The sequence below is a fragment of the Paroedura picta genome, chromosome 11 (genome assembly GCF_049243985.1).
Source record: "Paroedura picta isolate Pp20150507F chromosome 11, Ppicta_v3.0, whole genome shotgun sequence".
Taxonomy (NCBI): Eukaryota; Metazoa; Chordata; class Lepidosauria; order Squamata; family Gekkonidae; genus Paroedura; species Paroedura picta.
Genome location: NC_135379.1, coordinates 18,454,116 through 19,030,831, shown reverse-complemented (window position 1 = coordinate 19,030,831; position 576,716 = coordinate 18,454,116). Strand labels below are relative to the sequence as shown.

The 576,716-nt window shown below is 42.2% G+C and overlaps 12 protein-coding genes and 1 long non-coding RNA gene across 43 annotated transcripts; 6 read left to right on the top strand and 7 right to left on the bottom strand.

Annotated features, from left to right (window-relative positions):
* The first annotated feature begins 77,129 nt into the window (after positions 1-77,129).
* STEAP4 (STEAP4 metalloreductase) lies at positions 77,130-106,885 on the top strand. Its single transcript, XM_077303563.1, has 5 exons — positions 77,130-77,257; positions 97,753-98,229; positions 99,348-99,875; positions 101,711-101,875; positions 103,575-106,885. The coding sequence occupies exons 2-5, from the start codon at positions 97,774-97,776 to the stop codon at positions 103,839-103,841; spliced, it is 1,416 nt and encodes a 471-aa protein (XP_077159678.1). The 5' UTR covers positions 77,130-77,257; positions 97,753-97,773; the 3' UTR covers positions 103,842-106,885.
* Positions 106,886-113,978: 7,093 nt separating this feature from the next.
* SRI (sorcin) lies at positions 113,979-123,060 on the top strand. The gene is made up of 8 exons (XM_077304197.1): positions 113,979-114,210; positions 117,450-117,533; positions 118,843-118,912; positions 119,251-119,294; positions 120,258-120,405; positions 121,007-121,120; positions 121,953-122,011; positions 122,844-123,060. Exons 1-8 carry the CDS (start codon positions 114,160-114,162, stop codon positions 122,868-122,870), a joined length of 597 nt encoding a protein of 198 aa, XP_077160312.1. The 5' UTR covers positions 113,979-114,159; the 3' UTR covers positions 122,871-123,060.
* Positions 123,061-128,936: 5,876 nt separating this feature from the next.
* Positions 128,937-244,491, bottom strand: ADAM22 (ADAM metallopeptidase domain 22). 9 transcript variants are annotated; one of them, XM_077304183.1, is made up of 32 exons: positions 244,205-244,491; positions 243,579-243,739; positions 228,723-228,799; positions 204,433-204,499; positions 191,832-191,914; positions 188,416-188,479; positions 186,706-186,775; positions 183,163-183,233; positions 180,578-180,652; positions 175,892-175,963; positions 175,249-175,415; positions 174,660-174,744; positions 173,629-173,719; positions 173,149-173,200; positions 170,981-171,080; positions 167,806-167,877; positions 167,322-167,414; positions 166,925-167,005; positions 166,678-166,728; positions 165,948-166,011; positions 164,776-164,881; positions 162,217-162,339; positions 161,698-161,866; positions 160,685-160,781; positions 159,282-159,372; positions 156,973-156,990; positions 154,115-154,309; positions 151,100-151,200; positions 150,670-150,736; positions 142,744-142,830; positions 137,050-137,173; positions 128,937-135,201 (listed from the first exon to the last, which is right to left on the bottom strand). In XM_077304183.1, the coding sequence occupies exons 1-32, from the start codon at positions 244,281-244,283 to the stop codon at positions 135,181-135,183; spliced, it is 2,874 nt and encodes a 957-aa protein (XP_077160298.1). In that variant the 5' UTR covers positions 244,284-244,491; the 3' UTR covers positions 128,937-135,180. The 9 variants fall into 9 exon arrangements, with proteins under 9 accessions (XP_077160298.1, XP_077160291.1, XP_077160294.1 ...); XM_077304176.1 differs by lacking the exon at positions 142,744-142,830 and having other exon boundaries at positions 244,205-244,489; XM_077304179.1 differs by lacking the exon at positions 142,744-142,830 and having other exon boundaries at positions 154,202-154,309; positions 244,205-244,489.
* On the top strand, positions 243,821-249,084 carry LOC143820859 (uncharacterized). The gene is made up of 3 exons (XR_013225565.1): positions 243,821-244,189; positions 245,575-245,675; positions 248,754-249,084. It is a non-coding gene; the product is annotated as an uncharacterized LOC143820859 (long non-coding RNA).
* A 134-nt stretch (positions 249,085-249,218) lies between these two features.
* Positions 249,219-263,540, bottom strand: DBF4 (DBF4-CDC7 kinase regulatory subunit). Of its 3 annotated transcripts, none has more exons than XM_077304185.1 (13): positions 263,373-263,540; positions 262,941-263,038; positions 260,721-260,896; positions 259,541-259,735; positions 258,999-259,049; positions 258,366-258,435; positions 258,189-258,265; positions 257,391-257,421; positions 257,173-257,215; positions 256,160-256,291; positions 253,549-253,660; positions 251,502-251,626; positions 249,219-250,349 (listed from the first exon to the last, which is right to left on the bottom strand). In XM_077304185.1, the coding sequence occupies exons 2-13, from the start codon at positions 262,984-262,986 to the stop codon at positions 249,329-249,331; spliced, it is 2,079 nt and encodes a 692-aa protein (XP_077160300.1). In that variant the 5' UTR covers positions 262,987-263,038; positions 263,373-263,540; the 3' UTR covers positions 249,219-249,328. The 3 variants fall into 3 exon arrangements, with proteins under 3 accessions (XP_077160300.1, XP_077160301.1, XP_077160302.1); XM_077304186.1 differs by having other exon boundaries at positions 263,378-263,534; XM_077304187.1 differs by lacking the exon at positions 263,373-263,540 and adding an exon at positions 263,270-263,308.
* Positions 263,465-288,267, top strand: SLC25A40 (solute carrier family 25 member 40). Of its 9 annotated transcripts, XR_013225564.1 has the most exons (13): positions 263,465-263,607; positions 265,560-265,659; positions 267,715-267,774; positions 268,692-268,798; positions 270,482-270,549; positions 271,528-271,652; positions 273,516-273,689; positions 274,907-275,016; positions 275,736-275,817; positions 277,064-277,144; positions 278,945-279,125; positions 279,966-280,041; positions 287,409-288,267. XR_013225564.1 is itself a non-coding variant. In XM_077304192.1 (12 exons), the coding sequence occupies exons 3-12, from the start codon at positions 265,569-265,571 to the stop codon at positions 279,061-279,063; spliced, it is 1,017 nt and encodes a 338-aa protein (XP_077160307.1). In that variant the 5' UTR covers positions 263,474-263,607; positions 264,652-264,735; positions 265,560-265,568; the 3' UTR covers positions 279,064-280,148. The 9 variants fall into 9 exon arrangements, 6 of the variants coding, with proteins under 6 accessions (XP_077160306.1, XP_077160310.1, XP_077160311.1 ...); XR_013225562.1 differs by having other exon boundaries at positions 278,945-280,041; positions 287,409-288,260; XR_013225563.1 differs by lacking the exon at positions 287,409-288,267 and having other exon boundaries at positions 279,966-280,148.
* RUNDC3B (RUN domain containing 3B) lies at positions 282,746-322,349 on the bottom strand. 3 transcript variants are annotated; one of them, XM_077304189.1, is made up of 11 exons: positions 321,907-322,349; positions 315,861-315,976; positions 314,041-314,174; positions 311,926-312,011; positions 310,757-310,843; positions 310,275-310,355; positions 306,785-306,953; positions 305,606-305,763; positions 294,579-294,725; positions 289,859-289,980; positions 282,746-284,563 (listed from the first exon to the last, which is right to left on the bottom strand). In XM_077304189.1, exons 1-11 carry the CDS (start codon positions 322,008-322,010, stop codon positions 284,418-284,420), a joined length of 1,350 nt encoding a protein of 449 aa, XP_077160304.1. In that variant the 5' UTR covers positions 322,011-322,349; the 3' UTR covers positions 282,746-284,417. The 3 variants fall into 3 exon arrangements, with proteins under 3 accessions (XP_077160304.1, XP_077160303.1, XP_077160305.1); XM_077304188.1 differs by having other exon boundaries at positions 310,757-310,846; positions 321,907-322,346; XM_077304190.1 differs by lacking the exon at positions 294,579-294,725 and having other exon boundaries at positions 310,757-310,846; positions 321,907-322,344.
* Positions 322,350-337,340: 14,991 nt separating this feature from the next.
* On the top strand, positions 337,341-384,782 carry LOC143820838 (ATP-dependent translocase ABCB1-like). Of its 3 annotated transcripts, none has more exons than XM_077304141.1 (28): positions 337,342-337,543; positions 337,926-338,043; positions 342,385-342,436; positions 344,961-345,114; positions 347,213-347,267; positions 350,539-350,730; positions 351,491-351,662; positions 352,641-352,765; positions 354,076-354,247; positions 356,838-356,951; positions 357,984-358,094; positions 360,030-360,155; positions 361,340-361,543; positions 362,241-362,411; positions 363,106-363,267; positions 364,411-364,593; positions 365,965-366,111; positions 366,678-366,782; positions 368,165-368,242; positions 370,241-370,324; positions 372,252-372,455; positions 374,804-374,904; positions 376,465-376,605; positions 377,934-378,090; positions 378,797-378,994; positions 381,326-381,532; positions 383,119-383,265; positions 383,640-384,782. In XM_077304141.1, exons 2-28 carry the CDS (start codon positions 337,952-337,954, stop codon positions 383,844-383,846), a joined length of 3,861 nt encoding a protein of 1,286 aa, XP_077160256.1. In that variant the 5' UTR covers positions 337,342-337,543; positions 337,926-337,951; the 3' UTR covers positions 383,847-384,782. The 3 variants fall into 3 exon arrangements, with proteins under 3 accessions (XP_077160257.1, XP_077160256.1, XP_077160255.1); XM_077304140.1 differs by having other exon boundaries at positions 342,382-342,436; XM_077304142.1 differs by lacking the exons at positions 366,678-366,782; positions 368,165-368,242; positions 370,241-370,324; ... (6 more) ...; positions 383,119-383,265; positions 383,640-384,782 and having other exon boundaries at positions 337,341-337,543; positions 342,382-342,436; positions 364,767-365,999.
* A 1,606-nt stretch (positions 384,783-386,388) lies between these two features.
* CROT (carnitine O-octanoyltransferase) lies at positions 386,389-408,424 on the bottom strand. Of its 4 annotated transcripts, none has more exons than XM_077304146.1 (17): positions 408,281-408,424; positions 404,508-404,631; positions 403,242-403,366; positions 400,078-400,259; positions 399,273-399,397; positions 396,984-397,092; positions 395,615-395,708; positions 395,400-395,525; positions 394,527-394,628; positions 394,137-394,220; positions 393,933-394,040; positions 393,094-393,224; positions 392,000-392,123; positions 390,044-390,122; positions 388,799-388,892; positions 388,531-388,650; positions 386,389-387,371 (listed from the first exon to the last, which is right to left on the bottom strand). In XM_077304146.1, the coding sequence occupies exons 2-17, from the start codon at positions 404,626-404,628 to the stop codon at positions 387,251-387,253; spliced, it is 1,845 nt and encodes a 614-aa protein (XP_077160261.1). In that variant the 5' UTR covers positions 404,629-404,631; positions 408,281-408,424; the 3' UTR covers positions 386,389-387,250. The 4 variants fall into 4 exon arrangements, with proteins under 4 accessions (XP_077160261.1, XP_077160259.1, XP_077160258.1 ...); XM_077304144.1 differs by having other exon boundaries at positions 408,220-408,391; XM_077304143.1 differs by lacking the exon at positions 408,281-408,424 and adding an exon at positions 407,187-407,959.
* Positions 408,425-419,442: 11,018 nt separating this feature from the next.
* On the bottom strand, positions 419,443-425,308 carry ACBD7 (acyl-CoA binding domain containing 7). The gene is made up of 4 exons (XM_077304716.1): positions 425,188-425,308; positions 420,953-421,070; positions 419,795-419,857; positions 419,443-419,688 (listed from the first exon to the last, which is right to left on the bottom strand). The coding sequence occupies exons 1-4, from the start codon at positions 425,197-425,199 to the stop codon at positions 419,615-419,617; spliced, it is 267 nt and encodes an 88-aa protein (XP_077160831.1). The 5' UTR covers positions 425,200-425,308; the 3' UTR covers positions 419,443-419,614.
* A 34-nt stretch (positions 425,309-425,342) lies between these two features.
* Positions 425,343-433,018, top strand: RPP38 (ribonuclease P/MRP subunit p38). Of its 2 annotated transcripts, none has more exons than XM_077304714.1 (2): positions 425,343-425,520; positions 431,861-433,018. In XM_077304714.1, exon 2 carries the CDS (start codon positions 431,883-431,885, stop codon positions 432,723-432,725), a length of 843 nt encoding a protein of 280 aa, XP_077160829.1. In that variant the 5' UTR covers positions 425,343-425,520; positions 431,861-431,882; the 3' UTR covers positions 432,726-433,018. The 2 variants fall into 2 exon arrangements, with proteins under 2 accessions (XP_077160829.1, XP_077160830.1); XM_077304715.1 differs by lacking the exon at positions 425,343-425,520 and adding an exon at positions 429,861-430,186.
* A 142-nt stretch (positions 433,019-433,160) lies between these two features.
* On the bottom strand, positions 433,161-470,512 carry NMT2 (N-myristoyltransferase 2). 2 transcript variants are annotated; one of them, XM_077304711.1, is made up of 12 exons: positions 470,305-470,512; positions 453,976-454,111; positions 447,212-447,356; positions 445,954-446,072; positions 444,580-444,671; positions 444,375-444,491; positions 442,915-443,085; positions 441,823-441,931; positions 439,800-439,970; positions 438,438-438,605; positions 435,959-436,096; positions 433,161-435,580 (listed from the first exon to the last, which is right to left on the bottom strand). In XM_077304711.1, the coding sequence occupies exons 1-12, from the start codon at positions 470,412-470,414 to the stop codon at positions 435,560-435,562; spliced, it is 1,497 nt and encodes a 498-aa protein (XP_077160826.1). In that variant the 5' UTR covers positions 470,415-470,512; the 3' UTR covers positions 433,161-435,559. The 2 variants fall into 2 exon arrangements, with proteins under 2 accessions (XP_077160826.1, XP_077160827.1); XM_077304712.1 differs by having other exon boundaries at positions 447,254-447,356.
* A 9,236-nt stretch (positions 470,513-479,748) lies between these two features.
* Positions 479,749-554,309, bottom strand: FAM171A1 (family with sequence similarity 171 member A1). 4 transcript variants are annotated; one of them, XM_077304708.1, is made up of 8 exons: positions 553,846-554,309; positions 520,300-520,527; positions 515,659-515,751; positions 508,612-508,770; positions 506,807-506,944; positions 486,110-486,226; positions 484,702-484,816; positions 479,749-482,587 (listed from the first exon to the last, which is right to left on the bottom strand). In XM_077304708.1, exons 1-8 carry the CDS (start codon positions 553,946-553,948, stop codon positions 480,874-480,876), a joined length of 2,667 nt encoding a protein of 888 aa, XP_077160823.1. In that variant the 5' UTR covers positions 553,949-554,309; the 3' UTR covers positions 479,749-480,873. The 4 variants fall into 4 exon arrangements, with proteins under 4 accessions (XP_077160823.1, XP_077160822.1, XP_077160824.1 ...); XM_077304707.1 differs by having other exon boundaries at positions 506,807-506,983; positions 553,846-554,308; XM_077304709.1 differs by lacking the exon at positions 515,659-515,751 and having other exon boundaries at positions 506,807-506,983; positions 553,846-554,308.
* Between the last annotated feature and the right edge of the window lie 22,407 nt (positions 554,310-576,716).

Below are 576,716 nucleotides of genomic sequence, written 5' to 3'. Positions count from 1 at the left end.
CGGTGCAGAAATAAAACGTGCCACCACGAATAGCTTCTATATAAGCATCTGTGGCTATTTACTTAGGTGAATTCTGTTATTGATGCCATGACAAAGTGCAGGGGTCTCCACAAAGTTCACTTACCTCAGCATTTAAGTTTCTACTCTGCCCTGACACTTTCCTCCAACACAATAAACCAATATATGAAAAACGGCTTAAGGTTCATAACATATTCAAGCTATATATTAATCCTTTCTTGTCACAAACGCTTTGTTTGGTTTGTAGAAGAGGGGGGAGCAATATCACACGACCCACATGCTCTCTACTTCCTATAATGTCGATAGGAACGTGTGTGTGTGTGAGTGAAAGAGAGTGTGGGTCTTTGTTTCTTTTCTGTCTTTATCCAGCAATATTTGGCATGATTGGTAAGAGGCGATTACTGATTCTGCTGAGGCAGTTCTCTTGCATCTTGCAGATAACACAAATCTTGTTAGCCCTCCGATAAAGTATAATGCCATCACAATAAATCACAATCCCTTTCACATCCCAGCTATTTCCCAGTTGTCATTGGGATGCTGCAGTAAGGAAGCAGAGTTAAGAATCCTGCTAACCATACATGGACATTCCATTCGGTACTCACAGAAGCCCAGTCCCGTGATGGGCAAAGGTAATCCTGCTACTAGAATATGTGAACATGTCTAGTCATTACAAGCTTTTCCTTTCCATTCTTTTGTTGAACACAAGACCATTTCCCTTAAATCACAGGAATATGTGTAAATATAACAACATAATTCCAGCTTGATAAAAATGAATGCTTCAACTGCCTTGGCAAATGGATGGATATAGTTATATGTACTCCTGTTATTATTCATAAATATTTATTAAATAGGAAGTATATGTGGAGTTTCCCTTTGGGATGTGAATGATTGTTGAGCTGTGTGTCAGTTCTCTTCTGTGCATAATAATATTGTGATAACTGCTTTTTTCTTACCATTAATAAAACATCATAAATCAGATCCAGTGTTTTTAAATCATATATGTGATTCCAACCTGTTCCATGCAGGGAAGGGGTCTGTACAAACATTTCTCGACCCTGAATTTAAATTCTCTGTTCAGAGCCATTTTCTCTTGCTCCCATGTGATGGGCCAAGCACAACTAACAGCCCAAACAAAGTAAGGGACAGGAGCAAATGAAATCCAAGCTGAGTCTATAGGGTGAGCCTCGACCATATCCTCAAGTTCATGGACCTGAAATTTCATTCCCACATCAGATACTGCCTCCATCTTTACAATCTCTTGGCTAATTTATTTCTCCTTTATGTGTCTTCTGGGACTTATTGTGGTTACTAGTATGCAGCCAGGACAACATTCCTCTTGCAAATGCCCATTAAACTTTTACCATTCTATAATTACAATGTATTGCCTGGAGGAACTCAAATAAGAGAGTTCGAAATGTCAATGTTTAGCCCACCATGAAAACTCAACAAATGCATGAACTGAAGATTCTAACTTCCATCACCAAAGGGATCCACTATTTTGATGGAAGGAATAGAAATCTGTAGGAATTCTTTAAACACAACAAAGACCTTGAACTAGTGCTTCCTAGTTCCACTGACAGTGGCCCAGTTCTTGCAAAGAAAGTTTCCAGCAATAGGGAAACCAATCCTTGATTATCCCCAGACAAAGGAAAGGTGCTTTGGAAGGCAAAACCTGAGCCCAAAAAACATAGAAATGACTTAGATTTTTAACAGGAGAGAGCTCCATAACATGAATTGGACCAAAAGTAGGCTACAGAAATCTTTCACAAATATCAGATTGAATTAAATGTCCATGTTTTTAAATGTCAGATTCATGAATGTGTCACCCTAGTTTTGGTTTAAAGACTTGTGACTTTAAAATGTCTGCTGCATTCAAGATGAACAATGCCATCCTAAGCAATGCTCTATGGGTTTAGACTGGAGTTAACTTCTCTTAGGGTTGCACTAATATCACCTAACATAAGAATGCAGGTCATCTGTGGCAAAGGATGATATGCCCATAGTAGCAAGAGCCACGCACCATATTTTCTAAACTTTAAAAGTAAATTGGTAGCTCCCAGTAGTGAAGCCAGCGCTCCAGTCCCACTCAAGAAGGCCTTGACTTGCTGGTGATGCTGTTAAAGTTATTTGTTTGTTTGTTTGTTTATTCAATTTATTTCCCGCCGCTCCCTGAGGGCTCGCGGTGGGTTACAAAAGTTGCTTCACTCTAAGATCTTGAGCCAGCATAAAGAAGAAGGCCCCCATACAGATGGGCCATGTGGCTGCAGGAAAAAATTCTGGATGTTCCTCTCCAGGTAAATCACAATAGTCATCTGAGCCCCAGTGAATCAGTAGCACATGTCTTTGACTACAAACAGGGATTTGTCTCTCATCTGGGCCCATTCATTATCTGCAACTAGTTTCCTTTGTCAAACATCAAAGCCATGAATGCAGCACTAAGTGCAGAGCCTTAGACTCTCCTTGCAGTTCCCAAGTTTGGTGTAGAAAAATATACCCCTATTCAATGTCCAGTGCCAGAGTGCAATTCCTGTACGATTCCCGCCCAAAGTTTATTGCCCACGGAACTAAAACTCTAATTACAGTGGCATTAACAACTTTACTGGCTTTTAATTTTCTTCCCAAGAAAGAGAAGGATGCACTCAGGCATAAGGCAATGAAAGAAGAGACTCCTGACACATACGACAGTGCAGAATGCCAATCAAGGAAGAAATGAAATTGTACATGGAGCAGAAGACGATTCCAAGTGACATTTACTGTAGGGAGTGATAACACAGCCATAATTACATTACAGACAGATATAGGTTTGCTGCATTGAATGTGATGAGAATGAGACGTTAAACCTTTGAAGATGGATAAGAAATGACAGGAAATAAATTAGGTTTGCAGTAATCTAACATAATGTTAGGTTGCCATTGTTATACAAGAGGCAAGGAACGTTATGTAGGAATAAGCAAAGAGTGACCAAAATGAAAGTGGCAGGAAATCATAAGTAGCCTGATTCACTGTGTGAATTTAGGCCAGTTCTTCTTGTAAGGAAAGGTCAAGCACATATAGGCAAGACAACCTCTGAATGGTGGTTATGTACAATTATACTGCTTGGTGGTTGCCTTTCTCTTATTTATAGCCACCACATCAAACAGAGTGTTACCAGATCACCCACATTTCAATGGAATTACTCTGCTGTTCTAACCCTAGGCTTCTTCCTATGGCAGGATGCACTGGCAACCTCCAAGAAGTGAAATTTGAATCAGCCATCGTTCAGGAGGAATATGTATCATAATAAAAGTATCTACCAAAAGACTAGGGCCTCTTGTGGCGCAGAGTGGTAAGGCAGCCGTCTGAAAGCTTTGCCCATGAGGCTGGGAGTTCAATCCCAGCAGCCGGCTCAAGGTTGACTCAGCCTTCCATCCTTCCGAGGTCGGTAAAATGAGTACCCAGCTTGCTGGGGAGTAAACGGTCATGACTGGGGAAGGCACTGGCAAACCACCCCGTATTGAGTCTGCCATGAAAACGCTAGAGGGCGTCACCCCAAGGGTCAGACATGACTCGGTGCTTGCACAGGGGATACCTTTACCTTTTACCAAAAGACTGCTTTATATTACATTGAAGTTGTTCATCCCTATTTAGGGTTTTACTTTAAATCCAGATTAGTCTAAAAGTTCCCTTAAAAACATACTACAGAATTAGAGAGAACAAGCTAGGTAACTGTAGCTGCATATCAAAGTATGATGAAGAGATGATCCTGGAAAATACAAATACATGAAGTAGCATCATACTGAATGGGCTCATTGGCCCATCAAGCTCAGTACTGTCTATATGGACTGGCAGGAGCTCTCCACCATCTTAGGTCGAGGTGTTTTACATTACCTACTGTGTATCAAGCCAAGATGAGTCAACCCATATTATCTTGGATCTTAATCTCTTCTTTTCAATTTTTCCTAGCATTATTGTAATTCCCAGTAACTCGTGTCTGCTCTTAATGTGACCAAAGTACAATAGCCTCAGTTTAGTTGTTTTAAACTCCTCTGGTGAGAATGACTAACTGAATGGAAGTTCAGTGACTGGTGCCAAAGAAAACATGGCTTAAACAGATCAAGGAAGACCTTAGAAACCAGCAATTGACTATCCATATAGCCAAAACTACTGCCACCAATCACCAAGAGTGGAAACATAATATAAACAAGGCAAAAAAATCCAGTGGCACCTACAGCAGGGTATTGGCTGAGAGGACAACCTGCTCCACCAATCGGAGGAGGAAGAAGAGGAAGAGGAAGAAGAAGTTCAAATCTAGAACCCACTTGTTTGTCTTTTTGGTGGTACATGGCATCCATAAAACATTCTTCTAACCCCACATTTCAAATGATTGAGCTTTCTTCCTTATCTAACCTTCATGCCAACATGTAGTAATTGTTTGTATAATGTGATTTAACTCAACCTTGGTCACTAGCATCACATCCTTATACTTAAGAATGTTTTCTATTTCCTCCATGCCTGCTTTTCCGAGTCTCAATCTCCTGGTTTCTTGGCTGCAGTCTCCCTTTTGGCTGATGATGGAGCCAAAGAATTTCAGTTTCATCACAATCCACCTCAAAGTTGTGTAATTCCTCAATAGACATTACTTTTCTTGTCTTGATGCTCAGCTGTAACTTACTGCCTCATTCTTTTAGCTAAAGATGTTCACAGCAGAGAAATTGTACCACAAACTGTGGTGCCAGTGGAACAGGATGAAGTTAGCTATATCCTGCTGTGAAAGACTATCCTGTCTCACCTGGATTTTTAAAGTTAGTCTACTTCATCAGCTCTGGCCTTCTTCATGCCCCAGCCTGCTCTTGCTCTTACTGTCAGCATCCCATTGAGGAAACCCATCTTGCACCAGCAGATAGATTCTTCATCAGATGGCTAAAATGAGGTCACTTATCCATACATTGGCAAGAGATTTGACAACTTTTATTGCCTACTCTTCAGTGATGGGCAATACTTCATCTCATTAGCTAAAGATGTACATCAAACATGAGTAGATAACTTTTCAGTTCCAAAGCAGGAATGTGGGGGAAAGAATAAATTCAGAAAGACCCTTATTTGCAGCAAAGGTGAATATGGCAGCACTTCCTGTCGTTTTGTTCACAGATAAGATGTGTCTTTCTCACTACTGTATTCTAGTTCATTTCAAAGCAGTATGTCAACCCACAGTAACTCTTTGCTGTTTCAATAAAAGACCATGGGAAGAGGGACCCTAAAAGGACTCAAATTTAATTTGCACAGTTTAAATTTTCCCTTGGAAATTTACAAGGAGTTTTGAACATAACATTTTCCAAGTTAATCACAGAACTATTGACTGAATACATGTAAAGTAACCTGACATACAAGCTCAAACTGCTTACAAACAACCAAACTACTGATGAAAAACTGTCTCCCTGCATGTGACCGACAAACAGAATGTGAGCTGAACTGGCAAATGTTGAAGCATCCCTAGTGTTTCCAAGGTTTTGTGCCCAGGGAAACGAGCGTTTTTCTACTTCAGGGGAGGGAGGAGGGTGCCTTCTTTTAGAAGTTACCTATTCACTTTTAAATGCCATGTAAATTCTGATTCTCTTCAGTTTTGGATTTTAATTACAGCTCTGTGCCTTGGATGTTTCACACTTCACCTACCCTTGCTTTGCTTCAGTGCACACATTTCGGAATTAAATAATGAATATGGGACAATTTAAGGATATTTTAAAGAAGTCTGTGGAAGCAGTTGGAATGATTGCAAGCTGCTGACATTTTGGGTAGGTTTTGACTCATGAGAGGGATTAGATAAATGGTCAGGATACTCTGCAGGAGCTTAGCAAAATAACTCTTCCTCCTGTGATTTACTTGAACCAGCAGCCATGAGTCAGCTTAGAATAGAATCGTGGCAGAAAGTTTGCAAGAGATGGAGAAGTACTAAGAGCAGCCTTCCTATGCTTACCTCCCTGGGAGTAAATCCAATGTAACTCAATAGGATTTACTTCTGAGTTGACCGTTTGCAGATTACTCCTTAAATTGCCCACTTCATTATTGTAAGCCAAGTTAGACATGGACAAAATTGAGAGGGTTCAGAGGAGAGCAATGAAAATGATCTGGGGCATGGGGACCAAGCCCTATGAGGAAAGGCAGAGGGACTTGGGAATGTTTGGCCTGAAGAAGAGGAGGCTGAGAGGGCGACACGATTGCTGCTTTTAAGTATCTGAAATATTGTCAGAGGAGGGTGGAGAAAGGTTCCTCTTGGCAGCAGAGCATAGGGCCTGCAGTAATGGGTTTAAACTATGTGAAGAATAGTATCGGCTAGATATCAAGGGGGGAGGATTTCATAGCCAGAGCAGTTCAGCAGTGGAATTGACTGCCCAAGGAAGGGATGAGCTCCCCTCACTGGAGTCTTCAAGCAGCGCCTGGACAGATACTTTTCCTGGATGCTTTAGGCTGATCCTGCATTGAGCAGGAGGTTGGACTAGATGGCCTGTATGGCCCTTCCAACTCTATGCTTCTATGATTCTAGAAGTAGCAAATTTCATCATGAAGAATTGGTTAAATAGTAGGGATTTTTTTGCTTATCACAATTAAGAAGAAGAAGAAGAAGAGTTGGTTCTTATATGCCGCTTTTCCCTACCCGAAGGAGGCTCAAAGCGGCTTACAGTCGCCTTCCCATTCCTTACTTTCCTTGTCTGTCTCTGAACTGGCCCAAGACCAAAATATAACCAGGAACTCTTGCAAGAAGCTCCAAAAAGTCAGGCCCAAGCAGCTCTTTAGTTGGAAAACTAACCCAGCTTCTTAGACAGCTGGGGACTCGGTGGTCTCATGAAGCTAAGGTGACATCATAGAGAAACAAGATGACATTCAAACATTTTTCGTTTTAAAAATGTGTGCCAGTCTGCACAACTATTTATAGACAACATGCAAAGACCTGGCTGACCTTATTTGCCTTCCCTCCGGGCAGCTTTGACTCCACCACTTGTGTCAGAACAATTAATTGTCATCATGTGTTGATACTCACAGCTGCTGGCGTTATGGCTTGATTTGTCAAACAACAACACAATCGAAACCTTGAACCTGTGCCCACCTCTGAGGCAAGAACCGCTGCCTCAGCTCATTAGTAACTCCAAATTTAGAAATCAAAAGGTAATTAGTCAAGCCATTGCCTGCAAATATATGATTAAGTCACCCATTAACAAAACCTGCAAGTGCAGAATTTGTCCTCAGGGAATATTCTGAAATACAGAACAAAATAAAAGCCTTCCAGATGTACTCTTTGTCACAGGAGTTTGTGTGCCTTTTGTACATGTGTTTGAGAGAGAACTGCTCAAAACTTTATCCCCTCCCTAGAGATGTTGTGGACTTCGCTTATGGCCTTCTTTGATGAGGAAGTAAAGGGGACATTCTGTCCAGCCAAAAACACAGACATATTCCCAATGAATTAGTAGTTTTTTAATGGGTCAGGAAAATGCAGCAGCTGGTTCCTCCGAAAAAGCAAAGTCATTTAGATCACATTTCAAATGGAACTAAAGGGAAGGTCTTTTTTAGCCTCTCTGAATAATAAACTACTGTCTGTACTAAGGCATGGGGTAAGTATGTATTATCCATTCCTTGGGGCAAAACTTTAGCAATACCTGAGGTCTTCCCCTTTCCTTCATCCCTTTCTTTCTCCCTTCCTCTCTGCAAGTGAGAGCAAAAATGTGCAACTAGGGACTTCATCCTAATTGGAATTATTGTTAGCAGTCATCCTTGCTGATCCGTTCTTGGATCCTAAAATCACCCACTGTTTTCTGAATGCTCCACGTTAAATCCCATACATAATTAAAGTAAACAAAGGGATTTCTCCCCTCATCATTCAGTTGCTGCTTTATTCATCCTCACACCGCCGCTATGAGCCAGAGATACCATCCTTAGCATTTATAATACAGTCACAACCAAGACTGCATTATGACTACTGGTTTATTCTGACCTCTTTTCAAAAGAGGCAAAGGGAATATTGGAGAGGTCTCACTGGAGAAGGATTTGCGGTCACTCATCTATCTACATGCCAGTGGTTGGTACAGCCTTGCGAAATATTCTGCTTACAGCCACTCAGTAAAGACCTGCCAAATCTCAATCATTACAGCCGAATGTGGAAATTTTGACATATGGCAGCTTAGGGTCGTTCCATCTTCGCTTAGCTGTAACTGACAAACATTTGATTATTGTTAAAAATTTGTGGCTAAAATAATGGTAAACCTATAGGGAAGTCAGCAAGGACATATTCTGAGCGTGCAACTAGTCAAGAAAGGCTATACTGTAATGGATTGGATAAAAACTTTCTTGGCATCTGACTGGATCTACAGGATAGCAGGAAAGGACACATTAATTAAAAATAATATACTACTACAAGAAGAGGGGCATTTTTAATTACATTATGTTGGGACTTTTCCTCCAGAAAATACAGTAGCAGAGTAACAAGAGGTTTTTTTTACCTTTGTGGATGAGGCATAGATGGAAACTCACAATGTAACTTGTGTATCCATATTCCTCACAATTTATTTTAATTAGGATTATGTGACTGTTATTACAAAACTCAATACTATGACATACCCAGGACTCAATAGAGACAAAGGCTTTTTATCTCACTATTCATGCTAACCTTGTTCAACTTGTGTATCCATATTCCTCACTATGTATTTTATTTGTGATAATATGACTGTAAGATATGGCATTGTAATGGAATTTTGAGTTTGACTTCCTGTCCTTGGGAAAGTGACCAGCAATTAACTGGGAAGAATGTCTCACAGCTGTATGGAGCAAGCAACATACGGGGAGGTGATAGCCTTTGATCTCTTATAGCAGCATTTTGGTTTCTCTCTGTACACTGAATTCTAGGGGATTGATTGGCTGTTTTGACAAAGGATTATCATTGGCTGTATTTGGCTGTAACAGAACTGATTTTTGCTATATATTCCCTGTCATGTAAGAAGATCATATTCTGACGAAGGGTGCTTGCACTCGAAAGCTCACGCCTTGAATCAATCTTTGTTGGTCTTAAAGATGCTACTGGACTCTGATTTTATTGTGCTACTTCAGACCAACACAGCTGCTCATTTGAAAATAATGCCTTGAGGTTTAACAGAGAAAATCTTTACTGGGAAATATTTACAGAATATATAGTCTCCTTACTGTCTCCTTACTGAAGCAGAGTACAAAAACTTTCAGATTAGTTACAAAAGCAACACATTGCAAGCCTCTTGTAGCTTAGCTGTCAGCAGACTACATGCCACACATTAGCAGACTGAAAGAGCAGTGAGCCAAATAGAGTCTGCTGCTCTTCCTTGCTAGCGGAGCACACTCTGATCTGCTCTTCCTGAAAAAGGAAGAAGTGAACAGTAGCTGGTTCAAACAAAGAGAGCTCTTAGATTCTGCACTTACTTTGTTTTTTCTGTTGTGGATCCTGCTGAATTAAGATCAATTTGAACTCAGGTCTTCCTCTATTCCCCCCCCCCCAATTGAAACAGAAAGTGTACTGCACTCAACTGGGGAAGCTCATAATGGGGGGGGGGCAAGTGCAGCAGGAGCCTCTTTCTTTCTTGAATGAGGCAGGGGAAGAAGATTGGAGAAAGCAGAAGGGTGGGGAATCAAGAGGCAAATCTCTGCTGAGATAAGTTAGGGATTCTGGAGAGCAGTCACTTTAAGGAAAGCCTTGCAACCAGGAACAAGGAAGACTTTGAACTGACACTCTGGCCAATCAGAGGAGACTGTTTTGCTACAGTGTTGGAGGCACGAGGCAGCAAGGTAATTCGCAAAAAGGAGAGAGATCCACATTCACTGATGCCAATTTTTGAAATATCGAGGCTTATACCTACTTCTGGATATTGCGGGGGAAAGGTAGGGTCACTCTGGATCAATCATGTATGTCGCAGAGGGAAAATGTACAGTGCCTAAAATCAAAATGGAAATCGCATTCAGTGTAGATGGGAGGGATACATTCGAACTGGGACTGAGTAAAAATCCCCATGCAGACTACACCCAGGTTCTGGGGGTTTTTTCACCGTTCATGGCTGCAATCCCAGCACTAACCACCCAACACCATTAGTGAGCACACAGGTACAGCTCAGCTGCTTAAACTAATTAACAACAGTTCTTTAAGAGTGACTTCACCAAATTACTTGCTGATGCAATTCCAACAAACAGCAGCAGGTTATACTTTTCTTTTTTCTTTTCTTTCTTTCCTTTTTTGAGTTGCCTATAAATCCTATTACAGTCTAGGCCCAGTTTACTTTAACAAGCACAAACTTTATTTTCGTCCTTAAAACAATTTTGGGACATCTTTCCCAAACAGACTCACCTTCAGATTCACTGAAGCCAAGTAAAATTTGTCCACTTAATGCAGGTTGATCTGAAGCAATGCAGGCATTTTTTTTTTTTTTTTGCAGAACAAAACTGTCATATTGATACTTTGACCGGAATGATCAAAACTGATCTTAGCCTAACACCATGAAGGTTTTATTTTGAGCTAAAGAAAGCTTTTGAACTCTGGTGCTGGAGAAGACTCTTGCAAGTCCCTTGGACTGCAAGGCGAACAAACCAGTCAGTCCTAGAAGAGATCAGCCCTGACTGCTCCTTAGAAGGCCAGATCCTGAAGATGAAACTCAAATACTTTGGCCACCTCATGAGAAGGAAGAACTCCCTGGAGAAGAGCCTAATGCTGGGAGCAATTGAGGGCAAAAGAAGAAGGGGACGACAGAGAATGAGGTGGCTGGATGGAGTCACTGAAGCAGTAGGTGCAAACTTAAATGGACTCCGGGGAATGGTAGAGGACAGGAAGGCCTGGAGGATCATTGTCCATGGGGTCGCGATGGGTCGGACATGACTTCACACCTAACAACAACAACAGAGAAAGAATGCAGATGATATTTCATTATGGGAAATGCAAAAAAATGTAAATAGTAATAACATTGTTTTGTCTTTTTTTTTTTTGCCAATAAGTCACCACTGACAGTAATAATAGTAGGAATCAAAATGTTTGAAGGAAGCAATTTAGAAGAACACCAGCTTTAAATTGAAATCTAGGGAAGCTCTAAGGATGTACATTTGGGCATGAAGTAATCTGTATCCCTGCCATTCCGACTTTTAGTAATAATTTTATCTCATGCTATATACTTTAAATTTTGGTTTGCCATTCAGGTCCTGTCTTAGCCTTTCTATTTTGCATCCAAGAGTATCAAAAGTGCATATTCTATATAAATCACAAGGACAAGAAGGAGGAATGTATTGGTGTCACAGCATGCCTCCAGATAATGCTCCTTCAAACAGAAAAAGCTGGAAAGAAAGACAACAAAGTTTAAAGTAAGAAGATACAGTGGTGAGAAGCTATTTAACTGCACACAAGGCAAAAGAAGTAAACTTTAATCCTTTTGCTAAAGGCCATCTCTACATTTATCTGAAAAATATTTAAGACGAGAGTAACTCTGCTGTTGCGCCTTTTCTTTACCACTGCAGTACCAACATCAGTCATCCTGTTCATATTTTAGCGAAGTTCAAATACAAAACAACAGAGCAAAAAGATACCAGCACAGAAATATTTCACATGCATCATGAATATACAGTTCTGCACATTTTGCTTGAAGAGTTTGATGGACTAAAACTGCAGAGAGCAGAGAAATTAAAGGAGATTTTACAACTTCTCAGCAATTCACAATGACACCGATGAGTACCAAAATCATGGCATAATTTTGTGTTTCATGACAGAGGCTCTTTTAAGTATGCTCCAATTCAGTGGAGTCACATGCCACCATTACAGAAAATTATGGACACCAGTCAATCTCAACAACACCATTCTGTGGGGAAAATATATAATAAGCACTTCTATATTATCTGCTAAAGATCAATCTAGAAAGCTTTGCCTGTGTTTCCCCCCAAAGGTATATGACTGCTTATAATGTGGCCACTGTTCATTGCTGAGAAAAAAGTAGGTTGGATTGCCTGTATCTGCCACTATTCTCTCTGCCTCGATCTTTTTGTGGCTGTGCTCTATCTAAGACATGGAAATGTGAGGAAGCAGAACAGGAAAGAATACAGTTGCCAGTGAAAATCACTGTAAGCGAAATTTGGAGGCTCCTGGACCAATAAAACATGTGAGGAATTTCAAGATGCTTTAGGACAGCGGTCCGCAAGCTGCTGCTTGCTGCGGACCGCTGCAGCGTAGTGGAGGGAAAGGGCGGCCCGGGGGCCCGCGCACGTGCGTTTGCACCCGGCAGGGGCGTAAACGCGCCGATTTGCTCGCGTAAACGCGCCGATTTGGCGGCCGATTTGCTCGCGGCCAGGCGAGCTTCTCGCTTCAGGGGGGGGGAAGATCGCGGGTTGGGGACCACTGCTTTAGGATGCTTAGGACTGATCCTGCGTTGAGCAGGGGTTTGGACTAGATGGCCTGTATGGCCATGTTCCAGGTAGGGCATTCACATTTTCCTCCTCCAGTGCCTCCTTACCTCCTGACTCTGGGCCACTACAATTAATTACATATCCTGTAAGGAGGTCACTGAAAATCATTCACAATGTGGGGCATAATATCTGCAAACACTGTCCATTAGCCCAGTCAAAGGGAGATCTTTCATGCTGACTCTCCATATTTCTAGCAGCTGCTGACACTGTCATGGAACCTTTCCATGCCATTGGATTAACTGACACATGCAGTGAGGCAATTCTGAGCACACAGAAGCAGATTTTTTAAATCTCTGCATGTGTTTCTGTAATAACATACAAAGTGACCCAGAGAAACTGCTGCTGTGTATTTTTTTAAAGAATATTTATAGGATAGGATATATCAGGAGGACAGGTGAGCTGTTTCAGCATTAGGTACCTGTTTCAGGTAGCAGGTTTGAGGCATGTCAGCAGCGGCACATTGTCTGTCATTTCCATTATCATTGTATTTTTGTTCCTGGGAGAAGGTCATTAGGATTTGCTACCCAAAATCTCTGTGTATCTCAGGCGTAAAGAGAGTCATTCATTGCACTGTAAGGAGATGTAATAGTAGGCTAAAAGTTCATGGGAGCATGAAGGATCTGGACTGCACATTTGTGACTAAATATTCATGAATAAAACAAAGCTTCTGTGTGGATAAATCTTAAGATTAGCCATCAGCATAAATTCATTTTTCTGGCTGAAGTCTATTGCGGACTTTGGCGCGAACATTCTATATGTTTAGATTAAAGCTGTGACCATCCTTTATGCTAGTCAAATTTAATTACATTTTGTACTTTATCATGCAAATAGCTATCATTTTTGTAATCTATGGGAAGAAAACTTCAGAACTATTCAATTAACTACTGCAACTAAATCATCCATATCTTGGCAACAATTAGGGAAGTTATGAATCAGAGTTTATTGCATTCTTTAACTCCCGGCTCTCCATTCAGGTTGTTGAAAAATGCTTTACACATTACACAAATCTGGACAAATGTTCCTGCTATAGAACACTACTTATTCTACATGTGTATGCCACTAGTATAGTGTAATGCAGCTGTCCCCAATCCCTGGGCCGAGGACCGGGACCGGTTTGTGGATCAGTTAGTACCAGGCCGCAGCTCTTCCTCGTCCTCCTCCCCAGCTGCTGCCTCAGGGGCTGCCCTGCCACTCTGCCGCTGGCTCACCATTGGTGCTCACCGATGGCCGCCATGGCTGGGGCTCTCCCTCGGCATGGCACTGTGCAGCTGCTGGTCGCAGCGCCCCCAAGTGAGTGGCCGGAAGTCAGGGGCACCGGCAGGAAAGCAAGCAGAGCAGGGTCTCAGGCGATGGTGATGTCCCTCGGGCCTCAGTAAAATTGTCAAGGGTTGACTGGTCCCCGGTGATAAAAAGTTTGGGGACTACTGGTGTAATGGAAAGATAACCTAGTTGGAAAACTATACCGTACCATCCTAAGCAGAGTTGTACCCATTATGGATAAGTTTATTACCCAAGATTGTTGTAAAGTTAAAATGAGAAAAACACTCACACATGTGTGACAGTGTAAAGGGCCATCAAGTCATAGCCAACTTATGGTGACCCCAGAGGGTGTAGAAGGCAAACAATGCAGCAGAGGTGATTTGCCCTTGCATTCCTCCACCAAGCCTTCCTCGATGGTCTAGAGGGCGTCACCCCAAGGGTCAGACATGACTTGGTGCTTGCACATGGGATAGCTTTACTGCCATGTATGGATTGGTGATGGTGTAACTATAACACAGCAATATAAATCCCCCCAATGAAGTCAAAGGGTGAGTTCCTATGCAGCAGCAGTGGGAGATGAGGTTATAGGTCGACCTTCTCACCTAAAAAGGAAACGTTGAGGTTGGGGCACTTGTATACCATGCAAAACAGGTAGCTGCAATGTGAAAGAGGTTGAAATCATGCACAGGATTCAACCCAGCAGCATTGTTCCTATTATTTTCTACAGTAAAAGCAATCTTAGCTCCCAGTGCACCTTACTCTCTTTTCCAACTCCCAAACTGAAGAAACATGCTGAAGTCATCCCTGGGTGTTTAATATGTAACTCCCAGACCATCCAGAAGGATTTTGACAGTGATGCAGTCACAGGAGGAAAAAGAAAAAATGCTGAAACGGTGACCTTGGCAGACTTAATTCACTAACGGTATTGGTTTCCTAAGAGACTGAGAAGTGAACTTCAGTTGATTGACACGCACGGGGAAATAAATATTGTGAACAAGCAAAACATATAATAAAGAAAATGGTAACCATTCTCTGGAACTAGAGATGACACCAAGCCAGATAAGATCATCTTCTTTTTCTAACATTGAAAAGATCTCTGCAAAAATATGCCAGCCGAGCTTTTCAGATGGGTTTCTCCCTCAGTTTCCCCTCCTTGTGCCTTATTTCTTTATTCATCGGGTCACGTGACTACTAGAAATGCCTGCTCTAGGGGCAAGAAGGTGAGAAAAGATCTACCTCCCCACCATGAGCACCATTTACTTGTTTACCTATGGGATCCAGCCCATTGTAAATATTTTGAGGAAAACACAGCTGTGTACATTTACTCAGTTTGCATTCTGTGACAGGAGATACTGCATGAGGCTAAAACCACTGCATAGAACTTGGAAACACAAGTTTTTAAAACAGCTTTCTGTGTCTGAGGAGTCCTGAAATTTCAGTCAAAAAAGTAGGGTTCTGTCCAAAATAAATATTTCTTTCAAGAGAGAGAATGAATAACCCTATATGTCTCCCATTCTGCACTCAGCCAACCAGGTAGGAAGGCACAAAAGTCACCCAACAGGCTGCCAGGATCCCGACAAACTGGAGCTGTCCACTAATTCAGGAAGAGATCCACTAAGAGGCAGCACAGGCCTGCAGAACAAGGCACTACCCAAATCAAAACACAAACCGCTTGATCAAACATCTTGAACCAGCAGTGCTTAGAACCTTCTTTGGGTCTCAGATCCTGCAGAGCTGTAGAGCAGGGGTAGTCTGTAGAGTGCTAGGTTCTGCTCCTGAATGACAGACTAGAGTTCAGGAGGTCTTCAGCTGCCAGGCCGGCAATCCTCTACCTCAGTGGTCCCCAACCCACGGTCCGGGGACCAGGACCAGTCCAGGGATCAGTTGGTACCGGGCCGCGGTTCCTCCTCATCCTCCTCCCTGGCTGCTGCCTCAGGGGCTGCACTGCCCCTCTGCCACCGGCTCACCTTTGGTGCTCTCCAGCGGCCACCATGGCTGGGGCTCCCCCTTGGCGTGGCACTGAGCAGCTGCTGCTGGTAGCGCCCCCCAGTGGGCGGTGGGAAGTCAGGGGCACCAGTGGGAAAGCAAGTGGAGCAGGGGCTCAGGCAGTGGTGACATCCCTCGGCAAAAGACTGCCCCCCCGGGCCTCAGTAAAATTGTCAAGTGTTGACCGGTCCCCAGTGATACTAAGGTTGGGGACCACTGCTCTGCCTAATCAAGGCTCCATGTATAACATTCATGAAAATCTCCACTGAATGGAACTTCCATTCTAATATTAAGGCTTAAAATGGACAGGAGGTAGATGTGTTATAGCTAAAACTGTTTTGGCTGCATACTTTTCAAACATAAGCCAGCTATTTTCACAACAGCAAAAGGCAAGATTCTAGAAATCTCATATCCTTGAGAATAATTCCAGAGGGGCAGCCATATTAATCTGCTGCAGTGTACTTACACAGGAAGCTTAAAGACTTACACATAATATTCCAGTGTGAACTATCTGCGGTCAGAGCTCTCTTGCTCAGATGCTCAGAGCTCACTTCCAAAAGCTGCTAAGATAGACTTCCAAATAGGAGACTTTTCAGAGGCTGCCATTCTTTCTCTGAATCTGGCAGCCTCCTACATCCACTTCTCAGATACAATCAGAGGAATGCTCATGCCTGTGACATGAATGGCTCTTCCCAGGCTGGCCCTGTGATGGTAGTAAAAGGTGGCAGAGATAGCTCAGAGGTGAGAGCTTCTTGAGAGAAAACAGTGCAATTTTCAACCGACAGTGTAATGAACGGCCTGACAGAAACACCTCTCAAACTTCTCTCTTATACTTGGTTTGCTCTGACTTATTTGATAGTGGAGTTATATCTCACTTTTAAGTTGAAATTTACATCCTTGAAAATGACCTAACCAAATTCCAAAGATACTACAACTGGAACTAATTTTTCCATTATCTTCACAACTAAATTTAGATTCTGACATTGATCCTGTAGGAATTTAGTTGCTCACTATTTAGAATTTTTAAACGAGACCTTCCAAAATGATTTTGAATACAAAACTTGGTGTTTCGTTAACAGAGGTTAATTGTTGAGGGGTTATCAGCAGTAGAAATGCTGACTAAAGGTCAAATGATGAGGAATAACATCTTCACATTATGAGAAGTACTGATTTTATAAATTGTTTCTGGGTCACTTATTATTTTGCTTTTTGATGCAAGTATTAATATATTCTTTCTTCATTGTTGTTGTTTTTTCTTTTATTTCATAGGCATTATTTCTGGTGGCCACTTTCACTAACCTAGATAATTTCCATGAAACTGGGGCTATTATCTATTTATTTTCATTATTTATACCTTACATTTCTACCATTTGGGCCTTCTGGCCAGCTTACAAATAATTCTAACATGAATTGCCTTTAGACTCTGTCAGTGTGGAACAGCAGAGTGTCAGACTAGGATCTGAAAGATCCTGGTTCAAATCCACAGTTTGCCATGGCAGCCTGCTGGGTGACTTCCGTTCAGTCACACACCTCGGTAAAACTTACCTCACATAGTTGTTGTGGGGAGAACAGCTTAAAAAGAGCTGCTTAAGGTCCCCGTGGGGGAGAAAAGCAGGGTATACATGTTTCAAACAAATAAATCCTCTTTTTATGATGTCATGGGCAGTTCTAAGTGTCTTGGCCTGGGTGGCAGGATATCAGATTAACAATGTCTCCGATGGCAAGCTGGTATGAACTGTTATAGCTCCACAAGGATGACATTAAGGGGTAATTCTGAGGGCTGATTCACAGCCTGAAAGTCCAATCAGTCCTAAAACAGGAAAGCTGATACTGGAGGTAATACAGGAGGAGTGGCATGTTGTTGGCTCCTACGAGTCACCCATCCAGCAAGGCATTTATTATGTTCTTACTTTCATGGAGGGTATTGTCCACCAACAACTACCAGCCATAATGCTAAAAGGGAATTCCTTAGTTGGAGGCAGCAAACCTCTAAATACCTGTGGCAGGAGGCAACATCAGAGGAAGGCCTTGGATTTTATGCCCAGTTTCCTTGCCTTCCAGGTCAACAGGTTGGTCACTGTATGAAACAAGATGCTGGACTAGTTGGATGACTGGTCTGATCTGATAGGGCTCATTTCATGTTTTGTCTGAACCACAGAATCTCAGTTCTACAGGTGCAGTATCTCCCTTTATCAAAGAACCTGAATTCTGACTAGCTGTCACGGTGGCGCAAGGTAGACAAACTCAGTGCCTGTCCCTCATGTTGCTGCACATCCATTGATATTCACAGAACCCCCTTTTGACCCACAGGATTGTACCCGAACAATAATAATAATTTTGCCAACCCCATTACCCAAAAGCACACCGACACTGGCCTGGATGTTATCTTTAAAATGCCCTTCTGAGCTTTTAGAGACACAATAAAGCTGGATAGTGCACAGTGCTCTGAAATGTTCCCCCAGATAACAAGCCTGTTGCTAAATTGCAGCACAGCAGGTCAGAGGGCATCATGAACTGTACTGATGTGATGACCTCTCGCATTATCCTTAAACCACGGGAGAGGCTTGTTCTTTTATTGGAGGAAGCATGCCGTGACTTTCGCCTTAGAAAGGAAAGAATAAAGCCATCTTGTCATTTGATCTAAGTTTTATTTGCTGACACAAGTTGCTTGTCCTCAGAAGCACCATCGGGAGGTTAACAAGTAATTTTGAAGTACAGCTACCAGGAGCAAGTCTGTAGTTCATGGCTTACAAGAAAGAATAGAGACTAATGCAACTTCTGTGAGATATCATTTTTGAAACAATTTCTGAAATAAAATACCATACTCCTGAATCAAAAAGAAAGATCTAAAGTCACAGCTCAGAAGTGGGAGCTGAGCAATGAATCGCTGCAGAATCCTGCCGTGACTTCAAAGTTCAGGAGTTGCAGCCAATAGTTCCCTTCTGCTAAGCCAGAAATCTTGCACTGGAGGAAAGGCTACGTCCCCCTCCAGAAGGCTCTAACCAGAAATAATCTAGAACCTGAAACGTTCTATGAAGCACTATAAGGTCTCTGAGCCTCTAGCAGAAGACTTCTTGAAAAGTGCAGACATTATATTAGTTTATACAATTGCCTGTTCATTTCTCGTCTCACTTCCTGCATGGGAACTTCTTAAACACCCAAAGCCGCCTTATCCTGAATCAGACCCTCGGTAGTTGGGAGTTCCTGCATAGTGCAGGGGGTTGAACTAGATGACCCTGAAGGTCCCTTCCAATTCTATGATTCCATCAGGGTCAGGATTGTTTACTCAGACTGGCAGGACCTCTCTGGGGTTTCAGACAAAGCTCTTTCACATCACCTCTTCCCTACTCCTTTTAACTGGAGATGCTGGGAATTGAACCTGGGACCTTCTGCATATGAAGCAGATGCTCTGTCATTGATTACTTCTCAGTAAAGTGACAAAACCATTGCACATGCATCTGTAAAACACACCTTAGTCAAGTTTTGATACACATATTGTTCTCTTTCATGATAAAAACATTTATGGTTCAGTAACACAACAGTAATATATAACAATTTTAATATATATAGTCTGTTATATAATCACTGTTTTTCTTTTGTATCCTTTTAATCTTTTTTTTTTTAACCTACCAAGTTCAGTCTTGATGTAGTGGTTAAGAGTGGCGGCTTTTAATCTGGCAAACCGGGTTTGATTCCCCGCTCCTCCACATGTAGCCAGCGGGGTGACCTTGGGCTCATCACAGTCCTGCCCGAGCTGTTCTCACAGAGCAATCCTGTCAGAGTTCTCTCAACCCCCACCTACCTCTCACAGGGTGTCTGTTGTGGGGAGAGGAAGGGAAGGCGATTGTTAGCCACTTTGAGACCCTTCTGGGTAATGAAAAGCAGGGTATAAAAAACAACTCTTCTTTTTTGGCATTGCCTGTTCCTGGATCTCAGGACCAATCTAATGTTATGTTGAAGATCTGTCACCGTAGTCTCCAGCATCAGAGCCTTCAAGTTCCTTGAACCCCCTTGTACAAGCCGCACCCAGTACCCCAAATGGGTGACTTTGTAACTATAATAGGAAGACAGTCTGCCCTCAGTCGCTCCCAACATACATTCCTTAGTCCATCATGGGCCTCTTCCAGGTGATCACTTCCTGCTTCCCAGAAGCAATTTTGACTGTAAACTTGGCAGAAGCCATCTTCAGGCAAATTAACAGCATGATGTTTCTGTTCTTCCCTCTTGGTGCAAGAAAATAAGAGTCTGGCTTGCATGCTCTCAGGGTTAAGGCATGAAACACCTCAGTTGTTCCTTTAAAAATATCCCTGCAGTATTTGAACTGCCTGGCTCTTCATTCTTGCCTTGTGAACAGCTTGTGATGCTGTTTCAGCAATCAGTCTCCTGGACCTAGCTCAGCCCTTGGGCACTTTTCTCTTTTGGAGAGCTCCCCTCTCTTGCTTGCCTCGGCTGGCAAATGCAGGACACTCAGAGGGATGTGTGCGGCAGACCATAGAGCTGTATGTTCACACCAGAAGAGAGTGTGCACATGAGTTGCACTGAGAGAAGAATCATTATTCCCCAAGGAAAGACAATATTTTGAGCCGCTGGAGATTTCCAAGTTAAATCAATGAAAGCAAGCATGCCTATGTTAGGAATAATGACATCTCTGAAATGTATGTAGAGCAACGCCCCCCAACCTTTTTAAGGCTGGGGACCGCCTGTGGGGGTGGAGGGAGAGGGCGGCCCAATCGCTGCGCATGCGCGGGAGTTTGCTGCTCCGCGCAAACACGCACGTGCGGAGCTGCCGCGCATGCGCGTTTGCAACCGGCCACATCTGCCTCTTCCCCACCACTTTGGCAACCGCTTTGTCCATGGCCTGAATCAGGGGGAGAAAGAGGCGGGCACAGCTGCCAGCGGTCCAGTGCCGAGGCTTTCACAGCTCTGTACCTGGCCGCAGCCTGGGGGTTGACAACCCCCGATGTACAAGTGAGGCACCCTCCAAAGAAACTCTATGAAGACTAGCAGCCTTAGCAGGAGCTCCACTCTGATAGGATACTCAAGTTCCCTTGCATGGAAACTATAAAGAAAGTGTTATTACGTGAAAGGAATGTGTGACCTCATTCTAATTAAATTCAAATTAATAGCATTTCTTTTGTCTATGTTGTGACAAAATTCCATACAACTCCGGTTAAACCTATCAGTGATACGGCTGCTGCAAACACATATTTTTAATGTTTTAATTAGTGGAAAACTTAGATCTGTCTTACCTTTAAGGCTGCAAACAACCTTCTCATTCTATACACGCCGTAGGCTAGATATTTATGAAAAGGTTTTATTTTATTTTTAAAAAATTCAAGTTGATCTAAACCCTGCTTTTGATTTGCTCAGTCTAATTGTCATACTGCCTATAATTAGGGGAGTAAAACATTGACAGAGATAGGCAGAGAGAGTGGAAATGATGGACTTTTTGAAAATTTGGAATCCATTGTTTAAAATGAACGGCTTTAAAAATAATAGTCAAATAAGAAGAAATAATGAGACAAATTCCAAACCCTTAGGAATTTTTTCTTAATTACACCTTCAGTGATCAGGACTCTGTCTGAATTTAGTACATCAAACTCACAAGACTAAGCAGGCACCTGACAGGCAGCTGTTGGTGGAGGAGTTTCACAATCAAGATGCCCTCCTATCACAGATAACTATGTACCTTATCTTCAAAACAGGCTTTTGGAAGAGTGCCTGCATCTAAGAACTTGCTAGCTGGCTTCTGGGAAAGCAAGTGGACTGTTATATGCTTCCATCTGAATCTTTGTGTACAAAGATGGAAAGCGCACAGTCTTTAACATATGTTTAGATTGACCTTCACAAGATTTTCTCTGATTTCTGAATGAGGGATTACAATTTTAAATTGAAATTTCTCTCTTAATTTGGGGTGTATCAACTGGGTATCAACTTGGAGCCTCTGGCTAATTATGAGGAGCCTCAAATATCCAGCATTATTAGACAGAGAATCTGTGACATTGAGAGGCAGACCATTGAAGCAGGAATCATTCAGACTTGTTCCCCCCACTTTTTCGGCCTGAAATTCAATACAGGTCAGGGAGCTACTTATATGCAAAATCCTATTAACCCACTCCATCGTCGTGCTTTTATGCTTGCTAGATTAAACATCTTCCCATCAGATAGATATAGCAATGTACCAGTTGGGAACAGATTATATAAATTTTGTCAATTAGAGCCTGACTCAGTGCCACATTTTTTTACTTTATTGCCCATCGCATTTTATGCTCAGACAACAACCTATTGTTCCTATCACGGTGGACCTTTCTGGCCCTATGGACAGAATCATTAGACATTTGCTAGCTGATAGGTCCCCAGAAATAACGGGACTGGTGGACTAATTCTTGGCCACTGTGATATAAAGGGACAATCGGCTAGACAAGAAACATTTCCAGATCAGGGGCATCTACAGTTGGTGGTAATTGCTGACTGCTGGGCATTTTGGAGGAATGTATTGTTGGTTGCTGCTTATTTCATTTCATTTATTTGTTTTGTAATTACAATTAATTATGAATTATCCCTGTTTTGATGATGTTTTTATATGCCATTAAAGGTGATTTGAATTTGAATTCAGGGTGTAAAGTTTTGAGATCTACCACAACCCTGCTTCCTGGAATTACATGATACCTTTAATCTCCTTTCTCTCTTACCTTCCTTCCAGAAGATGACTATTTTACTGACACTTGCTCAGATCAGGTCAGATCAAATTGAATTCTTGTGGCAATGGTGAAGATAAAAAACACAGGGTTGGAAGAGGTCTGAGGAAAGACTACCATGGTAACAAAGATGAAAGGAAGAGTTCATTTGGCTTTTCATCTAATGGGGAAGAATGCTTTCATTCTTTAATCAAGGAAGTCATACAGAAACAGAACTATTTCCTAGCAACAATTGATAGTATGTTCAACACTATAAACTTTTCACACATAAAATAGAGATACTATAATTTTACTAGAAACCAGCAAGACATATATTTAAAGGAAGGGATTAACTAGAGCTTTCCTTACCCTCACACAATGGAAGGAAGGAGTCAACATGTTGGTATTTGAAGAATAAATGGAGCATATAAACTGCTTTTAGGAAATCAGCATTAGAGGGTGACTTGGAAACATGGGGGTCTGTCACTGCAGTTTAAAACACTGGAAGATGTCTGCTTTGTGTAGAATCATTTGTGGGGGATTCATTTCTGTTAATGGAGTTTTTACAAACCCAAGGCTAAATAATGTAAGTATTGAATGTTGTTGTTGTTGTTGTTTTTTTTGGAGGGGGGTGTAAACCATGGGGCAAAAAGGAAAGTCAAAGGGAACAAATTGTACCTGAGCACAACAAAGCTGAAAGCCTCAAATATACTGGTTAATACACTTGTAGATTGTAAACTAAACATGAGCAGGCAGTGTGATGCAACGGTAAAAAAGGCGAATGCCATTTTGAGCTGTATCAACAGGGGCATCACATCAAAATCACAAGATGTCATAGTCCCATTGTATACGGCACTGGTCAGACCACACCTGGAGTACTGTGTGCAGTTCTGGAGGCCTCACTTCAAAAAGGACATAGTTAAAATTGAAAGAGAACAGAGGAGAGCAACGAGGATGATCTGGGGCCAAGGGACCAAGCCCTATGAAGATAGGTTGAGGGACTTGGGAATGTTCAGCCTGGAGAAAAGGAGGTTGAGAGGGGACATGATAGCCCTCTTTAAGTATTTGAAAGGTTGTCACTTGGAGGAGGGCAGGATGCTATTTCCGTTGGCTGCAGAGGAGAGGACACGCAGTAATGGGTTTAAACTACAAGTACAACGATATAGGCTAGATATCAGGGGAAAAAATTTCACAGTCAGAGTAGTTCAGCAGTGGAATAGGCTGCCTAAGGAGGTGGTGAGCTCCCCCTCACTGGCAGTCTTCAAGCAAAGGTTGGATACACACTTTTCTTGGATGCTTAGGGCTGATCCTGTGTTGAGCAGGGGGTTGGACTAGATGGCCTGCATGGCCCCTTCCAACTCTATGATTCTATGATTATAATATTGCCTAAACTTAGTGGACAACCAAGGTTGAACCTATTCTTTCAGCTTTGATCTACAGACAGTAGCTGATACAGCCATATAAGAAACCTGTTAGCATAACTAAGGCTATAAATGGGTGCTGAACAAATTAATGGAGTCAATTACTGTTGGCTCAAGCACTATTGATCATGATAATTAATGGAACTTAACAGACTTCTGAATACTAGTCTTCTTAATATCACTGAATGGGGCGAGAGCACAACGAGAAACTTTGCCAACAAGCAATGCTCAAAGAATACTCTAGGGGCTTCTGTTCTGCGACTACATTAACCTGAATGCTGGACTATTTGGATAACAGAGCTAAGCCAGCAGGACTCATGTTCTTATCCCAGAACCCTGTCACCTCTTCCACCAACAGGACTTAACATACAATACACTTTCACGTACTTGCTTCTAACTCTTGATTCGAGGTATTTTATGTACTTTACTGTGTACTAGAACAGTTTTATCAGTGCCGTGGCGAGCCCAAGATCACCCAGCTGGCTGCATGTGGGGGAGCGCAGAATCAAACCTGGCATGCCAGATTAGAAGTCCGCACTCCTAACCACTACACTAAACTGGCTCTCCTTGGAAGGCCCAATATAAGACCGATCAGCAAGACTAAGCAAGGATATTAATGTGATGGGTATGTCTTGGAGGTCATTGATTCATAAGGTTGCCATAAATCAGAAGTGACTTTATGGCACATATCATGGAGACATGTGGTAAGGGAAGAATGCTTACCCCTTACTGGGCTATGGGGAGGGAGGTCTTTTGGCTAATTTACCACATTATCTTTTTCTGTATACTTGAGAATCCCCTCAGTATATAGGATTTTCTACCTCTCCTATACATGAGCCAGTTTGGTGTAGTGGTTAGGAGTGTGGACTTCTAATCTGGCATGCCAGGTTCAATTCTGCGCTCCCCCACATGCAGCCAGCTGGATGACCTTGGGCTCGCCACGGCACTGATAAAGCTGTTCTGACCAAGACCGTTTACGCACTGGGAACTTCACTGCCCCAGCTCCTGTGCAGGAGCACAAATCAGGAGTGGATGATGTGCACCAGGCCAAATGCTCCCCCATGTGGGTGCAGGAAGAGGTCGGACAACCTGCCACAACTAAACCTCCAGCCTGCAGCCCGGCATGAAACCTCCAGTGCATAAACAGTCCAAACAGTGATATCAAGGCTCTCTCAGCCTCCCCTACCTCACAGGGTGTCTGTTGTGGGGAGAGGAAAGGGAAGGGGACTGTAAGTCGCTTTGAGACTCCTTCAGGTAGAGAAAAGCGGCATATAAGAACCAACTCTTCTTCTATTTTCAGGATAGGCACAAACCAATGACTTGATACAATGCCTTGCATGTCATTAGACAGCAATAGCAATAATAGTAGCAATAGCAATACACTAATTATACTGGGCTAAACTGACCCACGATGACTTAAATCAGGAAGCTAGGCTAGTTAAATCTTCGTCGATTCTGAAATCACAATTAGCTAACCTTATTTTTTTCCCTCAGTGCTCTCTCTCGCTCACTCCAAGAAAGAAAGTTCTGGTTCGACAAGGAACTGACACTTGACAGCTACAGTCCTCACTCCACAGATCCCCCCCCTTGATTCCTGGATTCAATCCAAGGCATCCCATGGCTCAGGTTTGTACCCTGAGATGAAACATAACTCAGGATTACACTTTAAATTCTAAAACGCAACAGAAAATAGACATTCACCAACAATTTGCAGGCTAAGCCCAGGAATTTTCTATTCCACATTTACCTGGCAAAGGCTTTTACTTTGGAGGTGATCATGGACGGCACACAGAGATTTGTTAAAAGCATGCCGGAGTCCTCCGTGCTTTGTACACAGTGAAAGCCACTTTATTATTCTGAGATGACAGAAAGAGAGACTTATATGAAAGTTGGGCGACCCGTCATTACACAGACATCTCTCAGCTGCAGACAGCATAGTTTTAAACTCCTACGTCCTCTCATGCTGCAGAGGGCTGGTGCTTCTCTGGTGCAGCGGATGATGGAAGCATGGAGCAATTTTTTCCCCTCATCGACAGAAAGCTTTCAACATCAGTAATCACAAAATGCTGTTGTCCAAAACAGTGAGAACTTGACTGCTGCTCACGCTGCCTTATTCTGGAGCTGCAAACATATATCTGCCGGAAAATATAGGAAGCCAGCCCAGCAACAAAAGAAGATAGAGATCCTGATCTCCTTGACACCCCCACATCACCTCCGCTGTCACTCCGGCCGCACCAATCTGATGAGGCAGCTATAAGCTAAGGATTTTTAGATAGGAGAAGGATGGCGGCTAAATTAATTCTGAGCTTTGGATATGTTTAGTGTCATCCACCCTCCAAAAGATCTTGCTTTCTGTCATTGCTGAAGCTCTTGCCACTGTCAGCCTCAAAGATCAGCACTCTGTGATTTATTCGGCAGAGATTTGCCATCTCCAAGTTGCTGCTGATTATTCAAGGTAGTGTAGCACCACAGCCAGTGTACAGTTATAAGGTTAGAAAGCAAACTCTATGCTCCTGTCATATAGTGGCTCACCATACACTCTACGTATATATCATGACTGAGTATTACCAGACATCTCACTAGTTTCCAGGTTCTAGCCTGACAACAGATAGACTTTGAAAACACATCATACTTTCAACTGCAGAAAGAAAGAAAGAAAGAAAGAAAGAAAGAAAGAAAGAAAGAAAGAAAGAAAGAAAGAAAGAAAGAAAGAAAGAAAGAAAGAGGAAGGGACAAGCCCATGCTTGGCTCTTGTGGCCCTTTCTTATATGCCCAGGGTAATGCCAATCACTACTTTGGGGTCAGGAAAGATTTTTCCTCCATGCCAGATTGGCCCAAAGAGCCTGGAGGGGTTTTGCCTTCCTTTGGGTACAAAGCAGGGGTCCCTGGAGAAGGGGTGGTAGCTGTGAATTTCCTACATTGTGCAGGGGATTGGACTAGATGGCCCTTATGTATCTGTTTTTCAATCTACTGACATAGGAAGTAAGATAAAGGTAAAGGTACCCCCTGTGCAAGCACCAGGTCATGTCTGACCCTTGGGGTGACACCCTCTAGCATTTTCATGGCAGACTCAATACGGGGTGGTTTGCCATTCCCTTCCCCAGTCATTACCATTTACCCCCCAGCAAGCTGGGTACTCATTTTACCGACCTCGGAAGGATGGAATGCTGAGTCAACCTTGAACCGGCTGCTGGGATTGAACTCCCAGCCTCATGGGCAGAGCTTTCAGACTGCATGTCTGCTGGCTTACCACTCGGCGCCACAAGAGGCTCTAACATAGGAAGTAGTAAGTAGGTAATCAAAGCAGCTCCCCTTTGAATAACTGATTGCTAGTATTGCCAGTTTTTCCAGCGTACAGATGCAACAGCTGGAGGAACCATCTGCACAGATCTAGTGTGAATCCACAAATCCTTATGTAGCTAGGGATACATGTACAGGAGACCAAAACTGTAAGATGGACAGTAAAATGCTTATTTTTAATCGAAAATATATGTCCCACCTTTTCATCAGTCTAGCAGAACTTATGAAACATAACAAATCAATACACAGTGAAATTCAGTAAAAACAGCTCATGTACCTTATCAATACCCAACGTATAATACCATTAAAATCTACTTAAAATTGTCCTATGAAGCAGCAAGATCTTGTAATGTTTACTGAAAACTGGCAAAGAGAAAGACCCTGAAATTTCTTCCAGAAGTATATTTCCCAAAGGTGGCTCTACCCAAAACACATAATATCATACCAAACAGTGCAAACTTAGCAGGGTGGTGTCATAGCCAAGAGTCACCCCAGGGTGGCGATCATATTGAAAAAGTCTGTCCTTCAAGTGCATGGATCTGAAGAGCTTGGAAGGTAAGAACCAGAACCTTTAATTGAGCCTAGAAGCAAACAGACAACCAATAACTTTCTTTCAAAATCTGAGTAATATGAGCACACTGTATTCTTTACCAACAAAAGTTTATTCTGTCTGCTATAACTTTAGGAAATCAGAAACAATTAACTTCCCAATGTAACCCGTTTGCTTTTAAAGTCTGTGATGCAGAACTGTCAGCCCTGACCAAAATCTGCATGGAATGTCTCCCTGCATTTTGCTGATGCTTCTTTGTTAACATTTGATTATTTGCATTTAGCTGACAGCGTGTGCCTGCAGCTTCATTTTCCCCTTGAGATAGTGTGTCATGAATCTAATTTACAGATGGCCCTTATAATTGTTTTGTAACAGTCTATAGTTTGCAATGGAACACTCATTACCACTTAGATAAACACAACTAAATACCATGCTTTTCCCCTCTACACTGGAAAGAACTGAAAATTAGGATAGTATGGGAACAAAAACTAGATACACTTGAGAATTCATGTGAAAATGTCTACTTTTCCACTTTCAATGATTTGTCAATGAATTTGGGTGGGGAAACTTTCGAGAGGCATGCTTTGTTGAATTAAATATTCTTTTATTTCTGGCATTGCCTACACGCGTGTCTGCCTATTTATTGCTCCAGGGAGTTTGCAATTTTTAAAAAGTAATTCTTATCCCCGGGAACAAGGGCGAGGGAGGCGGGAGTGAAGGTGGGACGCTGCAGACAACTTTAGCACATTTGAGCCTCCATCCCTTCCTTCAGCTGGTTGCTTGCTGGCTAGCGCTTTTTAGGGTGGTGAATCCACTTTTTGGGATTCTCAGAGAAGTGCTTTAAAATGGAGGACGTAAAGAGCAGTCAGTGGGCCAGAAACTGGATGTGGATGACATCATGTGAACAGGCTGGAATATTCAGCTTCCATTTGAATGGCAAAATGCTACATTGAAAGGGTGCGGAAATTCCCTTGGTTTATTTTAGTGTATCTCTTTAAACAGCATAACCAATAAATTAATGACTGCTTGTCTCATTACTAGGAAAGCAGACTGCGGCTAAAGAATTGTTGGGGAAGCAAAGTTGGCTGTAACGGTTGTGAGCAACAGCAATTTCAAAAGAGGGTGTTCTGATTGCAGGAAATCATTACCGCATCATAAATTACAGGAAACTAGGGGAATTACAACAGCTTTTCACATCAGGCACCTGAAATTGCCTCACCCCCACATGTGTCAAGCAACAGAATATGAAAAGGATTGCAATGTTATCTTATACTGACACTTAACTAGCACCTCTGTCTCAAACTTTATGCCAAAATTATTTTCTTCTCTCATTGTTCTGATTATATGACAGCCTTCCTTCTCTCTCTTCAATGGCTTTTTTCTTTCACTCTGCCCCATGACTTTGTCCCCAGGCTTTCCAGAGTTTATTCATTTATTTATTGTATTTATATGCCGTCTTTCCCCAAAAACTCAGGGCAGCTTACAACATTTCCCATGACCTTCGCCCATCCAGATCTCTCCAACCATCCAAAGGTCTCTGGCCCCTTTCCCCCATGCAACCTCTTCTGCACTCATACATTATGTCACAAATATGTCTGACCTCTTGAATCCAAGGACACTGCTTAGTGGTTTCTAAGTACCATAAATGGTGTAGGGGTTACCTGGCCCGTGGTGGTGGGTTTGATGACAAAATAGTAAGGAAGGGTTTATGGTTGAGGCCGATGTGCTGAAGAAGATCTTGCCCCCCCCCCATCATCAAGCACTACTGGGCTATTATGGGTGGATTAAAGAAGAAAGATCAGCCCCTCTTGTCCACCTCCGGGGCCTATTAGTGGATAGAACTTGGTTGTTTGCCATGGAGTATTGGATGATATATGACTGATGGATTGGGTTTTAGTCTGTTTTAAATTGTTTTATGGGTTTTATTGGGGACGGGGTTACACTTATTGTTAGCCACCACAAGCCTTCGTGGGAGTGGCGGGATAAAAATATAATTAATAAAATAAAATAGATCATTTCACCTGGAGCTGAAGAACATTTCTGGGGCATGTGTGTTTACTTAGAAGTAACCCTCACTGAGATCCATAGGATTTTATCAGACCTCACTGCCTGCTGATGATCCTTATGCAACATTATATGCAGGTGCTGTAGCAAAAGCAACTTACCTTTCCATATCATGACCTGAGGTGGTCTGAAATGCCAACCCTGCAAACAGCTGACAAAGCTATCTCTGCTGTGATACCCACTAGTTTTCCCAGCAACTGATAGGCTGTTTTTTAAATTACATTAAAAAAAACATTTGCAAAGTTTCTAAATTTTGCTGAACTGGATGATAAATGCAGAGGTTGGATGCCCTGAGAATCTCACCAAATAAAAGACTACTTTAATAAAGTACATGAAAGGCATTTAAAAACATGTGCCAGTAGCAAAAACTCTGTAATTCCAATATGAAAATTGTTGATCTGGTTACAGAGTTTCCCCCCATAACCTTTGTAAGCAAAAATGACAACTGGATTATGAGCTAAAGAAATTGTACAAATAATATGTGCATTGCACTTTCATTTTTATAAGTCTTATCAGCTACAGAGAGAACATCTGGGAGAGAGCTGGTAAAGACAGCATAAGCTCTAGAAAAAGGATTCGGAGATGACTTTTCAGCTTTAATTGCTCTTGGAAAGTGAACAACACCACCTTCTTCTGTCCTGAAGAGCCAGTTTATTTGTGCCTGCCTGTCATTTCATAAATGCATTGTTGTGAACAAGGACAAAAAAGCCCCATCTGAGCCAGGCACTGGTTCGGCGGCTCTGTTGGCCTTGTCAGGTGTTAACATGGCCATGAAGGAGATTAGTGCTACACAGCTTCTTGTACAGCATATACTGCTCGTGCTGCCTAGGGAAGCTCAAAAGGAGCTCCAGACCCGAAAGACGGGGGAAGTCAGCATAGGGTTGGGAAATACCTGGAGATTTGGGTGCTAAAACCTGTGTAGGGTAGGGTTTGGGAGGGGAGGAACTTCAGTTGGGTATAATGGCATAATGCGCACCTTCCAAAGAGGCCATTTTCTCAAGGGCTGATTCCATGTGGCCAAGAGGGTGGTCATATGGAAACGGTACAGATCCCTGCTTCCACATGATGCAACCACAGAGTTAAGGAGCATTATGTCTGACATGGCATGGGGGGGATGAGGAAGGAATCGGTAATGAGTGTGTGTGTGTGTGTGGCGGGGACTGAAAGTAAATCAGTTCCACAAGGAAGAAATGTGTCCATGTACATCCAGTTGAGGCCTGTAGGAACATTAGAAAGGCCATGCAATTTGAGTAGATATTTAATCCGCTGGAACTGGTCTTACTTGTTGAATCACTCTTGTAAGACAATATCACAATGTGCATCACAGAGACTTTGACAGAGGCCATAAAGGAATGAAAATGGCTTGAACCAAGGCTCAGTATTGAACCCCAATTTTTGGATGCCTGGGCTTACCCTTGGAACATGTTAAAATAAAGTATGGCTCTGAGCATATGCAGAGTGCCTTTCCTGTGTTACACTGTAACTACAATTTGTCCATTGATATTTAGGATTGCCAACATGCCTGTAGAAAATGTCCTAGTTTTTTGTAGACATTAAATGTGGAAACAGGCAGCTGAATTGTTCCTGGCACAGAAGTAAATAACATTGCCTGGTAAATAATACCTAATTACATCTCTGTTAAAGGGATGGGACATTTTTTCTTACTCCAGGTACTTGGCAACCATATATCAGGAATTGGAGTGATACGTTTCCAGGTTGAAGATATTCATTCCAGAAACCTCGTTTTTAAGAAGTCCAAGGGACGATGAGACCTTCTAATGGCTAAAATCTGACCAAATATGTCTGTGTGTGTTTTATCCCTGCTTTTTTAAAATTATGACATCATTGCCCAATTTTAGTATTGTTACTTGCTACTAAATTAACAAAATTTCTAGGACGTGATTACATTATCAACTGGTTTCAATACAATTACACTGCATTCTAAATATCTGTTCTAATTATATTTCCCTTTGACAAAGTAATAACACTTCAAAAAAAAACCCTGCAATCAGAATAATTTTTCACTGCCAAATTTGAGAACAGAAGGTGAAAAGGTGCACTTAGATGGTTTTTATAAATGCCTGGGTAAGCTTCATATAATTAAAATACCATAATACTAGAAAAGGCTTAAAAATAAACTGGAAAGGTTGCTTTTGAATCTTATTTCAAGCAGTCTATTGATTTTGCACAGCTGTCATATATTTGTGATTTTCTTTCCCTTTACTTTCATTTGCTTTCCTGACATTTAGCACTGATTAACAGCAAAAAATGCTAATATACCTTTTGGTCCAAAGGAAAGACTTTAAAAGAAAGAAATCATGGCCAAGAATCCTGTCCCTTCTTATTTGCTCAAGCTTTTCCTATCTGTAGCCCCTCAGCTCCCATAGTTCATACATATTTTTACATTACATACAAGAAATTTATCCTCAGACCACAAAAAAGGAAGTATAAACCTAATAAAACCCACAGGAGCACTCTGGAAAAAGGGGTCTAGAAAGCAGTTCTAAGTAGATTTACTCAATGGAGCCTACTCCCAGGAAAGTATCCTTTGTCAGTCCTGTATATTTCAGCCACTTTATTTTGTTAGAATCTGCAGATTAGGTTAGCCTGGTAAAAAAAAAATCCAGTAAATAATGCAAGTAAGCAAGTAAACAATGCAACTGTATATATTCTCTATTCATGCCAGAAAGATTTCTCACACTGCTATACTTTCTGATACTAGACTGGAAATACCATTTGCTCTTTCATTGCTCATCACATCTACACAATTTCTTTAGAAATACCTGACAATGAAAACAAACCACTCAAACTTAGAAACATAGAGCTGGGCAGAGTCTGCACTTACTTTGTTTATTCCATTGTCAATCCTGTTGAATTCAGAGTGATTTGAACTTGAGTCTTCCTCTCCCCCTCCCCATTGAAACAGGAAAATGTTCTGCACATGGTTAGGGAGGCTCAGAAGGGGAGGGGAGCCAAGCCTCTTTCTTTCTTTTCTTGAAGGGGGGGAGAGGATCGAAGAAGGCAGAAAAAAATCCAAGACAGACAGAAGTTGAGAGAAATTAGGGGCTTCACCTTTAAGGCAAGTTTGTCACATGACCACCTGTGGCCAATCATGGGTTCTCTACCACGGAGGAGAGCCCAGATTCAAAACAATGCGATTTTAAAATATATTGAGCATTAAAAGCACCCTAAGATATTGCACAATAAAGGTAGGGTCAATCCGGATCAATCCTTCTTGCTGCAGAAGGAAAATTTAAATCGCCTCAAATCAAAACGGAAATCGCATTCTGTGTAGACAGCAGGGACTGAATTGACCTGGGATTGGAATAAAAGCTCCGTGCAGTTTACATCCAGGAAGGGATATCAAGGTTTATCTAGTCCAACCCACTACACAACTATCCCCTCACTCCCACTTTGTCCCCTGCTCTGTGTCCAAGGAATGTAAAAAACCACCAGGATCCCTGGCCAATCTAGAAGAAGAAGAAGAAGAGGAGTTGGTTCTTATATGCCGCTTTTCCCTACCCGAAGGAGGCTCAAAGCGGCTTACAGTCACCTTCCCATTCCTCTTCCCACAACAGACACCCTGTGAGGTGGGTGAGGCTGAGAGAGCGCTGATATCACTGCTCGGTCAGAACAGTTTTATCAGTGCCGTGGCAAGCCCAAGGTCATCCAGCTGGCTGCATGTGGGGGAGGGCAGAATCAAACCTGGCATGCCAGATTAGAAGTCTGCGCTCCTAACCACTACACCAAGCTGGCTCTCTAGCCTGGAAGAAAATCCCTTCCTGGCCCCAAAATGGTGATTGGCATTACTCTAGGCATGTCAGAAAGGGCCACGAGAAGCAAGCACTGACTCATCCCTTCCTGCCCTTCCTCTCACAGTCTAAGTTCACAGAATTTACACCATCATCAGCTGCTTTCCTAACGATTTCATTGGAACTCTTACATGAACTTTTGTTGGTCATCACCATGAGATGCCCAGAAACATAAAATCCTTGGTTTTGCTTCACACAATCTTGTTCTTGGAAAACTCAGAACCCACATGTATGAAAGATCACCTCTCATGCTATGCTCCTTATAGTGCCTGATTGCAGGCAATGCATTCTTCTATGGTTTTTCCAGAGTAGCACAAATGTCATGGACTGGGCTGCCAGAAATAGTACACAAGGTTTCATCCCTGTTGGCCTTCCAGAAAGAATATATTTCAGGAGGCCAACTCTTGGAAATATTTTAACAGAGGCTAGATAGCCATCTGATGGAGAGGCTGATTCTGTGAAGGCAAAGGGGTGGCAGGTTACAGTAGATGAGCGATTGGGATGTGAGTGTCCTGCATAGTGCAGGGGGTTGGACTAGATGACCCATGAGGTCCCTTCCAATTCTATTATTCTATGATTCTCTGAACTGTTGATGTGTTTTTAGACATCTTTATCATCATTCTTGTGTGACTATTTTATGCTGCCATTTTTGTTGTGATTTTGATATTATTATTATTATTATTATTATTATTTTCATTTGTATACCGCCCCCAAGGCTCAGAGTGATTCACATGGAATGTAAACAATACATTGAACTTTTCTTTTACATCAGATAAAATAGAATACAGTACAACAGTGGTAACAACAAGAACAATAACTGATAACAGATTACCAAGATAATGATCAAACAGGTCCATGGTTCAGTTCAGGTACATGGATTCCTGAGAGGGAGGTCAGAGCCCAGTGGGTGTTGCTGATTCTGGTTGGCCTCAAACAAATGCCTGGTGGAAGAGCTCCCTTTTGCAGGTCCTGCTGACCTGTTTTAGTTCTTCCATCAGGGCCCTGATCTCCTCCAGGAGCTCATTCCACCTGGTGGGGGCCAGGACAGAGAAGGCTCTGGCCCTAGTTGAGTTAGAGTGGGCTTTTTTGGGGCCAGGGCTCTCTCAGCCCCACCTACTTCACAGGGTGACATCATAGCTTGGGCAAGCACTGTGTACAGCAACAAACACCACACTAATTCTATCCTCAGCCCCGTCAAAAGGTGGGAGGAGAAAGTGAACTTTCCCCCCTCTCGGGCTCAGCCTACAAAAAAATTTCTAGCCTTAATTTATATAATGTTTTGGAAACTACTTTGAGCTCATTAGAAAGGTGAGATACTTTTAAAGTCTTTAAAATAAATAAACTCTTCCCTAGTTCTTATAAAGGCAAAGGCCATGGGCCACCAACTTTTTCTCCATTGAGAACTACTTCTGAATAACGGGAAAATATCCTGAGCTAACTCTTGCCATGTTACCAAGATTTGTTCTGTCCTTAAAAATAAAGACAAACATGGACTAGGAAGAACTGTTACAAGCTAAACAGCACCAAAAAGATCCCATGAAATTATTTTTTAACAAAATCTTAGAGTAGATCTCTGCAATTTCCTTGGGGCTTCTAAGACCCTAGTTTAGAAAACATGCCCCTTTTGTTCTTGCAATTTCACAAACTGTAGGGGGGGAGGGGAAACAATGATATGAGTAGGTATCTGCTCTATCACAAAGGCAATGACCAGCCATAGAAACATAGAAGACTTGCAGTCTACTATGAAGTTCACCTTCATTGTGGGAGAGTAGCTGGCATTCATTTGACCCACTCTGTACAAACCCCAGAATTTACTTTCATGGGCATACCCAGCAACCTATCCCCAGTGGACTCTCAATGCCATCTGGACTAGCAAAAATGTCATGGCTCATTATGAGCCACACGTGAAAGAGGAATGCTAACTTGCCTGCCTGAGGTTGCAAGACGGCTTTGAATGCTGCATTAAACATGGAAATTGTAGTTAGGTTGTTGGAGTTGCAGGAAAAGAAATTTAAACCTATTAGTATTCAGATCTCCAAAGAAAATATTAGCACAGACTGGAAAAGTCATCATGAATTATTATATACCCAGAGGGTTTTGCTGCTGATGTATTGGATGTGTACAGCACAGTTCCAGGTTCCTCTCACTCTTTTCAACTAACATGCATTTCTACAAGTAAGAATTTACAAAATGAAAAGCAGACGAAAGTTTGCAATATTTTGCTAGCAATGAACTCAGTATATATGACCTTTGGTCAGAAATGCTTGCCTACTATTGCTGGGGACCCAGAAGGCCCCGTTTCTTTTTCTAGGTAGGACTGTTTCATTTTCATTTGGGCTCTAGGTTACAAATTAAAATGAACAATGAATGCTAATTTGATTAGACAGATTGCGAAAGCAGTGTGAAATGCTCATTAACGATGCCCAGCAAATCATGATCCATTGTTCCTAACAACCCCTCTCCCATTTTGGTTGCTCTTTCTGTCCCCATCTTGACATGGAACCAGCTTCTCTTCTATCTGTTTTTGGATTAGCCAGTCAACACATTTTGGCAGTTCCCCTGATAAGAGATAAAGAAGCAAGGACGGTAACCATGACCACACCTAATTTCATCACACTTGCTAAGGAAAACAGCCCTTACAGGCTATAAATCAAAGCCTCTCGGTGGTTAAGAACTATACCCATAATTACATTTTCTACAGATAATTATGTTATGGGACAGTCGAACCTGTCCCATAGGAAGCTGAGGAAGATCACCAGAAGTCCTGTGATTTCAGAGAGGGGGCTTACTTTCTAGAACCTTTCATCAAACAGCTCCTGGGACACTTAAACCATCAGGACATAGAGTTCCTAATTCTGTTTTGGGATTTGGGATCAATGCCTCAAGATGGCAGAGTTTTCAGAGGAAAGGAAGTTCAGCAGGGACATGATATAGACTGGAAATAAGCTGTAATGTCATTCCAGGCCACACCTTGATACCACATCTCTCAGCACCAGTACAACCACTCTATTCCTATAACCAGAAAATCCTCAAGGTTATTTTGGTACCAATCAGCATGATCAGATTGTTTTAATTGAGAGAGAAAGCCAGTTCCCATTGCCAAGTGAAAGGTTTTGTTGTTACTGTTGTTGATAGACTCTGAATTTGCAAAGAATGGTATAGTACCAGGCTGCTTAAAAAAGATAAAATAGCTTTATTTAGACGAGAAACCACCTGACGACCATTTCCACACTGGGAACTTCACTGCCCCGGCTCCCATGCAGGAGCACAAATCAGAGGCGGACGAAGTGCACCAGGCCAAAAGATTCACCTTGGGGGAGCAAGAAGGGGTGGGGCAACGCACCCCGGCTCAAACTGCAGCCTGGTGCAAAGCCCCCAGAAAGGGGGGGGGAGAGACAGTCCTAATAATCCTAATTGTTCTATTCTGTTCATTCAATTTGTTCTAAAGCAGGGAGAAGTGTGCTCAAGGAGCAGAACGTCTCCCGTGAGCCAATCAGAACACAGAGGAGACTATTTGAAAAATATCCGGAAGTTCCTCATCTAAATATGCTGGTTCTATATTTCCTCTGATGCCCCCTGTAGGATATTCTTTAAATGCTGTTGAATCATACACACTACAGACATTTCATATTCCAACATATTTTTTAAAGTATTCTTAGCAGGTAATCTGACTTGTGGTAATGGATCTAATAAAACTCCCAAACTCTTCGCTGACTCAGACTTAATTAATTGTATTCTGTTGGAAATGTGAATGTAATATTCTCCAAGAGCGTACTAACTAGCTTTACCTCTCTCCTGTCTATGCTGTCAAGATTCAATATACTCGCTCCCAGTGAAGTTGAGATAACAGTGGCAAATCCAGTTTTGACAATTTCCCTCATATATTTGGCAAATATGGCCAAAACTCGAGCCAGCCCCCTGGACAGCCTCGGGATGCAGACGACGATGCTATTTTGTACAAGTTAAAATAAAATGTTCCCTGAAGTGCCCACGGTCTTTTTGGGACCGGGCAAGCAAAATACAGTCTCATTTATGTTTTCTGGCAGAGTTGAATGAACAGGAAAAGGGGGACGTACATGGTGAAGCAGCACTCTTCCAATCAGCTAGGCATCCATGTTTTCCATGTTTCCATGTTTTCAAGCCCACTGTTTACACACAATCACTCTTCGGGGTTCGGTTACCATGTCTAGCCTCTCACAACTCTATACAAACATAAGAGTCTGAAATACCATGAATCCCAAAAGGGGGAATGCTTTATCATTGTGGCATTTCTCCATAGCAACACAGAAGAGCACTTAAAAAAATTAATTTGGGGGCTCAGCGGGGAATGGAAGTTTGAGTCCCAGAGACAACCACTGTGCTTTGATTGGTGGCTTGCAGTGATTGACAAGTGGAGTAGTGGGGGCAGAAGTTTGACTTGTTTTCTCTTGCTACGTTGTCAGGCGGAAAAAAAGCCACAACAAGGCTGCGGGAAAACGCATCTAATGAAGATGCATCCTCTTCACACTATAGTCCTTTGAATCTTCACTGCCAAATTTTCAATTCAAATATGGTACATCAGCCAGTAGAAATTATTTCTACTGACGACATAACTTAAGGACAAACTCCACCGGCATAAAACCAGCAGAGAGCCTGAAATGAGCAGCAACTGTTTCTGCAATAAATAATTCAAACAGCTGCTTCACTCCCCTGTGACCCAGCTCCTACAAAGGCAAAGATCACAGGAGCGGCACAAGACATTGCTAACCCATTTTCTCTCTTGTGATCATCCATTTTTTTAAATGACATACTCTAATTAGTTCCTTTAAAAATTATCACAAGTTTATGATTCTATCCCCAAGATGAAAACCCAAAACGTTATGTAAGACATAAGACAGCACAGGATCTCTTGTGCCATAAATTAGCAATTACTATGTACCAGGATGTTAAGCAAGATTTGAAGTTGGGTCCCCGAACTGCATGACTGTGCCTCCATTTGATATTCCCAGTTACTGCTATTAAGGCAGGGTTTCACTTTGAAGCCACCAGGAAGAGACGGTCAGAATCAGTGTATTTGTTATGGTAATTGCCAATTGAGCTAGGTTGCTTTAGATCATCTACCGTAGGACATGATAACACTTTTTCTACTAGAGTAACTTTTTATTGTAATTGTACTAGTATCATCTAATTTTCCTAAGTGTTGTACAACTCAGCATAATTGCCAGGTTGCTTAACGGAATAGTTTCTTGTTAGCCAATTAAGAATTAGCAGTACATTGAGTTGAAGGCCATTTTAGTTAAATTGCCTTTTTCTAACCAGCCCCTGATAATGTACTTCTTCATTTGAATCCAGTTGCTGGAAAATGTCCTCTTTTTCTGTTGGAAAAGCGTTATCTAAGCACTTAAGCACTGAATCATCATAGGGTTTTTTCCCCCCATCCATAGTTTTAAAAGGATTTATTCTATGAATTAATTCACAGAACCCTTCTTACACATAAGAGCAGGTATTTACTTTCTTTCTGGTCTGCTATCTTGGCCCTAGTTCTGGTGTGCAATTATTAGACAGTTGTCTAGCCACTTCATCAGAAGCAGAAATGGTGATTTAGGATGTCCCCACCAAAAATTCTTGGGCTGAACAGTTAGGAGTGATGAATATTTATATTTCTAGACTTTAGTGAAATAGTTATCTGAGCCTCAAAAGAGCCCATGTGGTGTAGTGGTTAAGAATGCTAATATGGAGAGCCAGATTTGATTCCCAACTTTTCCACATGCAGCCTGCTGGGTGACCTGAGGCCAATCAGACTTCTCCTCTCAGCCCCACTTGCCTCGCAAGGTGCCTGTTGTGGACAAAGGAAGGGAAGGCAATTGTAAGCCACTTTGAGATTCCTGAGGGTACAGAAAAATGAAGTATAAAAACCAACTCTTCTTTTTTATCATGAGACTGTGGAATGCTTAAAGAATGGTTGGGGCAGGTCTTGACTCATGTCATCGTATCATCATATGGCTTAATTTGGATATTATGACACAGTTTACTAATTTGTGACAATTGGTTTTGCCTTATATATCTATAGCTATGATGGTTGTTCATTTAGTCTGAGGAAGAGTACCTGCACTTGAAAGCTCATGCCTTGAATAAATTGTTGTTGGTCTTAAAGGTGCTAAAGGTAAAGGTATCCCCTGTGCAAGCACCGAGTCATGTCTGACCCTTGGGGTGACACCCTCTAGCGTTTTCTTGGCAGATTCAATACAGGGTGGTTTGCCATTCCCTTCCCCAGTCATTACCTTGGAAGGATAGAAGGCTGAGTCGACCTTGAGCCGGCTGATAGGATCAAACTCCCAGCCTCATGGTCAGAGCTTCAGACAGCATGTTGGCTGCGCCACAAGAGGCTCATCTTAAAGGTGCTATTGGACTCTGTTTCTGTTGTGCTACTTCAGATAGCCCATTTGAATTCAACATTCTCATAGCATGGTTTATCTGTACCATATTCACTCTGGTTGGCAGTCATAATCTCCAGTTTTGAATAGGCTATGTTAGTTCCCTGGTCTCTTACCTTACTTATTGTTTTAATATATTTAATAAATTTACTTACTATATCAATAATATTTTTCATTGATACTTGCCAGAGCTGGAATACAAATTAAGTAAACTATTATCAGGTAGGCTTTTCATGGTGTAAGAAATTGGGACTGAATATTAAGCTTTGGTGTTCTAATGAAGTACAGGAGTAGAAGTTCTTATATAGTACCTTTTTGGGTACTTGTTCAGATATATACGAAACTGTTTAACACATACAGGAAATTAGAAAAAGCATGGAAATATGTCCAGTATAATCTTACAGAGTGCAATAAAAGAAGTAGAAGATTAAAAGACAGTGAGACAAAAGTAGCTGCCATCCAGACCCATGTATGTGCCTGCAAAACCTAGGCATAACTTTGGGAGAATCATTTGAAATTGTGGCAGATCCACTGGATGAAAATGGTTAAATATGGTCTTCCCCAAGCAACCCTTTCACAATCATCAAAGTAGCTGCCTGGAGCTGCAAATTAGCAATTAAAAATCTGGGAAAGTTCCAGCACAGGGGTCTTTCATCTTTCCTGTCAAGTCTGCTTTAGTCCTCACTCAGTTCCAGAAGGTGTTAAAGCGACCCTTCACATTGGGATGGCTTCCAAAAAAAGAGCTGAGCAATCATGTAAATCAGGGATACCATACTTACAAGTGTATGTAGCTTTTAAGCATCTGTGCATAAGAGAGAATCTTCTTTTCCTTCAAATTCTCTTCCCAATTTCTTAGCCCTGCATACACACACACATCTGACACAGCAAACTGATTGCTTATGTGAAAATTCTCTGAAAATGTTAGCTTTTAAGAGCTTTTTAAATGCTAGACATAGAATTCCATACCCACAGTCACTCTATTCAACACTGAATGCATCAAAAGGCATGGGGGAAAGAAGGGAGACTGAATTTCCCATGAGGGAAGTATAATAAATGTACACTATGCCTTCCATAGTAGTTGTACCATTACTTTTCATTTTACACTATTCACGTAGCCTTCATTAATGGATGAAATATTTAACGGTCCTCTGTTTACCCAAGTCAAGATTGGAAGTGCATCTGTTCTTGGAATGTCATTGAGGAGTTCATGGAATGTAAATACTTCTATTTTATTTTCTGCTTTTCCCTGATGAAATAGAAAGAGCAATTTGAAAAGAAAGAAGTGCATGGTAAATTTGACCTCAGCAGGATATGAGCTACAGTCAGAGCATTTCTTTTCATATTTATCCATAAGGTACAAGTATGCTACCCCCCTACTTTCTCCTAATGTCAGAATCTTGACGTTCCAGCAATCAACAATCAACACTGTGGGAACTAAACCAGTACAATTTGATTGCCATAGTAAATGTCAGAAGTTGTATTCAAACTATGCATTTACAAGAAGTCTGCAGGCAAGGATTGGCTGATAAGTTTCAATTGGTATCAGCACATCTGCAGAGGAGAGAAGCAACAGTAGGCAAGCCAGGTACCCTGCAAACATGGAGGGGTAGTTAAGGCAAATGCCTTTCTTCCCAACAGATGACGATGATGTCATCCGTTTAGTCGTGTCCGACCACTGGCTCGGAAAGCTTCCGCCACGCGTCTGTCAATGACTGCTTCTTTTAGTTGGTACATGGTCATCCCTGTGTTGGCTTTGATTGTGACAAGCCAAGTGGATCCTTTGGCGACCACGTTTCCTTTTGCCACTGACCATGCCGAGCATTAATGATTTTTCTAATGAGTTTGATGGCATGATGTGTCCAAAGTAAGTGAGCTTTAGCCGTCTGAACCAAATGATATGTAAGAGATTTGTGATGAGGACAGGTCTGAGTTGTCTCCCTCGATGTGAGAATTCAGCAATCAGTGATGAGGATCACATTTCTGAAATATCAGTGTTGATGTGTCCTTAATTTCACACCCACCACTACTATTCGTCACTAAGGCCAGAGGGCACAGGCAAGTTGAGCTAAATCCTGTCCCCTCTTCCAGCCTGGATGACTTCCAAGGTCAGAGCTGGGCTGGGCTGGGGTGAGGAATGGTGAGCATGTTGAAGCACAATGAGGTAAGATGGGGGGAATTCAGGATTTAGTTCCTCTCACCTGCTTGGTATATTTTTATTTTTAAAAACATTCACACACAAATGTTCTTGCCATGTTTAGTTGCCAGCAAAAACAGGGACCATGAACCAACTAAAAGAAACAGTCAGAGACAGGAGCACATGGCAAAGACGTTCGTATAGAATCGTCGAGGGTCACATAGGACTGAATGGATGACATCATCCTCATCAAAAAAACAGGGATACTTTATTCTGTCTATCTGCAGTTTGACACAGAGGATTTCTTGACTGAGGGGTACTCTAAGACTCCAGTTGTTTTTTCCCCAAATAAACAGACTTTGTTGAAAGAAAATCTCCTTATTGGAAGTATAATAAATTATGCATCTCAAAATCCTTGCAAAGACTAACTCACTTCAGGACAGCTCCCTTTTCTATCTTATTCCCCAACACTTCCCCCATATGCAGGTTTAGATGGGAAAACCTCCAAAGACTATTCTTCTCCCACCCTTCTTGAAAACAAAACTTAGACACAGTATTGTCTCTGAGTCCCAAGGTCAAATGATCACTGTTTCAAACACCTAATGGATTTATAGTACATTTCATCCACCTGAATCCTTGGTGAACTCTATTACAAAAACCAAACATGCCAAGCAATATGAAGTTACAGCTACCAATCCTAAACGTTTCACCACATAAATATGGATACAAAGACAGGAATGCCAACAAATGGCAAAGGTTCTTTGATTACGTGATTTTGACAGGTACAGCATGTAAGAATTCCTCCATAACAGATAGAGAATATTTGCCACTGAAAGCAGCAGAAATTACCATCAGATTGATTAACTAAGATGTCTAGCTTTAATTCTGATATGTAAAGCTATCAATATGCAGATGACACCCAGATGACACAATCAGGAGGAGTGGGGGGTATAAACAATGTGGGTCTTCAGTCAAGGAACCCACTAGTTAGGCTCCTTTACTTGGCATGAGCAGAGTGATGGTGTCTCAGGCCCCTGCCTCCACCTAAGATCCCCTAAACCCCAGCAGGGGAGAGGAACTCAGTAGCTAAATACCTGTGCTCAGTGTGAGCAGAAACACAGTATGCTCAGATCCGTGAGTCCACCTACAACTTCCAAACCCCACCAAGGAAGAGGAATCAGAATCAAAATATGGGTCCTCAGCCAAGGAACCCATTAACTAGGCCCTTCTGCTTGACATAAGAAACCTGGTGGTTTAGAGCCCTGGGTCCATCAAACACCAAAACTCCAGCAGGGGAAAGGAGTTCCCAATCATGAGGGAATGTGCTCTGCTACTCCCCTTTTAAGACACTCCCTACATCCCTGTGTTAACTGTGAATAGCTGAGAAAGGCTGAAGAGCTGAACTGAGTGCATATTCTGATCCCATAGAGCAGAATGCAAACCCAATTATTGGCAGCCAACAAAGCCTGTTAAGCTTTGGAGGGCTCTTATTGGTGTTTCCCAGTCTGCAGAATTCCACTCTTTGGGTGCTTTGCAGCTTTGTAAACAGTTTGATTAGATACTATACTGCCACAAACAGCACCAAAATTCTTGAACGTTTGTGACAGGCGCCCTTCCACGACCTTTGCGTTGCAAACCACAAACCCGTTCAAATCCATGGTGAACTTTAGTATGTGTTTGTTTAGTTTAGCATGTGTCCCTCCCTATCTGAGCAAGTTCTGGAGCACCATGCAAAGGTTCTTGCTCCCGTCACTGTGCTGGCTGATGGTAACTGAGTGGGGTTCAGATTATTCCTGTTTCAGCATGGCACTAATGGGAGATTGTTTGTGTCTCGTCATAGGTATTCTGGTGGGTTGCTATTTTCTTAATGTTAAACCACACAGTGATCGGAGTGCTGAAAGCCATATAACTAGATGGCAGAATATACAAAGGGATGAGTGGCACTCAGTGACCTTGACCTACTAATTGCCCATCTTGATATCCATAAATACTTTGGTCTGCCTGCAGCAAGTGATCAGACTCTTCAATTTCTATTTCCCAATGTCTAAAAACGGGAGAATGTGTTTATACTTCCTCTCCCACAGGATGCTACAAGAATTAATTAGCTAATAATGAAGATAAAAAGCAGTGTATAACTAGCACCATCATCATAATTAAGATATCTCCAGAGGTTTCTTCAATAAACTTCCAGTTAGCATAATTCAGTAGGTAGGTAGCAAAAAATAATTTTAATCTCTCTCTCTCTCTCTCATTGTTCAGTACTGCTTTGAAAAGAGTTCTCCATGTTAACATTCTTTTCATACCAAAGCAGGATTTCATTTGGGGAAGGGAAGGTAAAGGAGGATGTTCTGTTTATTTGTGGGTTTTTCCCTCAAAAACATTTTCAGAAAAGGAAAATGATCTACTTTCATCGCCCACATAGTTCAAATACTTACCTTGTACCTGAATGTCAGCAATGAATGAGGACGCACATTGAACTAAAGCAAAAAAATTCCATTTGGAATGCATTTACACGTTTGACAAATAACCCAGTGAGATACTCATGTCACGGTGAGCGAATATATCCTTGAAACAAAATGTTACCATATGATTAATCATGCTATATATATTAAAATTGCTTTTATTAGTCGTGCAAATCATCGGTTCTAAGAATAGTGTGCATATAAATGAAAACATACTACAGAGGAAATACTTTCCTTCTGCTCTTTACTTTACCACTAAATGCTTGAGGCATTTCTAAATAACTGCTGGATTTTTATATTTTCATAAACGAAAAGCAGCCATTGCTTCTTTGTCCCAGCATGCTTTGCTTCAGTCAGCGCTGGTACAGTTGACAGGAACTAACTTAATTCCATTTGTAAATACATTCCTGAATGACCATAAGGTAGAGAGAGAAAAATAACCTTGAAAAACACCTAAACAGACAGGATGGCTTGCCTTTCTCCCACAACCAGATAATATTACTTGGCTTCCAATGACTATGTACCTTATGCATCACCTCATAATAATCTTGGGTATTATTAATATAAGGAGCACTACTTTTTTTTTTCTCTGCCTTTTAAGGGACACAAGTCTTCTCTTTGGAATTTGGGAGATCCCAGACCCCCCATTCAATTTTACATTTGCCATTAGATGTGCTCTTTATCAAGTATTCAGAATGTTACTTGGGTCTCTTCAGTGAGGATTACTCCCAGGAAAATGCTCTTAGGAATTGCACTGTAAATACAATACATCAGCAAGTAAAGGTAAAGGTAAAGGTATCCCCTGTGCAAGCACCGAGTCATGTCTGACCCTTGGGGTGACGCCCTCTAGCGTTTTCATGGCAGACTCAATACGGGGTGGTTTGCCAGTGCCTTCCCCAGTCATGACCGTTTACCCCCCAGCAAGCTGGGTACTCATTTTACCGACCTCGGAAGGATGGAAGGCTGAGTCAACCTTGAGCCGGCTGCTGGGATTGAACTCCCAGCCTCATGGGCAAAGCTTTCAGACGGCTGCCTTACCACTCTGCACCACAAGAGGCTCTAACATCAGCAAGTAAAATATCCTTAATCTAGTAGGATGTTGTACACATACATTAATGTTGCTAATGGAAACATCTGCCTCACCAATATCATATCAAAATCAGCCCCTCCCTCTTACCCAAAATCCTAGAAAGGAGGGGGAAATCAAGGTCCATTCTGCACGACTTCAATGTTGCAAAAGGCTTGCAAATTGTAAACGCTACTAATTTGCAGTTACGCATGACGTCGCACACAATCTGCCACACTCCTGAAACAGTCCCGCAAAAAGCGATTCGTTGTAGCGCTTAAAGGGAAATCCAGAAAAGTGGACTCAACCTCCGAAAAGTGCTGCACTCTTGCAAACAATCTGCAACACTAGCGAAAAAGACCTGTGCGTTCCCATTGTTGCAGTTCCAGCCAAGTCCCTCCTCCTGGCTCTCTCCTCCAAACTTCCGACGAAGCGATCGCCATTTTTTTTTCTCTGAGCGAGCAGAAAGCAACGAACCCAGGAGTCACTGACTTTAAAAGAAGTTTTGGACTCTCCCATCCAGCTGCTCAAATATGTAAACAACCCAAAAGTTAAACTTGTTAAATGAGATGTTATCTCATTGTGTAATTATATGTATAAACTAACTCCATAATGATTTAGGAAAGAAAAAGCAGCTGTTACTGAATTACAAAGGCCAAGGATTTACAAGCTGAGAGACCATTCTCAGAAACAGATGAGCTTTTCTGTGAACATTGACTGAGAAAACGTGTAACTACAGAGTCCGTTCTGAATCAAGCTGCAAAGCTGACCTGTCAGCAGTTACAATTCCCTCCACGTTAATTCCTTTGCTCCACGTTAATTCCTATGTTTTCCCTCCCAGAATATCTGCTGTGGTTTGTACAGCAGCAACTATATATGTTGTGGTTGTATGTTTTTTTTTAATTAAGTAGCATCAATAAAGATGGTCCAAGAAATCCACCCAAACCCTCCGCCCAAACATATCCCAACCTAGAGGATTTAAACTCATACAGTAGAACAGGGGTAGTCAAACTGTGGCCCTCCAGATGTCCATGGACTACAATTCCCAGAAGCCCCTGCCAGCGAATGTTGGCAGGGGCTTCTGGGAATTGTAGTCCATGGACATCTGGAGGGCCGCAGTTTGACTACCCCTGCAGTAGAACCAGCAGACAGATATAGCAAGAGATTAAAAATGGCTGCATATACAAGAAGGAAGAGAAGAAAGGCACAAAGGTGCAAGAGTGAAGCAAAAGAACAGATGCAACAGATCCATTAAAAAGGAAAATTCTTGAACAATTTGTTTTCTAGTTATGGCTGTCTTTGATTCAGATTTCAATATGATTTAACTGTACAGCAAAAATCCCAGTGTTTTTGTATCTCTGGTGCACAAGCTCTGGAGGATTTACCCCATTATATATTTGACTGCTTACTTTAAACTCAACCCAGGGCCAAATTCCTCAATGAGATTTTTAGAGGATCTAACCTGCCCTCTGTTGCTGAAAAGACAATCTATCTTTTATCTGACCAGGTTGATAAAATAACATATAAAACCACTCTTTTTGCTTTGGCTGCAAGGAAAATAAGGGCCAACATTGTTAAAGGCAAGCTCTTAATACTCTTGCACTTTGTACTCATGTATGTTGCTTCAGTTCTTTGGTCTTAAATTTTATATTTTTATACAGTTCTTTTATTCTATTTTACTGTTTATAAATTTGTATTTTATATTTTGTAAAGGCCTATGGCTATATACAAATAAATGTATCACTCACAATATGATTGAAAGCAAACTCAATGTGGTTTCCAACCAATTGTTCATTTCTAAATAGCTATATCAACCTTTTCTTAGTTTGCATTATTTGTTATATGAATGGAGCGTGCTCTTCTTTTTCTTTGGGACACCATCTAAAAATGAGGAGAGAAAGAGGAGTGTATACAGTTGCCACAGTCTTTCCAGAAAGCAAATACTGATGTTGAGTCATCAGTGTTGCAACTCAAGTGTTTTGGACCAGGGGTAGTTAACCTGTGGTCCTCCAGATGTTCATGGACTATAATTCCCATGAGCCCCTGCCAGAATTTGCTGGCAGGGGCTCATGGGAATTGTAGTCCATGAACATCTGGAGGACCACAGGTTGACTACCCCTGTTTTGGACCATAGATGGGATCACCACATGTCTTCTTTCCCCTGGAACATGAATAAACAGTTTCAAATATGAAAAGGACACCAATGGTTACCGGGGGGGGAGGGGATATTTAGCTATTTTGGGAGCCTAGGGTTTTTTCCTTTGAACTCAAATATGACTGCTATAAATATTCTATTCCCCCCACCCCAAAATATCCCTATAGAAAGATATGCTCTGTGCTTTTATGTATTTAAAAATGAATGAAAGGTCTATTAATATTTGAAAGCATGGTTACTTGACGCTCAATTATTTATGCTCAATAATTTTTTCATACTTTTAAAAATATGTACATTACTGTTAACACAATGATCACTCCACACATGCTGGTAATTGATATTCTGTGATTGCCCATGAAAGGCCTAGGTGGAAGCCCTTTGAACACGTTATACCCTTGATAAAATTTTAATGACTGAAATGCAGACTGTTTCTCCATGGCTATATAGTACTGTAATGCCACCTAGGGGTGATCTAACCAAGAGGTTTGCAATTCCTAATCTAAACCTTGCCCAGGGAGATTAACTAGGTATATCATCAAGGCAGGTATAATCTTGAATCTGCAAAATGTTTCAGTTTGCGACCTGCCACCCCATTTACAGCAATGGGGGCAAAATCAGGAAGTGTTTCCTGCATATCCATGAGCATATTTTTCCTTCCTTAGATTGCTTTCCAAATTAATGAAGTAATGATAACTGTAGAAGGCAGGCACTGAATGGTACTTCAGTTAGAGAGAAGAAACCATTAAGCATTTTCAAAACAGACACTGAAGCTATGCTTCTACAGAATAATAACATATTGACCATTTACGCACTGGAGGTTTCATGCCGGGCTGCAGGCTGGAGTTTTAACCATGGCTGGTTGCTCCACCTCTTCCTACACCCACATGGGGGACCACTTGGCCGGGTGCACCTCATCTGCCTCCAATTTGTGCTCCTGCACGGGAGCTGCGGCACTGAAGTTCCCAAAACAGTCTTTGTTGTTATTCTTTGGGCAGTGAAAAGTGGGTATAAAAAAAACAGCTCTTCTTTATTGCACTCTCTTTTTTTAGTGGAACGATTGCTAAATGAGCTCCCAGAATCCAAGTGTCTTGCCTAAATTTTGTTCATCTCATCTCTTCCTTCCCGCATGGAAGCCAAAGTGGTGTACATCTATAGGGTTCTTTGGAGATCTCTCCCATCCAAGCCTTAACCAGATCCATAGCTGCTTATTTTCATCAAGTTACTATCATGTGCCCTCCATTCATAACTTGGGGCAAGCAACCATACACTAGATCACGAAAAGCATTCACCAACAGGTCACAGTGGACTGTTCACAATTTTGAGTAGAGCATTCATGACCTCAGGAAAGCATTCAAGTTCTGGACCCCTCAATGATTTTGTTGGCAATATTTAGGCCATCATGAAATTTAATATGATGAAGCCTTGAAAAGACTGAGCTTGAGAAGGCCTTAAACAAAGGCCTTCCAATTCCTAGTACAATGGTCCATCCACTTGAACCACCCTGTTTCTCAAGCTCCTTCTTCTCACATGCTCACACATATACTGCGGAGACTTGGGCAGCACTGGCAATGTGCCTCATCATTCAAAGGATGACTTAACAGCTTGAGGGAAATGAAATAAACTTTATCATACAGATTGTGATGGTTCATGGCTGATGCAATAAACTTTTACTACTATATTATGGTACAGTTATCCAGATGCCAGAAAATAAACTAGTTTATCTATTGAATCTGTATGGCCATTCCTGGTTCAGCATAGTCTTCCAGATGAATAGGACCCAGATTTATAGCCAGGATTCTATTTGGTTATGCCCTCATTGTCCCCACAGGAAGATCATGACAAAGATATGTCATATGGTAGGTGTCAAGCTACCAGTTTTGATTATATGTTAATGTCTGCTATTTTCCAAAATAGTGGAATGCTAAAAATCTATTCATTAAGATGCCGGTGCACAAAATGCCACATACTGTCAGAATTAACTGAAATAGTTAACAAGAAGCAACCTTTGAAGTTCATTCAAAACCCTTTATGGAATTTTGGATGGCAAAAGAGGGAATTGAGGAGGAGGAGGAGGAGGAGGAAGAGAAGGAATTGGTTCTACTTTACATTGCTCTGAAACAGATTCAGACTAAAAATATGTGTTAGGTATTGGAAAAGGTAATGTTTTTCTGTAGAAATTAATAACCAGCAATATCTTATTCTTTGCTTCATATGCCGAAGTTATACATTGGTCTCCTACACTTACCAATCCATGGTCTGATTAGCAAGAGAAAGCTCCACTTATATAAAACTGCCTGGCTCTACCACAATGTTGTTGTGAAATGTTGTTGACAGGGCACTAGTCAACAAAATTGGATTTCATCAGGTAATAGACAATATGAAAGATATCAGCCTGAGTCTCTGCAGAGTTGCTTCTCTACTGACCTTCTGTACTGACCAGCGGTGTGACCCTGTATTAGGCAATTTCATGTGTGTTCAAATGTGGGCTGAATTCTGCTTTCTGGATATGATTATACAATTGCTTTTCTGGGAACACCACTTCAAGCTTTATCACATTACCATTTATCATGTTAACAGTCATCACGTTTTCATTTTGTTGTGAACAAGAGAACAGTGAAAGAACTTGTATCTGTGATTAAGCAATTACACAATCACTCATTGCAAGCAAACAGAGCCCCCCATTCTCTTCAGTCCAAATTTCCACAGCCTCAAAAATGGCCCCATTAATTGGTCTTTCAACAGAGAACAATCCGTTCAAATGCTATTACATTTCCACCTACAAATGCAACACCAGGGGATTTCTCAAGGAACTGATTTAAGTTTCACTGATGCAAAACTTCCAAATAAACTGAAAAAGAAAAATATGACTGCTATCCACTAGACATCCTGTCATTGCATGGAGGACATGCAGATCTTTGCCTCTCCCATAATAACAGGCATTTCTTAGTCTTTCCACATTCTTCCCATTCAACCCTATTTCAAAAAGTTGGAACTTGCAAAAACTATAGGAACTTTTCTGTACTTTAACTTTATATATAAATTGAAAATCTACATGTTTCTTTAGAAGAGCATTAGTGTACAATAATGAAAAAAACCCTTAAAATATAGAAATAATGTGAATGCTTTTCAGCCTCTGAATTTGTGCAGCTGCTCACTATAAGTTCCTGTTGAGAAACAACATTGCCCTTCTGAGTATGCAAAAGTCATGCTCAAAACCAGCACCAAGATTCACTGACCTGACATAAATTAAGAACCATACACCATAACATTTCATTCCAAGTTTAAAGGATCTTCTTCACCCGCGTTTGGTTTGGGTTTCGGTTTTGTCTGTGTATGCAGCAAAGCATACACACTACAAGTCATCCCATTCAGACACACACCCCCCCCCCGCCACACACACGCATGCACCGAGATGGGGTCAGTTGTTGGGGGGTGGAAGGATTTTTCAGCATGAGGGTTTATGTTATATTTTAATGGAGTTATAATGATTGTTTCATGTGGGGATTTATCTGCTGTGAGAAAGCTTGCTGATAGCGGCAAGTAACAAATCTAAAACTAATAAACTAATATTAATAATAATAACACCTGTCCTTAATGCAGACAAAGAATCTCTAGGCTGTTCATAAGTGCTACTCTACACATGGGCAAGTGAATAGTGTGAAGCTTTGTTTCTGGGAGACCACTTCTGGGAGGGAAATGGGGGTGCAGGATACTCTTGTGTAGAAATGCTCTAAACTTGATTTGCATTCATGACACAATGCTAAGGTTGGCAACTCTGAGTTGGGAGACTAGAGGCTGGAGCCTGAGGAAGGGAGAGACCTCAATGCAGCATAATGCTATATGGTCCACCTCCAAAGCTGCCAGTTTCTCCAGAGAAACTGATCTCTGTAGTTGTAATTTTGGGAGACTTACAGGCCCCACCTGGAGGTCGACAACTTTGTAGAATGAAGGGCAGTTCAGTTCTTTCACAGCTGAACAAAAGTTTAAAGAAGTTCCTGTATGTTTCTAAAGCAACAGCTCCATAAATCCATTGCTCATTCACCATCATAAATCCATTACTCACCCTGCCAGTTCAGTCCTCAGCTGTTAATTGTGGCAAAATATTCAGCTGAGCCCTACTCAGCTGTAGTTGCCAAAGTAGCATCCATCATTCAATGGACTTTAGTTCCCCATTCTTTTTCTGCATGACATGGTGCTCAAAAGGTCTGCAGCCAAGGTACAGTCAGAACATGTCCTCACAGAGACTTGAGTCAAGAGGAAGGTAAATATTGCTTAAAACCAAAGCATAATCCATGCCGCTCCACAGCAAAGAACCAAAATACACCCCTGGGTGGAGCTGTAACTAGGGCGGGGTAAGTGTCTCACCTGGAGCGCCATCTCACTTTACCTAAAAACTACTTCTGGATTTTAATTTGTGATGTGGCAATTTCTCTTTTCATTTTTTTAAACGTGATTTTGCTTTTAGACTAGGATAATTTCTGGTCAGAAATTTAGCTACTGTAACTGTTAGCCTGACAGGATACTTAAAGGCATACCTGGCAAGCTGTGGGGGCAGGAGTAGAGGCTGAAATATTTTTGGTGGGAAACCCCCATTCAGTCCTGTGACCCTTATCTCACAGTGGTAGAGTGCATTGATTCTGGAACTGACCAAGGACTACTGCCCACACCACACTTCCACCAAGCACACCTGTGAAACAGGCCAATTACATGTTTCATTATTACTGGCCTGTTAGCACTTGGCATTATTTACAGTAAAGTACCTCTGAAGTAAATTGTGCTCTTGCAATGCACTCTCAACTGGCTTGGTAAAACACAGTTGTCGAGGATCAGGTCACTCAGGCCTCGTGGGTTCCCAGGGTAGTTTGTGCAAACAAGTCACTTTTCTTGTTTTCTTTAAAATATTTACTGTTTAATGTAGAAATGTAGGAAAAAGTTAAATATGGATTCTGTTTACAGGACACAGGACTCTCAAGGCAACTCAAAACAAGAAAATACTAGTTTACAACCAGATAATTACTCACTTTAAATCAGGTGGCTCTACCTTAGTTTCATGCAGAGGCAAGTCTATATTCAAAATCTTCTACATAGCTGCACAATTCATAGGTGTAGGGCACACGCAATCCAAGCTAGCCTCTGTCTCTTGGTACCCAGGCCCAGTTTTAACTTTTTGCCTAGTGTGGTCAGGTGGTCATCAAAGACCAATCAGGTGCCATTCTCAATGGAATCTTCAAGAACATGACTTCATCCTTTGCTGATTCCCCTTTTCCAAAACAAACACCCAAGTTTTTCACATAAGCAATTAACCAAGACAGAGTGAGAACATAAGGGAACCAGCTAGAACCAGGTGCTCATTATGGGCACCTGCAAGTTGAAATCACTCTGCAAACCCCACATTCAGTCTCATGTGAAGGGGGATAGAAAATGCTTCACTTGACAACCATTATAACCTTTTTTGGTCTTAATACAAAGAGAAAACAGATTGAACAAATCAAAAACTCGGATTATTTTACAGTGAGGAGAAAGTAAACTGAAGATGTTTATGAACAAATTACAAATGTAACCTACTGAGAGACAGATAGAATTAATAAAATAAGAGACCTGCAGGAAACTTGCATGGAGGGCACATGACCTCTTTGCTTCCTTCCCTTTCCCCCTATTTTTCTGCCTCTCGTTTCTCCAGTCATCGCATCTCTTAGCTTTCTCGGCCATGACTGTATCTCTCTTTCTGCTACCTACTCCACAGCTCTTTATCTTTTTCTCTCTTTCCATCCCTGCTTCAACACTGTCTCCTTCTGCCTCCCTAAGCCAGCACTCTGTCTTTTTTCTCCACCTGTCTCTCCACCCCTGAAGTCCCCCTCCCCCAGCCATTCTCAGTGGCTTTCCTCTGTGAGCCAGCAGAGCCTTTCCTCACCCACCTTCAGCTCTCTGCAAGTAACTCAGAGCAGCTGAGGCAAGCAGATTCTTCCACCACCCCCCCCCCACACACACAGACACTGTGGCTGGCCCAGAGCTGCTTTGGGCAGCCTCCCCACACATACACACACACTTGGAGTGGCTTACATGGTATGGCCCCAGACAGGATCTGCCTTAATTGTAAGGGTGTTTGTTTTTTAATTCAGGCAAGAGTGGGATTTTTTTAATTGCCAGATTTTTTTCTGCAAACCTAGGTGGTCTCCCAAGTTTGCTGAAACATCTGTTTAGGACAAGGGTTCCCCCTACCTGCCTCTTTAGTTATCCACTGATAGGGGCACAATCTCAGAGTGGGGAGAATGCCGGTAATTTCCAGACTACTTTGGATGTTCAACGTTCTTACTTTCTACCTCAGGTTTCCTAACCTTCTAGATTATATGATAGCCTTTTTCAACCTCTGGCTTCTATATGCCCCATGGCTTCTAAACAAACCTGAAAGGCTACATATGAGAACTATTGACCAGTGTGTGCCACATTTAAGCCACACTGCAAAAACACCCCACTTTCCCTTGCAGTGACTGGAGATGGCCACATCTGAAAATATTGCATCCCTATCTGATGAAGAAGTGTGGATACAACTTTTTCCTTAAGTCTAACATTTTTCCTTGAGTCTCTTTCAGTAACTAATGTATACAAATTCAAGTCGTGGCACAATACAGCTACCCTTAGTTCATGTTGTGCTTAAAGCTGATATCAGTGTTTCGATTACATCTTGTTAATTTTTTGCTTAAAGCTGAAGGTAACACCTTGCAGACAGGAGGTGCTTCCCCTGCTGGAAGTAGGCTTTGTTATGATTTCCCAATTTCACCCCTGCCTTGGGCATGTCCTAACTTCTTGACCCAGCACAACAAAAATGTTGGAAAGTTCATACTTAAAAAAAAAAACCCTATGGGCAGAAAGGAACAGATAAATGAAATAACAAGTGCAGTTGTGACTTTGATAAAGGAGTTAACCCATTCCAGAGAAACTTGAGTTCATGGGAAAATCTGGTATCTTAAAAACTATTTCAAAGTGACAGCAAGCAAAACAATATTCTGTTAAAATGCTTTCTCTCATGGCAGATAAGATATGAAGTGCTCGAGCTTTTCTATTGCCTTTCCCTAATCTTAAATGTCTGAGGACCAGCTTTAGTTGCTCTGGGGGAAAAATATTTCTATTGTTTATTGGGTATTGCCAAGCCAGATTCTCTTCTCCTCTCTTCTCTTGAGTTTTTCCTTCTTTTCATAATAAACCAGAGCTCTCCTTGACAGAGGGAGAGGGGAGCTGAAAATGCTTTCAATAAGCCAACAGCTTCTGGTGTGGTCTTGTCCTCCAAGCCTGAATAATAAATTACAGTTGGATTGGGGTTTCCAGCTCTAGGGTGGAGGACAAGCTGGACCCATATTTTGTCAGTTTGGATGTCATAGCAAATTGTAGAGTGCCACAGTGTAAAAGGGCAGGGAAGGGGGAAGGGGGAAGGTGAAAGAAAGTGGGGTGGAGTTTGAGGCTTACTTTCATAACACTACTAGACGTTTTACACAAATCAGTGATACTGGATGGACAACTAGTATTATTGTCCCTATTTTTAAAAAGTGATAGATCTGATACAGATACAGAATTATTGACCTATTAATCTGATGCCTGTAGCCACTAAAATATATGGAAACTTTCTGAAGAAGAAACTGGAGAACTGGGTGGAGGACAATAATATCTTAAGCTTACAACAACTGAGTTTCAAGAAGGAACACTCCATAATTGAACATTGCCAAGCTCTATATCATCTGTCTGTTGCTGTTATGAGGAGCCTGACAAAAACATGATTTGTGGCCTATGTAGATCTTGCAGAAGTCTTTGATTCATTGGACAGGAACAAACTCTGGTAGAAACCTGGCAGATGGATCCACATCTAGCATTTCTAATTAGACAACTTCAACAAAACACCATGGTTAAAATTAAGGTAGGAATGGTGCTCTGAGGAAATTCCTGTTAATAAGGGTATAAAGCAGGGATGTATGTTTGCCCCACTTATATATGTTATATATAACTTCAACTTATATATGTGATAGAAAAGTTGGAGGGTTCCCAGTTTAGGACACTAACTACTGGATAGACCAAGACCCCAATTATCCCGTATGTTGACAACATACTGCTGATATCACTGGATAGATTAGGGCTGAAGAGACTTTTGGATAACCTAGGCTTATACTGTAAGGATCAGAACTTGTCTTTTAAAAAAATATTTTTATTAGTTTTAAAAATAGATATAAAGAATAGAACAGAAAAACATTAGAATCATACATTCTCCACCTTAGTATATATACCTATGCATTTTTAGAATAACCTATTCACAATATCCAAATAATGTTTCTCGAATTTTTCCAGGGGTCTTCTGTTTGCTAAACTTTGCCATCTTACTCAACTCAGCAATTTTGTCCAACCAATCAGTTATGATAGGTGTATATTTTTGCTTAGGGTCAGAGTTTGTCTATAAACTATCTCAAAACCAAGGTGATAGTTTTCAGGAGGTACCCCAAAGATTTTACCTGGAGTATCCTGAGCACACAAATTGAACAGTGCTGCTCTTATAAATATTTGGGTATAGCATTCAATGAAAGACTATCATGGAGGACATTGTTGTCAAATTTAAGAGTAGCTTCTATGAGGAGTATGGGGGTGTTGTAAAAAATTTCTTCTCAAGAGGGGGCTGTTTGGTTGACCCTGAAATCAAACTATTTGGCAGCAAATTAATAACCTCTATGTTATTTGGAACAGAGATTTGGGGTTGGAATGAGCAAGTGATTAATAACTTAGAAAAATATCCAAAATCTCTTTATGAGAAGGGTTTTAGTACTCCCCAGATGATCTCTAGTGGTCTTTATGAGGGCTGAATTGGGATTACCATCTATAAAGGCATGGGTTAAACTAATCACCCTGAAATATTGGGTGAAATGCACACAAATGAACAAATGAGTCACTAAGCTGCCAGAATTTATAGTTAACTTCTGATAGTGATAGAACTTACTTAGTGTGCATAAATAATATTGCCTTGCAATATTCAATTCCCAGTGACCTAATTAGCCCTAGGAGCTCCAGAAATTGAACTATCAGAGGGATGCAGTATTAGATAGTTAGAGCTTGCCATCTTTAACCCTTAGGATAGCATTTACCCATTTAAGGTTTCAATCTTTACCCATAGAAACATGCAGCCATCAGTTTTCCCATCTTCCTATACCTGAATGCACCTGTATATGCAATACAGGAGTGGTTGTGGACCTTATGTATCATGCAATGGACTGCACCCTTTATAATGAACCAAGAGGTAAGTTGATTAAAAGAATATTCCCCACCTCCTCAGGTCTTTCCAAAATTGAAAATCTGATTTTTAAAACTGTTAGATAGTGAAGCCTATGCTAATAATGGAATTGTACTGCTTGCCCTTGCCACCAGGAAAATAAGATCCAATTTGTGTGACTAGACATAAGATTTTATCTGTTAGGAGTTTTTATATTGTATGGTTTTATATGGGTAATTTGACATTATTATGGAATAATTTTATTTGACAATGTCTGCATTTTCTTTGTCGTATATATCCTATATTTAAATTATGATTGATTCTGTATATTTCCTTTCATCTGTTTGAAATTACCCATGGCCCATTTATTGAACTCTGAACTCTGAGATGGGATTTGGACCAATGTGCTGCTTTTCCTTTAGTTCACATGTTTTGGAGTAGAAGGAATCTGCATTTTTAAAATTGCTACCTGGATTTATTGCTTGTTCTTTATCTGCATTGGATGCAAACATCTAAATATTTGCCCCACTGCTCATCTTTTTTGGGGAAGGCAACCATTGAGGAAGGAAGAAATGGGTTACTTGGGAAGTAAGAGGAAGAAATCTTGTGCTTGGTCATGCTATGTATACCTCATATACCCATATTTGGGTGGTGGTGATGTTGTGCGTATGCAGGGATTAGCCCTGCTGCCATGTTGCTGCCATCCCAGACTTTCTGCCCCATGCAGAATTGGTCCCTGAGACAATTCCTAGCAAAAGAGGTCATGTTAACTGGATTTGTCACTCATGGCTAGTCCAGAACAAGCCCGCCTGTGAGTGTGTGTACAGTGTTCTCAAGGAGATTCAGAGGCAGGTGTTGCAATGAAAGCTGGAAAAGTCAGAGTGACTTGAACAGACAGAGGAGGAAAGAATCAATGTTGGCACACAGATGAAGAGAAAAATGGCACAGAAGAACCCCAAGAGCTCCACAGGTGGTTAGAAGAAACAGGCTGGGAGGATGGAGATAGAAAGGCAATCCAGGACCAAGAAACAGGCTGCACAGGATGAGATAGGGGTGTGTTGCTGGCAAAAAGGGCACAGCTCCAGTTCCAAGACAGAGAAAGAGGCCTCCAAGTGGAAAGAGTATTGCTGTGGCAAAAGTGAGAGAGAAATCAGAAAGGAAGTCAAGAGAAAGAGGGAGAGTAAGATTCATATATTGGCCATTATGTTCCTTTATATCCTCAGAATGCATGCCTTTTTAGCTACAGATGGGAAGAGATGTGTTTGACTCATCCCAAGGGAGATGATAATGGGTCTGGGGGAAAATATTCTAACCAAGATTGCTTTCAGTGGCAGGCAGGTATTATTCTGGACATCCCTGGTATAGGGTGTAATGTCAGGCTATTCTTCCATAAATACTGGTCATTCATTTGGTGTGGCTCTGGGGAGATCCCATGGAGTCACAGGATATGCCCCTGAGGAGCCTATGAATTCTGGGGGCTAACAATATTGCTTCCCCTCAGCTATGCTCTTGATTTCAATTGCCTGACCGTGAAGCCATTATTTCCCACACTGGGGCAAATGGGGTGCCCGTAAACTATTGTTCTGAGCCAACAGCTTCTCCTCATAAGAGGAATAGAAGTCTTCAAAGAAAGAGACGGAAGTAGAATTTGTCAGATTTGTCCCTCTGATTTCTTCTTGAAGTAGAGGAGCCAGCTGCATTCACCTATGGTACAGGAATGTGTTGGACATGAGGAATACCACCAAAAAATATATCCAGCCTGTGCAAAATGAAAGGTGCATTTTAAGTGAATTCTTAAAATTGCTATAATGTAATCAAGATGAAAAACAATTGCTATTAAATCCCTAGTAAAGCACCTTAATGCAGTGGTTAATCTATTGGATTAAGTAGGTGTAGGTCTTCCTGAGAGCTCTATTCATCTTTGCTAGTAATATATGAGTTAACTGCATTTTTTCTCCCTTTATTTTGTCTTGCCAACAGAGATAAACACCACAGGCATTTATTTGGCAAGAATAACATTTTCATGGAAAGAGACTTCCTAGGTTCTTTAGGACTAGAATAACAATTTTTTTCTGCCGCAGGCACAATCACGTGATCAACCAACGAACACTAAATGGTACAGCCCCCACACACGGGTGAATTCACATCTCCCTCAGCAGGCGATTAGTGCCCTCACTTCAGTTCTAAATAAATGGAAATTAGTATCTAAATTTCAGAACCGGCTGAACCATCAAATCCAGAGAACAATACTGTGCTCCTAAAAATGTTACTATCAAATATAGTTTGAAACAGTTTACTAATAGCAGCATTTTAATAGCAATGGATGTCATGATTTTAAATAAATGGCGTACACAGCTGCACACAGACCGTTTCCGCATTAGGAGATATATGTTGTTTTAGCCGTGCTTTGGTTTTCCTTTGGATGCTGTGGTTGAACTCCTGCATTTCCACATTTGGGCTTTCCTTCCCTTATTTCCCAGGCTGAAATTTACAATATGCTTTCCACACTGAGTCCAACAGAGACAGCTTCCCATCATGTTTTGCTCCCTTCCCCTTTTCAAAAAATGTAGGGTTTTTTTTTTTTGCAAAAGGATGCCTGCTTGCACCTTTTCCCCCATTACATCATTTAACCCCATCACTCTGTGCCCTTAATCACCTCCCCCGCCCTTTCCCCCAAAGTGTCCTGAATGATTTTTTTTAACTTGCGTTTTAACGTTATAACTCTGCTGTGTAAGGCTGCTTTTTTAAAACTTAGAAAAATCATTGTAACATGATCACTAACACCCTTTTTTCAAAGGTAGATTTTTCAGAACAGAGGGAGGGACGGAGGGGAAGGAGTATGTTAATGAGGAAAGGGGTGTGCCCAAACAAGTCAAAATTGGGAGCGTGGGGTAAAACCCAAATGCAACATTTCCACATTTGGTGGCCCCGAATTAGACTGTGCTTTGATTGATGAAATTGCTGAAACTGGGAATTCACAAAACACGAGGTAATTCGCAAAACACAGATGGTAATTCAGGACTGCATCTGTATGGACGAATTTTAATGTGGAAATAGAAAGAAAAGTCAGCCCTTTAAAAATGCAAATCTGAATGACATTGCTGGTGCGGAAACAGTCACAGAAAGTGATTTATTCCTATGACAGCAATTACATGCAGCATCTCTGATAAAGTGATTGCTAACAGCAGTTAAGCAATTTATCTGTACAACTGGAGAAGGACTGGGTTGTTGTTTTTTCAAGTGTTTAAAGTGTGTATATTTGAGGCCTGGGCCAAAAAGTCACACTAAAACTTCTGAAAATTGACAGCTAAAATTCATATGGAAATTTTCCATCTCAAGTAACAGGCTACCTTGTTTATCTGTGATCCTTATGATGGCAGTATCGGTACTCTTTGCTGCCATCAGGTACTGCCACTTTTACCTGCTTTTTAACCAGATACATCATTGTGGCTTAATACAGTTTGGGCTAAGATTTTGGGTGACCTAGGTTCAAATCTGTACTGCAGACTTTCTTAACAAGGGTTTTGTGAAACCCTTCGTTTTCTGGACAGCCCTGGAAATGTTTCCCAAATGGGTGGAAGTTAATTGGTTTTATATATTTTTAAAGTGTGTTAACATTTATCAGGTGATATGACTATATTTGATCATGTCAACCTGTCCACCCTCCCAAAATGGCCAACGATGGGCCTGGAAGGCGTGGGGAGGAGAGGGTGTTATCCTTCCCAACCCATATTCTTAGCCTACCTCAAAAAGTTGTTGTGAGACTAAAAGAGAGAAAAGAGAATGTTACAAGCTACTTTGGACCCCCATTGGGGAGAATAGGATACAAATGGATTAAATAAATTAATAGCAATGAAAAGGAACAGTGCCCCCTATTGGCTCCAGGTGTCATAACCTAGCCAAATCTCATTGGCTGTGTCCTGTCATAATGAATTCTAGCATCTTTAGGGATTTAAAAAAAAAATAGCAGCATGATTGCCATCCTTAAACAGTGAAAACTACTATTTCCAAATTGCTGAAAAGGACTGTTCACCAGCTGCAGCCAGCTCAGGTCAGTTTCTCCATTCATCTCATTTTTGTCTCTGGAAAGTGGCTGTTTATTTCAGAAATCTGCAAAATGTCCCTCCCTCTGTGGCTTCACTGAAACGCAGTAAATCCTATACAATGGTTTACAGTGCACATTTGGCACAGAAATCTATAATTACCACTGTTGTGAGAAAGAGAGCACGATTTAAGTTTAAATGTAAGTTTAAATTGCCTGAGCAACAAGGTAAATTCTGGAACTGTGCATCTTTTACAAAACGTTATCACTTAGAGCTTAACCTTCGGCAATAATAGGAAGAACTCCCAGAAACAAACAAGGTTCTGCATTATCAAGGATCCACATGGGAATCATAGTAGCTGAACTATTTCTGTAATGTTCTGAGATTCTGCTGTTTCAGTATCCTCATTTCCACTCACTAGTTGGCTTGACCTTCTGAATTATTAGCCATTCAGTATATCCCATATATCCCATAAGAAGCCTTTGTCTTATTTGACAATACTTTTCATCATACAAGCCCACAAGTAAATAGCCAAAATTAAGTTAAAAGGTTCAAAATTAGAGTCAGCTCTACCAAAAAGCCTGTACAGTTTGTGGGCTATCAAGGCAGGGATGCCAAGCTCCAGTTCAGGCCTTGACTTCTCCCAGAATTACAATTGATCTCCAGATTACACATAGCAGTGTCCTTGGAGGAAATGAAAACTTTGGAGAGTGAACTATGACACTGCATTCCACTGGAGTCCGTCTACTCCCCAGACTCCAGGATTCCTAGGCATTATCCCCATATCTCCAAGATTTTCCCATGGCAACCTGCAGGCACTGCCTACCTAGAGTCAAATTCATGGGCTTAATACTCCCTCCAACATTTTTCATACTGGTGTTTTAGGCCTTCTTCAGGTCCAGTCATCCTCTCCTCAAGCTCTTGGCACAATCTCTCTAGAGATCAGTGCAAAATAGGTATTTATGGTTCCATTTGTGGCTTGTTGCATGCTTGTTTCATGAACCACAAAGCATCATAGCTAGGGGTTAAACAGTTTCAGTTTATGACATTTGTGACTCAATTGAATCCGCTTTCCTCAGCATGCCAGAGTTACCAAACTCAGAGGCTATATCTAGATGACACGCCTCTATCTGCCCTCCAAATTTGGTGATTATTGGATTTACGGGATCTGAGTTACTGCCCCACCAAAGAAGGTGCCCCCAGGAAAGTGCTTTCTAGGGAAATGACAGGTGGTCATTTTGGCAGGCAACAGTTCAGGAGATTCAAAAGTGTATAGAGACATCGCACAAGCTAGGGACATCGAAATCACAAGGGACCTTTCCCAGATGCTCTTCTACATTCCCTCTGACTTCCCCCATCCAGTTGCTTTGAAGTTTGATAAATATTTAGATTGAGCTGAGATAGTCTGCTTGGAAATGTATACTGTCATGAACTGGCACAAACTGCCTTAAACAGCTTGAAAGTTCAAGCCAGTTGACTTGCCACAAGCTTCGCTTCATGAACAGTGCACAGGTCAACATTTGTCACAAACTTTAGTTAGTGCCTATCCCTAATTCTCTCTGGAGCCTCCTTTTAAGAGATGGACTATAAAGAGGCCATCCCAGGAATCTCTAGCCCCATCTCACAAAGCTTCATAAGGAGGCATATCCCGATACTGTGCCTACCTGCCCTACACCCCTTTCCCACTTGCCATACCCTGACATAATCAATCAGTCTAGGGATGAATGCAGCATTAATCTATGCTGCCACTCCTTATGATGGGTGCAGCTGCTCAGAAGTGCCTGGTCCAGTGCCAGCACCATAATCCAGCATGACTATGCTTCCAGCCCACACCTCCTGTCTCACACACACACACTGTTATCCTCCAGCTCTCTCTACCAGAGACATCTAAGCCATCAAAGCCACCCCACCCACCAGCATCTGAAATGCACTGGGGCAGGAATTGTGAGGCCATGGAAGTGCCCTAGCAGTCCAGTCTCTTCCTTATCCCTATGGGGTGGGAAGCTTGACTCCAGATAGAACCGTATGAATGTGGCTCCCTCAATTACTATATCTGGTGACCTGCTGTCCCAAGAAGGAAACAAAAACAGCTGCATCATTGAACCATTAATCAGTGGTTTTGTATATTTGCATGCATCTTGTTCATTTTTGTTTCAGTTATTCATTTAAATAAATTTAAATGCCCTGCATTCTCAGATTTGGCGCCCAAGCAAGATTGCAGCAGACAGTTTTAAAACTATTAAAGGATGAATCCATCAAAAATGAGACAAGAAAATGCTGACAATAAATAAATAATGTTGGGATTTTGATTTATCTTAAATACTTCTATCCCAAAGTCCCAGGGGTGGCTAATAGCTAGAAACAGTTTTACAGACCTCATAAGCTTTAAAAAAAATTAAACCTATGAGTTTAAAATTACTTCCCTGTTTTTCAGAAATACAAAAACAGAGTCATTATGCTAAAGATTTGATTAGTCAGATTTTAATATTAGCAGAATACTTCGTGTGTGTGTGGGGGGGAGATTATCTCTTAATGGTGAACAAAAACTGGTTGGTGTACTGATTCATACAAGTAACTGAGAAAACTTGATTCCAATACTAGCTGAATTTTCCAAGTGATCAGCAAATGTAGATGGACTGATCTAAGAAGGTCCATGGGTCAGCATGGAAAGAAACTTGGGTCAGAAACTTCAAGTATATGGTCATCTGTTTGTGATGGGCTTTGAAGCAACTTGTGTAGCTGTTTTAATACATGTGTGAGCAAGACAATGACCAATTGTAGCTTTTGAGATGTTTTCAAGGCTAGTATCCACATATGGTGTGTTGAAGTAATATAGACAACAGATTACAGTGGCAAGGGGTTAGCATGGCCTGATTGACAAATCTAGAAACCATGATAATTCGTTAACCAAGTATAGTTGCAAAAAAAAAAGTATATTTTTGACAGGTTGTATATGTTTTTCAAAAAAAAGGAGGGAGGGTTCAAAAACATATTGAAACTCTTCACCTGCTCTCACCAATGTCAACTGCAAATTCTCTAAAATGAGAATTTCAGTAGAATGGTTAAAGGACCTCCTCCTTCTCATGGTATTTGGGTTTTCCTTCAGTGCAGAGGAGCAAGAGCCCTGGTCCATGACACAGCTTAGGATAGAGCCAACTGCATTGGAAGCCTTACTGCAGGGGTAGTCAACCTGTGGTCTTCCAGATGTTCATGGACTACAATTCCCATGAGCCCCCTGATAGTGTTTGCTGGCAGGGGGCTCATGGGAATTGTAGTCCATGAACATCTGGAGGACCACAGGTTGACTACCCCTGCCTTACTGAATAAAAATAGAGACAGACTCTCATCAGCCCATTGGTAACAACCAATCCAAAGTGTTAGATGATCCAACTGAGTAGCCTAATATTTTAAAACTTGGAGGATAAGATAGAACCCTGAGGTACTCCATATACAAGGCACAAGGCTGTTGATTCTACATCTCAAATAGAAACTTTTTACAATCCATCAGGCAAAAAAGGAATGAAACTGCACAAATGCTATACCCATAACTCCAACCGTCTTCTTCAATGAATGAGCTCAATGAAATGACAATGATATCAAAGTGATGCAACTGACTGTGGCTGGCAATTTAGTGGGGTGGTCTACCCCTCCAAGTACATACAGCTGATGCTCACCATCAGCACCAGTTGTAGTATAGTCAGGAGGGGAAATGGACCTGTGGCATTTGCCAGCCCCAATCAGCTGGAAGTGGTCAGCTACCATACAGCATTGCCAGCAGCTGCCTGAGATCCTGCCGAGTAGAGCTGACTTCAAGGGCAAGAAATGGAGATGGGGGGAGGGGGCTCCATCCTTCTTTGTCTGCCACATCTGCACAACCAGTCAGCGATTCCATGCATCTGCACAACCAGCCAGGTTCAAGTTGTGCCCATGTTTTAGGAAGGCTGTGTGTCTGCAGTCCTCTTTCTTGCCCAAGTGCAGCCAGTGCTGCAGCAGCAGTGGCCACCCAGTCCTCCTCTTCCTCCTTAGTGGAGATCAGCAGGCAAGCAGCTTAATGTAAGTCCTCCCTGGCAGTTGCTCCAAGCTTCTCTCCACTCTCCTCACCATGAAGCATATCCATAGGGCAAATGCAGAGGCTCCACCATGAGCAATACAATAACTACAGTTATGAAAAAAATGCTAAATTGGATAGGGAATATCAAAAGTAATGGGGCTCATATATTTTTAATTTTGCAATCATTTTTATCCTTTGCAAACCATGTCGGCAGCCATCCAACCGAGCGGGCCTCTAAAAATAATTAAAATAAATTAAAACCGAGTGACGCAGCTATGAAAGAAGCGCATTCTTTCACCACGTTATAGCCTTGTCCTTGTTGTGACAGAAACTGCTGTTTCAAAGGAAAGCAAAAATGTTTTGCATCTCAGGATGGCTAATTATTTTAACATTGAAATGAAGCAAGAAAAATCAAGAGTAGGATAGAGAAGAAAGTTTGTTATTATCCGTACGGGGGAGGATGGGAAGAGGAATTGAAAAAGATGCATTGCCAAGGTTAAAAATATCCCATGCTCCCTGTAATTAATGGGTATTAAAAGCTCTGGTTGTTGATAAGAGTGTGCACTAGTGCTGTGCATATCACTCCCAGAGACTGGAATCCGCCCAGCTCAGGCCTCAGATCTGAACCCCTGCACAGGCACAGGCACAGGCAGCCATCCAGTCAGGTTTAGGAATAACACCGGCGATAAGAAGGGCCTCTAAATAAATATATTATATATAAATAATAATTTTGGTGCCTTAGTAGATATGCAAAAAATAAAGCTTCCTATTCATATTTTCTGTACCCCTTGTGTGAAAACAATAATTATTTTTCTCATATGAGGCATTGCTATAACTGACATAAACCATTTATGCACTGGAGGTTTCAAGCCAGGCTGCAGGCTGGAGTTTTAGTCGTGGAAGGTCCCCCACCTCTTCCTGCACCCACACGGGGGAGCATTTGGCCTGATGTGCCTCATTTGTCCCCAATTTTTGCTCCTGCATGAGAGCTGGGGCAGTGAAGTTCCCAGTGCGTAAACAGTCATAGTTAGGGCTTCTGAATACCACAGAAGTTTGGGAAATAACCAATAACCCCTTCAACTTTTCCAGCTGCAAGGAAATCTGTATAAGCGCTGAGGAACCTGCTACACAGGATTGCCTTCTTGGTATTGGGGGAAACCTGAAGACTTCGGGGCTGGAGCCTCCAGTGGGCAGGGTTTGGTGAAGGAACAGACTTCAATAGGAAATAATACCATGCAGTCCACCATCTCAGTTCTCAGGGGAACTGATTTCTGTTGCCTGGAGATGAGCTGTAATTCCAGGGGGTCCCCAGGTCCCACCCCGAGGCTGTCATCCCTTCTGCTACAGCATAGGAAATGTCTGTTTAGCATAGTAGACCAGTTGTACTGCTTTTCATTTGAACCTTTCTCTGTGGTTGCTGCTGTGTGCCTTTCCCCATGCTGTGTTTTTGTCCTTTTTTTCCACCACCTGATAATCCAACCACATTTTTTCTCTTTTATAACAGCTTCATAATGCCATGATCCAGAGCTAGCAACCCACGCACATCATGAAATATGAGGAAGTAGCTCTGAAGGACTGTTGCGTTTTCACTTATTCCACAGTCATCTCTGCTAAGTACAGCACCATGTATGTGTATATATTAACTGTATATGTCTATATGCACGTGTATATATTAACTGTGGGCATATATAGGATTGCCCTTTGCCCACTATCAATGGGCAGACCCTTATTGATGCTCCCCCCCTTCTAGTGTTCAGTTGAGTGGGGGAGGGGTCAGGTTAGCACAGTGGTTCTCAACCTTCCTAATGCCGCAACCCTTTAATATGGTTCCTCATGTTGTGGTGACCCCGACCATAAAATTATGCAAGTGTTCTTTCACAGAAATTAAACCGAAACTGACCAATGGCGTGAAGATCCATTGTTCATGATGGTATATAAATTGGTTTTCTTTCCTGAGGTTTGTCAGTTCAGTTCTGCCTCTTGTCCCACCATGCCGATCTCGCTCTTTTCCAGACAGACGAATGCTCTATCTCAGTCTACCCCACAAGACTGTTGTGTGGATGATATGGAAGAGGAGCTTTGAGACCGCCTTGGAGAGAAGGGCTGCTCGCCCTGTCGCAACACCTGTGAAAGGGTTGTTCGACCCCCAAAGCAGTCCTGGCCACCAGGTTGAGAACTGCTGGATTAAAGGAGGGATATTGAAAATACATTGTCAGTTATGGCTGGGACCTGGAAGTGACATCATCAGTGCTCTATGAATCTTCTTAATCTTTATGGGGTTTGCCATAGAGATTTTTACCACATTTTTCGCCTTCCCTGCTCCCCATAAGACCACTGGGAAGTCCAGCTGTGCACCTGGCAACCTGAGTTATGTGAACACAGCCAGTATACCCCCCCCCCCCAAAATGAACCTAACACACAGGGACATTCTACGATGCCAATAGCTGGTATGAAATTTCAGTGTTACTTGCAGAGGCCAAGGAATCACTCTAAGCAATTATACCAAGATGCAATTCCACAGGCCAAAGAAAACTTTCCTAAAGCAACTGGAACACGGATGAATTTGTACTAAAAGGTTCAAATGCTACTCAAGCTCACTGGACCTCTGTAAAAACAAAATATTCATTCTCTATAATTAATTTGTGTGGGTTTTTTTTAGCTATTTCCTTCTTATGTAGTGTTTTTGTTTTTGCCTAGAGAACTTTTAAGTTATTGTCAGATGTTTCTCTGAAGGACTCCATTATAGTAAATGAAGACATCCTATCCTTTCAAAATACTCAGAGTGCAGAAGAGATGTGCACATTGTTCTGAATGATAATAATCCATCCTCTAAAAGAATTTTTAAAAATCCTTTAGCATATTCAACATAATCTATGATGCAATGTCAAATGTCAGTTTTTAATATATATATATATATATCCAACATTCTGCAGGTTAAAAGAGTGACTTGATCATAACACACCTGTTCTCATAACCTGGGTCACTAAGTATTGCTCCTATATTTACCTGGTACTGATGCCTTTTACTCTGCCTGCTGTGTTGCTTTATTTGGCAACAGATAGGAATTTTAAAGTTAAGAAGGTGTTTGTTTTGCTGCCTAAAGGTATATATTAAAGTGAAAGGTATATATTAAAGTCCTACAAGGTGAAACCAATGGCACGTTGTATATTGCATAGTGCCTTAGTGTTCATGCTCAAGCATTTACATGCATGTACATTAAAGCCAAGAGACATCTACTCCCTGTTTTAAATGTAGAGACCTTGGAAAAGCAACTAAATCTTAACATTTTATGATAGCAATGTTTTAAAGGCAAGTTCCTAAAAGGTAATGACAGATGTGTTGTAGGGACAATGATTTACCAGGGATGGGTACCCCAATCTAGTTGTTGACCCTGAACATAAGGACATGGGTATTTTGACAGCTGTACCCTGGACAGTTTCCTTCTCTCAAATGCCTAAGAGATTAACTGTTATTGAGCTTTTCAAACAAGAATAATTATATTAAATTAAATTGCTATTAAATACATAAACAGCCTGTCTCATGTCCCTGCTCAATAGCAGCAGCCAGTTTTTCATAAGATTTCTACAAAGGAACCTGGTAGAGGGTTGAAAGTCAGAACTAAACCCCAAAACCGCTTGTTTTCTAACAATGCTTATCCAGTAGAATGGGAACACTCAAAGCATGCTTTCTCAGCCAGGGTTTCATGAAACTCTGGGGTTTATAGACGACCCTGGAAGGGTTTCCCAAATGGGTGGGAATTAATTTATTTTTGATATACTTTTAAATGTGTTAAACATTTATTGGGCGATATGACATATATACATGAGCCTCTTGTGGCGCAGAGTGGTAAGGCAGCCGCCTGAAAGCTTTGCCCATGAGGTTGGGAGTTCAATCCCAGCAGCCGGCTCAAGGTTGACTCAGCCTTCCATCCTTCCGAGGTCGGTAAAATGAGTACCCAGCTTGCTGGGGGGTAAACGGTAATGACTGGGGAAGGCACTGGCAAACCACCCCGTATTGAGTCTGCCATGAAAACGCTAGAGGGCGTCACCCCAAGGGTCAGACAGGACTCGGTGCTTGCACAGGGGATACCTTTACCTTTAAGAGCCTCTTGTGGCACAGAGTGGTAAGGCAGCTGTCTGAAAGCTTTGCCCATGAGGCTGGGAGTTCAATCCCAGCAGCCGGCTCAAGGTTGACTCAGCCTTCCATCCTTCCGAGGTCGGTAAAATGAGTACCCAGCTTGCTGGGGGGTAAACGGTAATGACTGGGGAAGGCACTGGCAAACCACCCCGTATTGAGTCTGCCATGAAAACGCTAGAGGGCGTCACCCCAAGGGTCAGACATGACTCGGTGCTTGCACAGGGGATACCTTTACCTTTACCTTTATGACATATATGGCCATGTTGACCCACCCACCCCTCCCAAAATGGACAATGATGCACCTGGAGGGGGTGGGAAGGGGAGGGGCCCCAGGTGGGCATGTACATAGCTATGCTTGTCAACAATACTCTACACAATCGTGCCACCTGGGATTTCATGATGCCTGAAGAATGCTTCAGGGGTTTGTCGACAGTAAAAAGGTTGTGAAAGGCTGACTCAAAGGATTTCACATATGTTCTCCTGATTCTTCCACTAGTAGTTCTATTACATAGGACAGTATTATTATTCCTGTATTGCTGATGATGGTGATTGAGAATAGCGAGTTGCCTAAAGTAATAGAATGCAATTGACTTCTTATCAGAATTTTTGAGGGACCTGAGCAATACGACCAATACCAGCCATGTGCATCTATCCCAATGCAAATTAACTGGCAATTAATATCCTGGCAACTTTCACACAAAGTAGATAATGCATAGTCAACCCACTTTCAATGCACATTGTATCTGGATGTTGCTGTGGGAAATGGCAGAATCCACTTGCAAACAGTTGCTGGACTTAAACTGTGTTATTTATAGCAGGTGTGAAAACACCAAATGATAAATGTGGGCGCTGTCTTGGCAGCAGACTGCTGATTGACTGGCAGGGTGGCATTCTGTCCCCAATCAAATGTCCTCAATAAAGTTTATTCATCTTAAAACATTGTTGGTCTTAAAGGTGCCACTAGACGCAAACTTTGTCCTAAACTTTTTATGATACACACACTAAAATAGATTGTTCCTTCAGTTTTGATTCCTACAGTCACTGTTGGGATGAAAGGGTTACAAGCCTTTTCAGTGCACTGGATTTCTCCCCCCCCCCCACACCCACACACACAATTCAAAGGACCAGAAGTGATCTGATGGACTGAAATTACTAGCAGCCATTTGGGGCTGACAGCGGGGCATCTGCTGCTCGTCTAAAATGGCTGCCAAACAAATCCCCACTGGACGAAGGTCTGTGAAATGTTTGGGGGAAGAGCCTCCGCAAACCTCAGTTTGGAAGGCATGAACTGGGAAGTTTTCTTGGTTTGTGCCCTGCCTCTTACCCATCCCTACTAAGCAATATAACCACACTGGATCTCAGTAACAAGAAACACAACAGATTAACCAAAATCAGCAATAGACAGCACTTTTTCAAAATCACATTACAAATTGAAACTTTCTGTACCACGAGAATCCCGGTTCTGAGTAGTCTTAGAAGTCTAATTATTTGATGCATTTCAACAGTGTTAAAAAAAAAATTGTGCAGTGTTTCGCTTGTGTGATTCTCCCCCTACCCGTTGCCTTCCATACCACACAAGACAGTTCAGCTACAGGCATTCAAACTCCGATCACATCACAAAAAACTAACTTTAACATTTGAAACTGGGAAAGGTTTGTGCCTAGCAGTGATGATTGTGCCTACTGGTGAAGCTTGTTCTGCAATGCTATCTGTTCTTTTCTTCTTCTTTTTCAAAGAAGATACTTTGAATTTTTGGAAGCCAGCGTAATTTCCAGAGGGTATTGCTTTAAGGAACAAGTTAACAGATTTTTTTTTATGTCTCTTGTGCTCTTGGACCACACTTCAGAGCATAGATATTTGACTCAAAACAAGCGCTTGAAAATGTAGTGTGATCTTCAAACCCAGGAGTTGGTGAAGTTTACAGAATGCAGAAAGAATGATAGGTTTGGTGCTTCTAGACAGTTATAGTACCAATGTGTAATATAATATGAATTAACAAGATCCCTAGACAGAAGCAATGGGGGAATGCAGCAGCAAATTCAGAGTATCCAAACATTAAAAGCAACTCAAACTAGCATCTCAAACTAGCAGACCTACATTTAAGCACTACAGTTAAATTAAATCACTAAAACTAACTAGTGCGAGACAAACAGTTAACCTCAAGGAAAGCCGGTGCTTCCTATTAAAATGAAAACTAAATGTGAATCATGAAATAGTACATAGAGTAAATGTTAGCCACTTAAATGCCAACTGGATATAAGGCATGCCAAGATCTTGAGCTATTTCTCTGCACTCTCCATTCTAGTAGGAAAATATTTTTAATAGACAAACAAAAGTTTAAAAAATGTTACTGGCAGTATAATATAATGAAGGGTAGAAAGATTTCATAGGACCGTCTGGATGTACTGTTTAAGGAAGTGAGAAAATAAATCAGGAAAGCCAAGCAATGCAGTAAAATTAACACTAAGGGCATTTACACACCAATTAAATGTAGTGAAATGCTTACTTTGCGTAGTCGTTATATTCTGGCCTTTCCATATGACATTGCCCACATCCAGCATCTGGGCAGTAACCAGCTGGCTACACCTTCCATTTTAAAATGCTAGTTGGGGAATCACATAAAGTGGATTCACTAATTTATTCAGCACGAGCTACTGGAGAGCAACCAGCAGACAACCAGCAGAGGGAAGATGTGGAGGCTCAAATGCGCTAAAGGCGCCTGCCTCTTCCTGCCCTTGTACCCGCCTCCCTCTCCCTTGTTCCCAGGGGTGAGAATGTCTTTTTAAAAATGGCTAACTTCCTGGAGCAATGAATAGGCAGACAAGCATGCAGGCGATGCCAGAAATAAAAGAATTTTTCCCCAAAGTGATAACACAAAGCATGCCTCTCTAAAGTTTTCTTCCCCCCCCCCCCCCAAATCAGGAATGAAATTAATTTTTAAAAATATCAAAAGACTCATGATTCCATAAGGGGTGGCATTCAAAAAGTGTTTATATGCCTAGGCATTTATATGGAGAAGTATGAATTAAAAAAAATTAGTGGGCATTGCAGGACCTTTAAAACATGGAATTGGTTGCCTGGATTGATTGACAGGCGGAAGAGAGTTGTGTATGAAGCACGTTGCTCTCTTCTGCCACTTCCAGCAGCCGATTTGGAGGGTGAGAAGCATGAAAAGGCGGCAGATGAAAGCAACACAGCAAAAAGGTGAGGAGGGGCTTGGAGGCATGATAATATTTAGCACTATGCCATTCAGCTGGTGTGACACAGTTTTTAGTGATGTGCGGAAATGCCCTAATCCCTAGAAACATAGAAATTAGGAAGCACACACACATACAACCCCAATTAAAAGGGACATCCACTGATGTCATGGGCTTCCGTTTGTAAAAAATACAGCCTTTCATGAGTGCCCATAAGCAAATGCCCATAACACTACTGATGATGACGGACAGTAGCCCCCCCCCCACCCCAACTCCTGGTACAGACAGACAGATATGTACACCTTGTAAAATGTTTATTTTCACTGACATACTGAGCCTAACCTAAAAACACTGTGCTCTAGATCAGGGGTAGTCAACCTGTGGTCCTCCAGATGTCCATGGACTACAATTCCCATGAGCCCCTGCCAGCAAATGCTGGCAGAGGCTCATGGGAATTGTAGTCCATGGACATCTGGAGGACCACAGGTTGACTACCCCTGCTCTAGATGCAGGGATTCTCTACCGAATGGCTGAGGGAGTGGTTACCTGGCAATAGGGCAGGAGAAGGAATGGGAGAGGCAGTCAGAGAAAGAAGGAAGTGTTTCTCCTTCTGATGATGGGAAGAATGTCTAAAGAAATCCCTGGGGAAAACAGGCTTTGAAGAAAGAGAAAGGCAGTTACCAGAGGAGTGGCCATCTTCTGGAGTGAGCCATCAATCCAGAGAGAATGTAGCTTCTCAGGGACGCTGAGGAAAAGTGAGCAGTTTGGACTCCCATTATAACTCTTATTCATGTCGTTTGTTAAATCTCCCTGACTCACCTTGTTGTTTTCTCTCACGTTTCAATAAACCTACTATCCTATTACCATTTACCTGGCCCTTTTAAGACAAAAAGGATTACAGAGACAGAGAGACATTCAGGTGAGTAGATATGTTGGTCTGAAGCACCAGTAACAAAGTTTGAGTCCAGTGGGAGACAAATGTGAGTTTTGCGCAGCTTCCATTGTGTCTACAAGCTCATACCCAGCACAATTATCTAGGGTAGTTTGGTCTCTCGTAGCCCTGGAAGAAGGGCATCAAAATGACAGTCAGTTGGATATCAGCTGTGAGGCATTTGCGAGCTATTTCACGGATAAAATCTCGATGCTCTGCCATAACCTTCCCCAATTATTAATACAGTAAGTGAACTAGAGGCCCCTTGGTCACTTTTGGAGGGAGTATTTGATGGGTTCAGGCAGCTCATGCTACTGAAGTGGATAGATTGCTAGCTTTGGTAAGGATGACCACTTGCCCAATAGATCCCTGCTCCCTATGGCTACTTAAAATGAGTGATGAGAGGAAAGAAGAAGAAGAGAAGAAGAAGAAGAAGAAGAAAAAGAAGAGTATCTTATATGCCGCTTTTCCCTATCCGAAGGAGGCTCAAAGCGGCTTACAGTCACCTTCCCATTCCTCTCCCCACAACAGACACCCTGTAGGGTGGGTGAGGCTGAGAGAGCGCTGATATCACTGCTCGGTCAGAACAGTTTATCAGTGCCGTGGCGAACCCAAGGTCACCCAGCGCAGTGGGGGAGCGCAGAATCGAACCTGGCATGCCAGATTAGAAGTCCGCCCTCCTAACCATTACACCAAACTGGCTTGTAGAGGAGGATAGAAGATCCTCTGCAAGAGATTATTAACCTCTCCCTCACAATGGGGGAATTCCCAGAGGGACCAAAGGAGACAGTGGTCTGCCCGTTGCTGGAAAAAACATTGTTGGATCTGCAGAACCTTCCAGATACCACCCTGTCTTGCATTTCGTGGTTCTGGGGAAGAGTGGTTGAAAGGGACTACCTTTATGGACCATCTTCTAGCATACCTTGATGAAGTTTCAGTCTTGGACACATTCCAGTCTGGCTTCTGGCCTGGCCAGATGGATGACCTCCAGAGACAGCTGGATTGAGGCAGGTCAGTGATGCTTGTGTTACTCAGTCTCATGGCAGCATTCAAATACTTGACCATCACCTTTTAGCTCACTCGTGGGATGGCCCTCTAGTGGCTTTCTCCAGGGTTGTGGATGGAGGGTAGCTGTTGGGGAGACACAATTGCACCAATATCACCTCCATGATTCTCTCCCTGACCTTGTTAAACATCTTTATGCACCCTGTTGCACAACTGGTCTGGAGGTTTGGGCTTGGATGCCACCAAAATGTAGACACACCCAGCTCTAGTTCCTGGTGGACGGCCGCCCAGATTCACTTCAACACAACTTGCCAGATGCTTAGAAACAGTGACAGAGTGGCTCAAGCAGAGCCACCTGAAACTCAGCCCTTCAAAGATGGAGGTCTTGTGGCTAGTTAGGAAGGGACCAAGTGAGGAAGCTTATTTACCCTCCTGATACAAAAGCAGCCCTGGCAACATTCATGGCAGAAGTGAGGTTCACACTAGTAAGGCTCCATACTCTTAGGCTTCTTCATACTTACACAAACTTTCTTTTTTTTTTAATAATTTCAAATTTTATTTATAATCCATTACAAGAAAAATACATTTAGCCATCTCCAAAATTACATGTTAATAGATTATATTACATTTACACAAGCTTTCTAATGGATGATCACGTACCTCTGGAAAATGTTTCCAGAAGGGAAGCAAAATCAACCCAGGATTGACAGGATCTCTCATGTTCAAAAAAAGTATGCTGAAATCAAGTCCTTAAAATCGAAAGAAACAATATTTGGCCCAGGCAAAACCAGAAACAAGATAAATTTAGAGGCAAATTTCGTCATAGAAACAATTTTATCTTCTTTATATCTTTGGATTGTTGTTTCTTATTGCATGGTAAGCTTTAATCACTATATAAATCAACTCAAAAGCTTCAGATGATTAATCAGAAGAGCCTAATTTTAATCAGGGAAAGCAAATTTTAACAGCGGGGTTACAAAGTAAGCAGCCACTTAAAAAAAATATATTAATTATGATCTTTCATTGTAGCTCTCAGGTAACTTTGTTTATTAAACTGCAAATTGTATTACACTTGTTTCTAATATCTCAGGACGTCACTTAGATTGATGTTTTGAACATATGCAAAGCAGTCATTTATTCATCGACAAAAAAAAATTCCTTACTTGGTAAACAACACAATATTTGTCTAGTTCATAAAAGTCGAATGCTTATCTGCTTGAGAAGATAATTGTTAAATTATCTGCATATTCATAATTGCTGATAAAAATGCAAGGCTAAGGGTGTATGGAGTACAAAACGGGCTGACAACCACAACGGCAGTCAAGGAGTTCTTTTTAAGATCTCCTTTTCCCTTGAGGAATATGTGTGCATCCTTTCCCTGTCACTAGAATGCACATCCTCAGGAGGCAGAAAAGACTTCTCCTAACACCAAAGACGTGCAAATCAGAGCTGTTCCTTTTCAACTGTTTTAGGAAAGGGACTTTGATGGAAGCTTATCTCTGTGCCGTGAATAATTTGCCATCTGCACGAGCGAATGGGCCAAAGCAGGGCCGAAATACACAGGAAGCTGGAATTCTGCAACTGGAACTCCAGATATGTAAATCTGGACAAATGTCATGGCCCTGGGAAGGAAGGGTAAGCATTTGGCCTTGGGCTGTTCCCATCATCCCCTTGGTAGGAAGAAAAGGCTGTTGCCTTGTCTTATTTATTTATTCTTTGATTTATATGCCGCCTCTCTTAAAGACTCAGTTTACAAAAAAATAGTAAAAACACAGAACCCTTATAATCCCGAACATATTAAAACACATTAGAAGATGGCTATTCATTTGAGTTAACTCCTCATCTCTCACCCCCCGTCCAGCTAGTAATCCAGAGCTCTATCCTTAGGAGCGAAGGTCCTGATCTCACCCACTCTAGGTTATCCCCTGATGGTCTCAGACTTAGAGGCTATTTAAAACAGGCCTAAACCCACCTTCCTTGGCCTTAATCTAGGTGGTTGCAGCCCTTCAAAGATGCTTTTAGGGTCAAACTGCAGGCAGCACATTCAAAGAGACAAGCAGTCATAGCCGATGGGTGAGGTAGAGCCCTTGTTGGGACCTCTCAACAATCTGATGTGAGGTTCAGAGATGTTGTCCTGTAAGAATGCCTGTGCCCTTCTATTTGTTCACCAAACAAAAGACCCTCAAGGGTAGTCAACCTGTGGTCCTCCAGATGACCATGGACTACAATTCCCATGAGCCCCTGCCAGCAAACGCTGGCAGGGGCTCATGGGAATTGTAGTCCATGGACATCTGGAGGACCACAGGTTGACTACCCCTGCTCTATACCTCAGAAGACTACAGTACTTTCTCCTTCTAAGGAAACCCAACTCTTGATGCTTGTAGAGGTGGAACAACAGCAGGAGTCACCAAAAACACAGGTGCTCCTTCAGAGTAATCACCTCTCATCGAAACCACAGGCAAGAGCTGTTCCTGCCACTCCTGTTTCTTCACCGCACTTGTGTCTAAAGCAGATGGACAACTTCAGCCAGGAAAGCAGCCAGACCAGAGGAACTGGCAGGCTTATAGAAGGTTGCAACTCACCGGTGTGAACAAAGAGAACACAACTGCAACCCAACCTCACCCAATAAAGCACCAGGGCAGGGATTTTCCCCAAGACTCTTGACAGGAATTTTGGTTTTGTTTTTTTTCTCATGGGTCCAGTCTTGCAAAATCCTCAAATTTCCCCCTCCCCCTCCCTTTCCTGCCTCTCTTCTCCAGCTCATAAATGTCTGAGGGTGACCGAGGACTCCCCACTCTGTCCAAGCAGCAGGACGACTCTGCCGTTCCTTTATCCAGCTGCTGCTGCTGCAGCTGTAGCTGTGCTCAAGGACAGAAGGGGGTGGGGAACCACAGGAGAAGCCTGGGCGTGCAAGGTAAGTCTCCGTTTCAGTGCAAGCCTTGCTGTGGTTCCCTACTTTATTAGATACACTGAAGGGGGATTTCTTGGAAGAATTCTCCACTAGCCCATTTGCTTTGGGATTCAATGTTTGCATTCATCTGCACAAGACTGTGATGCAATGCCTAGGATAAGGGGTTTACTCTGTCCTAGAAATGCAAAAGGGAGTTTCATTTTTATTTATTTCTCTCTCTCTCTCCGTGCATCTCCCTTCCCACCTCCCTCTCCGATTGTTGTTAACACTACAAAATGATTGCAGGGGACAGATTACAGGGGTAGTCAACCTGTGGTCCTCCAGGTGTTCATGGACTACAATTCCCACGAGCCCCTGCCAGCAAATGCTGGCAGGGGCTCGTGGGAATTGTAGTCCATGAACATCTGGAGGACCACAGGTTGACTACCCCTGGATTAGGAGATTGGGGCCAAACTAAATATTACACTCCAAGGAGAGGCAGTGTAGTGTAGTGGTTAGAGTCAGACTAGCTCTGGGTACCCCGGGTTGGAATTCTCATTTTGCCATGAAGGCTTCCTGGGTGAATGTGGGCCATCTCCTACTCTCAGCTGAACCTACTTCACAGGGTTGTTGTGAGGATAAGAAGGAGGAGGAGAGAGTGATGTTGTAAACTGCTTTGGGCCCCCACTGGTGAGGAAATTTGGGTATAAATAACAACGCAAATAAATGTATGTAATGTTCCAACGGACTTCTTAAAACAGAGAAAGACACTCCCTGGCTCAAGCAACTGCAGAGGTCCTCAATGCTGGGGGGAAGCTGACTGAGGGAGCAATTTGGAGCAGGGAAACTGCTGAGGGGACAAAATCAGCGGTCCCCCTCCTCCTCCTCCTCCTCCTCCTCCCCCATTCGACTTGTCAGGCAACAGTTTTTTCATTCAAGAAAGTATGTTGGGATATCTGAGGCCCCAGACACTGAGGTTACTATCACGAGAAGCAATGGAGAAGAAGCAGTTTTTCTGTACCCCACTTTTTACTACCCGAAGGAGTCTCAAGGCGACTTACAATTGCCTTCCCTTCCTCTCCCCACAACAGACACCCTGTGAGGGAGGTGAGGCTGAGAGAGCTCTGACAGGGCTGCTCTGTAAGAACAGCACAATCAGGACTGTGACTAGCCCAGGGTCACCCAGCTGGCTGCATGCGGAGGAGTGGGGAATCAAACCCCGTTCTCCAGATTAGAGATCACCACTCTTAAGCACTACACCACATTCAGCAGGCCTCGTTTCCTGGACATAACACACAAACCTCCCATTTTAAATAAAGGTAAAACTTCTGCATAGGATATGAGGGGGGGCTATTACTTTCGCAATGACAGAAACCTTCTGCAGTGCTCCGTTTACTTTCCAGGCATCTTGACTGGATGCCTGATTACTCTGCCGCTTGCCGTTCTGCAGGTGGGATGCTGCCAAATAAGTGAGCATAAGATGATAAAGAAGAGCTGTGTTTTTTTATACCCTGCTTTTGACTACCCAATGTGGTCTCAAAGAGACTTTCAGCCACCTTTCCCTTCCTCTCCCCACAACAGACACCCTGTGCAGTAGAGGTGAGGTAGAGAGAGCTCTAAGAGAACTACTCTGTGAAAACACCTCTAAGAAAACTGTGACTGGCCCAGGTCACCCAGCTGGCTGCATGTGGAGGAGCTGGGAATCAAACCAGATTAGGACAGGGGTAGTCAAACTGCGGCCCTCCAGATGTCCATGGACTACAATTCCCATGAGCCCCTGCCAGCGAACGCTGGCAGGGGCTCATGGGAATTGTAGTCACGGACATCTGGAGGGCCGCAGTTTGACCACCCCTGGATTAGAATATGTCACTCTTTAACTGCAACACCAGGCTGGCTCGCAGATGACATCCTAAACTAGAACATCAGGTTGCCAGACTGGCAAACCAGAGACTCTTTTGCTCCTGTTTCAACCACTGGTGAGATTGGCTAGGTGAGCAAAAAGGCAGCAGTTGGTGGGTGCACCAGAGATGAGAAGCGACAGCACGAGAAGGCAGGGCAGGGGAGGCTGGGTCGACACTATGGGGCTCCCTGGCCACCTGCACAACATGGTGATCCCAGCAGGGTGACGGCAGGGCACTGCTGATTAGCCAGCAACGACACACCTGCAGAGCACAGCTCCAATCTCCCACTGCTGCCAACACCCTCTAGTCAGAAGGGGAGGCAAATGCTTCCCCCAGCTCCTCCTCACCGGCTGCATCAGTTCACTTAAAGGTGGAGAGCTAACTGGGGCGGGAAGATGTTAACCCCCATTTTCCAAATTGTAGTGCAATTGCTGTTGTGCGAAAGGATCTCGGTTGACTCAGTAGTGTGTGTGAAGCCTTAAACGTTTACTTGCAGGTTATCAACTCATTACTTTGGATGTTGCTTACGCCTGCTGAAAGGGCTTTGGAAGTTTGCAGGTCTTGTTCTCCCTGTATATCTCTCTATTGCTTTGCTGTCAAACACACTGAAATATGCAAGTACATTTTTCAAATTGGGGTTTTTTTTAATGGTGCATTAAATTAGAAACTGCGGCATTATTTTTAAGACAGAAAAAAGCGAGACAACCTTTCCAAGGCCCTAATGAGTGATTTGCAAGAGTTTGAAATAATAACTAAGAAAGCATTCCAACAGCATGCCAAAATATTTGCTAGCTGCTTCATGCTTAACCATCACTCACTCCGTGTACTTGGAGGAAAAGTTAATAAATCTCAAGAGCACTTGACTAGAGACGTTCTTCCCGAACTACTTTATGATGGAAAAGAGTGTTTTGAACATACCAGCTGTTTGTGCAATGTGGTAGTCAAAACAATGGATATGCCAAGATTTGTTTAAAGTTGCACAGCAATTATTTGTTTGTTGGAGGAACATGTGGGTGTGTGTGCGAGGTGCCATCTAGTTGCAGCAGACTTATAGCAATCCCAGGAAGGGGCTTTCAGGGCAAGTGAGAAGCAGAGATGGTTTGCCATTGCCTTCCTCCGTGGAGCCCTCGGAGTCTTCCTTGGAGGTGTCCTTTCCAAGTTCTTACCTTACTTATTTTCCAAGATCTGACGAGATCGTGCTATGCCAGGCAGCCTTCTCTCCTTGCAGGGGCATGGAAGGCCCACCTTTAACCTCTCTTCTAATACATACATCTGATGTTCCTCTGGGAGAGAAAGCAGAAGAGGGACATTTTGTACTGACTAGTTTTTACGTTTTCATTACTAATACAGGGGAAATTGCTTCCACTTCAAGCGTCATATAGGAAAACATCCATAAAGATACCCTTAAGGACGTGCAAGCAGCCCTGATGGCGTAAACTGATAATCTGTTGGTGTAAAGTGGCTTTGTATGGGCCATAAATGTGGTTCACAAATGGATCTCTAAAACTGGTTGCTGGTTAGCTTCCGGATCAGGTTCGAGGTTTTGGTTCTTACCTTTAAGGCCATCCGTGGCCTGAGCCCCACTTATCTAAGGGACCGCTTGTCTTATGCCCCCTGCAGGGCACTTCACTCTGCGGGTTTGAATCGGTTGGTTGTTCCCAGTCCCCAGGTGGCCCACCCAGTCTCGACCAGGGCCACGGCCTTTTTGGTCCTGGCCCCAACCTGGTGGAATGAGCTCCCGGAAGAGCTGAGAGTTATGACGGAGTTATCACAGTTCTACAAGGCCTGTAACTCAGAGCTCTTCTACCAGGCATTTGGTTGAGACCAGGCTAGGAAGACTGGGTCCCTCCTGGTACAGGCCCCCACAGGCTGGACTCTGCCAGAAGATTTCCCCTCCCCCCCCCCGGATGTGGGTATGGTGGTGGCTGTTACTATAGCTTGCGGATGGATGGGAGGGGGGGGAATTCCACATATTGTTTTTTTGCCGCCAGTAGAGTTTTGTGGTGTTGTTATGTATTTTATGCGGCTTTTAAATTTTATTGTAAACCACCACAAGACGGCAGGGTCCGGGAGTGGCGGTTAATAAATATAAGTTATAAATAAATATGTTACATGTTTAGGGGTCGTTATACTTCTTGGAAAAGAACCAGGAAGATAGAAAATCGGATTTGTTTTTGAAATAACAAAACAGATACTGATAACTGTCAGAATGATTCAGCAATGAAACCAGTTTTCTGGGTCAGTGGAGTCTCTTCCACTTGGAAGAAATCATAAATAGGAAGAATTGTTTTGTTATAGTGGCTTCTGCCCTAATGCAAGGTGCTTAACTTTGCCTCCGATTGAATCCTTAATTTATTGTGGGAATGCGGTTGCAATCTGTACGGCAGACCTCCTCAAAGGAACCTTGTCCCTTATGAGCATCCCAATGTCCTGTTACCAATGGCTAAGTCATGCTTGTGACTCACAAGTCACCATTAATGTGCATCTACAAAGAAATGCCGCTAGTGTGCCTTTTCATGGCCATGCAAAAAAAGAGAAAACCTGCCAAAATTGTCTCCTCTGCACGAGATAAGCCCCATTGTTTACTAATCATCCCAGCTCCTGTTAGAGAGCCCAGCCCAGTGGCTCATGGCTTCTACCCATCTGTGGGTTGCCAGATTGTGGCAGGAAATGCCTTTGATCTCCGAGCACAAGAAGCCCTAAGAGCTGTGCAGAGATGGTTGCATGAAGAAACCAGACATTCCTTTCCAGAAATGATGAAGCAGGGTTTTTTAAAATACCTTTAAAAGAAGCACCTGCTTCCCTGCCAAGGAATGGAAAGCGGTTTCTGGCATCTCTGGATCTTCTGAGCCATCAGAAATCAAAGGGGAAGGAGGGGGAGACACATTTAGTCTGTGTGGAATGGCATGGGATTTACTTCTGAATAGATATGCTTGGGATAGAATAGACACGTTCTCTTTAGGCTAAGGTGTAACACAGTTTAACTTCTGAAAAGAGTCAGAAAGACCAGAGGTAGTCAACCTGTGGTCCTCCAGATGTTCGTGGACTACAAATCCCATGAGCCCCTGCCAGCGGTTGCTGGCAGGGGATCATGGGAATTGTAGTCCACGAACATCTGGAGGACCACAGGTTGACTAGCCCTGAGAAAGACCATTGCCAGTTTACAGTCAAGCTTTTAAAAAATACTAGAACTATTTCTGTGCACCCTCTTGCCACTTTGTTTTCAAGATGAGCCTTATTTAAAGACGAAACCCGCAAAGGGATTGTTCATTTCATAGTCAGCAGAGGCTGCGCACTTCCATAGTCAGCAGAGGCTGCGCACTTCCATAGGGCAGCTATGCTGGAAAGCAGAACTCTTGTGAGAGCACAAGTGTTTCCCACAACTGTGCTACCTTATCAGTCCTCTGGGCAAGTTTTGTCCTGATTTAAAAGTAATTATTCCCTTGACTTTCTGCTATACCAGTGAACTGTTGTGGTGACATGAAAGAAAATAAAGTAGGTGCAGCTTTTAAAACGTTAAATCATGCAAATATTAGTTCCAGGACACAGACTTCAAACTGAGGGATGTTGAGCAAGATCCAAGTACAGTCGTAGTTCAAAGAGCAACATGATTTTCAAGATTTAAGTGTAAGCTCTCTTTGTCAAACATATCTGCCAAACCCCTTCATATCCGACAAAGGGAGATTTGATTCCCAGAAGTTTATATCCTGGAAGTCTTGTTGGTCTTGAAGTTACTTGTGAAAAACCACTTCATAGCTGGGCTATGTTTTTTCTGTCGGACAGGGAACCTGAGGAATAGTGGAAGAATCAGGGATTCCTCTGGGGGGGGGGGGGATTGTTGCAAAATGGAGTTTCCCATGGAAATTCCAGGCAGGACCCAAGCCAATATCCGGAGAGAAGGGTAGACTTTGCAGAGAGGGGAGGCAGAAGAGAGCCCGCCATGCCACAGAACATTTCTTCACACCACGGCTGAAGATTAGTCATTGCCAGGCTGAAGTTTGGCTACGACTGACTTGTCCTGGGTGAGGAACTTTTCAGCTGCTCTCCTACAGTTGGCCTGCCAGCAAGAAAAAACACAAAGCCATTCTCAAGACACTTGTATCAGGTTTCTATCCGGGCGGCCATCCGGGAAGGATTATATAAAATTCCTGCACATTACAGAGCGTGTACAGTTTTGATCTAAGTCTGACTCTGAGCTTCAGCTTTGTTTTGCTTCTTCTGTCCCCTGCATGAGTTCTTCTGCCCCAGGGAGATACGTATATTTTGAAAGACCTTACATCAGGCGGTGCCAAGAGTTCACACACTGCTTTGTCGCGGAGACTTTACCAGCAACAGCTGGCATCGATGGCCCGTTGCAACATCGGGGAAATTACGGCTCGCCCAAGGTTTGCTGAGCCTCAGCACACTGTCCCAAGGCTTCATGCTAGAGGGGATGACTTGCTGGACTGGGCTGCATTTCTGGGCAAACTCAACCCAATTCCTGACCAGAGCTGTTCCCGATTGGGATTGGGAGGGGGGAGAAGAGAACAGCTCCTGGCCATAAATATCCAATAATTATAAAACCGACCAATGGACTAGGCGCAGGGGTAGTCAAACTGTGGCCCTCCAGATGTCCATGGACTACAATTCCCATGAGCCCCTGCCAGCATTCGCTGGCAGGGGCTCATGGGGATTGTAGTCCATGGACATCTGGAGGGCCGCAGTTTGACTACCCCTGGACTAGGATACCGAGTTCAGAAACACAATTCAGAATGTTAGATTTAAAAATTTTTAAAAAACTACTCAGGCTGCTGTGTAAGAAAACAAATAAAACTTCCACGCTTGCAACTCAAGGAATGCACAGTAGACATTTGAAAATATTAGTACCTGAACAGCCACATGAAGTCAAAGTCAATGAGGACACTGACCCGGATATGCCTTTTATTGTTACCATCCAATTGCCTGTGCGTGTAGCAACCACAGCTGTGTATGTACAACGCTGTGAGGCAATTGGCAGTCATGGTGATGTGGTCTTCCACAGGAAGGAAAGAGTGGGAGAATTGCATCCTTCTCAGTCCCTTCTCTTGTCCTCAGTATCCCCTCCAGCTCTCAGGCAGGGGCTGTGTGCAGCCAGATCACGTGTGCAGAGCCACACATATGACAAACAATGGCACGCACAAAGTCCCTGTACATGTGCAGTAACTTGGCCGCTTGCTAGGATGGAACACATATAAGCATAATTCTGTTGATGTGTCTTTTGGCCTTTTATGTATTAACTTCATGTAACTTGGTCTGAACGACTGTAATAAAGTTTGACGCATCATTAGTGACACATCAGTGCATAATTCTGTTTACAGATATTAAAACTTCAGCATATTGTACATTTTTACCTTCATGATAAAAGGGCATCCTGCCCAGAGGGGAAAAAGGTGCTTTTCACTAACTGAAGGAGTCCCAAAATGGCATACAAACACCTCCCCTTTCCTCTCCCCACAACAGACGGCCTGTGAGGTAGGTGGGGCTGAGAGAGCTCTGAGAGAACTGTGACTGGCCCAAGATCACCCAGCTGCATGTGGAAGAGTGGGAAATCAAACCTGATTAGAGTCTGTTGCTGTCAACCACTACACTAAGCGGGCTCCCAGTTCAACGGCTGGATCGCCACATCCATGCAAACGTCCTTGGAAACCTATAGTCAGATTATGTTGCTTTTAACATTTATGCACATTTAAAGTCTCCACATTTTTTGAGCTTGTGGGCACCATTGTAATTCTGACACAAGGTGGTGGGTGCAACCATAAAATGGCCACTGTGTGAAACCAACACACACACACACACAAGCACGTGCACAGAAGAAACCCAAGTGCAGGGGACAAGAGGACTGCTCTTTTAAAATACCCTGGGGGGGGGGGGGGAAAGAGTTGGAGAGAGAATTTAAGTGCAGTGCCAGTTGCCTCCAAAACATTGTTATGTTCATCTGCAGATCTTCATTGACCAGTTAGAAGCCCTCTGGGTCAGGAGCCCCACTTGGTCCCACCCACTTTCTTAAAATGGGTGGTGAGCACCACAAAAGGTATCAGCAGGCAGCAGTGTGGTGGGGACCTCTGCTCTCTTATCTATCCTCAGTTTTGAGCAGTGTCTTCCATCACCGCATAAATGGCTGGCAGATCAGTTCTTCCCATGTGACTGTTTTGCATGGAAGGGTGTTCATGTTATCCGCAACTATGGCAGCTGCTGACTTTTTAAAAAGCACCTGGCCTGATTGATGGCAGCCTTTGATCTGGGCCTTCCATCTACTAGACGAGGAGCCCTGTGATTTGCAAAACCTTGCACAGTCACAGGGAGAGAAATTGATCCAAGATACCCTCAATTCCTCATTTTGCGTCGCTTACAAGCCAACAGCGTACATTCCTGGAGTCGAAGGGACACCTGTTTTTCTCCCCATCCATCTTTTATACTTAAAGCTCTGCTCCCCCTCTGATTCGGAAACTTCTAGTATTTTATGGACTCATTTCTAATTCACTGCGCACTTGACTGGACCGGATTAACGGTTGATACTTTTAAACTCTGAACAGTTCAACAGCCCTGAAAATGCAAAGGAAATGACTCAACTTTTAAGCCCGGTCTTGTGTATTTATGGGAACAGGTTGAGGTGGCAAGATTTGCAGCTCTCTCAGTGCTTTATGATTTAGACAACATTAAGCACATCTTTCTAGGCCTCTGCCTCATGCGTCTGCAGGAGCTCCAGGCAGCTTTAGTGTTCTCCTGATAAAAGGCGGAGATGTGGGGAGCAGAATAGCCCTGCATTCTCCGTGGGAGGATTTATCACTTCCAACGATTCGTTTTATCTGCTGTGTCAAAACTCACAGCTCAGGCCCTTTTGCTGAAAGTATCTGCCCAACAAAAAAGACCTTGTTTGCTTAAAAAATGGATTACAGCAATAATTTACTCGCAGGGGTAGTCAAACTGTGGCCCTCCAGATGTCCATGGACTACAGTTCCCATGAGCCCCTGCCAGCTGGCAGGGGCTCATGGGAACTGTAGTCCATGGACATCTGGAGGGCCGCAGTTTGACTACCCCTGATTTACTGTATTAAAACCTTGGAGGATTTCCCCCCCATTTTTCATATTTGTTTGTGGTTTTCTGTGAAACCTATAACAGAACATCAACTCATAATACACTAACTTTCCCCACTCCTTTTAGCTAGATGCGTATCTCCCCAATGCAAGGAAACTGAGGAGAAGAAAGCAGAGTATAAATGAGGTATGAACAAGGAAAAGATAAATCGGGTGGAGGGGTATATTTTTATCATTCAGTCCAAGCAATAGTTTTAAAGGGCTGTTTACTTTCATACCTAGGACCCAAAGAACTGAATAAGTATTTGAGAAAGAATTCTCTTCCATAAATGAGACTCAGTCAGATACACATGAAAAATCTTTTCTTTTTTTTTTGGTGGGGCGGGTTGTTGTCTAGCAATGTACTCTTAGTGTATGAGGCAGAATAAGGCATGTACGTGTTGCTCTCTTTTCCTTCAACTTATGACTGCCTTTGTATTCTGAATGTTGTCAGAAATGGCACTTGCATTTATATGTCTTTTCCCTGCGAGGGCTAAAAGTTCTCCAGGTCACGATAATTGCCAAATCTTATCACATGGCTCTGCATTTACCAGCGTTTATAACAAAGACGAGGAAAATGACGAGGGGCAAAGAGTCATTTAATGGATGCCCATTAGAAATGTGAAAAGCTAATGTGAACAGCAGGTCTAAGTGCACCGAGAATCTCTCCCATGAGCAACAGAGACATTATAAGGGAAACAAAGATGCTGCCAGCGCTACTAATGCAGCTAATGTTTGGCCGTGCATATCCATGCCTTATGTTGGCAGAGTTTAAGTATGCAAGGGAGCAGAGCACCAAGCTGCTTAAAAGAATAAAATAGTTTTATTGAGAAAAGAAACAGCTTTGTACAGAGAGGAGAGGCGAGTCCTAACTAGCTGTTCTGTTCTGCATTCAGTCTGTTCTGGAGGCAAGCAGGGAGGAAGTACATTCAAAGGAGCAGGGCATCCAACCAGGATACTGGAGGAGATTCTTCCAAAAATATTAGGAAGTTCCTAATCTAACTAGGCTAAATACACATCTCCCCTGATGCCCCAGCAGGATGTTCTTCTCATGCTGTTAAATCACACATCCTACAAATATTGCATGTTCCAACATCTTAAATATTTTGTAAAGTGCAACATTCACATGGCATTGCTTGAGAAATTAGACTACAATGTCTGTGAAAGTGAACATCAACATTCATTTTTCTTTTTTGAATTTGCAACAATTTATTTACAAAACAACCAGGGCAGAACTTACATCTATCTTGGTCCAGCTTATCTTTAGCTCCTCCAGGGCCCTTAGATGAAGATCGGCAACTGGGAGCAATGCTGCCCAATCACTGTGCTGAAAGATTAATCTAAAGTTTCCATAAAACATTCTCCTAAGGAGTAAAACACAATAGACAAGTCTTCACATTCCCATACTCTCTAGCCCTCTCTCAGTCACATAGAGGTTGAGGAAAGCCAGAAGGAGATGGTAATAAGAAATGTTCATTTTTTCAAAGTAAATCTCACATGCAAAATAAATTGCATACTTCTTCCTTCACTGGACAAAGTTAGTAGTCGAGCCTAAAGTGTACAATCATCTCCCAAACATGCAAACAAAATTTCATGTTGATACCTCTACCTTCAATGGAGATGTCAGGAGGGATCCAGTGCCTCCCTCTGACTAAGGGAGGAGTCATTCTCCAACAGAAGATGCAGCTTCTTGCTACCAGAGGAAGGGTGTCACTGGATCCAGCTCACTAAGTAAGAAAAATACAAACAAATAGCAAAAAGTGGCCAAACCGAAAGGTTTTCTGGCCCTAAATGCATCATGATAAACTCTCCTTATAATCCTATACAGGATTCTCACATTTTCTGCAGTTTTCTACTTCCTGATTGCCCCATCTTCCCCCATATTTAAAAGGTTTATATTTTAACACATATTGTTCAAAGTGGTTCTCAGAAAGATCCCTAGAGGGGGTCCCCAAAACTGCAGAGCCAGTACCAGAAAGGCCCTGTCACTGATTTCTACTGTTTTACCTTCAACAAGGACACACATTTTCGCTTTCTCCATTCTCCATCACTTTCTCCATTTACCCTTGTTGCTGTAGCCAAATCTTGATATTTTGTAATGAATGAGTTATCTGTACTGCCAGGCAGATGGTGAAATCTGGTGAAAGTTCCTTGCTTTTACTTACTAACAGACTGATGTGGTCAGGTCTTGGCAAGTAGCTGATTTGGTGGGAAAGGAGGAACAGAGAGGCCATGACCAGATCTGGAGCCAGGACCCCGGCCACGATTTCCCCCCAAAAGTATTAAAGTGAATCTTTCAAGTACTTTATCATTAAAGGGTAACATTTTGCCAGATGTCAAAGCAACAGATCAACAAGAGCCAATACATGAAAATAAATGAAAATTACAGCTAAACCTTACTGATGATTGGCATGTCGATTAATAATCCATACAAGTTTCAGCAGCCCAGACATGGGTCCTTGCAAGTCAATCATTACGCAGAAGGGCACACACAGAGTCTCACAATAACAGGAAAACCTGGCAGATTGTTTTGTTGCACAAATCTTAGATGGAGTGCCTGGCAAAAAGGTATTTTTAGATCCGGATTTTTGAATGGACAAATGCTGATATGTCATGATATTTAGGTCCCCCATTAGCATTTTGAGATTTTGGATTTCCCCCAGATTTTGGAATCCTTTGGATTCTGCTATTCTGTATGGGAGACTTTTCCAGGCGGTCTGAAATGGTTATTTTCCCACAAATAACATAACCATTGCAGGGAGGCTAGACCTGCCTGTATACTAATGACCCCCCCCCAAAAAAATTGTCAAGCATATTGGACCAAGTGGTCCAAGTCTACTGTCCCATGAACCAGGTGCCCCATGCCCTTCACCACAAAGGGAGAAGGAGTCAGCCAGACCCACAGCTGTACCTAGCCCTGTACCTGGCTCGCAATAGTCGGGAGCTAAATGAGTCTCGTATCAGCAGTAAGTCACCTTATGGGGATGGGCAAGTCTCACACTATCCGGCAATCACCTTCCCAGGATTACACACTGACAAAGTGTGCATGCACACAAAACCTTATACCTGGAATAGAACATGGTTGGTCTTAAAGATGTCCCTGGACTCCAACTTGGTTCTTCCCAGGATGGATGAGACATGTGCCAGCTTGAAGCTGCCTTATCTGACTGGGCAGGATGCATCCTTCCCCACCCCCTCCATCCCATTGCCCAGAGGACAATAAAACAGGCCTGGCATCCTTAAAATGCCAGCTGTTAATATTCCCAAATATTTCCACAACTATAAAGCACCCAGATAGCACGATTCCCAAGCATCCTGAATATTGTGCCAGATATCTGAATACACTCCAGAGTACCAATGAGTTATTTTTCAGGCATATCTGAGTGCATACATAAATCTGTGTGTGATTTGCATTTGGATTACTGGCAAATGTTTCACCGCTGCCATTTCCCTGTCTGCAGAGTACCTCTGAGAATCCCTTCAGTTCCATCAAGGAACTGCTGCTCCCTTCACCTACTGGTTATCCTGACATGCCACCTGCCCCTCCCACTGACCTGTCCGGATTTGGAAGGTACCACTCATGCAGAGCCTTCCTTAAGACACTCATCCATCACAGTCACTCATCTGTCAGACAGCAGCAGTCTGCTCGAATACATGGCAGAAAGCCAAGAAATGACACTCTGCTCATAAAATACAATTTGCCCTCTGAGAAATGGGTTTAAGGGAGACATTTACCCTGGCATCAACCTGTCAGTTGACACCTAGTTTTGAGATTTGCTGCACCAGTATATGTTTGCTTTGTACAGAAGTGTCATAGAATCATAGAATCACAGAATCAGAGTTGGAAGGGGCCATACAGGCCATCTAGTCCAACCCCCTGCTCAATGCAGGATCAGCCCTAAGCATCCTAAAGCATCCAAGAAAAGTGTGTATCCAACCTTTGCTTGAAGATTGCCAGTGAGGGGGAGCTCACCACCTCCTTAGGTAGCCTATTCCACTGCTGACTGTGAAAATTTTTTTCCTGATATCTAGCCTATATTGTTGTACTTATAGTTTAAACCCATTACTGCGTGTCCTTTCCTCTGCAGCCAATGGGAACAGCATCCTGCCCTCCTCCTCTGAGTGACAACCTTTCAAATACTTAAAGAGGGCTATCATGTCCCCTCTCAACCTCCTTTTCTCCAGGCTGAACATTCCCAAGTCCCTCAACCTATCTTCATAGGGCTTGGTCCCTTGGCCCTAGATCATCCTCGTTGCTCTCCCCTGTACCCTTTCAATTTTATCTACGTCCTTCTTGAAGTGAGGCCTCCAGAACTGCACACAGTACTCCAGGTGTGGTCTGACCAGTGCCGTATACAATGGAACTATGACATCTTGTCATACAATTTGATCATGTATCAGGGGTATGCTGTGGTCATAAGTAGTACACGTTTGTGGGATTTACTGGGGCATTCCTCTACATCAGGCTTTCTCAACCAGGGTTTCGTGAAGCCCTGGGTTTTTTTGGTGGCCTTGGAAAGGTTTCTTGAATGAGTAGGAGTTAATTCATGTTTATATTATTTTTAGTTTGTTAAATATTTATCAGGTTATATGACCATATATGGTCATGTCAACCCGCCTCCCCCTCCGAAAATGGCCAATGATGGGCCAGGAGGGAGTTGGAAGGGGAGGAGCCCTAGATGCACATGTACACAGCTATGCCTCCCAACCATGGTTCTGCACAATCAAGCCACTTCTGGGGCTTCTCGAAGCCTGAAGAATGTTTCAGGGGGTTCTCAACAGTAAATAAGTTGAGAAAGCCTGCTCTATATAAACCTTCATTTTTAGTGGGAAGCTAGAAAGGAGTAGTGTCCATAGTAGCATATATTGAGGGGGGGGGGGACAAAGAAAAGCTTTGTAGCTGGACTGTCCTAATGTCCCAGATTGGCAAAGGGTCAAGAACAGGATTCCTTGTTAACAGGAGTCAAGAAGCACAGAGAGTCAGGATAGAGGCCAAGAGTACCTAGCAGAAGTCTGTGATGCAGGAACATGTTTACCAAAGCAAGGAAGATTCTAGCTGGGGCAAAGGCATCAATTAGGATTGCCAGGAAATGCTGGAGTGGCACTTGGGAAAGAGGAACTTTCAGAGGAATGTGACATCACGTCTGGGTGATGCTTTAGCAATTTCCCCCATCTCTTTGGTCCTTGCCATAGAGGAAATTTCTAGAGTGAAATGGAAGATGTGATGTAAGTTCTCAGTAGAGAGTCACTGGGTGTGACTCACTTCCAGGTGACACTTTAGGAATTCCCTAATCTCCATTGTGTTACCATAAGGCAGTATCATTCTCCACTCCCCCCCCCCCCCCATTATCACCAAGTCCTCACATTACTGAGGGTGGGGAGCAGAAAGCAGGGGCGAAAAAAATTTCTTGCTGCCACTGAGCAAATGGGAAGCCCAGCTTAAGTAGTTCAAGAAACAAACCCAAGCTTCCTGCTCAGAAGTTCTACATCCCATTTTATTCTACCAGCATCCGAAAGGAAAAGAATAGCAGAGAAAAACGGGCATAAAACACAAGTGCATGTTGACTAAAAGTGGCAGAGTCGATGGATCACATATTAATTTAAAACGACCAGCCAAATATCGGGCTGCAGGCAGCACAGGGTAATAATACCAATGTGTTCAACCAACACAATCCAGCACATTTATTTTACAGTGTCAGTGTGCCGGTTTTGGATGCTTTACAGAACGCCCCCTTTCTCATGCCCACCTCAGCTTTGAAGTTCACTGCGTAGCCCTGGGCAGCTGGCACTGTCACCCTCCTAGGCTGTCCTTCACGGGGCTATCATGAGCCTGAAACACAGAAATGAAGTCCTTGGATGAAAGTCAAAATGCAAATGTAACTGTTAAGTAATTGTGGGTTAGACTGATTAATAGCTCTATTTAAAACATATCACCCCCTTATCTTTCAGCAGCGGACGGAATGTATAATCATAAAAAATAACCATCAAGTTACATATCAATAGCACATAGCCCATCAAGAGGAAAAGCCTCCGTGCAACTATTTGTAATTGAGCATAAGCGTGCCACCCTGGAACGCTGCCCAAACCGTGGCGGAAATGCACCATGCAGCACAAACTGTCAGGAAACCTGGAGGTCTGTGCTGATGTGCTTGAATCACAGCATGCACAATGCGCTCAGAACGCACTACAGTGAGTTGCCGTGCCGTCTTAAGAATCGCGCATGAAGCTGTGCAAGTGCAAAGGCCCACGGTGTCTCAGTCACCAACACACTGAATGAGCAAGCTGCCGCACTTCATTTAGCAATCAGGACCACAAATTAAAAAATAAACCCATAGATGTGCTGAGGGAGGGATGTCGAGGAGATCTGAGCACCCCTTTTGGGGATGGAGAGGCAGAACTTCTGCCTCGTTCTAGATTTGTTATTTCTTAAAACACTTATACCCTGCCTTTCCTCTTGGCTCAAGGCAGCTTACAAATAATAATTAAAACCGTGTAGATTTAAATCAAATTTAAAACCCGAAGTACCTCCTTCCCCCCTGTTCACAGAAGCCTGCTGTTCAGATTGCTTCAAAAGCCCTGGCAATCAAGTAGACCTTGCAGAGCCCCCAAAAGATCTCCAAGGAGGGGCCTCCTCTCAATTCTTCAGGCAGCCCATTCCACAGCACGGGAGCTGCAATGGAAAAGGCCCAGGCTGACACTTGATGGGCCATATTGAGTAGGAGAACATCCAGCAGGTGGCAGCCAGGATCAGCACATGGGAAGAGATGGATGGAGATGGTCCTTCAGTGTGTGGGTTCCAGTCTGTGAAGGTCTTCAGAGGTCAGAATCAGCCTCTTGAACCGAACTTGAAAGCATCCAGTATTGCTGTTTCAGAATGGGCAAGACATTGTTCCATAAGGTCCTTGAAAACAAATAGGTAGCTGCGTTCTGGACCAGCCGTCGTTTCTGGGCCTTCAAGGGCAGCCCCGTGCACAGCATCTTACAGTAGTTCAGCCAGAAGGTGACAAAATCCTTATGCTTTTTGCCACATTTTCTATCCTCCTTCCCCACGACAAGTATTTATTCATGTTATTTATCCTCTGCCTTTCTCACTGAGACTCAAAGCCGATTATATAGCGTAGGTCAATAACGATCAGCAGGGTGGGAGATTCCCGTGAAGAATGCAATATTGCAGAAATCTGAAGCAGAGCAGAAACAAAGCATACGGATTTAAACATGGCATTTGAAACAATGCAGGAATTACTCTTATGGTCAATGTTACCTCCAGCATTCTTACAGCGATCCAGTCCTTTCATGAAAGTATCTTTCTTAACCATTTAATTATAGTGCAGCTCTATAACCTGTGTTAAAAAAGCACAACTGTTCTGAAGTTGATTGTGCACAGAAAAACAGGTGAGTAGAGAGTAGGATGAGAGTAAGAAATAAGTTATGGTTAAGTTATGATTTAATGTTCAAATGGTTTAACTGTTAACATGTTTCAAATGTTGCAATCTACTGAATCTAATTTTTTAAGCATGTTGTATCTTGCTGTACACTGGAGCATGCATATTGAGCTATGTTGTAAACCGCCCTGAGCCACAAGGGAGAGCAGTATAAAAATGTAATAAACAAACAAATATTTTTTTTTCAAATAAGTAAGTTATATCATGTTTGGATCATGTGCTTCCATATGTTTTGTTCCCAGAAAACACCCATGTGTTTTGAAAGGGGTTGCACAAAAAGTATTTCTGGAAGATTATAACCTCCATCAGAACCATCCCCTAAAATCCAAGGCTCACAACTTTTTAACCACTTGGGGGGAAAAAATACACTCAAGTTCTTGGCTACTATATTCAGTCCTTTTTGTTCCAATTTTGGCGGAAACAGTGAGATGATAGAGCTATAGTTAGTAAAAAATACAGTGCACAATAAATGTTGTTTTACTTATTTATTGCATTTCTATAGTGCTTATTCCCCATAAAAGAACCAAATATATTTCTCTTGTATTATGTTGCCAGAAAAGCAATATACAGCCGTAAAACCATAATACTGCCAAATAAAGCCATGCTGCCATCTAGTGGCATAATATGCTATCCATGTATCTAAATCTCCAGGAGCTCTGGAATTTTCTCTTGAAATGTTCCCGAGTGGAAGTGAGTTTGGACTGTTTATTGTCCCTTAACCAGCACTGAAAGATACTCCTATTTGGTCCCCAGGACCAGCAATTTTTAATAAAATAAGTGACCAACTTAGCCTGGTGGGGTGTCTTTAGTGGGAACTGTTTAGCAAAGGCCCATTAAAAAGCCCCGATTTTAACAAACTCAGTCTCATTCCCACCACACAAATGAATGTTTGAGGGCATTTCTTCATCTGTACACAAACTCCCAATTAAATAAAGATGAAACTTTAGACACAATTGGCTATGCCCATCATTATATCTGTTCCAAATATTTCCGATAAGGTCTTAGAAGAGGAGTGTGTCTCATGGCTTAAGTGCCAGCACCTAATAGAGTGGCTGTCCCGCCCTTGAGTGCCTCCTCCTCCAATCGGCTTGCTTGACTGTCCAGTGGCCAACCAATCGCCTTCCATCCCCCACCCCTGACCACCCCCTCCTCCTTCCACTTCCCTTCGAGGCTTGGAGGCTGCAGATCCCTGCTATGTGGCAGCTGCCCCTGCCACTGAGTTCCCTGTCAGGGGGAGTCCAGCCTGCAGCCTTTCCAGGTCCTGGGGGGAGGGAGAGGCCATCTGCAGAGTTCTTCCACCCAGCCACCCCAATGTAGCACCCATTGTATTCCGGAATGCAACAGGCTTGGCCCCTAATCATTACACAATATGACTGAAGACAGGGAGAAGCAATCAGCACTGTGGCTTAAAAGTTGCCCATTAAATCAGCATTGGATTCATGCCCAGTACAGTCATGCTCACGAGTTCCACATAATTCACCCGTGCAACTTGCAACCCCCCCCCTCCCGATGCATCACCGATCAGCGATCAATCTAGCATTGTACCATCAGTGGGTTCAATACATTAAAAGCATTGATTATATCTGTGAATGTCTATAAAGTCTTTGCACAAACAAACACCAAGGAATATCTTCTTGCATAAAACTCTTTGTTTCTATAGGCCACCCACCCACCCCTTGGGAAGAAAGAAACGATAGTGAATTGAAGTAGGTGGTGGCGTCTACGTTTGAGCCAAGACTAGGGAACAAAAGGTTTCCCCAAGGTACCTGTAAAACCCACTGATCCATCTCACTCAGTTCTAGAGACTTGTCTTCCACATGGCTGGCAGTCTGTTCCAAGCAGACTGTATACTTTTTCTGACAAGGAACACACGGAAATACATATTAATATATTCAACTCTGAACAACTTGTAGCACAACTTGTACAACAGAAGCCTCCCTGGTGTCTTGCGCTGAATCCCAAGAATGCTTACAAAAGAGAAATCGGCACCGCTTCCCCCCAATTGAGTCTCACAGGACATGAGAATCATTAGAAAGTCTTTCGAACATGACAGAAACCTGCCACTCAGCCTCCCTTCTCAGGGAGCGAATAAAAACACTGAAGGGAATTCTTCCACTCATCCTCAGATGGGATTCTTGGAGCGGTCGAGTTGCATGTTTTGCCAGTTCACTTTAAAGAATGACTGACTATTCCCAGGGGAATCCAAATGTATGCCGCTATAAAAACATGTTTACTGTTTAAAAGTGTAGAACTTCAGCCATTTCTGCACAAACAACTTTTGTACTGGCTTAGGGACAGGATGGAGAGAACTTCTTTCTCCCTCTCCCAAAATACTAGAACTTCAGGGCACCCAGGGAAGGTGATGGGCAATAGATTCAGGACAGCCAAAAGGAAATGCCCCTGTAGACAACAAGTGCTTAAAATGTGGAAATGGCTGCCAGGGGATATAGTGATGGCAAGAGGTAGAGATGGCTTTAAAAAGGGATTTTTCAGATTCATGGAGGCCTGTAAGTGGTTGGTTGTCATGGCGACTAAAGGGAAGTGAATCTCTGAATAGCAGTGCCAGGAGGCAACATCAGGGAAAAGCCTCAGCCTCTATCACCTTTCACAGTTGGCCACCGCGTAAGGCAGGATGCTGGACAAGATGGACCATTGGTTTTATTCCGCAGAATAAGTTCTTCTTTAAAATTTAATGAAGCATGTAGAGCACAGAAGTCAGTCTTTCAACCATTTTTCTTTGCATTTACTTGCTTTTATAGGCGTCTTTTGCTCCTTCTGGTTTTGCTCCAATACATTTCCAGTTCATAGGGGCCAATTTTAAAGAGGGAAGCAGATTGGGCAAAGAAAAATGAGCCGTGATCACGGACAGCCAAATGTGGAATTTTGTAGAGAGCAAACATATGTGATTAGCACCCAGAAGGCAACACTCTTGAGGCATGGTTTGGGCCTTGGGACAACCAGTACTCAAAAGGTTCTTGTGCCTCTCTCCCTCGACATCACCCACATGCACACATCCAGGGAGCGATCAGAAGTAGCTGCTCAGAAGTGAAGCCCGTTTTATTCAATGGCGTATCTCCCAGGAAAGTATTCCTAGGGCTGTAGGCATAATGCCTTAGCTACTCTTGCTTATGTTGGCTTCCATCTCTCAAACTACTGTGTCTTCCATTGGTAGACTTGAAGCTCACACTCCCATGGTCATCATTCCACTGCTGAAAGCAGTCAGGGGAATAGGCAATGGCTACAGGGCACACATCTGCCCTCCCACCCCTACTGCTCTTTCAAAACAGCTGCCTGAGCCTTTCTTTAAACTTTGCTTCTCGCCATTCATGGTGCACCATACGTAATATCAATATTTACCTTCCGTTTCTGGTTGTGATCTATTTTAAGGACAACTGACGTCTCCTGCTGGCACAAACAACAGCCACATATAAGGAAGTGCATGTATATCCTCTGTCCGTTTTATTTATCCTCATAAGACCTATCCATGCTGCGTACCCTGGAAGAAGAAAACTAGCAGAATGACAGTGTTTAATTCCATTTGTATTTGGGAGGAGCCAAAAGAGGCTATAGGTCCATAGAACAGGGTTGCATCAAAACACCCAGGAAACAAACAATTCACTGTAATATTTGGCAGGAGCTAATCTGGCTTCTAATGACAGCATAAAGCAGGGCTTTTAGATGAAATCATGGTCTGTAAGTGTAGTGGTTAAAAGTGGTGGCTTCTATATTGGTGAGCTGGGTTTGATTCCCCGCTCCCCCACATACAGCCAGCTGGGAGACGTTGGGCTTGTCACAGCCCTAACAGAGCTGTTCTCTTGTCAGAAGTCTCTCAGCCCCACCTACCTCACAGGGTGTCTGTTGTGGGGAGAGGAAGTGACCGTAAGCTTGCTTTGCGACTCCTTTGGGTAGTGAAAAGCGTGGTATAAAAATCAACTCTTCTAAATAAACCATCTTACAGATGGGGATGGCAGAACTTGTACCAATGTACGTTGAGGGTCAGGCTGACATGACTCCCTTTAGTCATAGTGAGTGAGTAGGTTAAAAAATGACACCACTCAAATATATACTGTCTTGAATTCAAACAGATAACTTCGTACTTCTCCAAAATGGAGCAGCATTCCAACACTGCAATGGCACTTACTTCAGATATGCCTAACAAGAAGCAGACCGTGTGCATTTTTGGAACAGGAGACTTCGGAAGATCTCTAGGGCATAAGATGATGCAGTGCGGCTATACTATTGTCTACGGGACCCGAAATCCTAAAGACACCAAACTGATTCCTCAAGGAGCCTCGGGTATGTCCCACAGAGAAGCAGCGGAGACCTCTGACATCATCATCCTAGCGATCCACAGAATATATTACGACTTTCTGGACAAGTTAAAGGAAACTCTCTGTGGGAAAGTGCTGGTGGACGTCAGCAACAACCTCAAAATAAACCAGTATCCTGAGACCAACGCTGAGTATCTTGCCCAGCTCCTACCAGAGAGTAAAGTGGTAAAAGCATTTAACACGGTGTCGGCATGGGCTCTACAGTCAGGAGCACTGGATGCAAGCAGGCAGGTAAGAATATCTCTGGGACAAAAGGTGACACACACAAACACCCATCAGGAAACCCAAGCCTGGGTCTCCCCGAGCCACTGCCTCACAGACTAGTAAGCAACTTGTGGGTCTCAGAGATTAAATGCCCACAAGAAGACCAAAACCTTCAGAAAATACACAGGTTTATTAAGCAAATAAACTTTAAAATAGTGCTGGGCAACACTGTCTATAGATTTAATTAGCAAAGAACAGAAGTTAACTTTTTCTTTCTGACACTTTAGTACCTGGCATTAATTGGTGCACCATTCAAAACTGTAGCATCCAGGCTAGAAGTTTATGTCTCCATTCCATGGGGTCAAAAGTTAGCAAAGCGTCCAATTATGGTTTCTTGCTCTCTGGCATCAGGTGGCCTTCGGAATCCAATCAGAGCACTTGTCCACTGGAGCTCTCCAAGAGATGATGCTTCTGGCTCCCCACTCTCATCTAGATACTGAACTGAGCACAGGTTTCCACTGAGTCAATCACTGCATTCTGATATCAGGCCTTGTAAGAGACACAGACAGTACCTATGAGAAAGGCTAACTAGAAGCACTGGAAAGTTGAAGCAGACCCACTATTCTTTGTGTGAATCCTTGATAAAACTAGAGAACTTTGTCTCACACATACCCAATATAAAAAGGGAAGAGGCAGAAGGAACGTCAGACGGTTATTAAGGAAGCTTTAACTCAAGATTATACCCTGGAAACTTTCTCCATCTTTAAATTGCCCTTGGACTCAAATTCTGCTCTTCTTCTGCAGGCCAACAGAAACTGTTTCTGAATTGTATTGCTTAGATTTTAGGTCTATTAATCTATAAGAGGTCAAACGGTGGCTCTCCAGGTGTCCATGGACTACAATTATGCTGGCAGGGGCTCATGGTAATTGTAGTCCATGGACATCTGGAGAGCCAGTTGGCCATACCTGTTCTATAGAAAGTCTAAAGGCACAACTGTTTTTGCTTTCTCTTCTGTCCCAAAAGCGAAAGAGGAAAGGAAACCATTTCCTCAGGAGAACTACCAGGTTCCTGTTCAAGTCAGATATGCTAATACAATAAAGATGCCAAAGATACCTTTTGTTGTTGCCGTTTGTTTTGGCTGCAGGTGTTTGTCTGCGGCAATGACGGCAGATCGAAAGAAAAGGTGATGGACATTGTTCGAAGCCTTGGCCTCACTCCACTGGATAAGGGATCACTCTTAGCAGCCAAAGAAATTGAAGATTACCCTCTGCAACTCTTTCCTATGTGGAAGTACCCCATTTATCTGTCCCTGGGCCTCACTGTATTTCTTTTCATCTACTGTATAATCCGCGATGTAGTCTACAATCACGTTACGAAAAGCAAAGACTTTTCCTTTTTCTTAGTTATTAGTATTCCAAACCGAGTCTGCCCGATCGTGGCACTCGTCCTTCTTGCTTTGGTTTACTTGCCCGGGATCTTTGCGGCTGTTCTTCAGTTATACAGAGGGACCAAATACAAGCGCTTTCCAAACTGGCTGGACAAGTGGATGCTCTGCAGAAAACAGCTTGGCCTGATTGCCTTAGCTTTTGCTTTCCTACATGTTTTGTACACCCTCGTCATTCCTATACGCTATTATGTAAGGTGGAAGAGCAACTCTTATATTACCAAACAGGTAAGCTGACATTATGCTGTTTCTTGTCCTACTTCCCCTTTAACCTTGGAGGATGGAAGAGCTTTGTAGGGCCATCGGCTACAGGGCGGCTTTCAGAGGTCAACGAGAAACCACAAGAGGGTGCCATACTTTGTGCAGATAGTGGTCTCTCCGCTGCCGCCTCACATACACAGAGGCATCTGAAGGGGAGGAGAATGACAAGGAAGGCCTACTCCATAGGGGTGGGGCATGGCAACCACCTAGGCCTCAAGGCCCATTTCTGATTATATCCTCACTGATACAGTGAGGGCCTTTCCAATCGTTTTGGACTCCTTTTACAGGAAAGACTTTCAACATTATTTATTTTCAAAATGTGTATCCCACAGAAAGCAATTTAAGACACGCAGGATAAAATCACATTTTAACCACCACCTCAAACACACATCATTAAAACAATTAAAACACTAAAAATACATACAAAACATAAAAACAGCAATTTAAGCATTGGTTGAGAAGAAGGAATCATTAGGAGAACAGCAAACACCCCCCCCCCAAAAGCCCCTCTTCACCCACGAGAAAGATAGCAACAGAAGGGGGACAGATAAATCTGCCTGGGAAGAGTGTTCCAGGACTTTGGTACCATGACTGAGAAAGACCACTTCCTGGTTGCCACCTGCCAAACCTCAGAAGTCAGCAGCACAAGAAGCAGGGTTTCCAAAGATGACCGTAGTTCATAAGGGAATAGGCAGTTCTTCTAGTATATTAGTCTCAGTCTATACAGGGCTTTGGAGGTCAAGACTACCACCTTGAATTGTGCTTGGAAACAAATCAGAAGTCTTTGTAGACTCACCTGGACTGGAGTGATACAATCCCCTATAATCAACTCCAGGTAACATTCTTGCTGCAGCTATCTGTACAGTTGAAGTTCCCAAACCTTCCTCAAGGACAGCTTCACAGAGCACATTGCAGTGATCTAATCTAGATGTAATCAAAGCATGCACCATGGTGGCCAGATCTCTTTTGTCCGGTTAAATCGTCAGCTTGCTAGCCAGTCAAAGTTGGCAAAAGGTATGCCTGGCCACACATGCCACCTGCTTATCCAAGCGTAGGCCTGACCACAAGAGCTCCCCCAGACTATGAACCTTCAAGGGAAGTACAACTCTGTCTAGAACAGGTGACACCATAAATTCCCACTTCAGACCTTCCACCCACCAATAGCCCTTCCATCTTGGTGGGATTCTGTCTTGGCGGGATTAAATGAGTCCACAAGAAAGAAAATACAACAAATTCAGTTCAGATTCTTTAAACACTGTATGAGATTCCTGCCAGAGTCAATTTCTGTAATCTCATCCAGCTCCTCTCCCTTACGTCGTTGTAGACTGCCCTCAGTTAACTGAAACCAATGTGAGCAAACCATCTTCAGTCGCCATGAAGGAAATACGGAAGGAAACTCCGTATTTTCCAGACTTTCATCGTAATTAACCAAATATTAACAACCAGAAAGATTTTCTGTTTAACTATAAACAACTGAATATTCATTAATATTTAAATGACTGAATATTAACAACCAAAAAGATTTTCTTCATCCCCTAGGGCAGGGGTAGTCAACCTGTGGTCCTCCAGATGTCCATAGACTACAATTTCCATGAGCCCCAGCCAGCTGGCAGGGGCTCATGGGAATTGTAGTCCATGAACATCTGGAGGACCACAGGTTGACTACCCCTGCCCTAGTGGATGCAATTTTTTCTCTCTCTTGCAAAGCAAAGATGACATAAGTTTATAAAACTATCAAGACCGACTTTCTGATTCATGGTGACAGACTACCCAAAAATCTGTTATTCATTTTTCTTCCTTAGGTATTAGACAACAAAACAGATTCCTTTGTTACTGAGTATGCCTGGCTTAGTGACTCATATGTCGCTTTGGGTATCTTGGGTTTCTTCTTGTTTGTCTTGCTCGGGATCACATCCTTGCCCTCCGTCGCCAACAGCGTCAACTGGAGAGAGTTTCGGTTTGTCCAGGTAAGAACCTCTGGCTACAACTTCTCCTATTCTTGCGTTCCTAGCCAAATCTACTCAGAAGATACACCAATTTCAATGCAACTTCCTCTCAAAAAGTGCACAGGATTTCAACCTCATGAGCAGCCTTTCTCAACCTTTTTACCATTGAGAAACCCCTGAAACATTCTTCAGGCTTCGAGAAACCCCAGAAGTGGCGTCCTCATGAAGAATATTGTTGGGAAGCATAATTGTGTAGACATCCACCCAAGGCCACTCTCCTTTCCACCCCCACAAAGCCATTCATTGGCCATTTTGGAAGGGGGGGGGCAGATCAACATGACCACATATGAGCATATCACCCGATAGATATTTAACAAATTTTAAAAATATATTTAAAATTCACTAAGTTCCACCCATTCGGGAAACCTTTCCAGGGCATCAGGAAACCCCAGGGTTTCATGGAACCTTGGTTGAGAAATCCTGCTATTGAGGGATAGGGCTTTATTTTTCTTTTGCTAATTTTCTATATATGGTATTGAAGAATGACCAGAGGTGGAGCAGGTAGAATCAAGTTCAGTAGCATATTAGAGACCAAGATTTTCAAGGTAGAAGGTTTCAAGAGTAAAAGCTCCATTCATCTGATATGAGTAGGTACAGAGATCCCAGGGGAAATTTCTGGAGTTTTGGGAAGGATGGCTTTGGGGAGAGGAGGGACCTTAGGGGGCACAATTCCATAGAGACCACCCTCCAAAGCACCATCTGAGGCCTCTGTAGTCTGGAGATCAGTTTTAATTCTGAGGGAGCTCCAGGCTCCACTTGGAGACTTGCAATCATAAATAGTAGGGAACTGGTTGCAGTTCAGGCCTCTAGGCCCAAGTTGAGTACTATATAACTAAACATGCAGAGTTTCTTCATAAAAGGCTGAAATAAATTCTTAGAGGGACCTGAAGGATCTTCTAAAACTCATTATAAAATAAATGGCAGACTTTCTGGGTATCGCATTATTGAGGATTTTATCCTGTGCTGCTATAAATTATGGAGTTTGAAAATTATTTTTGTACAGGTTTCTTTTTTTCTTCTTCTTCAAATGCCACAAGGCACTTTTGTCGCTAGGAAATATGTTAAATAAATTTAGCTCTCCTGCCAATCCTTGCTATTGTTCACCACATGTCTTTTTAGCTTACGCAAAGGAAGGAACAGAGTGCCCCATGGGGCTAATTATTAGAAGGTTTGGCTCACATAGTTACAGCGGTAAACTTCAAGAATGTCATAATTCATAAGTAGAGTAATCCTGGTCAGCAAACAGCGCAATAAAGCTAATGCATGACAACTTTTGCCACTGGTAAAACCTACAGAAGAACACAGTGAGCCCAAGATATCCCTAACTCACTTCAGACTGATTCAAGTGGATAGACGTGTTGGTCTGAAGTCGCACATAATTTTAGTCCAATGGCACCTTTAAGACCAACTCAGCGTGAATAAATCTTTGTCGGTCTTAAAGGTGCCATTGGACTCAAATTTTGTTCAATGCAGTCTGTAACGTAGAGGAAATTTTAGTTCTATTGGGAATAATTTTTGACAACTGTGGTATACTCTTTTAAGGTCCCTAATGCCTTTCACAGATTTCTTTTCCGCTTGTGCTCCTTGGAAGAAAATAGAATAAAAATTGAATGAATGAGTATTTTACAGTTATTTTTTCTCTGTTTTTTTCATCCCACAGTCCTATCTGGGCTACCTTACACTGGTTCTGTGCACTGCCCATACGCTGATCTACGGTGGAAAGAGGTTTTTGAACATTGGTTCATATCCATGGGGTCTTCCTGCTGCTTACATCCTCTCTCTCATTATCCCTTGCATTGTGTTGGTAATGAAGTTTTTCCTGATATTTCCTTGCATAGACAGACCACTCACCGCAATTCGACAGGGCTGGGAGAGGAAACCCAAACACCTGTGTGAGCCACACAACCTTAGTGGGTCTTCTGTATAAATTCTTAGACAATGTACTGTGGCTTGTATATGAGTAAAGAGCTAAAAGTGGCCAAGGAGTGAGCAACTGAGAAACTTAAAAACAGCTCAACATTATAAACACCATAGTTACTTTGTAACCAAAAGACAACCATTCTTGGCATCAGTTAAATGATCATCAAGTTTTCGTTCTGCTACAGAGGATGTATGTTTCTTCCTACATCTCAGGTTGGAGGAGGCAATTATAACCATTTCTTACCTTCTAGCTCACATGGAAACCCACTTTGCACTATTTTTGTGTTTTTCAAAAATTAAAAGCATTTATTTTCATTATATCTCTTATTCATCCAACTCTGAGAGGCAAAACACCCCCTCAGAAGTTAATGGATGTAGTGACTAACAGGTTCCATCTTGTAGGTGCTTATAATGGGGCTCAACAGGCAACAAGCTCTTATCATCTTCAAGGCCAAGTTATGGAACCGGCTAATTGGCTCTATACGAACCCTGGTGGGCAGGGGAGAGTTAGGAGTGATCTTTTAGAGGGTTCTAGCTAGAATGTATTCTGATTGATTGCCATTGCCTGACCCAGGTGGGCTAAAATCTATTACTGGCTTGGGAATTAGGGGTGCAGCTAGCTAGCTTGCATTTGGATGGAGCAAGGCCTCAGCTATCATCTCTGCCTATTGCAAATGGGCTCTATCACAGAGAACACTGAAGCTAAGGCCTGAGACTGCTGGAATGCAAGAATGTGCCATCTAATGCAAGCTTCCATTGCCTTAGATAGTTAAGCTTTCTTGTTTCCTGAACCTGCTTACTTTTAGAGATTTGTGTTGCCCATTAATAAATTGCTATTCTTTAATTTTTTAAAATAAGCAACATATATAGTCTGGAAACTCCCTGACAAAATCCTTTTTCATAATTATCTCTTTCTTTTCTTCCCATGAGAGCCTCTTGTGGCGCAGAGTGGTAAGGCAGCAGACATGCAGTCTGAAAGCTCTGCCCATGAGGCTGGGAGTTCAATCCCAGCAGCCGGCTCAAGGTTGACTCAGCCTTCCATCCTTCCGAGGTTGGTAAAATGATTACCCAGCTTGCTGGGGGGTAAACGGTAATGACTGGGGAAGACACTGGCAAACCACCCTGTATTGAGTCTGCCATGAAAACGCTAGAGGGCATCACCCCAAGGGTCAGATATGACTCGGTGCTTGCACAGGGGATACCTTTACCTTTACCTTGCTTCCCATTCCCCCCTTACTGTTATAGGTGGCCCTGTCTCTGTTTCCCTGATGTAGCTAGGCAAGTCCTAGGGAATCTATTTCCTAGCCCTCCTCTGGCCCTACTTTCTGATGCACTCAGGGCACTGTAGCTTCATCATTCTGGGGATGTAGTTCTGTAGTGTCTGACATTATTAGCCAGGCATCCAGCATTTCAGATAGGCCAACAAAAGCATTCAAAGTGTCAGGGGAATGAGATATTCTGCCCACAGCTGTCTCTGGCTTGGCCTGGAATGGCCAGTAGTAATAAGCAGGACAGCAGCCCCAGTCAGCATACAATGAATGGGGAGGGGAGTAGATAAGCATTTCCCAGCCACTTGCAGTATCTCTTCCCACCCACCCTCCTGACTACTGTGAATGCTAAACCAGACTCACAACTGCCAGAGCAATGAAGAGATTCTACAATTACTAAATGCCATTAATTTTATACCATTATCAGTATAATTTGTATATAATTATTTGATTATTTGATCTGTTACTGTGCAAGTTCACATCCCTGTGTTGAAGTTGAGCATTGTATTTTAAAAGTAAGCATGCCAGCTATGAAGGAACATGAGCTGACAGGCCATAGCGGCCATCATTTGGAATTATGACTTGTTTTCCTGTTCTGCTCCTTTTCAGATGTCTTATCTGAATTCTTGTCCTAATTTTAAAAGTACTCCAAACATTGCACAACTAGCTATGGCATCTCAGAATATTTGTATAAACATGTTACATGAAATATCTACACATGCATACATAGGAAATCCCTTTTTATGAAGGAATTTTGTCACATTTCAAGATGGCTATGGCTTTATGGTGGCTTTGTGGACTATAGTCTTACACAGCGGACTTCTTTTTCTGTAAACGGCCATCCAGTGGAATACGATTTTCATGAATATTGCAGCCTACAGCTATGGATGAAAGCAGAACGACAACTTCTGACTACACATTTGCAACAATGAATGGGAGAGAAGTACTATATCCATCAGAGAATTCTCGTGCTTGTAAAGTACCCAGAGCTAGCGGAGAAGCCTAAGCAAAAAGGTGTTTTGTGGTACATTGCAAGCCCATTGCCTCTGTTTTAGGATTGTGCTGTGATCAGCTTACTACAGTATGTGCCCTTGTATGGACTAGATACAACTTCAGTGGAGAAAAGCTGGTAAACGAGGTTCTAATTAAGCCATCCAGTAGCTGGAGTCTCACACTGGGACCTGGGACAACCAGGTTTCTATCCCTGCTGCACCACAGAAACTTGCTGGGTCATTCTGGGCTCATCACATTCTCTCAACTTAACCTGCTTTACAAAAATGTGGTGATAAGGATGTCAGTCCCCAGGTGAGACCTGGGAATTCCTCTAGTTTTACAGCTCATCTCCAGACAACAGATCAGTTCCCACGGAGAACTGCTTTGGCTGCTTTTTTTTTGGGGGGGGGTGAATTCCATAGCATTATACTCAACTGAGGTCCCTCCCTGCCCCAAATTCTGTCCACTCCCAGCTCTCCCCCAAAGTCTCCAGATATTTCCTAACCCTGAGCTGGCAACCCTAAAAGAGTGGGATTGTGATAAAGCAGCTTTGGGCCCTGATTAAGAAACAACATGGGATATAAATTTTAAAAATCTGGATCATCACAAGCTAAATTAATAATATGCATAGTTCAGTTCATTGGTATATGCATTATTTTATTACTGTATGGGACTATGTTGGGTTTTCTTCCCATAAAATGTATATCACTTGCAAGTAGCTATGTATGGACACTGTTATTTAAAATTTATACTGTCTATATTTTTATATAAAGAAAATTCATTTTAAGAACCAGTTTTTTGTCCTTCTGGCTCCTATGATGGTAATAACATACCTCCTGTGCCAATAAAGACGTGATGAATTATGAAGGGGAAAAAAGTATTTAAGTGAAGTGAGACCTGGACCTGGACCATTTCCACACTGGAAGTTTCATGTTGGGCTGGAGTTTGAACTGGGGCAGCTTGCTCCCCCCATCCTTGTCCGCCCCAGACTTGTGCTCCCACATAGGAGCAAGGGCAGAGGTCCTGGCCAGTCACCCTGTATGGGGGAAAGCAAGAGAAGAACCTTGAGTAATGTATGAGTTTACCCATCTGAACCAAATAAATGCAGCTTATAAAATGCATCTGTGAAACTATACTACTTATTCAGACTGCATATCAGTAATCAAGACCACCAAGTACAACTTGTCACAGAAATAGGCTTTTTCAAGTTTATTCTTATAATAATAATGCTTTCTTCTCAATGGACTCGGGGTGGGTCACATCAGATAAAATAACAGTATGTAAATACTACTACTTAAAATTAAGTCATATTTTAACTAACTACTACTTAAAATTAAGTCATTGTTAAAATCACCCACCTTATAGTTTTAGACAATTGAGGGTTAGTTGATGTTTAACCATCGGAGGTTAGGTGGGTTCTCAAGCAATTAGAGTCATATAGTTATGGACAAACATCACCATACTAGCCCTGAAATCTTTTGAGGCTTTACAAGCATCTCTAATGAACAATCAAAAATTTTAATAGACATTTGAGAATATTTGGTTGGATGTTGGCCAAATGTGCCTATGCGCTCACCTATATGCAGATGACCCTGCCTATGCCCATACTCCCCCCCCCCCAAGAACCACCATACCTTTTAAAGTAAGGGAAATAAATTTCCACATAGGGTGGCTCTCTGTAGGCTCCAAATGGTGCCAATATTTTCTGTAAGTAAATGATCAGCTGGCAGTCACACAGATACCCAGAAAGAACTCAAGAACCTTTACAGGTGCCAGGAGAGCTGGAGGAAGAGCCACTAAATGTCTCAACCTCTCAGAAGACACAAAGTCCTGGGTCCATTCACCTTTCTCACTAGAATTCAAGGAGGATTACACCGAGTGAGTCAATACAATCAATAGGATCATCAAAGTAAGTTATAGCTGGGATGTAACGTGTAGCCCAATTTCATCAGATCTTGGAAGCTAAGCAGGGTTGGTACTTGGATGGGAGATCAACAAGGAAGATTCTGCAGAGGAAGGTAATAGCAGATTACCTCTGATTCTCACCTGCCTTGGAAGCCCCTTGCTGGTGTCACCAAAAGGTGGCTGCAACTTTTAACACTTTATATACACAAGCTGACACCTCAGCTGTCATTTCAGCAGGGATAATCTCTTAACTCTGAGGAAGACTGCTGCTCACACCCTGAATAAATCTTTGTTGGTCTTAAAGGTGCTACTGGACTCTGATTTTATTATTCCACTCAAAAAGTCAAGATAAAAGAGCACATGAGCTTTTACTAATAGATAATAGTTTTTAGGCCGTTTTCAGTTTAAGTCATTTAATTTTTTTTTAAAGTAAACTAAACCTTCAGAAAAACACTTTTTATTTTAGCTTGTTTGCAAACCATTTGGTGAAAACATAAAGATTGGCTGATATAAAAGCAAATAGGTTTTACCTCATGACTACATATATTTTCCACAAAGAACAAAATTTCATTTCTTTCCATCTTAACTAGATCATTTACCCTTAAAGGGAAAGCATGTAGTCTGGCTGTCCCTATTTAGCAGGCGCAGTCTTTGTTAAAAAGCATTTAGCCCGGCTAAATCACTGCCCTTTCCCTTTCCCTTCCAGAAAATGCTAATTAGCTCTTTGTTAATATAATTGTTGCCACCTGTGGTGTCCTCAGCTGCACAACCTGATGTCTTTTTGCCCCCCAAGACCCTTTCACCTTCCCAAGGCATGGGGCACAGGTGACTATATCCATTTTAGTATCAGGGCAGGGACTCTGGCAAGAATTTCTCAAGCACCTTCAAGAGGAGGCTGCTCAACAGCCTGAATGCCCCAGAAGAATATTAATCAAGGCTCTTTTATGTAACCAAGCTTCTCACACTCAAGTTTGTAATAGGATAACTAAAGGACTCAGAATCTTCTTCCCAATACAGATTTCTCTGGTAGATGGGCCATCAGCCCATCCCTGACAAATGAAAGCCTGGCTGTTTCCCTCTTATTGAAATAAAGTCTTGCTTTAGATTAACATAGTTGCAAAACATGGTTAGAACGATATACAAGGAAGCCCAGTGATTAGACCATGCTTTCTCAATCAGGGTTTCATGAAACCTCGGGGTTTCTTCATGGCCCTAGAAGGGTTTCGGATATGGATGGCAGTTGATTAATTGTTAATATTTTTTTAATTAAGCATTTATTGGGTGATATGACCATATATAGTCATGTTGACCTGTTTCCCCCCCCCCCAATGGCCAATGATGGGCCTGGAGGAGGTGGGAAGGGGAGGGGCCCCAGATAGATGTGTACCCAGCTCTGGTTCCCAACCATATTCTCCGCCAGTTCTGGGGTTTCTCAAAGCCTGAAGAATGTTTCAAGGGTTTCTCAAGGATTACAAAGTTGAGAAAGGCTGGATTAGACAAACACAGAGAGGGGCACTACTTTCTGTCCCACAGAGCATCATCCTGAAAGGGCATCAGAGTGACAGCCATCACCTGCCAAGACAGCCAATTTGGTTTCCATCTCGGAACGTCCCATCTACTCACAATTTAGGCCAGCTGCAAAAAAATTTCCCGTCTTCAAGAGAGACAAATTATACATGTCATTTCCCAGAATGTTTTCACTGTCTACACTGTAGGTCTCCATTGGGGCTTAAATTGCTTTTCATACAACATTGCTCCAAGATAGACAGACCCTTACAGCCTGCATAGCTGTGGGCAGTTTTTCTATTTAGTCTTTCAGGCTAACTCCACGAGTCTGACAGCTGTGCAAGCAAAGCACCTAATTGGATCTTATACTGGAGTCCCAGGGGCACCACTAGCCGAAAATTAACTATCAGCACTCCTGACCTTCCAATTGTGCTATGCAAATCCAGTTACATGGCTCTGGAGGGAAGAGAAATAGGTGACCTTCTGGTCTCCTTACTTGGAAAACTCTGGATCACAACGGCTTACAGTGGACTTGAAAAACAATACAGATGCAAGAGAACCATCTAGGAACATAAGAGCTATGCTGGATCAGACCAACAGCCCATCAAATCGAGAATTCTGTTTACACAGTGGCCAACCAGATACCTCTAGGAAGCCCCAAAGCAGGAGGACTGCAATAGCATCTTCCTGCCTATGCTCTCCAGTAAGGATCATAGTCTCTCTGATACTGGAGGAAGGAGATAACCACCGTCACTAGTAGCCATTGTGAATATTAGCCATATGAAGAGCCTGAAAAGGTCAGATCTTCCTGTCTTTAAGTGACACAAGTTATACATGACCTTTCCCTAATGTTTTCACAATCTATGCACAAAAGTATTTTTAAGGAGGATATTTTCCACAAATAAGGCAAACAGAATGGAGTATAAGCTAATGGAGTATAAACAAATATAAGCCAAAAAAAAAAAAAGATATACAAAAAGAGAATTAAACTCATTAAGGCAAACAATAAGCGTTTCTTCAAATATATCAGGAACAGAAAAGTATTTACCTTGCAAATGAACTGTTAGATTCTGTAGCTTGTATTTGCTCACCAAGGAAAGAGCTTTTTGCACACACCCTGCCTATACACACCGACATTCATTCAGTCACTGGAAAGTAGATAAACACACTGAAGAGGTGAGTTTCCAATGGATATAAACAGTCAGCCTCATATTGTGCTTAGTAACGCTTCTTATCGACTGCACCTTTTTCACTTTCTCCTCTTTTCCCCTAAACCCTTTCTAGGGGTGAAGGATATAGAAACCTCTGCCTAGGTTGCTAGCCAAGCAAGAAGCACAATCATGCAACCCCAACCAAAGACCGGCACAGTAAGTTACTGGCTATTTTCTTTGACATCATGAATGATCAGTCCTATGTTAATGTGAAGCCATTTGCAAATTAAATAATTTGGGCAGCATATTGAGAACAATATCAGAACACGTAACTCAAAAGAACAAGACTGCAATCGTATGCCCACCTATATGAATTAAGCAGAATTTGAGAGTTTGAATAATAAGCATAGCACCAAGTGGGGAGCCATGTTGGTCTGAAGCAGCACAACAAAACAAAATCAGAGTCCAGTGGCACCTTTAAGACCAGCAAAGATTTATTCAAGGCGTGAACATTTCTCAAACTATAATCCGGGAATATCTGGGTATTCATGAGAATAGTTCAGGGTGATTGCAAATCCTAGCTGGCCAACCTGTAGGAACAGGTGTCTGCTGTCAGACAGAAATTCCCAGGAAATCAGCTGAGGGGGGCACTGTGGTCTTGCAAAAAGAAAAAAAAATCCTTGGCTTTGTGAAATGATGGATGACCCATGTGACATGTACAACTTGCCATAAAGATAATACAGAGTAGCAGTGATATTCCACATTTCTGGTGATCAGAACCCTGTAGCAGAATGGACTTTTATCATCAGCACGTTGGCCAGATCTCTTCCTTAATGCAGGAACTCTTTCATGCATCTTAAACCTTTTAAATGCATTGTTGTGGATTCTAGACTGACTGCTATAGTTGTCCTTCTTGCTGCTGGGTCTGACTGCCTGATGTTTGTGTGTGCATGCAAGTATTGTGGGAATTATCTCGAGCGTACAGGAAGATGCAACATAAATGTTAATGCAGTAATAGATCTTATCATCATTAACTCCAAGTAACCATTCCGTGTGCGTACATATGGAACACCTCAAAATGCAAATTTTGTGCCTTTCTCACTTGAAACCTGTGATATAATAAAGTATCATAAAGTCCTCATAAAAGTATCCAGCACAGTGTAAGCCAAAGAATGTGCAGGTCAGAAGGTGCATTCTTCCTTCAGATACTATGTCCTTATTTAAACATGATAGATTTAAGACAGAATTCACCTGTGTCACAGGGCAAGCCTCTCAATTCCTGTAAATTGGGCCCTTAGCTACTCTGCTTGTGTTGTTAGTGTCCCAGAGATCTATAGCTCTGGGGGTAAATTATGCTGGCTTGCTAGCACTGCCTTCTGAAATGAGACCCAAGAACCTAGGTCTAAATGAGACAACTCTACATGTCAATGAGATTTCTACCTTCATGGGAATCCTGAGCATGCAGAGGGCTAGGGAGTCTGACAGTCAAGGAAGTATCTTTTCTTGATGCCTAAATAGTAGCTTAATAGAAAAATAACCTTTATTATAACCTGCTTGAGAAAAAAAAAACATTCTTTATAGAGCCTAGTAAGATGCCAGCTTGGTGTAGTGGTTAGGAATGCGGACTTTAATCTGGAGAGCCGGGTTTGATTCCCCATTCCTCCTCTACATGCAGCCAGCTGGGTGACTTTGGGCTCTAATAAAGCTGATTTGACCGAGCAGGAATATCAGGGCTCTCTTATCCTCACCTACCTCACAGGGTGTCTGTTGTAGGGAGAGGAAAGAGAAGATTGCTTTGAGACTCCTGGTAGAGAAATAAGAACCTACTCTTTTTCTTCATGATAAATTGGATCCTGAACATGAAGCAAACCCAATAAATTGATTGCTACATTCTAGTTCTATTATGGTCCTCCAGTGGTGCAAGAAGCTCACAAGAAAGAGGGGAAAAATGAAAACGCTTTTAGGGCAAGGAAAATGTATTCCCCTGACATCAAGCCGGGACCCACAGAGTCAAAAGAGGTATAAAGCGACCCAAATACATTTTCATGCTTTTTTTTTCCTTTGGGCCTTCAGATGCTCAGGAGAAAGGTAGCTATATCAATTCTGGAAATAAATAAGATTCCTCTTGAGATGGAAAGCTGCAAGTACAACCAAGCTAACATACATAGCAGAAGTATTTCATTACTTACCCTAGCGAAATGGCCCTAGTGTTTTCCTACTCTGTGATCGAGAACAAGGCCAGAAAGTCAACCTTTGAGAGAGAGCATACTTAAGTATATAGTCTCTGCATCCATGCAGTGTAACCAAGAGTAACACACACTTGCAACTAGTAAAACAAGCCTCTTAGTTGGTGGCACGTTGTTTTTCACGGCCGCACCCAACATTTTTGTAAAACAAAAAGAACAGTTTGCTTATATGCTGATATACTCAGAGGAGTGTAGGTTCATATATGCTTTGTTCTGTGGGTGAAGAGGAAGATGAATTTATTGCTTCATTTCACTCATTTAAATTGCTCTTATGAACTCCACCTCAAGACAATTAAGCATTACTTAGCAACAAACATTGAAACAAGCAGGTTTAAGAAGTAAAGGCTAACACACTCAGTTGCTTCACACCAGGGGGTGGAGGATTTGCAGCCTTGGGCCACAAACGGCTTCTTGCAGCCTGAATGTTTACTTCCAAGTACCGCTCATTTAGCCCTGGCATAAAAAAAAGAGCTTCAAATGACTCCAAAGGTCATCTAGTCCAACCCCACGCACAATGCAAGTGTGACACAGCTCTACGCCCAGAGGCGACTGCACCACGGGCCGAATGGAGACTTCGAATCAACGGCCACTATACGGGCAGCATCACTACGGCACCCTTCCACTGAGCAGTCGCTTATCACAGGGATCGAGGGGGGCCGCCAAAAGCCCACCTCAGGGGTTCGGCTTGTTTTGAGGGGGAGCCCGGATGTAGCGCCCAAACGTGTGCAACGTGAGACGGCGCCTGTTTCATGCCGGGATTGTGGGCGGAAGGAGGCGTTATGCCGCTTCCCTGGGCTTGCGGCTTGATATGAAGCTGCCCTGCCTCCTTCCTTGACATCAAGCTGCCTTTCCTCCGGCCAGGCGGGCTGAGCACGGGGCGCCCAAGCACGCGCCGGCCCTGCCCTGCCTTCCCCCTGCCAGGTCGCGCTCCCGGCGCTTGCACGACTCCAGTCTGGTGCCAGGAACGGGGAATGTCGCTTGTACCATTCCCCTCGCCCGGGGGGGGGGGGGCAGCAGGGGGAAGGGCGAGGCGGGCAGGCAGCCCCTCCCTGTAGGCTGTCTCTCGCAGGAGAGGAGGGGTGAGGAGGAGAAAGAGGAGAGCCACTCCCCGCGCGGGCGTCCAGCGGCCCTCCTTTTCCTCTTCTTCCTCCTCCTCCTCCTGGCCTCGCCCCTCGCCGAGAGTGGGCTGACCCGGATTTCCTCCGGGCGGTGCCACAGCCGCTGAGGTCGCGCCGCTGCGGAGACTGCAGAGCATCATGGCGTACCCCGGGCATCCCGGCGCTGGAGGCGGCTACTACCAGGGCGGGGTGAGCGAGCCGGCGGCGGGGGACGGGGCGGAGTCGCCTGGGGCGGGGACGGGCACGGGCGGCGCTCTGCGCGGCTGCAGGGCTCCCCGCCAGCCCCGCTCCGGTGCACGCCGGCCCGACGGTGCTGGAAGGGGAGCCGGCCGCCTCCTCCAGCTGCCCGCAGCCGCTCGGGTGGGGGGCAAGGGGGAAGGCCGCGCGCTGCTGTCCTTGGCGCGCCTTCCCACGTTGCTGCGGGCGGCCGGGCGGGCGATTCAGGCGGAGCGCAGTCCTGTTCGCGTGCGGGTGGCCGTGGGCGCCTCGCCTTGGGTCCCCCGGGGTTGCGCGCGGAGAAGGGCTGATTCCCGCCCCCTCTGGGCCTTCCTCCGGCCGCTCCTCCGTGGGCCGGGGCGATGCCTGGCTTCTCGGGGGCGAGCGGATGACGCGCGGCCCACCAGCCTACCCGAGGCGTGCGGGAGGAGTTGCAATTGCCGGAGTCGCTGGGAGAGAGACGGGCTGCAGGGTGTGGAGGCCGTGCCCATAAACCCCTCCTCAGCCACGAGGAGCCCTGTTCCCAGGGGCTCTTCCCCACCTGCTGCTGCCCGCACTGGTGGCCCCACCAGTATGGTGTAGTGCAGGGGTAGTCGACCTGTGGTCCTCCAGATGTCCGTGGACTACAATTCCCATGAGCCCCTGCCAGCAAACGCCCCTGGTGCAGTGGTTAAGAGCAGCGGTCTCTAAGCTGGAGAGCCGAGTTTTATTCCCCGCTTTTCCTCCACGTGCTCCCCCGGGTGACCTTGGGCCAGTGGTAAAGCTCTCACAGCCTCACAGGGTGTCTGTTTCGGGGAGAGGAAGGGAAGGCGATTGTAAGCTGCTTTGAGCCTCCTTCGGGTAGTACAAACGGGGGTGCAAAAATCAGCTCTTCTTCATTCCCGGAGTTCATTTACCCCATTTGGTTGGGTGTGGGAATTGAAGCATCCTGACTTGCTCTGGGTGTAGCTTAAAAAGAGAGCCTTCTTCTTGAGGGTTAAATCCAAAAGGCCATGAATGGATCAGCAGCAACAAAAATTACAGGGAACTTCAGGCCACTGCTTGCCAGCGGGCTGACTAACAAAGCATTAAACCTTTCCCAAGCAGGTATGTTAATAGCTATGCATCCTTAGCTTGGCAATAGCCACTGGCTGCGTTATTTTTCTGGTCACAGAAGCCTCTCCCTCTGATGGCATGGGGACGCAAGCCCAGTCCCCCTTTAAAAACTGAAACCAGGCCACATCTGTTCCTGGAAGCCATGTTGGGTGTAGTGATGAAGAACAGTGGCTTCAAATCTACAGAGCTGGGTTTGATTCCCCACTTATTATCCACATCTCTCTCCGCCCCACCTACCTCACTAGGTGTCTGTTGGGAGAGGAAGGGAAGGTGATTGTAAGCTGCTTTTTGACTCCTTTGGGAAGTGAAAAGCGGGGTTTGAAAACCAACTCCTCTTCTGAAGCAAATAGTCAGGCCTACCAGCCTCCCAACATTTTGTAGTACACCGCAGGCCCAATTTTGTGAAAGTGCACTCTCCTTGTTCTCAACGGTTGAAGGGTGCCTGGATGATCACCAAAATAGAGCATTGCCGCTGCTAAAGCGTGGCTTCTTGTCCACCTGGGCATTTATGGCATGTGCTCAAAACTACGCACTCCTTTCCTGGATTGTTAACTCACTTAAATTACTTCCTCCACCTGCCTTCTGTGTTCTCTGATCTCCCATAGACATGAATTGTTATTGTGCAAACAAAGATAACAAACAAAACTTACCTGAATACGGAAAGGAACCTACCATTCAACATCTCTTCCAAGGGATGTTTCTGTGTACTAGAGGGAAGTTAACATTATATTTCAAAAACCTTATGCAGTCTGTAGTTTCTGGTATACATTTCAAAGCATTGTAAGAAAACCAGAAAATCAGAAAAAGCCCTTTTAAATATATATAAGACAAGATAGGGTATGGAACGTCCGCTGGGGTTCAGCTTCAGGAAGAAGCTTGCTGTGCCCACCTGAGAGAACTTGTATTTCCTGGAATGTGGTCTGAACACCTGAGACCTGCTGCTCAACACTTCCTTAATATTCTCTCTTTCAGCAAGCAAGGTCAGCTCCTTTTCATCATATGAAAATACCTTGTTCCATCCAGCAATTACTTGCTGTAGCTTTTGGAATCTTCTGGGCTGCAGTTGTCCCTAAAGAAAGGCATAGGCGCAAAGAATAAACAGAAGTTTTTGGTTGCTAGTGACAATGAGTCTGTTGTGGAGGGCGGGTAGGGCTGTCCCTATGTAGTTAAAGAGAGTGGAGTTGAAATAAAATGCAGCAGCCGCCATCTTCAACGTGTAGCTTGTTATCTTTCCATAAAGACACTTAAACAGAAGCAATGCCAAATCTCATTGTGAATTATCATTTTGGTGATTAGAAGAATGACTTGTCATATCAGGCCTAGTTCCAAACCACCGTTGACAGTTAATAGTTAGCATGTTGTACCACGGTTCCTATGAAACAGCCTTCAAGGTGACAGAAAATAAAAATTTGGTTGGGTCCAGTCAAAAGCATGCAAATAAGGGAACAACTAACCAATAAAGCAAGTTCTTTATGATCAAAGAAAGTATCCCCATAGCAGTTCAAGACACTAACCCTGTTAGTCTTTAGTACTTATAGCAACTTTTACATCACAAAAATGCTGTACCATATAGCCAATCAATACATGCCTACTTAATACTGCACCAAATTTAAACCAATTAGCACGTGATCCAGAGAGAAGAGCTGGTTTTTGTATCCCAGGTTTTTTTTATCCCAGAAAGGCGTCTCAAAGCAGCTCACCATTGCCTGCCCTTCCTCGCCCCACAACAGGTAGGCAGGGCTGAGAGAGCTCTTGAGAGAACTGACTAGCACAAGGTCACCCAGCTGGCTCTCAATACTGTCGTTTCCCCTACCTATATTACATGCCACAAGCATAAGAAGTGCCCATCACTACAGTTAAGCGAACAGGATATAGGTTAAAAGCTAGTTTACCCATATAAGACAAAGCGTTTTCAGACAAGCTAAAACACAAATAGTGTTGGATCAGCAGTAGGTCAAAAGCTTCCTTCAGTTCTTGACTTGGCCTTCACAAACATGGCTTCACAACGGCTCACTCACTTTTCACCCTTCCAAAACCCCTTGTTGAAAGGGTTAAGGAGTAGTATTAAATATACCGAAAGTACCATGTAAGTAATGGCATTTGTTTCTTCTTACTAGTATGGGAGTGCTCCTGGAGGACCAGCATTTCCTGGTCAAGCTCAAGATCCCTTATATGGTTATTTTGCTGCTGTTGCTGGGCAGGTACATTCTCCTTTGTTTGATATGACTGTGCTGGTTCCTCTTTGTGAGAAGTTCCTTAATTCACCATCATATATACTGTGTGTTGCAGGGTAAGCAACATGCATTTCCTTAATTCTTGTCTTTAAACCTCTTATAATGCTTTATCGTAGTATTTAAAAGAGTTCTAATGTGCATGAAGACTGGACTTCTAATTGGGTACTGCATTTGCACTTTTTGTGTTAGGAAGTATTGATTATTACCGTTTTTCTTGAGAGGTGCATCAAACGTTTCTGTACTGAGGAATGGATAATAATGTGCGTAATAAAATGGAGCAGAATGACTGTTGGCAGCGCTCCCTGTGCAAAGGCAGGGCTGTCTAAGAGCCATCACAGCCTGCCATGGATTCCTGCTAGTCTTCCCTTCTGTTCCCAGATCCAACTCAAGCATCATATCGAAATCATATGCCTGAGTCCTTGGCTTCAAGGAGACCAGAGCCACTAGAATTTGGTTCTGCTAGTGCCATTTTTTATCAGCTTTATGTTTGGACTGAGGATACTCCGTCTGTTATACTGCTGTAACAAGCAAGGTAGCAGTTGGAGGACTTTACTGGAGTTTGTGTTAGATCAGGGGTAGTCAAACTGCGGCCCTCCAGATGTCCATGGACTACAATTCCCAGGAGCCCCTGCCAGCATTTGCTCCTGGGAATTGTAGTCCATGGACATCTGGAGGGCCGCAGTTTGACTACCCCTGGGTTAGATTGTCCATTAGCAAAAGAGAAGCTTCCTATTTCCCCTCTCCCTTGACAGCCCACTTATCTTGAAGAAGTGCTGTTCCCAGATGATAGGGAACCCTGAGGAACAACCTGAAGGATGTGTGAAGTGGAAAGGGGTAGGGTTGTGCACAGGGGCGTCCGACTTGGCCGCTCCAGGTTGCCACAGCCAGCGCCTCACTGGCACTGGCTGTGGCAGCCTAGAGCGGCCGATTTGGACGCCCGCCGTACACAACCCTAGAATGGGGGGCTCAGTGGAAATTCCTTACCAGTTTTTGTTTGTGGGCTGGTCCATTTGTCTTGATCAATCAATTGGCTTGTGAAAGTTAGTGATGTTTGCCTGTTCATCAGTACTGAATATTGATCCGCCCCCTAGTTGGTTCTGACTTGTCTGTTACTGTTTTTAAAAGTGGATTTTTAATCTCTTTTAATTCTTTGCTGCTTTGAGGGCTCTAATTGGGCCCAAAGGTGGCATGCAAATGTTTTTGAAGAGGTAAATAAATGATAAATGGGGTGCGAAGCAAGTAAAAATTGGAGTGATTATTCTTCTGTTTTCCAAAGGATGGGCAAATAGATGCTGATGAGCTGCAAAGGTGTCTGACCCAATCAGGCATTGCAGGAGCATATAAACGTAAGTTTAGCAGGTTTACAAAAATTAAATCGTTAATACGGCAAAATTGTCAGTTCACCATTTAAATGATAATTTAAACACAACACAATCCTCTGCAGTTATTGATCTTTTATAACACACTGAAGAGTCTGAAATTGCATAAGCCCTGAGTAACATAACCTTAGTAGCATTGGCTTTTTGATTCCTGAGTGAGTGTCTTCATGCTGTTTAATTTTCAGTCTTCAAAGCCACTTTTCTCAGGAATTAGGGAGAAACTGAAAGCATGGGGGGGATCATGCACATTGGCTCATAGATGTTGCTGGTGACTGATGTATTCTCTCTTCCCCACCTCTCAACAGCTTTCAACTTAGAGACTTGCAGGCTTATGATCTCCATGCTTGATGTATCCTTTGAACTATCTGACTTGCAGTCTTTTTTTTGTTCTGAGGTTGTGGAGGAAGTTTGGATGGCTGAAATGACTTGTAATGCTTTTTCAAAAAATGCCATTCAAAATGGCTTGCTTAAGTTTTTGGTTGGGGTCATTACACTTTTTCTGCATTTCTTTCAGTTTTTTCCTGTGTATGAAATCTATAAGGCATGAAGTGGATCTGAGAAGAAGAATATCCTGACAAATGTACTTACTTTTAGGGGATTCTTGGGGAAGCTTTATGTATAGATTCAACCCATTAAGCTATTGTGTTGAAGTAGATCAGGACTTATTTTGGGAGCAATTATAAGCCTGTGTACTCTGAATTAAGTCCCATTTTTTTCAGGGGGAAAGGGAAGTAGGCTTGAGCACTTTGGCCACTTCAGTGGCCGTTCCAGCCTGAAGCGGCTAGCAGCGCAGGGGGAGAGGGGTGGTGCAGCCATGCCACTCGGCACACACACACAGGCAGTTAGCTCTGTACCTGTGTGCAGGCGCCAGGTTGCGCACCGCTACTGGAGCCACCCCCCCCCCCCACAGTGCTAGCCGCTTCGGGCTGGAATGGCCGCTGAAGCACGCCAACGCGCTGAAGCCTAATGAGGATTGTAGATCTAATTTTGTAGATGAATTGTAAAAAACAGATTTAAATTAAGTCACCTAGAGGGCTTAATGACAAGTTTGAAACGAGTCAACTGAGATGCAAATTGACACAGGAATGAACTTGCCATGCAGCTTCCTCGTGACCTTGAAAACAAAGTAATTGGTTAGAATTTTGTCCAAAAAGACTACTGCTGGATTGACAGGAATATAATTCTGGAGGACCTGTGTAGGATCTTACAGTTGACCTTTCTTGTACTCCTGCACCTGACAACACTGCAGTAAATAACATGTGTCTTCCATTTGCTTTGCTACTAAATGGTGTGATCCTTAGCCTCCATTCAGAGAGACATGTCTAGCACGATGGGCTTTAATGAATTCAAAGAGCTTTGGGCTGTGCTGAATGGCTGGAGGCAGCATTTCATGAATGTTGACTCAGACCACAGTGGCACAGTGGATTCTCAGGAGATGCAGAAAGCTCTTGCGACCATGGGTAAGTGGAGAACATAAGAGCTCATCTGGAACAGAGCAGTGGTCCATCTAGCCTAGAAACCAGAGTCACACAGCTGTCAACTAGTTATCCAGGGGGCTAACAAACGGCATAGAAGCTAATGTCCCTTTGCGATGTTTCCTTTTAGTGCTGGTGTTGGGGTTTGCTGCTTCACAATATGGAGGTTCCTTTTAGTCACCACGGCTACTAGCCATTCTTCCCTCTTTCTAGACCCCCTGTTGACGCCATCCATGCTTGTGGCCATTAGTATATCCATAGGTCGTGAATTCCATAGCTTAATTGTTGAGTAAAGAAGTGTTTTCCTTTTGTTTGTCTGGATTCTCTTACCATCCATCGATTTCATTGGGTACTCCTGAGTGCTGGCCATACGGAAGAGGGAGCTGAGAGTTTCCTTTGGACCAGACAGTAGACAAATGAGCAAAGAAACCCCACCCTACTGCATTTCACTTGAGTGGCCTTTGTGTACCATTCTTGGTGGGCTGTACCCCGTTAGCAATTAATGCAAAAGTACACATAGAAAAATTACGTGGTACTGTTGAAGACCCTTGCCCCTTGTTTTCTGGACTTCCTTTTTTCCATTTAGGGTTTCGGTTGAGTCCACAAGCAATCAACGCTATAGCCAAACGGTATAGTTCTCATGGAAAGATCACATTTGATGACTACATTGCCTGCTGTGTTAAACTCAGAGCTCTCACTGGTATGTTTTAGTGCATGGCTTTATTACTGGAATTCATGGATGTATTCTAAATACTTGATCTCCTTGGTTAATTTTAAGTGCATTTTATATAGGTAGCTGTTTATTCAGGTCATCTGTATAGGTGTGTGAGGGGAAGGGAGAGGGCGAATGCAAACATAGAAACAATCAACTAATTAGTGTAAAAAACCTTAATGCTGGCATGTCAGTCCTAGTATTCTCCCCCCTGCCATGTCCTTAAACCTGTTCATCCTACAGCCAGCATGAGGCAGTGGTTAAGAGTCGTGGTCTCGAATCTGCTGGAAAGCTGGGTTTGATTCCCCACTCCTCCACATGCAGCCAGCTGAGTGACCTTGGGAGAGTCACAGTATTCTCACAGAGTAGTTCTGTTAGAGCGCTCTCAGCCTCCCTTACCTCACAGGGTGTTTGTTGTGAGGAGAGGAAGGAAAAGGTATTTGTAAACCACTTTGGGACTCCTTTCAGTAGTGAAAAGTGGAGTATAATAACCGGCTGTTCTGTTTCCGGTAGACACGTAGGTTAGTCTGCACGCGGCAAGATCATATGATTAGCTCCCAGAACGTTTTTCAAAAGTGTGTTAAGGTTGCCCCACCCATTTCTAAAGGAAGAAAAGCCACTTGATAAAACACGCAAGGTAAAAACCTTGCCCCTAGGAGAAGATTGTGAACAGGAACTTTGTAAGACTTTGAACAAGTATTTTAATAACACGGCAGCACACCTGGTATGTTAGCATGTCCCTTGCATATTGTTAATGGGTTGTGCTTTATGCACACCAAATCCTCTTGTAATGCATAGTTCTTCCTACATGTTTTTGCAGATAGCTTTCGAAGAAGGGATGCAGCCCAGCAGGGAATGGTGAACTTCCAGTATGATGATGTAAGTAAATTTAAATCTGGCATGGCTAGGAGAGGGGCAAAAAAGAACAGTTACCTGTACATGGTTAACAGCTGTTTATTGTAGGCTAAGATGAGCTCAAAGCTTCAGTTTATTGGCACAGCCTGTGTCCTGCCCTTTTCTAGGGAATACAGTAGCACTTCTGGTCTGTAAACCTGTCTGTTGAAAAATAATTATATGACTAAAACATCTCAGCCTTCATTGTGTCGCAACTGAACACTTTTGAAGGAGTGTGAGAATTATCACGTTGCTACATATAGGCAGAGTAGGAGGTGCCTGGACGTCTCAGCCCAGGAGACCTATCCGTATTAATGTCCAAGCTCATGCATGCTTTCCATGGAACTCCTGGGCATGCTAAAATGAGAACATGATTCTATCTGATCCTTCATATGGTCCCTGAAAAGGCCTCACTAGCAGCTCTTAGAGACTGGAGATTGATTTAGAGCTGGGCCTAATGAACTGAGTAGCAAAGCGGAAAGATCAGAGATTACAGCGTTTCCTCCTCTTCTTGCAGAAGAAATTGGACATATGCTGAGTTGGGCCCTCGATTCACATAGAGTTGCACTTAGGAGGCGTCCTCCAGATGCTTAGCATTAGTCAAAGAAGACAAATGTCTTTCACAGAAGGTTGTCCTGGTTGTACCCATCAAGGATTCGCCAAACTTAAGACATGCAGTTTGAAAGCCATGGTGTTTCCAGGCCTTTCTACCAGCACTGTCAACTCAGCAGGCTCTAGGGAAAGCACTTTGTCCCTAGCGAAAGATGTGGATCCTAAACAGAATTTAACACGTGCCTTTCTCTTTGTCTTTTTGCAGTTCATTCAGTGTGTCATGAGCATCTGATTTGTAATGAAGGAAGAGACAGAGCATGATCAACATTCCACTTTGGGTTTTGCTTTGCACCAAAAAAAAAAAAATCATGGCTGTGTAATTAAATGGTATTTGCATATTTTATTAATATTGATTTATATGCCTTTATAGTTTTGATAACTAACAAAAAAGGAACAGTGAAATAAATGCTGTTTTGAGTTGATTGGTCTTTCATATTTGTAATTCACTTTCTGTATTGCGTAACAATATTATTCCGGTTTTTATCTCTTCCTGTACTTCTAAGAACTGTTTATACCTTCTTGTTATTTTGTGCCTTTGGCTTGTACATGTATGGCAATACTGTATACAGTGGTAGAGAAAATTAGGAGTTCCGTGAGAACAGACTTTAAAAGCAATCCAGATGTGGCTTTCCAAACACTCTTCCCTCCCCCAGGTTTGCTTTTAGCAGCGGGAAATATTAAAATGGTAGTTTATGCTGTTATTTTTGAACTGGTAAGGTTAAGGCAACACTTATTCTCTGACATAAATGTTAACACTTCCAAGTATATGTAAGGGAGAGACAGACAGGGAAGGTAGAAGTAGGTCTGCAGTCTTATTGGGAACAGGAGAAATACCATGAACTTAATTCCTCAGTGGGGGAGGCTTCCCGTATTTTTCATACCTTAAAGAAATAGAACACTTGTTATATCATGAGCACATCCTTATTTTAATATAGTTTTTCTCATTTAACATAGTAGTTATGCTGCAATGTTCAGAGAATGCTTCAGTGCATGTGCAAAAAATGTGAATTCATGACTGTGTATAATGTGAACTGCAATGTAGAATAGCTTTCTGCTTAGTTATGAGCATTCTGCTACATTAGTTAACACAGGGTAATAATTGCATTTTCTTAGAGGCCATAAAATATAACATAATACTAATAAATTTTTATTTCCAACCTGCCCTTCTGAGTCTTAGGGTGGGTGACAACAGTAAAATCAGCACTAAAATTTTAAACAGCTGTAATTTGTACAAAAGCTGCCCCGGATAAAATTCCCAGACGGGAGTTCTTTTGCAAGGAGCCGATCTTCTGACGCTCCTCCTTCTCCTCCCAGAGGTGAGGCCAGCTTATGTTGTTGTGGGTCTTGACCATAAGCCTGGTTGAATAGTGCCATCTTTACAGGCCCTGTGGAATTTATTAAGGTCCAAGATCTCTCCCAAGAGCTTGTTCCATCAGGCTGGGACTAGGGCTGAAAAGGCCCTGGCCTTGGTTGAGGCCAGTTTCACCTCCCTTGGGCCAGGGGCCCAGAGCCGATATTGATCCGAGGATCGCAAGGCTCTTGGACTATAAGCAAAGACATAGTTAGTTCTGTGTTGATTGGCTATAACAGAGAAAAAAATCCATGTCTGTAAACACTTATGGGGTGATGGGGAGATGGATCTAGCCCTGCTTGCTGAAGTGGGGGACTTCCCTATTTCAAAAATTTTCAGAGGTGCAGTATTGATGCCTGCCGACTCCACATCCATGTGGAGATGATTGTGTTTAAGACAGAGTTGATGTTTAAATAGGAATCTGCACACATTGGATAATGCACATTCAGTATACTTTGGAATTAGATTTCCCTGTTTCCCATTGAAAGTTCATTATTCAACGTGTGTGGAATGGGCAGAGGTTAGTTTAATTTTGCTTGAGCTTTGTTTTAAAGATCAGCAACTGAATCTAGGATTTCTTCCCTTCCCCTTCCAGTTCACTGTATGTTTAAATGACAAATGGTATTTCTTACCTACAAGCACCCGTCCCCCATGTTGGATTAAAAAAAATAACATTACTTTTTTTGCCAGAGGAATTTCTCTGAACTTTTGTCCTATTTACTTTTAAACCACTCTGCTTTTCAGATTTCATTTTGAGCAGTGAGAACAACAGAACCTCTGCTTTGTGAAAGAGCAGCATGGATCAATTCAAGTTCACAATAATTATTACTTTACTTTCGTATGCTGCTCTTCCCTGATTGTCTCAGGGCAGCTCACAACTAGGTTGAAAACAATCAAATAATGTAAATTTTATAATAATATTAACCGCATAATTAAATACTAAAAGCCATTTAAAAGCTGCCGCCTCTTTTCAATATGCACCGTAACAGAGGGGGGCCAACTAGTGTTGAGAGGATTTAGTGAATTGGATGGATTTTCCAGTAAGGAGGTATTTCAGATGTCGCCTTCCCATTCCTCTCCCCACAACAGACACCCTGTGAGGTGGGTGAGGGCTGAGGGAGCCCTGATATTACTGCTCAGTCAGAACAGTTTTATCAGTGTTGTGGCGAGCCCAAGGTCACCCAGCTGGTTGCATGTGGGGAAGCGCAGAATCGAACCTGCCATGCCAGATTAGAAGTCCACACTCCTAACCACTACACCAAACTGGCTCTCTTCAGTCAGAAAAGGAGTCAAGCAAGTATGTGTCCTTGCTCCTTTGCTCTTTAATTTGTTTATTAACAATATAGTGCAAAGACTAGTCGGTACACAATTTGTGGCACCCTCCATAGGCCAGCCGAAAATGTCAGTCTTGCTGTATGTGGATGATATGGCCCTTTTGTCTCTGACCAGAGTTGGACTAAGTAGGCTGCTGGATTGATTGGGCAATTACCATATCAATGCTTAAAAAGGATTCCTGGTTACAGAATTCTGAATTGTGCCATATCATGCAGCGAAGAACCCATTTCAAGGAAAGCTTTACTTCTTGCTTCCTCTACGAGCATACATTCAGCACTCCCATCCAAACCTTTATGAGAAAAACATTTAAAGAAAAAGAGATAGAAAGACCATAGGTTAAAGCCTGCCCTCATGTCGAAGCAGGCAATAGAACTAAACAGCTTCCAAATGTTTTTGGCAGAGAGCTACCTATGAAATTATCATGGCACATTTGAGCTACTATTGTTACAAGCGTTAGTTTAACATGGGGATGGAAGTTGTTTAAATGCTGACTTATGGTAACCCTCGGAGCAAGAGACAGGGTTGTGAGCGGCGGTGTCCAAAGCGGCCAGTCCAGGCCAAAGCAGCCAGTGACACAGGAGTAGAGAGGAGGTATGCCGACACGTCAATCGGTGCACACATGCAGATGACTGGCGCGTCCGCGCCTCCACCCCCCCCACACTGCAGCGCTGGCTGATTCATCCACCCCCCTCCCCACTGCAGCGCTGGCTGCTTCAGCTTGGAACGGGCACTTCGGAAGCCGCCGTGCACAACCCTAGGAGGTGTTCTGCGATTACCTGTCTCCACATTATGACCCTGGTATTTAGAGGCCTCCCATCCAAATACTAGCCTTGGCTATCCAAGTCAGCACTTATAAGTCGGGGATTTATAATAGAAATCTTCCCAAGTACGTACACAATAAAATTAATAACATATTAAAAAACATACAAAACACCAGTCGTTCATTCGAAAGCCATTTTTACTAATTTTACAATATGTAAATAATGGAAACAAAAAAGCATTTTGTAGTCAATATTATAATAGTTGCTATGACAAACAAATTGAGTTTTATAAAAAGGAACATTCTTTAGTTAATCGGAAATTTAGCTTAACAGATTTAATGGTTTATTACATGATGTGAATGAGCATGTTTTTGTTATCAGCATTTTAAAAATATCTACCAGGTAAGAATTAGGAGCAAAATAAGTACAAGATACAACAGTAGCCACTCTCCAGTGGTGAATATAATTATCTTGTTTCCAAATGGCATAGTAGTTTTTATATGTTAAAACAGATTTTCTTCAACAGCAACACAAACATACTTGCAAGAACTCAGCCAGTGGGTATCTACTCCACCCAAAGCATTGTTGCGATTGACTTGTCTTACTGGAAATGTTTTCAGCAGCAGATATTAAAATGTAGTAATTGTTGCTATAATTATTGTACAGAGTTGAGTTGGATCTGGCCACGTTTAACACAGTTGTTTGATTTCATGGAAATTAAAAGGGCCCAAAAGCATACAACTTCTAAATAATATAAAGACAGGGCAAAGGTTCCACTTTTATTTACATCAGACTACGTGTCTTAGCAAACGCTCCACGGATTCTGGACACAGATGTTCTGCGGGAATTACTGTGTTAATACCAATGATATTTTGCAGAATTGCAACTCTGATTTTATAGCTGTCAACTAGCACATTACATTCAAGGGCAGTAAAGCATATTTACAAGTGTTTTTGAACTGTTTGTAAAAATATACTTTGCAAAACTTGAATATTTAAGGCTTCTCATACTTAAAATCTATGCCTATTTTTTTTCAAACTGCAAAATTAGAGGGGGGAAGTATACTTTATTTCACTTCCCCTTACATTTCAATGTAACATTCATATAACTAACCTTTGGCCAGGCCTCTGCTCTATTCTACCAGCCCGCTCCTTGGTCCAGCCTGATCCTTAGTCTACAGCCTTGGTGAAGGGGATAAGGCTCAGCAAGACAGCACTAATTTGCATGCTAGGGTCCTATGTTTAGGGTCAGCCATGCTTAATATTTTGATGGGAGATCACCAAGAAGGTCCAGGGTTCCCATGCAGAGCCAGGCATTGGCCAACCACTTTGGAATGTCTCTTGCCTTGAACTCCCCATTGGGTCATCCTTAATCTGCTATGACTTGATGGTTGGGGGGAGCTAGATATTAGTCTGTTGCAACAAAATAAAACTTCCTTGTGCTTGGTAGTCACTTAGAACACGGCTGCATTGCTTATGGAAAACTTAAGATGAACTGGAAGTATTCATGGCTTGAAGCAAAATGCAAATTAGTGCTGCTGAAAGTCTTACCTGTGTTTGCTGCTCCAGGGATCATTTCAAACAGGTGAAAATAGTTCATATCTTCAGAATAATTTTTTAAAAATCCAAACGCACATTGGATTGACCTGAGATTTATGTGAATTCATGTTGACATCCTCATGCTATAAGATTAAATCTGGTACTGATAGAATACACCAATGTGGCTCTGGGGCATGCCTATCAGGTCAACTCCCTCTCTTTATTGGATGGCATCGCTGGCTTTCTGGTGGGTGATGTTAAAGGTGGTGTCAAGGACTTTGTTGCGTTTTCAAATGTACCCTTTTGTTGTTTGTCTCCATACCATGCAAAGGCTTTGAGTATTATAGGTGTGAAACATCTACAATTTACAGCTAATTGCTGGGCCAATATGGGGAGAATCTGAAAAACACCCAGTCCTGTTTCTGTCTTTCTGCTAACTACTTCTTGGGCAGCATAACAGTTCAGAGGAATCAGGCTGTAGCTCAGGACTAATTTCAATCATATTTTGGATATATGTCCTGATTTATTTCTTCCTGAGAAGGATGGATGATTGTGAGAAACTTTCTACTGCCTCTGTTCAAATGCCTAAAAGTTTCCTGCCCTCATTCTTTATCCAAGCAATTAAAATGTATATATTTTCCATATTAACTAAAAGTAGCAAGTAACTAGAGGCATAATGTTTCTTAGTTAGCAGTGTTCACATGTACATCCTGCATGCACAGGTGCACATCTGATTGCAAGGAAGTTGGTGTGCCTTCACTTTGCCAATAAAACCTGGGACCACTACCTGGATATATGAGAAGAAGAAGAGTTGGCTATTATATGCCACTTTTCTCTACCCAAAGAAGTCTCAAAACGGCTTACAGTCGCCTTCCCTTTCCTTTCCCCACAACAGACACCCTGAGAGGTAGGTGAGGCTGAGAAAGCCCTGATATTACTGCTCGGTCAGAACAGCTGTATCAGAGCTATGGTGAGCCCAAGGACACACAGCTGGCTGCTTATGGAGGAGGAGGGAATCTAACCCGGCTTGCCAGATTAGAAGTCCACACTCCTAACCACTATACCAAACTGGCTGGTTAAAAACACACATACATGAACTGGATGTAACATGAGAATTACTCAACTCACATATGAAGAAAGCTCAAGAGTACACAGTACATGAACTGTATGGCTGTAACTTGTGAGCAGGGCTAGTACCTTACCTTTTCAAAATCGTATCAACCTTTGTATCTAAAGACCCATCACTCCCCACAGACCATCATTCACAACCCTTTCACACTGCAAGACAAGGTTATGAGCTGTAGTAGACCATGGAAGTAAAAGCCAAATTTTATTAAAATTATTATTAAGCTTTACACTGAAATTATCAAGTGGCTGCATATTTACAAATATAGGTGATGATCCAAGGATGGTCAATTCAAAGGTTACAAATGAACGATATGAACGGAAGACGACAAAAGCAGCGAGCACAATGTGTATCATTATTTCTAAAGAAAGATGTATTCTCAGTGATTTGCCTCAATGCCCACTAAGTTACATTCAGTTGTCTGCCCCCTCAAAAAAAAACAAACAAAAAAAACTACTTTGCTCTTGAAAGAAGTTGAATGAAGAATACAGGAAATATGACTGAACGAGTTCAAGTGGCAAATGGGTTTCATCAAATCAACACATCGAAAAAGGCACGTAATAAACATTTAAATAGTTCAGCAACAGAGAACTATAAAAAGCTAGCATGGAAAGAGGTTGTTCTCCAGAACTGACAGAGAATTGGCCATTTTACCTCAAATATTTTGGAACTTAATGGGAAATGTTCAAGAAGTTGATTCTACATCCAACGAAACTACAGAAAAACCCACAGAAAGGTATCCATGACCTCAGTAGAATTGCCCAAGCCCTATCGGCAAAAGAAGTTAACTGAATTTCCATTGTCCAGCTCTTGGCCTACTTAAAATATTTCCAAAACTAATCTCTTATATATAACCAGCAATCTCTTAGACACCTCTCATGTATTTGCACTTTGTATTATTTCATATTTGTTACAAATTAAAAATACCAAAGCGTTATGCCTCTTATAGGGATATTTACGGCTGCAAAGCCGGGATTGTATAAATATAAGCTGCAAAGTCTTATAAATATAATACTTTAAAAGTCTTGAATATTTTACAATTAGGGACATCCTTAGCTTTATAGTCTCATCGAAGGAACATTCTCAGATAAGTGGGATTGTTTGAAACAAACCTAGTTCCAGGTAAGGAGGCAACAGGTAGAATGCACCTCCCAAAAGAATTGCCTAAAAGAGGTAGGAAGTTCTGAACTATCGCTTATGGACCCATTCACAAATACTAAAAATGACTGGATGACGTTCTTGCCTGAAATACGCTTGTAACTGAGACTATTTCCCCCTCCAACAATCATGGGGCAGTCTTCATTTCTTGCCAGAGAGCAATACTTCCACTGTTTTATTCTAATCACAGCAAGGGAATATTTCCCCTGGATTTCTTGTATCTAGAAAGCATCACGAGGTAACCCCTTGGGGTTCAAAGGAAGCATACATCTCACTCATTTCAGTTTGTTTGCAGTGAAAACTGCGGCTGTTAAGCGCCATACATAAACCTCGCAAAACACGTAACTTGGGAAGACAAAGTTCTACCACAGTTGCAATAAGGTGCTTTATTCCTATCGTTTCATCTTGCATAAATTTGGGGCACATTTCGCAAGATTACCACAGCATAACCGATTGGAACTTCTTCTTTTTTTTTTTTTGCTATATAGCAAAATAAAATAAAGGTGTTTTTATGCCACCTCATTAAGAAGAAGAAAAAACCCAAGGCAGGAAAATTCTTTGAAGAGTCCTCCCCCCTTTCTTTTTTAGCCGTCTGCTTCGATTCTATGGTACAGTTCCCTGGCTTTCAGCACTGTTGCGACAGTATAAGAATTTTACAGGCAGTATCAAGCTGTCTGTGTCTGTTAAAAGTGCATAAGGTCTCTTGTCAAGAATTCAGGGGAAGGGCTTCGCCTGGATCTTTCACTAAAAAGGAACAGACCCATTCAAGCCCATCATCCCTCTGCAACTGGTAACTGCACAACATTCTGAACATGCATGTTCTACAAAGTATCCCTTGTGCTGTTTAACTGGAAATGGAGAACTGCCAGGGTATATTATGACTGGATGCCTGAATAAGCTTTCTAGATCAGGGGTAGACAACCTGTGGCCCTCCAGATGTTCATGGTCTACAATTCCCATGAGCCCCTGCCAGCAAATGCTGGCAGGGGCTCATGGGAACTGTAGTCCATGGACATCTGGAGGACCACAGGTTGACTACCCCTGTTCTAGATAACACACAATCCACTTACATTAACTGGCAATTTTATCAAACCATTCAGGTGATGTTTCCTGTTTGATCAAAATGCTGCTATTTGCAAAAGCATTATCGTGTTATTTAAATGGCATACAGCTGAATTTCACAAAATGAGTATTTAGTACATACACCAAATTTGCCATTCTGAGCATCGTCACCCTGTTGTTCTTCCAGACTGCAGAGGGAAAAAAAATTGTATTTTGTTGAAGACAAAGATGTATTGAGTTCAAAGATGTATTGAGTTCAGTGGGAGAGAGAAGGACATTTCTAACCTTGAATTCCCCCAGGTTCCCAGGGGGAATTCTAGGTCCTTTGGGTTAGCACTTCCTCATGGAATAGGAGGCAGAGCGAAGTTCTTTGATTATCATAATTGCTTCAACAAAAAGTGCTCATATGTTTTCCAGCCTACAAACAACAGCAAATCCCTCCCCCAGTACTCTATATCAGGGGTAGTCAACCTGTGGTCCTCCAGATGTTCATGGACTACAATTCCCATGAGCCCCTTTCAGTTGTTTGCTGGCAGGGGCTCATGGGAATTGTAGTCCACGAACATCTGAAGGACCACAGGTTGACTACCCCTGCTCTATATGACAAAAGCAGAACAGGACAGGTAGGATTCCATTAGGGTTACCAGCTCTGGGTTGGGAAATGTTGGAGATGGAGCCTGGGGAAGGCAGAGACTTCATTGGGCTATAATGCTATAGTGTCCATTCTCCAAAGCAGCCATTTTCTGCAAGGGAACTGATCTTGGTCAGCAGGAGATCAATTGTAATATCAGGAGATTTCCAGGTTCCAACTGGAGGTTGGCAACTCTAGATACTCCAACCCCCTCCACACACACACACACACACACACACACACACACACACACACGTTTATGCCGAAGCATGGTTGTGGAGAGAATGCTCTGTGGGTATACTGGAGACAAAGAACTCAGAGTAAGAAATTTCCTTTTCTCCCATAGCTCCTTGGAGATACATTAGAACCTTCAGGATGCATGAAAGCAATGACATCCCTGAGTGCGCTTCCAGTTGCATAGGGACACTTGTGGTACTTGAGCTCTCTGCAATACCTTTCTAAAGGCAGAATATGAAGGGGTGAGACATCAGTTTTATAATACCTGGTAAACATGGACTAGAACACCAATATCAAAGCTGTACATATTTTCTCAAAGATGATCTCACCCAAATGGTACCCCAGTATTGGAGTCTGTTGTGATTTCAACCAGAGATGATTCCTAAGAACTCATAGGTCAGAATTCGCTTCAGAAAAACAGCAAAGCTACAGTTTTGGGATTTGGGCATAAATCTGGGAATGTGCCAAAGCATCATTTTGTGATCACAAAAAATGGACAAACTAGGATTGAACACAAGCACCGGGAAAGGGGTGGGGGGGAACAAAAGGAAAAAAATATGCTTGCATAATCCTTAGACTTTCAGATGCTTTATAAATGATCAAATAATATTTAAGCAAGAAAAGCTCCTGGCAGAAGTGACAACTATCTTACCATTAAGGTAAGAATGTTGAGTGTTCGTTGTATTCAACGGTAAGAGAGTCCCAATCATAGTAGTGGGAACTCAGTCTAGAGTCCTTCAAGGGAAATTATGTACTAACCAGAGCAAGAGTTAGTGGGCATCTTGATTATTGGGATTACTGACAACAGACCCCCTCTTTCTAGTACAAGAGACTGTTCTGTATGGCCATTTTGCCGCTTCAGCATATGCAGTTCTTTATGAAGGCTTTTCCCAAAGTTTCAGGAATGTGAGAGATGCCTCCCAAGATTAACTCTATTAATAAAAATCTCTAGTACAAGGGTAGCCAATATTTTGAATAGCCTAGTTACTACAGCCACTGCCTCTCAGCTTCTAATATGTCAGGAAGAGTGCATCTGGCTAAGGATGGGGCATGGAGATCCCTCTGGCTGAAAAGTTTCCATTGACTTAGCAAGGATATAATTGCTAAGAATGTAACAGTCTTGTTAACGGATGAGATTTTAACAGCCAGGTTCCACCTACAAAGGTACTCTTCCCACCAAAAAAAGATGTTTTATGAACAATTTGATAGCACCAATAGAGGTATTTCAGGGCCCCTATGCATTTTGTGAAAATGTCCTTATATCTCAGTCTTTTAGTATTTGGTCTTTGCTCAGTTACAAAGCTCTAAGAGAACCACTTCCTTTCTCATAACTGTTTACTCTGGGGTTTGGGACAAGGAACTTCCCTTTAAGACCCTTTCAAACTGAGAACTTACTCTCCTTCGTTCCTTGAATTTCTACCAAATACGGAACTTGTCTTTTTTTTTACTTTAGAGTTTAGTTCTGGTCCTCAACTGATCAAAGACTTGCTTCTTTCTAGGAACAATATTACTGGTGAGGTTGCTTTTAGAAAGTTCTGACATGCTTCCGCCTCCTCCTAGTGCATGGCTCTCTTTGGTGTGAGATGCAATATTTTAAATCAAAGTCACTGTACTCTGAAATGACAGCTGTCATTGGAACCCCTGACACTGTTATCTTCATTCTGGGACCTATGCTAGTCTGCCCATTCCCAGATGACTGTTTCCTTCATGGCAGGCAAGAGGCGGGGGAATTGGCTGGCATATTGCTGATTCAACAGATGCACACATGAGCAGAAGTCTGCATAAGTGGTGTAAAATCAACACATATTTGGCCTTGAGATGATACTTTTTCAGAGGAAATTTATTTTGAGATGAAGTCGTTTTATGCACCCTGAAGGGTCTAGATTGATATGGAGCCAAAGGAGAAGGGATCAATTTCTTACCATGGTAGTTCTGGCCTCCAACACCTCAAAGGGCATTTTCCCACTTGAAGGGCACCAGCACATCTCAAGGCTTCTGACCCATCAGCTGTGTTGATGAGGCAGGCGGGAAAATATGCTGATGTCCTTTGATTTGTCTTCATCATTGTGCAGTTCTGTTCAATACATTTCCCACCTCTGTCACTTTTTATTGCACAATTCATGCGTTGAGGGTTTTGTCGCTCTGGAAGAGCAGGGAGTTCTAACCCTCATCAACACAAATTTTTAGTCCAGTGGCCAAACAAGTTTTATTCAAGGTATCAGTTTTCATGCACACACACAGTTCTTCAGATACAATGTACAAAAGCTCATACCCTGAACAAAACTTCGTTGGTCTTAAAGGTGCTGCTGGACTCACAATTTGTTGTTCTTCTTCAGACCGACACGGCTACCTGCTTGAATCAACCCTCATCAATGTTAAGGCAAGAGTTCCAAAGTAGAAGTGCTGACCCAAAGAGTTAAATATAACCTCTAGGAGCTAACGAAGAATTAAACGTTTACTTAATATCCTCTCATTTAAATCAATGGGACATAAATGTGCTTAACTTTGGCTGGACAACAGCTGAATCATCCCCTCCCTAGAGTTTGAATAAACTATATAGATTTTGGTCCAAAGCTCATTTCTGAGAGACAGTGTGCCGGTATTCCAACCACAGTATTTTTAGAATTGCTTGTTTCCAACACTCAAATCTTTGAAATGTGTGATAATGTTCAGTCATGACTGTTTTCCAGAGAAACACCACATTATATATGATTGCTTTGTTGGTAGTTTATAAATTTTTACACGTATACGCATTTCTTGTACTGAGGATATAATCACAAAAGGTTAAAAAAAAGATCACTTTTTTGTGTGGGATGCTCATGTCAAATGTTTGCATCTCATAGCTTGAAACCCCGCCTGTGGAAAAGTCCTCCGTATCATATTCCTGCATGCTAATTCTACTACGATATAATGATTAATCCTTTACACATGGAAAGTGGAGAACAGAGGGATTCATGCACATCGCATAAATGTTTACATACCAGATTCTGAATTCCGTTTTTGTTTAGTTATTTGGGACTATATTAGACCAGCAAATACCCCAGTTGGGACTCCAATTAGTTTCAGCAGCACGCCTACGTATTCTCTGCCATCGTGCGGAATAACCATCCCACGTTTGGTCCCACAGGTTAATATTTTTCTATCGTTGGTTGTTCTTTAACAAAATTGTCGTCCGCCGCGGAATAGTGACCATTCCATCATCAGGAGAACTTGTTTGCTCCCTGCCGATGCACGACTCTGTCCTGTCCAAGTATCCAATAAGTGGATGAATGTTCAGTGACTCAGAGTTTCTATAAAACCTGAATTAAACTGTTTCTGGAACCAGCTCAGGTAGGCCGTGGAACTAAATGGAAGTCTCCCATAACTAAAATGGGGGAAAAGATAAATGCTCATTACTAAGAATACCTGCATTTGATTTGATTTGGTTCAGCATTAATAGCCAGTGAGGACCAGTGGACAAAGATGACTCCCCCGACAGATATTTAAGCATGCCCTAGCCCCTTATCTGTAAAGCGTTCTAAGAAAAGCCTGCTGTTATATCTCAGACAAAATAATAATGACAATATTAGACAGGTTTGAACACCAATATAAATCCGGGACTCATTCTGCACACCTTGGCTAATGCACTTTCAATGCACTTTAGAAGTAGATTTTCCTATTCTGCACAGTAAGATCCAACTGCAAAAGCCCGTTGAAGGTGCATTATCCAATATGTGCAGAATGGGCCCTGGTCTGCTTCCAGGCTACTAAGATTTGGTACCTTAAGGCCTCAGGCAAATTCATCATTCTCTAGCATATGTTTAAAATAAGTAAAGAGTCATTAAAAATGTAGGGCATGACATTATCTAAGCTACTTTTTACTATATATTAGATATATGAAGCTGCCTTATACTGAATCAGATCCATGGTTCATCAAGGTCAGTATTGTCTACATGGACTGGTGTGGCTCTCCAGGGTCTCAGGCATAGGTCTTTCACACCACCCACCATATGAACCCTTTTCAGTGGGGACGCTGCGGATTGGACCTGGGACCATCTCCATGCAAAGCAGAAGCTCTTCCACTGGGCCACAGTGACATGTTTAGAGGACATAAATTAAGCTGCAATGATGATCAGCCAGATCATTCAGGACTATAAAGTATTCTAGCAAATGAAAAAAGTATTAAATAAACCAACAGTAGTTGAATGGGGAAAAAAAATCTTTTCCATGGAAACAGGATGGAGGCATACAAAGACTCCTGAACAACACAGAGCTTAACTGATTGTGTGATTAACACAAAACAGATGTCTTGAATGGTAACATCCTGCTCTGTCTTTAGCACCAAGGGACTAAGGAAGCAAGGCAAACTTTTAATTTGTTCCTTTTGTGAGTACTGGCAGAATGCCACCAGCCATGAGTGCCACATGGCCCACAATATTCCTGCTACTGCATCCATCTACATAATGGCCAAGCTGGAAAATACAGTGGACCAATAGGGCATTTTTCATACTGGTCTTTGCAAAGTGTGCTAAAGTGATTGAATGGACAAATCCAAACCCATTCCAAGCGTTGGGTCTGCTTACTTATCCCACTTGCACCCAGGGTTCCCAATGATAAAAGTATGATACATCATTGTGAATTCAGAACTAAGCATGATTGTGGACTTGGTTCATTTTCACTGTCATAAACCTCAACCTCTACACCAGGGGTAGTCAAACTGTGGCCCTCCAGCAAATGCTGGCAGGGGCTCCTGGGAATTGTAGTCCACGGCCATCTGGAGGGCCGCAGTTTGACTACCCCTGCTCTACACCCTTCTGGATCTTGAGAAAGGAGGACTATTACTAATGTAATATAATGTAATGAAGGAAGGAATGAAGTTAACAGTTCTGGAAAACTGCCTGTCCTGAACGTCAACCAATTTTGCAGGGTGTTCCTATGCTTGTAGGTCTTCCAGGATCATCTGGTTAGCTACTCTGTGACACTGGATCCTGAAACAGATGGACCACTGAGTCTGATCCAATATGGCTACTCTTATGCATTCAGTTTTACGTCTGTACTGTATATTTACAAGAAACTTGATCCTAACTAACAACACTTCACCAAATAGATAAGAGCAGTGATACAAGGCAAGTATAACGGACACACAAAGTTCAAAATGATCCCTGCCTGTACCTTCCGTGATGCTTTCACTCAAGCATCCAGAAGCCACATACAAGCACACATGGACTCTTACCCTGGCACTTGCTCTGTTGGCTTTTTTCTCCTCATCAGGAAGTGGAGGCATGGGGTACGGGTATTTTCTGCTGGAGGCAATGGAACCAGTAGATGACGATGGGGACTTTGCAGGAGAAAGAGTTCTGAAGTATTGAAACAGATAAAATAAACAGAATGTCTTGGGATAACCAGTCTTTCTGCAAGAATAGCAACTTAAGTTTTGAAGTTTTGTTAAGACATCCATGAAGCTTTCGTAGAGCTGAAAAGGAAGCTTTCAGCTATCTTTTTAAAAATTTTGTGGCACAGTTTGCCAGGACACTCCCTTTCATAAATGCAGCCCCCATTGACAGAAGCTGGGGCTGTGGTGGGGACAATCCCAGGGGACTGTACTCTTTAAAAGTGACTGATAGTGTCACCCTAAGCAGAGTTACACCTTTCCCAACCTCACCAACCTCAGACTGAGAAGGGAGTGACTCTCCTTAGGAAGGGAGTGAAAGTAGCGCAAAACAAATTCGCCTCCAACGTTTCTTTTCATACAGAAAATGAAATAATCTGTGTACACAAAGGACTATGTGGGTTTATGATGAGCTGTGAACCAGACCCAGGGTAACATAATGGCTAAGAGACTCTCTTACGAATCTCAGTACAGCCAGAAACACATCAATTGGTTTTCGGCAGGCTTCTCCCTCAGAGAGGCAAACTGCACAACGTCTGGATCCCCTGATATGCAGATTTAGCCTCCAAAATAGCCACAGAGCAGTTCAGTTTGAATCAGGGATTCAACATAGGGAAAAAGAGGTTAAATATAAAGCAACACCGCCCTCTTAGTATTGTATACTCCTTTTTTTAACGTACTGGTCTACAAGGGGCAAGGCGTTACTTCCCGTTCCTCAGCACTGTTCTTACAGTACCTATCACTCTCCATACATGTAGGTACTTTTGGCTGATCAATTACATGTCAGGTGGTCCAAGCACATGTAGGCTTTGTTTTGATCTTAGTACCCGACCTGCAATATGGGGACAATATTTTACAGGATTATTGTAAGGATTACTGAGATCATGTAAGTGCCCCAAGTATGATAAGTATGTTAAGAGTTGGGCATTATACCTCACTTTTTTCTACCTTGAGCAACTTACAATCATCTTCCCTTTCCCTCTCCACAACAGGCACCATGTGAGGTAAGTGGAGCTGAGGGAGTCTTGGGAGAACTGCAACTGGCTCAAGGTCACCCAGCAGGCTTCATGTGGAGGAGCAGGAAATCAAACCTGGGTCTCCATATTAACCGCTCTTAACCACTACATCACCTGGCTCTTCTTATTTGTCTAAAAATAAGGTGTGCGTGTGAGAGGAACTAACTCCTTCAGTTTATACATATACTTCTGTACTGGTTGAAAGTGTGACAACAAACAAGTGTTGTTGTTTTACTGCATAGCAATATGTCACTTTAAAAATCACTTAGGTTGATGCACGTCCCACTGACACATGTGCAACTACATCAACATAAGTTTATCACAGTTTATCATAACTTAAACAAGAGAGCAGATACATTTTTCACAATTAACAAGGGGTGGGTTAGATTACACAAGGGCATGCAGTTTAGAGGCCAAAACTGTTAATTATGAGAAAACAAAAATAAACTACAAAGTGCCAAAACACCCAAATTATTGGACATGCAGGCGTCATCCAGTGCACATTTGTCCAGCCAAAAAAGAATCTGATGGGGGATAAATGGGACAAAAATGGACTGATTAGTAAAAGCAATCAGCATTTCTGTACAGGGTGAGTAGGGTCAAGCAGCAGGAAGTCAATGTCTGTATCACATGGAAGGCATTTGTTTTTTAGGTCAATAAGGCTTCTGCACTTTATTGACTGGAATTTTACACATAAGGACAAGAACTACTTTGAGGTTCTAGATTATTCCAGACCTAGGAAGACCTGTGTCTAGGACATATGCATGAAAATATTAACGCCGTAAGAACATTGTGCCTCCCCCCCCCCAACAGTTTAGCATCCTGATGAAATACTAGCATCTCTCCAGCACACCTGCTCTTCTCCATATCACAGACCTTCTTTACACACTGCCCTTAGCACACTGATAATGGCGAACACCATAGTTATAACCCCAAATTCCTATGGGTGTGGTAGACTCCTCCTTGTATCCCTGGTTAATTCCTCTTCTCCAGCCATCAAATATTCTTGTTTAATGCAGGGCACTATACTTTCTACCAGACCTTGATAGTCTCTATGACTTCCACTCATATGTTCAAGTAGACTGGTGGCCACCCATTAGGAGGTATTTGTGGGTTAGGTAAGCATTCAAGTGAAAGAAGCAGAAGTTACTCAGAGTAGCAATGCTGTCACTACAACATGTAAATGGAAGGTTAACAACCCATACTTCAACAGCTGCCAGGCACCCATCCACAATCAATATGCGACTGGACCTTTTACTCGTCTCCTAATTCTATGCTCACCCAAAGTATGCATTGAGTACTAAAATCTTACATGCCGAACACAGTTTTGTTTTGTTTAGAATATATTTCTGGGCGTGCCACTACAAAGACAACTTCATATACTTGATTGCTTGAGGGAAATGGAACAGATAAACTTGATGATTTAGTTCATTATAGAGAGTCTTCCAAAGTTATACCTAACTGGAAAGAGAGTCCCTGTACAAATAGTGGCTCTGAAATAACTCAGCAAGGCACAGTTCCTACCAAAAACCAGGCTGAAAAAGTTTCCTTTCAAAAGTAACTTCTTTTTAATGTTCCTTCACTGAATCAGCATAATTAGAAGGGCTAGTTTTTATTCCCCACTTTTCACTACCCAAAGGCATCTTCACTGAAATTTATTTGATTGATTACGGCTTTATTCTACATCTTTTCAAGGTACTAAATCTTGGTCTGTTCTAAATGTATGGTCTGAGGTCATTTTGCACAGTTATCTGGTGTGTGTGAAATGGTACAGAAGTCAGCTTGCTTCTCTACAAAGTCTCATTGGAAGGGCTGCCTAGAAGCGGGGAACTGGGGGTGGCCTAAGTCAACTGGAGGGCCCCTGAAACCAAGATCATGCTCAGCTGCAGAATGCATTAAAAGAAGAACAACACGTTTCTCATGCAGTTTTGAATGCGGCCCCTGGGGCACAAGTCAAGAGCACTCATGCCTTTTAGAAAAGTTTACTGGGAGTCTGAGGGAAAAGGTTTTTTGATCAGATCCCATTAAATCCATCAGTTAAACCAGCATTGGAGCAAGGCAAAACCAGCTAGGACATGGTAGAAGAAGAAGAGTTGGTTCTTATATGCTGCTTTTCTCTACCCGAAGGAGTCTCAAAGTGGCTTACAATCTCCTTCCCTTTCCTCTGCCCACAATAGACATCCTGTGAGGTGGGTGAGGCTGAGAGAGCCCTGATATCACTGCTCAGTCAGAACAGCTTTATCACTGCTGTGGCCAGCCCAAGGTCACCCAGCTGGCTGCATGTGGAGAAGGAGCAGGGAATCAATCCTGGCTCACCAGATTAGAAGCAGATCTTGATAGCATGCAGGCCCCTGACAAGGTCATTATTGTTATGGTTTGCTTTTTCCTTAAGTTACACCCAGCTCATGCACAGCCAAATCTTGCAAAGCGACAGCTCTGCTAGTGTGTTGTGGCAGAAAAAAAGAAAAAAAAACTATTAATTATCATTCCCTACATTTATCTAGCTATTTTCTAGCTGTTTGCATCCTTCATGTCACTTCATAATCCACTGTCCATCTTGATTTCTGTTTCCATCAGAATTATAGAAAAAGATACACAGTTTAAGGATGGAAACACTATTTCCAATCCCCAAAATATTTCAAAATCCCAACATTCTAAGGAGGTGGTGGGCTCCCCCTCACTGGCAGTCTTCAAGCAAAGGTTGGATACACACTTTTCTTGGATGCTTTAGGATGCTTTGGGCTGATCCTGGGGGTTGGACTAGATGGGCCTGAATGGCCCCTTCCAACTCCATGATTCTTAATAGATGGAAATTTAGTCAAGTTTTGTTTGTATGTTTTTGCCCCACGGGGCTTCAGATAGGCCACATTTCATTCTAGAGGTACGTTCTTCCACAAACAGGATACTTTATACTGCACTATATTAGATCTCTTTTCCCTCTCTTACGCTCCATCACAAATGCATTTTGATCATCATGAAAATACGCCTTTATAAGTTAACCTAATGGAAACTGACAACAAAGTAAAAAGATGATAAGAGCCAATGCAACGTATAAATAATGAAGTGGGGGTTTTCTCAATTGCTCAGTTTTGTGATTTTAGCTGACATGGCGGGGAAGGCCACTACCTGGGTCTACCTGGTCCAAAGGATGGGCAAAAGAAGTCTAATTAGGAAGTGATGATCAATGAGATTCTCTTTTATGCATTTTCAGCAGGCTCTGTATAATTACTACCGCCAAACCTTGCTGGTTCCTCTGGTTCAGACTGACCTGCTATCTACAAGTTTTCAAACATAGGTTGGCCAAGCAATTACATTAGGAAAGAAGAAGAGTTGGTTCTTATATGCCGCTTTTCTCTACCCAAAGAAGTTTCAAAGTGGCTTACAGTCGCCTTCCGTTTCCTCTCCCGACAACAGACACCCTGTGAAGTAGGTGAGGCTGAGAGAGCCCGGATATTCCTGCTTGGTCAGAACAGCTTTATCAGTGCTGTGGTGAACCCAAGGTCACCCAGTTGGCTGCATCTGGGGGAGTGCGGAATCAAACCTGGCTTGCCAGATTAGAAGTCCGCACTCCTAACCACTACAACCAGTTGCATAATGCACTTTAGCATTTATTTTAAAAATGGGTGATGTTTATTTATTTATTCTACCCCTTCCCCTTTAATATGAATAGTTCTGGAGACTGAGAAAGGCTTAAGAATATATTGTGTCATTTTGGTTGGCTTTAACAAGCGTTATCACCAAAACTGTTCATTTTAGATTTTGCCCTGTGCTTACTTATTTTGGTGGTGATTGTTTGTTTTTGAGTGCTATTTGGTATAAGAGAGGACCAGGCTTCTACAGATGCTGTTTCAATTCATGCCAATGGCTTCCCTCTCCCCTCTCTGTTTTGGTCATTCTCATTTTGATCTGATTGTTGTGATCAACATTTGAATTCAATACAAGTGAATGTAGTTTGCTCTGTGTGCCTATGTGTTGCTGTCACAAGGAGAAATCCATTCTTCCCAACAAATTGCCACACTGACCTCCAGTGGCTGAGCTAGGTACTTCCTTCTTTCAATCCCAAATGACGTCATTGCCGTTTTATTTCCCTGGTAAAATTTCACCACTAGCTGAGACTGAACATTTTATAGCTTTCTTGGAAGAGGAATGCGTCACAAAACTGCGAGCTCGGGAACATTAAATTCTAGTGATTCAGGTTAAGCATTGCCTGATTAGTGCTAGACATGGATCATGCCCATTAAACACTACACGGCATCAAATAAAGACATGGCTACTGAAAGCTAGAAATGGTGATGGGAAACACATGCACTATGCACATCCTTTTCCACAGCTTCATCAAGAAAAGAATGGTAATTGCACGATGAAGCCCAAAAAAGACACCAGAAGGCAGCAAATGCACAAGGGCCCTTGGCGCCTACAGAAATCACTTGTATTGGAAGATACAAGACAGGAAGTCCCATCATATCTGGAATGTGCTGGGAAAGCTCTTACAGATGACAGAAAATTAATTTACAACAAATACCTAAAGTAGGGTCCTTCAGTGTTTTTATTCACATCTTCTACCCACTTAGCTACATTATATTCTCTTTTGAACCATGGGTTTAAATACCTGCAAAAAGCAAGGCGGGGAATAGAGAAAGCAGAACAGTGAAACATCTGAGAACACAAAGCACAAGCTCCGCAAGGGTGTTTTCCACTCCCCAAACCCCGGGGGGTCACGTTAAATCAGTGTGAATGTTGCACAAAATGTTGGCAATGCATACAACAGCATGAGAAAATCTGAGCTATGGGGCTCAAAGTTAATTAGGCTTTGATTTTCAGCTTAGTCTTAAGAGAAAACCTTCATGTAATTCAGGGACTGCTAGCCCAAAGAACTACTGATCTTATATATCTCCAAAGCAGGGCTCATTTAGGATACAAACACGCTTTCAACATTATGAGAAGCAGTGGCAGAGCAGAAAGAAAGGGAATTCACATGCCTCCACTAAGATATCCCCTGTGCAAGCACCGAGTCATGTCTGACCCTTGGGGTGACGCCCTCCAGCGTTTTCATGGCAGATTCAATACGGGGTGGTTTGCCAGTGCCTTCCCCAGTCATTACCGTTTACCCCCCAGCAAGCTGGGTACTCATTTTACCGACCTCGGAAGGATGGAAGGCTGAGTCAACCTTGAGCCGGCTGCTGGGATTGAACTCCCAGCCTCATGGGCAAAGCTTTCAGACGGCTGCCTTACCACTCTGCGCCACAAGAGGCTCTTATGCCTCCACTAGGGCAGTGCAAATTAATAGTCAAAGCAGGAAGAGAAATAGCAAGTCTCCTCTGTGTACAAATCTGAAATGCTGGACAGAATCTTTAGAATGGCTTTGGGCGAATAATATCTCAGCCCAATTCCACACCAGCAGTGGGCCGCCACTGGATCATTGTGGCAGAGCAGCATGCTCTGATTCCTGTATCCTGCTTTAGGATGCTTTGGGCTGATCCTGCGTTGAGCAGGGGGTTGGACTTGATGGCCTGCATGGCCCCTTCCAACTCTACGATTCTATGATTCTATCTCCACGGAGGTGTTTAACGACACAATCCGACCTTTGTGCAAATAAAAAATAATGCCCTAGTTGGCCCTGCAAAGCACTGAGGAACCAAGTTGGGCATTTTCTGTCCCCTCTGGGACAGGGGGAGGGGGAGGAGGTCCACACAGGCCTGCACCTAGATAGGTCCTGTGGACCCCTGCAGCAGACCAAGGAACATGGAAATATCCATGTTCCCTTGCTACGGGGCAATGGAGGGCCTAAAGCATGTCAGGCCTGGGACGGATCGGGGATCAGTATCGCTGCTATATGAGCACCAGCCCGGCCTTTTCCACCCATGCAGAATCGGTCACAGTGCTACATATGTAACACAGAATGAGTGAAATACAGGAATGTTTCGTGCCTTGCGCTATAGCTACACAGCAAAACAAATATGCCATTCTGGATACATGCAAAGTGACCCCCAGGAGAATTAGCAGGTTGATAGCAGGTTTGAAACCAGAGAGGAGGAAAGGTCTTTATGCCCTTCTGGCCTCTCCTATGATTTTAAGTAAATGAATTCCAGACCAGGGATAGGAGATCAGCACAGACACTTAAGACTGGCACACCTCTTTAGCACAGCCACACAGAAGCTGTGTTCTGTTTTGTTTATTTCATTTTGCTTATACCATGCCTTTTCCCTAACAGGGACCCTCAGAGGGGCTTAGATCATTCTCCTTTCCTCCATTAAACACACGGCAGTTGTCCCCACATGGCAACTGATCTAGCTGCAGAGGCTCACCACACCTTAGATTCCTTCCATGACACTACCGACAAGCAAAAGAAACACATCTGTAGGGCCAAAGGGGAGGGGAAGAGTCCCTGCCAGACCAGCGAGATGAACTCTTGTACATATGAACAACTCACCCCATCGTGGCAAACACTGGATGGGGAAAAGTAGAGTCATCTCAGTGTGTTCATGAAAAGCTTCATCTTGTGAGAGTGAAAAATTCTGGTTCTTAATAAAATGTTTCGGGGAGACCTAACTGCAGCTGCTTTTCTGGTTGGTACTGGAACTTTTCTTCCGTTCTCAGATAACAGGAGACCCTCGCTTAAGGTGGTTTAAGACAAGCCGTGCTACAAAAATAATGGCAACGTTTATATAAATATCAAGATAATTTTTTATGGGAACACAAATGTCGGTCATAAATGACTTTTAAATGTATCTATGGAACCTTACTTTCTAACTGGGTTCTATCCTGCTGCAAAGTGCACCATGCAATCTGATCTATCCACCAAGACACTCTGGAGAGCCTGGGGCTTATTTTATTTAACTAGTCATTTGTAATTCTTTGGGGCTGTAGAGAAAAATCAAGGCACTGCCCATTACTCTTATCAGAGCTTTGGAGATGGACTAGTTTAGCGACTCTTCCTTTCTTTCACCACCTCCTGTCTCTAAACATCGAGTACATTCTATGCCAGGAGTAGTCAAACTGCGGCCCTCCAGATGTCCATGGACTACAGCGAACGCTGGCAGTGGCTCCTGGGAATTGTAGTCCATAGACATCTGCAGGGCCGCAGTTTGACTACCCCTATTCTATGCCCTTCTTCCCTTTTTGCTGTTCTACAGTTATTGCAGATTTCAGTGTTTGGGATGAAATGCATATGCACTTTTTTTTTTTGCTCATGCTGAATGGAGTTTGTATCCTCCGTATTAACAGAATCAAACCCAGTTGATGTAAAAACTCTAATGATCCAACCATGTTTGCAATAATTTGGTCTAAATTTCAATAAAATGTATTCCCTCCGTCTCCCAAGCTCTGTCCCAAAGGAGCAGTTTGAATTCTCTGGAAGTCAAAGATTGTGTCTAAATTAGACACTTAAGACCAAGAAACAACTAGGAGTGCTTTATGTTTTCCATGTCAGTTCCTAATTGAAAAGTAAAAGTTAAAAGCGTAGCTGCAAGACAAAATTGCCGGCAAAAGCAATGGGAGCTGATGGCGGAACTCTATGCGCTAATTTGTATCTTTCAAATCTTAATTGGCTCATGCAAGGGGGAAAACGCCTAATCCTTTAACCTACACTTTTTATTGGAAACGCTCATTTGGTAACCATGAAGCACTCCTGATCTGGATTTCATAAATGAGAAAAGAGAAAGTTAACATGGAAACAAAGCATGCAACTGTCGGCCCAAGAAAGTTTTCAGGCTTCTTAATACCAGTTATAAACAATTTTACTTCTCTTTCTTACAATTAACCTGCTGTCATATCTTAGTGTCATGCCAGGTTGGAGGATTAAATCAGGTGTCCACTGTGAATCAGACATCATTGGTATATTGTAACCCCTTACATCAAATTGGTAAAACTTTCCTTAAGGCTATACTTGAAAGAAAACTAATTGCTTGGCTTGGCACGCAACATGCAACAACGCAGGATTTCCAGGCTGGAGAGTGAAAAATTACACATCAGGCCAGCAAGAAAAAGGGCTTAGCTCACACTGCCATCCACAGAACAACTTCCAAGCGATCAAGGCTTCAGGAGTGCTCCCTGTTCCCTCTGATGCTTGCTGGTGTTTTCCTGGCTAAATCAGCACATGACATAAGTTGGGAGAGTGCTTCTCCCTCAGTCCTACATTACCCAGCAGAAGCCACAGTGGGAAAGGAGGGAGGGATGTGCACCTGCACACCTGCATGGATTTACCATTAACTTTTTTATTGCACTCCAAGGAACCAGTGCCAGCTTCAAAGCCAAAAGTGCTTCCAGTTCCAACAGAGATACAAGGAGCACTGACTCCAATGAAGGCCTCCAGTTATCTGACCTTCTAAACAGGCTGGTCTTCATCCAAGATTCCCAACACTTTCTCCCCAAAGGAAAACATTAAGGCAAGAAGCCCTTTCTTGGCAGTCTTTAGGGATGAACTGATGGCACCTAACACAGGCCACAACTTGCCCAGGCCAGCCAGATAGTCCTCATGATCATCTTTCTGGGCTATGTTTGTGCCATGCTCCCCAAGGCCATCCCACTAAATAAAAGACAAGTGTTATCTCACCAAAGATATTCTTGGGGGGGAAATGGGCAAGTTAGATCACAGATGGTCATTTTCCCACAGTGGCAAATATAGTGCTCTCCCCACCTCTACCATGAGCTAATCTGGATATAAAAATACCAGTGTGTACTGGAGAGGAGTGGGAGCACTCCTGAAGCCTTAGAAAGTGGTAGAAATCTTGAGAATTTTCTTCTTTGTGGCTGGCTGAAGCCACAAAGATGAACGTATAAGTATCCAATGTGTCCCGTGTAAAATATGTTCTTTTAAGACTGAAAATCTCCTTTCGTTGATGTTGCTCCTGTTAATGGTGAATCTACTCATGATTTCTCAATCAGGCAGGTAGAAAAGGAAAAGATAAGGTACAATAAGGACTGGAGGTCACGCTGAATCCTTTTTTTACTATTTATCCCCCATTAAAAATATATATATATAAATACTTCTACACTCTTTATGCTTATAGAGACTATGGTTTGCAATGAAATCTCCACTTTCACAGACACAAAATCAGTCCAAATAAGCTATTCACAAGCTTCATACACACTTGCCTCTGAGCCAGATATTTTGGAGTCTGAACATGTTTGTGCCCAGTAGCAGGGGACAGAGGCAGTTTTACAAATGGTGCTACACAGTTGCTGTTGAAGAAGAAGATTGAATAATGAACTATGTCATCTCTTCAAGCAACACACCCATACCAGCATATATATGCTGCAAACTCTGGGATTATTGCATGCAATACTTGGTTTACTCCCTGGGATTACTAGAGCTCGCTATATATTATTATGATAGCCAGAAGACTCTGTTTAAGAAGAAGAAGAGTTGGTTCTTATATGCCGCTTTTCTTTACCCGAAGGAGTCTCAAAGTGGCTTTCAGTCGCCTTCCCTTTCCTCTCCCCACAACAGACACCCTGTGAGGTAGGTGAGGCTGAGAGAGCCCTGATATTCCTGCTTGGTCAGAACAGCTTTATCAGTGCCGTGGCGAGCCCAAGGTCACCCAGCTGGCTGCATGTGGGGGAGCGCAGAATCGAACTCAGCCTGCCCGATTAGAAGTCCGCACTCCTAACCACTACAGCAAACTGGCTCTATCTAAACCAATATCTTCTCTCCTCTTAACTGAGAAAGGTAAACACCTCATTTTGAATTATCTTTCTTAGACTCAGGCTTCCCGCCTATAACAACACAGTAATAAAAACTGAGTATGATGATTTAAAGCAATTAAACAAAGGCTAAGTGAGTGATCGTAAAGATACTAGCAATTGCCTGCACTGACTGGCATGATTTGCCATTTGGTGTAGCCATGACATGAGGGGAATTTAGGCTCAGGTAGGCTAAGGCTGCCAGAATTCAGTGAAGAAGGGCATTATCTCCTCTATCCTGCAACTGGTGCCACTTGGCATTTATGCTAGGGAGTTACAGAATCACACTGCCAGCCACTGAATGTAAACAAAAGGTGGAACAGTACTTAAACTGGAGGGGGCAGCTCTAGGAGGCCCATTAAGAGCACATACACTTTAAATGTCCAAACAGAATTCAGTGTACTAGTTTTGTTCTCCCTCCCTCTGTGGGTGTGGGTGTGTGCATACATGTGTATGTGTGTAGATTGCTGTGGAATAACAGAGGCTTATTTGAGAGAACTGAGAGAATTAAATCCCCACATTACACTCTTAGTATAGAGAGATATAGGTATATGGGGATCTATAAGCTAACCAAAGGATGTCAAGCTCTGTGATCCAAATCTGTTGTCCACATTTTTGCAGCGATTGGTCAAGATCATGCTTGGAGGGCAACTTTGGGCCTGTACCCCTAAATTGCGATTTGGTTAAAAAGGGAATTTCAAGATTGCAGAAAAATCAATAAACTGTTAATCTGGGTGGGAGTTGGCTGTCAAAAACATAGTCCATACTTGAGTCAAGAACTCCGATAGGTCCTGCCAAACTATGCCAAGATGCTCATTCTTGGGCATTACAAGGAGGGGTGTGCTGAGGCTCATAGTAAGTTCAGAATTAAGTTATCGAGTTAACAGTTCATATTTCTGTTCATGGTATTCTGCCCCTGTCTACTGATTATTCCCAATTATCAATCTAGAATTTATGTTTAATTATTAAAGATTTATTTTATTCATGCTTTTGTGATGAGGAATGACTGCTTAGAAAATCCTATCCACAATGCTGAGAACAGCTGAGTTATCTTGACCACTCTTTCAGTGCTGAATAAAAGACGGAAAGCAAAGGAGGAAAGGAACAGAAATTCCAAACGTGTCCAATTCACCCTCATGATCACGTAGATCCTAAATTTCTGATGTGTGAGGATCAAACCAGAAAAGGAGGGAGGGGTAATTCTCTTGATGGTGGCAGGTCAACTCCTGGAGTAATAACAACAGGCAAAAGTAACCTAAAAAGTATCAAAGGCCACTGCCTTTCTGGAAAGACAATTTTTCCTCTGAAGTGATTGGTTTTATCCTATGCCTTTGCCTTTAAATATTCACTGTATTATTTCTACTTTTGAAAAGCTCAGAGTCATATTATATACAGGTAAGGTAAATGAGGTTTTATTCAGACTTGACTTCAAGCTGACATGAAGTCTCAATAAGCAGCTTTGTTCTTGGATTTGTATGAATCCTTCACTTTGAGTTTCCTTCTTGAGTAGTGTGTGCAATGAATTTGTAACTTGCAATCCAGTTGGTCCCGTGGCTGGCTTAATTAGAATGTAATCCTAAACATCCTTATTAGGAAACCCAGTGAGACTTCCAAGAAAGCATAATTAGGATTGTGTTGTGAAACAAGAAACGAGCTTTTGCACAGGAAAAAAAATGGTAAAAAGAGTCAGTGCTAAATCTCTTGCCCTTTAGTTTATGAACTACTGAAAACTAAATGGTGTCATTTAAATCAGGGGTAGTTAACCTGCGGTCCTCCAGATGTTCATGGACTACAATTCCCATAAGCCCCTGCCAGCAAATGCCATGAACATCTGGAGGACCACAGGTTGACTACCCCTGATTTAAATGATTATCTCTGCTGTGAGATTTGAGAATGTTGCTGTTGATTTATTAGTTGTAACTTTTGCTTCATTATTTGTAACTCTTGCTATCCAACCATTTTAACTGCACTTTAAATTATCAATGCCATGGTTGATGAAAAATGTAGCACCCACCTCAAACTCTTCGGAATTTTTTAACTTAGCCAAATAATATCAAAATACAAAGGCTTAATTTGGGTTTTCTTAATATGAAAAGTGACCCATGCATTTATGCTTGTCCAATAATATGAGTAAAATACTTAAATGGAAGCTCAATATCTGCCACATAATAAAGAATTAGCAGTGCACAGAATGCATTCATAGTTCTGAACTGGGTGACACAAAAGTTAAGAGTATTTGAACATATCGCTAAAAGTTGTTTTTCCAAAGGCTGTCTATAGTTCATTGGGCAATAAATGGTGAAGAACTGGGAAACGCCTAAGATGAATGATTCATGAGTATGCTTTTGGTTTAAATGACATTCAAGTATGGAGAAATTAAACTCGCACACACTTTTTTCAAGAGGAAGAAACAAACTATATTGTGTTGCTTTCCTCACAAAAGGGACACAGAATGGTGGTTATTTTCATTAAAAATCCTGCTGAATTTGGATTAAATAATTAATATAAAATATATGGAGGCAGTGAGGAGACTGTGATCTTGGGTAGCTAGCCCTGCAAAGAAATCTAAGGGAGGAGGGATGAATTATTTAATTTTGTTGAACATTAGTAAAAAAAAAAAAAAAAAAGGTTACCTCACCATAACCTGTCAGCACTTTGAAAAGGAACAGAAGTAATATCTGAAGGGCCTGTTTCAAATAACCTCAAAATAAATGAAATGATCAGTTGGGCAGCTTCTTTGTTCTTTAAATTAAAAGGCCAAACTTACTCAGTTGAATTGGATCGCGGCCTAAATCTTTTGCCTTTGCCTTTCTTTCTGTTTCCTCCTATATTACCTGAAAGAGAACAAAGGAGAAGATAGCTAAAAACACTTCAGCATTCTGGAGGCATTTGCCGTTTTCTCCCCTCCCCTTCTCTTCCACAAACAGCCTCTTCCCTTTCTTTTACAAGCGCACTGTCAATATGAATTTGTGATATAGAAATAAAAGAAGAGTTGATTCTTATATGCCGTTTTTCTCTACCCGAAGGAGTCTCAAAGCAGCTTACATTCGCCTTCCCTTTCCTCTCCCCACAATAGACACCCTGGGAGGGAAGTGAGGCTGAGAGAGCCCTGATAATACTGCTTTGATCAGAACAGCTTTATCAGTGCTGTGGTGGTGTGGTGGTGACAAAAGCTGCCAGATAGCAGTTTTTCTTACCTTGCCATGAGTTACTCCTTGGTCTCCCATTTTGACAGATGTCCGAAAGGTTCTTTGCATCTTGGATTCTTTCACTCCATGAATGAGATAATCCGTTTGACCTAGAGTAAATAGCAAGATTTCCATTTGGTTGTTGACTCTGGCAGATGAATTTATAGTAATTCCATCATTAATTAGCCTTTTAAAGGTCTGTCTACAACATCATGGTCTGCCTAAAATAACAGGCCATGTATTTTGGGTTGAGTTGCATGGGTACTGTAGCAATTTGTCCTTTATTATCAAATTATTAATATATATCTGTTTACTAAAAACTTTTGCCCACTTACTGTTAAGCAGGTATCTGTTATACAGGACCCATTTATAGGTGCTAGGCTATTCTGTTATACTAGTGCTTGTGGTTCACCTTGCTGTTTGTTTCTATTTTACCTGAGGTTGCACAAGATTGATTGACAAGTACATGGGCAGCAACATAAAGATACTACAGAACCCCAATGAAAGTTGCAAACATTTAGATGCTGGTTAATCATAGAGGCCTTTGAAACTGGCTCTGGAATTCTGAAGGCATCATTGAAAATATATAGGAACAAGAGCAGGAAACATGTTTCTCCTCCCCCTGAAGTGTACTCCAGTCTCATTTTCCTCCCTGCATAATCAAACTAAATAGCTGAGACTGTTCTTTTCCTGCTTTGTTCTTCCAGAAGAAAGCCAGGAAGAAAATGACGTTTTCTGCATTCTAAGCTGTGACGCCCTTGAATTCAAACCTGCCTGCCAATCACGCCCTTTGACTTAGAAAAAGTTCACGTCCCTGAACGGGCATGTGCACTAATCCTAAATTCCGAGGAGGAAAAGGCGTGTTGACTGTTCCACTGCTTGATCCTTCTGTATACGTAACTGCAAGATAATCATACATGTGTCAGTACTATTTTGCTGTCTCTAATATCTTCCTTGTGTTCTTGCCTCCACCAGATTTTGTAGATATAAAGGAGTCACAAAGACTGGCCCAATGGAACTTTAACTGCTCATTATTCCAGCAGCTGTTACCCGAGACTGATGTCTGATTCCTGATATCAACTTGCGTTCTGAAAATAAGCACCTCTTATACAAACAATGGGCCTGTTTTAAATGTGGCAGATAACTGACAAAAGAAAGAGGCATCCAACATTCTAGTGCAGACAGACCTTAAGAAGTTCATAGTGCTGTACATTAAAGAACAAACAAGTGACTGAAATGAGGACTACATGAAAATATGGGGGAGGGGAGAAAAGACATTCAGCATAAACCCAGGAAATTTAAGCAATACCCATTTTAAAAGTCAAACCACCACTTCTTAGAAGGAATGAAATTTCGCTCCAGTGTACATATGTAAAGTCAAAATCTTGGGAAAGTCATTTTCCCCAAGACATATTGATTTAGCTATCTGAAAACTTTATCAGTGGAAAACTGCATCATTTTAAAGAAGGAGAATTATTGGGGGATTGGTGAAATTGTAATAATTTCACAGATGCATTGAGTTATCAGTTTTGTTTCCCTGTTTTATGTAAACCGCCCTGAGCCTCAGGGGAGGGCTGTATATAAATATAATAATACATAAAAATAAATAAATAAAACATCTGAATTCTTTAAAAATGTACACTGTTGTACTGCTATACACAAAGCTTTAAATAATCATCTAACTTTTCTTTTCCCTAATTTCACATTTGAAAAGCCTCAGAAGAGTAAAATATCTGAACATTATAAAAAAAAAACCCTGACCTTATCAAATGGACTAATTGAGGCCTGTCCAATTATTAGTTTTATTCTTGTAAATTTTAAGATGCTGGTTAAAAAGCAATTGCACAATTGCACAATTGAAAACCTTACTGTTAAACAACAAAAGTTACAAATCAACATGACCTTGTTAGCTACCCGTGAAAAATTACATGCACGGAGATGAGCCCACGAGTTTAAAATGGAGTATATGCCTTTTCTCAGAAATGGAGCAACAATGGGTCAGCTGAACAAAGCATTGCTTAACCTTTGGCAGTTAGCATTTAACAATGATGCAGCACGCATGCAAGTCTAGAGCTTGGAAGGGCTATGCTTGTCCCTCCTCATGCACAAAGCTTTAGGTTCATAATTAAAACGCTCATGCCCTGCTATGAATATATCCCTGTACCAAAGCGTATTAGAAACCTATGCTCACTTGGGGCTTTAGACATGGCCCAGGGGGCTTTGGATTAAGGTATGGTAGAATCAAAGAAATATGGCTAGGGTCTGATCCATGATGCAGTACCCTCCACAGAGAGTCAGCCATTATACAATCATATGAGTATACGGATAAACACGAGCCTGTTGGCATGAAGCTATTTCTCAAGTAGGTCCGACATTTCTGTTTCAACCATGGCCCAACCAACCACACGAGAAGTCACTTGCGAAAAGTAACTACTCGTGCGAAGTAGCAGGCCATGTGGCTGTATTGCCACCCATATTGGTTACCGCATTCCTGAATCAGGCCTTCATCCGCCAGTAGAGAGACAAACACAAAGTGGGCAAGTCAACTGGGTATGCTGCTAGACACAAAAAGCACAGAACCTCAAGGATAAAGTTCAGCACCATGTTCTAACATTTCTATTAATCCATTACATTTCATAACAGTTAATGTATGCATGACAACATTCCCATTCTTTGATTACTTGATCGTAATATACAGGCAATTGTTTGCAATAGTTTTGCTTGATTATGAACTGGCTCATTTCACAAGCAGCAAAAAACGTTGCTTCCAAGCATGGATATGAAGATCAGATCACTAAGGTTACAACCAAATGCATGGTTATCACTAACCTCAGGTGTGGTGGCTAAGCTGAAATATCATATCCCAGGAAATGATATTTCTTCCCATCTGATTTTTACTACTCAAAATATATATATACTTTTTTGCACAGAACAAGATGGAGGATACAGATCATCAGTAATCAAAGATTGAAGGACATCACTTTAAACACAATTCCACAAAAGGAAGGAAGGAAGTAATCAAACCTGCTGCAAAACAATGAAAGGTTCTGACTAATGGAATAATGTGTGATGGAACAGGTAGAAATCTGAAAATGCGACAGAAAAGCAGACCTCTTCTTAGAACTAGACGCAGAGTTTGTGCTGACTCCAGGAGGGATGTCGCTATAAAAGGAGTCGGCCCCACCAGGCTTTTTTACATAATCTCCCTGAGGAATTTGTCTAAAGCATAATGAACATGTTCAAGTCAGAAACAAAAACATGCAGATACCCAATATATGTAACATATATATTCAGCACAGAGGGGAGAAAAAGAGTTAAGAGATGAGACTAAGATATTTTGTCACACAACTATGCAAATAAAAAAAACTCAGACAAACAAAGAAATGGGTTTACAATATCCACCTTAAAATAGCAATTAGCATCTTTAAGGCTTCTGCAATCAACAGTTTCAACCATTTGATTTGGAATCTTTGTGGTTGAGAGAATGGGGTTCGCTTAGGTACTGAGATCACATCTTCTCACTTCTACCCTGCCTCTTCCCACCTGGTTCCCCCTCCCTCCAAACAAATGGCCAGTTGAAAGAATCTGTACAGAAGTCTTTGGTAATTAACAGGTTACCACTGGAAGACCTCCAGTTGTGACCTGTTGATAGTTGAGTGGATTCTCCTAAAGTTGACATGTGACCAGATAGACATTTGCCTCCTTCTTCCCTCCTTCCAAACAGCCAGAAAAGACAACCAAGGGATGACTTGCTCCTTCCTTTGAAAATAACAAACAAAACCCAAATACAATAAGATAGGTTCTTTGTGCATTCTCATCCCCAACAAAGCTTTTTTTGTTTGTTTCAGATCCCTCGAGGTTGAGACATAGGGAGACGAGGAGGGAACAGATACCCCCTCCCATGCAAGATTTACTTAAATGTTATAAAAAGACTGAATTTTGAAAACTATAAAGTTTAATTACAGGGATCAATTTAAATGGATTTACTTAAAATCAAGGTATACTTCTTACCTGTAAAGAAGCAACATTTTTAAAATTTATGTTAACAGCTAGTAGATTCTGTAAGCATTTTTTAAAGGGTACTATCTTTAGTTTCCAAGTAATAGTCTGGCAGTGTGCCAGTTAATTCACTACAGCAGATATCTATTTTACAGCTAATAGGTACTGTAGAAATGCAGTTTCCCTTCCCACCACAAAAAGAAGTCTTTTTTAGTATTTTGACAAGCTAAAAGAGCTAAAATCTAGCCTGAACTAGATTTTTGGGGAAATTATTTTTGAGAAAATGTAAAGTTGTATATCTATTACAGCTTTTTAAAGAACAGAAAACACTCCTGAATTTCTACAACATTCTCTTGTACAAAAGAGGGTGGCTGCGGAATAGATGGCACAATGTCATGGGAGCGGGAAATAAGTGTAAACAGTACAAATTCTCATCTGAGCTTCCACATTTCCCTTTCCTTGGATCCTGAATTCATGGGAAGATAAAGGAGGACTCTGACTGTGTACCGGGAAGGAAACATTTAATCAATATGTAATTCCACTCCTGGACTGCTTCCATATGGCCATGACTCTGCATGTAAACTCTCATTGCCACTGCAAATGCTCAGCAGTTGAGCATCCACATGGCAGTTTCTCTTACACTTTGCCTGACTCCCCCCCCTCAATGGTTTCTCTCCTTCCCTATGTCACCACTGAGCTTTTTTTTTTAAATGGCAATTGTCATAATGCTATAGTATTATAATGCTACAGCAAAATAACAATCACTTTTTAAAAATACCCAGAAAAGCCCCCTGATGGCAGGAAGGGAAAATGTCAATAACTATAGGCTGAGTCAAGGAAAAGTCTTGGGGGGGGGGACAACCTGCAAAAAATGCTCACCTTCTGGTCCAACACCACGTGCAAACATGTTTTCATTGTTCCCAAAACATCGTCTCTAACCAGGTTTGGGGAAGATTAATAAAAAGCAAGGGGAAAACCTGAACAGTGGGTAATTGGGGGACAACAACACTGCTCTAGAATTACTCCAGAAAAAGAAAACTGGTTTTAAGTAACTCCATGCATACAAGAGAAAAGTGGTAGTTCTATGGATGTAAATGGGACCTCAGGCTATTGGCATTAGCTGACATTCTTACTCTTTGGCAACAAAGCCTGAGTCTGAACAAAGGCAAAGTCTGATGCAAGTTCCCTTCAGGCATTATTATAGTCTAAGGGTCATTTGAAAAATCTTAGGGAAGGGCTGTTACACAGTAGCCAAACCTTAATTTGGTCTGAAAACAAAGTGGAGCGTTATGGCTCCTAAGAAAGTAAAGCTGTAATAGAAAACACATCTTTAAAGTGTGTGTTTAATACAGGGGTAGTCAAACTGCGGCCCTCCAGATGTCCATGGACTACAATTCCCAGGAGCCCCTGCCAGCGAACGCTGGCAGGGGCTCCTGGGAATTCTAGTCCATGGACATCTGGAGGGCCGCAGTTTGACTACCCCTGGTTTAATAGAATGTGTGAATCCAAGTCTTCAGGCAGAATACATTGCCACGAAGAGAAGAAATAAATAAATCGGAGGGGAAAAGCACAAAGACCTTCAAACTGAGTTGAATGGAGAAAGGCAGCTGAGCCCTATTACAAAATACAAAGCTACCTTGTGCAGACTCAGATCACTGCATGTTCTCCTTTGTACTGGCTACACCAGCTACCAAAGGTTATTTATTTAATGGGAAACATCAAGGAATGAACCTGGGACCTTCTGCCAACAATGCCTGGCTAATTTGCAGTCCATCCCTGAAATATGACTTCCTCGAAATAAGCATATCCCCAGGTAAACAGAACATAGGGGCCACCGTTCCAAGCCTGCTCGGGCAATGTAGCCACACTGCTTTTTCACCTACCTCTGTCTTCGATAGTTTCTTATAAGAGGAGGGAAGAGAGAAAGAGTGAGTTACCACACCGTCTTTGCTATCACTCTATTCAGTGTTATAAACAAAAAGATATCAAATATTAAAGAAGCCCTAACAGAAATAGACTATTATTCTTTTTTTTTTTTACTAAGCAAACTGTCACTGAAAGGGGAAAAGAAAACATATTTCATAACATTGTGGGGGAAATGCATGCAAGGAAGCATCTGTTTATGCTTGAAATACGTAATCTACGTGTAGGAAAGGAAAGCCCTGCTTGGGGAAAAGTAATCTCTGCTTTATTGAAAGTGTATAAATATTGCTTGATAAGCCACATGGAGCACAATTTTTTAACAAGAAGGAAGAGCATAATCTCTTCTGCTATTTTTATACGGCTATCTTACATCACAAACTGATGTAGCACAAGAAGATCCCCACTGGATCGGACCACCTGCTCCTGCATTCCAGCAGGGCTAGCCAGATATTTTGAGGATGCACATAACCAAGACCTGGAAGGCAACATGCCTCTGCCCTGCTCCCCAGCAACGGCTATTCAGAGGCACATGACCCATGAACCAGGAGGTTCCATTCAGCTATCATTGCCAATAAACTTAGTTCCCATTCATATGTCCGGTCTTTCTTTAAAGCCCTCTAAAACGATGACCATTCAGTCTTATGGCAGTGAACAACAGTTAATGAAGCAGTGAGCCAAGTACTTTCTTTAGCCTCTCTTGAATCTATTACTAGTCAAGAATGAGGGGAGAATAATATCTCTATTAATTTTCCCCACACCCTTTGTTCATAAGAAGTATTAATGCTGTTGCTATGTATGGAACTGAAGAAGCTGATTACGCAATACACTTTACCCAAAATGTTCGTGATTTCAAGAAGATGCACTTTCAGAATAGTTAATAGTAATCTTCTCTTGTTGGGCAATACTGTTTCATTGTAATGGCCATATTTAGACAGGCACACTCAGGCCCTTGGTGAGGAGAACCTCTGGCACTTCCTTCTTTGAGGTGGTTTGGTTTGGAATACCTTATTTTTTATTGTTTCCATAGTCGTTTTTTTTTTTTTTACTTTGGTGTATGAAATACACACAAGATTTATGTATGTGTGTGTCTGAAGTGCGGTCAAGCTGCAACCAACTTATCTCAACTCCAGGACAGGATTTTCAAGGCAAGTGAGAAGCAGAGGTGGTTTCACACTGCCTTCCTCTCTAAAGTCCTCCTTGGGGGGGGGTCTCCCTTCCACATTCTAACCCTGCTTAGCTTATGAGATCGTGCTCTACCGTGCCACCTTCTACACAAAAGACTGTAAGTTAGCACAGTCAACTCTGTATTCAGGCTATACGTAAACAAAAATGATGGCTTTTTACATGTTAAGAATAACTGAGATGTACACCAGAGATGTACACCACTGTGCACCAGTAAACTGTGTACCAGTATGGGATAGGCAAGTATTAAACAGACTTACTCCATAAGTGACAGCTTTAAAATCTTAACCCTGGTCAATTTGGTTAGTACGATTTGTTTCACTTTGTTGAGCAGATAGTGGGGTGACAGGCACCTTTTAAGGTTGGTGCTCAGGAAGTTGCCTGGGTCAGTTGCCATTTAATTGTGCTCTGGACACACTTCAATGTGGGTGTGCAATTAAGACTTAATTAAAAACACACAGGACTCAATCTATGGAAGAGCTGTAATGGAAAATGGTTGTTGTTGTTGACCAATATAGGGTTGGATTCAAGATTCCTTCCATGCAAGGAACCCTATTCCACCCAAGAAGGTCTGTTTCAACAGAGAAAGAAGAGCTGGCTTTTTGTACCCCGTCCGTTACTATCCAAAGGCTTACAATTGTCTGCCTTTCCTCTCCCCACAACAGTCACCCTGTGAGGTAGGTGAGGCTGAGAGAGTGGTGACTGGCCCAAGGTCACCCTACTGGCCTCATGTGGTGTAGGGGGGAAATCAAATCCAGTTCTCCAGATTAGCGGCTGCCACTCTTAACCACGACACCGAGTTGGCTTCCAGGTCATTAGTAAAACATAATATTTGGATTCAATACATAATTTTTCTGATGAAGTTGGCATCAAAGTAGGTAGTACTTTATTCAACACTTCTAATGGGATGAGCAAGTAAACGTTTGCAGAGAAGTGGACTTGGAAGTTACCCAGAGGTATTTAAAATGTTATTCCTCATCATCATGTCTAACATTCTCTTCCTTCTACATAGTTTGGGAATACAGCAACCTGCTAGCACGTAAAGTGGTTCGTATTTTTAATGTACTAAAAAATATAAATTACTTACTTGTAGCCCCAAGCAGTTATGCACAGAATGAGAGCCAACACTAAAATGATACCAGCAATGGCACCTATAATAATATTTGTGCTAGCCACACCTGGATAAAAGAAAATAATCTGAGAACAGTGCATTTTGAAAAAGTTCATACAATCACAAAGCTCCTTAAAACATCTGCTACAATAGGACCATTTCTGCACCAGGAATTTGGCCCAACTCACTGCTCATTCTCTTGCAGGGATAATTCTCATTTCAGCATGATGCAAGCACTGGTCCTGGGCCACCTTAGGCCTTGCCTGACTCAGGCACTCATTTGCCCTGTGGCAAGGCAACACAGATACCTTCATGTTCCCCTTTTTGCCCCATGTGTCAGCTGGGCCTGTGCTGGGTCTGGGCCATGCATCTGCAGAAGAATCAGGCCGTCCTGCCCTGGTTTCTTCCCAGCCATGCCTGAGACATTTTTTATTTTGTTATAAGAACATGATATTGTGTTGTTACACACATTCCTTTTTTAGAAATGGCCCATGTCACCCTCACCACCCTGGCTGCCATGTGGGAGCACACATCCGGGGCAGACAGGGTGCAGCAGGCCAAATGCTCCCCCCATGCAGAGCCAGAAAGAGGCAGGGTAACCTGCCCCAAGCCAAGAACGGAGCAGCGATGCAGCACAACATCACCCATGTATTAAAGGTTGAGGTATGAATTTCCGAAATAACCTTCTTGCAGCCCAGGGATACTGGACTAATTCGTTGAAGAAAATTCTATGTTCTGATGTTTGAGTCGCATTACTCAGCTCAGACAATTTTCTCCTGGTCTTCCACCCCTCCCACTTAATTCCTTCTAATACAAAACCTAGTATTATAACTAGTGTCGGAATGGTGGATGCCTTGCAGAGACATCTGATAAAATTTATTTTCATGACTCAGTGGAGTGTTATGTTCAGAGCTCTCAGCCATTTTGGGGTTTTGGGTTTTTTTTGCAAATAGCAGATGCGCAGAGGCCCTATTTGGACAACAAATGAATGTACCATTTTATTTAAAAACGAGGGACCAAGCCCATTGCATTCAGGAATACAACAGGCACTAGATTGCGTGGGGTAGAAGAACTATGCGGATGGCCTTCCTCGCCCGCCAGGACCTCACTGGCAGGGGCAGCTCTCACACAGCAGGGATCTGAAGCCTCCGAGCCTCAGAGGGAAGTGGAAAGAGGACGGGGTGGTCGGGGGGGGGGGTGAAGCTGATTGGCTGGCCACTGGATAGACAGGTAAGCCGGTTGGAGGAGGAGGCACTCAGGGGCCTATATGCACCCCAGTAAGATATTTATTTATTCAAAAATCATTATATCCTGCTTTTACCATAATCCACGGAACTCAAAGAGGCGTATAAATATCATTGCGCAACCGTGCATCTCACCTGGAGGGGTAATATGTTTCTGTTCTGCAAGGCTGGTGTTGCAGTCTTCACCTGCCCATAATGGATCACAGACACACTGTATCTCATTACTGCAAACCTACAGAAAGACAAAACCCATTTAAAAACACACACACACAAATGAATGCTTCTCATCACAAGCATGCTTGTCGGTATAGACATAGTTGGTATAGAGACAGAGGGTCCACCTGCTCTCATGCTCAGTTTGCAACATTAATTCCTAATCAAAAGTCAAAGGGGCAAAATAAATAAATAAATCTTTATTCTTATAACTTGTAGCTCAGGGCGAGTCGCAACATAGTTACACAATGATCAGGTAAAATCATAAGCAGTTCAACACTTCAATTACCCTCATCTTAAATGAGAGAATATCATGCGGGCATTTAATAACCTTGAAAATATAGCAATTATTGTTACACTGATCTCCACCATGGATAGCAGGTATGTTGTGGTGCTGCTTATTGGTCCCTATCAAGAGGCAGTCCTAGAAAGGTCAGTAGGAATGTCAAGCTCCTGAATTCACATGCAACTGGCCATTAGGAAGCCCATTCTACCCTTTTCAGATCCACTGCCTTATAGTCCAGTAGACCAGTGGTCCCCAACCTTTTTCAGGCTGTGGACCGGCGTCAGCAAGGAGGGCGATTGCCCGACCGCACATGTCGTGCATGCGCAGCTGAAAACACGCCATGCGCGGACGAAAACGTACCAGGGAATGGGCTGACCAATACGTACAGGAGCATCAATAACCACCCTGGGTTGAAACAGAGGGGCAGTTCTATTGCTTTACAGCAGGATAATTGTGTTGTAAAGTTAAGCACACGAGCAAGTATTCCCCTTGTCTGTAACTCTTTCTGAAAGAAGATAATGTCAATGTATATAGCTGACCTATCTGGGTAAACTCTAATAATTAAATGAATAAATTGTAGCATTAAAGTATTCATTAAGTGAAGCAGAAATGTATGTTTCTCTCTTCAGATGCTAAAGAATAAGCATACTCCATGTCCTGAGCAAATGTTGCCTCCTGAGCTTCCTGGGCAGGAGCTGAAGTTAAACGAATCCACAGCAAGGCATTTGTGTCCCCAACATATCCTATCAGGGCCGCAGGGCGTGCCATCTTCTACGTAGCCAAGATCTGCATCTTCCTCTAGCTTAACATGACCACCACTGCAAAACAAACAAAAACGACCTCACTGTCAAACAAAGTTCACTGTTTTACTACCATTTTCTTACTTTCTTTCAAGATTTATAATGTGATAAAGCTAGAAAACTGCAGTATTGGTTTTCTTTCCTAGTGAATGTCTAAGCCACAAAAAGCTGTATCCTACCAGCTTTCACAGAAGGAAACAGGATGGAGAGGCAGCTCTTAACCTCTATAAAGTGAAACCGGGGCCCATGTGAACAAAAGGCACATGGAATTAGAACTGCAGTAAGGAAAGGAATCTGGCAAGATTAGGTAGGTAGTTTGGTAGGCTGTTTAAGGAGATTTGCATGGTATATATCACACTGAATTTTACCTGCAGTTATAGGATTTCCCCAGAGTTTGGAAAGAAGATGATGTGATTTCACCTTCAAGTTCACCAAGCCTTGGGATGTTAGAAATGATGTTGGAGCACAGAAGATATCCACAAAGTACATCCCTATAAGGAAAGATTTAACAGGCAATTGCTTCTTTCTTTATCTGCATTATTTAAAGTCCATCTTTCTCAATGAGATTCAAGACGGGTTATACAGTGTATGTCAATAGGTTTAAATGCAGCCTAATAGAAAACAGTACTGTTTGGAAGAGCGAGGAAGTAGGTAAACCACATCAAACCTCTGCAGACTCTCAGTGCTCAAAAAAGAATACCATAGCCCTTGGAAATATATAGGATTACAATCAACAAAAACGAAGAGATCAATGAAGAGAGTTTTAAAGGGAAACAAGCTGGGAGAACAGTGCAGAGGGAGAAATTTCACCCTGTAGCATTGCCAGATAGACCAACTGCTACTGTCTTGCACACATATTCAGTAGCTCTGAAAGGAAACAGGAGAAAGGCAACAAGGCTTGCCTCCCCTCTCTTCTCTTTCTTGACAACTGTCTGGGAAATGTTTTTGTTTTGTTTTTGTTTTGTCAGCAAACCTACATGGGAGAAGAACACACATTCTCCCTGCACCACACTGTACCCACATAGTAGCTATTTCCCTTTCCCAAAACAAAACAATAAAAATCCCGATTGGGAGGCATATTCAAAGATTTCGAAGCATCCCATTTCATTGTGTCCTCAAAGGCCCTTTTAAAAAACTGCTTTAAAGAAAAATTGTCAAACAGCAGTAAGCCTTTATCCAGCTTAATCTACAGTCCCACCACCAGGCCTCTGGTGAGAAGAATTCTTTTCTATACATCTTCCACAGAAGCACATGTAAATTCTCCCGAGAACTGGGCTTGGTGTTTTGCTTTTTTGTTTTTTTTCACTATGTGGAAGCCAGCTAGCATTGCAAATGAATGTGTAAGACAGATCTTGACTATTTAGATTTGAGTCCAGTAGCACCTTGGTGAAGAACTAAGGGTTTTAGGAACTTTAGAGCAATGTTTATTACTGTTGTCCATCACCCTTGCTCCCAGAGGGTGAGCTTGGATTGATGTTTTTCTGTCTAAAAGTTGGCCTTCAGATGGGTTTCTTGCACTCTGATTTAGGTTTTCAAAAGTCAAATCTCCCTTCGTCAGACACAGCAGAGTAGAAATGTAAATTGTTGTTCTATCTAGAGAAGTGCGTCTCAGCTCAGCTCCCTTGGCCATCACTGAAGCCTTAGGCGGTGTGTGGGAGGCCAGCAACATGGAGCAGCACCTCAGCCTTCAGGAGCTGCCTCGGGCTTTGGTGATCGCAAGGTGGCTGAGTCGAGGTGCACATCCCTAGTTCTATCCTACTCAGAAGTGGGAGTGGTGTTGTAAAGCAGGGGTAGTCAACCTGTGGTCCTCTAGATGTTCATGGACTACAATTCCAATGAGCCCCTGCCAGTGATTGCTCGCAGGGGCTCATGGGAATTGTAGTCCACGAACATCTAGAGGACCACAGGTTGACTACCCCTGTTGTAAAGTACACTTCTAAAAGATGTAAAATTACAATGTATATTATCACCAGTCTTATTGGAGCAGAGGGGAAATGCTTGGGGTAGAAAATCAGTAGCTGCTGTGAGATAAAAATCTTGAAATCGTATATCCTAAAATTCTTGTTAGTATCAAATGTGCTACTGGACTCAAATCTAACTGTTCTACTGCAGACTACGGCCATCAGACCACAAGAAAGCCATCTAAAAGGACAACTTTCAGGTGTAAAAATGCAGTTTGCTAGCATCTCACTCCAAACTCAGCCTCTAGGAGTAAGAGTGATGAGAAAACAGTAATGAACTCTGCTAAGAAATTACTATTTTTATTAAGTTTTACAGAAAAAGAAAAAAAAAGAAATTCAAAACCAAAAATTCATATTAATGAAACATACTCTGCATCCAAAAAAGATTATTAAAATATAGGATGAACAAAATACATCATCAGCGTAGCTTATCTCAAATTTCTGATCATCTATCAATATGTCTGAGATTCCAGCCAAAACCTCCGGGACTAGGTCAAACAAATGCAGTGACAAATGACAACCTTGCCTGGTTCCTTCATTTATCACGATTTTCTCTCTAGCGACCATACCTCTGACCAATATTTTACCTTCTTATATATTTGTTGGATCCATTTCAACAAATTGTTCCCACAGTCCATCTGTTGTAAAGTAGTTTGCAGGAAATCCCAATGGACATTATCAAAGGCATCCAAAATCTAAATATTCTCCACATTCATTTACAATGCTAGATGACTTCCACATGGTTAAAAAACAAAAGTAAGGGTGGGAAACAAAAGTAATGAAATTTACTTGAAAAACAGATGCAGCTAGATACTGTGGGGGAGAATATTTTAGGAATTGCAAATGTGGGTGTCTGGGTTTGAGATTTGGTTCCTTTGCAGAAAGGTATACATAATCTACAAAGTTTCGGGAAAACAATTCTAGAATAAAACGAAGTCTCTCTGCAAACACTGCAGTTTAACTTACTGATTTTCACACTGTATCCAAGTTTCTTTGTTTCTGCCACAGTTACCTTTCTCAGTCCCTTCTATATTCAGTCTATCATAGCAATATTTGTCAGCAGCTGTCACATCTAAAAACACAAGTACATTTCTTCAGTTAATGATGGATTTCTTTTTAAGGGAACCCGCAGGAAATAAATTGGAATAATAATAATAATAATAATAATAATAATAAGAAGAAGAAGAAGAAGAAGAAGAAGAAGAAGAAGAAGAAGAAGAAGAAGAAGAAGAAGAAGAAGAAGAAGAAGAAGAAGAAGAAGAAGAAGAAGAAACTGAAACCAGAGCATCAACTATAAAATATATTCTAAGTACTCAAAACATTTTTTGGGTTTGATCCTCAGATTCCATCCTGGAACCTTCCATGTGGGGCCTTCTGCCTCTGCTAGCAAAATGGATCCATACAATCCGATCCAATATTTATATTAGCTTTAAAATAAATTAAGAACTACACTGAGATTTTTTTCCCCAAAGAAACACCGCTGCCTGAAGGCTTTCAACTCGATGGGGAGAAATGAAAAGGAATTGGAATGTGAAGCAGATAATGGAAAGTTTATAAAACTTTTTATAAAAAAGTTTGCCAATGTTTTCTTTTTAGGAATTTGCAGTGCTTTAGGTAGAATGGCAGGCTGTTGAAACGTCTCTGAAATCCCAGCCTGCAAAAGGCTTTTCACAGCCTTGCATTGTATTCTATGACTCCTGTGGTTTAAAAGGGACCAGAGGATGCAGGAGGGAAGAGAGACAATCCGCTACTGCGGTTAAGCGTGTCGGATTAGGATCTGGGCGACCCAGGTTTGAACCCACAGTGGCACACTGTTAGCCTGACCTACCTCATAAGGCTGTAGTGAAGATAATACAGAGCAGAGACGAGAACAATGTGCTTAGTTTAAGTCCCCAGTGGGGAGAGAGGAGGAATACAAATGAAGTAAATAAACAAACAGTGGCAGAAAAATTTGTGACAAGGTGTGAAGTGTAGTAGCTTCAAAACAGGGGTAGGCTGACAAAGAAGCCTCAGGACCTAACAGGGTTCATCACAGCATGTTATGCTGGATATCCCATGCTGGATGTCATCTGTCCTGATGGACTGGGCTTTCAAAAAGATATCAGCTAAAAAAAAAACCTTTGAGAGTATTTACTCACGTTCTCCCCAAATGTATTTACACTGTCTGTCTCTAGTTTTGCATCGTCCTCCAAAGCAAGTGCCCTGAAGGGAAAGCAACAAAAGGACATAACATTAATATTTTTCCCATGTCAAAAAACAGCCTGATATATTGTCTAAAGCGAGCAGATTTATTTCTACTGGAGTACACTTAGGGGAATTCACTGGTGTGGGGAGTTTTATAAGGAATGGTGAGAAGGTTTTAGAAACTGCTGTGCTCCAGATTACATCACCGGCAGTACAATGTAGGATTTCCAAATGCAGAAATAAATGAAATATTTCCCTCCCCCACCCCTCTTTTTTGGCTTCTCACTGTTTTTTCTTCCTGTGAGTATGGGAGTAAGAGCTGGTGTTCAACAATAATTTATACCGATAAAAGTTACCTCCCCCATCCCACTGCAGCCCCAAATGCTGCTCCTGGAGACTCCGTTCCCCACCCCCAGGACTACATGGGTTGAGTCAGAGATTAATAGAGGAAGCAGGGAGCAGAGAGACTCGCCCCTGCAGCCGAAATCTAATACTGGATTCATTTTAAAAAGCTAGGATTATACAACAGGAACTAAATTCAGCGGTAGACATCTCAAAGCAGAAATTTCAGTACCTCCTCTGAGTCCTTTTTACAGATTCTAGAAATAGATGAACCCACCACTTTGATTTGCTTATCATATAGTGTTCCAATCAAACAAAATAAAATTTAAAAATCACTCTTACCTGTTTGTTATCACATGAGTACCCATCCATTTTATGGAGATTTGGAGAACACTAGGGATAAAGTGGAGGGAACCACTTGATAAGCTGGACAGTGAAGGAGCTTTTAAAGTTGTATTTTAACATCTAAAATTAATGCAAATGTAGCTTTTCAAACTTCGCTTTTATACATTGCCTCCCTCCCCCAAAATTTGTTTCAAGCAACTCCATATTGCTCAGAATTTTAGTCTCTCTTGTTTCAAAATCTCACCTGATTTGACGATCCTGTACAACGTTCCGGAATATCACAATCATTTACTGCTTCTCTGCACACAACTCCCTTTTCTTCAAACTGGAGGAAGAAAGATCAGAATATACCTGTCACATTGTCAATAGTTCAGTCCAGAACTTCACACAATTTTTCTGGAATCTTAAACTGACAATATTTGATACTGTCTTTGCCTTTTGTTTAGGAATCCCTGTTCAACTTCCAGACTTTGGGAGAGCAAAGAGATGGATACACAAATGTCCGCTCTCCAAAGAAAACTTTTCAAGAGTTTTTGTTAAACTCTGAAAATGAACCTTTACAAAGTAAGCAAGTAATCGTCATGAAAGCATACAAGCCGGTCTATTTTAAATAGCAAAACAAAAGCCACTTAAATACATACCCGGCACTTCTTACAACAAAGTCCATCACTGCACTGAGAGGTAGCCGTTAGAGAGCAGTTACTACAGCAATCACCTCCGTTAGTGGTACATTCCTAAGGAGTAAAAGCAATTGTGTGACAGAAGCTTGGAAAGCACACATTTTATCTTCACAACAACCCTGTCACTTGGTCAGGGTGAGTGGGTCTGACTGGCCTAATATCACCCAACAAGTTTCCAAGGCAAAGGGATCTCCCTGATCACAATCAAACACTCTAACACAGGGGTAGTCAAACTGGGGCCCTCCGGATGTCCATGGACTACAATCCCCATGAGCCCCCGCCAGCATTCGCATTCGCAATGTAGCTAGTTCAAAAGAAAACACCATGAGAAGGCAAGATTTCCCCATATGGGATTCTTTATATCTTAACTATACCAATTTGGAAGTGAAGGGCTCTGCACCCATCTAGAAGAACTGCTCCTGTGATTATGCATCAGAAGACTTACTGTGGGTGTCCCACAGTCACACTCTTCACCGGCTTCCACAAAACCATTGCCACATAATGGAGGATCAAGAAGCTGCAGGAGAAAACAAAGCAGTGGGGAAAACATTTACAGATGTAGAAATACTATAAAAGTTAATTGAAAGTTGGGGTTTTCCCCATTAATATTCACAATACACAATTATATATGTGTATTGTGAATATTTAAATATATGTATGATACGATTCGATGATAAAGTAAATCGTTCTTCTTTTCCATGTTAAGCAAGAATTAATACTTCTTGTTCCTTTGTAAAGGCTTGTATCCCTGAGACATTTATAATGTATCTTTACCAGTCAACGTTTTAACATATTCCTTTTACAATACTTGCTTTGAAATTTAGCGTGTATTTACATCTTAAGCTACATTTATGTGTTATAACTACAAGCCAAAATTCAGCATGAACTTGGCCCAGTTCATAGCCCCTGAACCAATGTCCGGGGAAGGCACATTCTCTGAATATTTACTTCTATTATAATCATATTTGGTTTAGCTGTTCAGGTCATATAAACCTAGCAGCTGAGCAAGGCAGATCCACCTGCCAAATGTTAGGCTTAAATGGCTGAAGCAAGGGGAAGCAAAATGGACCAATAAAATAGCTCACAGCCATTTCAGCCTAATAGCTGATGGGTGCACACACCCCACTGTTTGGATGAAATGGCCATGAACAAGCAAAACCAACAGGTCAAATAGCTGCCAGCAAGTCCACCCACCAGGTGTTAATGTTTAAATGGCTGCAAGCCATTCAACATGTCCATTTCACTCCCTCCCACTTTGAACTAAGGGAAACTGAAATGGATGTGTTAAATGGCTGTCAGTCCATTTAACCCTTCCTGTGTGACCTCCCCCCCTGCTTTCTCCCAAACTGGCTGGTTGGGTTTGAGGAAATTCCAGCTTGGTTTGGGGGCCACCCCAAACCTCAAACTAGAATGTTTTGGTTCATGCTCGTCCCTCACAAGTACAATGCTGGGAAGGATGCAGAACTAGAAGAGGTTTTATTTGCAAGATATTTGCTTTTTACATTCCAGTGAAGTGGTGGAAACTGCCATCAAATGGATTTCCTTGGGAGTCTCCCATCCAAGTATTAACTAAGGCCAATCTTGCTTAGTTTCTGAGATTTGATGAGATGATACTAGCCTGGGCCATCTAGGTCATGGTATATTTCAGTACTGCATAAGAGAAAAATCTCAATGTTTATAATCCATTCTGCAATGCTAGACACAGTCAATATGGCATAATTTATAATGCAGTTATGCAAGACTTACAGAAAAAACAAAGTTTTTTTTAACTTAAGAATAGATCACTGTAAACCTGCAGCAATCACTGAATAAAGAGGATTTAACTATCGTCCCCATCTGCCACTAGCTGTTAAAAGAAAACACACAGTGATCTAGCACTCTGCAACTCTTAAAAATATAAAGAACAAATTTTGTCAAGGAGAAGGAGCCTTGTGTCACCAAGCATACGGTTGTTAAAATTGCTCAATGCATTCTTTGATTTATAATGCTCCAATAAGCGATAAAAATTACATTTAATTCAGTTGCTTGTGGACACATGTTCCATGACCAGGATCCAAAGGGGGCATGCTTACTATTATTTTTTTAATTTCTATGTCACCCCTCTCTATCAACAGTGTTGGGGCAGTGTTGGGGCAGATTAAAAGTTCATCCAAAAGATAAAACCATGTACATTTAAAACAATCGCTTAAAACTATCAAAAGGAAAACATCCTCTGTCACTAAAACCTGGGGACAGATGGATCAGAATTTCAGTCCAGGCCTAGATGGAAAAGAGAGACGGTGCTTCCCCCACTACTGTTTCAAAAGTACTCCTTCCAGATATCCCCAAGCTACTCTTGTAAAACCTGCATAGGTCAACAGCATATTGGTGATTAGGGCCAAGAGCACTCTAAAAGGAAGGCCCGGGAAAATGACTGTCAAGAGTCTCATTATCAGTCTCCCTTTTAGGTGCAGTGAGTTCCGGTCCCGGCTCAACAATATCTAACACAATCTTTAAAAAATTGTATTCTGGGGTTTACTTCAACCACAGGTATCTTATATCCCATAAAAATGTGTTTGTAACACCAGAAGACATTGGGCTTTAGAACATCAAAATCCCAGAGCCCGAAAACAAAGTTTTACATTAGAGAAGAGAAAAAGAACAGCTGGCTTCTTGTACCCTGCTTTTTATTGCCTGAAGGAGTCTCAAAGCAGCTTACAATCGCCTACCCTTCCTCTCCTCAGCACAGTCACCATGTGAGATAGGTGAGGCTGAGAGAGCCCTGAAAGGAACTGTGTTTAGCCCAAGGTCACCCAGCTGCCTATGTGAGGAGTGGGAAACCAAACCCAGCCCTCCAGATTAGAGGCTGCTGCTTTTAACCAGCACTTCAGCAAGCCGGCTCTCCGGTAGAAGAGAGCTGTACTGATAACATGAAAACTGCAAATATTTTTTAAGACATGGTAGTTTTGAACCCCAGGAATATCTTTCTTTGTGGTAGGACAGATATTCTCAGAATTATAAGGAGCAGTGATCTGGGGGGGGGGGGGGGGCTCATGTATTATATGACCAGGGATAAAAAGACACCCCAAATGTCAAAGTCAGTCTACTTCTGGGTTTGTTTTGTATCCCAGGTCGCTTTTTTTCTGCCAAAATAATACCGCTGGTGTAGGATTAAAGTCAAGGTTCTAAGCAAAACACAACACTACACCAAACTTCATCCCTTTCTCTAGCTCAAAACACTTATTTATGTTTGAGTTTGTGCATATTATACATTTTCTCTCTCTTTGTCCAACAATACACACAGTTCTGTGCAACCCCGTGCAACCCCGTGGTATATGTCTGCCTACTGACTGAATAATCATGAACACATTCTTCGCAAATCAACAGGAATGTGGCACTCTCTAAGATGGTCAAGCAATTCAGCACAATGAAGCTCAAAATCAGCCATCTTAAAATCATGTCTGGCAGAGAGTGGAAAACTCTTGCAGCCACAGCCGAAAGCATATGGGAAATGATAGCAGATTGCAATTGTTCTGTACTATCTCACACTTGTTTACGGCAAGCATTTCAAGGCAACAGCCATGACAATGACCTGAACAGAACAACAGAATGCTACCTTTCACTAAGTCAAATTATATTACCTTAGAAGGCTTATTGAAAAGGCAGGCTCCACCTCCATTATTTAAAAAATCATGATACTCCTCAACATCACATGTGGAGAACTTGGATGGGAGAAAGTAGCTGTTAATGAAGAAAGAACTTTGTTATCGCTTGGTTATTTGAATGCATAAATGTGACAGGCTTACAGCTTGAAAGAGGTTAAATGGAAAAGTGGGAGTTTAATTGTTTTGATGAGGTGTTTCAATATAAATCAAACACAATAACTGCACCTGAGCATATACGAGGGGCCTTTGCTGCTGCGGGGCTGGAGCGCCGGAAAAGGACGCTATAGGGAAGTTGGGACTACAAGTCCCAGCATCCTTAGTGGCAGGCGCTGGTGCGATGGCAGCAAGGGGAAGGGCTGTGGCCAGGCTCCTATATAAGGAGCTGTGCAGGCGGGCCCAGTCTCTTCTCCCGCTCTGTGCCCGAGTGAAAGCCCACCCACCCTCCCTTGAGTTATACGCTTTCATGGTTGGGAATTTTGTCTTATTGTTAAAGAACAAAGAAATAAGCAAATAAGTACATAAAAGAAGACGGATGTTAATGTTTAAAAAAAAAAAGGAAGGAAATTGTTTTACCGGAAAATAAAGTTATTCACGGTGTTGAATTTGTTTGTCACAGCTGGCGGTTGGTGGCCTGGGAGCGGGATTTTTGCAGTGGATGCCAAGCTTGCGTGCTGGCATCCCTAGAGGATGGGGGCCCCTTAAGGGTGCTCTGTGGATGTGGAGCCTGTTTGGTTCGCTCACATTTCCAGGTAGCGGGCGAAACCCAGCAGAGGCAAAACGCCTGGCGGGTTCGCATATAATGGCTACCTCCCACAGTTTTGTGCAGGTCGTATGTCCGGGAATAAGCAGGCTCACCGGCCAAATAATTCCCGTTGAAGAAGACCAGCAGAATAAATGGGGCTGCCTTGTGGTCAGCTGACCACAAGAGGGCATATTTGCTTCCAGGCTGGTGCCACTCTCTGTTAATAAATGGCTGTGGCCATTTACATGCCAAAGAATGTGTATGTAGTGTCCTTTAGTAGGTGCGACAATTTAAGACCCTGCAAAGCAAGAACAGTGCAATCAAAATGATACTGCATTATCTCAGGTCATCTAAATTAGTTTACCTATATATCTCGTTTCCATTATTAAAATTGGAAGATTATCTTGGCCAATTTTGGCTCGTGAATATTGCAAGATTAAAAGAAATATGATCAGGATTCCTCATATGGAAAAACCCTTATAAATGTTCCCAGAATACAGATGGCTCTTATATTTCAATTTAAATGTCACGAAAGCAAAACATCACTACAGTTCATTTAAGAAAAATCATGACTCATCGGTACTGCAGAATATTAATTCAAGGTCTGACTGCATCTAAGACTATACATATGGTGAAGGAGGCTGATTAACCTGGAAGAGCATGACATGTTTTCATATTTAGGCATGCCGCTCATCACTTTTCAGAGTTTTAGTGAAAAAGGCTCAGTATACCCTAAGCCGGAGGTCATCAACCCCCGGTCCGGGCCGCAAAGGCCACGGTACCGGGCCGCCAGCAGCCGCGCCTGCCTCCCCCCTCCACAGCGAGAAGGAAGGGAAGAGGCAGGCGTGGCCGCTGGTCCCAGGTTCAAACTCCGGTATTTCCAGTTTAAAAAGACCAGGCAGTGGGCTGTGTGAAAGACCTGAATCTAAGATCTTAGACAGCTGCCACCCATCAGAGTAGACAATACTGGCTGACCCTGATAGGTCTGATTCATTATAAGGCAGCTTCACATACTGATCACCCAAAAAAGGCTATGCAAAACCCATGGGGCTGGGGCCTGTAATATGCACAGGAACTGGTTCAGAAAGCTGGGGGGGGGGTATGGCTGGATCCAACACATACACTCTACAAAAGCATCCACTTCAATCATTTCATACTATGTAGCTTCTTTAGAAAATAAAAAGGCATCATTATGTGATTATAATAATAATTCTGTCATTGTTATTTGGTGATGACTTACATAAGTTTAATACAACTAAGGCCAATGTCAGCTTAAAAGTGTACATACGTAATATTTTATCTCAGTAACTTTCTTGCTTTGTTGTTCAGCATAGTTGCACAGTTCACCAACCATTAATTGACATTTTCATTTCATGGCAATATTCCTAACTGAATGCCTTACCCAGCGTCTCCCATTATGCATCCATGCCATGTATCCTCACATTTACACTCACCTAAAAATAAACAAATAAGTCACATTCAATTTGACCTTTAAAATTGTTTTGATAGAAATTTCTATTTTAAAGCAAGATTTTAAGTAAATAATGTGGAACAATGTAAGACTGGAAAATGTGCAGACAGCTGAGCCACACCAAGAGTCAGACACGACTGAATGGCTAAAATCACCATCACCATTATCAATGCGGAGTAAAATTATGGAAGCAAATTCCCTCTGAAATGTCCAGAGAGCCAAAATTGCACTTATGATTCCATCAATTATTCCCATTCCATAATTAACAAAAGGCTTTTTCCAACCAAAAATTCAACTGGATTTCCTTTTGGTAAAGTTTCTTAAAAATAAATATGAAGGACCATAAAGATTGAACAAGAGAAGCAGAGTTTAGAAACGGGGGGATGGTCATGCTCAATTGAAAAGCCTTACCACTTTGCAGTTTCCTTTTGTCTGAGAAAATACCGAGATTGTGAGCTAAGGACTGCGCCAACGTAACCGACATTAAATCAGCTTTTCCAAACTGAAAAGGGAAGAAAAGGCCGTAATTGCTTTGGGAGCAAGATGTCAACCTTCAAGTACATCTAAACAGATTTTCAAATAATTGTGTTGGAGAAAAAAATGATGCTCAAGCTTGTATTATTCACTGCACAGGTTAACCCATCAGTTGCAGATGAACGCCATGCAACCAGAATAATACAAAGAGAAGTTACTTTTAGAACAAATAACACCCACTATAACATCACAACAGCAAACACATGGGAAGGTTCAACTGAAGCCACTCTCAATTCTCCTTTGAACATTTAGTTTTATAACTGTACAGCTCTAATTAGAGTTACATCCTTATTAGCTCACTGACTTCAATTTACTCGGGAAAGCCCAGCTCTGCTTTGTATGGCATTAGTTGAGGCTAAGCAAATTACCTGCAACTGCTAGGATCCTGGGAAGGAACTGGTGAAAGACTCAGCCCTACTATGTCATGCGCAGATTGTTAGTAAAGCATTATCCTTCTCTTGGGAACTCAGGGCCTTCTGTGAATGTGGGATTTAAGATGAAGCCTCAAACTGCTGTTAGGATGATGGAAGAGAAGACGGTCTCGGTGCTAGCACTAATGCTCAGTAAAGGAACTCTAAAGGTACAGAATGGTAGTGGCCTGACTTAAACTTTCCATTACAATAATTTCAGCGATTTTGAGGTTAGCTCTTCAGTTTTCGTTATTTTTAGATCCAAACAAACTGGCAGAGATCTAAATAGGATGAGTGCATTTAGGATGAGTGCATTTCTTCCCTGGTTAGGAGAGCTCTAGAACCCAAAGACACAAAGGGGATTGGTTCTTGTAACGTCCTAGAACAGAGCACGACACAGCGTAACGGACACAGAACAAGAGAAGGCTTTGTCAAAATATACAATGAAATCCTGATATCAGTGTGCCAATTTGTATTTCTAGAACTGTGAAGACTTACTTCATTCACACCTCCACCTTTAAGTAATGAGCAAATTCCACCAACGTAAGCTGCCCCACTGCGACTGCTCTGAAACTGACTCCCTCTTTAAAAAGAAAAGAACAGATTAGAAAAGAACAGTAATCTAAAATATTTATACCGCGCGCTTCGCGGTATAAATAAAACAGTAAGGGAGGTGGGGTGGGCTCAGTCCGGGATAGGAAACAGGGGGCCAACAATTGGCCCTTCCCCCCCGGACTGACAAGTGGAGGGGCCAATCAGAAGGCACAAAACCCCTCTGCCATTCCCACCGGGATGTGCTAGGTAGGCAGCCACCAAGGTGAGGCTTTGGTGCAGGCCTCGGAGCAGGCCCGTGTCGAAGCAGGGAGGTCGCCAGGGAGGGGGGTGGGCGGGGGAGGCTTCTGCACGGTTATAAAAAAGCTGGTCATACAGAACAATGAAAATCAGTTTTATTTTATTTCCTAAGCTCTTTCCTATTCAATCGGTTACATGAACACATGAGAAAACGTGCCAGTACTAGCAACAGAACAAGAGGGTTAAGACCTCCCTATCCCAAACAGCAACAAAAAAGCCCCACGAAATTACGTACGAAAAAAGATGAACTGCATCACTTTTCTCTTTGATAAAATCCCTCCTGTATTTCATAAATGCACGCAGAGTCACCAGTGGGTTTTCAGATATGGTGAACTTGTTATCATTACTCCAGGTTTCCATAGCAACCAATACTATCCTGGTGTTGAGTTGTTCTTTATAAATCTAGCACATTAACAAATCAAACAATCAGCAACAGTAACTTTTGCCTCTTTAAAATATATGTATCGAGCATAAAAAACATTACAGAAATGAAGGACAATTATCATCTCCTTTCTAACCGGTTGAAAGCATTGTGATGCAGGGCTAAGTATTAGAATACATTTAAAGGTCATTTTAAAAAGGATAGTTTTTTTTTTAAATCATGGCTTTGATTCAGGAAGATATTTCAAGATGAACATACTCTGGAAAGCAGGAATGGTTCAACTGAGATAAGTGAACCGCCCCTGAGCCTCAGGGGAGGGCAGTATATAAATGTTATAAAATAAAATAAATAAATAAAATGTGACTTTATCTACCCTTAAAGAGTCTGACAGTGATGGATAAAGATGCTATTGCTCTCACTCTCTTACTCTGTCCTGAAATTACTATCCCTATGATAAGACTGACCATATATCTAGCAGCTGGCTAGTCATACTTACGAAATCTGCCAAGTTCACTACTGATTTAGCAAAGTTGTTTGTGAGGACAACCGATAATCGGTGCTTTTTGAACTGAGAAACAAAGAAAGACAAATTCTAAGCATATACTTGAAATACAATTTTCATTCAGAAATCACTTGGTCAAAGTTGTGACAGGCAAACGGCTCAACCATTAATATTGTTCTGTTTATTCACTATGAAGGTTAAACTTATTAATTGGTAGTCGATACATTCAACAAAAGGTGAAAAGAAAACAGAACTTCATAAGTTGAAAGAAAACAAGCAGCCCGTTCCTACAGTATGCTGAGTGGTCCATATGTCCTTAGGATGGGAAGGTTCCTACAACTATGCCAGTCCAAAATGTGGCCCTGAAGGATCTGCTTGCTAGTGGACATCGCAATGCACACGCCCATTATATTATTGTATATTAAATAATAATTACAAAAACTTAAAGTTGAAACACATTAAGCTTAATTTTTTCCCCGCCTCTTCTTTACAGTTAACACATGCCAACCAATTCCTTGTTTCTTCTTTTCTGAAGTAAAATACTCTGAAGTCACAAGGGAACCAAGATAACATTTTAAAAGTTGATGTCTCCTGACATTTTGTATCAGCAGCCCAAACTGCTAACTAACTTCTTCAAATCCCACAAGAGTAGAGTCCAGCATATTTGAGCGAGTTCTTGCAGAAGGCCAGCATTCCTTCTCTAGAATTCTTAGGGGCTTCTACCTTTCCTGTTAGAGTTCATGTCATACATATCTGCTTAGCAGTAGGCAAAAGTAAAATCCACAATGGTATGTATCTCTGCCTTGCTGGTATCAGGAACAAAACAGGAGGAACACATTAGGTAGCAGGAATAGATTAGAATGTATTTTAATCTTCTGTGTATTTTAATAAAGGACCGTGGAAATTATATTTTATTTTGCTCTCGTGACATCGTTTTCTACCTATATAGTTCCAATTTTGGAACTGAAAATATGCAAAGACGATGTGTTTTCTGTGGTGGCACCTCTAGAATACTTTCCCCCTTAGTTTCTTTCAGGTGCCAGACCCAAACATATCTTTTTACTCAGGTTTTTAAATATTTTACCATCTTTTAAATAATTTGCTTGTGTTTTAAGGATAATGCTTGTTTTTAAAGACTTTTTTCACATTGTTACATTTTAATTACGTGCTGCCCTGAGCAAGAAGAAACACAGAAATAAATTTATGGTTTGCTTCATATTTCATACTCTTATTATTTTGCTCATCATATTGCATTGATTGCAGTGGTTTACGTTGCATAATTCACCTTGAGTCTCAATGAGAAAGGTGGACAATGCAGAATGCTAATAAACATCCTTTCATTTGACTCATCACTTAGCAAGCTACATGGAATCCCTTCCCGTATAGAAATTCTGTTAGGATGAAAGCCCTGTTGCTGTTCTGTCAGATACAAAAACATGTTCCTCATCAGCACATCAAGGGATAGGAGAAATTATAATTATTATGTTTTCTACAAAACTGGAATGATAATATACTGTCAAGCTCATGTGCTGTAGTGGGCTTGCTTTGAAGTACACCAATAAGTGGTTCACAGGGCCTTGGGGAACATCTATGATTAAAAGATGCCAAATCTCATGTGATTGTCAAAAAATAACTAAAGAATTTTTAGTTGCTAAAAGCTGGAAACAACAGATAAGTGGAAAACCGAGATTCGGCAATCATCGCTATAGATGACCTCTAAAACTAAGAAGCAGAGAAATGTACTCTGAGGGAAATAAGTAAGCCATGCAAAGAATATTGAGCAGCAAACTACAACATGGAACAGAACAAGAAATAATAATAGACATATCCTTAAAAGCTTGGTAAAATGAATATTTGCTACAGTGGGGGGAGGGCAGCCTTAGGCTTCCCCTTCCCCATGTACTATGATGCTGATCTGAATCAGGCCCCGAGTCTTAGAGCTGCAGGAAACTCATAAAACAGCATCTGACTGAAAATCCTTGTGGCATGCTACTAGTGTAGCCATGTGCCTGTCATCAAGGCCACAAAACAGGCCCACTCACAAGCAAGGCTGAGCCTGCTGTATCATCAGGGCTCCCTAGATATGAAAAAACAAAACAAAACACTACCCAAGCCTTTTGGGACATGAGCATGTTCACTGCCTTCAGAATAATGAGAAAGGCTGACAGTCAGGGCTGAAGAAGACAATAGGACATCCTCAGGGAAGAACACAATACGACATCCACCAGCAAGCACTGAGTTTTTACTGGGTGATTCCTTTTAAGTGTACCATGAAGCCTGATTCTAAGTATTAATTGAAGAAGAGTTGGTTCTTATATGCCGATTTTCTCTACCTGAAGGAGGCTCAAAGCGGCTTACAGTCGCCTTCCCTTTCCTCTCCCCACACCCTGTGGGGTGGGTGAGGCTGAGAGAGCCCTGATATCACTGTTCGGTCATAACAGCTTTATCAGTGCCATGGTGAGCCCAAGGTCACCCAGCTGGTTGCATGTGAGGGAGCAAGGAATCAAACCCGGCATGCCAGATTAGAAGTCCACACTCCTAACCACTACACCAAACTGGCTCATATAGCTCCCCCTCCCCCAATCTGTATGTTGTTTTTAGTGGGGGAAACAGCATCAGAAGAAGGCAGGAGCTCCTCTTCCCCCTGCATCACAGTGCTGCTGACTAGGATTTGCCCCTGCAGTAAAATTAAAAGGCGTTCCATGGTAGTAGAACAGCATCCTCATGAAAGTTCTTATAATTTTGTATGGCTGCTAGTTAAAAAAGGAAAAGAGAGGGAATTTTTTTTTTCAGGGACCAGGACTTGTCATATTCTGGAAAAGGAGACTCAGGAGAGGATGTTTGGATCAAAGTTTTGGATCCATGCTCAGTGCTCCCCAGTCAGCATACATATATGAGTTTTTGATACCGGCATTTTAATCCATCTTATAATATACACCGCTTTGAGAATCTAACTCAAGAGTGCCCCTCTACGTGCACCTTTGGAATTCTGGGACAGGGTGTTGGGAAGAATTACAAAATGGCCGCTGCAGGAGGCAGAACTGTCCTCACAATGCCAAGGAGTGAAATGAGACATGGCTTTAATAGGAACCCTTCAACATTTCCAGCAGAAACTCTGTATGACTGAATGTCTTTTAAAACAGACATATTGTTTAGAAGTATTTTCTTGTGTAGAAACTGTTTATCTTCAGCCATACAGTGAAGATCCTTGAGCTGTGGTGGCAGCGGTCGCTGAAGCAATCCTATCTTTGGGGCAATAAGTAGCCCTAAAGGGTACAAGCCCCACCTAGCTTCATCCGCGTTCTCAAACCAGCTGGCAGGTGTCAGGAAACATGTCAGCACCACATTAGCAACCCTGATCTAACTTGTCAGTAGAAAAGCCATTTTTAAATTATAAAAATATGCTCTTACACCCTAAATCGTCAATAAAACACTTCTTACAGGTCAAAAGTCTCTTTTAAATACATCTTCTCCCTTTTCTTCTTCACAGCAGTCTTTCAGAGGTTTGATATTTCTTAAATAAGTGCTGCTGAAGACTTAGAAGTGGATATTTTCTGTCTTTGGCAGTAAAACTAAAATTTGCAACCATTATGAAGGGGGTTGTAGGAAATACACCCATAGCACTCTCTAGTTTAGATCGCTGTATAAATGTGAGGAGGGCAAATAATCCCAGAGTACACTGAATAAAAGATGACTGCTTTCTTTCCTGTTACTCAGGAATGCAAAGAAAAGAATCAATAACCTTTTATTCCATGAACAGATGTCTTATGTAATAATTCGGAGGAAGATGGTTTTTCAGAATACCTGCATGAAACATACAGTGAAACTTGCATGTGGAAAAGCTCCACAGAGAAGGCAGACTGGTACAAAAATAACCAATTTAAGGAAACACAGTCCCCAAAAAACCTGAACAAGAACAACCTTCACTGGCCCACTTGGCTTCTGATTCATCAGTGGCAGATCCAATTTCTTTAAAAGTAGCTATGCCTCTTCCCGAACAGAACTCACTATCCTTCTCCCAACTGGACTGAGAGGAAAAGGGCAGATAACCTGACCGATGTCATTAGTGCTAATAGCAGCTGTGGTGACTGAGCCTGATTTTTATACTGGGAAAGACTGAAGTGAAAAGAATTAAAACTCACCTCATTAAGCTTCTGTTAGAGAGGCAAGATCTTTTCTCTCTCCAGGTGTTTGGCAACACCTGGCCCCTCTAACAGAACTTGAATGTGTAGAAAGGGGCAGCTGAAACTTTTTATGGCATTGAAAGAAAGCCCATCTTTTTAAAGTTCTGTTAACGCAGCAGGACTTCTTCCCCCTCCTTGGCGGCCATACACCTGCCCCATCATTGAAACACCCACCCCAAACACATACTCCACTCCTATGGATGTCCGTTGTTCAAGAAAGCATTGAAAATCCAGTCATGGGTCACAGGCTCAAGAGCGACACCAATTTATATATGAGAAAAGTTTAAAGGTCTGCATTTACTAGATTATCTCCTGCTCTTAAAGCCGCGAATGAGTGACCTCAGGCATAACTTCAAACAGCTCAGAGTTGCACAACCATCGGCTGTATGGTTAGAATCGTTCTGCAGTAGGTCCTTAATTGTTAATGTATTACAAGCACAAAAAGGCACACTTGCATTATTGATGATTTCAAAAAGGCCCAGTATGTAAACCTCACCATTAGATGATCATTTACAATCATTAGCTCAACATATTTTGTTTCCTCTTCAACCTTATGTGGAGTCTGATGGACCTGCAGACAAAGTAAGATGCTGTACATGTTTAAACTGCAAGAGGCAAAACATCCAACCCTGAACGAATCATATCAAAGCTAATTCTCCCCCTCCCCTTCATCATGGCCTCATTTAGAAAAGCATATAAAAGGAGTTTTCAACAACCAAATTAGCATCAAATCAAAATATATGTCACGCCTTCCAATTTGGCTGGTTATAAACAAGTTTAACATCTCTAACCAAATTGACTCAGGAACACTTCCACAGAACAAGAATGATGGGCAAGTCTTATGCTAAAACACCAGTGGCCGTCCAATCCCAATCTAATACTGCACTCTTTCTCCTACATAATACTGATGCATTTATTGCATAACGAGGTAAATCCAATTGATAATCTGCAAGCTAAACAACTAAGGTGGGGAAAAACAAATCTCCTTATTTTGAGAATTTTTCTATTCATTTTTTTCAACCCGTTCCCAAGGGTTTTTCAATGATTATTTCTGAATCACACTTCTTCCCATTTTATAGATATATCGTGCTCAGCAGACTTTTATATTATCCCCATTTCCCGGGAAATTTCCTAGAGGCATTACTCTGTACAGTCGAGGCTATAAATCCTGAACATTTCCACACTGTCAGTGGAGAGACAGAACATCCCTCTAGGTACCATTACAGGGGGAAGCACAAATAAATATTTGACATTACACAGATTTTGCTCTATCAGCTCCCGTTTGTCTATTTCAAGTAGGTGGTGGTGGTAGAAAGTGCTGTCAAGCCACAGATGACTTATGGCAACTCGGTTGGGGTTTCAAGGCAGAGACATGAAGTTGCAGTTTACCATTGCCTGCCTCCACCTCCCCAGTGATTTTCCCACACAAATACTAACCGGGGTCAACCCTGCTTAGCTTCCAAGACTTCACAGGGTTAAGCTAGCCAGTGCTTTCCAAACAAGGGCTCAGGCAAGTAAAGGTGACTATTGGTTCTAGCTACTTTCTTGCAGAGATGATGCCTGGATCTATCTGCAGTTTGATCTGTTTAATTAAACATTTGATCCCAAACATTCTGTAACATTTCTTTCAAGCAGCGCAGCCAGTTGGTCACTTTTGTTAGGCTTGTCTTAGGTCTACTGCAAACGGATGCATTCTGTTCTACAGATCTTCTTGTCTGTGAGTCATCCAAAGAGATACCTCTTATCTTTGCCGGTGCAAATTCTCTCTTACCCTCTTGCTCGTGCGTACTTACAAAAAATGGGAACACAGGGAGTATGAGGGCCAAAACACACAATATGAAACCCATGGGTTCCCAACCCAGGTCATTATACATTCAAGCAGTGACATTATCCATTTAAGACCCCCCCAATCAGTCTCACTCTCCTTCTTGTCTGCATTCATCTTTGGCTTGCTTCCCGCCCTCTGAGCCACTTGAACACATCCCCCAGGCACAGTTCCTTCCCAGAACCTACTGCTTCTGGTGGTTTGTTGAAGAGCTGAATGTCATCGACATATGTGACACTCAGCTCCAAATCTACAGACCACCTCATTCATTTAAACAGCATAGATGAAAGTATTGAACAGATCCCATAACCCATATTTACTGTAATCCTTACAAAAGTCCTGTATGCTAGATCTGCATTATTATTCCTAAACTGCTGATATGAGGCTGAAGCTGAGATGGTATGGTAAAAGGCTGGCCATTTACCTTACAGGGAAAATTCCTGGTAGGCTACTGTCTTATAGAGTGAGGTGAGTCAAGACCCAGCAACTCAGCTGGTGGGATCATGGCCACTTGGCTTGGCTCCTTCAAAGGCTACATTGATCACCAGTTGTCTCCTTAGACACTGCAATTAGTTTGTGGGAGGGAACAAGGGCTCATTGTTGGCACCACTAAGCCAAGTAGCCCTGTGGCACTAGGTTGGAGTAATAGAACTGAGGCCTCTCCTCCAACCAACACTATACCATATTGCAAATTCCTTCCGTGTTATGATGTTTGACTGGGGATAGGGGAGGTTGGGATTACGCCACTTCTTATGCTTTATGTTATTGGGGGGGGGGGTTGACTGGTTTTATTGGAGGTTTTATATTGTTTTATGTGTCCTGCCATGAGTTCACGGAGACTGGCGGGTATACATTGAAATAATAATAATAATACATAAGCCACATAAGCCACTTGGAAAGTTCCCAAACTTTCCATTCCCAATCTGATCCTGAAGACCACTAATAGGTTTGTGGCAAAAACAACATTCCAACCCAGGATCTCCTGGGATCACAACTCAGTGTCTTTACTGCTGCTTTACTGCTGCTTTTCTTTTAAATCCACAGATGAACATTTAACAAGAGGCCATTTTCTTCCTTTCAGCCATTTAGATGAATAACAGACATCTTTTTATAAATGATTTGATTAGATTAGCTAAGACTAGAAGCAGAAACAGGCTAAATAATGGGAAAAAATATTTACACTGAGGACTACGCTTGAAAGCATATCTGACCAGGGAAGAGGGAGAATCAGGGTTTTGCAGCACAGAGAGACATACCTGCCTTTTGCTTCTTTTGTGTCTTGGTCTCCTGACAGATCTTTGTGATGTGGTATTCATGTGCCAGAATTCTAAAACAGAATATGAATTTTCAGCATAGAATGAAGACACAAATACACTGTAAGCATTTCCAGAGTGATTCAAAGCAAAACTTTACATTTTTGCACCCTTCAAAATGCTTTCCACACAAATGGAAAGAGTTAGTGGCACCGCTTGCACACTTACCTAGGAGCAGTAAGCCCTGCTGAGTACACTCACTATATAGCATTGCAAGTAGTACAAGATTGTAGATTTCAGGGGGCTTCCCTTATTGCCCACCCAAGAAGCCCAGTTGTTACTAAAAACTAAAATTTAATCATAAGTGACCACCAGTATTGAATAGCAGCGTTCATTAATTAGTAAATGTAGCTTATATATGTAATGAAAAGTGACACTTCAACAACATGGCAACCCACCATCAAGCTACAGCAATAATTAATCTATAGAAGGAACACATTACACAAAACAAATCTGTTAATGAAGTTATTCACACTAGCCTGATTCTTTCCCTCTAGGACTCCTTCCTTTCAAAATACCACCTCTCCACAGTGAATCCTGTCAGTCTACCATGAGTCTCTGAAGAATTACCCACAAGCTACCATACGGCCATTGTATATCTAATTCCCATGATGACCCTGCCAGGTGGATCAAAAAATCCATACAAGCACAGCCATTAAGGATTAGGGGAGATGTTTCTGCAAACCTGAGGTATCTGTAGGTTTGTAGAAAAATCAATTAAAAACACTGGGAGGTTTTAAAAAAATGTACTGAGGGGGGAAAATATCCAAGTGCTTGTTGAGATTTTTTTAATTCAAACCAATAAAAAGACATACCTAACAAACCTATAAAAATAACTACAAAGTAAGCATGTCTGTCCAAACCATAAAGCCCCTGTGAACTCTCTTACATATATTTTGCTACAAGTGCTATACTTGCTGACATCTATTCAGTATATATCATGAGAACTTCGTTTCTATTTTGGGTACCAAAACAATCACATACACCCCCTGCCCTGGATACAGTTATATTTGCTGATTGGGTAATGAGCCTTTCCTAAGCACACAGTGGGGAGAAAGTCAGCAGAGAACACATAAAAGGTAAGAAAGAGGGAAGGAAAATAGGTAATGGGAAGGCAGAAGCATGAACAAAGGAGGAGGGGGCACAGTAGCAACTACAGATTGCAAGGTGTAGGAAGTTAGTAAGGAGATTTCCCCTCTCTAGCAAGTCCCCTATTTTAAATGTTGCTCTTTTATTTAGCATTCTCAATGAACTTTTTTTAAAAATCAGAAAAATTCAGATCTAAAAGCAAAAGTAAAAAATGATGAAGAAAAAAACCCTAATAATACAAATAATGGTTTCTTGGATTTTTCATTAACATCAGTTCACAACTGACATGGCAACCTGTTTTGAAGGTAAAAGACATTCAGAAGTTGTTTGCCAACTGCATCATGACCTTCGACTTCCTTGGCTTGTCTTACCCTGGGGGTAAGCTCAAGCTCCCCCTTCATGGCTCGCACCGGATGCTGAGAGTCAAAGGAATCACACCACAGCCAAGGATTTGTAAAGAGTGCATTAAGGTATATTTTAAGGCAACTTAGTAGTCAAAATAATCAGAATAAAATAATGTGACAGAGTATGAATGTGGGTTTTTTAATTTAAGAAGTATAAATGATTAAAAGCAACCCTCAGTCCTACTTCAGTTGAAACCTTTTCCTGGGGAAATCTGTGAAGGATTGCAGCCTTGGCCAAGGAACATCAAATCTCAGTATTTTTAAAGGACAGGATTCAAACAAACCATTTTCATGATATGAATAATAATCAGCATCCCTAAACAGCACAACATACTTTTAAAGAAAACATTACAGAATTTTACTAGAGGCATAGTATCCTTATCTGAGTGAACACAAGCAGATGTTGTTCTGGAACATCAGAAGTGTATCACTCTCCATCTATTTATGAAACTGCCCTAGGAAGAATACATGAATAACTGAAAAGTGACTTTACTGTCTCAAAACGATAAAGACGTTATTGAGAATATTTAAGTTACAAACGACAGTTTTCCATCACAGAATATTCCAGTTTATGAAATCTGTAACATATCAGAACAACAACAAATCCTAACAGGCTTAAAAATACTTTACATTCAGGTTTCTGGATTAAAAACATTATTTTGAATTATTTAAATTATATTAAATTATTTAAAAAATAACATTCATTTTGTGAACATCTTCATAAGTAATGGGATATTTTTAGACTGCAGAAATAGTTTTTTCACCAGCCATTTTAGGTCCCTACTTGATAGAAAACAAAGATCATGGCATCCGGCCCTCTCAATTCCTGGCAAATAGATGGGGAAGAAATGGAGATAGTGACAGATTTTATTTTCCTGGGCTCCAAGATCACTGCAGATGGGGACTGCAGCAAAGAAATTAAAAGACGCTTGCTCCTGGGGAGGAAAGCTATGGCAAATCTAGACAGCATCCTAAAAAGCAGAGACATCACCCTGCCAACAAAAGTGCGTTTAGTCAAGGCTATGGTATTCCCAGTTGCAATGTATGGCTGCGAAAGTTGGACCGTAAGGAAGGCATCAAAGAATTGAGGCTTTTGAACTCTGGTGCTGGAGAAGACTCTTGCGAGTCCGTTGGACTGCAAGGCGAACAAACCGGTCAGTCCTAGAGGAGATCAACCCTGACTGCTCTTTAGAAGGCCAGATCCTGAAGATGAAACTCAAATACTTTGGCCACCTCATGAGAAGGAAGGACTCCCTGGAGAAGAGCCTAATGCTGGGAGCGATCGAGGGCAAATGAAGAAGGGGACGACAGAGAATGAGGTGGATGGATGGAGTCACTGAAGCAGTAGGTGCAAACTTAAATGGACTCCGGGGAATGGTAGAGGACAGGAAGGCCTGGAGGATCATTGTCCCTGGGGTCGCGATGGGTCGGACACGACTTCGCACATAACAACAATAACAACTTGATAGAAAAGTAGGATAGAAAGGCTTAAAATACAGAAATAAGTTTTTAAAAGTTAACACTGATCTAATAAAGAAGGATCATCATTTAGAAAAAGGGGAGGTCTAATTTATTCAGAACTGGCTAATGTCAAAAAAGAAAGCATTTTTAAAATTCAAAATCTGAACATAACTGGGATATGATTCAATCAAACACTCCATTGGATTTATGAGCTGAATTTCTCCCCTATTATATTTAATCTAAAACCAAATACTAGTTTGTTTCCAGAAAGGCATCAATACCCATTTCTGATTTTCAGAGGCTCCTGAAAACCATTAAGTAATGTCACAATATTGTGAAGCCAAAAGTATCCTTGGATGGGGCGGGGAGCACTTTCATAAGATAACAACAGAATTTAAAGTTTTCTATCTCCCAGTTAAGATAGCAGATCATTTTCTGCTTTTTTAGACTGACAACCAGCAAATCAAACCCCACAAAGCACGTAATACTAAATAAAAATAACAAGGAAAGCAGAGTATTAAAGAAAACATACCAGAGGGAAGATCATCCAAAGGAAATTCAAATAATCTGGATTTATAAACCGAATGTAAATGGAATTCCTCCTGAAATACGAAATATCAAAAATTAATACAAAACAAAACAGTCTCGGAAATCCCTCTGGCTCTAAAGACTCATGTGTTAATGAAGCTGAGCAACCTCACTGAAATATAGAAACACTATGCCAAATAAATACTTGGTATTTTTTATATAAGGTCATGCAACAGAACAGTTCAGGAGGTCACTTTATAAGGGGACAAGACTGTAATCTCCTGCAATGTTTATGGTATATATCACCTTGCTTTTAATGCATTGTCTTTATAACCCACTTTCTGCATGGTATGTCATGCCTTAGACGGGCTTGTCTTTTCTGCTTGCATCTTTATTCTGAGGGCCATTCTGCCCCCAGAAAATGAAGTGAAAGGGTTACCTCTTGCAGACGCTTCCCCCCCCCACCCCCGCACGTTTGACATGACATGGTCAGCATCCAGTGTTCCAGCAGCAAACTGGTGCTCCATTTTAAAGTGCTAGCCGGGGAATCCACAAAACTGGATTCCCTCAGCTTTGTTGCATGTGCAGGAGGAGAGCAACCAGCAACCACCAGCAAGATAACATTGCATAACAACATGGCCAGAAGAAGTGTGATCTCTGTCTCCAGCGCTTGCCTTCGTGCCCACCTTCCTTCTCCCTGGAATGGGGCTTTTTCTTTGTAGCAAGCTGTCTGGAATATGTGTCGCTTAAGCCAGGCAGAGTAAAAAAAAATAATTCCACCCACCAGTTGCCACAAAAAGCATGCCTCTCTACCCCTCCCTCCAAAATCGGGGAAAAATTACTTTTGTGGATCTTCAAACTGCACAAAAATCCAAAATGGGGTAGCATTAAAATATGTATCTATGATTAGATGCACAGGCATAGCAACGCAGAATTTCTACTTAAAAAAAAGAGATTGATTTCCCTTTAAAGCTAGGAGAAAGCTGATTGGCTGGCTGGCTGGCTGGCTGCCATGATTGGGTACTGTTGTTCTGCTTTGGTTTCCTGGCTTGGGGGGTACTGCTTGGTTCTTCTGCCAGAGCTGTTTTCACAGAGCAGTTCTGTTACAGCTCTCTCAGGTTGTCTGGCATCAAATGAGGAAGGGAAGGCAATTGTAAGCCGCTTTGAGACTCCTTTGGTTAGTGAAAAGCGGGGTACAAAAACCAGCAGCTATTCAGCCTTTTGACTGTTCTGTATTTGTTGGGGGAGGAGGCTGGATGGGAGAGCCTGTGATGATGGAGCATTTCCCACCCTCGGCTTATATGCGACTCAATGAGTTTGCCCAGATTTTGTGGTAAAATTGGGCGCCTCGGCTTATATGTGGGACGGCTTATGCAGAAAGAAACTTTTCCATGGCCAGCCTACACAAGCACAGTCCAAGTGTGCGGTTGCAGGGGAAGACGGAAGATGAACTGTTTTAATACTTTGTAATCCACACTATAAATGAACTAAATAAAATAAAACACTTTACCTTGCCTATTTCATCCATGCTTCTGACGCAGCACACCTCACAATTCAAATGCTTTCTGTATTTTAAACATGCCACGTCCTAATAACTGGCACATAATGATTCTTAAGCTATTTACTAAAAGCATAATTAGGTCTCTGTGATCTATTCATCCTATTAATATCTAAACATATGTACAACAAACACAAGTATTAAAGTTTTATTTACATGTGAGGTGTAGTTTGCTTCTGGTTCAATAAGATAAGTGTGATTTCCATCGTAGAAGATGCCACTGTTAAAAGAAATACAAATATTACTTACATGCTAAAATATAATGTATATAATGACCTGTCCTTAATTTAACAGCAGACATCGGCAGATCTTTTAAACTCTCCCTCACACTTGCAGTGGAGTCAAAGACCGATACAATCTATGAGTAAATTTTGTGCAAACAATAATTTATTTTGAAATTACTGATAATTATAACCATTTTTAACTTCTGATTTGGATACATGGTCAAAGAGCTAGACTACTCAGACTAGGAATCAAAAAATGTGTGTGCGGGGGGGGGGACACACACTAGAAGAGCTTTCCTTTTAGAAACCATTTATACATATTGGGCATCCCCAGGTTCATGCCATGGTATTTGCTGCCATTAAAAAAGAGAGAATTTCTAGAATCAGGCAAAGTTTAAAGGATTTCCCAACTGGGAACTCACTTTTTTAATGTGGCAGCACATCCCTGGGGCAAATTCAAGGATGCCCCCCCCCATGAGTCCTCCATTCTTAGAAAAACAAGTGCACCTTCACATGCGCAATACAGTTCCTGTCTCTGTACAGAATATCTGAAGTGCATGTTGCTAACATGGTATGTGTTAAAATGGAATTCTGTGCCGAGCAAAAAGCCCTATAAAAATCTTGACAGCAATCAGCTTGAGAATTCCAGTTTTTTGAGTTCTACAGCAGCAGTGACTACTCTTTGCCGCCAGTGGGCAGCAAAAATCACAGTCCAGTAAAAATAGCTAACCTGCTTGAATAGATGTACAGTACAACCCTTATACCTGATATACCAGTAATATTAAGAAGCCCTTTCCTACTACAACTGCCATAGTTCTTGAGCATGCAACAAAATATCTACTCTGCCTTCTATGCAGGGCAATGGTTTGAATCCTGCAAAAGAGCATTTTGCAACAAGGTGAACTTTGGTTATTTAAGTTGGACAGGCAAAAAAATTCCCTTTATCCACTTTCTCTACCCCATTAATAATTTCATATAGTTCTGTCATATTCCACCTCACTCATTTTTTTCTAAACTGAAAATTCCCAAACTCTTCATGTCTTTCCTTCTGAAAAAGGTGCTCCAGCCAGGGTTGCCAGCTCTGGGCTGGGAAATAATGATAAAGATAAAAAGCAAACAGAATTGTTTACAAAACATCAGTGCAAAAGAATGCAATGCTCAGCACTGTCCCTTGGCTCTGATCTGAGTAAACTTGCTTAGGACTGCAGTGCAAATCTAATATATCCATAATTAATATTTTAGAAGTTGAAAGAGACCAAGACGATGATGGATGGATGGATGGATGGATGGATGGATGGATGGATGGATGGATGGATGGATGGATGGATGGATGGATGGATGGATGGATGGATGGATGGATGACGTGTCTCTTGAAAAAGTTAATCAAGTCTCATATGTTTGAAAAAAGTGCAGAAAGTCAAAGCCAAGAGAACGCCAAAATTTCATTGCAAATCACCAGACTATCAGCTGTCTCTAGCATCCCAAGACTTCTTTATCATTCAATTAGTAAGGAGCATCACAGCTAAAAGCCAATACTTTACTATTAAAAGAAGTCAAACACATAATGCAACCTGCAGGGTTTTTCAAGATGGAAATTCAGCATTAACTTGAAATCAAGTTTCTAATGTCCCACTCCCATGCCTTGATTATTAAAGATATTGTGCAGTCTCAAAAGGGGGGAAATTATTGACCACCTAAAACAAACCCAGGCCTACAAATGCATACATAATTATTTGAAACAGATTTTGAAAAGTGATACTCTAAAACCATCAATCAATGAAGATCCCATAAGTGCATGCTTTGCGGGGAAACTGAATGATGATGACAAAGAGTCTTGAGGTAAGTGCTTCTATTTATAGCGATGCCACATTCAATGCATGACCTTAGAAACAATGTAGCCCTCAGGGTTGATCTTGCACTCGTACATGTGCAAAATATATATACACACAAGTAGCAGGACATTTAGAGATTCCAAATGCTTTGCATGCATTATCTCATAAACCACACTACCAAGCCAGTATTGTCTCATAGGCTGAGCCTCTGAGCCAGCAGGTCAGAAATATCGGTTCTCCTCTCATTAGGTAAAGAATCGTTCATGGGAGGAAGGGCTCTTTCCACTGGAGGAAATAGTTTCAAACTGATCCGATGTCTCTGCCTATGCCTCCCCTTATTTATTTTATTTATTTGGATTTTTATACCGCCCATTCTTTACACTACAGCTCTGGGCGGTTTACATGGAACGTTATGCAACTTTACATTATAATAATCTATAACATTATACAAGTTTCACAACAATCTAGTAACAATTCACAACGCAACATAAATAACAACAACACTGGGGAGATGAAATTGTTCAGTCATGGAAGGGCGTCTGAGGGGGGGCCCAGCAGATGTTCTGAGTCGGTCGGCCTCAAGCGAATGCCTGGTGGAGGAGCTCCCTTTTGCAGGCCCTGCGGAACTGTGGAAGTTCGGGCAGGGCTCTGATCTCCTCAGGGAGCTCGTTCCACCAGGTGGGGGCCAGGACTGAAAAGGCTCTGACACTAGTTGAGGTCCAACTTGCTTCTTTGGGGCCAGGGATCTGCAGCCAGTTGAAGGTGGCGGAGCACAAGGCTCTTTTGGGGGTATAGGCAGGGAGGCGGTCTCTCAAGTACACTGAGCCCAAACCGCGTATGGTGGTTACTTAAAGGTGGTTACCAAAACCTTAAGCTTAATCTGGAATTCAACTGGGAGCCAGCCAAGTTGTTGGAGTACCAGCCTGTTAAGGATGTCAGATTTGAACCAAAGTTTAGCACTGCAATCCTAAACAGCCCCACCTTTCAAAACTTTATTTCAGTGGTCTTAGATGATGCAATGCTGTTTAGGATTGCACTGCACTGTTGCCGTATCTACTGAGGCTCATTCTTTCTGATGATCATGGGAATTGTTCACGGATAAGCCCAGGAACCTTTTGTGTTTGCTTGGTCCCTGGAAGCTGTCTTGGAGAAGGAGCTGACAGTGCAGATATAAATGTTTTAAACAAATGTCACTTGCCATAATCAAAGTAATTTGTGAGCCAGTTTTATAATATCTATGCAGAATATGTCTATGCTGCCTCTGCAGATCCGCCTGATTTGGCTAAAACAGCAAAGCATAACATAAGTAACAGCAAAAACAATTAAAATACCAGCAAAAAAAGTAAAATAAAATTCAATAAAGCATGCCAATAATATTAGCCATTAAAAACAAGTTCTGCCAAAAAGTAGTGGGATTAAATAAATGAAGCTGGGCTGTAATGTTAGTACAAAGCTGCTTTGATACCGTAATTATTATCTTTTCACCTACTATTCAGGGCTTCTTAATTAAACTTACTGAAGTCCATGGCATGTTGAAAGGGCGACGAAGGAGTCTGGATTCCCTCGCAGGTGACCATGATAATAACAATGTTCTCCTCCCTGAAATTAGAAACAGACTATGAGCCTATGTGATTTTCCACCATGTCACTTGCATGGTTTTCCAAGAAAACTAGATTCACAAGGTTAATGAGAATCGTGGATTAATATGCCCAGAAAAAGATTCACACTACTGTATAGAGAATATACATAACTCCTGCATTTCTGGCATCTTCTAACCAGCTGCCGGAGGGAGCATCCAAGCTATGGCCGTACTCAGGGCCAGGTGCAAATCCTATCAGATCCCTGCTTACAGCACCAGAGCCAGTGGGGAGGCTACTAGAAGATCTACCAGGGCTGGCAGAGAACTTAGTTGAGGATCAGGGCCAATCGGACCTCAGGGATGACCGGTTGGTCAAGTCGGATGAAAGCCAACTCAGTTCTTTGTGCCAGCACCACTGGACCCAGGGCCAGAGGCTCCATTCAGCCCTGAAGGCTTACTGGAATGTCAGAGACAGTACAAGCAAGCCAGCTTGACAGCTCGTCAACAAAGTGCTAGTCTGCCAGTGCACTCTCAAGCTAGATGGCAGGCAGCTGAAGGTCCTCCACTGGACTAGGTCTGAATCCAGCTGCAGGCACTCTAGGCTTAGCTGCAAAGGTCTTCCAGAGAAGTATATAAGGAGAAGTCTTAGTCAAACTTCTCCATAGGTGTAACATATGCATTCCTTGCCCATCTGTCAGGACATTCAATTTCTGTGCTCCCTGGAGAGACTGTCTCTCCAGAGAGATTGGAGAGACTTCCCAGTTCCTGACCTCAACTTGGCTTCTGGACTTGTTTCTGTTACAAACCGGTAACCTTGGCCTCACTTCTGTCTAGTTGCAGCCTTGCTTCCACTTTGTTCTTGCCTTGTGCCCATGTTGTTCCCACCTTACTCCCATCTCATTCTGCCCCATTGCTGGACTGCCTCCACCAGCTATGATCCTGGATTGCTCAGGGACTCGCTCTTAGCCATACCCCCTGTTTGGACTGCTCTTTTTTGGATTTGACCCGCCCCCCACTCGGCTCTGGACTGTGTTTTGGGCTAGTGTTTTGGTCTCAGCTTTCCAGCCAAGGATATAGCTACTTGTACAATGGGTGTGGCCTAGCAGGACAGCACAATATACATACGTGAATGTTGATATTCACAAAAATAGATGAGAATTATCAAGTTTCACAGGCTTCAAACCACATTTGAACGTTTACTGAAACACATACACAATTGTTCTATTTTTGAGTGAATCCCAGAGCGGCATGCTCTCACAATGACATCACTTCTGGTTTTATGTTGGAAGCACAACATCGCCTGTTAGCACAATACTAAGCTACCCCCATTCCATTTTTCTCCTTTCATCCCGTCACATGATAGCAGGGAACAATGGCTGAGGCTCCTGTCCAATTCCATACCCTGGTTCAGCCTCTATCATACATAGCTTTAGTCCGTACAAGTCCCATGTTTCCCAACATGTATATTTTCATGGTCAAAAGAACCCTCTTCTTCCTTTTTCACCACTGGAACAGCCTCTTGAATCCTATTCAGTATCCTGTCACCTATGGCACACCTGTTTGGTTTGTATGCTTTCATGAACAGGATCTAGTCAAATCAGTTTTTCAGGGTTTGTAGTCATATGAAGTGGCCAAAACTAGCTTGCAAAATAATGTCAAGCACAGCTGTAATAACTGCAAGCTGAAATTCATTCACTGTTGACTATGAACTTTGGGCAAGAAGAGAACCTAACCAAGCCAGTGTTACCTAAATTCGAAGTTGTGACAAAAGTACAGGGGGTGAAAAAAATAAATTGCAAAATACACCAAAATGGACTGAGAATAAAATTGATTTCAGCCTCCATTTTAGATTCCAGACAGTAGCTCCAAAAAGCTTGTTCCAAACTTTAGACTTTCCAGCCACTGATCTAACATAGTAATAAAAATGTTCCCATATAGCAACAGATACATCTCTCTCTTCATGTCCGAAGTAGAAATCCTCCAGTGACTTGAAAAGCCTGAGAAAAGAAGGTGCAATCCCTAATGTTATTTGCTGGTCATGGAGGCGCCCTGACTGAGCCACCAAATGAGCGTGTGCTATTTGTGAAATGCCAACTGATTATTAACCTTTTGCATCAGCCAGCTATTGCAAGGCTGCTGGATTTCGAAATCACTATCCTCAGCACGTAGCCAAATCTAATTACCAATTACTCAAGTATCCACAAGTTTAAGTCAGCAGCAAGATAATGCATCATTTCCAGGTTTTATATTTATTCTCTGCTGGGGCAATGGGAGAGGGGGAAGGGAAGAGGACCAGGAGAGCAAACACAGAACAGTTCTTGGCCACGAAAATGTACTGCGGCACATTAATGCAGGATGAAAATTCAAATCACCAGCAAAACCCCTCCTTAGTAGAAAAACAGGACTTGAGGCAGCAGTTCTCCGCACCTGCTGTAAAAAGAACGCGTGACTGCAGGTGTCGTTTGGGCTCACATAGACCTTCTGACCCAATCTGGCCTCTAGAATGGGGTTTGAGGTTATGCAATGATTTGTGCTCCCTGGCCATGAACGACCAATAAGATGCTCAGTGGATCCAGCCACAGGGCCAGGGGAAATGGCTGGCTTACTTTACAGCCTGCTGACATCTGGCAAGGATAATGCAGACGCATCTGCTTGGAAAGCTGCCTCTTGATTGTTTTCCTTTACAGTCAAAGACACTGGATTTGAATAGCATCTCAGAGATAATGCAAGGAAGCTAAGGGCCACCCCCCCCCCCCCACACACACACACACACACCGGCCACCCTATTACTCCAAGACAAATCATACCCATTACCCTCAGGAAACATAGACTCTGAGGCAAGATTGTTGAGAAAATGCATTCTCTGTCTCCTGCAGGGGCATAAAGTCAGAAGTACATCTTTTAGACAAATGCCTACAATACAACCCTTTTCCCCACAGGGCCCTTCCCCGGGTGCTAATCTGGTCCCTAGCCCTAAGGAAGCATGCCTGGCCTCAACCCAGGCTGGGGACTCTTTGGTCTTGGCCCCGACCTGATGGAATGAGCTCCCGGAAGGACTCCATTGGAGCTATCACAGTTCCGCAGGGCCTGTAAAATGGAGCTCTTCCACCAGGTTGAGGTTTGGGCTATGATCAACAGGGCCCCTCCTCAGGTTTAGGTTATGCATTAATATCTGCATACCCTGGGTAGCTTGCTGTGGAGTTTGGGGGTGGGGATTTATGCCACAAAAGTGTGTTTGTTGTTATGGGAGTTTTATAGTTAATGGGGGGGGGGTTATGGGGTTTTATTGCTGTTATATACTGAAACCCGCCATGAATCCTTGAAGAATGGCGGGATAGAAATCTATAAACAACATCTCACCTGACTGAAACAAGGGGCACCCTGATTTCAAGTCCTACAAATAACCCAAGTTTGCAAGTGAGATCTTATGCCAGAAATAGCATACAGTTGTGTGCTTTTAAGAACAACAAAAGCAAAATATTCTACACAAACAGAAAGTGGAAAGGACTGTTTAAAAGGGGGGGGGGGGTTCCAAGAAACTTTTTACCACCTTATAATGGGTATGTAAGAAGCTCTGTAGCAATATCTAAAAATGTTCGTGCCACTGAATTGGAAGCTAGGTCACTGGTTTTAGAAATCAGGTTAGCAAGATGACCTATTTTTAGTTACAGCTGTAGATCACGGTGGATGGCCTTTATCATGAGTGGTGCAATTTAGCTAGTCTTGGAGCTGGTGTCTCTGCCAGCCTTTCCTCCTCTTCCTTACCCATTTCATTTCATTTTTATTTTATTTCTTTAGATTTCTAGGCCGCCCCTCTCCAAATCCAAAAAACTTTTTGCAATAAAAACTTAAAAATCATAAAATTTCAATTTAAAACACAGCAATTGCCTCGACATATAAACTATCACCCACGCCACATGTTAAATTGATAAAGTTACATAATTGACCCAGTTATGTTGACAGGGAAGCAGCTCCAGAAAAAGCCTGAGTGGGGGGGGGGGGGCAGGCAAGGTGGTAAGAGGGCAACCCTGGCCTCAACCAAATGCCTGGATGAAGAGTGCTGTCTTGCAGGCCCTTTAAAACTTTGGAAGCTCAATAAGAGCCCAGATCTCAGATGGCAACCCAGTCCACCAGGCTGAAGGTCAGGCACACTTCTCTGGGGCCAGGGACAACCAACATGTTGGTATTTACAGCATGAAGAGCTCTTTGGGGGACGTAGAAAGAGAGAGACGGTCCTCCAGGTACACAAGTCCCAGACCGTGTAAGGTCTTAAAGGTTAAAACCTTAAACCTGATAGGGAATTCAACTGTCAACCAGTGCAGCTGCTGAAGAACAGGTTGTATATGCACTCTCCATGGGGTCCTTGAGAAGACCCAGGCAGCCGCATTCTCAACCAGCTGTAATTTCTGTTATGGGGGGGGGATTTTTATCATGTTTTATGGGGGAAGGGGTTATATTGTACACTGCCACAAGTCCCCAGAGAGTGACGGGCGAAAAATCAAATAAATAAACAAATAAAGAAATGAACGAACAAACAAACAAATAAATTTCTGGGTCAGGGATACGGGAAGGCCCGCGTAGAGTGAGTTACAGTATTCTAGCCTGGAGATGACCGTCACATGGATCACTGTAGCTAGGTATTCGTGGCCAGATAGAATGCTAGTAGCTTAGCCTGATGTAGACAGGAAAACACAGATAAGGAGGCATCAAAGGTCACTCCCAAATTCTTGACAGTTTGAGCAGCCTGAAGCTACACCTTATCAAGAGTGGGGAGATGTGCTTCCTTATTTGGTCTCTTCCTTGCCAGCCATGGGACCTCCATCTTCAGGGGATTAAGCTCCAGGTGTCTTTCCTGGAGCCAATCCACCACAGCTCCCAGATACGCGGCCAGTGACTCAGGTGGAGTGTTCGGCTGGCCACCCATTAGCAGACAGAACTGGGTGTCACCTGCATATTGGTGACAACCCATCCCATCCCATGGGACAAGCTGACCTAGAGGACTCATAAAATTGTTAAAAAGTATTGGAGGGAAAATCATGCTTTGAGGAACCGCACATGTGTTTGCAGCACAGGCAAAGGATTGCACAAGGCATTTTTTAAAATCTGATTTAGAAAATATATTCCCTACCTTTCTGCTATGAAAATAACACTCAAAGTGGTAAAATATCAAAGGATTCCATTCATTCAAATCCTCTGAAGGTAGGGCATTAGACACTTTAAGGTTTCCTTTGGACACCCCTGCACACCTCAAGACTTCTGGGTAGGTTACAAAAAGAAAATAAATGTCACATAGAGGGGCGGCAGGGGGACAAAAGCACTTCCTCCCTTCCCCTCCGCAGAAGCAGAAGCAGCACGACCCCTCAGATTACCGTCTTGGACATTCATACTCAAGTACTCCTGAAGACAACTTCGGAAAACAAAACTGGCTTTTTAGCTAGCAGCTGAGCAAAGTTGATCTTCTGGAGGGCTGAGTAGCACTTCATGGACAAAGTGGTCTCTTGGAATAAGGGACCGATCAGATGCAATTAAAATGGCAGCTGCCTGCATGTGGAACACTGCAACTGGAACTGAACACTGAAAGAATGTAAGCAAAACATTTGAAGCCATTTCCTGCCCTGCATTTTCAGAAGTAAAAAATTATCTTCTGAATTATTAACTACGTTTTCTTATGCCGCTCTATTGCACATTTCCTACATGGAACAATGCCACTGGCAATTTCCTAGCGAATACCACTGACCTATAAAAAGGAAATATTTGCTGCACAGCATCCTGCAGTGTGACTTTCCACTTAATTACGACAACCGGAAGTAAGTGTGACACAATGCGAAATGGCTGGTCTCCATAGCATTATACCCCACTGAGGTCTTTCCAAGCCCCAAATCCCAACCATTCCTGGCTCCACCCCCAAAATCTGTAGGAATTTTCCAGCCCAGAGCTGGTGACCCTACACCTACATGCATTACCTAAAACGCAGAACCCGATATAATTCAAAAGTCTATTTTTAATAATGTATATTTATTTTAAAAAACAAGATAATATAAAAAGTAGACTATATTAAAAAATCATTATACACTACCAAGTATAGAACATATTTTTGTTCAAAATCCACTTCCTTATACATTTATATTCAAACTGTTTCTCATTATAAGTTTGTCTCCTATTTATATAATGAATATTCCATCTTTCCTCAAATTTCAAAATGGATTTGTTTCTCAAGTAAGTTGGTAATTTCACCATTACTATATAAACTGAACTTGGACATGTCTAATTTCCATTTTGCTACATGGATGATTTTAGCCACTGTTGAATATATTCAAATATCTCCTCCAAAACATTTGGTAATTTATTAGACAATGCTCCTAATAACATATTCTTAGCTTTTAAATATATATTTTGATATATTCTGCCTTTTCCCATGCTTTTTTACAAGTCCACCAACTATGGTAAAAGGTTTGGTATATATCCTGACATTCCAGCTCTTTTCCTTGTAATTTTGATCTCAATATCTATCCTTTTTGCCACCTGAAAAACATTTTATATCAATTTCCTCTTGCCTGACTGGCTCTGAACTTAATTTATTTTTCCATTATTGTTCCCACTGATGCATAGGCATTTGCTCTCTAAAAATCCATATCCACTTAATCATACAGTTTTTTGCTTCCTTTTCTGTTTCTAACTGAAGAAATTATTTACATATCCATCATAATAAATTATCTTTTTGTTTTGCAATCAGCTGCTTGAACTCAGTCATCTCTCTTAAAGCTCCAACTTCCATGTTGATAATCCTCTTTAGTCTTCAAACTGATTAGTAATATAGTAGCCACTGAATGTTGATTCCTTTGTCTCTAGTATCTTGCCAGAACTTAAGTTTCCCTTGACCATATACTATATTGCCATTCGTCAAAAAAACCAATTTTATTTCTCAGATCCTGATCCTGATAAGCTTCTGAGAATTTTGAGGACTCAATATGTTCCGACTTGTAAACCATATTCTCAAAAGTCCATCTTTAATTATATGACTCCTTTCTTGTGTTATAATGTTTTATAATTCTTCTTTAATATTTCAGTTTTGTTCAGTCACATTAATCCACAGATGTTTAATAGAATAGGTGCCTACTGAACAAAGTCTATTTTTAATTTAATAACATGGGCATTACGCATGATTTGACAGACCAACAATCATTAATGCAGGACAGAACAAGTAGTTAAGGCTCCCTGGGCTTCCACATGTCATATGCAAAAGTCAAGTGCTGCTCAGAAAAGTATTTCATTGTGTGAAAGCAGCAGGTGCTGTCGATGCACATCAACGCAAAGCATTCGTGAAGAACTGGCTAATCTCCAGTTGTGTGAGATATTTTTCATGTTGCTCAGTGGGAGGATGCGGAAAGGATGCCTGGATGTCTGAGAGCTCCCATCTGCTTGTACAGCCTTTGCCCCCACTGGTTGCTTTAAAACAGTGCCTCCCTGCCTGTGCCCCCAAAAGAGCTCTGCGCTCCACCGCCACCAACCAGCTAATGGTCCCTGGCCCTAAAGAAGTCCGCCTGGTCTCGACCAGGGCCAGAGTATTCTCTGTCCTGGCCCCCACCTGGTGGAATGAGCTCCCAGAAGAGATCAGGGCCCTGACGGAGCTTAAACAGTTCCGCAGGGCCTGCAAAAAGCAGCACTTCCACCAGACATTTGGTTGAGACCAGGCACAACCAACAGCAAATGAAGGGCCCCCGCTCTCCCCCCTTCGTCCCAGAATTCCACCAGAGCGCTCTGGACCTGTTGTGCCATTGCACTGTTGCATTGTTGTACTGTTATATTATATTGTTATACTGTTACAACCACTGTTATTAATTATTGTATGATTATTAACGAAGACTGTTTCATGTATTATTCATAAGTTCAATGTAAACCACCCTGAGCCTCCGGGGAGGGCTGTATATAAAGATAATAAACAAATTAAAATAAATAAATAAAAGATTGGGTCGGAGAGGCTGTAACTATCTCCCTGAGAGAGGGGGTGGTGGCCCCTTGCCTTGAAGCAGGAAGTAGAGTGTCCAATTCCTCAGAAAACATACTCTGGGCCCAGAAGAGTTGCGTAACTAGTGCCTGATCTCAAACGTACCATTCTGGCGTAAGGTGATAGAACTATTGGTAGCTGAGAAACTTCAGGGATTCCTGGATGAAGCAGACCACTTGAATCCATTGCAGTCTAGTTTCAGGCATGGTTATAGGACTGAAACTGCCTTGGTCCCCTGATGAATGATCTGAGCCAGGAGATGGACAGGGAGATTGAGACCCTGTTCATTCTCCTGGAGCTCACAGCAGCCTTTGATATCCATCTGCCCCACAGCTTTCAAATAAACCTGAAAGACTACGTGTGAGGACCATCAGCCAGTGTGTGCCACAGCAGGCCACCACATATACAGCCCATTTCCACCTGCAGTGACTAGAGACCACCGGCCTAGGGAATTTCTCAACCTTCCCCGGCACAAAATGGAAGTCAAGCTGCTCTTTTCCCTCTGGTCCTTCCCTGTCCCTTCTCCATCTCAAGGTCCTGATTGGCTACTGCTGGCTTTCTTTCCAAACCACCAAAGTACAGATATGGGAAAGGAGACAGACCCGATTCTCCCTGTTCTGCAATTATGCCAGGCAGTGGCTATTTGCACATATTAATTTACTGAATTAGTTTGAGTGGTCGGGAACAATTATACATTGCTTCAGTGAATGTGTGTTCCCACACCTTCATTTGCCATTGGATGGAGATCAGAGGGCATCTGCAGGGGAGAAGGGACCGGTGTGCAAGAGGAAATGCTACGGCCTCTGTTGTTTCTCCTCCTCCAGTGGCATCCTACCATTATCTTGCCGCTGCCCCCACCCGCCCCACTAGAGATACTTCCAGGTCTTGCATAACAATTCCAGACAAGTAGCTTTGTTTATTCCAGCAACAATAAACAGAAGTCTTGTAACTAAAGCCTACTGGTAACCAAAGACTAAGCCTATTTTTATTGTAACATACACTTCCATGGAAGCATTTCCATGTATTGGGCTCTTGCTACACAGACATGCAGTATTTTAAGTTATGAAGGGAAAAAACCTGTAAACAGCTAAAGTTGCCAAATTCATCTTGCGAAATTCCTGGAGAGTTCTAGACACTGCCCGAGTTTGGGAAGTCCACCCTCTGAAACAGGGGAACTGGTCTATGTAGTTTAGAAATCAGTTTAAGTCCGGATCCTACCTGGAAGTTGGTACCCCTAGGACATGAAATGTAAGCTATGCAAGCAAGTCTTGGAGTGAGGCTGGAGGGAAATAGGGAAAGGCAGGGGCGGTGGGACTGGCAGTTTTCAGTTTGACAGTTCTTCCTACAAATCAGGGGTAGAAGAAGAGAAGAAGAAGAGTTGGTTCTTATATGCCGCTTTTCCCTACCCGAAGGAGGCTCAAAGCGGCTTACAGTCGCCTTCCCATTCCTCTCCCCACAACAGACACCCTGTGGGGTGGGTGAGGCTGAGAGAGCACTGATATCACTGCCCGGTCAGAACAGTTTTATCAGTGCCGTGGCGAGCCCAAGGTCACCCAGCTGGTTGCATGTGGGGGAGCGCAGAATCAAACCTGGCATGCCAGATTACAAGTCCGCACTCCTAACCACTACACCAAACTGGTAGTCAAACTGTGGCCCTTCAGATGTCCATGGACTACAATTCCCATGAGCTGGCAGGGGCTCATGGGAATTGTAGTCCATGGACATCTGGAGGTCCGTAGTTTGACTACCCCTGTTACAAATGATCTGCCATTCACATATCAGTGTTGTTTGCTTTAGAAGGGGATTTTTAAAAAATCTGTGTATGTCTTGAAGCCGGTAAAGAGCTTTGAACTGTAAACTACATGATATGTAGAATCAGCTGCTATATACCACTGTTATAGTTTTTGCCAATAAGTGAATGTGGTTAACTATTTAGGATAAAATATCGAACAACTGGTGTGTGTGTATGTATGTGTGTGTGTATATATAAATACACCAGTTATAGGATAAAATCAACCGGTGGATTTGGTGATGTTCTCACAGTGGGTACACAACCAACCCCACTAACTGTGAAACTCATGGGTACCATGAACCCATCTTTGTGATTTATAAAATCTAGATTAAGTTCCTTCCTTGCATGATCACAAACGTTCCTGCCTCATGATATCATTAGACCGCGTTGCAGTTCTGCAACTGAAAAGGATTATCTTTATTTGCAAACACAGACCCAATTGAACACAGACATGCAAATCGGAGCACCAACAGCTGGGTTGTTTAGAAATAGCGCTGAACAACAAACTCCATTTCATGACTTGTGTATCGTGGTTAAAAACAATGGTGACAGGAAGGACAAGTTATTTAAATATATGGCATAACCCTTTCTGTTATCCTACTGTCTGTGTTATGATGGACTTATCCTGGAAGGATGAAATGATCACACAGCTAGGTAGCTGCACATCACTGCAGTGCAGGAATTCTGGCCAATATCAGATTCATTAACAGAATCTTCAAACAAAACAATGCAAAGAGACCCTGTTATCTGTATCTGCAACTGATCCTTAGTGTAGTTGATCAGCTTGGTGTAGTTGTTAGGGTGACCTTAAGCTTGCCACAGCACTAATAAAGCTGTTCTTACCAAGCAGTAATATCAGGGCTTTGTCAGCCTCACTTCCCTCATAGGGTGTCTGTTGTGGGGAGAGGAAAGGGAAGGAGATTGTAAGCCACTTTGAGACTACTTCGGTAGAGAAAAGCGGCATATAAGAACCAACTCTTCTTCAGTAATATCAGGGCTCTCTCAGCCTCACCTACACGGTGTCTGTTGTGGGGAGAGGAAAGGGAAGGCGAATGTAAGCCACTTTGGGACTCCTTTGGGTAGAGAAAAGCAGCATATAAGAACCAACTCTTCTACTTATACCCCGCTTTCTCCCCAGTGGGGATCCAAAGCAGTTTCCAACTCTGTTCTCTCCACCATTTTATTTTCACAACATTCCTTTGTGAGGTTGGGTAGACTGACAGACTGACTGGCCCAAGGTTGCCCGGTGAATGTCCATGACAGAGATTTCCCAGATCCTAGTCTGTCACTCTAACCACTATACTGTGCTGGCTCTCATCTCCTAGTAGCACTTCATAGCTCACAAAATATATCCATAACCAAAGAGAGAAAAAGCCGGTTTCTTGCTTATGTGCTTGTTTGCTATTCATCAAGGAAGCATTTTCACACTGTTCAGGTAAAGCAATATGAAGATTACATTATAGCTAATGCTTCATCTCTGAAGTTTCTCCTCTTTCTATCTATATAGTCTTCCTTGGGCACATTCTGCACTGGAGGGTTTACCGTATACAAAACCATATGGAAAAGAACTGAAGCGTTTACCATATAAAAGAAATTAAAGAAGCAACTTTGGAGGTGGTATACATTTGCATCTGGTATGCAGAACTGGCTTTAATTGCACAAGCCGTACCACCACTTCACCTACAGAGCACAACGCTGGGATGGGCTCCAATTTTCTTCCTTCCTGGCACATTCTGTGCTTGCTGATGCATCTCCCTCTCCCTGGATAACATCAATTAATGCCCCAGAGCTAATTTCCATCATCGTACCCTGAAGTTCTACCAAATACATAACTGAAAAGAAAGTTCACACCCCTTTGATCTCAGCTTCTCTACTAAATCCCTATTGCAGACTGTTCAAAAGCAGCTGTTTGCAGTAAAATTAGCACAGTCCTTATTTGCTACTAAAATAATTTGATCTCCACTAAAAAAATAAGCTCTTCAATCAATCCTGAGCATAATTCTTCAGTGATTCCCAACAGCATCTTAGTGGCCGAACCTCTGCCCCAAGCCTCCCAAGTCCACAAGTGTCTTATCAGGGTGGGAAAAGGGGAACAATCTTTGCATCTCTGGAGGCTGTAAATTAGCTTAAAGGTAAAGGTAAAGGTATCCCCTGTGCAAGCACCGGGTCATGTCTGACCCTCGGGGTGACGCCCTCCAGCGTTTTCATGGCAGACTCAATACGGGGTGGTTTGCCAGTGCCTTCCCCAGTCATTACCGCTTACCCCCCCAGCAAGCTGGGTACTCATTTTACCGACCTCGGAAGGATGGAAGGCTGAGTCAACCTTGAGCCGGCTGCTGGGATCGAACTCCCAACCTCATGGGCAGACAGCTTCAGACAGCATATCACTGCCTTACCACTCTGCGCCACAAGAGGCTCGTAAATTAGCTTAAGGGCATTAAATACCATGGAAATATTTTTTGCTTTAGGATGGTTTGGGCTGATCCTGCGTTGAGCAGGGGGTTGGACTAGATGGCCTGTATGGCCCCTTCCAACTCTATGATTCTATGATTCTAGATGTGTTATGCTAGAACATATTTTCACAACTTTGAGTTTACCTGCTGAAATTAGAATTTTTTACAGGGGTGAGCAAAAAGTCGACCCAAATCAACATGTTTTTTTCTGCAGTTTATTCAAGCGCTGGATAGCCATTATTGCTCAGACAGAGTTATGAAAGATAACCACAAAGACCAAGTTCTTACTTTAACTTCCACCATCTTTCCTCCATACTCCATATGTCTTTCAATGTAGTCTGACGATAGTAAATCACTGCAAAAGATAGAAAAGACGAAGTATGAATATGTGAAGTGACAGTCAATGAGCGAATGCTTTTTGAAAAGCCTATAAATCAACAATGCATATTTCCTCAGTACATGCAGACTAAATCCAAAGGTGTATCTCCCACTCACAGAAGTTCTTCTGCAGATGGGACAGTTCTACAATCAGAAGGAAAACTTTGAATCCAGTCTCACTGTCAGGATCCAGTGCACAAAATACAGCATTTGTCTACTCTTTCAGCTAAAGTGAAAGTTTTATTTTTAAAAGCAGACTCACAATGCCTAAGAGGAAAAGAAAATGATTGTTGGATTTCAGGGAGAATTTGGGTAAAGAGAATTCTTAATAACCGTAGAGCAGAGCAGACTGACAATTCAGCTCCCACTATCCAAGGTGCCTCAAACTCTGAAGCTTCCAGGGGCACGTTTAGCCCATCCTAAAGCTCTTTGGACTCCCTTGTTTTGTTTTTTAAGCAGATGTTTTGCTTTAAAAAAACGGGCAAAAAGCCTGCTGCTGGTGAGATGGGTGAAGGGGGAAAATGTTTCCAGATGTGGGCAGGGAGGTGCAAAGAAATCCATACCTTGTTTTCCATATCAAGAGCAATCTTGCTTTTGCTGTAATGTTTCCAGAAACATCACATCAAAGCAGGTTTCAGAAACACTGGAACAAAGGATAATGAAAGGGGAAGGATGTCATGGGAATATTTTTAAAAACACTGTTTTTGAGTGCAGTGATGGAGCTAATCGTCCGTGCAAAAACAGCATAGGATTGATTTCAAGAAACACAACAGCAGGTGAAAATGGGGTTAATGCAGGCAAAGGAAAATGAGTGGACATAGGGTTTTAATAACTTTTTTAAAATTTCATAACCCGCTCTAAAGGGGACAAGCGTTACCCAATCATTGCCAGTCTTCAAGGGGAGGGGGGAGAGAATTTTTCATTAATGCATAAATTTGTTTTTCTAAGAGAAGGAACCGTTTCTCCAAGGTGTCAGAACTAACTGAAATAATGAGATGCTATCTAAAATGAATAGATGACAGAAGAATGGTTCCAATTAACCGATAAAGATCAACATCATAATAACAGAAAGCTAATTCCATTTTCCCCCACCATCTGTCCCTAAACTTTATTCTGAGGATCAGGAATGCAGCATACAAGGGGGTGTTGCAGAAAAGATGAAGAGCCAGATAAAATCACCTTCCGCTCCTAATGAGTCATGAGCATGAGGAGGAGAACCAGGCCATTTTTTCCTACGGCATTTAACGGAAATCCCAAATATTTGGAAATTCTGAATTTTTAAATTCTGAATCTGACAGGTCACAATTAGGGCTACCAGCCCAAGTTAAAGTTACTGCCCATGTTGAACAATGTTTCTGTTGAAATATTCTAGTTGATATATATGGTATATATTATGGTATATGGTATATATTATGACTGTTATATTTGGTATATGATGTTTTATGTAAACCACCCAGAGCCGTATGGAAAGGCGGTATAAAAATCTAAATAAACAAACAAACAAACAAGAAAGGTGGGAGAGTTTGGAGTTGAGACCTGGCCTCCCCAGGGTTGCAAAGTCAGTTCTGGAACAAACTATAGAATTTGTCATAGAATTTCTGGTGAATGACAGAATGTCCCCCTGGCACACTGACATCACTCCTTGTTCATTCTGATTCCTCCCCATTTCCTCCCCCCACTCCACCCCAGCAAGAAGTAGCACTGCACCACCAGCCGTTCCCCCACCAAAGTGGGAGACCTGGTATACCTAGTCACAATCACATTCCATCTGAATTCTGGGCTTGGGGATTATGTTTTACTTTCATTTCCCAGCATCTGGTGAGATTCCAAGCATCCAAAATTATGACAAAGAACTAAAATGATAAGACATGGACTTGGGCATTTTCAGAATATAGCATTATGACCCATTATGCATGTGCTGGAATACCTGAGCTGGCAGCAACAGGGCTTCAGGGGAAATACCCAATTATGCTCAACGTCACCACCAGTGCCGCCAAGCCCAGGCCCTCGGAAGACACGCGTTAAGGAAACATGGATTCATCCGCATTCCTGCGTCTCCTGAGGGTGCAGGCGAAAGCTAGGTTGGGCTAGCCCTGTGCATAATTGGAGGAGCCAGGCCCCATGCCCCTGATCCCACCGCCGCTGCCACTTCGAAACACTTCCGGCGCTTCCGGCCCCATGTAGTGTGTGCGGGGCCATTGCACCGGGGCAGCCATTGTGCACCAGGGGAGCTCCTCCCCCGTGCGTACACAGGGCAGGGCTTTTTGCCCCACCACAATGGCACGGTGGCAGCCAAGCGTAGCTGCCGCTGTGCATAATAGGTCTATGTGAGGAATTCCAAATATTTCTGAATCTCTTATTGCAATCCCTACCAGCCTGTTGTGCAAGGCTCCTTTCATGATTGGAAGTGTTATGTAATAAATAACAATAACAATAACAACAATAAATATAATAAAAGGAAGAGGTGGTGGCTGGTTGGTTGTCACTCCAGAACTCTGTACCTGGTTATATTCCTGATCAATCTACATCCTAGGTTCAATTATTGAGACAATGAACTTATGGACTCTTGCTGTTATGGACATGGTAATCTTGGTTCTTGCCCACAGACATTGATACAGCTACTCCATTACAACATTGTTGAAACATCTAGCCAGCCACTGAGATAAGCGTCTTGGAAAAAGAAGCAGAGTACTTTGTGCATTAGTTTTGTACTTCACAGAGAAACACACATGACCTCGGATTCTTCCAGTGAAATAGTTAAAACTCCATCCAGAACATCACTGTTTCCGCGTTCTTGTTAAAAACCATATGGAGAGGGAAAGCAGCGCTGCTGTACTTTGAAACGGTTATATATACACATGCAAAATGGCATGCACTGGCAGGGGCTCATGGGAATTGTAGTCCATGGACATCTGGAGAGCCACAGTTTTGCCACCCCTGCTCTAAGATCTTCAAAATATAAAAACCCTGCGAAATACAGTGAATCCCAACTCAAACTCTGACAGACTTAAACAGAACGAATTATCATTCCTTAATCCCACACAATTATGTATCTGCAAGGTGCACTAGAAACCCTAATAGGTGAGTGTTCAGAAATAAGTACAAACAATAATTCACAGCAGAGCTTTGTGTACCTGACGTATCAGCATACAATGTCAATCCACACAGAAAGATAGTGGGGGAGTGTTGGCCCCCTTTCCTTACACATCCATCACAAATGGGTACCACATGTACAAGCTTTATGAGCATGAGTATAGTTCTCATATGAGCCTCTTGTGGCGCAGGGTGGTAAGGCAGACGACATGCTGTCTGAAGATTTGTCCATGAGGCTGGGAGTTCGATCCCAGCAGCCGGTTCAAGGTTGACTCAGCCTTCCATCCTTCCGAGGTTGGTAAATGAGTACCCAGCTTGCTGCTGGGGGTAAACGGTAATGACTGGGGAAGGCACTGGCAAACCACCCCGTATTGAGTCTGACAAGAAAACGCTAGAGGGCGTCACCTCAAGGATCAGACATGACCCGGTGCTTGCACAGGGGATACCTTTACCTTTATAGTTCTCATATTCAAGAACATTTGAAGAACAGCACTCCAGTTACGGGAATGAGGCCTTTGTGCTTACTGATTGTACTGGCACTATGCCAGTGTCTGGCAAACCATGTAGGAGGGGCAGGGGCAGCAGCCATAAGCAGCGGAAGGGCCAAAGTGCTTCTGCAACATGCCTTGACACTAAACATTGATGTATCATGTGCAGGGCTCCTTTGGTGAAATCAGATATGGGGCCCAAGATAGATAGGAAAAGAACATTTTCTCAAGGAACATGGGGCCTTACCGTTAATTATATGGGTTTTTTGGGGGGGAGGGGCGGGTTGCATGACTCAGTACACTGTGTGATGGGATGGGACTGTAAGGGAAGAGCCACTCTGCATATTTACACAGAACTCTGCAAACCATCAGTCCATCAACATCAGCACTGTGTACTATAACTTGCAGCCAAGAGGGAAAAAATTATTCTTGAGGTCTGATCACTAACATCTTCACAATGGTCTCGCCAGAAGATAAACAAAACAAAAAAAAAACATGCATAATCATTCACTTCAACGGATAATCAATAGAACACTAATTGCCTAATGATAGAATTAGGTATGAAGAAGTTGGGGCAATCCTAATTATTTGACCACAGACTCCAGAACCTGACCACAAGATCTAGGCAGGGGTAGTCAAACTGCGGCCCTCCAGATGTCCAGCATTCGCTGGCAGGGGACTCATGGGAATTGTAGTCCATGAGCAGTATGACTACCCCTGATCTAGAGCATATCCATCATCATTAACATTACAGCGACACATCCCAGCTAAGGTAACATTGTCCAAATGAGGCAGAACAAGGAGATGTTCTGTCTTTGTAGATGTGTGCCACATTCTCCATGAAAATGCTCCGGGTCAATAACAAATCATGTAGCCAATAATAACCATAATCAGAACAAGTAACAACATGACAAAAATTCTCGAAATGCACACAAAAAACAAGAACTGATCATTAACCATTTATTCATGAACAGTGTGCCACACTAAGGCATTCGTCTGTAAACAAAGGGATTGCAAGGAGAAGCGGCATCTTCATCAGAATCTGATTAAATATATATAAGATGTTGTCTGCAGGGATCTTGCCTGCTAGATTTTTTTATGGGAAATGGAATGCTTGATTAAGAGCTGCATAGAACCACGTTGCAGTTCAACTTCCAACCTGAAGTTGTCTTCACAGGCCAAAGACAAATCTCGAGCAAGGCTGCCCTTCCATCTCCTGGCAAGAAGAGGTTGGCTCGTTCAGAGATGTCCTTACAAATTTTAAACCATAGCTATGTTGTTACTATTCATATTCTCCACTCGATGTTATCAGAAAGCACTCATACAACAGTTACTGCTCACCCTTTACCTATATGCATCGACTAGTAATTTCCATTTCATTGTATCCGAAGAAGCGTGCATGCACACAAAAGCTCATACCTCGAATAAAACTTTTTTGGTCTTAAAAGTGCCACTGGACTAAAAATTTGTTCTGCTACTTTTTAATGGTGTGTCAATCAGTCCAATGCTTGGACAGTTTATTGATGAAAGCAATGACCTGTGTAATTATGCTGGTACATTTTTGTTTAAGTATGCGGAATAAGAAGATGTCAAAATAAAAAGGAACGATCACATTTCTGTGATTCAACTAAAACTGATTAACTCAGCGCATCGCTGATATATACTTCTAAAGCTGTGCGAAAGATGTTTTTATTTAAATAAACCAACTGAATAGCGCAAATTCTGTAGCATTTCCACTGTTCACAACAGTCTAGCTATTTAAATATTTCAAAGGCTCCTTTTTCTGTGCAACTGCATTTTCAACACTACAACCATCTGAAATCTCCCTCGATGCTGTTAAAATATTGATGTTGCTATAAAAAGCCATTCCGATGTACTATGTGCTATTTATAGATTTTTAAAGGACTAAATAAGGATTCAATGGCCCTGGATTGTTTTGTAGCTGACAGTAACAATACATATCAGGTTTGGAACCAAACTCCCACAAATAATTTCTAAGCAATAGCAAATTTAACCAAGTCTGTAACATAGTTTTAAAAATTGCACATCTTTGTTCCAATCAAATTTGGCAAATATATTTTTCACTCATAATATATTTTTGACTACAATGATATCAGCAAAATATGCATGATTTTTGCACTGTTCTCCTCACCTTCTGCTCCAAAAAGCTGCGAAAACCCCCTTTCATGAACATTAGGCTGAAAATGAGTGATTAGCCCAAAGTCACTAATTTACGCCTGACTGAAGATTTGAATCCATGATGTAATCTGCATGGGGCTTTTTACCCACTCCCAGATCAACTAAATCCCTGCAGTCTACACTGAATTCAATTTCCATTTTAATTTTGGGTGCTTTAAATTTTCCCTCTGCAACATGCATGATTGATTCGTGGTGACCCTACCTTTCTCCCATGATATCCTGGAGTAGATATAAGCCTTGATATTTCAAAAACCACCATGAGTAAATGTGGGCTCCAGAAGCCCTAACTTCTTTCAGCAGAGATTTGCCTCTTGTTATTTTACACTCCTCTGCTGTCTCCAATCCTCTCCCCTCTGCCCCGTTCAAGAAAAGAGACTCCTGCTGCAATTGGCATCCCTCCCCATTTTGAGCTTCCCCAATCAAGTGCAGAACTCTGTTTCAATTGGGGGGGGAATAGAGGAAGACCCGAATTCAAATCGATCGGAATTCAGCAGGATTCACAATGGAAAAAAATAAAAGTGCAGAATCAGTCCAAGTTTCCTGAGTCTTCATACAACCATTCTAACCATTATTCTACACTGGCTCTTCTGGAATTTATAAAATTAGGTGTGGAACAGAAAAAGTGGATAAAAATAACTTTTTCTTCCTCGGTATATGCAATTCTTGATGTGGTTCCATCTGCGGATACTTAAATCTGGCAGTTGAGATCATGAACAGACAAGACAGATCTTTCTAAAAATCTGATAGAAGTCCAAGTTTTTAAGAAAATCTGAAATCTTCTTTTAAAAAATTCATGGGGGAGGTTTAACTTTCTCACAAATAAAAGAAGCATTGGTAGATTTAAAAAAACAACAACACCTTAATGCTCTCTCAGTAGTCATTGATAGGTAACTCCAACAGTGTTGTCAGCCTTCAGGCCTTGGTTTCTGTTAATAAAGACAGAAGGAGAGGCAGAGCCCTTTCCAGGTTTTGGCCTTTGAGATAGAACTCAGTGGGGGCCAGGCCTGCAATAGCCATTGGGTGACTTGCTACCATACAACTTGCATGGCTTGCCCTGACCCAGCTGCTTGCTACTGTTTACAAGCAGCCACCCCATGAAAGCTAGTGTGATGTAATTATTGCAGTTTCGGAGCAGGATCTGGGGAACCTAGGTTCAAAACACCATTCTGCCATGGATACTCACTGGGTAATCTTGGGCCAGTTACACATCTTCAGTCTCACTTATTTTACCAGATTGTTGTAAGGATAAAATGGAGAAAAGGAGAATGACAAAAGCCCATCTGGGTCCTCATGGTGGAAAGAGGAAGAGTATAAATGAAGTAAATAATTATAGCTGACAATGTGGGCAGATATAAGGTAAGCTGGTGAGTAGGCAGGCAGGAAGGAGAGAAGGAAGAAGAAGAGTTGGTTTTATACCCCTCTTTTCACTGCCCAAAGAAGTCTCAAAGCAGCTTTCCCTTCCTCTCCCCACAAAAGACACCCTGTGAAATAGGTGAGGCTAAGAGAGCCCAGATAATACTGCTCAGTCAGAAAAGCACTATCAGGGCTGTGACTAGCCCATGTTCCCCCCAGCTGTCTGTATGTAGAGGAGTGGGGAAACAAACCCGGCTTCCCAGATTAGAAGCCGCTACTCTTAACCACTATTTAACCAAGTTGGCTCTCGAGAAAGGTAAGAATATGGAGGCTGCAAAGAAGACAGAAAGCTTTTAAAATACAGTCAAATGCCTTCTCAATCAGATTGTGGAAGGTGTAGTGAAACTTATTGTTCATTTACGTGCTTCATTTGCCTACCATCTTTCTCATTGCTCATTCTCCTCTCCCTCATTTGACCCTCTCAACAACACTGTGAGGAGACAAGGCTAAGAGAATGACAGGCCCAAGGTCATCCAGTCATGTGCATCAATATAGCCCCTTAGGGGGCTGTGTGAATGCAGAGCCTGGTTGAAGGGTTGCATTTCCGGGAGGCAGGAGAACCCAACAGAGGCTGACGCCCAGAGGGATCACTCCATGTTGCCTCCCCCCTTTTTCAGCCTCCCATTGTATCCAGGATTCTGGGCTGGGTAGCCAATGCAACGTGTTGAGGGGCAGGCTGTGATTGGCTGACTTATGGTCAGCTGACTACAAGAGGGCAAGTTTCTCTCCCCATGCTTGCCACACTCAATGTTGAATAAAGGCTGTGACCAAATGTTTTACGTCAAATTACAGTTGTCAGTGTCCTCATTAGGCGGTCAATATCCCCTGCAAGGCAATTGTAAATAAATAAATTCAAATAAATTCTGTACATTAAAACACACAAACTGGCACTTGTTAACCAACAGAGCTAGCTTCTGGTGAACACGTCATTTAAAAAAATATTTTTAAAAATTCAGGTTCATACATCAGACGATATTCGGCTTTGAAAATACACATTTCGGTACAAATTAGGACATGTAAACCAGGCTTTGCTTTCCGTCTACACGACATGACAACCACTCATTCCTCTGGCCCATACATGTGCTGCAGACCCTCCTTTCAGCCTTGGCTGGTGACCATCTTGTAAAAGCCATTCAGGAAATCATCTCTATTCTGCACACAAGATGCTTTGCCTAGCAAGAGCTGTTTCAGCAAGGTGCCGGGAAGCAGAGAGCTGTGCCAGAAGAACTACTGCAACCTCCCTGCCAACCCGATTTCAGCTCTAGCAATTCATGCAGGAATGCAACCCTTCACTCAGCAAGATTTCGGCGCTGGCAAGTCTTAAAAGGATGCACCGTTGTCAACCAGCACTATTTCAGCTCAGGCAACCCACTCAGGAAAGAGGCCAACAGTCTTCTGAAAGAAAGCCTCTGCTTTACTCTGGCATCAAATTGTAATTTTTAAGCAGCGCTGCTTCAAAGCCTTCCCAGTTCCCTAGATACATACAACAGATAGGCTACAGCTCTGACTAGCAGTGACTGCAAAGTAATAACATCTCTAGAGAGGGAAGAAGGGCAGGCAGATAGTAGTTTAAGCCTCTAGTACATTCACCTCTCTATAATTAATATTTTAAGTTTGGTTGAGTGTGGCCTGCACAACCCTTTTCTCATCCTCAGCTTCCAGAGGCGAGCTATAATGGTTATATTATATAAGATCTTAATATGCTACTGGTTAACCCAATGTTCCCTGGCATGGTTAGGAATCTTCCATTAGAGCAGCCTTTTCCCACTTTCTTACAGTTGAGAAACTCCTGAAACATTCTTCAAACTTCAAGAAACCACAGAAGTGGTACAATCATGGTGATTTAGGATGCTTTGGGATGCTTTGGGCTTATCCTGCGTTGAGCAGGGGGTTGGACTAGATGGCCTGTATGGCCCCTTCCAACTCTATGATTCTATGGAGAATATGGTTGGGATGCATAGCTGTGTACATATCCATCAAGGGTCCCTTCCCATACCACATGACTACATATGGTCATATCACCCAATACATGTTTAACAAATTTTAAAAATATTTTTTAAATTAATTAATTCCCACCCATTTAGAAAACCCATCAAGAAATTCCAGGGTTTCACGAAACCCTGGCTGAGAAAGCCTGCATTCCTTTCTTTGGAGGAAAGAATCCTGCAAGCAATGGAGAATTTCTTGGGCAGAGGGGGCCACCAGATCAAAATCACTGTCTCCCATTGTACAACTCTGTACAAGCAATGATCCCTTCCCAACAAGGTGAATTACATCAGGAAGAAAGCCAAAGTTCAGGGCTTGAGAACATGATCAATATGCATAGAGTTCCCAAATCCCTCAAGCAACAATACTGAGGAAGGAGCAATACTGAGAAAGGTCAGTCTTTTCACATGTAAACAGTTTCTTCCAACAACTCCAGTTGAGGAAAGGAATTATGGGTGCTGGTCAATGGAACAAGTAGGGTAAAAAGAAGACAGTAGCAACAGCTTCTAAATGGGATGACTACCAGTAATCAAGACAAAACATACTGTTTTAAAACAAACCTGTAGGCCATCTAATCACCTGTATGTTTCAGCAATAAAACTCAAAATACAGAGTTCATTCAACAAGGAAAGTGGTAAATTAATGTAGGAAACACACCTATAAAAATTCAAGGCTGGAACTAGAGAGGTAATAGGGGGATTTATTCTTACTCTCCAGCTCTCACTCTCAAGCCTTTTGAAATCTGTTTCTTCTACTGATTGGCTGGCTTTCTGCGCTAGAGTTGCTGCTGCTGATGTTCAGAGGCTACCATTCTGTTCCCACACTGGGAAATCTACTGCTCCAGTGCCCGTGCAGGAGCAAAAATCCAGGGTGGATGAGGTGCACCGGGCCAAATGCTCCCCTGTGTGAGAGCAGGAAGAGGTGAGGCAGCCTGCCCCAACTCAAACTCCATCCTGCAGCCCAGTGTGAAGCCTCCAGTGCAGAAACAGTCCACTGGTCTCCTTACCAAGGTTTCCAGCACAGAACACACTTCAAACACCTTTCTTCTCCCTTTCTCCTCAGAATGCCTTCTTCCCTCAGCCACCTTCCACAGCTTCCCTTCACTGACAAAATACTTTCACCTCAAAAGCTCTATGTGTGTGTATGGGGGGGGGGGTGTTAAGCCCATTGAGTTTCCTACACACAAACAGACACGAGATACACGGAAGAACTGTTTTTTTCTGAAGATTTATACTGCCTCACCACTCACAGCTAGGTGCCCTTTTTCCCGAATCAGAAACACCACGCTTGCTCTGGATCACTAAGTGCAGAGAGAAGGAAAGAAGGGAGAAGCCATAGTGCAGTGGCTTAGCAATGATAATAATCAATCATAAATTCATCAGCCAAAGCTTTTACACCATCATCCAGATAACAATATTAAATATTTAAGCAGATGGAAGTGCAATGGCTACATATTTTTCTTTCTCCTCCACCCCCATTTTGGGGGTAGGAGGGAATAGGACTTGCTAAACGTTTTCATAAAATGTATGCATTGTAATGCTGCAACAAAATGGTTGCCTTTTTCCTATTAAGACAATTAGCAAAATTAAGCAATTCTTTCAGTGGAGTTACCCCTTCCTTTATAATTTCCAGGAATCCATCATGTAGAACATTTCTCCTGGTGACCATTAGGTCAATGAGAAGAATTGGCATAATGCTGTGCTACTGTTCCCTTCCAGGTTTCTTCAGAAAATAAAGGAGTAAACTACATAGAAGAGTAAAGAAAGTGTGGCACATTTTTCACACACTAAAAATATTAAACATCAGAAAAAATATTTGTGCATGGTACCACACAAGATCCGAATATAGTATAGTTACTGTTTTTAGCTTTGTGAGGAGCATTCCTTTAGTGAAAGGAGATCGTCCATCAAAGGACTAATGTCTTATAGTGCTGAATAGCTGTCTAAGGAAGCAATCCAGAACCTCTAGTATCAATGCAAGGTTTTTTTTTTTACTGATTTTAATAGGATCTACTTATTATTCTAAATAGTTCTTTTGTTGGAAAATGGTTCCTGTTCCTATAAATTTCACTGAGATCTATAAAGACACCAGCAAACAAAAACATGCAAAGAAAACGAAGCTGTAGGGACGGGTTTATTAAAAACAGCCATATGACCGTTTATGCACTGGAGGTTTCATGCCAGGCTGCAGGCTGGAGTTTTAGTCATGGCAGGTTGCCCAACCTCTTCCTGCACCCACATGGGGGAGCATTTGGCTTGGTGCACCTCATCTGTCCCCAATCTGTGCTCCTGCATGGGAACTGGGGCAGTGAAGTTCCCAGTGCATAAACGGTTAATGTTATTGCAGTCTGAGGGCTGCACAAATATTATTTCGGATATTTCGAAGCTGTCGCTTCTGAGTCCTACTCAAGGTGCCCGAAAATGGATGGATAGCCGGTGAATATCTTTTAGCATAGAGTACAACAATCCCTGTAACCAACTCATGACAGTAGTCTGTATGTATTTTGGACTAACTGAAGTTTATGTACTATTTTCAAAGGTAGCCCCACATAGTTAGATTACAGTAATCTAACTTATCAGGTCATAGATCATTATGGCTAGATCACAGAGCAATGGCTGTAGCTGGCAAACTTGTTACTTATACTAAAAGGGGCAACATGCCTGAGAGGAGACCTGGAGCTCCTTCTACAAACTATAAACCTGCTCCTTTGGGGCAACATCTCAAGGCTGACTCCACAGTCCCTGAGCAGCTTCTCCTTTGACCAGCAACATCTCAGATTGGCCTGATTTCAGTTGATTGCCTCTTATCCACCCCATTATTTTATTGAGGTGCCTATTCATGACTTCTACTGGCCCACTGAGCTTAGCCATTAATGAGAAACAGAACTGGGTATCAGCTGCATCACTCCAAATCCCCAGATGACCTTTCCCAGTGATTTAAAATTGCATGGGGGACAAGATGGAATTAACAGCATAAACACCACGGAGTTGAGCAGCAGTCCCCCAGCATCACATTCTGGAATTGGTTAGTCAAGTAAGAGCAAAACCACCAAAGCATGGTGGTCCCTACTCATAGTTTTGCCAGCCTCTCCAAAAGGATGCCATAGTCGATTGTATCCAAAGCCACTGAGAGGTCCAAGAGAAACAACAGGGACACACTCCCTTGTCACACTGTAAACCAGGGGTAGTCAAACTGCGGCCTTCCAGATGTCCATGGACTACAATTCCCATGAGCCCCTGCCAGAGAATGCAGCCTCTGCTGTAAACAAAAGTCATCAGTCACTGTAGCCAAAATTATGCATACTGTTGATTCTCCTGGACTTCATAGTGGATTTCGATTCCATCCCTATGGGACTGAACTTCTGCTACCAGACCAGCAATCTGAACGGTGGCATAAAGGCAGGTAACTGTTACGGTAATCTTTTGGGACACAGTGAAATAGGGATACCAGAATGGAGCCACTAGATAAATTTGTTTTCAACTTTGGGTGTTTATATTTCAAGTGCAATAGTGTTGTTATCACATAACAGCTTTACAAAAGCAATATCCAGGCCAGTCAGCATCAAATTGGTTTGCTGTTTTCAATGAGGGATGAAATGCTGATTCCCCCCACTGCTTCCGTCAAATCTACAATGCAAAAAGATTTCTTCTATTACTTTATCTGCATGCATCATCAACGAGGAAGACTGAATAGAGCAGGATTTCATCACATCTGCGAAAAAAGATTGTTTGATATTTTAAAGCTCAACTTTATGATTCGTATGTTTACAATTATGGACTGAAATAAAAGGATTGCACATTTAAAGGAGGATAAACACTGCACTTTATGCACTCTAAAGAAAGATTTAATCTGCACTGTTAAACTTTTGCATTACAGAGAACAGATCAACAAAGTAATCTTCACTGATTTGGACCCAAATTATGTAAAGGGCAAATGTCTCTTAAACAGATGTATATACCACAGCCCAAGGGCTACTACCTAAGTCACAATTTGATATTTTGCTTTTATCTTGTTGTATATGAGTATGTGCTTTAAAAAAGTGAGAAAAGTAGAACAGAAATCCCTTAAAACCATACAAACCAGTAGAACAGCAGTATCCGAAAAATGTTCTCTGCTAATGGCAAATGTTTTCAGAAGCTCAAAGGCAGGCCGAAAGATTCTGGGAACTTCTGCAGTATGTATCCGAATCAGCCTCAATAATGTTCATTAAATATTTAACTCTACTTCTCCCCCCACCCCACAAACATCAAAGAGGCAGCAGTCAAGACACAGTGATAAACTTTCCTTGGGATGAACCACTTTATTTACAAATATTCACAGACCCTACTAAAGTAAATAGATTACTAAAATATCCAATGCAACCGTTAATCCTGTATGAGATTTCCAAAGGCACAAGGAGCCAGAGGTAGAAGCAGGGAGGCAATTGGAAAATCCTAAGCATTTGAATAATACCTGGATGGACCATGTACTCTCTCCTTTTCTGTAGTGAATTAGAAGGATATACAATGGAGAATTGAGAGGGAAACATACCGGTTTTACTTCTAGAACGTTAGAAAAATGCATATATGATTGTTTTCAACTGGATAAAGAGAGACTAGCTGTTATCTTTTGGCACTATTTGTACAAGTAGACATTTCCCATTCTGACACATCATAAACCATTAGCAGACCAACTAAATTCTAGCCTGGTAGACTTTACAGACCAGCAGGATTTTCAAGTATAAGCATTCAAGAGTCAATGCTCCCTTTGTCAGATATCAATGAAACCATTCGTAGAACTCTTTAATGAAAAAAGGAGTTCCTATCTGCTGGTACAAGGGTCACCAAAGCCACTCGTAATTTAAAACATACATACTATTTGCCGGTGTATAAGACGACTGGGCGTACAAGACAACCCCCCAACATTTCCACTCAAAATATAGAGTTTGTTACATTACATTACAGTACTATGGGCCACTATGGGCAGCTATGTCTATCCCAACTGAAGTGCACCCAGCGTACAGGACAACCCCCCCCCCACTTGGAGGCATGTTTTTCAGGGGGGGGGAAGTAGTCTTATACGCCAGCAAATACTGTAATAAAACCAAATTTTAAAACCATTAAAATCACCTCCCCAAGCACACACATATCAGTAGAACAATTAAAACAGAATGAAACAAAAAACAGCAATTAAAACATTGGCTAGGAAGGAGGGATCACTGAAGGAATACAAATGAAACAAAAATCTTCATTCATTGGTGGAAGACAGCAACAGAAGAGGCCTGACAATTTTCCCCATGGAAAGAGTTCCAGAGCTTTGCTGGCATGACTTTAAAAAGCCTCTCTCAGGTTGATATTAGATGGTGGAACCTTCTGAAGTGGCCTCCAAAGATGACATAGGGTTGGGCAGGTTCATAAAGGTGCCACAAACAATCACTGGACAGGACCATACCTAACTTTTAAAGGAATCAAGAACATGTTTGAACAATACAATGTAGGTTGCAGGCAAAAGTGTTGAGAAAAACAGGAAAAGTCAGAAGGGAAGGAAAAGTACGATTGCCTTGCCGAAGAAATATCTGAATCTGGAAAACCCTATGTCAAAAATGTCCACGTACAACTTCAACGAGGGGAACTTGCAAATGGGAACTGGCAAATGGCCAAAATATGAAACTACATCAAGGTCATATTAGAATAAAGGAACATATACACTCGAAGTACATGTTCATATACATGATATATTATGAGGTTAATTAAATGGAAAAGGATGTAGTAAACTGGTTGGGAGGGTTTAACTAGACAATTATAAATAAATATATCATTTATGGTTCAACTATTTTCATGTTCCAGTTGCCTGAATAGACCGAATTCCTATTAAACTAATCATCGATATAAGTACCTGCACTTTTGAAAAGGGATACTTAATGCATCTCCAAATTGTCTCCCTTCCCTAAAAGTACCCCTGGAGAGATTATTAAATCAATTAAAGTTTTTTAGTATAGACCTGCACTTCAGGATACAGGAACTCTGATATGGATTATCTTCTACCATTGAAATTAGCAGACAGAGGAATCTCTGCTCCAATGCACAATGTAATTAATGCAGTTATATTGACTGGAGCAAAGCATGGCTTTGATCCCAAGACAGTTCTCCTTGTGCTTCTTTCCAGCCATGGCAGAGGCTTTCTTCTACTATAGGGCTTGCTTCCTCTGCCATTTGTGCTTTTGCAAGAAATGGTTTTTCAAGGAGAAAAACACTTGCAAAACTGTCACAGGATCTGAGCCTATGAATTTCTTCAAGTAGCTGTTGTACTTTCATACTGGAGAATGTAGAGGGTTCTTACCAAAAAAATAATACTTTTTTGTTGTTTAGGTTGTAGAGGAACACTGTAGCTCCTTTAAAGAACCAGGAATTTTGTCACTGGCCAGAATATACCTTTTATTAAAAACACTGGAGCAACTCAACAATGAAAATTGCTTGGTAGGATTTCCTAAACAAACTGAATTGGTTTCACAAACACAAGGCCATTTTGGCTAAGCATACACCACTGTATGTTTTCTGTACAAATTAAATGCAGAAAATGTGGAAAAAATGGTGACATACAAGTGTAATTGCAATTTTAAATGTAAGACAACAGAAAAAAAGTCTATGAATGTTATAAATAAGCTTTTATGTTTACTGTATGGAATGTGAGAAAGGAAAATGGAACCTATTGTGTTTGAAACAATAATTCGGACATAGTTCATTTAGTGCCATCATTAATATGATGACTTTGTGTCAAAAAAACTGGCCGACTAAAAAATTAAACACACAACTTTTCTTTAAATGCACACATTTTAAGCTTACTAAGCATAAAGAGATCTCTGGAAAGCAAAACGAGAACAGGACAAGATATTTATTGTACGCATTTGACACATTCTGAGCTGAAAGTTCACACATTTTCCTTCACATAATAGGTTTATCAATTCCCAGGATTTCTTTCACTGACAGCAAAATAAAGCAACCCATGATATTTTGAAAGCATACATCTGGCAACCAATCAGCTCTAGTCATTGTTTGAAAATAACATGGTGATAGTGCACCCTCCAAGTTCACAAGACACAGTAATTGATTTGATTCTTGCGCTTGATGGCCCACAAAGAGACTTGTTTCACAACCACCTTTCTTCGAAAATGCTTAATAGCATGCTTCCATTGTGAACAGTAAGTTACAAAATGGAACAGGTTGCTAAACTGAAATAGTTCTTTGAGAATCTTGAACAGAAGTGAACCTCTACTTTGAAATATAAAGCATGTACAATATACTTCATATCTTTTCCGCTTAGTAACTATGAAGGGTTCTACAAAGCTACATGCTAGTTTTTTCATCTTATGTTGTCACTTTATTCTTCAAAAACGAAAAAGGAGGTCAATTGGTGTCACTAATGTACAAGCTTATTCATTTATTTCACTATTCTATTTGATTTTTTCCATCTTGTCTTAAATAGTTTTAGCTCCTGATACTGTAGTTATTTCAGTGTTCTTAATTATCTTTCACCTATTTTACCATATTTTTTCTTTAAAAGGGGGGACAGAGCTCAACAATTATGCATTGCTGTGTAAAAAAAAGGGTCACAAAGAGATGAATCTTTCACAAAAGTAAATGTATCAGAGGATGGAATCCAACACATTAGTTCTATCACATTCTTATTTGAGTACATTTTGTTACCTTTTTTTCATTATCATTGCAACAAACCAATCTATTAATATATGTTCAAAGAAGAATGCAACTTTCTTGCCAGATGCAGGGATATCTGCAATAGTTTCAGTGGAAAGATGCAATTCCATGTATGCAAAAGAAGACACACCCAGATTCCTTCATTTCATTGAATAGGAGCACAGACTAAAACAGGGTGGCCAAACTGTGTCTCTCGAGACAGCCATGGACTATAGTTAACTAGACAGTGATCACAATATGTTGTTGTTGTTAGGTGCGAAGTCGAGTCCGACCCATCGCTATTCCTACCTGCTGAAATACTGCTGCCGCTACAAGTCTAATGGAGATCCACCTCTGTGTCCTAATAAAAGACATACTATTACAGTGCCTTGGTCCTTAGATTCATATTTAGCTAAATAAAGATGGCAAAAATTTCTAGTCAGTTCCAGTGGAATGTGCCATTTATTTAAAAAGAGAGAAAAAACAATTTAAACTGAACTGAAAATATCTGCAGGATGTTTTATTACATTGCATAAATACTGGCAACTACAGAAAGAAATTCCATCCAGATGTTATGCTGCTGTTTGCATTTACACACTTAAAAGGGAACTGAAATTTTCCATTCGCACGAATGAAACTATTATTTGAAAAATGGGTGCGAAAAAACAACAAAAATTAAGATGGCATTTCAACTCAAAGTTTTCATACTCATAAACCAAAAGTACTCAACATTCTTTTCAGATGTATTATTCAAGGAAACTAATATAGATGATCTATAAATAAAATTTTGTGATTCAATTAATCTTATTCAGTTAAATTTAAATGTCATTTTTAAATACAAACCTGCAGGCAGAGTTTGTTCTTTATAACTTAATTATGGTATAGTATCTAAGGAGCTTTATAAATAATAAACATATTTCTATTTAAACAAACAGAATTTGGCATTGGCTAAAATGAACTCCCCGAGTTTACTTGTAATCAGGACATACAACTGTACAAGCATAATAAGTTTAGATCTATACAGTATACATCTTTAAATGCTTTTATTCATCAAAACAGGTCACTCTGGTAAAGATGTACAACTAAAACCTCAGATTTATTAAGAATACACCAAAGCAGGATTACTGCTAGGGATCAGATTGCTACAGAGCTGATTTTTGTAGGAGAAAAAGATTTAAAAATAAAGCTGTGTCTCGAAATCAGCTTAGCTAAAAACTACACTTCCCAGAACTATAAATAGGAGTTCAAAAGAAACACTCCATTAGGAACAAACTTAATCTTTATTATAAAGCAAAACTGTCTTTTAAAGACAATAAATATCTGAGGAAAAACAGATTTATGAGTAATGACAGATTAATTTGGTGGCAAAGAGAAAGAATTTTTTTGAGAACAAGAAAGATCCCGCATTTGCTATCATCATTTCATTTACTAATAAATAACAATGAGGGATGTACTGAGAAACTGAGTACTATATAGGAAAAATGGCTCTTTGGGCCATTAAAGGGACAAAAGCATCACTTCTGAAAACAACAAATACAGTCTTTGAGGGTTACGTTCATGGTAGAAATTGCCCCTGTGCCAGAATAAATGTCAGGAAAGTACTGGATTCCAGCAATATTACAATAACAAAATTCTATCCTACACCAGAGGTGAAGGTGTTTCAAGAACAACCACCCATAATTTCTCTGATGTTTATATGCAGTCTGTTAGGAACCGTTGTTACCAACGGTCAAAATGCTTTCCTGAATACAAACTAATAAACATTGGCTTCAAAAAATGTTGCTGCAAAAGTAACACAGCAGAAGCAACAGGAAATAAAGACGAGTCTCACTACATAGTCTCCATTTTTGTGGCTACAGAAAACCTTCGCCAGAATGATGTAGGTGTATTATTTAGAGCAACCACATGAGTCAAGTGAAAAAACCACCTACATAAAATGATTTGGTAAAGCTAAATCAAAGGAATAGGCAAGCTTATTTATTCTGACTCCAGGAATGGTTTTCCCTATTAAGCAAACACAATTTGTTGCCAGTTCGGGTCCCACTTGGAGGTAAGTATCTGAGGTGATTATGTAACAATCCATGGAAGATTTCAGCACTAGTAATTACATATATTTAATTTATACAGACAACGTAACTATGTTTTATTAGGAGATGCTGTACTGCTTTTTTTGAATGAGTGGTAGGTAAAGGCCCTTCTTGGTCTTGGAGAACAGAAATCAGCTGTGGACTAACAGTTGAATAATGCCCATGTGTAGGGAGCCACTTACCTGGTTCTGGCGGGACCTTCTTAGGATGCTCCCTGTTCTACAATCTGACTCAATGGAGCAGCAGAAGGGCAAATGGCATTGGCTAGCAGCAGGATATCACTTTCTGTAAATGACACGATTCTCTAGAAATTTCAAACATTTCTATGGTTTTACTGCAGATTTTGATATTCCTAGTTTATCATTAAATCACTTCCTGTTCCAAAATAGGAACTGGCATCTATGAAGTCTCTACGTTCCCAATGTTCCTGGGAAAATGGGGGAGGGGGGGAGATAGAAAATCCTTTGGAAACAATGACATTTCCCCCAAATTAAAAAAAAAACCCAAAACAAATTCATGTCTTTACCTCTTCCTAGCTGCAGTTCAAACTTTCTCACCTGGCTTGCTCAAAACCTTCTTTGGGAACAATTGTACAGGCATGTTAATTATTTCAGAGCTTTAATTAGACATTTTCTGCCTTGCTTACCCCAGAGAATAATACAAAACAGAAAGTAATAACTACTACTACAGATAATACTAACACATAACAGCGGTATTAGTGTCAGATGACCAGACTAATTAGCAAATCAATCTGCACCCTTATCTAACAGCAACAACAAAAAAACATATGTCTGATACTTAGAAGCATGACAATTACAGTGGAGACTTCTAAACCATTCAAGACCTCTGGTCTTCATAACAGAGATTCAGACTCTGTGCTACCGCCAGTTTGAGCCATAGTTCATCATTTACTCAAAACCATCTTAGGAAACCAGGGAAGAGCTGAGATTCAAACTCGTACTACACACTGCTGCTCTTTTTTAATTACGAGTTTCCATGAAGCAGGGAAGACTTAAATATGTTTTTCATTTGCAGTTTACATGACACTTCAACATAAACATTACAGGCTATGTGCCAAGCAAAGTTAAGTCAGAATTTATCAAGATGTCTCTTCATTAAAATAAAAAATAAACTCTTGGCTTTCAAAATGGTCAACTCTTTTTTTTTTTTTGTTATAAATAAGAAGCTGGTAAGATTTTCCTATGAAGAGTTACAAAACCTTGAGTGTTGGTATCTCTCATTCATTGGGAGGGAAGTCTGTGCATAGCCTCAATGTGTTGTGCACCCACTTGCTAGCCAAAACCATCTTGTTCATTGACATGCAGCTTCCCATACAGATGTGTATTAGCACAAAGGAGAACAACTCTCCCACCCCTGGGGGGGGGGGTAGGCAAGGTTCCTACTTCTTTTCCATTGCAGGGCCAGCTTTATCATTAGAGAGCGTCAGAAGCATTACCTCAAGCAGTGAACTTGAAGATTTCATGAAAAGGAGTAGAAACTTGCCACCCCAAGTCCATGATGATATTCTTACCATTAGGAGAGGTGCCATTGAGATATTCTACTTTAAGCACTGAAATATTATTTTGCTCAACCCCATTGCTCCAATTTGTTCCACATGTCAACTAGACCAAGTTATTCTGGATCCCAGATGTGGTGGGCGCCCAGTGACGTTGCAGTCTAATTCAAAGACTTTGTGGACATCTGGATATTTGCAAGTGATATTATCACCCTCTAGCAATAGCAGCATCACATCTCGCAACCCACCCCAGAACACACACTCACCCACAATCACCACCTGTTCCACACATGCAAAAATACATCCATGATAAAAGGGCCTTCCCTTTCTCAGCTTTACACATGTTCCACATTAAAACAAGATACCGCCGACTTCTGTCAACTGATGCAAAACACAATCTGTAACGCTTCAACCAACAGCTATGTCATTTTATACCAAGCAAGGAATGGTGTTTCATTCTTTTTCAAGATACAGTTTGTATTTGATTACGGTGTTTTTTTTCCGAAATGGTTTTCAAATGTTTCCTTAATAGTCTTCTCAGGCAGCCATAAGCTCATGTATTGGTGCTATCCAATATTTACAGAGGCTTCAAATGATACACCACTGACACAGAGTTTTATTTCCTCCAGCTCAAACAGTGCAAAATATGATTTATTGACATTTTTTAAGTAGCTATATAAAGCAGAGGAAGCATGGCTTGGCAACTGAATATTCTGAATTTTTATTGAGTAGAATAACTTGCCACGTTTCATTTACAAGGTCACTAATACAGTCAAAAGGGGAGCTTGAATTAAAGTTCACTGTATGGAATGCTTGTCTTTCTTTGATCAAGAAGGCACCAAGCCAAACGGCTCAGTTTTAGGTTCTTATGGTATCAGAATTTACTATTTATATATTTTCAATATGTCTTTATTGAAGAATTTTCAAATGGGGCTACAGAAAATCAAGACAATGTGAAATACAGATTCGGGGGGGGGGGGGCTAGCCGTGTTGGTCAGAAGCAGGAGAAAAAAAATTTAGTCCAGTGGTACCTTTAAGACCAACAAAGTTTCACTCAAGGCGTAAGCTTTCGTGTATACCCACACTTCCTCAGACACAATTTCCGTTGCTGATAAGGAAAATCTAAATCTAGTTTTAGTGTTGCATATGACAATTCCTATTTCTTCAATCTAGGTATGGATACAAACCAAACCACAGAGCAAAATCTGTCATTAATTTTGCCCTGTCAATCATTTGTGAGCCTACGTTTATGACAGGTTTAGTGTAACAATATTTAACAAACGTTTAAAGCAGTTCATGGTGGTTCAGAAAGCAAAAACCAGAGTTTAAACGGTCTCTGAGTCCCTTTAACCCCTGCTTTCAGTTCCCCACAAAAGCCACCAAAAATCCTGAGTGACAGGGTACACCTGCTCTGTGCCACTCAGCTCTTTTTCTGGCTTTTTAGAAATCTCATTGCAAGGGACCATGGTCCCTTTCAATGTGGTTTGCAGGGCCACAAACCAGTTCAGTTCATCAATGAACCTCCCAGTTCTAATTAGTCTGTGGTTCACTTTGTCGGTCAGCCACGAACCAACACAAACCAATTTTTTCCGGTTTGTATCAATCTCTACTCCAATAATCCTGGCAATGAATGGGGTGACAGATGTCTTCGCCAGATGGCCCTCACATTCATATCACCAACAATGAAAGTTTTGCTTGCCTGGCACTACCTGCTTGCATGACATTATTTCTCAAACATATTCACGTACAGAGGTATTTATTTCACCCTGTGTTTCTAATCAACAGTATAGTATTGTTTGGTAAAGACTAGAGATGTGAAACCCAACCTATAAGATTTAGGAATGAAACTCTGCAGATAAGCCTGTCTTTTGATAAACGTCATTTGTCAAGTAAATTCTTCCAAAGCTGCCATAGACCAGGTTTTGTTACCAAATTTTGTAAATGGGCTACACTACCAAAATTCTTTCTGGAATTGACAATTCAAGTATTCACTATTTAATGAAGTGTAAAGTCAGATGTAACTTTTAAAAGTCAAGTTGCAATGCTTTGAATTCCCCTCCCCCATTTTTTACAATTTATTTATACCCTACCTCACAACCCATTCACAGCAAATGAGTTTTAAAAAGAAAAACCCTGAAACTATATCCTTCTTACTAATAAGAAAAAAAAGTGAGAAATATTTTGTTTCACTTGTTTTTACCTCCTCCTCCCTCCCATATTACAGGAAGGATCCTATGACTCCCCTTCCACTAAAGTGGATTAGAATAGCGATCCCCAACCTGTGGGCCACGGACCACATGTGGTCCTTCGACTAATTGGAGGTGGGCCACGAAGGACGCCTTCTCCCCCCCCCCCGGCCCTTTACTTCATCCCCCCCGGCCCTTTACTTCATCCCCCCTGGCCCTTTACAACACACTTCGGGTGTCATTGTCTCCCATCACTCCCAGTGGGACTATCTCGTTGCAGAGAAACAAGCTCAGGGTTCCCACTGATTTGTCATTGTCATGAGTTAAAATTTCCATGAAAATAAAATGTTCCTTATGTTCATTGTTGTGGCGTGTGTATCTTCTTTTGAAGGGATGTTTAAACATTACCATAGCGATCAGAGAGCGTTAGGGCAGTGGTTGAGAGTAGAGGAGTAAACTACCCCCCCCCACCAGGCCTCAGTAAAATTGTCAAGCGTTGAGTGGTCCCCGGTGATAAAAAGGTTGGGGACCACTGGATTAGAAGACTCTCTTTTACCAAGTCGTTTTTCAACAGAGAACGATTTTCTTCAAGGGAGGATTACTTTTTCTGATGGACAGGTGTTTCCTCCGGGAAAGAACAGTCTGTCTTTGTTGACGGAGGTCTTTCCCTGTGGGAGGAAAACCTGGACAAACCAAGTTATAGGATCCAACTAAGCCAACCAAGATTCAACATTCATTGGAATATTGGCTTAGAAGGAGTCACGAATTCCAAAAACATGTAAGCTCTCAACTAGATAGCTAGAAAAGAGCTGAACTTAAGTGCTTTCCAGGAGCTTCCAAATTTATCATCATGAATGCAGCTAGGCTCTTCCCATTTATACCAGGCTCTCTCTCCATTAGCAAGTTGGATATGGGTGGATGGGACTTGGAAATAGTAGGAATGGCATGGAATCAGCCATGACTCACTCCTCTACAGGTCTATTGCTATTAAAAGATAGAAGGCAAATATAGAAGAGTTGGTTCTTATATGCTGCTTTTCTCAACCAGAAGAAGTTTCAAAGCAGCTTACAATTGCCTTCCCTTTCCTCTCCCCACAACAGACACCCTGTGAGGGAGGTAAGGCTGAGAGAGCCCTGATATTACTGCTCAGGCATAACAACTTACTCAGTGCTGTAGCGAGCCCAAGGTCACCCAGTTTGCTGCATGTGAGGGAGAGGGGAATCAAACCTGATTCACCAGTTTAGAAGTCCATGCTCCTAAACACTACACCAAGCTGGCTCTCCTATGCCACAAGAAGGGAAGGAGTTTAAATAATATTTCTGCATTACAATGGGCAGGTGCAAACTGATTATGGTAGCCAAATTGCTTTGTGTGCATAGAGTTCTCTTTGTATGCTCTACTACTGGATTAAAGCCAGAGGTTGAATACACATCAACTGCTTGTAGGCATTCACAAGACTGAGACCATGAAAGGTTCCAGTTAAGAAGCACATCAAAATACACTGCATGCCATACTGAGAATACACACATACTGTTCTAATGTCAACATATTAATATACTTACTGGTTTAATTCTACATCCAGGATGAAAGAAGATCCAAAAGCATCAACCTGGAAGCTGGCTCGGGCAATATGAGTAGACTGCAATGTTAAAATAATTGAAATGGGTTAGCATTCAACCATCGGCAGCATAGTCCGTAAATATATAATGAATCAACTCAGGCATATGCAATTAGGCTGAATTATTTACTTTCAGTTCTCTCCCTCCAGACTGTAGTATCTCAGCCTTTTCTGCTAAAATTGAAAATACTCCTTTTTCTATTTTTTAGCTCTTGTCACATTCAGCATCCTTAAAATTAAGAAATTTGTGAAATTACATGTGGTTACTTGTTAGATATTCTACAAACATTTTTTGAAAAATGAGTAAAATGTATATTTTTCAGTCTTTACCACTACAATTGTAATCTTCATTCAAGCAGGCTAGCCAACTCTGACTTGAGAAATTCCTGCTCTTTAGAGGGAGGTACCCAGGGAAGGAAGCCAGTCAGGATGCAATACCACAGGCTCCACCCTCTAAATTCACCATTTTCTCCAGGGGAACTGATCTCTATTGTCTGGAAGTCAATTGTAATTCCAGGAGAACTCCAAATCTCACATGGAGATCAGCAAATCTAAATTCATGCCACCTAAATTTGGGCATATAAACCCTTTTCAGTTTTACATTTACGCATCATTGTTCTCCCCCAAAAAAGTACGTAACATAGTGTAATAAGCTCTACTTATTGTGTTTTCTTATACCCTGTTATGCCCTAAGGAACCCTAACCGCTCAGAGCTGTAAAGAATGGGCGGTATAAAAATCCAAATAAATACATAAATGCATAAATAAATACGTAAATAAATACATAGATAATAGATAAGGAACAAGAACAAGGAGTTGGGGGAGGGCTGACCTTGCCTCAAGATAGTTTATGTTCACCTCTTTGAGTTCACTATACAGAGCCACTCATGACAATCCTACATAAGTAATCAAATTTATGTGAAAAATTAGGACCTACATACAATTTTTCTCCATCAAGCTATATATGGGACAGGAGTCATGAAGAGTTTCTTATCGTATTTGTACGCATGTAATTCTAACACACTGGCTGCATTCAGACATCAGCCACAGTTGAATCCTCCTTGAGAAATCTGGTTTGCAGACCAAAACTAACAACACTTGGCTTTTTCATCAAATTCAGAGGTCAAATAATTAATCTACAGCCAGTTTAGTGTAGTGTAGTGGTTAGGAGTGCGGACTTCTAATCTGGCATGCCTAGTTCGATTCTGCACTCCCCCACATGCAGCCAGCTGGGTGACCTTGGGCTCACCATGGCGCTGATAAAGCTGTTCTGACCGGGCAGTGATATCAGGGCTGTCTCAGCCTCACCCACCTCACAGAGTGTCTGTTGTGGGGAGAGGAAAGGGAAGGCGACTGTAAGCTGCTTTGAGACTCCTTTGGTTAGAGAAAAGCGGCATATAAGGACTAACTCTTCTTCTTTTTCTTCTTTTTCTTCTTCGTCTTCTGATCCAGGAAGGCTTGAGATTGTAAGCCACACAGGAGGTAGAGTAGCTATGGGGGTGTTCACAAACCCATGGAATTCTTGTCTTGATCTTGTCATGCCAAAATAAAATATGCCTGTGTGGTTACCCTAAAATCATACTTCAAACTAATTGATAACATTCTGCAATGCACTACAGTCAGCACTGAAATTGAGAACTTCATAAAATCAAGAAACTGGTGGCAGGAAACTGCCTAACTGGAAAGCATACCCCATAAAATATGAGCAACATAGCCAAAGTTATGAATCTTCTCACACAACCCAATCCGTCACAATGCGACGGATGCACAAATATTAAAGTTCCAGTAAAAGCTTAATGACTATGTAAAGGGAGGGGGAGAGACTTGAAGAAAAAAGATGGCCTGTTTCCCAAAGCTTGTGCTCAGCTAAATGCCTCTGGAAAGTCCTGCTGGCTGAACCTCATCTCTCAGTGAACTGGAGGTTAATTTGGCCAAACATGGCTACAAAAATGAATATAAGGTGAAGCTTTCAAGAACATGATCCACATTTCAGTGATGAAGCAGTTTATGCTGGTTTGCCAGTTTCATCGATAGCCAGTCTGGTATGGGAAACAGGGAAGCGGCAGCTTCTAGGGAACAAGCGCTCCCTCTGCATGTATGTTTGGCTCAAGGGGAAGAAGACTGACCAGATCCGGTAGGCCTGTTTGTTCTTAAGAGGAATTAGACTGACCCAAATAAAAATAGGAATCAGCAAGAAAAGGTACTGAAGGTCTGCTGAGCAGAAAGACCCAGCTGATGAGACGGTCTTCCAGGAACCTATTCCGTTAATTAAACTCAGAACTATTCTTGCTATGCACATTTATAGCACGTGCTGAGCCATACAGAATATTAAGTCGGTTTTAGAACTTGGAGGCCTTGCAATGTTCCATTAAATCAAGGTTCTAGCCTTCACAATTGCAAAATAAAGTTTGAAAACATCAGCATTGCTATCAATTAACTGCAGATGGCAATAAAAATCGGCAAGCGAAATTTGCATTAAAACAGAAAAGGGGTGATAAAAAAACCCTCAACAATTTGGAGAAATTCTCGGATGCAAAAAAATGTTAAAACCTATCTCAAAATTAGAAGCAATTACTAAGGATTTTATTGTTTAAAAATGTACTGAATACTGTCAGTGACATTTTAATATTTTATTTTAAGAAAGTTGGTATTTGACTGCCTGAGAAGGTATTGGACCTATGAAATTGGTTCCGCTGAATGACTGATAGCTGGTTCAATTATTATGTCTCCTTGGTTCCTCTACCCATTTCAACAGGACATTTGTTTAGTGTATTTATACAATCTGTTTTTCTCCCAACACTGTCAGCATGCCAAGTGTGTAACGATCACAAATTATTCCCAAAATTATTAAAATAATTAATATACAAACCAGAACTAATATCTACAACCTCTGGGTTACCCTCTGGGTGTTTTAAATACCTCTTTCATACAGCCACCCTGGAAGGCCCTACAGGTAGATGCCTTCTCAGTCCTTCCCAAAGGCTGTTCTGCAGCAGCAGCGATGTGTGAGGTCCTAGACTACAGTCATTGTGCACCTGGATCTTTTTTGGATGAAATACCTTCTTCCCTGGCCTCGGAGACTGCTTAGCAACAAACCCACTCCACCTGTTATCCCATAGCTATATTACATTCAGTACTGGGAGCAACATTGTCAAACTCCAAACAGTGCCTGGAGTTCTCCTGGAATTGTAACTGCTCCCTAGACCAGGAGTAGTCAACCTGTGGTCCTCCAGATGTCCATGAACTAGAATTCCCATTAACCCCTGCCAGCAAATGGTTGACTACCACTGCTCTAGACTACAACAATAAATTTCCCTGGGGAAAATGATAGCTCTGCAGGGTGGCTTTTGGATAGATATACCACTCTATGGTATATCCCTTCACAGCTTCTTCCTCCTCAGGCCCAGAAATGTCCAGAAATTTCCTAAGTTAGAGCTGGCAGAAATAACTGGGATGCAGAGTTACTCTTCCTTGACCTCCTCTTTCATGCCTTGGAAAGACCATTCATGCCTGGGATGTGCCCTGTGGCCTTCCTCTACCCCAAGCCCCCCAAAGGAAATAACTAAGCCTGCTAGAGGTCAACAGCAGTTTTGGAACCACTGGGTGTTAGACGTTTTTCTTTTTGGCTAATTCTCCCTGCTTCTCTCAGCCAAATGAGACTGGGATATACCAAGACCATGAACTGTGACACACAGAATGGGACTGATTTAATTGCTATTTTGCTCGAAACAATGGGGTACAGAAGGGAAGCTTTTCTGGGAACACTACCAAAAAGTTCTAATTGTTGTTGTGTATACTTCCTTGACTTTTTTGGGCAACAAAAGATGGAAACACAAAGTAACAAATGTGATCCCAGCACAGGTGCATTGGGACATCTCAGATTCATGTTTCTATTCACTCCTTTGAACCACCCAGGACTCCAGAATTAGTCCCCACAAATTTATTAAAGCGAAGAGTGTCTGAAACTGGAGTTCTCCTGGGAACTACTATCATCCAGTCAACACACTGCTACAAGTTCTATGTGGGAAGAACAGCAGGTTGCCAAAAAATAAATATAATAATAATAAAGTACCTGAAGCCAGGTTTTGATACACAGATGAGTTAATATGAGAGAAAAGTATTCTCTGAGGTGGCCATCTGTGCCCAAGGGAATGAAAATTCTAGTTATGTTCAGCTGTTTGTGGAGATTTATGAAAAACAAAACATAGGTGCATTTGGATTAACCATGTTCCAAGTAAAATGATTTTATCGAACAACAGTTATGGCTAGCAGCATAGGTTGGGTCCAGTGTTTGATTATGCTCGATTACCAAAGTGGGAAGGCAACAAGGCTCAAATCTACTGAGAAGACTCCACTGTGAGAAGACTCCACTCTTGCCATTAATGCCAGATGGGTGGACTAGGGGTGAGCAAAGTATGCATATTCAAAGGCACTCCCTGCCTTGTTTGGTTTTTTTCCACATGATTTAGGCCAGTGGTCCCCAACCCCCGGGCTGCAAAGGCGGCGGGCCGCGGCTCCCTCTTCCCCCCCCCCAGCAGCGAGAAGCTCACCAGGCCACGAGTAAATCGTCCGCCGAAGCAGCCGATTAGCTTGTGGCCCGGTAAGCTTCTTGTTTCAGGAGGGGGGGAAGAGAAGCTTGCCAGGCCGCAAGCTAATCGGCCGCTTCGGCGGCTGATTTGCTGGCAGCCTGGAGGGGCGGGGAGAGGGAGCCGTGGCCGCCGGCAGGCCGGTGGCGCAAACACACACTTTTGCACTGGGGCTGCCGCGCGTGTGCGGGGCCCCAGGCCGCCCTCTCCCCTTACTTCGCAGCAGCGGGCCACGGCAGCCAGAAGGTTGCCGACCGCTGATTTAGGCTACAGTCCTAAAACTGAAAAGAGGGTACAGAACTAAATCATAGCAAGCCAGGACGCAAATCCAACTGCTACAAAAAGACATGTATGAATTTGTTTCTTCTTTTAACAGGGCTGCCTTCCCACTGAAAATTATAATCCTGCTAATACAGATTTTCTGATATTACATATTTTATGCCTCATCTGATCCCATAACAAAGTTGCCTAGTCTTGTTGATCCAAGGCAAGTTGGTAAGGAATGCAGAGTGAGGAAAGATGCCAAAAAAGGCAGGGGCGGGGGATTCAAGAAGAGCAAGTGGCAAGGCAGCTAAGGAAAGTAGAAAATAGGCACGGTTAAGGATGAGCACAAACCACATTTTTGCAGTACAGTGTTCATGTCTGGTTCATGCTGGTTTGTAAACTGAACCAATTTATATTGGTTCATGAGAGATTTAAAGCTTAAATCCCTGATTTCTGCTTCCCGTAGCTTTTTACGGGTTTCCAAACAGTTGAGCTCCCATCCCTGCCACACAGCTGTTTGGAAACCCCTGCTTTCTACTCTCTACAGCTTTTCATGAGGAGTAGAAAGCAACTGTTTAAATGCCTATGAGCCATTTTAACCAAACAGCTGTTTTTCAGTTTGCGAACATTGCTTTGCAAACCATGAAGTTTATAGTAGTGTGGCTGGAACAAAATTTTGTCTGGGGTGAGGAATTCCCTAAACTTATTAAAGAAATATTTAAAATATTTAATTTTAGCAATTGTATATTACTATTTATTATTGATTGTTTGGTTGGCTGTCCTAAGCTCACTGTGAGATGGGCAGCCTACGAATCAAATTTATAAATAAACAGAAGAGGGAAGAAAAACACGAAAATCTGTCATGAGATTCCTCTTCTTTGTGTTTAAATTTTCCCTGATGCTCAAGTGTTTCTACAAGCCAGGGAGTGCTGTAACGCAAGCCTTAGAGAAGATGCAGCTGGGTGTGACTTTATAGTTACTCAGTTTAACACACTGTGCGGAAACAATTACAAAATGGCATTGCGTGGAACAAAAGAAGAAAATTATCAAACCCCCAAGGCACATACTATTATTCACAGTTAAGTGTTATTTCCCTACAAATATTTGTTGTAAGTGCTTAAAAGGCTGAGCAGGATGAAAAAGGAAAGCCGAAGCTTTACTGTTTCAAGCATTCTTTTCCTCCAAGGAAAACTTAAATTGGTTGTCCTGCTGAAAGAGCTGAAAAGCCTGACATCATCCAATCCATTCAACAATCTAAAATTCTGTCTCCTGCTACTTCAGCTGCAGTCTTGACGGGGAGCTCCCCAGCAGACCAACTCTTAGCTCTCACTGCCTTGATAAACCTTCATACGCCCTGTACTAATTCAGAGACTCACGTAATTGAACATGCCTCCAAAGTCTCCCTTCTTACAGAAACACAGATGTCAGAAAGAAATGATCCAGTCTGAAACGATGCAAGGCCTGACACAGCTTTACCATCTCTGGATTGATTCAGACCCACAAGTTCCCCTCATGGACTTCATTCATAGGTATTCTTCTGGGTGGAAGTTCCTATCTGAGATCTTAAGTTAACGTAACCAGACTTTACCATTGACCAGGGGGGGGGGGATCTTGATTAAAAATTTGGTCTATATGGAGCAACAAAAAGTTTCATAGAACGCAACAATGGTATTGTATTGGTATTGTAATATATATATTTTAATTTCAACATAAGTACAATTTGCCAGGTACCCCTAGTTTGCCAGGTCCCTCCAAAACTGGGACAATCTGGTCACCTTATCTTAACTGCAAGATGTATGACTGTCCAATTCTCAGCAGGACCACTAAGAAGGCCACAACAGATGAAGAGGCTCCTACCCTAAATGGCATTTTTCCTTACTTTTGAGCAAACGTGAGTCATTGCATTATCATTTTCATTGCGTTTGTTCTATTCATAAGTTGTGTCTGGCACAGTGGAAATACAATTTATGTGCAGGCAGTCAGCAAAAACAACAGGTCAAAAACATTGTCCTCTTCCCATAAGAAAAAGAGTGTCTCTTATCGAACCTAGAGGTTACTTCGGAGTCCAACACAGTATCTCTTATTATCCATGTGACATCTCTGCCCTACCCCACCTCACAAAACAATTGATTGCAATGATATATCTAGGGCTACAATGCTATAAATATGTACTTGAAGGGTGAAAATCCATCTATCCATCTATCCATCCATCTATCACATAACTGAAGGGTGAAAATAAGGTGGTATGTGCCAGCACAGAGTACAAGTAAGAAAGTAGCTGATGTAGTAGGCCTCATCTTCTGCTCTGACAGTTGATTCCTGACAGACCAAAGAAAGCCTTTCAGACAAACACCAGATTATTTCACTGAGCTTGCTACCACAACATGTGGTGGTGACTCCTTCTTTGGTGACATTACTACAGAACTGGCCTAATAAAGGGATGGTAGGTCTACAGCTATTAGCAATGAAAAATCAATAGGACTTCTAGAAGCAATAACACTTTGTGGAGGGGCCATCAGAGAAGAATTCCTGTAAGCCTTCTTATGGGCTTCCTGGAAGTATCTAACTGTCTTGGAAACAAGGTGGCGCATCAGGTGAACTTTCAATCTCCTCCAGCCAGGCAACCTTATATACATTTGCACCTTTATAACTTTATAACTCTATAGTAGTTAGCTGCTTCACCATTCATCTGTGACCTGTTCTGAATAGACCAGTAGCTTCAGTATGCCAACTTCCAGGTGGAGCCTGGAGATCTCCTGGAATTACAACTGATCTCCAGATGGCAGAGCTCTGGCCTCCTGGAGAAAGTGGATGCTTCTGACAGTGGCATGATATCCAGCTGAGGCGCCTGTCCTCCCCAAACTCCAGCCTCTTCAGACTCAACCCCCAAATATGCAGGAATTTCCTAACCTGGAGAAGGTAGCCCTACAAGAGGCAATCTTAAGGCATTCTGTGCAGGGTATCAAAAGCCTCTCCTGTTCCTTTGCCTAGCAGCAGCTGCACAGTAATATTTGTTCAGGTGGGTAGCCATGTTGGTCTGAAGCGACAGAACAAAATTCAAGTTTACTAACTTCATATTTGGTAATTTTTGTATCAGGGTTGCCTGATCCATCTTGGGAAATTCCTGAAGAGGGAATGGTTTTCTTTGCATCGAGCCAAACACAGAGGTTTATAAGGGTGAGGGGGGGCTTGTGGAAAGAAGGCTCAGCACTGCTGCCCCAAGGATGGCTTCCCAGCACCACAGTCATCAAAGGGCATTTCTCTCTGAAACGGCACTGCCCTTCTGCTACATGCTGAGGTGCACACAAATCTTTTGGCATCATTTTTCCCCTTCACAAGGGCAGCTCTATGCATATGGGAGCAGTATTCATATTCCACATCTGAATATCGATTCCCAATAATGAGATTCAAATTATGCCCGAACGTTCTGTTGCAGGCAATATGACTGTTCCATATGGGAGGCGGGAATCGAGGACACAACACTATAAATACTTTATGAGCCGGAAGGTTACCGCTCCCTCGCATATCATGGACATCAACACAGGAAACATCACACTACAAAGGGGCCCAGATCTTATGCAAAATTTGTCCTTAACCTGCTGCCTTTAAGTGTAAACATTTTATTTGTTTACTTCATTTACACCCTACCTTCCCCCCTCTCAATGGGGACAAAAGGCAATCTGTATCATTTTTCACGCCTCCATTATATCCCCACAACAACCCTCTGAGGTAGATTAGGCTGAGAGTGTGGGAATTGCCCAAGCTTCCACGGCAGAGCCGAGAGTCCCAGATCCCAGTCTGATCCTATAGTGTTTGATCCTATAAACACTATATCACGCTGGCTTTATTATTGTTGTTGTTGTTATTATTGTCTGATTTTATTCTGGTAAATAAGTAAATAAAATATTTCTGTTGTCTCCCAACCAGCCAAGAGAGTGCTAAAAACTGGAAACTGGAAATCTCCTAGAACTAGTCATCTTAACCCTCCTTCCTCCCCCCTTTAGAGGTAGGGTTTGGTGGGGTAATATTCTGCCATGTTCTCTTTTCTATTGTGATTTTATGTTTTGGGTTTTTGTGTCCTAATAGGGGTTTTGACTGGGGAAGGCACTGGCAAACCATCCCGTATTGAGTCTGCCATGAAAACGCTGGAGGGCATCACCCCAAGAATCAGACATGACTCGGTACTGGCACAGGGGATACCTTTACCTTTTAATAGGGGTTTTAATGGGTTTTTATCGGATATCTGTAACCCACCACGAGCCGGCTCCAGAAGTGGCAGGGGATAAATTTAATAACAACAACAACAACAACAACAACAAGGCTGCTAAGCTCGTATCTCTATCCCCCACTTTCATCAGTAAATACATACTAGAGTGTGGTTTACAGCAAGGAATACATTCTTAAAACATTTCTGTTCTGTTTTGCTAATCTCTCTCCTTTCCATCTCCATGTAAGACACTAGTTATAATCTTTTAAAAGTGCAACAGCAGCAACATAATTAAGCATCCCAAATACAACAAAACAAAAACCCACAAACTTCAGAGAAACACGTCCTGCAAACACACTGAGAAAGTTTAAGGGGAAAGGTCATTATCTTTTCAAACGGATCCCCAACGTGGTGCCAGTGGATATTTGACCCCTCCTGTCCTCATAGAGAAAATGCTACTCGATTTAAGTACTCAATATTTTGTACTCAAAAGTACTCAGTAAATTGATTATTTTATTGTACAGAATTTTAATGAAAATATTAAACTTTTACATGGATTCTACATATACCATGAAACGTAATCTATCCTGGGGTGGGTGGGTAGGTAGATGATGGATGGACAGACGGATGGACCAGAAAGCCTACAGTGGATATACAACTTCTGTATTTTTCAAACATATAAATATAACAGCATTTGTTGATATACTAAGTTATCATTTCAAAACTACTGCTATTTGTGTGTGTGTGTGTGGGCATGTGTGTGTGTTTTTTTTAAAACAAGCCCTGTCCAAGATCATCTAGTGAAGCCACACTTCAGCTGGGGTTTAAGAGAAATCTACCCCACTAGCTTCTAGATTACCCTTTACTATTAAAACTGTGGTTTACAGAATTCTAACACAATTACAAAGGCACTGTTACTGTAAACCATTCACTGGGGCTAGTAGATTTGTTTAAAGCAGCTAAGGTATTTTATCTGGGAGAAGGAGGAACATGTCCTGCCAGCAGACTAAATGGACAGTTTTCTGGACTGGGGTCATTTTGGCCCAGACTGATCTTTTGTTTTGCCCTAAACTGCTTGATAGATTTATTGCAAACTTAGGTCTGCATTTCTTTTGGAGTCATCAATTACTTTCCAGAACGCTGAGAGGGACAAAAGAGAGCAATTAGACCCCTCTCTTCCTCTGCCTCTTTCCTGCATGCACTGACATACACATCTTAGCAGCCAGAATCGACTCCTTGGTGGTGGGAGGGGAAGAACATTAGTGAATTACAATTTGGGACTATCAACTGCACTTACAAAACATTATAAGAACACCCTGAGAAAAACTCGTAATACAACATGCAGTAAACATGAAGAAGTTGCAACTGCAGTATTTTATGGAAGGAAAACACATGAAAGAACATTAAATCCAAATATAAAGACTATGTGGAACCTGTATTCCATGAGAAACATTTAAAATAGGAATGCAACGTATGCTATTCCTGGGAATATACATTATTATTTCCCAGATGCACTACTAGAATCCAAATGGGGGCCAGGCAAATTTGAAAAAGTAACTGGGAGTTGCTTTCATCAGAAAACAAAATTATCTTTACCACTGCAAAAAAGATGAACTATATTGTGGTACAGAAAGCTGGTACTGATGTTATCATAAACTGTCTATTACCAAGGGGGAAAGGTAGACAAACAAAACTGAAAATTCTTCCCAACAAATATAAAAAATATAAAAATAAATAAAAAATAAAAGCCTTTTCAGTAGAATACTAATTTTGTTGCAGAAGTGTACACTACCCCAGCCTTTCTGAACTTCCTTACCATTGAGAAACACCTGAAATATTCTTCAGGCTTCGAGAAACCCCAGAAGAGGCATTATCGTGCAGTATATGGTTGAGAAGCATAGCTGTGTACACATCACCCTGAGACCCATCCCCTTCCCCCCCCCTCTAGCCCACCACTGGCCATTTTGGGAGGGGTGGGTGAACTGACATGACCATATATGGTCACATCCCGATAAGTGTTGAACAGATTTTAATATACATATGTTAAAAAAATTAATTAACTCCCACCCATACGGGACACCCTTACCTGGCCATCAAGAAATTCCAGGGTTTTACGAAACCCTGGTTGAAAAAGCCTGGACTACCCCATAGTTTAGTAAACAGCCCCAAAATAAACAACTTCTCTTCTCCAGATCAAACAACCAAGGGCATGGCCCCATCAATACACATTGTTGCCAACCTACAGGTGGGGCCTGGAGTTCACTAAAAGTCTCCAAAATCTCCAGGTATTTTCTTGGGGAATTTGCAACTCTATATACTGTAGACATTTTGTAGTGGAGCACACAACTCTTCATCAAAATTCTGAAATTGCTAATGGCTCAATAAATCTACCTCATCCTCTGAATTCAGAGATGCATTTCTATCCTCTTATGTTACATCCCCTGGTTAAGGAAGCCCTGCAAAGTATCCAGTTCTCAATATGTATGACACTATAGTCAACAACTTCAACAATTATCTTCCATCCAATGAACGGACACTATTTATGTCCTACACGACTGTGAATGAAACAAGTAGAATAATTTTGACATCTTCCTCACCCTACTGTAATCTCCTAAATCTCAGAAAAGCTAATACCAATGGTCAGATGGACCCCTGGGAATAACATGTGGTATGATGCTACAATTTTTTCCATGAAAACTAACACAGATTTCAGTTATTTTCTCCATTAATTTTGTGTGTAAACAGTGTATAACACAGAAGGAATAAAAGTGATGCAAAATGCCAAAAATTGGAAAAAAGAATCAAGATCAGTCTAGCAATGGATAAAACTAGATTTAAAAAAGAAATGCACATGAAAAAAATTCAAAACCACAGCGTTTATATTCATACTTTCCTATTTTCATCAAAAGAAATACTATATTTTCCCAAAAGGATAAGTAGCCCCCCCCCATACTGTGCTGTCAATCAAAAGGAGAATTTTTCTTATACTCAGATATATGTTATGCATAGTACCACAAAATCTTTTTTTTCCCAATGGGATCATCTTAAGTTCAGGGTTGTCTTCCTTTCAGGTAAACATAAAAGGCTTAATTTAAGATGCACAGACTTTTTCTTAAGAGCAGCTAAAGCAACAGTGGTTTTCCTCAACTTTTCAAAACTTGGTATCAGATACACCTCTGAGTTAAGAAAATGCATGTGCCCTCTGTAGCATCAATGTGCTGATATTACATAAATGCATGACTTTGCAAAATATAATGAACTACTTTCAATCACAATCAACTTGGTAAATAATACAACTTTGCTTTTCCAAAGGCAAATATGGTTTAGAAGAAGAGGTGGCTCAGGTTCCAGTTCATAAAGAACAATCTTGAGCATGTTTAAGGCACCTGACAACAATGTATTAGGACTTCAAGAACTGGATCTTCGGATGACCTTGAAAACAGAGATGGGCTCATAACCTTTGATCAAGGCACATTCTTCACATCAGTTACCAAAAAGTTGGCATCTTGCTGTACCAGATTATAAGTGAAACAGGGCAACAGCTAATTCACCATACTACAGATGGCGCAAAGAAAAATATCTTGAGAGATTTAAATCAGAGCATAGGAAAAAGCCCAAATAAGAAAGCATATATTGATTCTTTTCAGAAGTATACTATTGATCATGTTTTGTATAAGTCACCTTGAAAGAAACATTACAGCAACAAGGAACAAGATGCCATCACGTCACAACTGACTTATGGAGACCCCAACCATAGTGTATACCATGCAAATCCAGGAATAGATTATCAATCTTGGTTTGCATCAGCAACCCCCATCTTCCTGGGTGATCTCCCATGCAAGTACTGACTATGGATGATCCCAGCTAACTCCCAAGCCCTGTTGGGCACAGAACAAACTGGTGGCATTTGGGTTGCTTTAGGGAAAAAAAACTATAGTTGCAATCCTGTGAAACTTGCAAGGAGCCAGATGAATTTAAGAACTCCGTTAAGTAAGCACGTTTAGTGAAGCAGGCCAACAGAATATGCCATGCGTGGATGTGAGCTCCTAATGATTCAAGTATGACTATAAAGAATGTCACACTAAGCTGGGTAGCCCAGGCTAGCCTGATATTGTCAGAGGCTGGAAGTTAAGTAGGGTCAGCTCTCATTAGTAGTTGGATGGGAGACCATCAAGGGGATCTAGAGTTGCTACACAGAAACAGGCAATGACAAAGCAGCTCTTTGACTCTTGCCTTGAAAATCGCACGGAGTTACCATAAGTCACCCGTGACTCGGCAGCAAAATAATAATAAAAAGACAAAATGCTGGAAGCTTAATTTTTCATTTCATTTCAGCCACCAAGTTCACTATTGTCTACTCAGACTGGCAGTTGCTCCCTGCATCTCAGACAATCTTTCCTAATACTTGCTACTGGAGATACCAAAAACCGAACATGGAACCTTCTGCATGTAGACCAGCCTGCCTTTTTGGCAGGGGAACCTGCTTCAGAGAGCACTCCCAAAGGAAGCACTATCTGTACAAGCTGTTCACATACTGCTTTAGTCATATGGATCAGAGCTACAGATTTCAGAACCCTGCCCGAACTTCCACAATTCCACAGGGCCTGCAAAAGGGAGCTCCTTTACTAGGCATTTGCAAGAGGCCAACTGACTCAAAACATCTGCTGGTCCCCCCCTCCCCTCAGACGCCCTTCCATTACTGAACAATCTGGCCTGCCCAGGGATTGTCATTGTTATTGTTCTGTTAAAATACTGTTCTGGTTGTCATGTCATGATTGTTATTTATTGCATTGTTATAATATTCTATGTAACCATTCCTACAACGTTTAATGTAAACTGCCCAGAACCGTATGGAAGCGGTATAGAGATCTAAATAAATAATAAATGAAAGAGTTAATATAATAGCTCTTTTAGTGTAGAAAGCAAGGGGCCCAGTCTGTTAAAGAGTTTTGAAATATTGAAGAACAAAATGGACAGACTGGGCCCCTTGCTTTCTACGCTATTTCACAATATGCGTATTATGTTGTGTATTATATCACTAGCCTGATAACTGTGCCGCAGCTAAATAAGACAGTTTGGTGGTGAGAAACGTTTTTGTGAGCTCTTTTTTACTTTTGATACCGAGGGGGAGGTTTCGGGAGATTTTTCAAGCGACCACTCCCCAGAAAGTTTGAGAAGGGAGAGAGAAAACACGTCGCCCATACACTAAATGTCCCTTAGCATTAAGGATGCCTTTGCCAGGAAGTCACTTCAGGCTCATCTTCCCCACCCAGGTTAGCTTTGGGACCAGCAACAGCTTCTGGTGTGTGGCTGTTCCCTTTGCTTGGCGGGTGGCAGTGCTGACAAGCCCCAGCCTGCGGGGGTTGGGGGAGGCTTCCTACGCTGGTGCTTACGTTTGTCTGGAGCGTCACCTGACGGACAACCCCCACCCTCCCCGCGCCGCCAAAAAGCCCAGCCGGCCAGATTTCAGGAGCCCCCTCAGCCGCGGGGGGGGGGGGGTGTCTCTGCCGGGTCTCGCCCGAGCCCCTCCCTCCCTGCCTCCCCTCATTTCTATGCACGGAGCATCAGGGCCGGAGGAGCGCCTGGGAAGGCGCCGCCGCCTCTCCCTCCAAGCGCGCGTCTCCGGGGCAACGGCAACCCCGGCAAGAGCCAGCCTCTCCGGGCCCGCCTCGCCCTGTTTCCCTTCCCGGCCGGCCGGCCGGCCGGCCGGCCGACCGGCGCGGCTCTCACCTGGTGCCGCTTACCTGCTTCCCGTCCCAGGTGCTGCCGACGCGGGTGTCGAGCGGCTCGTGGCTCGTGGCGTTGCCTTGGGCCGCGCTGGAGATGAGGCGGAAAGGGACGGTGTTCTGCCGCCCCACGAAGCGCTCCTCGTCCCGGCGCTCCATCGCCGTCCACAAGGCGTCTCCTCGGGAGAGAAGGGCAGAGTCACGAGCCCGCCAGGCGGGAGGGAGGGAAGGGCGGTGTGTGTGTGGGGGGGGTCGGATTCCCCCCCCCGGCCGCCCGAAGCCCCGGCGCCGGCCAGAGGGGGGGGAGGGAGGCGGGCAGGCAGGCAGAGGCAGCAAGCGGGGCCTCGGGAGGAGAGAGCTCCATCTTAGCCGGGGTAGGAAAGCGCGCGGCGGGGGCTCGCCTGGGCTCCGGCTTTGCAAAAACACCAGCCGTTTCCTTGGCTCATCAGCACAATAGCGATAATAACAACAATGTTTAAGAAACCCCGCAGGGGCGCGGAAAGCGGCTCGCTCTTGCTGGCTCCCCTGAGCGCGCCGCGGACTGGAATGCGAAGCGAGGGTCACCCACGCATCATGGATCCCTTTCGCCACCCCGTCCTCCGCGCCGCATGCTGCAATCCCCAGGCCAGGTGAGGAGGTCTTACCTGCATGCCTGGCGCGGGCTCCGGAGAGCGTCCCGAAGGCACACAGCATCAAGGAGAGCAGAGGAGCCCCGGGATGCATGGCTGGCTCCGGCGAGGCGAGGCTCCGCTCTGCAGCCCGCGAAGAGCGAGCCTCACAGGCAGCCTTGCATGGTGGCGAGGAAGGCGCTCCGGCTCTTGCCTCTCCTAGCGGCAGTCACGCATCATGATCGCCGCCGCCGCCGCCGCCGCCGCCTCAGTGCTGCATTGTGCTCGGCTGCCTCCCCTCCGCTTCCAGAGCGAGCACTGCGCTGGGCGCTTTGCTCTGGCTCAGGGAAGACAAGCTCCGCCCCTTCGCCTCATCCACATGCACGGCCCGGGAGCCCGAGCTAAGCCAGGCTCCCCCTACCTTGCAACACCCCCCCCCCCAGCTTTGGAGAGGGAAGCCAAGATGGGGACGCTGGGAAATGTAGTTACCAAAGTTCTGCCAAGGGTCGCATCCCTTCCCCTAGTTCAGGGGTAGTCAAGCTGCGGCCCTCCAGATGTCCATGGACTACAATTTCCATGGCTCATGGAAATTGTAGTCCATGGACATCTGGAGGGCCGCAGCTTGACTACCCCTGAACTAGTTCTTGCGAGGTGACGTTTATAATCTAAGCGGGTGCTAGGGGTCTGGGTAAGAAAGCTCCTACAGCTAACAAGCAGGCTGATAGGAGGGGGAGATGGTTAGAGCCCCCTTTTGTCAGAATCCCTAGATTCTCTATTACTAGGCAGTCTTTTAGTTACATTCGTAAATATTTGCATATTTGAATGAGCATGAATCTCTTGTATGAGGGTAAGTCAGAAAGGATTGCTACTAGGGTTCCAGTTTGTATGTGCACATGTTTATTCCAAACAAAACAGGCTTAAACAGGCTGTGCAATTAGTGGATGAGGACAATTTCTCTCAGTAACGTGTATTAATCTCGTTAGGGTACTTTGAAAAAAGACTAGATAACTTTATTGGTGAGGAAAAAGGCCAGGAAATTTGGGGCAAGGAATTTCCCCCCCTACTATAACAATATACCTGTTCATTGTTTAAGGGTAGTGGGTGGTAATACAAGAACTTCATTGGGAATCCTTACCCCATCCACCCAACAGCCCTGATCCTGCCCCTTCAGACTGCTTTTTCTTCCTCGAACTCAAAGAACATTTAAAATGAACAAGGTTTCAATCCCTTGAGGATGCCAAAACTGCAGTTTTGACATGGTGTAATTTAAGAGCGCAGAATACTTTGGGAAGGATTAGATGAAAGCTTCAGAAACACTTCAGAAGTGTACAGACCTAGATGATCGAGAAACAATAGCTTCATATTCTGATATTTCTGTTTAATAAAGGTTTCTTTTGATTTTATAGCAATAATTCTACCTGCATAAGTCCTTCCATGTAAGACTTGTACACGTGAAGCTCTTAGCATATATAGTGAAAGTACATCAAAATACCTGAAGCTAAGAAAGGTATTTGAATTTTATGAATTTGTAAAATTGAACAAAGCTGTCATGTCAATAAGAATATAGCAATAGCATGCTTAGACTATTGAATCAAGTGATTTATAAATTGAATATGCAAGCTACATAGGTACATATATAATTTCCAGCTGTAGAATGGCTTTCCTTCACCTTTTTTGGTATGTTAATATAATAACATTTACAAGTAACTCATGGCAGAGTTGTTTTCCATAGACAAAAACTAGTAGGGATAACATACAAAATAACCAGATTGTAGAATAACAATTGTAGAATAACAATACCAAGCCTCTTGTGGCGCAGAGTGGTAAGGCAGCAGACATGCAGTCTGAAAACTCTGCCCATGAGGCCGGGAGTTCAATCCCAGCAGCCGGCTCAAGGTTGACTCAGCCTTCCATCCTTCCGAGGTCAGTAAAATGAGTACCCAGCTTGCTGGGGGGTAAATGGTAATGACTGGGGAAGGCACTGGCAAACCACCCCGTATTGAGTCTGCCATGAAAACGCTAGAGGGCGTCACCCCAAGGGTCAGACATGACCTGGTGCTTGCACAGGGGATACCTTTACCTTTGCCTTTAGAATAACAGAGATAGGTAACAACAGCTGTTTGTCAAGTTTTACTCATTTATAACTGCGGCTACATTAAACTGAAGCAAATTCTTCAGCGAGCCACAAGCCCCAACATAACCGGAATGTATTCCGAAAGCCTGGAGTTAAATATGTGGCGGACTGCAGATCCTTTAGTTTTTTGCAGCCAGATAACTAACTTTTAACCACTACAGCACAGCAACCTGTACAGATATGTCTGGTGGTTTCTGCTGAAAGTACAGCAAACCAAATTTCAAATCAATTTCCACAATGGTTCTCGCAATGTCGCCTTGCAAGCTAAAATAACTAAACTGAGACTATCAATCTTGGGTCACACGACTCTCTGGAAAAGCCAGTAACGCTACGAAAAGTTGAAGTCAGCAATAAAAGAGCGTTATCTTTTCCCAACATGAGATGGAATGACTGCATACAGGAAACTGTGGCCTTCAGTTTGCAAGACCTGAGCTAGGCTGGGGGGGGTTGGGGGGGGAGGTCATCCAACAAATATTTAACAAATTTTAAATATATATATAATAAATTAACTCTCAGCCATCTGGGAAACCCTTATGATGTATACATTCCTATCTGCCTCAATAAATAACTTAAGAACATAACAGACCTGCTGGATCAAACCAATGATCCATCTGGTCTAGTGGCCAACCAGTTGTCCAGGGAGGAGAGGCAGAAAACAGGACATAGAGACCAAGGCTTTTCTGCTATTCCCTTCTAAGCACTGGCATTTAAAGTTTTAGTGCCTCTGACTATGTAGGCTCCTTTCAACTATGTTGAATAACCATCAATGGGCCTGTCCACCATTAATCTGTCAAATCCCATTAAATCCATGAATCCTAGTGACCATCACAACATCCTGTAACAGTTAATTCCACAATTAACTAGTAAAGTCAAAAATGTATTTCCCAATCAACTCCACTGGGTATCCAGTTTCTAGTACTATAAAACAGAAGGCTGTCTTCTACACTGAGCTTGGTTTAGAGTTCCATGGCCCAACATGCTGTTTTATGTCTTGATCTACTGTGGAGGAATGAGTCCTGTCGAGGAATGTCCAACAGATGCTTTGCCCCATGTCTTGCAATAGCTATCACTCAAGTTCAGCATTTCTCAATTTGTTTTCCATTAAGAAACCCCAAGAACATTCTTCAGGCTATGAGAAACCCCAGAAATGGCATGATCATGCATAATATGGTTGCAAGGCATAGCTATATACATATCCACCTGGAGCCCTCCTCTTCCCATCCAGGGCCATCATTGGCCATTGGGGAGGGGAGGGGGTCAATATGACCATATATAATCATATCACCCAATAAATGTTTAACAAATTCTTGAAACCCTGGTTGAGAAAGCCTACTCTAGTTGTCCTTGCTTTCACGGGTGTACGATTGCAGCAGTGTTTCTACCCTATCTTTCTCACCTTGCCTTTTTGTTGATTCATTCTTCTGTCTGGTCATGTCTTCATGTCTTGTGCATACTTTTCAGTCAACTGACAGTGAAATCCTAAAAAGATCTTTGTACTTCTACATCCATTGAAGGAATTTAATCAGGCTTCTTTTAACTTCTAGACTGAGAACTGGCTTAGAAAGATTACTCTGGGCAAGCCTGCATTCTTATACTCTTCCCCTTCTTGGCTTTTTTATATTAATATTTACTTTTATTTTATACTGTTATGTTTCTGAATCCTGATTAACTATACCATGTCATATATAAATTATCTTCCAAGTGACTCCTTAAACAGAATGTACGCATTTACTAACCTCTTTCCCCAATCTCCATCCCACTCTTTGCAGCTCAGTGCCTTATTTCCCATTTTCTTCCTTTTTCTATTACTCATGCGCCCTATGTGCTTAGACTATAAAATTATGACTAGCAGCTATGAACGTAAGAGCCCTGTTGGATCAGACAAGCGGTCCATCTAGTTCAGGATCCTGCCTCACACAGTGGCCAACCAGTTCCTCTGCAGGCTGAGGCCTTTCCCATATATTGCCTCCTTACACTGGGATTTAGAGGTTTGGTGCCAAGTCCGAATCTATCATGTATACATTTATGATGCAGAGATCATTAAACATTATAATCACAGATTCAGCATCTAGTATACATTTAAGTCTAAACATCAAAGGTTTTAAAGTGTAAAATGTCGCTATACTTGCTAGGTGTTGGTGGACTGAGTTTTTTACTTCCTTCCAAATAAAACCTTAGCACAAAAATTAGCCACTTTGGTCGAAGTCTAATTTGAATGGTTTGCAAGGAAGAGGGATGTGTAAAATATGTCTGATCTGCCTAGGAATTTAGATAGATTGTATTTAATCCCCTTTTAAAGCTGTTTACTCCTGTGGTCATCTCTATATCCTGTGGCAGCAAATTCCACATTTTAGTCACTTGCTGTGTAGATAAGTAGTTACAGTGCCAAATAAGTAATTTGATATACCTAGCTATTTGTGCCTTATACATATTATTTCTTTTCCCATATAGTGCTTCACATATTAGTTTGAATTCTATTAACTGAGGCTGTTTGGCAGAAGTATTTGCCAAGGTGAAATCTTCAGCCTATAATGCAATGAAAGATTCTTACAACCAAGATGCTTTTTTTGTTGGCTGAGCATCCCCTGCAACATATAGTCAGCAATCTACCTCAATGACTCAAGAAGTGTCGCTATCGTAAGAAAGCTTGTAAGGCATGTTCCTTTAACTTCTTCCTTCTGTCTCCTAAACAGTCAGTCTTGTATCAGTGTGCTTTTCTGCAAATACTTTGGTAAATTTCACCTACCTCTTCTTTTATAATTATGTTACCCCCTCTGTCCCTCAAATAAACAAAAATCAACCCACCAAACATCATAAGATAAGTAAATTTCTAATGTTCAGATGCAGAGTTCTCTCTTCACTCCCCGGTATAAAAGGTATGCATACAAACACTTTGAATAATATGCACATAAGGGCTTAATACAAGAATAATCACTATATAGTTTATTATCAAAACAAAGTTTTCACAAATAAAATTTTTCATTTTGCCTGTTTATTCAAAACTCACGGTTGTAAATAAAGCAGCATTAAAATCCAATAAAAGGTGACGAGGAGGCAGAAGTAGAAAAAAAAGACCATAGAGCATCTGTATGCTGGTCTTCCCAAGTATCTTTTATCAGACTTGACTCTTTGTTCTCCGTCATACTTGAAAACCCCCCGAAATCTGAATTTGCTTCACTGGTCTGAAACAATTCTAACAGTGCTTGTGTTGATGAGCTCTGTACATTTATCGCTTCTTTTGGAATGGATGGTTCATCAGTCTTCTTCAGGTATGACTCTGTATTTTGTTTGTGATTTCCTTTATTATTCCGCCCTATGGAGGTTTTAACTTTTCTACTAAGTTTTATGGAAGGTGAGCTATTGTCCATCAACTCACTGGGTTCTTTGTTTGCAGGAAGACTATGTGTAAGGGGTTCTGTCTCCAGAAGGACTGAAAGTTCTCTTGGAAAGTTACTCTCCACACCAAGGATAGCAAGATCTTTATCAACCCTTGAATTTATCTTCTTTAAACATTTTGCTGGCAGAAGAACTGCACTGTTCAACTTTCGCTTTGGGTTCACCATATAGTTATCCTCACCAAACTGAGATTTTCGAATCCGAGAATGTAACGAATTTGAGGGAAAACTTTGTAAATTTTGTCTCGATATGGGTTCACAATGTTCATAAATTTCAGGCAAGGTTCTCATGGACATTCTACTTTCTTTCTTGACAGGCTGTTGTACCAAGTTTGCAGATAAAGCGACATCCGTTAAATGAGAAGATTTTGGCTTTTTGCTGCCTTCAGTACTGCCACTGATTTTTCTTGCTGCTTCTAAAGAATAAATGGTGTGGCAGGAATTGACAGAACACGCAGGCTCAGAGGTAGAATTTATTTGTGCAGATTTATGATAAACTTGAGTGCGCTGAGAATCTTCTTTAATTATATGCATTGTAATGTTTTTCCTAGAGTACCATCTCAATGGGACATCTTGCCTCATCAATCGGTCTCTCAGTTCATCTGTGCTTGCTCCAATAAGGGGAGCAAACTGTCCAATGCTACATTTTCTCCTAATATTAAAGCACAAAGATAAATATTAAAAACACAGCAGAAAAAATTCCCCATAAAAAGCCTAGATCAGATGTCAACAGATTAACTTTGTTAAATAATCTGCTGTTTGACGCAAGTCACCCTTAGCCCTATTGAACAGCCAAGTGACAGACTGCTTGGTGTGTATGTGCACAAGTAGAGAATGAGGTAGTGGTAGGAAAGAAAAGGAAGGGTGAAAGTATGGGCAGCAGAAGAGAAAGGGCAAGAGATGATGATTACCTGTAAGGCTGCTTTAATCTAGTCTAATAAATATAATAAAATATGTATCATTCTTGGATATTCTTAGCACTAGCACTGTGACTGTTCCTTCCCCCAAACTCTTCCACCAATCCACGTGTAGTATGGAAAGTGGCAGAATACATAAAGTAGCTATGGACAGGAAATACCTCACATATACAGGTTTCAGAAGAAACAGACATGCATATTTTCAGGCATCTCTTAATCTACTGAGAAGGCTACTTAACCATGATAAAATGTTCAGTATAACAAATCAATCCCAAAGAGAAGGTGTATGTATGAATATTGCTGTTAGACTTCCCATTTTAAGCACATGTGAAGCAGCAGCTGATATTAGTGTTGTGGATCAAATGCTGGAAATACTGAGACCCCCTTTGATTTTTTAAAAACACTCCCTCGGGGTGTACATAACATTTCTAATCTGAAATAGTGGCAAAATTTCCACTTTCATTTTGAAAATACCCTGAAAGGAACATCTAAAATTTCATGAGTCTCAAAATTTATCTGGACATTCTACTGGACCAGGTCTACCATCTGTAGGTTTAGACTTCTGGACCTGGATGCCAAATTTACTGATAACAGAAATTCCTAAACACACACAAATTAACTGAAATAGATTTTGAAAATAATATCAATATTTTCAAAATTCCAGGAAAACAATAATTATGCACTTTATGAAATAGCAAAACTAAATAAATAATAATAATTTGAAGTGCACACTGCTACTAGCTCTCTCAATTGTATTCCTTTTGGACTAAAATAAAAGAAGTAATCCACATCAATAACTTAAAATACAAGATGCTTCCAAAACATGATTTCATTAAAATTTTCAAAATTATTTGACTGTAGGGTTACCTATATTAGATTTTATTTACCTTTTAGTTTTCGGTGTATTCTCTCTTAAATCTACAAAGTCACAAGGAAACTGGGATATGATGTCATCTACAACTTGATAGTGAGAACTTTGTGCAAAATTTTGGTGTTGTTCGCTTTCAAGATGCTAAAATTAACAGAGAAAAAATAATGTATCGATAGTACTCATACAAAAAGTCACCAATATATCTAATTGTCAGCATGGACAGTTCTGAGAATATTTAAATCTGAGTCTACAAACTTCCTTTATTAAGGAGTTGATCACTCCCAATATTTTGTAAGGAGCACTCATTACATCTCTAATCTTATTGTTCCATGACCCTGGGCTAGGAAATTCCTGTAAATACAGGGAGCCAAGGAGGAGGAGACTTCATCAAGGCATAAAACTACAGACTCCTCCTTCCAAAGCAGTCAATTTCTCCACAGGAACTGGGCTCTATAGCTTGGAAATCAACACTGAAGGTCAGCACCTCCACTTGAGTTACATTATCTCATGTATACCCTGAATAGTCTAAGGGTATCAGATACCAGCTGTACATCATTTTTTTCTTTAGAGAATCTGATATCAGCTGAAATAAGTGTCTGATCTACATGATCCTTTGGTAATTCCAAAGATACCATTTTATTATACTTTTTGGCACGTCTAGGACTTGATGTCTCCTTTTTAGTGGCCATGTATAAATCCCTAAAATACAACCCTTAAGGGAGGCATTACTTATCAGAATGTCACACTATGTTTTAGCTGTAATATTCCTTATATTTCAGCTCGGTTATCACATACCTAATCTGTTGAGACTGGAAAAGGAAAGTATTTAAGCATTTATTAAATGAACTAGCAAGAAAGCTCACTACAATCGGGAATGCAATGGGCACTAGGACACACACACACACAGCAGGAGTCATAGGAGATAATCAGGGCTGTTTGTAGCAGGGAATGATGGCTTGTTTGGGCGGCTCTCTCTGTCTCTCTCCCTCACAGCAGGAGCCATAGCAGATAATCAGGGCTGGTTTGCAGTTCGGCAGGGCTCTCTGTGTCTCTCTCTTACACGCTGGCTCCTGCAGCATCTGAGAGCAAAGTGGCTAGCGTCCAGGGAGGGCAGGAGCTGTAGGTGCAGGGCCAATCAGAGGGCACTCTGACTGGCCCTATTCCAACTCGGGACAGCCAGGACACTCTCCACCCCCAGGGCTGTTTTACAAATATTAAGAGGAACAATGGATAAGGATTATCTTCTCCAACGTATAATAATGCTTATATATAAAGGTTAGTCATTTTCTCATTTCAAAAAACTAAATCAATGCAATGTCTCTAAAATTTGCTTATTTTTCATTAATACTCACTAATGGAAGGAATCCTATAGAAAGTACTCTTCATACCACAACAATTCTGTAATATCACATTTTTGTTTGAGACAGCTACAAAATCCCTAGAACAAACCATTCCTTTAGCATTTTGGTGTAGTGGTTAGGAGTGCGGAATTCTAATCTGGCATGCTACTTTTGTTAAGATACTACCATATAGTCAGGTCATGCTTGATCCTGTCTCGGAAACCTACATAACTGAAAACATCCCCCAACTGACATAGAAATATGTTTCTAAGTTTTGTTGTTGCTTCGTGTGCTTTTTTTCTGGTGAAAGTATTCAACTCATCCAAAGATCACAGCTTCTCTCTTCCCCCCTAACAAAGTATCCTGAGAAGCTGATAGGCATTAGTGCAGTCCAAAACATGTAAACCAACTGCATCTCCATATTGAAGTTTAGAAATACATTTATTTTATAAATAAATACATTTTCTTTGGGATTATTTTACAAAATGTTCTCTTTGCCAGAGAACTTGTACTATTTCATCCATGATATGATTTACATTACATTGCAAAAAATTTTAATTTTAATTTACAGAAAATGATGAGCAGCACAACTTTGACATCTATTTAACTTTCCTCTGACAACAAATAAAACACAGACCAAATTCTTGAATTTACCAGAAAGTGGTATAAAAGACTTGTCCCCACATAAATAACCCAGTGACCTAAAAAAACACCTGTACTTACAGTTTGAAGATCATCATACTTTTTCATACAACATTCGCAATATCCTTTTCTCTTCTTGTGTTTTGCAGGAAGCTGAGCTGGAAAAATTTCTTTGTCATTGTTTGCTAGAGTTCTAGTCAAAAGAGAAACAAAAGACCTTGAATAAAACACTGTAGGTCTTAAAGGTGCCCTTAGACTGAAACTTACAAGACCTCTTATTCTACATTCCTGAACAGAGTTGCCAAGGTCCCATCTACCTGTTTGCTAACATGTCTTAAGAGCTCACTTTATTTAATGATGATACACCACCACTGACCAGTTGGGGAAGCTTGCTAACATAATATACACAGCTTCAAAGTACCAAGAATAATCAGGATAAAGAGTAAGCCAATACCAATAAATAAATTAAAAGTAACGAGTAGCAATTAAATGTAAATGAAGATTCTTAGGTGGAATTATGTTATCATATGGATAATTAGATAATTTCACAGGGGTCAGTGGTTACAGCAATTTATTTCCATTGGAATAAAAACAGACAACCAGCTGATATGAAACTCGTTAGGATTTGTAGAGGAACTGAACAATGAATTCTGGAATGCGTTAAATGAAGCATCCATCATAAACAGACCAGTTTTTCTTCTGTGACTTCCTTTGTCCTATAGACTAGCGATCCCCAACCTGTGGGCCACGGACCACATGTGGTCCTTCGACTAATTGGAGGTGGGCCCCGAAGGACACCTTCTCCCCCCCCCGGGCTCTTTACTTCACCCCCCCGGCCCTTTACAACACACTTCGGGTCTCATTATTTCCCATCACTCCCAGATGGGACTATCTCGTTGCAGAGAAACAAGCTCAGGGTTCCCATTGATTTGTCATTGTCATGAGTTAAAATTTCCATGAAAATAAAATGTTCCTTATGTTCATTGTTGTGGCGTGTCTGTATCTTATTTTGAAGGGATGTTTAAACATTACCATAGCAATCAGAGAGCGTTAGGGCAGTGGTTGAGAGTAGAGGAGTAAACTACCCCCCCACACCGGGCCTCAGTAAAAGGCGTTGAGTGGTCCCCGGTGAGTGGTTCCCGGCGTTGAGTGGCCCCTGGTGATAAAAAGGTTGGGGACCACTGTGCTAGACCACGAGGGCATTATATTTAGTTCCCCCAAAAGGAACATAAATAGTACAAAAAGGCTTGTGCCTTTTCACTTGCTTCTTGTGCCATATAATGGAGTACTCAAGACACTCGAACTCTGAAACTGTAAGTATAAAATACTACTGAAGGATTCACTTATTGGAAGAAAACCAAATGCTAGATTAGGGAAACCCTGTTCGGCAAAAAGTGTTCCATTAAAAATGACGTTAGAGTGAGGAAAGGATCTATACCAATGTAATTTCCCCAAAAGCATTATTGAACAGGATGTTCAATTACACCATGATTGCCTGGTACATCATACAGCTACTCAAAAGGAGAGGTTTGGGACAAATATGATTGGCTAAATGCCACTAGATTTGACAGTTACACAATAAGTTAAAGACTTGCTTGCTAAGATATGAATTCAAGTTAGTATTTGAAATCCAGCTCCTTTCTATCTAGACTTCATTGCCCACAAGATCACTGACTACAGAATCACAGTACAGTACACTATCTCCTATTTGAATCTAGCCTGTAAAGTTTTTCAGACTTCCATATCCTTTTTCTTCAACTCTTTGTAACCCTTTCTTCATTTTTCCTCTTCAAGTATCTGTTTCTTCTTCCAGTTATTTTCACGTTTCTTAACTCCATACATACTATGCATCCTTCTTTCAAGTACCATCATGCTTTTGAAATTCTTGTCCCTTCAATTACTAAGTTTCCAACTCCCAGACTAATTTCTTGTATTTGCCGGTGTATAAGACAACTGGGCGTATAAGATGACCCCCCAACATTTCCACTCAAAATATAGAGTTTGTTACATTACATTACAGTACCTGTCATTGTCACCACTGTACGGCTGCCGCGCAACCGCAGTGCCTCCGGCCCGCCCCTGCATCTTCCTGTGACCGGCACTAGTGCGCAAGTGCGCATGTGCGATCTCTGCGTAGACAAGGGGCAGGCTGGAGCGCTGCTGCTTCCCGCCTAGCAGAACAGCCCAGTCACGCCTAAAAGGCTGGCACCCCTGTCTCGCTGCTGATGCTCACCGCAGCCATGCTGATGACCCGCTGCAGCCGCGCTGGATACCACGCGATATTGGATGGTATGTAGAATGAGGTGGGCGGGCATCGGGAGGCCACTATGGACACCGGGCGGTCATCGGGAGGCCACTATGGGCAGCTATGTCTATCCCAACTGAAGTGCACCCGGCGTATAGGATGACCCCCCCACTTGGAGGCATGTTTTTCAGGGGGAAAAAGTAGTCTTATACGCCAGCAAATACAGTACATATTTTCTCTCCTCCCTGTACTTTCTGTAAGGCTTCTATCTGCCCAGGTGTGGTGTGTGTGAATTTTCAATCCCAAGTAGTATGCAACAAAAAGAACCAGGTGGTGTTATTTTTTGTAAAAAAAAAAATCAGGCTTGCTTCCATCCTCTCTAGCCATTTATCGGATTTTCTCATTGTGCACAATTATTATTTTTTTATCCTTGTCCCCTTCAATTACCTTTGCCTCATTTGAATTTGCTTCTGTCCATTAACATTCTTCTTTTCAACATCAAATGGACTGCAGGGTTTTGGATTAGAATAGCTGACTACTGGAAAGTTGGATAGTTGCAAATAAAATGGTCTGTAGTTACTATGATAGAGGGAAAAATAAAGTTATCTTCATGATACTGAGCATATATACACTTATAAGCATTCAAAAAAGTGAACATCCATTTTATATAGCACTGTCTTGCATTACAACTATTTATAGTATTTCTATACCACTTTTCGTCATTACTCAAAGTGGTTACAATTTTATTTCCCTCTTTGTTCCATTCTACATATTACTCTGTTACTTGCTATGAATATCAGATGGCTATAGGAGAATATTCTCTCTCTGTATGCCAACTCTACATTCAACTTTAGAGAGTTCAGACCCCATGCAGGCCTATGCCATTCACCCAGGAGTGTGGGAAGCTGCAATTACAACATACAATACACTGCCTCCACATTCTTCTTTTTTGGCCTTTTATGTGTCATTCCTGCGATCCACGTTGATGGAACATTTATACTTCCAGCTGAGTTTGTTCTATGAGAAAGTCAAACAGCAGCTATGCCATCTAACTTTTCCTTCCCCATCTTCTACTTTCTTCCTCCCACTAGAAGCTTTTGAGAAATTCAGTCCTTCGTACTTGAATGTACGTTTCTTAAAAATAATTCGGCTATAATACAATATTCGAGATCAAATAATTGGTCCAAAACGGCACAAAACATCTAGAGCAATTCTATTAATGAACTGGATGTCACATTACCATCCAACGACCTCACTATTTATGACATCATTTACTTTACTTTCTCTTCCTCCCATACCATTACCTATATTGTCTTTCTAGTACAAACATATTTAATTATTATTAATAATAATATCTGTACTCATGGCACAAACAAATTTAATTCTTAATATGATAACAGATTGCTATTTTTTAAGGATTAACATATATTAGTGTATTAGAAGCTTTGCATGGCACTTACCACCTTCTGTCTTCTACTTTCAGAAAAGGATTTTTCAATATACCTGTTCAAATGAATTGAAGTCGGTAAAAAAACTGTTGATAAACAAAGTACACATATTCCTTTCAACACTGGCATTTTTGTTTAGTGGTATTCTAGTTTTAAAAATCCATTGATATTTTTCTTTTGTTATTTAATAGCACAGACAACCAAGTCTCAGTCATTTCTCTGATACTTACTCTTTGTTTTCTGAGCAGAAGACTTTTTTTCCTAAGTAAAAGAAGACTGAAGTGAGTATTTTTATTTGCTGAGCATAGAAAAAGGAGCAAAGTATAAAACAGAACAGTAACCACCCTTCCCAGTAATTATGAAGACCTGAAAAATGTAATCTTACTTAAAATGATTAATACAGATTTTCTACCTTATTTGAAACACTGACAACTTGGAGATATTCACAGCAGAAAATGTAAAATGGGCACAAAAAGAGTAGGTTGGTAACAGGGCCAAATCAGATGGACTACTATGAACTAGGTAAGTATCAATGTAAACAGAACTTTAAGAATAACAAAACAATCACAACCAAGTTTACTCATAAAATAAAATAATACTTCAGCTTGATCTCCAAGAATACATGTTTAAGATCGCTATTTAAAGTTAACCATTTAAAATAAAGTATCAAAGTACAGTCAGCATAAACCAAATCAAATGACATTTAAAAATATATAAGGGACATATTGGCTGCACAGAGTGCAGACAGCTAACTCGTGCTCATAGGAAATGCATCAATAATTATCAACAAAAAAATGGCTTAAATGGAATTGTGATTAAGCAATATGGTCATGAACAAAATACAAGATCACAAGCTTCTGCATGAGATCCCCTCTCGTCACATCAATAATTCTTTCTCTGACAGTTTTAGCAAGAAAGAATCATGGGACCCAACCTGATGTATCCTGCATCAACAACAAACTCAGGAGGGTGTTGCCCCTCTAGCTAACACCCCCAAATTCATTGTTTTCTACTTTCTGTCTACCTACCACGTCTTTGACTTCTGAGCTGGACTTCTTGATCATACAAAGATCTTTTTTCTTTTGATCGATATAGTTCTTAATATCTATTTAAAAATAAAAACATTGAATTTAGCTTCTGCTAAAAGTAGATTAGTTAGAAAAGGAAAATGAACTTTATAATTTACAATTTAAAAAAATACTTACCATCAACATGAAGTATTTTCACTCCCCAACTCAAAGCATTGGATAATATGCTACCTGAGGGGATTAATTCCTGAAAGACAGGTGATTGTTATTTGTAACATTTATATCCCACTTTCTTCCCTCATGGAATTCAAGGCAAGGTATATAGTGTTCCCAGCTGATTTATCATGCAGAGACGGACCAGACATAGACCTTCCAAGCTTTAGCAAGGCTAAAGAGATCTGTACTATTTTTTAGAAGTTATGGTACAATGCAGCAGCACCTGAATAGTCATCCAATTATCTGTACTATACCTATTATCACTTCCCCTTGACAATGAAAAGGTAGACAGGCAAAGCACCAATTTTTTCCAAATTTATTTTGATTGAGCTGTTTTCTCTTGCTTTTTATACAGAACGTGAAACCAAACCAAGAAAATTAAGATAAGAGAGGATGGAAGAAGGCTAGAAAAGGCACACTTAATGAAGATTGAAGAGACACATGGGTGAAAAGCAAATAGTAAGAAAACAAGAGACAAAGCCAGTTTTCTAATTTTTGCTACATTTTCCCCCCAAAGAACTAGGGGGAAAATCCCAGATGCAATACCCCAGGGGAGAAGAAAGAGTGTAAGCAATACTATTAAATGATACATACCTGTTCTTTGATTGCTTTTTCAACTAAGCATTTTCCTCTGCTCATAAGCACCTATTTAAAAAGATATATACATATATATAAAATAAATACATTATATCTGACATATACTACTTACATATAATTAAATGAGGGATAACTTTTGTTAGTGAATAACTTCTAATCATTATACATCATCTTTTTAATGAACAATTAGGCTGTAATCTGAGATGGATGACCCAGATTACCCTGATCACATCAGGTCACAGAACCTAAGGGGATAGTTAGGACTTGTATGGGAGACCACCAAGGTTCCTATACAGAGGTAGGCAAACTGCATTTCTTGGCTTGACAACCCTACAGGGTTGCCATAAATTGGCTGCTAAGGGCACTTTCCACCACTGAAAAGGACGTGCATTTAGGGTTGGAGGAACCATATCCTAGTAATATTGCTCAGGACGATATTAACTACAATTTATAAAATGCCTAGTTAGACTTGGAAAAAAATTAAAAATGAAGAGTTGTAACTTTTCTTTTAAAATTTTCAGTGGGGGGAAAATACTTACTGTGTCCACCCCCTTAAATGAACTTCCATCAATTTTATCTCTTCTGCTACTTGGATGAGGGGAACTGTTTCCTCCATTATATATAGATTCTGGGCTTGGGACTGGAGATACTTGTCCAAGAGTTTGAGCAAATTTTGCTTCCTTTTTGTTAGAGATTAGATAGCTGATACCTTTGCCAAAGAATCCTTCAACTTTCTAAAGAAGAAGAGAAAAAACATTGATTTAGAACCAGAGATCACAATACCATTTTATATAAAGCAAGTAGTTATAAGCAAGCATCTGGCATCAGTTTTACAAGGAACGATGTTCCCTTCACACACAGAAGAATAGCTTCATCATAGTGCAGTTCTCACATGGCTTTGGGCTAGGAGTGAATAACATAAAAGTGAAGGCTGACACAAGTCTCTCACAAAATGGGGTCAGTGTAAACTTAATGTCATTGTTGGCTGTGCATGAATGACACAGTTACAAGGGAGACTAGAGATGTGAGGGCCTGGGGAAGGAGGAGGAAAAGAAAACAATACATTTTTTCTCACAATGGAAAAATCAGAAAATGTGGAACAGTGAAAAGAAACTCCTATGAAATGAATTCTCATTTAGAATGAACAAAATGCTTCTCAAAGCAAGGAAAAATGGAAAATTTAAGAAAGCACTATGAAAAGTCTTTTATACTATCAAGATATAAAATATTTTAAGTGTTAATTTTGGCAACAATTAATATGCAACCATGTTGTACTTTCTACTTGTTATAGTTTAACTTAATACCCAAATATGCTGGCAATCCTAAATTGAAATCTTCTATGAGAAAGTTTCTGTATAAATATACATTCTGTTTACTACAGACTTTGTTTACTAATACACACATGTGCTCTCTCTTCTATCATTCCAAATGGTTAGCCATGTTAGTCTGTAGTAACAGAATAAAATTGAAGTTCAGTAGCACATTACATCTTAGGGAAGCATGTATTAGCACATGGCACATCCAAAGATTTCCATCCCAGCTTTAGGATATACAATAAAATGTTGTTTCAGCTGGATCTTTTCACTTTTATAATGGATTTCTTAATGAACAGAAAATTTATAACCTATACTGTATATGCTTTGGCTTAACAGAATAATCTACATTCTCAGAGTTAGCAGTATTCATCATTTTTTTAAAAACATGTACATATGGACTTACACCTCCCAGTTCTTTAAGATCTTTTGCTATTTTTTCAGAGAGGACATTGGATGGAATATCAAGATAAAACACCTTCCCAGTAAGTGGTTTGTGTTTTAATTTATCTGATTTTGTGGAATCTTTCTTCACAGTTTTCAAGGGAGGTCTACTTCCGTCTGGTCTTCCTTGCATATCACCTATAATGAAAAAATGTTTTTAATCATGACTAGAATATTTTTGTATATATGTATGTTAAACAAAGTAAATACATTTTGTTGAGAAAAGTAAAGCCACATTTTGGGGGGGAGGGCACCAACAGGTATCTGCTTATCTTCTCCTACATATGTGTAAGAACATCAGCAGGTCTCAAGCTTGCATGCCTGATCTCTTACATTCCTTATGAAATGCCTAAGTAATGAGAACCTCAGTTGGAAATATTCAAGTGCTATGTTCATATATACATAGTATCTCTTGGTTTACACATTATACTCCATTGCACACAGAAAGGGAATAGAGAATGTAAGAAGTTAGAAGATTAGATGCTAGTCTCACCACAATTTGACGCTCCAGAGGACTAAATGCAAGGTTGTTATTATACAGCAGTATAATAAAATAGAATAGACTTGCCTGGTCTTAGATAATCTTTGTAAAACTATAATGGAGGGTTTTTTTTCATCCTGTGGATATGTCACTCATGAGTGGTATAGGTGCTTGCTGACAGTTAAATTAGTAAAAAGTCATGATCCAGAGTTATGTGTTACTTTTAGCTCCCCTCACTCAAGAACTGCAGTAAAAACTAACCCCATTCCCCACGGATATATGAATGCAGGTGCATAAATTAGCCACAATTATTCCCCCCCCCACAACCAGCTAGAGTTCTAGACCAAGTGGAGCACAAAGCTACACCAGATAGCCCACTAGCCTGCACATGCATAATACACGTAGAGTAACTGCTGTTCTTTGCACAGGAAAGACTGGGGCGAGGTACACACATTATTCCAGCAGTAATTTAAGTGCATGCATATAGCTGGACATGAAGTTCAAATTTTGTGTTTTCACTTATTAGCTACACACTTTTCTCCTCAAAACATTTTGTGAGGTAGGCAAGCCCAAGAAGCTCAAGGTTGTCTAGCTAGTTTCCACAGCAGACCGGAGATCCTAGACCAGTATTCCAATTACTGCAGCCTTAATATTTTTCCCAATACCTAAATAAAAGGCTGCTCCCAGGCACACAAACATGAAGCAAATTCAGTAGATTCTTTCATAATCCTCTCAGTCCCATCTACCTCACAAGATGACTGTTGTAGAGAACAGAAGGTAAGGCAATTGTAAGCCTCTTTAAGATCCTTTAAGGTAGAGAAAAGCACTGTATAAAAAAACCAGCTCTTCTTGTCTCCCTCACATCTATAGAATCTTCCAAGCTTCTAAACACTAGCTGCTAATTTACTAAACAACACTACTGAATAACCCACAATTTTTTACTAGACAATTGAACTTTGCATCACATTTGGGGACAACATGTAGTCTCAAACTGCCACTATCATTAAAAACAAAATAATCTGACAAACCATTAAGAATATAAACCTATGAGAAGGCCTTGTTTTATTTGTCAATAACCTATTTTGCAGATCATAATTATCAGGTCCTTTTAAGCACATAATATGTGCTGCTTTTAATAGCCTAGGGCAGGGGTAGTCAAACTGCAGCCCTCCAGCGTTCGCTGGCAGGGGCTCATGGGAATTGTAATCCATGGACATCTGGAGGGTCGCAATTTGACTACCCCTGGCCTAGGGCAATGGAAAAATAAACAAAAGTGAGAGGGGGAAAAGAACAGAAATTTTAACTTCCAGGAAAGCAACTTTTCCTCCAAGTTCTTCCAGCAGCTACATTCTAAAGTCTTAATTGCAACCAGCTGCTCAGCATGGCTGTATTTGTATTTCTAGGTGCAGAGATAAACACATGTTATGTCTATACAGAACAAGCTGTGTAACACTGAGATCTGATCTCCTTTATCCAATTATCTGCTTATTTACTTTATGAGCGAAAACAATTCACACCTTTAGGGAAACAATCTGCCTCTGTTTTCTGGCCTGCCCTTCACCAAGCCCACCACAAGAGCTTCGGGAACCGTCTCTACCCTCGCTGGTGAAGTACCAGCAACAGGAAACGAACAAAACCAGAAGTCACGCTCCCACTAAAGCGCCCCCCTCCCGCCCATGGCAGGAACCTCGAAACACTTACAGGGAAACTGTCCTTTGCTGCTACTTTTCAACCCGCTTGGTTTCATTTTCCTGGGAAGTCACATTTTCTCTTCCCCCCCTCCCTGCGACGGCGGCTTCCTGCAAGGGAAACAGTTCACAGAAGCGGACTTTTAAAGAACTCTTTAAACGGGAGGAGGATTCAGCTCAGGATCCCTGGCTGGGTGGGGGGCTGCCTCCCGCGCAACCCTCGCCCCATTTCCACTTACTTGCGCTTCCCGCCCCCCCCTTCCTCCCCTCCCTCGCGTTGCCCGCCTCCGGGGGCCGCGCCTGGTGTCCAGCGCCGCTTCCCCCCGCGCCCCCTTCCCGTACCCGCCGCCCGCGGAGGGACGGTTGACGTTTGAAAAGCGCGTTGCCGCCGCGCGAACCGACCGTTTCCCCCCTCCTCCTCCTCCTCCGCTCCCCGCCGCCTCACCTCACCATAAGGGGCCCCATGGAGGCCGGCGCGGCCGCTCGCGCTCAGCACCCCCGGAGGCCGGCCATAGTTGCTCGCTCTTTCCCGCCTTTGGCCAGCCTGGCCTACCAGGAGCTCCAGGCGCAGGCCTAGCCTCCCTGCTCGGACTGAGCGGCGGCGGCGGCGGCGCCACCCACCGAGGAGGAGCCTCAGCCCGCGGCCCCACGCGCCTCGCAGGCGCCAGCCCCTCGCCCAGGTGAGCCATGGAGGGGAGGGAAGAGGGCAGTGGAAGGCAAGGGGCGCCCCTGAGCGCTGCGTCTGCTCTGTGGACGGAGGACGGGAATGGGCTGAGCTCGGCTGCTGCTTTACTGAGTGCGGCGGCGGCGGCTGCTTGGGAGAAGGGGCATCCCCACACACACACACACACACACACACATACACACTTTCTACGTTTCTCTACCCGAGGCCGCTTACACGGTGTCAAGCGATGCAACCTGCTGTATGGCGGCCGTCTCATGAGAGGTTCGACGGGGGAAATTAGCAGCTTCGAGCCTCAGCGCAACATGTGTGGTGTTGTTGTTGTTGTTGTTTGTTTCCGCAGAAGTTTCTGAAACTTCACCATGAGGAGGTGGTTGGACGGGTTGTTCCTAATAGGCGTACTGCATGGCCACTTCTTTTCTTTCCTTAGACGTTTTATTTTGCCCGTTTGGTGCTTTTACTAGAAGTCGCCAAGTTGTTAAGGCTCTTCGATTTGCAGGGGTAGTCAAACTGCGGCCCTCCAGATGTCCATGGACTACAATTCCCATGAGCCCCTGCCAGCGTTCACTGGTAGGAGTTCATGGGAATTGTAGTCCAAGGGCATCTGGAGGGCCACAGTTTGACTACCCCTGATTTATTGCATTGATTTGTTTGTGGCTTGACGCCCCACGTTCCCTTTAGCCAACCCTGTCAAACTCCAGTCACAGAAAGAATTTCTAGCCAGCCAACTGTCTTGTCTAAAGGCAATGAGCTGGTTTCTTTGGGAGATGAAATTGGAAGCCTGATAACTGAGAATATTGCTGACCTCTGGGAATATTAACATTGTTGATATTTTCTTGTTTTGTTGATGTTTTAAAAGTTGTCCAGCAAGCTAGTCGGAATATTGATTTATTTCAAAGTCGTGTTTGGCATTAGAGGCCTGCCAGTTTCACAGAAGTTGAATGGCAGTCAAAATTACTTTGTATGTTGGTCTAGATTCAAAGATGCATCATTCTAAGAGAGTTTTAACTTTGTTCTCAAACAACATTTCATCCTTCTGCAGGTCAAATCTCTTGAAAGTGAGAAGATTTTGAGAATCAGTTTATGAGATGGTAGGGAGATTTGGGATTCAAGGATCCTGTCTCTGGTATGTGTATGGCTGCTAATGTGGTCGAGTCACTTATGGCGATCCTTTGAATTAATAACCTCCAGAACATCACCATTGCTCAGGTCTTGCAGATTGAGGGCTCTAGTTTCCTTTGATGTATTCAGTCAATCCATCACATATTTAATCTTCCTCTTGGCCTACTTTCTTCAGCTTTTCCTAGTATTATTGTCTTCTCATAATGGGACCAAAGTAATAGTCTCAGTTTGGTCATTTGAGATCCTAGGGAAAGTCCCAACTTAGTTTCAACCGGAATCTTTTTTTTTTTTGCAGACCATGGTATCCATAAAACTCTCCTCCCAATTGAATCAGTTTCCTTCATTATCCAGCTTTCACACCTATATATAGTAATCTCTAGAATACTATAGTATGAATTATCTTGATCTTGATAGTCATTGACACATTCTTACATTGAAGGATCTTCTATAGCGCCTTCATGGCTGCCTTTCCCAGTCTCAATCTCCTAATTTCATAGTTGCAGTCTCCCTGTTGGTTGATGATGGAGCCAAGCAATAGAAAACCTTTAGCAGTTTCGGTTTCTTATGCTCTCTGATGTGAACTTCGTAATTAGTAAACCTTGTAAATATATGGGGCTAATGGACCCAAGTGGCTACCTGCCAACTTTCTGTGTTGTCAGTTTTGCGCCGTTTAAACAGTACTCAGCCTTCAGAATTTGATCAAATATTATACATGACTTGCATTCTTAAAGAGCGGTTGCTGCAACATGTTATATTTTTTTTCTAATTTTTAAAAATAATTGCAATGTGCTATTTTTATTTGTTTTTAACTTATTTATGTTTTTCAAGGAGTAAAAGATGGATTCCAAAAGAAATGGATTGTACAAAGTCACACCTTCTCAGCAAATAATTTCATCTTGCTGTGGGGCTGTTATTACATCCCTTTTGGGTAAGTATAAATATTTTAACTCACTTTGGCTATTTTCACAAAGCCTTGTCCCTCCTTCCCCCTAGCATCATGTGCATATATGTATTTCCCAGGGTTTTTCCTGGTTTGTCTCTGATCTTTCCCAATTTCTTTTTGCAATAAAGTTTTGGAGAAAAGTGCATCAAAGCCTGGGTTACTGCTAGATGGTCAGTAAAGCAGGATTTCATGTTTCTGCCCACAGCAGCTATGGCGGTGATTGTTTTTAATCAGCAACTCTATTATTGTATCAATACAATGATATAATGATATTATTTATTAGATTTCTTACCCACTGTTCTCAGATTTGACTTGCATCAAGTTACAGCAAGAATAAAACCCCAATACATAAAAACATAAAAACCATAAAACCAAATCCCAATCTACTCCAGCAACAAGGAAAAAAAATACTCCTCTCCCTCCCATGTCCCTTGCTCCATCAGCACCTCAGGACCCAAATCCCCAGAGATGCCAATAGTTCTTGGTTGTGATTGTGGAGGGGCCCCTGAGATCTCCTGCACTCTGGCCTCAACCAAAGATCTGATGAAAGAGCTCCATTTTACAGGTCCTGTGGAAACGCGAAAGCTCCTGCAGGGCTCTCAGCTCTTCTGGGAGCTCATTCCACCAGGTTGGGGCCATAATCATATGCATAATAGGTTCTTTGAAAAGTAAGTCTCTAGCTCTTTTGCTATGGAGATAATGGGGGAAAGGCATATCTCTACAATGAAAGGGGCCAGACTTGTAGACTTTTCAAGAATGAAACTTGGGAATTCAGATAATCTGTTACACATATTGTTATAATGTTATATCAATATAACAATATTCAATTGCCAACTTCAGAAAAATAAACTTGAAAACAGCACAAAAAAAAACAGTGCTGCCACTGCGGCCTTCTTGCTTTGCCTACCCAGCTGCTTCCCCTCATGTTCCCCTATGGTGCCAGCATTCTTCCCAAGCAACCACCACTGCTTGTCTACCCTCTGTCTCCACCATTCACTTTCTCCTTCAGCATCCCTGATCTACTGCCACAAGTAGGCACTTTTATCCTTGCCTTCTGGCATAATTGTGTTTATTGTGGTTGCTATGAAATCCAACGTATGTGATCAAGCCCTTGCAATACTAAGTAAAATATTCCTTTTCATTTACATTGGCTTCTCAGTGGGGGGAGGGTGTGTGTTAAAATGCATTTAATTTTTTAAATACTTCTGGAATTTTTCTGGAAATATGGGGTTCCTTAGGTATGTAGAAAAATTGCTCTTGCATATACCTGGCCCCATTTTGCAGATGCTTTGATTTACACTTTAGAAACCAGGTTCAGAATTAGATATAATGATCCTGCTGTGGATATTGTAGAGAGATAACTTCTCCACCAACAAGCTCCAACAAGACTGGAAGAGTGTACAGGGCTAACTTTCAAAAATATCTGTATAAAATCTGCATAACTTACCTAGTGTTGACAGATATAATAAATGATTATTGCATTTAGAGATTTTCTATAGGGTCTGTTTCTTACTCTTTGCCTTGTGATGCACCTCTCATTGAGAAGGCATTCATTTCTTTATGTATTGGAAATTATAATACCATTTTCAGCCAGGTGACAAAGGATCTATCCAAAGCAAGTCAACTGAGAAGTAGTCCCATTATTTTGCATTGGATCTTGTTTGTTTGTTTGTTTATTTATTTATTTATGCCACCCTTCCCTACAGCTCTGGGTGGTTTACATAAAACATTTTGAAACATTTACATAGAGGACTCTAAAAATCAATATAACAATATAACAATAACAGATTACCCCCTGGCAAGTAGATAAGAGCACAAAGTATGTATTTAGTTATTTATATTTATATCCTGGTTTCTGAATAAACTGCTACTATGCTTGCAAAGGTTTTTCAGCCATGTAATCTGGAGTTTGTTTCTAATAATGCTAATATTCTACTCTAATTCATTCATTTAGTTATATTTTTAATGTGTGAAGACCAAGAAAATTCTTCATTTAAAATACTGTATATATGACGTTGTGTTTTGGCTTTTTTACCTTAGTGACTCCTCTAGATGTTGTCAAAATCAGACTACAAGTCCAGAGCAATCCATCTCTTAAAGGTACATCTACGCAGTTGTACTGACTTAATAATATAATAATAATGATATGATATAATAATACAATTTTATTTATAGCCCACCCTTTCCCTAGGGCTATACTTGCTAAAGTGTTGTGACTGTGTTGGGGAAAGTGTAGCATGTTGATTACAAATATGCAAGGGTTATAATATGAATTTTAGATTGAATTCATATTTAGTAATAACTGATGCTACAAGGTGAAAATATGTTTCATACAGGAGTTAAGTGGCAGAACAAAATGGGAAATCATATTTCTTCATCAGCATTTCCTTCTTAGACAATATACGCAAAGTTCCTCTGACATGCAGCCACATTTCATAGGGAAATCAGAATAGCAGTGTATGAACTAAATGGGAAATATAATCTTCTGTTCCACTTAATATTTCTGGTAAGGCCTTGGAGGAGGAGTGTGTCTCATGGCTTAAGTGCCAGCACTTAAGCATCCACTCAGGGTGGCTGTCCCGCCCCTGACTGACTCCTCTTCCAACCAGCTTACCTGTTTGTCCAGTGGCCAGCCAATTGCCTTCTGTCTGCAACCCCTGACCACCCCCTCCTCCTTCCACTTCCCTCTGAGGCTTGGAGGCTGCAGATCCTTGCTGCATCAGAGCTTCCCCTGCTGGTGAGTTCCATAACAGCTGCCTGCAGCATTTCCAGATCCTGGGGGTAGGGGTAGGCTGTCCGCAGAGTTCTTTCACTCCACCCCCTTAATCTAGCACCCATTGTATTCCTGAATGCAACAGGCTTGGCCCCTAGTAATATATAATACACAGACATGAAACTTGACCTTTCCATAAATTTAAGCATATTTGAATATGTAGGAAGTAAAGTCGTTTTTCTACCACCTTTCCTGTGTTAAGGCTCTGTGTTAGTCTTGTTTATTACCTTCATCTTTTTATCAGGAAAATCTTTTCTGGATTCTGATGGCCTTACAGATCATGTTTGTGTCTATGAAAATGGAAGCAGTAAAACTTACTACAAGGCATCTGAGCGCTTTAATGGCATGAGGGTAAGGTGAAATTATACACACAATCCTACAAATATTAACTTTCTAATATAAATTAGTATTTTTAGAAACTTAATTCTATATATTCTAAGTATTTTGTACTGAGAAAAGGAAACAATACACAAATATTAAATAATTATCATTATCTTTACTGTGGTAAAACTATGCCTAGGTTTGAGCAAAAAGCACGGCTGGCGGGTGCTCCCTGCCTGACGGCCTGACGCGTCGGGAGGCGCGAAGCTAATTACTTTGCTCTCTCTGTTTAGACACTCATAGCAAAAAAGGCCGCATTATTCACAACAGGTGGGGTTTTGTGACATCCCAGCAGTATAGTTGCAATAAACCAGATAGATTGTCCTATCTTCATTTGAAACAAAGATGTCAATGACTGCTGGCTTCCTCTTGATAATCAAGATTCTTCAGATTGGGCTTTAGATTAGGATTCCAGTAGACATTCTGAAGTAAATAACTCAGAAAGTCTAGGTAAATTCATTATATGACATATCATTACTTCATTGCTCATTTTCCTGCCCTGCCTCTCAGCACCGGCAATTTGTCCATGAGAGTATAGTGAAATAATATTGCTACAAGCATTGCATTAACCTAGATGTTAAAAAATAGAGAAGGAAAACAATACAATTGGAAAGGTGGCTGCAATTCACTCTGCTATAGAGCAGCAAGGGCTTGCTTGAAGTGAAGGCATACCTAGCCTGAGCACAAAGTTTGTCAGCCATGTTTCATCAACAGATTCCACTCCTCAATATTTGTAAAGCAGCAATCTGGTTGACAGAGGATGCATTTGTAAGATATTACACTTGGATCTGAAGTCAAGAAAGGAGGTGGATTTTGGAAAGGTGGTACTGCATACTTTGTTTCAGTGAGAGGTTTACCTTGGCTTCTCAGGTGTGCATTTCACTAATTGTCACAGTGTGGTGCTACACAGGAAGACTGAAGTTGTAAACTTATCTGTAATTGTTGTCCATTAATGTCTTCTCTGCAGACACACATTCCCTCCCTCCTGCCCCATTGTGAGCTCTCACTGGTACTTTAAAAATAATAATAATTATAATTATTATTATTATTAGAAGAGTTGGTTCTTACATGCCGCTTTTCTGTACCAAAAGGAGTCTCAAAGCAGCTTACAATTGCCTTCCCTTTCCACTCCCCACAATAGGCACCCTGTGAGGTAGGTGAGGCTGAGAGAGCCCCAGAGCAGCTTTATCAGTGCTGTGGTGAGCCCAAGGTCACCCAGCTGGTTGCATGTGGGAGAGCGGGGAATCAAACCCGCCTCACCAGATTAGAAGTCTGCACTCCTAACCACTACACTAAGCTGGCTCTTCTACACGAAGTTTGATAGCATAATTATGAGAGTTTGCAGCAGCTTAGCAGAAACTGATGGAAGGGGACCCCACTGTTGGAGCACGTGATGTATCATGTGGAAAACTGTTACGTGCACCAGCTCCAAAAGAGGTAGGGCGCTACCACTTTAGAGTTTTTAAGATAGAAACAGAATGTCCACAACTAGCCCATGCAAGCACAGTCTCAATGTGTGTGTCACAGAAGACACCAATTAATATCAGTTAAAGGTAAGTGCAACTCTGTTTTTTTGCAGTTTTTTTCATTTGCTAACTGCTGGACTAACAGATAAGATCTATAGCCCTTTATTTCTGTATTTGGGTATTTTAGGATGCTTTTGTGAAAATTATTCAAAGAGAAGGTGTGAAAACACTGTGGAGTGGGTTGCCTCCATCTCTGTAAGTCACATTTTCTTTTTTTCTTATCTCAGTTATTGTATGGATAGCAACAATACTGATAACAAATAGAAAACTGTAGGAAAAAAGATTCTCTTCACCTCCCTCATCCTTGGTAGAAGCATTTGTGTATATATTGGTAAGAAGTCAATGGTATAATGAGTTTAGCTAAAATTAAATTTTAAAACTTGGTTAATCATATTTTTCAAACAATTGATAACATTATATATGAATGAATTCTGGCATAAATATTAATATGGACACATATAATGCAGCAGGCACAATGTTATGTAAAAGAATGTCTGTGCTTATAGTAGGGGGTATTCAAAGAGTGGAAATAGGAAGAGAGTAATCATAACCCTTCATAACAACTTCTTGAAAGCGTCCTCCTTGCCTCCCTTCCTTCTACAGATCTGGTGAAAACTTTTCCAGTTACAGATATGATTAATACTTAAGTGTAGAGCGTCAAGAAAGAGATAAGAATTGCTTGTACTCAAAACTTTTTTTTTAGCTTTCAATTAGGACTTGTGCCTAGATAGTTCAGAATACTCAGCATTTAAAGAATCTGTAAAAAAATATATAAATACCGTAATAAAATGATCACAGGAAGGTAGATGGAGGGATGAATTTGGGTATAGTAATTATCATTGGTACTATCCATTAAGTGCCCATGGTGTACATGAAATCTGTTCTATGTAATATTCAGTACTGTAATCATAGCTTTACCAGAGAGAAATACTGTATTTTATTATAAATATATCATCCTCCTGAGTGTTGCAGCAGAAGGTGCAACTCTAGTAATATCCAAACATCTTTTCTTGAAAGACTGTGAACTGTGGACATGATTCATTAGACACCATTATAAAATAGTTCTGATTGTATTTTGCTTAGTTAACTGATTGGATACAGGAAAAATAAATAATTGACCAAAAAGATTTCAAATGATTGACAGGCCTCACTAAATATTTATATTCATTTTAGAGCAGTGTCAGTTCCAACAACAGTAATTTATTTTACCTGCTATGATCAGCTTCGTGATGCCTTCATTTCTAAACTAGGAGAAGATAATGACTACGTTCCACTTATTACAGGTGGCATAGCCAGATGTGAGTCAAATGATCTCTAATATCTAGTTTCCTATAGAACATCTTTTCTGTTCAACTATATTTAATATGGATGGAAAATAAGAGGTTGGGTGAAGATACGTTAGTTATCACGAGAATTGTACAAGAAACCAACCGTAATGACTGTCAAGTTGCACTATTACTCTTCTGGTATGTGACTGTAGAGTTTGTGGACATAAAAAAAAAACTATGATGAGGATGATTTATTTTAATTTATATTCTGCCCTCCCCCGGGACTCAGGGCAGTTTTCAACAATAAGAACAAGCAAAAGACATTATAAAAACAAAAATATCAACATTATTCTCAGAGTGAAGCAAATAAAATTTTCACCAAGTCCAGACATAGGTTTAACAAAGATTAACTTATCAAGAGTGCCCTTTGCACACTTCTCCCTTCCTTTTCAGTATTTAACTGTTGTTAAGGCTATGGTTAACAGTAAGTGTTGTTGCCCTTACGAATATCTACAATCTGTCCCATTCCTCAGCCAAAAATGTAACCATTGCTTACAGTTAATTATAACCAAAAGCACTATAATTTTCAGTAATAAGATTAAAAAGAAACATAGTTTCACAATTACTTGTGAACATTTTTTTAAAGCAACAGTTAACTAGTATACGTAGTCCAAGAAGAAAACCCTATAGGCTTTCACCATTGACATAAAAATAGATAGAAGGGCAGTCAGCAACTTTACTGCAGCTTTCCGGATCAGCTGTAGCTTTTTAACCTACCCCAAAGGCAGTCTATGTGTAGCATATTGCAATACAGACATTACCAAGACATTTTTTGAATACCTGAAATGGAACGCTGATCAGTTTAACTGAATATTCCCAAATAGAAGTTGGAAGAATTCTGCTTTTATTCATGTCAGCTATCCCGGTAGCCAAAACAGATCAGAGAATGAAACATTGGACTCACCTGAAGGTTTCTTCTCTCCAATGGGGCAAAGTCATCCAGAGGCAAAATGCCTAGCAAACATGTCATAGCTGGTCATTCAGTGCATAGTCTGCTCCATAAGTCCAGGTCTCATAAGACCATAACCCTAACAAAACTAACTAACATAACTAACAAAAGCTTCATTAGACAACTCTGTATAGTGGTGACAAAATCTGAGGTAAGGGTTTTAATCAGGTCAGGTTTAAAACTTCAGAGTAACCTCTGGCCATATTTAGTGCTATGATGAGGGAATGTGCACAAGGAAAGAAGTATACAAAGCACAGGAAAGGAGTCCACTCCCTCTCTCTTTGCCAGGGCTAAAATATAGGGAAAATGTTTGTATGGCACTGCCTTTTATAGTAGATAGGAAAGGCCAGTTTGTTAATAATGTAAATGGATTCTGACCTGTTAAAATTGAAAATTGAGGACATTGAAATAACTGGCTTTAATCTGGGTTATAAAATGAAAAATCTATTTTTAAATAAAATCAGTGTTCATTAAAGAGATGAAATTATACCATCTAAATACACGGTCTCCCTCCTGTCCCCCCTCCGTTCCCCCGTCTCCTGCCTAGTCAACATCAGAAATAGTTAACATCATTACCCATCTCAGTGACAACCAGGGGTGTGGATAACAGTTTTAAAAGTGTTTTAAAGTGTGGTATTTGATTTTAATGTTAATTAATCTTATTGTTATTGTTTATTATGTTATAATTAATAATTAATAGTTCATTGCCCCAAGACAGCAAGTCTGAGGGGCAGTATATAAATCGATTAATACATTTTAAAAATGAGCCATTTAAAAAATATGGAAAAATGCAGAAAGAAAACATATTTTCACAAATAATTATGGGGAAACTGCTTTATTACCAAACACCTTGAAGTAATTTCTCTTATTTTTCTCAATTATAGTGGGTACAGCTACTATAATAAGTCCAGTTGAATTGATGAGGACAAGAATGCAGTCTCGACGGTTAACTTACAAGCAGTTGCATGCTCGCATTATTAGTAATATAACCAAAGATGGTTGGCTTTCACTCTGGAAAGGATGGGGTCCCACTGTTCTTAGAGATGTCCCATTTTCAGGTATAGTTTGGGTTTCAGCAACCAAAGTACCTATTTATTATATACTTTAACTGCTGTAGGTTTTTCCTTCCTTTGATGGTTTTACTACACTTGATCTTAGCCAAAAGGCCGAGAAGCGATGATGGTTTTACAAAGTGACCAATTTACAGAGACTCCAAAGCAGCAGAGTTCAAGGCAAGCAGTATGCTTATTATCTAGGCACCAGGAAAAAGCTTTTTTTAAAAAATCAAGGCTTTTAATTAAGTTGATCTTTCTAAATTGTTAGAGTCTGCTTTTGTTTTATGAGACATATTGAATAAGTTATATGAACAAAATATCACCATTAATATTAGGAAAAGGATTATTTTATTGCATAATCTGATGTGATGTTGAGGAACTGTTGTACCATGACAAATGGTTGATTTGTGGAAGCCTACAGTCTGATCGAAGAGCCTCTTGTGGCGCAGAGTGGTAATGCAGTGACGTGATGTCTGAAGCTGTCTGCCCATGAGGTTAGGAGTTCAATCCCAGCAGCCGGCTCAAGGTTGACTCAGCCTTCCATCCTTCCGAGGTCGGTAAAATGAATACCCAGCTTGCTGGGGGGTAAACGGTAATGACTGGGGAAGGCACTGGCAAACCACCCCGTATTGAGTCTGCCAAGAAAACGCCAGAGGGCGTCACCCCAAGGGTCAGAAATGACCTGGTGCTTGCACAGGGGATACCTATACCTTTACCTTTTACAGTCTGATCTCATTACTTGATGCAACTAACCTTACACAACATTGGATATTTGATTATTAGTGTTCTTTTTGCATTTTCAACTTGCATTCTTTTAAAGAGATGTTTCTGGCTTCTAGGAACGTAAACCTTTGTAACAGATGAGTGAATATGAAATAGTTTTAATCATCAGAACTTGCACTGGTTACAGCCAAACAAGTGGTCCCAATTTTTGGAGCCTTTCAGGAATGTACTTGGGAGACGTTTGTTCAGCTGTTTGAATTCTTGTAAGCCTGATTAATTGTCACTGAGGATAAATTTGTGAAATGTGAGTTGTAACTGGTACAAGTTTTGATGATTAAAGCTACTTTATTTTCTCACTCATCTGTTTTAAAGATTTATGGTCCTGGTTGCCAACATGGGTTCCCTGTGACTTTGACTTTTGATTGTGATTTGCTGTGTATTACCCTTTTTTGTGTCTTGTTTTCTGACTTCAGGCATGTTTTGTTCTGTCCCCATAGCGCTTTATTGGTTTAACTATGAATACTTCAAAAAAAGATTGTGTAAGAGATCAAGCAAACATGAGGCAACATTCCTGATCACCTTCTCATCAGGAGCAGCAGCTGGTTTTGTAAGCATCTTAATGAAAACATTAGATGCAACATGCACATATTTAGCTTAAAAGTGAAAATATAGGAGACTGAGAATGATACAATGAAAATAACACTCGGTTTGCCTAGATCCCATTAAAATGAGTAGCACCTAAACATCCTGTTCATAGAAACTGAACATCAGCATGAATACCTTTCTTTGTATTGGATGCGGTCACTGTAATCCAAGTTTCTATGCATATTCAGATGTACATGCAGCATTTTATATAGGTAGGATATCTCCATTTATTTCAAAGGAAGGGACAGATCCATACATGCAAAGAAATGTACTCACAAACCCATTTTAAGTGAGAAACTTAGTGCACTTTAGGCCATAGTCAATAAAAATATTAAAGAACATTGAAATATGTGGTGGGATTAACTTTTGTTATATTTTAGCCTAGGCACTTCTCATTTTACTGGCATTAAAAAAAAACTTCAGAGAATAATAGAGCAGCAGTATCTATTTTCAGGAAGACCTCATAGGCTCGGGCTTAAGTGTAAAATCTTGCAGTGCAGGAGTAATATGCTTTCTGTTCCGCAAACTGCAATCCCATGGGACAAATACTTGTGATTCGATGCTTATGGCTAACAGGGCACGTAAAATTATCACCTAGCCTGTGTACAGTAGGCATTTTACACTCGCACTAATGTTACGCTGGAAATATTGTATTTGACTACTGTGCAATTCTTCCACCAGATTGCTGCTTTATTGACGTTACCATTTGATGTAGTAAAAACACACAAACAGACTGAAATTTGGGAATCTGAAACAACACCCAGTAAGAACTTAATCATTTACTAAGCATCTTTTTTCCAGCTCCACCACCTAATGCAATAGCTAAGAAATCTCTTCCTGAAAAGTGCTCACCATCATCTGTACCTTTGTAACACTGTGCATAGACTACTACAGTGTATTGCTGGCCTTAAAGAATATTTGGAAGCTGCAGCTAGTGCAAAATGCAGTTGCCCAGGACCAGCCCATTCATTAGGCAGCCATAAGCAATTGTTCAGGAAGCCTGCTCCTTCCCCCCCTCCATCAGCAGGCTTGGCCCAGCCCGCTTTCCTCTGCTTTCCTCTGCATCATCCTCTCTGCCAGTGGATGATGACAGGTGGCAGCTTCCTTTTTCACCCTGATGCCTCACCTTGTTGTGAGGCACTCCAAGAGAGGCAGGCATCATACCATACCACCACACCTTGCCTAATCTAAGTATAGCAACAACAAGGATGGGCAGCAGTTTCCTGCATCCCCTCACTACCTCCCCTTAGACTGGGAAGATAAGAATGAGCAGCAGCTTCCTGAGGGCACACTTGCCTCCCTGCAGTGGGGGAAAAGGCAAAAGGTTGTTTGTTTTTTTTGAGGGGGGGGAAGGTTGAACAGTCCTTTACCCGGTATGTGGATGGGTGAAACTTGGCCAGTCTTCCAACTTTCTACCTCTTTATGGGTTGGATCCCATCAAATCCTTGGAGGGGGGTGCAGTTCCTTTATCCTATGGCAGCCCTTCAACTCAGCTTCTTGTTACTCCTGAGGGTCCTTTGTCCCTCAGCAGTGTTTTAGAGGGCATTTGGGGGAATGGTGGAGAATTGCTCTTTCACATGTAAAATTTAGACAAGATCTAACCCTACATAACCAGGAAGGTGAAATCATTTTCAGCCAGTTCTGAAGAAATTGCCATGGAGACAGCGTATCTCTTCCTACTTGCTCCTCAGTGTGTTCTTTAAATTTTGGATATGTTCCGTGAACAGGGGGAGAGAGGTCTCTCCTAGTTGCAGCTTCCAACATTCTCAGCAGTATTATAAGTTACTGTTACTTACTATGCATTTGAATTTATTAAAGAAAAACTGCTTTTGGTTTTATTCTAAAATTATTTTAGTATATATACAGTGCATGGGATAATTTTAAATGTTTGAAATAACTTCTTGAATAGTATACTTTATAACTAAGTGCACCACTTCAACAAGAATGTGGTAGAAGTACAGTTGATCCCCTTTTGTCCTCCCATTATAGCAATTTGTTTAATTTCTTAGCGTCACAGCAGAGGCATGCATCAATATGGGAAATAATGAAGAGAATTGTTGCTGAAAATGGATTCGTTGGCTTGTATGCTGGTACGCATCTGTTATACAGTTGTTTTTTTAAAGCCCCATTTCCACCCTACTGGATCTCAAAATGAGGGACGCTGTTAATTATGAGCCTTCTTTTGGTATCATAGTAGCTATTGCCTAATAAAGGCTTTTTATTTTGTTTGAGGTGGGGACTGTATAGGTGTTAGGTCCATCCTTTTATCCCTCTTTTGGTTGATGGAGCCCAGGGGGGAAAAGTCTTGAAAATTTCATCTTCAGCCTTAAAGTTCTACAATTCCCCAGTAGTTATTACTTTTGTTTTTTAATGCTCAGCTGTAATCATGCTTTGGCACTTTATGCTTTAACCTTCAGCAGTTGTTTCAAATTTTCACTATTTTTGGCTGCTAGTGTCATCTGTATATCTCATCTCAATTAATATCCTACCAATTTTTACTGCAATTTCATCTAATCCAGTTTTTCTTATGTTCTGCATGTAGATTGGAAAGAATGAGGGGGATTCAAATATTTATTCTTGCATTTCTAGAAACTGACTAGCAAATGGGAATTTTTTTGAATAATCAATTGTAAAACTTAAAACAATCAAACATATTGGTTAGAGATGAGCCAGTGTGGCTTACTCATTATTTTATATTTAATTTTCTAATGTTCATTGCTGGTCTTGATTCTTGTGTTTCTCTTGTGCCATTTAGATAGATGTATGCAAAGAACTATTAAAAAGCGTTTGAGAGAACAAGTCATGAGTTTGTTTCTCATAAAAATCAAAATGTGTTATGTGTTTCAACTCACACAACTTTTACAAATTGGTCTCATCCTTAATAAGAATGGGGTTGAACCAGCCATGCTCCAAGGGTTCCTCCAGGTTCTGTTTTTCTCTCCAAAGAAAGTGTCAATTAGGTTGAAGAAATGCTCCCTAAGTTGCAGAAAGACTTTTGAACTTTGTTCAGTAGAGTGGATCTACCTGTGAAGCTGAAATTCCATAAGGAATTTTAGAGAACAGCTCTAAGTTTTACAGTACTATGTTCCTATACACAATCAAGAGCAAGTGTGAACTAAAATGGGATTGATTTCCAAGCACACACTCATGCGCGTGTAAGTATAAAACAAATGTTTGGTTGGATTCTGCAGTCTGAGACTGTAGTTCCACAATTCAGAATAACATAAGAAGAGCCCTGCAGGTTCAGACAAATGGTCCATCTGGTCTCACATAGTGATGTACCAGTTTTTCTTGAGGGCCACCAGGATGATATAGAAGATGAAGCCTTCTCTGATATTGCTTCTTGGAACAATATTCAGAGGGTTACTTCACTTTAGACACCATAGCTAGTAGTCATTGAAGACCTATCCTCCAAGAACCTGTCTAATTCTGTTTTAAAGCATTCTGCTCATGGCAAGCACTACAGCCCTGGCAGCAATGCCATATTTTAATTACTCATTGATGAAGCAGTTTTCTTTTTGTCTGTTCTGAGTCAACTGCATATCACCTTCATTGGAAGCCCCCAAGTTTCTAGTATTTTGGAAAAGGGAGAAAAGGTTCTGTCCATTCTCTCCATGCTGTATATAATTTAATAAACCACTATAATGGCCCCCAAGCTCTTTTCTAAAGTGAAAAGTGCCAGACTCTTCAGCCTATAATCACCTGATTACAAATGGTCAACTTTTGGTGTGCAGCCATATGATTAAGCACAATAGATTGCTTGTATAAAATTTAAGTGCATCAGTGTACAAATTAATTTTGTCCAATGAAATTTAATCACCCAATTTCTCATTACTAAGGTTTTGCTGCTGTTGTATGAATAGCTACATTAATTTCTCCTGTTTCTGTAGGTATCGTTCCAAGATTGACAAAAATTGCTCCCGCTTGTGCCATAATGATCAGCACATATGAATATGGGAAGTCTTTCTTCCGTAGATTAAATAAAGAAAGAGATCTGAAGAACCATTAATGCTGTTCTGAAATTCAAGTGGAATCAATGGGCAGTATGCAGACAAGGGAATGCTGAACAAGGTCTGTAAGGAAAGAATATTTGGTCTTAAAATATTGTTCAAAAGCCCCTGATGTATCCTCCTTGCTTCTAGGCAGTACCACTTTGTAGCTGGGCCATCCCCAGTTAGGCCCTGCTCAAATTCCTGTACACTGAATTAAAGCATGAAGAATAGCAGTAAAGAACTCCTTGCTGATCAACACTGCAAGGGTAAATACAGATGTGGGAAAGTTATCTGCAGACTTGATGCAAAGATTGTCCTTTATTTCTGGTTCCAGATAATCTTTGTCTAACCCAGGTAAACAACCCCCTTTCCTATTTTCGGATACCAAAACTAACTTCCAAAAATACAGTTCATTTGCATTTAGCAACTCGAAGTACTTTTCAAACAATGTTTTTCAACAAGAGATATTATTTTAGACTTTATTTTAACTGCAAAATACTACCATGGCTATTCTTCCTGCGAAGGAACACTTGCTATTGATCTATGTAAAACAGTTTTACCCTACTGTAAATTTATGATTTTCCCATTATGTGACTAAGCCAGACAAGCTGTATTATGTGAATAAGGCAAGAAAAATCATGAACTGTACTTATTAAATGTCCTGTACTTATGAGAAGATTTATACAGGTATTTAAAAGATTCTCAGTTATCTTTAAATAGTGATTGTTTTGTTACCTACCTTGAGCCTGGTCAATTACAGTACCTAAAGACTTTTGTATTCAGTTGTATTCAGCTCCCTCTCAGAATTAAGAAGGTACTGAGAAAAATAAGACAAAACATCATCTGATGATGGATTGCTGTATGGCTAGTATGAGCCGACTACAATAAATTCTGAAATCCTAATTCTCCCTTTGCCTAGAAGCACTATAACTCAACTTTAACCAGAGAACTGTGTCTCCAGTTGGGAGGAGAAGTACATACTGAGTTGCCAGCAGGTAGCTTGCATGTTTCAGTAATTGCTAATTCTGTTGTGTAACCTATAGCCAGTTCCAATAGTGATAGAATGATGTGGCTAAGAGTTTATAAAATGTTTTCAAGATGATTCATGTTTAGTACTATTTCTTTCATATTTCATATAAGAAATGATAACTGAAAAGGGAAACATTTAAAAGTAAAAAAATACTTGGCTACAATGAACAGGAAAACTTGGTTTATAAATGCTGTACTTCAGAAATATATTTAGTATTGCTAATCCAGGCCTTTGTGAAACCCTGGAGTTCCTTGACAGCCCTGGAAGGATTTTATGAATGGGGGGTTAATTATTTTTTAATATATTTTTAAATTTGTTGAAATCAGGTGATAATGACTATAATATGGTCATGTGGACCTCCTCCATCTAAAATGGCCAATGATGGGCCTGGAAGGGGTGAGAAAGGGAGGAACCTCAGGCAGATGTGTACACAACTATTCTTCCCAACCATATTCTGCACTATCGCACCACTTCAAGAGTTTCTCAACGCTAAGAAAGTTGAAAGGCTGGGCTAAGCACTGAATAAATTTAAAAACTGGCAGGCATTTGTTGCACTTCAGGTTGATGGCAAGCTTCAGATATGTAAAAAAGCACTATTTACCACAGAACAAGTGGAGGCCATACATTGCTGGTCTAATGTGAATTTTATAAAGTGAAAAAATACAGCATGATTAAATTGCCACTGCAATCAATCAATCAATTTTATTTACAGTCATAGACCAGCCAGTAAAAAACATAAAATTACAAATATGACATAATTATAAATGGGTAAAAACTAAGAAATAAGAACAGTTGTATATGGAGCTACTAACGAGGTAGGACGCAGGGCGGCTCTCTCTCTACTCAGAATTATAACATTAACAGCTGAGACTTTTATCTTAATTGAGTCAGCACAGTGATATGATTTTAGGAGCTCCGTCTTCTGCTTTGGAATTTTAACTATTTGTTTCGGCTAGCTGAGTACAAAAATAAGGACTCCCTACCGAGACCTTCCTACCTCTCGTTCTCACTTTCCACCCCACCCACGTATGCCGTAAAACCTTGCAAAACCTTGCAAAACCACTATAGAAAATATTTCTGGAAGCTTGCCACTGCAATATCGCCCACATTGTTTTAGTGCAAAATAATTTATGCAAAATTAATTGGGTAATACCAAGTAAATACCAAGAAAAATAGATGAAAATACAGCACTCTTCAAAAATTATTACAAATCCATCAAGAGATTCTCTATAATATGACCACCTGGGCCGCTTACCATTGCAGTTTAATTATGATTTAGCTACTTTGAATTCACTGGACATTATCATTTTAGCAATCCTACCAACTTCTGAATATGAAAACTTTCATTAAAACAGACTCTCTGCAATTCAAGAAAAGCTTATTTAAAATGTTGCATCATCAGTAGGTACAACAGTAAACAGGGACAAATAAAAATGCCACACCTATAGAAAGCTGTACCCATACTCCGCATTCTGACACTGTATTTGAACATCTGATGATACCTTTCTCTGTACTTTGAAGTATCCTTTTTTCTAGATTTTTATTGTTGTCTTACAATGCAATCCTACACAGGCTAACCTAAGCCAAAGACTGTACTATTAAAGCCTTAGTTTCATCTGAATTGAGTAAGAGAATATAGGATTGGATCCAGAGATTATCTTTGCAAGGAGTTTATATTCAGCATTCTACCTTGACAAATTAACAGTGAAATTAAAATATCAAGGCTGTTTTTCCTTACTATGTAATATCTTGAGAAAACCAAATCAAAACAAACTGGTTCTGGGTAAATTCTTACGCAAATATTTATAAACACTCACTAGCATTGCCTTCCACTGACAGTTCTCTGTATTCAACCATAATTATGCACCAGTCCTTTCCCTTTTTTACTTCTGCATTTTGAGACTCAGACTAAACTACCTTTTTACATTTGCTACTGCGAAGCAATATATAGGTAATATAATTAATGTTAAACGAACAAATGTGTATGGCATCATCTGGAAGACATGAGAAACTGCAAGAATGCCATGAATTTCATAGATATGAAATCAAATCCCACACACTTTTCTAGTGAAGGCAGTCCAATAGAGAGCATTGGATCCAAACCTTCCTTTTAGAAAATGTCAAAGCTATACCAAGCATGCAGTTGTCTATAAGTGAAAGGCACTGAAAATCATGGATCTGTCCCCCATTCCCTTTCTTGAAGAGTCCTTTCTGACCGTGTGGTCCAGAGGTTTTAGCAGGAGAAGGGCAAAATTGCCCTGTGCCTTGCATCTTCAGAGCTCCAATGATGGAAGAGAGGAGATTCAAGTGGATAGCCATGTTAGTATGAAGTAGCTCAACAAAATTTGAGTCCAGTGGCACCTTTAAGACCAACAAAGATTTATTCAAGGTGTGAGCTTTCGTGTACATGTTGATCTTAAAGGTGCCATTGGACTCACATTTTGTTGGAAGAGAAGAGAGTGATTCTGTCCTAGCCCCAGTGTAGCCCCTGGACCCACTGCCTACAGCCACCTTCAGAACAGAATTTCCTGAAGTCAGAAAGGACTATTGTGGGGAGTAGTACATGGAAATATGCGATCCTTGCACCCGTGCACATCTGACCCAGTGCCAAGGGAAGGTATTTCAGTGTTTATATTAAATACTAATTGGCTTACAGAAACAAGCTACGGTACTGATATTACAAAATGTTTAATGCACATGCAACATATTGATACATAAGGGCAACAAATATGCACAATTTGTTTGGTTTTTAATTCTGAAAGTTTGGCAAGATTTCAGAACCAAGACAATGAACTTCTCATGCACAAATACTGACTTAAATGGCTTCACATGCACATTAAAGAGTTTTGTTGCTACCTGTAAAAGATTTTCATCGTGGCTGCTTTTACAGTTCATTGAATCAATGTGACATCATGGTTGTTGATAAACAATATAATGGCTGAAGGAAGCATTTAAATATTTACATACAAATCTACGAACATAACGCTACTTAGTTATACAGGAAACTTAGTTGTATAGGTTTCCAATTTCCCATGTTCTTAAGGCTACCTGTTTTACAAGAGCATTGTCATGCATTTAAGTTAATTCAGCAGATAGCCAATATATAGTTTCTGGCACGCCATTGAAGTGCAAGACTGCAGTGTCATTTTGTTTCAAAATTTAGCTCAGCACATATGCAATCTAGTAACTCACTGCAGTGAGCATTTTCATGTTGTCTTTGCATGAATGGGATGGATAGGTTTGCAATCAAAGGATATTCTTACAGCAAATCTTACAAGAGCCACAATTCACTATATTGTCAAAACAAAGTAATCCAACTGACAGTCCAAAAATAAGCTGTAATTATAGATTTCAAATTACATTGCTGCATACTAAGAAACAATGTATGGATCTTCTTTGGCACAATAAAGCAGTTTGCCATAATCATAAAATTCAGAAGCTCTGTGTATATTACCTTTTACAAAGTTGCCTGTTTATAACCACAAGTAAAGAATGCATTAGTCAGTATAAAGGTTTGCTCTCCAAAAAAATTAAATCTGCAAAGCTTTGGTCAAGAAACCTATGGCTTGCATTACTTAAATGGTGTAATGTGTAATGAATTAGTGGTACATGTTTAGTCTGGAGCCAACTGCAAAAATAATTATCTTCAGACCTATTCAGCAAGAACATTTACATGGAACATCTGCTGACATTTGTTTTCACAAGGGTAAAATTCTTAAAGGAGGCAGCATAGTTTTATGGAAGGAACTCGCACAAAGAAGTATAAATGTTAATAAATCTCCACATTCTTGCTTTTTTGCAAGTGATTCAGAGTATCACTATACCAGCTATATGGGTAGCTGACAAAGCCAGCTGGTTCTCCTGACTCAAGTAAAACAGAGTGTAATATACAAATTCAAACCAAGATCTAATGTTATCAGCATTCCGTAATCAGATTTTTGTAAAAAAAATGGAGTTTTAATATATAATTTAAATATTTTGCTGTTTAATAAATTGGAAAGATATTTTCACTTACCTGACAAGATTTACATTATCCTAGCAAACACCTACATTAGTGTGGTACAGTATTCTGCACTGAGGTTTAGCAGCTCATGAAGAAAAGACCAATTCTTTCTGCTTTTAAAGAGTCATTTACAAGCTTAATTGTACAAATGGTTGATTTGAAATAATATTGTAAGTAGTTGAAGTACTTTGAAATATCCTGTTTCAGGACAACTACAAGTCACTGGCAAAAAGGATGGTTAACTTCTTGAAATTGGCCTGACCTTTTAAAAGTCTTGATGGTAGGTTATGGAGTGCCAAATTATTACAAACACAAAAGTCCTCTCTGCGTACATTCATTCATGAAGGAGTTAGTCCAGGACTTGTCATCTCTGTTGTGGGGCTTGCAAGATATTCACTTGATTTCAAACTTGTGAGGGATTTGTAACTTGCTACTGAGGTTAGAGAGCCACAGAGACCAAGCAATGAAGGGGTATCTTCTTTCCCTGTTTGAGAAAGAGAAAACTTTTCAGTTGTTTTCATACTAGCAATTGGTAGGGTGTACTAGCCAATCAAGAGAACAGCCTCACTTAGTATCCCACCCTCACTCCTCCCGGAGACAACACTGACTTGGTTGAAGCATTGAGAGGCAAAGAGATATGCTTCATTGCCCTACAAACATCCCTTTTCTCAACTCATCACCATCACCAAAGATTTATAAATCAACAGGTAGAATGCACTGTAGTGATGGGTTTTTTATAACTCTTCTGGAGCAGTGGTCCCCAACCTTTCTGAGGTTGGGGACCGGCAGGGCATCGGGGCGCAGGCCGCGCCCGCGCATCGGGCCGCGTGCCGTGCCCGATCAGCATCGGGCCGCGCCCGCGCATGGGGCCGCGCCCACATGGGTGCGGCCAGCCCTGATTCCCTCTCCCCGCCCTCCCGCAGTAAGAAGCTTCCCGGGCCGCAAGCTTGCGGCCCGGGAAGTTTACTGCGGGGGGGGGGGCCGGGGAGAGGGAGCCACGGCCCGGCGCCATGACCTTCGCGGCCCGCAGGTTGGGGACCACTGTTCTGGAGTACAAGATACCAAGAAATACATAGGCTTTTATTGTATGGTTGACAAGTACAGGAATGTAAAATTAAAAAGGTCAAGTTGCAACAGGAGGTGACTATATTTAAGTGGTCCTAGAAAGTTAACCCCAAATAAAATAAAAATAAAAATAAAAAAAAAATTAACGGGTCTCTTGTGGCGCAGAGTGGTAAGGCAGCAGACATGCTGTCTGAAGCTCTGCCCATGAAGTTGGTAGTTCAATCCCAGCAGCCTGCTCAAGGTTGACTCAGCCTTCCATCCTTCCGAGATCGGTAAAATAAGTACCCAGCTTGCTGGGCGGGTAAACAGTAATGACTGAGGAAGGCACTGGCAAGGCCACCCCGTATTGAGTCTGCCATGAAAACACTGGAGGGCGTCACCCCAAGGGTCAGACATGACCTGGTGCTTGCACAGGGGATACCTTTACCTAGAAAGTTAACCCCAAATAAAATAAAAATTGAGTAGTCAAAAGATATGAGGACAGGTCATTGATTAAAATGTGCAAGAATAAATAGATTGTTCTTGTAATGGAGTGAAGCAAGGGGGTCCCACGGAGCTCTATATCAAGATGGGCTATTTAATTTGTTCATAAGTGATGTTGGGGCTGATCAGTATTGTGTCTGAGCTTGCAGAAGGTGCCAAATTATTCAGGATGATGAAAACAAGCGTGGATTGTGCATAATTCTAGAAGGATCTCTCTAAATTGGCTGAGTGGGCAACAACATAGATAATGCAATTTAGTGTAGGTAAGCATGAGATGATACACACTGGAACAAAAAATCCTAACTTTAAACGTATGCTGGTGAGGTCTGAATTAGACAGGTCTGAGTAAGAGGATGATACTAAGGTTGTAGTGGGTGACCTGATAAAAAATTGGACTCTGTGGCAGTGATGAAAGCAATAAACTCTACACTGGAGATTATTAGTAAGTGAACTGAAAATACAATACAAAACAGCCCTTGTATACATCTATGATACAGCCTCATTTTAAATACTGTGTGAAGTTCTGGTCATGTCTTAAAAAAAATATTGCAGAGCTGGGGAAAGCACAGAAGGTGGCAACGGTGGTGATTAGGGAATGGGGGCATTTCTATAGTATTCTAGAGTGTTTCAAGTTAGAAAATAAAGACTACAATGGAGACATGACGGGTTTATAAAATTATGCGCACACAGAATTTTTTCTGCATCCAGAACAGAACTCAGCCGGAAAACTCCCCTGAACTCAAGAAATACACAATGGACAGAGCTCCTTTTTCCCAGCAAGTAATTAAATTATGGTATTCATTGCCAATGGATGTAGTAATGGCTTTAAGAGAAAGATCAAGCAATGGCCAACACCGATGAAAGCAGCAAAATGAATACCGCTGATATATTTAGTTCAATGTGGAAAAGGTTGCCAATACGTGCCATTTCGTTTTGCCCAATAAGTTTCATTATTTTAATGCATAAGTTTTAACATGGTGAATATTGTCAATTTCTGGAAATGCATTATTTGTGGTTCATTTTATTTTTTTGTCATGGATTACCTCTGCTTTGCTTACAAGGCCCTTCTAAGTAAATTCAGATACCTTGCATATTCACAAATGGACCAGAAGATGGATCAGTTTCATTTTTTGACAAGCATGGCTTTTTTACAAAGGTAAATCTTTGTTACCATATTTGGAATGAGAAAAAGCCAGATGTTCAAGCTAGATTCAGAAACTGAAGAGGCACTATGGATCATACTGCAAATTTACAGTGGCTACTGGAACATACAAAAGATTTTCAGAAATCAGCTTGTGTTTCATATATTACAGCAAAGCTGTGGAATGTGTGGATCATGAAAAGCTATGGTTGGTTCTAAAAGAAATGGTTGTGCCACAACATCTGATTGTCTCAATGTGCAATTTGTACTCTGGCCAAGGAGGACAAAATATGGGGGAAAAATGAGTTCCAATTAGCTAAGGTGTCAGACAAGGATGCATTTTATCTCCCTAGCTCATCAGTCTGTATACAGAACATATCATAAGGTAAGTGGGCTAAGATGAAGTGAAATTTGGGGGAGGGAACATTAACAATTCCAGATATGCAAATGGCACCACATTATTGGAAGAGAATAGTGAAGGCTTGAAATGACTCCTGCCGAAAGTTAAAACAGAAAATACCCAAGCAGGATTACAGCTGAATGTCAAGATGACAAAAGTAATGACTACTACTTGGGAATTGCAAAACTTTAAGGGTGACAATGAAGAAATTGCAATAATTAAAGATTTTCTATTCATTAGCTCCATCAACCACCAAAAGGGAGATGGCAAACAAAATATCTAAAGGAGATTCAGATTGGGAATGGCAGCCATGGAGGAGCTAGAAAAGATTCTTATGTGCAAGGGTCACTGGCAACCAAGATCGAGGTAATTCATACCCCATTAGTATGTGTGGATGTGAAAGTTGGGTAATGAGGGAAGCTGATTAATTGGAGTTGGAGGGGAGCGGTGTTGGAGGAGAGTTTTACAAAAACCATGTGCCAAAAAGACAAGCAGGTTCTACAGCAAATTATGCCTGAACTCACCTTAGAAGCTAAAAGGACTAAACCAAAGCTAACATACTTTGGTCATGTTATGAGAAGACAGGAGTCACTGGAAAAGACAGTAATGCAAAGAGAGGTAGAAGGCAGCAGGAAAAGAAGACTCAACATGTGATGGTTTTTCATTCAATAAAGGAAGCCTCAGCCCTCAGTTTGCAAGATCTGAGTCTTGCAAAGGTCTTAACCATGGGACATTCTAGAAGTCATTAATTCATAAGGCCAGATACCTGATTAATAGTTTTGTATAACAGTATTCCACATACTGTATCTGAGGAAGTGTGAATGCATACAAAAGCTGATACCTTTAATACAACTTAGTTGGTCTTAAAAGTGCCACTGGACTTAAAATTTGTTCTGCCACTTTAATCAGTATTCCACATAGAAGACTTTTCAGCTGCTCTGAGATACTGAAGCCACTTTGTGTCATATGGGAGAGATGATGCATGGTGCTTTCACGTCTCTTCACTGACATGGATGTTTTTTTTTTCTTTTGAGCAATGAAACATGAGGCAGCTCTCTCCAGTTAAGACCAGACCTCTTACATGAGTCATTACACTGCATAAATTAATTTCCCACAAGTCTACATGGTTCTAAAATGTCTTGCAGAACTGGAATCCCAACATTCTGTATTGCAGACCAACAACAACTGAAGGATATTAGAAGCAACATTACTGCATAACAATATGTGTTCTGGTTATTTAATAATTTATAGATCATCCCTCTATGAACAGGCTCGGTGGCCGTGAACATTTTAAAATTCGCTTTAAAATGCAAAAGAACAATGAATACAGTGTAATGCTTCATTTTCCAACTACTTTTTAATTAAAATATACTTGCTAAATACTAGAATGAAATTGAGAGAGAGAGAGACCCTTCATCTAATTTCCCACTGGGCCAATCTGAAGAAGGGCAGACAGGAGATTCTGCAATACCTGGATCCAGTACCTTAGAATAGTGCTTTCATTTGATCTTAGTAGTAGGAAGATATCACAAGCCTGTGAGTCGTCCATTACTAGTGTTATGTAGTGGTGAAATTCCAACCATTAGAGTATTGGATGAGGATCTGTTAAGAATAAGGTTTGAATCCCCATCCTGCCATGGTAACCTTGGGCCAGTCATACACACTCAGACTAACCTATCTTGCAGAGTTATTGTGAGAATAAGCTAGCAGAGATGAGAATGATATAAGCTGTTTTGGGTCCCCACAGAAAGAAAAGTGGAGTATAAAATGAACTAATTCATTGCATTGGATGGATTATGTAAATCCATGTTATGTAGAAATGTGGGGTAAAACCTTTGAAACTTTTTAGCCACTCTAAAACATCAAATGTCTAGAAACAGTAATGATGGATGAGGGCCAATAAACTGCTGCTCAGTCCAAACTAAATTGATGTGCTGTTGGCTCATTGACAAAGCTGCTCTAAGACGGAGGAGTTAATCTGTCCTGGAGAAGGTTTCATTCCTCCTGAAGTAGCAAGTTTGTCATTTGGAGGATGCTGCTGGATCCTGGCCAGCAACTGGAAGTACAAGTCTCCTTTGTGGTGCATAACACCTTCCAGCACTTAGGGCTGATATAATGGCTACAGCTACTGCTTTCCATGATTTTCCTTGGTGGGCATTCAATAAAATTGGTATCATTTGTGTAAAAGTAATAAAATATGGATCTGGAAGATTCTCAGTCTCGAGATTTGTGGAAAAGTTTCTTCACTCTCATAACTGAAAGTGGAGAGGCCAATCCACACCTAGGAGAAAAATTTATGGTATTGACCTGTACTGTTCTGACAGCCAGCGTAGTGGAGTGGTTAAGAGCGATGGACTCCAATCTGAAGAACCGGCTTTGATTCCTGACTCAACATGCAGCCAGCTGAGTGACCTTGGGCTAATAACAGGGCTGTTCTTAGAGCAGTCCTGTTAGAGCTCTCTCAGCCTCACCTTGGAGGTTCTTTGTTGTGGGGAGAGCAAGGGAAGGCAATTGTAAGCCTTGTCAGGTAGTGATAAATTGGGGCATAAAACCCACCCAAATGTTATGCCTTGGATTTTTTGCTATTGGGTTTATGATTTTATTTTATATTGTAAGCTATCTCAAGACAGTCTCTAAAAAGGTGTATATTTTCTAAATAAATAAAATAACTTAGAAGCTAGTGACTTTACCTTCACTATGTAAATTTAATTCATCCTGTTTTCCATCTCCATCTTGGGAATGACTAGGATCCAGAGATGTCTGAGAAAGGCTAACATCTGCAGACAGCTGGTCCAGGCTGTGAAAACTCTTTCTGTAAAACCAATGATGACCAGTTTTATTCAGTGTCTTCAGAGAATATATGATACAAAGGATGTTTATTTAGCATATATTTTTCATCTGTAAGAGAAATTACTAAAAAGATACTCCAGACAAACACCAAGTGCAAAAAAAGTTATTTAAAAGGACATTATGAACGTAGAAGTTCTATTCATATGCATGAGAAACTGCAGACTGTAGGCAACCGTGCAAATCCAGAATAAATTAAGCTTTCAGCACAGCCAAGGATTCAAGGACTTTCCCCCACTGATTCAAAAGTTTTAACATTCAATTAAAATATCCCATGAGGACGAATTCTGATATTTATTGTAGGGATCCTCAACATGGTGCCTGTGGGTGCCATCATACCCACAAACACCTTCCTTGCTGCCCAACAACAACAACAAAATTAAGTGGGTGTCCAGCAACATTTTGGGCTCAGGAGGGGTTTTTGCCCAGCAAAGTTTTTGATTGACACTGCAGATTTTTAAAAGTGCTGCTTTGGCAGCTGCTGCCATCACAATTCAAGGATCTTCACCTTGTTCTGCCGCTGAGTCACAGCTGTCTTAGGGCTACCCCATAGGATTTTCACCACAAGAGACATTCAGAGGTGAGTTGCCATTGCATGCCCCCAGATCACAACCATGATATTCCTTGGAGGTCTCCCATCCAAGTACTAGCTAGGGCTAACCATGCTTAGCTTGAGCGGGATAGTCCCTGCCAGTCCTAGGATCTTTCTTGCGTGGCTGAAAGTAAGCTGCGACAGCATAGGCTTCTCCTCCTATGACAGGCCCTTTATAGCAAAGCCCACCATACTGTGTCAGAATTCCACAGGTGCTCAAAAAAGTTGGGGCTTCATTGTCTATTGTTTGTTTCTTGCAACCTTAATATGTCACTGAAGGTATATGAAAATTATGATTTTTATGAGCACAGTGAGATAGATATGTATGCTGCAATTCTACGGGGTAGGTACTGGGAGCAGAAGGAAGCTTCCTGAAAATCTCACACATTTTTGAAAGCATGTTTGTAACCTGTATAGCTGCAAAGAAACATTTGAAAGGGTGCATGGTGACACTTGCTAAAATCTCAAAGCCAAAAGCAGGAGCTGAGTGAAATTTACAGCACAGGAGGCAAAGTATTAGTGTAAACAGTAAAAGCTTTGGAATTCCTCAAAGTAATTTGAACAAATCTGTATCCTTATGCTAATTGGAAAAGTTAATTTTTCTAAGCACAAAACTATCTTCTTTTCGTGTTCAGTACAAACAGCATGCAGCACAGGGTTAATCAAATGAGTCAGCCTTTATTTCATTTTCAAGTCTATTTCAATTGATAATTCTATGACTTCTAAATGTTTTATACATCTTTTTAAGCAATACGCAGTCTCATTAACCGCCTACAAAAACCCATCTACCTACTGGTATGCATACATGCACACATCATACTGGAAGTTGCACTAATCATTTGGGATAATTACTTGGATCCCTAGAATCTCTTGGCACCCTGAATCTTGGTGGATTACTGCCATTCAACCATACCAACAGGACTCCCCTGTCACCCTTTGTTGACTGGTCCTGCCTTTCCTTCTTTCCACTCTTTATTAGAATTGTGTGTATCCAGATCACACTAGGAAGGGAAAGCCCTCAATAATCCCATCAGCGACTGCAGCAAAAATGTCTATTTCCAAAACTCCTTGTAGAAAGACTAGCTCTGTATATAATGATATCCACAAAGTTTCTAACATGGTGCTGCCATTTAAAATCATTTTGATACAGCCAAGGACATATTAAAAGAAAGCATTTAATAAAAACACAGAACTAGGAAAGTTGCTTAGGGATAAATATCCACATGCAGTGAAGGGGTGAGGGAACAAGAAACCATACCAAAAAAAAGGGACAACCTGGAGATAATGAAAAATAAATTGATAAATTATAAGATACACGCAGGGATCATATCAGGACTTGTGTGGGTCATCTCATTTTCCCCATCCTTTCTATTTTCCTTCCCTGAAAGTACCCATAGCCTTTTCCTGATTCTTTCTCACCTTCCTACCCACCAACCAACAGACTTGCTGCGTATGCGGATCTGCTGAGGACTGAGCTTGAGATCCAAAGCAGGATCCAAGCAGACACATAAACGACCAATCAATGCTAATCTGGCAAATTGCATACATGGGTGGGGAGACCTATTGTCTGCTTTGTGTATGTAAATTGGGGATTTCTGAAGGGTTTCTCAGTTTTCTTGTCTCCTGCTACAACTACTGAGATCACCAATAAAGAGCTGTTTGTTTGCCCAGTAGCCCTGCATTCTTCCTATGAAACCACGTATTTTACAACACCTTTAATCTATTTCCCTTTCTTCAGCTGTATATATAATTGATATCCCACCTTTCTCCAAAATGGAAACTCAAATCAGCTGACATGCAAGTCAGGTAATAGCAAGTCACTTGGTGATTGCTGCCATGTCAGGCCCCAGTGAGCCCTCTTTCAAATATCAAACAGCCCTGCAAAGGTCCCTGCCCTCTCTGTCTGCCTTTCATTGAAAAACACAGGCTTGAAGGCTAGCAACAGTAGAAATTACTTAAAAACAACAATGACAGCATACATTTCTTAAAGTTACATGTGCCGTTTCTATTATTTGGCGGGATTATTCCACCCACCCAACTTGAGACTTCTCAGGTTTGTAAAAAGATCAGTCTTGTCTGTCTGTGGTCTGGGGCCATGTTCAGAATTAGATGTGTTGATAATGTAGCTTTTAAGAGATTACATTAAAAATAGTAAGATATCGTAAAATAATTTTACTATAAGCAGCATTATACAGGAAAACAATTTCCTCAAATGTACTGCCTCCCCTTCTCCCTGCTGCCAATGTCAGATAACCAAACCATGGCTAAAATCATAACATGTTGCTGCACAAGATTGCGGATTCTGCAGGCATTCACTAACAGAAGACCAAATATAATGATTAATTGTAGATTCTTACTTATCCTTTGAAACTAATCAAAATGCATCTGGAGAGCCCACATTTTCAAAATGATAAGTATATCTGAATTTCAAAGTAAAAAACATAAATGTTTTGACTTTAATAGATTGCAACTGCAGCTCAAAGGTATTAACTCAAAGCTAGCCTTTCTATAATTTTATAAATACCCCTTTCATTGCCAAAATTTGCAGCTAAAGGCTTCTGTCTAATAAGTCATCATTCCAAACTTAAGAACAAAGCTTGAGTCTAGTGGTACCTTTAAGATCAGCAAAGTTTTATTCAAGATATAACCTTTTATGTGCGAGTATACTTTATCAAACCTTGCTCTGCTGCTTCCCACCTGAAATCCATATTCCAAACTTAAGTCACTGCTCAGATAATTGGGCTAAAAGTTTGTTTTCAAAATATGAAGTGGAATCTTAGAGCCAGTTGTGAAATACCTTACATGTGCTGACGTTACTTTGAAAGGTAACAATCAGTTTGTCCTTAAGATGGGCACACTGCCTTAAACACATAGTTCCTTTCTCCATTCAAACTTGCATGTGTGCACCATTCCCTCCTCAAGCACAGTGGGATAATGAAATGCTTCTGCAGCAAGCGATGGTCTGTCATTTTGCCTGAATAAGCAGCTATGGTTTATTTTCTGCCCTCCAAATCACTGTGATCGGAATCATATGACAACCCATGGTTTGCCACATAAGAGATGCAAGGAAGAAGCTTTAGAACTTTAGAAGCTTTAGAACTGTAAGAACATTGCATGACAATGAGAAATGTGTAAAAGATCATGTACCTCCTATCTCCTTATTCCCTCCATCATGATAGTGTTACACTCGACCATTGGTCACTTTTTAAGAGTAGGGTAGCCTTTAGAATCATTCTTAAAAATAGTTAATATGCCCTAAACCAGGGGTAGTCACAACCTGTGGTCCTCCAGATGTTCATGGACTACAATTCCCATGAATCCCTGACAGCAAAAGCTGGCAGGGGCTCGTGGGAATTGTAGTCCATGGACATCTGGAGGACCACAGGTTGACTACCTAAACTGTGTTTAACAATGATCAAACATGACGCCAAGCTATGGTAGAAGAGAGCAAAGGAGGAGAAATTGGATTTGAGAGAAAGGTATGGAATCCCTAACCTTTTGCTTGTTTTGCAAACACCAGAACATGTAAATATCACATGCATGTATGAGTTACTTACTGAAAGTAGCTATAGCAATTTCTCCAAGGCTTCCTTCACTTGGATATCTGACCTATTCTACCCAGTTTTTAATAGAACCCCATCTCAAACTCATTAAAGGATTATGCTGTAATGCAAAATTATTTTCACTTTTGAGTGGACAATAGAACGGTGTTCTTTGCAAGATTTACTATGAAAGTAAATGAGGTACTTTTATCATACAAAAAGTGCTATTTAATAAAGGCTTTTATTACTTTTATGCAGATATGTTTTAAGGATGTTAGAAAATTTAATACAAGCAGTTCTAAAATATATAATATTTAGTTATCTATGAATTCCCCCACAAAATCCCTTAATGTTTTGATCAACAATACGGAGGGAAGGAAAATGAGATTCCTGTAATTTTAGGAGCACTGCACAAATATGTCAACTTACTCATCCCATTGCTTATTTTGTTTTCGATAAAGTAGCGTATCCAAGGCAACAGCATTAACATCCAGAGCTCCTGGGGAAGGCCACTGATTGGTGAGATGGGTAGTTAATTCTTGTCTTGATCTTAAATCATTATTCTTTAGCACAGTTCTGTGAACACACAGTGAATTTATGCCATTAGAAGTAACGTCTTAAAATCACAGAAAGTAGGACTGTACTTGGAAGATTTGCAAGCTAACATTCTGTTTTTTTTAAGCATTTTTCCCCTAGAAGAGACTTTTCAATCAGAATTTAAATACTTAAGAATAAGACTAAGAGTCAAATTGAACTACACTGTGAGAACTCTCCATTACCCTACATGACACCAACAGGTCAATTTCAAACAAAGTAGAAATAAAATGAAGGCATTAAATACTTATTTTAGAACAGCTAATATTTATCTAAGTGTCTAATTCGCAAGCCTACACAATTGCAATAGTAGTGTTTTTACAAAAGAGGAAATCATAGTGCTAACTCTACAGCAATCTGATCTGCCTATGCAGGCAGGCACTGGGAAAACCCAGAACAGATTTATTCCAAGCACAAGAGTGGCTTTCTATAGCAGAACAGAAATTACAAAACTGCTTTTGCTGCACTACAACCTACGTAGCAACATTTATTTTTATTTAATTCTGGAAAACTCCAACTAAGCAGAGAATTTAAAATGCAACTTGAAGTCAAGTCTTTTCAACAGCAAAACAAAAACTTCTAATGAATGTACTTATGGCAGTCTTAAATCAGTTTGAGCTCTTATTGCTTTGCTTCAAAAACTACATTATATATCCTTCTTCCAAACAGAATTATAATGTGTTAGTTGCCCTGATCCTGCCTTGGTGGGATGAGTGAGGTAAAAAACTAAGGGATAAACAAACACATAATGCTATATTGAACAATCTACTCCTAAATGGAGGGGAAATACTCACTTCAGTGTGTGCATTTGTGTTCAGGTCTAGAAGAAAGCTCCAAAAGAAAAAAACACACAAAGTAAAAGTCTCAAAACCACTTGCTGCAGATCACCATATCTGTCGGTCAGTGAAATTATAAAGTATTGCTTTTACAACATAAAAGACGTATGCTTCACAATAAAAAAAAGCCTTTCAAATGGAAAAAAAAAAGATTGGGAATGTTTTTAACTTAACTATACAATTATGGGTTGATTACTTACCAGTACTATGAATTCTCCTATTGGGTAATCTCCTTCACATATCCCCTCTCTATGGAGTGAGCTGTCAGCACCTTGACGACCCAAATCTGTTGAAATGTCAAATGTCATGTATGTGAGCCCATGCAATGATGTATGTGGTGTGTTAACTGCCCCTCTAACTACATGTCAGCAAAGTGTCAGAACTTCCACTTTTTAAAAAGCCCAACCCATCAAGGAAATCAGAGATTGAATACGGATTTATGGAGGAGATGACGATAGCAGAATTCTAGTTACTGATATGTAACCTAGCTTTCTGTTGGTCATTGTTTGTATCACACTGGATAGCCCTAGGGGAGACCCAAAACTACCTTCAAGGAACAGAATTTGTTTCGAGATGTTTGTGTCAGAAACATTTTGCCTACATACAGTACAGCTTTGCGTGCTCACTCAATACAGTTAATTTTGAAAAGAGATCCAAAGTATGTAACTTTCATTACACATTTAATTAATAGGTAAGACCAAGGCTCTCTTCTCCAGTCAAGATGGTAAATTCGCTTAAGTACCACTAGGAATTACAGCTGATAGGAATCTTAATTGTGCTTCTCTTCTATATATTTGACCTTTCTGTAGAGATAGCAGAGACTACCCTCATGCCATCTGGCGTCACTGTTTACAGTTTTATTTTAATTTCTACCACAAACATATGTAAAATGAGGACATGCTATGAATCTTATGAAGTAGACTGTAGTCCACAAAATCTATTGCCACAATATGTTTTTGTGTATCCAACAATCTGCGGGCCAAACAAAAAAGAGCCTTCCCTGGTTGCACTGCAGCCTCTAATTATGTTTGTTCCTGGGACCAATGAACCTTCAGAACAGCATAAGGAGCAAAGTGGGAATCTGCAGTGGGAGGGAAGATATTGGTAACAATTGCCACCTCCTCTTTCAAACGCTTAAGTTCTTTCAGTCTTGAACTGTCTGACCAGGTACATGTTGTGAGACATTAAGGTACAGAGTCCTTTATAATTTCACATTTCAGAAGAATCCATAAGAATGGTTTTCACGATTAAAGGACTAGCCAGTTACCCAGAATCAACAGAACCAGTGCCAGAGATGTTCATAACTGAGCTAAAATTTCAAAAATGTTTTTTATGCCCCCACCCTGCTCTTTTCTTGTTCGAAGTAATATATAGTTGGTAAAAGAAAGCAGGAAAATGGTATCCTCACACTAGATATGCCACCAGAAACAGTTATCCATAGCATGGATTGTTTTCACACAGTATTATATCAGATAAATAAATTATTTCATATTCACTGGCCATTATATAAAGCCAAAACAAGTATTACCACACTTTGACCCTCTTCTCTGTATTTGGACAGGACTGATGTACATGTTTCTCCCATCCTCTCAAAAACCCTGTGAGGGTACTTAGACTGAATGACGAGACCACCCAGACAGCATGATGGCAAAAGGGATATATGAATATTATAACTGAAATAAATCCTCTTAATGAATGTCATTAAAATGTATATAGACAGCAGTCCACAAAAAGGCAACGATGTAATATTTAAGCCAAAATACCCAAGCAATTCAAAACAGGGGAAATCATTAATATGACATCCTCCTGCCACAAAATTCTGTTTAAAACTCTTAGGAATGACTAAGCATTGAGAAAAATAAAACAGGGAGCCTTAATTAGCTATAAACCACTGCACATTCACTCTATATACTCACTATTTGCTTAGGGATATTACTTGGGCATTTTTCTCAGTCAGCTAGAACATGGGAGAAATTTACTCAAGCATCTGAGGAATTATACATACAAAGCCTGTGTAGGCTAAGCAAGTACTGAATAAGATTCACAAACAGTCTGGTTGTGCCCCCTCAAATAAAACTTTACATAAGCAAACTTATGCCACCTGCTAACTGACCACCTTAATGCAGATGAGGTGTGAAAATCTGCCTTTAAGGACATAATGCCAGGGAACAAGGTTATGAGCCAAGCATGCACTTTCACAGATGTTCAAATATATGTTCTTTTCTGGTCCCACCTCCCCCATACTAGTGATTTAGAAAAGTGATATTGCCAGGCAGTATTCAAGCAAAAAATACTTTGCCTGCAGGCCTTTACAAGAAAAACAATCTTATTGGGAACAGATGTACATACTTACATTGTAGCTCGTTAATGAAAAATTAAGTAAAACAATGATACTATCAGCAACACCTCCACTAAGCCTACCAACACACTCTGAGCAGCAACAAATAACAGCATAGCAAAAGTTAGAGTGGGGACCACTGGATCTCTAACAGAGAAAATACCCATTCTCAGAGGCGTTAAACAGGATTGTGTACTTGCCGTCCTTCTTATCTTTATCTAAATGATAGTGTTTCTTACTTGTCAGGTTCTGAATGTATAGCCACTTCCTTAGAAACTAAAAAAATATCTATTTTATTATATGCGGATGATATGTCCCTTCTTTCTTTAACAGGTTTAGGATTCAGAAGACTGTTGGATAAGCTAGGTGATTTATGCAGGAAAGAGAGCCAGTTTGATGTAGTGGTTAGGAGTGCTGACTTCTGACATGCCGGGTTCAATTCTGCGCTCCCCCACATGCAACCAGCTGGGTGACCTTGGGCTCGCCACAGCACTGATAAAGCTGTTATGACCAAGCAGTGATATCAGGGCTCTCTCAGCCTCACCCACCTCACAGGGTGTCTGTTGTGGGGAGAGAAAAGGGAAAGCGACTGTAAGCCGCTTTGAGCCTCCTTCGGGTAGGGAAAAGCGACATATAAGAACCAACTCTTCTTAACATTAACTATGATAAAACCAAGGTAGACGTTTTGGGGAGAAAACCACAGAAGTGGAATTTCCATTGAAAAATGCATATCTTTAAATAATTTGGTATAACTTTTCAAGATACCTTAAGTTGTAAAATACAGTTGGATATCATTAGATCATCTTCTAGTAAAAACAATGTGGGCTGTTCTAAAATATTATTTTACTAAAGAAGGTTTTTTTAGTATAACCAGCACTTAAAATGATCTGTAAGGTGATTCCTCATTTATATGGCTTCCTTGTGTGGGGTTGGAACGATAACTTTAATAGAATCCTGGAGACTATTCTAAATAGCTTTTTCCGGAAAATCCTGGTCCTCCCAAAAGGAGTTTGTGCTGCCATGGTTAGGTCAGAATTATGTATGCCCTCCTTAATTAGCCATATTCATCTAGTCTAGTCTAGAAGTAATAAGACACTGGAACAAGCTTAGTCTTCCTAGCAGAGCATTATCTAAACCAGTGGTCCCCAACCAGTGGTCCCCAACCCCCGGTCCGGAGACCGGTACCGGTCCGTGGATCAGTCGGTACCGGGTTGTGGCTCCTCCTTGTCCTCCTCCCTGGCCGCTGCCTCAGGGGCTGCCCTGCCACTCTGCCGCCGGCTCACCTTTGTTGCTCTCCAGCGGCCCCCATGGCTGGGGCTCCCCCTCAGCGTGGCACTGCGTAGCTGCTGCGCAGCAGGAAGTCAAGGGCGCCGGCGGGAAAGCAAGTGGAGCAGGGGCTCAGGTGTCGGTGACCCTCGGCAAAAGACTACTCCCCCCCCCTCCCCAGGGCCTCAGTAAAATTGTCAAGCATTAAATATAACCTTTTCTAAACTGTTTTGTATTCTTTCCAGTTTCAGGAAGAGCTTGACCACTGTGCTCTTCTCAAAAGTCAATATCATTAGCAACTGAGCCTATACTACTGCTTTTTTCCCCCCACAGGGTAGAATGAAAAATTCAATCTTTGACGTTCTTACATGATAGGACATTAGCTGTGAGACTTTTGTGAGTTTTTTTTTAAGAAAAAGTTGACCATTTGTCCCTGACTTATCCACTGACTTTGACTCAATTAAAGCTTAGGGTCCTGTTTTGGACCATTTCAGTCTATTCTCCTTTGCCAATCAGAATAGGGTTCTGGCAGCTGCTTGGCCTACCATGTGTCCCTCGGATCCATGTCTCTCAAAACAAGAGAAAGCTATGGGTACCTCTCTGGGAGATTATCAACTTGTCTCTAATTACAGGGACCTTCATGGAAAGATTAAAGGAGGCCATAGTTAAGCCACTTTTGAAAAGAAAAGAAAAAGAAAAAACAATGTTGGATTAATCTGATCTAGCAACTATTGCCCAGTCTTGTATTTCCTGTTTCTGGGTAAGATGGTTTACCATGCGGTCACAGAACAGCTACAGAATTTCCTGGAAGAAAGGAAAAAGGATGCCATTTCTGTGTCTTCCAACAGAGAAAACATTTTACGTGTATATCTAAATATCACTTACAGAACAGTGACCTGGCTCCCTGCTATTTTGAAGAACTAAAATGTACCATATTGGGTATCGCTACAAGTGTATTTATTAGCATTTTCAAAATGTCATGCATTTTATGTATTTTACAGGGATGTTTTTAGTGATAACAGAGGCATTTGCTGAACTTGATTCTGTTGATTACCAGTTGAGACTGGTACTAGACACAGCATCTAGAAATACATTTAACTCAAGTTAAAAGGTCTGACTTCCAGATAATCATACTTTGGATATGGTTGCAAACGATATTCCGATGCTAAAGAACAATAACAGAACAACAGCACCTAGCAAATTCCTGACAATATATACATTCAGCAGTGCTCCTAGTACTCCAGCGCTACTTTCCATTAATTCTGCCCCTAAGTAGTCAGACTTTAATAAGAATTTTTAAAAGGTTAAACAGTCAGATATATGGATATATACCTGTACCGTAAACAGTCATTCATATTACTTGTATATAGTGCATTTTTTAGCATTAAGTCTTTTTCTTCTTCTTAGCATTAGACCTTGTAAAGGGTGGCCTTATCAAGTAATGACTCATGTAATCACATTTAATTTTACATTCCATCATGTTTTAGAACTCTTAATCACACTGACTCATATCCATATTTCATTTTAAACTCTCAGGCAGAGAGAAAAAGCCAGAACCGATCCAAATGTCATGGCATTTAGTGGTCCACTGCAGAGAACAAAGGGAGAAGCTGGGGGCAGGGAAATAATAAAAATCAGGACATTTTCAGTAAAAGCAGTAGATTTAAACAACCATGCTGTAGTCAAGATTAATGTAGAAAATAGCATTCATGATAATGGCTTCTATTTATTGGCTACACCCCCTCCATCGTTCAATCTGCAGTCGTGAAATGCAGAAGTACCAATAAAGCATTTTGTAAATCACTGACAGCATGCTGCAAGTGTTGCTAAGCATCTGTTTCAATTACATAATGTTCTCTATCTGTATAATTCTCAGGCACATCAAATGCAGTTATTGCTATCCAAAGGAGTTTGACAATGACCATTAACATCAAATATAGCTATTTCCAGCAATTGTTCACTAATTTTTTCCACTCATAGGTTATCTTATGAAGGAAAACCTGCATTTTCAGTGCCTTAGTCCAAAGCACCCAGCCAATTAGTAGGATTGTAACTAATCGAATTTTCTTGTGTGACCAATACATATAACCGCACTAACACATTTGACAGGAGGTTTCAATATGTAGAATATCACATACTAATTTTCAAAAATCAATTTGCCAATACACAGGATAGTTTATCTAACAGAATCTAACCATATTGTTCAATAATGGTCAGAAGTTATCAGCATAGTTTCTTCTGCTTTGAGTTGCCCCTGAGATCCTTACAGCCACATCCTTTTCTTACAAGTAATATACTAAATGCAAGGCAAATATGACAGTGATTTTCTTCAAAATTGCTGTAACATTACACCGTGGTTTGAGGAAAGCTTTCTTTATTCTATATAAAAAGAATGGAGCCTGATCACTTGCTATTTTGTTCTCTGATCTAGTGCTGCATCTGCCTGTGGGGCACTGAGACGCACTTTTTGCTTATACCTTCTGAGCGCAGGTACAGCGGACTAAGCAGGGAAAGAATCAAGGCAATCTGAGATATACAGCAGATTTTGTTTAGATCTAACAAGTAGTCAGTTTCAAGTAGAGGAGAATGTAGAAGGAAAAAATAGGAAAGTATTTCTCATCTTCTCTCACTCATGGCAAACAAGAGACACAAGAGATCTCTCTACATCTCTAAATGTATTTAATAGCAGCCTTGGAGGATCCCAATCAAGATAATGCCATGGGCCAATCGGTGGTGGTCATCCTGTATTTGCACATGGTGTTGCTTGCTTATGCATAAACAAAGTGGAAGGGAAATACCTATTTTTAAAACCCAGATCAGCAAAAGGAAAACTAAGCCAGGTTGAAGGAAACTGCTAAAATGAATCAAAGGTAGATAGGTAATCTTTTGGGAGAGGTTCCTTCAGGGAAGATTCCTACTTTGTAGGCCCACACCCCCAATATTCCAGGAAATAAGACAAATGCTCACTCACAAGTCATCGATGTTTTGCTTCCCTATACCAGCTCTGCTGCCCTGACCTGGATGGCCTAAGCTAGCCTGATCAAATCAGATCTCAGAATCAGTTCTTGGATGGGAGAACTGGTAGTTGGATGGGAGACTACCAAGGAAGCCCAGGCAATGGCAAATCAGCTCGGTTCATCTCTTGCTTTGAAAACTTTACAAAGTCACCACAACTTGGCTGCCACTTTCACATTCCACCATAACTGCTCTGCAAATGCATCAAAATCAGACTCCAGTGGCACTTCTAAGACCAACAAAGATTTATTCCAAGCGTGAGCTTTCAGCACATGATAGTGTTAGTTGCCTAAAAATAGAAAAACTCACCAAATTTATCAGACATTCTTTGGAGACAGATACAGTTCCTAAGAATTTTGTGAAACTGACTGGAGATAGGAAAATTTACCATCAGATACTTCCCACCAAGAAATCAATGGAGAACAAGACTAAAAACAAACAGGTGTTTAAAGAAAGAACTATAAAAACTAAAACACCAAGGGGAAAAAATAAAAAATACCCCTGTGCACTGCCCTTGTAAAGAGTACTCCAGAGGAGAACTCAGCTTACTTGGAGATACAATGTCCAATATGGCACTCCGACAGCAGAATAACCAGACCTAACAAAACCAGCCACCTCATCTGAGGTTCTTACTTGTTTATCTTCCAATGTTATACATGCTATGAAATGTCAACAATACTCTTTCACTTCATATCAGACAAACAGATCAGTTCCTTTGCAAAAGAATAAATGGACAAATCTGACATTAAAAACTGCAACATTCAAAAGCCATTGCAGACCTAAGAGTGGCGGTTCTCAAACAAAGAAACTTCAAAAAAGACTTTACAACATGAGATTGCTGAATTTGATGAACTTGAGTTCATCCACAAGATCAGAACAATAGAACCCCCCCACCCCAAAATCCATATAAGGATTTGGACATCTTCATTGCTACTGATATCTGACAAAGAGAATTTTGACTCTTAAAAGCTTAGGTTATGAAATTCTTGTCGCTCTGAGGTGCTACTTGAACTCAAATCTAAACGCTTTTCATAATATGTTTCTTTACTATGATTTAGGGATTAAAACTACACCGGAAAATCAAATACCAGATTCTTCTTTGTCTGGCTGAATACTGATTAATTGTCCAGCAAAATCATGCTTCCATTTTCATATGAATCTAAGAATCAAATACATACATGATACTATATAAAGATGAGAACAGAACTTTTCTGGGAGTTTGTAGATCTTTATTTTCAGCTGACAATTTATTTTCCCCACACCAAATCAAAGTTAAGTAAGGCCTCTTCCTAAAAGTTCATTAGTTCATCTTCGTGGCTTCTGTGCAGTCCCACATGGGTTCTGCGGAATCGCAGGCCTGCCACGGAGAGGAACTCGCAAGCTTTTATACATATAAAATTCTAGAAGCTCCCAAGAGTGCTCACCCCTCCCCTACAGAGGGTGACTTTCCCGCCCAAAGTCACATGATATGGGAGGGGTTAGCACTCTCCCCTCAGTTCTTTTTCTGCCGCCTCTGAGAGAGGACTGTTCAGTAGTTAGGAGCCAGGCCTGGGTGTGTAAGAATATCACTCCCCCACTGAGGATAAATTAAGTGAATTTGGCCAGGGCAGTCAGCTAAAATGTTGATGTTATTCCAAGCTTCAATCATAGGCCCAGTGGCCTCATTGAAAAATGATGAAAAGGAATAGAGATGAGCCTGAAACAATTACCAAGTATCTTACCAAACAAGGTTAAGTTAACCTTGTTATGTTATGTTAACCTTAACATTATGAACAGAGAACTGAACAGGTGAGTAATTCAACTAGAAACTTTACTTAGCTTGGTCAACCATGGTACACGACTCAAAACACAGGAATAAGACAGCAGTCTAAAATATTATCATCTATTTGTTCTGAATAAGTAACATAGGAGCCGGTACTTTCCTTATCCTGCATGTGATTTTATCCTATAATTTCTTAAAATGTTATGTACCACTAGTTTCACTAAGTTTCAGGCCATGAGCATTATTTATGATTGAAAACATACGAGTGAGACAGATCTTAACCCCACCCGTGGCACCGCGGGTGCCACGGACTAAATAAAGCTGTAAGGGCTTAGGGGGAGGGGTTAGGGTGGGCTCTGGGATGAGGAAGGGTGCCGATTGGCCCTTTCCTCTGGACAGACCATCGGCGGGGCCAATTGGCAGGTGCAACTGCGAGCCGCTCCCTTGCCAGCGGCCTGATGCGGCGGAGGCGCAAAGCGCCTCTCGCCACATCAGGCCACCGGCCACGGAGCCCCCGCCAGCCACCCTGCGCGCGGCTGCCGGGGGCTCCCTTGCCTAGCGCCCGCTGTATTGTTATTACAGCGAGCTTAATTACTAGTTAGACATAATTAAACTACAGTAACTCTTGGGATAGAAAGTCCTATACTGGGTCACACACAAATTATCATGTACATCAGGGGTCCCCAACCCCCGGTCCGCGACCTGGTACCGGGCCGCAAAGGCCATTGTACCGGACCGCCAGCGGCCGCGCCTGCCTCCCCCCCTGCAGCGAGAGGGGGGGAAAGAGGCCGGTGTGGCAGCCGGCGCGCCAGCTATGCTAACGTGCATGCATGGAACTGCCGCACATGCGCGTTTGCGCCCCCTGGTGGCCAAAACGTGCATGCACGGCAACTCTGCGCATGCGTGTTAGCGCCACCTGGTGGTCAAAATGCACCTGCGCGTTTTTGAGCAACTGTGGCAGCCGGGCCGCTGGCTCTCCCCCACCCCCGGAGGCAGTCCCCGACCAGATGAAGGTTGGGGACCACTGATGTACATTATTACCCCTTTCCACTTCCTATTCTACAGCATGTTTGGAAGAGCCACTAATACCACCTTTCAGGGCACTTTAGTTCCTTGGATATGTAAAAGGATCTGACATTCAGGAAACTTCTAGCAAGGCTATACTAAATGCCTTTCCCATCCCTCCAAACACTTCTTCATACTTCACTGCCCTTCAGATAACGATAATATTCTAGTTGTCTACATTATGAACACACTTAGTATATTTAGAACATGTGGATGTAGCAGAATTTATTCAGAAAAATGTCTCTGCAGCACTTCATACATAAGAACATTTTACTGCAGTAAAAGGGTTGCTGTTTTGAAGAATCTGACTTAGTCCAATTATATTTCTTTGCTTATTGAACCAGCGATTCTAATATAGTATATGCTCTCTTATATTATCTTTTTTTTGTTAATTGTACAACAGCTTAAAGGCTTAAAAGGTAAAACATATTCCAAACAATTTTACCTTTACTGCGAGGATTTTCAGCCCAAACAGGATTTAGATTAAGCTTTCTTCAGCATTCAAACTGCACTTATATAAGGAAAAAGAAACCCACAATATCATTTCTCTTGTAAAATCTTTGCTCTGCATTTAACTTACAGCTGATCCTGAAGTTCCACTATGATGTACTCAAGCTGTTCTTTTTCCATTTTATGGGCCACATCCATAGCTTCTATTTTCTGACGTAATAGCTTGTTTTGTGTGATGGATTCCGCCAGCTTAGCCTCTCTAAGGCGTACTAATTCTTCCAGATAACCCTAGAACAACAACATAGTCCTTTATGGTGCTACAAAATGTGCAAATTTTTAATAGATTTTTCATTTGTTTTGCAAAAAGTTCCTTGGAGCTAGCTCACATTTGGTATTCATTCAAGTATAGTTCACTGAGTTTTAGACTGGCTTTACTACTTATGGGGACCTGCAAATTTTTCTTTAAAGCAACCACAACATATAAGATCTCTGAAGGAACTGTATGGAAGATTAGGGGACTATTTATAAGTGAAAGTGATGCATCAGCATAAGTCTGACGAGCATACCACCGCACCCTAGCAGCCTAGCAGGACAATCAAGGTCTAATCCAGGATTTAAGGATCTAATATAGAATTTAATGGATTGCCTTAATTAGATTGCTGCAATGTATTCTAAAAGTGCTTAGCAGCACCAACTGGTACAGATACTACAGTGAGGATGTTGACTGGAATGGGCCTGTAGATCACTACAGTCTTGGTCAATCTACAATTACTCCCAATCTGTTCCTGGGCACAATTCAAGGTACTAGGTATTGACCATTAGATCCCTACATGGCTTGGCACCAGCATACCTGAAGGACCACCTACACCATCACAAACCTACCAAACCAACTGGAGTCATCTTCTGAGTTCCCGCTTCAGATGCCTCCTATTTCCTGAGATCAGGTAGGTGACAACCCAATGAAATGGCCTACTGGGTCATAGTACCAAATTCCAGAACTTTCTCCCCAGGGAAAGTCATCTGTCTCCTTCTGTTGCTGTCTTCCACCAGAGCGTAAACACTTTTTGTTGTTATTTCATTTGGCATTTCTTCCTATTATTGTTTTTATGTGAGCACTTTAGCTTGGTTTTAGTGATGTTTTTGTGTGATTTAAATTCTTTCCTGGACTTTTTTAATGCATATGAGGAGAGAAGGGTAAAGTACACATAAAGTACACATCTCTACAATGAAATTTATTAATTTTTCTTTTACTATTAGCATGTCAAAGTCCACACATTTTCAACCACTTGTATCTTAACAAAGGGTTTACCTTTTGCTCCAGTGTAAGATGATATTTCTGTTCAACTCTTTTGCATTTATTGTACCAGCTGTTTTCATCCATGAAAAACGGAGGACCAATATTTTCTGGAGTACTGCTTTCACTGCCGGTACTGCCCAATGTTCTCAGCTCTTCTTCATCACTACTGATGCTGTCAGAACTGAGGAACAAAATATAAGCTAAACTCAACTTTCTACAAAATTTAGCTGAAAAATCTCCATACTACTTCATAAATGTTCTTTGAGAATAATGGATACAATTTCATCATCTCTCCCTTTCATACACACACACACACCACTATGCTGCAGACAACTTGATGAGGCACCAATTATGTTATCTGCATTAGAAAAGTAAGACACTATTCAATATTCCTTAATTTTACCTCAAAGCACAGCAGGGGCTATAAAACTAAACAAGAAAAAAAAAGCAAGATGGACCCATCATTAGGAATAAGGCATATCAACCTATAAATTTTTATCCTGCCACTCCTTCAAAGAGCTCAAAGCAGCATGCTTGTTGTCCTTTCCTTTACCCTCATCCACCCTGTGACATAGGTTATGAGCTGTGTTGGTGAGGGGAGATGGGAACTTGGGTATCATGTCCTTTTCCACCATACTCTGCCAAGATGCCTTATATCGTCAGCATAATACAGTCTATTCTCATGAACATGGCCTCTCCCATCGTAAAAGCCTTTAACTGGAGCCTTTGAGAATGGACAGCATGGATTCTACTCAGGCAGCATGGCTCAGGCAGCAAATCTATGGAAAAAAACTGCCTAATCACTTTTACTATGTATGGTACCTTTATACAATGGAAGTATTTTATCAGCAATTACATTTAAAGGAAAATTTTTGTTAATGTTTAAGAAAGAAGATGCTGAACATGGCTAACCTTCAGCAGAGTTTGCGAAGATATTTTGCTTCCAAGTGCTAGAAAGGTCCATTCCACATAGACTTTTGCTGAGAAGTCTTTTGATAAGAATTAATAGAGTAATTTAGAAGTACTTTTCCCCTAGACTTGTGTTATTTATAATGAGATATTTAAATTCTGGTTCATAAAGAAGAAATAGATTAGACTGTGTTATCTCATCCAGTTTAGACATTACAACAATGTTGTAATTACTCTGCTCTGGTTCGGCCTCACTTGGAGTACTGTGTTCAGTTTTGGGCACCCCAGTTGAAGAGGGATGTAGACAAACTGGAACATGTCCAGAGGAGCGCAACAAAGATGGTAAGGTGTTTAGAGACCAAGATATATGAAGAAAGGTTGGGGCAGCTTGGTCTGTTTAGCCTGGAGAGGAGACAACTGAGAGGGGATTTGATAACCATCTTCAAATATTTAAAACAGGGGTAGTCAAACTGCGGCCCTCCAGATGTCCATGGACTGCAATTCCCAGGAGCCCCTGCCAGCGAATGCTGGCAGGGGCTCCCAGGAATTGTAGTCCATGGACATCTGGAGGGCCGCAGTTTGACTACCCCTGATTTAAAAGTCTGTCATATAGAGCGGGGGTCATCAACCTCCCACCCCCCCACAGCGAGAAGGAAGGGAAGAGGCAGGCGCGGCCGCCAGCACGCTGGCGATGCAAACACGCATGCGCGCAGTTGCCGTGCATGCGCAGCAGCACCCCTGGTGGCGAAAACGCACATGTGTGGCAAATGTGTGCATGTCCGTTAGCGCCCCCTGGTGGCAAAAACATGCATGTGCGGCAACTGCGCATCCACATTTGCGCGCAGCTGCTGTGCGTGTACGTGTGCGCGGCACCCGGGCTGTCAGCTCTCCCCTCACCCCCGGAGGCGGTCCCTGACCTCAGAAAGGTTGGGGACCGGTGATATAGAGCCGAGTTGTTCTCTCTTGCCCCAGAGGGATGGACCAGAACCAATGGGATTAAATTAATTAAAAAGAAATTCTGTCTAAACATCAGGAAGAAGTTCCTGACAGTTAGAGCAATTTCTCAGTGGAACAGGCTTCCTCAGGAGGTGGTGGGTTCTCTATCTGTGGAAATTTTTAAACAGAGGTTGGGTAGCCATCTGATGGAGAGGCTGATTCTGTGAAAGCTTGAGGAGGTAAGGCAGGTTACAGAGGATGAGTGATAGAGTTGTGAGTGTCCTGCATAGTGCAGGGGGTTGAACTAGATGACCAATGATATCCCTTCCAACTCTATTATTCTATGATTCTAACAAGTTACAGTAACATGGTTGCAAACTAAGATTACAAACTGAGAGTCTACAAAGTAAATAAATAAAAGTTTGAGTCCAGTGGCACTTTTAAAACCAACAAAGTTGGTTTTAATTCTGGGTAAGCTTTCATGTACATGCACACTTCTTCGGAGTTAAGCATGATGAAAAAAACCACCAACCTGTATGTACTCAAACTGCAGTGGGTCATTTTTAGATCAAACAACCCTGTCTTCTCTAACCATCTTCTCTAAGCGTAGCCTGAACATATATTTTCCAAGTTTTAATTTCTTTAAATGGCTGTCAAGTCTGTCTATATCTTCACCGTCCAGTCTTTCTAGATCCTCAGTGTCAAGGTCTGCCCTACCATCACATCAATTACAAGAAACAATTCCATAATCATCAATATATCTATAAAAGGAGTTACCCCTAAGGAGATGCTCCTCAGCACCTTTTGGCTTTCACAGGGAGCCTGTTTAAAGGCTTTTTTTAAAAATGGAAACTTACTTAGCTGGGCTCCACTGCCCTTCAAAGGCTGTTTTTCCCCCCCACGGGTTCACTTCCTTTTGTTCCCAAACAACTCCTTTACAACTCATGAGCGTATAAAGATCAAAAACAAAGTAAAAGGAGCACATTCAACCACAGAAGCATCAGAGCATGCTGGAAACTGACTTCAAAATGATTGTCAAGAGGAAAGATAACCAGTTATAACGTTGACGTGTGAACCAAGGGTGTTCACAGGAACATCTTGGAGGGCCCACATCCAGCCAGTGCTGAGGTAGCTGCATTACTTGCCAGTTGCGTCCTAGGTCAGGTTTAAAGTCTTGGGTTTGACCTTTAAGGCCCTCTGCAGTCTGGGCCCCACGTATCTGGGGGACTGCCTATTGCGTTATGCCCCCGCTGGGCAGTTACAAATCTGTTGGTGGTTCCCAGCCCAAGAGAGGTGTGCCTGGTATCGAACAGTGCCAGGGCCATTTCAGTCCTGGCCCCAACCTAGGGGAATGAGCGCCCTGGAGAGCTGAGGCCCCTGCAGGAACTTTCCCAGTTCCACAGCAGCCTGCAAGACGGAACTCTTCTGCCATCTATTTGGTTCAGGCCAGAGCAATTAAGATCTATGGGCCCCTCCACAATACAGCTGGAAAAGCTGATTGACCCCCATTTATCCCCCCTGGGGGAGGGTGATGATTAAATTTTTTATGTTTTTCTTGTGGGGATCTTACTAGTAACCCGCCACAAGCCAGCCAGTCTGGAAGTGTCAGGTAATAAATCAAAGAAGAAAAAAGTAAGTTTCCAGAATAAAAATATACCTTTGGGTGAACTTCAGGTAAGGCGTATAGTCTATCACAGCTGGATAATTACCATCCAGGCCTTCTCCCTTAAGACAGAAGCTGTCAATGCAAGAAAACAGTAACAGCATTCAGTATTTGAAGGAACAGATTAGAATCTAGACTACGGAAACTCAACCATTTTACTTCCACACAAAGTTTCCATTTTTGCAGTATGCTTTTAAACATATTAAATGCATCGACAGAATTCAACTTTTTAAAGAAAAAGTACCATTCTCAAAAATTCCAATTACGTGAAGTTGTAGAAAAACTATTTATTGCTGCACACTAATATTAAGTTTCTCTATTATTCAGAAAACAAAATAAAGATTAAACACCTTTGTGCAAGAGAATCTGAAACTGTAACAAATACTATACAAAGGGTATAAATATATTTTTCCCTGTTCCCGAATTAATCCTGTACAAAAAAATAATACTTAAATCCAGCTTTATAAAAAGGATACCTGAAATCAATAGCATTGAGGCCCAGCAGCATACCAGCAAGCATGTTTGCTTCTTCTCCCATGACAATTGCTCCATCCTCATAGAATCTTCTGAAAAATATATTGATTTCCAGTTCAAGCCATTAGAGCCAGTTATTTGTCACTCCTATTATGCAAGTTACTAAAACTAAGCAAAGGTGCTGCCTCTGAAGTCTACCTTAGATCCATCAAGATAGATTCAAGTGGGTAGCTGTGTTAGTCTGAAGTAACGACAAAATTTGATTCCAATAGCACCTTTAAGACCAACAAATTTAGATCCATCAAGGTAGCTTTGAAAAAAGCATTGCTCCTCCCTCCAAAGTTGCTGCTTCTGGTATAGAAATGAGAGACGAAGTACCAGGGCAGGCTACAGAAGTCCTGCTTCTGGAGTCACCATAGTTCTTACTGAGTTAGTATGGTAAGAGGATCTGCCCTCATGTGTAGTGGGGTGATGTGAAATGAGAGAGGTCAAATCCAGAGGTGAGTAATTGTGGAGGTAGAAGGATCTGAGCCATTCCTGGAATCCAGTACTTCCAATGAGGTAATCTTCTAAGCTTAGAAATGGCAGGCCTCTCTTAAAATCCCATGAGCAGTACTTGAAGTTTCCTGACAGTCTTCAAAGGCATACACATTACCATAGTTTACTCTGGGTATGAGCAAGGAACTGGCAACAATGACTAAGACTGATAACTCAAACTCAAATTTACAGCTAATACAATTATTTGCTCAGTAGTAGTCCAAACTGAATATCCAATTTTGCTTGTATATTTGTAAAGTCTTCTGCAAATTCACTGGAATTACTCAGCTATATTTGTTTAAGACAAGGGCTCAGGTTCTAGTCCTGTATGATTAATTCTACACACAACACTCTAAAGCAGATACAATCTGTGTTTCGAGTATGCCTTCCTAGTGTGCCATGTTGTAACAGCGATAAACTTTTGTTGAGATATTCTTCATATAAAGCAATCAAATTCAAACATAACTAATCAAGTGCAAAGTATTTAAATAAAGTTGTATTAACTTTCATTTGCTATACTCTGACATGAAAAAAAAATCCTTTTGATGACTCAATGCCTGAAAAAGTAGCAAGAGAATTATATTGAAAAGTTTAAGTCCATTATAATATTTTATTAAACAAAGGACATAAACACCTGGTTGTTTTGAAGTCTCTCAAAGCTGTGGAAATATATTCAGACAAGTGTTTTTCCATTAATGCTACTCTAATCCAAGCCCTTCCCTGAAAAAAAAAAAAGATAGGATCAATTACATCTTTTAGGACTGAACCATTTAGGTACTGTTACAGAATTTATTTGTTTGTTTGTAGACTGTCCCTATTGGGTCTTCTGTCCTGGGCCAGTTGACATCATATAATAAATACAACACAATATAAAACATTTAAAAAACATTAACAGTTAAAAATAACCAAGCAGTTGGTGATGTCTTCACTGAACTTCGTTCGGAATAGACCAGTGGTTCTCAACCTTCCTAATGTCGCAACCCTTTAATACAGTTCCTGATGTTGTGGTGAACCTCACAACATGAGGAAGGGTAGTGTTCTTTCACAGAAATTAAACCGAAACTGACCAATGGCGTGAAGATCTATTGTTTATGATTGTATATAAATTGGTTTTCTTTCCGGGTTTCTCAGTTCAGTTCTGCCTCATGTCCCATCATGCTGATCTCGCTCTTTTCTGCCGCTCCAGACAGATGATCTCTCTCGATTTACCCCACAAGGCTGTTGTGTGGATGCCCCCCCCCCCAGCCAAGCTTCTTGCCCTGCCACAACCCCGGTGAAAGGATCATTTGACCCCCAGGTTGAGAACCACTGGAATAGACGGTATGAGGTCTCTGATTTGCAATGGGGAGGCCCTTTTGTTGGTGTAATTGCTTATCTGAACAGGCCTCAACCATAAGCCTGACGAAAGAGCTCCACCTTACAGGTCCTATGGACCTGTCATAGTTCTGTTAGGGCCCTGATGTTCTCAGGGAGTTCATTCCACCAGGCAGGGATCAGGGCCGAGAAAGCCCTAGTCGAGGCCAGTCAAATGTTTTAGGGCTGGGTATTGCCAGACGATTTGTAGACACTGAATGCAGTGCCTGCCTGGTGGTCCCTTAGATACGCCAGGCCTGGACCGTATATGACCTTAAACGTTAAAACTAATACCTTGAAGTGAACCCAGAATTCTACTGGAAGTCAGTGTCACTGCTGCAGTACCAGTCTTATGTGGACCATTCTTCTCTTGAGAAAAATGTGGCTTTGAGCAAATTAGTTTTTGAGTTTAAAAAAAATTAAATTTAAGATTTTTATATTTCTAATTTTGTAAATTTAAATTGTATGTCTTGAATTATGCACTCCACCCTGAGCTTCCAGGGAAGGGTAGACTAGAAAGTTAGCAATAAATAATAAAAAGTAAATATTTAATTTACTTGTTTAACAGTTCCTGGAAATATAGGATACATAATCTGGAAAAAGGATAAACATGCAGTTGTGCCCAAAGCTTATAATATTCTAGTTATTTAATAGGTTTTAAAAGTAGCTTCTGCTACATTTCTGAATTCAAATACTGATGTTTTGCAATATTTCTTATATATATTTGAATGCATTCTTCCATTGCTAGCATATCTAAGAAATACTTTAGTTTGTATGTGCTGGCACAATTTTTGTCAGCATGCCACGTGCAAATTATCAAGCAATGTTGAATTATTTTTAGATGAAGAGTACCATATACCTGAACATATTAAATATATCAGCAGTACGAGAAGCCAGCTCAACAGAAGCTTTCACCTTATATTGCATTTCTCATTCCCTAGCATTGAGGCAAAATGTTTAACAATACAGCATTTTAGGAACAGCATCAAATCTACAGGACACTTAAAATAGCAACTTATTATTCAGGTTCTATTTCTACAATTCACTAATGCAAGTTGAATAATAAATTTAAAAGGTTATTATATTTCAAAACATAATCCACATAATCTCTTACTACAACTAACCAACCAGCATTCAATGTTTTAAGTTCATCAGAAATGTTAGATTATAAGGTCTATTGACAGTATTTCTGCAGTTATAGATCACTGTTGTGTGCGCTGAGCAACACTGCCATAGCCATTTTATTTCAACAGCAAGCAAAGCATCATCTGTACATATTCTGGACTCTGAAGTTTATTATTGTTTATTAATTGGACATACAGACTGGCTGCGCCTCTTACAAAGTCTTGGGGTGGCTAACAACAGTCAGAAAATCCAGACAATAGTGCTTTCTGACCTTAGCTCTTGAAGAACTGACATTTTCCATATTTTCTATGCTGCAGATACAGTTGTGTGAAACTTTACGGCAAGCAACCTTAATATAATCCCAAAAACTACGAGGGCTTTCATAGCCAAACCAGGATATCTGACCTAAACCAGATAACAAGGAGAAAGAGAGAGAAATCATTAAAACTGATAATATTTTATGCGATCAAAGAACACATGCCTATTGTTAGGAGGGGGTTACTCTGAAAGAAAACTTCAAGATTTGTAGCACAGGTTAATGCTAATTACAATATGAAAGTCGAAGAACAGCGTAGTCTAAAGCTTGCTGATGCACTTTGTCTGAAAGAGGCATTCTGAAATGTCCCAAAAGTATAGGATGTAAATTCACAATGCTACCCCTTGCAGGTAGCATCTCAGGACAGATGCAAATGGCAAGGAGGGTAGATACTCCATATGGCAAGCTCAATGCCTTGACCTTCTTAGAGATAAGAAGCCATTTGTACTCTAGCAAGAAGAAAAGAACACATTTCCATGACAGAGCACTCAATGTCAACCTGCTATTTGCATTTGTCAGCACAGAAAGGTTGGCCATCTTCTCTGGTTGAGCTACTCAGCATCATTCTGTTGCTTCTGCCTGGTAGCAATTTACCGGTGGTGATTCACAACCACACTTTCTTGCATCTACCTGGCCTGTCTGTGTGGATGGCATGAAGGAACTCAAGATGCTGAGGATTAGCTGGCCACTGTATGGGCACCCAAAGAGACCAATGTAGATAAGCCATAGAAATGCAGTCTATATTCCAACAAACTAAAACAAAGGGAGAGGTCAGCACAAAATGCTGTAAAGGGGAAATGTGAAACTGATTCAGAAGGAAAACTGGGCTGGTAGGTGATCCAAAATTAAGCTGGACTCCAACAATATAGGATAGAAAAATGTTTTCAGAAGCAGATATTCATGCAGGCTCTGTTTTCCCAGCAGCAGAGTCACTCTGATTACTGTACATTGTTTAGCTACTAAGGTTTTAGTGTGCAGTTAGATTCTATCAACCCAATAGTGTCAAATTTTTCATTATCTTCTTCAAGAGTCTAAACCTGGACCTCATTGTCTAATTTACTGAAACATTTTTTTGGGGGGGAGGGTTCTTTAGTGTAGAGGGAGAAAAGTTCACTGAAATAACAGGCAGACATCTAAGGTGAATGAAAAAGGAAATTTTCATGACACGATCTTTTGGTTCAAGTGGGCAGCCGTTTTGGTCTGAAGCAGCAGAACAAATTTAGAGTCCAGTGAGCTTTCATATGCATGCACAGTTATTCAATGAATCTGAGGAAGTGTGCGCGCACACGAAAGCTCATACCTTGAATAAAAGTTTGTTGGTCTTAAAGATGCCACTGTACTCTAAATTTGTTATGCCCTTTTGGAAATTATAATAAGGAATTAAACTGATAATATTTCAAATGTATATCTCACGGGAGTGGCCAAATTGTGGCTCTCCAGATGACTACGAACTACAATTACCATGAACCCCTTGCCAACTGGCCATTCTGGCAGGGGCTCATGGTAATTGCAGACCACAGAAATCTGGAGATCCACAGTTTGGCCAGTCCTGCAGACTAACAGCTTCCTTAAAGGAAGCCTGTAGGTGATTCGTAATTCAAGGACAGCCCTATGAATTTCAGTTTGAGTTCTCCAGGCTCTTCATGGATCTTTATGACAAATCCATTACAATTACAATTAAAACATATTTACATTGGAACTCATTTACATTGGAACTGCTACACAATTAGAAAAGGACACTTTCATAAAGCCATGCAAAAGTACAGCTTATATACCTTTGAGGCGATGACTTAGAATTTGTTCCAGAATAGCTGCAAAATTATTAAATTCTGGGGAAGAATCATCAATAGTTTCAAAACATGAACGATCAATCAGTGTCTTGACAGAAAACCTAGAATAGAAAAAGTATACTATATTGAGATTTGCTCATGCAGTGCCACATAATATATTTTAATAAATTTGATGCTTTAGCATTAAAATAAAATTCTCCACTGAATGTTAGGGTCCAATTTGTTCAAATTAATTAAAATGTAAGAAGATAAAGCAAGTCACCAGCAAGGTACTCCTACTGAGTGGGAGCTGACAGTAACATCAGACTACTTTATTGGTTTTGAAAACCATATTTTACCAGTAGCTAGTCATCCCCTTTATAGGGCTCACTGTTACTAGAAATAGATGTCTCCTGAATTTATGATTGGGGAATTAGCAATTCTAGGAGACTAATAAGCAATGCAAAAGGCAGTAACAGCGAGATCTCTACCTGTGTATACAAAGGGAGTACCTGGCAAAAAATCTTAAAAGCAAACTTATAGAAGTTAATATAAAGGAATTGTATTGAAAATAAATCAAGATGGTCCGGAACAACATACGAACAGTTTAATCTAGTACATATAGAGAAAAAAATACAGAGATGATCAGGTTTTGATAAGAAGAAATAATAGAACAATTAAAATTACCATCCTACACATGAAGGGAGAAGGATTCTAGCAGCGGCAGCAAGGTATGAGAACAAGAATGTTTGTCTCTGCTCCCTTTTTATAGGAAATGAGTACCTTGGGGCTAGGAGGCCCTAAAACAAAGCCTTGATGTGATCAGGAAGGCAATGTCAAAGGAGGTATTTGATATTTGGTGTCATTTACAAATCTTGCTCCTCAACTGATCATCCTTATACAAGTTAATTAAACAGAACAAGTCCTAATATAGATTTCTCCAACCCCATCCTACCCCAAACTACTATTTCCTTTCATTGTCAGAATGTTCTACTTATTTCTTCCCTCTACTTCCTACCAATCCATAGGACTCACAATCTTATTTCAAGTTTATTCTGGAGCTTTTGCCAAGGCACTTTAATGAAAGTGTTTTAAAAGTTTACCAGTCAGCCCTTATGAACATGCTTAACACATTGAAAACAACTCCTCAAAGGCTGTTGAAGTAGAACTTCCTTTTGTAGGAGCCACACTAATTCTCTTTATGTGGGGCTTTTTCTACCAGTTTATCCAAGGCAGAAGTTAAGCCAATTATTATGCTTTCCGAGATGTTTTCTTTTTAAAAAAACAATGTTACGTAACTTTTACTACTTGCAATCCACTGATAAAGAGGCAAAAACAAAATGTTGAGCACAATGAATTATTTTCTTCAGTAGTCTGTGCTCACTAGCTAAATCACAAGCTCTTATCAAATATTCTAGAAGAATACCTTACACATTAATATCATTTCATCAGACCCGCTGCTCAAAACCATGGATACAATCTTTGGTCTAAGACAGCCTTATGCCTACTAATAATGAACCTCTACATTTACCCAGTATTGGGAATATATAGTTATACTGTTGCTGTTGTCAGACAAGTCCTTTTCTCTCTCACTCAAACAGACAGCAGATATAGCAGTCATAGCATGACACTGTTCCCCTCTAACCAGGCAATACAATAGACCAGGGGTGGGCAAAACTGTGGCCCTCCAGTTGTCCATGGACTACAATTCCAATGAGCCCCTGCCAGCAAATGTGAATGCTGGCGGGGGCTCATGGGAATTGTAGTCCATGGACATCTGGAGGGCCACGTTTTGCCCACCCCTTTAACAGAAAGTTGTAACTACTGTGTATACATTTCTGGCAGAAGAAAACTCTCATGTGCAACAGTATTGTTGATTTGCTTGGTTGCCTGGAAGCCATTTTTACCTACCATAAGTCCCCATGCAAGAGCTTAATTAAGAGTTGCATTAAACAATTTCACCAATCCAGGTCAGGTAAAAGAAATTGAGAACAAAATCATTGACGCAATTTTTTAAATATTAATTTTTGTGAGCAACTGTGAGTCTCATCTGCTTACAGCAGTTTAGATGTTAACTTTAAAAGCATGTGGCGTTTTTGCAGAAACTAGCTGATACAAAGTGAACAGGGAGATACTGAGAACTGAGCATGGAGAATGACAGTAGTTGAATTCTTTGAGGCAAATATCTATGAAGTTAACATTCCCTACTGCATGGTCCTTCCAGTTACCCAGAGGATTTTATTTTTTTTTTTTATAATGATTTTTTTTATTTTCATAAAGATAGAAATATAATCATCATTTGAGAGTATACGACCCCACATTGACTCCACAGTGATATAAACTTTTGCCCAAAACTCTAAGAGCCATGAGTCTAAGAGCCATCCACATTTCCACTACATTAAAAAAAAAGGCCTGTTTAGATATACAAAAGAAAAGTTATTATTAATCAACTTACTTGAGAGATCGTAGACCTCACATTAACTGCTTGATACAATCTAAGAGCTATCCTAGCAGATATTTCTAGGTTTGAGTTAGATGCTTAACATTAAACATTTCTTATAGCACAGTATGAGTTTTGGCCCTGTATCAATACCCTGATAAAGGGAGAGGAAAGTAGGGCTTTGCCTTAAAGATGTACAAAGAAAAAAAATTACAAAAGGATTTCATAATTTCTCCTTATCCTTAATACAGATACATCTACAAACCATTTATACTTGACCCATTCTAAGAGCCATCCTGACAGGTATAAGTTGAGAGCTTTGCATTTTCTACAGATCAATATGAGCTTTGGCCCTATAACAATACACCAATAAAAAAATAATAATAATAAGGGGGGAAAGCCCCATTTTATATTTCCAACGCTAACGATTATATTACCTATATGCCTACTAAGAAAAAGAAACAAGAGAGAAAAAAGGCACTGCTTCCCCTTTTTCATAAAAATAGCAATGTAGGATACAGTATATGTTGTTAATACAGAGAATAATAAGATTTCCAGGTTTAGATTAAATGCTTAACATTAAACATAGAACAATATAAGCTTTCAGTCTTCTATAGCTTCTCCTTATCCTTGGTTCTGATACATCTACAAAACAATTTGTGCTTGACCCATTCTAAGAACCATCCTGACAGATATATTTTCAGATTTAAGTTGAAAGCTTAACATTAAACTTTTTCTACAAGTCAGTGTAGGCTTTAGTCCTAGGACAATACCCTAATAGAAGAAATAAAAAATAAGGGGGGGGGGGAACCCCATTTTACATTTTCAGCACTAATGATTATATTACCTATATGCCTACAAAAGAAAAGAGACAAAAAAAAACAAGAGAGAAAGAGACACTGCTTCCCCTTTTTCATAAAAATGGAAATATAGAATACAGTATAACATTAAACATAAAACAATATGAGCTTTCGGTCTTCTTAAGGGGGTCTCATCTCGAGGCTTGCTACATCTTGTCGTTCCCGTAAAATTATATTCTGTCCCATTGGCCTTTGGTGTAGAAAGTGCAGTTGTACTCTTTCCCGCAGAATATGCATCGATAAATCTTGAGGCCGTTGCACCTCCTGGACTCCAGTATCAATACAATTTTTTCCCCAGAGAGATCCTTTAAATGGGTTACTTTCACTGCAGATCCATATTTCTTTTGATTGATTTTTGTACACTGTTGCTTTGAGATGGCTGTATGTCTTTTTTAAAAGGGTGTCCTTATCTGGGCTGCAGAACTCCGGCATCCCATTTTCCGTCTCCAGAATTTCAGATTTCTCTTCTACTGTTGGTTTTCCACCTTGTTTAGAGCTGTCATCAGCCACTGTTATTGATCCATTATTCCTGTTAAAGACGTCTTCCTTGGCATCTTGGATCTCCTTGAAGATATGAATTTCAGATTTCTCTTCTGCTGTTGGTTTTCCACCTTGTTTAAAGCTGTCATCAGTCACTGTTATTGATCCATCATTCCTATTGAAAACTTCTTCCTTGCCATCTTGGATCTCCTTGGAGATATTTTTGATCAATCCATCTAAAAATACTTTGTAATCTTGGGTTTGTATCTCTATTAGATGAGCCAATCTTTTTAACATAGACATGATTTTGACTTTTAAAAAAACCGGCCCCAAACAGTTTTACGAGTGGCCAGTAGAGGTCCTCTGTTTTATCCTCTAATGTTCCGGCACAGGCATGTGACGTATTGAAGGCAGAGATTCTCGTGCTGGCACAGAGTTCTCGTGAGATTTTCCCATTCACAGCTTATCTTATCTTCGAAAACCAAAACAATTACAATAAGAGCTTTTGCCAATTAATTCGAGTTGATTTGAGTCCTTCTTCTGCTTAGTTAGGAGAATTAGCCTGCCTCTTAACGAGGTGGCTTCGGGCAGAGCAGAGTAAGAGGAGGGGGGAAACAAAGGGCTTTGATGCAGGAAGAGAGACGGAGAAAAAAAAAACGAGAGATACTTGCAGTAAATGATGTTTTGGAACTCAGCCGATGTCCTCCCCTCAGTTCAAAGCGTTCATTTGTGGTAAATCATCATGTAGGGTTGAAGCAGATACTTTAAGATTGAAGAAAGAAAAGAAAGTCCGAGGTAGAAAATGGCAGTCGTCCTCTGGACCTGGAACGCTGACAGCCTATAATCCAGGGAGATATACTCCCTAAAGGATTGGAGACGGCCCCAAGAACTTCCTGGGTAGAAAGGTGAGGTGGGGTTTGCGTACCCCTCCTCTTTTCTGCCAATTGCTTGCACAATTGACCCCTGTCAGGCTTCAGAGATAGCAGAGCAGATGCCCTGCCACCCTCTCAGGACGACATCTTTAGCCACACCCCCACCCAGAGGATTTTATTCATCATCTTTTAATTCCCTGTGACAACAGGGCTAGAGAATGGACCTTGCACTGACACACCTGTTTCTTATCCCAATTTCCTTAGTTCTTAAATGCCTTCCTTTCAGAGCTCCCCTGAATTCAGCTGCTTAGTTCTCTTAGAGTCTACTATTATTATTTATTTATTATGTTGACTTATTGCCTGCCACTGTCATAACTGGCTCGTGGCAGGTTACTTACAACAGTCTGTTTAAAAACCATTAAACCCATTACAATCTGGGCTAGGAAGGCTTCTTTCTCCAGAAGACACTTCCCCCACTAAGCACCAGAGTTTGGATCACTATGCTTACACTGTCCAGACTGATATTATGGATAACAGATTACATACAATAATGCTGACCAAAACAAAGACCTATGATGAGTCAGGCCTAACTGGAAATGATGGCTATTAGTTAATAGCATAGCCTCTCCTGTGCCACCTAAATGAGCATTAACAACAGTTATTCAAATATGAGGCCAAGGCACCCAATACAGGTTAGGATACTAGCTAACTAAACAGGGTAAAAATTTGATGGGTTCAGAGAGGCAAGAGAATTTCAGTCTTGGCTCTGATTTAGTCGTCCCCCTTCACTTACCATGCCCATTTCTCACCACTGGCAGAATTCAAGCAAAGGTTGAATACACACTTTTCTTGGATGCTTTAGGATGCTTTGGGCTGATCCTGCGTTGAGCAGGGGGTTGGACTAGATGGCCTGTATGGCCCCTTCCAACTCTGATTCATTTCAATCCAGGCTATCACTCTTCCCTTACCAGAGGCCACTGGACAGGCAGCCTTCTTGGAGGCGAAGTGCAAGGGGCGGGGACAGGGAGACAGAAGAGAACAGGGCCAATCCCTACAATTATCTGAACCGAACACGGGAAATTGTCACGAGGCTGTCTTTTCCCATATGGAACAGCGCCCTGCCATTTCCGCCCTGGTTCCAGCCACCGAGGCTTTCGCCATTCTTCTATCGGCGAGTTCTCGTACACCGATGCCGATTGTCGGGATGGAGGGGAAGAGGAGGATGCCTTTCCTATGCCAAGCCCGCACTGGAGGGGGTCGACTGACAGGAACCAGTCGTCGTTGTCACCCCCCCCCCGCCCCCCCCGCGGTCGCCCTGGCAGCCCGGCCCCTCCGTGCGCGTCCCGGGGGCGGGCTGGCTGGCCTTGCGAGAGCCGCCGCCCTGCCGGGAGGCCACCCACCTGCAGACGGTGATGAGATTCCGCCTCTCGACGGCCGCGTTGCGGGACTGCACGCTTTTCCTGCGGGACGAGGCGTTGAGCCCCCCGAGGCCGAACGACGCCATCTGCCCGGGGGGCGCGGCGCAGGACAGGTGCCGGCCGGGCGCCTTTGTTCCCGCCCCTCGGCGGCCGACCAGGCGCCGCTCTCCGGAGACGCCCCCCGACCCGACCCCGCGTCTCCAACGGCGCCACTGTCGCCTGCCCACGGGTCCCGACGGAGATGGGCCGCGCTCGCTCCCGTACGCGGGGGGGGGGGGTGCGGGGGCGGCGGAGGCTTCGTGCGCGTCTTGCCGGCCGCCGAGACCGCGGCTGCACCTCCAAAGCGCCTCAGCAGCAATCGCCGGGACTGCAGAGAGCGCCGGCTTCGCCGGCCAATCGCCAGGCAGAAAAGGCCGGGAGGGGCGGGGCTTTAACGGGGATGTGCCTCCTTCGCCGGCGCGCGCCTTCTCCTAACGGAAACAACTGTCAGTGGCGAAAGGGGGCAAACAGATGGGGGGAGGCGGGGAAGAACGGGGGACGACGGAGCTCGCCGCTCCCTCTCCTAACGCTTCGTGTTCCTGAGCCATTAATCCTAAATAGCTTCTCCCACACGACGCATTTTCTCAGCAAGTAAAAGCACGTGCCCATTCCGATTTGTTACGCTTTTATAAAGGCTTTGTTGGCTAGGCTGTTTGGGCTGCCAGGTGTCGCAGTTTCTCACAGAATAGTCTGCGACTCGGCTATTGGCAGGAGCTAGATGGGAGCATACATGTGATGCCCATTCTGCGGGTGCTCCGTTGGCTGCCCATTTGTTAGTGGGCTCGATGGAAGTTATTGGCCATGCCATACAAAGCCCTTCCTAGCCTTGGCCCCTGCTATTGGTAGAACTTTGCTCATGATAACTTTGCTCATGTCAGCAGGGGCTTAGAATCATAGGATCATAGAGTTGGAAGGGACCTCCTGGGTCATCTAGTCCAACCCTCTGTATGATGCAGGACACTCAACAACCCTATCGCTCATCCTCTGTAACCTGCCACCCCCTTGAATTTTCACAGAATCAGCCTCTCTGTTTAAAAATTTCCAAAGATGGAGAACCCACCCCCTCCTGAGGAAGCCTGTTCCACTGAAAAACTGCTCTGTCAGTAACTTCTTCTAGATGTTTAGACGGAATTTCTTTTGAATTAATTTAATCCGCTTCGTTCTGGTCCATCCCTCCAGGGAAAGAGAGAATAACTCTGTTCCATCCTCTATATGGCACCCTTTTAAATACTTGAATATGTTTCTGCAGATGCAGTCTGCAAATGGGCAAAAGCACCAACTGCCCATGCATGTGCTTTCTCCATTGTGGCTCCAGCCTTGTGGAATGGCCTGCCCAGGGAAGTCAGGAAAGCGCCTGCTGCAATGTATTCTGCAATGTATGCAAAGTAGAACTCCAAATATTTCTAAATAGGAACTCCAAATATTTCTAAATATTTTTAAAATGAGCAGGAAAAAAACTTGGTGTTATAATTTTGAGAGGATAAATGGTAGGAAGGGAAAAACGGTCCTCATTCCTTCCTAGACATGTAAAATTTGCTGATTATTTATTTATTGTATTGTATGGCATATATGTAATGTACTCAGCTCTTCTCCCAGGCTTTTTGGCTGAAGGCCAGTAATGGAAGGACTCCCTGCAACTCTGTCAGACAGTTGTACCACTCCATTGTCCCTAATGGACAATGCAAGCTCATGGTCTTCTTTCTTAATTGTTGCAATTACCAAGCTGTTCAATGCTCCCAAGTTACATTGGATTTTGACTGTTATTACTTTTATGATGACTACTATGATCTGTTCTTACTGTTAAAAATCGTTGATGTATGCTCTGTTTTACTGGTTCTATGTTCACCATCCTGAGATGTCACAGTGAGGGGAAGTAATATAAATTGAATGGATGGATGGATGCTTTGGCTGCAAGGTAAGAGACTTTCAGAGGTGGTTTTGCCAGCACCCTACTTAGCTTCTGAGATCTGATGGGATCAAGCTTTCCTGGGCTATCCAGGCAGGTTTAATTTGAAGACACATGGGGAAAAGGGGCAATACAGCCTATAAACTAGAATCATAGAGTTGGAAGGCCTTCTAGTCCAATTGAGGATCAATGCAGGATCAGCGTAACGCATCCATGATAAATATTTCTCCAGTTGCTACCTAAAGACAGGGGGAGCTCACAGCCTCCTTAGGTAGCCAATTCCACTCCTGAACTAATCTGTGAATTTTTTCCCCTGATATCTGTTCTACATGTAGCTTATACTCATTACTGCGGGCCCTAACCTCTGCTGCCAACAAGAACCGCGTGCTGGATGCTCCCCTCATGAGCCACTTCCTGGAAATGGGATATACAGTGGAATAACTTTTTTTTCAGGCATAACTTTTTTTAGCCCACGGGGCTAAAACACAGCTATGGACCTTTCCTGTTTTTTGTAAAGTATGTACCTTTAAGAAATTGAGCAAATTTGCTTTTAAACCACAGAGTCATGATGAGATTTTGGGAGTGGTCATTTTGACAAATATCTCCATACCTGTGAGAGCCAAAAGCCCTGAGTATATTATTACTTGTATTTTGAACTATTGAGTAATAAGGTATTGTATCATTTTTATGTGAAGTAACTTCATATGAGTAAGCATTATACTTAATTATGCATATAGACATACATTAAATGAGTGTGTTCATATATTTTTAGGAATTATTCATAGAAAGAAGATCCCTAGAAAGTATACAATTATGTAAACAGAGATATGGCGATTGATAATTTTGATGACATAATTTTTGGTATGAATATGGAAAAATTGTAATTCATTAATTTTGACTGTTTTATGATTTAGGACATAACCACTGATGAAAAGTAATAATTGAAAATGGAGCACATCTAGATACTGTTTTGGTTTGGTCCTTACAAATAATGAGAAGAACAATATTTGTATTTTTCGAAAACATTTTTATTTTTTAAAATATTTCAGTTGTCACAAGCCATGGGATAGATTTCTCATTTCGTCATCGTATTTTTACTGCAAACCGCCCCTTTCACTTCTGTTTGTATTTAAAGAAACAGCATTCATGACTTTCATGTGCATGTAATTTACATAGCCACAAGGTGGCCTTGTTTAACAAGATATTGTTCTTTCCCAGCTGCTTCTGGGGCATACCCATCTTAAATAAAACACCGCTCTCCCGTTAAAAACATCTTCAGTAATAAATCATATGCTCTCATGTCCCTTGGTAGTAGCACACTAAAAAGGGATCAATTGATCCAGCTAGTCAGCAATTCTTTGTATCCTAAAACCATAGTTTTTTTTTTAAAGTTGTAAACGAGTTGTATCCCTTGGCCTGGATAGCCTGATTTCAACAGCTCTAAGAAACTAAGCAGGGTCAGGCCTGGTTAGTATTTGAGAGACCACCAAGGAAGTCCAGAGCTGCTACACAGGCACAAGCAATGGAAAACTATTTTTGTTTAGCTCTTGCCTTGAGAACCTTGTGGGGTAACCATAAATCAGCTGTGGCTTGACAGCATTTTCTATTGCTACCAAGCAAGCTTTAAGTTGCAAGCCTGTCTTCACTGACAATTATCCTGTCACATCTAACAATGTTGTATTGATTAAAAATGCAGTTATTTAGTGTACTTATGAAAGCTTTTAACTATCATGTAAACTAGGGTTACAAAGACCCATTTTTTCCAGACTAAAATATGGTCACTGTATAACAACCAAAAAAGAAGTATAGGCGATATAGTGTGTTTTGAATTTGCAATACGCACAGCACTAGGAAAGAGATGTGAGCTCATATTTATGTGTGGGGGGACACTAGGAATGTGGCCTGGGAGATAATGAGGATGACAGCCGAAAAAACTTTGGGAAATACTAATGTTTGCTGATGGCACAACCTGCATAACTCAGACTTGATCTTGTCAGATCTCTGAAGCTAAACAGGGTCAGCCCTGGATGGGAGACCTCCAGACCATACCAGTGTCACAATAGGGAGGCAGTCAATGGCAAAACACCTCTGAATTGTCTTGAAAACCCCATGGGGTCACCATAAGTCAACTGTAACTTGATGGCGAAAAAACACTGATAGCACAGTATAAATGATTCTCATTATAATTGTGAACCCAGGGAACTCCTAAACCAGAGCAAGTAACATAATTTTATTTGAAATAACTAGCATTGCATCCATTGAAAACAACCATACAGTTCCAATCATAGAATTATATCATAGATTGGGAAGGGACTATCTTATCCAACCCCTCCCCTAGTGCAAAAACAGAAAATCGAAAGCTAAATCATGCCAGCTGGATGGCTGTCCAGCCTATTGTTGAAGATCTCAATGAGGTAGAACCTAAGTAATTGGTTCCATTGTTGAATTGCTTTTACTGTTAGGAAACTTCTAAGCATCAGCTGAAATCTACCTTTGTAACTTAAGCCTGTTAGATAAAGTCTTGCTCTCTAGGGCAACAGAGAATGAACCTTTCTCTGTGACAGCACTTCAAGTACTTTAGGAGTGGCATTATGTTTCCCCTCCTATGTACTGGGTAATAAATGCTGTTGAACTCTGTAGGAATGACTTCAAGCACATGTGCTGAGATCTGGTTTACTAAGGGGGAAAGTGTCAGTGCTGTTTATTTAATATGAGATTCCCTCATGCCTTTAACTCATATTGGATTTGCAACCAGAAATTGGCCATAATAAACAGGTTTCATGCCAATAATTTCCACTGATTTGACAGACAAACTACTTCCATACAGTACTGGTCCAGAAGAAGTAAGAAGCAGCTGCAACAGTTGAGTGGTGGAAATTCAGGAAAAGTGGACAAAGCATGGAATCCAGAAATTACTGCCTTAGCAAATAAAACAGCTCCCAACCTCTTGCAGGATGGAGGGTTCTTGCAAGTGATCAAAAGCCACAAGGGGGCATAGGCAGCTTGCTGTGACTTTTTTTTTAAGGTCCTGTGAACTCTCTAGAAATATGTATTCAGCCACCTAAACCAGACTGTGGAAGACCAGAACTTCAGTAGGCCTGAAGAAAAATGCCCTGTCTCTTTAACAGAAGTTTAATCTGTGGAAATGGGCAGCAGAAATATTTCATGGCATGGAAGTAAATCGCGGTAGTCAACCTGTGGTCCTCCAGATGTTCATGGACTACAATTCCCATGAGCCCCTGCCAGCGGGAAATTAATCTCTGCAGTCTTGAGATCAGTTGCAATTTTGGGAGCTATTCAGGCCCCACCTGGAAATTAGGAAGAATATAGAATCAAAGACAATTTAAAAAATGGTATTCAAATTGCAGCAACCAGGTTGCTCTTGGGAGCTAGATATGGGTATTGTTTCATCCCTGTGCTGAAAACTCAGCACTAGCTGCCTTTTTGTTACAGAGTGCAATTCAAAGTGCCGGAGTTCACCTTTGGAATCATAAACTGGGGCACCTAACAACTGTCTTTTCCTGTACTTTCCAGCATGCCAGCCTTGCACTCTGAAGCCTTGCACTCTGTTGCCCCCAACTGCAGCGGTGAAGCAAGTGGTCATAAAAGGCAGGGTTTTTTCAGTAGTATAACCCTGACTGTAGAATGCCCTGCTCCTTGAGGCTTGCCTCACTGTTCCAATACAAGGCTAAAAAAAAAAGTTCTGCTTATGTAAGGTGACCAGATTGTCCCACTTATGTACTTATGTTGAAATTAAATATATATATACTAGATATTAAGCCCACTGTGGGCAAAATACAGCGGGCCTAAGCATGATGGGTGGGTGGAGGGATGTGGCGAAGGAAGGAGGAAAAGGAGAGAGACAGAAAGACAGAAAGAAAGGGAGGAAGATAGAGACAGAAGAAGAGGGAGAGAAACAGATAGCCAGAAAGAGGCAGATGGAAGAGAGGGAGGAAGGGAGAAAGGGAAAAACAAAGTGAATGCTGTGAGGAAGGGAAGGAAAGGGCAAAGGGAACGCTGGGAGGAAGGGAGGAACAGAGGAAGGTAGGTGGCCTTGGGACCTTCTGCTGGGCCCAGGAGCAGGCTCGGCTGCTCCAGGGCCCGGCAGAAGGCTCGGGAAGGCGGCGGCAGGCTTTGAGGCCTACTGCCGGGCCAAGGAGCAGTCTCGGCTGCCCCAGGGCCCGGCAGAAGGCTCCGGACGGGGGCGGTGGGCTCCGCAGCCTACTGCCAGGCCTAGGAGCAGGCTCGGCTGCTCCAGGGCCTGGCAGAAGGCTCGGGACAGGGGCGGTGGGCTCCGCGGCCTACTGCCAGGCCTAGGAGCAGGCTCGGCTGCTCCAGGGCCTGGCAGAAGGCTCGGGACGGGGGCGGTGGGCTCCGCGGCCTACTGCCAGGCCTAGGATCAGCCGAGCCTGCTCCAGGGCCTGGCAGAAGGCTCGGGACTTCGGGAGTGGGCTTTGTGGCCTTCTGGTGGGCCCAAGGGCAGGCGAGCCTGCCCCAGGGCCCGGCAGAAGGCTCCCTGGGCGAGGGGAAACCGGCCAGAGGACTTACCGCTGGGGAAGGCTGCTTCCTCTGAGCGGCAACTCCCCGGCTGGCCCAGGCGAGGCTGGGCCAACCAGCCAATGGGGAACCGCGCTTTGCGCAGCTCCCCATTGGCTGCTTGGCCCTCGAGTGACACTCGGAGGGCCCAATCAGGAGCCGCTTCGTGGCTCCTGATTGGGCCCTCCGAGTTTTTATCCTGGACAGGGCCCGCCCTAACTCCTCCCCACTTGCCCTTACTCCTTTATTCCTCCCGCTCCTCCGGAGCGGGGGGAGGGTTAAAGATATATTACAATACTATTTTTGCGTTCTATGCGTTCTATGAAACTTTTTGTTGCTCCATATAGACCAATTTTTAAATCAAGAACCCCCCCCCTCCCCCAGTCAATGGTGTCCCGCTTTACCAATGTTAAAATCTCATCACCTTATGCTTATGGCAGCTTTACTTATGGCAGTTTCACCCCCCAAATTTTAGTTGTCCTTTTATTATATTAGTTTCTATTCCTTGTTAATTTTATTGAAGTGTTTTTAACTGTTTTATTTAAATATTGGGGTTTTTTTTACTGTTTATTGTTTCATTCCATGTTTTCGCACACGTTGAACAGGTATCTCAAGAGCCAGCAATCAAATGTGCAGTGTACCTAATGTATTGTACCTCTATGTACAATTTTAAATGGTTATAAGTTATACTGGGAAACATGGCTTTTTAAAAGGGGCACAGATATATATAAACTAATAAAAACCTGAGAGTCACAGTCTGAGACCTGCATTTTTAACTTAGCAGCCCAATTTATCTATAAATTACGTTTGCTTTCTTAGAAACTTCATTACATTACTGGTCCGCAGAGATCTTGCTATCAAACACAATCTCAAAATTATATTCTGTGACTGTCGTCATGTTTGCTGCTTGCTGTAAATTCCCATAACAGACCCACTGAATGCTTATCAGCAAGTATTCCACAAGTAGCCTGTAAGTACACATAGGACTTCCTAATCCCAGCAGGTTACACAGACAGGCTGGTGTACACAGTGTTTCTAGATAACAATGGTTAATTTCTTTAGCCAGAAGTTCAAAGTTTAGGATATCATAAGATTTCTTCTGTGGCAGGAAGTAGATTTTTGACAACTGTACAAAGAATTTCCAGGCATCCTGTATGGAAGGTGATGTCCTGTATTTGATTATAAGATAGAACAAGACTGAAAATATTGTGTGCTGTATAAAAGATGCATATACACCCAGTTTAACTGAACTGCTTGTTTTTACTCATTACATACATAGGACATTATATGCAAGGAGCAAGTATGAAACCTTCCTAGAAATCTGAAGTCCAGGATTCTCACCAAACATGCAGTTATGGTAGCTTTGGGCAGGCCTCCTGGGGTTAAGCATTTCAGAGATAACAATGGAAATTTCCTCTCCACATGTTCTTATTGTCCAAGTGTGACATGTTACAAATGCTGTTCAGAGTATGCCCTTGTTCAATCATTGTCTCTCTGAAATCTCTGAAGATGGTGGCCTCTTGTGTATATTGGGTACAAGTTCATTAATACTGTGTGATGGACTGGTTAGATTCTGCTTCTTCCTAAGAGTGACCAGTGGACACTGAGAGAATGATATGGAGAGATACTTGGAAAAGAGCAGTTGAGAGTTGGCAGCTAGGGAGCTGAGAAAGAAGAGAAGATGTCTGACTGAGGGAAGCTGAAGTGAAGATCAGTTGAAAGCTAGCTGACTAGAAAGAGTCAGTTTATAACACAAGATCTATGATTCTGGAATAAAGAGTTCAAAAGTTCAAGGGAAAAGAAACGTTATTACCTCCACCTTATTTTCTTCAATGTAATATTAAAATGATAAAAGTTAACTCCTTGTTTGTTTAACCCTGTTAACTTCAAACTAGATGTGCCCCCTCTGGGGGTGGTAGCGGGATCCAGGGGTGTAGTGAGCGATTTTGGGGCAGTGGTGCACTCTGAGTCTTCCTGCAGCAGTTGTGTTTTACTAGCAGGAGATGTTCCAAGGTGGCTTGCCATTGCCTGCCTCTGGGTGGTAAGAACCTTGGACTTTCTTGTTGGTCTCTCACTCCAGTGCTGACTAGTGCCAACCCTGCTTAGCTTCCCAAATAAAACAACAACTTCATAAGGTGGACTATATGGGATCATATACCTGTTGAGCTCCTTCCCCTCCTCAGACTGTCCTTCCCAGGTTCCACACCAGATCTCCAGGAATTTCTTAGGCCAGGGCTGGTAACCCTTCCCCCAAAGTCTTTATCTTTGGGAGACTGGAAAAGCCTTGTCTTGCTTGCTCCTGGCCATGGGATTTTCCTTTGCTTGCCTCTCTCTCTCTCTCTCTCTCCCTGTCTGTGTTTCTCCCTAGTAAGGATGCGAACTAGCTTTTACAAATGACTTTTACAAAGAACTTATATATTTTTCCCCCAGACTAAAATATGGTTGCTGCACAACAACCCAAAAAGAAGTATAGGCAATATAGTGTGTTTTGAATTTGCAATAGACCTAACATCAGGAAATAAGTTTGTGTTCGTATGTGTGTGTGGTGGGGAAGGGCACTAGGGATGTGGTCTGGGAGCCAAGGGGGTGACAGGCTGAAAAGGTCTGGGAACCACTAGTGTAGATTGAGTTTCTCAGGGAAAGAAATACATACACAAGTTAATATCTCAGTCCACACACACATATTGTCCAGGGCTGAACTAAAAGCCAACCCAAAGAAAAGCCACACAGGCTTCTGGAAACTCGTGTGTGGCTGGAGCAGCTGAAGCCATTACCAGACAAGATGACCATTCTGGAACAGAGCCCCAGGCCCAACACAAAGAGACAGATTTGTCACGAAGAACGTCTACTTCTGCTTCATTGACTATGCTAAAGCCTTTGATTGTGTGGAGCACAACAAATTGTGGCAAGTTCTTAAAGAGATGGGAATACCAGAGCATCTTATTTGTCTCTTGAGAAATTTATATGCAGGTCAAGAAGCAACAGTGAGAACTGAATCACTGACTGGTTCAAAATTGAGAAAGGAGTTCGGCAAGGCTGTATACTGTCGCCTTGCCTATTTAACTTGTATGCAGAGCACATCATGAGAAATGCGGGATTAGAGGAGTCACAAATTGGGATCAAGATTGCAGGGAGAAATATCAACAACCTCAGATATGCAGATGATACCACTCTAATGGCAGAAAGTGAAGAACTAAAGAGCCTGTTGATGCGGGTGAAGGAGGAGAGTGCAAAAGTTGGCTTGAAACTCAACATCAAGAAAACAAAGATCATGGCATCCGGCCCTCTCAATTCCTGGCAAATAGATGGGGAAGAAATGGAGATAGTGACAGATTTTATTTTCCTGAGCTCCAAGATCACTGCAGATGGGGACTGCAGCAAAGAAATTAAAAGACGCTTGCTCCTGGGGAGGAAAGCTGTGGCAAATCTAGACAGCATCCTAAAAAGCAGAGACATCACCCTGCCAACAAAAGTGCGTTTAGTCAAGGCTATGGGATTCCCAGTTGCAATGTATGGCTGTGAAAGTTGGACCATAAGGAAGGCCGAGCGTCAAAGAATTGAGGCTTTTGAACTCTGGTGCTGGAGAAGACTCTTGCGAGTCCCTTGGATTGCAAGGCGAACAAACCGGTCAGTCCTAGAGGAGATCAACCCTGACTGCTCTTTAGAAGGCCAGATCCTGAAGATGAAACTCAAATACTTTGGCCACCTCATGAGAAGGAAGGACTCACTGGAGAAGAGCCTAATGCTGGGAGCGATTGAGGGCAAAAGAAGAAGGGGACGACAGAGAATGAGGTGGCTGGATGGAGTCACTGTAGCAGTAGGTGCAAACTTAAATGGACTCCGGGGAATGGTAGAGGACAGGAAGGCCTGGAGGATCATTGTCCATGGGGTCGCGATGGGTCGGACACGACTTCGCACATAACAACAACAGCAACAACAAGGCATGGTGGACTACTACAGGGAGTTCGTATCTCATGATGATGCCCTGCTGGACAGCTCCTTGACTAATTGCCCCAAAGTACACTTCGAAGAAGCTTTTGATGGCCTTCTTCTGTTCGCCCATTCTGTATAATCCTGATTTCAACCACTCTTTCTTGGTCCAAATGGATGTCTCTGACTCAGGCCTGGGAGTTGTCCTCTCTGAAGTTGTCAATGACCAGAACACCAGATCTTGTTCCTGAGCTGTAAGCTGCAGCTGGGGGAAACTGAAGCATGTCATGGTAAAGGAAGAAAGAAGCCCAGACCATCAAATGATCTATTGGGGCATTACAGTATGAACTATTGGGGCATTACCTGGTGAATAACTCCTTCATATTAGTGATCAACCACACACCATTACCGTGGATGATGAGGGTGAAGGACTGCATCCTCCCCCCCCCCCAGGTTTTAAGATGGTATCTTTCCTTCCCTTTAGCTTCATAATGCAACATCAGCCTAGCAAGCAGCACATCAGTGCCAATTATATGTCTTAGATCTTTGAGGACCCACCACAAACATCATCCCACTTCCAGCCCAACTACAGCAGTGGATAGGGGACCAGAACACATGAAGGACCAGCAGGGCCTTTTCCGTGCTGACACACATCATTCCCCCAGCTCCAGCAGGTTTATAAATGGAGGTTCTGTGCTGAGGAGGAAACTATAATTGGCAACCCAAAGCTGCAAGAAAGCAGTGTCCATTCGGAAGGCGGAGGAAGAAGGTGATGCAACCCCCTCACCTCCACTCCTATTCTGAGACCTGGGCAACCTCCCTCCGAGTGACAAACAAGAATATGGAGTGCCATCTGTCACACATATAGAGAACAGCTTGTGAATAAATAGTGACAGTATGTATATGGAACAGTGTTTGAGACCCCAGCAACTTCTGTGAAGCATTTGAGTGAGGGTCTGTCATTAAATGGGGCGTTGGGCCACCCTCTCTACTGATGTCTGTGTGAGTGAGAGGGAGAACCTGGGAGGAGAAAATGGCAATGACTCCCTAGAGTGTTTAAAAAAGACAAGAAGGGTAGCAAGGATGACCCATCCTACTGCTAGCCCTGAACTAGAGAAAGAGAGATGTAGAGTAGAGGGGTAGGCAGTCTTCATAAATGTGTTTATCATTTACAAAAGCCTGTCATATAAATGACGTTAGACGGATGAGCTAAATATGGTATTTATTGCCATCCTGGTCAAAGGCTGATATGATTTAGCGCCCTCATATATCTTTGCAATGAACTGAGTACACCGAAGTTCATTTTTAATTATACCAATGTTACTGAATAACCATCAAGCCTACTTGGATAAAGTAGTAATAAACTCGATAAATTTTGTCACTTTTTTTGCTTTCCCTTGGTTGACTCTTGAGAATGCCATTTCTGGAACTCCGCTTTCTAAAGTAGGCATCTTGTTTCTTTTTCATTGTATAAGCCAGAATACTAGTTTTACACACACACACTGTTTACGGTTCCCTTTGACAAATGTTGCTTGTGTAACAAACAGTTTTTCATATGACATGTATTTTCAATTGGATAAAAAAACCCCAAAAACCATTGAGGCCAATTCCTGTGGGGATGTGAAGCTATCAAGTCTGCCCTCCAAAACAGCCAGTTCCTCCAGGGAACTGATCTCCAGAGATGTCTTGTATGTCCCGGAGAAGTCCAGGCCACGTCTTAAAGCTGGTAATTCTAGGTATTCCCTGTGATCTCGATTGCCACTTTTTGGGGTTTCGATTGCCACTTTTTCTCCTCTCCAAACCTCATAAGTACCATAAACACTAGACAATCATCAGTCCCAAAGAACTGTTTCTGAGGGACACAAAAAACCAGCAGAATTTCTTAGTTCGCTAAAGCTATGCAAATCTTACAGCCATGCAGGGCTATTGTAACAGATCAAGTGTGGAAATGAAACCAAGTGTTTTCATCTTTTTGTATTCCTTAATACAAGTGATGCCCTGACCTGGATAGCCCAGGCTAGCCCTGTCTCATCAGATCCCAAAAGTTAAGTAGGGTTGGCCCTGTTTAGTATTTGAATGAGAGACCAACAAAAAGGATCCAAAGGAAAGCAATAGCAAATCGACTCTGGACGTCCATTGCCTTGCAAATCCTATGGGTTCCTCATAAGACAGCTGCAGCTTAAACGCTTTCCATGTTTTAATTATGCTGTCTACCTTTAAGTGATGTAATCAGGTTGTAAGAGTTACTCAGCTTCCTGTCTCTGATATGTGAAAGTTTAATTGTTTAATGATTGTCTTAACAAACACCTGGCAATGCGATAATATTTAGATACATAACAGTGGGTATAAATTACACCGAGAAATAAAAAGTTCCCTAAAAGGAGTGGTATAATATATACCTGTTAATTTTTATTCAGGAAACAGAACCTCTTCTTAATTATATTTATTTCACACTGTACAGCTCATGACCATGAAAGGTAATGATGGACTTGTGGGGTGGAGAAACCTAATAACCTACCTGCTTGTTCCAGCTCCATTTTTTTTCATCTCACCTACTTGGCCTTCTTCTTTTCCCCCCTTGCTTGTTTGGTCTTTCATACCTCCACTCCACTGGCCCTTCTCCCTGCGCTGTCTACTTCCTCTCTGAAGAAAAATAAAATTTCTCACCAAAGACTTCAGAGGCTGAATCTTCCCGTCAAAATTAAGAGCAGTGTCTAGGCATGACAGTCATTGGTAAAGGGATGGGGATTGCACATTTGGGTGCCATATTAGGTTGCCATAGCAACTCCAGCCTGCACTAAAAACTTTTGGCAATCGATTCCAAGCAGACAAAAAGGCAAAATTGTGGCCAGGTCCAGTTGCCTACATCCAGTGTCTGGCCCGCTATGTCCTCCATTTTAAAGCGCTTTTCCGGGAATCTCAAAAAGTGAATTCACCACCCTAAAAAGTGCTAGCGACTGGAGAGAAACCAGCAGGGAACCATCAGAAAGAAGGTATGGAGGCTCAAACATGCTAGTCATCTGCAGTATCCTGCCATCACTCCCGCCTCCCTCTCCCTTGTACCCGGGGATGAGTATTACCCTTTTTTAAATGGTGAACTTCCTGGAGCAACGAATAGGCAGACAAGTGTATAGGCGATTCCAGAAATAAAAGAATATTTCATTAAACAAAACGTGCCTCTTGAAAATTTTATTCTCCCCCCCCCCCACACACACACACAAAAATCGGGAACGATATTAATTTACTCATTTATCAAAAGACTCAGCTGCGAATGTCGACATTCCAACATTTCCCGGGGCCTGAAGGGTGGAGGTTTGAGGTACTTTCAGAGTAGCTTCTAGAGGCTCTCCAATGACTCCCCTCCAAATTTCAAAATGATTGGTCCAAGGAGTCCCCATCTAGGGGCTTCCAAAGAGGGTGCCCCCATCCCTCCATTTTATTCAATGGAGAGTCATCTAGAGAAAGGAGATTGCCTGAATTGATTGACAGGCAGAAGCGCAAAGCATATAAAGTGTGTTACTCTCTTCCACCTCTTCCAGTAGCAGGTGAGGATGGTAAAACACACAAAAAGAAAGCAGACAAAGGCGAGACAGCAAAAAGGTGAGTAGGGCCTGGCGGTGCAATATAATGTCACGCTTTGCCATTCTGCGGGCATGATGCTATTTTCACTAATGTGCCATTCTGCGGGCATGATGCTATTTTCACTAATGTGAGGAAATGCACTTACTATTAGAGTTGTATATATCCTCAGTCCCTGACATTTTGTGGCTGTTCCCAACTCCTGTGGCAGCCATTTTGTGATTGTGCCCACAATCTCCTGTCAGAATTCCAAAGGTTCCAGAGACACAAAAAATTGGGGGACCTCTGCCTTACTCTTTTTAAAATTGCTGGAGGGATGGGAAATGAACACTTCCAACTCCACTGCCAAAATGGGACACAAGAAGCAGCAGAACATGCTGCTCTAACCACACCACACCGGTCACGGTGGCCAGGTATGGCTGCCACCATGCAGAATGGTCCAAAGTTGCTGGAGTCACAGAGTGGGATGTCATCTTTCTGCCATGCTAGTGACTGCCCAGAAGTACCTGGCTGGCCATGGTACAGATGGAATACAGTACTAATTAACTTTAGTCTGATTGGCCAGGCAAGTCTTGTATCTTTAAAAGGTGTACAAACACATGGTAAAAACGGCAAGATCTATTGACTGAGGCAACTCGATGATTAAGTGGTCAACCCATCAAGTGTTACTGTGTCATTGGGAGCTGGTGAGCAGAATTCATCATGAATCAAAAGGCTGTGCAGGCCTCCTTTCACCATAAAAGTTTGGGCTTGAGTTCAGAACATAAGCTAGTTTATTCTCATTCTTAGAAGCAGATTTGCAGTGTTTCGGAATTATATTCACTTTTTATTTCCTGTTTTTTAGGGTATGTTGATATTTATGACCCTGATAAGGGAAAAATAAATTGGACTGAGCACGCAAATTTGGTTGCATCAGAAAGAGGGCTAATGCTCAGACAAGCAATGCTGAGAAGCGATGTGTGAGGGCGTTGAAAGAGTGAACCCCTGCCTAGCAATATGTTCTACTTCTGTAGTAAAAGCCATTTAAATAATCTGGAGGGGGCATTGTGACAGACTTAACAGTAACAAAAAGACTAAGAAGGATTTTATCCATATTATTGCAAAGCATTTTGACCTTGTTCTCTTTAGCACATTCTCTTTACCTCCCCTCCCCTTTAAATTCTTCCCTGTCCCCTTATATCCTGTGCTATTCCTCATGCCTGCTTTTCCAAACAATATTTTGTTATTATATTCTTTGTAATATAATATATGTGAGACTGTTAACAAAAAAATAACAGAAAAAGTAAACAGCATCCCTTATTTTGTTCAATTTTGAGAGGGGAATCCTGTCCTTAAATGCCTTCATGCAACAGCAAGGACTTTTTCTTAGGGTGGGGTTATCAAGTGAGAGTTCATAAGTGACAGATCTGACTTTGTTAAACATTAGCTTTCCAAGAGGTGGAGTTCAACAGGCATGAGCATAACCCACAGGGGCCTAGGCAAGGTCCAAGAGAAAGGGGAGTTCCTGGCAAATATCCGTCGCAGTAAGTGCTGGACATCTCAGCATTCACCAGCCAGATTGCCGCTGCACTACGCTATTATTAGACATTTCTGGGAAAGAAAAGAGAAGAGAGTCATCATCTCCTCCCTGTAAGTCAGAACGTTTTATTATTTTTCCCCGTTAGCTACACTGTGCACTAAATCAAAGTAAAGGCAGCCTCTGAACAGAAGAGAGGTGTAATTTGTCTTCGGCTATGATTAATCCCACAAAACTAATTTGATGAGCAATCCAAAATGATCACATGCACTCCAGCGGTAGCTGCGATATTCTACCAAACACTGTACGTCTTGGTGAGGATTGTCTCATATAGCTTCCCCCCCCCCTTCTTTTTTAAAAATCCACAACAAATATTGGAAGGTTATTATAGTTTCAAAAATCAGCATTTCCTTGTGGGAGTTTTACTGCCCTTGGGGGGTATTAACAGTATGTTTTTAAAATCCCCATGTTGCTTTTTAATCTAATTTCCCTAAGAGATTCGATTATCTCATTGGATACAAATGGCATCTGAACGCAACACGGATAATCACTTGAATGGAAAGATCGGCAAGATGGCTGTAACGGATAATGTTTCTGAGTCGGAAAGCAAAAGGTAAATATTTCTCCTGCCTTTTCCATTATCAGCAAATAGCTTAACCTTTTGTGGATTTCTTGTATGTATATCTATTGGATTAAAAACCTGAAATCTTTCTTCTCATTCATTTTTATCAGAGAGATGTGTAATAATATATACTGATTTCTTGATAGCTTCAACTTCAGTTCATCATTGTGTTCAATATAGTAGCTTCCTTGCTATGTTTGTAACCTAAGGTGACCAGATTTCAACCTTGGTGAAGTGGGACACCATTGACCGGGGGGGGGGGGGGTTCTTGATTAAAAATTTGGTCTATATAGAGCAACAAAAAGTTTGATAGAACACATAGAACGCAAAAATAGTATTGTAATATATATTTAAAAAATTTCAACATAAGTACAATTTGTCAGGTGCCCCCAGATGTCCCTCCAAAAGTGGGACAATCTGGTCACCTTATCCTAACCAGCTATTACAGAGACATCCAGATTTCTGGATATTTTGCCCTGTTATGGTATTTGTTTTGCTTTGGGCGGTTCCTGAGAGAGACTGAGAAAAAGAGAGATGCTTGGTTTTCTTGTTTTCATCATGATCAGTTTGGCCACGAATTTTTTTTAATGATGTAGGTTTTCTAATTGTGTGACAGCTGTAACTTCAAGAGTTGTATTTGTTCCCATTGCCACCCCTATCTACTATCTATACCTGTTTGATTTCTGACTGTCATAAACCCATAAAGTCTCTTGGGTGTGTATGCATAAGGTAGCAAAGCCAGCTTTGGCAATATTTCGGAATAATATCTACATTATAATTGGAATGAATAGCAAATATATAGTCCCTTTGTGTCCTAAAAGAAGGGAGATCCCCTTGATTTTACTTTAATAAGTTTTTGAGTCTTAGGCAAGTCGCATTACAAAGGGGGGCCCCTTCTGTTCATTTGTCAAGTGGATGCTAGATGATGCAAGTCTTTATATTTATACTAGCAAGGACTCAAATAGACATAGCGTGAGAGAAAACAGGAAGGCACTATTGCCAGCAGATTGCATGTTTTCATCAACTACTGAAATCTGGGGAACTTTGTTCTTCATTCGGTTTGAAAGGTTACTTTCTTTACAGTCAGCACTGAATTTTAGGAGGCACTCCGTTCTGGTCTAAATGACTGTAAATAAAGTGCTTGTGTTTGCTGCACTGTGTTTGCTGTTTTCTAATCTGCGAGCTTAAATGGACTCTGGGGAATGGTAGAGGACAGGAAGGCCTGGAGGATCTTTGTCCATGGGGTCGCGATGGGTCAGACATGACTTCGCAACTAACAACAACAACAACATTTTCTAATCTTGTGGTATTTTGTATAGTTTTGTGAGAGGCATAAAATCAAGAGTGACAGTAATCCAATGTGGCAAAGTGATTAGAGCACCAGGCTCAGATCTGGGGGACGCTGGTTCGAAACCCCACTCTGTCATGGAACCTCATTGAGTGACTCTGGGGCAATCAGACATTCTCACCCTAATCTACCTAAGTTGAAGTGGAGGAGAACAAATGAACTCCACTGGGAGAAAAGATGGGGTATGAATTAATACATAAATAAATCCATGCAAAGCAAATAATATTCTGCATTTTAGACTAAATTTTATATATGCTACGAAGTATGAAAGATATTGCCTCAGAACATATAACATACCTTCTTTCTCTCAACATTTCTCCCAAATAAACAAAATAAAAGCAATAAGTACACTTATTGCTGACTAACAGAGCCTCAAATATTTCTTAATAGTGCTCCAAGCCAGTAATAAACCTAAACTTGATTTCTGCTTATATCCATTTGTTGTTGTGATATAGTTCAATTCAGTTCATTAATACGGTCAATGACCAGAAAAAAATAGTTAGAATCTACACCTGTTGAAAAGACTCTTAAAGAAGACCCCAACAATTTATGAAACTTTTCCCCTTTAGCTTAAAACCAAGTACAATGCTCGAGACAAAATGCTACATCTTCCATGTGCTAGTAACATAGCATCTTAAATCAGTCTATAAGGCGACAGCAGGAAATGCAGGAAACCTGAATTCTCTCACATACTGTTATCTATAGAGGTGTTGCTAGACTTACTATTATGAATTCAAACTGTTACTATCAGTAAAAATAAAAATACCATTTTCATGAAACCTTGTAAGGACATATGGAGACCGATGGTTTATTATATGAAACATGTGTAATTAATACTGGCCTTGAACCCAAATGTTGTTCATGCTGGAACTGAGCCCAGCAGGATTTTAATGCAAACATCAACTGGACTTCCTTTTGTAACAATAATCTTTCCACACCATTATGATTAAATGTATGTCGTTTGACCACCTCAATAATAAAAAATCTAATTTCCCCTGCCAAATGATCATAGCCACATTTTTTACCTAATTTGGATTGGTTGTATAATTTTTGTTATAAAAAGTCAATGTGAGAGCACATGTATATACTTGCATCAATGTTGATGATTACAACCCATCATGGAGAATTTCAGACTCACTAAGCCTTGGTGAGTATGAAAGCTTTCTTTTTTTCTAACCAGACATCTATTTTCAGGTTTGCCTGTGATTAAAATTCTTTGTGAAAATTTTTTTGTGGTCATCATGACCACTGTCAAGAGCTCATCCAAATGCAACCATGGGGGAGTTATTCCCAATAATTTTTTCTTACAAATTCTTCTTAGCTGTTGCAAGCATTTCCTGTGCTCATTCTAACTAATTTTGGCAAAACCATCTTTTTACATATGTCTTAAATATTTATATAAGTGTATCCACTGTATGGTTGTTCTTTACACAAAATGACACTAAGACCATTTATGCACTGGGAACTTCACTGCCCTAGCTCCCGTTCAGGAACAAAAATCGGGGGTGGATGAGGTGCACCGGGCCAAATGGTCCCCTGTGTGGGTGCAGGAAGAGATAGGGCAAACTGCCACAACTAAAACTCCAGGCTGCAACCTGGCATGAAACCTCCAGTGCATAAATGGTCTAAGACAGTTATAAATTGATTTGACATATTCTGTTTGGTATGAACAGATGCCATATAAAAGCATCTAGCAGTGAAATGTAGTTTGTGGCTGGCACCTGTTGGTGTCTTGCGTCCTTTGTTCCTGTCTGTTAAGAAATATTTTATTTATAAAAAATGAATTTAGTGAAAACTATTATTATTCCACATTAATCATTTACTTTGTCTGTAAGCGTTATTAGTAGAGGCTTTTACTAAGCTTTATAATAAAGTCAGGATTTGAACATGGTTCTGCCAGATTCTAGTGCAGCACTCTAGCCTCTACGTAAATAACTTTCCCGCCCTCATTTTATCCTCACTATAACCCTATAGGGCAGGTTAGGCTGAGAGAACTAACTGGCCCAAGGTCCACTCAGAACAATGTAAAGAGAAACATCTATAAAATGATATTCAAATGGGTAGCCGTGTTGGTCTGAAGTAGCACGATGAAATCAGAGTCCAGTAGCACCTTTAAGACCAACAAAGATTCATTCAGAGTTTGAGCTTTCGAGTGCAAGCTCGAAGAGTGCTTGCACTGGAAAGCTCATGCCCTGAATAACCCTTTGTTGGTCTTAAAGGTGCTACTGGACTCTCATTTTAATATATAAAATGATTAGAAGAAAGATCTGGGATTCAGAATAGAGGATAGATAAAAGCATACCAGGAAAATCTTTGTTAGGAGGAAATGGATAGCAAGAGAAACATGAGAAGAGAGAGAAACCCTGTGTGGAGTTGGGCAGGTTCCTTTTGGGTGATGAAGAGATATTTCCTAGGAGGGGAGGGGGGCAGAATGCTTGTAGGTCAAGGCATAGCTGAGTTCTTCCTTTGTCCAGGCTTATTTCCCTTTTATTTGTAGGAAGAACGGCAACAGTGGGTTTGGGGCCCATCTTCTGTGCTTTCCTAGTTCCAAATTACACTGTGAGTTGTAAATTCTTAAGGGAGACAAGGAGGCTTCTAAATTTGACCCACACAGGGATCATTTTTTGAAGATTGATGGAGGAAACGTTTGAAAAACACACATTATCTTCAGGGGTAGTCAAACTGCGGCCCTCCAGATGTCCATGGACTACAATTCCCAGGAGCCCTTGCCAGCATTCGCGAATGCTGGCAAGGGCTCCTGGGAATTGTAGTCCATGGACATCTGGAGGGCCGCAGTTTGACTACCCCTGTTTGACTTAAAAAAAAACAGTATCTACAAGTAAATACCAAAATACATTAGGAATGGCCTGCCGTTTGTCTTTATATTGCATTATTTCTCCCTTAAGTGTGAGGGAGTTTTGATGTTTATATTTAATGTTCTCATTCAAAATCTGAATTAAACCTATTCATGTGCTTTTCAGCAGTAAAAAAATGAAAAACAAAGAAAAGCCCAAAATGGTCAGCCCATTTACAGTGGTAAGTTTCCCACATGTTTAACTTTAATCACAAATACAGGCTCAATACAGGCAGGTTGCAAATTATTTCTTAAACAGAGTTAAGAGATTGGCTGGGGAGAGGGGTCGTGTACCTTCCTCCCCCTCTTCTCTCTTTTTATGGGAACATGCTTTATGATCTCCCAGCCACAGCTTGGAATATAGGATTGTCAACCTCCAGGTAGATCCTGGAAATCTTCTAGGTACACAGATTATAGAGATCCATTTCCCTGGGAAAATGGCAGCTCTAGAAGGCAGATTCTGTGGTGGCACACCCCTGCAGAGCTCCCTCCCTTCCTGAAACTATGGCTTCCCCGGACTCCATCCCCAGCTCTTCAGGACTTTCCCAACCTAGAGTCTGCAATCCTAAATGTTGGACACATTAGTTCTGCATTAGGCCATTGGGTTAAACAATTAGAAATAAGGACGCAAATATGACAAATCACAGTCCACATACTGCTTTTGCAGTGACTGAACGATTCAAGACCGTTGATGCTAAAAACAAAGACACAAGCTCAATGACTGTGTCCTTATCTCACATCAAAAGTGTGTGTGCATCAATACTCCTTATTGTAATAACACCACAAGACTATGCTCACCTTTTATATCGCATTCTTCAGACTTCAAGAAACCCCAGCAATGGTACAATCGTGCAGAATATTGGTTGGGAAATATAGCTGTGTACACACCTATCTGAAGCCCTCACCCCCTCCAGGCCCATCACTGGCCATTTTGGAAGGGGGGTGGTGGGTGGGTTGACATGAACATGGTCATATCACCCAATAAATTTTTAACAAATTAAAATATATATTAAAATTAACTCATTCACTCATTCGGGAATCCCTTCTGAGGCTGTCAAGAAACCCTAGGGTTTCACGAAACCCTGGTTGAGAAAGCCTGTACTAAGGAATGTTACTCCTCCAAGCAGAACATCAGAACTTTAAAACTATAAGGGTGGGTGGGCATGTTTTAAATTCTAAATGGCTCTTTGCTATAACCAAAGGAAAATTAAGTTGGAAAATTAAGTTGGAAACAAATTCATAATCTTTCAATTGCCTGTCAGTGTGGCTCAGATAACTGGGGTGATATTTAGCAGCTGCGGGATGACTTGGGTATGTGTGTAACTGGGAGATGCTGCCAACATGGGAATTGGGGCCAGGATATCTTCGCAGCAAGAGTTTGTCATAGCTTGCCTGGCTGTGGTGGGATGGGAGCTGGAGTTGGACATAGAGATGCCAGTCCCTGAGTGGGACCTGAGGATCTCCCGGTTTTACAGCTCATCTCCAGGAACAGAGATCGGCTCCCCTGGAGGAAATGGCTGCTTTGGAGGGTAGATTCCATAGCACTATTTTCCACTGAGGTCCCTCCCACCCCAAATCCTGCCCACTCCCAGCTCCACCCCAAAATCTCTAGGAATTTCCCAACCCTAGTTTCCAGCCTCCAGGTGAGACATGGGAATTACAGCTCATTTCCAGATGACAGTGTTCCTCTGGAGAAACCGGCTGCTTTGGAAGGTGGGCTCCATAGCATTATACTTCTCTGAGGTCCCTCTCTGCCTTAAATCCTACCCACTCCCCAAAGTCTCCAGGCATTTCCCAACCCCAAGTGGACAACCCTAGATTTGAAGACCACCCTAATCAGTGTGATGATTGGAGACCAGGACTGCTTGGTGGTGCAGGCATAGACCTGGACCAGTAGACAGGGAAGAGGTGAACTACTCTGGGAATACACAGGGAGGTTCACTTGTTGGGCAGGTTATGAGGCCAGCAAAAGGGGTGAGGAGGAGGAGGAGAGCCGGCTTGGGGCAGAGGACTATGTACGCACAGGCAGGACTTAACAAGGCAGTACAGCACAGTTTAGAGCAGACAGAGGGTGGGGGAGGGAATTATTCCTGACCATTTTGAGGAGAAAGGCTGGATGTTAGCTTATACTATTCTCAAGGACAAATGAAAATGTTACTGTTGTTGTGCCTTGTGTGTCCTTTCTTGCTGTGCTGGGCCTCAGGGAGTGGGGGGCACGACCCAGCTTACTACAGCCCACCCTATTTTCCCGAGTGAGTCCTACAGCTCCACCAACATGGGGCCTTGCTCTGACAGTGCCCACAATCTAAACGAGGTAGTCATAAATCTGTGCCAACTCCAGGCTGGGAGATTTCTCGCTATTTGGGGAACAATTTGGAGAGGGGCAGGACCTCAGTGAGGTATGACACCGTGCAGCCCGCCTTCCAAAGCAGCCATTTTGTCCAGGGGAACTGATCTTGGTAGTTTGGGAATCAGTTTAATTCCGGGAGTTGTTCAGGCCCCTCTTGGAGGTTAGTAATACTAATGTTTAATGTAGGGCAAGAATGTCAGTGTTGTGGAATGGGGGGGGGGTCATTTTTCTTTTCATTTTTTGTTGTCAGTATTTGTGCAGTAATCACCACAGGAATATGCTAGTGATTGTAAAGGTACAGGTACCATAACGGATACATTTCTTTCCACTTGTGGGTTTTCTTTCTTTGTTTTCAGTTTCGCTACTCAGACTGGCTGGATAAGTTATTGATGATACTAGGCACTTGCTTTGCAGCCGTTCATGGAGCTTCCCTTCCGGTCATGATGATTATTTTTGGAGAAATGACAGATTCTTTTGTTGAAGAAGGAATGGCTTCAGCAATTCCTCCAGGTAAGAGCTGAAGAAAAGGATGAAGGTGTACCCTGAGGATAAATCACCCCTATGGAAATTCCCCAAAGCTGCATTGACCAGAGCAGATGTAAACAACTTGTCTGATGGACTCTTTGCAATCTTATTTTAACAAAAGCTTCCATAGAAACGCTTGTTGTTTCCTATAGTAGAATGGGAATATTGCATAAAAGGTAAATGGGCGAAAAGACCAATTAAATATTTAACATCAATCAACAATAAATATAATGGAGATGATGAAAAAGGAAGGTAATTTGTATTCTATCTCTGGCAATTGTGGCTGTGATTTGTGCTTTTAAAAATAACTTTTGTCACACCTGGAGCTCCCTCACTGAGGACTGGCTCTGACTTCTTCAAATGCATTCAGCTAACGGAAACTCAGATGCCCCTTGAACAGGTTCTTCTAGGTATACCAGGCCTTGCCAGTATTTTACTTGCCAGTATTTTTATTCTGAGTTTACCGTCTTGCTTCCTTCTTCCAAACCACCTTCCATAGCTATGCTTGTTTGGTTCTCAGCCTCAGAAAATATCTTAACTTATTGCCTGTGAGTCTTACACTCACATCATAGATGGATTTCACACTAGATTATGATAAGTAATTCTCAGAGACACAATGCTTTATGTAATTTTCTCCTGCTTTGACCTTGGTAAGTTTAATAATTGTCTCTACTATTGCCCAAGTCTGGCTGGGAAAGGTGAACAGGAAAAGAAAATCAGATAGTCATCACATTATAGCTAAAAGTAATAAACTCTCAGTGAGGCAATTTTTGGCTCTGAGAGTCAGTGTGGTGTAGTGGTTAAGAGCAGTGGCTTCTAATCTGGTGAGCCGGGTTTGATTCCTTGCTCCTCCAGATGCAACCAGATGGATGACTTTTGGCTCATCATGGCCCTGAGAGCGCTATTCTGACCGAGCAGCAATATCAAGGCTCTCTCAGCCTCACCTGCCTGACAAGGTGTCTGTTGTGCGGAAAGAAAGAGATGGCGATTGTAGGCCGCTTTGAGACTCCTGGCAGTGAAAAGCGGGATATAAAAAAAACTCTTCTTCTTCAATATGCGCTCATTTGAGAATATGTCCCATTGAACTAAATACATGTATATAGGAATCAATGCAAGGCAGATTCCAGTAAACATAATAGTGAGTACAGTCCTGAATATCTGCTTCTCATTGAAGCTAACGGGACTAGAGCACATAACTAAGTACTTAATTATGTTGGATCACATTACATGTGCCATGTATTTGGGGGGCACTTGTGTGTGCAAATGTATAATTTCATTAATTGCTTTTTTGAAATCAGAAGAACTATGCCCATTTTCAGAAGGTATTACAGTCTGTAGTCCCAAAGTCTATATATTCTTATCATTCTGCTCTGCATAGAAACATTTTTAAAGCCATTCAAATACCTAGTGGGGCTTGTTTGCCAGGTGGCTGGGGACAGTCAAATGAGATTGGTGCCTGTTGGCTCCCCCGCATAGGTCGCTTCCCTTAGTGGCAAACTCCAGTAGACAAGGTGATCTGCTCTCCCAGCTGGGAATGGTGCGTATCCCCAGGACACCCCTGGACTCTGTGGGGTATTGGTGCAGTCCGTTGACTGCTAGGTCAGGCTCCCTCTCCCATGCTATGCCAACCCTCCCGTGGGGAGGTAATAAAGCTGTGCCCTTGCTTATGGTTTGTCACATCTTATTCCACCAAATAATGATCTCCTACAAGTCAACATCATTTACAAGTGAGTGCAACTATGTTTGCAGCTTAATTCTGTTTAAAACCCTGTGATAGAGGATATGTGTTTAATGGATGGTTGCAAATTCAGCTGGAAATAATAGGTTACAATGGTGAGAAGGGAAGTCAGTCGCCAAAATGAGGGTGGTCATCAGATTGTTTGGAATGCATGCGAGAAGCATCATTGAATTCTTATATTTTAAGGTACAAATAGTAAAGTAACAGGGTAGTATGTCTCTGATCATGACTAATTGGCCATGGACCACAGGATGAGATTCAGATGGCACCATGTAAAAATGCATTAATGGTTATATATTTTCCTGTTGGATTTCATTGTTTCATTTCCCCCTTCTTTCTGTTTAGAGTTCAATTTTTCAGTAAATTCGACTGGGGCCTCACTAGAAGAAGAAATGACCAGGTACCTGGATTTTTAAAAAAATATCTTGCTTTTTGTTGTGGTTGTGGTTGCTCTTTTGCAATATGCTGGCAGGGTTGCCCACCAGGAGAACTTCCATGTGTGGAAAACCTATGCAGAAATGGAACTTATCGGCTTTATATTTCATATATTTCCATTAATGTGTGAAATGGCATAGTTCTTTGCTTAACCTACTAGGTATGGGACAAGGCTGCTTTCTCACTAGCATCCATTATTTATGCATTTTTAACCTTCTAGATTGTGTGGTAGGGAAAGGGTACTTTGGACCCTATTGACTGCCTGGTTACACAGAGATAAGAATATGAAACAGCACCATGTTTGGCATGACAACTTTTCTATCCAGGGAGGAAGTAGTTCTATTCCATAAGGGGCAAAATCTACCTGGCAAAGGGTAGAGCTGAGCTTGCACTGGCAAAATACAGTGCAACAAATGCTTCAGAAGTTGATGTGTGTACTTATATATTAAGCACACTAGCTCAGCTAATCGAAAATGCACGGTGGGATCGCAGCGGTTCACAGGGAAGTGCCATGTCATTTCACCAAACTAGAATCATAGAATCATAGAATCATAGAGTTGGAAGGGGACATACAGGCCATCTAGTCCAACCCACTGCTCTACACAGTATTAGCCCTAAGCATCCTAAAGTATCCAAGAAAAGTGTGTATCCAACCTTTGCTTGAAGACTGCCAGTGAGGGGGAGTTCACCACCTCCTTAGGCAGCCTATTCCACTGCTGAACTACTCTGTGAAAAATTTTCACTGCATCACACTGCCTGTTCATGTTTAGTTTACAATCCACAAGTACCCCAAGGTCTCGTTCACACACAGTGTTACCTAGAAGCGTATCCCCCATCCAGTAGACATGCTTTTCATTTTTCTGACCCAGATGCAGAACTTTACACTTATCTTTATTAAATTGCATCTTGTTCTCATTTGCCCATTTTTCCAACTAAACTAAATGGAGTCTTTCCAGGTCTGTGCCAGGGCTAGCCATGAACAATCCAGGCTGGCACAGAAAGAACCCTCCTGATCCTGGGGAACAATATGATAAATCATTTTTCTAAGCTGTGGCTCCTGGGTAGAACTGCAGCCTTGAGATGTATGTCCAAGTGACAAAATAACTCATAACCAGCTATCAAAGTGGGAGTGTCAAGTGTGTTAAAGGGTGAAGTACCTGAATTAGCCTTGGTCAGTCATTCCCCTCCTCCATTGCTTTGTCTTCTTTTGGCTCTTTCCAGTCACATTCATTTCATATGCCCTTCTGAACTATTATTTCTCTCTCTCTTATCTGGGATTCCTCTGGTGTTTGCCAGTACAAACTAAACCTGTGCTACTGTTTCCATTCATACCGTTTGAGAGCAAGTGCTGTATAGTGGTTTACAGTTCCAGATCAGGACCAGGATGTTGGGAACCCTTGTCCCTGACTTAGAAGCTGACGCCCACTCCCATAGCGGTAATCAACTTGCCTTGGAGAGGAGCAGCAGTTGGGAAAAGGAGACATTGTGAGGGACAGCCAGCCTGGTACGCTAGGCAGAGCGCAGCCACAAGAGCAGAATCCCAGTCCAGGAACGAACAGGGAAAGCTCTCTGGGGACAGGTGATATTCATCACCTTGGGAGGTGGGTCTGGGAGGAGGGGGAAGGATACTTAAAGGCTGACGGCAGAGTCAATGAGGAGACGGGGCTCGGGAGAAGCAGGAAAGCTACTGTGAGCCCAGGGAGAGCAAGAGACAGAGAGAGAACAGAGTTCCCGTTCTGAGACCTCCCTACATCAGTAGAAGTACTCTTCTGCATCCTGCGGACCACAGCTAGACACCGTGGCGGAGCGAGGCTCGTGCCGGGACCGGGTGGACCCTGACAAAGGAAGATCCTGGTTCAAATCTTCACAGCTGCCTGAAGTGCAGTGGGTGAATGTGACCCAGTTGCTCTTAATCTACCTAACTAGGATGTTGTGAAATTAGAATGGTGGAAGAGAGAACCTGGCATGCTGTCTAAAAAGATCTTGTGGAATGGGTAGGATCGATATCTGTTAAAGAGAAATGTGATGAATAGCTTACCCATTATTCTTTTTTGAACAGCTAGCTCATGTTTGCACATGACAGAGGAATGGTCATCTTGAATGAAAGGCATGCCCAAACTTGCCTATGAAATCAGTTAATCATTACAAATGTAATAATGTCAATTTCCGGTGTATGTGTTTTTTTAAAGACCACAGGCATACAAAAGGCAATTTAAAAGAAAAAGAGGTGTAGGATTAGAATGTACTTAGTGTAGGATTAGAATGTACCGTTCTAAGAGGTGTAGGATTAGAATGTACCATTTACTTAGGCTAACTTAATGTCATGTATCATTATGACACCCCCCCTATGCAATTCCCCACTCAGGGGTACATTTCCCCCTCAAAAATAAATTGTTCCCTGATTGAACTTCCCTTGGAGCATGTTTTCTTTATTGTAAAAGATAAAACTGACTATTCCACCCTGTCACTAACAGTAGATTTTAACTCAGCCCTGGAACTGTTTGGGAAGGTGTGAGTTCCCTCTTTTCTAAAACCTTTACGGAATGGCTCTGAGATTATGAAAATTCAACCAAAACAATATCTTTTATTTTTAACATACAGGGGAGTGGTATACAGAATGAGATAAAAGCACATTCTGTAGGAGATAAAAGCTTTATTGTAAAGTAGGAGATAAAAGCTTTGTTGTAAAATCAATTGTGCAGTTTGTAGAATCTGAATTATATCCTTTAGTGAGGTATAGAAACATCTTTCTTAGTTTCTGAGCTCTGCTCACTGAGAGACTTTTGTTTTTGTGTTAAACATACTTCTGTCTTTTTATCAGAATTCCTCTGAACTCTCCTGGTTTCTAGAAGGCAGGTACCCTCAGCTAGCATCCAAATTTCCCTTCCTAGAATCACCAGCTTCCTCTAACTTCTGATGTGTCTGAATCAGGTTTCTTTCCACACCAGTCTGAGGAAATCCTCAACCAATTACTCCTTTTTAACTGGGCAGGGATACTTCTTAGAAGTATACTACCTAGAAGATAGTATACTACCTAGGACCGTTTACACACTGGAGGTTTCATGCTGGGCTGCAGGCTGGAGTTTTACCATCCCGCGTTTGGAAGCAGGAAGCCACTCATGTTTTACCCCTCCGTGTGGAAATGGTCGAAGTCCATGGAACAAATTATTCCTAAAAGCAATTTGTAGCTCTCGCACTATGAACAAACACATTGCTCTCTTTACTTTGCCTCTTAGGTATGCATACTATTATTCCGGAATAGGGGCTGCGGTTCTTGTTGTTGCCTATGCGCAGATTTCATTTTGGACACTGGCAGCGGGCCGTCAGATCAAGAAAATCAGGCAACATTTTTTCCACTCCATTATACGTCAGGAAATTGGATGGTTCGATGTGAATGATGTTGGGGAACTAAATACTCGGCTCATAGAGTGAGTGTACATTTTATGCTTGGCTGTTATGTTTGCTTTTGACTTTATTAATTTTCATCTTGGTTGGTAGCTTGGTTGATTCTTCTTACAGCATGCTTCTTGGATGAGATACCAGGGGGCTTGGTATACTGAGAGCCAGGGTGGGCAGTAACCTCTAGTCTGGAAATCCCAGTTTGATTTCTTCCTCCTCCCCCACATGCAGCCAGCTGGGGCCAACGACAATCCTGTTAGAGCTATTCTCACAGATCAGTTCTGTCAGAGCTCTCTCAGCCTCACCTACCTCACAGGGTATCTGTTGTGGGGAGAGGAAGGGAAGGCGATGGTAAACCACTTTGAGATGCCTTCGGGTAGTGAGCAGCAGGGTATAAAAACCTTCTTCTTTGTTACAGTGGACTCCATGTAGTGGGTGTTTTGTCTTAAAATTAGGAGAGGGTGTAAAGTAGAGCTCCCAGTAAAGAAAGCGATAGGACTGGATTCCAAAGATCAGAGGATCATTTGCCAGTGCATTAATACGTCTCCTATGATCTCAAAGGATTTTTTGTATGGAGGAATGAGTATTTACACATGCAGAAATAAGTTTGTATGTGTACATCTATGTATTTATGTCTGTTGGCTTCTGAAAAACAATTGTGGTACCCTCAGATCTGGCAATATCTATATAAACATCTCATACATATGGCAGAGGACTATCAAGTATATGACTCTGGAAGCACCTGGATACCACACTAACCAATTGACCTCAAATTTGTTTTTTTCTTAGTGATATCTCCAAAATCAACGAAGGTATTGGAGACAAAATTGCAGTCTTAATCCAGGGGATTTCTACATTTGTGGCAGGATTTATCGTTGGGTTCACGGAAGGATGGAAACTGACGCTTGTAATACTAGCGGTCAGTCCTGTTCTGGGACTCTCTGCTGCGATATGGGCAAAGGTAATTTTTGCTGGAAGGTGAAATACACAACTGTATTTTTGGTTCTGAAAATGTCATTGCAATTGCCTTAAAAATGAGTATTCTTTGTTTTGCAAGTGATAGGCAATACGTGGCCTGGGAATTGCTCAGTGCCCCCATATTCCTAGCACATGGAGATTAGACTGGGAAAAAAACCCTTCTCCAGTGGTGGGAGACAGAAGGATGGCCTTGGTAGATGGAGTGTGGCCCATGGTCTATTTATTGCGGACTCCTTAGTCTTTAGTAAGTAACACTATACCTGAAGAAGTATGCTAGCTCATGAAAACGTATACCTTATATAAAACTTTGTTGGTCTTAAAGGTGCCACTGGACTCTAACTTTGAACTAAGACGGTAACAGTTAGTATAACATTGGTGAAATTGCTTAAAATGGCTGAGTCCAGACAGTTAAGCAAGAGACTGCGGTTTTGGCAAGAGGTATTATGCCATATGTACTGTTGTAGGAGGAATTTAGGTAAGGTAATAAAGTAGGTGCTCTAAACCAGTAGTCCCCAACCTTTTTCTCACCGGGGACCACTCAACGCTTGACAATTTTACTGAGGCCCGGTGGGGGGGGGGTAGTTCACTCCTCTACTCTCAACTACTGCCCTAACGCTCCCTGATCACTATGGTAATGTTTAAACATCCCTTCAAAATAAGATACAGACACATCACAACAATGAGCATAAGGAACATTTTATTTTCATGGAAATTTTAACTCATGACAATGACAAATCAATGGGAACCCTGAGCTTGTTTCTCTGCAACGAGATAGTCCCATCTGGGAGTGATGGGAGACAATGACACCTGAAGTGTGTTGTAAAAGGCGGGGGGGGGGGATGAAGTAAAGGACCGGGGGTGGGGGGGAGAAAACGTCCTTCGCGGCCCACCTCCAGTTAGTCGACGGACCACATCGCTACTCTAGACCACATATAGAATTTGACTAATGTTTTTCCTATAGGTCCTTACTTCATTCACCAACAAGGAGCTTGCTGCCTATGCCAAAGCTGGATCGGTAGCAGAGGAAGTTCTGGGAGCAATTAGGACAGTCATGGCTTTTGGAGGACAGAAGAAAGAAATCCAGAGGTCAGGAAATGTTTTATGCTATTCATTGTAGACATCTATTGTAGGTATGTTGTACGTGTCTAGTTTATTCAGTAATCTATATTTGGCCTCTTTCAAATCAAGCACGCTCTCTTCTTTGAACCTATCCATGTGGCTATGCCAATAAGGTTAGTAAGGCAATACGTCAATAGCATTTTTGTTCTTATGTTCCTTGTTATCCTTGAAAAAGAATTCTCTGGTGAGATTTTTTTTTTGGTCCAAAAACAGCGGGCAGACTAGAGTCCAGATACTGGAGTCCCTCTGTGCTGCAGGTGTATTGCTGAATCCAGCCTGAGCACAAGAACAAAAATTCTCCTCTCACTTCTATTGGCTTAGGTTCCTTGTCTTGTCTTAAGGAAAGTTCCAATCTTGGCCATGACCCACAAAATGATATTAAGGGGCCAGGTGATGAAGTGGCACATCTATTCCACTTAAGATTTCTGGTAAGGGCTAGGAGGAGGAGCATGTTCTCATGGCTTAAGTGCCACTCTGCGCTTAACACTCAGGGAGGCTATCCCATCCCTGAGTACCTCCTCCTCCAACTGGCTTGCTTGTCTGCCCAGTGGCTAGCCAATTGCCTTCCGTCCCCCACTCCTGACCACCCTCTCTTCCTTCCACTTCCCTCTGAGGGTCAGAGGCTGCAGATCCCTGCTGCCTGAGAGCTGCCCCTGCTAGTGAGTTCCCTTCCTGGGGGCCTCCAGCTTGCAACCTTTCCAAGTCTTGGGAGGAGGGAGAGGCCATCCGCTGAATTCTTCCACTCCCCCCCCCCCAATCTTGAACCCATTGTATTTGTTCCTGGTATTTTAATGTTTTAATGTATTAAGTGTAAGTGAAATTGTTGACAGATTGTATTTTACTGTTTTTTGCATTATGTGGATTTTTAAATGTTGGAAACCACCCCGAGCCAGCTCGCTGGGAGGGGCAGTATATAAATACCCAAATAAATAAACAAAGCACTACTAAAAATCTGAATCTAATACTGAAAATCCAGGTAGAATGAAATCCGAAATGAAGTTTATCATGGATACACAGATAAACATCCATCTTTTCATGTACTTAAAAAAACGAAACAATTTGGGGGGCTGCATTGGACTTCTCATAGACAGAATGGCCAACTCAGTGACTGGCTATGCAAACATCTCATGGCAAAAATAATCAATATGATATAGGAATGTTGCATGTTAGCTTCATTGATAAAAGAAGTATTAGCAAATATCAAAACATTTAGAAAAGGAGTGCATTTGGCTCTCCATTGCTAATTACATTAAATCAATGTACTCTTCTCCTTCCAGGTATTATAAAAATTTAGAAGATGCTAAAAATCTAGGAATCAAGAAGGCTATTACAGCCAACATTTCCATGGGGTTTGCTTTCTTATTAATATATGCCTCTTATGCCCTGGCTTTCTGGTATGGAACATCTTTGGTATTATATGAAGGATATACTATTGGGAAAGTCCTTACAGTAAGTATTAGAGACAAACTGCTACTTTCCTTGTTCAGGAAATATGATGAATTTTGTGCTGATGCTTAGTAAAATAAATGAAGTGGGGATCTGTGATAGAAATATCAAAAACGTGGATGTCTTCCTTCAAAGCAGTCAATCTGTTTGTAAATCTGATTTGTTTCAGCTTGTGCCAACTGCAAAAAACCACAAGACTTTACAATGTACTGTACACAAACATAGGCACTTCATGCATTTAGCCACAAGTCCTATTCACAATATATAAATCTGGGGTGTGTGTACATGTGTGTATTTCTACCCAAGGATGGATCTTGTGGGCTGTTGTGTCATATCTAGGCGATATTGTGTCCCAAGGACCCGATTAACACAATGCTAGGCTGAACAATGGACGGAAACTAGGGCATGGGCCAAGGGGACAAGCTGGGACATACCGAGCAATAGCCAGGCTGAAGCTGCATTGGGTCGGAGCTGCATATATCTTACTATGCTATCCTTATAAGCACCAAAAGAGGCACAGGGCTGCCTCAGGTGTTCTGGTCTTGTTTTACTTTGAGGGCCTGCCTTGCCCCTTTGGACCTGCCTTGTCTGATTCTTTCTGCCTTGGCAACTGCCTGGCCTGTTTATCCTCAGCTTTTCTCACCTTGTTTGAACTTACTTCTTCAGCCTGGCTATTGCTCAGTATGTCCCAGCTTGTCCCCTTGGCCCATGCCCTAGTTTCCGTCCATTGTTCAGCCTAGCATTGTGTTAATCGGGTCCTTGTGCCAATATCCACACTAACTCAGGTTGTTATGCATGGCAGAAAAGCAGCTGGATGTTGTGCTATGGGGAGGCTCCACCGGACTCCTGCCTGCGTATTGGCACCGCTTGAAAGGTTATGGTTTCCAAAAGCGTCCCGACTCTGATTTTGCAATAGTTTCCTGTCAAAACTGAAACTAAAATATAAGAAAATATTAATGCATATAAAGCTTCTCTAAGCAGAGTCACGCCCTTCTGAATCCATAGACTCAGCCCTGACTCTGCTTTGGATTGAACTGTTATTCTCCCAAGATTTTTAGAAGCAGGAGGGTTGGCTTAACACGGAAGTTGTTGGTGGCTTAAGGAAGCTAGGAGAGGGTGCTGATAAGTTCACCCTTAGGTAACCATCCTCCTTTCCATTACCCTGATATTATGGGCCATTGTACCAGCCTATCAGATCCATGGGCCAGGAGGGCTGGTGATGGCGGCAGCTGTGGAGACGATGAACTGGCACCACTTTTAACTGTGTGTTTGCTGGAGCAAGCCTCTTCCAAGGTTTTCATGGGAAAGTGGCATGGTTGCCAGGCACTGCCTATTACTGTGGGGCCTTTGAACAAAAGTAGTGCCTAATGTGGCTTTAGAAAGAAAATCTTCACTTACCAAGTTTTTATATGTAGGAACTTGATATCCATTTCTACTATTTCTAGCATCTCCCTTTTCTTTCTAAATAGCCTGAAGAATAGGTATTTAAACATTTTTAAAAATCAAGACTGAATATTAAAGACAAAACATAGACCAAAGGCAATTGTATCTGCTGTCCAGTTACTAAGAAGACATTGCAAAGAATTCTAAAAAGCTGTTATTGCCATTTAATTTAACTGGATATTGGTACAGAATCCAGTGCTTAAGTGCTGTTGATTCCAATGATTCTCCGTCTGCATGCTGTAACATGCGGCATGATCCTATGTATTTTTGAAATGCACCTTGCCTTCCAAGCTGCAAATCTTGCTTTCCAAGCTGCAAATCTTGTTCACATTTATTTGGGAACAGCTCCACTGAATGTAAGGGGGGGGGACTGACAAGGGTGACCTTGGACAAGTCACAGTTCTCTCAGTCTCACCTGCCTCACAGGGTATCTGTTGTGGGGAGAGAAAGGGTAGGTGACTGTAAGCCGCTTTGAGACTCCTTTAGATAGCAAAAAGTGGGGTACAAAACACCCCGCTCTTCTTCTTCTGTCTGGGAGAGAGGAATGACATATTAACAGCCTGCCCAGGGCCCTATACAGAGTGGGTCCCAGTGACTACATGACCTTCTGAAGAATCTGCCAACTACTATATCACCCTGTAGAAAGAATAAAAAATGCGATGTGATTAATTGGATTTGCTCCTTTTCTTTTCCTTATCAAAATAAATGAGTGAAAATAAGGGGGAAATCGCTGCACAGTGGGGAATGCCATACTGCGCCTCATAAGTCAAAACAAAGAAAATGGAAAAGTTGTATTCTCAAGAATTAACGTTCACCTTCTTAAGCAAAACCTTATTTGTTTGGAACACATTCAGATTACCATCAGAGGCATCTCAGCAAATAGTAACACTATTGATACTGATAATATTGGTTTTAAATCTGCATGCTTTTGGCTCTCTCCTATGTATTGCCATCTTTGTAACAGCTGCCTTGAAATAATTGGAATAAGAGGAGTATTTTATGATTATAGAGAGCTTTAATCTGAGATTTTGTTCTGGACTTTGATAGGTCCTTTGCCTCTTGAAATTTAGCTCCATGACAGTTGCCTGATATGGGGCCTCAGTCTTTGCTAATGTCTTTGTTTTTCTCTTGAAAATCATTTCTATATTAGGTCTTCTTTGCTGTGCTAATTGGAGCATTTAGTATTGGCCAGGTTACCCCAAACATAGAGGCATTTGCTATTGCAAGAGGAGCCGCTTATGAAGTCTTTAACATTATAGATAACGTAAGTATCCATCTTAGAGCAATGGTTTAAATTGGAGAGCCACAAAGTCTGAGAGCTATAATGAATTATAATCACCATTGGCTGGAATCCAAAGATCATTACTATGGAGACTGGGCTTCCTTCACTCCCCCCCCCCTCCCAATGCTACACAGCAGGGGTAGTCAAACTGCGGCCCTCCAGATGTCCATGGACTACAATTCCCAGGAGCCCCTGCCAGCATTTGCTGGCAGGGGCTCCTGGGAATTGTAATCCATGGACATCTGGAGGGCCGCAGTTTGACTACCCCTGCTACACAGCATGGCAAGCAATGTTTGAAACTAAAGGGTCTTTCACAACCAGTGTCTTATAACACAGTCTAAAGCAAAGGAGTCACAAATCCCACATTAAAATAATGTGCCTAGGTGTGTGCCCTGGAACTTTCCCCCCAGTAGGGAAAGGAAGTTGTTATTCTGGGGCTCCCAACATGATGCCCGTGGGAGCCATGGCACATGACAGCAGCTTTCCTGGTGCCCATCAAATGCTTTAAAAACTGGGCAGAGCTAGGTAGGATTTTTCCCCAGCAGGGCTTTTGATTGTCTATGCAGATTTAAAGGAATCCTGTTAAATAGAGCTTCTACCTGAAATATTGAAGAGTTACGATTAGAGTTGTATAACCTCAGTCCTTGACATTTTGTGCCTCTCAGCCACTTTGTGATTCTGCCCACAGTCTTTTGTCAGAATTTCAAAGGTTCCAGCGGCACAAAAAGTTTGGGGGCCCCCACCTTATTCTTTTTAGAAGGGCTGGAGGGAAGGGAAATGAACTGTTCCTGCTCAAATTGATGGCATTTCCAGCATTGCATAACAAGTGTGTGTGGAAGAGGCCAAGACATGAACTTGCTGCTGGCTGGGTGTGAGTGTATTAAGTGTTCCATCTGTGTTATGGAAAAGTCCTTTTGATGCAATTTTGTCCATGAGATTTTGCTTTTCTTTCAAGTTTCAGCACAAGTGAACTGACTTTGATTGGATTTTTATATCATTTTTCTTTTTATATAGGAACCTGAAATTGACAGCTTTTCAGAAACTGGCTACAAACCAGACAAAATTAATGGGAACCTGCGTTTCCACAACGTTTGTTTCAATTATCCATCGAGGCCAGATGTCAAGGTACAGTAAGAAAAACCAATATGGCTTTGTGATTGGTTGCTGTTTAGCTCTACTCCAATACAGTAGAGAATTAGTGTACAGTTCTGACTATATTTAAGGTATGTAATAAAGGTCAACTGTAAGTAACCTCGTGAGTGTATCCTATCAGGGCTGAACAATAATTGAGATTCACTGTGTAAATGCAGGGGAGGGCATTCATATCATTCTGGCTTCAACAAACTGGCTAACCTTGTGAGACCGTGAGCTGTTATAGCACCTCATTAGATTCCACATAATGATTTCAGCTCTGGGGGAAAACTTGTTCTCTGGCACAGGGATTAGCATTTAGCTCCAGGACTGCAGATGATACTGCTTCTTCAGAAACCCTCTGAGATCCCTGCAGACTGGGTGGGGGCCTTTATGCAATATTGCTGCATGGCAAAGTGGGAAGGATTATCCTTGTGTGGCAGTTTATGGTGTTGTGAGTCTGTATGGGATGAGCAGCTGTTTGCTTTCTGTTCATTGTTTAACTCTAGGGACGGGCACTAACGGCCATGAAACAACATTTGTCACGAATGTTGACCTGTTCATTGTTTGTGAACTGAAGTTCATGATAAGTCTACTGTCACAAACTTCCATGAACTTTTAAAGAGGTTTGTGGCAGTTTATGGGTAGAGCAGAAAGCAGTGGTTTAAAGAGACTCCGAGTCCCTTTAAACTCTTCTCTTCCCCCCAAAGCCAAAGAAACAGCTGAGTGGCGGGAAACAACCTGTTCCCTTCCACTCAGGCTTTCTGCAGACCACAAACCATTAATCGGTTCAATTCAAGAACAAATTTCCCAGTTCAGTTTGGTTTGTGCTTTGGTTCATGGTTTGGCTAACACAAAATGCATTTCCAGCTCATACCCATCAATATTAAATTATTTGCAATTCTGTGTTAAAGGTGCCCAATTTGATGCACAAAGGCTGATTCTGCACAGGACTAAAAGGCCAGGAGGGTAATCCCCACTGCATATGAAGTTGCCACCAGGGTGGGCCTCCAGAACCTGGCATGCCTTGGAGCACCATTGCCCTGCTTTAAGGGAACACATATATTTTCTGCATTCCCTTATGTGCTCTGGGGGCCAATGGGGCTTAGCCTGGACTGGCTCCTCCCTATCCTATGGAGGCTTGGAGGAGGAAGAAATGCCCCCCTTTGTTGTTTTTTTTCTGCATTCTCACACAATTCCACCTTCTTGCAACACCCCTCCGCCACTCCCCCGCATGGCCAAATCTTTCCGCCACAGTTGTATCCCCTGTGGTTATGCAGAAAATGGCGGACCAACTCCACTGCCAAAATGTATCCCCCATGGGACACAAGAAGCAGTGGAACATGCTGCTCCACCACAACACACCGGTGGTGGTGGCCTGGCGCAGCCACCACCGTGCAGAATGGCCCAAAGGGTAGCATGCAAAAGATGCCAGATTATTCTGCAGAAATACAAGGTACTCTTTCTGCTAATGCAGAGCAACCCAATCTGGGAGATTGTTTTGTTGTGGCCACACTGTACTGATCCTTATGATGCAGAAAATTAGAGTTTTCAGCTCCGATGAACCAATGTAATAGTTCTAGGATTAAACTTTCAGTACATGCTATAAACTGTATTTAGTTTTATTTCTGCATTTAATTTTATTACTGCATACAGTGAACGTTGATCAAAATCCTCTGAAGGAATGTGCTCCAATCTAATTTGAGACCATGAAAGCTGTCTCAGAGAAAATCAGGGAGCATTGTTGTTGTATGTGTGTGTTTTTTTTTTGTCAGGACAGTTGTTGTAGATGAGTTTATATTTATTATAATTGTAACTAACTTTCATGATCATCATTTTCAGTGCATTAAATATAACGGCATAATATATTTGCAAAGTAGTCTACTGTATGTAAATAATTGTGTTTTTTTTCCCCATTTGCTCGCTCAGGTATTAAAATACTTGAATCTGAATGTTAATAGTGGCCAGACAGTAGCTCTGGTAGGCAGCAGTGGCTGTGGGAAAAGTACAACTGTCCAACTGATACAGAGATTCTATGATCCTCTAGAAGGCATGGTAAGCTATTTGATCTAGCCTGTATGCTCATGGAAATCCTTCTCTGCTTGCTTGAAATGCAAAACTGGGTAAATTAATTTTTTAAATTAAATTTTGTAAAATGCACGTATCTTCTTTTAGCCACGAGCAACCCAGTGTTCATTTTGTTTCTTTTGGCATGGCTCCTGAATGTTGTTAGTTACCCATAATGAAACTCATGTAAGGGCCTGCACTGGCATTGCCACATTGGCACTGGGTCCTGCTTAGCAATCTGTGACTGCACTGGTATTTCTAGACACTGTACATTGTACTGACTCTGCAGGACTTGCAGAAATGCCTCCCCTGCTGGGATTTGATTGAACTGGCATTGCAACACTGGCACTGGATACTGCTGAGCACTTGTACATGGCACTGATTCTACTGGGCATCCAACCCTTCCTGCTTGGAGTGTGATTCTGTGCTAAACATCAGTCCTGTTGAGCTGGCATTGCCACAACTGCACTGGTTCTGTTGGGCTTGCAAAAATGTCCCCCACATTCAGTTTCTACTGCAGAGATTCTCTGGAACTTGGATTCTGTTCTGCTGGGTTTCTATTGCCCTTGGGGTTTTGCTGTCGTCGTCCCCCCCCCTCCACTGGAAGCAATGGAGGATGGGGGTATCTTCTTTGGGAGGCTATAAGACCTCATAAATCCTCATCAAGCTTAGAGAGCTGGTAGAGAAGAGACAGCAAATATGGTGTCTCTAGTACACTGGGAGGCATTCTGCCACATCATTAACCTCACACACTTAAACAATTTGTTTGGCTCTTAAAATTTTATGATGGTTTGTGGCTTATGAACAGAGCATGTCGTGAACTATGAACTGAAGTGAACCACATTTTCCTGGTTCATGCCCGTCCCTAATCCTGACAAAAGCTTGCTTCCTCAGGACCTATATTATTTTCCAAATGTAATGTGAAGAATGGTAGACATTGGGAGTGGATATGGGATCCAGGTCATCATACACCTGTGGCCTGGATCCTATTCCCCAACCTTTCTTTCCATTCTCCCCTACCCTATTCTACCTAAATGCTCTTCTTGTCTTACATAATTTTTTAAAATCAGTTCATTAACTCTTAGTTCCCAATTTTCTATCGCAGCAGCTTTCCAGTTTGTTTTTTGAACATTCATTGAAACTCTCCTATTTTGTTTTGTTTTTCATTTTAGATTACCATTGATGGGCAGGATATAAAGACTCTGAATTTAAGGTATCTCAGGGAGATTATAGGTGTAGTCAACCAGGAGCCTGTTTTGTTTGCGACCACAATTGCTGAAAACATACGATACGGAAGGGAAAATGTCACTATGGAAGAGATTGAAAAAGCTGTCAAAGCAGCCAACGCCTATGACTTCATCATGAAATTGCCTGAAGTGAGAAAAATTAGTAATGTCATCGTATTCTTGCCTTTCTTCTTCTCGTGTTCTAAATTAAAACTGAGATGGATGAAATATGTCATTATTGTGATTGGCTTTTTAAAGTGAAAATGGCAGGGAAATCCAACTATTTCCTATTTAGAATAAAATTTGACAGTGTTTATGAGGGATTTTTTGAAGCCTGAATACTAAAATGATATCGTTGTTGTTTATGCAACACCCTCAGTCTCCATGGAGCTTTGGTGGAGGAAGAGCATGATTGGGAAGTTTCAGATAGAAAAAGAAGTAATGAAGAATGGGTGAAGTTTCTGAAAAAAGGCAGAGAGATCTTGGGCTAGGGTAGGAGGGGCAAGACAAAAGTTATAGGCAGAGTTAGGAATGCCAGCCTTCCGGTGAGACCTGGAGATCCCAAGGAATTGTAGCATATCTCCAGACTACGGAGGTCAGTTTTCCTGGAGAAGACTAAGGTGACGTCCATCAAGGAAAACACATTTTCTGTAGGCCTGAAGTTTCAGTCAATGCTCCCCCCTTCACCCATTCTAATGACACAGTTGTGGTGTAGTGAGCTAAGTGTCAAACAACTCCCTGGGAGAACAAGGTTCAAATCTACACCCCCTGGGTGATCTGGAGCTATCCATTCTCTGTCTACTCTCAGGAACAACGGCATATATAAGTACTGTATTATGTCTTGCAGAAATTTGAAACTGTGGTTGGAGAAAGAGGGGCCCAGCTGAGCGGAGGTCAGAAGCAGAGGATCGCCATTGCCCGAGCTCTTGTCCGTAATCCGAAGATCCTATTGCTGGATGAAGCAACATCTGCTTTGGATACCGAAAGTGAAGCAGTCGTTCAGGCAGCCCTAGATAAGGTCTGCCTCCTGTAAACTTGTAACTAAAAAGAACTTCGTATTAGCAAGACATATCACTACAAATGGAGTTACATGTATTGTTTCTTGTTTCATGTAAATCGCCCTGAGCCTTTGGGAAGGGCGGTATATAAATACAACAACAACAACCACAACAACAATAATAATACCAGGAACTGGGCTGGATTCAAAGGTTCCGTCCCAGTAGTGATGGAGTCTTTCTCTGGTGTAAGCAACCTTGCGGGGAAGTGCCATCAAGTCACAGCAGACTGGTGGCAACCCCAAGGAGTTTTCAAGGGAAGGGATAACAGAGGTTATTTGCCGTTGCTTGCCCTTGTGCTTGCCTTTGTGCAGCAACCCAGGACTTCCTTGGTGGTCTTCCATCCGAGTACTAACTAGAGCCAGCCCTGCTTAGCTTCTGAGATCTTGGAAGGTCAGGCTAGCTTGGGCCATCCAGATCAGGGCACTTAGCAGCCTTACACCAATGGAATTTTAAAAGAATTGAATTTTTTAAAAGAATTTAAAAGAATTGTTAAAATTTTTAAAGAATTTAAAATAATTGTTAAAATTTTTAAAGAATTTAAAAGAATTGTTAAAATTAGAGTTGGATGCTTTCATATTTATTTGTACACTAGTCTTCAAGCCACATGCATACAGAAATATAGACATTAGTACTGACTCCATGTTTGTGTTTTAGGCTCGGGAAGGTCGCACAACTATCGTCATTGCCCATCGTTTGTCTACAGTCCGCAATGCAGATCTCATTGCTGCTTTTGAAGACGGTGTTATCATCGAACAAGGGACCCATCATGAACTAATTAGGAGAAAAGGAGTTTATTTCAAACTGGTTAACATGCAGGTATCTGTATCTTTTATTCTTCTCTTTTCTTATGTCATGCCACTGTTGTGTCCCTTCCCATACTTGAATACAGATGTGAATTCTGAGTTTGTATAAAGAAGAATAACATGCATTGATTGTCCCACCTAAAACAAGGTAATCCTAAGTAATCAGGACAGGTAAGAAATCAGGTAGAACCATCAAGAATATTGCAAATTTCCTCAGTACCCACAAGGATGATCACACAGCTACAGAAAAATGTGTTGGATCCAACTGGCTTTTTCACTGGTACAAAAAGGAAGGGGGGGGAGGTCCCACAGCACCCCTGCACAACTGTCTGGAGCACAACTGTCCCAGCACAACTGTCTGGATTGCTAGGTTTCTGACAGCTTCTAGCCAGCCTGCTGGGCTGGCAGTTTGGAATTCACTGGACTGATGATACAGGGTGGCTTGGTAGAGGAAAACGGTGAGGAATTGCATCTGAACCTGGTTCCCCTAGATTGGGCAGATTTGTAGAGTGTTCCCTGGAAGTGATGTCACTTCCAGGTTTGGTCACAGTTTCCCATCCACCCACTTTCTTCTGCTCTGACAATCCTCATCAGTGCCCAAGTGACTCCTCAAGCCACCCAGGCGGGGAAGAGGGCACAGTGGGCTGGAGATGGGCAGACACTCAGGCTAGCCAGCCTAGGGCATGAACACATGAGGGCCAGCCCTGCCGATACACAGAAGGCCTCGCAAGCACTTAAGGCGCAGATGAGCTGTAGTTGGGAAACTATAAACTCTTCTTATCTAAATCTTTGACTCTTTCTATTATTCAAAGCAGGCCTTTGAAACAACCTCATTTGTGCTGTTATTCAGACCTTTCTCACCCTTCTGGAGCTGTTGCTCCTTTTCTGGGCTAGGCTGAACCCCTAGGATTTGGGGTACAGCCAGTCCTTTTGGGATTGCTGTTGTTAGCTACCAAAACAAAATAAATCTGGAAGACAGGTCCAGCCATTTGTCATATTATCAGCTTTGCCAGTGTAAGAGAGGCCTTATAGCAGCGCTGGTGATAATGAATGTGCTGTGTTGTCTCATTGCGATGCTTCATGTTCTGAAAACATCTGGCATTCGCAAATATTTGACGTTTTATATCTCTTTCCAACATTTCTGTGCTTTGCTCAGTCAATTGAAACGGAAGTTCCGTCAGATGAGGAGGATGAAAGTGAGCTCAGTGACACAAACAGAATTTCCGGAGAAGTATCAAAAGACGCCCTGTTGAATGGCTTGAGGAGACGTTCGACTCGCAAAAGCAGCAGAAAGTCAAAAGCAGAGGGTGAAGACCCTGAGGTGCAAATTGTTCAGCCTGTAAGTATTTCGGTTTTAGAGATATGTATTATGGTTTCATTGCAGTACCCACAAATTATATTTCATTTCTGCAGCATGTGTGCTGTGCCTTGATTAGTGTTTTGCCACCACCCTTCCTTTAACCAGTCTCCTTTTCTTCCTTGTCTGTTCTTGTGTTCTCTCTTCTGCTCAAGGTCTTTTCTCCAGCTTCTACAGCCATGTTCTCTATCTTGCTGTCCCCAGACCAGCCTCTTTTTGTTAGAACGGCTCCACTGAGTTTGCCTGGGGACCTGGACTGGAAAGAAACTCCCCTATGCGTGTCTGTTTAAGGATGGGCGACTGTAGCTGAATCTTTCCAAGCTTGCTGTAGCAAAATGTGGTGATGGCCTGGCAGACACTATCGCTCTCTGCGAAACGCTTCTCTACTTTAACTCCCTCCTTATTGAAGGCACAGCCCTTTTACAAAGGGTTGGATCCAGACAAAATTGTCAAAAGGCTGAATGGAACTTGCCTGTTATCCACTTCCCACTATAGCTTCCTGTCTCCACAAAATGCTGAGGAAGGTCTGCGTCATGAAGGGGGAATCAGTGGAAACTGCAAATGTACTCTGGATCCAACCCAGTATCTTTTTTAAAAAACCACTTCAATCCCATTATGCCTCAATACATTATATGATTTTTAAATCGTCTGCTGAAGCATAAGAACCTTGGGAATTTTCTGGGGTTTATATAACATAATCTTTAACAACTTTGCCGTTAAAATAATTGAGCAGAGGCCTCCTAGGCCTTCACCTCTGTGTCCTGATTGGCCCGCGGACCGGTTGCACTCACCCCCACCAACCTGCCAGCGGGCACTCTGGTGCAATCGCTGTCAGTCTGCTCCTGACTGCCTCCAGAGAAGGAGGTTGGTGGGCTGCGGAGGCGGGGAGGCACGGAGGTCACACCAACACTCCCTCCTGGTCCGAAAAGGCCTGCCTCTGCAAGCCTCACTGGGCATTTCGGGGCTGGGGGGAGGGAGGAAAAGGCCTGGCAAGCCTTGGAGATACAGCGACAGGCCTTCTCCACTTTCCCTTTCTCTCCTCTCTTTCTTTTCTGTCTCTTTCTACGTCTCTCCTTCTATCTCTGTCTCTCTCTTTCTCTCTATCTCTTACTTTCTAATTTTCTTTCTATCACTCTTTTCTTTTTCTCTCTTCTTTCTCTCTCTCTTTATATCTCTCTTAATCACTCTCTTTCTACCTCTCTCTCTTTCCTATTTTTACACACTCACAGCTACAATGGGCTTTAATTCTAATCAAATTATCAAACAAAAATTTGAGATATGAATGGGATTTATCAATGGGATGCTGAAAGAGGTATTATTGACTGATTGTCTCAAAAAATACTCATATTCTAGGAAGAAAACTTGCCCTCAGTTTCATTTTTGAAGATTATGAGCTTGAATAAATCTGAATGGCCTTACTTTTTGGTGGGAACATTATGTGCAATCATTAATGGACTTATGCAGCCCGGATTTTCTGTAATATTTTCTGAAATCATAGGGGTGAGTATATAGCAAAAATTTCCCACTGCCGCTTGTACCAGGGCAGGTGTTAGTGTTGCTGGTAAAAAGCCTCCCACCACAACAAGAGGCCTGACAACCTATATCCATTGCCTGGGGTTTCCAGTGCAGCCTGGCAATGCTATCTCCCTTCTTCGTACCGACTAAACCCATTATCTGCTTAGCTCAGCAAGACTGCTTCATCACATTCCCTTGGACCATTTCTTTGCATACTTGGCTAATAAAGAATGGAAAAGATGCAATTAACTTATTTAACCACATAATATATTTAGCATTTTGAGTGGAATTCAGTCAAGTTTTACACTGGGTCTCACCCAAGTCTCTCCTTACTACGGTTTCTCTCTCACATGGCTTTCATCTGCAATGGCCCTTTGAGTCTCAGTGTTGCCTTTTTTGGGTGGCTAAAGACATTCCCTCCTCTCTTTCACAGCAGGAGAAAAGGGATGGGATACAACCCTTTATGTAAGGAAGTGGGAATCTCTATCCAAAACAAACAACTGTTTTAGATGTAATTTATTTCACAGTAACACAAAACTCTTTTTTGGTAGATTTTTGCAGATTTTGATAAAACGGCTGTCCGACAAAAGGCCAATCTGTACTCATTGCTGTTCTTAGGACTTGGGATCATTTCCTTCATCACATTTTTTCTTCAGGTAGGTTGACTTGTTTTGCTGTTATGAAACTTGAATAAAGTCAAGAGATAAAGAGCTTGTATTGTAGTTTTGCTTTGGAGACAAGGGGAAAAATAATACTTTTAATATAAACAATTTTAGGCTTCATAGCTGTTAGAGCCTCTGAACCTCTTGTGGCACAGAGTGGTAAGGCAGCAGACACGCAGTCTGAAGCTCTGCCCATGAGGCTGGGAGTTCAATCCCAGCAGCTGGCTCAAGGTTGACTCAGCCTTCCATCCTTCCGCGGTCGGTAAAATGAGTACCCAGCTTGCTTGCTGGGGGGTAAATGGTAATGACTGGGGAAGGCGCTGGCAAACCACCCCGTATTGAGTCTGCCATGAAAACGCTGGAGGGCGTCACCCCAAGGGTCAGACATGACCCGGTGCTTGCACAAGGGATACCTTTACCTTTACCTTTTTAGCCGTTAGAGGTGCTGTTGCATCCAATCTTGCATAGATACTTGCTATGTTTGCATATCTCAATAATATTAAACACCTTTTATTTTCATCAGGTTCTCTATGCAGTACGTTTGAAACTGGCACATGTCAATCAGAGTCCATGGAGAATCTTGCTTTGTTGTTGAAATATGTGTAGCACATATTAGACAAAGTATAAGCATGCACTTTTAGTTCAGGTATATTTAGCATGATGATAACTTCTGCTTTGTTTACTGCCCTTATCTACAACACTTTACTTTACTACCAAATTTATTGTGAGAGGACAAAGACTGGAAGCTTCGGGTCTTATTGTCGTTGGTAGTTTGACTATATGTGGAAAACGGACTGAGGATTTCTCTTTGGACCCTCAATGCAGAATATTTTTTCTTAGATTTCTCATTTTCTGAACTTCAATTAACACCAATACTTTCAGTGACAGAAGCCAGTACTGATTTGAGTTTGGGATTAAATTAGTAATTAGAAACATGTTCTTGCACAACATGGCAAAATACGAAATTGCTGTGATGCTTCCAAGAAAATAGTTCTTTTATTGTTGAAAATGTTTCCCTTGGCTGGCATATTAGTACAATTTCTTGGGGGCTTTTTTTGCATTCTTTTGCCTCATGGTACAAATTTGTAACTTCCTGGATTAAAGAGGCAATGTCCTCTGAGCCATACATTATCTAGCCTTTTGGGCGCACCACTAATCTGGACAGTTTTGCCCACCTGCATCCACTTCAGGACGTCAGTTCTAGATGTGTGAGAAGGGTGGCCAGAAAGTAAAGTGAATCTTGTCTCCAGATTTCAGCACCCTATTCATTTTTCATATGAGTGCAAAAGAAAATGAGATTGATGTTCAGCTATTTTGTAATCTTCTCTACTTCTGAACTTTCTGCAATAAGTTATACAGAAAACCTTTTCTTTCAGGGTTTTACATTTGGCAGAGCTGGCGAGATCCTTACACTGAAGATACGCTACATGGGATTCAAAGCAATGCTTAGACAGGTACAAGCAGGGGTCCCCCAAGGACTTGTGGAGGATATCTCAATTTCCCCTCCCATATTATTTCCTCTTTCCCCTCCATGAAAACTCCCATAGCCTCTCTCCTTTCTTGCTTTTTTCTGTCCTTCCCATCTACTAGCAAATTGTGATGGACTGTACTTTTAAAAGCTTAGAAGTGCTGTGTAAAAAGTTAAAGGACTGTGGAGGGTTAATTCTTCACAGAGACAGAGAACCGTGAGTGACAGGCTGATCCTTGATATCTGATTTGTTAACATCAGCCAAGCCGGGGAAAACCTCTCAACAAGAATTGAGCTTGATTTCAACCTTAGCTGAGAGGAGTTGATTGAAATTCAGCACTGATTGAAAGCTGGGGGGATGTTGAGAAGGATGAGTGGGTAGTTAGATGGAGACTGCCATTCGAGCCAAGGAAAGGGGATAGATCTCCTAGAGAGAGAAGAAATTTCCCTACCCAGTGAAACAGGAAATTAGTTCTGAAGAGTGCAGAGATCCTTGGTCTAGTGTGGTTAGAAACTGCCTCTAGAACCCTTAAGAGTCCATTCAAAACCCAAGACTGGTATTTCAAGATAAGGGGTTTGGGTACTGGAAAAAGGGTTCCAGCCTTCTGAAAACCAAAGAGCCATAAAATATATACCAATGTAACTGCTCAATCGACTATGTCTACTTTCAGCCTACTTTGATGCAGACGAATTCTGTTGACTGAACTGTAATCTACAGGAAACCACTCCTATATCAATAAATAACATGGATACCCTATCCATATTGGGCATCCAAACATTGGCATGTATCCTGCATCCACTTCAGGAAGTCCATGGAGAAGGACTTTCTCATTCCATTCCCTCAGCTTCCTGAATCATTATTTGTGGTGTCTGTAGACACTGAGGGGCTTTTCGCACGCCTTCAAAATCGCACAATGGTTGCCAATTGAAAACGCTATTGATTTGCCGTTATGCACAACGTCGTTGACAATCTGCCACACACCTGAAACCGATCCGCAAAAAGCGCTTCGTTGTAGCGCTTTCAGGGAAATCCCCAAAAGTGGATTCACCCTCCGGAAAGCGATACACTCCTGCAAGCAATCTGCAACACTAGCGAAAAAGACCTGTGCGTTAACATTGTTGCGGTTTCTACAAAGTCCCTCCCCCTGGCTCTCTCCTCTGATCTTCCGGCGAAGCGATCGCCATTTTTTTTTTCTCCGAGCGAGCGGGGATAAACGCACCAGCGAGCCTCTTTCTGTTTAGAGGCTTCCCCGGCTTCTGTCCCTCCCCAGAGTCACTAAGCACAAACACAGAGAAGCCCGTTTGCTGATGTATCTTCCCTTTATTTTTTACACTGTTTGCGGCCGAAAATCGGGCCCGTGAGAGGGGGGGGGATTTTTTTTTTCACTCGGAGGGAGCGTGGCAACGATGAAACGACAGCTCAAACACACCAGGCAGCTGGATGGGTCTCTCCGTTGCAACGAATCAACACAGATTCGTTGCAATGGGTGTGTTTTTTTTTTTTAAAAAACTTTCTTAAAGGGAAAGGGGCTGTTTGGGAGCATGCTAACGGCTGCCCATTGGCTGCTTGACGGCCAGGGGCGGGACGAGCTTGGCAATAGCGCTTCCTTTCTAGCTATTTTTGCCGAGACCGGAAGCCTGTGGGAAACGCTACAAAACGCAACTGGATTCCACTACAAAGGCAGGTATGCATAACGACGAATTCCACTATTTTAAATGGCGATTTTTCATTCAGCAACCAATTTGCTACAAAGATCCCGGTGCGGAAAGCCCCCGAGAAATAGCACAGGAAGCAGTTTGGGGACCAGCATTCATGGAGGGGAACTGACCGAATCTGTGAAATTGAGAAGAATTCAGTTTCATCAGTGCGATTTCTGTCAGTTACATTTTGCTACAGGAGTTATTCTTTTTCTTATATGTTTTAACTTGCCCTTTGTCTTGACTAAAGTTATTTTCCATGTTTCAAAATGCATGTGCATTCTAGGATATCAGTTGGTTTGATGACCCTAAAAACAGCACTGGGGCATTGACTACAAGACTTGCTAATGATGCTTCCCAAGTAAAAAATGTAAGTGATGTAAATTCTTATAGACCTGTGCAGTTAGAGTTATGGTGTGGGTTCTCATCCAGTACAGAAGATGCAAAAATGTATAGGTACCTTTTCCCCATCAGGCTAAAAGCATGTGGTGGTGGTGGTGGCGGCGGTCTATAGTAGGGAAAAGGTAGAAAAAACATTCTTTCCATACCATTCTTCTTCTTATTGGCTGCCTTTGAAAAAGAATAAAAACCTTTTAAAATGGTCATGGATCTGATGCGTAGTTTCACCCTAAGGAATTAGACTTCAGGTTTTACAGTGTTCTTCATCATATTTCTGAAATATTAAGCATTATCTAGACCAAACAACTTCTAGCAAAATAATTTGTTTTCCTGATCTAAGAACATTGATATGGCCTAACTTTCTTGCATTTTCAAGTCATAAGAAGTTTCAGAACCAACCCTTGGGGGTTTTTCTTCTGAATAAGAAAGTACATTAGAAACTCATTATGTCTCTGCAGTATCTGTATACCTAATTTTGAACATGTCCCCAAAATGAGGATGAAAAAATCTACAACAAATAATCCATACATTGGGTATATGTACAGAAAAGAAGAGTATTGGGGGACCATTTAGGTTTGCAGAAAAAAATCCAAGAATAAAAAAAGCTGAGAAAGTTTTAAAAGGACCAACATGTCCACCATTTTAAGAGTTGCCTAGCAACCCCATAAAATTGTTAAAATTAGTTGGCAGCAAATGTTGCTGGAAGCAAAGCAGCAGCAAGGAAGGTAAAAATGGCAGTGGATTAATGGTACTCAAGTTAAACTGCCTGGATGGTAGTTGTTGGGGACTTCTTCCCCCTCCTTTTAAAAACATGGGGATTGCGTTTGCTCTACTCCAGTCTATTGGAACTTCCCCTGTTCTCCAAGAGTTCTCAGTAGGACAGAATAGGATGAATTTAGTGTAGCATGTGGTTCATTAACCATCCTTAGATATGTGACTGCCACATGAACTCTTTGCTACCAAGCATTAAGTATATTAGGAAAATGACATCATCACATGGGGCCCTCCCTAAAGTTACTCACCCCCTCCTGAATGTGAGATGGGGAGGTAGAAATAAAGACTCATGGTTGATCAATTGTTTTAATTGTTTTATTCTGATTGTAATTATTTATAATTGTTGTTGTGAACCACCCCTAGTCAAATATCCGTGAAAGGGGCAGTATAAAAATCTATACATACATACATATATACCGTCACTTGACCATTACAATCAAGAACACTGTTACTACTACAGGTCAAAAAGATTACAACCCAACCTAATATTAGGCATTGTATCTTCTCAAAAAGGGAGCTTTGACTTTTGAAAGCATATGTCCCAAAAATCTTGTTGGTCTCTAAGGTGCTCCTGAACCTGAATCTTCTGTCATTGCATGCACTTCTTCATTGCCAAGGCTTGGTAAGAAGTACAGTGAGCTGGTATATTGAAACAATTTCTCTAGCCTTGTCCAGGTAGGCCAGAGCTGTTTGCAAAGATGGGAGAGACAGGCAGATACTGCAGGGGTAGGCAGCTGGGAAGACAAATGAGGGGGTGGGTCAGTTACTGAAAGAAAAGCCAACTATCTTTCCAGGTGCCTACTTGTGGTGTCTTTCCAGCCTCGTCTCCATAACCAGCTCTGGCCTGGGCAAGCCTAGGAATGGGATGCAGGCTATGTCCATCTAGCCTTGCCCAGAGGCAGCGTTCTTGCTCAGAGCTCAGCTTCCAAGCTCTGCAGAACCTGTTGACAACTAGTCTTGTTCAGACACAAGATATCACAAACACAATGCTACAGGTCGCTGGCATTCCACTGCATCTTACCATACTTCAAGCACTGTTAACAAACCATCCACAGAACAAAAGGGGTGTTCGACCAGCATTTGCAGTAATAGTAACATCTGCAATTTGTTTTCCCCTTCCTCAGGCTACAGGGGCCAGGCTGGGTTTGATTGCCCAAAACATTGCCAACCTTGGAACAGGGATTATTATCTCACTGGTATATGGCTGGCAACTGACACTTCTGATCTTGATTGTGGTGCCAATCATCGCTGTATCAGGGCTTATTGAAATGAGAATGTTGGCTGGTCATGCCCAGAAAGATAAGAAGGAACTTGAAGGTGCAGGAAAGGTAAGTATCTGGCGCAATGAAGATATGCTGTCTGTTACTTCCATCATTACTCTTTTTGATTGTGATACAGATCTCTTCCCAAATAAACCTTTTAAATTCTTCCCCTTAGCCTTCTTCCAACACAAATCTCTCTTTCAGCTCTTCCCTTGATGATGATATGCTGCAACTCAGACCCCTCCCCTCCTTGTGTAACCTGGGCAGTGACTCCTTCTCACTGCCCTGGAACTGAGTCCAAGCCAGCCCAGGACAGTGTTGTCCTAGTCTCTGGAACTCCTTCCACATATTATGAACAATAATGCACTTTCAATTGTACTTTTGCAGCTGGATTTTCTTGTGCAGAACAGGCAAAGCACTATACCCCCCGCAGGGCTTTACATTCTGCGGGTACTAATTTGTTTGGTCATTCCTGGCCCCAGGGAAGCGTGCCTGGCCTCGACCAGGGCCAGGGCCTTTTTGGTCCTGTCCCCTACCTGGTGGAATGAGCTCCCAGAGGAATTGTGGGCCCTGCAGGAGCCTTTAACATTCTGTAGGGCCTGCAAGATGGAGCGCTTCCACCAGGTCTATAATTGAGGCTGGTGCGGCTAGGAAGATTTGTATGGCCCCCTCCCAGGGCAGAGTCTGCACTTACTTTGTTTATTCCATTGTCAATCCTGTTGAATTCAGATTGCTTTGAACTCGGGTCTTCCTCTACCCGCCCTCCCCATTGAAACAGGAAAGTGTTCTGCACGTGGTTAGGGTAGTTCAGAAGGGGGCGGGGAGCAAAGCCTCTTTCTTTTCTTGAGGGGGGGGGGAGAGGAGCCAAGGATCAAAAAAGGCAGAGAAGGGAGAAAAAATCCAGGACCGACAGAAGTTGAGAGAAATTAGAGGCTTCTCCTTTAAGGCATGCTTGTCACATGACCAGGTATGGCCTATCAGATGTTTTATTGGGGGAATGAGAATAGACTAGTAAATTTTCTGCTGTATCTTCTTCTTGATTAGTGAGATTGTATTGTTTTTCTGTGTGGGGTTTTAATGAGGGTTTTATGGGGATTTTATTCAGACACATGTAACCCACTATGAGCCAGCTGGGAGTGGCAGGTAATAAATCAAAATAACAATAATAAGAAGAAATAATAATAATAATAAAGTCTACTTCTAAACTGGATTGGAAGTTTATTAACCATTGTATGTGGAGTGGAGGACAGAAGATGCTCCAGATTTGAATAGTGAAGGGAAGAGACATACTGTAACAGCTCCTAAACTGACATATTTGGGTGTCACAATAATGACTGTGGGATTAAAAAAAGAATATCATGGGCATTAACACAGCTTCCTATCACACTTGCGCTTTCCCTTCCTCTTGTCATGAGCTCAGGATGACTGAACGATTCCTGTCTGGGAAACCTTGAGTCAAACACCAATTTTCTGTTACACCCGAATGCCCATTCTTGGGTAAACCAGAGTCTATTTCTTCCCCACAAATTAGGTTGAAACTGTAATTTAGAACTCCTCTTTTGGGGCAAGTAGAAAATTGTAGTTTGTCCAGGTGTGCTTTACTACTGTGGCAAATGGGAAATGCCCAAGTCTTTCCAAATCAGGAAATTTTCAGTCATGCTGTGGGCATGAGTGGGGAGGGGAATGATTCAGCATGGCTCATTTGTGCACCCACTCAGAACAAAGAGAGGTTGGTCACAATGTCTCAGTTCACCAAGTATACTGTTAAAAAAGGGATTCCAGCCAGTTCTCGCAGTATTATCTTCTGATTTCTAATGATAATGGCTGGAAATAACAGGGATTTCATGAAAGGGACTGCTGTATCTGAGCTGGGAAATACTTGATGATTTTGGGGGTGGAGTCTGAGGAGGATTATTTATTTATTATTTTAATTTCTATCCTGCCACTGTCCGTGGACTCGTGGCGGGTTACATAAATGGGTTGGGTTTGGGGAGATCATGCCCTACAGTCCACCTTCCAAAGTGAACTCTGTCACCTGGAGATTATCTCAGCCACTAGCTGGAGGTTGACAATCCTTTAAAAGGAGGTGGAGAAGAGATGAGAAGCTTGCATTTCCCCTCCCACATGTGTTGCGCCCTCTCTGCAGCTGCACAAAGCTAGTGCTCTTACGGGACCGCAGGGTCATTTTAGGAATACAGGGCCACCGACACAATCTGTGTGACTGCTGAGCTGACCCTGACAATGCTTGCGTTTTGGTGCCAGGATCTGGAAGTTCATTTTAAAGTCAGAGGAGTGCCAGACTGTGAAAACCAATTAATTGCTATTTATAAGTTAATCCCCTGCTCCAGGTTGGCTGGTACAAATTCTAATTGGGGCCCTAGTAAGTTTTGGTCATGCGTTCCCTTGTTTTACAGATTGCAACCGAAGCAATAGGGAATATCCGAACCGTTGTTTCCCTCACTCAGGAGAGAAAATTTGAACAAATGTATCGAGAGAGTTTGGTGGGGCCATACAGGTAAGAGCAGCTGACCTGACTCAGACCAAAACAGACTTGACCTTCTGATGGCCCAGGGCCTGGTCTGGGCCTTTTAGGATTGTTTGCGTAGTGTGCAGTACCCAAATAGAGTGACCGCTAGACTGGAAAACCTTTTATGATTTTTATTCAACTGCAGAAGAACAAAAATGACAGGTGGGTTGGTCCCAAAAGAGCTTGTGTGTAGAACAAAGGATTGCATGAGACTTTATAATGTTCCATTGAAGGCAGGGAAAGATGATGCTTTTTGGGGTCTCCACCCCTTGCACATCCCACAGGGCCACCCATTGCTATTATGCTAAGTCACCAGGAAAAGGTTGCAAGAGTTCTCTTGTTAATATAAACAATTGCATCCAGCCTTGAGAATAGAACATATCAGCCTTGGTAACATTTCAAAATACAGTCAAGAACAAGTTTCTTGGCCTCCTGTTACGAAACAGTCTGGTACACCAAGCTTCTCTTTACAGAATAATAATTAAGAAAATATTATTTCAACCCCTACTCCATCACTTGGAGTTCCAAATGCACTGGTCAAAGTAGTCCGTACATTTCATGCTCAGAGGAACCCGATTTGTATTGCAGCGAGGAAGAAGGGTGTTTTTGAAGTCTGTTTTCCCTGGCTGTTTTAGCAAGCTGACATGACCCCACGTAGATTCAAGTGGGTAGCCGTGTTGGCCTGAAGTAGCACAACAAAATTTGAGTCCAGTAGCATGGACTCGAAAGCTCACGCTTTGAATAAATCTTCGTTGGTCTTAAAGGTGTTATTGGAATCAAGTTTTGTTAGGACCCCACATAGTTGGTGTCTGCCCCACTAGAGCATGCCTGTGAGGTTTGCATACAATGTCTGTTTGTCTGGCCTATGGGCAGTTCCATGGGCTTTTTCAGACAAGAAAAACAATGTGAGGAGAGGGTGTTTGACTCCTCCCTCATTCCTTCTGCATCACAGTCTCGGTCCAAACTGGGATTCCCTGTAAGTGCTGTTGAAAAAGAACAATTGCTTGGGAGCACCATCTGCAGAACTCCCAGCCTCAAAGCCGATGGGGTTGCCAATGGGAAGCTGTGACTTGACAGTCAATTTGTTATGCTCAGGGCTTGCCTTCAAATGATCTGCCTTTTCCCCAAGCACTAGTCTTGTGAAATCTGGCTGACCATTTAGCATGATGGTAGGACTTCAGAGAGAGTCTTCAATTTAAAACAAAAACCAAAAAACTTCAGTATTGCTTTCCCTTTTCCCTTTAATTTATTCTTTTTGAAGGCATAGTCAGAATGTTGTATGTATCTAATGTAGCCCTGAGTCTGCCCCAACCAGCAGAGCTGGGCTGGAAATATATGATCCTTCCTTAAACTCCTGGCCACCACCAACAAAAGGTAACCATGTCTTTCATTCCGTGCTCCTGCTCCGTAACCGAGAGGAACAACTTTGGTGGTGTCATCTGTGGGGAGGCAGGTTGGGAACCAGGTTGGGAACCAGGATTTTAATTAATACAGTAGTTCTGGATATACCCATGTGCAGAAAAACCAACAAAACTTTTTTTGTTTCAGAAATTCTGTGAAGAAAGCACATATTCACGGACTGACATATGCTCTTTCCCAAGCAATGATGTACTTCACCTATGCAGGGTGTTTTCGGTTTGGTGCCTTTCTTGTAGGAAATGACTACATGGATTTTAAATCTGTTTTCTTGTAAGTATTTCTGTTGTCTTTTTTTTTTTTTAAGTCCATCCAGGTCTCCTTGTGTTTGTTAAGATGACAGGAAATGGGAGAGTTCGTCTACCATTCAGAGACAACCTGAGGTTGCTTTCCCAGTTCATGTGGGCACTGGCTTGGATTATTTTACTTTGGATGGAGGTTACCTGAAGTGCCTGGGTGAGTCTTTACCGTTTCCACACTAGGAACTTCGCTGCTCCAGCTCCCATGTGGGCGCACAAATCCAGGGCAGACAAGGGCAACCTGCCCCAGCTCAAAGCCCAGCACGAAGCCTCCAGTGCGGAAACGGTATAGCTACCTTTCTCAAATGGAGTAGGTCAAGGTAGTATATTTCTAGAGTCTGTTTTTTTAAACTTCACTACTACATTAATTGAATGAGTTGATACCAACTGTGCTCCTGAACTTCTGCGTTTGAAAGCTCAACTCCCATTCTGCAGTAGCACCAAAGATGGAGTATGTGCGCTTGTCCTACTTCATGGCTTAGCAGTCATCCAAATATGGATGGAGTGGCTGTGTAGACCTGGCATATTTAAGCTACAATATGCATGAGACCGAAATGAACAATCAGTGTCCCTCACACAATCCAGGAATCAGCCATGCAGCCTGGATCTGTGTGCATTAGATCTTCCATGTGTAGGCCCTACGCAAACATTAATTCAGGGGCATCCTCTGGGTGCAAAAGCAGGACAGATGCATTCAGCAGGCCGGGGCCAGAAGGTGCAGCATTGCTTCCTCACCCCAAGGGGCCTGTCATTGACCTTTTAAACTGTCATCCAACAACACTTTATTTACTGTCATTTAGACCGAAACAACAAATGCAAAGTGAAACGTTGAATGCATTTCAAACTCAGAATAATAAAATAAAACAGTAATTTATATACAATTTGCAAACTTATGATTATGATAAGGAATGCACAAAAATGTAGTGTGAAATTTTTGCACATCTTAATGGCGGCAGCACAGAATTTAGCGGTACATTGGGTAATTTGGGGGTTCTCATAGCTTAAAAGGTTCTTTATCTTTTCTTTTGCTGTCAGACCTGAGTACCTCTCTAATATAATTTGTATTGGTAAAAAATGCTCCCTTGTTTCAACCTGATTTCTGGGGCAGGGGCATAGCCTCTGAGAGAGGGGCAGAAAGTTGTTGTCCTGATTCTGCAGCTTGTGACATGCCAGGGCAGGAACTAGCATCATGCATTAGCATTAGTTGTATATTTTTATTGCCATTTCACCGCAAATACTGTAATCTCAATATCCTGCTTTCAGCAGTCAAGTTATCTCATTCACTTTTGCTTGCATTTCCAGGGTATTCTCCTGCATTGTCTTTGGCGCCATGGCACTAGGGCAGACTTCTTCATTTACACCAGATTATGCCAAAGCCAAAGTGTCAGCCGCTCACATGTTCCAGTTGTTTGAAACAGTACCTGCCATAGACAATTACAGTGAGGAAGGACTGAAGCCTGTAAGTGGATGACAGGATTTTATTTTCTAACCTATCAAAAGATCCCAAACACTTGGTGCATTTCTGCACCCGTTAAATGCAGTGAAATGCTTACCTAATGTAGCCATTCAGCTGGTGTAACACTATTTTTACTGATGTGTTGAAATTGCCTTGTTGTTGTCCCTGCTCTGAGGCCTCCTGTCCTCCAACAGCCTCTGGATTGCGGACATTGTTTTCTCCAGCAATGTCCCGAGATCTTTATTGCTGAGTGAGGACTAGAATCTTAGTTTGAGGTTTATCTGTGGTCATCTGGAAGACCTGGAGTATCTAATATGATATGCATTCTGTCATGTGAAAGGGCCATTGTGCCATTCAAATCATAGCCCATCCACAACACCAACGGTGGTGTCTGTGGTGATTGCTGGACTAGGAGTCAGAAGAAATAAGTGCCTCGTTTGTTCAGCTCCTCTGGAAGGAGCCCTAAAGAACAGGGGGGAAGCAGTTCAGGCTTGTCTCAGTGGAAGAGGATCCCACTGGGACCAGCCCTCAGTTTCCACTGGCAGATTTCTAGCTCTGTCCATCTTACAAATGCAGAATTAGAATTGCACTGTTTACTTTAACCAAGGAAAATTGCAAATTCCAAGCCTATCAACATGATTCAAAGTCACCCTCTCCTGGAGTTTAACTCAGCCACTTTCTAAAGGCATGGCTGTTACATTAATTCTAGGACCAATTTAGCAGTGACATTGCCCTCAAGGAAGTAGCCTTCAACTATCCAACCCGGCCAGATGTCTCAGTGCTCCAAGGACTGAATGTCGCAATAGAAAAGGGAAAGACGTTGGCTCTCGTGGGAAGCAGTGGCTGTGGGAAGAGCACCGTGGTCCAGTTGCTGGAAAGATTCTACGACCCTTTCAGTGGAGTAGTGGTAGGTCTATATTGCTTTTAACAAGAATAATGGAACATTGTAGATTTCTGCAGTAGTTCTCCCAGTGTAAATAGTTACTGAAGAGAAATGGATTTTTTTTAGATTTGTGATATGATTACATTGAATCATTCTTAAAATGGAAACACATATTGCTGAACTGGAAAACGCTCTCCCAAATGTGGGGACAGGGGAACCCTAGGAACAGGATGGGGAAGGTCAGATTGTTGCAGTGGGGAATCCGCAAAAATTATAAATAGAAATCCCCCACAGGATCCAAGCTTTTGTCACAGTGCTTTGAGCACCCTTGCTCTGGAGTGATGGTCAATACTGCAAAATGGGAATGAGCAAATGAGATTTAGTAATAAAACATTTCTTTTCTTGGTTAATATCTTTCAATGCCTGTTTAATGATGGAATTATTTGACTTTATTTTCCATCAGTATTGATAGCAACGAAGGGCCAAACCTGGAATATTCCAAATAACAAAATACACTTCAGAATTCTTTCCTCATATTATTTTAAGATCTGTAGGGTTGCCAGTCTCCAGGAGGAACTTAGAAATGTTCCCCAGTTACAACTGGTCTCCAGACTACAGAGATTAGTTCCCATGGAGAAAATAGCTATTTTGGAAGGTAGACTCTATAGCATTGTACCCCACTGAGATCCCCCTCCTCCATAGCTGCCAACTGCAAATCTCCAAGGCTTTTCCAACCAGGGACTGGCAACCCTGTATAAATGTTCAATTGTTTACAATCCATGTAAAGAAATGCAGTTTTTAATTGCATAGTTCATCAAATTAACTGATGAAATCAATATTTAGAATACGTAAGGTCTGCCGTAAGTGTCCTGGATTAAAACCAGTTTTCAATTAATACAATATTTGGACAGTGATAAAGGAAAGGGTGTAAAACCTGTTTTGAGCATGTCACATTCCCCTGCAAAAGCAGATATGGGAGGTATTTTGGATTCCTCTGTGTCCATGAAATGGTGGAAATTACAAAGGGTACCTACTGGAGCCATTCCACATAAAAACTGACTTGGCCATTAATACTAAGGCTTGGTAACATTCAGAGTGGACTACCATAGCAAACTCTCCATGGGGCTGCCCAGGATAATGGTTCAAATGTGTGAGCTGGAACAAAACATAGCAGCCAGGGTCCTGACTGGGTGTAACCACTGCTGTCTCAGTTGCTTTTGCTGCCAGTTGGCTTCTTGAGTCCAACACAAAACGTTTAGATTTTAAAGCACGAAATAGCTTGAATCTCAAGTCTCTGCTTTGTCTCATATGTATTCCTCTAGGCCAGGTAGGTGAAGCCTTTCTGTAGAAGTCTACAGGGTCTGAAATGAGGCTGATACGGACCCAGGGGAGCCATCTTGGGCAACTTTTCCAGGATAAAAATTGCCTAAATAAAGAGAATGCCTTAGAAAATTCAGAATGCTTTACATGCATTGCTGATTCTCACTGGAGTGGGGAACGTGAGTCTGGGCGGGGATACTGAATGGGGTCTTCCTTCATGGAGCAGTGTTCAGTCATGTGAGCCCATGCCAAAGTGTATTACTTGTAAAAACACTAGGCTGTTATGCCACCTTGGCTGGTTATATTATAGCCCTGCAAGGCAGGTCAGTCAGTCAGTCAGTAACCTTTTATTGGCATAAAGCAAGGCAGGTCATCCTTTGCACCTTATCACAGATATATGGAGCTGAGCCCGGCAGCAAGTGGGCTGTTAGAATTCAGCACTGAGGTCAAACAACACAATATGTTGGTTCAAAAACTTGACACGGAAGTGAATGCTTAATACTAGACAGCGAAAAGCAGCTGTAGGGAACCCAATTATTTCCTGGGAACCGGGGATTGGCTATAGCCTGCCATTCTGAGGATTGAATTTGTACCCCCACCCATTGCTTTTAAGGGACAAAAGACCAAACTATTTCGTATCTCATATTTCCCCTAACAAAGTTAAAGTGGTGGTGGAGGGGGCAGCATGGGACCAAGAGGCAAAGAGTATCCCCCGCTCTTCATAGATAAGGATTCACAATGTAATGTGCAGCGTGGCCATAGTCACTTTCAGCACAGTTCAAAGTAGAGCTCTATCCTAAGCCCACTGGCTTCCATAGAAGGGTGTAACATTGCTTAGAAATGTGCTGCAGGCTGCACAAGCATTTCACAAGCCTATATAATTCACCGTTGAATGGTGTGATAAGGAGTGTCGTAAATATCGAAGTGCGTTTAAAGGACTTGTCTGCGGCCCCTTGACAGACTAGAAATATATTTTTGAAGTTTGCTCGTGTTTCCCCACTTCGGAAGTGTTAACTCGCTTTCTTCTTTCTTTAGCTGTTGGATAAGCAGAATGCGAAAGAGTTAAACGTTCAGTGGCTGAGATCTCAGATTGGAATAGTCTCTCAAGAACCGGTCCTCTTTGACTGCAGCATAGCTGAGAACATCGCCTACGGTGATAACAGCCGAATGGTGTCGCATGACGAAATTGTAAACGTCGCGAAAGCAGCCAACATACACTCCTTCATTGAATCCCTACCAGATGTAAGTGGCTTCTTTGTGTCTTTAAAAAATACAGGATAGCAAAGGAAGGATACGGAAAGGGGGGAAAAGGTGATCACACAACGTAGTTATCGAGATCATATTTAGGAGAACATATGAAACAGAAAATATTTCTCCCCAGTACCCCCTTCATTGTATATGTGAAGATATTATCTGTAACATTCACTAGTCCTCATTACTGGTGGGGTATATTTATATTCAGCATCTTACATTTCAAACTTCATAACTTTGTTTTGCAGCGACATCATCAATTTATTCATTATTATTATTATTATTATTATTATTATTATATTTATATCCTGCCACTCCCTTATAATGAACTGCACACTCGCTATTCATTTTTGCAAGGGTGTAATATATCTCCTAACACATAAATTAGTGAAAGATACTCAGCAGAGTCCTTTGCTTCTTTGTTTTCTCGCTTTTTAGGACTTTGCGTTCTATTCCCTGGAAGTAAATTTAAACAGAATTGGTGGTCTAATTAGGTGTGTGTTAAAAAGGCAGTATAGGCAGGTGGTGACACAAATGAAACACAAAGGATTTGCTGATAACACTGAACTATTTTTAAAATAGGAATGCTTTTTTTAAAAGCACTTCACAACGCGTGCTTCTCGGTGATAACAATTATTAGCAGCGATGGCTGGCTCAGTTTATGCAGACTGGTGTAGAGTTTATGCAGATTTCCCCCTGCCTGACTATCATAAGTCATTGGGGAAGCATTTGCCACCCCAGTCATAACTCCAGGACCATGATGTTTACCCACCTTATTCCTTCCTGTCCCTTGGGCTGTTTTACTAAGATATGACATGGATTTCCAAAAGATGTTGCTTTGCAGTTCTCACTTGACTTTCTGCACAAACCCAGACTGTTAAGCCACATTGTGACTATCATGAATTGAACTGGGTGAATTGAATTGCCTAAACTTGGGGATTCTATTACCTCCAAATGCCCATGTTAATGCTGTGGTTTTAGGTAGCCTTCCTGCAGGAAGAGCTGAAGAATCCTTCTTTACCCAGGAATTTTGCCCTTTGTTAACTCATTCCTTTCAGCTTCTGATCAGACTATGCTATATAAGCAAATGTGATTGAACAGTGTTTCTCAGGATTGTATTAGCCACTTCTTTTGGATGTGTTCCATCAGCTAATGACATTTTGCCTTTCTGTGTTATCAAGCTGTGTGTTTCATTAATTCACCATGTTTCCTTGCAAAAAATATCCCTTAATTTGTGCTAGACGGGCCTCTTTTTGGTGAACCATAGACAAGAGTTGTACTGACTCCGTATGCCGGAGCTGCTTCACTGGACATGGCACCAGCTATAATTTTGCTGGCAGAATATGGATGGTTGTTGTAGCAGTTCGGCAGTTCACGTGCCGTCTTTCTCTGAACTGCAGAGTAATGCATCAGGAAACTGGACTCACAGCTTTTTTAACAAGATGTGTATACCTCAGAATTACTGGTCATGGAGTTCTTAATATTTAATACACTCTGAGTCATTTCATGTATGTCAAATGTATCAAATGAGATTGTGACCTAGCAGGTTTGAGTAAATTAATCTTTATTGCACACAGAAATATAATACTTCTGTGGGAGACAAAGGGGCTCAGCTCTCTGGGGGCCAGAAACAACGCATCGCTATTGCGCGAGCCTTAATCCGCTATCCAAAAATTCTTCTACTAGATGAAGCAACTTCTGCACTTGATACTGAAAGTGAAAAGGTAATTCTTTGCGGTTTATGTTAAGGGAAGGGAGAATCAAAAGCATAGGATGCCCATCAACAGGGTACTGTATGCCTGTGAAAGGAATTGGAGGTGTGCCTTCATAGATAAATTCCTTGTTCCGTTTTATAAATCTAGCATAATCACATATCAATACACATGAAAACAATTTCTGAGGACTTGTTTTTATCACTTGATTTTTGAACACTTGCATCTACTATAAAAGGATTTAGTAATACTATGGAACACTTACAGGAATGAGTAGCCATAGAACATACAGGGATTTCTCACCCTGTAGTGGGAGGGGGGGAGACCCTCAGAATGACAAAAAAGGGACAACATTTCTCATTCATGCAAATTGTCATTTCCAACAGGTAGTCCAAGAAGCCCTGGATAAAGCCAGACAAGGTCGTACCTGCATTATAATAGCTCATCGGTTATCTACAGTTCAGAATGCTGACAGCATAGCTGTGATCCAAAATGGGAAAGTCATAGAACAAGGAACACACCAGCAACTACTGGCTGAGAAAGGAGTCTATTACACACTAGTCACAGTTCAAGCAGGCACAGTCAATGCATAAACTAAATGCCAAATATAGCTAGAGGTGAATTTATAACTGCCATCTATAAACCTCACGAGGTACTGCTTATGCCCCCTTGCATATTAAGGACTTGCACTATTAATGGGCTGAATTCCACTAAGGATTCTCAAAATGAAAATTGCCAGTCAAGTGTGATACAAAACCATGACTTAACAGTCAGTGTAACTGTATGAACATAATTGTATGAACACAGAACACTCCCCTAACTGTGGGATGCCAAACCAGGCTGCGAACGGGCACTTCCATGTTGGTCTATGGTTTATTAACTACAATTAGTCTTAACTACAATTTTGTGAGAGGCAGGAATACGGGTATGCTGACTTCGTTTCCAGCAATGCTCTCAAACGCTCTTTGGCTATAGCAGTACCTGGCCGGAGTGAAAGCAACGAAACCAGCATTGGTCAAGGCAAGTCAGAATTTTAATGATCTGAGAGCCAATTTTCGGTTTCATAAAATAGTCCATAGCTAAAATAAGCAGCTGTTACATGTTATATCTGAACTGTTGCCATTCTTCATCATCTTGTCTGCTTTCATCTGTCTTAAATGCACTGAACCACAGACTGCTTTGAGACCTAGAAGCCAATGCAACTGAAATTGCTATGCTTATTGGCAATATTTTAGTGACTTGCACATATGACAACTGAATGAGACTGCATATGTATATGGGACTCAAGAGATCTACAAGCTACAGGATCATGTAAAAATGATTTAGAAAGTTTTTCTTATCTATGTTCACCATCAAATGCCCTGAAAAAAAAAATATCGGAATTGGAATTTAGTGATCATTTCCACTAACTCTTATTCAAAAGTAGTAACTTATGCAGAAGTATGTTCAGGGCCTAACTAGCTTTCCTTTGTTATTATGTACAAAAAGTGTAAGTACTTGTAAATAAATGATTTATTTTTGTTTCCTGAGCCTGTTGTACAATAGAACATGTTAACTTGGGACTAGACCGGTCTCATCAGATCTCAGAAACTGAGCAGGGTCAACTTTATTAATATTTGGGCAGGAGATCACCAAGGAGTAGTGGGTTGCAATGCAGAGGTAGGCAATAAATGGCAGGTATCTTCTGAATGTCTCTTGCCTTGAAAATCCAACCAGGGGATGCCATAAAGTGTGATGACAGCAATAAGATGGTGATTTTGCACTGGGGGTGGTGGTGGTGGAAGGTTTTCTGCTTATGAGCAATCTAAGTAACTTTCAAATAGTAACAGAAAACAAGATAGATTATGGGGAAAACAATCCATCAAGTTCTGTGCTAACAGTGTTACTTATCATTTATGAAAGTGTACTTGGCTTACTAGATGATCTTGATCCTCCTCAGTCTAGAATTTAAGGGGGGGTGGTAATATCAGGTCAGTCTCTACCTACTGGCAAACTCACACACGACGCTTACACTAACCACGGTTTGTTCCGAGATTTTGTTCAAGGATTATACTCAACCCCCAACCTCTCCTCTTGTGATCTTCAGATTATTTATAGGGTCCCCGAGGGGGTTAAATACTCTGCTGCTGGTAGATGGGAAAATATCTACTGCTGATTAGTTCATATCAGCAACTAATGAGTTAACGTATAACTCTAAAAATGTAAACATATTTATTGCAACATAAGCTTTTCTTAGATTATTTTATCAGATGCCTCAACTCACAATATTAATTGGCAGAAGTTTATACCCTAAGCAGCAGGCCCAGTTTCCCAATATGCAGGTGTGATGTTACACTGCAAAACCCACATAAAAGCAAGATCTGGTTAGAACATTAAATGCTTCATTTAACTGTTGAAGAAATGCCAAAGTAGGATGGATCTGCAGTGTGTACTCATGAGAAACAACTACTTTTGTAGTCCAAATCCAAGAGTAGGAAGTCTGCATATGTGTTTGTTGAATAGCTTTTGTTAAATGCCCAAGGATGCAGAAATAACCTCTTCTGGTTTGAATGTCTTAACTTTTAACGTTGTGGCATAATCTATTTTTCTTAAACCTCCTCCCCATCCCTCTGTTAGTAGATTTAAGCGTAAATATCCCTGCTATACAAATACATATCATACTTATATCAAAGTGAGCAGTAACTTAAAAACTTGTGTCCTAAAATGTGTTTGTTTTTAAGTTTTCACAAGACTGCAGCTTTGGTGGCAGCCAACTAACACAACTAACTACCTCCCTAGAACTGGCAATTCTGCAATGGATACACTATATTTTTCAGATTAAGAGACACAAGAATATTCAGTGAAACATTGTGCAAGCAGCAAAAGGCAATTCCAGAGATATCATCATGCAACTTTAAATTTTAGCTAAATTTATTTATTTGTTTGACTTCAAATTAAATGTTTTTGTTTCGCTGGGGGTGTGTTTTGTTTCAAGCTGCTTGTAAGCTACTTTGGAGATTTTGTGTAGCAAAGATACTTTCTGAAAAGTATCATAGGAAGTTATCACAGGGAAGATCGTGGCTTCCTTCTGGCCTAACAAAGCAAAACGTGAATGAATGAAAGTACCTGTCGATTAATCAAGTCAACACTCATTGGTCTTCTGCAGTGGCTTTATTTCAAAGAGGAAATGACATAGTTGATACAACAGAAGTTTCTCTTCCCTTTGAGAAACCAAGGAAGACTTTAATCCTGAGAATCTTATCAAGCTATATAAAGAGCAGCAGTGGCATATGTAGCTCTTAATCACCACATTTATATTTTGTAAACTTTCAAGTATTGTTTCACTTTCTGCTATTTGTTTGGAAAGAAATAAATTTTAAAAGAAGATTTTTCAAGTCACGGAATTTTTCTCCTTTTCTATACAAAAGCCTCTATTTGCAGAGAAGCCCTTGAAGGAAAACAATTTCACCGCGTAAAATGGAAGACAGCAGCTACATTAGATATAAAACAAAAATCCTAAGGATTCCATTATCTTGATTACTTCAGAAGCTAGAAGTTATAAAAGCCATGATCAACATACCATTTAGAAAGGCACCACCACCCACTCTCTCCGGGATGAGCATACAAGGGTCCAGCATCCATGCATTAATATAAACTATGATAATTTGAGTAGTATCTTCTTCTACTCCCTATCCCTAGGAAGGTTATAAAAACCAGTTAGCCTAAACTGTTTTCTAAGCTACCACAGGTTCTATCATGTTTGCATTGCTGAGACACAATTAATGTTGCATAGATTCTAACGCCAAGTTTTTGCATTGTTGTTGCAAATGTATTCAAAGGAAGTTGCATTGTTATTGCAGTAAATCTCATTTTTAAAAGGCTTTGCTTTATTGCTGCCTACAGTCTATGCTAAACTATCATTGTGCCCAATTACAGCACTCTGCTTGGCAAGGCTTTCTGTCTGCAAGTGCTTGGTATAATGCACAATGGAATAAAGGCACGTAGTTCAGTATCTTCTCTACAGCTGGGCTGTGGCCATTAACTGGATAACGTCCTGAAAAGACTGGAACAGGCTCTTACACAGTTTTTCTGCATCTGTATCCGAGCATGAATTCCAGGCACTGCAAGTCACAACAAGCCTGTGAGTGAAAAGGTAGAACACAACTTTTCAGATGAATGAAACCAGTAGGAATAATGCTGGATGCTACAGAATTCCTCAGTAACAAGAATTTTAAACATAACCTACAAAGCATACAATTAAATACACTTTAATGTGCAAAGAAGTTTCGTTTGGCAGCCTGTACGCGTGTGAAGTGGCTGATTACAGTTGAAAATGAGCCACTCTGTGGCAAAGCACAACTGGAGCCGAAAACTCCTAATTCAAACTCAGTGAATCCCATTCACTGCCTCCACTCTTTTGAAAGCCAGCTGTCAAATCGCACAGCCATGTCCAGGGACACAGCGCTAAAGCCACATTTTAAAAATCCCCATGGAAATACTAGGGATTGCCAAGGGCTTCAGTTTGCTATTCATTTAGCTCCACTTTTCTCCCCAAGCAGCTTACACCAGTCTCTTCTCCTCCATATTATTCTCGCAATTACTCTGTGAGGTCATTCACACCGAGTGCGTCCGATTGGCCCAAGGTCACCTGGCAAGATTCCGAGGCATCAGTGGGGATTCTAACCTGGCTCTCCCAGTTCCTAGTCTGGGCTCTAACCAGTATACCACACTGGCTCTCAATTCAAAGCATGGCAGTAATACTTTATCACAGTTTACTTGTTTTAGCAGGGGAGGAACTGACCTAGCTACCTTGTGTTCTAAATGAGAGACTCTTCGATTGCAAAACCATCTCAACTGCCTCCAGGCATGTACAGTAGCATTTAATCTGTAAATTACCATGGCCAATGTCTTCAAGTATTCTGTCCTCCTTTCTTTAATTTCTCATTTGCTAGCCATATTTAGTAAAGTTGTTGGCATTCCCTTCCCATCCTTAATCAAGCATGCTGATTGACAGTAGCTGGTTTTCTTTTAATCCCTCTTTCCCTGCTCCACTGTATCTTCCTAATCAAATGAGTGCCATTTTCACCTCCCACCTTTGGCATTACTTTGTCCTTCTCAGCAGTCCATCCATCCTCTTTGCATGCTTTCCACAGCAGTCAGCCAAGAATTGACGGCAAGAACTTGTGTTTCTATACTGAAATGCAATAGGGGCTTACCTCTGCCCCAGAATGCCAACACCCACATGGGAAACTTTGATAGCCAGTTTCAGATTTCCTGTGGAAGAATGCTGTTCCTTACCTGTCATCTCTAATTCTGTAGAAGAAGCCGTAGCCATGGTGCACCATGGGAACCACTGCTCCTCCCACCCTTGTGTAGCCAACCAGGCTAGTGGACAGCACAAAGTTTCCGCCGCCTCCACTGCAATGGAAACAAAATTACTGCAAACAAATTGTGCCAGTCCCGAGGCAGAACAAAACACAAAACATCTTTTTCGCCAGAGATAGATGTATTTTAGCCATCGGAAAGCTCAATGGTGATATATCTAATATTACAAAACTGTAAATACCTTCTGCTGAAAGCAGGATCCAAGAAAATTTCTGGCACAGGAAGGCACTGATCTTTGGCCGTAAGGAGGAGGCCCAAGAGATGGCGGTCGAATCCTGTCAGAGGAATAGAAATCCCCAGTGTTTTAAGGCTGCTCCACACAGTTCATTTCCTCCTTGGCTTCCAGGTCACAGTGCCTGGTCTTACAGTGACCTTTCAACCCAAAGCCATGCTGCAATAGTCCTGTTTCAGGCTCTCCCCAGCCAGCCAGCCTCAAAACACACTTTCCCAAACCTGCTTGACTCCCATCATTTACTCGCACCGATCCATACAGCATGGTGCTCATTTTTCTGCACTGCAAAGGTCTTGCCCACAAATCTTCTATGGTCGCCCCTCGTGAATAACTCTTTACATGACTGGTTTTTTAATGCTTTTTAAAAAAAAATGGGATTGTTTTAGCATTGTAAAAGTTATTCCAAATTTCAATTTTTAATAAGGCTCTTATGGCACATGCGTGAAAGGGAAAACAACTGGCCATCACAACAGCTATGCCATCCACACCCCTAAGAGCCAACTCCAAATCATCGAGGAGCACAAGTGGAAAGATAAATTCAGAAAAAAAGAGAAAGTTCACAGAAGTTTCCCTGCATAGAAGCTTCATCCCCAAACATGCTTTTGCAGGCAATAAAAGCAAAGAGAAGCCTTGGCGTGGTGTCTCTTCCTTGTGATTAGTCTCAATGGCCAGCTCCAGGCTGTGAGAAGCCTAGAAGGGAAGGGGCAGCAGGGAGGTGCTTTCGTGTGGTGGGGCCTGCTGCCTCCCTGGCATGGGACTGGTCTGCTAACAGTAGGAGAGCACATTCAGCCGCTGCAGGCAGAGTTCTGGATTCCCCCACCTTCACTCCTCAAAGTGATATGCATGCAGCACTGGGATTGATAACTGCTTTTTCTCCTTCCCTCCATGCCCCGGTGCCTTAAATGTTTATCTGAACCAATGTTGGATGCTTTGTGTTTTAAAAATGCTTTTCAGAAAGCAATTTTTACTCTTGAAAAAGCTTATCTGAGAATGAGGAAGGATGACCTGGTGACTGGCAGAAGTGGTGGCCTTTTAGCACTGATCCTGACCTGGTGACAAGTGCTGTTTGACTAAAACAGCAGGCCCATTGTTAAAACTGCATACACCTGAACAGACCTTTAGCAGCTCAGCTTAGCAGGGTGTCCTAGGAAAGGGGTAGGGTAGGGAACACACAAAGCAACAAAAACAGCATACCTTTTCCATTCTCACACTCTTTCATCAGTTTGTTGTGCTTTGAAACAGCCTTCTGTAGAAGCTGGTATCGTTGGCCAGGCTGTGTAAATGAAGAAAAAGCAAAAACATTTCAACTGAGGATAGCCAGGAGTACAGACCTGTGACTCCTTTGCTCCAAACTAACTCGGTACATCCCTATCCTTTCCTCAAAGACATTTCAGATCTCCCACATCAAGGTGAAATGAAAACTTCATAGTAGACACAATTCACAATAATAGGATTGCCAGAAAAAGTCATGTGCACACACAAAAAAAAATTCATACCGATTCAGCCCTAACCAATTTGGGCCAAAATTGCACGAATGACCCTTCACTTTTTCACTTTTAGCTGAATCAAAGTTTCAAGGTTGTTTTCTGTGCACATGCTTCCCTCCCCTTCCCAGGCTGTGGGGAGCATATAAATATATATAATATTTATTATATAGTGAACATATATAACATTTAAAACATTAGGAACCTGAATATCAGACTGTATAATTCACAACCATTCCTAGTGGATGAGTATGTCCCACGAACCACATGAAATTAGTCACATTTCGGCCTCTACAGCCTTCCTCAGTGAGTTCTTTCTCACGATGGCCATGGGTTCCTCCTCATGATGCCTGCATTCAATCCGGTATGGAATCTTCAATAGCTTTGGATGTGTGTAACATCTCAACCAGTAGACAGAGTGGCCTTACATATTAAAAACTCTTTGCCCAACCACACATCATAGAAGAGAACAAAACTTGGGTGTTAAAAGTATATAATACACTCTGTTTTATATATCGAATGTATTTTTGAACACCGATGAATGCTGTAGAGGCCAAAACGCATCTAGTTTCATTCACACCCCATATGTGCATGCTATATAATAAGTATTTAATTATTAAATATTATTAAAATGTTTAATTTGTTTTTTTTTACTCTGATTTTCTTGACAAAATCAGAGTATTCTGGGCAGAGTTTGCTTCCCCTCTTTTGTTGTGAGCCTATTACACCTGCCCCACCACATTTTATATGGGAAAAAGCAATGGGATGAAATTGCTGCCCTTGCCAGCATGGTAATGGTAGTCCATGGACATTTGGAGAGGCACGGTCTAGCCACCCTGGCATATAGCATGTGAAAAATACCCATCCATAAAACAATCAAAGCCAACCTCTCTCTCAAGGGAAGACTTCTGGACTATCTGCAGTTAGTAGCCAACGACAGCACATTTGACGCAATGAAACAGATACCAGTGTGTGTGGGGGGAACACTATAAAAATGACAGGGCAGCAAAACTGAAGTTGCTGAACTCTATGGGTTGCAAGCTAGCTCTGGAAAGGGCCAAGCTCATTGCTTCATGCTGCAGTGAGGGAACGGCAAGAAGTGCACTACAGGATTCTTGCAGCATTGTCTCATCCCTAACAGTGAGGGAATACAGAGATCAAATGCCCTCAAGACAGGGAATTAAAGAAACTTCAGAAAGAGGGCAAACAAAAGAAACAATACAGTGCTCTGCTTCAGTCCAGTTCCTAGTCTCTACTGCTATCACAACTTCCTGTATCGCTACCCTACTTAAAAACAAGGCAGAATTCAGGTAACGTGGAACAAAATATCTGTGCTATTAGAAAAGGGGTTTAGACATCCTATGAGCAAGGAACTTAGCCTCTTGTCTAAAAAACGAATTCTGGCAGGCCATGCATGTTACTGAAGTAATACTTTAGCACCTGTGCTCTCCACATTGCTATAAAGCCAGTCAAGGGTACATACAAAAAGGAGGATTTAAGTCAGGCTCCCTTGGTAATTGCATCTCCCACTAAAATTTAAAACTTACTACATTCATAGTTGAAGGCAGCTCTGTTTCTGCATGATATCTGCACTTCATATTAACAATCAGCAAGCTGTTGGGGATCTTAGAATCTATTTAGCTACAAACATATTATTGATACTTACGGTACTCTCTGGATCTAGCATGGATTTACACCATTCAACTGCTTCCACGGTGCAAGGTCTCATAGTTTCTGTCCGGCCGTGGTAGAAGCGTCTAGTCATAGCGGTTTCATAGCAGGATGCTGGGCTACAAAATGATAAAAGGAAAGGTGTCTCTCTGCCCCTGAAAAGGAGGCCGGTGCTCTACTCTTGAGGGCATTATGCTTAATCATGGTGCAGAGAAGTTTTGTTCACAGACATCTGAAAAAAGGAGACCCCCCCACCAGCAAAATAAAGGCTCCTATTTAGTTCTTGTTAATATAGGAAAAATAAGCATTTCCTATTCATTTTCAAGGGCAAGAAGACTGGAAGTATATGAGCAGCTACTTAGCAGCAGGTGAACATTACACTTTTGCCCTGCTCTTCCTCTGAAGAGCTCAGAGTCGTCTCTGCCTGTTTTAACCTTGTGGTAATCTTTTGAGGTAGCTGAGGCTAAGAGCTAGAGCCTGGCCTAATTGAACCCCGGGTAGGTCAGTAGCAGAGAATCTGAATCCAGCTTCTCAGGTATGCATAAACTCCTGGGAGGCTGGCCACAAATGTCACGCCCTGCCACTGGTCAGGTGCATTTAATCACAAGCAGGGAGGGGTTAAGGTTCTCCTTACAATTTGTGGGGACATTACAATCACCATCTGCTAGAAACTATTATATGATGCATGTTCAAAGGCATTCAGCGTTGGAGGATTTTATAGCTGATGAAAATGGGAGAGCAAGGCAAGATATGAGGAGGCTTTAGACAAGGAAGGAATCTGAAATGAAGAAGACCCTATTATTCCATTATCAATGCAGTCCTAAGCACAGTTAGATCCTTCTAAGCCCATTGACTTGTGGGTAGACTTATTGCTCTCAGGTCACAGCTGACTGCTGGTGACCCTCTAGGGGTTTTCAAGGCAAGAGACATTAAGAGGTGATTTGCTGTTTCCTGTCTCTACGAAACAATGCTGGTATTCCTTGCTAGAGGCTATTCTGTCTGAGCTATCCAATTCTGCCTAGGATCACACTGTATATGCATCTGGTCTTGTATGCTCACGATTTGCCCAGGTAATAAACTTTTTCTTACTGTCCGTGAAGCTTAAAATAGGCCAGCTGGAGAGCAAGCTGAACAAATGTATCAGGATGAAGCTTCTGCTTCTTGATTAGTGATTTGCCAAAGGATGTGAAGGCATAATTCACGAGCTGGATGTCAGATACCTGAAAAGGAAAACCGTGTTACCACAGGGAAAGTGGGGAAAATCTATGACAGCCTCCGCACAAAGCAGAACATCCAAGACGCTAGTCTACTTTTTTAGTTTATGTAAAATAATTGGATTGGGCAAGAAATCAATTATTGATCTCAATCTCAATGGCTTACTCAGCCATGCTTTCAAAGAGTTTTCAAACTGTTTTAGAAATAATATAGCGCTGCTTGCCAACATTTTTGTGCTGTGCTGACTAGCAAAAGCATTTCAGTGTCATATTTTTAAAAAATTAGGGTCCTTTCCCTAAAGGATAAAGCACCTCTCTTTCAGGGTTAGGAAGACAACTGTTTTGCTTTCTTTCTCTGGAACTGGGCACAAACAACTACAACCGGAGTGTGGGTGTGGGGGTGTGGAAGCACCCCTCCTGACAGTCTGCTCTTTCTGCCTTGCTCCCAAATTAAATACAGACATGCTGGTGGTCTATTTTTCACGACTAATGTAATTTTTTTCCATGTCAGTTTTTCCTTCGCTTCATTTATAGCATGATAAAATTAGGGGGGAATATCACTTATTAAAATTGTTAGAAGAGGCACAGAGGTCTGTACAGCTGAATCTGATCCATTCCCAATACCCCAAATATCTATAAGAGAACAGACAATACAGACATGCTGAATGTAAAGACGCTGTCATTGTTCATAGAAAAGATACACAAAGAGCATACCTGTTTGTAATACTGCTCTTTTGCATAAGCAATATTACTTAGCATTTTCTGATCCAAGTTGAAAACAAGTTCCTCAGGCCAAGGAATATCCCGCACTTTGTCGGATCCCTGTTTTCCATTTTAAAGGAGGAAAAAAACACACCTGTACTTATTTCCACAGAACAGGGAACATTAACTGAATGAGAATTAGCAATTTTTACATACCTTCCACCGTCCCTCGGATTCAATGATCTTGTTATCAATGTATGAACAGAGCACCACTACAACCATGGCATCAAAAGGAGCATGCTGGAACATAAGCAACACAGAAATAATTGGGTTAAAGTTCCATCTTCTTTGGGAAGATGCCGTTCTGCCAGTTTCTTTAATTATATTGTCCCTTGTTAACTCCCTAACCAACAAGTCCTCAAACTGCAGCTTGCTATGATGCCTGCACACTGCACACAACTATTTTCACTTATATAACAATCTGAATTTGAAAATAAATTGCTATTCATTCATCTCCTCAAATTTTAAAAATCCCTTGGCAAGTATTTTTTAGAAATAGAAAGGATCTTGCTGGCATCACACAACAACAACAACGACAGCACTTACATCACAGAGAGAGCCCTGTATTCCATTTGAGAATGTAATCAAGTTATAGGATTTGTCTCCCCAGCGTACAGTTGGATTTCCTGCGAGTGCCAACTTGGTGACCTAAGTGAAGAAGTGACATTAGAAATTTTGAGAGAAGAATCTGCCACATAGCTCAGGAATATGTTAGCAGAAAAATTAAAGTATATAGTTCTGGAGGAGGATGAACAGGGCACGCTTCTTCAACTCTCATGTACATTTTACAGGGAAAGTGTGCACAAATGGTATTTTTCACCTGAATACCCTATACTTCCTCCCTTCTCACTTGCTCTCTGTTGAACACTGTTGTTTGCATTACCTGGACTAGACTGAGAAGAGGAAGATGTAATGAACAGGCATTACAGCAATGGGCTTGATAGCTTTTGATCTTTGCCACACTTATAATGATGCACACTAGTAGGTGGTGTGAAAGCAATTAAATAGCTTTATACCACCCGTAGAGCTGCCTGAAGTTGCATGTATTACAATCAACGGAATGTAAATACTTCCTTAACTTAATATAGGTGCACAGAATACCACTGAAGCATCTGAGCCAGCTCGGTGTGGTGATTAAGAGCGATTGGCTACTAATCAGGTGAGGCAGGTTTGATTCCCCACGCCTCCTCCACACGCAGCCAGCTGGGTGACCTTGGGCTCGTCAGCTGTTCTGACAGAGCAGTAATAGGTGATGTTCTCTCAGCCTCACCTACCTTGCAGGGCGCCTGCTGTGGGGAGAGGAAAGGGATGGTGATTGTAAGCTGCTTCAAGACTCCTTTTGGTAGAGAAAAGCAGCATACAAGAACTAACTTTTCTTCTTCATTGGGCAGAGAAAGGTAACTGTTGTTCTATATCTACCTGTGTATAATCTTCAGGTGTAGCCTGAGGACTTGCTTTATCCAGACAGACGACAAACACGCTGCTCTGTATTTTTTCCAAAAGGGACAGGTTTCTTGGATCCAGGTTAATAAGATAGTCACGTATCTAGAAGACAAGTCAACCATTGACTAAGCAATAAAACTCATGCACCTTCATCCCCTATGCCCCCTGGAAAAGCAATGAAGTCTGCTAACCTGTGCCCACCGGGTTCTCTCCTCAGAGGTTAAGGCAGCTAGTCCTGGCCCCTCTGGTTCATTGTAGCACCTCTTTTGGATGTAAGTAAGTTGCCTTGAAGGATTAAGAAACACATAATCAACTGAAGATAGTGAGCAGTTCCCACCACCTCAAAAGTGCCAATCCTGTCAGGAATATATGCTAGCCTGATGGCTTGACTACAGGACTGCTGTTGCCATTTTGTTGGCTCCCCCCACCCCAGTGGCAACTGAGACCTTCAATTCTCTTCCAGCCAGACAAGATGCAGGTGAAGTACAAAAGCTTGCATGCCTTTCCTTATTTCCTGATATTTCCAGGATGCAGGGACTCCCTCTTGGTCACCTTTGGTTAATCAGGAAGCCTTCTCACCTGGATCCTCCTTTCTGGCTCAGGACAGAAACAATCATTTCTTCTTGTTCAAGCCATAGCACTATAACTGGTCAGAATCAACCCCAACATGTACATTACACCCTAATATAGCTAACAAAACATTCCCATTTCTGGCGCATGACATGCCTCAGCCTGTCCACTTTTCCTCCTTCTACTGGTACTATCTTCCAAACTGGATGTATGGCTGTCTAGACATTGGAGACTCTTGCCTGAAACTATGTCTGGAATGAACAAAATTATTTCACCCTCTTGCTTCACCTCTTTTGTTCCCTTGCTCCTCAAGTAACACATGCTGCAGTGTGTTTGTGTATACACACGTACCTTTGGGATATATGCCTCTTAATGGAGGCACTTCGGTATTCAGTACTGTTGCTGCATGCTAGTGATTCCCCTCAACAAAATTCTCTCTGATTACATCATATTGAAAGTTATTCTTCCATATTTGTTTCCAGGCACATTGTCACTTTTGTCAAAGTTCCCTCAACTGCCACTTAGAACCTAAGCCAACTACTCTTCAAGGTGGAAGGAAAGTTCTCTTCCTTACAGTCAGACTATGATGGTTTGAGCTTACTATATTGGAAAGTCAGTCCATTCACAAAGACACGTGGCAAAGACCTAATGCAGAAGGACTTAATGTTTTGTAGAACAATTGTAATTTTTCCCCCACCTTTCTTCCAACCACTGCTGCTGTACAGACATTATTCGCTTCAGTGGGTGTCAACTCTACCATCTGTCTTACAAAGGCTCCTTCAATGGACACAAAGACCTTCTGGGAGTGCAGAATCCTATTCAGGCCTATTATCTGAGGCTTACTTCCAGGAAAGTGTTGTTAGGATTGTACTCTAAAGGATGTAGTCAGAATATTAGGCAGCTATGAGTAGCCCCTGCTGTAAGCTACATATAAACAAACTAAAATGTGTTACTTGGTACAGATTTTAATAACATTTATCATAAATATACCTGACAATCTCTGGTTGGTTTAATATATGGCCATCATACACAGCATCAAATGCAAAAATTCGACCTTGACATAACACGACCAGATGAGATGGGCATTCTCCTTCACGCTCTGGAAGGACATGAAACAACATAGGAACATGACCCCTTTGTACAGTTGGTCATATAGTCATTCTGGAATGCCAGTGAATTATAATACAATAACTTTATTTTTTATAACCCGCCCTTCCTGGTTGGCTCAGGGTGGGTAACAACAAGGCATATACAATCATAAAGCTACACTGATAAACAGTTACTGAACATTTTAAATTAAAATATATTAATTAAATTCTATTATTAAACCACCTCCATTAAACTTTGTAAAGCGGAACTCCATTTCTACTGGGTGGTTTGTGTTTCGTGGATGGAGCATTGTTGTTCTGTGAGCAGGAAGGCCAGCGTTTTCTCAGAGTTCATTTCCTGGCCTCAGCCATAGACCTGGAGGTACTGCTCTGCCTTGCAGGCCCTCTGGAACTGCTGAAGGTCCCGGAGGGCCCTGATCTCATAAGGGAGAGTGCTCCACCAGGTTGTAGTGAGGAATAAAAAAGCCTTTGGCTCTAGTGTCAAGGCCAGTTTCATTTCTTTTGGGCCTGGGCAAGTGTTGATGGCTGGGTCTTAGTGCTCTGTGGGGGGAGGGGGGATAGAGCAGAAGAAGCAGTCCCCCCCCCCCCATCAGGTATTAAACACAACAAAGTCTTCAGGGAAATGCTCCTCATGGCTCCACTCAGCACATAAATGTGGCAGTGCCCTTGGTTGGAAGTGTGATCGATGCTGATGGGGGTGGGTACTGTGCCTTCACTGGATGATGACTGCACTCTCCTGGGAAGACTGAGGCCAGCGGTTTGGGCAGTGTTTTTGCATGGTAAAACAGCCACTGTAAGGAGAGGTGCCTTTAACAAATTCCAACTGGGCTGCCATCGGCATCCCTTCTTAGTGAGATGGAATATGTCTACACTTACGCCATTACGACATCTATTAGTATCAAAGCCCATTTTAAAAACGGGCTTTGAAAGGGGTCCAATGGGTAAGGGAAAGCCCTTCCGCCGGCATCCCGTTGGGTCCCAAAGCCCTCTTGCTGCCTCGTGGGCCAATGGGCTATGGAAAGGCCACCCCCGCTGGCTCCTCCCCTGCGCCAGCATCCCGTTGGGTCTTTCGTGCCCTTTCCCAGGGGTTGTGGCTGTGGCCATGGACACAGCGACAGTGATGAGGCTGTACGGAGGCCAGTGCTGCAAGAGTGGCAGCGGCGGCCTGGTGCTGGCCTCCTCCACGCCACCTTGGAGCTCACTGAAGCTGCATGGAGGCCAGTGCCATAGGAAAGCCAGCATGACGCTGGCCTTCTCCGCGCCTCCTTGGAGCTCACCGAGGCAGCGCGGAGGCCAGCGTCACAGAAATGGCAGCATGGCGCTGGCTTCCTCCATGCCGCCTCGGAGCTCACTGAGGCAGCACAGAGGAGGCCAGCACCATGGCAAGCAGGAGCGGCAGCAGCATGTGCCACTGCATACGCATGTGCTCCCGCCCCTGTTATAGGGGTTGCAGCACTAGGGAAGTTGAGAAATGCTGGATTAGAAGACATTTGAAGACAGGCATTTGCAACCGTCAATTTAATATGGCCAGTGTTAAAGATGACATTTGCACAAATATGTTCATTTCAGCCATAAGTAGTTGCCAGGGTATTTTATATCTATTGCCATCTTAAATTACTTTTCATGTTAAGATACCCCAAATATATAATCCTTATCCATTGTTCCTCTATATGTTTGTGAAACAGCCTGGGGGGTGAAACGTGTCCGGCTGTCCAAGTTGGAATAGGGCCAATCAGCCCTGCCCCTGCAGCTCCCGCCCTCCGTGCCTGGACTCCGTCCCTGGACTTTGCAGCTAGTACTAGTAATAACAACAATAAGCAAATGTCACAGACTTTAATATGAAAACTTTGGTAATCAATGTCATCTACAAAAGTCCAGCTTCTAACCATACATAAAACCTTTCTAAAGTATTTTTTGAACAAAAAGTGCATTTCTGTGATAATGTAGCAGGAGGTACATCAACTCCTGGCATGATTTCTCTCATAATAACTGCCTCAGTACAAGGCATCAGATCAATTTATTTACCTCTCTGAATTCCCATTGTAAGCTAGGCTTGCAGATATGCTATCAATTAAATCAAAAGAAAAAGTTTGACTACTATTTATCCTGCTAACTAAAAAAACAATTAAAAAAAAATCTCAGTTCATCTAGAAAAGTTTTCCTCGTTTACCTGTCCTGAAATAATTGACAAGGGAGTCTTGAGTAATTCCTGGAATCTTGCATGTGCAAAACAACATTCGGAATTGATTCATGTCCAGAGGCATATTACCAGATTTATGTACATGCAATTTTTCCCTGCAGCAAACAAAAGTATAGGAGACACTAAGTGTTCATTGAAAGCCATATCTGGTATCAGGAAAAATTCTCCTCCCCCGCCCCTCCCAATGAAACTGGAGAGTGTTTCTGGACATTTATTGCTTGACTGTTTTACTTGTGACATGAATTATTTGCTGGAGTCAGCCAAAGGTATCTTTTTTCAGAAAATGATGGTGAGATAGCCTTTGTTTAGGGCTACATCAGTGTGAGGACACAAACTATGCCCGACACGACAGCAGCGGCAGCAAACAGGGCAAGAACAGGCATCCACGGACCCTGTTCCCTGGCTGTTCACTGCTCCCCCACTCCTCCCCCTTTTCATGTGGTTCCTCTGCAAAGACAGGCACGATGGTCATTTCAGCAGGACCTCCTGCAACCCAGAACCCACTTTTCCCCTCCTGAACCATGCTGCAATGTTACAACAGGCCTCAGCAAGGAACGTCCAAAAAGATGTTTTACAGGGTTGAAAAGAGAATGTGGAACTTACCTCCCCCCTACCCCATGGTTGCTACAGGGGGAGCATCCAGATGGACATGCCACCTGCAGCCACCACACAGTTCCTCACTTACTTCAGAAAAGGCAAGGTTTACATTTTCCCTAAAGTTAAGGCACAATACAAGAGCCTGAGAAGTAGAAGAGGATGATTTTAAATGTCTTACGTTCTCAATAGCTCCCAGAATTTCAAAGTATACCATGTACTTAGGCTTCCTCTTTCAATCTGAGTCCCTTCCTTCACTGGCCAGTAGTGTTCAAGGTAGGGGCCTGGACCTCCAAAATTATGAAAGATTTGTGTTGGTATACGGGCCTCAAGATAGGCCACATTCAGCCACCATTCCTCCAGCTGGAAAAAAAACCCACCAGAAATTAGCATTAGAGGATTTTAACACAACATTGTTATTTATTTACTTCCATCCATAACACTCTGGGAGAAACAGCAGTGCTTCTTCACTAGGAACAGCAGGACTCAACAAGCATTGCTTCATGCCACATGCAAAAACACAGTTGAGGCCAAAAGGATTTTTAAAAGCAATTACATGCTTTTAAAAGCAATTACATTTTAGAGGAGGGAGGAGTCAAAAATCTTTTGGGACATGCTAGGGTAAATAATTGGAGCTCAGCCCATAACGAGCCTTACAGTCTCCTATTCTGCTTCACTTTGGTTACTTTTCATATAAGAGGTTTACCATCTGCTCCAATCAGCAAACTGAGCACACAGTTCTGGGGCTATTAGGTGGCAACACAATTCATGTCTGTCTGTGTCCCTTGGTTAATGTTTACAGATGTTAAACAGGACAATACTGGTCAACAAAGAGCAGGTGAACTTTAGCCATTTCTGTGTAATCTATAATCTTGAAATGCTGTGTTCTGTTCCCCTCCCATTCCCCAATTGTTGTAATTGGAACAATAACTGGTATTCCAAAGAACACTCTCCCATTTTATAGTATACTAGAGTATACTCAAAGGCCGTTCGTAAGAAAGCCGCCACCCCCAGCGGTGAGTACACCCACCAGCCCAGGGAGGGCATGGATGTGCTCTGGGGTCATGGGAAAGCCATCCCCGGTCCACTCTCCCCAGCCCCCCAACCCCCCACATTGGCCTGGCCTTCCCCCCAGGCAAGAAGCACACCCGCAGCTCACCGAATTGGCTAGAACTCTTGTCTGTTCTGGTGAGGTCCCAATTTTAAGGCGCTTCGCACCTTCCAATTGGGTCCACTCTCCGCCCACTTAGCCCTTAGCCTTTTATTTATACAGCGACAGTTGTATAAAGATATCAACATATACTTTGTTACTTGATGTTGGAATTTCCACAAACCACCAAGCGAAACTGCACTGCAAAAGTAAACAATGTCCATCACTTGCAGTCTTGTGACCATCATGTTAATCCAAATTGGTCTTTTATATATAAATTTAGAGTGAAAAGCAGGTATTGCTCTCTGTCTCATCAGTAATGTAGCTCTTGATTTTGCTGCAATCTATCGAGCCCTCTTCTACCAATGTACATTTCACAGGAGGGAAATGCACATCTATTTCAAGCATGAACTATGTCTGAATACCAGAGGTCTCAACTTTTGGAAGATCACAAGAAGTCCAAATAATGTTTTCAACCCCTCCCTGACAAAGAATTCTGAAGAACTCAAAAGCTTGCATACTATAAAGAGGATGACATGGATTTTGTTTTTGGATCTTCCTGTGTTATTCCAGTTTAAGCCCAATGATTTCACCAGAGCGCACTGCGAATATCCCTGAAGAATCACTGAATACATGCAGGAAGCTGACTACTTTAAAAAGCAGTGAGGAGGTGACTTCGATAAAGGGAGGTCAAGTTGTCTTATCTATCTTTTAACATCTTTATTCTATCCTTCATCCAAGAAGCTCAATGTGCGTGTACATGTCCTCACCCCCGCCATTTAACCTCCAAACAACCTCAGCAAAGGACTGCCTCATAGTCAACGAGTGAACTTACCAGTTACCAGGTTGAGCATGTTTGGGACAATTTGGAAAGTTTATCTTCACATTTTCCCCTTGTGCGCTGGCAGGATAGCTTCCTAATGCCACAATCCTATAATACAGTTCCTCATGCTGTGGTGACACTCAACCATAGAATTATGCAAGTGTTCTTTCACAGAAATTAAACCAAAATTGGCCAATGGCATGAAGATCCTTTGTTCATGATTGTATATAAATTGGTTCTTTTCCGGGGTTTCTCAGTTCAGTTCTGCCTCTTGTCTTGCTGAGCTGTGCCACCACCTGGAGCACCTGGCGGGAGACTGTGCTGCACTGGAGGCGCTGCTGGAAAGGCTGGTGGGCGAACACAGGCGCCTTCAGGAGGAGCGGAACAGTGGCAGCGCCCCCAGCCAAGCTGCTTACTCTGCCACAACCCTGTGAAAGGGTCATTCGACCCCCAAAGGGGTCCCGACCCCCAGGTTGAGAACCACTGCTCTATAGCCTCTGCCTCCAAAATCCTTAAAAATCTATTCTCCCTTCATTCTGTTGTCCAAATGATAATAGAACTGCCATTATTTATTTTCCACTGTGCTCCAGGGGGCAGAACTCCCCATCCCTCAACTTTCTTCCATTACAGTATCAGTAACGAAATACACAATGACAACAAAACTCTCTTTCTACCCCTTGAATGCATGGGGAAAACATCAGGGTAACAGAGATTAATATTTGCCATAGAAAATGTATCAGTTGGCCAAAGAAAAGGTGGTAAAATGATCTGTTGGGGATATGTATGCATGGTATGACAAGTATATGCCCTCCTCCCAATCAGTTAACTTCATATCACTTCAGGACATATACTTGGCAATACACCTCAGTGGGACTGCCTCCAATTAGCAAGGAAATGAGACTACTCCTTGTTCCTGGAATCCTTTCCACCTGCTGTCCAAAAAGTCAGTGATGTGATCAGCAAGGGCAATTTGTTCAGGTTCGGAGGTTCTCACTTCTTGTTTGGAATACTTACACGGGCAGCTTCCCCATGAGGTAAATTAGCTCTGCCCCCACCCCCGCAGGTGTTTCAGTTTCCCAAAAACAGCACAGAAAGAAGGCCAGAAAATTATACTTTGCTTGTGATGACAAAATGCTGTGGGAACAGCCCTGCCTGAAACTCTCACTGCCTTCTGAAATACTATTCTAGGCATTACTTGATTCAAAAAGGCAGTAACACAAGTAAAGAACAAAGACTTGGGTCTCTTGCTTGATGGTTACTGACATTTAATCCTTGCATTAATATGTCTTTGCATAGCATTAAAGTTTGTAAAACGGTTTTATCATCATGCATTCAACGACAGGAAGAAGTCCACATTTTCCTGAAAACATACCCAGTTTCGCTGTACTTTAGCTCTTTCAAGTAATTTTTGCTGAAGCTCCTTTCCAATCCCATATTCAAAAGCTTTCACTATGCTCTCAGTTCGCTGATATTCTTCTTCATTTAGGAAAGGCTTTACTGAAAAACAGGAGGATTTTTTTTTAAGAACCTGAACATACTTACTTCAAAAGTTTCATTTATGCTTCAACAATGTTTAAAAAAATTAAACTGCTACAAGTCCCTTTAGAGAACTACTTCTTAGAAGATTATATGAAAACATCTGAACAAGTGCAGTACAGGTACATCTCAGACCCAATGCAAAACAAGTTTACTTTTAATTTTGGCTGCACTGTGAAGCCAGGATTTGGCTTTCAAATAGACAGAAAAGACAGAAAAGACAGAAAAATGCTTTAGAACAGCTGTCAGATACAACTAAGACCAAGGTGTTTATTTTCACTGCCCAGTAAATACCTGGGGGTCCCGTCCTTGGCAATAATGTACATACTTTGCCAAGTCTATGTATTATCTTTAAAACTTTAATTAACTCTGCTCTTCCCCATCAGGACGTCTCCATATTCTAACATATATAAATGACTCTAGTTAGTATTCTCTTATCTCTGTGCTAAATCCAAAGCAAGCCAAACACCATGAGTACCTTATTCCCTGGCATAGTTTTAGACTAACTCACCTGAAGGGGGATTTGCATTTCCATCCGCTACTGCTAAAAAAAAAATGTTGCCAGTTCTACCCACAGTTTTGCTGGCAGCAAAGTGGCTTTTATTTTTCTCAAAAAAATTTTGTTATGCGTTGAGAGTAGCTTATATAGGAGCATAAGCTAGGATAACCTATGAATTATCCTATCATAGTTCCAGAAAAATAGTTGTTATTATTATCCGTAGAGAAATCCTAGCAGTAGATTTGTTTAGGGTTCCATGTTAAACTAAAAGGAGTATAAACTAACACAAAGCTGAACAACATCTGAGTCCAGTGGCACCTTTAAGACCAACAAAGATTTATTCAAGGCGTGAACTTTCATGTACTTGAACTCCTACTTCACTTTTTACTATCATTTTATGTGATTTAAACACTACGGGAAAGACAACAACATTTCTGATTAGCTCTCTCCAGAAAGTCATGTACTATCACACTTCAAAGTTCCTACTGCCATCAGTAGACTATCAGTAGACTATCAGATTGACAACAAACCACCAAGTATTTCTTTTAGTAGCTTCCAACCAGTTTAGCAACTTATTATGCAATTTTTTAAAAAACAATATACCTGAGTCAAGGTATTTCTTTAAAGATTCATCGAGAGCAGGAACTGGAAGTGAAGGAAGAGTTCTCTGATAATGGAATGTACTCTCTTCAGAAGTATCAGTCACTTGGTTTTCCATATTCATAATCTACAGTAAAAAAACAAGTGTCTATTTTAAGGTCTATAACTGTATTTCCCACCCTACTATTCATGAATGTCCTGTGGCTCTAACAAACCCCACCCTAAATTAGTTACATAGGAGATCCAATAAAAGAACAAAAACCCTGGCTGCTGTACAATTGTTAGGACTAAAGAATATTTACAAAAGAATGCTGATAGTTCTCATTTTCATAGGCCCTTTCCTTGGGTTTCACTGATCACAATACAAACAGTAACTAACACTAACGCAGTATCCTCCAAGACTTTGACATAACCACATTCTGAAGATAACATTGTGAAAATAACATTCTGAAAAGCAAAGTACAAGCTATTTGAGATAAAAATCTCATTTCCACAACTTCTGCAGACCATCATTTCACTGCACAGTTAAAACAAGCTTTGTATCTTCAACCCTTTCTTCAATTCAGTCTTCTGTAAGTTTCAGATTACTTTGTCATGGCTTCCTGCAAAGGATATTGGGAACAGGGACTGATTAGGAAGTCTGTTTACGAATACGGTGTGGACATACACAGTGTAACACTTCTGCCGTGGCATTACTACATCTTTATTCATTTTTAATTATATTTTTACCCTCCCTTTTGGCAATGAGCTTAGAACAGCACGTCTGGTCCTATTCTGTGCCCTTCCCCTATCCTAACATCTCAATAATCTTGTGAAACATGGTAGGCTAGGAAGCATGACAAACACATGAGCACTCTGCTACAATCAGAAATTGAACCTGGGTCTCCTATTCACAGCCTGGCTTTCTAGCCTCTATATATGCTGATGAATATTTTGCACTGCAGTTAAACAACTGCATGTCTGATGCTATTATGAAGTACAGAATGTGTTTGGTTAGTGACAAAAGTATTTATCGGAGGGTATCCCATTCCCTGCACCCCTCCCCCCTGCTTCTCCTGGCCTCAGCTTCACTCCTTCCTACAGTCTTTACACCAGCCCTTTTACCATTGAGAAAAACTTCAGGCTTGGAGAAACCCCAGAAGTGGCACAATCGTGCAGAATATGGATGGAAACACAGCTGTGTACATTGCCTAGCAAGGGTGCCTACCCTTCCCACAACCCCTCCAGGCCCATCATTGGCCACTTTGAGAGGGGGCCACGTTAACAAGAACATATATATGTAAGTCATATCACCCAATAAATGTTCAGCAAATTTAAACATTTTCCTCCAAATTTTCCAAACTTCAAATGCATCATACCCAGAACAGCTAGCCACCAGAAGATCTTGTGGCATGGAATGAGGTTATTGGTTGAGCCAAATGGGTGGGGGTTGTTTTTCATTGTTGTTGGCTGATTTTATTGTGTTTTTATCTCTTCTTGTAAATCTCTGTGAGCCGGCAGGTCCGAGAGCGGTGGGTAATAAATCAAATAAATAAATTAAAATAAATAAATGAATGAGCAACACCCACCTATTCAGAAAACCCTTCTAGGACCATCAAGAAACCCCAGGATTTCACAGAACCCTGGTTGAAAAAGCCTGCTCTATGCCTCCCCCCCCATATTTCCCCGAAAACTGTTCACCTGGCTTTTCTTTCCCTCCTTACCTACACAATATTTCTTCCCACCCTCATGCTCTCCTCTTCATTTTTGCCATAGCAGGGCAGGGCAGGTAGAGCAGGGGGAGGCAAGCTGAAGCAGTTCCAGGTGATTATTGTCACCATGTTTCTACAAATACTATTTATTCCGAATTCTGCATTTTGTCCTACCATTTGTTTTTTTTAAATGTCAACTTGTTTTTAACAAAATGATTTTTTTCTGCAAACCTGGATTTTCATGTGTTGCAAATGTTGTGATGGGGGGGGGGGAATCAGTCCCCTAGCCATTAGCCATGAGGATATTTCTTTTTTTTTAATTGGCATGACCTCTCTATTAAGCTGCCCCCACCTTGTGATGTTTAACTTCATTCTCATGGAAATCTATGAATAAACTTAAAGCAACATCACAAGTCTTTTCCTTGCCTATCCAAGCCAGATTTGCATGCCTGGCAAATAACCATCCCCCCCCCCCCTGCTCCCAATGAGCCAGCCTACAGTCTCTATCTCCCACATAATTGAAAATCCTGATACTAAGGTCAATGTTGCTATGCCTATTTATCTGAAATGTTTACTGGCATATCTTTCTCCCAGAAAACTGGGACCCAAGAGAGATAACAATAAGGAAATCATAATAAAAACATCAAAATAACAGCCACCAATAATACACACAGTAAGGATTTGCAGTTTCCCCTCTTGTTGTACCTTTTGACACATAAGACTCTCTCATCACCAGTAAACTATTGTGCCAAAAACTCCTGGAGACAGGAATTGCCAGCAGTTACTCATCTGTGCAAGGCATTATGGCACTGAGCCACAGCATTGCTTATCACACAGAGCTCATCACTTATTCCTTATTGCATGACCAGTTTGGCTTCAGCTAAACCTATGACCTTTCTGTTTCACAGGGCTACTGGGAAACTTAGCTTTGTCCTTCATACCCTACTATGTATTACAGTTTCTTACAATTGAATTGGCATGCACCACTTACCATTACTTTAAGTTCTTCTTTTACGTTTGATGTGCGTGCGCACGCACTCCTATATTGCTTATGTGGGTGCATGTTCAATGCGCCCAGGAGTGGAAGAAAGCTGGACCCCACTTCTCAAACTTCCCTAATGACAGGTAAAGAGCCTATGCCCAATGAACCTACATGAGGCCAAGAGGGCAATCCTAAGCAGGTCAACTTAGAAGTAAAGCCCACTTTAATTAGCTGCCATGATTTTAAGGTTGCAGCCCAATTCATCTAAACTAGGACCTGCCAAAGGATCCGGAGAGCTGGCCAACCTCGAGGAGGGGCCTGGAGATTTGGAACCACAACTGCTTCCCCCTCCAAGGGTCGACCCCCAAATCTCCAGGTCTTTGGAGCTGCCTCCCCTAGGTTCAAAGCCACAGCGATCACTTCTGGGGTCCCTCTTACCCACCTCAACTCTAGCACCTCGTTCGACATCTACGACTAAGAAGGCAAATTATTAAATAGGCGAGCATTGGCTGACCCACAAATGCCCAGAGCCGAGTTTTCCACGTCTCTGACTCCAGGGCGGCCGAGCCCAGCCAGCATTTCCACCTCCCTGCGTGCTACACAACGCGAGTTAGGCGCAGCACAGAAAGTTGGGAACAGCTGAAGGAACCACCACGACCACCACTCCTGCCGGTTGCCGCGGCTTTCGCCCTTCGCAGGCGATGCTGGTCGGTTTGGTTTCCCCGGGCTGGCGAGCGTGCCTGAGGGGACAACAACTTCGCCGCGACCAAGACGCCTCGGCCTTCCTCTCTGGAAAAGGCGGCGCTTTTCGAAGACGACCCCCCCCCCTTCCGTCCCCCTTAGCGCAGGGAAAGCCACGAAGACCCCCGCGAGGGTCGCGCTGCGGCGAACTGGAAAGGCCAGCCACCCCCCCTCCCCTTTAAAAGTCAAGCGACAAGCCGAGCGAAGGAGGAGGAGGAGAGCGAAGAGTATAGCACAGCCCCCCTCCTCCCCCCCCCCGGCGACCCCAACGTCTCACAGAAACCGCCCCCCCCGGCTTTACCTCATCTCTTCCCCCTCCCGGCTTGTTGATCAGGCTGCGGGCGACCGAGCTGCAGTCTCACCCGACAGTGGCCGCGAGAGCCGCCTCTTCTTCACCTTTGTCCCACATCCGCGCCCACAGGAGGTGGGGAAAGCGCCGGCGCTCCGGCCTGGCCCCTCTGAGGCGGTGCGAAGAGCGGCGCGGCTCGCGGGCAGGCTGGGCGCGCGGCCTACCCGCAGGGGCAACCGCCGGCCCCCTGCCCCGGAGGCCGCGGAGGCCGAGGTGGCGGCGGCGGTGGCGGCTCCTCACGGGGGGCCCGCTCCGCTTCCACGCGCGCCCGTGCCCTAGTTTCGCCGCCCACACTCCGGAGGCCTTGTTTACTGCTGGCGGGAGCCGCAAGGCGGCCTGGACTCGCCCTGCCTCGCACACGGCAGGATCACGCCTTTCGGTTTCAGGCCCTCCCGAGACTGTAAACATTGCTGCCCTTTCCAGGGGGGAGGCTGGTCCGTATCGTGAAGATGGATTCGGGTGGGGAGCCGTGTTGGTCTGAAGCAGCAGGGCAAGAGACCAGCCAGGCACTTTTAAGACCAACAAGAGTTTGATTCCAGGTATGAGCTTCTCTGTGCCCCCACATCTCCTCAAAAACAATGTCCTGGAATGGAAGTAATCCGTTCAAACTTCTAGGTGGAGTGTGAGAGTAAATTAGCATACAGCATAGTGAAAATGGTTAAAAGTTTGTAATTCAATCCCAAGTGAATGCAAACAAATCCAAATTGCTGGGTTCCCCCCCCCCCCCGATTTATCTTGTGCATGGTTTTGTGTTATTTAGGTTGATCCTCACTAAAGGTATTGCGTGTCTTTTGATCTGGGTCAACAAGGCCATCTGAAACCCCTGCCTAGAACTTCTGCCAGCCTCAAATTAGAATAGCTGTTAATTTGTGATGTACCAATCCATATTCGTTGGAATATGTTGTGAAATGTGGCTGTAATCTGTACAGGAAATATCACAATAAAATGGACCGAAGAGAACAAAAAAAATTTAAATAGTAATAATTTTATTTATTGCCAGCCCTTCCTTGAAGGCTTACATTACATTATTTCAAATATATATTACATGATTAACTTATCTGATTAATCAGAAGCAGCGTGACAATGTAAGCGAGGATAGATAGTAATTAGAAAATAAGTGGTGCATCAACTCACAAAATACATCACCCTTGCAAATTACACCCTGTTTTAGTGTTTGCTTTGAGTGAGGTGGTGAAATAGGTTGCATATGCTCATGTATTCTGGAAGGTAAGAAAACATATTCGATCCAATCTTGTGACAGTATGAAATGGAATCCAATGGCTTCCTGCTGTCAGTGTAAAGTGCCTTTGGGACCTCACATAGTCAAATTTAATTTTCTGATGATGGGACATAATTATACTGCTTACATGATCTCTAATTGGGTGGGATTTTCTCCAGAAAAGACTCTTAAAAACACAATAGCACCAAAGACACAAACCAGAGAATGAAGCAGCAGTGAACAAAATAGAATAAAGCAAAAAAAAAAAAATCATTACATTTTTGCCTCCCCAGAAGCCTTCCTTTCTCCCTTGGAAATTTGGTACAGCCCTAGGTTCGACTCCATTTCTATAATTGCATCGTTTTAGCACATTGTATTTCTCCATTCCAATTGTGTTTTATATGGCATCAACCCTTTCCCCATTGAATTTTTTGCTTTTCCAATATTTTACCAAAGTACCCAACAGTTTCTCAAGGATCTATAACCTTTCCCTCTCGTTTCTCTCCTCTGTTTTTAATTAATGTCATGTTAGAGGAGTGTTAAGATGACTAGCTGTTCTATATAGGACGAAATCCTAACTATAATTAGAAAGGGCAAGAATCAATCTGATAAATTGTGCCAAACATTAGTATTCTGATCTGATTCTTCTTTTTGTTCATTTAAATGCCTGCTAGTAACCATCACCCCACCCTCCAGTTGACTGGTGATGTCACATCCCTTTCTTAACACACACATTTACCAGTAGATAGAATGCTGATTTATTTCTTAGGCTTCCTCCTTCTTGCTTGAAGCAGATTGTCCGCTTAAAAAAAATGTACCAATTTAAAAAATAAACAAACTTTTAAGGTTGCAAAACTGCTGGGAGAGTAAGAAGAAAGTATGTTTATTACTTCATGGATCATAGCCAAAGGTATGCAGACTCACAACTGGTAGTGGTTTAAAGTTTGTTCATGCAAGTCTTTTCTTACAGCTGTGTTAGACTGTGTCAGTGAGAGGTATCAAACTTTGAACTCTTGGACTGGATCCAGCAGCTTCTGGTTAAAAAAGAAGGAAGCATCCTAGCAGACTGCTGAAAATTGTGGTGAAAGCTGTGCTGAAAATTGTGGACTCCTGAATATAGCCATATAAAATAGGGGGTGTGGAGTAGACCTGTGGTCCTCCGGATGTTCATGGACTACAATTCCCATGAGCCCCTGCCAGCAGTTGCTGGCAGGGGCTCGTGGGAATTGTAGTCCATGAACATCTGGAGGACCACAGGTTGACTACCCCTGGAGTAGAGGATGTGGCTGAGATCGAGCACAAAATCTAGAAGGCTGCAACTCCTTGGGTCACAATATTTCTAAGACCAAAAACCTGCAACTGTAGAATATGTAAGTTCTAGTAACTAAAAAAGCAGGCATCCATGGTAACTTCCATATGAATGTTTTACTTTGCCTTTACTTCCAAAGATGCACTGTTTTGGGGACCAGCCATATGACACGATGCTCTAAAAAGTCCACTTTCCAAGTTTTTTAAACTGACTATTCCTTGTTAGCATGCCTTCTGGACAGGACAGTGGGTATTTTCAAACGTCCCACCCACAAGGGCACCACTGTCTTTCCACCAGCAACTTCTGGTCACCATTTTACCATCACACCACCTGAAGACATTTCAAGGGATTTTATTTTAAAGAGAGAACTGTTACAACACTGTAGTTGTGTCTGTGGATCTGCTGAGGACTAAGCTTAAAGTCTGGAGCAGGATCCAAGCCTGCACTGAAACTGATCAATGCGGAGCTAGATCCCAGCTGAGGGATCCAGTTTAAAGTGAAACTGACCAATAGTGTGCACTGATGGAAAGATCTTTTGTGTGGGTTTTGTGTATAAATTGGGGTTGTATTTGGGTTATTGGTTCAGTTTTGTCTCTTGTAACACCAGGGTGGGGTTGCAATAAGGGGCTGATTGAACTCCCAGTGTCCTGGCTTCATTCAAACCCACGGATATAACAATAGTATATAACCATTAAAAAAACCCCAAAAAAACAGTGCCTCAGCAGTGCAAACTGAAGGAGAAATGGTGTCTGACAAAGGAAACTCCCATGTGAATACTCAGCATTTGCAGTAGCCATGAATGCAAATTGGAGAATCCTTGCTGTGTGGATGCAGCTCAGGTCAGTCTATCACAAAAGATCCACATAGAATAGTATCACAGTATATTAGGACTAGCTACAAAACAAAAAGCAGCAAGCTGACTTTCAAGCCCCACAGAATTCTTTAGGCTTCATGTTAAGCAAAGGAAAGGAGGGGTGGGGAAGCATTTCCAGTAAAAGAAGACACCTTTGAAGCCTTCTCAGCAATATGTTATTTAGTTGATGATTCAGGATATGAGTTCAGGTAACTAAATAAGATGTATCTGCAGGACTGCCTCTCCCATTACGTCCCCCAAAGAGCACTACGGTCAGGGTCCCCAGCCCCAAATATGTGGAGCTGACCTCAACCAGAGCCAGGGCTTTTTTGATCCTGGCCCTGGCCTTGTGGAATGTTCTGCTAACTGAGATCAGGACCCTGTGGGACCTCAGTCAGTCTTGCAGAATCTGTAAGATGGAGCTGTTCCGCAGCCCTATGGCTGAGGCTGGGAATACAACAGCTTACAATATCTAATTGGCTGGCCTCCCTGATGAAATACTTGCTGAAACACCGAAAGATCCGCATCCAAGAAACAAAACTCCCTCAGCATCTAAATTAATTGGCAGATATCGGAGTAATCTGTAAAATGTTTCAATTGTTATAATGTGTTATTTTAAGGGTATTTACAGCTGTTTTTATCCATTCACGTTACCTGCTCTGAGCCGTATGGGAAGGGCAGGATATAAAAATAAAGCCGCTCCTTATAATAATTATTAAAATTTCTGGAATAGTCTGAAGGCACTCTAGGGATGTAGTGCACATGCTTTCTTCTTTGTTTTTGTGTAATAATTGATTACCTAGCAATATGCGCCTTGGTTTTTTAATTAAAAATTACAACTTTTCTTCCAGAAAGCTTACTTTTCTCTTACCTATTTTTATTTGTAATAGCTTTTTGTTTGTTTGCCTGGCATCTCTGTGCCTAAAAATACCAATCGGCACACTCTTAGGCTGCATAAGGTTTCAGATTTGGCTTCCTGTTTAAATGGCATGTGGTCCAGCTGCAGAGGAAGAGGCTGGTTGTAACTGAATCTCCAGAAGATGGCAGTGTTTGCCACATCATGTGTCCACATCTGCTAGTTTGCCAACTCCTTTGTCCTTCTCAAGGATTCAATCAGCAGAACATAAATGCTAACCTGGGCTCCTCCTGGCAGTTTTTTTTTTTTTTGTGGGGGGGACAACAACATCTCACCTCGTTCTGGTAATGCCATCACTAAATCTTAATGAACCCATTATCCTGATTTTTTAAACCTAAGTTTTCTGAATTTGTTTTACCACCTTTTTGTGTGTACAACTGATCTTAAAGCCTAGTCTACGAGGTCAACTTTAGCTAAGTCATTCACATGGTGATTTGCCCTGCTACAGATGAAGTAGAACATTTTTCCTCCCAGTTAAAAATCATGTCACGTTTCTGCCACCTGCCAACTCTGCCCCTCCCCACAGGCCTTCTTACCCTTAGAAGAGGCTGATGCAGAGAGATGATTAACAGTTGATAGACTGGGGTACAACGATAGGCTCAAGGAGTCCTCCATGTTGATACATAGGCCTCAAACACAACATCTGCCCTAGGCTATGAGCTAAAGGGGATTGCTGTGCCTTCATAAACCAGAGTGCAGCTTACAGAAGACATTGTAAATGGTATCTGCACTTCAGCTGTCCAATCACAAAACACCACCAGGAGGTGCTGATTCATGTGACCAATTCTTATATGTGTTCTTGATTGTACTGTGAACATATTATGCTCCAGGTCTTTCTGCGGGGCATAGTTTAGTTCTTCTCAACCACATCCCCTACCCTGTACTATGGCTTAAAAGCAGACTTAATCAGATGTACATATGACTACATCACGGCACACCACTATTGCCCCATTTGGCCCTCCACTAAAAGATGTTCTCTCCAAACTGGACACCACATGGGTGATTTTTAATAAATTTAAGATTGTTGAGAAATCCCAGAACCTTTCACTTCTATACACAGATGATCTAGTCCTTGTTTTTCAGTTTACCACTTGCAACTTTTCTGGTGAGTGGGCATTTCATGTTGAGAGGGGCAAAGCCTCTGCCTCTATTTCCAGGTGTCCCAGCTGTAAAGTAGAATTTGAATTCCATGATCTACTGTGTGTGCCCCTCACCTCCAGATTTAAAGTAAGCAAGTTGCCTATTGCAGTATAGTGGAGTAAGACTCAGCAATGCATCCCACCCCCTGAGCATTTATATAGAGGCAGAAGTATTCTTCTTGTACATTGGCTCAGCTATTATTGTGAGCTAGGCAGAGCATGCATATTTCTCTCTTCCTGCAGGCACTTCACTGGCTGCTTACCAGTTAGTGGTCTCTATTTAAGACATTAACTGTTGCATGGCCTTGGGCCTGCCTATCTGTGAGACTTTCTCTCTCCCTGTGCTCCACCAGAACAGCATCACTTACTGGAGCAGAGTTTTCTGCAGGTGCTAACCTGCAAATGGGCAAAATCAACAATGCCCCTACAGGTGCTTTTTCTGTAGATGCTCATGCATAATGCAGTGAGTTGTTTGAGGAGATCAGGAAGGCTCCTGCTCCGCTGGCTTTCCATAAATAATGAAAGGTGGATTATTCAAGAGGGCTTTTCTATTCTGGGAAGAGTTACTCTACTAAAAATTACACAAAGTTAGCTGAATAAATTGTTAGGGATTATGATCTAGACTACTGGGAATAGCTTGCTGAACTAGGATCCTGGTGTGTAATTTAATGTCGTGTCTCATCACGCAGGCCTCATCACACTTGGATTTTGTCCTTGCAGGTTCTGTTGTAGGAAAAATCCTTGTGTCTAAGCCAGTCTGGTGTAGTGGTTAGGAGTGTGGACTTCTAATCTGGCATGCCTAGTTCGATTCTGTGCTCCCCCACATGCAGCCAGCTGGGTGACCTTGGGCTTGCCATGGCACTGAGAAAACAGTTCTGACCGAGCAGTGATATCAGGGCTCTCTCAGCCTCACCCACCTCACAGGGTGTCTGTTGTGGGGAGAGGAATTGGAAGGCGACTGTAAGCCGCTTTGAGCCTCCTTCGGGTAGGGAAAAGCGGCATATAAGAACCAACTCTTCTTCTTCAAGACACAGAGTTTATGGTGAAACAGTTAAGGTCAGCCTTTATCGCAACATAAGGGGAGCTGGCTCTCCTCTAGGAGCCCAAAGAAAAGTGTGGCCTCTCTTATTTTATTCCGTGGCACAGCCTCAGGCACCTACGTAATATTACTATCCACCCAAGGGGGCAGAGTTACAACTACTCTTCTCCAGACCGCCTTAAACATAGAATTACACGTAGTGCTTGCATATCGCTATCCAGAAAGTAGGTGTGTTAGATGATATTCATAAAGCATTAAAATACCATTATGCATGTGCTATTTTCTCCATCTTAGCTATCTCTTCCAGGTTCAAGGTTTAATCTATAAGGCTGGTTTCAACTAGTTTAAAACAAAGCAGCAGAAAGTTTGGAATAATGAATCCTCATTGTGTCAAGTAGAAAGTAAAAATAATAGTAAGATTATTTTTCTGTCACCATGATGTCCAGCCCAATTTTCAGGACTGGAAAAGCTTGGTTGATCCATTCTGATTTTTATGTTTTGTGGCTGAAAAATGTACACAGTTTAGAATCTGCACCTCAAAGGGAAATATATCATCATATGTCTCCAACATACACAAAGCACAAGTTAGGATTGGTAACTTGGGCCTTGTTCATTTTGGCTGTGTGGGGACTGGAATGGTGGAAGCAAAAAATAATAATTTGGTTACCAACTCCAGTAACTCCTCTGTAATGTTGTACTGGCACTGTAAAAGGGCTGCCATTGAATATATTTGGCAAGGGAAAGAGAATAATTGGCTATTAAACGGGGGCATTAGCATTGATATACAGTAGGCCCTTGACATCTGAATGGTTCTGTTGTATTTGTTGTGCAAGTCACATCTAATTTCTATCCAGACTTTCACTAACCCCCTACAAAGGGAGAGGAAGAGGGCTGGAACAATTCAAGTCTCTGTTGGTTAGATTTCAGAAAATATCCATGGAACAGTTCCCCATAATGCATAATATTCCACAATGGGTGTTGTAGGAAAGATTACTGGAAACCAGAATTATATAATACAAACACCTAAATTGGGATGTTATTTCAAACGTGAAGCATATTTTACGGTTACATTGCTTGTGAAACAAACCTGAACTCCCAAGGGGTAAGGCTTGCTGGTTTGGAATTGGGTTACCAATCGCCACCAGATTCACTTGCACCCTTTGTTCTTCAGAAAAGAATACCCAGCCTGCTACTTCAGTTTGTTTGGATCCCCTCTGCCTGATAATGAAGCAGAGACATTATAAACCAGGTTTTCAACTGCTTAATCCAGAAACAATAATCTTTCATCGTCTATTCTGTTTGCATCAGATAAAAGCTGGGAAGCTCAATTCTTTTATATATACTCAGTGCAGACATCACAGGGCTTTTAACAGGCTTCCAGAACAAGATGTGCTGTAACCTGCTCTTAGCAACTGGGAAGAATTTAGAGTGGCATCAAAATTGGTTCTGTGCCCTGTGTGCCAGTCACTTTGGGAAATTTAAATAAAACTGGAGGGGTGAGTTAGGTTAGGAGTGAGATTAGGAGTCGCTATGCCACTTTGACATCTAAAATCGCACCCGGATTAATCCCCTTTAAGACTCTTGCTGTAATATAATTATGAAAGATTATGACAGCCAGTTTTGATCCCCTCTTCCTTCCCTGTTAAGCTCCACCAAACACCCAGAAGTAATGCCTTGCAAATGCCTTAGTCATCAATATACACATCCAAACAAAATGCCTGGGAAAACCAGACAGACAGAAACGGGTGGAGCATTCACAGCTGGCCCTCTTTGGGATTTCATGGCTATGGAGAATTCCTGCCTACCACAACACTATTGAGAGGACAGGCACACATTTTAGGCAGCTGAATTTTTCAAAATGTTTATCTTACTAGCTTTACATTTTTAGAATGTTTTGCGTGATGTTTGTGGTGGCTGTCACCATCATCATATGATGACTTTGTTTTACTGACTAGCTGGAATCTCTATAGACCAGGTTTTCTCACTCGGGGGGGGGGGGGGGCAGGGGCTTCGTGAAATCCTGGGGTTTCTTGACAGCCCTGGAAGAGTTTCTTAAATGGGTGGGAGTTGGTTTTTAATATTTTAAAAAAATTGCTAAACATTTATATAGTGAAATGACCATATATGGTCATGTCAACCCACCCACCCAAAATGGCCAATAAAAGGCCTGGAAGGGGTGGGAAGGGGAGGGGACATGGGTGGGTGTGTACACTGCTTTCCAACCATATTCTGCACAATCACACCACACCTGAAGTTTCTGAAGAATGGTTCAGGGGTTTCTCAAGGATAAAAAAGGTTGAGAAGGTTCCTCTGGACTCATAAACTTCTTCCAGAACCATAACAGGTCGATTAAAAAAAAATTGAAAAAGATTGGGGGGACAGAACCAATTTTCTCTCAGCAGACTTTGTTCCACTGTATGCTTACTTTTATCCTTAATATAGATGTACTAATTAACTTGGGACAGACATTAGGGTAGCCAGTCTGCAGTTTCTCAATTCTACTCTTATCTTTTTAAAAACTGCTGTTGACTACCCTCCAGCTCAGCGTGGAGACTAACATTGTGCCAAATTACAAATAAAGTACTTCCTTTTGTCCATCCTGAATCTCTTGCCCATCGGCATCATTGTGCGCTCTCTAGTACCTTAAGAAGCCCCAATATATGATTTTAAAAGGTCTTATTCCTGCATGTAGACAAATAACTCAATGAAAATTAACCTACTTTGAGAACTTTTCTCCATATATGGATTTGACGCATTCACACTTCTCCCCCTTAAGAATATTACCTTCTCAACCTGCATGTGGCTCATTCTCTGCAGCCAGGACATGAATACACACAGCCGCACGGATCTTAACAGATTATGAAACCTTGCCCGACTTGTTCATGGTTGATTCTTGGCTTAGCTTCAAGGATGTCAGCTCAACACCTGAAAACAATTTCATGCCTTTTCGTCAGGCTCTCAGGATGAAGTTGGCTAAGAATTTGTGCTTACATGTGAAGGGGACATGCCAAAAACCATGTGTCATACTTGTGCAATATACCCTCAGTAGTGGGATGTGCTTAACTTATATAGCAAAGACTCCTCAAGAAGTTAATGAATATCTTTTTTTGTCTTTTGTCACACAATCTGTCTGCACCTCTGCTGTTAGTGTCTTTATCTTTGCTGTTTGCCTTTTCTTCCTTATTACCGTTTATCTTGAATTCAGCAGCAGAATACATGCCCTTTCTGTCTCTTCACAGGGAGAGTTCCAGGTGCAGGTAGGCTGTACAAGACGGCTGGGTAGCCAAAACATATTCCTATTCACCAGTTGATGAACTTTCTCAGAACGTATGTGGTCATCCCAAAGTGAAACCCCTCTCAGGCCACCAACCATCCACTATCAGTTGCAGGGTTGCCAACATGCCTGCAGGAAAAAAATCTCCTGCCCTTTTCAAAGATGTTTAATGCATGGAAATAGGCAGCTGAGGTATTTCATGGCAGGAAGGTAAATAACATCACCTTGTAAATGAAATGCCATTATGGCTCTTTTAAAGGGACAGAACATGTTGTTCTCTAGGAAGTTGGCAGCCCTAGCTGGTATCCATGTACTCTTCCATCAGTGATGAGACATAATTGTACTGATGCTTGACTTAAGCTAGTGGGAGTAGAGCACTGATCATCTTCTAGGTCAGGCTTTCTCAACCAGGTTTTCATGAAACCCTGATGGCCCTAGATTTCCTCAATGAGTGGGCGTTAATTGATATATACATATACGTATACATATACATACATACATACATACATATATATACATACACACATATACACACACATACACATTTGTTAAAAATTTAAAATGTGAGATGGCCATATATGGTCATGTTGATCTACCCACCCCTCCCCAAATGGCCAATGGTGGGCCATGGAGGGGGTGAGACAGGGAACGGCCCCAGGTGGGTGTATACACACCTCTGCTTCCCAATAAAATTCTGGGGTTTCTCGAAGCCTGAAAGAATAAGGGGTTTCTCAATGATAAAAAGGTTGAGAAAGGGTATTCTAAATGCAATATACGTTCTTTAAAAGTTTGAATTGTACCTTATTAGAAGTGAGGGTAGGCCAATGAGCTATATCCTAATGCATGGCTTTATAAGCTTTTATGGCTTCAAGGGAGGAAGTGGCAGGGGAAACTTGCAGCCAGTGTCCCCACCCAGTGAGCTCAGGGATCAACCCCCCCCCCCCTTCTGCCTTTGATCTGTGACTACTAGGGCTATTTCCTGCTTATGAACAACTCTAGCTGTTTCAATAAAGCTCTCCCAGAATCCTTGTTGAGAAAAAGTTTCAAACATTCAGCTTTGGAACTATAACCTAGCTTCGTGAGCACACCCAGCCCACAAAGAAACCCAGGACGCTCTGAAAGAGTTGATGAAAACTTACCAGTGACATCAGTAACCAAACGTCACCAGCACTCTCAAAGACATGAATTATTTCATCACAGTAAGAAAAAATTACGTAAACACATCTTTCAAAACGGAACATGACCATTTTTAAGTAGCCTGAACTGTGAAATTCTATTAAAATTGTATTTTTTAATAGAGAGCCAGTTTGGTGTAGTGAAAAGGGAAGGCAAATGTAAGCTGCTTTGAGCCTCCTTCAGGTAGAGAAAAGCGGCATATAAGAACCAACTCCTCTTTTCTTCTTCTATATTTTAATGCCAAAACCAGTAGTAAATAAAAATTTATTGTAAACCAATACAGCCGGCATACAACTTGTAGAGCTGAATTTCTGACAATAAAGTTATGTTGGCTGTGAAGTGAGTAGTGCTGTTGCCTGCAAACTACTTGTTAGCTACTAAAGAGTTAATATAATTGTAGGAATTCCACAATTGCAGGAATTCTACATTCCATATTTCTGTATCAGCTCCTTCGCTTTAGAAATGTAAGCTTTCATGGCATCTTCCTTTGCCATACCTGTAAAGCAAGAAGATGCAGCTTTTAAAATTCTTTAGTCGCCCTGCTATAAAAAAAACCAATTTAAATCAGAATAAGGTTTATATACTAAGTCTAAGAAAAACACCTTTCTTAAGGTTCCAAGCTTCCCATTTGGCTTTGCCTTTCAAGTCTAGCATTCCCGGACATTCTGAAGAAGAAAGAGTACAAGTTCTGTGTTAACTCTGAAGGCTTGTCTATACATTATAGTCCTGATTGCAACACTACAAAACCTATAATGGCATTCACAATATAAAACAATATACAATCGGTTCTGTAATAAAAGTCTAAAAAACCATGAGGGAAGTTACAAAAGGCAAGGGAGCGGCCAATACAAAAAGATGAATTTTTTGTCCTGATTACATTACAGTCCTGATTTTGTGAGAAACAAGATGTTGCAAAGTGCCTAGAAGAGCTGCAGTTGGCACCCCTATAAAATCCTTTGTCACATGTTCTTGCCATGATGTTTTTCTGATCCATTGTGTTTATCCTGTGTGTTATTGGTCATTTGTTTGCTGTCATTTAGCTGTGCTTGACCAAAGAACAGGGGCAGCTGGGAAATGCCTTGTGAACTTTGTAATTTTGACTTTTCAACCCCAAGAAGGCTTGCAGTAAATTTCCAAAGAGCTTCCTCTGTGCCTCTAGGTTATATCTTGATCTTGGGTGGCAGGGACCACACTCTTGGTAGTTTTGGGCAGTATATGTTATCACTTTTGCTTTGGGCAGCTTGCATGGGGGAACGCAGAGCTATAGCACCTGCTTTCTGGTGCCAAAGGGGGTCCTGAAAGGTGGGCTTTGCAGCAGCCATATAGGTAGATGGGCTTGTGCTTAACTTTAATTTTGGCAAAGAGCATCATGTACCTGTTTTACCAATCCTTGCAATAAAGAGATTGCTTCAACCAGGAGTCTGCTTACTGGGGAGGTTGACTGGGCACACAGACAACCATATGATTTTAAACAAATCATATGATTTTAAACGATGGAGCAACTGGTGGCTCCGCTGGCTGGGTTGCAAGTGCAAAACCAGCAGTGGGAAAAGAGGCTGAAACTCTTCACCCTGCCTGCTTTGGTCACAATTGGGCAGGAGGGGGGGGAGGAGAGGCAGAAACTCCCATTCCCACTTCCGACAGAAGGTCTTTGCGTTGTTCTCCAATGAATGGGAAGACTTTCTAATGTGTAGATGGGCTCTGAGCTCTCAGAAACATGGTGATTTCAACAAAAGCCAAAGGAGTGTCTACAAACCTACCGATATTGATGTCTCCCACAGTAGACTGTTTGTATAGGCCATAGAGCACCCTCAGTTCATCGTCGCTCGGCCTGGCCTTTAACTGCCGTACGTTTTCTGCCGCACTTTCAAAGTCAGCCTAAAGAGAAAAATAGAGACAGTGACACTTCTCCCTATTACCTTAAATATTTCGCTCATTCCTTAAAAATACCAAGTTAAAAAAGAAGCTTTCCAAGTTGCCCCTATCTTCACTCAGCATGTGCATGGCTTTCTAGATGTAGATTGACTTCTTTGTCTCCCCATGGGCTGGGCAATCACTCAGACTGAATGAGCCATGGTCCAACGCCAGGTTTCTGGCCCAAGGGCTTCAATCTCATTGGGTTTTTACTGTTAAAAGTAGTAAATAAGTAATGGAGGCAGCTGGATTCCAAGGAAGTATGAGTTGTAGTCCAAAGCTTATTTGGCACATGTTAACAATAAAGAAGATCCCTAGGTGGGTTCCCTACCTTGAAGTCCTTATCTCAGAAACCAAACTTCCTCGTCTGAAGACAACTATGTCGGCTGCATTATAACAAAATGACTCAGGAAGTCGTTTTGATAGAAGAAGAAGAGTTGGTTCTTATATGCCGCTTTTCTCTACCCAAAGGAGTCTCAAAGCGGCTTACAGTCGCCTTCCCTTTCCTTTCCCCACAACAGACACCCTGTGAGGTAGGTGAGGCTGGGAGAGCCCTGATATCACTGCTCAGTCAGAACAGTTTTATCAGTGCCGTGGCGAGCCCAAGGTCACCCAGCTGGCTGAATGTGGGGGAGTGCAGAATCGAACCCAGCATGGCCAGATTAGAAGTCCGCACTCCTAACCACTACACCAAACTGGCTGTCTAGAGGGATATAGGGAATGGGATCGAGGACTATACTGTTAGCATGTATTCATCAGTTGCTCTCTCTGTCAAAATAAATAAATAAATAAAGTTATCCAATTTCAGATATCTGAAACCCTAGTCATGTTACATTATTGATCATCTCTCTTCATCCTAGCGGTTGTATTGTTTTATATCATGTAAACTACTTTGAGTTCCAGTGAGAAAGGTAGACTACAAGTAAAAAATAAATACACCTCTCCGTGTGTGGAAAACATCAACATTGCTTAATATTTTTAGTATTGTTGACTGGGGTGGGGGTGGCAGAAGCATTAAATTATCCTGCACTTGGAGAACAACAGTAAAAAAAGACACCAAGACCAATTATGCACTGGGAACTTCACTGCCCCAGCTCCCATGCAGGAGCACAAATCAGAGGCAGATGAGGTGTACCGGGCCAAATGCTCCCCCATGTGGGTGCAGGAAGAGGTGGGGCAACCAGCCATGACTAAAACTCCAGCCTCCATCCCAGCATGAAACCTCCAGTGCATAAACGGTCCCATAGACACCGAGAAAGACAGGATCTTTCTTCATGACTCAATGACAGCATGTACAGCATCAAGCAATAATCTGCCAGTTCAATATGAAGCTTTCCAAACTGGCCAGTGTCCAGATCCAGGCTCCGTCCAGCTTGTTCATGGTAACACAGAGACACCCAACCGTCCACCATTAGAAGTCCCCTTCGGCTGCCAAGCACAATACAGCATTGAAATGGAACAATCGGCTACTGTTGTTCAGGACAGAGTACAGACTTGTTCTACAGTCTGGGACCCACCGTCCTCTTTTCCCACTATGTGTGACCATAATGCCATGGCTCATTCATGCTCTCATTTTTCTCCCCATTTCTTGTTGATCCCACTGATACGATACTAAACTTAACGCTAACTCCTCCTTGCCAAATGCGCTGTGTTTTTTGACGCTTACTCTTCCTTGCAGCTCAGCGTGTTTTCACTACTTTTAATGAAAAGTATAATTATCAATAATTTAACATATATAATAATTGAACTTTGTACAATATTTTTAGACGGACAAGGAGGTCCACACCAGAAGATTTCAGTATATTCTTCCAGAGAAGGCAGCCATTTTCCCAATCCTGCTGGTATGCAATGGTTAAAACCTATTTTTAGAAAAGTTTATTACAAATGTGCAGCACTGACTCAGAGAGCTTCCCTAGGCACAGCCAAGGCTACAACCAGGGCTGGTGGTTTCTGATAGTGTTTTCTTGAACAGCAGGCTCTCGTTTCCATATCAGGAACTGATTCTGTAAATTCTCCTGGCTTCAAAAGTGATTTACTGCAGGGCTGTCTGAGATAACCAAGTCCACAGGTCCCTTGGCCATGTAGAGTTAGCTCCAATATTCTTTGGACCCTAGCCTTTTCCTTGTGGCTCTTTCTAGTAAACTCTATGGAGTTTACTATCCCTCTTGGCAAAGAACCTCATAGGTGATGTTTTGAGATCTAGAAAGTTTTCCTTTGGCTTGGAGCTGCTGCTGCTTACATGATTTTAGTTCTCCCGTTCCCCAGGCACTAAAACAACAACTATATTGCTATCAACTATAAGGCAGAACCCTCATAACCTTTAATTACCACAATTTCCAAAAATCCCACGCACTTCACTATTGCCCCATCATTGTATTGTCATTTCTGGAATGCAGCAGTGCAGAAGAAGCCCAGTGCAGGGGAACATCTGGAAAAGGTTAAAAGCAGCAAGCATGCATGGAGAAGGGGGGCAAGATGTTATAAGCCACTTTGAGTTCCCATTGGAGAGGAAAATGGGGGAAGACATACATATATTTTTTACCTGGGGAAAAAAGACTGAAGGGACATACCACTATGTTTTTCAAGTACCTGAAGGGCTGTGACATACAGGGAAATTGTATACTATTTAAAGCACAGCGTCTTCAAAGTGGTATACAGCGTATTTTTAAGGGCAACAGCATCTATTCCACCAATCTACACAGCAAAGGCTGCCCCTTGAGTTGTAAGAAGGCTTCAAACTTCGTTGATCAAACTGGCAGAACAGTTGCCGATATCTCTGTACTTGTTTCCCGTACCATTTGCTTCTTCGTTAACCCCCGTTTTCCTCCTATAATTATGCTGCTGTATCCTTTTCAACGCAGATGAAATGCTCATGGCCGTATTTCAATTTGAGTCCAGCTGGGCTTGACTATGACCCTCTCCCTGCCAACCACCCCACAAACAGCCACAAGAACTTGTGCAGGTGGCAAAAGGCTTGGATCTCCAATTCCCCCTGTGGAGGATTCAACCACCGCATGGGCAGCTGTGGAGTCCAGCAGCCAGGCAGTGACTGGCGGTATCCTGAACGCATCCGAGGGATTAAAAGAAGCCAGCTGCTGCCTTCAGCACCCGCAGCGCTCTCTCGTTGCCAGCCTCTCCCTGCAGATGCTGACGCCAACAGGAGCGGGCAAAGGCTGAGGTTGGCAAGAATGTGGACGCCGGCAGGCAACTGTCCAAGGAGAACTGGAGGACTCAAGGAGGCACCCCGCTTTGCCAAGCACCTCGCCGGGGCCCTTGCAGGTGTCCCATGCACGCGACCCGGACAGCTCTGACCCAGCAAAGATTTGGGGAGCGCACTTGGCTGGGCTTGCAGGCAGGCAGGACCCCTGCCTTAGGAGGCCGGCGGCCAAGGGGGCCAGGCGCAGCAACTCGCCTTCCTGGGAAAAGAGGCTGCCCGCTTTCCCAAAATAGGCGCAGCGGCGCTATTGCTGCAGGCGGGAGCAAAGGACTGCAGCTCGCCCCGTTCCTGCGCGCGGTCGAGCGCCCGCCACGCGCCCCCACCCCAGGCCCCAGAAAGAGATCCCCGACCGCAGTGCGGCTCGTGGAAGATCGGACTGCTGCGGACACCGGGGGAGCAGCCGCCTCGCGCCGGACCCCGCACTTCCCCGGCACGCTGCAGCCCCTGAAGGGCGCGATCCTATGCACGGGGCGCAAGAGGCAAAGCAAGCGGCGCCCCCGGAGCCCCGCGCAGCTCCTTCCCGCATTCGCCCCGCCGCCCCTCTTGCAGCGGCTTCTCGAGAGTCCCGGAGGGACAACGTACGAATCGGCGCAAGACCCGCGGAGCGACCCTTCTGCAGAAGAGGCACCTCCAGGATCCCTTTGCACAGGTTTCAAACGCGCGCGCGCAAAGACACATCCCGACCACCAAGTGGCCAGCGGAAAGAAATACCCCCCTTATTAAATCAGATACAGGGGGAATGCCACCTGCCCTGGAGAAGAGCGGGAGGCTAGGCTCGGCTGGATCCCACCCCCCACTGCAGCCACTCCACCGAACTCCCGCCCCTCTCCTCAGCGCTCAGCCCGCGCACCGCCGCCCTCTCACCTGGAGAGCCATGCCCGCGCGAAGATTGCCGCCGCCGCCTCGCAGCCCCTTTTATAGGCCCCGGCAGCAGCAGGGCTCTCATTGGGCCGGGGATGCTCTGACGTCATGCCCAGGGTTGCTCGGGCCCCCGAAGGCTGTCGCGGCTCCCGCTTGCCGAGCAATGGCTGCCGGCGGCCCCCGGGCACATCCTGGTGATTGGCAGCCCGGCCTATGCACCGGCGGCCGCTCATCTGGGACGACAGCAGCGCTAGGAAGAAGCTTGGAGGCAATGCGTGTTCCAGCCGGCGGGCTTGCAATTGTCGGAGGCAAGTGCCTTTGGCTCCAGGTTATGAGGTCAGTTTACAAAGCAATAGATTTTCGTATAATAAATGCAAGGATGCCCTCCTCCCATGTTTTGCTAACCTTCTTGGGATCCTTATTCATGCCTCCCCCCCCACCCCCACCTCCAGATTGCAGCTCCATCCCTCCGAGAAATAAATAAATCCGCCTGTGTTCAACGGGACTTGTCGCTTGGTAGCCGGCTTGGTCTCAAGCGATAGAACTAACTTTGAGTCTAGTGGCACCTTTAAGACCAATGAAGTTCCAGCCTGGATATAAGCTTCAGAAGGGGGCCTGAGAGAGCTCGAGTCCAGAATGAAGCGTTGTTGGTCTCAAAGGTGCCACTGAACTCAGACTTTGCTCTGTCACTCGGCAAGTTCACGATTTTAATTTCGCAGCCATTTGAATCGTGCGAGGCACGAAGGAGGGACTTAGGCGCGGCTCGCTTAGCTCCACCTAGCGCCTATACCGAGTAGCGCGGCTGTGTTGAGGCAGAGGGCTCGTTCTCCCTATAGCTAATTTATTGTCTTACTAGTTTCAAAGCCCGTTCCTAAGAAGGGGCCTTGAAAGGGTCCCCTCCCCTGTCCCCCAGCCAGGCAGCTTAAGGTGGCTTTGGGCCGCAGCTTGCAGCTGGATCAAGTGGGGCGGGCGGGGGCTGGGCAGCTCGTTAGCAGGGCCAGGCCAAGAGGCCCTCCACCATGACCTTGCTGCTGGCTCCAGGGACCAAGGCAAAAAGACTAGAGTCCAGGGACAGAGGGTGGGAACTGCAGGGGCATGGCCAATCAGCGTGGCTGGCTGCACCCTGATTGACCCTATTCCAACTTGGACAGCTGGACACGTTCCACCCCCAGGCTGTTTCACAAATAGAGGAACCATGGATGGATGAATGGATAAGGAAGTTACTGAATCTTGGGATTGTGTTTTATTTGAAACCAAACTGGGGCCTAAATACTACAGATATTGAAACTACTTTTGCCACAGCAGCAAAAAGGGAAGGGGGGGGGCAGAGGGACCCCAGTGACAGTAAAGATGGGAAGAGCTGAGAGAGGCAAGAAAAGAGAAGCAGTGGGTTATTTCTCCTCTCTGAACAGGGAACCCCCCCCCAGAACTTGCCATATTTAGAATGACTTCAAATGTGCCCCTCCCTCAGAATGCTACCTATTTTGCACAGCTGATGAAATCCGTAGTGCCTGCCTTAACAAGCTTCTCCTATCAGAAGCCCCATTTGCACAAGAACTTGCAGAAATGACATCTAAGAGTTTGTTAGTAAGCTTGGGTGAGTACAAAGTATGGAATAGCTTCCAGGGGGTACTTCCCCCAGGATGTTTCATTGTAGAGGAAAGGGGACTGGGGGGGGGGGGTTATAGCACTCTCCTCCAAAAGGTAAGCTCATAAATATTTAAGTGGCACATACCTCAGAGAAACAAAATTACTGAATATACCCCATGGTAGAGCCTCTTGTGGCGCAGAGTGGTAAGGCAGCCGTCTGAAAGCTTTGCCCATGAGGCTGGGAATTCAATCCCAGCAGCCGGCTCAAGGTTGACTCAGCCTTCCATCCTTCCGAGGTCGGTAAAATGAGTACCCAGCTTGCTGGGGGGTAAACGGTAATGACTGGGGAAGGCACTGGCAAACCACCCCGTATTGAGTCTGCCATGAAAACGCTAGAGGGCGTCACCCCAAGGGTCAGACATGACTCGGTGCTTGCACAGGGGATACCTTTACCTTTACCCCATGGTAGCCATTTTGTGCTGGTGTTTGTTAACCTTTCTCAAAACTCCCAAAGTGTCGGGATGCCAGCCTCCAGGTGGGACCTGGGGATCCCCTGGTTTTATTGCTCATCTCCAGGTGGCAGATATCAGTTCCCCTGGAGAAAATGGCCGCTTTCCATAGCCCTATACTCAACTGAGGTCTACCCCTGCCCCAAATCCCACCCACACCCAGCTCTATCATCAAAGTATCCTGGTATTTCCCAACCTAGAGCTGGCAGCCCTACAAAAGTGCCTGCAGGCTCAACACCTGCTAATCACAGAGGTCTCAGGAGGAATTAATTTCTTCACTTCAGGTTGCTTCACGATCCATCTGTGTACTGATAGAAAGCCCTTTAGGCAAGCCAGACCTATGGAGAGAGGGTGTTAATTGCAGCAAAATTCAAAACATTAGGCTTGTTTTTGCTGGAGAGTGCAAGAAGCAGGCAATGTAAGGCAACAGTCCTGTAATCTTTGGCAGCCCAACCTGCACAAAATAGCACAGGGATATCCCTGAAGAGCAGCCTTGGCCACAGTGGAAGATTTACTTGCTGGATACCCTTCTGGAAACGACTGCTTTGTTTTCATCTTCTTCACCGCTTCAGATTTTTATGTTTCACTGGCATTTGTGGATGGACTGAAATGAAGGCTGAAGCAGTAGCAGAAGCTGTTCTATCTGGAGTTGTTGAAAAAACAGCCCGTTGGCTGTTTGTTTATTTATTATTTTGACTTGTATCTCACCACTCTCCGGGTTACACGAAAAACAGATTAAAACCTCATTAAAACAGTCATAAATCCCAATACCAGAAAAACCCATAAAACGTTGGCCCTTAAACAGTTGCCCTTAAACAGTTGCCCTTAAAACCCAGCCTCAATTCCATCTTATCTATTTATTTTTACATTTGTATACTGCCACTCGCAAAAAATTTCACGGTGGTTTACAACAATCCAATAAAACACAATAAAAACCCTTAAAAACACCACTAGTCAGATGGTGGTCGATAAGAGTTCCAATCTCTCTCACCCCACCCCCACCCCCGTTCAGCCCATGGGTCAAAAGCTCTCTCTCACTGAGACAGCTCTGTCAGGGCCCTCAGCTCTTCCAAGAGCTCATTCCACCAGGTCGGGGCCAGGATCAAAAAAAGCCCTGGCCTGGGTTGAGGCCAGGCATGCTTCTCTGAGGCCAGGGACCACAAGCAGATTCCCACCCTCAGAACAAAGAACTCTGCGGGAGACACAGGCAAACAAGTGGTCCCTCAGGTAGGCAGGGCCCAAGCCACAGATGGCCTTAAAGGTTAATACTAGGGTAGTTTTTGTTTTCATTCCAGGAAAGGTGTTCTGAACAGGTAAGGAGACCACTTTAGGAGTGTTTGCAGCAGCATGACATTTCATTGGCACAGGCCTCTTTATTGAGTACACGGGCTTCAATCCAACCCTTCTTACTGTTGGCGGAGTCCGAATATGCAGAAAAGCTGAACACACGCTGTTTAAGGGAGAGAACTAATAGTTCTTCTTAGAGGGACCTCAATAAGTCAATAAGAGTCAAGGAAGGAGCAACCCGAGTCAAGGAAGGAGGGGTGGTCCCTAACCTTGTTATTTTACCTAGCTGTCCCCTTTACTACTCTTGTACGTTCCAACCCTTCCAAGGAGCTCCGGGCAGAGTAAATGTCTCTCCCTTCCTCTCCTCTTAACTGGTCCTCTCAGCACTGCATCAGCTACAAATCTTGCACAGTCCTTTACATCAGGGGTAGTCAACCTGTGGTCCTCCAGATGTCCATGGACTACAATTCCCATGAGCCCCTGCCAGCCATGGACATCTGGAGGATCACAGGTTGACTACCCCTGCTTTACATGACCTTTACTAATGTGGATTCAAAAGTTTCATTTCCTCATACACATGCAGTGTAAAGGGACAAGAATACATAAGGAGGAAGGCAGACATTCTACCCATGCAGTTCTGAGAGGAGACTTTAGAAATTTATTATAGGACTGTGCTGTAAGTAATGTGGAAACCCTTTGCATATGCTTTGCAAAACATACAACCATACTCATGTTATTAAAAAAAAAAGAAAATAAATGCAGTTCCAGGAGCAAAACGTCAGGTGTCAAAGGGTCTATTATGTTAGTGGATACAAAGAGCGATGTGAAAAGTGAGTCGCCCAGCTGCCTGTAAAACTCCAGCCTGCCCTCAAATGTTTTGTATCAAATGTTTTGTATCAGGATGCAAAAGATAAACACAGACCACTCCCCGGGCTCAGATTTTCTATCTAAAAGGGCCCCGGTGCCTTGTGATGCAGCTGAAATCTCCCCTCCAAAGTGCCCGTCTCCACCCTAACCCCACACAAACATGGGCCACAGCCCTTGCCTTCAGTCCCTGCCCTTTGCCACCCCTTTCAAATCCACCCTCCGTGGCACTAGGTGCTTTGGAATGACAGGCAGAAATACAACAGGTAAAGCTTTCCCAGGTGTGGAGAAGGAAAGAACTGCGCCCTCTGCAAAGAACTGGCAAAAAAGCACCCTTGCCTGCACTCCGGAGGTATCACCATCATGCTGGCGAGCAGCGCCATCTGGAGGACGAGGGAGGCAGTTTCTCTCTTGGCCGGATGGCGCGTGCGTGTTCCGCCTCGTATGTCCCGGCCTCTTCCGTTTCCACCGGCGCGGAGGGCGCTTCAGCCGGCAGCGGGCACGAGTGCTCCTCTTCCCGCGGACGCGTCTGGGCTCTGCCGGCGGAGGAGGCGCTGTGCGGCCAGGCCATCTGCAAGCGTGGCCGGCGGGGACCCCGTCTAGGGCGCGGGAGGAGCTCCTTTTCCTGGGCTCCTTTTCCCGGCACGGTTTGTGAGCCCAAGGAGCCTTCCAGGGTGGCCGGCGTGGCGGAGCGGCGAAGAGCGGTGCCCTCCAGGCTGGAGAGCCGGGTTCGATTCCCCACGTGCAGCCAGGTGGGTAGCCTTGGGTCAGGTACAGTTCTCGCGGAGCTCTCTCGGCGCCGCCAGCCTCGCGAGCTGCCTGTTGCGGGGAGAGGACGGGAAGCCGCTTGCCGAGCCTCCGTGGCAGCCGTACTTCCCCGCCCCGGGATCCTTCGCTTGCGGCTGGCCGGCCCGCCCGGGAGGCGCGCCTTGGTGCCTCGCTTGCATTGCAGGAGGCTCGGGCTGAGCCCCGGCGAAGTTGCTCGACCGGTTCGGCTACCGCCGTCGCGTCTGAAACGGAGCTGTAGGCGAGGGAGCTTCCCTGCTTCCGCGGCGCCTGCCGAGGGCTGCGGTGGGAAGTGCAGCCGCAGGACCGGAGGTTGGCATGCCAGGGGCGCACGGATGGCTGCTTTGCCTGGGTAACAGCCTCATTAAGACAAGGCGCCGGGGAACGGAAATACGCGCCCTAGAGAATCCCATCGAAATGAGGCTTCAAACTGGCCCCGGGACAGAGCTTTTTACTGACCTAGCCCGGTCCCCATCCTATGGCGTGTCACTTAAAACTGTTCCAACAGCCAGTGTGCCTGCATTGTTTGCACACCCAGGTGGGCATTGCTTTGGCCTGTTAGTGGTGTGCGTGGAGCTGCTATGGAGTGGACCATTGAAATTATCCTGGGCACACACTGTGCTGTGCAAACGTTAAGTACTTTTCCAGCTGTATCAGTTGTTCCTATGGCCTGGGCATGGTGGGCTGCTCCACAGAGTAAGAGCAGGCAGAAGGAGGAGGCCTGAGGTCGCACAACAGACTGTCTGAAACAGCTGGAGGTCAATGCCAGCTTTGAGTATTCCTTCCTGTTAAAAACAAATAACCCCTCCATGCAAGAAAGAAGTCTAGCCCAGCAAAGACCCCCTTTTCTTTGTGTTGGTTTTCTGTTTGCAGGGATCTTTTCACATAGGGAAGCTCTGTGGAATGCAATTCCCCTCCCACCACCCCCACAGTCCTCAGTGGTGCAGTTCCTGCCCCCTTAGAAATAACTTTGGCTCTCTTATCCCGAATCAGACCATTGGTCTGTCCAGCTCAGTATCCTCTAATCTGACTGGCAGTGGCTCTCCAGCAGCTCAAGGCATGGTCTTGTTCAATATTTATATTCCACTTGCTTTCTTCCAACCCAAGGTAGCTAGCCAACCAGCAAGAGCACACCAAAACTACAAAAGGGGGCAAGACACAATGGTCCTGGTTCAGTGCTTAAAAACACAATGCTGCAGGCATAGTTTACTCTTAGCCAATGTATAAACTTGTTCGAGGGCCAGCTTGGTGTGGTGGTTAAGAGGGTAGACTCTAATCTGGAGGAACTGGGCTTGATTCCCCATTCCTCCACATGCAGCCAGCTGGGTGACCTTGGTCCACTCAGAGTTCTTTCAGAGCTCTCTGAGCATCATAGGCTGCTTGTGGGGAGAGGAAGAGAAGGCAGTTGTGAGCCACTTTGAGACTCCTTCAGATAGTAAAAAGTGGGGTACAAAAATCTTGTTCTTCTTAGGTGGTCTGTCCAGAATCACCACACTGGCTTCACAGCTATTTCTAGTGCACCAAGAAAGCAAATTCAAAAAAAAAAATGTGTGAAGGGGTAGGAATCCAATTGTACATGTCTAGATGTTCTAGTTCTCTGACTGGGTTTCAAAGGATTGATTGCCTTTTATCATTTACAGCTCAGCTGTCAAATAGGACATCATGGCTGCTCAAGGAGGGAAAGGATCAGCCCGGAAATCAAAGCAAATTTCTGCGAAGACATCTTTAAATAGCCCTTATGCCCTTCAGTGGAGCCTCTTGGACGGAACAGATATGCATTTCATACTGGAGGCCTTGGAAGATGTTATGAAACAGGTTGGACTTAAAAAGATAGAGTTTCGGAAGAAGAAAAAACCCTCGGTATCAAAAAAGCAAGATAAGGAGCACCGGCAGGCTGGTTCCAGCGAAGCTCCGGAGAAAAACGAAACGGAAGATGTCAAAGCATGTGGCTGGACGGATGTGAGCATCAGAGGCCAACTTGCCATTGGGATCAATGAAGTAACCCGAGCTTTGGAAAAAAATGAACTCCTCCTAGTGCTGGTGTGTAAATCTGCCAAACCTGCCATGATCACATCCCACCTTATTCTGCTCAGTGCAAGTCGGGCCGTCCCCGCCTGTCAGGTTCCCCGCCTCAGTGAAAGGCTGGCACCAGTTCTGGGGTTAACGTCCGTCCTCGCCCTCGGGTTTAAACGGAGCACTGATGCCTTTGCCAAAGTGGCCGAAGCAATCACTCCACGGATCCCTAGCTTGGGTGTGCCATGGCTTCAGCACGGAACTGAACCCGCTCCCGTCAGTGAGGACGGCCCGCTAAAGGATTTGCAGGCTGGTGAGCGGACTCAGCCAGAACCTGGAGAGGTTGCTTCAAGCCACAAGCAGAAGAGACCCAACAGCAGTCAGCGTCCCTCCCCAACAATGACGTTGCAAGCCCTCAAAGTTAAAAAAATCATTCCCAACCCAAACAAGAGAAGAAAGCTCCCCAAAACTAAAAAACGGATTTCGAAATAATATACTGGAGTAATTTAGTCTTGTATACATCTGGATTTAAATCTGCATGAAGTACAACCCACATTTGGAGCACCTCGCAAATAAGGTTCAACCAGGGTCTCTTGTATGCTGTTGTCTCCTATCCCCATCAGGATTGATACAGGGAATTGAAGCTGGAGGGGGAAATCTGGACATTTTAAACCTATCTCCCCTTTGTCTAAGCAGAATGCAGTCATTAAGTAAGGAAGCTCTTTCCGGCTGGCTGCTTTCTATGTACAATACAAGTATTGTAATAAATATTTAGTAGGCTCACAGACTCTTTTTTTTTTTTACAAGTTCTTTGACTTCCGTTGACCTTTCAATGAATGAACTGGTGCTCTAGTACACATCAACAGAGGAAAACCTAGTTCTTGGAATAAAGCCACTTAAATTCAAGGTCATTCTTCAAAACAGTAGTAAGAAAATGATACATTTATTCAAACATGTATTTGTGCTGAGAACAGACTCCATAGCTAGGCATCTGTTAATGTGGGAATCACAAACATCCGCAAACCAGACTGCATATAATGTTTTTTTCCTTTTAATATTCTATTGGACAATTGTGTCAGTGGTCAAATAATACATGCACAATTGAGTCTTGGGTGCGGGATTTTTTTTTAATATAGGAAATGTTTTCTGTCGCATACCAACCAGTCCTAATACTTGCAAGAAATAAGTATTTAAGATGTGGACCTTTAGATGCATGATGTCCACAGATCCCATGCTAGAAAAAGATTTCCTGAACAGACTGAAAGAACGCCGCCCCCCCCCCCCCAGGTCAGAGTAACAATATGCTGTTGAAATCTAAGAACTCATCTGCAGCCAAAGTGGTAGCAACTTGAACAGCTGTTCAGAGTAAATGTGGCTCAGTGAACTGCTGTATTATAACCATTAAAAAGTAACAGGCAGTTGTAGGGAGAGACCTAGGAACAGAATCATTCACAGTAGCTATAATTAAATACTACCGATATAAGCAGATGAAAGACAATCTGTATATACACTGGCTTACATTGTTTTAAGGGTTGTGGGAAAGTCAGATGTTCCCATCTTTAACCTTTCCAGGTAAGAGACAAACTGAGGACACCATAGATCGGTCCACATTGGTACCAATCTGGAACAGCTGGCAGGCTTCCTACCATCCAGATGTGGTTACAGGTCTAGTGGGAACAACAGATAATAACAGCTAATAATTGAGAAGTCTAGCATGGAGCTCTGATTCCCTCTCAGTCACACACACACACAATCATAGAGTTGGAAGGGACCTCATGGGTCATCTAGTCCAACCCCCTGCACTATGCAGGATGCTCACAACCCTACCTTAGTTGTTGCTTTTCAACTCTTTTTCTTGCAGTAAATTTGTACTTGAATCACTAATTTGAGTGACTTTCACATGCCTTGTTCATAAGTAAACATCTTTAAAAAGAATAGTTGAACCAGGCTGAAGTTGTTACAGTTAAGTAGATTTTGTGAATGAGTCCCCATACTCTAAATGTGTACAAACCCATTGAAACCTCTCCCCACCAAAAGAAAAGGTGATGGAAAGGAAGCATTGGACCTTTAAGTAGGCAATGCCTACATGCTGATGATGGTCTTTTGGAGTCAGTAGATTGTTGCAAGTTGCAGGCTGCAAACAAAATGCTTCATCTTAGTCTAATTTGGGCTGTACTGCTAAGATTGGGATGGACTGAATAGAAAGGCATTGTTGCATATTGATAAAGACCAGCACCACCCAAAACAGGGCATTTGAGATAATGTGTGTGTATTTTTCCTGGTTCAAGGGACACTTAAGCCCCCAAAACTCTGGATCTTACAACTACTAGCAACACTTTTATTTACACAACATACCCAGTTTAAAATTATGGACATTATTTAAAAAAGCAAGTAGACAAAAGGAATGTGCAATTTTGCAAAAGCCTTGAAAACATTCACAATCTTAACATCCTGATAATATTAAAATTCTTTTGTTTTTATGTACAGGCTGTTCTTAACGTAGTACCAAAGAGGTTAAAGGGTTTTTTCCCTCAGATTGCAAGATAATAGATGATCATCCAGGCAACATAACACCTACAAGGCTATTGAATCAAGTCAGTGATCTACTAAAGATCCTAGTACAAATCTGTAATTTTTAAAAATTGATTTGGCAGCTTTGCTGATGGAGAAATCAATGCACCAGTCAAACCAGCTCATTTCTGTATCACTCCAGAATTACAAAAGACATCCAAAACTCCCATGTTTCCTAACAAACAGTCATACTTCTCCAGGTTTTTATCCCTTCAACTATGACATCCATGTGATGGAAATAAGCAGAAATACTTAAATTGGCTCCTTCATTTTTGTTACATTGACAAACGCACACTACCACTTAATAAATAGAAATGCAGCAGTTCAGTCACATAAACAGTAAAGATTTTTTGTATTCTGTTTCACCCACTGCAGTTAAGTTTTTGTACAGACCCCAACCCCAACAGTCAGTCTTATACGTGGGGAGAGGGGGAAGAAGAAGAGAATTCTTTTTCATCAAGATGCGAGCTGAGCATTGAAAATTAAACAAATGTGCTTTATTTCTTTTCATTGACAAACAATAAAGGGGTTGTGAGCTTTTCCGGTCAGAGCTGGAGGTGTGCAAGGATTAGACACGCATGGATTTCTTCTTTCCCCCCTGCACACCCCCAAGGTTCAGTGGGTTTCTTGAGTTTATTAGGCATTGTGCTTCTGCTCCCTTTGAACAGCACTGATCAAAAAACTTCCATTCCACGCAGCTTCCAGCAGCTCAGGTGAGTCCTCCCCGGTACTATAAATACAAATGTCCTTCCTCCTCATTGTAATACAAGACCAACCTAGAAAAAAGTTACACGCTGGTTAGTGCAAATAAAGCTTTGTAAGTAAGCTGAGTTCGGGCTTCTAAACCCTTGTTGGCCTTAGCTCCTGCTAGACTTTTACGCACTGGGAACTTCACTGCCCCAGCTCCCATGCAGGAGCACAATTGGGGGCGGATGAGGCGCACCGGGCCAAATGGTCCCCTGTGTGGGTGCAGGAAGAGGTGAGGCAACCTGCCATGACTAAAACTCCAGCCCACAGCCTGGCATGAAACCTCCAGTGCGTAAACGGTCCTAGAGATGCTTGATGGGGCTTAAAAAAAAAGTCATTTATGAAGCAGCTGGGAACTCTGTTCCTACAATTGATAGCAATGAACTGTGTAATGATCACTGTGTTACCTTTTCAGACTCCATGCCAGGACACCTCCAGTTGTACAAATAATACTGCAAGTTTCCATCTCCAATACCAAATTTCAGTTTTTCCAGGAATGCTTTGTTTTCCATCAAGTCTAGAGCATTGAACACATCAAATCCTTTCTGGCAATGTAAGAGAAATTTTAAAAGGTTTTTTCAAATGAAGTTTCAGTCAAATAACACCCATTGTGTACTTGCAGTATCATCCCACCATCCCTTAAGCATTCTGTTCGGAAAGTGCATCCATGCCTCTTCCCCATACGAAGTCGCATTTATAGCTCACCAGTAGTTCTCATTCACTTTGATATGGAATAGGGGAGGAGGGACTATATCTAGGCTCATCATTAGTGCATTAGATCAGGGTTGGGCAAACTGTGGCCCTCCTGATGTCCATGTAGTCCATGGACATCTGGAGGGCCAGTTTGCCCACCCCTGCATTAGATACTATACCAAATTAGTACTGCATGAAGCATAATCAGTGTATGTAACCTTGGGAAGCCCAATCCAACCCCACACTGCAACTTTTCCACCTGAAAATAAGTTCCTAAAAACAAACAGCAAGGAAAACACGTGTGAGGTTTAGCATGCTTAGACTTGTATGAGTCAGGCTAACCAAATCAGTTTTGGATGACAATAGTGAGACATTTTCTTAATTAAATATTACCAAACCGTCACTTAAAGTCTAGAGTCCAAATGCCAGGGAGTGTCAAACAAGAAACACCGCATGGAGACAGATTGAGTGTCTAAGTAGTACATGTGAGTAGGCTTTGATTTAATTAAAATTACATCCATGCTGGGGGAAAAGTATAGTACAAACTGGTCATTTCACAAATGTCAAATTAGGAAGAAACAACTGAAGATGAATACTTGGAAGGGCCCCTGCTGTTCTTCTGAGCCCAGCAGCTGGATGTGGAGTGGAATAGCTCAATCTCATCAGATCTCAGAAGCTGAGCAGAGCACCAATTTGGACAGGAGACCACCAAAGGAAGACTGCATGGGAAGTGAATTGCAAGCCAACTCTGCTTCTTGCTGGGGTTGCCATAAGTAAGTGGTGACTTGATGGTACTTACAATCACAATCTGGAGTTTTTGCTTGGGACTACCTCTGAGTGTCATGTTGCTACAACTGCAGCAAACATTTTAAGAGGTGGTACCTACTTTTTGGAATACAGAAGGATTGAAGTAGATGTAGACATTTTAACACAAAAGCCTCCTTTCCATTGTGCAATGACCTTTTCTGTCCACTGCAGTGTGTTCTTCCAACAACAGGCACTTCGGACCATGCAAGACCAGGTGAAGGGTGCCTAATGCTAGAGGAACACTGTCTGAATCCAAGGACCTCTTCTGCAATGGATGAAGAAAGATCACATGTGGAAATAAGGCTTTGGCTCCTCAAGCTTCAATAGACCTGTTAATCTTTAAGATATCATAATTCTTTATTTTTACTCTTAAAGAAATTGTCACACTTTTTAAACAGGCAGTGTACTTGATATGCAAGTAATTTTTCTGCTACATATTCTACATAGTCACATCATCTGTCACAACTCTAATTCTACTCCAAGTCAGCAACTAGGGAGCAAATTAGCACCACTGTGGGAGCCAGACTGGACACAAGGGGAGGATTTTTTTCCTATATACCCCATTTTCTCCACTCTGAGGAGTCTCAAAGTAGCTTACAAGTGCCTTCCCTTGTCCCCACAACAGGCACCGTGGAGTAGAAGAGCGGATTTTTTATACCCCCTTTTTCAGTATCCAAAGGAGTCCCAAAGCAGCTTGCAAACACCTTTCCATTCCTCTCTCCACAACAGATGCCCTGTCACAATATCACAATATTAGCCAAGTATTAGCATGCATGTCTCGTGCACAATATTTAAAAACATTTTTTAAACAGAGAATACCATCACTCAGAAACTGCTATCACCGTCACAGACACATTCTCTCTTACCCCCTACTCTGTTAGAGACAAAAAAGAGTGGATATTTATATCTTCTGCACTGCCACTGTAATCCATCAGAAGCCAAAGTAGTTTATGCAAAACTTGCTTCTAATCAAGGTCGAGCAATGAGCCAGTCTTATATTAACTTTGGTCACCTGTGACTGCTACGGAGGTTCTATTAAACTGGGACACTGAAAGCCAGCTTCCGTGGGTCTCCATATTGGCATATTTTGCTACTTCCACGGGGGGGGGGGGGGGGACAACCCAAAACACAGCTGTACATCTTTGGTTCATAGCTACCTGAAACTCCCTTGGGGCTCAGGCATGAACATGGAACTCTGTTCGCCCAGCAGAAGCTGCCCTGTTCTCTTCAGGATCAATATCTGAGCTGTACCAGAAGACCAAACATGAAAAGAGGACAATTCTGCCACCCACCCAGACTCTTCTGGATGAAAAAGAACTTGAACCCAAACTCTGTTTTCCTTCGTCACACGGAACAATACAGAATACCCAGAACTGAGCTACTCACCATTTTTGCTATAATGAGTGCATCGTTCATTAGATCCAAAAGAGGGGTCTCTGTATGAACGTTGTAGAAGGAGTAGGCGGCTTTGAGGCTTTTATGGACAGGATGGTGCATGACTGTCGACGGTAATGTATAGAAACTCAGGAAGTCAGTTAAAACACCATTGGAATTCTGGGGAAGTAAAAAACGCTCATGAGCGTTTATTATCCTGCAAGATTATCTGGAACGCTCCATTAGCTGTCACTGGTTGGAAGGCAAGTTCCTCCCCCTCAACCACCCCACTCCTGCCTTCCAATGAGCCAGCTTGAGGCTGCTGGAGATCAGGTGCACACAGTGAGGTGGGTGTGGTCAAAGTTGTCCAGAATTAGAAATGGCTAGCAGATGGGACTATGAGGCTGAGGTAAAATAATGTGCGGGGATTGTAGTAAAGGTGGGGAAAGAGGTGGTGTGGTGCTTTTCTCTCTCTCACCTAGTGAGGATTGGTGGAGCCACTACACTACATGTTTTTTTTTCAAATGGAGACCATTAGGGGGGTGGGAAGAATCTACATGCCGAGTGGCCATTACCCAATGAAGAGATGGGGCCACCAGGGAAGAGGAGGGCCAGTGCATGACCGGGAGGCAAGTGGGCTGTGGTGTGCATTCTACTCTGCGGAGAAAGACGTCCTATCCTCATAAGGGAGTGAAGTTCAAAAGGGCTATATATACAAAAAGTAACATTTTATGGAAATGTAAGATACTCCCCCCTTTCATGGTATCCCTTGGGAAAAAAAACATGTCCTGCATATGATTAAATACATTTTCTGGGGGTTTTGTGGGTTCCCCAATAAAATAAATACGTTTACTGCTTTGAGTCAATTGCTTTTGTTTGTATTTTGACAAAAAATGACATTGTTCAGTGGGGTTGCCTGGTGTTACATTATATGGCCCAGCCCGACAAAGTGACATTTATGTCAGATCTGGCCCGCCTAACAAATGAGTTTGACACCTCTGCTTTCCAAAGCTGCCTTTTCCTCCTGGGGAACTGATCTCTGTCATATGGAGATCAGCTCTAATTCTGGGGGTACTCCAGGCCCCACCTGGGGGGGATGACAACCCTATTACAGGGTACTTGACAGGATAAATGAAAAAGACAAGTCCTTGCTCAGATGCAGTTTGGCAAGTAGGTGAAAGAAAACAGACAGACTAGGCTAGGTCAAGACATGCATTACATATATCTATGGAATGTTTCATTTCATTCATGAAGAAGGACTTAAAGCAAGAGACGGGGCAGAAAGAGAACACACAATGTAGGGATTCTGGAACATAATTCCAGGCTTAAGGGGCACCAAAGGAGTATATGGCAAGTGGCAAGTACCTCTCTTACCTCTACAACAAATGTGTCAATAATATGATCCTGAGGCAGGAACCAATGGGCCACCTCTTCTTCATCCATTACAGGAGCAAGATTAAATTGCTTCAAATAATTGTTAACCAATTCTTGTACAGATTTAATATCTTTTCGTTCCATAGGTCTCAGACCTGATGTTTTTGTAGCCTTGCAAAAGAAGGTATTAAGGCAATAATTAAAACATCATACAGGTTTTAAGTGCAACAGTAGTTCCTATAGAGCAATAATTTCCATATACACCCCCTTCTGCAAATAAATATGCAAAAAGGAACAATCAACTGAGAACTTTTAACCACCAAACTGCTGTGTACGTATGATACTGGTGAAGATCAGTAGCAAAAAACCTACTCTACACACACCCACCCTCTGAAGTGAAGTGAATGGCCGCCAAATGCAGGTCCTTTTTTTGTACTGGCACCTTAACTATGGAATGTAATTCCCACAGCAAGAAGTGGCACCTGGCATCTTGTCCAGTTTTTATATCAATACCACACCTTTTTATTTAAACCCAGGCATTTGATTAACAACCTAGTGCTGTCACATTGTACATTTATGCTTTTAGCCTCCCGTTGATCTGTTTTCCCCCACCCTGCTTTTCGTTTACTTTCTTGGTTTTACGTTGTTTCGTATATCTTTATATTTTTAATTGCTTTCTTATTCAAACACTTCCTGAAGAACAAGACAAACAAATAAAACAGATCTGTAGTTTATATGTGCAGCAAAGGAATTTTTCACTCTCTGAATCATGAAACTATCAGTGCAGGGCAACAAAGAATGACCCTAAAGCTCTCACATGCAATACTCTGCAATATGAAGAGAAAATCATCTTTTCTCTAATGTCAAGAGAAGCCTTAAGAACCTCACAGATGAAGTATGAATTGAATTCATCCTTGGTTGGTCCTGTTCTACAGAATCTCAAATACCCAGAAGGATTCCCTCATTACTCAAAACTGTATAGGGATTAAAACAAGTGGTTAAAGGTGTGATTCAAGCAGGTCTCTGGAGAGGTGGCATACAAATTCCCTAAATTTAAAAAAATGCTGTGGGGGAAAAAGGGAGCCTTTTTCTGTACAGGGAAGTGGCCCACATTCCTAGAACCATTTTCTTCACTGAAGAAATTTCTGAAGTCTCAGCCCTGCCCCATTACTTCTTCACCTTTTAACCTTCCTCCCATTCCTTTGCTATCATAATTTGTAGGCCGAAGCCTGTCTTCTGCTCTCTTGCTCTTTCAGGGCAAGTCCTGACTTTCTGCAGCAGCTTCATTTCCTCTTCATTCACTGCTGTGATTTGGGTCCATTGATACGGTAATGTTTGTTTAAAGCCAGCTGACTCAAAATAGCAATGGCAAACAAACAAAAACCCCACACCCTACATTGCTCCATATGTTATTTGTAAGTTCAATCATAATGCACTTATCAGCATTAGAATCAATCTTTAAAATGCTGATTTCAGCAGTACTGGAAAAGTTTGTACATGCATCTCTGTTAGAAATCCAAGGTTTCATGGCAGAAAATATTTGTTCAAGAACAATGGTTATTTTCCTAGATAAATCAGAGCACTTTAAAATATTGGTCTTGCTGCCTCAGAATACCTTGTCTACACTTGCCATTCACCTTTTTGGGCAATTCTGTAATGTTACACATAAAGCTGCCTTATATAGTCAGTCCATTGGTCTACTGACATCAGTATTGCTTACTCTGACTGGCAGCAACTCTTCAGGGTCTCAGGTCAAATTCTTCCACTCATTTACTTCCTAATGTTTTCCAACTGGAGATGGCAGGAGCTGAACCCAGGACCTTTCGCGGGCAAAGCATATGCTCTACCACCGAGTCACAAGCTCTCTTTATAAATGCATCTTCCCAAACTGGAGTGGCATTTCTATATTTCTTGAATAGTACTGCCATTCCAAAGTGATCCGCTTGCCTTGTCAGAGATTGATAGGGGGCCATTAGGGCCCCACGGTGACCACAAGGGTCCTCTGAGCAGACACATTGCTTACATCAGGAAGTCTGTAGAGCTTCATCGTCCTCTGTAAAGTCATATTTCTACTCAAATGAGAAAATTTCACCTCTACCAACTTTCTGGGATTCAGTGAGCGATGCCAATACCTGGAAATATAATTTAAAAATATTAGATCTGTCCCTGAATAGCAATTTCTCCACTTGTTCTTAAATTAAAATCAAAGCCAGTCCATTTAAGACAAAAGGGACATAAGTAACGTGATTTATTAATGTGCAGAAGATAAACCTTGGGTTGCTCTTTTTACAGCATATTTCTACATAAAACTGCAATAAGCACCAGGGGCTATGAAAGTAAATTTCATTCTAAGAGCACCACTGAAAAGACTGGAAGCTGAAGGGGTGGGTGATGCGGTATGGCTCATGCATTTCACAAGCAGATGATGCTGGCATATCTTCCCATATGTTTATCCATGCTAGATGTTCAAGGTAAAATGGGCTGCACCCAAAGATGGGGATTTCTCTGCATCAGCGCGTCAGTTTTGGGAGTTCTACCCTGTTTTGGTTCCAGCTTGAGATGCCTGGTAAAAATGCTGGCTATTAATAAAGGACAGGGTTGGGCGCTTCGGCGTCTAAAGCAGCCGTTCGCGCCCTAAACAGCCAGTGCTGTAGCCCGGGGGGGGGGGGGGTGTCTCCACGCCCCTCCAGCACCGCTTCGGGCGCGAATGGCTACTTTGGACTCCAAAGCGTCCAACCCTAGACAGCTATTCTTTTAGTCACACACTTTCAGCCTAACCGACTTCACAGAGTTGTGAGGATAAAACGGAAGAGAGGGGCATTATGTAAACCATTTTGGGTCCTCATTGGGGAAAAGGGGATTTAAATGCATTTTATGCAAATGTGCAGTAACATACACCACAATCTCTTAACACATACATGCCTTCATGCGGTACACCATAAAACATCACTTCTAATGCCTCATCTTCCCCTCTTCTTCATAATGTTTGAAACATCTCTCAAAATACAACCTAGAAGGTGTGTTATTTAGGCTATATGTAAACAATGACACAGGAAAGCCTTTGTAGAGAGAGAGAGAGAGATGTAACTTCAAAAGAACACGCACATTGACTTACCTGCAAGTCGCTACAGGTTTTGGGAGTACCACTCCTGCAGTATAAACTGCCTGAAAAATCCCTTCCAAGTTCACTCTCCTGGTTATCTCCCGGATCAAGACCGGTGCTACTCGCTTAGATCGCAGTTTTTTATGGACACACAGAAAATTGATTTCTACCATATTCTTCTCACTGGGAGCAACAAAGTAAGAAATCACTTCTTAAAAAACACAAATTAGTATTCTTCAATAGGCACTAACGCAGAACTGTAGTACGAGCTATTCTAATGTTACATGAACATCTTTAAATAACCATCTTTAAAAGCCCCAAAATAAACAAACAAATAAATAAATATTCTCAAGCATATCTGGCCTATTTCTTTGCAAGGTTTGTTTCTGGTTTTGCACTAGTAGACTGTAAACTGTAGGTTGAAAATTTTAGATTGTAAATGCTGGGGATACGCAAGAGTACTATGTCTTCTGATTTTTTTTTACATTTTAAATATTTGATCAGCTTTTAAAAATTATATATTTGCGGTTAGTGGACTTCTGAGTGGTTTTTTAACATTGATACTGGGATTTGAAAATTTGCTGTGGGAACTCCTGTGTGGGTGGAACACCATGGATACAAAAACTGTACAAATAAAGCACACTATTTGTTGAGACCTTTGGATATGAGCCATTATTTGAGTCAAGTTCAGTGGTACACACAGCATCCACAGTTGAAACAAATAAAGGCTACATATTAGAAGAGCTTAGTTTGTACTCCTGATGAGGGTCTTCAGGCCAAAAAGCAGCACAAAAATACAAATCTAAATAAATTTCTAAAAATTGTGCTGCAGGGAATACAAATAATTTATTCATTACTTAAAATGCACTTCCCGGTTTTATCCTGATTTTCTGCACCAGAGATCATGTCGTGGATTGATCACAAGACTACTTCGCCCCCAGAGGCAAGCTTCATAACAACCATAAGCAGTACAATGAAACGAGAACATTTCGTTTTGGTCTACTTGAGGAATATTCTCTCTCTCTGACTTTCAGTGGTAGTCAAACTGCAGCCCTCCAGATGTCCATGGACTACAATTCCCATGAGCCCCTGCCAGCATTTGGACTGTAGTCCATGGACATCTGGAGGGCGACAGTTTGACTACCCCTGACTTATCCTGACAGTTCCTTCATTAATATCTTGAATATAGTTCCAATTCAGAGCAAAACATCAAGAAACACCATGTGACTTATTTGGACATAATTCAGTGAGAACATTCCCAGTGAACACCAAAGTTGAAGTCCTTCTAAGGAACTTGTTAGGCTGTAACTCAGCACAAGTTGCACTAAGAAAATAGTTTTTCTTTCCAAGCTGTCAAAAGTTCTTCCCACTTGATTTCCACCACATCTTCAGGATGGCAATCTTCCAACCAGAAATAGTGTTAACATATATCATTCTTACTTGTACAGAGACAAGAACATGTCAAGACCCACCTCTCATAAATCCGGATATGTGCCGGAATAGCGCTTATGAACCCTACCAGTTTCCTATTGGATGATACTCTGACTCCACAGTGCCACTGGGGAAGCCAGCCTGGAGGCCGTAATGCCCTGGAGTGAGACACAAGGAGGAAATGTAAAGGCCTGCCCCTTGAGATACAAAAGAGGACATTAATGGTCTAGGGGATGTGTTACTCACCACAAGAGAAAGTCTGGCGAATAGTCAAATCTAAACATATTATCATCATCTTCTACATAATTCTCGTTGAGCAACATGTATAGCTCCTTTAGCTGAAAAGCATTAAGAAGAAAAGCACTAAGCACATATATGGAGCAGAAATCCTCCCCATTGCTCTCCACAGTCCAGCAACTTTGGGGCATGCATCTGAAGCTCCAGAGCTCATATTCATATTCCTTATTCATATACAGCTCCCCATTTTCTCAGTGCTTTAGGGAAACAGACAGTGTTGACACACCCCAGGTATGCCCTTCCCTGTGCAAAAAGGGAAGCGGTTGCAATCCTCCATTCTATTTAGGGTTCTTTAGAAGCAAGACAGGTCAGGCCAAGAGAAAGTCCCCAGAAAAGTCAAACACTGGCTCTAAGTGAAGCCTGTCTCACCCAAGAGATTTCCTGGCTGTCACAAAAGTGATACAATTAATCTGTACAAAAGAGCTGGGCAGTATGTCCTTCCCCCCTCCTTAGCACCACAAAGGAATATGACAGTATCTGGTCAGTGACTGATCTTATGAATGGATCCTGAGCTGTCTTACCTTAATGTCTCTCCCTGGTGAAATAATCCTTCTGGTGGCTTCTTCCTGTCCTTTACTCACTGGCATTTAAAAATCCCATTAAGAGAGGGTACCCCACACCTGGCCAGTTAAAATGTAGATATGGCCAACCCCCAGGACTTGCCTGGAGCCTTACATCAACTCTAGAGGCTCCCCAATAGCCCATTAAGATTTCTTTGGTTTGGTTTGCCCATTAATGAGGTCACTGTTTCTCTGACGCTGCTGAATTAATCCAGTCAGATATTTGGTTCAGGACCTCTGTGCCCTGGCCCCTAGCCCACAAGTTACAAAATTTGCTATAGAAAGAGTACAAAGACAACCTTCTCCATTCTCATGTTTGGTTCTTCCTTACACAAAACCCAGCTTGCAGGTGGGCTGCTGTTTCCAGATTCTGGTCTTCTCGTTGGATGGTAACTATAAGCTTTCTTGACTTGAACTATCACACCTGATCGCCTCTTTGCTTTTCATCTGTATGATTATGTTTAAATTGAATCTATGTTGTTACAGACCTTTTTATTTGTTTTCAATAAAAATCCATCTTATTAATTTTTAATTTGACATCTTCATTTTAAAAGAGTTTCTATCTAGCAAAAGGACCCCGTAAACATTGGTTAAAAAGATTTTGAAGTTACCCAACCTCTTGCTAATATATATTCCCCATACTTCCCCTCGAAAGACCCATTTTGGATAACAGTGTGGCCATGTTTGACTAAACATGCGCCATACTTCCTAAGAAAGAACATTCCTTGCTTGTGTTTAAAGGATTACAAACAGCCCTACTTACAACTTCAGCATTGCTCAGATCCAATGTGTCCCATGTAAAACCCTGCGGTAAAGAATATGGCTCTAGCCGGATGTTGTCCTTATCTGGTTCAATTGCACCATGAGATGTTATAACTTCACCTGATGCAGAAAGAGATGGTAAGACAAAAGAGAGCAAAGTGATAATCGTACATAGGCTAGGAAGTGTTCTGAAAACTCATTGTACCTCACATTTCTGCAAAGATTAAACATATGTGAAGAGAAAACATGTTTTAAAAAAGTAAACTTTATGTTGCTTAAATTATCTCCTTTTCCCTACATCTGAACCCCGTCCCCTTGTTGAAGCATGGCAGTTGCATTAGCACAACACTATAGGATTTGATTGGGTATCATTGGCCTGAAGCCCCTCCCCTTCCCGTCATCTCTACTAGAGGAAGGTTTCCTGCTCAATATACCAACTGTCATTCTGACCTACTGGAAAGCAACTCCCCCCATCTGCATTGTATTAAGTGATTTATAGATCCCAATTTAACTAGAAAATTTTACCAATCATCTCTTGCAACTACAGACCCTCCCTATTTCTCAGGATCCTCTATACCCACCCCCCTCCAAGCAAACTTTTGTTGAAATCAGTGGGCTGCCATTGGAGTGGGGGTGGGGGGACGAGGACAAGAAAGTTCTGTCCTAATGATGGAAAATGTATCCAGGAGCCACTTAAAATATATATGTGCTGTTAATAATAGAGATGTACAGTTTCTTCTCAGTGTTTTTTAAATTTTACAGTTCTTCCTTTTCCATTATGAAACATACCAGCTGTTCTTGAGCAAAGAAAAAAGAAAGGGACAAGGTCTGAAATGGACTACATATATTTCTGAAATGTTTTTTCCACATTTATATTTACTCGGTAGAATACTCCAGTTCCATGATATTCCAGCCCTTTTTACAGGCCAAATAATGCTTACTAACAGGAACAGCTATTTCTAAATTAATCAACTGTTAATTTTTTCCTGTTGTTTCCCTTTGTTTATTTATCTCCTCTATTTGAAAAAATGCCTATTCTCAAAGGCATCAATTGTAAACTTCTTGGGGTGGGAGTTTTCATGTTTATTTATTTCTCTTTGAAGTGCAGTGTATATCGATGATATCCTAATTTTATGATTAAACAACTGACTAAAGAAAACTACCAAGAAATGGTCACTAACTGTTTCAAATGAATAGACTTAAATCAAGATTCCCCTTGATACAGCTTTCATATCTGGGCCCAGTTGTTATGAACTTACTAAGCTTGGGTACTGGCTGCGTATCCCAAAACTGGTATTTACGTTTGGTCGCCTCATCAATGTTCTTTGCTGGCCCTTGGCATGCAGACAGTAACTCCATGGCTCTCTGAATATCTTGCAGCTTCTGCATTGGAATGGCTGGGTTCTGCAGAGATAGATGGAATGATAAAGAGAAACGTATTGGTTATAAACAAAGATATGCCTCTCCACTTTCAACTGTGCCTTATCTTTTTTGTGGTCACGCATTTACGATGCCTTGACATTCTGTAGCCATCAGCCCTGAGAATTATCACCCCCCCACACACACACAAGTAGCTTTAAAATAGAGTTAAGGGCAATATTTGTGCTTGACTTTTCAAACAGATTACTAGAAATGTATTTCTGACGACAGAAGGAAGGCAGCCGCTAAACAATGGCCTTCTTATTTCAAATTAATATTGAATTACAACAGTTCCTGGTCATGTGCCTTTGTCCCCTCCTCCCATTTTCTCTCCTATTTATCATTTTCATTTGGACAGCTCCTCCTAACGTTCCTCCTTTTCCAAGCCTCTCTTGGCCTACCACTTTCACAAGTGTTTGCTTTTCATCTCCCCCTTCCTTCCTGTATAATCTTGTCGTGAATGCATCATGTGATATCACTGCAATTTGGGTTTCCCCCACTAGCAGCAGCCAATGATGCAGAGCAGGGGTGGAAAAATTCATATCACACAATATGCTTACTACATGTTACAGGAAGGGAAAGGGGGAAAACAGGCACAGGGGTGGCCACTGGCAGCAACAGGCCAAAGCCTGCCACAACACTCATAGAATCATAGAATGATAGAGTTGGAAGGGACCTTCTGGGTCATCTAGTCCAACCCCCTGCACTATGCAGGACACTCACAACCCTATTGGTCATCCACTCTAACCTGCCACCCCCTTGAACCTTCACAGAATCAGCCTCTCATGCTGCCCTTGGACAATTCAAGACTCTTTCTTGTCCCCCCTGCCAACCCCCCCAAAATTATGGATAAGTTTTCTCTTCCCCACTCTTTCCTTTTAACTGCTTTTATCAAGTAGCTCTATTTTTTTAGTTCAATAAGTTTCTTTGCATTTAAACCTGCCCTGAATGCAATATTTGCAATACACAGTATAACCCTTTTCTCCTCTACCTGCTTAAAGTGAACAAAGTTCAAACGGCAAGCAGAGCAAGTTGTGAAAACAAACTCTGTTAAAGTGGAAAAATCTGCAAAGAGCCATATGCAGAAACACCATTTGGTTAAAGTTGTTTATTCTATAAAAGGCTTTGGGACAGGAAGAAAAAACATTCTCATGTTCAGCAACATCTAACCCCCCCCCTAAAAAAAACCCATCCTATTCCAGAATGGCTATGAAAGAGGGTAGGGGAGAAAGACTTGTTGGGGGGGGGGATGGGACAAAAAGAAATAAGTACTCAGTTTAACCTATGAGTTTAACAGGGGAGCAGAGCTGAATGACTTCAGAGTGAATCCCACAGAGCATTCATCTGCAGGTGGCAGAAACAGGGCACTCTCTGGTACACAATTCTTCTGCCCTGCCCAAGGTTTACTCTGGTCTGTTCAATGGAGCTTACTCCCAGGAAAATGTCCTTGTGCTATCACGCTCCAGTCACCAATGCAGGTTGAAAACTGTATATCTGGGCCTACAATCTTCAGCAGTGTTTTCATTTCTCTGGACAGGCTTATCACAACACTAGTACTACAGTCATGAGACCTCACTCTCGTGCAAGAATCCGGATGCCTACACACTGCCAATGACTGGAACAACTAGGCCTAGCACCTTCTACCTGAGTTGTTGAAGAGTTCTGGAACGTCCTTATGGGCCAGGGCTCTGATCTGGAAAATACCAAGTAGCAATGTGTCGACAACCAGAGTAATGGCAGCTAACAGTCTTTCATTAGGGAAAGGATGGTCAAGTCTGGTGCTATCACTCAGGTGGACAGGCATGCTGCCATCTCTCCATTAAACACTTGGAAGACAGAGGTAGACTGTTATCAGAATACACCAATGAGAACAGGATCCCTCCATTAAGTTCTCATCTCTCCTTCGAGCTAGTTCATAAATTATGGCAAAAGAAGCCACACCCTCCACAACTGTATTTCAAAATAAGCCAAGAGAGAAGCAAGCTACATATCTTCTTCCGGAACTTGCTCCTCCTACTGGCTTGCTTCTTTGATGTGCCTGTGAGCATGGTCTGTAGAGCAAAATCCAAGACATTTAACTTTGTAGGCCCTATACAAGGAATAGGTTGAAAAAGAGAAAATTAAAAATTAAATGTTTCTGGTTAGGAAATGTATTGTGAGGCACCATGAACTTGGGTTAGTTGCCATCAGCTTGTTAGAAGAATAAGTTGGCTGCAGCTTTTTTCACCCCGGAATACAATGCACCATTGCCATCTTTAAAAACTGTGACCTGGGGGAATATCATCTTGCTTCCACATCTGCAATACAATCCCCTATAACACCACCATGTCCTTGTGTCTTAGCAATATTAACATCAAGATTGGGGGACGGTGACTACCAGGGGCAGCACCATGAAGTAGCCTTGGAATCTGATGCTGGTGCCTAATATTACAGGAATAAGGTCAGGCTGGCTTAGATCACTGCTCTACTTTCCCCAACCTATGCTTGTGTCAGGAGCTGAAACGTCAGTTTTTAAGTAGTACGACTGCAACGCTAAGGGCAGATGCCAAACCCTCTCAAACACAGCCACAGCTCCTACCTGGGCAAGCCAGAGCCTGTGGCTCCATTACCACACATGGCTGAGGCAATTATTTACAGAGATGACTTGGGATGCACAGCCAGCTGCCCTCCCACTAAGCCACCTACACGGATAGCTCACTGAATTTGCAACTCGCTCTGCCTTTCAGCGTGATGCAGGGCGGAAACCGCGACTGTCTTGTTGGCAGGCCGATTTTTTTACACCAGTGTTTCAGTTTTTGTTTTTGTTTTAAATAAAGTCAACAAGGTAAAAGTTAAAAAGCACAAAACAGCAACATCTGTATTCAACAGAAGCTGTAATGTTAAAAGGTTAGCTGGGGGCTAAGGATATGCAACTGGCATAAGATGGCTTTTACATGTATCATTGTCATTTTAACACAGCCCAAAATTGCATTCACATCTGGATGACCTTTACCCGATCCACCCATTAAGCGCCAGGAATCTGTCCCGGTATATGTCCACACACAGAACTCCTATGAGTACCGGAGCCGGAAAAAACACCTACTACAATTGTCACCATTGGCAATCGAAAATGGAAGGGGAAGACAACTCTTCCCATCATGCACATGTACAATTCCAGAAGAACTAGGCACAACTCACAGTGACTTGTGTAAGACAGGAAAATCGCCTTCCTGACTCAGAAGAGAACCTGTTGAATTCCTTGTCTCTGCAAGGCAATTGACAACGCCAACCCATAGGTGAATGATGTAGTGAGCACATGAAGGGGAGTCCCACAGCAAATCAGAAAGATTCAATTTTTAAAAATCCAATTTCTAAACACCCAAAAATAAGCACATGGGGGCACTGTGGAAGAAAAAACGAAGGACAAAAACCACAATAGTTTCTAGCTAACTCAGCTGTGTATGGATTCTTGGGTAGTTACAGCTTCCCATGAGGCTGGTCAGAGAATTAACAGAGAATCCCCGCATAAAACCTGACCTTGTTTCCTCTAAACAGGGGTGCATTCATGGCATTGTCTACACTGAGAAAGTGCAAAGAGAGACTTCCCTTCTTCCACATGGCTACTTAGACATAAAAGTAAATCACAATATTTACTCAACTCACAAAGGAGTATGATCCCCAGAACTTTCTCCTCTGCCTCACAATTCAGATATTACAAGGATATTGGGGGGTAAAGAGTCACTTATAGAATCATAGAATCATAGAGTTGGAAGGGTCCATACAGGCCATCTAGTCCAACCCCCTGCTCAACGCAGGATCAGCCCAAAGCATCCTAAAGCATCCAAGAAAAATGTGTATCCAACCTTTGCTTGAAGACTGCCAGTGAGGGGGAGTTCATCACCTCCTTAGGCAGCCTATTCCACTGCTGAACTACTCTGACTGTGAAAAGTTTTTCCTGATATCTAGCCTATATTGTTGTACTTGTAATTTAAACCCATTACTGTGTGTCCTCTCCTCTGCAGCCAACAGAAACAGCATCCTGCCCTCCTCCAAGTGACAACCTTTCAAATACTTAAAGAGGGCTGTAATGTCACCACCTCCTTAGGCAGCCTATTCCACTGCTGAACTACTCTGACTTGTATCATTGACTGTTGAAAGGCAGGAGACCAAGCTCCTTCGGGTGGGGAAGCTTTGTGTAAAGACTTGCAGTAAAGGTTGGAAGCCTTAAACAGCTTAGGTCTGATTCTGAGAGGCAGAGTTATAGACAAAATGCTTTCACATCTGAGAAATAATCATTGCAGCCCATCAAATAGGTCTGAACGAACTCATTGCATCCACAGAATGGTAAGGATAAGGATTAGGCTGCTTTACTGACACTTCCTATCAGCTCTATGAAAAACACGGGGCAGCAGCGATCAAGGGGATAAAATGGGAAACTGTACACTGGCAACCTAAACCCCTTTGCTTGGAAGCAAGGCTCAGAGATTTCAGTGGAACTTTCCAAAATAAATCTGTGTACAATTACCGCCTTTAGTATAAAACTGGCGCAAGAGGAGAGGCTGATGCATACAATTTATTTCGATACATCAAAATTTATGAAAGGCTGCAATTGCGTGTAAAAAGGGATAAAAATAACTTTCAGGTGCTATCTGAAACACAATAGGTCACAGGCATAGTAGAGTTTTGCTGACATGCAAAGTAGGGTTTGGGCTTCGTGCTTAACAGAAAGCCAACAAGTCCTTTCTGTGTAGGCAGGCTTGCAACGTGTAATTATTTCTACAGCATTGCTGCAAACAAGCCATATTTGTCATCCCCACAACAGCCCTGTGGGGGTAAGCTAAAAGAAAAGAGAATGGAATGGAAAGGCTATGCAAAGTGCCCATAGCAGAGCTTATCCTTTGCCAGATATATCTGCTGCTTCTATGCAGGTTCTTATCCCGAACGGTGCTTCATTTCCTGAAGGCCCAAGAAACCGGACCTTTAAAAGCAGGAACAAAAGACAACCAATCACAGCTTGGCATTCTTCACAGATGAGCCACCAGTTGCCATTTTTTAAAACTTGACGTAGAAAATCCAAGCTTTCTTAAGAGGAACCGGAAAAGTAATTTCCTCCAGAATAGCTTTCTGTAACTCGCTCTACGCAGGCCTACCCTTGTCCCTGACCCGGAAACTACAGCTAGTGCAAAATGTGGCTGCCATGTTAGTAGATTGATGTTTTAATGGGAATTTTAATGGGGTTAGTTGTTGTGACCCACCTCGAGCCTGTTGGAAGAGGCAGGAAATAAATAAATAAATATAATACTAATACTAATACTAATACTAATACTAATACTAATACTAATACTAATACTAATACTAATAATAATAATAATAATAATAATAGAACAAGGTTTAGAGCAGTGGTTCTTAACCTGGGGGTTGGGACCCCTTTGGGGGTCGAATGACCCTTTCACAGGGGTCGTGGCAAGGCAAGCAGCTTGGCTGGGGCAGATCGAGATAAAGTGTTTGTCTGTCCAATTGCGAAAAAGTTTATTGCCAGTGTCAAGAGATCCATGTAGAGTAATAGTCATGCAGGTCAGCAGACTGCGGCAGGACAGGGAAAAGGAGCAACACTGCCCTCTCTTCAGCAGCCTCCCCATGGCAAATGATGCAGGACTTTCTTGGGTAGACAAAGGATATAGAAAGGGCAATTTTGTCTGGTCTTTCTCCTCCCAATTTGTATGACTATTAAATCATGTGGGATCCACATCCCTGGGAAATAGGCCTCGCGTGAGCAGGAAAGGACTGCAGGAGTGGGGAGAGGAATGGGAAAAACTCACACCTTTCATTGCCTTTCCTGAAGATCTCTCCTGAAGATCTCAACGTTGGCAGGTAAATCAAATGATGAGTATCAGCATTCCACATGGATTTGCCACACCGCAATGGATAGCCAGCCAATGTCTAATCCAGAATGGTTTGACATTTGACATACCGGGTGAAATTAGGATGCAGCTACCCCTACAAACTACAAGCCCAGTACAAAATGCATATTCGTTTCAAGACGCCGAAATACACTTTTTATAATTCTGACATAATCTTACTATTATCTTTTTCTTAACAAAGGAAATACTTACTGAGGCTTATTACAAAACCACATTTTAAAACAAATCCACATGGATATAATTCTGAATAAAATGGGACAACATATATATTGAATATTATTAAGACAGCTCACAGAACAATAGCAAAAGCAGTTAAAAACATTTTCAACTATCCCCAAGTGCATCATCAGAATATTTAAGGCACTGCTATTGAGCAGTTCGCCAAAATGAGAACGTACCAGCTCTATAAAGTAAGTATCTTGGTTACACAATTGGGCAAGAGGAACTTTTTATGGAGGGAGATTAGCAAATCTGGTACATCTGCCAAAAGATTTCTCCTTCGACCACACACACACACACAGACATACACACACTCTTCTTTTTATGTACCACAATAGCACAGTCTAGCTTTTCCACCAGGAACAGCCTATTAAGCCAGCTTTTTTCTCGTCTGCAATTGTGACAGCAGATATATCACACCTGACTTAGCATCATCTACTACAAATGCTGTACTAAGCTACCACGGTTAAAAGAAAGGCTCTTACTTTTGACGGTTGCTGAATTTTAATCTCCTGGGAGTCGGAAGCAGAGTCTGATTTGGTTCCTCCAGAGTTTGGCTTTTCTTTTTTTCGCTTCTGTTTCTTTTTCTTCTTCTTAGCTCCCAATTCTCCCCCTGGACTTCTGTAATACAGATAGAATGTGACCAATTAAAAAATTTAAAATATTATAAAACTTGAAGTACATGTCATTGACAATACACTAAAAGCTGTATCGATTTCAAATTATTAGAATCACAGAAGGGGCCATACAGGCCATCTAGTCCAAACCCCTGCACAATGCTGGATCAGCCTAAAGCCTCCAGGATAAGTTTCAGACCGGCCACTGCTTAAAGACTGCCAATGAGGGGGAGCTCACCACTTCCTTATACATATTTTGCATACAGTCCACAAGTACCCAAAGATCTTGTTCACACCCACTCCCATCCAGAAGTATCTCTCCCATCCAGTATACATACTTCTTATTTTTGTGACCCAGATATAGAATTCTGCACTTATCATTACTGAATTGCATCTTGTCCTCATTTGCCTACTTTTCCAGTGTGTTCCGATCTCGCTGAACTCTCTATATTCTGGGGCGTTCACTACACCTCCCAATTTGGTGTCACCTGCAAATTTAATAAGGAGTCCCTCCACCCCCTTATGCAGATCACTGATAAAAATGAAGACAAGTACAGGACCCAGTCCCAAGCCCTGTGGCACCCCACTACACACCTCCGTCCAATCCGATGAAGTACCACTGACAACTACGCTGGGTGCAATTTTCTAACCAGTTCCTTATCCACCTAACCATCCGAAAATCCAGTCTGCAGTCCTCTAATTTACCCATCAGAACATCATGGTGAACCTTGTCAAAAGCCTCACTGAAATCCAGGTAAACAACACCAACTGAGTTTTCATGATCTTGGTCATAGTAGGAAACCAGGTTGATCTGGCAGGATCTGTTGGTGACAAATCTGTGCTGACCTCCCAGGATCAACAAATTGTCCTTTAGATGTTTGCAGATTGCCCTCAAATTGCCCATCCCTAGTTGAGGAGTGGGAAATCAAATCTGGTACTCCAGATTAGAGTCTGCCACCCTTTTATATCACAGCTGTTGCTGAAGTATTTATTATTTGTTCACGGATGTAAGCTACCTCAAGTACTGTTTATAATACAAAGGTAGGGTTTTAACTTATTAAATAAACAAGCATATTAAGCTGGACATGTGTTTAAATTCCATTCCCTGTAAAATAGATAATGGAGCATTTTAAAGCTACAGAAAAGCACTCAGCCCATTTCCCAGATGCTTTTGCAGTTCAGCACACACAACATAGTGTGAAACAGATTAGAAACAGTATATCCTTTAATAGACATTGAGTAGTTCTCATTATCTTGGAAGTCAAGGACAGTTTGCAAAAGGCACAAGAGAGAATACGAAAACATGTCCCAAAACGGTGCAATAAAAGTAGATTTGTTTTTAAGTACTCCCAGCTATTTAAAACATACTTAATCTTTATTTAAAGCACTGGATTTCTTTCGTAAAAAAAAAACAAAACAAACCAACCCTAAGCTGTTCTGAATGTGCTAAAACACACTTTTTAGAAAATCGCTAAACTGTAGTTGGCAAACAAAACGGTGTAACTTGGTTCTAAACACACCCAAGACTCAATCAGGGGTATTTTTGTAGCAAAAGGGAAATGTTTCTTTTGTAACTCATGCAACTATCTGTATGAGGTCAGAAGATGCAGGTGTGTTACAACCTTGTACAAGGCCTACTAGTCATGAAAAAATTACATGTTACACTCAGATCGTAGAAAAGACCCAAGGTCAATTTCGTGTCACTTCAGTTGATTTATCACAGTTTATTATCCGGCAACCAAGGATGAAGCACTGTCACTACTACACATTATAAAAAGGAAGGTGAGCCAAGTCATTTACATGATCATTTCAACTGATTTGAGAAAAAGAGCCCACAGCAGAAAAACTAAACCAAACACATTCAGAATCAAGGACAGAATTAATTGATCAGCAAACTTGAACGTATAAGTGGAGAACAGTACAGGCCCTAAGGGCCAAACTAAACGTGTTTACTTTTTAAAGGGTTGGAGCCCTGGGGAACGGCTTTTAAGAAATGAAGGAGAGCCGGTTTGGGCTCAAAGCCCCACTCTGTGTGTGGGAGGTGGAGGGCTCCTGCCTCCCCTGCAAGCAATTTCCCCACACTGAAACAATGCGTGGGGGGGGGGGGAGAATGCTCTATATCAGTGGTTCTCAACCTTCCTAATGCCGCGACCCTTTAATGCAGTTCCTCATGTTGTGGTGACCCCCAACCATAAAACCATGCAAGTGTTCTTTCTCAGAAATTAAACCGAAACTGCCCATTGTTCATGAATTTATATATAAATCTTTTTTGGGGGGGGGGTTTCTCAGTTCAGTTCTGCCTCTTCTCCCACCATGCCGGTCTTGCTCTTTTCCACTGCTCCAGACAGACGAAAGCGCTATCTCAATCGACACCGCAAGGCTGTTGTGTAGATGGAGCCCCCAGGCCAAGCTGCTTGCCCTGCCACGACCCCTGTGGAAGGGTCATTCAACCCCCAAAGGGGTCCCGGCCCCCAGGTTGAGAACCACTGCTCTATATGGAGCAGCAAAAATGGGGAAATAACTCTCCCATAGAACTGTTTGAGTAAGGGGAAATAGCTGGTGGGGGAGAAGAGGCAGGAGCTCCCCCTCTCTCCAAGGTGGCATCATTCCACATGGGCATGTCTTTATTATTATTTTAAGTCATTTGGGGTACCCAGACAGCCCTCTTCAGAAATAGGCAAGAGACAAAGAGAAATGAAAACAGGTACAGTCCACATATGCCATGAAAAATGGTCAACAGCCCTGTGGAAGCAAGAAAGAGCCTGTTTATACCCAGCCTCACTCAGCACCAGCCCTGGTTAGGTGGGATCCTAGTTCTTCTGCCAATGTAAAGCCACAGAAAGATCTAGGTAAACACTATTAGGTGCTATATAAAAATACATCAGTAACGCCCTGGGAGACAGCGGCACATAAAAACAAGAAGCCATTCATTATAAAGATAACAGGTTTTATAGCAACCTCCTTAAAAAAGCAGAGCAGAGAAGAAAGCTTTCAGTATTCTACTAGGTCCTATCCTATCCTACAATATCAATAAAAGCCCAACTCATCTGGGTACCGGACCATCCCCCATGCTAATTAAATGCAAACAATAACAGGCCAAAAAGCATTATGAGAGGCTGTGTTATGAAGTGTGTGTCTAGGTCCAAGAAGACCAGGGCCTGAATCCCACCTTGGGCTGCAAAATTCCCTGGATGACTTTTGAGTCAATCATTCTCTCCATGCCTAACTTGCTTTTGCAATGTTGTTCTGAAGATGAAAATGGAGCAGGGGGAAGCCCCAGCCATCCTGAGCTCCTTAGTCTTGCTGTTCTGTGTTGCCCAGTTGGCTGCCCAGATGTCTGCCACCCACCTGCCTGGCAAAGAGAAACTCTGTCATTGGCCAGAACTCAAATGAATATCTTCGGAACTCCCTGGGGGGATGTCAGATCCTGCCACTTGTTCTGTGGATTTCAGTGGGTATTGCGTTGTCGGCATGTCTTCTGTCACTCTCTTCTCATGCCGTGCCTGTGGGGGGAAGGTGGGTGCTGTCAGGGGGCTGCAGCACTGAGTGCTGTTTGACTGAGCCCATGAATGCCACTCACAGGGATGCCACTGAGGACTTCAGGATGCGTACGATGCACTCTGGGGCTTGTGGGGAGGCATATTCCCACAACGCCCAGAGCAGTCACCGGGGACCGGTCAACGCTTGACAATTTTACTGAGGCCCGGGGGTGGGGTAGTCTTTTGCCAAGGGATGTTGCCACCACTGCCTGAGCCCCTGCTCCGCTTGCTTTCCTGCCGGCGCCCCTGACTTCCCGCTGCCCGCTGGGGGAGCGCTGCCAGCAGCAGCTACGCAGTGCCACGCCAAGGGGGAGCCCCAGCCATGATGGCCACTGGAGAAAACCAAAGGTTTGTTTGTTTACTTACTTACTGTCACTCCCAAACTGGCTTGTGGCGGAGTACAAATGTCCACAATAAAAACCCCATTAAAACCAATTAAGACATTGAAAATACATGTTGGCTTCCGGTTCCGGTTATCGCGGGCTAGGCAGCTCAGCTTTCTTAGCTGAGCACTACTACTGAGCAAGTATGCGATAGAGGATATATATTTTTTATTCCTCTGTCAGACTTCCACCCCCCTGCGAAAAGGGGGTGTCCAGGCTGCCGATAAGTCTTTTAAAAGCGGCGTGGATACACTTTGAAGTTACTTACTCCGAGGGGTTCCAGCTGCTTGAGATAAGGCTCCATCAAGCTACTCAGTGGATAGTGTTTTCCTATAGCCGGCAATGGCTGTTATCTCCAATTTAAAGAAGATTGATGAATGTATTTGAATAAGGAGGCTGTCTACATACCAGGTTGGAAAAGAAACGTGCTGACTTATGGTCTTGACAGATGTAAAAAAAGGAGTTTTCGCTATACCAAGCTATAATTAATTGCCGGTAACAATTTACTTGAGAGTAACAAGGACTCCCTTCTTATATATTAGAAGACTTTTGAACAAAGCTGTCTGCAGACATAAAAGAGGAGTTGGAAGCTGCATATGTCATATGGTATTCATTATTTAAAAATCAAACGGTGAATTAGGCTATATTGAGTTAATTATTTAGAGAGTTTGAGAGAATATGGCCACCACAAGGAGAAAAAATAGTACAGATTCTGAATCAACTAAATTGGACTATTTAATAGGAATGCTCTCTGAATTTAAAGCTGATGCAATCTCAAGGTTAAACGGCATTGATGATAAGTTAAATAAAATGGAAGATAAGTTGTCAAGAATGGATGTGGAACTAGGAGAGTTGAAAAAAGAAATAACTCAACTTAAAGCTATAGAAACTGTTACTGTAAAGTTAAATTCAGAGTTTAAAAAGATGAATGAACAAATGGAAGGCATAAATGAGGAACAGAAAAATATTGTTAAAGTTCATGAGAATTTGATGGTTGAGCAGGCACGTCTGGAACTGCGACAGAGAGAAGGGACTTTGAGATTTCGAGGAATTAAGGAGGAGGAGGCTGAAGATATTAGAGAAAAAATGATTAAAATACTGGCTGAATTTATTAACATAACAGAGGAGGCTTTAGAAGTGGAAATAGACCGTGTATTCAGAGTGAACTCAAGATATTCTAAAATGAAAAATATTGTTAGAGATGTTTTGGTATTCTTTCTTCGGAAGAAAACTAGAGATGATGTGTTAAAACTGCATTTTACAAAAAGACTTGTCTGTGAAGGAAAGGAGATACCTATTATGAAGGAAATCCCCCTTAGTATTCTAAAAAGAAGAAGAGAATATGGCTTCCTGACTGAAGCTTTGAAAAAGAATGGAATAATTTTCAAATGGGAAGAAATAGAGGGAGTCTCCTTTAAATGGAAGACAAAAAAATATAGATTGACAACATTACAACAGGCAAGAGATTTTTGGCAGAAATTTGAAAGAGACTTTTCAACTGAAGAAGAAAAGACAGAAGAGGAAAATCAAGGATCAAGAGGATAAGACTCAAAACCTGTATTTTTGTTTATATTAATTATTGAATGATGAGTTATAAAATTTGGTCTTGGAACATTAATGGTTTAAATATACCACAGAAAAGAAAAAAGGTTTTTCATTACTTAAAGAACCAAAAGATAGATGTAGCTTGTTTGTTAGAGACACACATTAGGAAAAATAACAGTAATTTGTTAATTAATAAATCATTGGGTAATGAATTTATAGCTTCAAATAATGTTAAAAAGAATGGCATTGTGATGTATATTAATCCGTTATTATCTCCACAAAAAATTATCGAGGATGACAGAGGAAGATATTTAGGGGTGGAAATTAGTTGTCTAGGCAAGAAGATTATGATGTTAGCAATATATGCGCCAAATGAGAGAAAACAGAAATTTTATTATGATTTAACTAAAAAAATTTCATCTTTGGAATATGAAAGTTGGTGTTTAATGGGAGATTTCAATGGGGTTGTAAACTTAGAATTAGATAAAAAAGTAAGTAAATTGGTTAAGAATCCAAAAGGAAAGCTTCCTAAGCCTTTTTTTGATATGATAGAAGATTTGAATCTGACGGATATATGGAGATTGAAAAATGGGAACTCGAAAGGTTATACCTTTTATTCTGATAGACATAAGTCACTATCTAGAATTGATATGATCTGGGTTTCAGGAGATTTAGCTTTGAAAACATTAAAAGTAGATATTGAACCTAAAGTATTCTCAGATCATAATGCTGTATCAATGGTACTTAAGGATACGAACAGGGGGAGGATGATGTGGAGAGTAAATGAAGCAATATTTAAAAACAAAGATATGGTAGAACAATGTAAAAAGCAAATAAAAGAATTTTTCAAATTCAATTTAAATAATGGAGTTAAGAATTACATTGTATGGGACACTGCTAAGGCTTTTATGAGGGGTATTTTTATACAACTGAGTGCAAGATTAAAAAGGAAACAGCGAGAAAAGGAGAAAAAATTAATAGGTGAACTGAGAAAAATTGAAAAAGAAATTAAAGCAGACCCCTTTAATGATGAGTTAAGGCAAAAACAGAAAGATCTTCAAAGGCAGTTCTCTATGTTAATGGATTCTGATATGGAGAAAAAAATGAAATTTATTAAAAGAAATAATTTCGAATTTGCTAACAAACCAAGTAGATGGCTAGCTATTAAATTGAGACAAGAAAAGGCAAAAAGAAGAATAATAAAACTAAAAGATGGACAAGAAGTATTAACAGGAGAGAAAAATATTCAAGAACGTTTTGTTCAATTTTTTTCAAATTTGTATAGGGATCAGAAAATAGATGAAAAAATAATTGAAAGCTATTTAAGTCAACATAATGTAATGTCTATTACAGATGACCAACGGAGACTTTTAAATGCACCTATTACAGTAAGCGAAATTATAGAGAGTGTAAGAAGAAGTAAATTGAATAAAGTTCCTGGACCTGATGGGATCTCAAATATCTTTTATAAAACATGTATAGATGAGTTACTACTGCCCCTGCAGATAACTATGAATGACATATTGGAAGGAATGGAAGTCCCTAGTTCATGGAAACAATCGTATATAACGCTAATTCCCAAAGAGGAACAGGAGGTATTGGATGTTAAAAGCTACAGACCTATTGCTTTGTTAAATAATGATTATAAAATTTTCTCAGATATATTGGCTCAAAGGATGAAAAGTGTCTTAAAAGACTATATTAAAAAAGAACAATCAGGTTTTCTTCCTAAAAGACAAATTAAAGATAATTTAAGAATTGTGATTAATGTGATAGAATATTTGAATTTACATATAGACAAACCAGCAGCCTTAATTTTCTTAGATATAGAAAAGGCGTTTGACAACGTTAATTGGAAGTTTATGCAGAAATGCTTAGAAAAGATGGGATTAGGAGAGAAATTTATGAAAGGTATAAGAGTGATATATTCGGAACAGGTTACAAATATTAAGATTAATGGACAGTGTTCACAGATGTGTCATGTACGAAAAGGTACACGCCAGGGATGTCCTCTTTCACCATTATTATTTATCTTGGTTTTGGAAATATTATTGAATAAAATAAGGGAAGATAATGAGATTAAGGGGATAAAAATTAAGGGAGAAGAATTTAAAATTAGGGCCTTTGCAGATGATATAGTTCTGTTATTAGAAGATCCAATATCATCTTCTCAAAAAGCTTTGTCAATATTTCAGAAGTTTAGCTTAGTATCAGGGCTTAAAATAAATAATCAGAAATCTAAAATTTTGGCACTTAATATGCAAAAGAAGGATCAAATGACTTTAGAGGCAAAAACAAACTTTAAAATAGAGAAGAAAATTAGGTATTTAGGAGTAGTAATCTCTGGTAAAAATAATACATTGTTTGATAATAATTATAGGAAAACTTGGTGTGATATAAAACGAGATTTGGACAAATGGAGGAATTTACCACTGTCTCTGTTAGGTAGAATTGCAGCTATTAAAATGAATATTTTACCCAGATTGTTATTTTTATTTCAGGTAATCCCTATAATATCATCTGAGAAACCATTTAGAGATTGGCAAAAGGAATTATCAAAATTTATTTGGCAGGGAAGGAAACCACGAATAAAGTTAATAAATTTGTTTGATAGTAGAGAAAGAGGTGGATTGAACTTACCAAATTTAGAACTGTATTATCATGCTGCAAGTTTTGTTTGGATCAAGGACTGGTTAACGTTAAGAAATAATTATATTTTAAAGTTAGAAGGTCATGACTTAAAATTTGGTTGGCATGCATACCTCTGGTTTGGGAAAGCAGGAATACATCAAACATTTAAAAATCATTGTATAAGGCGGGCACTGTTTAGAACTTGGTCTAAATATAAGAACCAATTGTGGCCAAAAATTCCATACTGGGTGTCGCCACATGAGGCATTATATGGCAGGGAAAAATGGCACTCAGAGGAGTATCTAAAATATAAAGATCTGTTAGATTACTCTGAACAGCAAATAAAATTTAAACAAAAGGAAGATATAACAGTAGCAAGTGGTACCTGCAATTGGTTTCTATACAGACAGTTATATGACAAATTCAAAACTGATAGACAGGTTTATCAGTTTGAAAATTTAAAAAATGAGGCTGATTTGTGTATATATGAACAAGAAGAGAAATTAATTGCAAAGATCTACAATATGTTACTTAAAAAAGATACTGAGAAGGAAGTGATAAAAGAATCAATGATTCGTTGGGCACAAAATATAGGGCACACTATTAAGCTTCAGCAATGGGAGATGGTATGGAAAAGAGATATAAAATTTACATTAGCAACTAATATAAGGGAAAATTACTACAAAATGCTGTATAGATGTTATTTGACTCCGGTATTATTGTCTAAAATATACAAAAATGGTTTAACAAAATGTTGGAAATGTAAATTGGTTGATGGTACTTTTTACCACCTTTGGTGGACATGTCCAGAGGCAAAAAAATTTTGGGTACAGGTCCATCAATATACTCGGAAAATAACAAAGCTTGACTTGAAACTTAAACCAGAATTATACTTATTAAATATTTTGGATCCTGAAATAGTAAAAGCAAGGAGAATACTATTACTTTACATGATTTCAGCAGCAAGAATAATTTATGCTCAATACTGGAAAAATGAAAAAATACCAAGTGTAAATGAATGGTTGGATAAGGTTAAGGAGTATGCAGAATTAGATAAGTTAACAATATTAATGAGAGACCAAATGCTAGATAGTTTTATAAAAAATTGGGAGCCATTTGTAAATTATCTTAAAAGCATTAAGGTAAATGAGAATAGTATTATTGGTTATGTTGAATAAATTAGTTAAGACAAGGATGAAGTGTATTCTAAAGTAAACATTTATTAGTTGTAAATATTTATTTCATCATATTATTATTTTTAATTAAGGATATATATTATAATTATGAATGGTCAATGAATGATTTAATTGTGAAATTTGGATTTTCAATAATATTGTTTGTGCATGTGGTATTCGAAAATTAAGGAACCTGATTTGTAGATGGTTGGGGGTCTTTCCTAAATGTTTTTGTTGTTGTTGTTATTGTATGTTTTTGGTTTGTGGGGGAGGTGTCTTTATTATTAGTAGTTATTGGGGGTTAAGGGGTGTAGGTAGTAATAGATTTTGTGTCTTTTGTGTGGTTGTGTAAAACTTTCAATAAAAATGTTAAGCAGAAAAAAAACCAATTAAGACATTAAAAGACATACAACAAAACAAGAATTCCAAAAACACATATCTAATGGAGGAAGTGGGAAGTGTGGGCACAGATGACACAGACAGCCACTGCTGAACAACACTTAACACTGGGGGGGGGGGGCAATCAGATCTTCCTTGCCACACCATCCTCAACCATAGACCTGGCAGAAGAGCTCCATTTTGCAGGCCCTGAGGAACGCTGAAAGATCCTGCAAGGCCCACAACTCTTCTGGGAGCTCAATCCACCAGGTGGGGGCCAGGAGCGAAAACGCCCTGGCCCGGGTCGTATGGTTTGTATATTTAAAAGTAGAACTAAATTATATAAATGTCAACTTCAAAACAGCTCCATCAGAAGGCCTTATAGGAACAGCGTTTGAGACACAAAACAGAACCTTTAAAACCAAACCAATTCAAGACTAGCATATCTAAGTCACCCAGCAGTTAAGATCATATGCACACCTGCACCTCCCAGAGCTGTCTGTGATATTTTCTGCAGTGTGTTTATGCATTCTTTTGCTGCCCACAGCACTATTTGAATACATCAGCCCTGCGTCAGAGGAGTATATGAGGTCAATAGTCAAAGAGTCAGCTTTCTTTCATATGGTTCATATAGTTGACTAAAAGATGCACTGCAGACGCCCTTCACTTCATGGGAAGTGACGCTTGAACTCCAGAAGGATTTTGGGTCCAGCACAATCTAAGCAGGCAACTCTGACCACAGCAAGACAATTTCCAGAAAGTTAATGTGCTCCACTTTTACCACACATCTGAGCAGACAGAAAATGCAGACAACTTAAAAATAAATATTTGAAATACTGAAAAGCCATCAAAAGCTACAAGATACCTATTTTCAGTTTTTTAATGGGACACCAAGTTGGTATACTTTCCAATTACTTATGGCATGGGTTTTTAGTCCTGGTACTGTTTTATATCAGTGTAAGAGTTTTCTTTTCCTGCAGAATTCTGGGAATTATAGTTTGATGAGGAAGAGGCTGAAAAATTTCCAATATAGCTCACTAGTTTCTACACATTTCTACTGTGCCTGAAGATCCCTGGAAAACAGGAATGAGTGCTAGTCCATTTTGAACCTCCAGTACAGATAAGCCTTCAGTTTCAACATAGAAACCTTATCCTAATCCTCAGTCCACACATTTGGGGGGGGGGGACCTAAGGAATTTATGTTGGTGCCTAATCTGAGATTTCCCCCCATTCTCTGTCAAGACCCAAGATGTCAAAAACAGCAGCCAATAATTTTGTTCCATTGTGACTTTGTACAGTGTATAATTACATCACCATCTTTTGGGGAGGGACAGATGATCAATCTCACCCAAAGCTTTTATTACGTCCAATTTGTCATTAGCTTCATTTCTGCTATTACCTTTATTTCCGAAGGATATGCCATAATGTTCAAGAAATTTCAATGAAAGCAGGGGATGATTCATGGCACTGAAATACCACTCAGTTAACAACACAAGTCACCTTGCTGCATACATTTGGCAACTTAGGAACCAGATTCAGAACCCAAAGAACACCAGTTAGCTTTCATACTACCAACAGAATTGGATGCCTCTTTAATAAATGGAGCAAATTTTAGGAATACTCCAAAATCAGTTTTCTAATAAGGTATTCCAAGCTTTGTTCCTTGGGCCTACATGTATGCCAGCCTTTCTCAACGTTTTTATTGTTGAGAAACCCGTGAAACATTCATCAGGCTTCGAGAAACCCCAGAAGTGTCTCAGTGGTACAGAATATGGTTGGGAAGTATAGCAGTGTACACTCCCACCTGGAACCACTCCCCTTCCCACCACCTCCAGGCCCATCACTGGCCATTTTGGGAGGAGGTTGCTGGGTTGACATGGTCATATATGGTTGACATGGTCATATATCACCTGTTAAATACTATATAAAAGTTAATTAACTCCCACCCTCTTGGAAAACACTTCCAGGGCCATCAAGAAACCCCAGGATTTCGTGAAAACCTGGGTATGGAAACCTAGTGTCATGCAGGATCAGAACAAAGGTCACCAAAGCCCACAGCCAGGTGCTCCCTGAAATAGCTTGAAGACAATGGCCATTCCCCTCCCATCTCCATCCACAGCTGGTGCTGAACCTGAAAGGTATACCTAACTTTTAAAGGCCCATAAGCTATGGAAAACCGTATCCTTAATGAATCTGCCCAGCGGCATTTTAAACCAGTGACTTCCACAAATTAACAAACACAGTGTGAATTACTATTTTCCTTGACCAGTACCTAATCTACCTCCCTCACAGGTTGTCTGTTGTGGGGAGAGGAAATGTAGGGTGATTGTAAGCCTCTCTGAGACTCCTTCTGGTAGAGAATAATGGCATATAAGAACCAACTCTTCTTCTTCTTCCTTTCATTGATAAAGGTGTACAGAAGAGGTTGCCTTAGGACAGCAGCAGGTAAGAGTAATTGTAGCCTTCAAAATGATTCACAGCACTTACTACAAGCATCCCTGTAGGAAACGATGCTATGGCAGTCAGCAATAAGTTATGTCCAAAGGAATGCCTGCTTAAGGGTCAAATTATATGTTGTTTTTTAACAAGTTGAGTCTACCTTCCCAGATCCAATTCACTTTCTCTGCAGCCATGCAGTAGCTACATGGGCCTGTATTTTAAAGGATGACAGAGGCCCAATTTGGTTCAGAACCATGATGTTGGGGAAAGAAAGGCTCTTGTTTTTCCCTGCACAACTTTTCCAAGCCAAAAAGGTCATAGAGCTATCACAGACTGACATGTGAGTCACAGAGAGACCAGAAATACAAATGAACCACTGCTTTAAGGCCATCCGCATGTTACCGGCAAGTATGAGAAATTCTTAAGGGGGGGGGGGCATTTTCATGCAGATGAATTTAGTACAATTTCTCCCCTTAGTATTCAAATTGGTGTCACTCTAATTAGTTCTGTTACCTTAGTGAGCACAATGATGTAGCTGGAATCTGTGCAGAATTGAAATTAACCTTTTAAGCTTATATTACTATAACATATGCAGTGTTTGTGAAGATGGGAGTCACATTTCTACCCCATCACTGATCAGAGACACCTTAACCGAAGATCTAAGGAATGTATAGTGCAATGCCATGAATAATCGTTTTTCTCAACTCACTGAAGTCAACAGGTTATGAAGGATATAAGTTTGCTTGCAGTCACATACATAAGTGCACACCCAAGGTATTTAAAATATGAATACAGCAAAAGTGTACATCAGGGGTAGTCAAACTGCGGCCCTCCAGATGTCCATGGACCACAATTGTAGTCCATGGACATCTGGAGGGCCGCAGTTTGACTACCCCTGGTGTACATCATACCAATGCCAGGATATGGGGGACAGCCCTTCAATGGCTGATCTCCTTCCTCCAGGACCGTGGACAGAGGGTAGCAGCAGGGGAGAAATCATCAAGCCATCACCAGCTTGCATGTGGAGTTCCTCAAGGAGCAATCCTCTCTCCAAACCTATTCAACATCTTCATGCGCCCTCTTGCTCAACTGGTGTGGAAGTTGGGACTGGGATGTCATCAATATGCTGATGACACCCAGCTCTTCCTCCTGATGGATGGCCGCCTGATTCGCCCCCCAGAAGTATTTGCCAGCTGTCTGGAAGCAGCGATGAGGTGGCTCTAGCAGAGTGATCTGAAGCTCAATCCGTAAAAAATGGAGGTCCTATGGCTGGGCAGGAATGGCCCAAGCAAGGAAGTGTGCCTACCCAACCTGGACAGAGCGTAGCTATCAGTGGCTCACTCCGCCAGGAACCTAGCCATGATCGTCAATGCCTTCCTCTCCCTGGAGGCCCAAGTCACAAGAGTAGCGCGGCTGGCATTCTGGCACCTTTGCCAAGCCAAGGTACTAGTGCCCGACAGCCCCAGAACACCTAGGCACAGTGATCCATGTGACGGTCACCTCTAGACTGGAGTTCTGCAACTCGCTCTATGCAGGCCTGCCCTTAACCTTGATCTGGAAACTGGAAGCTGGTCCAGAATGCTGCGGCCAGGATCCTCACAGCAACACCATGGAGGTCCCACACTCAGCCCGTTCTCCAACAAATGCACTGGTTACCAGTCGAATTCTGGATCAGACTTAAGGTTCTGGTAACACCTTTAAGGCAATATGCGATCTTGGCGCAGACCGCCTAACTCCCTTCACCCCTCAAAGAGCTTTACGCTCCATCACCTCCAACTGGCTGGTGATCCCTGGCCTCAAGGAAGCTCAACCAGGGCAAGAGCTTTCTCTGTCATGGCCCCCACCTAGTGGAATGAGCTCCCAGAAGAGATCAGGGCCCTGATGGGGCTAAAACAGTTCGGCAGGGCCTGCAAAAGGGATCTCTTCTTCCAGGCATTTGCTTGAGGTCAGCAAGATCCAACAGCTTCCACTGGGCCCCCGAGCCTCCCTCCCGTGAACCTCAATGTCCATGAGCTTCAATATCTTGAACCGACCAACTGCAGGGGCATTATATGTTGCGGTTATAAATTTACTGTTCTCACTATGTATTATTGTTCAATTATTATTTATGGTTACCAATTTCTCTGTATTGTCCATATTCCTGTTTCATGTGAACTGCCCCGAGCCTCCAGGGAGGAAGGTATATAAATGTAATCAATAAATATATGAAATAAATAAAGTACAGGTACACATGTCAAGGGGGCAGGATTGGTCGCAGATCTATAATGAGCATTACTTCATGGCAGGTTTGTCTTGCATAATGCATGCAATGGTTTAAGCCAGGGGTAGTCAAACTGCGGCCCTCCAGATGTCCGTTCGCTGGCAGGGGCTCATGGGAAATGTAGTCCACGGACATCTGGAGGGCCGCAGTTTGATTACCCCTGGTTTAAGCATTTATTTTACACATGCCTAACAATCGGGTCTAATAGATTCAGTGCAGCCCCATCTTCACTTCTTGTTTTGATAATAAAGTGCATTTCCTCGGCAAACGTATTGAGTTTTCGTTAAGCAGCCAACCAAGACTTCTCCCTCTGAGTTATTTATATATTTGCCCTTGATTTTAGAAATATAACATGGCAAATCCAAATGTGTCCCATCTGAACACTAGAAGTTGTTGGATTTTTAAAGAAAAGGAAACACAGATAATACATTGTATGTATATATGTATATATATATATATACACACACACACAAGCACACAAGTGTAAAGAATTAATCCTCCCAAGTACGAAGTAGCTGTAAAGTATATTTCCTAGTTGTGCTTTGGAATATTTTACAGTCTGTACAATGGAGTCACAGTGAAAATGAACCGGCACACTCACATGCCTATCATGTTGCACAAAACCCAACGCCACAAGTAGCTTTATTACCCGAGGCGAGCCTCAGACTCAACAAAGTCGACGTTGGGAAAACAGGTTCCGAGTTCACATCGCACCCTATGTCAATCACCACTGCTCTTCCCAATGGCTATCGGCTGGGAAAGGGAACCACTTCCCCATTCGGGACCCTTCTTGTGGAGCCTCAGCTCTGACCTGAACCCCATGCACTGGGGTCACTTCTGTCAAAGGATACGGACGCCGCCAGCAGATTACGATGCCTGATCTGCAAGACTTCTAATCCAATACACTCTGTGCACGCTCTTCTTTTTTTAACCTCGCCTGCACCAGAACGGAGTACTCCCCAATAAAAACCCATGTAAACCAAGAGTCTGCATACAAATGTGGGGCAATGGTAAACAATGCTAGGGCTCACCTTCCCCGTACTCCTGGCTTACTTTACACCTGGTCGGGCCAGGTGCGTACGAAACCACACCGGGCAGAAGACCCCACGCTTACACCCCTTCGCCCGCCCAGACTCCCACCCGCTGGTGCCATCCTCACAGTGGATGAGCCCCCTTCTCCACACACCCCCATTTTAGGGAATACTCGGGAGGGGGGGGGATAAAACCCCTCGCACCACTCCAGGCTCCCAGGGTCGGCTGCAATCTCCCCGAAGTGCAGGCGGCAGAGAAGTCGGGGCGCAAAGCCGGTAGGTGACCACAAAGGAAACACGGGGGGGGGGGGGGGAGCCTGGAGGGCGGGAGACAGAGAGGCGATCCTCCCACGGAGGCCACCCGCACATGCTCGCCCACTACAGCAGGCGTCACCCCAGGGACGGCCGAGGGGGCTGGCCGAGGAGGCGTCCGGCGGGGCCTGGCAGCCCAAAGGCACGGAGGAGGCGGCGCTGCCATCCGGCTCGCCAGAGACGCAGAGGGGAGCGGCTCGCCTGCCTTCCCGCCCAGCACAAAAGCCTGCTTGCGACGGGCACGGCGGCCTCTCCCGCACTGCCATCGCCTTCCCCCGCCCCCGGTGCAGTGCCGCAGGGACCGGCTCCGGGCGGGAGGCGCGGCGGCCCCCACGCTCCCTCCTCCCCCTCTCCCCCCCCCCCGCGGCCAGGCCGCCCCCGAGCCCCGGCCACGCTCGCTCTCCCCCGCCGCCCCCCGAGCCATCCCTTCCCTTCCCTTCCCTTCCTCCCCCGCGGGCGGGCGGGCGGGCGGGCGGGGAAGGCGCCTTGGAGTGCTCCACCCACCCCTTGGAGTGCTCCGTCTCCTCCTCATTGTCGCCGTCGATGCCGCAGGTGTCCTGGTCGTCCAGCTCGAGGCTCTGCTGGCTGGCGGCAGACTCGCTGTCCTCCGCCATCACGGGGGAAGGCGGCCGCGGGGGGCGGCGGCCAGGAGGAGGGGCTCCGCACAAGCCTATGAGCGCCCGCCCAGCCGGCCACGCGGGCCCAGCCGGCCCGGAGCAGCTCCCTCTAGCTGCCGGAGACCGACCGGACGGACGCCCGCCCGCCCGCCCCGAGCCCTGCCCGACAGCCCGCAGGAGGCACGGCGCGCCCGCCACCCCCCCCCTGCCCCACGGCACTAATCCCGGGCTGACGGCCGCGCGTGTGGAGGGCTGCGTGGGAGCCGCCTGCTGTCCAGGGAGGCCACTGGTCCCCTAGCGCAGTATCGGCGGCGTTGGCTGGCAGGAGGGCTCCAGGGCGCTTAGGGACAGGGGAGACACCTCCAGCCCGTGCCTATTTCTGGGCATCGTTTGGGCGCCGTTTCTCTGGGGGGCCTTTCTCTGCAGACAAAGGCCAATATCTAGATTGATGGCAGAACAACTTTGTGCTACTGGACTCAAAATGTGTTCATTTTCAATATTTGATATGCAGTGTCTCTCACATTTGGGGCCCCGAGTTAGCCTTGTCTGCTGGCTGGTTTTGTGTTTTTGTGGCACCCGTCCTTCCAGCTGCCAGAAGTGAGGGACATTGTTGACAATTTTATCCTCACAATAATCCTCTAAGGAAGATCGGGCTGAGAGAATGTTCATACAGTATATTTGGTAGCCCATGCTGTCATGGAAGGCCACTGACGGTCAACTGGTTTCAACATTTGGATGCCTGTTGAAATTTGGAGTCCTGGAACAATAATATTGATGAGCAGGAATCATTATGGATCCATAAATGTGTAATTAATGTGCCTTGGAGGCCCTGCTTTGGGTGCTGTAACATCAGAGATTAGATGGGAGACATTGGAGAAATAGTCTTCTCTGGCGTGACATCAAAATTATGACATTCCTTCCTCCAAGGGATTCTCCTGTCCCCTTCTATTGTCATCTTCCAGTAGCATGTGAAGGCTTTTCTGTTTTGTCTGGCATTCTCTCACTGATTTTCAGTGTGCTGGGAGCAGTGGTATAGAAATATCATATGACCTGCACATAGATTACTGGCAATTGTTCACTTCTATCATTCCATAAAGCATCTCAAAGAAGCCCTTTAGTGGCAGAAAATGCTGTTTAAGTCGCAGCTGACTTACGGTGACCTCTGTAGGATATTCAAGGCAAGAAATGAACAGGGGTGGTTGGCCATTGCCTGCCTCTGCATAGCAACCCTGGAATTACTTGGTCTCCCTCCAAGCCAGGGCCTATCCTCCATAGCTTCCAAGCCTCAGTGAAATCAGATGGCCCATCCAGTTCAGAGCAAGCAGCTCTTTAGTCCCATAAAACCTTTGCCTTCATACGTGGTTAATCCTATTAACCCACCTTTATTTATTGTATTATTTTTAGATTTAGACCCCTCCTTTTCCCAGGGGCCTTCATTTCCAATATAATTTCAAGATTTGATTAACAATATTTGCATACCAGTCATTTTTCAAGCGAGCTGCAGGTTGCCCTTAGAATAGCCCTGACATCATATCCTTTAACACCAAGAGTTTGTTACAATTTTTCACCAGTGCCTGAGGACTATTTCCTGTAAAGTTTTATAAAATTCTACAGGTAAAGGTAAAGGTATCCCCTGTACAAGCACTGTTATATCTGACCCTTGGGGTGATGCCCTCTAGCGTTTTCATGACAGACTCAATACGGCCAGTGCCTTCCCCAGTCATTACCGTTTACCCCCCAGCAAGCTGGGTACTCATTTTACTGACCTCGGAAGGATGGAAGGCTGAGTCAACCTTGAGCCGGCTGCTGGGATTGAACTCCCAGCCTCATGGGTGCACTTAATAATATTGTGCATGACATTTTTTTAAATCATGGATTCTTAAAGGTTGAAAGAAGATCTATGTACCAATGTAATGGAAAATGTGACATACAGCTAGTCAGACCATTGGTGTAGGTGTCTCAGTACCTTGGTATGACAGCAGCTCTCCAAGGTATCAGTAGTGATATATTTCCCAGCTGTGCTACCTGAGATCCTTTAATAGGAGAGGCCAGAGTCAACCTGCTTGAAAAGAATTTGTGCTCTGCTACTGAGCTATGGCTGTTTTCCTTCCCTGAGTGGACCATAAAGTAGGTTCCTTCATACTCGTTTATGAAGATGGCAAAGTGAATCCTCTGCATGGAACGATGCCTCCAAATATCATGGCACTAAACATTTTTCATTGTGGCGTTGCAACAAGGCTTGCTATGACAGACTAATACAGATGTTCTTTTGCAATCTCATGATAGAGCCTTAGTTCTTGTACCTTCTCTTCTGCTGCTTCCCGATATTTCTACCAGAAATCATGGATTCACTGTACCTTCCTCTCCTGAGTCGCTTTATGTCCATGTAGATAGCTCCTTCCACAATCCTTGTTGTACCCTTTTTTTTTGGGGGGGAGTCAAAATGAACTGCTGAAAAAACAAAGGGGAAACAATCTGTTTTTACCAGTGGAAAACTAGTAGGATCCAATCTGATTCTTAATAGGGTTTTGTTTTTATCCATGATGCTCTATTTAAATGTGCTGCATGAACTGGGAAATTCTACACTGAAGATGTTGGGACATCTGCCAAATGACCCACCCCACCCCATTTTGCCTTGAATTTTAATCAGGTTCTCCAATAATTTATTACTAAAAAATTATCTGAGAGTATTGCTAACCCCTCCCCATCCCACTCCTTCAGGCCCATTATTGGCCGCTTTGGGATGGTCATATAACCCAAAATTTTTATTTAAAAAAAACTCCCACTAATTCGGGAAACCCTTCCAGGGCCGTCAAGAAACCCCAGGGTTTCATGAAACCCTGCTTGAGAAAGCCTGTACACACACACACACACACACACACACACACACACACACACATATGTATATATTCTTCAGAAGACTAAGGCAGCTGGTGGCAGCATTTGCAAGGGAGGGGGGAGCTGGGCTTTGTTTGTATCACTGTGCTGTACTTGAAATTTCATTGATACATCTGTATTCTAAATATTACAGCACTTCTCTTTCCCTTTATTCTACATCGTGCCAGATGTCTTCATTTTGGATAATTTGTTTTTATTTAGGGAAACTGTTTTTATTTGTGATCATTGCCCCCTTTGGTGTGCGTTAATTTCAATCTCTGCCAGTTTCTGTGGCTTTTAGTCGAAACTATAACATTGCCAGAAGGGAACCAACAAAAGCATGACAGAAGAAGCGCCACCGTTTATGAAGCAGTAACCTGGTCCTTGGTGGATAACTGAACGTGATTGCCAAAAGTAACTATCAAAAGGCAGGAGGCTCAGTTAACGGCAAACGATGCTCCTGGTGCCGACATCTAGGTCAGAAAGGCAACTTATGAAAGAATCAAATGGCTCTCTGGAGAAGCAGAGTGCCAATATGAAAAAGGAGACACAACATTCAGTTTTCTACAGTGCCTAGTTTTTACAAGCAACAGCAACAGCAAGGATTTACAGTTGTTCCCGAGCCTTGTATCAGATAACATGATCAGTAGTCAAATAGTTCTAGTGTGTCTTTCTTGTGTCATTCTTTGAGGGTGTTTGCTGTGTAGGCATTTCACATAGAGAAACAGTTTCACACCAGATTTATTGGCGGGTGGGGGGTGGGGGGAATAGTCCTTTATTTCAGGGACAACCTGGCCATGTGAAGTTTTCATTACAGAGAGACGTAACCCTTACTAATTCAGAAATTTAGTGCTAGATAAGGCCAAAATATTTCCCTTTGAGCGACATACTTAAATAGAAGTTGTATGACTGCAAGAAACCCTCTCTCATACAGGCCCAATGGAGTATATTGAGCACTTTCCAGAATGGCCTGAATTGCAAGTACAGAAACCCACCAGATGATCCTACAGTCTAAATGATGGCCTGCAGGAAGAAGTACCCCATCTTTTTCCACCCGGTACTTCCCCCATCAGTCAGTCTGCATACCACACAAGATTTCAATGTCATTTATTCAATGAAAAGACAAAAAAGTTGTTTTAACTAAAATGTATTTATTTAGAACATATTTAATCCAATGGTGTGAATAATAATAGAACCCATGCCTGAATGGTCATAAACCATAAGAAGAGCCCTGCCGGACCAGATCTGGTTCATCTGGTCTAGCGTCCTGATTCACACAATAGGCAAGTCAACCAGTTGTGTGGAGGGCCAACTAATTAAGTGAAAATCACAGCTTTCCCTATTGTTACCTTCTAGGACTGGTGTTCAGAGGTTTCCTGTTTCTAAATATGGAGGTTCACTTTGGTCACCCGGGCTAGTGAACAAAAAAAAAAAAAAAAGAAGAAGAAAGTTTTCAACGTCAGTAGCAACCTGTAATCCATCACTCCGGAGGGTATATTCTGCAGTTATAAACCTAACTGGAATAAAACAAAATATTCAAGGCCAACTTAAACCATGCTCAAGGCCCAGTGGATTTCTTGTGGTTCTGCACTCTTGAAGCTGTAGTAGGCATGGGTGGCTTTTCAATTTCAGCCATTGCTGCTATTCCCCTCCCCCCAAAGTAAGAACTTGTAATACATTGTCATAACTAGATCTCAATGTTTGTATGAGAAGCAGCCTGTATCCAAGCTATAGAGAACCAGCTTGGTGTAGTAGTTAGGAGTGCCGAATTCTAATCTGGCAAGCCAGGTTTGATTCCCACATGCAACCAGCTGGGTGATCTTGGGCTTGCCATGGAACTGATAAAGCTGTCCTGACTGAATGGTGATGAATAAATCAAATAAATAAGATTGTCTTCCAGGAAAGAGTGTTTCTGGCCACCAGCACAAACTAGGAATCCAGAAGGAAGTCTAGAACAGCGAATGATCCTACAAACTTTTTAATTCCTGTGGAAATGCTGCTAAGAATGGCTAGATTATTAACACAGTGGATTGTGGTGATGTTTTGTTTTTATTTTTAGGATCTTGATGCATTCGAAACCTAAAAGCATTATCAATGGAGTACGAAGTATAATCTGTATGGAGTATAATCTGACTTTATATGTGCTGTGTTCGCACTTCCCTGCCAGTATTTTTGATTTGTTTGCTTTCTCATTTTTTTTCAGAAGGTGTGATGGAGTATCTGTCATTTCTGGCAAAAGGAAAACAAAGTAACAGTGTCATGACTGCCATTTCTAGATGTTGATTCTGTTTTCCAAACATGGTTCGGCAATCTGACATATTTGTGTTTATAACCATCAATAACATTTCTCTGTGATGCCATTCATTTAGGATTGTCAGGGAAATTTGAGATTTCTTATTGGATGAGCTATGTCTAGCTAATAATTGTTTCTTTTCATGAGAATAAGGTTTACTGCTTGTGAACTGGGGAGGATTTCTGAATGCATGTGAGGAGTCAGTCTCCTGTGAGCATTTGCTGAAGAACTTAAGCTTTTCCAAGTCCTTGAGAGTAATGCTTGCTGCTCACAAAACAATACAATTCAGGTTTAAATCCTAGGGCTGCCTCAGTAATTATGAACATGTGTGAAAATCAGTGATGTCAGCACATATAGCGATTGCTTGTACAGCCTCATTCATTCATCTGCTCCTCTATGACGAATCATGGAAGGCGTAGTAAGGAACGTATATTAGATCCGAAGTCTAAAAGACACATGAGGACAGAGGATGGGTCTCTGTTGTAGGAGGCCTTGTGCAGTGATTTAGTTGGCATTAACATTTCTAAACTTCTGCGCTATAATTTAAAACCATAAACAGGAAGCAAAATGTGAAAAATCTCACCTCAGGGAACTTTCCCCACGTGTACACCTTCCACTTGCAATATGCAGATGGAAGCCTAAAATGAAACATGTTTGAACTATGCTCTTGTGTATGGCTCCCTCTAAAGGAGCAGCCTTCAATAGAATAGATGTAATATAAATGGTTTGGTCAGAACCTGCCCTCTAGCCCAGTAGGTTGCTCTATAGGGGGAAATAGCAAATAAAACAAAAAATACATTCAGCTTCACAGAGAGAAGCTGAGTAAAGACAGCTTGTTTGGTGAGGTTTCCTTGGTAGGGTAGGCTGGAATATAATCAAATAGCCGGAATGTACAAATGAAGCTTTCTGAGCCAAGGGGAAAAAAGAGCTATCATTCCAGCTATCTTTTCTATGGCTAAACAACTGTAACTGAAGAACTCTCCACTGAGGGGGCTATGAGTATGCCTGTTTTCCTGAACAAAACAGCTCCTGTATCTCACCACTGCTTACTCCTTGGGGAGTTCATACTTTAAGATAAGCTAGTAACAGGATTTTAAAAATTTCAATGTAACAGGGGAAGTCTGTGTTTTTTCAATGAAGAGGCTGGTGTGTAGGGGAATGGAGACTCATTTGTTTACTAAAATACTGTAATTAAAATGTCACATGGAGATTGTGACAAACCTGGAGATTGCTCAGGTAAGTCTTCGCCCTCATCTACAGTCAGACAAGTGAAACTGCCTGAAAAAATTCCATTCAGGATAGATTTTTATCTTCCCTTTTCCCCTTGAAAATATATTGAGGTAGCGCAATATACTCAGCTTTCTTTCACCACTAGATGGCAGGCATCCATCCATCCTGCCGATTTAAGAGACGGAATTGAGAAAGGCATATCCCAATAATATTCTGAAGCCCATCATAAAGATTTCTAAACTGAGCTGAGGCGTTCAGTTACTGCAGTGATTTAAAGAGTTTCCAGTGGACAGTAAGTGTGAATTAAGGATTGCACATTTTCAAACACCCAGTGATAAAACTACTCAGGTGCATCCATTCACATTTGTTAATTTTATAACTGGGATTGACCCAGGAGTGACATTTGGGGTGAGCCTGGCCTACCTGGTTATTTTAAATAGTAGAATTAGCTCACTTAGCTACCATTATCTCACGATATCTAACTATGGAAATATTTAGAAAATAAAATTTGGGTTTATTTTTTATTTTGTCTTAATTAAAAGGTCACATATACTAGTAACCATACTGAGACTCAGAGAGATGAAGCAAACCCATCCTGCCTGCCCACTTACTACCTCCAAATCCCGTTTCCTCCATCCTTTTGGTCACTGCCGCCAATGTAGGAAAGATGGAATACAAACCAAGCAGGTAAATAACAAAATGCTGGGTTGCCAAGGCAACACCTTCACAATTCTAAGGCCTCTGCTCACATTGCAGTTTGGGAAACCTGTATGTTTTTATGGCCTACCAAGCATCAGGTGCCAGGTAGACGGTGCATGGTTCTCCCTATGTCTATTTTATAAAGGGTTGCCAACTCTGGCTTGGGAATTTCCTGGAGATTTAGGTGCAGTGCCAGAAGGGCTTCAGTCTCTCCTAGACTTTATAGTACACCATACTGTCCGGCCCCTAAAGCTGCCACTTTCTCCAGAAAAACTGATCACTGTGGTTTGGAAGTCAGTTGTATAAAGCTCTAGGCTGCACTCTATCAACACAAGAAGCCTATTACATAGGCTAGGAGAAAACAACTGGCAAGGTCATCCACTGAGCTTCAGAGCACCGTGATGAAGAAGCCATGTGGGAAGTGGCTGCAGTAACCTACAAATCTTTCCTAATTGTCCACAGTAGTGCCTAGGTCTAAAAAAAATCAGTATGAGAAAGGTGGGCAAACAAATTGTTACAGGAGCTTATCATTTGAAGTTTTCCAGCATAGTAATAAAGGTTTTCTTAATTGGGGACCTAGCTTATATACGAGCATAAGCTTTTTGTAGCATATGGTATCTTGGGAAAAGAAAAATAGTTGTTTTTTATAGCCTACCTTTCATTACCCAAAAGCGTGTCAGACTGGCTTACAATCGCCTTCCTCTCCCCACAACAGACACCCTGTGAGGTACATGGGGCTGAGGGAGCTCTGACAGAACTGCCCTGCAAGAACAGCTGTAACAGGGTGGTGACTACCCCAAGATGCACCCCAACAGCTGGCTGCATGTGGAGGAAGGAGGAATCAAACCCAGCTCTCCAAATTAGAGGCTGCCGCTTTTAACCCCTACACTAAGCCGGTATTTATCACAGCCAAGGATCTTCCTATTCCTATTTCTTTTTCACACACTGACAGAATCCAAGGCCTGGGCTACGGAGTGGAGCAGCAGAGACCTCAGACTAGCCTTCTTCTCACATGCAGGTCTTCCTGCTAATTTATTTTCCAGCCATTTTCTAAGCCTCAGGATTGGTCTAGCAGAAAAAGACAGAAAAGCAACAGCCAATCACTTGCTGGGGAGGCAGGGGTTTGACACAGATGTATGTTAATTAGATGCTGTAACATCAGTTTTAGGTACATACCTGGAAGTGGGATCAGTACATCTGATGACTTACTGTTTGCATACGCTGGTCCTCCTTTAATGAGCGCACGAGACACCAAATCACCAACCAAGTGCCAAATCATCCTCATTTTTATAGTTGCCTACATCAGTGGTCCCCAACCTTTCTGAGGCTGGGGACCGGCAGGGCATCGGGCCGCGCCCACACAGACCATGGCTGCACCCGTGGGCCGCGCCCGCACGGGCCGCGCATGCGCGGCCCGGCCCTGATTCCCTCTCCCCGCCCTCCTGCAGTAAGAAGCTTCCCGGGCCGCAAGCTTGCGGCCTGGGAAGTTTTTTACTGCGGGGGCGGGGGTGGGGAGAGGGAGCCGCGGTCCGGCGCCATGGCCTTCGTGGCCCGGCATCGGGCCGCGGCCCGCAGGTTGGGGACCACTGGCCTACATAGCTCAGATCCCATAGCCTTTGTTGCCGTTCCATGGATGTTTTTTCTCAGTGGTAACTTGCAGAGAAATGTACATGCACACAGCACCTTATATGCGGTATTACCAGAGAAAATTCCTTTTTGACTATTCCTATTCCAGATTGTATGCATGTTCGGAATATTAATTCACTCATTCAATAAAACACATTGCATTTCTGGTCCTCTCATCCTGTGTTGACGGTATGTGCAGAGACCAAAGGGAAACCCATTTCTATAAGGGTGTTGCTGCCATGGTGTTCGTGTGATGATTAAAGTCCTCCATGGATGCATATGACTCCAATAATTATCTCTTCCTTTTGCTGTTCTTGAACAAGCAAGCACAGCTAACCCAACCCTCCCTCCAGCCTCTTGCATAAGTATGGTGAAGGAACATAGATGATTATTAATTATAAACCTAAATTTACTGTTTCTGTTGCAGATCTGAATACCACAATATGAGCCTTCTAGTCTCACTTTGCTTTAATTCACTGGAAGCTTCTCAGCTGAAGCTATGAAAGTTGTAGACAAATTGTTTGAATACTGACTTGGCATGCTGTACATTATTTTGCATTCTAAATAAGGATGCTGTGAGACACCAAAGAGGAATTTAAAAAATCCTCAGTTTTTAAAAAGTTTATTTTTTTTCAATAATAATTTTTGGATAACCAAGCAACTCTATATAGAAGAAAGCACAAAAGTGTATCTGGCACATTTGGATAGTACATAATAATTTTGTCCAACTTTTCTAAAACACATTGTTAATGTCCACTTGCTTGGTCCATAGTCCATGTTCCTTGAGCCTATATACACCGTTATGTACAGTCAAGTGAAATGATCTTCTTGGCTACTTTGGGGTTTTTAAAGGTGTCCTCTAGCCTATGTTGCTAAACAGAAACCACCGTACACATTATAACTAGGGAATACACTGTAGTGAAGTCAGGAGTCTTTCAACACAGACACTTGATGGCATGCAGTTTCAAGAAAGGTACAGCTTCAGAATTCTTTAAAAATTTGATTATTCAAGGCATTAGCAAAAGAAGGGGCTATTAATTTTTTTCCTGTAAAAAAGGCACTTGGAGTGAATGGGAACCAGAACTGGAGGAATTGCAGCTGACCTAAAATTCAGTTTGGTTTCATAAAAAAGGCTCTTCAGTACCAAGAATTACTACTCAGGCTTCATTGAAATAAAACTGAACAGCCGAGCAGACGATAGTAAAGATGTAAAATGTTTACAACTACCTTGTAAATAAGTAAGAAAAGCATAGTTTAAGCAAAAAGGTTACTAAAAAGCAGCAATGCATAGCCTTCCTTTGAGATAATGCATATCTGGAGACTCAAGTGTCAAACTCTACTTTAAGATACCCTTTCAGTAGCATCATCATGATAAAGTTGAATTAAGAAAACGTAATAAAGTTTCACATAGATCCCTTCCTAGGGAAATCTGAGGTCATAATCTGCCATACAACTTGCAAATATGTCCGAATGTCTTTGATGGCCGACGTCAAGTAAACGAAGTAATAGTCACACACTTATAAACTCTCTCGTCAGAAGGGATCCGGGATTAGCCGTCAAAGAGTTATTGGCAATCCTCAGCAGTCATTCTTTGAGTGTACTTCTTCTGCAGTCCGCTAGAGGGATTTATTTCCCCTTCTTTCTACAGTCAAACTGAGAACACCCACTCAAAAATATATATTTGGCAATTTTATATTCCACAGAGGGGGGAAAAACTGGATCTATGGGAGCTCACTTTAGATTGAAAGCCATGAGTGGTCTTTCCTCTCGCTTTTGCCAAGGACTTTTTTTATCTTCTCCTTGGTCGTCATCGTCGTCATCATCCTCGTCGTCATCATCCTCACCACCAACAACTTCATTGTGGATACTCATTCCATGTTCTGGACTGGTTAAGGGCTCTGGTGAGGTTTCTAGAGTTCTTTTTATTGTTTCTTCCTGCAGGCTGGGTAACTGGCCACCTGTTCTTCTGCTGCCTCCATCCAACAGGCATCGCAGAGTACTGTCTTCTGGGCTGCATACTGCAGTTCCACATTCGCTGCCACTTTGGTCCATATCGTCCAAATACACAAGTTGAGTGTAAGAACTTTCTGGAAGTTTTTGCTCTTTCTGAGGATGTTCTTGCGCTTGTTGATGAAGCTGCTGTAGTGACAAAGGATCTCCCCTTCCCTTTCGGGCAGATTTTGGCTCATTCATGTCAACGCCCGAATCCAAACTAGCGTCATTGCTTCCATTCCTTCCGGCTCTCTGCAGATCAATGTATGAATGTCTAACATGAGCATTGGAACGCCCATCTAGTGAAACAAACCACGCTCGAGGGTGAGGCAAGGGCTTGCCTCCTCCTAATTCCATCAGAGCTTTCTCCGTAAGAAGCTGCACGTCACTATTCATTTGCGCCAAAGAGGCATCATTGAGTGATGCAGGAATGGATACCGATTCAGACATAGATACATTTTGGGGGTTCCATTCACATGCACCAGCTTCTTGCAGATGCTGTTGAGATATTGCTTGGGCAGCCAGCTGCTGAGGCTGCAGCTGTTGCTGGGAATGTGGGAATAGCTGGGAATGTGGGCTTGACATTTCTGCTTGGAGTCTTTCAATATCAAGTTGTTGATCAGCAGGAACCACCAAAGGTTGACTAATGTAAGGATGTTCCCCAGGAAGTTTCATATAGTGACCTGGGATGACCAACGTAGGCAACACTTTTCTGTAAACACTGTCATTAACCTGATCAACAGAATTACAGCAGACTAGCTGGCCGGGCCGAGGAAAAGAGGTGGGTCTTTCAAGATGATCGACAGAGCGAGACATCATACATTCAGTGGGTCTGCAGTCGAGCAGTTCTGTTTCAGGTGCTGAAGGGATGGGGTACAGTTGTTCCTGAATGTTATATTTGCTTCCTGCAGAAATATGGTTTATGGATGCTTGTTCCTGCTTTTCAAACAGAGGTCGAGATAGAATCGTATTATAACTCCTCCTCTGATCTTCCTTGTTAGTGGTGTCATACCCTTCTGAGGTTTCCATAGATTTCCTTGGGTTGGTACCAAAACCTTCCATTGACTTAAGGTAGTCTTTTTGCAAAGTATCACTAGAAGTCATGTTCTCTAGAGACATCCTACTTTGGTCCTTCTCCTTGTGGGAAAGCAAATCTTCTCGGGAGCTAAAGTCCTGTGAGGTGCTGTACGTGTGTTTGAGCATCGGAGTATGCATATCTGCTTCTCCAACAGAACACATTTTCTCCATACGGACAACCCCTATCAGTTCCTTGTGGCATGCGGATTCTGTGTGTCCATGACTAGCAGCGGACAGCCCACCAGGAAATTCCGACTCACGCCGTGAAAATACCAAGTTAAGATGGGACATAGAGGTTGACTGATCCTTCTTAGAACCGAGTGTTGAGGAAAGGTGCAGTTTTTTATGGTGCTGACGAGGTTTTAAGCACTTTCTCCTATTAAAAAAACAATTAATATGTCAACTGCCAAAGTAAACAATAAAGCTTAGCAGGTAAAACAAGAATGTTTTGTGCAGTTGTTTTATCTGCTGTGATGCAAAATTGTTCTACAAGATATATTATTCATTTAAAACATGTTATAAAACAGTCCCATTCACTTCCCACCATTTTCTTTCCCTGTCTAAGCTGCCCTAATAATAAGTTTTCTTCTTTCCTTTCCTGTCAAAGTATATTATTTTGGCTCTCTTTAACTTTCATGACACTTGAGACGTTTTTATACTCCAAATTAACAGAGGGGAAAGGACAGGTGAAACCAGAGGTTGAAATTTCTGAGGTGCACAGACTTTAGTTCTTATGCTTCAGGTTAAGTTATTCAGAGTTATTTAAAAATCTTTGTTGGAGGTTTTTGTTCCAGTGTTTCCAAACATCCCTGAACACTTTCTCTGAGCATTCTCATATTGAGTTTTTAATGACTTAAGGTTTCTGCAGGTAGTTTTTAACCACGCCAGACCAGGAATCTCTACTCTTCAGAGCTAGTTCTCTGTTTGACTGTGTAGGGGAATTTCTCCTCTCACTAGAAAATCTATCTGCTTTCCTTAGCATGAAAGGGAGTCTCCATCTAGCTACCCTCTAGTCCTTGCCAACTTTCTCCCAATTCTCCTGTCTTTGTTAAACAGCTCTCAGTTAGTGCTGAATTTCAAAACTGTCAGTAGTTGACTCTTCTCAGCTAGGGCTGAACTCAGACTCAATTCTCCTCAGCCGTCTTTCTCTGCTCAAATGATGCTAACCAACCAGATCTCTTAGAAAAGCCTGACTCTCAAGCTTGACTCTCAAGGACCCTTCACAGTCCTTTAGCTGTTTACACAGAACTTCTATGCTCTTAAAAAGTGCAGTCTGTCACACACGTCTTATGTTTACCCAAATACAGTCCCCCCAGGTCGCAATTATCAAAACATAAAAAATATTAAACTGCATTTAAAATAAATAGTTAAGCAACTGAATAAAAAACAGAGATATGCAAACATACATAACACAACCAGTGGAGGGCCAATAAGAGTCCTTAAAGGTATGCCAAACAAAAAAGTCTTTGCTTGCTGGTGGAAGATGATAGAGGGAGACAGATGAATCTCCATGGGAAAGGAGTTTCAAAGTTAAGGTGTCACGAGAAGGCCCTTTTCCTCAGGTTGCCACTCACCCATATCAGATGTTGGGGCACCCAAAGCAGGGCCTCTGAAAATGAGTGGAGTAGACAGGTAGGTTCATATGAAATAGGGATGTGATCCTTCCAGTAGGAAAGGGGTATTTGTTCACATCATGTTCCATGGATGGGGCGGAAGATCACAAGACAAAGTCTATGTCAGGGGTAGTCAAACTGCGGCCCTCCAGATGTCCATGGACTACAATTCCCAGGGAATTGTACAATTCCTGGGAATTGTAGTCCATGGACATCTGGAGGGCCGCAGTTTGACTACCCCTGGTCTATGTCTTCATTGGGACTGATATACAATAACCTTAATTTCAGGCTATAAATAATTTAAATAAATGGCAGAAGAAAGCCAGAACTACTTCTGTTTGCAGAAGAAAGCCAAGATTTCCAATTCTTAGTTTAAAAATGACATTTCAGCATAGTAAGGACTCTTGAACAACAATTTCATCAAATATAGAAGGAAATCATTAGAAGGGAAATGGAGAAAAAAAGGATAACACAAAATCATAGCTTGGCATTCACACTACAGCAAAGTTTAAATTTGTAAACTGACTGGACAGTGCACTGAAAGATAAACTTTTCCTAGTTTTTTTTTTTAATGAAAGATTGTGTTGCTCCATTTGCAAAGGAAGCTTCCACTTTAGAATTATAACTTTCACTATGATGTAGGGAGAAAATACGTACAATACCTATGAGGACTCACTGTGGTTTTGCTTTTTGTTTTATGGATTTTATCATTTTAGTAGCAATTAATTTTAATTTTAATTTGACTGCCACCTTTGAAAAGACCCTCAAGAATGCTGTTCTTATAAGCTATTACATGTATTGGACGTTGTTTAGCACAAGAGTTTTAATGAGCTTGCTTAATTGCATTGCTATTAAAGGTCAACATGAGACATTTTACCTGCAATAGTACAAAAGGAGGCACAGTAAGACAAGAAGGATAAGTGTCATCCCTCCTAGAATTGCCAAAAGAATCACTGTGTGGTAAGTGCTTATGTCCTGGGGTACACTGTGACCTGGAAGAGGAAAAAATGTAAAATGCTAAAGCAAATCAATTCAGCACTAACTTCTTAAAAAAATGTATTTAGGTTAAAGGTATCCCCTGTGCAAGCACCGAGTCATGTCTGACCCTTGGGGTGACGCCCTCTAGCGTTTTCATGGCAGACTCAATACGGGTGGTTTGCCAGTGCCTTCCCCAGTCATTACTTTTTACCCCCTAGCAAGCTGGGTACTCATTTTACCGACCTCGGAAGGATGAAAGGCTGAGTCAACCTTGAGCCGGCTGCTGGGATTGAACTCCCAGCCTCATGGGCAGAGCTTTCAGACTGCATGACTGCTGCCTTTCCACTCTGTGTCACAAGAGGCTCTATATTTAGGTTAGTTCTGCTCAACTCATGTAGATTCCAGGCAGAATCAAGTCATGAATTATGGCTTACCAAGAGCTTGATAAATTTCCCATTTTTGTCACCTGCTTGGGGCTACAAAAACAAGAGGATTGTCAAGTAAGGGGCAAGTCACCATACATGGCTGGTAGGTCCTATATAGCCTACTGCCTACAGGCTTTGCAGATGTGATTAGAATCCCAATCCTTAGACTTTGTTGCTAACAGATCTCCAAGTTACACAGGTATAGGGCTAAGTCATCACCCTCAGGTCTTGGAAGCTGCTTCACAATCGCTGTTTATTGACATTGGCCATCCATGCCCCACATGGCTTTGGGTCATACATGTCCCATAATGGACAGCAGCTTTCACCTGTAGGAAAACTGACTGGATCCAGCCCCTTGTCTTGTGCTGCTACTGGGTTCCTTAGCCAGCAGGAACAATTCAGCTTGCATTTCTAGGGCTTAGAAGGGTAAGAACACCATATCCATTCTGCAGTTATGGGCAGCAGTGTATCCTGTAGTGAACAGATTCCTGAAGCAGGCACCACTCTTTTTTGGAAACACATATTTTGTCTGTAGCACAGTTAATTCAAAGGTGTCTAAGGCTTCCTTGTGTAAAAAGCAGAGTTATAATATTGTTTCTGGTCTCAACCAATGGCGGAACAACTCTGTTTTGCAAGCCCTGTGAAACTATCCCAAGTCCCACAGGGCCCTGGTCTCATCTGAAAAAGCACCCAAAAGGGCCCTTGCTCTTATTGAGGCCAGTTTTTTAAAAACATAAAAAGTCTGCTTAAACTCAATTGAAGATATTAAACCAGATTTTAAACTTTGTTTTCAGAATTCATTGATGCAACAGGATGAAATATCCTAACATTCACAAGTGTTTTATTTATGAGTTTTGCAGTTATTTCTGGAATTCATCTTACCTGGATGGGTGGGTGACATAGCGGCAACCCAGTACCCCAGCTGAGGGGCAATATAAGTCCAGGTCATCTCATTGCCTTCTTGTTGTATGGCACCTAAAGTGCTTTTCAACCATGTCCCTGTAAAAACAGAATGTATTAGTAGCACAATAAAGTGAGGCAACATTCCTGTATGCTTTGAGAATACGCCTAAGTTAACCAACACTGTTTCAAGACGTTTTCATACACTGAAAATAATGACTATTAAAATGGGTTGCTGGGCTAACAAGCGCCTTTTGGGATTCCCTGCTGGGAGAAAAATCCCTCTGATGCTTACAAAACTATCATACTCAACACCTAAATGTGTGAGCCAGTGGGGGTACCACTCCTAGGGTAGGGGGTACCCTATCCTACCACTCCAGTGAGCAAATTTTATTTCTTTATTATTAAAATAAAATATGTATACCCCACCTTTCCTTGTTGCTCAAATTTGCAGCTTTCTTCCGCTTTTAAGGTTTCTCCCTCCAGCTTAAGTGGCTCTTCAGTTAGAGGAACGACCACTTCAGTTGGAGGAAGGCTCCATAGACGGGAGAAAGGCCACTTGGAGGGTGGTTGGCTCTACCCAAGTGTATCTGGGGTATTTGCATGCCCTGTGCCACCAATGCGATATTTAACAAACAAACAAACAAATAGCCTTTTGAAATCAAGGTTACCATTCTGATAAAGGTCAACTATGGTTATTTTCAGAGGCACAAAACAGGAGTACTTGCAAACTTTAGGATTCTGTTTGTTAAATGCTGGACATTCAGTTTTCCTACCACCAGTGGGCACCACAAATAACAATGAAAAAAGAAGGAAAAGCAAGCTACCAAGACCTAGAGATCAGCACAATTCAAGTTCTTCAGTATATATTATGCCCATCCATTAGACACATGATTCAGCAGGTCTACTCCTATTTGCTATAGCATTCACAAAAACCCTCTTTCTATGGACTTGCTTAAAGTGACAATTACATCCTGCAAATGCATCCCACATAAAATGAACATGACTATCAACAAAAGCAGCAGAATTTGAATTTCTAGAGGAAAAGGCAGCCCTCAATGTACGCTGATAAAATCTCCCAGACAACTAGAAGAGGACCCTGGCAGATTTGAATTTATGGTTGAAGCCCTCGCTGCAGATATTCTTCAGGGGGAACTTGAATCCAGCTGGCCTGAGTCATGTTACACTTCGCTAGAACAAACAAAATCCTCGTACTGCCTTTTTAAAAGCTCGTGGGTTTTTCTTTTCGTCCAATAAATTTTGTGCCTGCATAATGCAGGCCAGCAAAACAGCTGAGACTACTTTTCTCACTGCCTACTTCTCTCTCTCTAGCCGAACTCACTCAAGCTCAGAGCCACTTCACCTTTTGCCAAGAAAACTGTGCTGGCAGAAGCAGACGATGCAAGACGCGCCAATCAGGCAGGAGATTACGCCTGGGCAATGCTCACTACTTCACTCTCCTGCGGACGGTTGCCAACCTAGCGGCTGTCCCTCAGGAATGCTCCTGAAAGCACAAAGCCAAATTGGCCAGCAGGCAGGTACCCTTGGTTATGTTTTGGTTAGGGGGATGCATTGCTGATACCATGTTCTCTTTGCAGATTTTACTTTTTAAAAATTAAGGTAAGAAGGGAGCACTGAGGACATCAAGTCAGATTAAGGAATTAACTCTGCCTGCCCATGTCATTCTCACATAACTCTCATGCACACAGCTGGCTGCTTGTTTTCCCCATCCAGGCACCATTTGGAAACTTGCATGTTGCCCCACATTGCAGCAAAAATGCCTCTCTGGGGAAGGGGAACGGAGGTTGGGAAAACAGTATGGTGGGGGGAGGAGTTAGCCCGTAACCCAGGGTGGTGGTGCTTCTGTGACTATTTACTCTTAAAACCAGAGGAAATTAATGTGCAGATCTCTGGCATCATGTCTACTTTGACCCTAAGAAGCTTCCTGTACAGGCCAACCTGTTTCCTTGTCTAAATTAACTGTGATAACACAAAAGCTACAAAAGCATGCACAGCAGAAAAAAATTAGATTTGAAAAGCTTATACGCAGCCATGAGTATCTCAGTAAAGTTTGATAATAATTTCTTAGCTCTTTCGGAAGAATTAATTCTGAAGTTAACAAATTTAAATAAGACAGAAGAAAGCATAGCTATGCTAGCTAGTTTAATATAACTTTTGGATGCATTTGAAACCAGATTTTCCTCCCTATTGTTAGTCTTTCCTACAGCCATTGGGCTGGATCCAGCCAGTTTTTCTGATGATGAAAAAGAGAATACGGGTCCCCTTGTTCATCAAAAAAACAATGCTGGGGATAACTGACCCACAAGAAATGGGACAACTGGACCCACAACCACTCTTTTTACAAGGCATTTATTTACTTTATTTATATCCCTCCTTTCTCCCCACTGGGGCCCCCAAAGCAGCTTGCATCCATCTCTTCTCTATTTTGCAGGCTCCTTTTAGAAGGCCATTGCCCCGAGACTCAGACCAACATTTTATTTAAGCGTCTTCTAAGCGTACCTTTCTGTCAAACATTAACATCAAATTGATTAAAATATCAATCAATAAAATAAAGCAAAAGAGAAACCCAGGCAGCAAGGACCAGAACAACCAAAACTTTTAATCTGGCGAGCCTGGTTCGATTCTGTGCACCTCCACATGCAGCCAGCTGGGTGACCTTGGGCTCGCCACAGCACTGAGAAAGCTATTATGACCAAGCAGTAATATCAGGGCTCTCTCAGCCTCACCCACCTCTCAGGGTGTCTGTTGTGGGGAGAGGAAAGGGAAGGCGACTGTAAGCTGCTTTGAGATTCCTTCTGATAGAGAAAAGTGGCATATAAGAACCAGCTCTCCTTCAAAAGATGCCAAAACCCACTCTACATTAGGCAGTCTCTGGAACAGTCATCTTAGGATAGGCACCCATCACTGCGTAATCTAACTAAGTCTGCAACACCTCCTTACTTCTATTTTAAGAAACCTATCCGCAGCAGACTTTGGGTCTCTTCCAATATGCCTTGAAATGTTTAATCTTCCCCCCTTTCCAAACTGTTCTGCCCACAACCAGTGACATTTCCCTCATACACACCATTACTGCCCTTCTGTCACCCAGGGGGGAGGGGGGTTGGGGACCATGTGCATAAAAAGGCTTTTTGCCTTTTTAAAATCAGTAGTAGATATGCTATAGTGCCCTATCGCTGCAACAATACACCTTTGACATTTTTTAAAATACACACACAAACACACACACAACACAGCTGGAGTTGGGATGTCAGGCACAAGGGGAAAGCACGAATAACAGAACAGGTCTATTTTCTCCAAGGAAACTGATCTCTGTATTCTGGGGATGAGCTTTAATTCTGGAGAATCCCCAGGTCCCACCTGGAGACAAAAGACAAAACGTATTTGTCATCACCTTATGCTCTGAAGGCCCTGACTGAGGCTATCCGTATCTCATCAGGATCTTGGAAGCTAAGCAGGGTCAGCCTGCTTAATATTTTGATGGGAGACCACCAAAGAAGTTTAGGGTTGCTATGTAAAGACAGGCAATAGCAAACCACTTCTGTTACCCTGAAAACCTTATGAGATCACAATAAATTGGTGGCAACTTGAAAGCCCTGGCCACTCCCAATAATCTCATGTAAGTTAGGCTGACACATTGTGACTCTTCTAATACCAGAGGTCGGGGGCATCCTTACCATGAAGCAGCAGTTTCGAGCAGCATATTCCAAAGGGAGCATCTTTTTCCATCCACTGATCAACATTTCATTGTGTTACTTTAGAGGGGGAAAGTGCTAAGTCCGCAGCAGAACAAGTTTATCATTCCGACATTTTACTTCAGGCAAAACTTGCAGTGCTATACACATACTTGAACTTAGCAAAATGCACTTTTGAGTGAGCCAGACTGAGTAAACCAGATTAGACTATCCGGTTGCTACTGGTCAAAGGAAAAAGGTAAAATACTTGCCCTCTTGGTGCCTACCTATGAACATCCAGGGTATCAGGGTATATCAGGATGCATTCAAGATTCCTGAGGTCTTGGGTCCAGCTAACATATATGATAATGATTCCAAAAGATACTCAGGCTTGGACTGGTCAAATATCGAGGGGAGGAATAAGGAGGGAGAGTTGAGGGTTAAAACCACCGAGAAAACAGCTGTTCCTGCTGTTTAACCTTACTTGGGCAAAAAGGCCCCCTCAGAAATCAATCAACATATAATTGAAAGAATGACTCAAAGATATAGTGGCATGAAGCCATTTATACAGAAGCTACTTATAAATGAAAAACTATAACCTATGCTCTGAATTGTGACCCATGGCAGCTAAAACATAGTAAAATGGCCATTTCAGTTTTCTGTTTCAGATGCCAAAGTATCTAGGACTATATAGGCTGCCTAAGGAGGTGGTGAGCCCCCCCCCCTCACTGGCAGTCTTCAAGCAAAGGTTGGATACACACTTTTCTTGGATGCTTTAGGATGTTTTGGGCTGATCCTGCGTTGAGCAGGGGGTTGATCTAGATGGCCTGTATGGCCCCTTCCAACTTTATGATTCTATCTATGGTGATCCTTCTCCTAACTGTTCTTCTGCAGTAGATTTGGGCTTTCTTGATACACCATCACAAAGTGTCTTGATCTTCTATAGCTTCTCCACTGGATAAATCAGGAAGGAGACAGTAGAAACTGGCAAGACATTTCCTCCCAATTCCCAATAAACTCCATAATCAGTCATCCCAATTAAGTCTCTATAGTTCCTGTGGGGAGCCTCTTCTTGGCAAAACTGAAGATGGAATTTTCTTATTATGACCAAGTTTATTTTAAAATATGCCAGAAAACAGATCAAAAGTGAAACATAAAGTGAAGCAGGAGCTATTTTTTTTTAAAGTATAAATCTTCACCTGACAGTTACGTTTGAACCAACATACTTCTTTGTCATTTTATCATCCTAACGCTGGCTTCAAAAACTTGTTCATCAAAAATATATTTAACTGACTCGGGTTTGTTGCTTTTTATAGAATTATCCATGGAACAGCAGCAGATGTGTTTTATAGTTCAACACCATTGATCATTTGGCTTCGGTAGCACCCAGATGAGGCAATGCTTTGGATTCTGCTCCAAGCTTACATTATCAATGTCAGGATACATTTTTAAAGAGTGATATAATTTTTGTGAGGTGACCGGGTTAAGAGGTGACCTCTAGCCAGAGTATTTCTTCATACCTGCCTGCCAGGTGTTATTGCCACTGAGGGCCCATGTGTAACAGTTAGCAACCATCAGGGACTGGGGCACGAATTCTGCAAGGACCTGCATTCCACTTAAACCTCTTTTAAATATTCTTTATTGTAACAGAAAGTTTGAGAATATGGCTGTGCAGGGGCAGCCAAAACAGGATAGACTTCAAGGAACAGAAGGTTCTAGAAGCAGAAGGACCCAAACAGCAGTTACAGATATTTACTGAGTGTGTGAAATGAGATCTACTTTTGCTTTGCAACTGACAAAGCTTCTGACATTCTACACCAGGGGTGGGCAAACTGCGGCACTCCAGATGTCCATGGATTACAATTCCCATGAGCCCTTGCCAGCATGGTGCTGGCAGGGGTTCATGGGAATTGTAGTCCATGGACATCTGGAGGGCCACAGTTTGCCTACCACTGTTCTACACACAGATAACTTTCAGCTCTGAATAATATTCTGGCTGGCTATGATGCTGGAGTAGACCCTAAAGACTACATTCTAGTAAGGCTGTTGCCGTAGTTACTCCCAAGCTAGCAAGAGAACACCTGAAGACCACATGGGGTTACTATAATGTGGTTAGCAATCCTGGTAGACTGAGAGCTTTTTGTTTACTACTGTCTATTGTGCGCTTGAGATACGCAGTTCTGGCATATCACAACTGGTTTTCTGATTCCATTTACCAAAGTCCAGCAGCAGATCTTCTAAGGAAAATCCACTTTGGAAAATCCTGTTGGAAATGCATCTAGATCTTTTTGCACTGCCATTCCTTCACCACTGCCAATTCCTTGCTTCAGCTAAATGCTCCATATGTTTGCACACATCTGTTTTCATTTCTGGGAACAACACAGGGTCCAGGGTTTGCAGTCTTATGATTACCCAATCACTCAGCAACAATTTACACGTTCACGCTAGTCATTTCTCCTCTCCCGTGTGATCTGTCTCCAAACTGCACGATATCAACCAGCTTGACCAGAGAGACATTTCATTGCCAGTTTCACAAATGGGAAAGCGGTTCACCATATCAATAGAAATGGTTCCAGTCTGCCTAGATGACATGGAGGTGGTCTTCCCATAGTCCTACCCGGAAAGGCTCATGAAGACGAAAACAATCTTGAGCTGCTATTTTTAATTGATTGGTATGCTCTTCAATTAAAAACTTTTGATTAACTAAGAGCGTACCCACAACCATCAAAAATATTGTTACTCATACAGCATCTCCAGGTGGTGGCTGGAGAGCATCTAGAATTAAAACGGACCTCCAGGTTGTGCAGATAAGCTGTGCCAAATGGCTGCTGTGGAGGGCAGACTCAATGGCATTATACCCTACCAAGGTCCTCCCTTCCCCGGCTTCACCTGAAGAAATTCCCAGGCATTTCCCAACCAAGAGCTAGCAAACTTAATCATTCAAGATCTTACAGTACAACACCCCCCCCCCCAACCCAACAACTATGGATAGCAGGCTCCATCTTGGACAAAACATTTGTGAGCAAATCTCACAAAGAATGCCTCAGGCAGCAACTAAAGCCAAATAAAGGATTTCGGAAGTGTTGTTATGTGCAGTCAGTCATAGCAGTTTAGAACTGAGGACCATTTATAAATGCACAAATGGACAAGGCTTAGATACTCCAAAGGTGGGTTCATATTCAGATTTTCAGACTAGACTACTCCAGAGCAATAAATGTATTACATTGTTTCTCTCCACTCAACTGAACAAATTTATAGCAAATGATATACAAATACAGGAGCCTCTTGTGGCACAGGGTGGTAAGGCAGCCGACATGCAGTCTGAAGCTCTGCCCACGAGGCTGGGAGTTCGATTCCAGCAGCCAGCTCAAGGTTGACTCAGCCTTCCATCCTTCCGAGGTCGGTAAAATGAGTTGGGGGGTAAAACAGTAATGACTGGGGAAGGCCACCCATGACTCAGTGCTTTCAAAGGGGATATCTTTACCTTTACATACAAATACAGTTGATCAAATAAGATTGCTTTATGCTGGTGACAGCTCTTTAAAAAGAGGCCGACTCAGCTGTGCTAATGATATGCCTTTCTGAAACAGCTGTACTGCTCGTGCAACGTAAAAGAAGGCTGAACCTCCTGACTAGCAATGTCCTTCCCCCTCGGGCCTTTCAAACAGCCGAGTGGGCAGCACTCCCTGCAAACACATGTGGGCAGCTCCCAAGGACTTCTTCAGCACAGCACTACCCCCAAAGGAATTTCAGGTGCAAGTCAGTGACTCATACTATATTTTTCAGGAATTCTGACAGATGCTCAGAGCTCTCACAGTGGAAGGCGCTCCCTAGAGAGATATTTGTATCTGCCGCAGAAACCTTGAGCAAAACGAAGCAGCAAAAGAGAAAAGCAGAGACATTTTTTAAAAAGAAAAGAACGGATGGGAGATAAAGCCATTCTAGTGGCACAAATGAATGTTAGATACAATAGCAGCTATGGTTTGACCTTGTTAAAAAGACATAGCTCACAAATGCTATCAGCCCATAGGGCAGAACGCAGCCCACATCTAGCACTTTCAAGCCCCCCCCCCCTTTTTCAACAAGAGCCAGTTTGGTGTAGTGGTTAGGAGGGCGGACTTCTAATCTGGAGAGATGAGTTTGATTCTGCACTCCCCCACATTCAGCCAGCTGGGTGACCTTGGGCTCGCCACGGCACTGATAAAACTGCTCTGACCAAGCAGTAATATCAGGGCTCTCTCAGGCTCACCCACCCTCACAGGGGGTCTGTTGTGGGGAGAGGAAAGGGAAGGCAATTGTAAGCCGCTTTGAGACTCCTTCGGGTAGAGAAAAGCAGCATATAAGAACCAACTCTTCTTCTTCTAAATGCCAAGTCTTTAGCATTATGTCACAACTTTAAACCTTAAATATATACAAGTGCTATGAATTATTACTTCGGTCTTTTGTTCAGTCTGCATTACCTTTACTCCTTTCTTAACATATCTAAATTCTATTAGCTGATAAGAGATTTTATTATTATGAGGGTTTCTAAATTGTCCAACTATGTTGGCTTGATCATTCCTACCCCTGTTCTTTGATATGCTGATTTCTAAGCAACCTTATATCAAACAAGAGTAATTAATGTGTGGAATTCACAGCCTCAGAACGTGGTGGTAGCTACAAGCATAGACAACTTCAAGAGGGGATTGGATAAACATGGAGCAGAGGTCCATCAGTGGCTATTAGCCACAAGGTATAGATGGAAGGTATAGATATATATAAATTCTCCATTCTACTACTTTTCATCAGAATGAACATTACTTGGATAGTTTATCAGTCATCTTTCAATAAACAAACAATGACTGGATGAACCAATCTGGTGCAGTTTAAAAAAGTCAGAGAGAAAAGCACAACATTGGGTTTCCTACAGCAAAAATAATCTAATTACTGTATGTTTGTGGCATATTAATAAAAGTAAACAGCTGATAACAGCTAAGGCAGTATTCTTGGTTTATTTATTCGTCATGAAACCTTACAAATAAGAGATTTTAAAGCCTAACATAGTCTACATCCAGAAAAAGAAACAGAGGGAATAGCCCTCCATGTGACTTTACCACTGGAGAATGAATTATGAACTACTGGTGGTATGCTATCCATTGAAAATCCTGCAAATGCTAACACACCAATGGCTATCTGCATGTTAATTCAGGAATCCATTATTTTGCTCAGTATACACATTATAGTGTTGCATCATTTCTCTAATTTTGCAGTCTAGTTTTGTTTCATTCTTGATTGTACAGCTCTCACTATTTTCAGTGGGGTAATCTGCCTTGAGTCTCAGTAAGAGGCAGCTTGGTATAATGGTTAAGAGCAGTGGCTTCTAATCTGGCCAGCCGGGTTTGATTCCCCATTCCTCCACATGCAGCTAGCTGGGTGACTTTGGGCTAGTCACTGTCCTGACAGAGCTGTTCTCACTACCACTGTCAAAACTCTCTCAGCCCCACCTACCTCACAGGGTATCTGTTATAGGGAGAGGTGATTGTAAGCCCCTTTGAGACTCCCTCTGGTAATGAAAAGCAGGGTAATGAAAAACCAACTCTCTTTCTGCTTCCTCTAAGAAAGGTGGACTTTAAACGAAGTAAGCCAGTATATTTAAAGCAAAGCTACTCAAGCCTAAAGCAATGGAAATAACGTAGCTGCACGCTTAATTACAAAAGTTTATTTCTCTTTTCCCAGTTTCCAGGCATCTCACCTATGGAGATTTAAAATTATGGTCAGTTTCATTTCTCTTTAGCTGCCATTTAAGACAAGTTTACAACAAAGAATTAATCTGGGCTGTGCCCAATGTTTTTATTAAGTGTTATATATTTTTCATCGGAAGGTTGGTAGATTTTATTTTGCCTGATCAGCACGAAAAAAGTTTTTCACAGGGCATACATTTGTTTAGAGAAGAAAGGCTATCACGGGAGAACATAACAGGTTTCAAAAGTCCCAGCTTCCAGGCTTCCCCTCTCAAATTCCCAGGGGACCCACCCATTGTTTTGAAGTTACCAGGCCAACTCTTTGTTACTCTCAACCCCTTTCTCTGAGTGTTGCTGTTTTTTTATCCTTCTTCACTGCTGTCATTTTAAGTCTACTTCCCCATTGTATGTGCAAATTACCTGTCTAATACTGAACAAAGGAACACATCTCTTCTCTGTACTTAGTAATGCTAATTACATCTGAAGGAGGAGGGAAGGCCAATTACACACACAGGTAGTTTTCTTTGTTTTTGCTCCCTATACTGCCTTTTATTTTCAAAAAAAGGAATCACAGAAAGAACTCATGGGACATTATTCTGAAAATTACTACTTTATGGTAGATATAGAACCTGCTAGTTCTTTTTCTAATGGAAAACAGAAAAAATATATATGCAGTTGATTTTTTTTAAGCTCACAGTTCTTTCCCATCCAAATTCATGTGTAACAGTCCATTACCCAAACTCACGATTCACATTATTTTAATTTGAATCTAAATCTAAAGAAGAAGCACAGCTTAACGGTACAGCATTTTGCAAGTCTACAAATAAAAAAGGAGATACCCCAGAGTATGGTGATATTACACCCAGAAAACGTATAATATTGAACTAATTCTAATGGTTTGTAAATTTTTATCTACATGCATTAAATCTTTGTCCTCCAACAGAGGCTTTACTGCTAGCACATAAAGTTTACACACACACACACACACAAACATTTGTTGCCAGCTAGATATAATTCAGTGGCCAATCTGATGCTGACATTTTAGTCTTGTTTTTGCTGCTTTATTGTTTTTATAAGTGAATATTATTTCCTCTCTTTTCTACAGGGGAAGCCATGTTCATGGTTTTTCAGCAAAAACAAACAGGAGTCTTGTGGCGCTTTAAAAACTAACATTTTTTCATCCTAGCGCACATACGTTTTTGCAGTCTATAGCCCATGTGGGCTCTAATCCATAAAAGCTTATGCTCCAGCAGAAATCAGTTAGAACTTAATGATCCAAAAGACGTCTGTTAATCGTATCATTCTTATTATTGCAAGCTGATTGGAATTGCAGAAAAGTAACCATCAATGCTTTAAAAACAAATAGAACACTGAACTTACTGGAAGGTTCCTTTTAGCTGAAGAGGAAGAAGATACCCTGACAACTGGGTACCCTCCTACCCACAGTTCTTGGAGGCAGGACACATGTGGTTCTTTCTGTCTCCAGGGGGCAGGAAGTAGTCAGTATCCTCAGTTCGGTGATGTACGTAGTTAACGTGGCTCGTTGTGAAGTATGAGTTATCCAAATTTAATTATAGCTCTGTGGGAAACAGCACTCACTAACAGAGATCACAGAAGATAGGAACCTTTATAGTAAGTCCAGTGCTGCATTTTCATTGAAGCAAAGAGGACATTCTGATGATTGGGGTATTACCAAGCCGTACTCCCAAGACCAGGAAGGGAAGAAGATAGTAAGTCAGAAGGGTGGACGAATCAGACCACTTGCTAACGAACCTGTTGTCCAAATACTACATCAACCAAGGGAACAGAATCTACTTTATAATGTCTGATGATGTTGAAAGTGGAAGCCAATGCCCATAAAGCAGCTCTACAGTTTTTGGAATCTGGAGCACTGTTGTTGAAAGCTGCAGAGATGCCGCATTTTGACTGAAGAAACAATGATGCCCATAGGGACTTGAACACCTTGAGAAGGGTATGTTTGAGCTAAATTCTTCGTAATCCACCTGGCTAGCCTTGAATTAGACACTCCCCCTCCACTACCAGATGGTAAGGTATACACCAGCGATCTGATTTTCTGAAGGGGGCAATGCACCTGATGTCGATATGTAGTGTCCATCTAAGAACATTAGTTCTTTTCCCTTTGGTGAGAAGGTTTAGGGAAGAAAAGATGGCAGGCTGATCTCTTGTGTATGATAGAACTGATTTTTTGCATAAAGGGGGGGGAGGGGAACTGTATTTTATTACTGTAAACTGCCTCGACCCCATTCGCAGCGAGGGGTGGTACAGAAAATAAAGGTAGGATCCATGTATAGAAGCACTTTGCAGAAAAGACACAATTCTTTGGCTACAGCCAGTGTTCCCAATTCTGATATCCTTCTGGCTAAAGTTACTGCCACAGCAAAAGCACCTTGAGAGAAAGGAAGTTTGTCAAAACATCCCTCACAATCTTAAAGGGTGTCTGGGTCAACTTTTGAAGGCTACATGTAGTCTCAACAATGGGAAATGTTGTATGGCGTACAGATAAGATAAGCTCCCTGGAAGAAGGAGGGTAAGTCTGACTTTACTGAGCTATAGCCCTTGCATCTGCAACATTACACAGAAACAGTCCTTTATCCTAGAGTCAGATTTCTTCCTGGATGCTAGCATAGTGGAAGCCACCAGTTCGGAAAACCCTTCATCCATCAGCGTTTTCTGCTCAGTCTCCATTTGGTTCAGATTGAGCCATTTGGGATTCAAATGAACTATCAGGCCTTAGGGTCTGCATGTCTGGGAGGCAAGCAGGGGGTGGGGGGGACATGGAGGTTATGCTGATGCAGCCTGGAGACTTGAGAACTGGAGCCAAGCTGGGACCAAACAAATCAGTTCCATTTTTTCCAGCTTGAACTTGTTCATGACTTTAGGAAATAAAGGACCAGGAGGGATGCCATAAAGAATTCCCAATGACCATGGTTCTCTGAGGGCATCCTCTCCCTCTGGCCTGAGGCCATGGGTACCTGGTGAAGAGGTCTGGAAGTCTGCAGTTCTTGGGCGTGGTGAAGAAGTCCACCAAGGGCTGACTGAATTGTTAAGAGCCTGAAACATTAAGTCAGTGAGCACCTATTCCCCTTAATCCAGGTGATGATGGCTCATCCAGTCTGCCTATATATTGAATGGTCCCCAAATGTACTTTGTCCTCAGTGAGTTCCCATTGGCTTTGTACCATGATACCAAACTTGCTGCCTCTTGTCATAGCTTGAAGAGTCTGGTATCTCCATGCCAGTTCATGTGGGCTTTTGCAGTTGTATTATCAGACTGAACGCATATATTGAGATGGTAAATCTGGCCCTGAAGAAGCTGTGAGCCAGGCAGATGGATCTTAATTCTGGGAGGCTGATGCTAGATAGGGTCTCTGACAGAAATCAGTCTTCCTCAACATGCTTGAGGAAGCAGTGTCTCCCCTGGATATCATTTCTCTTGTCCATCATGAGAAATACTGCTTCAATGTTCTGCTTACTGTAACTCTGACTTGCCACTTCATTGTGATTTGGTTTTGGTATGGCAGAAGTGGCCACTGAGGTAACGGGGAATGTGCCTCTGCCCATAACATGGTATTGATGGCAGAAATTGTATCTGGACTCAGAACATCAGGTTGGCGGATTGTGCTGTCTGGAACTGCTTTCATAATCCCGTGTCACTTCTTGGATGGGAAGAAAAACATGCCTTTGATGGAATCTATGACTGCTCCTGGATGAGCGGAGTACAAAGGGTATGAGGTCCCAAGAAAGTCCCCTTGCAGTTCATGGGCCTTCTTGGGATGCATTCGAGTTTTCTCACCAAAATGCAAATAGCCACTGCTGACCATTTCAGAGCCTTCATTGTGCTTGTATGCCCTGCTGCTGAAGATGGGAAGCAGCCCAGGCTGTTTTGCCTTGCTGCCAGGGGATACCAGCCTCTGTTTCTCTCTGCAACATCTTACACAATCCATGGAGGCCATTGCTGTGGCTGAGCAGCTTGGAGAAACAGAAAGTGAAAGTAGTATAAAAGAAGTACCATTTCCTATCCTTTGAGCAGAGAAGAAGAGCAAGCACACAACAAAAGGCAAAACCAAAATGCTCAATGGAACTCTTCCCTTGTCCTTCTCTCAGAGACAGGAGGATGGTGGACACTCCCTCCCCAATAGAGACAGAAGGAACAACCTATTTCCTACCTCTGGGGATTGTGGGTAGGGGAAAACCCAATTGCCTGGAAGTCACCTTCTTTTCAAGAGAAAAAAGCATTAAAATGATGAGATTTTTAATGTAGCAAGGCTGAAGAATGCCCTGCTTAGTCCTTAGAGACATCCTGCCAGAGACAAGAATACATTAACTCCCACTGAAAATAATGGGAGGAAGATAATTAGTGCTGTTAAGTCTGGTTTCAGTGCAGTTTACATGTACTTTTTGCTAAGATTTACTGTCTTGTCCTGAAGGCTGTGTTGGATGTTGGGTGCCTCACTTTAGAGGGCATGCTAAACCATAGTTTGTGCTAACTGTAGCTTAAAACGCAAGCCAAAACTATCAACAAAGAGGATTCCTATTTTTCTTTCTCCTTCTCCAGCACTGAATTGATTAAATCCATATGTTCATTCTTTTCTCCACAACGAAGAACCCTTTGGAGGCAAAACAATGGTCCTAGCTATGGGTTATCGCAATTCAAGCATCACTTCCGAGCCATTTTGATACAAGGTTTCTAACTCTCGTCGGCAAGCCAATCACAAGCCAAAATATGCCAAAGGTTGTTTTAACCATATTTTGAAGCGACATCTAAATCAAGCCTCTTCTTTTGGCAGAAGGCCCAGCTATGATCAATATTATGCAACTGCAAGGTTTTTGTTTTAATTGTTCAGCAATAAAACGAACTGAAATGTCTTCGCTCCTTGCTCTTACCCTTTTCTAGACATGCTGCAATAAAGAATATGCAACCCCCCAAAGCAGATCCTTTACTTTCTGCACTACGTCATGTCTGTTCCTGTGCAATTATGTGCGTCCTTTACACTGTGTGTAGCTGCCCTGCTCATGATCTAAAGACCATTTCTGGTATCTGTCATTTCTATAGCAACACACAGCCAATTCTTTGGAAGTGATTCTACCACAGCCATTGGGTAAAATATGCTTTCTTTCTTTCTTTTTTTTAATTTCCTGAAAGAAGCACTGAACCTTGGCATTGTTTTTAAAGCCAGAAAGGATGTCTAAAGCAAACTATCAGAGGTCTCTTAAACAGCATCCAAAAATAATAAGCGGCATGAACTAAGGAGGCCCGATTTCCTCTCTGTAGCTCAGAGAACAATAATTGCACAACAAGCAATCTGATCTGTTGTTCAACGTGAGGTCCTGAGCAGCCAATAATTTAGCTACATTGTAGGTACACTGCATGCCGCAGAGCCGTGCTGTGGTCTTCTGCTGCTGCCCTTTGCTTCAGTTGTCTCCTTCCATGACCACTTGTTCTTGGACATTTGTGCACCTTAGGCTTGTTTGCACATATCTTGAGTTAGAGATGACTGAGAGGAGTCTAGGACAGACATTGCTTCTCAGGGTATAGAAGAATAGTTCTACTGTCCTGTGATAGTTCATAACAAACATGTGTTGGAATTTTTTGGGAAACAGTACAACAACCAGCAGATTTGACATGCTCTAAATACCACCAGCAGCCATGTTTCTGAAAAACAGACATTAGTCTACACCAGCCTTTCTCAACTTTTTTACTGTTGAGAAACCCCTGGAACATTCCTTCAGGCTTTGAGAAATCCCAGAAGTGGCACGATTCTGCAGAATATGGTTGGGAGAGCTGTGTACACACTCACCCGGGGCCCCTCTCCTTGTCACCCTCTTCAGGCCCATCATTGGCCATTGGGGGGGGGCAGTCTGACATGATTGTATATGGTGATATCCAATAAATGTTTTGAATATTTTTTTAAAAATTAATTAATTCCAACTCATTCAGGAAACCCTTCCAGGGCTGTCAAGAAACCCCCGGGTTTCACAAAACCCTGGTTGAGAAAGCCTGGTCTTTGCTTTGACACAAGGGCATTTACACCATTGAGTGTCATTCCAAGCAGGCTCAGAACCCTATTGTACTCTTAGTCTAGTCTCTTACTGAAGTTGACTCCAAAAAGACAAGTACACTAAATCTGGCATATTCTCTGACTCACACACACACACACACACACACACTCACTCTTCACTAGAGGAGGAAGCAGTGTGCCACCCTGAGGTCTACTGCAGGTCTTTCCTGTGAGTAACAGAATGTAATAGCTGACATTTGTAGGTTACACACATTTAACATAGAGCTACTAACTACACACACAGAGTCCAAATGTCAAACATAATTTCAGCACTTACCGAGATTCAGTCCCAAACTCTTAGTGCTGAAGGAGTGTAGATGAGGAGCACCTTGCTTAGTAAAGCTGAAAATAATCCCTCAAGGCACTCTTCTGCCTGACACATTATAATCAATTTGAATTAATGTTTGGTTGGTTTGAATTCATTCAGGGCAGACACGGAATGGTCCCTCTGCACGGAATTCAGCAAACAAAGCTATGGCCAGGATGTATGCTAACTCAAGTGTTCAGGGAAAGGCGGATGTAGGCTAAAAATGGTACACAAGACACGGCATATAATTTAAATTAGAAACAAACAGCATACAGAAGCAAAGCAAAAGTTTCCTTTCCTATCTAGGCTCAAGGAAACCGAGCAATGCCATAAGACAAATGTAAGATTATATCCCGTTCTCACAAATGCACTAAAGCCCTGCACAAAGCCAAGATCTTCTGCTGGCCACAACAACAAACTTCTTTAGCAAAAACCCCTTTTGGGAAATTTTCAAATTTATTTAGCTTTAGGCAAACAAGATGGAAGTAGCATATGGGACAATATTTGCATTACTAGATGGTCCACAGAGAGGGGCTTCTTGAGCAAGCAATTGCCAGAGCCGATCAAAGCTTTTTCCTAACCCCTGCTGGAATCTGTTTTGACTGAGCCAGGAGACCAAACCACATCACAGATTCAGACCTGGACGAGACCCACAAGGTCATCAGGACAGCTAGTGTGGTGTGGTGGGTTATCAGAATGTAGAATGGTGGTATAGGAAACACAGGTTGAAATCCCCACTCTTCATGGAACCTGCTGGAAGACCTACAGTGAGTTACTCTCAACCTAACCTACCAACCTAAGTATATAACAGAGGAGGGGAGACTGTCATAAGCCGCTTTGGTTGCCACTGGGTTGAGTGGTATAGCACCTGTTTGGCATGCAGAAGGTCCAAGGTTCACTACCCAGCATTTCCAGTTAAAAGGGTCAGAGGAAGACACTCTGGAAAGACGCAGCCAGTTTCAGTAGACAGTATTGGTCTTGATGACCCAACAATCTGATTCGGTATAAGATAGCCTCATAGGTACATATAAGGTATAAATGAAACAATTTTTTTAAATTACAATTTTATCTAGGGAGAGGAAGGGAAGGCAGCTTGGTGTAGTGGTTAGGAGTGCGGAGTTCTAATCTGGTGAGCTGGGTTTGATTCCCCGCTCTTCCCCTACATGCAGCCCAGCTGGGTGACCTTGGGCTCCCCATAGCACTGATAAAGCTGTTCTGACCAAGCAGTGATATGAGGGCTCTCTCAGCCTCACCTCCCTCACAGGGTGACTGTTGTGGGGAGAGGAAAGGGAAGGCAAGTGTAAGCTGCTTTGAGACTCCTGGTAGAGAAAAGTGGCCGATAAGAGCCAACTCTTCTTCTTCTTCAAATGTAAGCCAACTTGAGACTCCTTTGAGTAGTAAAAAAGCGGGATACAAAAAAAAACAGCTCTTCTTTTTCACTCAGTTGCAAGACTTGTCCACCCCACTAGCTTCCAACAAGTCAGTTTATTCAGTTTCAGTCATGCCATAAGAAGAGATTAGGCCCTCCGCAAAAGATGCAACCAAAGCAATACCTTCAAGTGACTTTTGGAAGTGAGCCCAGTCACACTTCAGAAGAGGGCCAAGAACCCTACAGGATGGCCAAATCGGAGGTATTTTTTGGCAGCCGAACAGAAGACTATGAAAAATCCCCTAAACATTGTTACTGAGGGAACAAGGAACTGCACTCTGTTTTATGTGAGCATTCCGGTTGAAGCACACAAAACAATCCAGGAAAAACCTATTTTTCCAGCAGCTTCTGTACCCCAGAGAGGAAACAGTGACAAAAGTACCTGAGGAGAAAGTGAGTGTGGATGTGGGGAGGGGGTGTGAGGGGGGGGAGGAACAGTGCAAAAGGCCAATGATGAACCTCTCTCAAACACCGGAAATCATTTAAAATGTGAAAAAAAGCTTGTGATTGTTGCTGTTACAGGAAATTCGGCTGGATACCCCCCAATCTCTGTAGTTATATCACCATCTCATGCTGATGGACAGAAACATACTTCAGAGTGTGAGTTCGAGGCACTTCTCTGCCCACCATTATCAATACAAACCACTACGGCCAAAAAGGATGTAAAATGTTATCTCCGTCTCAAGAATAAACTTAAAAATGCCTCGGGGGTATAATTACACTGTTTAATTTTATCAATTATTCAAAAGGTACCACTCCTTCAGTTTATATCCAAGGCAGTAAGTTTTGGCAGTAATGCATTGTTTTTGCTTGAGGCAATACAGCATACAGACAGAGGCTGGTGAGGTAAAGCAATCCACGTGGGTTTTCCTCCTTTTCCTGCATTATCCTGGTTTTAAGGATGCTGATAAGGAAATCAGACCCACTGATCAGGGCCGGTTCCAGGTTTTTGAGGGCCCTAGGCAGATAGTGACCCCCTACTCAAACCTTCCCTCTTCTATACCTTGGCTAGTAGCCAAGCCAAGATACTAGCAAACCACTTATGGTCCCAGAACACCTAGCCAAACCACTTATGGGACCATACTATAATATACTGAATTCAGGTTTGGGAGACACATTAGCTTTCAGTTTTGATCATATTTTTTCTCCTCTGTCAAAACACTAGAACTCAAGGGCATCCAATAAAACTGACGGGAAGTGGGTTCAGCACAGAAAAAAGAAAATATTTATTTACATGTAGAGTGATTAAAAAGTGGCATTCACTGCCAGAGGATGTAGTGATGGCCACGGGAATGAAGAGCTTTAAAAGGGGATCAGATAGATTAATGGAGGATAAGTTTATCAATGGCTACTAGTCATGATGACGGAGGGGAACCTCCACATTCAGAAGCTCTACGTCTCTGAATCCTAGAGCCAGGAGGCAAAATCAGGAGAAGGCCTCAGACTCTATAGCCTGTTGCTGACTATCCACAGGAACTGGTTGGCCACTCTGTGAGACAGGATGCTGGCCAAAATAGACCATTCGTCTGATCCAGCAGGGCTCTTCTTATGTTCCTAGGATGTGGGACCACTATACAGTACCAGAGCATCTGTTCTACATGCAAAAGGCTCCATATTCTACCCAGTTACAAGGATAGAGAGTAGAAGGCCCCAGAGTGCTACCATCAGTCAAAATAGACAATACCAATCTTGACAAAGCAATGGTCTGACTCAGTAGAAAGTAACTTCATGTACTTTAAAAAAATTAAGGCAGAACGTAGCAGACAAAACTCGCTACTTAAGGACAAAAACATAAAGAAGGAAGAAACTTTAAGCTGCTGGGAGAACTTTTTTTTCTAGAGAAGTAACAGAAACATCCACGGACAGAATGGTGCCCACAACCCAGCTTGGAAGTAGCTGCATGTGTTAGGACAATTTTTGTCTGAAGTAAGCATCGGTCTGAATTTTCTAGTTTACTCTTAAGCCTATAGAAAGCACTTGGAAAGCAGATGAACCTTTTAAAAGAATAGGATTTTGCCTCCTATTTTATTGCTGCTGTGTGCACTTTTTATGCATTAATAAAACTTCAGTGTCTTGGAAAAAAATATAAAGCGTGGAAAATCAGAGCATGACTTGAGGGAAAGGGATGCAGGAAACGAGAAAGCCAAATGATTTAAGCTCAAGATGAATTAAGTTACACTATTCCTACCAAACCACAAGCTGGTGATCTTGGCCAACATTAAAACCACAATGAAAAAAATCACGCAGTTTTTCTGCAATAAACATTTGGAAATTGGCTTAGAGATTGGGAAGTAGTCAAACTTTAAACAGCTGAGAAACACAAACGAAAATGACAAAAGAAATGAAATTTACCATGTTATGAATGCTGCAGATTAGGGTCTATTTCACCAGGTGTAATACAAGGCCTGCATAACTAACAGGTTATTAAGCAGTGAAGACAAAAGAGTCTTGCACAGAATCATAGAGTTGGAAGGGTCCTCCAGGGTCATCTAGTCCAACTCTGTGCAGAGTGCAGGAAATCTGCAATATCTGCCCACCACAGTGATCCAGTTTCCATGCCCAGATGTTGCCCCTCCCCTCCAAAAAACAGAATTCCTTTTCAGAAAAGCAATATATGATTTAAAAAGATTTAAATGTGAGTTGTGTCACAGGGGAATAAGATCGCAAAGGAATGCCAACAAGGCCAACCTTGGATTTTCATCTGTATGAGCTAGAATAAGTGTTTAAATAAATACTACAGTTGTGTCTTCTCCTCAATCAGTTGCATCAGATTAAATCCTCTGATTGCCATCCATTTGTTTTTAATACACAGAAAGGAGGAAAATATATATACACACAAAGATAGAAATTATAGTGCCTGATCAATGTGGTTTACAGAGAATTCCAAAGTAGGTCTATTCAATAGACTTCCTTCCAGGAAACCATCCTTAGAGTTTCAACATTGATGATCTAATTCAGAAAGTTCCTTTTTTGCACATTCATTTTACAAATATATTGTGACCCTATGGCTTTAAAACAGGATACAAGAAGAGGGGAAAAAACGAACCATTACTTTTCGGCTGTGCTAATTAGAATTCAATTTTTTTCAAGCATGATCTCGAACAAAAAGAGATGCAACTAGCAGTTTGAATTATCAGAGCCTATACAGTGGAATCAAGGGACCTAAATTCAAACAGCTCATGGCAGTTTTATTGACTTGCCAAAAGATTGTGATTTGTATTCGAGTCATGATTCTATATAATGGACTGCATCCAAACCTGCAGAAGCAAGGAAAGAGAGAATTTAACTCCTGCCAACTCCCTTATCCCATTGCAGACGCCCTGATGAGGCTTAAAAGGGAACTTCCATGCACAAAGGGCTATTTGCATATCAGAACCTCTCATCAACTCCTATTACAAAGTGGATGTTGTGCATGAAACATACATTTGAGGTCAACGAAAAAGGATGCTTACCAAATTTTTGGTCAAACCTCCATGCTGGCACGTGGGCATTGTGCTTCAAGTTGCTGTTGGTTGGGAGAGGCACTGTGACAAAGATGGGTCCATTCACTGGAACTGGAGTCCCATCACTTCTGAGTAAGTGAACACTAACTGCAGTGACAGGAGTAAGATCATACCTAGTGTTATTTCCTGTAAGTAAATGAACAAAGTTAGGGAAATACATAGATGACGTTCAAAGCTGAAGTAACACAGAGGCGTATGACACAATCATGGACTTATCAGCAACTACCTTCTGGTTACTCAAAGACGACAATGACCTGGACAGCATTCTGCAAATTCAGATTTTTGCTAATTCGGTGAGTTCCAATTCCATTTCCTCCCCCAATGATTACCTTACATGGGGTGAGACTTTACAGTTCAAATTACCTAAGCCTGCCCACACATCACATTTCAGACAGAAGTAACACTGACACCAAGTTGTGTTTTGGTACTGCCACCTGAAGGCTTTCCCCATCAAGGCTTCCCTCTCCAAATCCTGCTCTCTACACCAATCTCCATGAATTTCCCAACTCAGATTTGGAAACCCTACTCTTAGCACTCTTAAGATTATGGGAACTCATTTAAAACAAACCAATCCTGTATAACTCATACCTCAGGAAGGCAAACCTCAGGAAGGCTATGCGCATTTGGCCTATCATAAATGACACAAAATCTATATATTCAGAGTATACTTATTATCTTTATTTCCCCCCTAAAAAACCCTACAGTTTTTATATTAATGTACAGCTGGCTTGTGGCGCAGAGTGGTAAGGCAGCCGTCTGAAAGCTTTGCCCACAAGGCTGGGAGTTCAATCCCAGCAGCCGGCTCAAGGTTGACTCAGCCTTCCATCCTTCCGAGGTCGGTAAAATGAGTACCCAGCTTGCTGGGGGGTAAACGGTAATGACTGGGGAAGGCACTGGCAAACCACCCTGTATTGAGTCTGCCATGAAAACGCTAGAGGGCGTCACCCCAAGGGTCAGACATGACCCGGTGCTTGCACAGGGGATACCTTTACCTTTACCTTACAGCTGGCTTTCCTGGCTTGTTACTTTACATGGTGTCACAGTATGCAAAAGTGGAGCATTCTCTTCTATACCTGGTGCATATCAAAAGGTAACTCTCCTGCCCATTAGGTTCCATCTTTAATAGATGCTTGTTTGGCATCTACCAGGAGTCCACTGTTTCAAATTCCCTGCCCAAGGAAGCTTCATTTTGTCTCTTGCTTCTTTTTTCAATTAGATGACAAGGCTTCAGTTCCAGCAAACTTCTAAGGATTGAGATGCAGGCTTTTGAGCATCTAGCTAACGGGTTCTGATACAGGTCTTCTGTTGTTGCCTTTATCTGTTTCTTCTTCCTTGCTTGATATGAATAGATCTTAGCATTTTTGTTATTTATTGCATTTTAGAAACCACTGGAAACAACGCCAGGAAGGCAGTCTGTAACTCCCATAAATTGGCTTGGTTGGATTTACTAAAGTGAAGGCAGCTGACTGGACGGATAAACCTCCTGTTAGGTTTTGGGTTCACCCAGACCTGCAAAAAGCATGGGGTTGCCAAGCGCTTGGAAGACCACAACCGACACGTGGCAAATGTGTTCATATGAGCAAGTAGTTGACCTGCTCTATCTATTCTAAGATTTTTGCTATCCTGATAACTTTTCTCTGTAGAAACTACTTTGAGTTTGCAACATCCTGTGTTGCTTTGAGTAGCTGGGGTGTGGAGAAAAGCTAATAAAGGTGCCATTGGCTATTTTTAAAAAGATCAAGATTAAAATTTACCAGTTCCATTGCCATCATATCCTTGTAAATAGGGGAAACTATCCACCTCCCAAGGTGAACTAGCTGAAGTAAGAAATGCTGTGAGGTCACTATAGCTGGTATTCTCTGGTAGCTTGAGGGCTCTCCTTTGAAAATGAACTCGGGGCTGAATCCGTGCACCTGGCAACAAACAAGCAAATACACTAAATAACAATCTCATTATCGAATGGACCAGTCAGTTCTTATCTACAAAGAACATGTTTTTAAAAACTGAAATGTGACTTTGCTACAACACTTGGATACTTTTGCAATTTTTAAAAGAATACACACACACACACACATATATATATATTCTCATTTTCCTCATTAGATCAGATTAAGGAATGCCCTTAGATGCAGTCAACATTCATAGTTAGCTTCCGAAATGTATCCCAATGCAAGTTTAAAACAAATCAGCAATGAAATCAGTCATATGGAGCTTAATTCAGTTCCCCTACTGTGTCTATTTTGGCACCTTCACCTCTACCCTACTACAGATGTCCTATTTGGTTGCTTCAAAATTCCTCAGCATAACATCAAATCATCTGCAGTTATAAACAAGCTGTTTTGGGAAGTCCCAGCTCTTTTGAATTTTAAAACTTTGTCCCTAGACAAAACCTTAAATCTTAATTCAGCATTCTGCTGTCTTCCATCTTCCATCATAAATGATAAACAGCAATACTATTCTCTTTCTAGAGTTACACTAAGGTTATCTGCAGGCAAGACACACTTCAGTGTGCCGATCCTGAGTGCAGCTGGATGGCCACACATATGGGGCAGAGGCAGGCTGGGCAATACTGCAAAGCAGGTAGAAGGGCTTGCTCTGTGTTTTAAGTCTGCCTTTCATTTACTTTCTTTCCTGATCTGTACATTCCCTTGTGCTTACTGTGACATTGCAAGGAAACTGCTGCTAGATCCATACCTGTGAATATTATTGAAGCCCTCTTCTGAAACTCATATCCCAAGGAATAGCCCAGTCTCTTGAAAAAACATCAACATGGAACATGACTGTCCTAAGGCATGCTTTAGGTCAAAGGCAATTTCTGGGAATTATTATGCTCCCATGCCCAACAGTGTGATTAACAAGATCTACCCCAGTTCTCCAAATGAGTCTTCCCAACCAGCCGCAGAGATCAGTCCTGGTACATCCTCCAGCTAAGGAAGACAGCAGCATCAAAGAGCCACCATTTCCTTGAGCCATCAAGTCTTTTTGAGAGGAGAGTCAAGTGCACAGGCCCCAGCTGCAGTGATTTGTACCCTATTGGCCACTAGATAATTGGCAGCATGCAGGAGTCTCCATGAGTCCAAGATTTCAACAAAACAGTACTTATGGGCCAAATCCATCCGTACTAGAGTAAGATGGCTAGACTCAGTTAAGGAGCTGAAATTTCCAGCCATATTAGGGTCCCAGTTGAATAGCCTCCTTATGGACAACTATCACCCTGTTGAGCACTCAACCAATGATGAACTTTGATTCAGCACCTCTGAACATTTTCAGAAGAGATTTGAGTCTTGAAAGGGTCAGAGTCAACTTTATGTAGGATTTATCATTTTTTGTTCTGTTTAGACATGTGCTTATGAAGCCAAAGCATCTTTCCACAACTTTGTACTGTTAATAAAACTTTCCAGCAAATACAGCAAGGCCCCTGTCTGCAAGCTTTTTCCATAATGTTCAAACAAAGATTTGAAACAGCTGTTATTGTATCCACAAGAGCTCCTTTTTCAGTGCATGCAGCTACATGCTTCCAAAACCGCTTTCCAATCAAGATTACACTTCATCCTCATCCTCGTAACAAAACATGGAATGTGAAACAGAATGCTCAGTTATACTGGGTTGTTCGTTCAATAAATAGTTGTATGCATTGACAACAAAGCCTATGAAGGTATCCAGGTAATTAACCAGAAATTAATTCAAGCCATTTTTCTAGCTATCAAAACCTTGCAACATTTACAATAGGCCTACAATTAAACTCAACACAAAACACAAAGCTCCAAGACAAGTATGTCTATAAACAAGAACACTACATACTCTTACTAGTCAAATAATCTTCTCCTTTGTGAAAGAGTAGGTGTATACTTCCCCCTCTGTCATACACAAAAATATCACATGACACAAGCACTGTACCAGACCTAATTCCTATGATTCTCTTCCCACAAAAATGGGGAAAGGTTGCATGAACTTGGCCTATGTGTTTATGTTTTACACATGTATATAATGCATCATATACAACATTAAGTGAATTGAGTAAGTATACTGAGTAAGATACTTGTCTTCCATATGACCAAGAACCTTAACCAAGAGTTTGTGGCTTAAGATACATTCAATAGGACATTAATTACTAACCAAATCTAGAATTTTCAGAGTTTGGGTGTGTATATTGTCCAACAGCAGCTTTGCGCATAAGAAGGAGTGGGAAAGTGGCCAGAAGCCACCAGCCAGGTTCTGCTCCACTCCCTCTGGCTGCCTAAGGCTTCTGCCAATGATTCTTCTGCTATGTCCCTCCCACTGGGGAGAGGGACACAAGGATCTAGTGAGGCTCAGGCCGATCTTTCCAACCCCTCTTCACACCCCATGTCCTCTGCAACCAAGCCACCTGTCAAGGGACAACTCAGCATCCCCAATTGCTCTTTGATCAGCCATATCCGAGATTGACAGCCAGCACCCGAGAAAACCATGTCTTCTGAAGCTGATGCACCAGACTGGCATAATAACTTGGCAGCGCTCATTGAAAACACCTAATTTGCTACATAGAAGGGCTTATAGTCAGGCCACAAGCAAGTCTAAACTTTAAAACTGAGTCAAGCTAATATGCTAAACAATAACAACATATTGAAATAATAGAAGCACAGCTAATAGGGAATGCAGCACATTTGTCTAACAGGAAGGGATCCCAGCCCTAAATTGAAAACAGTAACTTTACAGACTAAATACTTTACAAACTATGCGCAGCCTAAGGGAATGCTTCATTTCCCCAGCGGATTTCAATACTTGCCATATCTCAGCAGCAGCCCTGCTCCAACTGACAGTTATTTGTCTACACTGCTTTGCACATGAGTTGTACTCCAGAACAACAACAAAAAAAAGCATACGATTACAGAACATATCGGTGTTAAAAAGCATGGGACACAAGATGGAACCTTGTAGGGCCCCAGAGCCAGCTGCCAAGAGGCTGGATAGTAGTCTCCTAGCAACCTATCCTTGCCTTAAGACCAAGACCACCATAAATCAGTGCCTCCCAATCCCCATCCTGCAAGGCTGTCCAGAAGGATACCATGATTGATGGTATCAATTTAAGTTGCTAAGAGATTCAGGAAAATTAGCAGGGCTGCACTTTTCATATGTATCTCAGTGCTTGTGGTCCACCTGGTTGAAAAAGGTTGTTCCAGTCCCAGAACCAGGCATGAAACTGGACTGAAATGGGCCTAAGCAGTACACTTCATTCAGGAATTCCTAACTTGACAAGCCACCATTCAATCATCTTGCTCAAGAGTGGTATATCTGAGACTGGGTGGTAGATATTCAGCTCTCCGTGATCCAAAGGAGGCTTCCTTAAGAGTGGATGCACCGCTGCCCACAAAAGCAGAGGTTAATACTCCCTTTTTCAAGGGGCCATTTACTGTTACCTGGACCTAGTCCATCACTAAGTTGCATTAGCAAAAGCATTTCAGCAAGACATGAAATGCAACCATGATATCATTTGCAAACTGGCCATGTTTACTCTGAACCTATTAAGTACAGTTTCGAAATCTGTTTTTTTTGTGATACCAGAAAACTGGAGAAAATTCATAACAACAAACCTTTGATTAAGAATTGAAGAGAAAAAAGGAAAGAAGTAGGCCATTTCATTTACAGAAAAGATCACCAACTAGCAACATTTACCTTCATGGAACAAAAATACTCCCAGAATGTTTATCACTAAGGGAAGGACCCTCCACCCAACCCCAACGGAATCAAGTAACAGTCATGCAGTTTTAGGGTGGATACACAAAACAATTCCTAGCTCTAGCCAGGAAGGGTTGCCAAAAAGAGTTGTGGAGTATTTGATGTTATGAGGAGATAGCTGAATCACAAGACTGGACTAAATGGGACTTGGGGACATTCAAGCTCATACTTGATTTCTAGGACCAATTTTGAACATTCTGCACAAATACAGGACAATGAGACTAGTAGGCGAAAAGGTTAATCCAGACTTTCTCAACTTTTTTATCATTGAGAAATCCCTGAAACATTCTTGAAGTTTCGAGAAACCCCAGAAGTGACACAATGGTGCAGAATATGGTTAGGAAGTATAGCTATGTACACACCGACCAGAGGCCCCTCCCCTTCCCATCCCCTCCAGGCCCATCATTGCCCATTTTGGGAGGGGGGGCAGGTTGACATGACAATATATGGATGTATCACCCAATAAATGTCCAACAAATTTTAAATATATATAAAATATTAACACTCCCACCCATTTGGGAAACCCTTCCGGGGCCATCAAGACACCCCAGGGTTCCATGAAACCCTGGCTGAGAAAGCTTGGGCTAGTCACAAATTTATTTTTCAGTGATTTCTGCTGCCAAGAGTTCTTACTTACTTCTTACTTCTTCTGAATGTTACAAAACTGAACCATATAGTGGGGACGTTAGTAGGATTGGTAGCTGTCCCGGTTTTCTGGGTTTTGTATGGATTTTGATCATGGCCACCTAGTACTAATACCATTTTTTCACAGACACTGAAAAATGATTGCCAATGCATTTAACTGTGTGAAATGGAAAAACCCATTTGCAAAAGACTGCTGACTTTTTCTTTAGCCTTTGTAGATTCACAGATGGAATGCAAACTGAGCCATATGGAAGGGCAGTATAGAAATCAATCAAATAAATAAATAAATAAAATAAACTGTACAGGCAAGTATTCTGCCTGGCCTAATAATTAAAATAGTTGTGGCTGCTTCCACTTTTGCATATTCTAGCTAATACAAGAAGTTGCCTCTTGGACCAAAAGGCTTGCTACAGCTTTCCCCAGTGAATGTTGCTATTATTTGAGAAGATAGCATAAGCAAATCCAAATATGAACCAGGTCAGGTAAAAAGAATCCTCCCATCCTTCTCCAGTGGGGGGAGGGGGGTCCTAACAGAATCCGAAATAAAGCAACTGTGCTTTATTTGCATAATTACCAAAGAATTGCATAATAGACAAGTTAGGCTATCTTCAATTTAGGACAATACTGGAATATACACACACAGTGTTCTCTCTCTCTGTATGTACGTGTGTGTGTGAGTGTGTTTGTGTGTAAATTCCATTCCTCCAACCTAAGTCACTGACAGCTGGAGGTAGAGATGAGGATAAGAGAATACTGAGTCCACTGTAGCTCAAGCAGGCCAGAGAATTAGGCAAATTAATTCCACCAGTGGTATAGCAGGCAAAGCCTTATTGACTTCACTGGACCTTAGTATTTAGCATAGGTCTGGAATATGAGTGGCATTACTTACTTTAAGGTTGCCACTTCTGAACAAGCCCCCTGTTTAGGAGGATGACTGGCTGAGATGGAAATAAACAGAGATATATGAACTATGTGTAAAAAGCACCAAGATTTTGAGGCAAGGTAACTCAGTGGCAAGAAAAGGAGAATTCTATGACACGTACTAGCAATGCATTTTAAATACATTATTTTGAAAAAAACCCTTCCTTTTGCACTCTCTAGAAATCCCTCTGAACCTAGAAATATGCCAAATATTTGCCATTTTCCATCTTAAAAGCCATAAACTCAAACTTTTTATTTTTAAATGCATGTTAACATTTTAAGAATGCTAGATTTTGACTCTTGCATCATTCGACAATTTCTTCCCCTCTGTATAAAGTAAAATGCAGGCCTGACATGGAAAAAAAACAGCCAAAAAACACCAAGATGTGTTTTGGATTGAACTGTAAACACCACAAGGACAATAGTAAATAACGGAAGTACGTCTATTACTGGATTTTACTGGATTAAAATCTGTAAAATAAAAGGGTTAATGACTCTGGAATAACAGGGAAGCTTTTATGACTGCTCCCTACAGAGCAATGTATAGTGTTTCTCAACAAGGTTTGTTTCTCATAGAAAACTAAAACAATAGTTTATATGTTTGCTTTAATTTACAGATTTCCTTAAATATTTATCTATCACCTTTCCATCTTGTTTTAAGGCAGCTCCTATGACATTAATTTCTTCATTTACTCCACATACCCCCAACCCTCTTAAGGAGCTTATTTAATTGGCTAATTGTCACAGATGCTTCATGTCAGCAAGACCAATTACGGAGAGCCAATACTCCTGAGATGTAAGAGTTGGACTTTAATTGTTTGCCTTCTCCCCTTCCCTCTCTCTTCTATACTGCGTATATCTATTTTAAAATCCTTATTTTAAATTGTAAAGCACCTTAATGCATTAGCAGATAGGTGACATATAAATAATGTAAAAAAAAAACAATTCACGAATGTCCCTTTAAACACTCCAAGTCATTTCTTGGAAAGTGAGGGAGATTCTCTAGCCCAGGGGTAGTCAACCTGTGGTCCTCCAGATGTCCATGGACTACAATTCCCATGAGCCCCTGCCAGCAAATATTGGCAGGGGTTCATGGGAATTGTAGTCCATGAACATCTAGAGGACCACAGGTTGACTACCCCTGTTCTAGCCCAAACCCCTGAAATTATATTGCAGCATTTTAAACAGCCTTCCCAATACTTTCCAACCATCCCAGATTATTATACACAAGGCATTGCTTGAGATGAATGGCAATATCTCATGAACTGAGTTTAGACCACTGTAGTTCACACCCCATTTTTTGTAGCCCAAGTAATTAGATCAAGTTCATTCCACCAGTGATAAAGGAGCAAGTGTTGAATTTACATGGGAGGAACTTTGAATAAACCAAGTTAATGGTGACTATGACATCTTCTGCAAATGTGTATTCCTTCATGTGGGTTTCTGAGTAATGCTGTGAAATGGGATAAACTACCATGGCAGTGTAATGAAAGTCCCTTTGCATCCAAGAATCCACATACCTTGAAATCCTGAGACTATCTGTACAACATCTTCATACACCATTAGAGTAGCTGAACGTTCAGGAAGAAGGCCAAGGCTCAGAGAAGAAAACACTGCGGAAGGAAAGTGGGTTAAGTGGCATATATGCTAATCCTGAAGCAAACTATTGTGTTAAAAAAGCAAGTCCTTCAAAGTTTGCTAACAAACGGACTGTTGATACAATGCATAAAATTGTTCCAAACAACTGCTATCTGTCAATTATATCAGAAGCATTTATTTGACCTGGGTCAGGGGGGCAGCCATGTTGGCCTGCTATTGAAGACCTAGATTCAGGGCCAGGAGCATCTTAAAGACCAATAATATTTTCAGGGCATAAGCTTTTGAGAGCCAAAATTCCATTCCTCTGACAAAGGGAGCTTTGCCTATCAAAACCCTGGAAATCTTGTTGGTCTCTAATGTGCTACTGGGCTCATTTATCTGAACTGTCTTTGCATAAGGGTGTTTGTGCTTGTGCACTCAAGAAGAACTATCTGGAGAAAGCATGAAAAGGCTGTCAGATATAGGCAAAGGAAGAGGACTGATGTTACTTAAAACAGGCTGTAACTGAGCAAAAGTAAAACTGCAATGGACCACCATTCTGAGCAGGGTCAAGATTTTCTTGCCAGAGAATACTGCAAAATTCTCAAAGAAAGTGGAACACCATTTTGTCCTGTGGACACAGCAGACAGAAAATGAAAACCAGCGTTTTCCATAAAGTATGCTGTTGTCCGAGTTTGGAAAATCAGCATCTGTCTTTCTGAACCACTCTAAAGGGCCTGGTTCAGCTCAGACCCTTCTATTCACAGTGCCTGCCCATGCTGTCCATTGGTCAAGTTTCCTACTGGATATCTCCAAAGTGTCATGTTTAAATATGCACACATCGCCCATCCAGGAATCAGAAATCTATGCTTATGCATTGTGGGTTTCATGCACATATACCCTATTGAAACATTATATCCATGCCTGGATGGCTGGTGACCTTATAAGTAGGAAAGCCATGCTATTACCCCACCCCTCGCCCCCAGTGTATAGGAGAAATTAACACTGACTGTAATACAAACCAGGCCATTGTAAAGAAGATATTGTTGTTGTTATGTACAACCACGTAACTAGGAGCAATACCATTCAAAAAGTGGAGAAATGGTTAACAGCTTTTCATCAACATCTGTACCAGAACACATCGGCAGGCACAAACCTAGGGACAAATTATTATTCCCTCCACCCAGTACAGGAGGATGCCCTCCTAACTGTAGGAAACCGTTGTCCAATGGATTTTTACCAAAATTTGGAAGATGTAACCTATACATTAATCCGCTTGATGATTTTATATTTTCCAAAATACAATGTTACTTCCCATCAATAATTTCAAACATTCTCTACGGTCAGGCAACACGACTCCTGGCGTTTAAACTAGTAGCAGATACACCATCAGCAGTCATTTAAACAATGTATATGTAATAGGGCATTTCCCTCCTTGTTCAGCTATAACGCACAAACTTCCAGAATGCTCTGCTGAGTATTAATGAATTCACACTGTAAATCAGAAGCTGCTCAAATTACAGAGGTCCCTTCATAACAATTTCTTTCTACACATTTAGTCCCAGGGTAAATGAGCATCCCAGCCATAACGCATCACAAGCAGAATAGCATTCAGAGATAGCATTGAAGAATACAATCCGAATGACGAATTCTCTTTTTTTGCACAAAATTTTATTTGTTAGAATGAAAAACAATGCACTAGCCTGAGATGAAAACTGTGTACCAGTGCCTCTTCCCATTACTCACTGGACCAAAAGAGAGCTGAGCGTCCCTCAGTTTTTCTGCATAGTAATTGGACTTTTTTTGTTAAGATTTAATTGTAAAAATTAACAGAGTCCCTAAAATGTAGCATTTTAGCAGGTTCTCTGGAGAGACCTCATAATTTTCAATTACAATAAATACTGTTCCTAAAATTTCATTACATAATTTTTGCATGATAATCTGAAGCTGTGAAAACTGTTGTTTTAAACTAATGACCATATCATGAAGACATATTGGAAGGTTCATCTGATCATAAATAGATTGACAAGCTTCATGCCTAGTATGTGAAGTGACATCTAACCAGAATCAGAATATATATATTTTGTTAAAGAAATTCAAAAGTACTGCAATTGGGACTTGCACAGGAATATGACTGGAATTAAATTTTGTCTCAGGATATAACAAGGTACCAAAAGAAATTGGAAACGAGAAAATTAAGAAGTCAATTAGACTGAAATTTAAAATATTTTGTCAAGGCATGCCATCTTGTAATTTCCTTCCAAAAAGAGACTTACAGGTTTCAAAGCACCAACTGGGGATTTGGCTTATTACACAATGAACTCCTCTAGCACCTATCTCTTCTACATCTGCACTACATAAGGTCAGGGCTGATTCTTTGTGCCAACCACTAGGGCTGTGCATGCAGTCAGGTTTAAACGAGGCACAAAAATATCATCACCACTTTTTGAACATACCTAGCTACATCCACTGTCCCCTGGCATGTGGAAAGGAATAGTATATGGAGTTCTGCTGGCTTTTACCCAGCAATCTCATAGGCCACCTGTAGGTTAACGTTAACATGAGCAATAGGTGCAGATCTACTCATATTTAAAACAAAAAAAAGGCTGGCACTGTGAAATGTGAGCTAATAGATGTCCTTTGACCTCTTCTTTTTCTACAGCTTGCTAGGAGTCTGTTTAAGTAATAAGGCTCTGGTAATTTCATTAGTTTATTTTTGAGCACTTTAAGATAACTAATTTATTACTTCACTGCAGCAATAATCCAGATAGGCCAAGTTCATCTGACTTCCTCCTTTGTGTCATCGGGGACCTTAGATTTTCTACTGAAACTCCTAATGCTTATTTGCCTTTTTATCAGTCCGTAAAACTTTAGGGCTCTAAATACATTAACTTTCATGATCATTCGTTTTTCCTTGAATAGATTATGGTTCTTCTTGGAGTTGGTCTTGTTTTATCTCAGTTTATTATAGCATACTCCCAGTTTACAGAACAAACAAACCCAGTTGAAAAACTAAAGTAAGCGCATTGCACATTGATAGAATTAAATATTTTACAATGTACTGCTCAGATGTACTGAATTAACTTATTATTAACTATTGTTCTTCTCTTCTTTTCTGTTGTCTCCGTTGGCCACTTAGCAGAGGATCCCAGCACAAATAAGGGGGCAAATAATGGCTCCTTCTCACGGAAAACTGTGGCAAACTGCCTAATGAACTCAATGGAGAACATTCAAACAAGCAAAGCTTTCAGAAACAAGCACTTAATTGAAGTGCCTTTGCCCTTGAAAACACTTGGATCTGAACAATCCCTGTTCAGATTTCAATGACCTGTTGAGACAACCACAAATTTGGTTCTCCTTATTTTAAAACAATCAATACTAAAAGCGAAACACGCCATGTAATGACAAGCTCAATTTAAAAGAGACTAGAACAAAAAATAATATGCTGTTTCCAAGCATTAAAGTCACCTTGACTTCCCCCTCTTTCCCTGCCATCAATGGAAAACTCCATATGATCTAGTTCAAGGTTTCAGAAATGCAGTCATACTGAGACTTCTGCAATGGCCACTAAAAAAAACAATTTGTATCATTGACCTTTATAGCACAAAACTATGCACCACACATTATCCATGGCTTTACCTGTGGGCCTGTTCTATCCACATGATAGTTTGCAGACTCCTAGTTTATAAAGCAGGATATTACGGTCTTTTTATTTTTCAATCCTCCCTGTCCTTCTTAGTTTTTATTCTTCTAGTTTCTAAATTTTCATACATGATTTTAAACTTGATCTCGTAGCTGCCTGTATGCGGACGGAGGCATAATACCCATGGGGGACTGAAATTCAGGCTACCTTTCTCCTTAAGGAGCAGGTGGCAGAAACAAGTACATCTCAGCTGTTAGAAAAACTGGGAATGAAGGAAAATACTATCAGGAGAGAGGGGACCAAAACATCACAGACCAAGCAATAAACACAGGTGCAGCTTCTTCTCTCTGGTAACACTCATGGGGCTCACAAAACATCACAAACCAAGGTAGCATTCATTTCTAAAATGAGAGCTTGCCCCACCCTGAAAGGCTTTCCTTTGGAGGGGTTTCATTTATAGCTAGTCACTGAGGAGAAGGATCCTTTACATGGTGAGAAGCACTCCCCTTTATTACTGTTTCACATCTTCTAAGACATAATGTTCTGGTGCACACAGGCTCAAATTACCCTATTTACCTGAAAGGAAGATTAGTTCCCCCAACCCGAGTGGTACCAAGAAAATGGGGGTGTCATTTTTACATAAAAGTTCCAATTAGGTACAGTAACTATAAAACCCTTTGCGTATAACTTTTTGTCAGGGGGATCACCTGACATTGAGGGTCACCCTCCTGTCAGGTAAATAAGTTCAGTAAACAAGTCCTCACTTACAGAATATTGGAGGAAGAAGTTAGTGCACATCCGCATTCTATTGAGGCTAAAATTGTTATGTTACAACCGCAAGCATCAATTAAAAAAAAAAAGAAACCATAGTTTTGTACCCTCCCTCTCCCATCCTTTAGAAGTAAAATCTTACCTCAGAACAAAAATAAAGATCTCTTACCAGGCAATCTTATAGGTTTCCATGGTGCAGAGTTTGGCACGTAAGCATGTTTAGTCGCAGTAACTATAAGCTGACTGCCCAGCTTATACTGAAACTTGATGAAGGCAGTGCCGTCTGCTCCTGAGGTTCCAGAGGCAATGGGAATCTGGTTGGTAAAAATCTCAATAAAGGCTTCGGTGACTGGCTGATGTGTGCTGGCATCGCTTACGTGGACCTTCAGAGTCACTTCTGCAATGAAAACACCACCGCACGTTAGTTTCGGGTAATCTTTGTCACTTCTCGTTTACAATGTAACAAGTGGTGCTTACACACCTGTAATGTTCATACAGGAAGAGGTGGAGCAGCAAGTCACTCAAGGAGGGGAAAGGTTCCCAAGGAACTGCCACAGAGAACCTGCTTCATTTTAGCAGTCTACTCCACTGCAGATGGCAGAGCATCACATATTAGGATCTCCAACAATGACCTCAGCGAACAGCTAAGTTCACCTAGTGGAAGGTTGACCTTGTGATGGCCTCAACCCAATGTCCACTGCCTGAGCTGCATGGGAAGAAACCAAAGTGGCTAGGTAATAAAAGAACTGCCTTAGAGTATAGTGGATGCGGGAGTTGCATGGACAGCAAAAGTCACAAACAAGGAAATACTACAGTGCATAAAGTAGGCAACATCACGAAACTCCGGCTCACTTACTTTGGCCATATCATGCGATTCAACTCAATGGAGAAAACAATTATGCTAGGATTGGTCAGTGGAAAAAGGAAACTAGGCCAACAAAAAGCACAGTGGTTGGATGCAGTCAGAATGGACACTGGGCAGAATATTGCACAGCTGAGGGAGCTGATATAGGATCGGGGGTCATGGTGACAGCTGTGCCATGGGATTGGCAAGAGTCAGACAGGACTGAATGGCTGACAACAACAAAGATGTGGGAGAGAAGGAGTGATAACATTTGTCATGTGGCTACTCCCTAGCCATCTTCTTCCCTCTCGAGTTGTTTGCATTGTTAGAATCATAGAGTTAATGAGGATCTCCAGGGTCATCTTCAGAAAGGGGTAGAAATAAGACTATGAAATTGCCACCCTACCAAACAGACTACTTTCCTTCAGTTGTATGCTAAAGCTCAAACTTTGGCAACCCATTCCATAAGTCCCAAACAGAGGTACACACATGCTTGAGGATGAGGGCCCAGGAGTGATCAAGATGATGAATTAATCTGTAACCAGTTATCTGGGCAAGTAGCAATGAGCAGGACAGAAACAAGATTAGAAAAGGCAAGAAAAATTCAAAAGGCAACAACATGGCATGCCACGAGAAGCAGTGAAAGGAAGGATCTTGTGGCCACCCAGACCAGGTAACTGACCACGACCCATGGAATTTCAGAGCATCATGTGTCTGCACCGAGACTCATTTTACTTACTACAGAGAAAGTAAAGCATTCTGCTTTCTGGAGAAGGAAAGTGTGAACTCTGCCTGTATCAAAAATCTAGGTCTACATATATATGAATCATCTTCTCTTCCCCACCTAGTTTCCAAACTGCTTTTTAAATCTTTCTCCATTCCTATTTTAAAAAGGTTTTGAAAGCACACTGGAACTCCAAAAGAAGAAACTGTTTGCCATGTGTACACAGTATAGTAGTTATTGCACTCATCCAAACGTGGTCCTACTTTATAAACATGGGGGTGGGAAGAAGTTTAAAAAGCAGCTGGCTAAAAACATTGCCCAGAATCCAAGAAAACCCACAGTATGCATATCAATATTGTGCCTACACACTTCTAAATTGCAACCACAAAACCCCATCATTTCAAATGAGTTATTTATACATATCTTCTGTGTGCTCAGTATGCATTCCGATTTGATTCCCGCTTGATTCCTGTAACTTGATTCCTGCTAAAATGTTAATGTTGTATTGCCACCATCAGCCATGATCCAACATCCAAAGAATAAGTACTCACTGTCCTGATCTTTCAGCCTCCTACACAAGCAGCATTTTCCAATAATGCCACCATAGCAACAGCATACGATTAACCATCTACATCCTTGCACTCTGACAGAAACATTTTCACCGCTTCATGAAGCCAAAACAATTTGCCATGCGCCTTACCCATGCTCAACCCAAGAATCAAACTAATCTACTTGTTACCCCGTCTTTCTCAAAGATGTCTGAGATATCTGTTGGTTCTGGAAATAAAGAAAAGCCAAATATCATACACACCAGGAAACAGGGACCTTTCACAGACTGTCTTCTAAATCTGCCAAGATATTCAACCTATTGTACTACTAATAAGTAGCATATTTAGCAATAAGAAAATACCAAAGTTTCTTCTAGAGAGATTGGTCAATGCCAATAATTAAGTCTAAATTTCAACCTGTATAAAATCGTAGACTATCAATTCTGCTTTTAAAGGGACTGCCTTCCTGCTGCCTGAAGGGCTTAATGGGAAATGGCACCAAGGAAATTCATCTTCTGAGTCCAAGGTAGGCCAGTCAAGCACCAGACTCCAGGAAGGCCTCAGAGACCCGTGGGGCAGGTTTACTGAGGGTATACTTAGGTGCAGAGGGCTACTTTCAGTCCTGTTTCAGAGGGTGGCTGTGTTGGTCCATAGTAGAACAGCTAAACTTGTGTTCAAAGCTCCATAATATGAAGCGGGAAATAGGGGATGGATCCCCTGACTAACACATAAGGGGACAGGTCAGCTCAAAGAAAGAGCCTGGCTTCCTTTCTTTTATCACTACCAGGTGGGCAGTAACAGGGGTGGATTCGGCACAGGAAGGGGTAGGTTCAAGAAGGGGAAGTTCAACCCAGTCTAGGGAGGAAGGAAGGACTGTGAATGTGAATATTAGGGTGAACCAATTCTAAGAAGGATGAGGAACCAAGTACTAGAATGTATCTCTCCTTCCCATTCTGATGCCTGTAGTGGAGCTTACTGAACCCTAACCAGGACAGAAGAGGCCAGTTGGACCAGCCAAGGGCACAAGGAGTCCCACAGTGTAATTTAAGAATCTGTTCTTCAGAACATTTTTCTTTTAAAAAACTATAATGTTCAACCTCCTTTCCTTATTGCCTCACTCTCCTCCTTCTGCATGCCTCATTATTCTTTGCTATGCTGGTTCTCTCAAACTGATAGGCAAGTCAAAGGAAAATAAATGCCATAAACTTCCAAAGTAGCTGTCTTGTTCTCAGATCTAAGAGCTTGTGTCTCGTGCAGTTTTTAGAAATGAAAGCTCGTTTTGCCACTTGCTTGTAAAATACAAACCACACAGCATGTCCTCTTTGATTTAGCATGTTCCCTTTCCCATATATGCAGCCTTTCAATTTGACAGGAACTTCTGAGGCACCTGAGTGCATCAACTAAAGAATTCAATGCACGGGAACTGTATATACATCTCTCAAGCTGTGACTGTGGGAGCAAGTGATGCCCTGAGGGATGCAAACACGTATTATCTGTAATAGCTAGAGCTCTTGCATGAACCAAAACACAAAACTACGTAGCCAAAGTAGTGCTACTAATTTATTTATTTTATACATAACTAGGGGCCAAGCCCATTGCATTAAAAAATACAATGGGTGCTAGATTAGGGAGGTGGAGGGGAAGAACTCTGCAGACGGCTTCCCCTTCCCTCCAGGACCTAGAAAGGCTGCTGGCAGCTGTTAAGAAACTCACCGGTAGGGGCAGCTGTCACGAAGCAGGGATCTGCAGCCTCCAAGCCTCAAAGGGAAGTGGAAGGAGGAGGGGATGGTCAGGGGTGGGGGGTGGAAGTTGACTGGCTGGCCACTGGACAGCCTCCCTGAGTGGGCATTAAGTGCTGTGGCACTTAAGCCATGAGACATGCTTCCCCTCCAAGCGCTTACCAGAAATATATTATGTGGAACAGATGAGTACTATACAGTATGTGACTTCTACGGCCTGAAGGGCCATTTTGTTTTTCAGTAACTTTTAAAGTATACTGTATTATTAAAGATATATTTCGCTTAATTTTTCATGTATGCTTGTAACCTCAAGCTTTTAGGGATCCCATTCCATTTTGGGGTTGGGGTTTTGCCACTTTTCTAGCACTACTTCTGCCTTGATACCAGCCTCAGCATCTTCATGGCCTTAATCTGACTAGTCTAGGAAGGAAATGATGCTAGCCAAGAGCAGGATCAACAACAACTGTCCGATAAAGATATTAATTTTCTTTAAGTATAGTTGTGAAAACTGGACAATGAAGAAAGCAGACCAAAAGAATGTGATTCACTTGAATGGATGCTGTAGAACAGGGGTAGTCAACCTGTGGTCCTCCAGATGTCCATGGACTACAATTCCCATGAGCCCCTGCCAGGGTTTGTTGGAAGGTGCTCATGGGAATTGTAGTCCATGGACATCTGGAGGACCACAGGTTGACTACCCCTGCTGTAGAAGATTCTTTACAGATAATCTGGACTGCCAAAAAGACAAATAAGTGGGTTCTAGACCAGATTAAGCACGAACTCTCCGTAGGAGCTACAATGACTAAAACGAGGCTATCGTGCTTTGGTCACATTATGAGAAGATAAGAGTCACCGGAAACGACAATAATGCTAGGAAAAGCTGAAAGCAGCAAAAAGAGAGGAAGACCAAACATGAGATGGGTTGATGCAATCAAGGAAGCCATGGACTTCAGTTTGCAAGACTTGAGCAAGTCTGTTAACAACAAGGCATTTTGGCGAATGTTAATTCATAGGCCTGCTGTAAGTCGGAAGCAACTTGGCGGCACTCAACACACCCGCAACCACAAAGAATTAGGTAATGATGGAGTGTGGAAGCCCCTCAAATGAAGCGTAACGCTGCATTCTGGGGTTCTGGGAACTGAGACCTGTACCAGACCTCTAGCTCTAATGCCCTATAACAAGCAAAGAGTAGGCAAGTAACTTGACTGCCGCAGGAATGCCAGTGGAAATGATGCACTTGCAAAATGTCTCAAGTCCAAGAGTTCTTTAAAAACACACCACACCACATGGAACCACAAGAAGCTGGAAATGCTGTAAATCTATAATAGAGCAAAGAGCCACAAAATCATCTTGTATTTAGTGGTCCCGCAAACTACACACATTTTCCACGCTGACATTCCTTCTCCTTGAATTATACCTTGCCTGTTTTTACAACTTTGAGGGCAAACCAAAATTCTAAGCTTGGGTGAACTGTAGACACGCAAGTATAAGTCTCCTTTTCTACTGCTAAATTTGTTCTGCGTTACATAAAGAAAACCTATTTGGGAAAAACCATATCCAAAAGCTGTTGAAATCCAAAACCTACAATCCTTTCTGCAGTCTTAATCTGATTTTTAAGAGTTCGGCAAAGCCTCCATTTGATTAAAGGAATCCTCTCTGCTCCATCTGTTTGGCAAACTCAGATTTTTCCCTATTAAAAACATGTTTCCCTAAAAACTGAGGCTCATCAATGAAAGGTCCCAGAGTAGCAACTTGAAACAGCCACTTGGCAAGCAGTTTGGATTTCCTGGCTGCCATACAAGTGCTGATGTATGAAGGAATGAGACATGAGGTCTCCATATCGGTCCAAAATGTGTTTGGATAACAAATGCTCAATGTGATGTTTGCTTTAAGACTTTCCAGGTGGGACTGTCTAATTTCCAGAAATCCTTCTATACAATATAGAGGAACAATAGCTTAACTGTGGATGGGACGTTGGTGCTGACTGCATCTTTGGGTCCAAAAGTCCTGCCCTACTCAAAGACAGGGTTGTTTGCTGCCTGGAGAAAAATGTCCTGCCCCTTAGAGACAGGATGTTATTTATCTGGTGATATTATTTGCCTCCATATCATGCTATTAAGACCAACTGAAATAACACAACGCAGTATGCAAGTTCTGGTGAAGGCAATAGCTTGCACACTGTGTTGTGTTATTCTGTTTATATATATTCTTAAGACATGACATGGCTTTTGATTCCAAAAGAAGAGGCTGCTAACAGTGTCCTTCTAAGCAGAGTTGCATCCTTCTAAGTCCAACAAAGTCAACGGACGCCTGCAGAGTATAGAGAGTCTAGCGCTCCGCAGTGTTATACACAGAGCACCGTTACTACACTCTCCACGCTTCCGTTGCTCTTTTGCAACTAAATTTTGGCTGTGTTAAATAGCAAAACTTGCAAATAATAGCTGAAATGGATTGTAACTGGATTACGCAATATGTGTGACGGGACCCTGTAACGTAGCAAACTTCTACATTACTTCCAATAGCAACCAGTGTTCCCCATTTTGCAGCTAAAGTATAAAATATTGAAATCAAAGCATTTGCCACTCAATGGCCTCTATGTAAAGAGGGGGAATTCCAGTTTCCTTAACTAACATAGCTTAATGAAACAGTAAATAAAACTAATTTGCCGCAGACCCAGCAGGATTCTATGTTGCTGTGTAGAAGCAGAGGTTGTATGTGTACACACACACACACACGTATTTGTAGCAGTCTTCCAATGCCTCCCTTTTAAATGATTAAGGCCATATTTATAATTAACCAGAAAGTCATGAATAGCAATAGCTACACTCATGGCTCTGGCCTTGATCTTTCTAGGTACCACCCACAGTACACTATAATTTCATTTTTAAGTGTTTTGCTTTACACCTCTTATGGTGATATTAGTACCACAAGAAACTACTTGGTTGAAATTCAACTGTTTGAACCTGCCGTGTCATTTTATTTTTCTATATACAACAGGGCAAAAAGAAATCCCAGGTTTTTAAATATAAAAAACAGCCAATTTCACAAGTGTCTCTTGAAAATGGTTAGGGGACAGTATAAAGAAAGCTATTGCAACCTTCTCAGTAGAAGGTTCAGTGTACGCAAAAGACAGTTCAAGTTATACAAATGGTAATGCAGAGGAGACATTATCACATTCTAAGTTTTAAATGTTAAGAATCTTTTATTTTATTTTCTTTATAGAGAATGCTTGCATTTTCTGTTGTATATGTCAATCAACTTGTCTGGTGAAGTGCTGTATTGACTGAATAGGATTAAAGTAGACATTAAAAGCCCAGTTCACATACATACCCAGTTGGACCCAGCCAGCTTTTTCACTCGTTCAATTCTCTTCTTTATTCTAGCCTCAGTCAAAACTGGCTTTTATGGTTGCAGGTCTTATATTCCCCAGGATACCCTTTTTGGTGGTTAAGGGAGTCAAGAGGGACTCCCTCTTCTCATTGGCAGAAAAATCAGCAGAATTCAGTGGCTTGGAACCTACGTCTTGTTTCAACACCACAAGCATGAAGTCCAACTTGAGTGAGATTTCTGCCCAATCCCACTACTCAAGCAGTGGATCCCCCCACAATCTTCCAGATGGTCCACAAAGTAAGAAATTGGGGGTCATAGCATGCTGCAGTAGAAAGCAGGAGGTAAGAATGTTATGATACGTGAAAGTCACTTGTGATGTGGTGTTCCAGATCCATCTCATTCATTCTAACTTGTAACACTGAAAATTCCAAAGTTAAAAAATCTGTTCGACCAGTCCAGCTTATAGTTTATCTTCACTGAACATTCTTTGAACAAGCCTTTCCCTTTGCTGAACAATTATTTAATAATTAATCTGCACATGACTTTCAGCATGAGTTAAGTCATGCGTGTGTTGATTACTTAATATAATAAGCAAAGCTGGGTCACAAGCTACAGAGGGGAGAAGCTGGCCACATAGGACCTCTTTTCATAATATTGAAAAGGTTACTGGATTTGGTGAAGAATAGAAAGGTGGCTTTTCTTGAGTATATACTTGTTTATAATTAAGCATCAGCAGATCTACTGAAGTCCTGCAATTCCTAAGGAGTAAGAACTTCTAGCTATCATGTTTATGAACACTAAGATAAATCATGTACCTCAATGAAGCTGAGAAAGAGAATCCTAATAGCTATACAGTCTAGGAAATAGCTCACAAAATTAACACATCTTTCCCCCAACAATTTAACTATAACACCCCCAAGATCACAGTTATATCTAATCTGGGGTGATGCATCAGTTATAGGACCTCTCCCATTTTGGCTGAGATGAAGGTATACAAAAACCACAAAGGCAAGGCATATTTTACCGGTACAAATGATGCAAACAGTAACAAAATACTACAGATGTATTTACACACAAGAGATGGATTCTTTTTTTTTTTAAGTACAATAATCTCTCTTAATATTGCAAATGTATTTATATTAATAGTCACCTTTTTCTGAACCTTTCTAGACATTTATGCTGCTTCTGCTTCCAGTAATGTTTAAGTCTCCTTATTCAACATGATTTGCAAAATTTTAATTAAACTGCTACACGGCCCTTTTCTGGATAATTAATAGAGACATTAAATTATGGGACTAGTACAGAAAACCGCTTCAGCCGTTACACTAATAAAATCCCCCTAGCATAACCCGGAGTTGTTTATAACAGCCATCTTTCAACGTTCCACAGGGCCTGCAAAACGGAGCTCTTCCGCCAGGTTTATGATTGAGGCCAGGGCTGATAACATAGATCTACGCCCCCCCACCCGGGATTTGGGATTGGGACCTGAAGTAAACATCATCAGGACCTCCTCTCCACCCGCCAGTAGTGGGAGGGGGGGGAGTTGAGTTGCTGATCTTCGCCATGCGAGTAATTTTGGGAATGTTATTATTGTCTTTAATGGGGATTTTAGGATGTTGTAACCCGCCACGAGCCGCAAGGGAGTGGTGGGAAATAAATCTAACAACAACAACAACAATAAAATATTGCTCTATAGTTTGAGCTTTATTTATTGTTGAATCAGAAAGCATCCCAACAGTGCCAAAAAAACAAAACAAAACAAACATTCATTTTACACATGCAACCAATGGCAGGTCTGCAAATTTTGGCTTGGCATTCTAGCTAGCTGCAATCTGTAGTTGCTAACGACCCTCTCCCCAAGTCTTGGGCATATGCCAAAGGGTTCAGAGGAAGGGGGGTGTTATATCACAGTGGAGTAAGGACGAGCACTCGGACCTCACACTGAGCTGTGAAGTGGTAAAAGAGACGTTCCCCTCCCACTTGGAGAAGGTAGGAATGCTCCTCTAAGATACGGGAGGGAAGATTCTCATGTTTCACTGAGCTCTGGAGCCACCAATGACCTTTGCCATCTCCAAAGCTTAGGGCACTTGAAGAGATGCCTCCTCTCCATCTGGAAGTCAAAGGAGCTTTGCCCACTGCAAGCAGGTTTGCGGAAGCTTGCCCACTACACCTCATGGTTATTATGATACGAGACAGTAATAATGGTTTTCGAAAAAAGGCTTCTTTCTTGTGCTGCTAGCAAAGCAACTGCACCAAACACAGTTGACAACAGACTGCCTTTCCAGCTATAATACATTTCTAAAACTTGATTTGAGGGGGAGAGGGAAAGCAAATAAAAGAGTCATGTAACACATTTTTATTAACATCAACTAAAATACCTCAAAACGCTGATTTGAAAATCACTTTGCCTCTCTACATGTTAAGCGGGCGGGGGGAGGGGGGATGACAGAAAAAAGGTGTTTCACAGTCTGGAGTTTGTAACTTTCTTAAAACAAAGACCAGGTTACATTCTCTAACACGAGATAAATTTTAACATGTACCAGAGGCTCCCAGCTGAAGAAGCAGACAATGGAGTCTCTCCCTTTGCAAACATAAACATGGAAACCCACTTCATTTAAAATAAGCAATGATCCAATTATTATTTATAGACTGCTTTTTTAATTGCATGTAGAGCTGCTCGCATTTAAAATACACACCAGCCATTTATTTAGCCATTTCCTATAACCACTTTCAAATAATCCAGTGACCCAATGGTCTTGGACAACATAAACCACACTGAGGTTGCCCTCACAATGAAGCCCCTGCAGTCAAAAATTTTGCCATTGCCAGAATTTTACCAAATCCAGTTATCACCTAGAAAACAACAGCAGCAGCAAGAAACTGGGGGAGAGGAAGATACACCAAAGCAGTCGTTGGCTGAATCCGGGAATCTCTCAGATGGGCCATCAACAAGCAATCAAAGAAGGTATTAGCCAACATTTCGGTTGTATCAGATCCATAAGGACACATCTGAATAAGCTACTCCTTGAATAAGGTACTCCAGGGAGCTCTAGGGTATGTAGGGATGGTCAACAGATAAAAATAAGATGAAAATGTTGAAGAAGGCACAATACCAAAAATAATGTAGAGGAAGACACTATGAGCCATAGCAAAGGGAGACTGATGGTCTAAGGCCTCTCATGGTCTACCAAGAGATATCTATTGACATCATCATAGTCTTTATTACGGTGCTAGACCAGTAATCAAATTACAATGTACATAAAGTATTCATTGGTAATTAAAATAGTATAAAATTTAAAACATTCCAGCTAAAAGAATCAACAAAATTACATTTTAAAATTTGCAAACATTATCTCAAGCAATTGAAACTATCTCTATCTCTATCTAAGTTGCTCCAAATTCACCCAGTTCTTCCTTGTTTTGATTGCCCTCCATGCAAATTTGTCAACAACAGAAGTTTTTTTCAGATATCTATTGACAGAAGGCAAGGCTAAATAAAATAAAGCCCTAAAATACGGAGTTTAGATTCAAGATTGAGTCTCCATTGTGAAATACAGCCATCAGAATGTAAAAAGGAAACAAAACCAGAAACTTCAGCTATTGCCGGAATCCCAACTTTCATAACCTTTTCATATTACCCAAAAAGCCCATTTTGAAATAATGGCTATAAAACCACAAATCCATTATAGTTGCAACTCAGAAATAGTTAAAAGCTCTTTTGCTCTGACTGGCTTTCTAAAATCCAAAAATGTTAGGCAGTAAGGGAATCCCTTGAGAAGGAACTCCATAAAATTGTGTCTCTAAAGAGAAAGCCCAAGATTTCCTAGCCTAGGATATTAGACTTTTGCATACTTTTTGTTATTATATGCAATAATTATAAAAATTGGGTGTTTCATAAATACTGTAATATGAAAACAAAGTGAACTCCCCATCCAACAGTCCACTGTGGGGGTGGGGGGGCAGCCATGATTTTCTTCTGTTTGTTCTTGTTTCTTTGGTTAGAGCAAAATTTGAGTCCAAGGGCATCTTTAAGACCAACAAAGTTTTATTCAAGGCACAAGCTTTTGTGTGCATGCACACTACTTCAGATACAATAACACAGGTAGGTGATGATCAATGAATTAGCATACGGCATAATGAAGGTGTTAAATAGATTCAAGGACCAAACAGGATTACCAAGCTTAATTTATATTGTTACTATTTGTTTGGGCTTAATTCTAGTAGAAAACATAGTGAAGGAAATCTGTCTGGTGGGCACATGTATCCTTAATTGTGGAATGCTGAGACTAATTAACTAAGACTCTGCCGTTACGCTCCATCTGCCTCCTCTCAAGCATGGAGGCAACCTTACAGCAGCAGCATCTTTGAAGTGGAGTGACTGACTGTGCAAAGTTATCTCCCCTCTCCATAGACCCAAGAAATACATTACAATGTTACATTCTAAATTACAATGCATTCTACTTTTTGTTACATTACAATCTATTATTCTAATCTCTCTTTCTATTATTCCAAATCCTCCAAATAAGAAATTAAATAAAGAGGACATATGGCCATTTTGGGGAATTGGTGGGAATACAGATGTAAGGAATGAAAGTGATTAACATATGCAGTAAGATAAGAAACCAATATCTCTGTTAAGTCCTGGGGATTCCATTGTTTTGAGTGTTGTCATAACATGCAACACAACAATTTCCTTTTCTAGTCTGTTTCTGAAGTTCTTTTGCAATAAAACAGCTACTCTGAAGTCACCCATTGAATATACTAGAAGGTTGAAGTGTTCTACAGTGGGGGTCGTCAACCCCCGGTTTGCGGCCGCATACCGGGGCGCAAAGGCCTCGGTAGCAGGCCGCTACCGGCTACACCTGCCTCTCCCCCCCCACAGCGAGAAACTCACCAGGCTGTGCCCCGGCTAGCTTCTTGCTGTTAGGTGGGGGAAGAGGCAGGTGCGACCGCCAGCATGCTGGCGGACACAAACGCGCATGCGCGGAGCTGCCGTGCATGCGCGTCAGCACCCCCTGGTGGTGAAAACGTTCATGCATGGTTCCCGGGCCGCCGGCTCTTCCTCACCCCAGAGGCGGTCCTCAGCCTTCAAAAGGAGGTTGGGGACCGCTGTTCTACAGGTTTCACATTCTTGTGATTCTTGATGTCAGATTTGTTTCCATTTTGGCATAGGGTTTGGCCTGTTTGCACTAAGTAGAGAACCGAAGGGCAGCAGTGTGCATAAATAAGATTTTGGGGTACTTGTGGACTGTAAGCTAAATAGTGTGATGCGGTGGTAAGGAAGGCTAACGCAGTCTTGAGCTGTTATCAAAAGAGGCATCACATAGAAATCACATAGAAATCACAAGATATCATAGTCCTGGTCAGACCATGGCTGGAGTACTGTCTAGTTGTGGAAGCTTCACTTCAAAAAGGATGCAGACAAAACTGAGAGGATGCAAAGGAGAGCAATGAGGATGATCTGGGGACCAAGCCCTATGAGGAAAGGCTGAGGGACTTGGGAATGCTCAGCCTGGAGAAGAGGAGGTTGAGAGGAGACAAGATTGCTCTCTTTAAGTATTTGGAAGGTTGTCACTTGAAGGAGGACAGGGAGTAGTTCCTGTTGGCAGCAGAGGATGGGACCTGCAGTAATGGGTACCAGCTAGATATCAGGAAAAAATTCATAGTTCAGCAGTGAAATCAGCTGTCAAAGGAGTCAGTGAGCTCCCCCTCACTGGCAGTCTTTTAACTTAATGGCATATACAATGTTAGATGAGTATGCGACTAAACCTAAGATGGTGTAATTGAGGTTGTTAGGTCCAGTTATTTTGCTGTCTCGGTAAATGTAGCAGCAAAACTGGCATCTGGGTTTATCGCAAGCTCCAGGACCAGTGTCCATGTTCAAATTAGTTGTTGTTTGAGATTTGGAGGGGGCTGTCTGCACACAGGAAAAGGTTGTCCCCCAAGTACTTGTGAAAGACAACTGTCATTATCCAGTAGATTTTGTAAGTTGCTGATGATGCGTTGACTTGTTTTGAAGTGAAAGCTGTTATGTGACCACTAGTGGTATTCTGTTGTTGTCTCTTTTGGGCCTGTGTTGCAATAGGATTTCACTGAGTACCAAAGGAGTCTCAAAGCGGCTTACATTCGCCTTCCCTTTCCACTCCCCACAACAGACACCCTGTGAGGGAGGTGAGGGTGACAGATATTACTGCTCAGTCAGAACAGCACTATCAGGGCTGTGATGAGCCCAAGGTCACCCAGCTGGCTGCATGTGGAGAAACGGGGAATCAAGCCCAGCTTGTCAGATTAGAAGATGCTGCCCTTGACCACTACATCACTATACTAGTTTCTGTCCAATTTGCATGGAAAACCATGAAGCGACACACCTGAGAAAATAGGATGTCTGCCTTCTGTTGAAACCATAGGAAAACAATACCAAAACAGAATTACAAAAACAAAACAATAATGAAATGAAACCATACAGAACAACCCAGAAATGGAACAGACCCTACTGGGACAAAACCAAAAGAAATAAAAGCAACTCCCATGCAGAAGTCTGCAAGAGACTGCTAGATAGTCTGACTTGAAAGGCTCAGAAGGCTGGGTCCATACACTGTCCATCTTCTTTTTAATTTCAGGTAACAGATAACATCTAGAAGTTGCATTCCTATTCATTTGCAAGACAACAGATCTTGGCCACCATTCAGAAATAGACAGCATAAAACTATAGGGCAGGGGTAGTCAACCTATGGTCCTCCAGATGTTCATGGACTACAATTCCCATGAGCCCCTGCCAGCAAATGTTGGGAATTGTAGTCCATGGACATCTGGAGGACCACAGGTTGACTACCCCTGCTATAGGGCAAGCATCGCTAGAAACTCCTTTAGATGCGTGGTTTTCATAATAATATAATACAGAATATTCTCAATTCAAGCAGGATAATGGAATGCAGTCTACAGAACGATGATTAAAATGTTAATGACATGCTAAGAAAGATACAGAGCGGTGGAACAAGTTTCTGTAGAAATCTAGACTAGACTCCCATTGAGACCCAAATGTCACCATTGTTCACTAGTTCTTTGGAATCTGGGAAAGCTGCAATGCAAATACACTCACTGTTTGTGTTCTGTTGGGTAGCATGACCTCTCCATGACAATATGATCCAACACCATCCTTTATTCATTTAATAATACTCCATGTTTGAACAGGCTTGGGTTACTCAGCTTTAGATCTCTGCAGACTAAATATGATCTCGCGAAGGCAACTTCGGCAAAATGAGGCAGTTCTTTCATGGTAAACCTCCCAGAGGCAGATCTAAAAGCACTTTATTTGCTAAGCAAAACAAAAAGGGTGTGACAAATAGTGAACGGAATGCCGTTGTGGGATAGGTTAGAATTCAGCCATGCTTGTTTAGCAAATATCAAAGAAAGGAAATGTTTTATTTGCTAACTTGGAGCAACGATACGCTTCCAGGGCTATTCCACCCTGTTTAATTATTGCCAACTTAAGTGGCAGTGTTAATCACTGTGATCGCTCCTAGCTCCTCCATCCAGAAAAGGAAAGTGTTGAAATAACCGCTACTTTCCATCTTCTATGACCATCTTTTCCAGCAAGCTAGCCTGAATCACACAACTAAGGAGCGATTAGTTCAGTGCATCTTGAAACATATTCGTTTCAAACACACATTTACATTGTGTTGGAACCCAATTCTTTGTCAGAATATTCAGTCCCGTTTGCGAATGAGAAATTAATTTGTATCCGAAGAGTTCCCAGTGCCTTTGATACGTTCTTTCAGAACAATACATCTGCCCGCGGATCTGTATCTCTTCGTATTTTATTTAAGCCTTTAAGAGCATGGTAATGGACGGACGTCACAGGAGAGATTGTAAACTGATATTTACGCAGCCCAAAAACTTTTTGAGCATTTCCTCTTCGGAGAGGAAGGAAGACGGATGCCTCTTCATTATTAAGCCATTTTTTTTAATAATAATTTTATTGTTTATTATTATATGAAGCATTTACAGAAAAGTTGTAAAGAGAAAGCGACCAGTTGATATGGTTTGCCATCTCTTTTAACATAGATATTTAGTTCTCATCACATATTATTCCTAGTCTAGAAGTTTTTACCATTTTTCTTAGCCAAGTGATTGTTAGTACATATGAGATCTATTATAGGAATACATTCTGTTATTATCTTAAATGATATTAGGTCAGTCTCCTTCATAAGTTGGCCCTAACCCAAGAATTACTACTGTTGTCTTGTTAATGCCTATAAAATATGGTTTGTCATCCTCTTTTGGCATACATATTAACATACATATTCAATTCCCATCGCATATTAATCCTGATCTAGGAGTTATTACCATCTTTCTTAACAGAGTAGTTGTTGATACATAGGAAGGTATAATCTATTATAAGGATATATTCTATTATTGTCTTAAGTGATATAAAGTCAGTTCCCTTCATATATTAGACCTGTCCTAAAGGTTGCTACTGCTTTTTTTTTTTTTTTTTTTCTTTCTCACAAGAAGCCAGGAGAATACTCCATTGTTCAGCTCATCTTTCAGGTGTTAAGGTGTTATTAAGCCATTTTTAAAGCAACTGGCTTCAGACTCTTCTATGGAATTCAGCCTCTTCTCACAGTGCGCTCTTCACAGAACTACATCCACCTTCAGATCCGAATTCAAAGGCCAATTTAAATCAACGTTGAACAAAATGTTAATTCCCTGAGTCGCTTCTATCACAAAGAAACAGAAGGTTGGACTAGGAAGCAGGCATGGACAAAGCGACCAAGGCCTGCCCAAGAACGGAAGCTATGGTTGCAAGATCACAAGTTAATTGAAACTTTTGAAACAAAAGATAACAGTGGGCTCATTTCCAAACCTTTATATTTTCTACCGTTGACGAGCCTTCTGTCTCATCCACAGTTGCTGAGCCTGAGCTTCTTAATTAAATGCACTGTCCAAATACAGCTAAAATCTCACAACTGTCTTTTTTTCTTCCTGCTCTTAAGTCAGTGGTACTCAAATGCCATTCTAAATCACAGGACCAATCATTCTGGATACCTACACTCGAGAAGAGTTTCAATTCTATGTATAGAAATAATGTTATTGATATTTTTTTAAGTGGACACTTAAAAGTGTCTGGAATAATGGGAGGGTGGAGGAGAGACTGCTGATGGAAGACCGGTGAAAAGGAACTCCATTAAGAGGTATCTGTGGCTGCCTAAATATTTTTTACCTTTGACAGATTCAGCATCTTTAATGGTTAAACCACATCCATCAGTACCCAGGACAGGAGGACAGGGTCTTCTGTTGGGCAAAGTTTGTTTTCCTTAGCAAAAAGCAGCTTCCGAAGGCAAATCTGGAACAGAGAACTTGGTGGAGAGGTGGAATTTTCCTCCCTCTGTAAACTTCTTCCCCACTCCAAATTCCTCCTGCAAATTGTTGCCCATTTCCAGAGAAAGGCCTAAATGGGACTTTGCACAGGATGCCTTTATTCCCCCGCCCCAACAAGCTTTGCAGGACTCTGAGGATGTTTTTATTAGGTTTCAGAGTGAACACTGTGTAATACAACTTCTCCCTGATATTAAGGATATCTACCTTATCTTGCGTTGGTCTGAAGCAACAGAACAAAGTTTGAGTCCTGGGGCACCTTTAAGACCAACAAAGTTGAATGCACACTAAAGTTTATACCCAGCATTAAACTTTGTTGGTCTTAAAAGAGCCACCAGACTCAACCTGCTCATTATACTGCGTGTGTGTTGATGTGTGTGTGCTCTTTTGCACTTTTTGTAAGAGAACTTTGACCGAAGAGAACTTTTTTGTTGCAAAACATCTTGGTAACAGCTGTTGATTAAGAACCTCTATGAGGCTACATTAACAATCGGAACACTGCATGTAGTTGGTATAATTGGAGTTCTTATTGACATACAGGGTAGTAAAAGAACATCAAAAACAGACAAGATTTACTCTAAATTAAGCCCATTATACCCTTTGCCACTAACACTGGATGGACACTGCCAGCAAGCCAAGGAACCATATGTCCGAAGTAGTTGAGAATGAATATGGTTACTCTGCCTGGTAAACATAAACACAGTTGCAGGTCAAGGCTTGAACCCCTTTCTTCTGAGCTCCACTGAGTGTGTCTGTCCAAGGACTTATACCATCCACCCCACAATCCACAGTGCACAAGAAAGAGAAGATAGTAAGATCACTTTGTTCCCTCCCCTGTGGAGTTCTGTATGTGAGTGGTGACACTGTTTGGCAAGAACATACAGGAAGCCATCATCAGGCCAATGGCCTATCCAGCCCGTGGCTCTGTGTCACACAGTGGCCAAAACCCAGATGCCATCCGGAGGCCAATCAGTGGGGCCAGAATTCTAGAAGCCCTCCCACTATTGCCCCCCCCCCCAACACCAAGAATAAAGAGCATCACTGTATATAGCTGACAACTGAGGGTCCTTTGCATACCATTCTGTGACTAGTCAGGGTCACTATGGTCTCCAGTTCTATTGCTCTGCTTGCGACATCTTGGAGTTGGGTCTTTGTTTTGTATTTTTCTCTCTGCTTATCCAGGGCTACTGGATAGTGATGCTGGTGCCACATGGATAATATGCTGGTGGACCTGAGCTATCCAGTAGGCACAATGTTTAAATTTAACAAATTAGAGATGAAGCAGAATACTGAATCATTCCATGCAGAGGAAAGGACACGCAGTAATGGATTTAAACTACAAGTACAACGGTATAGACAAGATATCAGGGGGGAAAAATTCACAGTCAGAGTAGTTCAGCAGTGGAATAGGCTGCCTAAGGAGGTGGTGAGCTCCCCCTCACTGGCAGTCTTCAAGCAAAGGCTGGATACACACTTTTCTTGGATGCTTTAGGATGCTTTGGGCTGATCCTGCGTTGAGCAGGGGTTTGAACAAGATGGCCCCTTCCAATTCTATGATTCTAAGGCACACACAGGCAAGAAAGAATAGAGAGGAAGGGAGTAGATACAACCCACCTGACCGAACTGATGTGACAGAATTCAGAATGTCTAAACAGGGCAAAGATGGATAGCCATTAGAAAGTGCTTTCTATCAATACCCTCATTGCTAATGTAAGCGCACCTTGTCAACGCCTACAGCACTATAAGACTGTCAGATTTAAAGCATCTCTAACATCTGGCTTGTTTATCTTTTTAAGAAATCCTGTACAATCTGAGAACAACAGAGAATGTCAACCACCTGCTTGGAAAATGTCTAATATGAATCATTTTTACATGGCAAATATTAAAATACAGTTAAGGTTCGGAGCATAAATCTTCTCATTCGGCAACGTACTCATACAGTCATGTTAGAGATCTTTAATTTTGCAACAATGCGTAATAAATCTCACCTATGGCAATTTACTGTGGTGTTTTTATAATGAGTTGTCTTCAGAGTTGGAATTTATAGACTGTATTCATATTTATGCTCCGCTGAACAATTCAAAATGACAAACTGAAGTTTGAGTAGGGCTCCTGCTTTATCAGCTGTAGCCTAGAAGCTATTTGAAACATAGAAATAGAAAATAGTGCAGCATCACCTGGTTTATACCAGACAGTATATGAGGTTCAAGTTTAAAGTTCCTTCTGTATATGAACTCCTTCCACGTGGAATTCTGGCTTTCAGGGCAAAAGGATTCTAACCTAGTCCTGGCCTTGATGTGCTCACTATCCATTTACAGGTGGCTTGACCACACTTCTTGTGGGAGTGTCCTATATTTCTACAGATCACCTTACTTTACATGGTGCATCTGTAGCAAAATTCATTATGGCAGTCCAATTGGTCTGGTCCTAACCTTAACATTTTTATCTCTGGCCCTCATTACAGGAAATTAGCTTCTACAAATAGTCTTGGAAAATAAAGGCTGCACTTATTTTTTTTTGCATGCAAACACACAACTATGTAATGAAAACATAACAAGAGTTTGAAGTGTTAAAAAGTCTTTATATTTTTTAACCCTCTGAGTTTTAACTAGGTTGACCAGTTCAACATATAAGCCAAGAATGAACGGAAACTGTGAAGCCATGAACTAAAACTGGCTGGCTTGCCTCACAGATGCATTTGATTGCAGTTCCAAAAATAGAGGAAAATCCATAAGGGATTGTAATTGCAGAACTTCTAGTATAAGCACACCACGTCAACATACGCGACACTGTAAGCTTGACAAAGTGAAGGCCTGTACATTATTATCTCTAACATCTGGTTCATTGTTTAGCTTAAAAAAAATTCATAGTATGAATAGCACATAGTGTCAACAAACCACTGGGAAAAATGCCCAACGTTTAACATTTTTATTTAAATTCTAAAAAATTACTGCCACTTGTAAGAGCAACAAGGGTACACATATTTGGCTAAAACTGTTGCAAACAGCAGCTGCTTTAGGGTCAAGTAGATTATGCTTATTAATCACAGGCCCACAAAAGGAGTATGGCAAGAAAGATGTAGGATTTAGGAGCAAGGCAGCTTCATAATCAATTTTTGTTGTCTGAAAGGGTCAGGAACTGTCTCCTCATTGTCCAGGTCTAAGCAAGGTTGAGAATTAGCTGCATGCAAGGAAAGATTTGCATAAGGCCAAGTCTAAAAACACCGATACTATACAAACACAAAATCAGATTCAGAAAGTACACTCAAGCACAGGATAAGGATTCAACATTAGAACCAAAACAAGGATCTGGAATCAGCAATTGAATTCATAGTAGTTGAGCTCAAGAAAAGAAAGAACACTGATTAACACAAATAGGAAATACACGCTGCTGAAAGAATTTTAGGCTTTCTAACATATCTGATGAAATACCTTGAAAATCTTGTTGCTAGATATTCTACTAGAGAGTAGACCAACACCTTCAGAAACTTTAGACACAATGTTGGTTCTAGTCAGCAGAAAGGGCAGCTAAGATACGTATCTAGTTAAAAGTTAAGGAAAGGTTGAGAAAGTAAGTCAAAGAGAAGGGAAGTAGGACAGTCTACTGAACTAACTGAACATTATATACTTCCCTATCCATTTCACTGTAACGGTTGGGTATCTTCCACCCATTATTTATTTTATTTTTTGGATTTTTAGATTGCCCTCCCAGGGTGCTGGCTCAGGACGGTGTACAGGGTGGTGCATAATACGCAATAATTAAGAGTGACTAAATTAAATTTTAAATTAATTTTTAAAAGCTAGCAAACATCTTAAAGTTGGCAACAGCAATTCCTTCCCCGTGCTTTTGGGGCAGGATCCCCAGAAAAAGTCAGGTTAGTCTAAGAGTAAATCAATGACAGTTTTAGAAAACCAGAGAATGTTAAAATTAAATTTACTTGAAGGCACCCTTTTTATTTACTATTGAAAATTTGAGTCCAAGCTAGTTCACGTAAGATATGCCAGCCAATATGACTGTTCCTGCATTATCTGTGCAATCCTCAACAGATATACCTTTCGAAGTTCGCTGAAGTCACTTTGTTTAGGACTGACTGCATGGAAGTCTCTGGTGCTACAGAGGTATCTCCTGAGTCACTGCCACAAACATTAAACAAGCAGGGCAGATGTGACCAGATGCATTATGATGCATCAACAGACCACGATCAGATTAATTATAAACCTGTCATCTGAGAAGATCCCAATGCCACTTTAAAGGGCAGAGAACTCAGACGATGAATTTGAGCTAGCTATTTTAAGACCAACACTTTGTTCAGAACACCTAGGTTCCTGGGAAGGCTATGTCACAGATCTGTTTTTAGGAGGGCAAGCTTTAAAGAAGAAGAAATTGGGCACGTATTAAAAACTCACTCATTCCGTTCCGGATTCATTCATCTATTCATCTCACATTCCTCCAAGTACTACACATTAATCTAACTTCTTTATTTTATTTTTATTATTGGATTTATATACTGCCCTCCCTGAAGGCTCAGGGCGGTTTACATGAAACTAGAACGATACAGGATACTCCATTCGTAATAATAACATAGTAATAACAATGTTATAGAATGGAGGAATACTGCAAAGAGCATTGAATTCAACTCATACTGAGGCCCAGTGGGTTGGGTGAATTTGCAGTGGTTGTAATTGGAGGGAGGCTTGGGGGCCAATGTGAAGCGGTGGTTCAGGTCAACCTCAACCAAATGCCTGATGGAGGAGCTCCCTTTTGCAGGCCCTGTGGAACTGTTTGAGTTCAGTCAGGGCCCTGATCTCCTCTGGGAGCTCGTTCCACCCGATGGGGGCCAGAATGGAGAAAGCTCTTGCCCTGGTTGAGGTCAAGCGAGCTTCCCTGAAGCATTAGAAGGTTGGAGATGATGGAGCGCTAGGCTCTAAACATAAAAAATTATAATAATTATAATAAAAATAATGATAAAAACTGTATCCAAGGAAGTCACATGCACACAGAAGCTCATAACATGAATAAAAATTTGCTGGTCTTAAAAGGTGCCACTGGACTCAAAATTTGTTCAATTATAAAAATTGTCATGTTGTCTTTTTTAAAATCTTTAGCACTACTTGGAAGTTCTGATACAAATGTTTTCCATGTTTCCCCACTCTCTAAAGGCCTTGGGGATTTATCTTCTTAAGGCTTCCTCTTTCCAAGTTCCCAACCCATGAGGAGTAAATGTTGCTCAAGGTTGCATACTCCCCCTGCTTTATTCCAACAGGAAACCCACAAAAGTATGACTCAGCCTTAACTTCAGCTGGAGCATTATTGGTGCCTGGGGGTTGGGGTGGAGAGAGGATGACTGGGCATTTGGGTCCAGGAATGGCTTTCAGCAGCCAGGTGGCTCTTAAGCAGCCTTCTGTAGCCCCATGCTCACTGGCCAGCTGTATTGCTGGGGGATGGAGGGGTCACCAGACCTGAGGGCTTCAGGTTACCATGATGTCTGCAGCTCATATTTAAAAGGAAGGGGGTGAAGGAATGCTGAGTATTTAGAGCCATCTTCCAATGAACCTACGCTGTTTTCACATTTTTATATCTGTTATTGCTACCCATCCTTGGCTATGTGTGCTGGGGGGGGGTCACTGGTTAACAGGGAGCAGGGACACTTCACATGAGAAGAACAGGCAAAGGATAAAAGCCAACTTTGTTCTTTAGGAAAGGAGGAAGTAGAAAATCTGAAGCTGGCAGAGGCCAAAAGGCGCTCAGGGAAACTGGAACTAGAAGAATACGTCAAGAATGGCCAAAAAAACACCAGGAAATGAGTACTGAGTCGGAACCCTGCAATCACACTTTCCCAAGGGAGAAAATATGCAGAAAGGAGAGCCACAATCTGTGACTAAATGGACTCCACGGGAAAAAGGATAAAGACAATAAATGTGCTCCATGTATGGATTATAAAAATTAAGGAAAAGGAGGAGGAGACAGCCAGGTGGCAGGGTCTAAATCCTGAAGGTGCTCAAGTAGCAAAATGACTGGTATCCTCACAAGACTGGCATGATGACCCCTGTGGCACAGGAAAGGGCAACGAGATGCAACGAGGATAAAGCATGCTAAATGCACCAATGTGTCAGGCTGCCGTGTAGAGCAACAGTGCAGGATGGCTACCTTAATAACTCTGACATTAACATTTTCTGTTTTGCTGTTAAACCAGCAGGTAGGGCCCTGTTCATTTTATGTAAAGAAAAGCACTTAGGAAGTTGTAAACAATGGGGAGGGGAGGGAATGAATTACGATGGCCATGAGCTCTCTAAAGCCTAGGTTTTATGGCTGATGATGATGCTCATGCTAAATAAATGACAACCTGAAGACAACTGGGAGATTTAGACTGCTGTCCTGCATTGATTCCTTACACAGAAGCTGCTGATGCCAGGGGGAGTTACCTGTATAGCTTGGCTTTACCCTTGCGGGTTAAATGTTGAGAAATCAGGTTTCGTTCTGATCAATAAATCCTTACCTAGGCAAAAAAAGAATCTCAAAGCTTTTCAGGAGTGTCCTTTAATGCTTCTGCAATCCTCTTTCCCCTTCAGCAACTACATTTTTTATGTTCCCTAATAGCTTAATATTCTGAAGTCTGTTCCAATTAGGGTTTAACTAAGGGCTTAAAGTGGTAAGGAAGCTTGGAATTCAGGCTACCGACAGTTTCCTTCTTAAAGTCACAAGCAGGCTCATGTAAGTGTATTTAAAGTCACCTTTTTATCCTTGAGCTCCCTAACAAGGGTATTTACGCAGTGCCAAGTCAACAACAACGCCGTCTCTTAAAGTGACAGCCCAGATGGAAGGAAAACTGCAGGCCTTTTGTGTCTTTCTTTATAACTACAGACCGCAACTGATGTTCATATCCTACGCTAGGACTGAAGGAAAGAACTGATGTGTGTAATGGAATGAACTATATGGGTTGTTTAAGCAAAATCTTATCATTCAGGTTAACCTTTAACATGGTAATCTCTATAGAGAAAGACAATCAGAGCTCTCAGTACCACAAATATTGTTGCCATTCAAGCACATATATAATAGCACCACCTGAAACATTTCTTGGGCAGCCCAATGCAGGACTGGCCCTTGAAGATTTAGAGCTGACTCCAAAAATTTGGAGTTGGTGATAGGAATCTTAAATATTGGTCTAGCGTGGGTCCCACAGTTACATCCAGGCAGAGATTCTGAAGTCACACAAAAATAGCTTATACTGACCCTTGTTCTTCTTATATCAAACAAAATGGTCCCTTCCCACAAACAAAACTCCAAAGTCCCTTATTGTGGAGTGAGGAACTAGGCAACCTTCCCTACTTGTGACATAAATATTATCCCCGGGACATAAAATATGAAGAACAAGACCTGTTTTTGGCCAGATCTACATGACAGCTGTTTAAAACAGCTGGCAATACATGAGACAACAGCTGTTAAGCCTGTGTCAAACCGCTTCCACATGTGCACACTGTAGAATAAATGCACCATTTCTTGTTTGACTGCACCTTCCTTCCAGGATCTGCTTCACTGCTGTAATGTTCATGTGGCTGGAAGCCCAATGATGCAATTGTCTAATCTCTTCACCTTCCTCCCAGGGGTGGCCAAACTGTAGCTCTCCAGATGTCTATGGACTACAATTCCCATGAGCTGGCAGGGGCTCATGGGAATTGTAATCCATGGACATCTGGAGAGCCACAGTTTGGTCACCCATGAGCCTACGCTAAATCTACACTGAGAACCAGCTTGGTGTAGTGGTTAAGATTGGTGGCTTCTAATCTGGAGAACCAAGTGTGATTTCCCACTCCTTCACATGCAGCCAGTTGGGTGAACTTGGGCCAGTCACGGTTCTCTTAGAGCTCTTCCAGCCTCACCTACCTCATAGAGTGTCTGTTGTAGGGAGAGGAGGGGTAGGCAGCTGTAAGCCACTTTGAGACTCCTTCAGGTAGTGAAAAATGGGGTACAACAAACCAGCTCTTCTTCTCTTATTCATGAAGCCCTCCATAGAAATCAATATTTCTTAAGCCCTAGCTACGAGTTTTCAAAATAAGACCTTTCAGCTTGTACAAAGTTATAATGCTAGATAAAACAAAGATCTGAAGGCTGGAAGCTTTTGTTGTTGTTGTTGTTGACAGCTTACTTGCGTCAATCTCATAGAATTTTCAAGGCTAAATCACCTTTCAGAGGTGATTTGTCAGTGCTGTCTCTGGAAGTGAATCTGCAGTTCCTTGGAACTGCACTTCCCATCCAAATACTGACCAAGGTTGACTTTGCTTGGCTTCTGGGAGCTGACAAGATCAGACTAGTACGAGGACCTCTTTACAGACTATGAAGGAATGATCCATCACCAAAGTCCTACTACTATATTTGAGTGAATCAGAAGAGGTAAAGATGGCACCAACCCTTCAAATTGTTTTCATTAAAATCTGGTGTTCCTACTATGTAGAAACATCTGATTCCCTGTGCAAAAATCACATGCACAAAGGAGCAACAGCAATAGCAATAGCAGCCACTGGTGTCATTGTGCCAGCATATTCAATATTACTGACCACAATCTGGCTTATGAAGAATTGTGAAACTCCACTGTCTTTGCCACCTTATTAGAGTTGCATCTGAATAAGCAGACTCTGTTCTCCAAATGCTCATGCTGAATATTTAAGACACACCTAGAAGAATTGGCTTTTTTACTCTTTGCACTACCCAAAGAAGTCTCAAAGCAGCTTACAATCACCTTCCCTTCCTCTTCCCACAACAGAGCTGAGAGAGCTCTAACAGGACTGCTCAGTGAGAACAGCACTATCAGGCCTGTGACTAGCCCAAGGTCACCCAGCTGGCTGCATGTGGAGATGCAGGGAATCAAATCCGGCTCACCAGATGAGAAGCTGCCACTCTTAACCACTATACCAAGTTGTCTCACCTAGCCTAAGAGAATAAAAACACAGGTTTATAGGTATAGTTTGTGAACATTAGCAGTTCATTGAGAAGAGGATACTACCATTAACACCTATGCTACTGAGGGTGTTACCATCCCACCCCTTACAGATGTTAATAAGCTCCAGTCTCTCACTTCATCCTTGATTTAATGTTTATTCTACTCTGTGTTGTTGGTTGGAAGCGTCTCCCACCTCTTCCAGGTGAACTGATTTCTCTTTTGATGGGATCTTGTTCCAAGTCAGCCTCCTTGTAACACACCCCTGTCCCGCACAATAAGTATGCAATGTAGCCAAATGGATGCAAACTTCTGTGTATCTCAGGAACTGAGTTCTGACTCATGAAAGCTCACACTGAAATAATTGTTGGTTCTTAAAGCAGGCTCCCGTGCAGTCCTGCTACAACAGAGTAACACGGCTACCACTCTGAGATTGTTAACACTTGACATTTGCAAGCCAAAAACTGCTAGACAGAGCCTTTCACTCACCTTCTGAATACTTTATCGCTGCTGCTATGTGGAATGCTGGAAAACTGAGAGAAGAGTTTTAGGATCGTAAGTGTCACAGCAGCAATAATCTTGTCTTATAAAATTTAAATGAATTTGCTTACAATGGCCGGTCAAGTCAATATGTCAGAACTATCTTCCCGTGTAAACACTTATTCATTCCTGATAGAAAGAAAACGTCTTGCAAATGATCACCTATAAAGGTATGTACTCAGTTCAGGGCCCTGCTCTCTATTCTTCCACTGAAGTATGGCAGATGTTCACAGAAGACATGGCCTTCTCGGTAGTAGCAGTCAGGAACTGCTTTCTAATGGTATCTCGTCTGGCTCACTCACCACAGAGATCAAGTGAATATGCTGCTACTTCATAGAGCTACTGGCAAAAGGATAATTATTTATCGATTCTACTGCTTTCTTCACGTGCTGGCTTTTATAGACCGATTGATATTCTTATGTGTTAGTGTTTTATTTGTGCTAGCTGCCTCGGGGGCAGAAAGATAGGACATAAATATTAATCTATTTCTCACATCGTTTGAAACTACACTATAAGGCTATTAGTAAAAAGATTTATAACGTTTAAGCCCATTCGGTGAAGCAGACAGAATGTGGGACACGGACTGAAAGATTTAGGTCAAAGCTGTGCAATCAAGTGGGCAGCCTTAGAAAGCCACTGTCTCTCGGTCTAACCTGAAGGGGGAAAAAAAATGGGACAGCCCCATAAATGTCACTCTATGCTCTGTGGAGGGAAAGCAGCATATGAATTGGGCAAAAGTGTTCTGATAACAAGAGACCCATGTCCACAGAGGTACAGGGAAAGTAAAAACCTCAAAAAATAAAATACCTATGAAATAATAACATGTTTAACAAGAGCAAATGTTTAAATTACACAGATATTATCATTTTCTACTATGAACGTGCCTAACCAAAAAAAATGGTTATAGAGGTAATCTAACTTCGTCAAATCTCAAAGAGTTCAAGAACTGCAAAGAGTCACCAAGGAAACTATTCTATGCCTTCGTGGCTTAAAGTTTTCTGCAAGTCAGGTTATGTTCTCAGAAAGGACTGGACCCGACCTGGATAGACCAAGTCTATCCTGGTCTACAACTTGATCTTGTCAGATCTTGAAAGCTAAGCAGGGTTGGCCCTGGCTAACACTTGAAAGGACGACCTCCAAGGAATACCGAGGTCGTGACGTGGGGGCAGACAATGACAAACCACTTCCGAATGCCTCTTGCCTGACAGTCTGACAATCATAGGATCTCCGGGCTATATTACACCCATGCCATTTGATAACTGGGCCAACATCAACCAGAGGCTGTCTCCCTTCCTTGTCCTCAACTGACCCTCTTAACCAGGGGTAGTCAAAACTGCGGCCCTCCGGATGTCCATGGACTACAATTTCCATGAGCCCCTGCCAGCAAACGCTGGCAGGGGCTCATGGGAATTGTAGTCCATGGACATCTGGAGGGCCGCAGTTTTGACTACCCCTGCTCTAAACCCTGAGCAACAGAGGTTCTGAGGAGAAAGATGGAAAAGATTCACGCTCACATACATGCAACATTACATTTCTGAAACTTAGCCTAGAATACAGCATTTAGACAAAACAAATACTAGCAAACATGCTCCTTCTCCATTTACACATTCACAGCAACCTTTTCTCGACGAACAATGAGCCTTAAAGGAAAAGTTCCTTTGAAAAACGTCAATCAATGTTTCCCGAAGGGCAATAGTGCATCATACATCAGAAGCCAAACATGTGCGGACATAATAGGATTTGTTTAGCGAGGATCCAGTGGCTGGAACACAAAGACTTTTATAGGGCGAAGCAAAGGAATTGCATCACAGTGACACTTATAATTGTGTTTCTTTGAACAGAGGATTCCTCCTCCCCACCCCCTAACTCCCCCCCACTACTTTTAAAATCCCCTCCATTACAAAAGTGGTGTGGCATTTGATACAAAAGGGGGACAGTACTCTTTGACCAAACAACTCTAAGGGCCTCTTGGTCTCACAAAACTTCTTAGGCTTGATTTGTGATACTAGAAAAGCAAAACATTATACATGGAGCAACTTTGCACAGGCTTAGCTCCACATTTAGATTATGCAGCACCCAGTGGAAAGCAGCTACATTTGGTTAGCTTGCACACCATCGACCCTTAGCCTTTGTCAACTTGATTGATTGATTTCTCCCAACATAAATGATAAAACCCGACATAATTAAAACATTATCAATCCCCCCCTACGCTCAAGTCCCAGTGATGAAAAACCCCCAGCTCCACGTTTTCCAGCCACCCCTCCCCAGGGCCTCGGGGAAAATCCAGGGGTGCCGTTGCTCATCTTACTGTTGTCTAATTAAGCCTGATATGGAGACTAAGCACTTTTCTCTTGATGCAGCAGAGCACAGATGAGGAGCTGAGCTGCTTGAAGTCACAGAGGAAAGCCAAAGTTAAATCAAGCCTCACACCCACCACATTTACATTAAGACTTGAGCTGCAGCTGATGAGTTAAAACCTGGGATAGAATTCCAATGGGGGTTTCACTCGACTGACTGTTCTCCTTCTACCCTACACACAAATATATTCTACTCCCGAAGGTTCATTTTCCTGTACTGGGTATAATTTTAAACAGTCCTCTGATCCAGACACTGATCAACCATCTCAGTAGGATTATCAGCCCTGGATTGAAAAATCACCTGGAGACTTTGGGGGTGCAGTCAGGAGTGGATGGGATTTTGGTCAGGGAGGGGTCTCCGTGTTGTATAATGCTGGGGAGACCACCCTCCAAAGCAGCCATTTTCTCCAAAGGAAATGAGCTTCTTAGTCTGGAGATGACCTGGCATTCCAGGGCATCCCTACACCTCGGTGATATTTAGGCCACAGTTCCATAATATTTGAGATCCTGGACTTGGGGCTCTTGCTACCCCCCATAAAAGTGGGGGTGCAAACCAAGGCTGCTGAGGGGGGAAGGGGAGGGATATAACTTCAGGGGGAGGGGTCTGCCTGGGGAGGGGCAAAACCAAGGCAGATCTTGAAATTATTTTTGTTATGACGATATAGAATGAGTGGGGCTAGCAGTAACCCTTGGCAGCCATGACTACAATTGCTGACTCTAAAATCAAAATAAATATGTCTATCTATGCCTCACGATATAATCATCATGATTATTAGTAATAATTTCATATACTGACCGCCATCTCCAGCTCTGCTGGCTCACAGTGGTTTACAACAATTAAAAAAGAACAAAACAGTACGAAAAAAACCTTCTCCCACCCACCCATACCATAAACCCCGGACCCCCAGCTCTATACCCACCCCACCCCACAGCCGGTATGCCCAAGGAAGATGGTAAAATGGCAGTTTGGGGACTGTCCATTTTGGCCTGCATCATAATGCAAGCCATAATGAGGACAATTCCTCATTAATAATTACCATTTCATGTTTCATTCCACAAACAGCCAGGACATTTAGTGAGAGACTGTACTTCCCGTCTTTGCAGCCTCTTTAGCTTTCTTGATATGGGTGTTCCAATCCAAGGCTATTCTTATCCCTGACTCTACCTGTTCAAAAAGCCACACTATAAAAGACTCTGCTCTTCCATCAACTAATGGAATCACTTATACCGCCTCCTCTTGAGACATCCTCTCAACAGTTCCGATGGATATCCTCACATTCCAAAACTCAACTTAACATGGGTAGCAAAACGTACAACAAACGACTGACTTTTGTGATACAGATGTCTGTCTACAAGAACAGGATTATAACATCACATGCTACCACACTTGGCCAAACATTTTTTTTAACACTACATGGTTCTCTGCATGTAGTCTGCTGGGATTTATAAAACCCACAGAAAAAGAACAAGAACCCAGCAAATAATCCATTGGGTTTAGTACCTTTTTTTAAAACAACACAGCAGTAAACCTTAAGTTTCCAAATGCAGATGACAGAATTTGACTTCACCATAAATCAATGTTCCTTGCTCACTCAAGAGTGACATCACTACAAGCAGAAAAGGGAGTCAACCTTTAAAGAGAGATAAAGTGAGTCCCCAGTACAGTAGTTACACAATAACAGCTGACTACCCATTTTTAAACCTCTTCCTTGATTTACAAATCTAGCCATTCTGTAGCTGCTATAGTCATTGCTCCTTTTAGATAATACGTAAAGACAGTGTAAGCCATCTTTTTTAAGCTATAAAAAGCCATGCATTCACAGTATAAAATTAACACAGGAGTGATTTAACTAATATATTAGGAATTTCAGCTAATAGATAATAAAGAGTATATGTATTCTAAGTATCATTATTGTGATAATCTACAACCTTATTTTTAAGAAATTTCCCTATAAATAGCACAATGGGGACCACTGCTAATACTCTGGTACAATGCTATACTACCAAAAAAGAATAAACCGTAGGCTTCCTTCGCAAAATGTATTAACTGGATACAAATAAGCCTGTTAATTACTAGTGGCTTTTCCAAGAAATTGAACTGACTACCATCCTATACTGAGGCACACCTTTCTAATCCCACTGATTTGGTAAAGTAGAATGCAGTTCGGGATAGCACTGCAATTCTGTGTCTTCAGCCCTAACACCACCCAAAAACCCTACATTATCTCAATACAAGTCATCATTTGTGGGTATTTATAATTATAATAATATCTTCTCTTCACCAAGCAATAAAAGGTAAAGGTATCCCCTGTGCAAGCACCGAGTCATGTCTGACCCTTGGGGTGACCCTTGGGGTGACGCCCTCTAGCGTTTTCATGGCAGACTCAATACAGGGTGGCTTGCCAGTGCCTTCTCCAGTCATTACCATTTACCCCCCCCCCCAGCAGCAAGCTGGGTACTCATTTTACCGACCTCGGAAGGATGGAAGGCTGAGTCAACCTTGAGCTGGCTGCTGGGATTGAACTCCCAGCCTCATGGGCAAAGTTTTCAGATGGCTGCCTTACCACTCTGCGCCACAAGAGGAATATGCAACATTTATTGCTTGGAAGGTCATGAAAACTGCATTGACATGATAGATCCTATCCCATCTTCCACAGGGTCAGTTCTCTTTCCATTCACACAAGAGGAACAGGATTCTACCGATTTCCCCAACTACCACCACATTCCAGGCCCCAATGTTGCACCCCACATCATCCCAGGAGCTCTATGAATCCCAGCAGAGGAGGGCAAGTTCTACTTTAGGCTGATCTTGCACTGAGCAGGGGGCTGGACTACGTAGCCTGTACGGCCCCTTCCAACTCTGTGATTCTTTGATACTCTGTGATTCTTTGATACACAGCCATCAACCCAATGGTTGCAATCCCATGCATAGCTATATTCACTGATGTCCCATTGAGGTCAGTGGGACTTAACTATATCTAAATCCATGCTGAATTGTGGCCAAGAAGATCAATACCAATTCACAAGGGCACTTTCAATTAACAACCCACATTTTCACAAAGCTGAAGTAGGGTGACTGCACGTAAATAGTTATAATGAGAATAAAACTTAGTTGGTCGTTAAGGTGCCTCTGGACATTTCCCACATCTTCAAAGTGAGTGACATACTTAGGAACTGCTTTAACTCAATGATCATCCTCTCCATCAAGTCCCCCCCCCCTCCACTTCCCCCACAGTTTGCAGATTTCCCAAGCAGGGGGAGGAGGGACTTAACACATTCAAAAAGTCAATTGCCATAACCCTTTTAAGCAAAGCTGAGCTTATAAACCTGAAGTTAACCCCCAGGATAAGAACTAAAGGGGGTGAAGATGCAATGTGCGTATTAGAGAAGAGAGACAACTACTCATTCATAAATAAGGACCCAACAATAGTAAAGTGGATAATGGCCATTTCCCTTTGCACTGGGAGCAAAATGGTGCCATTTAGAGGGGCCTGTCCTTTACATCAACATCTTCAAAGACTTCAGTCACAGAACAAGGGACTTCCCCATCATGCAGAAAAAGGCCAGAATCCAGTAGTCCCTTAAAGACTAACAAAAATGTTGACAGAGCGTGAACTTTCGTGAGTCACTGTTTGCTTCTTCACTCTTTTCAGCTGCTACTAACACAGCTACCCATCTTGATCTTTTCCCAGCCTGAATACTGGACACATGCTCTTAGGTCGCCTGGCAGAAGGCTGCTTGCAATGAATAAGTGTGCTCCTTACACAACTATAAGCTCCACTGAGAATTTCGGCCACAACTACCCAACACCTGTAATGCCCTGCAGCAGGTAATTCTTAACCAACCCCAAGGTCTAGCTTGCTGCATTGGTATTAGATGTTTTTTGAAAGGGTCTCTTTCTGAAATATGCAGAAATACGCCTGGGGAGAAAGCATTTACTTCAACAAAGGAAGCTCGAAGTGCAACATGGAACCCTGACGAAATGGTGACTGAGTCTTTCTCCCACCTCGAGTATTGTCAGGGGGCTGTCACGTGTGCAATACACAGGTGCATTCTGCTGATGAAAAAGCATCGCAGGAGGGAAGGATCCACGGAACCCTGTTTTTACTTGGCTAGGATTGGGGCTAATACAATCGATCTATTTTGGCACCCCCTCCTACTGGTTCAGCAAGTGGCAGAACACAGGGTTCCCCGCCCCCAGCCCGCGTGGGGGTGGAAATCAAGAGCAAAGAGGTCGACTTCCAGTCATTTCTCCAGATCCCAAGCCAAATGAACCCAGTGCTCGTGTATTTTTATGACACGCCGTAAAACCAAGCTCGGAGAGTCCCCAACCCTACACAAAAGGCACCATAGAAGATGACAGGATGAGCAGATGTCAAGCCAAGAAATCCAATGCAATGGGGGTTGGGGAAGAGGAAAACTTTCCCGGTCTGCTTCAGCGTGTGCCCTGCGGCCTGGGAAGGCCCACAAGGGACCAGCAAGACCACTGGCACCAGTGGGCACAGGGGAGAGAGACAAGGGCAAAAAAGACACGGTGGCAGGGACAATACAAGCACCTGGTGGAGCTCTGCTAAGCAGGAGCCATCATGAAGCGGCGCCCTCAGGAGAGAGCACCAAGTCGCCAGCAGCAAAGAACAGTTTGCGAAGGGCTGGAAAAGCAGAGGGTGGCCAGATGGCCTTTTTTTCCCGCCGCCCAATGTCCTGCATTCTAAGGGCAGGTCCTCCTACTTGAGGCAGACAGCACACACTGGCTACCCTTTCCCCACTGGACAGCGAGGGCGAGGGCCGTCCTTGCCCCTCGCCCCCTCCGGAGCATTTGGATTCAGCCCGGAGGGAGCGGGGGCGGGGACGAGGCAGTCGGCACCGACGGGAGCAAGTCGGGGAGGCACCCGCAGCGCCCATCACCAGGGCCTCGCCACCCCCGGCTTCCCGGAGCGCGCAAGGGGCACGGGTGGCCACGGGCGCGGGGAAAGCGGGTCTGCAGCGCCGGGTGCGAGGCTGGGGGGACGGCGGCGTGCAAAGGGAGCCTTATGCGCGCACAAAGCGCCGAGCAGGCGCCCGTAACAAAAGCCCTCGCAGGCTGCTCCTCAGCCAGGCGCCCCTGCGGCTTTCTTCGGCGCCGCCCCCCCCCCCCCAGGGAGAATCGACCCCGCCGCCCGGCCCCAGCCCCGGCACAATGCAGGCCCCGGAGACCCTGCCCAAGGGCGGCTGCTGCTGCTGCTGCCGTGGGCGCAAGACAGCGCGCCCCGCCAGCGGCCCCTTCCTTCCTTCCCTCCCTCCCTCCCTCCCTCCCTGGCCGGCCCCCCCCGCTCTCCGCACCGACCTTGAGCCGCATCGGGCGCCCCTAAGGTTTTCGTCACCGCCTTCCACACGTTGCAGCCCAGCAGGCAGAGCAGGAGCGCCGCCGCCGCCGCCGACCTGCCCATTTTGCACCGCCGTGGCGACTGCAGCCGAAGCCGCCGGGGAAGGAGGAGGAGGAGGAGGAGGCGGGGGGGAAGGAGGCGGAGGGAAGGAGGGAGGGAGCGCGGAGGGAAGGAATCGCCAGAGCGCTGCCCAAGCGGAGGAGGAGGAGGAGGAGGAGGAAGAGTCGCAATCAGGGGCCGGCCTGCGCCGCGCCTCCCTCCACGCTGCCTGCCGGCGCCGCTTCGGCCCTCTCCGGTGGCGGCATCGTTCTCCGGCCGCTGCACCCGGGCAGCCTCCGGCGCCGCTTCCTCCCACCGCCGCGGCCGGGTGGGCTGCGAGGGGGCGCGGGCGGGCGGCGGGCGGATCTCCCTCGAGGGGCGTCCAGGCGCCTCCGCCGCTTAACCCCTTCCCGCCCCTCTTCCTCCTCCTCCCTCCCTCCCCGATTGCAGAACAGACAAGAGGCCGGGGCTAGCAGCGCCACCTGCTGGCTAGTCCGCGCCTCCTTCCCGTAATCCGAATTGAGAATCGGAGTACGAGTTAATCGTTCCCGGGGAGGGGAGGGGAGGACGCCCACCCCCACAGACCTGGGTCCGAAGCATCATTTGTCTGGCCCACCCGGTACAAAATTGTAATATGGAGCATCAGGACATCCTTCCAATCTCATGAGTTATAAATGTCTGCTAACGGATTTATAGGTTCGGAATCAGGGGGAAAGGACCCATTTAGCATCTCCACCCTGTCTGCGACCCCATCATGGCTCCAATTTCTGGAACTACTTCTATACCTTGAGCATGGGACAATTTAGATCATGCCTGTTTTCAGCGCAATGTCTGTTTGGCCGAGGGACTTTGCAGACAAAAGAACTTTGTGTCTGAACATGGAGGCAGGTTGAGGGCAGAGTGCCAGCTTTGTGTATAATAACTCTTGGGCACAATCCCTGGTATATCCCTGGTCATGGAGCAGGTGACTTGAAAGACCTCTTTTTCAGACACTGTAGAGCAACCTTTTTACTGCTGAGAAACCCCAAAAGTGGTGTGATGGGAAGAACATGGCTGGGAAGCCTAGCTGTGTACACACCCACCTGGGGCCTCCCCTTCCCACCCCCTCCAGGCCCATCATTGGCCATCTTTGGGAGGCGGTGTCATATCACCCAATAAATGTTTAACGAATTCAAAAATATATATTAAAAATTAATTCCCATTTGGGAAACCCTTTCAGGGCCATCAAGAACCCTCAGGGTTTCACAAAACCCTGGTTGAGAAACCTGTTGTGGAGCCATTGTCAATTAGAACAGCCCTTGATAGACCTTTCCCCACACAAAACAACTTCACAAGGGGTCCAAAACTCATTTAAACTGAGCTGGTACCCATGCAGAACAGCTGGGCATGTCTAGCAAGCCTGACAACAGAACACCCACTCGAGCTACAGATGCACACTGGGCTGCTTTAGAACAGGAGCAGTCTGGATCCAGTGAGATGTTGGGCCCATGCAAGCTTGCATGGGGTGCCTTATTTTGCCTTACCTATGCCCCCTCTAAAACAGGCCTTAGGCTGGACCTGGAGGTGCTGCCAAAAACAAGCCCCCCTATCACATCTGGAAGTACTTGACATATATATCATTGCCACCCACAGAGATGACTCCAAGGTGTACTTTTTGCATGCAGAAGACCTTTTAAAACCACGTTCTGGTGCACGGGCAACTGAAGCTACCCTGGTTGGTTGCTGGCATCAACCTGACAAGCTGTATGTTTGACCACTCATCTGTTGAGGATGTGTGGCAGAATGCGTGGGGAAACAGTGGCCTGAATGAATTCTGTGTTGTGAGTCCAAGCCACTACTGGACAACAGAGGTGTGGAGAGGACTTTCACAGCTAGGAGGTGCAATTACTTATCACAGGAGTGAGTAACCATTGTGTAACTGTCCTTACTCTACTCTGAGATGATGACTGAATATTGTTGGAAAGTTATAACGGCAAAGTTTCTGTTCAAATCCCAATTCTACCATGGAAACTCCCTGGGTGACCTTGGGCCAATCACTGTGATGTAGCCTAGCCTACCTCGCTACATTGTTGTAAGGATAAAACAGAGAAGAGAACAATGATGTTGTAAACTGTTTGGGGTCCCTGCTGTGGAGAAGAGCAGAGTAAATATCCAAGTAAATAAACAGACCAATAAACAAGGGCCACATCTTACAATCTAAGCACAGACCCTATGAGGATTGCCCTCCCTCTCAAACCTGAGATTCATTGTGGATATTTCTTTGTTTTTCAGGGGCCAAATGGTAAGGAAAAGAAAAGTTCTGTGTTCACAAGGAGAAAAATGAGATGACCCCAAGAGCAAATGCCAGCTGCGTTGAGTCACCCGAAATAAAGCTGTTCAGTGTGTTGTCTGAAATCCAAATTACAAATGACTGCATGTGTGTGTTAATGCACAGGAAGAGCCAGCTGAGCTCCTGACCCTTGTTAACACATCTTCATGTTGTTGAATTCTTGGGCTGTAACGTGTGTCCTATCTTACTGCTTTTGCTAAACTGTTGACGGAAGCCATCCATTTACCATAGACATAGAGGATTTTCATGGCACAGAGTTAAAAACAAAACAAACCCTGATTAGAAAACCATTGCCACATGGTATCATCCTAAATATTGAGTTAAGTGGACTTAGAAGGGCATAATTCTCCTTGGGCGGGACTAAGGTCACATAAACGTACACTTTCTTTGGGAATATTGACTGTGCAGGCTGTTGGCCTAGGATGGCTGTCTCGTGTTTATCTGTACAATCCTGAATTCATAGGGGTTAGGAATTCCTATGCCTGTCGCAAATCATCAAGCAGGACAAAATGGGGGTGGGAAGGGAAAGACCGATTCTGCACAGAGGCGTAAAACTCACACCACCTCCTGCTTGCAAATGCAGGATTGGAGCGGTTCCAGAAGCAGTAACCGAGCCAGAAAATATAAGGTAAAGCCAAACACAAGAATGGAGATAGCTTGTCTCTGCTCTCTTTTTATAGCAATTTTGTACCTTGGGGTCCAGGGGCAGGGCACAGTAGCCCGAAGACAAAGCTTTGATGTGATCAATGAGGCAATATCAAAGAAATGGATGTTTGTTAATAAGCAAACCAGACTCTCATAAAGAAACTAATAGGCCATTGAGGGAACCTCTGGATCTGGCGAAAGACTTTGGGTGTGTCCTTAGGAGTATGTCAGTAATTAAAGGATAGAAGGAGAGGAGGGAGCTGCTAGAAGGATGCTTTCACCAGGAAGAGATATTAGAGTGAAACAATACAGGACAGTTAATTAGATCAGCCACTGGTCCTGTGTCTTTATTCCACATGTGCTCAGATAGTGGAAGAAACATACTTTCCAGCCCTTTTTGTGCAGATAATTGCAATAATCCAGCCAGGAGATGTCTTGCGGGAAACCTGCCATCACACAGAATCTGCCATTTTTGTCATGCAAAGTATTGTGGGTAGCCACGTGTTTGGCCTGACCTGTCTTGCTTATAGTGATTGAGAAAAAAATGGGAGATTGCAATTGCTTTCCTCTGCACAGTGAAAGGCATACCTGAGGCATATCAGCAGGGGATGGGGCAGTGGGAGGGCTAGTGTTGCTAGATCCCGATTGGTAAACTCCTAGAGATTTAGGGATAGAGTCTGGAGAAGCTTGGGAATTCAGCAGGGTACAATACCATAGAGTCTGTCCTCCAAAGCATCCATAAACTGAACTCTAGTCTGGAGATGAGGTATAATTCTAGGGGATCCCCAGATCACACCTGGAGGCTTGCATCTCTACTGGGGATCCAAAACAGCTCACAACACTGTTCCCCTTTTTTAATTTTAGGTTGGGCTGCGCAAAAGGGACTGGCCCAAGGTCACCCCGTAAGCTTAATGGCAGAATAGGGACTTGAACCCAGCTTTCCTAGATTCTAGCTTGACAATTTAGCCACTACACCACATTGGCTCTCTCACCCAAATCAGTCTGCATAACCTGCTCTGTCCACAACCAGGCACTAGGAGCAAGTATTTCTGTTCTTTCCCATGTAAGTGTTAGCTTCTCTTCTTCCTATTCCAAGAGGGAGAACATGATGGGCATGTGCTTTTCATAAGTCTTCGAAAGTGACAAGAATGCAGTATTTGGGGAGTTAACTTGCATCTCTGGCATCCAATGTTGTCTTTAAGTTTTTGATCTTTCGAGGAAGCTTAAATCTGTTGTTCCACATGCTGTTAAATTGCTTGATGCTCTGCGGATGCATGCAAAATACAAGAAAGGAAGGAAGGAAGCTGGGTTTGTGCTGGAACTGCAGAATCTGCAATTTTCCTGGTACAGCTTTCTGATGGGGTGGTCATTTACCTTTAAAGCAGATTTTGCTGTGTTGCATTCTGTAAATGTCTCATTTCTTTTCAAAAGATTAAAAAAATGTTACAAGAAACCTCCTATTTGGCACAGACTGGTCAATCTAATTTCTGAAATGTGCTTTAGGTCTAATAAATTGCATACACAATGGAGAGGAGAGCAAAACTGAGTAGTTTAAATGAATGAATGCCAAAAGTTCTGGGCACCAGTTATTTATGAGCTCCCCCCACACACACACACACTTTGACTGCTGTATTTGCCATTTCTATTGTGGTGTCTCAGACTCCCCCACTTACTATGTACTTGGCACCAGAGATCTAAGTTTCAAGTGCCAAATAACAATGTTTTAATTTTTTTAAATTTATTATTGTTCTTCCCCCCTTTTCATTTTGATTTTAACTTTAGCTGGTTTTGCCTCTTATCCCACTCCTTGAATAGGTTTTTGATGCTGGTTTTAATATTTCCGATGTTTAATTATTGCTAATTTGATTGTTATTGGTCTGGTGTACATTAACACTGCTGCTTCAATTAACTGTTTCTTGTTGTTTCATTGCAGTTTTAAAATTATTGTTGTTGGGTTTTATCAGCTATTGTTATTTTAACGAGAGGCCGGGATCTGCTTCAACAGTTCCTGTACCAGTATAAACATTTCAAATGACTAAACACATTCATTTCTAAAATTAGAACTTTTCAGTATAAATAGATGTATTGATCCAATTCTGTCCCAAGACAGTATTAACAGATGCCTTTGTGCCAGGAATCAAGTCCTCTATTTTAAAAAAAGAATTATGCTTATTTTGAGATTTGAATGTGTTTTGCAACATTCTTAATAAAGACAATGCATCTTCCATCACTAGCCCTTAGGAGGTATCGCAAGACGTGTCTTACCTTCTGACTCCTTCCTACCAACCCAATGATTTCTGCCTACCTCTTCTCTCATCATTTGGTACACTTTCCATCCATGATCCCAGAAACTATTTATGTTCTGTGGCAGGTTGCAGTTTTTCCATGTGATAGTAGGCAGACATGGATTGCTGGCTGACACATACTATCCTAAACCAGCCTTTCTCAACATTTTTACCATTGAGAAACCCCTGAAACATCCTTCAGGTTTTGAGAAACCCCAGAAGTGATACAATCGTCCAGAATATGATTGGGAAGCATAGCTGTACACACCCACCCAGGGCCCCTCCCCTCTCCACTCCCTCCAGACCCATCATTGGCCATTTTGGAAGGGGGGGCATGGGTTGACATGACCATATATAGTCATATCACTTGATAAATGTTTAACACATTTGAGATATATACATTGAAATTAATTAACTCCCACCCATTCAGGGAGCCCTTCCAGGGCTGTCAAGAAACCCCAGGTTTCATGAAACCCTGGTTGAGAAAGCCTGTCCTAAACCCATAGTTTCTAAGGGAGTAAACTGTGTGACTGGATTGCAAATCCCTGCTCTTTTCCTCTTTCCTTAACCTGGTCTTTACCACAATAGTTTTTACATTTAGAACTCATTTGATTTGGTTTTGGCAGATTAAGACAGCTAGTCCTCTGGAATTTGTATTTGAAAGTGAAATGTTCAGAGAAAGGGTATGCTGCTATTGACTTAGCGAAGTTAGCACTGTATCCTGAAAGCAAAATATCTTTAATTATTTATTTCATGTTTAACTGCTGCAACTTGTATTATAACCTTGCAGAGCTCATCACATATGAATCTCTTCTCAGACAAATTCTGCTTGGCATCAATATGAGTTGCTCCTTTGACCATTTCCACATGGAGGACTCACCTAGCCATTATGTCACAATGTCCTTGTGATTTTTTGCCTCGGGATGGCTCCCTGGACATTTTCCCACTTCCCACAACGGATGGCCTTTGTCACTCTTCCCCCCCATTTGCCCCCAGATTTGTGTTTATAAGCGATCGCCGAGGGACAAGAAAAGAAAATTTCCCACCGTTTTTTAACTTGTCAATCATTGCCTCATGGGAAAAACGCCCAATCCTCTTCCAGCTCCATTTTGTCACATTTGAGCACCCCCCTCCAAGTCCAAAATAATTTTTAAAAATTCCACGATCGCATTATGATGCAAAACTGTAACAACACAAACAAGAGGATACAAAAAGTTTTATTGCAAATGGCAGAAGTGACATGGGCAGTAGCTGGGAAAGCATAATTGGGGAAAGAATGACTCCCCGTTTCTACATGGCCCAGCCCCAAAATATACACACATAAAAAAAAAAAGAAAGGTGGATTTCTGAGTGTTCTCGAGAGCAACTGAGGGGGCAAGTCAGGATGTCCCTGGGACCCTACCTGATATTAAATAGCATCAACAAATGAGGCTATGAAATATTGAAAAGGATGGAAAGTCTTGCTATGCAATAAGTGTCTGATGAATAATACAGGCTCTTGTGCATCATTGATCCTGAATGTAAGCTGGACTCATCAGGTTGGAATTTCTGTGCCTTTTCGTTCTAATGATATATAAAATTAGAGGGCAGGCTCTCATTTTGCTCGTCAATAGGGCTGAGAATTGAAATTCTCCATGTGATCACTATCATCATTTTTTGACCCAAGAATTTCACACATTTGCAATTCTGTTTGGTGATCCAGCAGAACAAATGGCAAGGACTTCATATGCTTTTTCAGAACAACAACAATATCAGTTTCAATATGGAAGTACTTCAAATGAACTCTCAGACACAGGCTGGACGGCTATTCGGACTCTCCTAGTAGTTCAGTCAGTTGAGCAGTAGGTGGTGATGGTGGACTTCTAAGGGGCTGCAAATGAAACAAAATTATCCCCACAGATTGTTGCAAATTTTGCTCAATGCAGATAATGTTTTTATAGGTGGTTGCTAATGATTAATGAGATGTATTTTGACATACATCGTGTATATAATGCAGCAGAAGGCAATCAGAGATGTATTTGAATGGGGGCTTTGCAGACATTTGGTTTCCTTTTGTTTTTCTTGGAGGTTTCCCGAATGATCCAGGACATTTTACCGTCCCGATTTATTAACCATAGAAGAAAAAGCAACCTTTGAAACTGACATATCCCATAGGTATCCATTGCGGTTGAGAATCCCTGCCTCAGAGTGAGACTTGCTTGCTCTTTATGCACCTTCAGTGATAGTTGCATAGAACTCGCCTCCTCCTTCTCTCCCGTGTTGATGGTTTACAGAAAGATTTCAGCTGACCTTCCAGTCTTTGTAGCCTTTTTTTTTTAAGTTTGAGAAGCATGTGGGAAATTTTACGACACATTTTTAGTTTGATACATATTGGTGATATTAACATAGAAAACGTTTTTTTAGAAGAAACAAGCTGTTCTAATTCCTATGTTTTGAGGAACAATTCTTATTATATTTATTTAGAAAATTTATATACTGCCTCTCAAAATACTTGATCATGGGTGATCAAACAGGACAATCAAATCATCAGAAAAGCATAAAAACAAACCCAGATGTGTATTTTGGATCTAGAAACAGAAACCACTTCACAATCAGCTAAAATGGGAAAACATATATTTCCCACAAACCTTATTGTGCAACCCTAAAGAAGCTTTGGGTGGCAGCTGTGGCCTACATTGGCATACTCTGGCACAAAATCATTATGACACTGGCACAATTCCATTCCAGTGACCCCCCTCCCCACACACAAACCAGTGCATCACCCACATGGGGAAGAGGAGCAGGCCTTGGCATCCTAAAGTCTCTCAGTCATGATCTGGTCAGAGAGGTGACAGAAGTCTAAATATTCCCCTTGAACCCAGTGGGAGGAAAATGTCATTGCACTCTCTGCCTACACAGCCATGGAAGAGCTCAGAATTCTGACTAATGCTGCAACCAGTCAGCCAAGTGGTGATGTATAATCCTCTGCCAGGGCAACCACATCCCAGGTGAAAATATCTGTGGCATACCTTTGTGGTGCACACTTAGGACACACAAAAGAACTCTGGAGAAAGATCTCATAGAGGTATGTGGGCATCACCACAGGTTTATTGGGCTCTCGCATATATTGATGGTCTTTGGAATATTGTCACCTTGCCACTCTGTGATGGGTGACAGATGGCAGTGCTGCTCTATGTTGTTGATATACTTTCAGTTCCATAGGGTTGGGACTTTTTTCTTCTTTTGTTTCTCTACTGGGAGAGCAGACTGCTATAATATCATCCCATCTGCAGCAATAGGACATCAGCACAGCAGGTCTTACAGCTGGGGTGTTAATTTCACAGTCCCAAACATACCATAAAAAGTCAGTTCAAGAATATTACTTCTTCAGCAGGGGGCATATGAGAAACAGAGGCATTGACAATAATCTGTTATTGGACTGAATCCTGTGTTAATATTTCTCAAATATGTCCTGAGATATGCAAGTGACAAGGGGACAGCAACAAAATCTGACATTTGGGATGGGCAGATTCCGTACATAGAAAAAAGATAGCAGAGACAAGGGGAAAAAATAGCCTTTCAGTTCTGAACAGTCATAAGGAACCATTTTTGTCCTGTTAAGTCATGAATAAAATTCAAGTCATAAAAGTAGGAGTTTATAGCTCTAGGTAGAGTTTTGCATGTATTGGATCTTATAAACCTAGGTATCTGGGTTATTTATCTGTAAGGGATAATTTAGCCTTCACGCTGCGGTTTCCTCCTAAATAAACATGTCATCTACCTGCATACCTTGTGTATTACATGGTCTCTGTATATTTTTCAGTTTGTACACAGAGGCCAACCACCACTGCTAGCCCTATATGCTTTCATTACCCTCAGCATGTTTTGTATAAGATCCTATAGACTGAACCATAGGTAAAGGTAAAGGTATCCCCTGTGCAAGCACCGAGTCATGTCTGACCCTTGGGGTGACGCCCTCTAGCGTTTTCATGGCAAACTCAATACGGGGTGGTTTGCCAGTGCCTTCCCCAGTCATTACCGTTTACCCCCCAGCAAGCTGGGTACTCATTTTACCGACCTCGGAAGGATGGAAGGCTGAGTCAACCTTGAGCCGGCTGCTGGGATCGAACTCCCAACCTCATGGGCAAAGCTTTTAGGCGGCTGCCTTACCACTCTGCGCCACAAGAGGCTCCTATAGACTGAACCATATAGAGGCATTATTATAAAGAAGGAAAAAGTAATTTTTCTCATCTTATTGAGATCTGCGAGAAATTTACCCAAATAGATTTTTAGAGGATTCTGGTCCCTCTAGCATGTCTGAAGTATTATTGAAATGACTCTATCAATATGATCTCCATATAGCATAAAAGTTTTGTAAACATTTGGGATCCAAAGGCAAAGTTCTCTTCTAAACTATCTCTTCTGCTGGAATACTTAAATCAACAGAAAAATATGCCCATCAAACTCAGCTGAAGTTGGCCAGCAAAGATTTCTAATTGAAGCAGAAAAGTCTTTGTAATTTAAAAAGAAAACATCTTAAATCAGTTTATATAGAGTTTTACTAGACTTCCTGTCATATGTCCTTTCCAGCTGGCTGGTGATTTGTCTTCTGCTCTGCCTAGCTGCTGAGTATTGTGTTTGTTTTGTATCGAGGAAAGGGATAATCCATCTCTCTGTGGACTTGTAAAAATAAATTTGTTTTAAAACCTCACAATACTATACAGAGGGGGACAGAAACCCACTTCCCAGCCTGTCTGCACCGATTCTCCCACTTATCCATGTGCAGCTGCATCCAGTGTGGGCTTATCTATCTGGCAGCTTTTGTATGCTCTTGAGACTGTAGCTACAGTGATGCACAAAGGGCTGAGGCCTCGCCAATAATGTGTCATGCCCCTCAAATCAGCACTAGGGGGTGCTGTGGAATCTCACTTTTGCCAATGAGAGAGGGTAATTCTTCCCAAGGAGGAGTTTCTTATTCATCAAGACCAGAATCCCAGTCCTCAGAACTTTAGGGCCAATGGTAGTAGAGCATCAGACTACTTAATTGCAGGGTTACGTGCACAGGAATTTATTCAGAATATGTTTACAAAATGTGTATCGTCAAGGCAGCTCAGGAACAGATTGATCTAGCCATGGAGTACACCTTTCTGGAAATATTTCTTGCTAAGCCAGCTTGGTGTAGTGGTTAGGAGTGTGGACTTCTAATCTGGCGAGCCAGGTTTGATTCCCCACTCTTCCACACGCAGCCAGGTGGGTGACCTTGGGCTACTCACAGCACTGATCAAGCTGTTCTGACCGAGCAGGAATATCAGGGCTCCTTCACCCTCACCTACCTCACATGGTGCCTGTTGTGGGGAGGGGAAAGGGAAGGCAATTGTAAGCCGCTTTGAGACTACTTTGGCTAGAGAAAGTGGGATATAAGAACCAACTCTTCTTCTGAGGGAGGGAAGGGTCCTCTTAATTGCTTACCTCCCATTCCCACCAAGAGTCTTCACTTGCCAGTCCTTCCGGTAAGTCATGTCTGTCAACAGAGCAGCAAGACAAGCTGCCTAAAATAGGGTGGATGGTTACTGGGGAGACTTTGCAGTCATGCAGAAGAGGATTAGATGGCAAAGTAAAACAAAAGCAACCCCCCCCCAAAAAAAAGAACCCTAATAAGGACTGAGCGTGCTCTGAGGACTTTGGTGTTAAGAGAGTCTTTAGTATATGTGTGTGGGGGGCGGTGTTTATCCATTAGGGTTGAGGTCAGAGAGTTTCCTCAGGCCTTAATCAATCATTCTCACAGCTGCAAAGGTTCAGAGGGGACAGGTTCTGCCATAGAAAAGGGCGGGTGAAATCAGCATTGAAGAATGCGTGACCAGCTCCAAGCCATCCCTAACTTTTTACACCGAGTGTGATAGGCCCATTATGCATGGAGTGGAAGGTCCGCATTCGGGATGGAATGGCGGCGTCTAAAATCACCAGTTATGCATGCTGCAGGCGGCAACTGGGCGCAGGCTCAATGTATGCCGCTGAAAAAGCCACGTTAGCGAGATGCGGAAGAAAGTGGAGCTTCCCGGGACCAGGGCGCAACCAGAAGCGGCTCCAGAGTAGCCGCGTGCATAATCGGGTACTCGGGTTTTGCCGCCATTGCGTCCCGTCCCGTGCGTAAGCGGTTTGCTTCGCTTCTTCCTCCTCCGTGTTCTCCATGCCGCCGTTTCAGCGGCCGTGCATAATAGGCCATAGGAAGGCAAAATAGCTCCTTTCTTTATTGTATTGACATTTGTGCTGAAATTAGCAGCCCCCCCCCCAGCAGACAAGGTTATCTTGAACAACAATTAGTGGCAGAGACTTACCTGCGGCCGCCATTGACGCTGTGGGTGGGGGCCAAAGGGGAGGCATGACGCAGTGGATGTGAGGACAGGCAGGGCGTGGGGGACAGGGGCAGCACATGGCCCTGCCTGGGCCCTCTTTGCACCCAGCTGCTGAGCCATTTTCCTCCCTCCCTCCCATGCTGGTTATCACACGGGGTTCTGGGTTTCCATACATTGAACATGGGTCAAACTGGAAAGTTTCACATACACACAGATATGAATGAATGAATATGAAACCAGTCCACTACAGACTATGGCAGTGGTTCTGAACCTGGGGGACGGGACCCCTTTGGGGGTCGAACAACCCTTTCACAGGGGTCGTAGCAAGGCAAGCAGCTTGGCGAGGGGGGCACCACCACTGTTGCCACTCCTCCTCCGGGACTCAGTTTTTGTTCTTCCAAATCATTGATTTTCGTTACTCGGTTCATACCCTGCCCTTCTCTCCAAGGGGGTCCCAAAGTGGCCGACATAGGTCCTCTTCCATTTCATCTACACAACAGCCTTGCAGGGTAGATTGAGATAGAGTGTTTGTCTGTCTGGAGCAGCAGAAAAGAATGAGATCAGCATGGTGGGACAAGAGGCAGAACTGAACTGAGAAACCCTGGAAACCAGGGCGATATACAATGGATCTTCACGTCATTGATTAGTTTTGCTTTAATTTCTGTGAAAGAACACTTGCATTATTTTATGTTTGGGGGTCACAACAACATGAGGAATAGTATTAAAGGGTCGTGACATTAGGAAGGTTGAGAACCACTGGACCATGGTATTAGGCAGTCTTCCTCAGTCCTGAAACCTGACATCTCTTAAAGCAGAAATTCCGGGGATTCCATCTGGGACTTTCTGCATGCACAGCAGGTTCTCCACCACTATCAACCGTCCCACTAAGCATACCGTGCTATTGGGTTAGACTTTCCATTGTATGAAGCATATCCAAAGAAAGGTTTATCCTGATTCTTACTGACATTAAAGGAGCTGATGAGTTCTGCTTTCTTGATCTGCCTTTGGCCCACCTGAGCAAGTAGCCTACCTGCTCTGCTTCACTATTTAGAAGACTTTTCGAAGGCTTAGGGTAAACAGGATATTAAATTCTGTGAATTTATAAATGAATGTATTAGAAGAGAAGAAGATATGCCGCTTTTCCCTACTCGAAGGAGGCTCAAAGAGGCTTACAGTCGCCTTCCCATTCCTCTCCCCACAACAGACACCCTGTGGGGTGGGTGAGTCTGAGAGAGCCCTGATATCACTGCTCGGTCAGAACAGTTTTATCAGTGCCTTGGCGAGCCCAAGGTCACCCAGCTGGCTGCATGTGGGGGAGCGCAGAATCGAACCCGGCATGCCAGATTAGTAGTCCGCACTCCTAACCACTACACCAAACTGGCTGTGTTAGAATACACAGCCTTTAGGAAAAAGAGAGAATAAATTTATTTGACATCTTAAATTATTAGCAGCCTTTATGTGGCAATCTATTCTGTTCTGCTACTTTTGGACTTAATATTAGTATTTGATTTCTACAATTGTTCTGCTTTTTGAATCTCCAGGACTGTTTTCACAAGCAGTTTCAAAGTTGTGGATTTTATACATGTTCCATGTCACTCTTTGCTGGCTTTCACTCTTCCATATTGGGGCAGCTCTGTAGTTTGCCTTTAGGGATTAGGAATAATGTGTTTCTCAGAGCTTGAAACATTTGACTTTTTGCCTGCCTTTGTTGCACTGTCCCCAAAAGTATATAGCCAGGTTTTAAAAGACCAACATATGGTGCTTTGATATCAGAGGGAGATGAACTTTTCAGTATGTGCATATCTGCACACAGCTGCACACAAGAACGAATAGTTCTGCTCTCTCTATCAGTCACATCTCAATACTGTGTCCAGTTCTGGATGCTGTAAAGAAGGTTGTAGAAAAACTGGAATGGGCTCAGGAGACGACAGCAAAGATAGCTGAAAGCCTGGAAAAGAAGTCTTACAAGGAAACTTTGAAGGATCCGCTTAGTATGAACCAGAGAAAACTAAACTCTTCAAATACCTGGATTGTCTCATGGAAGAGGGCAAAGACATCAGTTGCTGCTACAGAGGACAGGACTAAATCTAATTGTCTTAAGGTAGAGGAGGTCAAATTTCAGGAGGGCATTAGGAGAAACATCTTGATGGTGAGAGTGGTTTGATGGAACCAGTTACCTACATGGGGGTACTTTGTTGGGCTCTCCTTCACTGAAAACCTTCAAACAGAAGCTAGATAGCTGTTGGGAGTACTTTGGTTTAGATTTCCCACATTGAGATGGCCAATAAGGGGTCTTTCAGATTCTAGCACTTTGCATGTGAGGATCACACATGTTGCATCTGTCAAACATATGCTGTTGACCAATCTGTCAAGCTATATGCTGTTGACCAATCAAAACACCAATCAAAACACTTGTCGTACGTTAATTGCAGGTGTAAGTGAGAAAAGGAAGTCCCAGTTCATATCTGAATTCCTCACCCCCTAGAATGGATGGTGGAGACAGATATTTAGGGTTTGCATGCTTGTTCCCAGTTTTAAAAGCTGCCAAGTTATAGATAGGTTTTGCTACTCCACACTAAAACAGTTCTGCAGGGCCTGCAAAAGGGTGTTTCTCCACCAGGCATTTAGTTGAGGTCAGCCAAAACTAAATAACATTTACTGGGTCCCTGAACCTCGTTCCCTTGAACCCATGTGACAGAAATGACCAACCATGAGTCTGTTAGATAGTTTGCTACGTTAAAATGCCATTTCTCTGGTTATTGTTAGTATTGTTGTTACCTTTCATTTGCTATAATAACTGAGTTCGATGTATTGTTCTGTTTAGTTCTATGTGAACCTGAGCCTTAGGGGAGGGCGATATACAAATGTAATAAATTCTCAGCATCTTAAAAAGGCAAATAGCCGATGCAAACCAAATTGATGACATGGTAAAGGGGTCAGAAAATGGGTTTACTTTAAATCCCTACACAGCTTCACCAGTTAGCCTTCCTCTAGCCCTTGGCTGTTATTAGTCCTCAAAGCAAAAAACAAAACAATGACCGTAAAAAGCCTTTCTTGAGCTGTTCCCCCCTCCAGAGTTTTTAATAGCCCCCGTAAAGAGGAATCAGTTTAAACTGGGGAAACCAGTGATTTAAGACCTTTCCTCACAGACCTTGTGGTAACAAAAGAAATAGGAGATTACTATCTTTTGTGGTGCTAGCACATGCAACTCTTTGAGTAATCTTCTGCTATGCTGGGGAGGGAGACAGGTAATGTGCACCTTCTGAAGGCAACGTTTTATGAAAAAAAATCAATGACAACAATATTAACAGAAACCTGTGAAATAAAACAAAGTGGAAAACAATATTCCAGAAGAGACATAATGTTCTTGAGACTGAAATCTAACACAGAACTCAGAACGGAATAAATCCTGTGGATTCCAGCAAGAGCTCATGAGAACATCACCATTTAGACAGGAGTTATTGTGTAAAGTAGAAAAACAAAACATAAAAAATGCAGTCACAAATTCTGATCTGACCTTTGTCCCATAGGTTGTATTTGAGAATGCAGATAAGGGCATTCTCTTCTGAGTCCCACAGGCTCATAAAGGTTTCATATTTACTTTGGGGATCAAAGACTGTTATGTTCTAATAAACTACGTGTAACTAATGCAAAGAATGCAGTGAATCATGTGATGCAAAACAGAGAAGCATGAGGTTTACGGCACAGAAGATCCCAACAAAGAAAACCAAGAACTGTTTTAAGGACGGTTGAGACAAATGATCAAAGGGCATGAAATCTTCACACTTGCAACTTGCATCTGTGAATATGTTACTTACACAGATTTTCATCCCATCCCGGAGCTCTACATACTTGGAGGTGCAAATTTCCTGTGGACACAGCAGTGCCTGTTAATGGCAATAGAAAGACCCAGTCTGAATGCATAGAGGCATTTAAGTCTCCATCCCATAGAATGGTCAGGACACCCCAGCTGTGTATTGATTATTTCAAATCTGTATTATATATAGCTTGAGGTGAAGTACAAAAACTGCCCTCCATAAAAAGTAGCATATATTGCATCATACCGAATCTAGATCTCTAAATATTTTGGCTCACTACCCAAGTGTTGATGTACAAAATGAAATTTGCCAGTTGGCAAACGTCTGTGTTTTTTGGAACAGCTGCACTACAGACTACTCTTTTAATACACAAGCAATCAAATTTACAAATGTCTCGGCCCATTGAGGTTGTCCCCAACTTTTATTATTTAAACTCGGTTTTGACTGGAATAAGCACCACGGAGAGATTAGATTTTTATGGCTACTATGAATTGTCCTAGAAAATTACATTTCCCAGTTCTTTTTATGTTTGGAAGACGAATGTTGCAGCATGGTAAGTTCCAATGGGAAGGAGAGAAAGGGATGAAAGCAAAGAACTTGAGCGAGAGAGAGAGAGAGAGAGAACTTGGATGTTTGAAGAACAGAAGTCACAATACGGGTTGTAGATTGAAATAGGCTTTATGGGGATTTCTCCTCCCTTAGCCCCAATTTCCCAACCCTTAGAAACTGGGAAGTGAGAGAAAAATGGACTCCACATAGTGATGCCCTAAGAATTTCCCTTAGTCTCTTTGGCAAGAACTACAGAGATTAGGGGAAATCCCTAGAGTAACAACTATAGATTAGGGAAGACAGTTGCTGCTTGGCCGAGGAACATATGAGTTTTTTTATCTAACACTTCAAGTTTTCAATATTGTGCTCCGTCACTATTGTTTTAATTCACATACGTATGAGTACAAGCAATTAAAAAATAGCAAAGCTCCAGTATGTATGGGATTTCCTGTTTGCATTAACAGAAGGGACCAGCTACGCAGGTGTGAGATTTGTTCACATTGAGCTATCATCTCATTAAAACAGAGAAGTTCTTGTAGAAATGTGCAGCAGATCATCGATCCTTCAGTCACACTGATCATAGTCCTTGAATCCACATGCTGAGCTAAAATGCACAAAACAGAAGATGCACCTTAGTTCTGTGGACAGAGCATCAACTGGTAGTGAAAGCACATCTTCTCCGAACTCCATCCTTCCCAGGCAACCTGCCCCCCCCCTCCTGGCATTGATGTTGGGAACATTAGGTTGTAGCAAGCGTTATGTGCATGCCAGGCACTTATGAACTTAACTAGCTAAACTAGTCTTAGTTGACTAGGAATGGTATTGAAATTGATATATTTTTTTAATTGTAGTAATTAAGACTGAGAGCCAGTTTGGTGTAGTGGTTAGGAGTGCGGACTTCTAATCTGGCACGCTGGGTTCAATTCTCCACTCCCCCACATGCAGCCAGCTGGGTGACCTTGGGCTCGCCACAGCACTGATAAAGCTGGTCTGACCGAGCAGTGATATCAGGGCTCTCTCAGCCTCACCTCCCTCACAGGGTGTCTGTTGTGGGGAGAGGAAAGGGAAGGCGAATGTAACCTGCTTTGAGACTCCTTCGAGTAGAGAAAAGTGGCACAGAAGAACCAACTCTTCTTCTTCTTCCTAATTATTGTATGTTATTATGCTGATATGGATACAGTCATATATAAAACATGTTAGCCAAGCAATCTCCAGTGATTTGACATTATGATCATATATACTTTTTCATTTGCACTTAAGTAGTACAGTAAAATCTTCATTATCCAGTGATTGTTAATTCCAAACGCCCAGTTAATTGGCATCATTGGGAGCTCCTCTCCCTCAACCACCACAACCCAGTATTTTGATTCTCACTCTCACTTCTCCAGCCAGCCACCACAATGGCTTTGTCTGTTGCTGTGCTTCTGTCAGGGAAGAATTTTTGTTAGCAGTGTGGATAAAGTAGATTCAGGTAGGCAATTGTGTTAGTCTGAAGAAGCAGAACAAAGTTTGAGTCCGGTGGCAATTTTAAAGACCAAGTTTAATTCTGGGTATAAGCTTTCATGTGCATGCTTATATACAGAATTAAACTTTGTGGATGGGGTAACTATTCCTCACATGAATAGAGGTCTATAGAGGAAGATTGTCTCAGTTTTTTACTCTGTTGGGTCAGGAAGCTATCATGTTTGGCCCTTGTGGATTACCCAGGGTTGTACAGGTCCCAAGTTCTCAAGGCTTGGGAGTTTGGTTGAGTTTGGTGCTGGTAAGATAACTTCAGAATCCATACAATTCCCATGGGCCTTTTTAAAAAGGTCATTTGACGTTTACTTCTTGAATAGAACTTCGTGTCTAAATTCTGGACAACAAATAGCAAATATGTTGAGGGGCAAATGACAACACAATACAAACAGATTTGTTACCAACAAGAGCAAACCAACTATGTCACTAGAAGGCAAGATATTACAGCTAAGGGTCACTTACTTTGGACACATCATGCGATTAAACTTGCTAGAAAAATAATTAATGCTCGGCATGGTCAGCGGCAAAAGGAAACGTGGTCGCCAAAGGATCCGCTGGCTCGACATGATCAAAGCCTATACAGGGATGACCATGAACCAACTAAAAGAAGCAGTCAGGGGCGCATGGCGAAGACTTTCCTATAGAATCGCCGAAGGTCGGACATGACTGAATGGATAACATCATCACCACCACACCGTTATATTTCCATCTATTAATATTATTCATTTTTCTTTTTTAACAGGATTGTCTATATAGGTCATGGCTTTTAGACAAGACAAATTTGTGTACATTTTAAAAAGAGAGTACAACCGAACCCCAACTCTCTATTTAAACAACTGAAAATTAACAAGCTCAATAAAAATTAACAAGCTCAACAACAGAATCAAGTGATGAAAGCAAACTCAAATGAGTTAGAAACAGAGTAATAAAAAACTGCTCAAATTACCAGTACAGTTTGATGTTAATTTAGCACCAATAATGGACTCTATTATATAAAAAACATACATACATAAGCATGCTCACCATAGCATGACATATAACACCTCATGGCTCCTTCTGCCATGTTGGGACTGAACAGAAAGTGAGGTGTAGGCACATGAGGTGTAGGCACTGTGGCTATGTAAACCTGTTTCTTTGAATGCAACTATTTCTGGCCTATAGAGGATGGTTTTGTGGAATCTAGAGATGCAGATCGGTGACACACATAACAATCCATCTATGCAAAATCCTACTCATGTCTATCCATAAGGCTTGCTCCAGGAAAAGGGTTCTTAGGTTGCATTAACACTTATTGCAAATCTTGTTGAGACTCATTAACCCTGACCTCTTAACTGCGATGCAGAAAACAAAAATAGCCTGCTTGCAAATATCACAGATCAAAACCATTATCTTATGACAGAAAATTTTAAGGTGGCCGTGTTGGATGTTGCGTTTTCTTCATATTCCTACAGATGGTGCTAAAATCATTGGTTTCTAATCATCACAGTTCAGTTAGAGCCCGTATTGGGAATTTGAAGAGAAGAAAAATAGGTACAGAGCCCCCTTTAAAAACCTGCCAGTGAAGTTGTGGGTCTGTGGGAGAAGAATTTCCCCATCTAATGTTGCACTAGGCTATTGTCAATAGAAGAACAATACGGTGTTCTCAGTGGCAGAGTTGATAAGCATCAGGGTACAGTACTTAAAGGTTCCCTTTCTGATTAAGTATTCCTTTTCTTTTCTTTTTTTCTCCTTCCCAGAGAGATTCATTTATGGGCTTCAGGAACAGATACTGGGAAAAAAGCAATAGTGAATGAGAGAGAGAGAGAGAGAGAGAGAGAGAGAGAGAGAGAGATCAGTGTACCTTTTTGAATGTGGTTTCTTGCATTCACTTAAGCAAAGGCAGCCGGCAGGAAGTTTTGTGCATCTAATATCTGTAAAAGTAAAGGTGATGGTATCCCCTGTGCAAGCACCAGGTCATGTCTGACCCTTGGGGTGACGCCCTCTAGCGTTTTCATGGTAGACTCAATACAGGGTGGTCTTGCCAGTGCCTTCCCCAGTAATTATCATTTACCCCCCAGCAAGCTGGGTACTTTTACCGACATCGGAAGGATGGAAGGCTGAGTCAACCTTGAGCCGGCTGCTGGGATTGAACTCCCAGCCTCATGGGCAGAGCTTCAGACTGCATGTCTGCTGCCTTACCACTCTGGGCCACAAGAAGCTCTCTAATATCTGTAGGCAATACAAAAAAGACTATCCATACATACAGTTAGTGTGTCTGTACAAGTGAAGAGCTTATGGCTTCTACATATGTACATGTCTAACATATCTAACAAGATTGAAGCCCTGGGGTCCAGTTGATGACTGCAATGCCAAATGATGATGTGTGAATGAACACATAAACGCATGCAGCTACCTTGTATCAAATCAAACTATTGGTCTATGCATGTTGTCTGCTCTGTGGCTCTCCAGGGTCCCAGGTAGAAGTTTTCTGCAACACCTGCTACATGGTCCTTTTAAAACCAGAGATGCCAGGAACCGAATGCAGGACTTATGGGATACAAAGCAAATATTCAGCTACTGACCCATACTTTCTCCCACTGGAATATCACAAGTTCAGCACAAGACACAAAACTTTCATGTCACTTCCCACACAACATTTCCTTTAAAGCTATTTATACCTTCAGTTTCCAAACAACATGGGTAGAATAATCCAGTTCAGAAAACACAAGCAATGTCCAAGTATCAGTGAGTGAACCCTGGAGTGAATTTGTGCATAGATTTTGTCTTTAACCTTTTCTTGGAGGATGTGTTCTTTTATTTCCTTGCAAACACCTTACTTTGGTGCTAGAAGATGCATTCAATACAAGCTTTGATAACTGCTGGTGTGTAGTGGTTGGAGCATCAGGCTGTGTAGATCCAGGTTCAAATTTCTGTTCTACCGTGACGCACCACTGGGTGTCCATGGGTCAGTGCACCTAACTCACAGGATGCTGTGGGGATTATAAAGGGTTTCATGGATGCTACTCTAAGTTTACTTGAGGGAAGTTGGAATAAACATACACTAGTCAGATCAATTACAGGTGGCTGAGCAGGTGCCTGAAGAAGGTTATAGGGATAGATGAGGGCCAATGTACTGAGTCCAGACAAGACTGAGGAGTTGCTGGCTGATGACAAAGCTGCTCCAGGACCAAGGAGTCAGTCTGACCTGGAGGGGATAGCACCCTTCCCAAAGAGCAGGTTCGTCGTTTGAGGACCTGCCAAGCATGATTCGGCCAACATGATCCATGTTCTGATTACATACAGGTCAGATTACTGGAATGCACTTTACATGAAGTCACATTTTTAAATGGTCCAGAAATTCCAGTTGGTCCAAAATACAGCAGCCAGGTTACTATGAGTGGTGGGATGCAGGGATTGTATCCCTCTGGTTCTGAAAGATCTGCTCATTTGTTTCTGGGCACAATTAAGAGCACTGGCTCTTAGTGTTAAAGCCCAGATGGCTCAGGGCCAGGGTATCTGAAGGACTGCCTCCTCCCATAATGTTAAGTTCTTCAGCTAAGATCTTCCTCCATAGCCCTACTTTCTTGTTCAAAAAGCGGCTAGACTGCCTGCTGTCCTTTTCATGGTTCCACCACTCACAGACTGTGCAATAAATTTATTTTCCAACAGCTTTCTCACTTGCTCTGTGCCCTGCCTCCTGAACAAGGCAGTTCTGTTTTTATCTTAAAATGCAGCACGACATTTTCCCTCTGGCAAACCTATTTGTACCATCCATTACATGGGGAAGGGACATTGTGCGATGGCATTGCATCAGGATTCGTTCCCATATTCACAAAATCAGGTTATTTTCTTTTAAAAATGGGTTCTGGACTTACTGCTAGGTATGGGTGGCTGTCACTAAACCCAAGGAAGAATTTTGCTTCCTGAGCTCTGTTGTGGGAGCCTTTCTGGATGGCTGTTGCTGAATTAATGACACTGCAGTGTTGTTTGAGTCATATGCCTGCAAAGCCTTTTACCAGCTAGATTTCAACACCCTGGGGTATTGTATTTCCATAAGAAAACAGTTTCTTCTGGGTGAATCCTGCCCCCAGTGGAGAGACTGTTGAAAGACAGGATAGAGCCGGGGATGCAAGTACCTTTTGCTCTTCCTAGACAACATCCCTTGGAGACAAAGCAGCTGACGTCTGCCGTCATCAGGAATGTACTGCTACGGACTGATCGCCTTTTGATGCGGCTCATGATGGCACCCGGCCACAACCTGCTGATGCCAAGTCATGGGAGGGCAGCCGGAGAGTTCTGCTGGAAGAGAAGAAGCACAAGGAAAAGCGTGCCAGAAGAACCAATGACTGAACTGGGAATAGTTCCTTAAGGGGAAGGAAAGGTCTACAAGGAGGGTGGGCAGAGAGAACCCAAGTGAAAGAGTATCTGAGCTACTGTTTTTTGGACATTTTCCTATGGAAACCATAAAGGTGGAGAATGAATAAAAATGAAAGGAACTGTTTCCTTGTCAGTGCTTTGATTCTGCCTCAAGTCTATAAATCACTGTTTTGGAAGCAAACAGCCAGCCATGCTAGGAATATGAACTCCAGGGGTTTTTCCTTGTCCTATGGATCATAAAGCTGTCATGCTCGATGTTGACTGGTCTAAAGGCACGCTCAGTGTTGACTAGTCTAAAGGCACCATGATGTAACTGATATGACAGAGGGACTGCCTTTGGGGATGGGCAGAATAATGCAGAATGTTGTTCCGTGGGTGCAGAATGTTGACTGATTTTGGCATGTACTTGACAAAACACTACAATCACTCCTCAGGGTCTATATGTAGTTTCTGGCACTGGAATTCTAAGCAGAGATACTCATCAGTGGACGGAGAAGAGTGTAACTCTACTTAGGATGGCTCCACTAGTGTCTTTTGGACTCAGTTCAGAAGGCCTCTTAACAATACTGACCAGGGTAGATCCATGGTCTGACTTGGTCAAAGGCAGTTTTTTGTGTTCTGATGGCTTGAGCACAAGATATGTGGGAGTTCAGCTGAAATGACTTCTTGACCTAAAGTATTCTCTTGGGTTTACCAGTTATGCATCATATTTGGATGCAAAAGGCGCATAGGGAGTAGTTCACCCAAACTGTAGACATATTTTTTAGGGAAAGTCTAAACTTAATTGTACATTTATACATGATTGGGCTTCTTTTTTAACAAGGAAATCTCATCCAAAGGTGAGAAATCCATAGCATTTTCAGTGATTCCCCTCTTACAGATTTTTTTATCCACACCGGCATATTACTGATTTGCTGTGTGCCAAACAGAAATCCCTTCTCCTAACTGTCATCTGTCCCC

Coding starts and splice junctions, on each gene's coding strand:
- SLC25A40 (XM_077304191.1), top strand. CDS start 265,569: ATGGATTCCAAAAGAAATGGATTGTACAAAGTCACACCTTCTCAGCAA. Junction 270,550..271,527: donor AGTGGGTTGCCTCCATCTCT/GTAAGTCACATT, acceptor TATTCATTTTAG/AGCAGTGTCAGTTCCAACAA. Junction 273,690..274,906: donor TAGAGATGTCCCATTTTCAG/GTATAGTTTGGG, acceptor CTGTCCCCATAG/CGCTTTATTGGTTTAACTAT.
- SRI (XM_077304197.1), top strand. CDS start 114,160: ATGGCGTACCCCGGGCATCCCGGCGCTGGAGGCGGCTACTACCAGGGC. Junction 114,211..117,449: donor GCGGCTACTACCAGGGCGGG/GTGAGCGAGCCG, acceptor TCTTCTTACTAG/TATGGGAGTGCTCCTGGAGG. Junction 118,913..119,250: donor CATTGCAGGAGCATATAAAC/GTAAGTTTAGCA, acceptor ACCTCTCAACAG/CTTTCAACTTAGAGACTTGC.
- FAM171A1 (XM_077304707.1), bottom strand. CDS start 553,948: ATGGGCAGGTCGGCGGCGGCGGCGGCGCTCCTGCTCTGCCTGCTGGGC. Junction 484,817..486,109: donor TATGTCACCCACCCATCCAG/GTAAGATGAATT, acceptor TTCCTCTTCCAG/GTCACAGTGTACCCCAGGAC. Junction 482,588..484,701: donor CTCCTTTTGTACTATTGCAG/GTAAAATGTCTC, acceptor TTTTTTTAATAG/GAGAAAGTGCTTAAAACCTC.
- RPP38 (XM_077304714.1), top strand. CDS start 431,883: ATGGCTGCTCAAGGAGGGAAAGGATCAGCCCGGAAATCAAAGCAAATT.
- LOC143820838 (XM_077304140.1), top strand. CDS start 337,952: ATGGCATCTGAACGCAACACGGATAATCACTTGAATGGAAAGATCGGC. Junction 350,731..351,490: donor CTAAATACTCGGCTCATAGA/GTGAGTGTACAT, acceptor TTTTTTTCTTAG/TGATATCTCCAAAATCAACG. Junction 381,533..383,118: donor TCATTGAATCCCTACCAGAT/GTAAGTGGCTTC, acceptor TATTGCACACAG/AAATATAATACTTCTGTGGG.
- DBF4 (XM_077304185.1), bottom strand. CDS start 262,986: ATGAAACCAAGCGGGTTGAAAAGTAGCAGCAAAGGACAGTTTCCCT. Junction 257,422..258,188: donor GCTCAGAAGTCAAAGACGTG/GTAGGTAGACAG, acceptor TCTTTTACTTAG/GAAAAAAAGTCTTCTGCTCA. Junction 256,292..257,172: donor AAAGTAGAAGACAGAAGGTG/GTAAGTGCCATG, acceptor CCTCTATCATAG/TAACTACAGACCATTTTATT.
- CROT (XM_077304143.1), bottom strand. CDS start 407,258: ATGCACCCACATAAGCAATATAGGAGTGCGTGCGCACGCACATCAAAC. Junction 394,629..395,399: donor CACCTGAAGATTATACACAG/GTAGATATAGAA, acceptor TTCTTCACTTAG/GTCACCAAGTTGGCACTCGC. Junction 394,221..394,526: donor TACAGGGCTCTCTCTGTGAT/GTAAGTGCTGTC, acceptor CTTATGTTCCAG/CATGCTCCTTTTGATGCCAT.
- NMT2 (XM_077304711.1), bottom strand. CDS start 470,414: ATGGCGGAGGACAGCGAGTCTGCCGCCAGCCAGCAGAGCCTCGAGCTG. Junction 446,073..447,211: donor GCAGCCAGTACCCAAGCTTA/GTAAGTTCATAA, acceptor TTTCTGCATCAG/GTGAAGTTATAACATCTCAT. Junction 441,932..442,914: donor AAACCTGTAGCGACTTGCAG/GTAAGTCAATGT, acceptor TTATATTTCCAG/GTATTGGCATCGCTCACTGA.
- ADAM22 (XM_077304183.1), bottom strand. CDS start 244,283: ATGCATCCCGGGGCTCCTCTGCTCTCCTTGATGCTGTGTGCCTTCGGG. Junction 166,012..166,677: donor ACTCATGTGATAACAAACAG/GTAAGAGTGATT, acceptor CTTTCCCTTCAG/GGCACTTGCTTTGGAGGACG. Junction 161,867..162,216: donor GGGAAATCCTATAACTGCAG/GTAAAATTCAGT, acceptor TTTGTTTTGCAG/TGGTGGTCATGTTAAGCTAG.
- RUNDC3B (XM_077304188.1), bottom strand. CDS start 322,010: ATGGCGTCGTTCGGCCTCGGGGGGCTCAACGCCTCGTCCCGCAGGAAA. Junction 312,012..314,040: donor TCAGTTCTTCAAGAGCTAAG/GTCAGAAAGCAC, acceptor TTTTTTTTTCAG/GGAAGGGCTTGGATTAGAGT. Junction 289,981..294,578: donor CAAAATAAGCAATGGGATGA/GTAAGTTGACAT, acceptor TTGGTTTTACAG/AAAGAGTTTTCACAGCCTGG.
- STEAP4 (XM_077303563.1), top strand. CDS start 97,774: ATGGAGCAGCATTCCAACACTGCAATGGCACTTACTTCAGATATGCCT. Junction 99,876..101,710: donor ACTCTTATATTACCAAACAG/GTAAGCTGACAT, acceptor TTTCTTCCTTAG/GTATTAGACAACAAAACAGA. Junction 101,876..103,574: donor GAGAGTTTCGGTTTGTCCAG/GTAAGAACCTCT, acceptor TTCATCCCACAG/TCCTATCTGGGCTACCTTAC.
- ACBD7 (XM_077304716.1), bottom strand. Junction 419,858..420,952: donor TGTGGGAGACATCAATATCG/GTAGGTTTGTAG, acceptor TTTCTTCTTCAG/AATGTCCGGGAATGCTAGAC. Junction 419,689..419,794: donor AGCTTGGAACCTTAAGAAAG/GTGTTTTTCTTA, acceptor CTTGCTTTACAG/GTATGGCAAAGGAAGATGCC.